Source organism: Pezoporus occidentalis, unplaced genomic scaffold, assembly GCF_034315485.1.
Source record: "Pezoporus occidentalis ecotype Australia unplaced genomic scaffold, CSIRO_AGI_Poc_V1 ctg99, whole genome shotgun sequence".
In the NCBI taxonomy this organism is placed as follows: Eukaryota; Metazoa; Chordata; class Aves; order Psittaciformes; family Psittacidae; genus Pezoporus; species Pezoporus occidentalis.
Genome location: NW_026916358.1, coordinates 1,346,252 through 1,825,527, shown reverse-complemented (window position 1 = coordinate 1,825,527; position 479,276 = coordinate 1,346,252). Strand labels below are relative to the sequence as shown.

At 40.0% G+C, this 479,276-nt stretch overlaps 2 protein-coding genes and 2 long non-coding RNA genes across 7 annotated transcripts; 3 read left to right on the top strand and 1 right to left on the bottom strand.

Moving 5' to 3' along the window:
- The first annotated feature begins 134,760 nt into the window (after positions 1–134,760).
- Positions 134,761–473,904, top strand: LOC134157717 (uncharacterized). Its single transcript, XR_009962436.1, has 3 exons — positions 134,761–134,771; positions 469,891–473,387; positions 473,890–473,904. It is a non-coding gene; the product is annotated as an uncharacterized LOC134157717 (long non-coding RNA).
- Positions 313,205–335,019, top strand: SLC5A7 (solute carrier family 5 member 7). Of its 2 annotated transcripts, none has more exons than XM_062606915.1 (9): positions 313,205–313,704; positions 314,658–314,880; positions 319,366–319,479; positions 322,166–322,321; positions 326,047–326,195; positions 329,783–329,926; positions 331,824–331,977; positions 332,877–333,094; positions 333,847–335,019. In XM_062606915.1, exons 2-9 carry the CDS (start codon positions 314,703–314,705, stop codon positions 334,468–334,470), a joined length of 1,737 nt encoding a protein of 578 aa, XP_062462899.1. In that variant the 5' UTR covers positions 313,205–313,704; positions 314,658–314,702; the 3' UTR covers positions 334,471–335,019. The 2 variants fall into 2 exon arrangements, with proteins under 2 accessions (XP_062462899.1, XP_062462900.1); XM_062606916.1 differs by lacking the exon at positions 313,205–313,704 and adding an exon at positions 313,715–313,820.
- LOC134157716 (uncharacterized) lies at positions 425,615–444,466 on the bottom strand. The gene is made up of 6 exons (XR_009962435.1): positions 444,337–444,466; positions 438,273–438,433; positions 431,697–431,838; positions 430,644–431,120; positions 427,994–428,057; positions 425,615–425,852 (listed from the first exon to the last, which is right to left on the bottom strand). It is a non-coding gene; the product is annotated as an uncharacterized LOC134157716 (long non-coding RNA).
- On the top strand, positions 444,297–472,994 carry GCC2 (GRIP and coiled-coil domain containing 2). Of its 3 annotated transcripts, none has more exons than XM_062606952.1 (23): positions 444,301–444,461; positions 447,491–447,553; positions 448,182–448,266; positions 449,333–449,400; positions 450,408–450,512; positions 451,277–453,766; positions 454,457–454,526; positions 455,198–455,298; positions 455,379–455,477; positions 456,864–456,983; positions 458,047–458,211; positions 458,582–458,686; positions 459,192–459,354; positions 459,902–460,002; positions 460,122–460,199; positions 460,892–461,029; positions 461,193–461,314; positions 463,095–463,271; positions 464,732–464,949; positions 466,380–466,490; positions 467,279–467,418; positions 468,364–468,565; positions 469,130–472,994. In XM_062606952.1, the coding sequence occupies exons 1-23, from the start codon at positions 444,354–444,356 to the stop codon at positions 469,198–469,200; spliced, it is 5,100 nt and encodes a 1,699-aa protein (XP_062462936.1). In that variant the 5' UTR covers positions 444,301–444,353; the 3' UTR covers positions 469,201–472,994. The 3 variants fall into 3 exon arrangements, with proteins under 3 accessions (XP_062462938.1, XP_062462936.1, XP_062462935.1); XM_062606951.1 differs by having other exon boundaries at positions 444,302–444,461; positions 466,296–466,490; XM_062606954.1 differs by lacking the exons at positions 467,279–467,418; positions 468,364–468,565; positions 469,130–472,994 and having other exon boundaries at positions 444,297–444,461; positions 466,286–466,484.
- Positions 473,905–479,276: the final 5,372 nt, after the last annotated feature.

Here is a 479,276-nt window from a genome sequence, read left to right as displayed (position 1 = left end):
GTGTGTGTGCAGTGGTCTCGGGGATTGTGGTGGGAGCTGTGCAATGGGGGAGGGCTGTCAAGCTCAGCCTATGCTTGAAGAATAAGCTTATCTCCAGGCAGAACCCAATGGCCTTATTCGCAAATGCAATTCCAGCAGCGCTTATCATCGTAATCAAGCTGCTTAAAAATAAACCATTGTTACATAGCCCCACCACTCCATTAGTTTGGTACTCAGAAAGAAAGCAGCTGTATTTCTGAAGTTTTGGATCCAAGGAAGTCCTTGAGTGAGGACACACATAGTTTATGACCCCCTGATTTTCAGTCCTGTCTCTCTCACAGAGAGACAGTTGCAGTGAAGGACCTGGGAAAGCTGGGATTATTTTGGATGGAAACGGCTAGAATGGGAAAAAAGCATCTGAAGACTTTTTTGTGCTAGCAAGTCTCACAGCTTTAACTGCGTCAGTAAAGAAGCCATCCTTACTTCCCTGGGTCCCAGTGCAATTATACCTGTTAAATGTGCTTCTAGTGGTAGAGCTTATTCTGCTTCAGGCTGCAAAATGAGTTCCTCTAGTCCAAATGATACTTTCATTCTGGTATAACTACACCTAAACTGCAGCTTCCAGAAACAGATGTACAGCAAACATCCACGCAAAAAAAGCCTGTATCATTGTGGGCTAGTGAAAATAGCAATAGTAGGATAAAGCCTCTCTAACACAGGCCAGTCAGTATTCTGACTGTAAGTGACACAGGAGAGAGACTCGTGTAAACTGCAAGGTCTAGTCAAGGTATATAAAAGCATCTCTACCCCACTTTCCATCTGTATTTAGCAATGCAAAATCTCTCTCCCTAGTATGTGCATCAGTAGGAGAAGGAATTGACTGTATAATTTATGCTGAAACTCATTCAATGCATTCATTTAGATAGCTGTGTTAAACCTTTCTGAAGGTTTTTCATAACACATAATTGCAATGCCATTGATTTATTCCCCCTGGATTCTTCTTTCTGCATACCTCAGTACTGCTTCCAAGCATATAATTCTTTGAGCCCTGTGCAGCACAAGCTACGCACTTCTGACCTGCGTCCTACAGAAGTAAAAAATGCCCTCAGTAGTACTCAAGGATTTTTTGTTGCACTGATGGGTCCAAGTGTTCCCTTGCGTGGGGCATCCCCAGGCTCTTCAGAGCATGCAGAGACAGCTGGCAGAGACACCCCTGCACAGGACAGTCTTCCAAATGCCTTCCTCTTCCCTAAGCTGCAGCAAAACCAAGCCTGTAATAGCATGCTACCCCAGTGTCTGAGGAAAACAAAGGTAAATGCAGATAAAGTGGATTTTCCTACTTCTACTGTGGACAGTGTAGGCTATATCTGCACTGAATTAGCATAGCACTTGGTGGCCGCAGTCCAAGGCAGTGTGGCTTGCCTTGCATGCATGCTGCATGCTTCAGCATCTAGAATTTAGCTCACTCTAACCCTTGCACCACTCTTGACTCCCTTCTGCCCTCAAAGTGGTGGGAATTGGGCACACATACAACATGAGCAGAATGTGGTTTTAGATGATGCAAGTCAAGGTGCTAACAATGCTGGCACCTCTGAGTTTGCCTAGGTCTTGTATGCAGCAGAGAAGCAAGTTTGTTCACTTTTTAATGTAATGTTGAGCCACAAAACTACTTGTACTAAAAATTCCTTTCCCTTCACTCCCCAAAACAGGATTGTGAAATACATACTGACTAGGGGTTCATAGCTTATTCCAGTGACAAGGTAGAATATTAGAAGGAAAGGCAAGGGGTCAGGGCCACAACCCCAGGGGCAGAGCTGCCTGGGATATAACAACTGCCATACGCAAATACCTTTGCCACAGCAGGTAAAAGTGAACAAGCATGAGAGTTACCTTGATTTGCATGTGGGGCCTGTGCAGTCACAGAGGTCGTGTCTACTTTTTGTCAAAGGCTTGGTCATGGCCCCCCAGGAGAAGTTCATCCATACAACAGTTACCCTTTCGGTACAGCCTCTCAATTTGTTTCATGTCAGCCAGAGTTGTTCTTATTCTAAATTTATGTCCTCCAGCAGCTCTATAGCTGAAGCCTACACGTAAGGCAGACCAAAGCTCCACCCTGTGGCATAGTAACTGGCATCTGGTTTTAAAAGAATGAGTATACTCTTTAAAAAGCAGCCGAGTGAAACCAAGAGACAGTCTAATTTAAATAGGAATTGTATTTAGTCGCCTTTTCCTCTATCACTTGTAAAAATAGATGCTGCATAAGTTCTCTGTATTTGCATACATATATGCATACATATAGTGACTGCCAAAACACTTTGTAAGAAGCGTACAGGTTGAAAAAGCAAGTTTTTGCAACTTAGGAAATGGTAAAAATAAGATCACTGAAGCACCCTGAAGATGAGTCTGTCTGGATGACCGTGTGGTCCTTAATTGTAAGAGCAGGCATTTCTTCTTCCTTATGGAATATTTGCTTCTTTCAGGGCACTGAGCCCTGGGTGGTGATGAATCAGTACTGTACAAAGGAGAAAGAGCTAGCTGTAGGATATCTGCTGCATATAATAAAATTCACCCCAGCATGAAGAATTGTAGCTCAGATGGTTGTGAGTTCTGCTATCTAATGACCAGATGATTCAGAGTCTTACAATGGAGAGTATTAAGAATTCTGTTTGTAAGCTATGAGGCTGCTGGTCTTTTTTTACAAAAAATAAATCCTATTCTTTCAGGATTTGAAGTTCTTATACTTCTTTCCCCTATTGAGCAGAGAAGAATAGAGGCAAATTTTGCTGCTTGGCTTTTCTTCCTGTTCTGCAACAGGTTTCATCTCAGACTTTTCAAAACTTTTTTGCACATTCCCCCTGCAACCAGAACAAATGCTCACAGATCAAGCCACACCAAGGAGCAGTTGAAGATTCCGACTTCTCTTAACAAAAAGGGGAAAGAAAAGTACATTTGAGAACCATTCGAGATGCTTTACCATTCTTCCTTAGAACTCCTGTCCTCCCACATCTGTTGCTTAATTTTTCCCACAAGAAATAAACTGGAGCACAACAAGTAAATTTCAAAGAAAAACATTTATAGCTCTTTCATATCTCCACTAGTTATTTTGAAGTCTGATATAAGAAGACCAGCTGCAAAGGCTATGTTTACAAATGTGAATTTTTTAAACGATTGATGACCATATGCCCAACCATAAATGCTGAGTAATTAATTATCCAGAGGGCTCTGTGAATCATAAAGGCAATTTATCTTTTCATTTGGCTGAGCCCTATGGCAGGACGTTATCAAAGCTGTATAAGCCAAGTAAGCAAGAAGGAAAATATGTTCCAAAGCAATCTTAAGTAGTAAGATAATAAAAAAAAAAACAGCCCCTCAACCCCCCAAAAAACACCCCAAAACCCCCAAAGCAAATGTATATAACTGTTTAATCAGACTGTAAGTTATTCTTTCATTTATTCATTCCTACATTATCTATGTTATCATACCTAGGTGTGCATGTGGTTTTCTGCTTCTGACGCCCTTCTGTGCACATAGTTTCTCTTCCAATCGGTGAGATCTTGACATACAAGTGTAGGAAATTTTTTCTTCTTTATTATCTGGAAATGTTTGGTGACAGAAAGGCTGTGTGCATAAAATCTAAACCCTGAAATGAATAGAACTGAGATTCCAGATCCATCCAAGACTTCCCATTTAACATTTGTGTCAAGGGTCTCCAGGTTGCCACCTGCCTTTACATCAAAGCTGCCATGAAAACCTTCCTATGTCCCACATCTCTTGTGAGGATAAAGTCACTGGTAATAACTGGGTTACAGATCTAAGGGTGAGGGTGATCTAAGTACAGACTACTTTTCATACATACAAACAGGTCAAAACCTCTCTCTTCGATTTACAGATACATTTCAATGGCAATGAAATTGCCTTTACAGGAATTAGACTAAGTTCACTGGAAGATTTCACCAACATAATTGGCAGCAGCTTCCTAGGGAGAGGAACTGCTGGAGGGATCGAGTACTGGGGGCAAAAGGACATTAAACACACACTATCAGCTGCAGGCTGCAGATGCTGCAGTAGCACTCCCACTGAGAGGTAATGGAAGATGAAGAGACACAGCCAGAATGTCTCAGCAATGCTCATGAGCCCCGACTGTGCTCAGGAAGAGGTATCTTCCTGGAGATCCAAACTCTTGGACCCTCTTTCCTTGGAGCAGATAAAGAAGGAAGAGTAGAGAAGGAAACTGCTTTGAATGAACACTACATGCACAGTGTGTGCAAGGGCAACATGGCTGAGGCAGGAATGTTTTACAGTTCATGGGAGTGGCCCCTGGGAAATTGCTCTTTGGATGGTTTTTGAATACAATATTAGTTCTGCCATGTGCTTAGCCAGCCTTCCAATATCTGAAGGGGGCCTACAAGAATGCTGGAAAGGGACTCTTCATCAGGGATTGTAGTGACAGGACAAGGGAGTGTGGTTTTAATCTTAAACGGGGGAAATTCAGGTTAGATGTAAGGAAGAAGTTTTTGCTGTGAGGGTGGTGAGGCACTGAAACAGGTTGCCCAAAATGTAAACAGGTAAATACTCCATCCCTGGCAGTGTTCAAGGCCAGGCTGAATGACATGGTCTAGTGTGAGGCACCCCTGCCCATGGCAAGGGGTTTGGGAATAGATGATCTAGAGCTCCTTTCCAACCTTAACCATTCTATGATTCTATGATTTAGTCTCTAAGGTCTCTGTGCTGCAAAATATAACCATGAACTACAGCAGTGTGCTCTTGCAAAGCTTCACTGACTCAATGGCATTCTCAGAGGTGTGCAGGCTACATGCAGTCTAAAAATAAACCCAAGGAGCTAGTGTCTTGTACACACAAGACTTTGCATGCCACCATATTGAATCCATCTGTAGGTGGTGTTAAAGTTGGAGTGTAGTCTATCATTCAGAATGCCAGTGCACTAAAAAGAGACTGGCAGGAAGATATTGTCTAAGAATATAAATGTCATGTGTTAAGTGGGGGTTTTATTTGAAAGGTAGGTGAAAAACTGATTTTGTTTTTGTTTGCTTGTGATATTTCAGAGATGTGGCATTTGGTATTATTGTATTCCATCAAGTTTGGAGCTGTTTGGTAGGAATCCTGGAAGTTCTCTTATAACAGTACACCACTGCACATTCAGAAAATCTGTCTATCATTTGGGTGTTGCTATGGCAACAACCTAGTTCCAGCTGGAAATAACTGGTTCACTTCTGCCTGCATACTCTGCACTACAAGCTCACTTTCTCCAATTGAGCAGCAGCAAAATGTCTTTTAGCATTTGAAGCATAAAATAACACTTTGGAAAGGGAATTCCATGGGAAGGACACTGCCTTACACTCTTGGCATGTACTAGTGTGCTGGGTTGACCCTGACTGGAAGCCAGGTGCCCACCAAAGGCACTCCTCTCCTCATCTGGGCAGGGGAGAGAAAATACAAGGAACGGCTTGTGGGTCGAGATAAGAGCAGGGAGAGATCACACTGGTGTCTGCAGAGCTGCTTCTCTCACATGTTCTCACTCTGTTCTCCATCTGCAGTTGCTGTTGCACAGTAACTTTTCCTGTTCTTAAATATATTATCGCAGAGGTGCTGCCACCATCACTGATGCCCTCAGCCTTGTCCAGCAATGGATCCATCTTGGAGCTGGCTGACATTGGCTCCATGAGACATAGAGGAAGCTTCTGGCACCTTCTCACAGGAGTCACCCCTTTAGGCCCCTTTCTACCAAAACCATGTCGTGCAAACCCAATGCACCTAGTAAGTAACTTAGTTACTTCCAGGTGAACAAAAGGTTGCATTCATAAAACTTATTCCAATTTAATTTTTTTTTTTTTTTTGCTAAACTCAGTGTATATTAAGAAAAGCAGCTTTCTAAGGACTTTCTTAGTATTGCTATAAATAAAGATGCTGTTTTCATGGTAGTTATCAGTTCTCATGGTAGTTATCAGTTCTCCTATTGGAAGGAGTGTGTGTTAACCCACAAACTTACAGTGATTATAAACGATTTCCAGATGGTACCATGGCAGGCCAAACTGATGGTATATTCATGTCCAAATGCTTATCTTCGCAGTTACAAGCAACAAAGTCTTCCAAATGTGCCTGAGGTTTTCCAGGGGGAAGGGGAGTGTCCTTTGTGTGCTATTTGGACTCAGGAAGGACCTCTCCTGTGCTGGTCCCAAAGTAATGTCACTGCCAGGATTAGGTGACACAGAGCACAAATGCTTCGGCAGCACGGGTTCTTTCTTTAGTACAATATAGTTTACATGCCCCAGCTTTCACAACCGCCCAGGCATTCAGGCAGTGTGCTGGTAACATGCCAGCTTTCCGCTGCAAAGTGAGAGTGAATTAGCTAGTCCATCATTTTTTCGAGCTGCAAAATTTCCGTAGGGCAAACGATGCCCTCATATGCATCCCCAGTACTTACAAGCTCAGCCACTACAGGCCACAGGGTTGCCCCCTCCATGTTCTAAATGCAGTTGTTCAGGTGCAAAAGGATAATGCTACTTTTGGTCACCTTTTCCTTTCCCTGCTTTCCAATAAAACAGTTGCTAGTTCCTTTCCTGCAGACCAGGCCTGCAGAAAGCAGCAGGGTGTGTGTCTGCTTTGATAAAGAGAAGGAAAAAGAAGAGTGCCATAAAGGCAGTGAGTTCCTACCAACAGATGATCAGGCCATTAGTGTGTTATTTGGGCTTTAATGTACAACTATCTCCATGCAAAAAGCCTCCTGGGGGAAAAAAGAAACCCTTACAAGTTGACCAAGTCAGATGTTGAACTCTTTTCAAGACTTGGTGTTTCTCAGCCTTTTCTGATCTGACTTCCTCACAGGGTGGTCATGGACAAGTCCATGTAACCCTGTCACAACTCTGCTCATTTGCAGGCTGATTTCAGTGTGATTCACTCTGAGTGTTCTTTTATTACCTTTGGCTTCCTTCCCCCAATTCTCTGGAATACTTACCTGCACGAATGGAGAGAATTTAAGGGAAATTATTTTAATTTTGAAATCTAAATAGTTAGAATTTTTCTGAGGAGCATCTCTGAATATCTGATAGTTCATTGGTATTCCGCAGACCACAGCAGAGAAGTGCTATTGTAAATGACCTCACCTCTCCTTCTGTCACATATATCCTTTTATCTTGTACCCTGAACCCAGCAGAGACACCACTCTTCTGTGATGTCTGTGTCTCTGCCAGCTGCTTTAAAGCTTCAGTCTTTTTTTTATTCCAAAAGTGAATAACACAATTGTGATTTTAACAATGGAAAAGTTTCTATTCTGCCTCCTTCAGCCCAGCCTGGTAGAATGTTGAGACTCAAATTGTTGAACCACCTCATCATTATCATGATGCAGAGATATTTGCTTAACAAATCTCATCCCCAAATGACACACTAAGAAATACAGGGAGTATTCAGGCAATTGATTTTACAGGCTGAAGCTGGTCAAAATGTCTGCAACATCACTGTGCATGGGATCCTGTTTTCTTCTTCACTTAAGGTTCCTAATACTTAGGATGGAAAAGAAATCTGAAGTCTCAGTGCTCCTCTCAAGACATCATTCTGCTTTCAGCTCAAGTGATGCATCTATTTTATGCTTGGAATCCTTAAATTGTTATGCACTCGAACATCTTTTACCTCTGCTAGTTCCCTCATGCATTTCACCCGTAGCAAAATCATTAGAGGCATTTATGAAGTTCATACGATGCACAATAGGCATAGCTTCTTAGTAAGTTTCTCTTTCTTGTGTCGTTTATTCACCTAGGCATGTGGTCTTTAGAGATGGGTAGGCTTCCTGGGCAGAGAAGGCCAGGAAATATACCTTCTAGTAATGGCACAAGGTGCTATTTAATTTGGCTTTTAATGTGATTTGTGATGCAGCATGGCCAAAAACTTATCTCACTGACTGACAGAAACACCTTTCACACCTGTTAGGATCCTTTCTAAATTCATTTAAACAGCCACACTGTTAAGAACATCTATTGAAGGCTGCGTTGTTCTTCCACCATGGGTGTGGGGTTTATTCTTCTGACAGGCTATTTTGCCATTCACTCATCCCTTTCTGAGCCTGGCTGGCCTGAGAATCCAACCTGTCTTTTGCATGTTAAATTGTAGAGCTCTAACTGTAGCCCAAGGGATCAGTGTTGAACAACATGATTTTTTAATGAGCACACTCAGTGTGGGTTGCTGTTGTTTAACATAAAAGAAAAGCATAATCCCTCCTTCAAGCCATTTGCAGTCTAAAGGCTGTATAGTGGCTTTAAGCCACATCCAACAGTGGGGGGAAGGTGCAGAGGGAGCTGCTTCTGGAGGCAGTTTTACCAAGGCTGTGGGAGCTCAAAGAGCAGCAACTGCTGCTACTCTCATGTAGAAACATGTGGAACATTACTGACATGAATTGGTGGCCCAGCTCTCACTCAGGGGGCAGGAATGAAGCTTCCCTTTGTGTCAGAATTCCAACAGTGATGCAGAGAGGAGGAGGAGCCTAGCCCCCACTCTTTTTTTAGCTTGTGCAGGATTGCAGCAGAAGGATGTACAGGGCTGTTACAGGAGGTTGCAGCACAGCAGACATTACCATCTTCCTCCACTGCTTTTTGCCACATAAGGCAGTTTTCTTCCTGGGCAATAGGTTGTAGTTGTTTGATTACAAACAGCAGATACACATTTGTGTTCAGCCAAATAACTGAAGGGAGGCCAAGAAAAACTGGGGCCAAGAAAGGTACTTTCCAGCCATGGCTGCTTACTCAGATTGATCAGAAGTGGCATCATGAATCATGCACGCAGTCAGTCTGCGACTCAGACATACCTTCCTCTTCATCACAAGCTTTTGAAGCTAGAAACCCACAAAGCACCTTGATCTGAAACTTTTACAGAAGTGGGCTTCTTGAATCAGTGCTGTTCCAGTCCTTCAGAGGAAAAAGAACTTAACCAGTGAAGGAAAGCTCTTATTACTACATAAGAAGACAGTCTGTCCTTAAACAACCAGCTGTTTCTTAACAACTTTTTTTCTGAAGGCTATAGCACTAAAAGCAGAAAAAAAACTTTTTCCAGACCTTAGGCTGTCAAACAAAACCTTCCAGGTAAGAACTGATACCATAGCTTCAGAGATATTATATTTTCTTCTTGACATCAGAGGCATTTTGCCAAGAAAGGGACTGTCAGAAGTAGTGTGATAAGGAAGTATTTGGGGAAGACATTGCAAAATGGTAGAATTAAACCTGATTAGAAACTTAGGAAACTGCCACGTGGCAAAAGAATCACTATTTAGGGAATTAGAAAGCAATTAAAAACAGAGAATGGGAAGGAGTCAGAAAGATTCAGAATACTGCCTGCACTTCCCCATCCGTATACAGTGAAGACAAAATGGTGGAAAGAAGATTAATGGAAACAGCAGTAGGTATAATGAAGCTGACTGGAAACTGGAACATTTTTAAACTGAAGGAAGAAAGCAGTCAAAAAGAGATGTTAACCAGTATCAAGTTAGCAAACTTAACCTTTGCAACTACATATGACTTAGAGTCCTATTCTAGAAATAAAAACATGCAATTGTCCTTCAAAAATGCAACACACTGTACCTCAGTGCCAGACACAAAAGCTGGACTATTTGCAACTCTGAAGTCTATAAAAAATGTCAGAAATGCATTGTTTTGATAAGTCTGATCTGTAGTCAGAGCTACAACATCTTGGCATGGATGGAATTTCCAATACCACTTCCTTTGTACATGGAAGATATACAATTCTTAAGAAATCTTTAGCCCACAGCTGTGTGTTCAGGCTCATTTCACAGCACCTTTGAGAAAGGCAAGGCCCTCTTTTCTGGTCAGTGGTTAAAGTATGAGTGATTTACTTCAGTTACCTCATCAAGCCCAAAATATGCAAACCCACGTATCTGCCTTCATAAGTGCCACGCAAAATAGGCTGAATATGAGGATGAATGAGACACTGCCCCACTTTCCTATTGAAAGGACAGTGGAGTAAGGGAAGTACAAGTCTCAGGTACATAAACAGAATAGGGCAAGGAGTGTCTGAGGTACCTTTGGGCCTTTGCAGATGGATTTTTTCAACATCAAATGCAACCTCACTGAAGCCTGTATGGACAGTACAAGAATTTAACCTTTTGATAGGAAGCGTATGCACCATGAATAACCTTATCAGACCTGAACACAGCCACACACAGGTTGAAAAACATTAGGCATGATAACACAGATTCTTTCGCATCCTTGCCAAGCATAGCTGTCACAGTTCAATCAAACACAATAATGTATTGTTAAGTAATGAGTTTCCTAAGAAAAGGGCCAAACTCAGTGTTATACCTCATAGGAACAACTGTGTGAGTGGTCCTTTTGTGTACAAGGCTCTATAAATTAATACAATCTGAAACCAACACCTCTATCATTTGGCTGCAAGGGAAAGCTGGTTACGATTTTGCAAGAGTAAATGGGGAACTGTGCAGACTTTTAAGCTTAATTATTTTTAATTACCAGACATACAGGCACATGAAATGTCTGATAAGGGATGGGAATCACACGTCCGATAAAACAGCTCCAGCTCCCTACTATCACAGGCACTCGCTTCTTACATCTCTTATTAAAACACTTGTCCAAACATAGTTATGCTTGTGTTAAGAGTTATGGTGTCGTTACTATATATTAAAAAGAAAAAAAACCAACCAAACAAACAAAAACCTTTGACCTAATTACATCTACTTCAGAATTGAAGCTCAGTCTAACCTTCTCCCTGCTGGAGTAGTGAAGTCTAACAGGGGAGGTACGGATGCCTCTGAACAGTGGGCCATATACAGATGGCACGTAGTGGACATTCTGCCGTTAGATTTCATGCATTGTCCTGCCAATACACACAAATGTTCTCAACACCTCATAACTGCCACTGGACCTTTCCAGAGACATAGTCCGAGGGTTGTTTGTCCATACTGCTCCACTTGGAATTCTGCTATGGGACTTTGCTATTGTTTAAATGGTAGTTGGAAGTTTTGCTCTAGTTTCTGTCCTGCCTTTAATCACCTATGTGTTGACATCAGAGAAGTCTTCTGCTTCTTCCTGCCTGTCTTTGTGCCATTCTCAGCCCTCCTGTGCACTGAGAACCAGGGAAGCTTCCCTACTGGCTCTGTTGTGATGAGCTCAGGGTGTAGTTACTGTGTAAATAAATTAGTAATTTCAAAACTCAGACATACAGTGAGGGGCATTATGCCAGGTTCACATGCAAACCATGGACCAGATGAAGTCTACACATAATAGCTAGTTACCAGACACGTGGCCGTTAGCACACAAACACACCTCACTTTCCATGTCAGGTCATCCACACAGCAAATGTTGTGACCCAGTTTCCCAGTGATAGCAGTTTTCACTCACCTGGAAACAGTGAGAACTCTTTATTTCATGCTTTCTGGTATTAAGTGAGAATCTGCAAGCCATAAGAACTGAGCTGTGACTGAGCTAAAGACCCTGAGTGTAAGAGCTGGGTACCTTTTTGTTTAAAAAGTATCCTAAACCAAACCTAGCTCAAATCATCTATAATCCAGGACTACCATATCCCAGCTACCTATTCCATCTATGGAGACAAGTAATTATGATTTGTCCAGGAGGTGTGAGACTTAGATAGCAAGAACTCTTCTCTCAGATACTTCTTTAAAGATTTGATGTCTGGTAGCCGTGGACAGTGTGGTATGTGAATCACTTCCTTTTTTCCTTGTTCTTAAGCAGCACTATGTTCCAAATGTCAATGGCAAAATTTGAAATTATTTTTATTTAAATAAGATACTTTTTCAGCTGTTACTTTTGTTGTTATAGGCATGCAACAACTGCCTTCCACAGGAAATAATTCTTAGACATTTACATTTCAAAAACAGTATTGTAAATAATGAGCTTGGATACCTCAGGGAGTGAGGATGTAAAATCACAGTTTTCAAAATGAAGTGATTTTTTAAAGCTAAGCATGGTCACAACCTCTTTCAGTAGGTGTAAGAGTTTTCTAAAAAATAACATTTTTTCACCTCTGTAGTTCTGAAGTGTGATTGATTCCATTTAAAAAGAAGGTAAAAGATTTTCTTTTTTCTGGGGTTATGAATGGCAAGTTTCATCCCTGAAAGTCATAAAATGACTGAGACATAAATCTTGCAAAAACGATGTTTAGAATAAGCACAATAATTCAGGCCTAACTATGTGGTCATAAATAGAATTCTTTAATATATAATAGGGTCCAAAGTTTCATAACTCTCATAATAAATCTTGTTCTGGTCTGGCGAAAATGGCAGGGTTCATTCTTAGATGTATTCATTTAGATTTATAATTTCTTTTAAACTGGTTCATAAGAAACTAGCTTCAGTATCATTAGTGAATATTGCAGGCAATATAAATCTTGGTTGGAATTTTTGCAGAAGGCTAATAATTTGTCCTAAAAACTCATGGCTACATTTCTCACATCATTAAATTAATCTTGTTTTCTCTCAAAGTCTATAAAATCTTTTCTCGCAACATTCTAGGCATTTCAGCCCTGCAAGAAAAATAACCATATAGAGGGATTTCACATTAAGTGACAGTAACATTAATACCAAAACAAAAACAAAGCAAAACAAATCCGAGGCTCCAGTCCCATTTTTAGTATGCGACATTAGGAAAAATCAGAGGTACGGATCAGTGAAGCAATTTGTGGGCAGGACTTTGGGAGTGAGAAAGCCTGGGATTTCCTGACAGCTGCATCACAGAGCTCCTGTGAGATGCTGGTCTCATCAGTCAAAGCCTGCTATGCTGCCAAGCCCAACTATGCAAATTAATTAACCAGCTTTTGCCTTCACATGCCTCTGAGATTGAAAAAAAAAAGACTGTCGGTTCCTCTTGCTTCTTTGCTTTCTATGCTAGTAGGAGTCCTGGTTTTCAGGTTCCCACCACCACCTGCCAGAATCACACACATACACTATTTTATTCCTGAATATAACTTATATTCTCATGCAATCTCTTGGCTTCAGGAGTTGGAGCATTCAAAAGAAATGTATTACAAGGTCTGCAGTGAAATCAAGAATTGGTAGCTACTGTCTGTGGTGGGTCCTGCTTGCAATGAGATTGCTCTTACTGCATCTGCTTCACATGGATTTGCAAAGATCTAGCTCATGTTTCCAAGTCTCTGAACCGCTCAGAGGAAAGGTGTGATATCTGTGCTGTGCACAATATGCTGTAATGTCTAGCTTTGAAGCCTGCTCAGCTGTTGGCCAGAGAGCTGGTGAGACTTATCCAATTTCTAGAGTCCTTCATCTGCTCTATGAATGAAGAATAGCTGTATTTACGTAAATAGTAGACAAAGTACAAGTAGGAGGCGCTTGAAAGTATTTACTATGTTTCCTACGCTTTATTGGGCCAATAAGAACGTTACTGTATGGCAAAAGGTTCCCTCAATGCACGTCTTCGCATGAACCATAACAAGAGGGGGTCAGTTCCTGTGCTCTGTTACAATGGTGCCTGTCGGTGTAACTCCACTTGCTGGAGTGGTGGTGGTGGGAAGAAAAGAGTCAAGTTCAGCACTGCATGTCTGTCGTCTGCATGTGACTGCCTCTGGGATCTAACACATTACCCTTAACCTTCATACAGGCAGAGCACCAAGCGCTGTGAGTACTGGCTTGCAGTGGAGACACATTTTCTATAACATTGACTTTCTGGAAATGTATTTTTTTTTGTAAGATTTAACTGCATACAAAACAACTGTTAAGAAGGTCTTCTTTGATCTTTGCACAGATTTCCACGCTTATTTTATTTTACTGCACTTTGAAATAATTGTAAACAATGGTATGGAAATACAGAAGGAAATCTCTCTAGAGAAGGATGGGGAAATTGCTGCTATTGGAGAACCATAGAAAACGAGCTACAAGGGAACATGAGAAATTATATACTGAAAGCATTTGATTTAGCATGGATTTGGGAAGATTACTACAGCATAATAATGTCAAATCAATTTAAAATCATTCTTTTCAGCAGTATTGTGCTAAAAAGGAAGGGCACATATTTCTGAATGCCTGACCAAATTAAAAATGTTGAACATTTTCTATTCAAAAACAGGTTTCAACACATGGATTCTGCCTTTCTTCACACTCGTCACATTCCATGACAGTGTAACTTCAAAGAGTTATTGCACTTGTAGATAGTGATTTCTCCTCAGAAATGCCAGAGAGTGTAGAATCAGACACGACATACCACAAAATTTTATGCGGTGGTTTTATAATGAGAGAAACAATATTGCTTGAAGTAGAAGAGGAAAGTGGTCCTCTGGAGTGTTTTTTTAGAGCAGCCAGGGAAAACCAGCAGCACAGTGGAAAGTAATTTTATGTTTTGACCTCTCGAATTCTTTCTAAAGCACTTTCATGTGCTATGAGAACTGAGCTGTCACCCCTGTACCAATTATTTGAATTCTCTAATCTCTTTCCATTACTCTGCCACATCTGAGTTCCTTTATCCCTTCCCTTATTGGAGGGGAAAATCTATCCTGCACCCATAGAGATTCAGGTGATATTGAAAAGCTGAAGAGAGAACCAGTGCACTTATTTGCCTTTCAGCAGGAATAAATCGTAAAAGTGGGAAACTGCCTCTGAGCTTTAAGGAAAAGGAAGAAGACACGGCACAGGGGTGAGCCTGGTTTTACGCAACCTGCTGTGAACCATAAATAATTCTGCTCTGGGTGGCAGTGCCACAGCAGCCAGTGCCACCAAGAGTAGAGTCAGGCTTCCTCAGCATGTCTCATCTCTATCACAATACACGTATGAAGGCAATTTACATTTTATTGCCGCTGTAGATGTGCTACTCTTCCTACACTGCTTAGAGTCAGACAGTAAAGATCTCACAAGGCAGCAGGAGACCAAGAGAAGCAGACAATAACAGCCACTAAAGCATATATCCCAGTTGTAAGATATTGCAGTTTTAACCTTTTTCTTGCTTTTCTGGAATGCTCCTTGTGGACTCAAGGAGCTGCCATGACATTCTATGGCACCCAGGACATCTGATACTTCTGGAAGCCCAGGAAAACTTTCAGCCTTGGTGAAGAAATGAACAAAATATCTGGCCTTTCATGTGGAGAAAAAGATCACTGCAAACCAAATCCTGTATCTAGGAAGGGCCCCTCCGTGGTCAGCAGGCTTTATGATTCATTGGCAAAGTGAAAAGGGGCCTTCCTACACTTTTTCTAGGAAAGGACAGGTGAACACAAAGCAATTTCTGTGAACCAGCAGAGGCTGTCAAGTCCTGAAAATGGGAAAGCTAATCACTGCAGGCATAGCTGCACTGGAAACTGTGGAAGGGTCCCAGAGCGTAGATCCCTCCCACCCACCCTTCCACGGCTCTTGGGCTAAATGAAGCCAAGCAAGCACAAGATATTGGTTTTAATGACAATGGGGAAGTTGAAAGAAATAATGCTGAGATTCCCATAGAGGACAAGAGTGTCTGAAGTATAATGAATTGAATATTTCCTCTATCAAGGGCTTCCAGACCACAGTACATAAGCCACTTCAAAGTGGACAGAGACAGGACTTGCCTCTGCTAGTGATGGTTCAGCTGAAAGCGTTGGTCTCTGACTCTCACTGCTGATGGTTTCTGACCAAAGGAGAGTTGACTCTGAGCTCCATATCTACCCAGGGACAGTCTCTACATGGATGTCTTCCACTCTGAAGATGAAAATACAAATGCTAGGTCTGTTCCTCTCCTTCCCTTATTTACACTGTATTGTCCCTCTTTCTGTTACTCTAAGCATAGAGAGAATCTGCAGTGGAACTCAAGATTGGGGCTACACCCAAGGTACAGGGTGAGGCTGTGAAGCACTGGAACTTTTTGGGAAGCTGGATTGGATGCTTTAATATGTACAATACAAAAATCAGAGTTGAACTGCTGCTTTGCATTGCAGCCCTAAGTTAGGTGATTCCTAATTTTTGTATGATATTAAACTTGTAATTGCAGTTCCTGGGTCATTTTGTACAGTAACAAACAGACCCATCCCAACTGTAAAAAAGGGACCATTCTGTTGTGTTTTTCAGCACAGCAGAAATTCAATTCCACAGCTTTCACTGACTGACATGCCAAATCCTTATTTATACAGGCAAAATCCCTTTGAAGGTTACTCATAGGTGAATGGTTGTAGGATCACACCCCCCAAAAGCACATTCTGGCTTAACTTGCTCTTGCATTGTCTTTAGTCTATCCTGCTGAAACTGCAGCAAGGTATCATGTTAAACTAAAGTCTATGTATTTTTGTCTTCACAGCTGTGAAAGGAAAAGTCATGAACATTTTGCTGTCGATAAAGCAGAATCTTCTCAGTGAATAGTCTGCCAGTGGCAATACAATGAAATATTGAAAATGAAAGTGCAGTAGGTATATAGATTTTGGCAGAAAATGAAATTATAGTAGACAGTTCTATCTCCTTGCCCTCTCAATTACTTCTGTCAATGATATATTCAAATCAATAAAGCTATGTTAAGTAAAACAGAAAAAGAAATTGCATCAACTGTATTTGGAACTAATTCCAGAATCATCCAAATTGCTTTTCTTAAATGAAGAAATAGGTTTTTCCCAGCCCTCTTCAGGGTGAAATTTTTCTCTATCAGGTGAAAAAGTAATCAAATGCACAATGTGGTAGAGTGCTGCTTCTTCCAGGGACATTTTCTCCACCTATATGCATGCAAATACTGTTGTGTCAGCCACATTCTTCTTTTAAACACATTTTCCTTCAGCAGCGATCCTCCTTTTCCTCCATATCTATCAATCACTAGGGACCTGTCTTTATCCTCAAAACCCTTCTCTGTCTGGCAATACCTGATCTGTGATAACCACCAATTTTCATGTCCTTAATAATTATATCACTGTTGTTGTCCACCACTTTATTGCATTCAGGCTGTGTTTCTGAGCTTATCATAAAACAAAAGCTGCTCAGTCTAGGGCTATCTATTTGAGAAGTGCTCAAACACCACCTAGAACGACATACTTTTATTTAGACACTGGCAGAGACATCCTCCTTCACTAGTGCTACTGCAATGCAAGCAATATTCATTCCAAATGTCATTTGAGTTTCACTCAAATTTATTTCACAGATTGCTCCTGCAGGAGTACATCCCAGCCTCCCTAAGGATCCTGTTGCCTAAACAACAAGAGCAATTGCTGCAGGTAGGACTGATTTTCTGGACAATCGCCTTGGTGCAGGGTTGGGAGCTCTGTGAACAGCAGCAATTCCAGGGGTGGGTTTCAGAAGTCGAGGGGTTAACAAGACTTTAATTGCCTAGTGTTAGAGTTTTATTAATGAGCACAAGTTTCCATTTCTTTAGGATCTTTTCAACATAGCATAGATTTGCCTAGTAATCTTCAAGCAGGTGTGCATTTACTAATGTGGATTTACCGGTGGCAGGAGTTGAGATGGGATGAAGGGAGGTGAAAGGCTGAGGGGGTTGATCCTCCTCTGTTAACACCACTTGTTTCAAGGAAGGTAATAGAGCCATGGGGTCACAAAGCAGTGCTGTCCCTCCCTTCAGGCTCAGGCTGGAGCTGAATTTGTCACTCTTGAAAGGAAAGACACACATTGCTGTGGTCCAAACTTAGCATTGGAGCTGGTTTCTTCAGGAAGTGCTGCAGTATTGGAGAGCACACTGACTGTGAAAGTCCTCACAGACTTTCATTGCAGCGTTTTTGTCATGTAGCCAGCATTCCTCTGCATGCTGTGTTATAACACTGATCTGCAGTCAGTGGCAGGGTGTCGTGGTTTAAACCCAGTCAGGTAACTCGTTCGCTCACTTCCCCCCCTTTCTTGCCCTCCCCCTGCTCTCGGAGGGACGGAGAGGAGAATCGAAAAGAATGCAACTCCCACAGGTTGAGATAAGAACAGTTTAGTAACTAAGGTATAACACAAATCACTACTGCTACCACCAGTGATAATAATGATAAAGGAAATAACAAGGGAAGAGAATACAACACCTCAGCACCAGCCGACCGATAACTCGCCCCCCCCTCAGCCCGACCAAGCACGGACCCATACCTCCTCCAACCCTGCAGTCTCCCAGCCCTTCCGGCTAACTCCCAGTTACATCCTGGGCATGACGTGCTGTGGTATGGAATACCTCTTTGGTCAGTTTGGGTCAGGTGTCCTGTCTCTGCTTCCTCCTGGCTTCCCCTCCTCCCTGGCAGAGCATGAGGCTCACAAAGTCCTTGGCTAAACTAAAACATCGTTGTTATCAGCTCTGTTCCCGAGCTGAAAGTCAAAACATTGCACTGCACCAGCTACCAAGAAGGGGAAAAATGACTGCTACTGCTGAACCCAGGACATTATCCACCCCTTATTCCATACCATTCATGTCATGCTCAGATCCCACATTTTCAATATACCATCACTCTTATCTCGGTGCACTCTTATCTTAGTGCATGGACCAGTCCCTATAAAGCTGCTGTGTCCATCTGGTCCATGATGTCAGGCTTCATCTCTTGTAACAGTCTTCCAGAGCAGGACTGTGCGCAGTGTTCACACTCATGAATAACCTGGGCAATAGTGTCCATTGCTAAGTCCACCCCTCGATCATGAGTCCATCTCTATGTTGCATCTCTGCTCTGATGGCCTGAAGTGCCATGGGCCCACCAGGCTCAAAATAATTCACTGTCCCCTTCAGCAGTTTCTGCAGCTTGTGGCTGGGGACTCCATACAGCTGCCTTCCATCTCTGATGCTTCCAAAGCACTGGAGGGGCCCAGTGGACTAGATACTTGCCCATACTGTCACACACACCCTGCCACTCCTGGATGTCCAGCCTTGGGGAAAACCTCTTGGTCCCCCTGTATTGTCGTCTAACCCCAGACAAGACCCAAACCCGACTCTGCTTAACTTTTGAGATCAGACAAAATGGTTGTGGGTAGAACACAGTCTGTGTGTGTGCCAACATGCTGATCCCCATCACAATCAGCAGGCAGGTTCCAAGGATACCCAAAGGCCATTCAAAACCTTCAGAACTCTCAGTTGATGCTGCTGTACTTGTCACTGGGGCTGGTGTAGCTGCTGTACTGGTCACTGGGGCTGGTGTAACTGCTGTACTTGTCACTGGGGCTGGTGTAACTGCTGTACTTGTCACTGGGGCTGGTGTAGCTGCTGTACTGGTCACTGGGGCTGGTGTAACTGCTGTACTTGTCACTGGGGCTGGTGTAGCTGCTGTACTTGTCACTGGGGCTGGTGTAGCTGCTGTACTGGTCACTGGGGCTGGTGTAACTGCTGTACTTGTCGGCTCTCCCACCGCCAGCTTCTCTTTTCCTGAGTCCAGCTCTTCCTCCTCTGCCTTGCTGGGAAATGCTGCCTGGTCTCCTGCATCCTCCTGGGGCTCGGCGGGCGGCTGCCGGGAAACGCTCTCGGCCGTCGCGGGGCTGGGCTCGGCCGCGGGGCTCGGCTCCTCCGCGGGGCTCGGCTCCTCCGCGGGGCTCGGCTCTTCCGCGGGGCTCGGCTCCTCCGCCGCCTTCTCCTGCTGCTCGGCAGCCGCCTCCTTCCTCTCCTCGACCGCCCCGACCTCCTCCACCGGCAGCCGTCCCCTCGCGGCCTCCGGCCCCTCTCCCGCCGCCGCTTGGTCCCCGGGGCCACTCTCCTGAGCCGCTTCGGCTGCCGCCGGCTCCCGGGGCCGCTCCCCCTCGGCTCCCCGCAGCCTCACGAAGATGGAGAGTAGGGTGAGGGCCAGGCCGGTGAAGAGCAGCCGGACGGCCTGGTACAAGGCCACGGCCACGTCCCCCCCCCCTGCTGCTGGAGCCCGCCCGTATTACAAGCCATTGCCATAAAGCACAGTGAGACAAGAACCTTAGCCCAAGCCCCACACTTGATAAACACTAATACAGCAAATACCGGCTCTACGTAAGTTACAACATTCTGAAGCTGTGAGATCAACAAGAACAACTCTGAGAGCCAATAAATCAGCATTGTGACGAGTGACTATTAATCTGGTCAGATCTGTTGTTATCTCAACCCTTCGTGCCCCACGTTGGGCGCCAAAAAAGAACTGTCGTGGTTTAAACGCAGTCAGGTAACTCGTTCGCTCACTTCCCCCCCCTTTCTTGCCCTCCCCCTGCTCTCAGAGGGACCTTATCAAGTTAAGAGACTACAACACCTCACCACCAGCCGACCGATAACTCGCCCCCCCTCAGCCCGACCAAGCACCGACCCATACCTCCTCCAACCCTGCAGTCTCCCAGCCCTTCCGGCTAACTCCCAGTTACATCCTGGGCATGACGTGCTGTGGTATGGAATACCTCTTTGGTCAGTTTGGGTCAGGTGTCCTGTCTCTGCTTCCTCCTGGCTTCCCCTCCTCCCTGGCAGAGCATGAGGCTCACAAAGTCCTTCGCTAAACCAAAACACCCTTGTTATCAGCTCTGTTCCCGAGCTGAAAGTCAAAACACTGCACTACACCAGCTACCAAGAAGGGGAAAAATGACTGCTACTGCTGAACCCAGGACACAGGGTCTTAAGGTTGTGCAGAAATTTTGCAAATTTACTGGCAAATCCTCAGAGCACAAAAGAGGCAGATAATGTGCATTAGCACGTCAGTTCAGCAAAATAGTGCCTGTATTCATTCCAGGCCATGAAAATTAGCTGAAGATTTCTCTTCTCACACTTAGCAGTACAAAGCTTAATGCTTTCAAACCCAAGTTGCTCTAAAGACACCATATTTTATAACACCAATACAAATTTTCTTGGTTGACCCAGTCTTCCAAGCACTTATTTGGAGCCACTTGACCTGACCTGCTTTTCCTTTCTAAACCAGTCTGATGTTTTTGTGAATCTAAAGTCTTGGTTTCCAATTCTCAGTAACCCCAATGTGAAATTAGACATACCTCCTTCAATGCTTACAATCAGAACAAAATTCACTCCATTATGATTCAGTGCTGAAATCTTGCAATGAGTAGATGACCCTGTCCCGACAGTGTTGCAGCTCTGTTCCTGGGCCTTGTGAGGAAGACACAGAGAAGAGTTGTTAGGTTATCTTCTCATCTGATTACCTTCCCCATGATGGTCACCAAAACTGCAGCAAGGAAAGAAGTAGGGGATGGAGAAGCAAGCCAAAGCTCCACCTGTGCTTGTTCTGCTTTGCTGATTCAGAGGGTGCTTTTCTGAGGAAGTCCGAGAAGATCAAAAGAAGTTGAGTCTTTACTATTTCACAGCTATTTTATTGTAAAAATAGATTATTTTTAGTGACAGTATCAGAATGCTGCAGTTCACTTCCCTCAGATCCACTGCATGAGATTCATCCACTTAATTTAAGCATCTTATTTATCTATAAGCACCAGATGAAAAAGTCCTCTGATGTAAGTGCTTCGGTTAGCTGCATTGTCAATAAGGATGCTGGGGAGGGACTCTTCATTAGGGACTGTAGGGATAGGACAAGGGGGAACGGGTTGAAACTTAAACAGGGAAAGTTTAGATTGGATATAAGGAGGAAATTCTTTCCTGTTAGGGTGATGAGGCACTGGAATGGGTTGCCCAGGGAGGTTGTGAATGCTTCATCCCTGGCAGTGTTCAAGACCAGGTTGGACGAGGCCTTGGGTGATATGGTTTAGTGTGAGGTGTCCCTGCCCATGGCAGGGGGGTTGGAACTTGATGATCTTAAGGTCCTTTCCAACCCTAACTATTCTATGATTCTATAAGAGTCTTCAAGGAACTCCAGAGAGAAAAAGAAAGACCCTCCTTCAACATGTTCATTTAGGTGGAACTGATTCTTCTTGGCCAGTTTCCTCTTCCGAGACAGGGGAAAAAAATCAGCCTCAGACTGATTTTTTTGAAACCGAGGTTTGGTGGTTTATTCTTGGTTTTTCTGAAACCTATAATATCTTCCTTGCTGACAACTCTTTACTTCCTTCTTTGCCAAAGATCCTGCTAATTTTCCAATTCACCCTCATTTTGCCAAAACACACTTTGTTTCTTAGTCTGCCTTGTGTCCATTCTGTATCGCTCTCCTGTTTTTCTTATTCTCCTGCCACTTTCCCCAGGCTCCTTTCCCTCAATGTAAAATGTGTTTGCACTTCTCCCTTGTATCAGGGCCCACTCTTGAATAGCTGCAGGCTCCTCTCATGGTCCCTTCACCTCTGACAGCTCACTGAAACATTACTTTATTTAGCAGCCTTAGTTCTTCTATATCAGTCTTGTGTCAGGACCATTTACAGCCTCAGGGATGCCCTTTGCATGCTTCTGAGATGTGTTCAGAGTCCATGCCTCTTGGCGTACCCTCAGTAACTCTGTCCATGTCCTTAAAATGTTGCTCCTTGGAGTCTGTGACTCCCATGTTTGTGCTGACAGACTAACACAGCTAAATCTTTGGGGCAGGGCAAGTGGGCGCCGTAGGACACAGCTCCCATGAGGGGAAGTGGAGTTTGTCAGGAGCTCGACTTCACCAGCTGCATCTGTTGAATGAAACTGAGCAGATTGAGCATGCACCCATTTCTCTTTCCCTCTTGTCCTTAAAGAGCTGCAGCTTTGCAGGTGAAGGAAGGGCATTCATCTCTAGAGCCAGTGCAGAGAATGGCAGTGTCAAATCCAGACAATTCCCAGTCAAGCCTCTGGGGAGCAGCTGTGCACAGAGCCCTGTGTGCTGCCTCCTTCCAGCCTGGACAGCACTGAGCTGCTGCTTTGTAATGGCAGCCTTTTCTCTTGTCCTAGTATTATTTGTGATTGGTATTTGCCTCTTTGCTTTGAATAGTATCTTTGCATGCCACATCATGTCATGCAAAGCGTGAAGTGAGGGAAATGTGACAATATAAATGGAAATTAATTTTATGGGATCCAGGAAGAGTACAATAATTTTAAAAACTAAAATTGAAACTAAAAATAAATGAATGTTTTATGTCCTCTGAGTGGACCCATTTGGAAGTCTGTTTGCTCTCTGTTATACGTGTAATAACTCAGTCTTCAGCTTTCAAACAGGATGAAGTTAACTGAGCAAGTCTTTTGTCTGTCTTACAATACCCAAGCCCATTTCACATCTCCAGTTGAAGACAAGTTCTGTCTTGACAGAGACAAATGACTACATTGAGGTCAATACAGGATTAGCCCTCTGTCAGTGCTGTCAGCATATATGAATTTTAGGGTAGAACTTGTCTAAAGGCTACAGGTGAGGAATAGTTATTCCATGTTGGGTATTATGCTTATCTCCTGACATGAAATGCCTTTGCATATCAATCATTTTTCCTGGACAGGTGTGAAGTTTGGGGGTCACAATCAATAACTGAAACAAACAACACTACAAGCACCAGTCAATAAAAAACCCACAAAAGAATTTCTATCACAAATCTGACAGGTATTGTATGGATTATAATAGTCTTACTTTATACAACTTTACCATCTGTTTGCAAAGCCTCTGAGCATTGGCTAAAATGAAGTCTCAACAGTCTTAAAATGTTAATTCCTCATCTTTTTCATAACACACAATTGAAGTTATCTGGAAAGGATAGTTTTGGAATCACTAGTTAGTGATAACTTTATTTAAAAAAGTAATTACAGAGTTTCTGAATTGTATGTGCTGGCACCTCTTTAGAAAGGGGTTTTGACAAAAAGAAAAGCATTCCTCCTCTTGTATTCAAAAACGTCAATTGAACAGTGAGTGTTGCCAGAAGAAAACAGCAAACAATTATAAACCAAGGATTTAATGGTAGTGCTGGAAAAAGAGGATAGCGATGAGAAAACTTGTCTGACAAACTAGCTGCACTGTTAGTGCAAACTGGAGTAATCTTTTGGGCTTTACAGAGTTGTGATGAATGTCTTCAGTGACAAGCTGGGCACATTAAATTCTCCTCCCATTTTCATGTAAGATAGGAAAAAGAAGATATAAATAAGGTGGGGGGGAAAAAGATATAAATAAGAAACAAACAAATAAAATACATCTTGAGAGATTAAGATGGATGAAAATGAGCAAAACTCTGAGGCTCTGGTTAATCCAAACATAGATGCTCTCCCTTTCTCACAGAAGCCAGGAACCAGACAACAGAAAATTGGAGTACCACATTTTCCTGGCTGTACACCCAACATTTTATAATTTACATAAGGGGAGAAAACGTCTCTAAGAAAAAGGACTTTAACACTGTGAAAACAACAGGAAAAAAAAACTTGCCCCTGGAAGGCAAGAATTAATTAAACATTTTTTGGGTGAAAGACAAAAAATACTAGCCAGCAACATACCAGCACCGGTATAGTAACTGTAGCTGCTTGGGATTGAAAGGTAACATCCTAAAGACATTTCAAAGGAAACAAAGCTCAGACAGTCTGGTGATTGTACTATCCTGGTTTCACAAACTAATTTAATACAACACTTCTCATCTACTGCTTTTGGCATGAAAGCAGGATAGTAGACAGCATCACTTCTCATGAAGGAACAGGGAGCTATCCTTGTAGAAATTTAGATATGCAACCCCATGTAATCGAAACACAAATGGCAGCTCTGTTCCACAGTCGTACAGTCTTAATGCTGACAAATGGTGCAGATGTACTCAGAAAAAAAGAGGAGAAGAATAAAGCTCTGGTTTGGTTTCATTTTATCTCACACCACAGAGCAAGCACAACGGAGCCTTTCACTATGAGCATAGAACAGTCTCAGTTTGGAGCCATTTTTTTTTGGTTACAAGTCAGGTGGGTCTGGGTGGAAAAATTCAAACCGTATCAGTAACATAAGCAATAACATGTAAACAGAACATCTGGTCCATTTGCTCACATATGTTCAACCACAATGGGATGCCTGATATTCTTGATGGAACCCAAAGGATCCCCAGCTGATAGTAATCCTCAAAAAAAAAAAAAAAAACAAAACCCAAAGGATCCCAAGCCCAAAGGGTTATCCACTGGCTGACTTTGCAACAAAACAGTCTGGAAGTGCTCATGCTCTCCAGAACAGCATCTCAGCTGTGGGAATACTAACAAAGAACTGAAGGGTGCAGCTGCTCTAGCTACTTCTAGACAAGCGTTTCTATCCCTGAAATAAATATATGCATCATGTGTGAATAATCTAGGCTTAAGATGTCATTACTCATAATAACCTTTCTTGAGCAAGGGCTAAAAGGAAAACAGAAAAAGGTGAAGAAGAAGGTAAGAACCACAGAATGCAACTCTGGGATCACTGGGAAGAATACAGGGTTAGAAAAAGGATAAAAGATTTGACTTTATCGATTGGATTAAGATGCATATAGTGGATCCCATCCCGATGGGACGAGATCTGCTTTAGCTGGCTCTGCAAAACCTTGTAAGACAAAAGAGCCAAGGTTAGTCTGGTACTGGGTCTATAGCTCAACCAAATGTGTGTCTGTTTGATTTCACCGGAGAGTCCCCTCCCATGCCCCTTAATTAATTTCAAGTTATATAGAGCTTTTCCAAAAGATTCTGCAGGTTGGGCATTCCTGATATTTCAGCCACCGTGGGGCAATTTCCAAGGCATTCAGGCAATGCCTAGCCCTACTGGAACTCCAATATTCACAGTGTTACTAACAGACTTACAGTGCGCACTATCATCGTGAACAATACTCAGGAGATGACCAAGAGAGAATAGATGCAGGAAGGGTATTTTACCCTTGATATCAAGTAGCCTTTTTCTAAATTATTTCCCTCTTTTTTAGTAGTGAATGGGAACAGAATGAATGCATGTGGTTGAGGATGAAATAATTAGTTTATATGACTTAAAAGAGGCACATTTTTTTCTTTGCTTAAAATTTATCATTTTGGTTTGACCAGTGTTGGCTTGATATCTGTGGTTTCAAGGAAGGCTCTTCAAGTCTGGAGAATTTTTTTGCCCAGCAGTACTATGTATCTTCATAAAGCCGGCAATGTAGCTGCAACTCAAGGCTCATTTTTCTTCCTCTCTTTGAAATATCTAGTTAGCAAAGAAATCAGTCAGGAAGGACTGCAACAAAAAGATTAATTATAGCAGAGCACTTATAATGCAATGAGTATTGTGCTGGCCCTGTTGGATATTGTTATGATTGGGAAGAAGAATGATCAGGAGGCCCACAGAGTTCCTTTGAGACCAGAAGCAGTGCTCATCAAAAAAGATCTCATCTATACAGATGTGCTTCATCACTGGCTTTTCTATGAAGACTCCAAACTTCAGAGTGAAATGATCTCATTATATTGGTGGTTGCTAATACTTTTAAGTGGGATTAACACAAAGGCTTAGCTAGATTGTACCACACAGATCTTACCCATAAGGATGACACAAAAGAGCTGTAAAAACCATTATGCATTCCTGAGTACCTTACTCTGTAACTGGCAACAGAGAGTGACACCAGTTCCTAGCACTTAATTAGCTCTGTCCATGGTAGGAGGGAGAGAGGAGAGGAATAGGGGGCACTGAGGAGGATGTGGTATAGAGATCAATGAAGACTTGAATGAACTTGACCTCTGCTTAAAGATAAATAAGTCCTATTCAACACCAAATAAACAAAATGTTCTGGGAGAAAAGAAAACATAAAAAAGTCCTTATTTTTTTTTTTATAGCGACCTGAAAGCTGTGCAGAGAAACTGGTAGAACAAGTAGAAAAATATACTCTTACCGAAGCAAAATGCATTCATAGGATACAATAAGAAATTTTAATAGATGTACTTTATTGAGTTTCTTCAATCTATATATTGGATTAGATTCTAAAGTGCTATTGTTCGCAAAGCCAAAATTCACTTAAAAATGGATAATGTGCTTTTCATAGACCTGGATATTTGGGATTGCAAAGTAAAAAGAACACAACTGAAATGCCAGCAAAAAGTATGTGAACAGTTCCAAAGTGTGGAAGGAGATTAGGTAGCCTTGACGCACACCAGTGAAATATCAAAATATCTCTTTCAGGTCTCCATGGTAGTTGTGACAGCCGAAGAATCTGCATTATGCTGTCTTCCAGTCTCTTCTGTCATGCTTTTTTTTGGCACTTTGCAGAAAGTAGAGGGACCAGAGCTCACACTTGTGAAGGGCTCTGATGAAATTGCAGAAATAAAGGTAATTGCTGGAATCCAATTCCCCAGATAATACTGTGGTGGGTTGACCCTGGCTGACAGCCAGGTGCCCACCAAAGCCGCTCTATCACGCCCCTCATTAGCTGGACAGGGGAGAGAAAGTACAAAGAAAGGCTCCTGGGTCAAGATAAGGACAGATAGAGATCACTCACTAATTACTGTCATGGGCAAAACAGGTTTGAGTTGGGGAAATCAGTTCAATTCATTATCAGGTCAAAGTAGGATAATGAGAAATAAATCTTAAAACCACTTTCTCCCTACCCTGCCCTTCTTTCCAGGCACAACTGCACTTCTGATTTCTCTACCTCCACCCCACTTAGGGGCAGAGGGGGACAGGGAACTGGGGTTCTGGTGAGTTCACCACACATTATCTCTGCTGCTCTTTCCTCCTTAGGGGTCGGACTCCTCACGCTCCTCCAGTGCTCCAGTGTGGGGTCCCTCCCATGGGAGACAGTCCTCTATGTACTGCTCCAACATGAGTCCTTCCCACGGGCTGCAGTTCTCCATGAACTGCTCCAGTGTGGGTCCCTTCCATGGGTGCAGCCCTTTTGGAACAGACTGATCCAGCATGGATCCCCTGTGGGGTCACAAGTCCTGCAGCAAAACTGCCCCAGCATGGGCTTCTCTCTCCATGGGGCCACAAGTCTTGACAGGAGCCTGCTCCAGTGTGGGCTTCCCATGGGTTCACAAGCCTCCTTTGGCCATCCTCTTTCTCTGGTGTGGGATCCTCCACGGGCTGCAGGTGGATGCTCTGGTGTCTGAAGCACCTCCTGCCCTCCTTCCTTACTGACTTGTTTTCTGCAGGGCTGTTGATCTCACGTTCTCACTCCTCTCTCTGGCTGCAGTTGCTCCTCCACAGGAACTTTTCCTGTCCTTAACTGCATTACCCCAGAAGCATTAACACTGTTGCTGATGGGCTCAGCCTTGACTAGTGGCAAGTCCGTCATGGAACTGGCTGGCATTGGCTCCATTTGACATAGGGGAAGCTTCTGGCAGCTTCTGACAGGAGCCACCCCTGTAGCCCTCCCCTCCTCTTCTGCAAAAAGCTCGCCATGCAAACACAAACCAAATATGTAATACTCCTTGTCTTAGAGGGTATGTAGCAGATGCCTACATGTCATCCTGCAAGCAACTGTACACTCTCAGCAGCTTTTTGAGACAATGCAGTGGTTGATTTTATTCTTTGATAGCAATTTATTTGCCTGAAGTAGTTCATTTCTGCCAAAGGTAGAGCATGGTCTTCAAATGTGGGAAAGCTGATCATTAACAGTAATTTGTTGTGATCTTTATGAGCATAGAACTAGAGTGGGAGGTGTGTGTGTTTTAATTGCCTCCTAGCTTCTCCAAGGAAGGCTAATATTGACTAATATTGATTAAGTGGGATGAAATACACTTCCAAGTTTTTTCTCTGAAGGAGGAAGCATATTGGTTCATTCATTAGGTAACACACTGAAAAGAGAACTGTTCCCAGACCACCTATTTCTCAGATATTGATAGTCGTCCCCCTCCCCTTACTGGAAAATCTTTTTTGTATTTGTCTCCTTTCAGTGAAACTGCTTCCCAAAAGGAAAGCACTAATGGGGAGGGGTTTGGAGCCCCATTTGAGATATTTATAAAACGAATGGGCTATGTTGGGCTGTTCATCACAACCAGCTCTTCAGTGCCTTAATGTGGACTCTATAAACCCATTCTCATGGTGTAAGTCACAGGGTTATTTACAAAGGTCATACTGTGGTCCCAGGGAAAGAAAACCAACTCAAACACTGGCTTGCTAATTAGCAAATGCTACTTGAGGTTTATTGGCTTGAAATGAAGAATCATTAAAGTCAGACCACATTCAGCTTTTGTTTCTAGGTAGTAAACTGCTGTAATCTTATAAGGTCTTCATCTTTAGTACATTAAAATTCAGCCTTCTTAAACAGGTCCTTTAACTGTGAGTAAATCTGAGTATGGTGACTTTGTTTTGCCTTCTTGATGGTTGCGACGTGGAATGTGGAAGCCCAAAAGAGGTAAATAGTTCTAATGTGTTCAAAATAATATTTATTCAGCTTTGTTGCTCATCAGTGGGTGGCCCAGATCAAAACTACTTAATATTTACAGAAAGTTGCAACCTGTAGATCTCATTTCAAAGATAAGACAGTTTTGCTCTTCCAAAATTATGCTTCTGATGCAGTCATATTAACACTGGTTGATTTGGAACAGTTTTCCACATTACTCTTCTTTGTGTCACAGAAAATGGTTTTATTCCAGGATACATATTTTTTACATATATTCAGGAAAAATTCTAGGGTGGAATGATTGTTTCAGAATATCGTGATTTATTTGACAATAAAGTGTTCACTTACTCTGGGAAGGTAATGCCATGCACTCTGTGGCAATTTACAATCCTATTTATTTTTATTTTAACAAGGAGATACTGGTTCAAGAGAGAAGATTTACAAGTCACCACTACATTTTATGTGAACTTTAATTTTATTCTTCAGCAGTTCAGCACGAGAAAATGCCTCTTTCTGCAGCTGAAGAATTGTGTGAACAGTTGTATTTGATAGCTGTTAACAGGAGGTTGGAGGTCACACATCAGTCTGAAAAATAAGGACATCCTTAGTGAATAATGTGCAGGAACCCTCCAGGAATCAAATACACTCAAATCCATACTCCAGTGGAGCCTGTAACCTCTTTCTTATTAATTCCTGGAAGTTTGAGGCTGCATGCCTGTATAACACAGATTTCTAGTAGGGCCTTTTGGGTGCTATTGCTGTTCAAAGGAAGAGATTTAGGGTACTTTGTATAGGAACTTGTTTGCTCCTGCATACGAGTACAATTGGACTAAAACAAAACAAAACAACTTTTTGTTATCAATCAAATTAAATTCTTGATAAATATATTGCTTGTTTTTTTTGGTGTCAAATACATCTTGAGACGTATAACTTCTGGAAAGGATGTGTCTAGTATCCATTTAGATTGCCACAAGTACCAGAGAGTTGCAAGAATGTGGGTTTATAGGGAGCATTTTTCACACTGTGGTATTAGATTATCTTGTATTTACTTGTGTTAATCTGTCTCACCGTAATATCCAGATCCTTCTTGCTGCTATATGGATTCTTAGAAAGGCATGAGACTCTCAGTAAGAGTGATGGAAATGAGAGTGACGGAAGAAAATGCAAAGGTAAATGAAAAACCTGCACAGGCAGATTGTGTTAGAGGGTTAGGCTTATTATCTGTTATTATTAAAATAACTATGCTTTATCCATTTATAATGTGACCAGACTGAAGCTAACTTGAAAATAAAGTACGATAACACACAGAAAATGGGATTTTCTGAAGTGTTCTCTGTGGTCTGAGTGAGTAAGTTTGATAATTCCAAATAATTTCTAACGGATGCTGAAATAAACTTAAAAACAGTAATAAATGAGTTCGTCATTGGGAAGCCTTCCAACCACAGTTATACCTGTGTTATTATAAATGATCAGTGATTTTGAGTACTCACCAAGAGTCAGGTGGGTTTTTTTGCTTTTGGAGAGTGAATGCTAAATGTCTGCCTGATACCAACGGAAAAAGTGAGTAGGACAAGGGATGGCACACAAAATTCCCTCTTATTTCTGAAAACATTGGTCTGAATGAACACAGTTTGCAGCTTAGCCTTTGCCCAAATGGTTTTGCACAGGGATTTCTCCCAGCAAGATGTGTGCAAGAACACAGAATCATAGAATCACAGAATGGTTTGGGTTGGAAAGGACCTTAAGATCATCAAGTTCCAACCCACCTGCCGTGGGTGGAGACAGCACCCACTAAACCATATCACTCTGTTCAACCTGGTCTTCACACTGCCAGGGATGCAGCATTCACAACCTCCCTGGGCAACCTGTTCCAGTGCCTCACCGCCCTCACAGTAAAGATCTTCCTCCTTATATCCAATCTAAACTTCCCCTGTTTAAGTTTGAACCCGTTACCCCTTGTCCTATCACTACAGTCTACTGAAGAGTTCCTCTCCAGCATCCTTGTAGGCCCCCTTCAGATACTGGAAGGTTGCTCTGAGGTCTCCACACAGCCTTCTCATCATGAATTCCTTTTAAATTCCTCCTCAAAACCCATTTCACCAAGGAAAATCTATGGATTAGCCTTCAGGACCTACAGGACTTAAACTTTTTCTTCAATCCTTCTTCCTGCCAGCCTTAAGGAGCTTTTCCTGTTCTCCTGTTGCATGCATCCTCACATTAATGAGACGTGCTGTGGCTCCCATTAAACCTGCTGGGCAGTAACTAGCACAAAACTGCCCTCATGAGACAGTGGGGTTCAGAGCACTACAAAACTTGGTCACTGTTGTAAGAGGCTGCCAGACCCTTCTGTGAAGGTTGAGAGTTAGTTTTGTGCACTCCAAGTGCACAGGCTCTGCCTTGCTGTCCATTTCCATGCTTGTGAGTTGGTGTTTGTCTAGAGAGTTCGTTGGCCTGAGAGATGATTACACATTTCACTGATTTATTAGAATGGCTACATAAAAATAACTACTTTTATTTTTCTTAGGACTCATAGGTCCTATCTCTGCTCCTTCTTAACACCAACCATCAGACTGGCCCCTGTCATTCCCTTTCCTTTTAGCTCTTCAGGTAGGGGAATGCAGAGCCATGTGGGGCCCAAGTCTGATAAAAGAGGGCACCCAAGAAGCAAAGGTGGAATTAAGGAAGCTGGTTCTGCGATTTGCACCTTCACTCCTCAGGCATGGAGTGTATCAAACACATGAGCTTCCTCCAGTTTTTCCTTTCACAATTCAACCAGGTTCTGTACAAAATTTGGTTATGGCTGCCACTTTCCCCCTAAATGTAACAGGAAAATGAGGAGCCTCCACCTCTTCCCTCATTCATAATATCCGTTTGGGTCAGAGTGCTCACACAGAAGTGATAGAATTAGGATAGTTATCTTTTCCACCTGAGACCATCTGAACTCAGACCCTATTTTTGTAGCGCAGTAGTGAGGCCCACTAGCAGGGAGAAGGGCAAGCTGCTTCCCAGAGCCTGCTCTGAAGCCCTTTTCTATGTTTTGCATTACACAGAGACAAAGGGGTAGCTTTCCCAAGTGAGTAGCTCAGTATGTTGGGTGCTGTGCTGGCAGGTGCCTGCTGTACTTGCCTGCCCAGCTTAGCAGCCTCATGCTCCCCAGCCTAACACAGGCTGTCTGGGGCTCAATACTATGCTTTGCAGGGCAGGCTGTTCCAGATCTAGGCATAGCAAAGTCTTGTTTAAGATGCCCAAACCCCTTATGCACAAAAAGAAGGGACCTGATGAGGACTAACCGACTGATCCCCTTTCACATAGATTCTTGCTGTTGGGTGAAGTTAATCAAGACTGAATAAGACAAATTGAGCCAACTAATTTCAAGATTTGACAACAGCACTGACAGATGCTGGCACTACCTATATTGCCTATAGGCATTACCTATATTCTCTGGTACATGGGGTGTCCTATTGGACTGCAGGGTGAGGGGAATACTGCTTCTCCTCATTCCCCAGCTGTTGTACTTTCATGAACATTATAATTTCTCTGCCTCCTTCAACTAATCCCTAAAATTTCTCAGCAATCATTTCCGAGACAACTCTCTCGGTTTCTCTGTGGTTTTTTTTTGTTGTTGCTTACCCTCACTTTAAAATTCTTGTTCTTTCCAGTAACCTAGAGTGAGAAATTTTAGTAATTCGTGTTAAAAGGGAAATAGGATTAGAAAACAAACAGGATTTTTCACACAGCTTAAATAATAAAATATCACTGAGGGACTCTGGATGCAGAAAACATTAAATAAAAGGACCACTTTTAAAGGGGCAAACCAGGCTTTTCAAGGCTTTGGTTAAGTACTTACCGGGAAAGAGAAGTTGCCTTCTCTGCTCTGAAAAAGAGCACAGCTCCCATCTGACGGCAGTGTAAAAGAAGGGCCTGGCCCAAGTTATGTTGCTGTGGCATAAGCAATAAAGATGGAAATGAGATATTATTTTAGCAACCTTTCCCAATACAATTACCTGCATTCACCTCTGGCTTTCTAGTTGCAATTCACAGGCAAAATGCTTCGATGCTCTGCCTGTGAATGAAAGGCTTATGTTTCAGAAAGGACATGTAATACCTGTTGCCAGCAGAAATTATAAAGGTAACAGGCTTTCCCATATGAAGACACACTCCTGTCATGATTTTATAATCACTGCTTTATTTCAAAAGCAAAAATCCTCCTCCTCCCTTGCAGTATGGCTGCAGGATCAGATGCTGATATTAAAAGCTGCATTACTCATTTGGTCTTTTTTCCTCATCTTTTTTCCTCGTCTTTTTTCCTCATCTTTCTAGCATGAAACCTACACAGGACTCTGAATTTAAAAAACCAAAATGCTATAGTAAGTAAAAAATGACCTTTTGTTCTCATTAAAACCCACCCTGAACACCTGCATTCCAAGCCCTTGAAGAGCAGGAGTCCTGTGTGAGGCTGCACAGCCATGAGGAAGCAGCTGCCTGGGCTGAAGGTAGGATATGAGAGGCAGCTCGTAACATGGTCTTAATGTCACTGTATCTGATTTTCCCACAGTGGTATTTTCCTTTCTCAGGGGAGAAGTACCACGGTACTGCCCTTACCACACATGCCCTTTGCATCTCATAAGAGGGAGTCTTTGCTCTCTTTATCTCCTGCCTCTTCTAGCACAGACTCAAAGTCCGCTGAATTCGTGAATGCATTGCAATGGCTTTGGGGAGCTTAGGTCTGGCTCTGCAGAGGTTGAGGCTCAAGTCCCTACCGTAACTTTTATTACTATTATTGTTATAGAACACTGGTTATTTAGTTTATTTTTCTGGCAGATCTCTGCTGGGACAGCAAAGGTCTGCTGTTCAGCCCTGGTTTCTGTGATAAACAGAAGACCTTACTGCATAACCTAGCTATTGCTATTCTGTCTGTCACTGATTAGTTATTTATTTATTTATTTCTAGCCACAGGATGGAGATCTATAAGAATAATCAAACATTCTCTAATGATGGAAACTGTTCCTGCAGGAAGCTGGACTGTTTTTTTAAGAAGAGAAGGAGGGAATTGCCAGTCATCAAAGAGTATGCTGTAAGGGGGATTTGCAAAGAGAGCAAGATGTTCTGTATCTCCACTTCACCCAGTTTTGTGCGTGTGTATGAGAGGCAGGCTGCAGCCAGCCTCCTCCTCCATGCTGGAGAGCTGGAGGTCAGCCCAGCTCTTTCCTTGGCTGAAATGGCCTCTGTCGCAGCATGACAAAGGTGGAGCAGGGTTTGATTTTTCTCGTGTTCTTCAGCATCACTAAATTGGAGATTACTCTCAGGCTGCAAAGAAGCCACGGAAGGAGCCCAAGCCATGCAGGGAGGCAGGAGTAGAAGAGCCAGTTCTCTTCCCTAGTAGTAATTGTGAAATAATTCACAAGAAGCCATCTGATTTCATATATTTGCCTACATTAAATGTTCTCCAGAAACCAGTTTTGATTAAAAAATGCAAAGAACCACTTTTATTAAGTGCTAAAGAAAGATTTTATCATTGCTGATACCCAGATAATTGAAGCCGTTTGGAATGTACACCATAAAAGTACTGCTGGTTACAAGAAATATCTCCTGTTTGTATGAATATCTTCCCCCCTCATATCTGAGATGACACAGTGATGACTTCAAAAGCATGTCCTTGTCTTTTCCTATCATGAGAAAACCTGAACACAGAAATTTTTCCTTTTCTTGGACACAGATTGCTTCTTGGCTGCCTACATTCACTTATAACACATAAACAGGCCAGAGTCCAGAAAGTTTATCTGCATGCAAAAGTATTCTACATCACGAGCAGTCCCACCCTGTTTTAAAATTACAAACACTTTTACTCTCTTTTGAGAAAAATGGCCTGAGATTTTTCTTGGCTGGCACTTGCTAGAGGGTGCAGTTCTATCTCTGATGCTCTGACTGCTCTGTGATATCACCTTAAAAGCAAATAGGAAAAGAGGTTATGTCTGAGCAGGAAGCACAAGAAATGTGAACTAAAGAAGACAAGTTAATCAGGTTTTGATTTGCTAAGCTATAAGAAGAAAAAAAAGAAAAATCTAACTGATTGTCTGTCTGTCTGTCCAGTCATCTCATTCTCTCCATGTTTTAAGGAGCTGAGATTTTACCTTGCTAAACCAAACTCAGATCAGTGCTACAAAATTAAATGTAAGGAAATAAATACAGGGAACTTAAATAGAAGGAAAGTTACACAATTTGAGCAGGGGAAAAAAAAAAAAAAGGAAGGCAGCAGATAAAAACCTGCAAGATTAAGTTCAAAAAAGTATCAAAAATAATTTCAAAGAAGATGTTTTAAAATTGCCATGACAGCAGCCTTTCAACTGTGTGCTGAAGAAACAGGAAAGTTACTAATGATGCTCCTGATATTTCTGCTCTCAGAGTGGAGTTCTGGCTTCAGCTTCAAAGGGAATGATACTCACACCTTCTATGCACAACATAAAGCTCTCTTCATGCTCAGGCTACAAAGCAACAGGTAACTACGCTCTTTCATGTGGACCAGAACATATGCAAAGGAAATCTTCCCGCTGCAATGAGCTCAGCTCAGATTCCTCTGCCCTGGAGAGGAAAGGCTCTTTTCTGGATCCCTCTGCAGCTGCTGTATACAAAGCTGCTTGTTCACACCGTGGCTGGGAGCATGCTGATGTGCTCTCAGCATGTAGGCTGTTTATCTGGTGTGAATGGCTTCATTTCCCTGACATCAATGGAGATTCAGCCATTTATCCCAGCAGAGGATTTGAGCTAACACATTCATTCCTCCCCAGGGAGGGTGCAGGGTGGCTGGTCCCACCCAATCTGAACTGACTTTAGGCTTCTTCATCATAGCAATTTTAGAGGCAAAACCTTTAATATTTTACCTGGCTATTTGACATGTAGTGTCCATGGGATCAGGACCAGAAATAGTGACGGTGTAACATGGGCAGCAAAGCTGATGTGTTTTCCCTTTCTCGGTGCTGTGCTACCATGACTACTCTCCTGATGTGTCTGAGTTTAAAGCTGGCTCAGGGATACTGCATGAGTCTGTGCCCACCCTTGACTGCTCAATGATACCAGGGTTGTGGTGGCTCCTGTGAGAGCGTTTGGCTATCAGGTAATGGTGCTGTATGACACACCTGCCCATTTTAAGCCTACAAGGCCATATTTGTGTAGTCAATGGAGATGAGGTAATGAGTGAAATTTTTGAAAAACATATTTTTTGCTGTACTTCTGTTTTTGCATGAGCAAAATTACTGTAAAATTGCAGTATTTTTGGAAAATTGTCTCCCACTCAAAAAACTGAGTAATTTTTTTTCACTTCTGTGTGAGATGTTTTCACGGAAACTTTTGAAGCAGAGAGATAGCAATTTTTTCTGGCTTTATTTTTGTTCCATTTGGGCAATTATTTATCACATGGTCTAGCTTCTCTGATTCTGTTGCATTAAGAAAGGGATGAGCAACCATGCTGCCTTTCTTTTTCACAAGGTTAAGTTATAGTGTGAATCTTTCTGCCACATAGCAAGGTGGTAATTAACTCCTCCCTTTTTAACAGTCAAAGCCAAAGCGGGACCTGGCTAATGTGATTCACAAATGATAGTATATTTTCTTTTCATTATCAATACACACTGTGCTTAGATGAGTGTTTAATATGTCATATTTACATAATGTAGCCTTTCATATCTATAGTTATTTGACTGCATTTTCCCATCTCTGAGGTGTGTGTGCTGCACACTTAAATATTTTTAGCATCCCCCTTGCTTTGATCTAACAAGGCTGCCTTTCCCTGGGAGTGCTTTCATTGCCCTTTTTCTTTTTGTGCTAAATTCCTTACAATGAGTACCAATGACAACTTTTCACAGAGCACTGCCACCTCCTCATGCAACACAGAAGAGCCCCAGGATCTGCTGCATTGTCAGAACAGGAAAGAGATCCTACATTTTCAGACAGTTAAAGATATCAAAGGATGCAGAGACAGAGACGTAACATCAGAGGCCTACTTTTCTGCTAAAATACCCCAGAAATGGCAAAATCTGTATGGTAGGCACACATTGCAGAGAAATCTTTGGTTTCATCTGTCTATGAACAACAAACTGTTAGGGACTGAGAGTTCCTGTTGAGTCCAGAGGTTGGAAATTTCCTTGCAAAACTGCTGTTCTGAAAGACCTTTTAGGTGTCCAAAAGATGTTCCATGAAATGCAAGAGGTATTACAGTTTGACCTTGCATGACAGCATGCCTGTGGGATCTGTGTGTGCAGGTATGAACTGCTTCCCTAGGATGTACCAGTCTGCTGGAAACAGCTGACATTGAATACTTCTGTTATGGCTCTGAAGGTATTGAAGACAAGCCACTTTGCACAAGCATTAAAAAATGCAGGAATGAACCTGGAACATTTGGCATATACTTGATTAGTGGTGTAAGTAAGGAGCTAGGATACTGTTTTTTTTTCAGTGATAACAGATGTTGAACACAATCTCCGTCAGTGGGGAATGAAAGAAGTGTACAGCAGAATAGCTAATTGCCCTGTGGTCAGGGTGCTCATGTGGGAGATAGGAAGCCCATATCCACATGTGTGTCTAAATTGGGCAGAGGAGAGATTTCATATACTCACTGATGGATTAGACTGCCAGATTACTGTTGAGCATCTTCCTTGTTCCTAAACAGGAACTCTTCCAGTTCCTTATAGCAATGCCAGGATACTCCTACCCACATAAGAACAAAACACACACACACAAATTGCTTATGGCACTGAAGATGACATAAAATGTGGAAGAAAAGCATTCAGCATCTTTCAGCCAGGCAGCATCCTTAATTTGAACTGTTACATGAGATTTTGTAAAAAGCAGGCTGTTGAGTATGTAGGAGGGAGGCTGCTGGACCTTCCTTGGCCTAACTCATCGGCATGCTAGCAAGGAAGGACTTGCTCACATAAACAGACCAATGAATACGCTGACTGACAAGACTGAAAGGTACTGCCTTTTTGGAATCTTAAGACTCCATATGCATGGTTTTCCATGAAAGAAAAATGCCTTCACATCCACTTCATGTTGACTAATTTCTCATTATACTTAATATTGTATTACACACTAGATTTTCCTGGTATAGATGTGTATTTAATCCCTTTCTTTTGCAGAGCTTGAATTTTTACTCTCACTCTTCTTCTTTGCAAGCATATAGTTGTCTTTTCTGGCTTCTCCTCATCCTTCTTCATAGACATGGAGACAAAAGACCCATTTCTAGAGACAGTGCGCTCTTTAGAAAATAATTTTTTATTGATAAATTGCTCTTTCCTACTCAAGGAACATTTCTATATCCCTTACTGGCCTCTTGCTCCTGGTACACTTGAAACATTTATTGGTTCTCTCACCATCCCCCCTTCCCTATGATCTTTGTGATTTTCCACTTGATTTTTCATGTTCTTTCTTCATTTTATTCTTACCATCTCTGTACTCTATGGCCAGGCATTGCTTCTGTGGTTCAGGTCACCAGCTAAATGTCTGTGTTTGGCAGAATTTATACATATGTCTCTATTTTTTTGCTACAGTAATATCAGTCAAAGATCAGAGCTCCAGAGAGTTGCCATATCTTCACCTCTAGGCCTTTCCCTGAAGAGTTTAGGGGCTGAACAGGCGAAGAATGGCACTATATGCATAATGCTTAACTTACTTTTACTGGAGTCATTTCAATCCAAGCATGAAGGAAAGCTGGATAAATATTTATCAACTTGATTCTTATCTGAACCAAAGCATACGCTTGTGGATTGGTTATCAGGAGCATAGTAATATAAATAGCATGATGTCACCACACACTAGAGATCAAGCTCATAAAATGTTTGGTTTTGTATATTTATGGAAGAGTACTACTGGATTTTGGCAAATATGGCATGTCTTAATTCCTAAGTCTGTTTTAAAGTAAACCTGAAAAACTAGAAAGTCTGCCTTAGCTGCTCTCTGGGGCAGTAAGTACAAATATTCACACAAGGATGAGCCTTCAAAAGGAAGAAAATGCTCATAACTTCATCAGATGTTTGAAATGAAAAATCTGACAATTCCTTACTTGGCCTGCAGTAAAGAAAAGCTAATAGTAATTTTGCAGATGTGCCTCAGATATAGAAGAAATTCTGGTGCTAATGGTTTCAGTAGAATTAGATTTGTTATATGCAATTCATTAGAGCTGCATTTTCCCATGTGATCATAAGCTTTCTGTCAAGGAAACAGCTGAATGTTGCTCTTGCAAGAGGGAAAAAAAAAGAAAAAAAGAGACTTGGTCAAAGGTTATCAGTGTTAAAACTAAAGAGATAAAAAAGCTCTGGTTTTAATATCAGGAAATTACACACATTTTGCTTGTTTTATTGTGCCCTTCTGGAATGCTTGAACAAGCGTTAACAGTCAAATGCTGCCAATACCAACAAGACTGGCAAGGTCAATGTCCATATTTAGGAGGCTTTGTGGAAAATACAGGAAGGTTTGAAAGTCTTGATAAAACTGTCCCAGAGCCCAGCACCCATTCCTTGGTTTTGCCTTCAGGATGCTGGAACACCGCAGTGGTTCCAGTGACATTTTTCCAGTTTGGGGGAGACAAGAAGATCAAGTTAAACTTTCCAACAGACTGGACTCAGCTCTGCATGTGCCGCTGCTCTAGTCTGGCAGAACGCTTTCACTAGAAGGTTTTGCATCCTGAAACATCCCATCATGTTTCTTACTCACTACACTGTGGTCTTAGTTTAACATTAGTAGTCAAACAGCATGGTTACACAGCTACCTATTTACCCTTTTCCTCTGAGTCCTGGGAAGTCAAGATGCCCTGCAATGTTTTAAAAGTAACTGGCACCTGAATTGGGGCAAAATGATAAAAAATACTTTTGGACCAGTATGCAAATTGATGCAAATATGCCAGACAAGAATATTATTTGTCTGGCTATAACTTTAATGAAATGCAAAATGGTTTTTAGTGCAGCTAAAACAAAGTAACTGGAAAATGGGTTTTATTGTTTTCAAGTGTTAGTGTTTCACAAGGGAAAAATACAAGCATTCATAAATTGTGAAAGAAAATATCCTGGGCAATTTTGATTGAGTGATATAATGGAAAGCAGGGACATGAAGGATAATGTTGGTAAGCAATAGCTAGGATAGTAAACTGCATAAGTAACGGAATACTTTTTAAGCTCTAAGAAGCCACATGAAGGGTCATGAGTAGAATAGTTATGTACACTTTATAGAGTTTAGGATTTGGAGAGAACATAGATGGCTAATTATTTGAAAACACTGTTTATGTTATAATAACATTTTAGAGAAACAAAATACTGCCTGTCTACTTTAGCCTAGCCTTTTACTCTATAACATCTGAGCAAGTCTGTCATTGAAAGTAGTGAAGATTTCACTGTGGTTTTCTGATGAACATACAACTGAATGTACAAAGATCTGCTCCAAGAAGTTATTTTTCTATCTACTCTATTATACTGCAAGGGGGAGTAAAAAAAAAAGAAATGGAACCTGTACAATAGAAAGAGAACTGGATATCTAAAAGGATTTTTAGCCTGTTTTTCTAATGAATGCAGACATATCTGACTATGCTGCCGGTGTTATTTTGTGTCTGTCAGCCTGACTCATAATTTTAGAACCTGTTGACTAATTTCAAATTAGTAGGAAGAAAGCTGGAATTATCAAAGCTATTGTGTTCCTACTAGTGCTGGAGGTAGTATATTAACTCCACTGAGCATTACTCAATTATTGGGTAACTCTATGATTAGACTCCAAGAATGCACACCCAGCAGGAGGAGTATGGACGAAGCCTGAGTAACCACCCTGTGCAAGTATTTTTGCTCACAGTGTTTCTGTGAAAGTAGGATAGTTCTTTTCTGAACTTGAAGAAAAAGATGGCTCGACCTCAAATTGGAAGCCAAAATGGTTATGTGCTCACTGGTTAGGAAGAAAGCCACAGAGCAGGTATTTCGAGATTGATAGTTTCCATTTATAGTATCTGAGTTGTTCTTTTAGGATGCTCAGTTTTGCTTCTCCAGGAAATCCTGGGAAGAAACTGATGATGCAGAAATAGAGAAAGTGATAGTTCTATGTCTGAAAAGAGGAAGACAAAAAAACAAGATCATGGAAATAGTGGAAATAGCATGAAAGCATGGGATATGCCTATTTCATGGAGACAGACCTGATGGGTTTAAAACAAAGTGAATCATACTCAATGGGGAACCATTCAGAGGAATAAAATGGGCAGCAGTGAAATTTAGGAACTTCAACTACTTTGCCACAGTATGTTGAAATATTCTTATGCTTGCTTTTATTGCCCTGTGATGACAGAAAGAAGTAATATTGGTCCTGAGACCCTGCCACAAAGGCTTTTAAAAATGACGAGTTTTAAAAGAAGAAAAAAGCATTGCTTGGGATTGTGCCAGTAGCTATCAGAAAGGGACCTCACCTGGCAAAATTCCTGTGCCTTTCCTGCTCCACACTGATGGGAATTGTGTTTTGACAGGTTCAGAATTCAGAAGAAGAAGATGAGGAGTACCTGACCAGATGAGAGCAGCCATCCAAATGGAGCAGCATAAAAGGAAAATTAAGTGGTGTCAACTAACAGAGGAGAAATAGCTTCAGTATTGCCATAAAAAGACCTCCCTGCCGTAGCACAGTTGACATGTGCCACTCCTCAACGGCAGGTCACTGGACCTTCAAAAATTGTTCCAGGCACAGAGTAAAAAGAATATATTCAGCATGGAGGTTGGTTGTGCCGGAGATATCTCCTAGGCTGTGAAGGATAGGGTTATGTTTTCTATGGTGTTTGTACAGGGAGCAAATTATAATACAGCTGAATTATAAATCTTATCAAAGCCACTATCAAAAGAGTAGAAATGATTGATTTATTTTTGTAAATCAAAGTTGAGCTTCATTGCTTTTCTTACCCTCAGGAGCTCGTTAGTTGCTATGGAGAACACTTACACAAATACGATATTGTACATATTGGAAGGGAACATCTAGCTGACAGAGAAGTCTAAGAGAGCACAAACATACATTTCACAGGAGGTCAGAAGGAATTGTTAATTTAGGTGAATAATGACTGCTATAAGTATGTAGTGCAGGTTTAAAAAATTGAAGGGTAAGATTTATGAAAATGTGGTAGTTGAAGATAATAGATTTAGCTTGCAAGGTAAAGCTGCTGTTCATATAAACATTTTTTTCAATTATCACAGCTGCATTAAACCAAATTATAGCACAAATAACATTTATTTTAAAAAGAACTGCATCAGCTTTAGTAAAATTAATAGCTACTATTTTGTGCCTAACACTGGAATGATTTGGTTATCCATTTTTTAAGACTCAAAAGACTCAAACAACCCCCCAGGCATAGAAGTATCCAGGGTGTTTCTTTACATTTCCTTAGCCACAATGCTCTTTCTGATTTATGTCCATATTAATGTGAGCCAATATTATCGTTCTCCTGAAGTATTTTTAGCTATTCCTCGAAGGCACATTTTTCCCTGTGCGAAATATTGTATTCCCATTGCCTTACTTTAAAGCCTGTGGATAACTCAGGTCTGGAACCTCAACAGAATAATTACATTTGTAAGTAAAGAATCCCCCAAATTTTAGCAGATAAACTGTGACTGGATGAAAGCTCTTTGTGAAATGTGAATAATTTTCATGGTCACTAATATGACAGACAGATGAGTGGCAAAGGTTTCACATGTAAATAATATTAGTTACTTATGACTGAAGAAAAATTTGGTTTGAAAAGCTCAGAATAAAGACAAAAACCAAAGTTCTTAACTAGAAGAATATAGCAACCGGTTGGCTTTTCTGAAGATCATCTGCAGAAAGTGCAGACAGAAATGCAGATGCAAGATTGTACAGATGGCACATAGTTCAAATGTAGCTTCTCCACTCAAAATTGAGTTATAAAAATATTTCTTGCCCATGGATTTGTTTCAGGACACAACCGAACAGCTCTGCAAATATTATCCTTCTCCACCAGTGAGTCTGCTGGGCAATATGGTGATTAAAAAAGTTGCCTAAACTGGAACTGTGTGACACTGACATTTTTCATGGTGGGCAAATTCTGCCTGTTTTCAAATTTCTGCAAACTCTGCTTTGCATCTTCTCCATTTTGCCTTTCAGTTTAAAATCAGCAAATCTGATTTCCTGAGCAAGGCCTGAGCTCACAGGTAGTTTTGGTGGGATGGCCCTGTGTTTCCTACGCCTCTGTGCACACAAGCAGTTGCTCCTGAATCACAGCTTCACCATTTAGATTATCAAGCAACCTTTTTCATGTTCATACTCTCAGAGTCTCTCCTACTTTGTGGTGAAAAAGTTTTTTGTTTATTGAGATTTCTAAAATATATCAATTCCTCATATTCCTATGCTTGTTTCAAACGCCTTGCATAGCAGTATCACAAACTTTAAATTCATTCTTTAATGAAATCCACTGAAGTCACAATGACACCAATATGCTCAAGGGTATCCTGGCAGCCTTATTAGGATTCTGAATATTTAGGAAAAGAAGTCAGAAAAACCATAACAGCATTCTTTTCTTTAAAATTATTCAGATACCATATATTTTCAAAAGGCTAGTCAAAGAGAAAAGATGATAGATGAAATTAATCTGAAATGAAGAGTGAATTATTTTTGGCATACCTGTCAAAATAACATAACTGTCTGAGTACAGCCAAATATTATCTTAAAATAAATATATAAAGTGTCACTGAATGACCTTGCCTTTTTGGCATCCACTCCATGCCATGATTGCACAAATATAATTTGCACTGTGGACAGGATTTTGCAACGCAAGAGCACTTGCAGTGATATTAAAGAAATTATTTTCAACAAATCCCAGTGATTTCTAATTTACTACTTAGATTTGTGGGAATGACAATAGAATTACTTATTTGAAACTCTGTTGTTTGGATCTTCCTCTCTTCTAGGTTTAGGAGGAAGGAGATATTTTGAACTGTGGTATCAAAACAGGAGGCAAAATACAGCACATACCAAAACTTAGAATAAAACAGCATAATGACGACTGCATAGTCAGACTACTTTGCACTCCAGATCCTGTCAGATCTGTCTATGTCTCTTCTAAACTTCTACTGATGCAACACATATCAATGCTGAAAAATGATTATTTAGTTAGCACTGCAAGTACTGCCAGTTATTTGAGCAGTGTGTCATCCATCATCCTGACTACTTGTTTGAAACTTCTGACGTTTACATCTTTGTCTTTGGGGGATGGGGGGCTTTGTTGTTGTTTTTAGAAATATTTTATCTGTCTTTAGCAAATAAATAACCTGATTAGGGATACTCATACCTCTCCTCTTGCTGCAAAACTGAATTCACAAATGCTATGGTGCCTGACACGAGCTGATTAGGGATTCTCTTTGAGCTTGCCCAACCTGACTTGCCTAATATAACTAAAAATAAGGCTACAAATAGGGTTTCAAGTCCTCAAAAATGAATGAAAAAAAAAATATGAACATCTGCAGGGGTGATCAGGGCCTTGGTTAGTTCCAGACATTGTGTGTGCACTTGCATAATGGAAATAGTTCAGTTTCTCTAGGATAGGCATAGGCAGAGTGACACAAAAGTTGTCTTGCATCAGAGCATATATTTCTATATTTCCACCTCCGTGCCTGGCAAAATCTTGGAGCAGATTCTCCTGGAAGGCATGCTAAGGCACATGAAAAACAATAAGGTGCTTGGTGACAGCCAGCATGGCTTCACTAAGGGGAAATCCTGCCTCACCAATTTGGTGGCCTTCTATGATGGGGCTACAGGGGTAGAGCAGTTGATGTCATCTACCTGGACTTGTGCAAAGAGTTCGACACCGTCCCACACGACATCCTTGTCTCTAAATTGGAGAGACATCAATTTGATGGATGGACCACTCGGTGGATAAAGAACTGGCTGGATGACCGCATGCAAAGAGTTGTGGTCAGTGCCTCAATGTCCAGCTGGAGACCAGTAATGAGTGGTGTCCCTCGGGGATCGGTGTTGGGACCGGTCTTGTTCAACATCTTTGTCGCTGACAAGGACAGTGGGATTGAGTGCGCCCTCAGCAAGTTTGCCGATGACACCAAGCTGTGTGGTTCTGTTGATAGGCTGAAGGGAAGGAATGCCATCCAGTGGGACCCTGACACGCTTGTGAGGTGGGCTGATGCCAACCTCATGAAGTTTAACCATGCCAAGTGCAAGGTCCTACACCTGGGTCAGAGCAATCCCAGGCACAGCTACAGGTTGGGCAGAGAAAAGATTCAAAGCAGCCCTGTGGAGAAGGACTTGGGGTGTTTGTTGATGAGAAAATGAACATGGGCCAGCTTCAGTGTGCGCTCGCAGCCCAGAAAGTCAACCATATCCTGGGCTGCATCAAAAGGAGCATGACCAGCAGATCAAAGGAGGTGATCCTGCCCCTCTACTCTGCTCTTGTGAGACCTCACCTGGAGTATTGTGTGCAGTTCTGGTGTCCTCAACATAAAAAGGACATGGAACTGTTGGAACAAGTCCAGAGGAGGGCCACGAGGATGATCAGGGGACTGAAGCACCTCCCGTGTGAAGATAGGCTGAGAAAGTTGGGGCTGTTCAACCTGGAGAAGAGAAGGCTGCGTGGAGACCTCATAGTAGCCTTCCAGTATCTGAGGGAGTGGTATAGGGATGCTGGGAGGGACTCTTCTTTAGGGACTGTAGTGACAGGCAAGGGTTAATGGGTTCAAACTTAAACAGGGGAAGTTTAGATTAGATACAAGGAAGAAGTTCTTCACTGTGAGGGTGGTGAGGCACTGGGATGGGTTGCCCAAGGAAGCTGTAAATGCTCCATCCCTGGTGGTGTTCAAGGCCGTGTTGAACAGAGCCTTGGGTGACATGGTTTAGTGTGAGGTGTCCCTGCCCATGGCAGGTGGGTCGGAACTAGATGATCTTAAGGTCCTTTCCAACCCTAACTATATGGAAAAATATCTATATGGAAAAAGCAGGAAAAGAAGTACATTATAATCTTAATACCAATGTGTGTTCAAGGATGTTTATCAGTTCAAAACATAATAATGCAAAAGAGAAATCAGACCTTTTTCTGTTAGAACTATATATATCTATAAAACTGAAAAGCATAACAAAGTTAGGTCATATTCTGATTTCTTGAAACTCACAGATACTCTCCATTTTGGAGCTATAGTGATTTTGTCTGCCTAGATAGAAGATACTTTCAGAATGACATTTCCCCAACTACTATTTTCCATGGCTCCAGTGTTTCCACTGCTGTGGAAGGAAGCAACTGAATTCAAAAGAAGAAAAGTTAGAAGAGTTCCCAGTCCAGCTCACACCAGCATTCCCCAGAGCTGAACATGCAACCGGTACAACAGAGCACAACCGGTACAATAGTACGAGTGCTGGCATAACCTGGTGCGCAGTGTGAGGGCCAGGGTGTGATACTGAAACCTGTGCTACCACAGAAACAATTGTCTGCCTAGTCTTACTTGCAATTGCTCAGGGAGCCTTCCTGGAGCTTAGTTAAAAACTGCAAAACTCTGGTGTTATCTAATTATCCTTCGTTTTCCATGCCCTTAAGCATATCTGTGCCAGCAGGGACAGGCTGAGCTCTAGGACTGAGTCACATAGAGCCACACACTAAGACTCCTAGTAAAACTGTTCTCAGATTTGCACTGCAGACATTGGGCTATACCCAAGCAGGGCTCTTGTGCCGTGACTTCAAGGCTGCTTAGCTTATTTAACTCAAGAGGTGAAGGTAAAGATTTATTTTTCTTTTCCTTTTCTCTTCTGCAACTGATTAGCCCAGGAAAAAAAAATGATGTAGAACACATTGACTCCCTTACTATGGATTCAAGTATCCAGGATATCAGGTTTTTAATTCAGACTGTGCCATCCATGGCCTCAGGGGTAATCAGGAATTAACCATGGTGTCACTGGCTCTCTGACATGTTCTCCCTGAATGTACTACAGATTTCACACTTGGGTGTCTTATCTCCAGCAGTGCTTTTTGTGCCTGAATGGACTTCTATTCAGGCTCCTTTCTGTGACCAGCACCAGATACTGTGAGCTCTGCTTGATTCAACATCCCATGTGGATTTTGTGACACATTCCTGACCTTTTATGATATCCTATTGTGAAAATCTTTTTTTCTAATAAAAAATCCTGTCACACAGAGCTATTTCATCTCCATAATCCCAATGCCTTTTGTATGGTGGCGGTGCTGAGGCTGTTTCTTGTTAGCCTAAGTCTAAGATAACTCTCTCAAGCTGCTGTGAAGTTGGGTCATTTTACATTTCTTGCTCAAACTTGTCAAATTTCATGTCAGTAATAGATAGCAGTTAAATCACTCATACTTCAAACTCTTCCCTCAGCTTCTTGCTTTCAGAGTATATCACTACCCTTAAAAGCATGTCTGATATAAGCAGCTCTTTCTTGGAACAGTATTTCAGTTTAATGAGATTTTTTACAATTTATGATCATTTTCTGAAGTTGAGGTAGTGCTTTGCACAATAATTTCTGTAATATGGCTTCTGAAGTTTTACGGGCTGCATCTCCTCTGACCTACTTCTCTCTATAAACATATTTATGCAGTTGCTCACAAAAAAGAACACTGGCTTGTGTATATTTTTCAGCCTGAGAAATGCACTTTTATGGTACAGCTAGTGTTTCAGAAGAACACACAGCCATGCAGAGGGGCATGGCTTTAATGAAAGTCTTTATGCTCAAGCCTCCATAATCAATATTGTAGTCTATTTTATTCACCTCTCCTTCAGTCACTGAGACTCAGTTTAGTCCTATCATCTGATCTGTCCATGAGATTCCATTTTATTACCTGCAGGTGACAGGCAGACCTTGCTTCAGGAAGTGCTTCTGCAGAAGATGAATCTGAAGGCTAACAATAGTCAAGATCTAACTTAGCTGTTAATTACACTCGGTAACTGGGATTACTGTGAAAAGCAGACGTATCCAGGCTCAGCCTCTGCTCTTGTATAGGACGGTGAACAGGCAGAGTGGACATTCTACTTACCAATGTCCTTGGAGTGCAGGAGGGAGGAGTGCGTTGGGACCAGACAGGTCTGGGGTAGGATCCCACATGCTTCCTGGCTTGCCCCACAGTATTTCCAACCCCATGTGCAGCCCATATCACATTGCATAGGGCACTTGAGTCCCTCTGACAGCTGCCCAGCTACCTGGACATAGCAGCTGTTTGCTAGCCTAGCCTATAACCAGTTTAAAAGTAATGTCTCTGTGTGCTCCAGATTCTAGCCCATGGTGTCTATAATAAATATGTGATAATTAGAAGCTGGTACTGCAGCTAATACCCATTAATTCATGAGGGAGGTAAAAAAGCTAATGTTAATATATATTAACTGTCACCTTCATACCTTACATTCCCTTGACAGGGTTTTAATTGCCTGCATCAGTAACTCTTGAGGTGCCACATTTGACTTGGATGTCATGTGTGATGTGGAGGAGAGCAGTCTATGCAGAGAGCAATGAACACAGTTTGTTTCCAGAATGCAATGAGATGAAGAAGGCAGACAGATAGATGCTAAGATATGTGTGTGATTCCAAATGTCAGGTAGTAAGCTGGTTTGAGTGCCTCTCAGCAGGTATTTTTAAAGACTACTTAACTCAATTTCAGAGCATGGATCTGGGGAGAGACCTGTTCATTTGGTAAATTGATTTGCTTATCAAATTATATCAAACTGTACATTTAACATCTCTTACATTTCTTTGCTTAATTGACTTGAAGCATAAATCTGTTTTGCTTCTGCACAAGAATTACAAAATACCTGTACTGTATCAGACTAGAAATAAACATTTTAAATCCAAGAAATATTATAAAGAGGTTTGCAAATGGCCTGATGCAGATGATAATAAGTCAAGCCAGCTGCTTTAGTCATAAGAATAAAATTGTTCCTCCTCCCTGAGTTCAATGACAGTGAAAATAAAGCTTTTAGTAGAAGAAAACTTGTAGTTCACACAACATTAGGCACATTCAGAGTAAATTTCATCTGCACAGCTACGTTATGTTGGCACAAACCAGTATGAAACCTGTCCATCATATTAATAATCTAAGGAAACGCAGATATGTTCAGAGCAATTTAGGCTTGAAAGTTTCTTGCAGCAGCAAAACCTCTATCAGCAGCAAAGCCTCTATGAGTCAGCCAGATGTTCCAGAATGAATTATTCAGAAAAGGAATTTTAAGTTAATTTTGTGAAAGTAGTTTTTCATATTTTGTTTGAAACAAAAATGGTATTGAGCTTGTGAAGGCAAAAAGAAACCATCCAAACTTTCTATTTTTGGTACATATAGGAAATTAAACCTGACTCTTCAATTTAAAACTTACAGACAGGTAGGACAATATCATGAATTTTTAATATGCCTCCATCATGTTAAAAGCCACAGCAAAGGTTTGAAAATGTTGGTGATCCTAGAGAAATGCAACACAACCCCTGTGACCAGAATGCTCAGTTAAAGGGAACTTAGTCCTTCAAGAACACCTTAGAATCACTTAGATTGGGAAGCACCTTTAAGATTCAGTCCAGTCACTAACCTAACAGTGCCAAGTCCATCACATTAAGCTATGTCCCTAAGCACCACATCTACATGTCTTTTAAATACCTCCAGGGATGGTGACTCCATGACTACCCTGGGCAGCCTGTTCCAGTGCTTGACAACCCTTTTGGCAAACAGATTTTCCCCAATATCCAATCTAAACCTCCCCTGGTGCAACTGGAGGCTGTTTCCTCTTGTCATATCACTTGTTACTTGAGAAAAGAGATCAACACCCACCTCTCTGCAATCTCCTCTCAGGCAGTTGTAGAGAGCAATAAAGTCCCCCTCTGAGCCTTCTATTCTCCAGACTAAAAAAACCCCAGTTCCCTCAGCTGCTCCTCATCACACTTGTGCTCCAGACCCTTTACCAGCTTTGTTGCCCTTCTCTGGACTCACTCCAGTACGTCAATGTCTCTTGTACCGAGGGACCCAGAACTGAACACGTTATTCAAGGTGCAGCCTCACCTGTCCCGAGTACAGAGTGATGATCGTTGCCTCAGCCTTGCTGGCCACAGTGTTTCTGATACAGGCCAGGATGCTGTTGGCCTTCTTTGCTGCCTGGGCACAAGCTGGCTTGTGTTTAGCTCCATCAATCAGCATCCCCAGGGCCTTTTTAGCTAAACAGCTTTCCAGCCACTCTTCCCCAAGCCTGTAGCTATGCATGGGGTTGTTATGGCCCAAATACAAGACTCAATACTAAGCCTTGTTGAACCTCATGCAACTTACAGTATCTCACAGCAGTTACAGTACATGTAAAGGAACCTAATACCTCTGTGCAACCCACATGGATTTAAGGGTAGAAACTCAGTCTGATGCCAGGGCTATTTTCATCTATATTTTGAAGGAATTTCTCTGTGTCTAACACAGAGTTGGATTGTGGATTATAGATCCACAGTGATCAATGGATTAACTTGAGATGCAAAGCGAGCATTTGGCTTTCACCAGGCTGATTGGTCTTGAAAAGTAGTTGACTATTTCAGAGTCTTGTGTCCTTGATAAACCTCCTGCTCCTTCAAAGTTGTGTATTAGTGCCCTTGATGCAGAAAATTTTCAAGGAGATTTGCAGGCATTACCTGATGTAAAATATTTAGAAAACTATATATATTTGCAATTTTATAATGTTTAATTGTTCCCTCAACACATTTTACAATTAACCCATAATTAGAACTCACTGAGAACAAAATGCTGACTATTAATAGGTCAACTAAATAAATCATTAAAATAAAATAGTAATTTGGAAAAATAAGCTATGGTTAATAGATTCCCTTTCAGCAAATAGAGGAAAACCTTGAAATCTGAAGCATAGGAAACAAAAATACAACAGTACAACTACTTCAGAAGAAATTTGGAAGGGTTTTTTTTGGTAAAGCAATATGGGTCAGGTCTTCTAAAAGCCAGGAAGAATAAAAATAAGGGAGCAGAAAAAAATCCAAGGAGCATTAACTGTCAGGGTTGTGGAGGGTAAGATAAAGAGGCACTACTTACTACTTGCACTGTAGAAGCTCAAGGTCCTTTGATAACCCTGCAAGAATATTCAGGAGCAGCTTTTCCCTTCAAACAGGCACCAGGATGCCAGAAAATAAAGGGAAAGTAGTGCAGTTTACCAGGACAATCAGAGAGGTGCTTGGTCATGGTGCATAATTAGAGATCAGCCAGTTCTGAAGATGGGATGGACTGAAACACTGAAAGCTAATAAGTTTCTGTTTTACAAGGGACAGAGGAGTTTCACACAATTTGTAGTCCAGTTATATAGTATTGGTATAATTAAAGCAGGGGGCATATTATAACCTCTGTATTTTCTTTCATGTCATTCTTATGTACAGTACAAACTTTCTAAGTTGTCTTCAAAGTTTCCACCCAAACCACTTCCCTAAATCTAGTTAGTTTTTACTTATAACCAAATTCTCATTCTTTACATTAAGCTTCTCTTAGTCTTTGAATGACCTTGGTATAGTGACATCCTGGGGCCAAGACCCTGCAGTGTGATGGCATGCCACATGGACTTTGCTATGGAAGCATTAACAACAGCAGAGAGCATTTTCTGGGAAAAGCAAAAATAGGAGGAGTATCCCAGTAACTCAGGAAAAGAACTGGCAAAGGAGGGTTAGTTAACCTGAAGTCTGCATCCCTAGAAGACTCTGTTTGCCTCCACAGTAGACAAAGCTTCAAAGATAAAGCTCCTGGAGTTTTCTAAGCTGATTCTGCCACAGACAAGCTGTGGGAACTGTGCTGAACCACACTGAAGTTCTGCTTCTGAAGCTCAAATGGAATTGAAAATATATATGTTGATCAAAGGTGATTATGTCCGAATAAAAGCTGTTTATCTCAGAGCAAAAAGACTAAATAAATACTGCCTGTTCCTACCTCTATTTCACCCCATAGTTAGTGCTGTGATGTTTTCAGTTAACAACATGGGCAGTTTAGCCTTTATAGCCAGTGCAAATCACTATGGCTTGATGGTTTTAGGTTTGAGTTATGCTGATTTGCTTCTGCTGGCCCTGGGGACATGGGGTAGCGGGGCTCTGGTAGCAGCTTTGCAACTACTTCAGATCAGTTGCAAGCAAATGGTCCTATTTCAAAATGCCATCAGTATTACTTCTCCCATTGCCTTATCTTTCAGCTCTATGACAAAACTTTAAGATAGACTCTAAGACTGATCCAGTGGAAAAACAGTGGTTAGACAGCACTGAAGAGAACTATACATTTATTTACAAGGAGGCTGTGATATTTCATATGGTATCTTGACAACAGACCAGGTATATGATGCTAACTTACTGCTGGAATTTGCCACTGGTGTTACTTCCCTACAAATTGTCTGCAAATTCCCTACAAAACTGTGCACAGCACAAAACGACAAATTAAAGAATCAAGAAAGGAAAGACATTTTCACCCCCGCACATGTAGAAAGAAAATCTTACTTCTTTGGATCAGATGCCTTCCCAGACAATCCCTTCAGATCAATGGCAAAACAGGAATAAGATAATACCAATTTTGCTAATTGCTAAAATGTTAGGAAGGAGAAAATCTGTTCTCCTTGGTTCTGTCTCCTGAGATATGCCATTGTATCAAAACATTAGCAACTGAATATGATATTACTAAACTATGACTTTAACCATTTTTTTTGTTAGAAATCAATAACTAAAATGAATATAAGCTATAGAAAGACCCATATAAATACCTGGTACTTGCTTTTCCAACAAATGGTTATTATTATTTTGCAGGTATCATTTAATTATTATCATAAGCTTATTACCATGCTTACTGGCAGCTTATTGATTATGTGGATATTTCACTCTTGATCTCTGTAATACTAATTTAACAGTGTCTAAAGTCTGGTGTCTAGAGTCTAGTGTCTAAACTTCTTAGACATTTCTGGTAGTCTCACTCAGCATTCCCTGAATAAATATCCCTTTTTTTCTCTTTTTTTTTCTATGACAAAAGACTGGGTCAAAGCTATAAAAACAAAATTATCTCTTTCTTCCATGACAGAAGACACCACCACATTTTCTCTTACCGAAGGGTATCAGGAGCCTTTTGAATAACTTCAGTGGGAGCAGGGTCATTCCCAGGATCTCACAGTATCCATCCCTTTGCTTGCTAAATTATAGTTATTTTGTATTATTTAGCTATGTACAGACTATTTTCATTAGTTACCTTCATTCATGACAAGGATGATTTCACTAGCTTCTGATGCTGATTTAGATTCATAACTGTTACTTATAATTAATTGCTAATGATGGCTATTAGTGCCTAGCTGGCATTTCTTCCTTCTTTGCTAAATGCTAAGAAGTTCTAGCACAGGAAAAGGGACTTGTCTTAGGCAGGAATTGCCTCATTTTAACAAATAAGACTCAACAGTGCTATTAACTTTCCTACTACAAGCACTGAGCACTGCCTCATAGAAAGTAAAATCGAGGCTACAGAGAAAGTTTTTTTTGTTTTTCACAGCTATGTGCAAATACAGTCTTATTCATCCTTCCTCTTCCTCTTAATCTTCCTCCCATACAGACATGAGCCACAGAGAAGTATTTCTAGTAGTAGGTTTATGCAGTGGTAAGGACAAGCGATGAGGCATCAAGCTAAATTCTGCTCTCCAGTGCTTTAAAGACAAAGTCTTTCACTGATGTAAGAGGAGCTATTCCAGATGTGAGCTGGTGTAGCTAGCCACTGAAGTCCAGCTTTCCCCATTTCCATCATATACTAAGATAACTGCAAAAAGCAGGTTCAGATAGGCACCACAGACCTGACAGCAACTCAGTATGCAGACAAAAGGGAACCTTATGCCATGTGTCCAACATTTTGGAAGGCAATTCTCTCCCATATAATTTATTGGTTTTACGGATGAGACAGAATGCAAATGGCATAAACTAATGCATTTCAACTGGGGGACAGTAGTTCAATTTTTCTTTTACCTTTGAATTTACCTTGCTGCCCACAGCAGAAAAAACAGTCATTTTTGCCATTACCCCTGAAACATAACGTCCTCTTCTTTCAACCCCGTAGCAGTCTATCTCTAGACCTTATCAAATAGCTGCTTCATGGGACCTGCTCTTGCTTTGATTTTGGACAACTAGAGAGCACACAGATGTGTGATCAGAAAGGCATGTGAAATAAAAAGAAAAGGCAATGAGCAGGTACCTGTTGTTTCAATTGCCTAAGTGCAAGGTGGAAACCAGACACACAAAGGGGAGTGCCTGGATTTTGCAGCAATGTTCACCATGTCCTCTCAACCTGGTTAAGAACCCTAAGAAGGATGGAGCAGTAAGAGAGAAAGCCAAGATACCAAATATTTTTCCCCAGAAAACAGGGCTTTTTCTGGTAATTTTTCCAATTTTTTGTGTAACTACTCTCCAGAGGGGTTGAGGAAGATTCACATACCAAGGAGTCCATTAGGGTAGTGGAAACAGAACAGGCAAAGAAGGTTGAAAAACCAGTATGGTGTGAAGGAGCCTTGGGCAGAGGTTGTGAATTTTGCATTTCACGGTCTTGGTTTGTAAAGAAGCACTTACTAATTATTCATGTATTTATAAATTTAAGAAGAATCAGAAGAATCTATTCATTGCAGTACTGTATACAAAGTCCTTCCAAATGAGGCAACCAAGGGCATTATGTAATAAATACTATGCACTGGTTAGCATTAGGTACTGACTAATGCTATAAACTGAGATATCAACATGATTAAAAACATTCAGGGAAATCTTACAGTACAAAATTACTACTGCAAATCTGAAGTATGTTAAGACAATGGCAAATGATCTGCAAAATAGGGAAACCACAATGTTTATTTATTATGGCATATATGTGCTTGGCATTTGTATTTTTATGTTACACCTTCCTAGCTCTTCTAATCATAAATGCTCTTATGGGTTCAGATCCTCCATTTCTGCTTAGTTCAAGTGTGTACAGAACCTCAACAAACCTAGTCTTTATGTTGGTATTTCTTGATGCCTTTCTCAAACTTGCTGGTCATAAAAGCTCACTGATACAGCTACTGGTAACAGCTGGACTCCTCAGCCGTGTGTAGCCATTGTTACCCACTCTTTCTTCCCCAGTATCCTCAGATTTCATTCTGTTTGACACCATGCCTGGACTGTTCTGTTCCAAGGTCATCAACTCAGCAATTAATTAAAAGTTTAAAATGGAAAGGTAAAGGGAAAATGGAAAGGCAAGAGAAAAAGTAGCTCCAGGACTGAATGGTGGGGTGTGTATTCCCAGCAAACACAAAAGACACTTGACTGTGGATCGTGCACTCTGCAGATGATGATCAGTGATGTGCTGTTGAATAGTATTATGTAAATGACAGCTCATCTTGGATGTACGGATAGATCATTATGCTGAGAAAAGGTATGTAGGCTAGACAGACCTGTCACCTGGAACCTGACACAAAATCTTTTTTTTTTTCAGTTTTCCAAGGGGACAAGTTATATGTTTTGACAGTGAGTAAATAAGACACACATTGAGAACAAACTGTGCAGAAGGCATAGACATGAACTGTGTGTCCAGTATTCAGTGTTCAGTGCCCTGCTCTGCTGTGTCTTTTTCCATCATTAGCTATGGAAGGTCAGCTGACAGCTCAGGAAGCCCTAAATTGTGGCTGATTTTTATGTGATCTATAAATCACATTCTCCATGAGTGCTGGAAGATCTGGGGTTAGACCTTTGCTACCAACATGACCATGAATCAAAATCCAGTGGAAGTCAGTGGAAAGGTTTGTACTGATTTCAAAAAACTTTGGATCAAACCTAAGAAATGAAGTATACACGTGTGGTGGGCTCTACCCAAAATTATACAATTCCTCAGCACCAGGCAATTTAGCCTGCTAAGCTATTTCACTATTTAAAAGTACAAGAACAGATTTCTCTCCTTGTCTGCTGAATACTTATAATGGGTTAATAACATGATTCATTGTCAAAAGAAACATAATGAAACTGCTTTGGCAACAGCAAGAGTGACAAAACATAAATAAGAGAAGCAGCAAATAATCAAACCAATGAATATTTCTTCACAGCAATTTTGTACAAAGAAACATCAGTACTGCTTAAGATTCATGGATTATAATTAAACATAGCATCAATATTCTGTACAGTGTAAAAAAGTTCAGAAGCTGGTACATTAGGAAAAAATACCAAATCTCCTGATTACTCTACTGTGTTTCAAATAGATAAAATAAAAACGAAGGCAGCTTATTAATGGGATGCACTCCATTCACCCGTGAACCAAAATTGCCTCTGGATTTACAAATATCTAGTTAACTGTAAAACTAATTGATTCAATCTGATCCATGATTAAAGGCCATCACTGTAAGTGAGGTATCTAGTTAACATACTTCCCACCTGTTTTCTTGACAGGTTCTACTTTTTATATAATTAAAATCTAAATTATTGAAGTTTTTCTGATTTTAATAATCAGCATTTTTATTTATTCTTGACTTTTTTTTTTTTTTTTTAGTATTTGTAGTCAGTTGTGAAGATAATTGCTCCCTGAAAAATGCAATGCCAAAGCCAGGTGAAATCTGACTTCTCTTACAGGAGAGGTACTCTCATTCCACACTCTAATTTTGAGTAGCTTATTACTTTCTCTTGCCTAAATTACCTTTGTGCTGACAGTTTTAATACTTGTGTTTTTTGCTCATAGGTAGTCTGGGGACATAAGCTTGAAGGAAGCCTACTTAGCCAGTTCAGTTATCCACATATGACTGTAACACATTTTACTTTACTTATTTTTTGGACGCTAGCATGTATACACACACACACACTTGTACACATCTATACACTCTAATGGATGCACATATGTCCAGGTACAAATATACACCAACTCGCAGTGAAATTGTTTGCTCTGAAATACTCAAACATGCCACTATGGATGAAATCTCCAGATGGGATAAATCATAGTAGTTAACTGCTGTTAAGGGAGCTATTTTGGTGCTCTGTTATTGAGACGTAGCTCTGTGTTTGCTCCCATGAAGAACATGTGCCTTCCTAGGGTAGGAGAAAAAAAAAAAGAACTTAGGAAGATATGAATATAGCACATTATAAATGTTCTGGTCAGTGTTGCTCAGAGGTGACTTAAGTATTCCCCCTCGAATTTTATTATGTCCTCCATAATCTGAAAAGGAATATAGCAGACCCAGAACCTGCTTCTAGAGAGAGGTTTTACAAAGTCCCTGAATAGTTAAAGTAGTGATTGTGGCCTATGACCATATTGCTCAACTGTCAGCTGATAATCCAGCAGTTGGCTGTACAAGAGATGAAGTTGATCAGCCAGATAATGGCATTTACTAACAAATTATTACATGGCACATAACAGAGATTGCTTTGCTCTCAGAGAAGGAAATGTACAAAATGGGAGAGAAAGGGGGTAATGTTCAAAGTGTAACCCACATTTTGATGTAAATCTGAACAATGGTTGGCTGCACCTCCTGAGATGGTCCAAAGAGTTTTTACAAAACTTTGGATTTTATTTTTTTTTCTTGATAAAGTTTGATAACCCTTTGTTTATGATACACTAAGGAACACTATTCTTGGTATTACTGGTACAGGTCAGAGCTCTTCAGTTGGTGACCAAAGGGAATCAGAGGGATGGAGGAGGAGTGAGATGAGGAGAGAAATGAGGAGTTTGCAGTCACTTTCCCAGACTTTATCAGAGCATGCTACTCTTTAACATGTGTACTTCAAAAGTTGAAATCCTTGTGTGAATAAAGTGTTCCACCCTTGATTGCTGTGGAAGGCTTGAATTCTATTTCAAAGAATGCTGCTCCATGGCCGCCTTTTTCCCAGCAAAAGAACCCAGAGAGCCCAGAAAATGAAATTTTTGTAGCTCATAAGAACAACTACTTATTGAAACAGAACAGAGGACTCTGGGTCTGATGAGAAAATGTAGCATTCTCTCTCCTGTTTTCTAGTCACAGCAGAAGTGGAATTGGTACATCTAAACCAAAACATTGAATGAAACATCTTTCAAAGAGTGGATAAAGGCTTCTCTTCTGGGGCCAGGGCTCTAGAAAAGTTTTGTTGGGCAGTTAGATGAATATGAGGTCTCAGAATAACGCAGTTAGCAAAAGTGAATTAGACTGAAGACTATGTAAACTGGGGAATGTGAAGTGAAAGCAGAAAGGCTTTATTACTGCTGTTTCAGACTCTAGTGGCTGTATTATCTTGTGGTGGCTGCAATACTTGCAGTTCAAAGGCAAAAACTTTGTAGTACTTTGAGAAAAGATCCAGCTTGATTAAATAATTGGAAATCGCCCTGTAGTGCAAAGCATGAAAGAAGCAAAATCTATTTCATTTCTCAAAAAGAAACTTAAAGGAGGTTTGGTTACTATCTAGCAGAAGGTGAGGTAAGAGGAGTCAGCAGGTGGAATCTGAAGTTCATCAAAATCTGAGCTCAAAGTTGGGTGCACATTTGAAACAGTGATGACAATAGTCTTTGGGATGACTGCACAATTGCTGACAAAGATTTTAAAATCAAGATAGGTTCAGGCTAAAGAAGAAAAGGGTTCAGATAAAATCTTTGACCTATTCTATGTCTGAAATCAAGCTTAATGGCTGCAACTGGCAAACTAATACTCTTCTACTCCATCAATCCTCCTGCCTAACCTGTTGGCTATAAACTGAACCTGTGGCAGGCATGTTACTTCTGCACAGTCCTGAGCACATCTCTGATATTGCTAGCTGCCTGCTGGGAAGGTCTCTTTCTCTCTCAGATACATTCTTTATTTTTCCTCATTTCAAAATGCCTTTACTCCTTCTCTGAGCTAGAAATCCCCTGTGTCTGGTGTGTTAGTTCCATACTGGTACTTGTGTGGGTTTTTTGCATGCACCAGCAGTCCCCCCTGAGAAGCAATGCTATTCCAGCAAGTCACCTTCAATTCTCTCACTCCACTGAAGCATCTTTCTGTTTCAGCAGGGTCACAATGCAATAGTGATTGATACAGAAAACCACTATATGCACCTCTGTTTGAAAACTATTTTTGAAAGAACTATAAACATCAAAGAAATAGGTCATCTCAATAGTTATAACCACACAAAAGTACAGTTACACCTCACTAAACATAAGCAGATGAATCCTTGAGGCATGGAAGAACTCTAAACAATGTTGGCGTAGATTAATAGAGAATATATGTGATCCACTGCTGTTTTAAAAGTAACTCCATCCCTAAAGTGCTGAATGCCCTCTGCTTCAAATGAAAAGCAAAATATTGCATAGGATGTGCTCTTCAGCTCAGAGTAAGACACAGAACTCTGTATCTAAACACACTGGTCAGATTACTCCCATCTGTAAATTTAGGCACTTGTATATCCCAAATAATCTATATAGTTATGAGAGCTGTTGAGTGGCTAAATAACCTTAGGCTGTTCATAGAATCCAGAGTAACTCTGCTCTCAACTGTGGGTCTTATATGCCTTAAATTAGGAAAGGAGAAGGAAAGAATTTGGCATTGTACAATAACATTTATTTAAGAGGACACAAACACATAATCACAGACCATTTCTTACTCTTCCTTATTGCTGTTCTCTTCATCCTTCTCCTTCTTCCTTTTCCTTTTCATTCTATCCCTTTACTAACAATAGCTACTTGGTCCACATTTGCTTTCTGTGCCATGTAAGAAAATATCTTTCACCATTAAAACATGTGCCAACAATATTTGCATATTCTGTCACAGTCCCACACTCTCATCTGCCCTTCTTGCCAGCTGGTCAAGGCTGACCTTCCGTATCAGTTTCTACTTACAGCCAAATACTTTGGGTTTACGTCAGCCACTGACTACACAGGACAATATTTGACAAAGATACCTGTCTCTGCTGCATATGCACTTTGGGCTGCCTATCCGCTAGACTAACCCTAGAGACTTGCTGTTGTAAGTGAGAGGGAATCCCAACTGTGAATGCAAGCAAAAGAAAAGGTGATGTAGAAATTCAGAGTGATGCTTCTGCGAGTGCTTTCACTCATAATGCTTCATTAACAGAGGCTTTGATCGTTAACCATGGACTGATCTCCATACAGATTATAATAAGGGTGAATCTGATAGGTCACTGAATTCTTTATGTGGTATACTCCGTAAACCAAACCTGAAAGCACCTTCAGGTTGCTAGAGCTCCTGTGTGTTTGGTTTTTTTTAAAGAAAATTTACATTAATAACATCTCTACATACATTTGGCACTCTTGCAGTCCTCATGCTTGGATCAGTTCTGCTCTGGTCTAAAAAGTAAAAAAGGGTTACTGCTTTGGAAAATTGCAGAGGTTTAGATAATGCCAGGGCAACGTTGTAATAAGAGTTTCTATCAGATGGATACAGCTGGTGCCTTCTCCCATAACACAGTCATCTTAATGGGAGGATCTTCAGTGAGGTGGCTATGCTATGAACCTGAAAAGTAAGGCAAGGACACTTGTCATAACTGGTTGACAGCAGCAGTGGGAGGCATAAATCAGCACCAGTTGAATGCTGTATATATGTGATAATGGGTATGTCACAAAATTACTGCATATATTATTACTATGGAGCTAAAAATCTGACCATGTAGATTTGATACATATCCTTATGCTCTGAAAAGAACAAGACTGGTCCATGATTAAATATCTCTTGAAGGATTAAAGTTTACAAAAGTTGACTTAAAATCTGGAAAGGTGTATAAATATGCAGTTATTCTGGAAGCTTTCATTCTTCAGTGTTTCAGCTGGGAATCTAAATCTGGATCTCCAGCCAGGTGCCATCTGTGGCTATCTCACATTTCTTTATTGTTGGATCAGCCCCAAGAATTTAAATAATATTTATCCTGAGTCATGTGGGTTAGCTCAGAGCTGGGCCTTGAGGCTTCACTGGATTTCCACAGATATCTTCTCGACAGATTTCAGCTAATTCTTCCCCAGCTTATCTGCTGCAAGAACTGTTTGTTCTTTCCAAAATCTTATCTTCAGCAAGTCAATCTGGGACCTCTCCTCCTAGAATAAACTCTATGGCCATATCTGTATGAGCAAAGTAAAAAGAACTGAAACATGGGCCAAAGTTTGTCCTTGTTTGTCCATATTGTTGAATGGCTAGTGAAGCTGTGGTGACAGTTTTGGTTTGGGTCAGAAAGCATGGTTTGAAACCAAAGGCTGTTTATTTACATACAGTTGCCTACTTATGGAGGGCAAGAACAGTTAGCGGTATGACCTCCAAGTTGTGTTACACCATCTAGTCTCAGAGAATGAAACCTTTTTGTGACAGTTCTCAACCCATTTTATTCGTTTGTAGAGGTAGACCCCATTTGTAGTGGTATGCCCCTGCAGAGAAGAACTTGGAGGTATCAGTAGATGAAACCCTGGATATGAACCAGAAATATGCACCTGCAGCACAGAAAAACAGAAAATCAATTCTATCCTGGGCTGCACTAAAATGAATGTAGCCGGCAGGTCAGCAGAGGCGATTCTGCCCCTCTACTCTGCTCTCATGAGACTGCACCTGTGTTGAGCTCTAGGGCTCCCAGTGTAAGAAAGACATGGACCTCCTAGTGTAGGTCCATAGGAGGGCCACAAAGATGATCAGAGGGCTGGAGCACCTCTCCTACCAAAACAGGCTGAGAGAGTTGGTTGCGATTGTTTAGCCTGGAGAAGAGAAGGCTTTGGGGAGACCTTACAGCAAATTCAGTATTTAAAGGTGGCCTACAGGAAAGATGGGTCATGACTATTTATCAGGGAGTGTAGTGATGGGATGAGGGGTAACGGTGTTCAATTTACAGAAATGATAGTCACTGGAGCAGGGTTCCCAGAGAAGCTGTGCCTGCCCCATCCCTGGCAGGGTTAAAGGCCAGCTTGGACAGGGCTTGGAGCAGCCTGGTCTAGTGGAAGGTTTCCCTGCCTGTGGCAGGCGAGCTAGAACTAATCTGTAAAGTCCTTTCCTACCCAATCCATTCTATGATTCTCAGCTTCTACGATTCTATATGTCTGTATGTCTATAGTATGTCTATAGTAAAATTAAATAGTATGTCTATAGTAAAATTCAAACTCACATGAAATAAGCAATGGCATTGATGGCATTTTAAAGGCAACATTTTGGAAAATGCAATGACTGGCACAGAGTACATATATAAGTATTTATATGTTTGTTTAAAATGTGAATTTATTTTGTATGTATTGTATCTTATGTTTAGATTTCCTTTTTAGTAACATTAATCTTTTCATGCTTTTGATTACATTTGAAGTTTTTATCAAATAAGGAAATTAAACAAAATTTCTAGAAGTATTTAAGTCAAATGAAAACCTCTAAACAATAACAAATTAAAATGTTTTGATTCCACAAGTACACTTTTAGACTATTTTCATTTTAGAGCTGAAGCCACATGTTTAGTATCTTGTTATTATGAGTTGTATTTTCCTCATTGAAATATCAGCATTTCCAAAGCAATGGCAATTTCATTTTCTGGCTAGCTGTTCACAATGAGTTTATCAGTTTGTGTGGTTTGCAGAATTTGCTGTGTCATGAACTTGAATGAATGATAGCTATTCCCTTTGGACACACCTCCTATTCAAGATTTTCTTCAGAACAGTGATGATCTTCAGTATATTTGAGCAGTGATACAAGAGGAAAGGAAAATCCAGACTTCTGGAAAAAAAGAGAGCCTCTCAGAAACTCTTTGTCAAAACCCATAACCATGACCTTTCCTCTGCCAAGACAATCCTGCTGTAAAAGCTTTTGGGAGTTACCCATTGCTGTAGAGATTTGCTATCCCTTGTGCTGTTTGAGATAATAGCTGAAAGAAAGACATGTAAGTATTTTCTTCGTGTTTACAGACACCATCTGGATTTTGCTACTAAAACATCCTCCCATTACTAGTCTCCTCCAGAACCTGTAGATTGAAAACCTGTGTAAGACCAGAAAATAATCAGGAAACACAGATAAACCTTTACCTTTTTGAAAAAAAAAAAAAGGAAAATAAAATCTCGCTGCAAATTAGTTAATCTAACCCATTCCTTTTTTTTCCAGCTGGGGGGAGGGGGGGAAGCTTACAGGGTAAAATGAACTGAAACTACAAGCAGCTGAGACTGAGAAATGTTACTATAGAATTAATTCTCATAAGGAAAATTACAGGCTTTGGATGCCAAGTTTCAAACCTTCAACATGTAGAAGAAATCCTCTCATAAGTCAGAGCAAACTCAAGGCCAACAACCTGAAATTCTACCAGCTATGAAACCTGTAAAAGTTCTGTTAAACAGGCTGTACACACCAACACAAACAGTGCCACTCATTTAAAAGTAAGACCGGATTATGCTAATATCAAAGACTTTTTTTTTCTGCATGATTATAATAATATCAAAGACTTTTTTTTCTTCTTTTTTAAATGTTTGTACTTTGAATGGAAATGAATGTACACCCAATTCATTGCAAATGACATCTGTAAGGACTCTGTACCCAGAATTTATAGAGGTTTAAGGATTGATCCGGTGCCACACAAATTCAAAACAGTATTTTGATACTTAGAGCAAAACTCTGGCTTCAGTGCACTCAGTAAAGTTTTGACAACATCACAAAAGGATCTGACATGTTTTACATGTGTTTCAAAAATATGTTTATTCTTAAAACCTCACTGTTATTCTCTGAAAATACCCATGAACTTCTACCATTTTCACTGTACGTAGTAGGCAGTAGCAGAATAGATTATTAAAACAGTTTGTAATAAACAATTTCTAAGAACATTTGTATTCATTTTTCTAGTTATAACCCATTTCTGCTCTAAATTTTTGATTCAGTACTTTCTTAATTTTGAAAAGCACCTAAGGAATCACTGGTTAAAATTAACAGTAACAAACTTAATTCTTTTGGAAGGTATTCATTAGCATGACAGCTGCCAAAAGAGGTTTCTGCTAGCAAAGGCATCCATACACTGGCCTGCAAGACAGCGTGAGAAAGGCTGCCTGAATCTCTTTCATATTGAGTCCATTTTGCAGCACACCAAAACAGGAAGATGAAATAAGATGCTCTGAGGCCTAAGAAGAAAATGATGAACTCAAGAACTATGAAACAAAAAAAAATAACAAAAGGAGAAACTGCTTCAGAGAAGCATAGCGGGGTGGAATATTGCCATCAAGTGTCAGGGAAAGAACTTACAAAGCTATGATCATCTCAGTTCTGCTTTCTATATGTGGCTGGCCCTTTTTTCATAAACAGTATCTGTTCATCTTCAGATTAACTACCTTAAAATAGAGGTCTCCCTGCCTTAACACTGTAAATTAGCTTTGAGACTTACTTATGTGGCCTGTGAGGCAATGACTGAGCTTGCAATAAGTAAAAGGGCATGGAAATGTGATTTACAAGGAGCCTACAAGCCCTCCAGTTCCTATGTCAGCTCATCAAGTAGGAAAATCATGCAAAAAGTGTGAAAGGAATATAGCAAAACTGCAGCACTTTATAGAGCCACTAACCCAGGGGCAGAAAGAGAAGAAATAAGTAAGGCAAAGAGGCTAAACTCATCTATAAATGTGAGAAGGAATTGTTCACAAGAAGTGATTGGCCACCTGCCAAGGTAGAAGCTATCCCACCTGCACTAGGGTTGTGTGTCATGTTCACCCCTGCCTGTCAGTGCTTCAGGAGGAGCAAAAACATTAAAGCAAGTCCAAGAGTACAGGAGCTCTCTGCTCCCTGGACTGCTGACACTACTTGTGTGCTGAGAGAAGTAACAGACCCATCACCTGGGACAGCAAACACATACATCCTGAAATGTGTCCCCAGCTCAGCCAGAGAAAAAGGCAGAATGAGCTGCTGCTGGGATGAAGGGGAAAAGTTTCAGGAGATCAAAACTATTGAAGTTCAGGACATATAACAGTTATGGACAAATGCCAAATGACAAGCAGAATGCGCTTCTCGTTACCAGGAGGTCATATCTCCCTGTCCATCTCCGAGATTTCTCTATTTAAACATTCTGATCATTGCCTGCACTAGTGTGCTGCTGATTTTGGCTTATATTAAGATTACAAAGGAAACAAATACAAAGGTAACACTTTCAACTCCACAGCATGTTGTACTACTGCAGAAATTTTAAAGTGCTCCAAAGCTCCCAGAGCTATGCTGTTGAAAATCTGACTACCTATTGCATATTTTATAAATTCAGAAGCATGCACTGGATGATGTATTTCTGTTGCAAACAGAAAATGGGCAGAAATTGGAGAGCGGTCTGAGTTTGGTGGAGGAGACTGAGTGGCAAAAAAAAAAAAGCCTGTGGAATCAATGATGAAGTTGAGTGTCTTAAACACTCATTTACAGTCATTTGTCTCTGACAAAAGCTGTGAGCTATTATTCTACATGCTGGGAGTAAACCTAAATAACCTGTATTCAGGTTATTCTGTATTCATCTTATTTGAACCCAAGATGCACAGAATTTATGGGGTTTTAGTTCAAGTGAGAAAACTTTGGTGGGCTTGGACTTAATGTTTTCTATTAGCAATTCTGAAAGCATAAAAACAAATTCTTTGTTTTGTTTCCATCAAAATCTCCACCATAGACCCCCTCCTTTCATTTTGGCAACTTTGTGGTGTTCTGGTTTATTTCTAAATGTAAACTTAAATATCTTTTAATGACAAAGTTTTCTAATACGTCCAAAAGTCACTTTTCCTGAAGGAAAGAAAAAAAAAAAAAATCCCAAAACCCCAAACAAAGGCCAAAAACCAAATCAATAGTCATTTTTTTGAAAAGTTTTTCTGAAATGAAGATCACTTATCAGCAAAAATGGTGCCACTTCAGCAGTGAAACTCTGTGGTTATATTCTGGCCTTCTGTCACACAAACCAAATCACCATTATTTTCTACTTTGCACAGCGATAAAGCTGTTTTGCTGCTTCAGTCAACTATTTATATGAGATTCAAATAAAATATTGTGAAAGAATGTAAATGATTGTTATGGACTCAAAATAAGCATTTAGATATTAAGACCTGGAATACTGATTGCGCCATATACTTGACTCCTGTTCAGAACACTGTATTCTTTTTCTTTCAAATGTAATATGAAATGTTTTTCCGCAGATAAATTATTGTTAATATTTTCTTACAAGTGCTGTTCATATATATATAAAAAAAGTCTTCTGTCTTTCTGATAGCCAGAATATCACGAATCACTAGAAATCACAACCTTATATATGTCTCCAGTATTGAGCCTGTAATGACTGCTGGGGACTGAATGAAGGAGCCATCTGATCCTTTCCAGTCCTCTGTTCCAGCAGTGCTGTTTCTCTGTGCTGACTCACATGGTAAGTAAGTCATAGAAGCATAGAATCATAGGATCATAGAATAATAGAATAGTTAGGGTTAGAAATGACCTTAAGATCATCTAGTTCCAACACCCTGGCCACAGGCAGGGACACCTCACACTAAATCATGTCACCCAAGGCTTTGTTCAACCTGGCCTTGAAGAGCACCAGAAAGTCTCCAAAAGAAAAAGGAAGACAGAATTTTATATATCTTCAATACGCCTCTGGAGATGCATTAAAATATTTGTTTTGTACACAATTCTACATGAAAAAGCTCAATGCCGAATAGGAGTTCTTTATCTGGTAAACTTCCATGTTTTATTGCTGTCCTTACCTCTAAGAGATTCCCTCAGTGAACAGAAGTGTAGCATTGACCAACAAGAGGAAATGTGCCTGTGGGAGAAAAAACTCTTCATAGATCAATCACAGCTGAAGCCAGGCCAGCAATTACACTGCTTTCGTATCTAAACATAACCACTTTCTTTTCTGACATCTACTCCCATAGTATTATTTATATTTCCTCCGTCCCAAAGCCAAATAATCACCTTTCCAAGAGGAAACAGAATTGTCATACTTTGACTGAAAAAGATACTCAGGCACCTGACACATAAGGGTCATGAAAGTACTCAGAGAAAAAGACGATAACTCAGGAATAAGAATTGTATGGATGAGACTTGAGAATTCACATTTCTGCAGGACAACTTTCATCTTTTTAATAAATCAATCAATCAACATCTTACAGCTGTTCAAAGAGACCTTGGAATTAAAAAGTCAGGATGTTTTCCTTATGATATTCAGGGGTGGGAGAAGAAACAAAAATACATGAGGGACAATTATGCCTTTCATGGTCACCTCCAAAATGTGTGGTACCTCATGTTGCTTCCAGATAGCTTTATACACACTTTTAAGCATATTCTTCTCTGGTGTAAACTGTTAAAACTCTTTTGACTTCTATGGCATCACAACAGTCTACAATAGCTATGGATATATCTTAGTATTCACGAGCTTGCCTTTTCATGTGTATACAAAGAGTCTGATTTATTTGATCAGATTTATGCAAAAGTATTTTCTTGTGGAGCAGAGGGCTGATGGCATATCATGCAGCAATAGAATATCCAAAATTCAAGATTTCAAAATGTATCTTCTATACATTTTTATCAAATAAAAGGAATAACGTGATAAGGAGTATTTTAATAAAACAAAGTTCACATAGTACAAAATCGAGGGAATATAACTTATGGCAGCTTTTTGTGAGGTTACCCACTTTTTATTGAGAATTGCTTCTCTGTAGCTATAAGTATGAATCATTTCTCATTTGTTATCTCAGACGCTCTGCCTGCAATCCGTGCTTTGGAAATGTATTTCATCATAGAACTGTCCAGCTAAATGGATGACATTCCTCAATGCTAAATTTATGGCTCAATTACAATTAATCTTATCCTATCAGCTTCCAAAGTGTGTACACAATTAATACAAATAAAATGGAAAGCCATCATTTCTTGTGTCATAGTGTTCAAAGCAGAAAAAAAATAAAAATCAATGCTCTCTTTGCAGGCAATGGAATTTAGCATATGCCTGTAGGCTTTGCTACTTTCACCTGAGATGATAAAATGCAGGCAGCTCTTTTCTTTCTTCTAAATGAGCAATTTATTCCTGTTTTGTAGGGTTAGGACTGACGTCCACACAAAAGCTTACACAAAATAAAGATTTAGAAGTGGTGTTATTGGAAGGTTGTTTGTTTTACCCTCCAAAACATGCTTATGAAGCCCATTCAAGTAAAGGCTATTCAGAACCTACAGAACTCTGCTTGTTTTTGTTGTGCTTTATATGAGACAATGAAATGACCAGGACATGGCAGGACCCAAGCAAACAGCAGAGTCCCCGCTCTGTCTCAGTGCTGAAGGATGAAAGAGTACAGTTGTTACCTCTGAGGATGGCCCAAGTACCAAATGGACTGTAGCCTGACCACTGCAAGAAGGCTAGTTTTCTGAAGGTGCTCTATGCAGGAGTCTACAACATTTTAAAATTGTTTTCTTTCTTGTGAAAACAAAACCAAACCATTGTACCATGGATGTCATCAGAATATGGATTAGACATTTTTATATTTTTCAAGTGTTTTTGTTAAGGTTTAGGGAGAAGCTATCACAAAGTTTATTACCTAAATGCTACTGTTATTGACTCAGTGGCCTGAACTCTAGCCCTTCTGTTTTTACAACTCTGTGTCAAGGAAACAATATGTAGCTGTAAATAAACCTTGGAACATATTTAGCTGCCTTTAGGAAAAAGAATGAATATGCAACTGCAGGATTATAAAGGATCTCCAGTCTACAGAGGGTATTATTATATCTGTTCATTCTCTGGACCTGCAAATATCTGAGCTGAATAACAAAACATTTCCTTGTTTTCTTTGTCATTTTTCTTTTTTTCTAAGAACAATAGGATGTCCGTTTATCTTGGCAGCATTCCATTTTATTCAGTAATAGATGTCACCTCAATACCCTACCACAAGCTCATCTCCAAATGTTGTTGCTCCTATTTCTACACAGAGCTGGCAATAACACAAGGTCCTATTTATAATTACGTTGATAAACCTTTTACCATTCAGCCAATTGATTCTCCGTATCTGTGCCTGTTGCTTTGTTTAACATGGTTTTCTCAATGAAATGTTAATATGCTTCACTAAAACACTGACACGCATAAGTCATAGATGAGGTCATCAAACAGGCAGCCCAGCAAGCAGCATGTATTCCAGACTAGAATAACTTAATTAAATCTTTCCTCTGAGGTTTAAAAGGGTTGTTCTGACAGGCTTTCACAAGCCTGTGTGTGCCTGCGCAGTGCAGAGAAGCGTGGTGCAGAGATAGGGAGGGAGTGGAACAGCTGGAGGCAGCTTCAGTTGGGTTCAGTGTCCCCATCTGAGCTTTCTGGGATTCAGCCAGTTCCTGCAGGCTGTGCCACTTGGGGCTGCAGCCAAGGACTGGATCAGGGTGACCCTCACACAGCAGGCAGAGTTGGGAGGTGGGACTAGAGAGGTGGCTGTATGGCAGAAGGCCCAGGACTAACCTTTCTGGAGCAGGGACAGCAGCAATATGACTGCAGCCATGAGTGACCCATACTAGGACAGGGACACCCTGAAACAAGCAGCAGCACAGGGAAATCAGTGAGAAGCAGGTATCAGCAGAAACTAACAATGCACGTGGAGCAACAGGCAAAACCCATCATGGCCACAACCAATAAGCCTGTGCCTCACAGAGTTGGGAAGGATTGAATGTCCTCTGCAGCCCATGGAGGTCCATGGTGGAGAGACCTCCACCTGCACCCTGGGGATGCTGAAGGAGGCTGTGGCCCTGTGGGAAGCCCACACTGGAGCAGGCTCCTGGCAGGACCTGTGGCCCATGGAGAGAGGAGCCCACGCTGGAGCAAGTTTGCTGCAGGACTTGTGACCCTGTGGGAGACCCATGCTGGAGCAGTCTGTTCCTTAAGGACTGTATCCATGGAAGAGACGCACGCTGGAGCAGTCTGTTGCTGAAGGACTGCACTCTGGGGAGGGGACCCACACTAGAGCAGGGGAGGAGCGTGAGGAGTGACAGAACAATCAGACCCATTGTGCTTAGACTGGTAGTTAAGACAGCCGTTTGTTTCTTCTGATTATTTATTTATAATGACGGAAATTACGTGAAATTATGTGAGAATAGGTTATAAAATGATTGTCACAAAGCCAGTCAGATCTGCGTCAGAATAGGGAGCAAGGCTATCATTTTTCAGTATTGGCAGGATTAAGACCTAGGAAAGGACTAATTTGTTTAATTTAGTGCCAATGAGGATGATTTCTTTGGTCCTCAGGTTCTGTAAACATGCTTGACAAATAAGTACATTTTCCTAGGCAAAACTCTTTCTCGTCAGGGAGCAATACTTTTACTTCTTGCTCTCACTTTGGGGATAGTACATTGTTGAAATGAATTCAGGTAAAGAAATTCTGCACTGTAATTTTATGCATACTTTGGGGGAAAAAATAGTAAAAAGCTTGTGTGGTGTCTCAATGTTTTGCTAAAATCATGCTGATAGGCACCTATGTCACTCAAGAGATGTAAGTGGTCCACATATGTCTTCATCCAAGAGCGGATTACATTAATTTTCCCACCCAAATTATATGTAAGAAATGTAAAAGACTGTCTTCCAAATGGAAACTAACAATATGTTTCAAGACAGATAGAAAGCATCTAAAGCAGTACTCCGTCTCCCACCTCTCTAGGTGCAGAGTTATCACTAGCATAAAATTAAGGTCTTTTTAATATTAGAAGTACTTTGCATTTCTAAACTGAGTTTGGCAGCTGCAGCTAGGAATCATCTTAAGATGTAAAGAACTGCACTCTTATGCTGACAGGAGAAGGGTGAGAAGGAGAGAAGGGTGAGAAGGAAAGAAGAACAAAGGGAGCAGAGACAAAAGTCCCTGCAGTTTTACAAGGCAATGTAATCTCAGTGGGGATGATGAAGGTAACCTTGGTAAGGTCCTGAAGACTGGAGTTTGGACAGTGCTTGGAAGACAGCTTTCGTTGTGCAAACCTCCATGAAGACTTCTAGTCTTTGGAGGTAACCAGAAATTTACATTTGTGCTTCAACTATTATTTAAAAAAAATGGCTTCACAACTTTGTTATGTGCAAACATCTACGTATAAATATGAAATAGCTTGAGAAATTCCTACCGCTAGTCACATGTCAAGGAATTAAATGCTTTTTCAAATGTCATCTCCGAATTTCTCAATCTCCTAAAATGCTGCTCTGTATCAGTGGTATCACATATTTTAGCATTCCATAAGTAAAACCACTGTTAAGAAAAAGAACAAAATAATAAAACAAAAAAACCCAACCAACCACAACAAGCCCCACCACTCAAACCACAACAAATAAACCTCTCCAGCTCATTCTCTAATTGTGTGTTTCCTGCAACAGGTAAAAACTCATGTCGTTTTGCCATAATTCTCTTTGGGATAGGGATTATCAAATTGTAAATCATGTGAAAGACTAATCCTTATTTCTGTGGGTAAAGAGGAAAACAGTATTAGCTCATTTCAGTGATAGCTACTTGAGGTAAGAATAGTCTAACATGTTTTTCTAAGACTTATGGTGATTAGAACTGCCACAGGCACTAATATGGGGATAAAAAATTATGCTCACATCAGGAATGAGAGAGTGAGAAGTATTTATTCAAGTCATGCCCTGCATGCCTTCTCCCTCATATATTCACCATAAAAAATACGGGTAAACTAATTAGAGAGTATTTGTTGTCTTTCTTTTATTGGTTAGTAGTTGCTAGCACACTAAATAAAAGATGTAGCACTCTTTTCTCTTTTTTCTTTTTTGTTTTCTTTTTCTTTTCTTTCTTTTCTTTTCTTTTCTTTTTTCTTTTCTTTTCTTTTCTTTTCTTTTCTTTTCTTTTCTTTTCTTTTCTTTTCTTTTCTTTTCTTTTCTTTTCTTTTCTTTTCTTTTCTTTTCTTTTCTTTTCTTTTCTTTTCTTTTCTTTTCTTTTCTTTTCTTTTCTTTTCTTTTCTTTTCTTTTTTTTCTTTTTTTCTTTTTTTTTTTCTTTTCTTTCTTTTCTTTTCTTTTCTTTTCTTTTCTTTTCTTTTCTTTTCTTTTCTTTTCTTTTCTTTTCTTTTCTTTTCTTTTCTTTTCTTTTCTTTTCTTTTCTTTTCTTTTCTTTTCTTTTCTTTTCTTTTCTTTTCTTTTCTCTTCTCTTCTCTTTTCCTTTCCTTTCCTTTCCTTTCCTTTCCTTTCCTTTCTTTTCTTTTCTTTTCTTTTCTTTTCTTTTCTTTTCTTTTCTTTTGTTTTATTTTTTTTTTCTTTTGTTTTTTGTTTTCTTTTCTTTCTTTTATTTTCTTTTCTTTTTTCCTTTCCTTTCCTTTCCTTTCCTTTCCTTTCCTTTCCTTTCCTTTCCTTTCCTTTCCTTTCCTTTCCTTTCCTTTCCTTTCCCTTTCCCTTTCCTTTTTTTCAACTTTCTGTAGGGCTAATTAATCCACTGTCATTGAGCCATCATGGCAGATATATAGATGTTCCAAGGTTTTGTTACAGATAGCTGAAGTAACAGATTTGAACAGTAACAGGACAGTTCGAGCAAACATTTGCCAGTAAATGCGTTAAACTTATGTGTGGCTGTATGAATATATGCTTATGGATTGTTCCTATACTAATGATAATTGTACTTAAATCTGCATTTTGATGAAGACAAACGTTTTCACAAGCAGCTAATCTCACCTGGGTAAACAAAAGCTATAACCCAAGTAAGGTACTATAGAACATTGGATTGTTCTGTACTGCATTTTTTGGTCTGAATAATCTTGTGATTGTATTTAGTTCTGCCTGTTAAGGAAAGAAGTCATTTGATGAATATTATTCTGTACTTTCAAGATAAAATGGAGAAAAAAAATCATAATTTCTAGCACAGGGTTCAATATCAGAGTTCTTTGTCCATATAAAGATGCAAAGATCCAGGTCTTGGTCACTGGATAACTTCACTCTCAGAAGACTTCTACTGTTTATCAGCTGTTTTCAAGTGAACTCACCTTATATACAGACTTTTAAAATTTCTTTGACCTTCCCACATGCTATTCTGGATCATTTTCTGTTCTCTTGTTTACCACTTCTTCTTCCCAGATCCACAAGGTATCACCTAGTTTCACCTGCACTCCTTTTCTGTCCATATCTCATATAACTCCATAGCTTGCTCTTTTCCACCTGTGACCAAACACTTGATATTTGATTCTCTGGATTCCTTCCATTGCCTTTTTGCAGATTTTCATAATTGTGTATTTTCCCTTTTGTATCCTTTTCTCCAAGTTCCCATCTCCTCTTATTTACTGAGTGTTGAGAGCATACAATTTGCTCAAGAACCAAGCAACCAAAACCAGTGCATGCTTACTTTCCCACAGCAGACCAGTGGCATCTCAAGGATGTTGTCCTATCAATTTGTGGAAATAAGATTTATTCTACTAAACTAAATTGGGATTATTTTTATTTTTTTAATTTTTTTTTTTGGTGGTCTGAAAACACATCACAGTTCTTTTGGGTTAGTATATTTGCCAGGACCATTTCCTCAACGAAAACTCGCATAGTATAACTATGTCCTGGCGGAATGTCCTTCTTCAATTCTGGTCAGTAAAAGTCCCACCAGACAAGAGTCCTCTACAAGTTAAAATCTCCAGTAGGACCTTAGATGAGATTCTAAGATATCAAGAGCTTTCAGTAGAAAAGCTTGAATTTAAACTACAATGGCAGGCTTTGATCTCTGAAAAAAAAAAAAAAAAACAAACAACAAATAAATGGGACAGAGAGAATGCTCTGTAAAATAGTTAAATCTGCACCTGGCAAGATTCAGCCCATCTCATCTTGGGCACAAAAGCATGTAGCAGAGGTAGGTTCACTTGTAGATCCCACCCCACCCCCCATCCAGTAACTATATTTTCCCCTCCATATTATGAGTACTTTATTACTTCGAAAGTAGATCAGACCCCAAAGGAAAAGGTGGAAAAGCTGTCTGTTGGAAACTGAAACGTTTGCACACAGTAAATTCACTAATAGTGCCTTAGTAGTGATATAGTGGTGCTGAGACTATAAGGGTTATGTTCAGTTGAAATGAGTCATTGGAAATGAGTCTTTGACAGGGATTAAATCTTCAGTTTCAGTGAGGTCTCAATACTGAGAACAGTTGCATCAAGTGAAAAGATAACTCTTCAGTTTGACCTTGCCATTCTCTAGGGAATGCTTGTTAACACTGCTGTACTGCCAAATGTCTAATTACCAATATGTCTGAAATCCCCTGGAAAACTATGTTAAAGTGTTATTTAGGGCCTGCCTTGACCTCTGCACACAGGTAAACCTCTATACAGTGCTGTGCTACCCTACTTGACTGAAGAGTAAATCAGTACTTGCAAGATAAGCTATCAATTTTGAAGGACTTCTGAAATTCTGAAGCAAAATGGGATGACTTAAGAAAGGAAATGTAGACTTAACTCCAAATTTTTACAGCTCTTGTGGATATAATTCAATCCCTCTATTATTCCGGGGTGTGTTGTTTCCCTGATCTTTCAGATCTCTCCCCTTTTAGTTTTTCTGTTGTACTTATAATCATATAAAGATACATTGTTGTTATATAAAATCACTGGTAACACTGGAGTCTGTTCATTCTTCAAGATAGTATTAGTAAACCTATTTAGACCCAACCATGGCTTTCACACTCTGTTGAAATATTCATTCAGAAACAGAAAGTGTGATTCACTTAGGAAGTCCTACAGCCTCAAGTATCTGGGAGGTGAGTGAGTGCTTGTGCAAAGCATCACACATGCTTGCTCTGCTCCTGTCCTTCGCATATTCATTTCTGAGCCAGGCTTAGGGGCAGGAAACTGAGATGTGTGTAACTTTAGTTCTGACCCAACACAGCTACTTTTTATGCTACTATGTCCCCTTCTATTTTTAAAGAATCTTTTAAAATTTTTTTTTGTTAATTTTTTGCTAATCCTTTCCTCTCCCCTCCTCTCAACCTCCCTCTTTTTCACTTCAATCATGTCTATACAGTATTTTGGGTTGTGGGGTATGGTATTGTTTGCTTCTTAGCTTTGGTTTGGTTTAACTCTGAGATTTACTTTAGAGCTACTAATATGCACTGCAGATAAAGTACTTTTTCAAATTACAGAACAAATCCTTCTGGCACTTCTCTTCTGGACCTGTCCATCTCATAAGGCCAAGGAAACATCAGAAATTGTATTTTTTTTTCAGTGGGAGTGATGTGTGGCTAAAGGGAAATGCACTCTGGTTCTTAAGAGACTCCAAAACAAATATCTAAATTGAAGTTCGGAGTAAGTAACCTTAAAAGTCCAAAGCTGGAAATCCTTCCTTAATTCCTGATCAAGGAAGTCGAGGAAGTCAAAATTCAGAGTGTTTTGTAGAGGCAAAATGCACTGAGCTCTTCACTGATGCCATCACAATGTGATCCACAGATTTTACACTGAAATGCTGACACACCCCTACTACTGCAGTGTACACTGTGTTTGCTATAATTATTCTTTGCTCATATTCAGTACTTCAGGTGCTGCTTGGATGACTGCTCTCATGTAGCAAAGCTGGCAAGCTTCCCCCTTTGTGCACAGCAATATAAAGTTTTCTTCATGGTTGTAATCATAAAATTGTATTTCTCAGCTGGGAAACAAAAAATACATGCATTCCAGGGCTCATTCAGTCTTTTTGCAGGAACATAAACCCGAGTAAAAATACTGGGTTGTAGGGGGCAGCAAGTGGTTTGGGCTGCTATTTATAAGGTCCAGCAAAGTTAGATGTTTTCCTTTATTGGAACCATGTTATCTGGTTACATTGACTGTGGAGTCAGAACAATTTGGGGCACTGTCATAGTAAGTGTTTCTGTTCGTCCTTGTCTACTGGTTGCAGAGAGTTCACATAAAATCTCTGGAGCTCTCTTCCAACAGCATTTTGTAGTTTTGCAGTGTATTAATAATATAAAACCTTCTTGACAGTGGTGTTGGCAGTTTCGGAAAGACAGAAATAAAAATCATCTCAGAACAAATTGAAAACAAATTTGTGTTTTAAAGAAAGTTTGCTGAGTTAAGAAACAATTTCTCTTTTATTTTTTAAACCATTAGTATGTTCAACTTGACCTGAAGCAGCTTTTTTCAGCTGCAGCAATTTTTAAATGTATACACTTCCCTCCCCACCCCCCCCACCCCCCCAAAAAAAAAGAGATGAAAGGAAGGAAAATTAAAAAAGAAAAGCTAGATTGAAAACTTGAATAATTTAATTTGGAAAATGTCAAAAGAAAACATCTATTTTTTTTCTTACCTCTTCTTTTCTTTACATGAAAAGATTAATTCAATGAAAAGGAAATGAATGAACACATTAAATCTTTCAGGAAGAACTAATCTGAATTTCTGACCTTAAGAAAGCTTTAACTGACCAGTGTTGCGCAGCCCTACCATTTTCCTCTTGCTTCAACTGCTCTGCTTTCCTATGCAACGCCTAGAATATGGGGGTGGTTCTTCATTTGTTAGGTGCAAAGAAATAGTGCAGAGATTGATAAAATACATGTCCGCTTTTCCATCCTTGGCCTAATGGCTTTCCCTAATGGCTTTTCCCTAATGGCATTTACTGTTTTTCCATCAGTTGATCTTGTATCACTTATTTTTCAGCCTTTGCACCTTCTGCCACACCTGTTTCTTACCCTTTTTTTCTCGTTCATGAACCCAATGAGAGAATTCTGCCTTGCTATCTTTCCCATTTTCACTGAAGACTTGATCTAAAGACCACTGAAGGTTGTGAATAAGCTCTTCTGGATTTCAGAGGGCTTTGGCTGTCAGTCTAGTGGCCCCCACTTTACACCTTAACCTTACTAAAGCCAGTTTCCATGTCTGAAATGATACAATATCAAACTTGCCCCTAAACCTTTGCAGTATCTTCAATCCACCGAAGTTTATTGGACCCACTTGGCTAATAGTATCAGAAGAAAGGGATGGCTGAGAAACAGCTCTAGATTCAGGGCAAGACTAGATAGTGGATTCCCCTTGAAAAGTATATAAACTCATTGTCACTGAGTTTGCAAGGATTGTGCTTTGGGTGTTGCAATATAGACCTGTGAAACCTTCAGCAAAATCTGTCCTGTTGCCCCTGGGAGTCCGGGGCTTGGTGGGATAAGAGCTAGTGCTATGGGGAGTTCAGGCAACCTGTATTCCTGTGTGAATGGAATACAAACAAACAAGCTCGGGTCTGAAGCTGGTTCTCAGGGGAAACCTTGGTTCATGTTTCAGCACAACTTAACTAATATTGGGGTCTGAAGGGATCAGTCATTACCCTCTTGCAGAAAAGAAGAAAAATAAAGGGAAACAAAAAGGAAGAAGAAATGATTCTTAGTTGATGCAGCTGGCATAAACATCAACATCATGAGAATGTAGGCACAGGTCACATAGGCTGACACCTGCCTGAGAAATGTCCTGAACTCGATGGGGAAGGCAGATGAGGCAGCATGGAGGAACACGCCATGGAGTTCAGTTTGCTGCAAGAAAGGTGAAGACAGTGTGAACTCATTGTTGGGTCAGGTCAGGGCGTGTGGAGAGGCTGTCTTGAGCCTGTGCTGCACAGAAAGAGGATGTTTACAACATACCACAGCTCAGAGTATGAAGATTAATACCTATGGATATTATGGACATTTCCCAAACATCTCAGATTTGTATTTGCACAATTCAGGGACATGTTTTACTCATATGCTTTGAGGGAAGTTCTCTCCAGTTTCTTAATCAGGACTACAGATTAAAAATTTACGAGGACAATGGTTATATATACAGTGACCAAGTTCAAGCGACTGCATTATTCTCTCTGTATTTTACAGTGACTACAATGTTTTCTTGTGTATTTTGTATTCCTGATGTTTAGACTGTTAAACAACAAAATGCTATTCGTGTTTATCCTCCTTAAGCCACTGATACATATTAAAAACCTTAATTCAACCATAACAAGCATTTTTCATATCTGGGAATGCAGAAAGTGATTCACTGTGGTATTTTTCATGATAACACTATATTTGTCATTGCACAGCCAATTACTGCTGTAGGCTTAGTTCAGACTTTTTCTGTTGTGGTTTGAGAATGAAGCAAGGGTACTAACACTTATGAAAATATACATCTATTGGTTTTAATTTATGCATTATTGACAGTGATAAAGAAAATCTCAGCAGAATTTAACAGTTTCCCTGTGACAGAACAATGTTCATAGGGTTTGTAAGTAAAAAAATACCCTTGTCTCTTTTTCACTTTGAGGTTTTCTGTATTTTCCAATAAATTATTCAGTGTTTCACATTATGATTCTCAAGCTTGATCTCAAGTCTATTAAATCCCTGTATATGTAAGTTTTATGAACGCTGTTTATAAAGATCATGTAGAGTCTAAGTGCATTAGTGACAGGGGTCATGAAATGTTGAGAGATTTAACCATATCTGTGAAATAAATAAGTATTTCTCAGAGAGGCCTAAGAGCATGCCTGTTCACATACAACACAAAGCCTTGTGCAATATTGACACAGCATATCCTGCTACTTGGAATTAATCCATAAAATAACACAAGCTCCCATATCAGAGTACTAGGGTACTACAACCATCCCAGAATCTCAGGGTGATCCAGGGAGGTGTTTTGTCATAGCAGCAGTCATACAGAGAAGGGAAGGAAATTAAAGTAAGTAATGAAATATTCTTAAACCCACAAAAGCTTTTTTTAGTTAAAGTTAATTGACTGGTTAAATCTCCTTTAGTGTTCTTTTATTTTTTTTTTTTACCCCAGTCAAGTTCACAGCAGAATATCAATGAGGTTTTTGAAATGGAACCTTTTCACTGTGCATAATTAGAGTAAATGAAACGTGCATCCATTCTCAATGCGCTTCTTTTATTTCTGTAAAATTTAATTTCTCCAAGAATGGAGGCAGGAAAAAATGGGGCAAGTGTCAACTTACATGAGAAGAGATTGAAACTGTCAATGGCAGCTCAAAAACAAGGGTTGGATCAGAAATTGTCCTCTGTGATATGGGCAAACATTTCTTCTCATCCCAATTTGCGTGCCTCAGTTTTGCCTGTGAAAAGCAGACACTCCTAGCAAGTATTAAGCACGTGGAGGCATAGACAAGCAGAGCAAATTTTTCCTCATTATGCTGCTGGAGTAGCCTGACCTGAAAATCTACTGCTGCTCCAGTACCTTGAATTTGCTAAGAGCAGACTACTATTAATACAGCTACAGCCAAACTGCACACTGTCATGATGCCCCCAGGAGGATAGCCTGTGAGGAATTAGGCTGAGCCTTCCCAGAGTTGCCTTGCTCGTAATCTTTGGCAGATCTGAAAGAGAGCTACGCTCACATCACATCAGTCTGTACCAGAAATAGGAATAGTAAAATACAGGCTTTTGTTGAGTCTGACCCTAGGAAGTGGGGACCAGTCAGGTTAAAGCACTGAAGCTGTAATGAACTGTAACTTTCCATTTAAGCAGTGTCCCCAGTAATGCTGTGCATGAGGAGGGCAGGAGGACAGTCCCCCAAGGCAGTCAGAGAAAACAGGCATGGAAGGAAGAAAGAAAATGATGTCATCCTGCTTTTCAGGTAGGGAAATATGGCATGCAAATGTTGTCTGGGGATGCACAAAAAAAAACTGGGCAGGGGCTGGGGCTGTGCTCTGAACATCACCCCAATATCCTCAGGGCTGTTCTCACAAGCAGGAGTGGTCTGTCCCATCTGCTTGCTGGCTGAGCCTTCACTACTGCTGCTATACCAGCGCTCCCCTCCCACCCCAGCTGCCAAGGAGCATGCCTCTGCTGAAGCCACCATCCTGGTGTTTCCTGTGAGCAGGTTTTCCTGTGCTCTTGTGACAAGCTGGGAATATGTGTGTGGTTATAGGTACCAGAACACAGCTGATACATGGCAGACTTCACTGGATTCCCTTCCTCAGACAGGGTGCTGGGGGTCAGCTGACATTCTAGGAACACAGCTCTTGCCTCAAAACAGCCTTTTCCTGTCTTAAATACACATGGGGCTCAGCATTATGAGGGAGGGGGGAGAGGAGAATCAAGAGAGGTGGTTAAAGATAAATTTCCATTTATTTAAGTCATTCCTGTGGGAATTTTCAGTGTGATTGAGCAGGCCATGAAAGCCCTCTGGATGTGCTCAGGCACGCTTGTACTCCTGGTGTGCTTTTGTGGATGACATCAGGATCAATGGAGAAACCATTGATAGCAGAATCATAACAGAACATATAACAGAATTCTGGAAAACTTTACCTTGTCACATCACAGTGGGCTTCCAACCATGAAAAGTAAAAAATGGCAGAAAGCAATGTGTATTTTACTCAGTGGGGTCAGTTTTCCTGGTTTTATTGTAACTGGATTTCTAAATGACAGAATTTGAGACACCAAACAATGGAGGATGCTCTGTTAGGGTGGTTGTTCACACTCAGCAGTTCTCTGAATTGAAATGCCTCCTGCTATAAAACTTGAAGTTTACCGAGCCTGAAGCAGCTCTCTGCTGCTATTATTCACTTATTATTGCGGAATTGCTTAACAGTCTCACAAGACATCGAGGGCCCTGTTATACCTGCCACTCTATCTGCATGCTGTGAGAGACAGGAGTTCGTCCTGAGGAGCTGCCAGCCTGAGCAGACACGCCAGTCCCAGGCAGGATGGAGAGCTGGCCAGCTGCCCTACCAGCACAGGCAGATCACAGTGGGGGTTAGCTGGATGTCAGGCTGCAGCTGCCAGATTGTCTGCTGGGCAGATCAGCCCGACTTTAGGAGAGGTCTCAGATCAGTGGAATAAATTGCTTATTGGACATGCCTGTATCTCTCCCTTTTAAGCAGTTTAAAGGAAAGGACTTTTACGTGGCTAAAGGCAGCAGTGATGAGTCTTTTCTGAAGTAACATGGCCAGTATCACACAGGAAGTCTGTCAAGGACTGAGCGTGGGAGATTTTTGAATACTGTTTTATCTCCTATTCCACAAAATTACCTTTCTTCTCCTATTCGTGAGAGGCCAATATGTCACCAGTCTTTGCCTTAAAACCAGGCATAAATGTTCACGCCTCACTTTAGGGGTAAGACGGCACACAGCATCCCTCTTCCTATTCCCCAGCTCTTCCACTTCCTTGTACAAAACACAAACTTATTTTCTAGAAATACCATCCATTTTCTTTCATCCTCAGAAAAATGCTACGCTTGCACTTTTGGTTTTTGCATCCTATGAATAAAGATATCAGTTGATGAACTACACATAACAGTCAGACCAGGAAATGTGAAGCATATTGTTATTAATTTGGGTACACATAAATCTTTGTCACAGAAAAAAAAACAGAGAGACTATTTTTAGAAAGCATTCATTCCTTTATTTTTTCTGCCAAGCATTTCCAACCTGAATGTCAGAGAAAAAACTATCTGTTACACTTAGGCATTTGTGTGATGAGAGGGTCTATCAGGTGCCATGGCAAACGTGTGCTTTCTGTGCAGCATGTCCAAATTCCTCCACTTCCTTCCCCAAAGCACAAACAGTGGTAGCTATGCTGTAAACACGGCCTGAGCCCTAGAAATGATTTCGCTGTGCTTGAGGACAAACTCTGTCCACATCTTCATGCATGATATTTTCTTTATAATTCCTCTGTCATACTTTTTACCCTGATGACCCTGAGCAAATTTGTCAGAGCAAGATGGTCATCTAGTTTTACAGGCTTGGGCAAAGCAAACAACACAAGACTAGAAACAGAAAAGCAGAACACTGACTTATAAATTGCATAATCCCAGAAGCTAAACTCAAAGACAAGAAGTTGAAAAACTAATCCAATATGAAAAGTGGCATGACATTTAAATCAGCAATGTAAAGGGTCAGTCTGCTATGGGAGCATGGGACTTTTTTGCCAGATACTCTCTTTTTTACCTCTTCATGTCTTTAAAGGGTTCTGCTTCTCTGAAGATGAGGAAATTGCATGCTTTCTTGAATAGGATTCCCTGATAAGATGATATACCAGTTACTGCCCTGAAAGTAAGCTTTCTAATAGAGGGTAAAAAAATTAATGCGTAGAAACTGAAGCAATCTAGGCCATATGGGAGGTGTACAGCAACCATTTCCTCCAATGTAATAATATTATTTGTCCAAGGCACATTCCAAAGCTTACGTCCACAGGAAAATAACAATGCTGCAAATGTAGTGGGTCTCATATCTAATCTCTAGCCAAAGCGACAGCCATAAACAATAAAAGTTTATCCCTGACAACAGGCTGACGCTACTAACACATCAGTCAGTTCTGATATGCTGATCACAGGGTTGGCTGGTCAGTTTCAATATCCTGCAAGGAACTGATGCATTTGTACTAAACCATTAAAATACCTTTTCTTTTCTCTGTGCAGAGTAAGTACTGTCAGGCAGCAGCTTCTCTTCTCCAGTTGCCTTCCTCCTCAAGAGGTGCAGAGGTGCACTAGGCCTGTTCTGCTTAAGACTTCTACTTAACGTCCTGGGTTCAGCAGTAGCAGTCATTTTTCTCCTTCTTAGTAGCTGGTACAGTGCTGTGGTTTTGACTTTCAGCCTGGGAACAGTGCTGATAACACCGATGTTTTTAGTTGCTGCTCAGTAATGTTTAGTCTGACCAAGGACTTTGTGAGCCTCATGCTCTGCCAGGGAGGAGGGGAAGCCAGGAGGAAGCAGAGACAGGACACCTGACCCAAACTAGCCAAAGAGGTATTCCATACCACAGCACGTCATGCCCAGGATGTAGAACTGGGGGCAGGTACCCGGAAGGGCTAGATCACTGCCAGGGTTGGGCTGGGTATTATTGGTCGGCAGGTGGTGAGATGTTGTACTCTGTTCCCTTGTTATTTCCTTATCATTATTATTATTGGTGGTAGCAGTAGTGATTTGTGTTATGCCTTAGTTACTGGACTGTTCTTATGTCAGCCCGTGGGAGTTACATTCTTTTGATTCTCCTCTCCACCCCTCCAGGAGCTGGGGGGAAGGGGGGGGGGCACATGTGCTGGGCGCAGAAAGAAACGGGGGGAGTGAGTGAGCGCCTGTGTGGTTCTGAGTTACCAGCTGGGCTTAAACCATGACACAGGGTCATCAGGAAAGGAACTCATCTGGAAGGGTAGTAGGGGCTGTTCTAAAGGATTTCTGGGTCTTGAATTACTACGGTAAAAATACTTGATAATGCTATTCCTGCACTTTCTCTGAGCTTATATTATTTCTGGTACCATGAGTAGTGCCAGCTAAGTTAGCATGAACTGCAACATCTGCTTCACTCTCTGGAGGGGTGCAGCACTGAGCAGGCTGCCCCTCCACTACAGAGAGCATTGGGAAAGCTGCAGTTGCCTAAGCTGAGACTGCTGGAGCAGTGCCAGGGCGATTGCCCCTCTTCAGCACCTTTGCTGGTGAGCGCTCTCTCTGCCTAGTTCATATCAGTTAAAAAACGTCATGGTCTGACAGCACACACCAGAGTAAGTATTTAATATTAAGCATACAAGTAAATAGATTTGAAATAAGAGATTTAAGGGACAAGAAACAGCTTGAGCATCCAAATCTAGACAGCTTGCATAGCCAAGTCAATGTATTTCAGATTACTTTTGATAAGAAACAGGGAAGGTACAACAAAGGCACAGGAACCATTTTTTAAAAGTTTTTGTGAGGATTAAGGAGTGAAGAAGTGTAGGCCATTTGTTAATAAATAAATAAATACATGGAGGAACAAACTGGGTAACTTAGAAATCCTGCAACTTTGACAAACATCACATGAAACTGCAGAAAACATTCTCATGAAAGATAATGTACTGCCCTATATGTTGTACAGAAGGCAAATATGAAGACTGAGTTGGATCCTCTCTTCAGCACAGCGCTGAGGGAAAATCAGTTCTGATCCTCTGGGCTCATTTTGCATCCCAGTTTGTTCTTTTCTTCACTCTTTCTATTCTCTTCACCTTATATTTTTATTTTCTCCTCAGCTGTCACCCCTCCTTCATGTTTCAGGTTTTCAAACAATCTCTGTTTAACAGGAGTTAAAACTCCTCAATAGGCTGATTATATCACAGGCTTTCAACCGATGGTTGTCATGCACCATCCTGTGATGCACCTAACCCTGGTTTCTAGCAGAAACCAGATGCTGGGCATCAAGGGCAGTGACACAGATCTTGTATGACAATTTTTACATTGGTTGTGCCCTCCTGTTTTTGTGTTGCACATTCCTTTGACTTCCTGTCTCCCCTGCTCTTATCCAGTCTACTGTAATTCCTCTTCTTTTTCAACCTCCCTCAATTCAGTTCAGTTTATCTTCAATATTCTTGTCCTCTGTTCCATCTTTCAAACACACAGAGTGCTTATATTTTTGCTGCTATGACCAACAGCCTAATGATGGTTAATTTGGTTCCATCAGAGCCTTTCTCATGTTGTGGAAAGAAGTGAATCCACTTAGACTCGTAATCTCTGTCCATGAACTGAGCAGGCATTTCAGGAGTCAGTACTTGTCCCAGGCATGTATTTCTCCACACATCTATTTCCTGACAGATCCCATTTTTATCTGCTTTCAGGGCATAAGTGCCTCTTCAAGCTCTAACAGCCTGGCATAACAATGATAGCATATCGTCAAAGTTCAGTATTTTCTTAGTCTTGATGGCATACCTATATCCTGAGTCACCTCTGTGTTCTAGAGGAGAAACGCTGGTACTTCAGCATTTCTCATCAGACTGCCAATGAATGAATTAATCTGACCAAATTCAGACACTTAGAGCATACCTCTTTATGTCTAAGCATGTCAAGCAAGGTTCTGTTGCAGAAATTTTAGCAGACAAGTCATCTCATTCCAAGGTAGATATCTGAATAGCCAGATGATTTGCACCCTAAAAGCGCTCTTCTGAGCTGAGGTACAAGCAAGAAGAATCACTCACGCACTGAAAGAGTGGGACAAGAAATCTGATGCTCTTTGCTAAGGTATGCATAAAAAACAGGCACTGCCCTTTATGAAGAAAGGTGACCTTTACCCTATATGGAGGCATTTAACTTCTATCCATAATGAAAGGACATGGAGGGTACTTGGTGGATGAACTGATTTCTGCCATTACACTTTTGCATGTTAACGGTAGGAGACAATGAGAAGTTGTAAGGATGTACAAGACATGGCCTCGGAAGAGCATGGTCTAAGGGATGGGCATTTAGCGTAAGGTGTCCCTACCCACGGCGGGGGGGGGTTGAACTAGATGATCTTAAGGTCCTTTCCAACCCTAACTATTCTATGATTCTATGATTCTATGATGGGGAGGTACTTTGGGCTGAATGGTAGAGGAGAAAATCTTGGGAATTTGGTCACATTTCTCTCTTGTTTTACTTCTGTTTTTCTGAAGGAAACAGGACTTTGTGTGCTAAATACATGGGCTCTCATCAAAGAACAGTCTGATTCCACCTAGTTTTTCCCCACAAATGGAACATCAGCCAGGATTTTTACTAGCATTTTGAGCCATCAGGGTCACCACTGAATTGGTGTAGTTCCCTTCACTACTGATCTTTCACATACTAAAATATCAATGAGCTCTGCCGTTTGTCTAACAGCACCATCAGGGTGTGTTATCCTTTACTAAAAACTTATTAGCATGTTTACTTTCACTTTGTAAGCATCAAAAATTTATTAACAGCATTCAGGTATTTTATATTACCAGTGTTCCCTTATACATGTTCTACACCAGTTACTGACAAAAAACTTAGTCACCCTAAAGATAAATATTCTGAGACAAAACCTCTTTGTCTTTTAAATTATATTTTCTCAGCCTTTATTAGCATTTTGGAAGTTGGAAATCGTACTGCTTTTAATAAATACAGAACTGTCAATTCCTCTTTTACTTTGATGTATGCAAAAGATCCACAAGTTCTTATGCCTTCTGCTGCCCAATGCTACAATGCGGCTGGACCTGAGAGTCCAGATAGTGGAAGGAAACTAGCACATGACTGGAAGGAAAATAGCATCAGAAGAAAGCTTTTCAGTTTACATTTTGTTATGCCTTAGATGTCTCCAGTAAATAGCAGCGGCACAGTGGCAGACAGATCAGGCTCACTGGTCAGCCAGGCGTGATATACTACATAAACCCAGAAATTAATAGGAAATGGTTCATGGAGTAAGATACTGTGTGTATAGAAATTGAGGACCCAAGAGAAAGGCAGGTCACATGCCTAGATTAATACATGTCAGATAGTTTACATATGAATCAGTTAAGGCAGAGCACACAGAGGGTGTTCAAACAGAGCACACAGCGGGTATTCAGGCAGGAGGACAAGTAATCTGAGGAGATGGAGTTGAAAACTAGTAGATCACAGCTGGGAGCAAGGGGAATAACTTTTGAATGATCCCCAGTACACAGGCCTCAGATGTGCAGCACTGGCACACAGGGACACAAGCTGAGACAGATATTTTCAAGGATCCAAATGGTGCTCAGACATCACTGAACCTCTCAGAGGAGAAATCTGTACAACACATAACTACAGGCTCCTACCTGAGGTGACTTCCTACGCTCTACGTGCAGTCAAATGGAGATTTCTCATGCAAAAGGCAATGTAGTCTGCAAAGGATACTCTCAAATTTTCCATGGGTTGTATATGGAGAAGAGGGAAATTTGCCTCCAAATGTAGAACCCTATATAACTAGAAGTAGTTTTAACATACCTTGTTCCTTACTGGGTGTCATCTGGGGGAGCGTAAGGGCACAACTGCCTGGCCTCTAGTTGTCCTAATTTGTTTGCTGATTCATAAGCCAGAAGACATTGGCCTGTAGTTTCACCAGTGTCTTCTGGGGTAAGCCAGCACTGTTCTGCTGCTGTTCTACATTACACAGGGCTGTTTGACATTTTTTCCCAGAACTTGGCCTATCTTGTGCCATTTTCCTTCCAGTATAAAGAACAATGTCCAAATCCAGCCTTTTGTCAGATGGATATATGTGATTGCCTGCCTTCAGCTGGCAAGTTTTACAGATCTTTTTCAGAAACAAGCACAGAAAAAAAATGTATGTAGATATACTGCAACAGGATGGATCAGTGGATTTTGGATTGGGATTTTTCTTCTTAACAAAACAGAGCAAAACAAAACATCTCTGTTCTAATATACATATAAGTAAAAGAAGCTCCAAATGGGTGATGATTAGATTTGGTTGCTAAAAAAATGTCTAAGCTTTTAACATACGAAAATTTACAGTTTCCAGGCACAGTTGCACTGCTAAAGACCTGTGATAGGTTCATTTTTGTCAACATGGAAAATGAAAAAGAGGCATAATAATGTAGAAAACTCTTATGTGGCTTCACTATCAATTATTTCACAGTATTATTTGGATACTTTTATGCTTGCAAAAGAGGAGGATCATATAACATAAGTATTTTTTTTTTGGCTGCAGCCTGTGACTATAACATGCCCAGCAGTTTGCATTATGCAATGTAAATATACAGTGTATGTTTAAAGGGTGTGGGGTCCTAACATGTTAGAATGCTCTCCTTCGGATGAGGGAGAAAAAGATCACCTTAGGATGACCTTACTTACTAAAACCATTTTTGCTCTTCATAGTTCTTACATATTCAGTGTTTTACTGCAAACTGCAATGCCAAAGTGTATCCTTTTCGCTAATGATTTTACATGGAAAATTGCATCTTTTTCTCTAATTATTTTACATGGAAATTCTTCTCTCACTCTTCAAGGTCAAGGAAGACATTCCAGCCAATGACTGAAAAAATAATAGGATAGAAATGCACATTGATTTATATTTTCAAAATTGATTAGCAGTTTAAGACTGTGACAGCAATTTATGTGGTGTTTCCAGTTTACTAGAAGCCAAAATTGATTAGCACTTTTTGAAAAGTACCGTGTTAATCAAGGTAAATTAAGCAATGAAATGACTTGATTACTAGACAATTTGCCCTTTCAGAGAATCTTTAAATAAAACTAATTTGGGAAACATTTTCTGACAGCAGATCTGCTAAAACTATTACTTACAGTGGGAGAAGGTAATAATTTTTTTCTTTCATGCTTTTTCTTTTGTATTTTCTCGCATCTTTACAGTAAATAGCAATCCTAGCCCCTATTGTTCTACTGGATTTTTATTTTTAACTTTCTTTCATGTTTCACTTCAAGACTTGGTTATATTCATTCGGATAAATAATTCTGTGTGCTACCACCCAGCCTGCTACTCCTGTATGGTACAGCAGAATAATGTGTAGACTACAATCTGGAAACCTAAGCCTGCTGCCACAATTAGACAGAGTTCCAGCAGGACAGATAGTCTAACAAATCTATCTTCAGACTCCCTTCTGAGTGTTTATTTTATATTCTAGAGATCTGTATATAGTTTTAATGGGAAAGACTCAACATTATTTTCACTTAAGGGTGAAATTCAGATACACATAAAAAATGTATTAAGCCATACTAAATGGATTTTTAAATTATTCTACAAGATGAGGTAGAGGCAAAATCAAATTATCTTCCTTCTCTGTAAGAGTGCTTCAACTCTGTTAATGGTCAGTGAAATCTACCTTAAGCACTGGGCCTGTGGTCCCCTCAATAGCTTTTCCCCCAAGTAGCCCATACTCATTTGGTGAGGAGATCATCACAGGTCAAGGTACCTCTGAGGACATGCAGCTGCATAGGTTAAAGGATCACCTCTAACGCATGCGCACACACTGAAGATGCTGAGCTGAAGTCTGCTTTGTCTTTTGATCAGATCTTCACCCACAGAAAAAAAGAAATCTGCATAAATAAAGGTATGTAATGGAGAATTGCACAAACACACTGTATGCCAGGCCAGAGCTCTTTACATGACAGCATAAATCCTTGTCTGCAGACCATGACACCTCCAAGAATAGAGACCACAGTCCCTGCCAAAGCCCTCCCAGCGCTGCTGGCACCAGAGCTTCGCGCTGTTTAAGCCAGATGCTTCTTATTTAAGAAAGTGATTGGAAACATACAGCACTAAGAAACTAACCTTATCTATGCTCACATCTGGCCAAGATGTATAGCGCTCAAGGCTGGTTCGCTCTAGGATTGGGCTGGAATTCCTGATTTCCTGTGGGAGATAATATCATGAACTTAGGGGAGTACAGTTAACTTAGTGGAGGAAGTGTGGCTGCAGGGTTCTTCACCAAGTGAAACTCTTTCAGTGTGATGTGACACTAGAGTGAAAGTCTCCTGCTGTTAGGGAGGAAGGAGAATACACAGGCAGGAGGGAGGGAGACTACATATGCAGAAAAATCAGTTTAAATCCTGAAGTACTTCTGTATTTCTGTTTTTCCCTTTGTATATAACTAGATATGCTTCTGCACAATGGTTCAGATATCACTAAACATACGTAGACCTGTGCAAATCTGCAGACACCTGGCTTTTGTTCAGATGATATTGCCAGTAATGCAGGTAGCTTGGTTAGAAAAGTTAAAAATCAATGGCAATAGCTGTGTCTATTCAAGATTGCTACATTTCTGCTTTCCTTTACTCTCCGTTTTTTTTGTGAAAGGCTGCCTTACCTGTCTTCCTCCTGACCCTTTCCATTTCCAGTAAGGAGATCTCTTGCATGAGAATCCTACCTCTACTTTCACATCCCCTCCACAGTATTCAGCAGTACTGATCTGTTTTTGGCAAGATACAAGATCTGTTTATACCTTTTCAATGTTGTTTTCTCCAGACTGTCCCTCTTTCCCTCGAGAAGCCTTCCAGCCTAAAAGAATACGTAGAGTTTTTTTTTTAAAACAAAACAAAACAAAAAACAAACAAACCTTGAGAATTACAGTTCAGGAAAGTAAAAAATGTGCACAGAGTGATAAGTAAACATAGCAGCCGCACTGTGTGGCAGAGATTGCAAGCTGAATGTTTTGCTTATGCTTATATTGATTGTAGCTATCTTTCCAGTTTCTCACACACGCCTCATAAATTATGTACCCTTGCAAACTGTGCCAGTTGGCATTTAAAGTTTGCCCCTTTACCACTGGGAGAAATGGAACAGTTAATGAAGCAGTGACAACTGGTGCTTTTTCGCTTCCTGGGGAGATGGGAGACAGGGACAAAGCCAATCCAATGTGGATGATATATTCAGTTACTAACACCACCATGTGAAAGTCCTTGGGCTTAGATCTGGAAGCAGAGCAACAGATTTTAATATTCCATTTCAAAATGTTTTTACAAAAAAAGAAGGAAAACTGGGATGGTGAGGAAACCATCCACCTCTCCAGTTTCCCTGGGTGACAAATGTATCCAGGGCTTTTGCTGCTCTCTGTTTTTGCTTCAGCCACACTCCAGAGCCACATGGTCTGTGCTGCCATAAATACACTGCTTCAAATGTCAGACCTGATTTACTATATCCTTTGGAAAGAGAACAAAGCAAGTCAGTTTTTTAACTTAATAATGACAATAAACAGCAGTGGTTGTTTGAAAATAGCCCAGATCAGGAACAAGAGAGGGTGTTGTTTATGCAGTTAACCAAAATCCATACTATCCTACTAGCTTTTACTAGTAGGTAAGAACTTTTGTTGGCATTAACAGTACCACAACCTGTCAAAAAGCCAGGTCTTGAGGGCCAAATCACTCATGAGTCCTAAGTTTCAATAAATAAGAAATGCAATAATAATAATAAGAAATGTGACTGGACTCAAACACACATAGTTAAAACAAACATCAGCTGCTAACTTGGATGTCACATTTTCAAGCTGGGTTTGTTCGGATTCATTGGCGTAGCATGACACAGGGCTATGTATCCAGCCTAATGTTACCCTGAAAGCAGCATGGTGCTGCTCAGGGGGTCTCCAGCCAGGTGAACGTACCCTCCTAAGGCAGCTGTTACTTTCAGCAACTCAATATTGTACACTATTGGTAAACTTAGAAAGCCATATTTAGAATTCAGTAGCTTTACATATGTAGTTGCCAATGTAGATGCAATATAGATGCCTTTCAGAAGTCTCTGTTTAGATTCCTATTTTTTAAAACCTTGCTCATAATAGCCCTTTTTCACTAAATATCTAAACCCAGTGTAACTATCCTATTTAAACATGCTAAAAGAGCTTTACTCCTGTAAATATGCAAAACATGCAGCTTGATGTTTTCAAACAGATTACATCCTATTTAAAAGGAGTGACCCTACTCTAAAAAACATGGGGAAACTGCAGTAAACTAAAGTGAGAGTGAAATGCTGTCTTAAATTCTTCTACATGGAGCTGCTTCACACTTTTGCTCATTGCCTTTCATTCTTGTGTGATTATTCAAAGCTTGTGCCTTCCCAGCAATGAAAACATCAGCCCTGAGACTGGAAATGTCATGAAAGCAGCACTAATGGTTACATCTTCTGAGTTCCTTGTTGCCACCAATGAGATACACGTTTTTTCATGTGGTGTGTACATTATTTCCTACAACATCTAAACAAGGGGATGCAGTTGACAAACTTGTTCCTGTTAATTGCCAAATCCTCACTTTCAGGGCTGCATAAATCTTCTCAATAAAGGATCACAGCTGATGCTGTCAGGTCAAGAATCTCACAGCATGTTTTTGGTGCCAAGTCAAACACAAGTTCCCCAGGGCTCACACTGGTAACACCTTCTTATATTTATTTGCTTGTTCTGGATCTGTGGAATAACAGCTACGAATTCATTCTGATGCATTGATGTTTGCTTCATGTGTGTGGCTGCCAATTTCTGAATCACAGCTTGAGAAATTGTGCTCTGAGTAAAGTCCCTCTTTTTGCTTCTGGTCTTGCCTTGCTGCGGCCTGGATGCCAGGCACTATGCACCAAAATGTCACCGGGAATACCATGAGAAAAATACTTTCTGTCTGGTTGATCTACCTTTGTTAAATAGCAATAGCTCTAACCTTACTCTACTGTTTTTTCATACATATGTTTTTTTTCATGCTTTCTGCATGGTTATCTGGCCTAAATCATGTCTTGGGTTCACTTGCAGTCTGATTGTTCTGAGCAGGCATGGTGAGTCAAATTACCTCCATCCTCTGCATTTTTACCCTCAGGACCTTGGGTGCAAACTTCCTGTGTCTTAGCAGATCTAATAATATCACTGGTAACATCATGCATGCTGCAGCTCTGGAGTCATGTCTAACACCATAACCTAATGTCGTAGCTCTCACCTTATGCTTAATGCTAACCCCACCCTGTGAAAAGTGATGCCTTGTTTTGCCCACACTACCAAGGCCCATGGGATGAGGTAGGAGGCATCCAGAGGGAACAGTCATCACCTACTCTGCTCTACAGGGTGGTCTTGGCCTCATGGAGCTGCCAGCTGATGTGGCTGATCCTGCAAAACGGATCCTGCGTATGGAGTAGGACCCCACCACTACCTATGGGGAACACATCACCCTCCAGACCCTCCTTTAGGCAATGAAAATAGTGGAAAAACATGAATCAAGTCAAACAGGCACAGTTTGATGCTGCCTTCAGCACTCCTCTGGCTTGGATGACTCACGGTGCTTCAGAACTGAGATCTGTTGTCCCATGGCAGCTTGTGGTAGCATCACTCACAGCTGGGCCAGTCCTTTCTCACTGTAAAGCATCAGCGAGAGGCTGCTTCTGGCTCTTGGTGTGGGTGTGCTGTCACTCATACTCAGCCTTTGCAGATTCTGGCTTCAGCAGCCTCTGGGGGCCTGATGTGTTTAAAACAATACCAGGGACTTGGCAAGACATTGGATGTGCCAATGATTCAACTGCACAAAGCTGATCTCACCTTGCTGTGTGTCAGTCTGACAAATAAACAAATGGCGCCAAAAGTACCTCATTGTTTTTGTTTTTTAATCCTCAAGATTATCCCCCTGATCTTTTGAATAATAAAGCAATTGTGGAGCTCTACTGAATTGTACCCACCATGGCACAATTAATGGCCTCTTTCCAGGCACCCTCCCAAGGAGTCTGTCTAGAGACAAAGCCCCACACCAAGATCCGTTTTGAAGTAACAGGTATTCCCAGGCTTCCTACAGGTCTATCAGGATGCTCCAGTGAACCTGTCTGGGCTTCTGCTGCTGGAGGAATCTGCCAAGGGAAAAATGGACCTGAGGAAGCTGCCACTCCTATTTACTGTTCTTTCATTTGAGGTGTGGGGGGGGTCAGAATGGTGCCCATGTTCACTTCTTTTTTATCTCTGTGGAGCATCTCTTCCTACAGATGATCTTGGCTAAGGATTTTTTGCAGTTATTTTCCAAAGCCTAACAGATTAGATAGGCTTTGGTCCTTTCCCTCTGACAAATTCACATGAACATGACTCAACTGCCTTTGATAGATTTGTCCCTGGAGTTTGTAAATGTCTTTCTGAAGAACATTGCTTTGGTTTGGGTTTTCTTGGGGGACGTGCTTGGTTTTGGGGGGGGGGTTACTTGTTTTGTTTTTTCTTTTTCTTTTTTTTTAGTTCAGCATTTCACTTCACTTCAAAATTAGTTTTTTTCTTTCCTATACTCATAGGCAGATCTAACATTGACTTCACTGATTGGACAGATTGGCCTCCATTGAGTTGTGCATAAAGAGTATCTGGGGATGGCCTCAATACATGAGAATACATAATGAAAGGGAACACATAGATTTGAACTACTAGAACTAACAGTTATGCAAGCAACAGGGCATTATCTGTACTCCATGTTCAAATGAATGGTGCTGGCATTCATTTGAATGAATGAGATTAAAGTAGCAGGATTTTTCTCTTAAATCCCCTTAAAAATTCCCCCTCCTTTTTTTTTTTAACCCTAAGAGCAGAAGGCTTTGATTCGCTTGCGCATGGATTTTTTCCAGTCTGATCTCTCATGCTGTCATCATAAATGTGTTCATATAATGATATTGTACCTTGAATAAGGGGAATAGACAAAGCTTGTGAGTGTTATACACCAATGTGCCACTCTGATTCTACATGGATCCTGCATTAAAAACATTGTTTGTCTTGGGAAGAAAGTAAAAGAATCATTCTGTCACTGGAAATAAATCGGAGGTTCACATACATTGCTATAGCCCAGGGTCACTTTCTGTCATGTGCTCATTTTTTTCCAGTTGGACAATGCTAACCTTCTTTGTGCATTCTAAGATGAACCTTCTTCTCCATCCTTCTTCAAACAACTGAAAAGCAACCCAAAATTTGGCTGAAAATCCAGATGGAAGATTACAGAATCTACATATCTTAAATGAGACAGATGAGTAATGCAGCTTACTTGTCTAAATCACTCAGCAATCCAAATTACATGCCACATGTTACTCCTTAAGCTAGTCAAGAGCATTTTTTTTTGTTTGTTTTTAATTAATTCAGGCTAAATGCCTTTAATAACTGCAGAGCTGAGAAGAAAAAACACTGCTGTGTACAGTGTTTTGATTACATCTGACCCATGCATTATGAGATCAGATCTTAAGATACATTACCTGGAAATGTAATAGTCCTTGATTTTTTCATCAGACACACCTGCTAGTAGGATATTGAACTAGCAAAATGTGCTCAGGAAATTCAAAGGCTATCTGTGATGAAAGTAAGGCAGTACCCTGCATCGGTATTGCTCTCTGTAGTGCCTTGGAAAGCGTGGTGCTTCCCAACAAAAAGTGGGATGAATACCTGCCTGCTTTGCATGCCACTCTCATGAAGAAATCAATTTTTCATTTTTAAATATAACGTTATACCTACTTACAATTTCTAAGGCTATCTACTGCAATCTGATGGCACAAACAATTGATCCTATAAACTTCAGCAATGTCAGGTAATGTCTGTGGGGATTTCAATCAATAAACAAGTTCCTTCTCCTCTGCTGCTAAATGATTTCACCACCACTTCACTAGCAAATATCTTTTTTTAATTGTGTGAAAGTGGCCAACCCTACTGTGTCACCCAACAGTAAAAGAAATTTGGAATCTGAAAGCATGGGGAGTGGAGGACCATGCACTATAATTAATTCCCTGGAGCTCTGCCTGTCAGTGGGCTTGTGGCTAACCATAGAGGTAAGAACTGCTGCCTCCTGGGATCTAGTCTCAAAGACATTAAACAGGGATGTTTGGAGTCTACAATAGGAAGCAACTTCACACTAGTAGGGTCCCAAAAAGAGGATCAGAGCGGTAATCTCAACATATGGGGCTTCCAGATTTCCCAGCTGTATGGAAAAGACATGAGTGCCTTTTTCTGTGGCAGAGTCATGGTGCTTGCTCTGATAATGAGCACTAGGGAGTTGATTAGATCTCTAGAAAGAACACAGCAGCTTGGAGAAAAAACTCTTGGGAATTTTCCTCTTCTGTGCTAAGTCTTAGCTTGAGTCACATTGCTGACGTCCGGTTGAATGCAGACGGGACAAGAGGGGGATTTATAAGATGGGTGGATCTGCCTTTATCAGAAGGCATTTTACAACAATTCAGTTCGAAAGCAATAAATCTTTCTGTATCTAACTATTTGAGTTTTCTTTTTAAAACTTTAGACTTCTGCAGCAATTAGGCTTTTAGTTGAGCTGGAAGGGTGGACAGCTGTATTATGCCTTTCTCAGAAAGAGGAACATAAAAAGCAATTTCCAGTAATTTTTTTCAGTTTTTTGGTGTTTTTTTTGTTTTGTTTTGTTTTTGGTTTTTTTTTTAGACCAGTATTTGGCTCTTCTCCCTGTCCTGTGCTGGGCTGCTTTAACTTGTATTGTCCCAGCTGCTCTGTACAGGCTCCCTTTCCCCCTGAAACAGCTCTCTTCTACTTTGCTCTGTCCTTACACTTAGATTTAACTCCCCTGAAGTGGATGAAATAAATCAAGGATCAACTCACCAGATGCTTTTACTTCAGCTGAGAAACTGTTTGTTTCTCTTTAGGGGAGGAAGAGAACACCCTTCAAATTTTGTTAAAATATATTTCAATATGAAATATACTAAATAAAAAGCTAAGAGCAGGCAGTTCTCCAAATTCTGTTCCTGCTTCACTCCATGTGCTGAGTTAAGCTTGGGACATAGATGCATCAGTAAGATGAGCTGTTGTTGTTTTGATTGTTTTGTGCTGAATGTTACTAAAGGTGCCAGCTGTCGGTGATGAGTGGGTTTCTGCTCAGAGAGAAAAGTCTGCAAGAATATACCTTGTTAGGGCACCTATCAGCTCCCCACGGATTCACTTTATCTAGTCAACTGTTAGGAACAAACACTGTAGTCAGTTCCTGTGGGGCTGATATAACTGTCAGAGAAATTGGTATATATTAGTGCAGTTGCCATGTCCATTTCCAGACACTGATTCCATAAATAGTATGCTAAGCCTCTTCTTCAGACACTTGTGTGGGGACATTTTATTATTTGTTAAGAGGGCCAAAGTAGTATATGGAGGAACTGAAGCCCTCTCGGACCACAGCAACAGTCCTGGAGGGGGTTTGAATCCCATGGGTGTTCCCAGCATCATTGGCACCATCCAGTTGCCTGAGGCTGACACAAAGAATATAAGTCAGTGGTAAGTGGGGAAAATTGTTTTACAGGAGCACCTACAGGCTACAGCCAAGAACTGTGTAGGTGCTGACTGTGTAAGTATTGTGTACATCATAAGTCACAGTCTCTGTCCTCAGTATGCAGTATAGGCAAAGGCAACAGAGGAAGGGTGTATACATGGAGAGGGAGGCAGAAGTATTATCTCTTTTTTGCAGATGAGGGACTATACAGTCTTAAGGTCAGAACGCTAGCAACTGAACACAAGGGTCAGATTCCCATAAAAGGAATCATTTATTAATATTTTTCATGTGTAAGTAGCTTCTTTTAAGACATTCCGGAAGAGAAAGGAATAGTGCTGCATCTGAATGAAAATCCTTAGGTGTTACGACAATGTATTAAAACATAGCACATCCGAGTGTTTGTCAAATACAATATGCAAGTGGCTAATGTTGCAGTCAAATGCATTTTTCCAAGGAATCAGCTGCTTTCTTATTGCATTTATCAAATATATCTCCATGGAATGATATTTTCTAAGACATGAATCAACACAACATATGTTATAGTGCTTCAGCTTTGTTTTCATAATGAAAAGAACTGCTTTAATAGGATCTGTTGTAGTGCTAGGAATGTATCCTGCCGCAGTTTCTCAGTGAAAAAACTACACGTCAAAGAACTAAAATGCAGGTTTAAAAGAATGGGCAGGCTGGTCTGCTCTCCTCTCCTTTCCTTAACTATCAGAGCTAACACAAAAGAACAGTAAAGGAAACACTCAAAAAATCCTGCATCATTTTGGGATACAGATTTTCTTTTTAAGCCAGCAAGGAATTTTGGCTACAAAGTCCTGTTGAAGTAATTTTTTTTTTATATTTTTTTCGTTGTATCTTGCTAGGCTGCAGTTTTTTTCTCAAATGTACATTGTAGATTATCTTCCTTTGAGAGAAGAGTAAAATGAAAACTTGCTGTATTGGGACTTGGTAAACATCCTCTAATCTAATTTATATTATGGGGCATCAATTACTGGGGAATTCATATGCTACTAAATGTCAGTTCCACTCTTGTCCTAGCAATGACAAAAACAATTTGTAAGTCATTCTAATCATGAGAATGCCACCCTGAAAAATCTCCTTATTGTTCTTTCACAATTCCCCTGATAACTGGGACCTTTTCAATGTCCTTCTACTCTTACCGCTGCCCTGCAGTAGAAGGAGGTACCAGGCATTTGGATTTTAAATTCTTTCTTTAGGAGCAGTAACAAAAAAGGTAATGGCAGAAGGTTTGACTAGGTTTCTCTCCTTTTGACCCTGCTAAGGTGCAAGGAGGTACAGAAAAAAGAATAGTTAGGATCAGGAGATTACATTAGGTTTTTAGCCACTCTAAATACTCTAGCTGTGATTTCATAGTTCCATGCAGTGTGATAGACATGAAGGTCTGTGATGAATGGCACCTGGTCCGAAGACCTTCAGTCTAAATCAGACCCATGGGGATTTGAAGGATGATGTCTGAAGACAGCAGGGATGGCTTTTAGGACAATAAACCATGAATTACACTAGCTTCTGCTTCCTTGGTTTGGTTTTACAATTCTTATAAACAGAACCCTGGTCAAGTTTATGCAAATAAAAGCTACCCCCAGTGTAGTGAATGCCCTTTGAAAATCCCTGTTTATTCAGTAGATAAGGATATATAGACCCTTATGCTTTAATGATGGGTATTGAAATGCCTGGATTGATACATTTTCCCATATATAAAAATAGAGAAGGGAAATATAAAACTTTGACGTACAAAAGGATGTTAAGGTAGAAACATAATTTAAAAGAACTCTGCTAGTGCTTGAGTGTCTGGCAATTTCTGCTTCATGAATTGTAATCTTTGATGGGGGGGGGGGAGGCAGGGAGGAGAGATTGCTTCAAGTCATTGAAGCAACAGAGAGAATTTCTGATGAAAACTCAGGCTGGCTTTGAGTTAGATACATTTAGATCTTTGTGACTCATGCTGGCAAGGTCTGAAGACCTTTTGTGCAAGTGAGAACTTAGGACCTTGCCTGGTCATCCTCCAGAAATGACTCCTCTGGGACTGATAGGGTGGATGGAGTAAGACACTGCCTGGAGACATATGTTGACTATGTGCTAACACGGTCTGATCAGCCCAAACACCAGCAATGTCTCCTGCCCACCACCTACTAGGTTATCTACTATATGGATGTGTGAGTACACAGTCACAAGTAAGGCAGTCTTGTCTGTCAGGTGCATGTAGTTCCTTCTATAGGGAGAGACAAATGGTTCCTGCTTCTTCATAGGAAGAGATGGGAACGGAGGCAGATACCTGGTACTCTACCCATGGTAAACACAGATTTTGTCTCTTCACCATGACACTTTCCTTGTTCCTTTTTCTTGTGTTGGCTTGCATCATCCTTACAGAGCACACCACTTACAGAGGGCAGAAAGGTCATGCACCTGGCCCCAGCTAAACAGCCCCCAGCATTTTTCTACCATCCTGAACTGGTGTTAACTTTCTTGGAGAACATCCTGCCATGGTGATAGCAATGATGACAGCACTGTCCACTTACTAAAACGAGGGTGGTCAAGACTAAATCTGATCCAAGGATGTGGCACAGAGCTCAATAGAGCTACCTGTTCCTGCCCCTCGTCTCACTGGAATTCTTGTCATTGAGGTATTTCTGCTCTTTCATACATCCATGAAGATGAGGAAAGCAAAACAAACTTTAAAAAGGCAGTGTGTGGTTGTATTCAAGAGTATTCTAGCAGCAAGCTTATGTAGCTGATGAACACAAATACAAAAAATTCACCAAACAGATTCTTCGTTTATAGTTTTGCTGGATTTTTTAAGGTTGTTTTTTTTGTTTTGTTTTGATTTTTTTCCTTGGAGAATATTATACTCTATGTCGCACCCCAGTGTTGTATTTAATAATGTATCCTAAGTAATGATGCAATTTTGACAACATTTTAATTCACTGACGAAGTAATATTGACCCTGAAAACCTGGAACATGTGGTTCTCACCTGTAATCTCCATTGCATGAAGCTATATAAGCTCACTTACCAAACCCCTAGTCATCTGCACCCCTTAGCATTTCCCTATCAATATAATGTGAAATGACTGAGTTTTAGGAAGCAATATCTATTTTGTGCTTGACTGCAAGTCTGAGGTCTGTTCTAGTATTAGCTTATAGAAGTTGTCCCTTAATAAACACTGAAGCCTTCTGAAAGGGGAAAACACGTCAGTCTGGTCCTTTTGGCCTGTAGAAGAGATACTCATACTAACTGGAAAGCAATCACTGCAGACATAAAACCTTGAGATATCATGTTTGCTCAGTAACAAAGAAAATTATGTCTAGGGACACTAAGCATCAGTTTCAATTCACAAGTGTACATTTTCTAAATATAAGGATCAGCTTTCTCCCTCATAATTAAAAATACAACTGTGTTACTTGTATGATCCAATGGACAGCTGTGGCAGAGGCCTGGATTGTAGTGACAGTAACAGATGAGGCAGTGGCCCCATGCCTGGCTACTCAGGCAGCCAGCTTTTCTAGATTGGATTTATCCATCAGGGGAGTATATGTGAGTTCAGTGAGAAGGCAATCATTCTGCTAATGCTCTGTAGTGCTAGACAATAACCTCTGGCCTGTCCCTGGAGTAACTCGTTCGTACTTTTGAAATCAAAACGCAGCCAGGTCCAGGGTACTGGGACTCTTATTAGATAATAGCGTGATTCCAATCTCTCATTTCAAATGCCGTTGCTCAGCTGGGGCAAGGAGAGTTGTGACTTGACCTCTCCAACGGCCTCTATCATTTTCTGTTGAGCCCTATGAGCTTGATTCAAAGGATCAAGGTAAACTAAGAATGCCTGTCTAGGAGTGCTTTTTTCTACCCATACTGAAAGGAGCTACCTGGAGAGTGCCACTTGTCAGGCAGATGACTACTAAAACATGTGATACAAGCACATTTAACAAGCACAAACATCACTGTCTTGAGCAGTAAATGTGCATCTCCCAGCCTTTCGGACTTTTTCTGAGCATGGTAAATCTATGCAATTAACATCAGAAACGTGGACAAGAATATACATGCAAATAAAAAGCACACATATCTCCTCTATAGCTTCAGCTCTCATCCCCCTTCTGATAAAAGTTCTACATTTCAAATGCCATCAATCAGCAGGAAGACAATAATTTCTTCTTTCTGAGACTATTGACATGTTCAGCACAGTGATGGGGCAGAGGGAAACAAAACCAAACCACTCCTCTTGAGGTTCTGAGAAACATTTATCAATCTCACCTTGCATAGAAATATTCTGCTTTGTTTCAGGCACTCCTGACTGTGCTTAGCATTGCACTTGAGCACACAAAACATTCCTTGCAATAGCCTTCGCATCTCAGCAATCCACATAAGATCTTACACATTTATTACAGAAAATCTTTGAAATCTAATAGACCTTAAACTGCAGACAGGCTCTGAGTGCCCCCAAGGCACCCTGCCACCCCCCTCCTGCCTTTCACTGAGTTAATCGGCAGCTCTGCCGGCTAAGGGGACTTACCAAGGGCTTTTCGATGGGAGAATGCAGTTAGACGCTCTCACACACTGGAATAGCTGGTACCCAGTAATGAAGCAGGAACTGAGAAGTCTCACTCTTTCAGTAGCTATTCAGGTAGTGCTGCCAGCTTTCTTGATCTATCTGCATACACACATATGGGGCAAGGGGATTATAAATGGGTGGGAGAGAGAAGAAGAGATGCAATACACTGACTATAATTAAGAATGCTCCTATCTACAAATTACAGCACCAAGGGATGTCTTTAGCAGCCTTTTTAGTATGATCTCTTGAAAAAAGGAGACCCTTACAAGAAATGCTGCATCCTTCCTACTCTTTCTCTTTTTTGTTTCTTTTTTTTTTTTCCATAAGAAAAATTAAAGCCATCTCTCTCAGAGATTTAGTCATCAATGTATTGTAAGGAGGTTGCTGCTGTTTGGAGTTTTGATTTTTTCTTTTTATGATGAAAGTTTTATTATGAAATTCAGCCTGATTTGCAGCAAAAAAAAGAGACCTGACTCTGTTTCTTATAAGGAGCAGCTTCCCAGGAAAGCAGTTTAGATCAATAATTTCATGCATTTAAAGACAGCATTTATGAAAGAAAGCATCAGTGCTAAGCAATTCAGTAACTGGGAAGGTAGTAGTTTATTAAATACATACCACTGACTTTTTGAACCTACATATACCATTAAGGGAAAAAACAACGTTACATGTAAATTTGTATGAGGTTATATAGTAGAACTCCTGAACTTGGAAATATTTTACAGAGAGCAAATATATGGTGCCCCAAAATGCAGGTTCCACAAGGAATGAGTGTCCAGCTGTCAATGATGATGGATACTTGCTCCTAATACATATGAAGTAAAAACTGTCATACAATTTTGGAATATTATTGTATTTGGCAAAGCGATTTGAAGGATTTAATGAAGTTAAATCTCCATGAAAGATCCTTTCTTTAGGATCCTTTAGAATCCTTTTCTTTAAAATCCACTTTTTCAGAAGTTTTATTTACCCTTTCATTACTTCTGATGTCACCTGTGATAAAAATCAGATAAAATATATCCATTCCCTAACTAAAAGAGGAAAGTGTCGGAAGATTTCTCTCCATCAGTCCATCTCTCTTTCTTATATGTGATTACCCATATACCCACCTACACACATTCACAATGTGATAGCAAAAGTAACAACTGGGGCAAAAGTAATCAGTTTCCTTTAATTTAGTAGTGGCCTTGCTCCCCACATAGCAATGGCTTTGTCTGGATATTGGTACAAACTCAGTAACCAGACGTTATCAGTAAGGCAGGTGAAAAAAGAGTGAAAAAAAATTAAACAGGGCATGTGAATTTTACCTTGCCCCTGGGAGCATTGGAGCTACCACCATAAAAGCCAGCTCTGCAAAGCCCAGGTGTGACAAAGACTATAAGGACTTTTGCTTGGTACCACCATTCAGAGGCATGAGGAAACTTTGTAATAAGGATGGAAATGGGGAGAAAGGAAGAGAAAACAAGCAACAGAAGCTTATTAAAAAAGCAGTCATTACTGAGAGTTGCCTTATTGACAGCTCTGTCTAAGGCATGTTAAAGCTCTGCAGTGCTCCATGACACTCTTTTTCAGCCTGTTAACCTTTTTGCAAGGGATGTTTTCACACACAGTTGTCCAGTTGTAAATCTCCAAAGCATGTACTTAGCGTTTAATTATTCTTCACCAAAGACAAATAATTGTGGGGCCTTGCCAAGTTTATCAGGAAGTGTTAAAATACGGAGTGTTCAGGCAGAGGGTGTTTCGGAGGTTTTGACTTCTCTCAGTGGCAGAAGAAGCCTTGAAAAGATGGAAAATTCCATCCTTCATTGCTTCTGCCTCCTTCCTGCTCAGGGTGGATGACACAGGTGGTGTTGGATGCAATCGTGTGTTTAAGCTGCAGATAAGCCCTGCCTGGCACTTCTCATTCCTAAATAGGCTTCAACAGGGATGGACTCAGGAGGCATCTGGAGTCATTGGAGAGCATGGAAATTAGCACTTCCCAGTCTTTATATTTCCTGGTATAAAAAGCAGGCAGTATTAGTGGCCTACAGTCTGTAATATCTCTGTTAACATCATTTGCTGTGGAACTTCACTCCTAAGAAGTATATGTTCAGTCTCTCTACTTATCCTCTGGATAAGTCAGCCAGGAGACTAATGAGCTGCAATGCTTGAAATGCCAGAGAGCTGTTTCCAAAGTCAGAGCTACTCTGTCAGCACTACTGGAGCTTCCATCACTACCGCAAAGAGCAACCCAGCTCTTCCCCATCACAAGCACCCTTCCTGTAGGACTCTGAGGGTCTTAAATCCCCTCACTACACTCCCATAGCTGGCATGTCTGTACTACCACAGGAGGGTAAAACACGGCTTGGGGAAGAGTTGCAGGTATCTGCCATACATAGAACACGCCTGCTTTGCAAGCTGTACTAGCTGAAGTTGTTATTATTTGAAAAGCTTGTTTCTAGGAATTGCAAGTAGGCAGTAGAAATCTGTTTGCATCATGAGGGCAACCTGAATAGCTGACACTTGACATCTTTTTGCATTCAAAATAAACTTTACAGCCCTCTAGCTACTCCTCTGTCTGAGCTTGCTAAAAGAAGGCTTCACCAGAGAAGAATAGAAACAAAGAATTCAAAAAATGCTTATTATTTTAGAATGATAGGAAGGTTCTGTTCTTTGGGGATTGTATTAATTCAGTCAGATCCATGGGTTGTCACTTCTGAGGACATGCAACTTATACTTTAATAAGGAAGATTGCTTTTAGTAGTGCAGGTAAAGAGGCCGAGAGAGCTCTCCCATAAATTACTGCTCTACAACTTGGAAAGAGCTAACAAATCATCTGTGACCTGTAAATTTAATTTTACTGTGCAAATAACTTTTCCTCTAGGGCTCTTTTCCTGATACACGCATCTACTTGCCATTCTTCATTGACATAAACCAATTTCTGTGGTTTGCCTGTCAATAATTGTTCTTAACTTTTAATGTGTAATAGTAAAGCCATTGATCTCAAGTAGAAGCAGGGTCTTAAAGAAACAGCCCTCATTTTCCCTAGGATGTGAAACATTTTGCTTTAAATGTACTTCTGATCTAAAATGTGCATTTAACATGCTAGATGACAATGGTGATATATGGGGGGCTTATTTCTTGCATGGATGTTACTCTCCTTCATTATCAACCAGGAGTTTTACACACTCGTATCTTGCTTACTGTCTGAAAATAATAACTTACCAAATACATCACATGTTACTTTGTCAGTCAGTGTGGAGTGGGTAGCTGACTGACAATAACATGTCCTAATGGTGCTCTTTCCTCTGTCTCTTCATCTTCTTCCTTCATGATTGGCCAGAAAGGTTACACTAAGGGACTAGGTACCAGTGCATCTTTTATTATGAGTCAGAATTATTCCAGTGTCAGTATTACTCACATAGGAGAATAGGTATTAATTTTACAATGAAAAGAAATATGAATGACCTGAGATACGGAAATACATAACTCATTCATACAAATAATCTCTACCCTGCAAGTGACACCACAGGCATACTATCCTAATGAAAGCATTTCACTTTTTGTGGTGACAGTTTAGACAAGACTGATTTCTGAAAACCTAACCATTCCCTTTCCCTCCTTTCTCAAAAAACTCTGTTCATTTTACAGTGCCAAGATACAGACACATCCTGTCTTCAGACAGTGGGTTTTATGTGTTTGATAGACTGCTAGAATTAAGCATTTACGTGTTGATGTCACAAATGCAAGATTTTGTCCCACTGATGATAATATTTATATTCTGTTCCCATTTATACCCAGATAAACCTAATTTCAATGTAGTTACTAATGACTTGCACACATGCTGACTCTGGTCCTCAGCACAAAATTAATCATGCTACTGCTGTCAAATCTAGGACAGTATGTACAAAACCCACATACACTACCTGACACATCAAGCTTTTGTACCTATAAGTATTGACTCATGGCTTTTTAAGTCTGCATGCCACCAACAGAAACTTTTGCAATGCCATTGCAAAGCCCAAGCTTCAAGGTCAAGCTGCATCACCCTCAAAGTTTCCAGGCTGCTCTTTGTGCTACTGGCATGATGAAGCTGTTATTCTGAAGGGGCTGTTTCTGTGGAAGAAGTTCATGGCAAATCACACTTTTTTTTTAAATTGTGTATGAGCATTAACGCACTGCTTGTGTCAGATGAAGAGACAAATAATTCACAATAATGTTTATTAACTAATTAGAATTATATAAGGTTTTGTAATCCAGGAGGAACTGGAGAGGGAGAAAACTCTTTATAAAGTACTTGTGTTTGGTTTTTCTGTGTTTAAAAGAAAACACATAAATTAATCTTGATGTACTATCAAAAGATATTGTGTTGAAAAGATATTATATTGTGGGTTTTTTCGAGGTGTTCATGCTAAGGAAGGTTCTGGGCAGATCTATTCAGAAACTCTGTCTGACTCAAGGTCCAGTTGCGTTGGGCTTCTTTCCTTACACTGCCTGAACTAACAAATTGAAAGACAAATCAAGTATGACACTGGGCAGCCTTCAGCACATGTAAATCTGCCTGTTTCTGCTACAAAGACCTAAAGCTGGGTTAGCACAACCGAACTAGTTACTGAAAGTAAACCTTAAAATTCCATTTTCTTATTTGCATTTGGGCAGAACAGCAGTTTTCATTGTAATTGCCATTGAGTGGACATATTAAAATATCCGAGAAGTAGAAAAGGAGCACATTAGAAAATGAAGTACTGAACACCAAAAGCACAGAAGTCCTGGGGAGGTGACAGCTAGCAAAACGCCTTTGTGAAGCATGCAGAAACAGCAGCACAAACAAGTGAGATGGATGTAGAAGCAGTTGGCTGCTGAGTCATAGAGTCACAGAATATTTAGTGTTGGAAACAACCTTAAGATCATCAAGTTCCAACCCCCCTGCCATGGGCAGGGACACCTTACGCTAAACCATATCACCCAAGGCCTCGTCCAACCTGGTCGTGAACACTGCCAGGGATGGAGCATTCACAACTTTCCTGGGCAATCCATTCCAGTGCCTCACCACCCTCGCAGTAAAGAACTTCTTCCTTATATCCAATCTAAACTTCCCCTGTTCAAGTTTTAACTCTTTACCCTTTGTCCTGTCACTACAGTCCCTAATGAAGAGTCCCTCTCCAGCATCCCTATAGCCACCCTTCAGATACTGGAGTCCAGTGTTTTTCCAGCAAGCCTTTATCTCCTCATGCTTTGGTCAGGCAGGGAGCCATCATGCAGCATGGCTCGCTTTACCACCCATGCATTTTGAATGTATTGGCAAATTTATTCCCATCCAATAGCACCCTTGTGTTAGCGCCTGGGTTAACTGATATGTCAGTGGGTCTCTTTGGGCTCCACCTCTGTCCCTATCAAGCTGCTGTAAGTCCTAGGTGCTGTAAAGGAGATGATTGTTCCCCTCTCCTGATGCAGGACAGCTGTGGTTGTGGCTAAAAAGCATGTGTGCATGTTCCTGCTGTGCTTGCTATAGAACAGTCATATAAGTGAGACAGGAAAAGAAAGCTGCAAACATGGGTTGCTGTACTGTTTGCTTTGGATGTGTTGATGTGCGTGGTTGGGCTGATGCCTTCCAGACTGGAGTGCTGTAACTGTGGAGCAATTGCTAAAATATTTCAGATGTGCCTAATAGTGCACGGTTTTGTGATACGGCATGAGACAAATTATCAGCTTACCTCTGCCAAAAGAGACAGTCTGGTTGTCCCTTGCCACATCCTCATCTCCACTGTGACTTTTGGGCCTTATCCTGAGCTAGAGCTAGGTCTCATCTGAGTGCACATCAAGAGGTTCAACACATCAAATGGCAAAAATATTGCCCAGCATATAAAGTGAATGCTATGTCTTGGAGTTAGTGATAAGAATGGGTTTACTACAAGTACAGCAGACTGTCAGAACCTGACTGGGTAAAGGAGGGGCTCAGGATGAGAAGGCGTCTGAAAATTCTCCTTTTCAGTAGCAGGGAAAAGGAGAATTGTCAGCACAACCCACCATAAAATCATACATGTGCATACCTCTGAGGAAGTGTGCTGCATTGCAACCCTCTGCGGTCATGCATGCCTTTAAGATTGTTTTTACATTAAACATTGCCTCATATAAAGTTTAACCATCAAGGAAGGATGTATTTCACAGTCAGAAAATGGAGTACCTCTCCATCAAAACCAAAATGAATCATCTTGGGGCTGTTCCTTTACATTATCAGAGAGGAAGGTGTTGGAGAAAAAAATCAACAAGCTTCTAAGTGTTAATTTTTCTGTTTAAACTAGAGAAAGTTAAAACCAGAATTTCATTGTTGTTCCTTTTATATGAAGGGCTACTGATTATCCCAGTTCTTGGCAAATATGATGTGGCTGACAACATGAAATAGCAGAAAACGGAAACTGAAAAAGGAAAAGGGATAGAAGCCCTCACTTGGGTCTGATTCTGACCCTAAACTCCCATGGAAACAACACAAAGACATGGATTAAACACAGAGCATTGCTCACCATATCAGTCAGGTGAAGCTAAGCAAACCCAGGACAGCAGGCTATGTGTAATGCTGGGGACTGAAGAGTATTTGGCATGTTCATGCAGCAGTCGTGCTTGGAGGCAGAGGTTTGGTTATCTACCACTTGGGTAATGTCGCAGCTTTTGTCCATATATCTACCTTTGTGCAGAAAGTAGGGCATGGAGGAAGAGGAGTCTCACACTGATGGGGTATTGGGATGTAGCCTGGATTTGTACCTATGCACAGGAGCCCAGTTGTGCTGCCAGACACAAAAATATGTGCAAAGCCAATGTGAATATGATCCGGTTAAAAAAAGGAAACAGCATGAACTAGATCAAGGTCATACCAAACAACAGCTATTCAACAGCAGGGAAAGTACAGATAAAGTTCCTGCAATTAACCAAACATCCCAGGTTGACTTTCTTGCAAGACACAAATTTAGGATGTCATCTGCTAATGTCCTATGACTATCTACCTACTTCCTTCTCAGGCATGCTGAAATTTGTTGCACCATAACTGATTCCCTCTGTTGCTTCTGCCACATAACACCACAGCACACTGCAAAAAGCTTAAGAAGCAGTGCCAGGAGGATGTGAGTGGTAGTTGAGGGAGTCAATTTCTCTCAGTACCACTGGAGTTGTAGTTGCATCTTGCCATGCCTTGGTAAATTGTTGTCCCAGTGAAAAGAAGCCTTCGTTTTCAAACCAAGCCTTCTATCGTTAGCCAGGATAAAACCAATGGTGGCACAAGGCTATGTGATAAGACCTACAGCAAGAGAGAGAGTACAATTAACAGTCTCCAGAAAGTGAGCTAATAGGCATGAAAATCACATTTCTGCTACCATGGATGCCAGATTGCCAGATAAAAGTTGAACAGAAGCAGTGGAAGTAAGAACTGGGGAAGAAAATGAACATTAGTTATTTTTATTGTTTCCCTGAGGGAAAGGGATGAAAAGAAATAATGCCAAAAACCCAAGAACAGCTGATAAAGGTTAACTCAGCCTAGAAAATCCTACTCTTCAGTATTTTTTATTGTATGAAATATCGATGAAGCCATTAATACTTGAGGGGGGTTTGGTTTCTGAATAAGTACAAATCTAAGTACATTCTACTAGGTGTCTGAAGACCTGTAAAGCACGAGAAGACTTGAAATTATCCTAACTACGCAAATAGGGCACTGTAGGAAGTGTCCTGCTTTATTGCTTACCCAGTCTTAAGTAAAATAGTGCAAAGTTACCCCTTGTTATGAAGAGAACATACACAGCAGTCAAAATATTTGGAGTAGAACTTTAGCTAAAAACACTAAAAATGAAATTAGTCCACTTTATATCAGCAGAGCATCTATGTATCTGAGTGAATTGTAACAGAGGAACAAAATACTGCTAAATCAGTTTATTCCTTTTGTTTTCAGTTAATTCCCCCAACACTGCCTGTGAATGCTCTAGGCATTTTTGTAAAGACTGGGTTTAAATTCACCATGTTACTATGCACTTAACTATGGGTTTATATTTCTGCTCAAAGAATTCATGTGCATGATTGTTGATTTTGTCAGACATGAGTCCACAGAGGAATAAAAGGCATAAAAAGATCAGATAATAAGAGCATTTAGAAAACAATGATAAATCCCCAGCAACACAATTTAATATGTTGCAAATTTTAAATATAATTTACGGTTGATTCTTTCCTCTTTCGTCTCTATAGAATTCCATGGGACAGAAGAAGTAGTAATGCCTTCTGCTACTTAGCTCTGCATAAAAGAAATATGGCCAAGTCTCCTGGGTGCTCAGTACCCACAGATGCAGCAACCCTTAATGTGAGGCATGCCAGAAAGCCAAATTTAAGTTCCTAAATGCAAGACTTCTGCTTAACATTTCTCATGGTGAGCCCACTGAGGAAAGACAGGGGAAAATTTTGCTTTGAAATAAGCAGTGGCACAGGGAAGGAGAAAAAAGCCTTTCAGCAGCAGTAGATGCAGTCTGGATATGTCTACACTGTGTCTCATGCAGCAAAAGAGCACTCTGGCAAGGACAACCATCTCCTGTGGAAGAGTGCACATTCTGCTGCTGTAGGCATGACAGGAAACATTGGTATACATAGACATGTCCCTTGAGGATATCAGCCTAAAGGGGCATTAAATGTGATGATCAGGGTAATCCAACTACATGCAATTTACGAATTCTGGCTGACATGTGGAAGTTGTTGCTTTGAAACGGCTGCTGTGGGGGGTTGGACTCCTCTCCTTACTGAGTGGCTGGGGAGAATAGAGGGCTAACCTTCTTAATTTAGGCCAGACAAGCCAGCCTGCTGACTGAAGCCTGGGAAGACTAGCTGGCTTTAAACATCATTACCAGCAAATTCAGTTTTCCACCCTACAGACTGTGTGCGTGCGCATGTTACTGACTCCAGATTTTAAATGCTCCTGATGATATACCCAATGGACTAAGAGTGCCCATGAGTTGAGGAAAACATTGAACTTGCAGATGGCAATGCAAAGCGGCTGTGCTGGCCTAGGGCAGGGAACTTGTGAGCTTCAGAATTTCATTTTCCCAAAGTAACCAAAAACTAGCCCATGTGCTAAAAAAAAACATGAAACATGAATACCACTGCACAAGTAACGAGAAATCTGAGAAACTGCAAGCTGAGCTGGTTGGGATCCAGCGCAGTAGCCTGGAGGGTGTCCATGCAGGAGTTGTGGAGCTGGCCTCTTAAGCCTGTAGCATTTCCTTCATAGTTATCAACCAAAATGGGGCTGGATGTTGATGGATGGCACCCAAACCAAGCAACATGTATGCTGCTCTAATGCGAGCAGTGGCTAACATGTTTGGAGGTCTTGCTGAAAAACAGGGTGGAGAAGTGTCTGACCTCATCCAAAGGGAGACATCTTTCAAAGGACAGCAGTGGCAAGACATCTTTAAACCAAAGGTATGGCTCTGCCATCACCAATATGACTTCTCATGTACACCCTACTAGTAAAAGAGTAGTCAGCTGTGAGGTGTTCCTATAATTCATCTTTATATGATCTTCATCTTGGAGATGGAGAAATGTTGGTGGGACCAACTGTTTCCACTTTGTAACACAGATCTCAGTGGATCAAAACACTAACTCCATGAGATTGAACAGTATTTATCAGATGATAAAACATGTAACTTTCTAATCACCACTGTTTAAAGAGATCAAAATCCAGTGCTAGAAAATTATTTCATCTTGCATCTAGTAAATCCTAATGTATTTGCAGAAGTAATTTTCTCAACGCAGAATGATTCATGACTGTATTTCTCCCACTATTTATTGCTCAATGGACTAATTGAGTGTGATTCAAAAGAAAGTAGGTAAAGAGATTTTGAAGAAAAGAAGCACAAAAAAAAACGAGAGCTAGCAGCTATTATTTCCTCTTCATGTATGTAACACACCAGGTTTAGATGCACTTATTTTTAAAGTTATTATACAGCTCTTATGGAAGCATCAAGCTGTTCACCAAGCCAACGTGAAGCATTTTAAACGTAAAGTGTAAATCCAAAAGAATTGATGTGTTTTTCATGGGGATTCTTTGTTTGTTTGCTTGTATTTTACTCCCAGGAGAAAATCAAAATGAAAACAAGAGGCCTGTTCCAGTCAACTTTTGCTCAGCTAAACCATCCCATCAATTTCAACAGAACAGTGGAAACGTCTAAGAATTATCCACGTGAGCAAAGCTTAGGAATGCCAGCTACCATGATTGATTGCAGTGCTGTCTTCAGCGCAATGTTGATCATATAAAGAAAATGCTTTGATTTCAAGAAATGAAAGAATCAATTTCAGCTTTATTATTTGTGTCTTGTACCTAAAGCAGACTGGGACAGATTCTCTGTTACCTTTTATGCTATATAAGCATTAGAACTCTGTACAAATTTTCACCCAGCTTCAACATGACGTCAGTGGTCAAGTGAGAAAGGCGACCAAGAATATTACTCTGGCTATTACACCAAGCTGACAAAAAAAAAAAGTGGATAACTTCAGTTCTAAGGGTCACCATTCTTTACCTGTTTGTGGGACATAGAGGGTTTTTTTTTGAAACATCGGACTAAAACAGTTTGAGATGAGTTCTTTCACATCAGAAAAAGCTGATTTCCTGAACAGCTAGATAATTAGCTTGCTACAGGTAGTATCCACATCTGTCCATATCCTGTGATTAAATAGAGGTAGAGCTCACGTCTTTCTGTACTTTTCTGTCCACGTATAAAGGCTGGCCCACCAACAACAGACTGAAGTGTTTAGTCCTTCACACACAGTCTTGGTAATCAGCCTTGCAGTGTAGGACATGAGAAAAACCTATTTCTCCCTTTAAACAATTATAATTGAAAGTAATGGTGACATTTCCCAATGAAGTCAGTAGTTTGTCCTTTTTTGTTTCTTCCTAGGGGTCTCAAGAGAAGGTTAAAGCAAAATTAGCAACCAAGGGAAGTTGTTTACACCTTCAACAAATCTACTGAAGGCACACAACGAAAAGACCTTTCCTTTTTCAGAAATTACTAACTCAAGTAATTGAGACTGCATCTCTGGCTATTGCTTCACAAAAAGAGCAGCACATAATTGTTAATGATTATCATCATCATGTTTACAGTACTGGCAGATCACAGATCAATTAGACAATGTGTGGATGGAAGGGAGAACAAAAAAACAGTGGCTAAAGGATGATGTTTAGTGCAGCCCTTGTGAACTTTTATTTGGTATCTATTAGTTCCACTCAGAGGCCACCTGTACAGTGTTTTCTGAAAGAGGGTTTGGGCCACTCCTGAGGAGGACATTGTGTGTCAGAAGGGTGAAGCAGGAGGAGGAAGATAGTTAGTCACATGCAGGGGAGATCCCAGGTCACATATCGGAGCACCTCACAGGGTGGAAGTAGCCTGTGTTTAGGCACCTGAATCTCACCTTCAGTGTTTTAGACTCAAGTACCTCTGATAAGACAGATGTCTTCTTACAAAAAACTAAATTCACAGACTAATGACCATGACAATTAAAGTGAGGGACAAACTATTGAACAACTTCCCACCCTCAGACTTACATCATCTAAGCATACAAGGTGGTATGTCCCTGTTCTGAGACAGGATGTGTCCAGAGGGTCTGTGAAACTAATGCATGATATACAGCTGTTCACAAGCAGAGTTAGCTCACTCAGCAACCACTGTCCTTAAGGGTGCAAGGAAAGGATCTATCTACTTCATTAACATGATGGTGTCATGTATGTGCCTGTGTTTTATTCTAGAGTTAATCTCTTTAATTAAACTGTGCTATGAAAAGCTTTCTTCATAATATATATTACATTCCCATAGAAACATTCGCATTGATCTTGGTGTTTGCTTTTAACACACTTCTGGATCTGTAGTAATCTGACACACTTTCTTTAACTACGAGAAAAATCTGTCTTTTTTGGCTACAGCGGCACTGATTGATTTCGTGCTTACAGATGGATTTTTTTTTTTTATGGGCTTTTATGCACCGATGCTTCAGAAATCTATTTGTTGGTTGTATTCCCACAGCTGAAATAAACTGGTGGCACAGGAGAAAACTGCCACATTTCCTGAAACGCCACAGGCAAATTGCTATTCCTTTAGCTAACGTTGTTATTTTTTTTATTATTATCTTTACTTTCCAAGAAATGTGCTAGATTTCTAAAGAGAACAATTTCAAGGGAACTGAACACTCTGTGTTCATAAAGAAAAATGAGATAATATAGGGGTAGGGAGGGAGTAGAAATATTTTTGGTTATTCTGAAAGTTTTTATTCTTTCCCAGTAAAATGTTATTTAAGTATCCAAATTTCGGTGCTGTTGCGTTTTTCTGAAAGACCTGCAGACATAAGTCATTATTCAGGTGAGTGGTCCAAAGAGGTCAGCAGGCCCATTCCAATGAGTGGTGACATTTAGCAAACTATTGCAGAATAAAAAATTAAAACACCAGGTCTGCAAGTCGCCTCATGCTGGGAGGTGCTCCTGCGTCTGGTGTGTCTTTCAGAATAGGCACAGGATTCCATCCAGATGCTGACATTTTGGATAAACAGGCATTTTTTTTAAATGCCATAACATACTGGCTGTGCTTTGAGGTGTATTCATAGGAATGAAGAAAGGAATGGTAAGTCTGAGTGTATACATAAACCCATGAAAGACAGTACCTGTCTATCTTGGGCTCTGTTCATTTGAGGAAAAGGTCCTTACACTTTTGCTCTTTTCAGTTAAATGGCTTTGTCATTGTCTGAATCTCTAATTTTCTCCCAGGCTTCACCTAGGCACAGAGAAAGGAATGAACATATTAGAGGTATCAGACGACTGTGAGTACAGAATCTATTATGCAGTTAGAGTCAAATTACTATGGGTCTGATCTTGGGGCATGGCCTGAATCCACAACCCTTACTTAAGTCAGAATCAGGAGCCCTCTGCATCTCAGAGATACAGGCTATGGCAAAACAAGGACTCTTCCAGGCTGTTGCTAACAACAACAGTATTTTTAGACCTAAATTTACAAGATCTAGCCTTCCAAATCCCAGATTCCCAAAGCGCTTTGACAGCTGTATGATCCACAGATACCTATGTTAATTCACATGCCTACACATTCACCACTGCACACACAATTGTCACTGGTGCTTTCTGCAAAATTTTGACTTTGGAGCAAGGCTTTTCCTTAACACAACCTCATCAGGAAAACAGCTGTTTTCACAAATGTTGGCTCAACATAAGAGGTATGAGATCTGGTATAAAAGTAAGCTGGAATGCAGCTGCTAGTGAAGAAGATGCAAAACTTGCAATTAAATTGCTAAATAGCCTTGCTTTGAGCAGTATTCAGATCTGGTTCAAGTCCACTTTTGCAGATGAGGAAGGGGCTACTCACCTTTTCAAAGTTCATGATGCTTTCATTGGAACAGTAATACGAATTACAACACAAAAATTTTCTGAGACTTGAGGATTACCTTGGTTTGGTTACATTGTTGATGAGTGTGGACATTAAGAGTAACACTATGCAAACAACAAGATGACTGTGATATTAACATAATTGGTGGTTCCAGATAGAGATATAGTGATTTCTTCTGCATATTTTTGTTCCTCAATCAATTTAAAATCAATGATCTGGTGTACTATGCTGCCAAATTCATCAGGAAGTGTCAGATATCTAGCATGGTGAGTGAATGATTGCACAGTGTGAGGGAAATAAGGATAGATATTGGTAACAGCAAACAGAGTTTTGCTGGGATCACAAGGAAACCAACCAGTGTGAGAGCAGAAGTTCTAGTCCCACTTCTACATACATGTATGACATGTACTTTTCAGAGTTACCAACATGCAAACTGCTCTAAATATAAGCTATGATGGCAGGTGGGAGGATTTATGCTTTATTCAGTGCCTGTAAAAATGCTGACAGAGGTCAGAGATGGGACTGACATTAGGGGGACTCTATGTATAAGGTGTCAGGGCATGTCTTAGCAGCAGATAGGCAACTAAGCAGTATTGAGTCTTGAGGGCAACGTTGTCTTCAAGTACTAACAAGCAATTTGTCTTAGCCTGAATTATGTTATGTGGCTGGTGTGGATCTCATCTGAAGCTGAAGGAGTCCTTTCCTCCCAGTAGGAATCTCTCTTGCCTATTTCCAAACCAAGATACTAGTCCTGGAGATTTTATTGTTTCTTCCACTTTCTTCCTCCCATCAGTGACTGTAATATGAGGTGATGTTTGTAAGTAATTATTCCTCCTCCTTCACTTCCTTGTGGGACATCTGCTTTTTACTCTTGTCTGAATTTTTGAAAGATAAATTCAGCAAAATAAAGACTGGCAATGTAATTAACGCACAATCACAGGAGTTTAAATCCAGAAAGGTCCATTTTTTATTTGCTTCTTTATTTCTCCCAATTGCATGTCTCACACTCTTTTTCTACAAATCTTTTCCCATCTGTATGTTCAATTTTTTTTTCCTTTCTTCTTTCTCATGTCTTTTGGATCCCTTCCCCTTCGTTTCACAGCCCTTGCCCAGCTTCCCACACTCTAAACCCTCTTTGGCATTCACTCCCAGATGCTTCCCTCTCTCTTTCCCTCTCTCTCCCTCCCAATTGTCCCAGTGTCTTTTTTCTCTCACCCCCTTAAATTCTCTTTTTGAAGCTTTTGTCTGGCTGGGGCTGCCAGGGTATGAAAGGGAATTTGTGCTCCACCTGTTGTACTTCAGGCCCTCACACATTCAACCATGGAACCTCCAGGGTCTCCATGTTTTTTTTTCTGCTGGGAACAGAGACATGTTCCACCAGCACAGCACATCAATATTTACTGATACAGAAAAGTACTCTGTGAGAACAGCAGCCTGGGAACCATACTTCCAGTGCTTGGCTACTAATAATGAATGACGATCACTTTAAGTTCTGGAGCGAAACATGTTTTGACAGACACATTTTAATTTGCCACCCTGTTTCTTGTAGTACCTGCTTCACAGAGTCATGGTGATGGCTGGTGTAGTAAACCAATAATTGGGCTATTTAAACTTGAAGATCAATTCCTGCCATGATCATTAGAGAAAAAATACTATGTTAAGTTCTTTTCAGATTGATTTTTTTTCTAAACATGTCAATTTACTTCACTAGGCTTTAGGATAGCATTGATTTGAGCAAGCAAACAGACGCAGAAATATTATTGAAGGCATAATTAGCATGCTTTTCCCCCTTTTTCAAGATTGACTTAAGATACCTCAGTGACAGTAGGTTTTTTCAGTTGATAACCAAACATTGCCTTGGGAGTATGGCCTCTTATGACATTTATTCTATCCTACTTCATGATCATGAGATCATGAGATGCTCGAATTTGAGATCCTCGGGACAGTGAGAAGAACGTGCAGCAAATTCACTGCCCTGGACCTCAAAAGAGCAGACTTTGGCCTCTTCAGGAACCTGCTTAGTAAGGTTCCATGGGATACAGCCATAGAGGGCAGAGGAGCCCAAGACTGTTGGTTGATATTCAAGGATCACCTGCTGCAAGCTCAGGAGTGTTGCATCCCAACCAGAAGGAAGTGCAGCAGGAGGGCCAGGAGACCTCCTTGGATGGATAAGGAGATCCTGAGGAAAATTCAATTGAAAAAAAAGGCTTATAATAAGTGGAAGCAAGGACAGGTGGCATGGGAAGAGTACAGGGATGCTGTCTGGGAAGCTAGGGACCAGGTTAGGAAAGCCAAGGCCCAGTTAGAATTAAACTTAGCTAGAGGTATTAAAGACAACAGGAAGGGATTCTACAGGTACATAGCAAATAAAAAACAGACTAGGGAGAACATAGGCCCCCTCAGGAAGCACTCAGGAGAACTGGCTACATAGGATTTGGAGAAGGCTGAGGTTCTGAATGACATCTTTGCTTTGGTCTTCACTGGCAAAGGCTCTGACTGCACCACCCAAGTCTTGGAAGGCAGATGGAGGGACTGTGAGAATGAAGACCTTGCGCCCACTGTAGGAGAGGATCTGGTTGGAGATCATCTTAAAAATCTGAATGTGCACAAGTCCATGGGTCCTGATGAGATCCATTCGTGGGTCCTGAAGGAGCTGGCAAATGAAGCTGCGAAGCCGCTGGCCATCATATTTGAGAAATCATGGCAGTCAGGTGAAGTTCCCGATGGCTGGAAAAAGGGAAATATAACCCCCATTTTCAAGGAGGGGAAAATGGATGAGCCAGGGAATTACAGACCAGTCAGTCTCATCTCTGTGCCTGGCAAAATCTTGGAGCAGATTCTCCTGGAAGGCATGTTAAGGCACATGAAAATCAACAAGGTGCTTGGTGACAGCCAGCATGGCTTCACTAAGGGGAAATCCTGCCTCACCAATTTGGTGGCCTTCTATGATGGGGTTACGGAACCGATGGACAGGGGTAGAGCAGTTGATGTCATCTACCTGGACTTGTGCAAAGAGTTCAACACCGTCCCACACGACATCCTTGTCTCTAAATTGGAGAGACATCAATTTGATGGATGGACCACTCGGTGGATAAAGAACTGGCTGGATGGCCGCATGCAAAGAGTTGTGGTCAATGGCTCAATGTCTGGCTGGAGACCAGTAACAAGTGGTGTCCCTCAGGGATCGGTGTTGGGACCAGTCTTGTTCAACATCTTTGTCGCTGACATGGACAGTGGGATTGAGTGTGCCCTCGGCAAGTTTGCCAATGACACCAAGCTGTGTGGTTTAATTGATATGCTGGAGGGAAGGAATGCCATCCAGTGGGACCTTGACACGCTTGTGAGGTGGGCTGATGCCAACCTCATGAAGTTTAACCATGCCAAGTGCAAGGTCCTACACCTCGGTCAAAGCAATCCCAGGCACAGCTACAGGTTGGGTAGAGAAGAGATTCAGAGCAGCCTGAAGAGAAGGACTTGGGGGTGTTGGTCGATGAGAAAATGAACATGGGCTGGCTTCAGTGTGCGCTTGCAGCCCAGAAAGCCAACCGTATCCTGGGCTGCATCAAAAGGAGCGTGACCAGCAGGTCGAAGGAGGTGATCCTGGCCTTCTACTCTGCTCTTGTGAGACCTCACCTGGAGTATTGTGTGCAGTTCTGGTGTCCTCAACATAAAAAGGACATGGAACTGTTGGAACAAGTCCAGAGGAGGGCCATGAGGATGATCAGGGGACTGGAGCACCTCCCATATGAAGATAGCCTGAGAAAGTTGGTGCTGTTCAGCCTGGAGAAGAGAAGTCTGCGTGGAGACCTCATAGCAGCCTTCCAGTATCTGAAGGGGGCCTATAGGGATGCTGGGAGGGATTGTTCATTAGGGACTGTAGTGACAGGACAAGGGGTAATGGGTTCAAACTTAAACAGGGGAAGTTCAGGTTGGATATAAGGAGGAAATTCTTTCCTGTTAGAGTGGTGAGGCACTGGAATGGGTTGCCCAGGGAGGTTGTGAATGCTGCATCCCTGGCTGTGTTCAAGGCAGAGTTGGACGAGGCCTTGGATGATATGGTTTAGCGTAAGGTGTCCCTGCCCATGGCAGGGGGGTTGGAACTAGATGATCTTAAGGTCCTTTCCAACCCTAACAATTCTATGATTCTATGATACTTAAACACACATGTGTGGCTTGAATGCAATTCATTCCATAGCAGACACACTCTTACTGCTGAGCGTAGACATATGTGAAGTAGGACGTTTCCTGGTTGAATTTGAAAAGCTGTAACAATAATTCCCCTGAATCACTTAATCAGATGCTATCTGTGAAACAGTTATAAAAGCAATTGCCTTCTAACAATATATTCTATTTTTCCACCCTTACCCCTGACTTGATTTGGTGTATCAGTTTGCTTGTAGATACAAAGATTGAGGTCTTGTCATTACTTGAAATGAAATAGATTGATTTATCCTTGACTATTGTAATTATACCACAGTAATCACTTTTCCCCACCAATGACCTCCACCTTGGTTCCCAGGCTGGAGCCGTAATTTGGATGCTCTGCTAGCTGAGATCTTCATTCATCTCAACAGGTTACTCTAAGCACTGTCTGCTGGGGGATTGTTATATTTCTTTTGTTTCCTGGATTGGCTGAAGGAGCAATTGTCTGTAATATTTACCTAAGTTATTATTAAGGATGAAAATTAGAGTTCACCTAAATAGGAAGACAACCCTCACTAAAATTTCCACCCTTCACAGCAAAATACCGTGTCATTTACGATAAGGGGAGTACTTATGGAATGACAGTTAAATTTATCAAGAGTATGTGGAATAGAACATTAACCAGCGCAATTCATTGTGGATAACAGACTTGCTGGAAATAAAATGGATTTTTATTTGTTAAAAATTTGAAATTGACACAGAGTTTATGTATACACATATATCTGAAGTAATAGCCCAGAAAAAACTTCTTCTTTCCCAAGTAAGCACACATGTGGTAAAAGGAAGAAATATGTAAGTGTATGACCCTTTGTATAAACGAGGATGCTGTGAGCACATAAAGGTTTGGCATTGACTATGTAGGAGCTGTGTCTTTATTTTTAGTAATCAACCTTGAGTTACTGCTTTTCTTTTTTTGTTATTTCTGTAATGTTTTCATTTCTACCCCTGCTACCTCTGTTTGAAATGTTCTCAATAGTCAGTTGCAGTTTAATTTCCACAATATCCATTATTTATTTAGATGTCCCTAACAGTACAGTATTTCAGCTGTCAAGAAACCTGATACCTAGACTTTCTCCCACTTGCTGTGGTTTGAAAGACAAATAAGGTGTACCTTCTGGATATATTTCTTAATGCTAAGTAGTAACTAGCTTACAAACTTTGCAGACCTAACAAAAAGGAGGAACTAAGTTTTGCTAAAGGAAAAACCTTTCTGTCAGTGTACAAAGGGTGTCATGTAGGTATTTTTTTAGGTCCTCAATTCAAGCATTTTTTATTACAATGCAATAGGAGTATATGAATTATTCCTTAAATGCAAATTTTGAAAGTGTTAAACTTTGCTGAGAAGTGCCTACATTTCCATTTCCACTTCTCTTTCAGAGCAGTGACCTTTATCAGCTCTTCTCCAATGAAGAGACCAATGAAGCTAAGATAAAAGCTCCTACAAACTTCTGTATGTCAAGTCTCAGATGAAGATGTAAATGAATTTATCAAATAAAAATACAGAAAAATCAGCTCAACTTTCATGAAAGAAATTTTCATAAGTCAAACATTTCCCTTATAATCAGCCATTATTGCAGAAGACTTCAACCTTTACAGCAACTGAAGCAATCGTATTGTTCAACTTACTCACTGCAAGTTGTCCCTATCTTCTGTACAAGCCTCTGTTTATTTTATTTTAATTCTGAAAACATCAAGGCTTCTCACTGGCAACATATCTTCTGACAGTCATTGTCTGTGGACTACTATATTCTGGGTCCTATTTCAAATGGAGTCCACAAGTACCCTGAAGAAAGTACAACATAGTACCAGTGCTCTTGCTTCAACTACATTTCAAAATGGCTCAGCACTCAGAAAAATTGTTATAGGATAGTCTAAAAATACATCACATTGCTCCTTATGAGTTTCAAAAGTAGTTGAGTTCTCAAGGGTGTGATAAAACTGTCCCTTTTTGACTTGGAATCTAAAGGCACTCATCTAATCAAGAGATCATGAAAACCTCCAAACTGACCAAGCCAGAGAATTCACTATCCAGTGGCTCTTAATTTATTGTACAACACAGGAAGCCTAGACAACGGGAGAGGCCTTCTATGAATGACACAGTTGCAAGAGTACAATGGTTCTCCCGGGAACTTTACTTAAGCTTCTCTAGACATAAACTCTATATTCCAGAAGTATTTTCTTGCTGTGGAAATACCAGAGAATTTCAATGCAAAACTTATCTGCTGACACTCTAAAAGATCAGAAAATTATTGCATTGTACCATAGCTCATCCTAATTAAATTGACTCAGATTTTTAAAGTTCTCTTGACAGATTGTGCCAGCTCTTGTTTCTTGTCTTCAGTTAAGTTTAGCTACACAATAAATGTATCTTCCTTCATAAGAAATAACACCAACAGTTTGTTACTTTGCTTGAAATAACCATTTTCTCTCTCAAAATTTCCATTTAAGGTGGAAGGCTAAATTATAGCTACAAATCTCAGACTCTGTTTCTTACAGCAAGCCTTTGCAATTATCTTTTTATTCCTCTGGTATCTCTTTTTAGAAATGAATGCCTTTAGGTTTAGATCACAAGTAATTTGGCAAAAAGAAATCTGTTTAGGATCTTGATAATACGTATGAAATTGTTACTATATATATACATATACGTATACATAGAATGAAAGAGCAAAATTTATGATTCAAAGGCAATTCTATACATGCATATAGGTATTACCTGCATGCATTCCTGTTTTATGTCAAGACAGAGATGGAATTCAGATGACTAGAAGATGAAATAATGAATTGACATTTGAATATTTGATATGTTAGCAGAAGTGCTTCTTCTTGGTTCCTTTACATGTGACATAAGTCAAGTTTCAAAGAAAAAGAAAAATAAATATGCAAAAGGAATATGAGACAGCTTGGTTAGAAAGTAGTGCCGGACAGTAAATAAAGCTTAAAGACACATTTTGTTGCAACTGCATTGCTCTGTATGAAAGCATAAAATTTTGCCAATAACATCTTGTTCTAAACTTATGGTGATGCATGCAGTGTTTCTTGGAGGTTTACAATGCCACCTTAGAGAATTTGCATGAATTAGATGTTGTACAGAAGTGCTAAGAATACTTTCCCAGAAGAAAGTGCAGTGCAGCTGAAATGTGTCAGTCTTTTGTTTTTAGCAATAATATAGAAGATTGAGTAAGATGTGCTTCTTACCATAAAGCTTCCCTAAAAACTGTTCGGTTAAATACTGAGCAACCTCTTTGGTTTACAATTCTGGGTTTTTATCACAGTCATTTACTATTCAAATAACATTATTATGAACATTAGTAAAAACATGATAAATTTTTTGTGTATAATTTTATTCTTAAATGAATTCATTCTCCTTTAGCATCAGTTTGAAACAGGCCATAGACACAGCTGGTGGCATAATCACCTAAAAGAGATAATCATGCCCTATAAATGCAGAGAGATTCTGTGTATTGTCAAAGACACAGGTACCAAACCAAAGAAGTTGTGGCAGCAGTCATTAAAAAGTTATGTGGATGTTTTGAAAACTGTCCTTAGGCAACAAAAATATGCCCATCCTACCACCCACTATGTAGCTAATCCAGTTTGGTCACTCAGAAACTGCGATTCGAGTTGGAGGGAGATGAGGGAATTGATATTAGCTATTTCCTTGAGGCACAGCTTTAGTTCTCTGAGACAGCTTTTTTTTTCCCAATGGCCTTTTCCCCCAAAGGTTTTAATTGTAGCCAAAATATCTTTTCATTCAATTTTCTCATAGCTTTTATGACTGAAGGAAATATTGCAGAGTAGCTTTTCTGTCAGGATTTGTCTTGATAATTTCCATGTACCCTTTTCATCCAAAAGATTTTTGAAGTTGTCTTAAAATCCAATAAAATTAACCTTACTTACTGATTACAGCTTGAATGACCAATGTTTAAAAAAAGTCTGAATACTTGCTGTTCTTATGGGACCTAATTAAGGAAATGTAAATTTGTTTCCTTAAGCCCTAATTTCAAAACTATGCTAAATAAAATCATTGCTGCCAGTCCCAGACTGTTGGGCTGTGAAACAGGAGCTGTGGTTTTAGTACTGTTATGTATGTGTATGCATTTGTGTACACACAACTATACTAAATTTGGAATCTTCATGTTTGTAAATAATCTTTCTAGACTGAGCTGAGAAAGCACAGTCATCTTTGTGGGATTAATTCTGGGGTAAATATTAAAAACATATCCTATTGCATTTCCTTCTACCATCTCATGCGATTCCCACCATATATTGAAAAACAGTTTTAGAATCATTGCTGGAGTAAGGCATAAATCAAACTGTAGATTAATTGCTAAGAGAGAAAAGACCTTTTTCTACCCTTCATTGTTCCAGGTAGACAGCCATCCTTTTTTCCTTTCAGCCTAAACTATCTAGGTGCACACTCAATAGAAAAGTGCTGCTCTCTGACACCATCTGCTCTGAGTCTTTCCTTACTGTAACTGTCAATATGTGAACACATTAAAGACTTCTCTTCTTTTGATATGTGAGCATTGCCTTGGGATAAGCTGGTCACATCATTTTCTCTCAGTAGATAATGATTTCCCATCCTCTACCTTGTCCTGAATTGGGATTTGTGGGGAAGAGAAAGGCTTGTCCTGTTGCTTTTAAAATCCAGTTTTCTGCGATTTGTGATGTATCTTTTATCAAAAGGGAAATATGACAAGCCTATTGAATAGCATCTAAAATCTCTCTCCTGTCTTTCAAGGATCTCCAACCCACACAGCCTTTCTTCATGTGAAATGCATCTGCTGTTCTCAAGCTCATTTTCAGCACTCTTTTGACACCTATTTTTCTACAATCTCTTCATTCCACCATGTAATAATGCTTTATCATTGGCAGGAGACTGTGAAAATGAGCACACAAGTGTTACGATCTTACAGATAGCCAAAATCTGATGGCAATTCAAGACACCAAATCAAGGTATTACTGGAGGCAACAAGAAGGCAGGAGTTCACAGCAGAAGCCCAGAGTGACTCTTCCACAATTCACTTCCACCAAGGGATGTAGGTGACAATTTGATGCTGTGACAAGATGTGGTCAGATCCTCCAAACTTAAGCATACCTTAATATAAGGGACATGTTTGAGTCCTTTTTTGTAGCTACCCCCAAAATAATGGCCTGACCAGCTGTCCAGCATTGCAGGAGCTATACATCAGTGTGAAGTATTTCTCCTTGTCAGTTTATGAACTTTTTAAACTGGCATGTAAATTGCATTCAGGAGCAATTTCTCCTACCTCTAGTCCAGACAGGATTTTAAAGAGGTATCTGTCAGAGAGGCCTCTGCTGACCTCCTCTGAAGGTCAAAGCCATTTTGCTTGGCACAGCTTTTGACAGAAAAGAGAGAAACAGAACCGAATCCTGTGAAGGAAGAGTTGTTGGCTGAAACACATTCAAGAAGTTTCAGTGAACCTCCTGTAAAATACAACACCCCAGAGCAAGCACACTGTTTGCCTCTGCATAGGGTTAGCCTGATTAACCCCAAAGAAACACTGGCGTGTAAATGGTAATAAATATCCTCAAAAGCCTAAAAGGGTACTGAGAAAAGGGAAACTGGCATTGCTGCATTCCCTAGTTACTGCTACCTGCAAGTATTTTACCCCTCATCTTTCAATATAATTAGTCAACTAATTTACCTGAAAAAAAGGATGGACGACTGTGAGGTGTAATCCACAGCCTCATTGTTCTGTTCTAACTCAGACTATGGAAGAACAAAAAACTGTCAGGAACTATTGACCTTCATGTTGCTAGAAAAATTTCTTTTCTTCAGTCTGCATGTTTTGCAGCCACAGAGGGGAAAAGCAGTAAATCCTGTATTTCTGATCTCAGTGTAGCAGTGTGGTAACTGTGCCGCATATATTTGCCTGCCAAGAAAATATGCTGCTGTTCTTCATGGAAAGACTGAAGATTTAGATGTCTTGTCTTTGCGATGTGCACATCAATTCCAGCTCATGGCTTCAATAGCTACATCAGTTAGGACCCTTTGAAATGGTCAGCTGGAGGCTGCTGATATTCCCAAGTTCAATCAGAAAGGAGCCAATCACAGACATTTCAGGTTTCCAAAGTCAGCATGGCTTCCTTGGTTTATGCTGTGCTGCTAAACCAATTCATTTATGAATTAGACACAGCTGATTCTCCCCAGCTCTACACGAGCTATGCTTTCAGTCCATTGAGGAAACAGGTGTCCCAAGTGAAACAGACAGCTGACTTGTAGGTAGACACCATCTATGGAGTGATTTAACTCCTGCCATCTAATTCTGATCAAACTGTTCCATCGGAAAGAACAGAAAAAAAAGAGCTAGCTAGCAGAAATCAAGTTCTTCTCAAAAGACTTCATCTCCTGCATTTCAGTTTTTATGCTGATGAATTGATAATTGGGCTTTTTGTTCTAAAACACTTTTTCATTCAAAAATGTACAATCCATCATTTTTGTTTCCACTGCACACTGACATTTATTGGTACCTTTAATATGCAGTTTCCAGGAATAGTGTTATAGCCAGATGAAGGGAATAGCTGACTTGGACTTCGAGGTCACTAATTCTTCACAGATTAGCACTGTCAGCACTGATGGATGCAGTGGGAGATTCTATCAGAATGGATGTGAGGGTTTTAACTCCTGCTTTGTAAATCATGCAGGAAATCCCAGTGTAAACTAAGCTGCTGCCTGTCACAAAAGTTAAAGCATCACAAGCAAAGCAGTAACCCCCAGTTAAATTGGCTTTGTGCTGCTGTTGATCAAATTTCTTATAATCCTTCCCACTTGTTTTGTCTAGTGCTACATTAGTGATGAAAGGCCTTGGGATTTACTAAAAGAACATAAAAGCAGATCAGAACAAAATAAAACAGCTCAAAAGCTCATGAGCAGGGAAAAGTGTATATTGTTTTTCTGTGTGATCTTGTCAGTGATCACAATTCCCATGGAAGTCATGTGGGTGTAGAGCTGTTCAACACTCATCAGCAGCGACCCTGGTATTTTTACCAGACACTGGGAGTTCCTTTCCTGGGGAAGAAAATCCCCATGCACACCAATTTGTAAAAAATCTGTCTGAGTTTCCTATTCTGTAACTAAAAAAAGAGAGAAAAGAAAAAGAAAAAAGAGAAAAAAAGAAGAAAAAGAAAAAGAAAAAAGAGAAAAAGAAAACTCCTTCACTAAGTAAAAAGTAAAAGAAAAGATTTTATTTCATGGTTTTTGTACAGGGACAAAAACAATCCCTCTTAACTACCATAGTTGCAGACTTGCCTCCTTACAGGATTTTTAATTCAGTTGCAGACCTGCCTCCTTGCAGGATTTTCCCCTCAGTATTATTGGTTGTTTGGTTTTGTTGCATTTTTTTTTTGGGGGGGGTGTCTTACATTAGGCAGAGACACACAACCCCAGCCTTTAAATTAAAGTTGACAAGTATCTTTTCAGACTACCTCTTACAGCGATATATTTTTTACCTCCTATAGGAAGTAGTTTCGCCTTCTAAGAGGCTTTCTTCTCATCGCTGAGATAGAAATGAATTCACGTACACTGAAGCAGCTGAGTAAGGCTGAATACCAGCAACAATTTATCACAAACAAAAGGTATAGATGCATTAACAGATAGCCATAATCTCCTTCATACATTACTGGAAATCACACAGACTGTGGCCTCTCATTCAGCAGATTTTAAGCACAGACTGGCACATCCAGATTTTGTTTTAAAAAAGCTATAAAATGTTGTTAGCATTTATGCCTTGTAGTTTCAGTAATTTATAATGAGATTGATAAAAGAAGGCAAAGAAGAGGTGGCAGAAAGATCTTGGTTATTTAAGCCGGCCAGGGAAGTCTTGGAGGAGAGACAATTTCCTTCTGTGAATAAGATCTGAGTAAATAAGGGAGCACAGATCACTGAATAAGCTTCCCTTTGGGAGGAAGAAAAGCTCTTTAAGCATGATAACTGCCTCTGAATAAATTTAGACTGGAAATCATAAGTCTCCCACCACAGAGCAGTGGTGCTCTAGAATTAGCTTCCAGCTTGAGCTAAAGGAGTAGCTGAGCCAAGTGACTCCTAGGACAGAGCTAGATGATTATGAAGGCATTACCTAAAGCATGGCCAGTTGTGATCAAGAGACTGGCTTTAAAGAGGAACCTTCCAGTCCCATGTTCCTAGGGATAGTGCCCTGAGACAAGAGCAGTCTCTACCCACAAAGGCATTTCTCATTTAGTACTTTAAGGACAGAATAGTCAGTATCAAAGTATAGCTGTTAAGTCTAAAACTCTCAGGAGGAAATAACACAGGAGGTGGGCTGTACTTTCTCTTACCAGTACTAATTTTGTGCCAGAGAGATATCACTGATTTTGATTTACTTTCTTGTCTGAGGATGTACGATTGGAAAATAATATCGTAGAAGTTATTAGAGCTTTGCTGTTTTCCTAAAACCTTATGGAAAGGAGACAATGGGACAAGCAATATCTAAGTTCTCTTATTTTTAATAGCTGTCTCCTATTATAACTTTCCTGAATGACTTCCCAAGTAGTTTTGGCTTAGGCTCCTCCTAATTGCCCCTTGGAAATTCAGGGATATGTGGCTAAATCAATTTTTAAAATATAACCAGTCCTGTGTTATGTGCTTGTAGCTCAAGCTGACACAAAGGAATGAAATCTCAGAGTGTCTTATGACTATGTGCACTATTATGTCTTGACTTGATGATCCATTGATATGGTTAGCTACCGGTTGAATGGTTTATTAAATGCCTTTCAGCCTGTGTTGTATCAGCACATCACTCATTGCAGACACTTCAGGATTCATCAGCTCTGCAAACAGGGTCTGAGTAATGAAGACTCTTCTTTTTCTGCTGTGAATACAGAGAAAGAGAAATCATTATCCAGGGTCTTGTTGCAGGAAGAAGGGGGCACTTGAATTGCTTGTAGTCCTCATTTCTGAGAGCCATTAGACAAGCAACTTATTACTTAGCTTTTTCTTACAACATGGGTTTCAATGGCTGTGATTAAACTCCGGGGCAAAAATCTCCATGGGCAGAAAGACATCTGTTCCAATTCCACAGTCATCATCTGATCAAGAGGGTTAATGGAGTACAACACACTTCTGAAAACCCACTTTTCCTCCCAAAGGATTCAGAAATGGTGTCCTCCCGGGTCAGTGTCAGTCTGGGACCCAGGTGTGCAGCCTCTACATACAGGCTGAAGGGTACAGAATAGTTAGTGTATACCCAACCAATATCACCATGGAGATCTCACGATTGTATCCATGACATTTACTGGTATTTTCAGTTCTTCATGAGTGTGAACAGGAATGAAAGACAGACCTTCTACTTTACGGAAACTGAGAAAGAGAACATGCAGCACACTTTAAGTTCATTGTTTAAGTGATTATTTTAAATCTTTACATTAGCTGTATAATAGCTTTTTGTCAAGCAGTAAATCTCCTCTGTTATATATTTTTGTATCATTTGTTACTGTCACATGACTGTACCTAATAATAAATATAAGCAGGAGTTTTATTCAGGCTTTAGTTAGATGCTGGAGACAATTGGACTTGAATGTAAGAAAGATAGTTTTTATGTTGAAACTGATCAAACACTGAGCATATTGCCCAGAGAGGCAGTAGAGCAGCCATCCCTGGAAATGTTCAAACTTTGACAGGAAATTGCCCTGGGTAACCAGCTCTAGTTGACCCTGCTTGATAGGGACTTGGACTAGAAGATTTCCACAAGTGCTTTCCATCCTCAGCAATTCCGTGGTTCTGTGATGTTAAAGCATAAGAAGCTGTACTACCGGATGCTAACCTACAAAGTACCAGGATTTCTCTTCACTGACATGAGTGGGAATTGAACAACATCATGGGTGGTGTGCAGCCTTGCCAAGAAATCTAAAATGTGCTTTGCTTCATGTGTAGTCTTAATAAAAGCGTCCTTTCTGTGAGATCTATTTTTATTTTCAAAACTAAGGGGCACGTCCCACTTTGTCAATTGAATTACACACATTTTCTCTTACTTCAGTTCTCCATATTTTTCCGTGATACCAATATATACCAATAAATATTGTTCTCTAAGGCAGACCACAGAGAATAACAGCTTACTGTAAAGAGAAACAACAGGTTTTATCTCTTAGAGAAGCAAGTGCAAGAGAATGGTACATCATACATGACAGGTTGATTTTATAAAATAATTAATAGAAGACTTGAAATACATATTTGTGGCAATGTATCAGTATTAGAGTTTCACATTTTCAGTTTTCTTTATTTCTCAGTGAATTTTTTACTGCAGCAGAAAATAAAAACATAAACTGCTTAAATAAATAGCTAATGAAAATACAGCTGTCTTAAAAGCAATATTGGTTTGCTGGATTTGTTTTCCAGAAATCTGAACTGTAGGACATCTGTTGTTCTACTCTTTGCTACCTAAGAATTAAAATGTTATTACTGTTTACTAGACTGATTTTAGAAATGGTTCACAAAATATGCTTGATAAATAATGATAGCTTCTGGGGGAAAATATTAGACGTAGGGCGTTGCTCGTTTTAAAATCACAGTATATTAGAATAAAGCTGGGATAATTGCTCTGTTAGACTGGTTTCCTTCTATTTTGGAGGTCTCCTAGTGTATTTATTTTAGCTGGTCTTAAATTGTTCTTCTTAGAATTCATAGAAAATTTCAAATATATTTAGATCAAACCCAGGTCATGGTTATTAGCTCTGTTTTATACCATATATTTTTCATTCAAACATCATAATAACTAGTACTGAGTAGTTCTTGTACAGGTGGAACAGGGATTTGAGAGATATCTGAACTCCTACGGGTTCCTATTGAAACTCTCATATTTTTGATAGGATATCAAAGGTCAAAGAATAAGAAAAAAGTTGGTAGTATGTTTTCAGTTCTTATAACTAAATATATGGATAACTAAAACATTAAACCCAACAGCAGTAAAATGTTTTCATACAGATAGATTAATTTACAGCAATGCTTATGAGTACTGAAATGTTCAGGGCAAAACAGTACAAGAAGGTTCTGCACATAGGTACTACCATGGATTGATAATTAATTGTATTGTTTCCAGGTTTAAAAACAATTCCAAGTTTCTGTGCACCACCACGCTGTATTATAGTCTTTAGGATATCATGCCACTTTACTCCAGCTTACATCACCATAGCAACTGTAAGTCAAATTACAGATATTCTGCATATGACTTTGAGTATGTTATCTTAGTGCTGGGTCAGTGTCTTAAATTCCTTAAATTCCTTAAATTTCTCTAGTTTTACACCATGATAAATTCATTGTCTGCACCGCATATTTCACACTATAAGGTCAGTCAGGCCCTGTGCTTTGAAGTTCCAATTGGGTTTTCTCAAGAAGTGATGCTGTACCTCATAAGCGTCAATGGATTTGGAAGGTTTAGATAAGCATCCCAATGAACCATCTGAATATCCCAAGCCTAAGAAAACAGACTAGAAAGATTTCAAGATATAAATTGATTTGTAAAGTTTGTAAATTTCTGCTTCTTGTTACAAATTCTGCTCACATTTCCTTACCCATAAAATATCTCCCGAAGTCACTGGAATGCAAAGGTATAAACAAGGAATGATTTTGAAGCACAAACTTGACCTGCAATCGTAAGTTCCAATAGGTGATATTCGAAATTTTTGACATTTTAAAAGTTTTTGGTGGACTCAGTTCTAAGCTGTGCAAAGCTCTTCTCTTCTAAGGTAGTCAGTGATTAGACAGCAGTGGTTTGCAATATGATAGGGCAGCTAAAGAAATGGCTGAATGAAGGACTGAAGAATATCACTCTATTTGTTTCTGTCTTTTGATTAGGACAAGACAGCAGAATCTAGCTCAGGGTGAAAAACTGAGGGGCTCCTTTTTCCCATGAAGATAAGAATCACTCCAAGAGCCCAAATACAGCCATGTGTTCAGTTTGTCACTTTTGAAAACACATGCATCAGCAGCTTCCAGATGATTTGCTGAAACTCTAGATTTTGCATGTGTGCAGATATTCTCCAACTAGAAAACACCAAAGGCCAGTCGTGTACTGCATTTCTGCTTCATAAAAGCTTTCAAACACTTAGATAAAGGAACATTGTGTCTTGCTCAGACAGACCCCAAGCCAGCACTTTCCAGAAAAAAATCTGCTTACTAGAATTCATACAGTATTTATAAATTAGGCTATAGGGATGCTTGAGATGGACTATTAATTAGGGACTGTAGTGATAGGACAAGGGGTATCGGGTTCAAACTTAAACAGGGGAAGTTTAGATTGGCTATAAGGAAGAAATTCTTTACTGTGAGGGTGGTGAGGCCCTGGAGCAGGTTGCCCAGGGAGGTTGTGAATGCTCCATCCCTGGCTGTGTTCAAGGCCAGGTTGGACAGAGCCTTGGGTGGCATGGTTTAGTGTGAGGTGTCCCTGCCCATGGCAGGTGGGTTGGAACTAGATGATCTTAAGGTCCTTTCCAACCCTAACTATTCTATGATTCTATGATTCTAAGTTATATATTGGATTTGATTTAGTCTATGTCAAAAGCTCACACTGATACATCTGTACAGAACTGTAGCACTGCTGTCTTTCCAGAACTATGGACTACAGCCAAGATTAACCAGCAAAATGTCTGTTACATGATTTCCCTGAAGAAAACCACAACAAAACATCAACATTAGAGGTTACCCAACAATACAAAAGTTTGAAGAATTAAATAATACTTTGCATGGTGATCGGTACAGGATACATGTAGAGGCTTAGGAAGTTGGGCAACTTCCATTCTAATTATTTTTTCATTGACATAATTAACCACAGATCAATGTCTCTGGGACTTTCTTTTGGTAAATAAATTAAGTGGTAAAGTACCCAGCTGAAACTGTATTCAAAAAGGTAAGTAAATTTCACACTCATTACACAAAGCTGTTAAGCTCCTGTAAATAGCTTCTTGTAAAATCCTAAAGACGTCACCAAAAAAAAAAATTCTGGGAAATAATGTGTTTCTTGTTCCCATTCTTTGCATGCAGACTGATACTATGCATTATTTACACCTTTTTTTAGGAGAAAAGCTTATTACCTCCCATTATAGATATTATGAATGCATTGTGAAAATACTAGCAGGTTAGCTGTTGCAGTCATTTAAAAAGCACCTGCTAGAAAAGCCATAGAATCATAGAAAGGTTTGGGCTGGAAAAGACCTTAGGGATCATCTAATTCTAACCCCCCCTGCCATGGGCATGGACAAAAAATATAAAGCTATCACAAACCAAAAGAAAACCATATAAAGCTATGACAAACATTTGAGTCTTCAACTTACTTGCAAGGTTCTGATAAAGTTTTACTAAGTGCATAAAACTGAAGAATTGAAAGTAAAAATTCTAGTGTTCTGCACCATGAGCTCATTTCTCTGAGTGATTATCTAGTGATTTCATTCTTTGCTTCATCAGCTGAAAGAGCTACCCAGGGCTCCTGGAATATTGACTCCTTACAAATTATCTCTTTCCATGGCAGGTGACAGGAGAAATAAAACCACAATCCCCTTTGCCTCGTCTTTATTATCCCGATAAGATGATTCCCTTTTTCTCTTCTATAATCACCACAAAGTGCTAATAAGAGAATATTATGATGTCAGCAAAAGGTTCCTAAATGGGGATCTGGTAAGTACTCTATTTGTTTTCGATTTGTACATAAAAAGTGCCTTTTTTCAAGTACCATACAGTGCACTCTGCTTAATTGGGATGCCCTTAATCAGAAAAATCATTTAATGGGACATAGTTCAGGGATCCATTTTAAGCCCTGTGATAATAACAGCAATGAGTTCTGATTAATGGCAACAGTAATTCTACATACTGGAATGCTCTCAAATTCTACTATCTTGGTGATGTCTTTTGTGTCTTACTCTCCTGGCGATTTGTTCACTTTGCTTCTCTAAGAAAAGTTTTCAGTCTCTGCACTGGAAGCAGGAGGATCAGCAACCAGCTCACCACTGCCTGTTCCCAGTACCCAGTGGGCTCCTTAGAGATAATGTTTCAGATTTCTCACAGCTGGAGTAGGTAAAGCTGCTAATATCGAGCGTGAGGTTGTTTGAAAAAGCATTCTTGCTAAATGATGCTTGCTCTTACCTGTTGCTGATTAGTGATGGTCTAAAGTGATAAGTGAGGTAAGGTTTGTTGGGAAAAAGGTTATTTCCATAAGAGCAATTATTTCTCCTGCAATAAGGACACTGAAATTTGGCATACACAGCAAGGATGCTGTGACTTAAAACCAGACAAAACTGAGATACATATATCTATCTATTTAACAAAAGGTATCATCCCTCCCTACGTTATTTTCTTTTTAGTAGGGTTCTGAAAGGAAATGAACAAACCCTGCAGAAACACAGGGCATTTGGGCTGGGCTTCTCTTTTTTCTCTGCTATTCTAGCTGATCACCAGTGACCCTGTAGTATTTTCCAATGTGGCCAAGCCACCCCAGACAATCCAAAAGGCTACCTGAAAAATTCGCAATGTGCACAGCCAAACACAGGTGTACGACAGTGGTGATCACATTGGCATGGTAATGTTTTATTGGAGCACCCTGGTTTTCTTCCAAAGAAAGTGCTTATAAGGTGGTTTGAGGTTTTTTTGTAAAATGGTTTTACCACAACACAAGCTTTGATTTCATTCCACATTTCTACCTGAGAAAAAAAACACCAAAAAACAAAAAGAAAAACAAAACAAAACCAAACACCAAACAAACCCAAATTCACTTATTTAAAGTGAATATTTAAAATTAACTTATTTTAAAGTACCTTACTTTAGGTATTACTGCAGCTTCAAGAGCTGCATGAGAAAAAACAACCTATCTCCATGCTGTGCACTGCTGCGGATTTCTTCAGCTTACCTGCAGATCTCCCTTCTGATCTTCAGCGTCCACTGTGCAGTTTCACAATCACACAGCACACAGAGGGAATGGTGTCCATCCATCAGCAAATTAACGCAGGATGCTATTAAGAAGTGGTGTTGTATAAGCAAAATATAAAAATAAACCACAAATTTTAAGCATGACCTGGAAAGGAAAACAAGGTGTTGGATTCATTCTATTTAATAAAGATGCCAACAGTGTAGACATTTACGTGCAAACTGATCATTGTAGGCAGTTTGTATAGCCAGTAGAGAGAAGGAGGCAGTGGCATACCTTTCATTATAGGAGTAATTAAGAAGACAAATGAAGACCAATATTTTTCTCTATCTATTGTGTTATCTCAATGCTTTGCACAGTGTGAAAATTCATCTGAGAAAAGAGGGTCCTGTGTAGCACCTACACATTAAAACAAGTTGTGTTTGCCGTGTTTCAACTATACTGACTGTAACATGGTGATAGTATTTAGGGCCTCCACTAAGATTCCTGCTTATTTTGTCAGCTCCTCTAGCAGAAGTCCTTGTAACATAACAGCCACTAATCAGCACCTACATTGGTCAGACCTTCTAAAAGATACCCATGTCAGCTGCCTGTAAGGTAAAAGCCCAAGCTAGCAAAAAATAAGTAACACACTAAAAAATAACTTCACATAACAGGAATGCCAAAACTAGTGGTGATTCTATGCTGTCAAAAGGTCTCATTTCAGTTTAATTCTGGGTTCTGGTCTTATGATTGCTCACATTGCAGGGAAGTTAATTCATTTCCACTCTCTTATTTGAATCTATGTCCAAAACAAACCCTGATACGGTTCTGGGAATAGCTCCTTTCTTGAACGCCTCCTGACACGCATTATGGCTGAGACTGCTCTGCATCTGGCTATCTATCTCAGCCATGTCCGGGTATGCAATTCAGGTTCATGCCAAAACCTACTTGTCTGTTGGGCTGCAACGCATTCCTCATGTTAGTAGTCGAAAGAACCCCTAGAAGTAATATTTATGCTGATGGGAAGTAAAAGTCTTGGAGGAGGAGGGTGGAATGCTTTATAGTGAGACAGTTGAATAAGGCCAGCCTGCTCTAGAGAAGTGAGGACCCAAGCCGTCCTACACATCTTGGTCTGGGGTCCAGACCTAATGTCACAGAAAATCTACATTTAGTCCTGCATTGTAATACTTTCTTCAGATATCTGGAGGTTGTGAATGCTCCATCCCTGGTGCTGTTCAAGGCCAGGTTGGACGAGGCCTTGGGTGATACAATTTAGTGTAAGGTGTCCCTGCCCACAGAAGGGGGTTGGAACTAGATGATCTTAAGGTCCTTTCCAACCCTAACGATTCTATGATTCTATGATTCTATACCTAATAAACTAACAGTAACTGACACACGAGTATGGGCTTTAGTGGAGATGCTAGAACTACACCACTGCTTTTTGCAAATCTTATTTCCCCCTGCCCAAGACAATTGATGTGCACCTGCATTCCCGGTTTCGGTATTCTTTAAGCATGGTAGCAGAAAGTCATCTGGATTCAATAAATATCTCCTGAAGAACTCCAAAATGTAGATTCCTGAGAGAGAGAGAATGAGAATACATGCATTGATTCTGAAAAATTATTTAGAGAAAATATAAGGTATATTTTTCCTTCAGTTAAGGTGAGTAGTAGGAAAAATTAGTAGGCATTAAGGGTTTACTAATGTTGATTTATTAATTTTGGGTAAAATGCTGGCTTAGTAAAATGGACAGAATTTTTGCCATTGACTTCAAGGGAGGCAACAGGCAAGATTTTAAAGGGTAAGAACCACCTTACATAACCAATATTTACATTTGAACTAAATTCCCCCTTCTGTTAAGTCACAGAAATAAGCATTACTAGGATGAAATCAATCTGAGATTTTTTAGATGTCTACTTTTAAAAAGGACTAATCACATCCTAGAAATGTTCTTTTCTTTCCATTTACAAAATGGGAGTATAAACTGTTAGCATATGTATAAGCATCTACCTGTAAGCAGATGAAACCCAGCTCCTATGTGTCTGTCTGAATACATTTACAGTTTTCTTACTGTGGGTATGCAGTAAAGGAAACTTTGGTTAAGCTAACCTCAATATGGTTTTGTTTGGCTATACACATTTTTGGTGTGATATTCTAATTTTGTCTTATTAGTCACGAACAGAACGTGAAAAATATTTTAAATGTGTTTTATTAATTAGGCATAGAAGCTGTATTTTCAATAAACCAATACACTAACCCAAAACACTGTTAAAAATTGTGAGAATATATGTAAACATTAAAATATAATTATTAATGTGTTCAGTGGTGTCAGGATGTGCATTCATAGTTACTACATTTTCCAAGCAATCACTTAAATGCCTATGGTTTACAGACCCAGTTCACCTACTGTTCATGCTGTCAGGAGCTCCATAAAATATTTTATGTGGTAAACAACTTTAAAGTGCTGCTAAACATACACTTAATAAAGGCTGTACAGCTGAACAAAGGAAGAAAGTTTTGCTTTGCTTTGTGATAGATATGAAATTACATTAGAGATGTGCTTGGCTAGCTGAACTATACTTCTGTTTTCTATAGATTTGATACAGAAATATTCCACACTTGCAGGCAGGAAATCAAAGAACAAAGGACTGACTTGCTTCTGGAAGAAGTATGTTTTTCTTACTGGACTGTAAGACAGGCTTTTAGTTCAATACATGCATATTACTAATACATCCCTTGCATTACTGAGTGCAGTTGATTGCTTGAATCACCTCTTCTGGCTTCCTCTTGCACACATAACACTGACCCTGGTGCATCCTTACTAATGAATTGCTGGAGTTTCTTCTCATTTGTGTTGTCTTCAAACAGAAGTCAATCAGAAATTCTGCTCTTGCTTTCACATGGGAATTTCAACCAAATTCTTTGCAGCAAAAATCCATTTATATTTTTTAAAAAAAAGGTGCAGTTACCTTATTGGCAGTTTCTTTCAGCAATGCCTATCAGTTGTATTATTTTTAGTAGAGGAACAAAAAATCTGTTGTTAGAAGGAAGAGAAAGTGCTTGCTCTTTAACATGTTTACATTCAGAGTTTTGTCATTCTCCAAGTTATTCATTAGTTTGATTCAACTTCATATGGCCTCACAGCAAGATTTTCCATACAAAAATTACAAGTTTAGAAAGAATTATTTTAATGTCTCTGGTACTTTATGTGACAAACTCTAACTGCAGTGTAAATTCAAATGATTGACAAAGAGAAAAGGGAGCAAAAGAGAAGCACTGCTGTTTTACAGTGCTGCCAAAGCCTCTCTCAAATACAAAGGCAAAAGTGTTTTCGAAAAACTCTTTAAAATTCTCTTGGAAGGCTCTTTTGTTTCTGAAAGCTGTCAGGGTTCCTTAAAAGATATTTCTGGAGCAATAACCAAAAAGGAGTTTTTTAAGGTTGGAGCTTTGTAAACTTTCAAAAAAATGAGACCTGAAAATTTTCCATTTCAAGTGCTATTTCATTTTAGCCACAGTCTTTATACACAGCCTTATACAGAATGTAGCAGCAGAAAATTGCCTTGCCTGTAGTTTGACTGTGGTTGCCTGGAGGAAGAGGAGAGGTTGAAGGAATGCTGGTCCCAGGAGGAGAATTATTCAAGGCCAGAATACCACATCCATGATGACTCGTGTGAGGAGACCTTGAAGATCAGGCTTGTCTGCTGTGTGGTGTGGAGTATGCAGGTACATAAGACAGCAGAATCACTCCACTGGGAGAGCCAGCAGCCTCAGAACCACCCATAGCTCGTCTTCTGCTGAGTTTATCACCTTCTGGGGAATCTTGTCTCAGAGCAGTAGAGATGAATTATGTGGGTTTCTTACGCACCTATGGTCACGGTAAAATATCAAGAGAATTCATTACACCTCTTCTGCACTAGCAAAGGGAACCTTCCTACCAAGCTGGCCTGAGCAGGACATCTACCTGCCACGCAGGCAGAGGCTCAGGAACACAGAGAGGCCTCTTGCTGCCCTTTTAATTGATCTGCATTTGTTTAGTTCTGTCGAGAGCAGAAGCAGGAAAAAAAGATTCCTCATCAATCCAATGGAAGGGATAGGCCAGACACCCAGTAATAAAAAATGTGCGATGACAGATTTTACGCTGTGGCTGAAGCATGTAACAGCACATCAAAGTTTTATTGGTTATGTTAAAAATAGCACGGAGGAGTTGATGCATTTGGTATTAAGCCATTTTGAGGTTTTTGCCAGCTGAGTTTGCAGGTTTTGCCATTTTACCAGCTGCGTATAGCTCCCTGAGGATCAACCACGATTTTGGTTGGTTTTTTTTTCTTGTGGAATTAATCATTCTTTTAATTGTTAAGCTTGAAAATGGCAGTGAAATGCTTCCATATTTAGAGATTCAGTTGTGTAAGGAAGTCACACCTTGACTACCAAAATGGATCTTTCACCATAAAGCTTGTAATATGGTAAGACAAAGAAAAAAGAAAAACCAAGAATCTAAAGCATGAAGTTGGGTTTTTTTAATTTGCAGGCATCATTTGTATCCCAGGCTAAGTGAAATGCAAAGGTCCAATTTTGTGTTAAGAAGCTGGTGATCTACAACAGTTTCGCAGAGGGGTAAAAACTCATGCCCTAATTATTGCCAAAGCAGTTGGCTCCCCTAAAGCAAGTGAGGCTCTCTGCATCATCTTGAGTAATCAAACTGAGTAACAAGAAGTAGATGCCTTCCTCAGCTCAGCCCTACCCAGCGTGTCCTCTGTCTCTTTTCTAAGGCTAATGGTATTACAAATCTGCATCTCCAAAGCAGTCAAGCAGCTGGCAAGCCACTTGGCTACTCTGCTCAGGGCAGATGACCTCAAGACAGCAGTGGATGCATTCAGCACTGCCTGCTCGTCCATGCTGAGGAGAAGCAGGGGTGGGAAGCCAAGACCCAGCACCACGCAGATTTTCTTGGCTGGAAGGTTTTCATCATGATGTAGGATAGAAGGATCATCAAAGGATGAGTATTTTACTTGCCTCCCCTTGGAGACAGGGTATATGTTAGTGTGGCAATTTGCCTGTTCCTGTATCTAAACTATTCCATAAAAAATATTTGATTTATTCTCTTTGAGCCTACTGTAATATACGGCACTCGGCAGAGCTCAAATCTCCCTGGAAACGCTCAGGATTTTCCTGGCTCACAACCAAGAATGGTGTGTGCACAGGGGGACAAATTATTAGAAGATATTGAAGAAAAAAACCCTTCAGAATTACCTGTGTCTGTTTGGAAACTTGACAGATCCCCCTCCTTTGGTAGCTAAGTAGCATAGGGAGAGTTCAGGAGCAGAGATAAGCAGCAGGAGGGAGAAAGTTACAATGAAGCATCCAATGAGAGTCCCTGTTCTTTCTCAGAAACCTTTTATTGCCCCCGTGAGATTTTAACGACAGACTTTTATAATGTTCTTTGTCCCTGCAGCCGGTACTCTATATCCCATAATCTGGAAAGTGAAGCTGTCTGAGGTCCCTGGAAAAGCCCAAGCCCCGTTTCTCAGCTCAATGAGGCCAGTGAAATCTATGGGGGTATCTTTTCTTTCACATTTCAAACCATGGCACATTTTTTGCAGCTTATTCAGCCTGTAAGGGGCAGAAGATCATATTATTCAGATCTACACCAGCTGATGTACAGCTGGTGCCTGTGTCAGGAAAATGTTCATTTTTCACTCCCCTGTTTACCTGTCAAGAAGAAACAGAAGAAAAAAACAAAATCTTGGCAGAATATGGGGCACTCAGGCCTTGAAAGGGAGAGTCATGCCCTGGCTCAGCCTGTGAGCATAACCCAGCCCCATAGAGAGGTAATTATGTTTTGGGAGCTCAGCAGACTGTGCATAATGATACATTGAGGAGGATTAATGCCTTGTATGAATAATACCATGATGCAATGGTAAATGCATAGTGTATGCCTCAAATCTACAGCCCAGGCTGGATGACAGACCCATCCCAGACCACCCTGCTGCCTGCACAGATTAGCTGTCCCTGTGGGAAGAATGTCCTGAATTAATCAGTTTCCCATAAAGATCTCACTTGTTCAGAGATGGGTAACAAATGTAGCTTTGCTCCATCCAGGATATGGAGAAATGAAGACTTTCTGGTCAGAAAAATAAGGTTTTGAATGTAAGGCAGAAACACAACGCTTGCACAACCTGCAACTCAACCTACACTCAGTCATTCCTTCCAGTTTCTCCCTTCCCAGCTTCTCCTTAGCCAAGGGACCTACACAATGGTTCTGGGATCCAGAGCAGCTTTCTTCTAAACATAACACAGCAAACAAGAAGAAGAACAGTGCACAGCCTTGTGCGTGCAGGCACAATACAGAAAGCCCTACCCCAAGGCACAGGCAGTTATGTTTGAGACACTTCAGGGCTTCCCTAACTGTTCCAGTTCCTTTCCCTCTTCTCAGGGTAATTCAGGAAAGCCTCCTTCAGGCAGCAGGTGGATACAGTGAGGATGCAACTACAAAGCTAGAGTGAACGAGCAGTAGAAAAGGAGGGGAAAAATCCTCCTGGCATAGGAGTAGGAAATGTCAGCTAGGACAGACACAGTTACTCCGTCAGACATGCAGGAGTAATGAGGAGCAAGGAGGAAGTAACTAACTCCTTCTACTGGTGGGGCTGGATGTAGAAGAAGTCTTGACAGCCTTACTAAAGCCATCTAAATCTATATAAAAGCATTTAAAGGTGCCCATTTAAATACAATGTCATTATATGTGTGTCCACAGGCCTTCAGAAATAATTTTGGTTAAATACATCAGTTAGACTGGAGTTTCGAAGGATGAAAAAAGGCAAATATATGCCCTTTAATGGGATTAAAGAGCTTTAGGGCACTTTTAAAAACCTTCACCTCAGTGCAGGCAGCCCTGGCCATCTGCCTGATGATCTGGTCCACTCCTTGGGCAGGAACCTACAAGAAACGCCTCTGCCGGTGGTGTTTGTATAAAATACTGGCTGAGTGTTCAATAAGTATGCTTTCAGGGAGAAGTTGTGGGCAAGCTTTCAACTGAAAAAATAGAAATTGCAGCCCTTTGACAGACGAGTTGGGTAATTAAAGATGGCAGGGGCATAAAGTGTAAAGGGTGGGGGCTAAATGCCAAAATGTAAATAGAAATCTGAATGGCAAACTGTAGGTGACATATAAGCTTTAATGAATGCTGTGTTGAGTAAAGCATCTAGACGGTCATCAAGAGAAAACACTCTGCTCAGTCAGCATGTATCACATGCCCTATAACAGTCTAAGGTGTCACAGACCACTAACAAAACAAAAACCAACCAATCAGCCAAAAAATATGTTGTCAATTATTCAGGCTTATCTTGATAAACATGATAAAAGCTTTATCACACAGGGAAAAAAATTTGCTTCTAAAAAGAAAAAGAAATAAGAGGAACTGTTAGAGTTCTTAGCATGTCTCAGCAAAATCATTAAACCAAAAGGTATAGTACCACACACATACTACATTTTAGATATTTGTTGCAACTACAGGGATTTCAGAATATAGAGCTTCACTGTTGCTTAGGCACTGCTTGGAAGCACAGATTTAGGCCACTTGTGTCTATAAACATTTTAAATGTAATAGTTTGCATATGCTGTGATGATAGGCTGCAGGAACTGCTGGACAAGTATTGAAGACGGTTTTTTGAGTAATTCTACACTGTGAAAAGGCTCAGAATGAAGTCATTACTGAAAGAGAGAAGTGAGCAGAAATTGTAATTGCCAATGCACAGGCATTGCAGCCAGCCATTAATGGATGAATAAGTCCCTATGATAGCTAAAGTGGATTTAAGCATAATGATATGTTACAGTGGTGATCTGCGGTGAAATCTCTGTTGCTTTAGAATTAAGAAATCAAAAGAAATAAATATGTGCTCCAATTCCTAAAAAATAAATAATTTAAAAAAAAATAAAAATAAATACTTGCCTGGTTTATCCTGGCTTGTGTGTGAGCAGAAAAAAATGCACCCCACTAAGATGGTTCTATACAAATACATATTGTAACTGGTGACTATAAGTAATATGACCAGTATTCAAAAGAAAAAAAAATGCAAAAACATAATGAGGAAATGGCTTATCACTTCATACTGTACTGGTAATAGAAGTATTGATTCATGTTACAACATCAGCCTGTACCTCCTGACAGGGCTTGAAGGATTTCCTTTAAATATGAGACACTGTTCCCTTTATTTAGTTCAGATAAATCACACATGGGGATTTTGTCAAATATATTTTCAAAGAACCAGAATTAAATTAAAACCTGTAAATTCAAAGTGTCACTGAACTATGGCTTTCTTCAACACTGAAAAGCATCTTGGAGAAAAATGAAGACATCCCCTCAAAACAGCTATTTTGGAAATAACGGCTAGAGCCTGGAAGTTGCTGTTGACTCATCCTGTTTCAGTGGGTTTCACAGGTACTCAGCACCTCTGAGTCTTGGGCTCAAAGGTATGGTTGATCCCTTAGCTTATGACCACAAATCAGAGTGGTAGCTTTCCATGAGTGTTTGCTTGGTACTTGACATCAACTTTTCTTTTTAACATGAAGTCTGTGCACTTGCATTTTATCTGCAATAAGCCTTAAAACCTTCTCATAGCAGAAGCTCTAGAGTGAAGGGAGAGCTAAGAGGGAAGAAGGATTTAGATTACAAGGAAAATCTTTCAGTTATGCAAGGAAGAATCTGGTATCCTACACCCTCAGTCTGTGTAAATCATTGCTGTTCAGTGTTGACAAGGAGATGTCAAATTAAAGCTGTGTAGAGTCCAGCCCTTTCTTATTGTAGCATCTCTTATCCCTTAGAAGTGTGATACTGTACCTGAGAGAGCTGCAGGAGTGATGTTCAAGTTTTACTGTTACAATGCACCAACTTTTGCTACATCCCAGTCACATTTTCCTTACAAAGTCTGTTTACTTGGCCCAGAAAGACCACCATAGCGCAAGTGGAAATTGCAGCAGTTCAGCAGAGCTGGAAGCGACTGTATTCCTGCCCTTCTGCTCACTGCTGGCATGTGGGGTTGGAAACGGCCAAAGGGAAAGGGCAATGCTTGTACTGGGCATATGCTGCAGCAATTACCAGCCTGTGCTTCTATAAGCGTAAGGCTACCAGCCAGCAAAGCAAAGCCAAAGCACCTCTTCTTATCACAAGCTCCTGCCTTGCAAAGGTGCTCCTCATGCCTGGAGGATTTCTAAAGGAGAGCTTCGTGCCCATTCCCTTAACACATCCTGTACAATGAATGCATGAGGATTTTACTCAAAAGATTCATATGCAGCCACAAGTAGTGTTTTACCAATTAACACTATAGTACTCGGTTTAAATAGCTTCTGTGGTTTACAGATGGGCTGTCAAGACTGTCACTGATGTATGACTATTTTTAATAGGAGCATAATCAATTAAATTGACTACATGTGTTCAAAACTGCCATGAGAAGTCTAATATACAAACACAGTACATTAGAAAAATCCCTTTACAGGAGTTACTCATTGAGAACCAAAATAAATTAGAGTAACATGTGCCATAAGGACATTACTCATTCATTACAACATGACTTTGTGTTTGATGAACTCTACACTGTACAAAAGGAGCCACTGAAAAGTTACATGTGGTAGCACAGCAGGGACTGGTGCCAACAGTGAAAATATAGCAACCACTAAAAAGTGTCTCAACTGTAACTGCATATGTCACACACAGCCTTGGTGGGATTGGAGGAAACTCTAGGAGAAAGAAAATACTTTGGCTTTACTAGACCATCTGTGAGAGCCATGTGTTTTGCAATAGCCGATTTTTAGTCAGTTAAAAATCTCTGTCAAGTACAAATGCTAAAGCAGCCAACACAGAGACAAGGCAGCAACTTTGTGATTTGCAGTGTGGTGTAATGTGGTGCAGCTGGAATACGCTCTGCTGAGATTCTTAATGCCCAGATATGTGAGATGTTATTAGATGGTATTAGGATCTCTTTCTCCCTCACCATGACCAGACATTTTAAGGGTTGATTTAGATCCTGCTTTTTTCCTCCAAACAGGTGGATGGATTAGGATGATTAACTAAAAGAAACCATATATACACATACATCAGAGAGAGAGATTGTACTAATGTATATTGCAAAGCCTCAATTGAAACCCTGATTAGCAGAAACTTACGTGTTGTCTCACTCACTGTAGAGCAGAAGCCAACCAGGGGACTGACTGAAATGTCTGTACCACAATATTCCTTTCCACAGGTAGGGTAGATGGAGGGAGGAAGGATGGAGAAACAGGAATGGCACACATGAAGAGCTTGTCCTGACACGCCACTGGGACTCATTATTCATTGCAGACTAGAAACCTGGAAAATGCTCCTTGGTCCCAGAGTGTATCATTATCTAGAGTCAAGCCTATATTCCACTGCTGCAGAGACCCTTCACTCTACACACAAGACCCTCTCAGCACCAAGCCCACTACACTGATGGGGAGACCCTGATTCCCTGATTTGCCCAACTCTCCTTTGCTCTTCCTGGAGAGCAAGGGGTTTACAATGAACACATCATTTGTCTCAAATTGCTGCTGTGAAGGTACCTTGCAGATACTTCCCCTGCATGACAGAGGCTGCTGAAAGCACACGCTGTGATTTTCCTCAGTATGCTGTCATTCAAAACCAGCTAAGCAAACTGAGTGAGAGCTCTGCATCTGTGGCTGATTTATGAGTAGCTCACATGGAATATTCTAAATCCAGCCCATTTTTATTTCGTATATAGGTGTCTATCATGGCTCAATATTTTCTGGCCCTGGATTGCTCAAGTAGGGTTCTTCAAAGCTCTTTACCTGTGCCAAACCTTATTAATATGAAATCCTTTTTTCTTTATTAGGATGCGGTGTTCACTTAAAACATGGTGGTTCTGGGCTTGCTCCTATCATTAATTTAAATCACTGGAATATTTAACAGACATACAGCCTACAAAAAATTGAACATGTCTTGAAAGCTAGACAAATCTCTCACAGGAAGTGTGTCTCAAGTTTCCCCTCAGATGTGGTTGCAAATGTACTCTCCAAGGTTCAACATTCTCCAGAATATCACCTCCAGAATATCTCCAGAATATCACCATTACGCATCTGCTCTGCTATCCAATAAGCCGCACCACAAGGACTATGAGTGAAGATACAGAGATTAGTCACCAGGGAGGTCCCCGGCACTGTGCTTAGTAAAGAAGACAAAAATGGATCTTGCCTCATGTGCTAAAAACACCCCAAACTTTACCTTCAGGAAATCAAGCTAAGGGAAGCCACTAATAAATTATATTGATTCTGTCATGTGTGTGCACCTGCCAGTAATCACCACCTCTGTTTTACTTGGGTGTGGCCCAAGACATCCAGCTTTCATCCAGAATATAAGGGTAATGGAATGGAAATTAGGAAAGATCCCTTAATACGGGTTAGAGCAATTTTTATAATGTGTTCCTTTGCACCTAATGTAGGGAGATATAAAAAGCCAGAATAATTGTTTAATTGTAGAGGAGTCCAGACTTCATTCCAGACAGGATAAGAACTAAATCTTGTAGACACATGTGAATGCAGAAAGGAGATTATATCAGTTATGCATATGAGTAATTTAATATGGAACAAAATATGTGAGCAGGCAATTGTGGGGAAGATGAAAAGTCACATTGCATAAAAGTGCCCAGCATTACTTTGTGAATTAGCAATGCTGTGTGTCATTCAACTGTCGGAAAGAATCAAGAATGTCACTGGGACAAATTCTTCATATGGCATTACAGAAAGTTCTGCTGTGCTTGAGATTAAATTAAGATGGTTTCTAGTGAGCATTAGCAACATAGCAGCAGGAGGTTTGCAGGGAGACACCCATTCAGAAATTTACCTTTAATATGAAATAGCTATTACAATGCAGAATCCTGGACATGAATAACACCAAGCCTGTGTCAGCAAGCCTGGATTTGATGACAAAATATTAACATGTGCAGAATTTATACATTTAAAATTCTATGCTGCCTTTTAGTTTCAATAAGCACTATTCAATGGTAGGAAAAAAGAAAATTAAATCAGAACCTCCTACTGCTCACCAGTAGGAGAGAAGAAAATGCATTTTCTTCCGAAGGTTGTGAGATGTGTACAATTGGGTGCACACATGAAAGATTCAAAACTGTTATCCTGAAAGCTTTCCTACATAATGTGTAAAGAATGAAAACCAAAAGACTTGCTGTAGTACTACAACAAAGAATATTATTAGGATTAAAATTATGTTATCCAAAATGTACTAACATGGTAAAATCTCACTTGCATTCAGTTGTTGACAAAGGATGGAGGGGAATTATCACGGGCTTTGATTGGCTTTCTTTCAGCCATTTTAAAGTGTTTTCAGCCATGAATGGAAATGGAAGCTCACAGAAGTCCCCCATAAAAATATCATTAATAAAATTCAGTTTCTATGTGGAGGAGGTCTTCCTGAAATGGAGTGAGCCACATATACTAACAAAGCAAACCTTGACCCAGAAGATTTGAATAACTGTATAAGTGTTCTGGGAAACAAGAAATTGGAAACATCAGCTGTTAATATTAAGACATGACTTTTGGCATCATACTACTTCATTATTCAGTGCCTCTGAGACAGTCCAGAAATGAAAGTTATGGCAATGATAATGCATTAAAATAAACTGGCAAAGCTATATAAACTAGTGGTAAATATTTTGCAGCAAATGCACTCTCTTAAAATTGTTCAGCTCAATTTGTCCATGGTGAATATGAAGGTCCAAGGGCAGTTGAAACACTGGGAGTATTTTATGCCATATATAGTCTCACTGCTAATCAAATATGAAGAGAGGTGGTAGATTCCAGCTGAGGTGATAGTCTTTCTCTAAAGTAATTGCCACTGCATCTATTCCCTAATCAATTTTGCAAATGTTCGTGACTTTTCACCTCAAATTTATTGTTGCCTGTTTAGGCACAAAGACAGAAGAATGTATTTATTTTTATTTGATCTGTTACCTAGCTAGTGCCTTTATTCACTTCCAAAGGTCAGTTATGACCCTTTCTTTCACTGAGGTGACTAATCAAGGGTACAGACACTAATGGAGATGATCTTTTATTGTCTGAGCTGTCTGGTTACATTACAGCTCAAAATCTAGTTTCAGTTTGAGAATTAGTGTTGAGGGTAAATCAAACAGCAAAACAGCAGCTGTCATTTTGAACTATAGTTTTAAAAGAGGTCTTTATCCAGGCTTTATTTAAATAGGCATAATAATTAAAGTCATGGATTTGCTAGTACAGTCAGATACTGCTCAGTCTACAAAAATAGAAACTGGGGGAGTTTATTAATTAGAGACTTTCTTGCCTTAAACTCTCCAATGCAGAATGAGACATTTCCTTAATAACCACCTATATTTTTCATAATGCTTCTCTTGCTGTGTTTTGGGAGTCTATCAGGCCTATGTCCACTGATAAAATCCTACCTCAGTTAGAAATAATTTCACTCTAAACTCTCTGAAATGTACTGATCTTAATGAGCACAATATCTTTGGTGAAATACAGAAGGCTGCTTGAGATAAATCCATTCTAACAGCTAGGATTTTGTCTACTAATGATTAAGATTATGACCATATGGTGCATCCATATTGTATGTGGAAACAGTATTAATTCCAGAAAATCGATGTTGTGCTCCTGATCCCTCTAACTGTTAAGGAAAATATATATACATGCATAATTTACGGTAGCTGGAGGTAGCAGTTTCCCAGTTGATGAGTAACAGATATAATGTGCTTATTTGAGTATGGGGAAGATGCATAGTTCCCTTGTCAATCAAAAGGGAATGTTTCTGGCTGCTTGCTAATCTGAATCACAAATCAAGTAGAATTATACCTGCTTTCAATATTTCATGGGAATGGTCAAAGCTGCTAACTTTAGAAGCCTCCCTGTTACTTGTTACAAAGACAAGCTTTACTGGGTAATAGTGAGTTGAACTGTGGGTTGGTAAGAACTGATCCCTTTTTTAGAGTAGCAACAAGTAGACATGACCCTTATTCTACCCTGCTGGTGGACACATGAATGTGGAATGTCCATTTCATCGAAAGGGCTACTGTACATACTAAAGAAGAAAAGAGATAGCACTCAACTTTGTGAAACTGCTGCATATAGAAGAAACTCAGAATGTGCCTTTTGACCATCAGGGATGGGCATTTGTCTGAAAGAAAGGCATGGTGATGATTTCAGGCAGCTGCTGTGTTGTGTACCTGAGCCACTGGTATCATGCAGAGAGCTCTGCTGAATACTTAGTGGATTCATTAACATTAGAATGAACCTTTTGTCCCTAAATAGAAGAGTATTTCCTGGCAATGCCGCTAGCAACATTATTCTAAGTTGTTGGTACATTCACATCTGCAGGCAGAATTAATGGAGCCAGACACAAAGACAAAAGCTAGCTAATGTTAGAATTAATTTTCCAGTATTTTCCTCCTCTTGTTGCCAGACAGAAAGTGTAGAAATTGAGTGGAAAGGAGAGGGAGAGTTTGAAGGGACCATCTGGCTCAGAGGCTTGGCCTCCAAAATTGCTCTTCAGAAGATATTTAATGCAAAACCTCCTGAAGTTTATTTCATATTCCCCTATATGTAGCAATTCATTTTAATTTTCCTCTCAAATCCCAACTCATTTTCTTTTACATTGTCCTTTTCTGTACATTTAACTATAAGTATATAATTTTCTTGCTAATATATTATTTTTCTATATTTTTCCAGGAAAATGTTTTTGTTCTTTGCTATTTTTCCCCTATTACTTAGTAAAAATTCAAAGTATTGAACTCAGACCTAAAGCAATTCTACCCTTTTCCCTCCTTCCCAACGAAATCCTTGAGATTAATTACCATCAGCCTTACAAAGTAAATTCCTCTGTTTATGTTTACCCTTAGAAATTTATATATTATTTTGTCTTAATTTTTCTATCATTCAGCTCAAAAAATCAAAATCTGTCACATTTACTTAATCCAGGTTTATTTTCTATGACTTTTTCGTTGTTCATTAAATCAAAATCTAAAATAACATTACTGTTTCATTGACTACTTGTCAAAGAGTTTGCTGAAAATAATATTCCAGATATCTAAGCCTTATCATTTTTTGGTGCTTTATGTGATTTGTGGTTCTTGTGTTTGTTTTGTTCTGTTGTTTTGGGGTTTTCTTTTCTTTTCTTTTTTTCTTTTGTAAGGGCCACAGCATGTATTTTAGAAGCTGAAATTTCCTCTATTGCTATGGTTTCCTTGTATGTATGTCTCTCATTACTAGCTAGATCCACATCCAGCTCTGAAAAGTGTGTAATACTGTTTTTACCATTCTTCTTAGGGTAATTTTTATCAGAAAATATTTCATTTTATTCTTTCTGCCACAGTGTAATTCATTCCATCAGCTACTTAACAAATACTCAGCACAACAACCTCATTTTTCTCTTCTGAATGTATGAATGCTTTCACTCTGGTTAACCCTACCTTTTCCCCATTTTCTCACTTTTCCTGCAACATCGAGTTTCACAACCATTCCAAGAATCCCAGTCTCTTTGCAAACATAAGGCAAACCTTTCAGTGGTTTCCACCAAACCAGACCAGATAGAACATATAAGTACTTGTGAGTTCCTTTACTCATAGCTGAATCTTTGATACAAAGTCATACAATCACAGCATATAGATTGTTTTGACTGCTTATAGCGTTTGTACAGGGAGTAGAGGTCATCTGAGACTCATTCAAATATATCAGGCGGTTACCTCAACTTAAACAAGGGAGATTTAGGTTAGATGTAAGGAAGAAATTATTTACTGCAAGAGTAATGAGGCACTGGAACAGTTTGCACAGAGAAGTTATGGCTGCCCCATCCCTGGAAGCGTTCAAGGACAAGTTGGATGGGGATTGGAAGAACTAGGTCTAGTGGGAGGTATCCCTGCCCATGGCAGGGAGGTTGGACCTAGATGATCTTAAGGTCCTTTCCAACCCAAACCATTCTATTCTGTGATTCATTACCTGTCTCATATCCTTTTGGAAAAATAACATCAAACACAATCTCCTTTAAGAAAACATAGTGTATTTGTGGATGCTTGAACATACAGTAATCATAGAGAAATCACTGATTGCTCTTCAAACTCTTGAATCCTTTTCATTTGTCCTTCTGGATAGGAATGGTCCCTGCTCCTTTCGTTCTTGAACTATTTTTTCTACATCAGATTAGGGTGTAGACAGAGACACGTAGATATAGACACATAAACATAATCAAGAGTTTGCTGTCTATGGCAAAAACCTGGCTGGCTTCTCTGATGTGAATGAAAAGCTTCCTCTTCAGTCCTGAGTCTACTAATGTGCCCTTGATCCCTGGTAGACAGCACCTTGTTAGTTCGATTTCATAACATGCTTACTCCTCTCAATAATGAGGCTCAAGTGATGCACTGACACTAACAAGAGACACATCTATTTCTCCTTGGTATTCTTTCTTCTGCTCATTTTTCTTTCTGTACTTCATCCTGCCTTTGAACATCTCTGGTGCATTCGCCTGTGTCTTCTGAACACTGTATCTAAATGCTCCAATTGTCTTGCTGTCTGCTCACTGCAGACTAGTTCTTTTCTTCTTCCTTGCTATCCCCTTATATCATGCTACTGGCTTTTTTTCTCTAACAGAATGAGCCCTGTGGTTGTTTTTTCTTGCACACAGACAGGCATTTTGCCCATAGTCATGTGATGACAGTGGTCCCCTTTCTTTTATGTAGATTTCTCTTTTGGTTCCTTTTGTATGCCAGGTATCTGCATATCATCTCAGCTTTCTATAACATCTACAAAACGCTGAAATCTGTTGTTGTGTTCATTTACACCTTCAGGACCTGAAATTTCTCCTTCAGCAGCTCTTCCAGGAAATATCTTGCATGAAGAACTAGCTCTAAAATTATGCTAATCTTACAGCTCCCAACATCCAGCCACATCCATGGCCTGTGCCATACTTGATGTTTCCCTCACTGGTGCTGTAGATGCACTCTCCATCTATATCTAGCATTTCCTAATAGAAGAAAGAAACAAATCCCATCTTTCTATATGACTCTCGTAACTGAGAAGCAAACTGAGGGTTGCTGCCCCGTTGACCAATTACTCTGCATACCCTTTTATTTTTAAAGCTCTCTAGTGGAGTCAGTCCTGCCCTTGATTTGGATGAGCTAGGATGAGCCTCTGCAAGGTAAAAACCAGAAAAAGTAGAAATCACTCTCTCCCATGATCATCACCAAATTTTTCTTCAAAAAAGAAACTCATATTAAATCAAATGGCAAATTCATTGGCTGCTCCACTAAACTCGATCTTCCCCAACAACCAGATTAGAGTCTCTGCCTTTTGTGAAAAAGTTTATGTCAACTAGCCATGATTTTATAGAATAATCAAAACAACTGTGTATTCCCGGTTGAAGAGAAAGCATACAGCAGATTAGCTGTTCTTGCAATATGGCTCAGAAACAAAAAACTGATCATGATCTGTGGGTCAGCTCAGATCTTATGGAAAAAAGGCAAATTTTTTTTATCCTCTGATTGTGCCAATGCACTCTTTTTTCCTCTTCTAAGAATGTCAGTACTAGATCGATATTCATAGTAGGAATAAGGTTTTTTAAGGAGCAAAAGCAAATTATCCAAAATTACAGGAATTCTTACACAGCAAAATACCTTAAAAAGCTTAAATATGTGCTTCCTCACCCAGAGATGATGACCATGAAAGCTGCAAAACAGCAGGTGACAAATAAGAAATCTTGGGATAAACTGAAAAGTGTATCCATTTAATAAGAAGACACTGCCTTTATTTCACTCTGACAGTAGCTACATATTATGGGAAGACTAATGCCAAATATAAAAAAATAGTACCCTCATGTTGATTTACAGTTTAATAGAATTTAATCAGTGAAACAGTAGGAAACTGATTCCTTTAGAGTCGATGATTCAGTAAGTTTTGTCTTTCAAGATTTAATGGGGGAAATCCACTTATCCCTTTGATCAGGGGTGACTTAGTTTGGGGGTTTTGCTTTTGGTTTTGTGGGAGTCTTTTTATTTGTTTTGTTGTTGGTTTTCTTGTTGTTCTATTTGTTTTTGTTTTATTTTTTGTTGAAGTCTTTGAAAATCCATCTGTATAGCTTCCATTATGCTGTTAATACCTTTCAGACTTTACACAGATTGGGAAAAAAGGAAGTAAGTTTTCTTTCAGTTCTAAGAATCATCATATGTACTGTGCTGTTTAGTAATAGCTTAAGGAAATTAATTGGGGGGATTTTATGAATCACAGTCAAATAATATGGCAATAATATAATTTAAAATTATAATGCTAAGTTAAATATTTATCATCTTCCAATTTTCATAAGATTGGTTTAGAATAATATAGGAGATCTCTCTTAAGAAGATTAGAGCTTTAAATGTTCTTACTACGGTGATCCAAAGAGAGTTAGGATGACAACACAGCTGGCTTTGTGGGTCTCAAATTTATTTTTTTCCCTCTAATACTTGAGACAGGGAATTTGTTATCAAATTTTGACAAAAAAATAACCTCACTCTTAAACCTAAGATTGTTTTCTTTTTCTTAAACAGAAGTACAAGGCAACTAGAAACAAGAAATGGGAAATAATCTTTACAAAATAGTCATCATTTTTGCAACAACTGGAAATAAAAGAGAACTTCAAAAGGAGGAGTCAGGCAATAAAATTCATCACAAACAAGTGGACATGACCAGCCCAATGACATAAACGATAATGTTGATATGTCCTAGATTAGGAGATGAAACAAGTGGCATTAATTCAATATTTTGTAAGTGCAATAGAATCATAGAAACATAGAATTCTTAGGGTTGGAAAGGACCTTAAGATCATCTAGTTCCAACCCCCCTGCCGTGGGCAGGGACACCTTACGCTAAACCATATCACCCAAGGCCTTGTCCAACCTGGTCTTGAACACTGCCAGGGATGGAGCATTCACAACCTCCCTGGGCAACCCATTCCAGTGCCTCACCACCCTAACAGGAAAGAATTTCCTTCTTATATCCAACCTAAACTTCCCCTGTTTAAGCTTTAACCTGTTACCCCATGTCCTGTCACTACAGTCGCTAATGAAGAGTCCCTCCCCACCATCCCTATAGGCCCCCCTTCAGATACTGGAAGGCTGCTATGAAGTCTCCACGCAGCCTTCTCTTCTCCAGGCTGAACAGCCCCAACTTTCTCAGCCTGTCTTCATATGGGAGGTGCTCCAGTCCCCTCATCATCCTTGTGGCCCTTCTCTGGACTTGTTCCAACAGTTCCATGTCCTTTTTATGTTGAGGACACCAGAACTGCACACAATACTCCAAGTGAGGTCTCACAAGAGCAGAGTAGAGGGGCAGGATCGCCTCCTTCGACCTGCTGGTCACTCTCCTTTTGATGCAGCCCAGGATACGGTTGGCTTTCTGGGCTGTGAGCACACACTGAAGCCGGCCCATGCTCATTTTCTCATCGGCCAACACCCCCAAGTCCTTCTCCACAGGGCTGCTCTGAATTTCTTCTCTGCCCAACCTGTAGCTGTGCCTGGGATTGCTCCGACCCAGGTGTAGGACCTTGCACTTGGCATGGTTGAACTTCATGAGGTTGGCATCAGCCCACCTCACAAGCATGTCAAGGTCCCTCTGGATGGCATTCCTTCCCTCCAAGGTATCAACCGAACCACACAGCTTGGTGTCATCGGCAAACTTGCTGAGGGTGCACTCAATCCCACTGTCCATGTCAGCGACAAAGATGTTGAACAAGACTGGTCCCAACACCGATCCCTGAGGGACACCACTTGTTACTGGTCTCCAGCCGGACATTGAGCCATGGACCACAACTCTTTGCGTGTGGCCATCCAGCCAGTTCTTTATCCACCGAGTGGTCCACCCATCAAATTGATGTCATTCCAGTTTAGAGACAAGGATGTCGTGTCGGACAGCGTTGAATGTTTTACACAAGTCCAGGTAGATGACATCAACCGCTCTACCCCTGTCCATCAGTTCTGTAGCCCCATCATAGAAGGTTACCAAATTGGTCAGGCAGGATTTCCCCTCAGTGAAGCCATGCTGGCTGTCACCAAGCACCTTGTTGATTTTCATGTGCCTTAGCATGCCTTCCAGGAGAATCTGCTCCAAGATTTTGCCAGGCACAGAGGTGAGACTGACTGGTCTGTAATTCCCTGGCTCATCCATTTTCCCCTTCTTGAAAATGGGGGTTATATTTCCCTTTTTCCAGTCATCGGGAGCTTCACCTCACTGCCATGATTTCTCAAATATGATGGCCAGCGGCTTCGCAACTTCATTTGCCAGCTCCTTCAGGACCCACGGATGGATCTCATCAGGACCCATGGACTTGTGCACATTCAGATTTTTAAGATGGTCTCAAACCAGTTCCTTTCCTACAGTGGGCGCAAGGTCTTCATTCTCAAATGATATATGTATATTTCAGCCCTGTTAGTGGAAACCAGTACACTGACCTGGCAAAACCAGAACTACATAGAAAAGCACACGTGAAAAATACCAGACCAGACAATGTACCTTAAAAATAATAAGCTGACTGAAGGATGGCCATGAAAAGTGTAACTGCCAAAGACCACAGCCTTTAAAACAGATATTAAAACAAAGATGAAAAAAAAAACCACAACTCAGGAGGGAAAAGTATTTTTTTAATGGTGACTTGGAACACTAGCAGTCCCTAGCTGACTTAAACTCATTCTTTCCCTTCTTTGTTTTTGCAGGGAATTTGTCAATGTGGGAACTAAGCAGGAGCTTGAGTAAAGACCTTGAGATTTGGCCCCTGGAAAAGACTGTATCAGTGCTAGCAGACATGAGTGAATTATCCACTGCTAAACAGAGATGAAGGAATTTATCTGCTTATTATGGGCAAGTGTTGATAAATGATTGTGTAATTAAAATGGAAATTGAGTCCTGCGCAGCACTGACTAGTGTGAGGAGGCATGGTGAGGTGGTGCGAGTCCTCACACTCTAGTGACAAGCGCAAGGTTAGACAACTGTTCCCAGATCTCAGCATCTAAGTCAATCACCTGATATTCCTCCCCCCATAAATTCATTCATTACATGCTTTGAGACCTACAGACAGTTAAGGAGCAAGTGGTTACCAGCAACAAGAGGTTTTTCCAGGTGGTCTTAAAGTCTGGTAATTCAGTTACATTGGTGTTGTGATCAGATAACAGTACTAATTCTGGTGAAGCCATTTCAGATTCATCTCAGGAACACAGACAGTCACCCTTTGTGTACTAAAACAAAGAAAAAAAATGAAGTTTTGAAGGAAAAAGATAGTAAAATAAAATTATTCATGTGAAGTAAGTGCCTGATATACATAAAGTATAGTAATAATATTGCTATAAAGATGACAGTCTAAGCATATAAGCCACACTAAGTTTACAGAGAGAGGTAATAACTTTTGCTGGACCAGTGAGGTCATTGTGAAAAAAAAAGCAGAGAAGCACACAGTCTTCTTCACTTTGGAGTTTGGTAATAGGCATGAAAACTGAACCGCTGCAAAAAGAATTAAAAGAGTTATGCCTGGGAAACTGGTCTCATCAATCATTAACACGAGTTACCAAAAATATGCACTCTTCATAGACAGCAAGAAGGGAAGCTGCAGAAATCATCTATCACTGGCTAGAAGCTGCTCATACACTCCAGAAATCCTTAATAACTACATTGATTTAAATCCTAAATTCAGCCCAGCTGAAAGCGCAGCTTTTGAAGCTTGGTAATACTTCAAATGTTTCTACATCTTTTCATAAATTTTCCAAGTGTGTGAATTAGTGACTTACCATTATATGTAGAATATCAACAGGTTATTGACCTACCCAGCTCCCAGTTAAGCATTAGCTCTTTATAACTCTCAGCTGGACCAAAGAAAGCTAATTACTAATACTGAGAAACAATTGTCCTTCATTTGGTTGGAAACCAAATTCCAGAACCTAAAAACTGAGCTAGTAGGACTGCTGAAATGTAGGATGTGGAACATGAACTGAGGGAGAGGTGTGCAATTCAGAAACTCTTCATGGATGAAATAAAATGGGCCAGTGGGGGAAGATGAAGAAAGTGACTGGAAATGTGGATTGAAGATCATTAAGAGACTATCTGCCCTGTGCGGTGGACTACCATGTTGAGAGCTACCACCGATCAGAGCAGCTGGATCCGTGCAGCGCACAGAAACACGGCCGTACATTAGTGTCGTGGTTTAAAAGCAGGCAGAGGGCTCGTTCACTCACTCCCCCCACTTCTTGCCCAACCCCTACTCCTGGAGGGACGGAGAGGAGAATCGAAATGAATGCAACTCCCACGGGTTGAGATAAGAACAGTTCAGTAACTAAGGTATAACACAAATCACTACTGCTACCACCAATAATAACAATGATAAAGGAAATAACAAGGGAAAAGAATACATCACCTCAGCACCAGCCGACAGATAACTCGTCCCCCCCCAACCCGACCAAGCACCGACCCATACCTCCTTCAACCCTGCAGTCCCCCAGCCTTTCCGGGGCACTCCCAGTTACATCCTGGGCATGACATGCTGTGGTATGGAATACCTCTTTGGTCAGTTTGGGTCAGGTGTCCTGTCTCTGCTTCCTCCTGGCTTCCCCTCCTCCCTGGCAGAGCATGAGGCTCACAAAGTCCTTGGCCAAACCAAAACATCCTGGTTATCAGCTCTGTTCCCAGGCTGAAAGTCAAAACACAGCACTGCACCAGCTACAGAGAAGGAGAAAAATGACTACTACTGCTGAACCCAGGACAATTAGCTTGCTTCCAACAGTGGTCTAGGCAGCTTTATGAGACCATGGTTCTCAGACTAATAAACCCTGCCAATAGGCTCATCATTCCCAGCTCCTGAGGTACTGTGGTCTCAAGTATCCAAAGTGTTACTGTGTGGCATTCCAATGCAAGCATCCTTTAAAGATATTTATCTGTAAGTGAATATTCTACAGTTAAGGAGGGAGTAGGGATTGTTTTGGAAATACAAAGCATTCTGAAGTAGTATTTATCCTGTATCCCATATGGTCTGTACAGTGTCTGCAACTTTTTCCTCTTTCTTTTCCATGCTCCTCCCTCTTTCTTCCCCCACATAACCACGATGTATGTCAAACTTTCTATTGGGCAACTTTATGCATGCTGATGTGTTTAGTGCTTACTACTTATTCTATAAAAATAAGCACTGTCCTTTTTCAGGGAGGAAGGTAGAACACTGCTGAACATGGTGGAGATACATCGCTGGAAGCAGCAGAGCAATTCCATTGATTTAAATAGTCCATTTGCTGGAGGTGGGGGAGGAGATGGGGCAGAAATCAATAGAATATGGATAGCTAATAAGGTAAAAGGCTGGTCTTTCAATTCTGGAGTCCTGTAGTTCAAAGTTCATTCTGATGACCCTTGCAGATGAGTTCAAGAGTTTTATGTTAATTCTTAGTGAACAAACATCTATTTCATAAAGCTGCTTTTCAGTCTGAGCTTAACTGGTAAGGTCAGCAATGTGCAGTGGTAGCTACTAGCAGAAATGTAGATCAGGTTCTTTATAAAACCTGTGTAAAGAAAAGTTCCTAGTCACTATTCTGCACTAAGCCTGGATCTTGTCATTACTGGATGAAGCGCATTAAGAATAACAATCAGGAGGGTATGAAAGAGCTCACTGGGTGAAGTCACTGCTTCTGAACCTGAGATTTGAGGCAACTTTCAGCATGGTTCATGGATCTAGTGAATTTGCATGACCATATCTCTTTTAAAGATATTCAGGCTTTGGCCATGAGTCAGCTGGGTTTGTATATGGCTGAAGAAAGCCATCGGTGCATTCCTGACTTTTGTTGGATTCTTCAGACCTGCTGTGGCATTTCACTGCAGCATGCTGGAACATGGCAAAATTTCTCTTTGCACAAACTCTTTCTGGACAAGCAAAATGGAATGAAAACAATACAGAAATAGTCTAAGAGAGGTTCATAGTCAGGTGTTTTTTATAAGCTATGGAGTTGCTGAGCACTTACATGGTAGAGACCATGTGCAAGGAAACTCAAATTTCTCTCCTGAACTGGCAAAGTACCTTCTATGATAAAAGTGAGGGAACAAAAATGATGGTGCAACTGTGTAAATTTTCAGCAAAATGGCAATAAATAACAAAGATCCACTTCAATGTCATTTGCTTGGTTTAATCTGTGGATTAAAAGCATTTTCTTGACTTACCTCAGTGGAACTAAGGGAAGATCTGTTTGATTCTTTTTTTTCTGTCATTTGCAGTATCACTGCAGCCCAACATTGCTATTTTCTTGGATCTCATCAGTCGGCAGGGTGATATCTTGGCTAACAAAACTCTGTGCAATGTGAAATTTAAGCCTTAGTGTTACACTGAAAATGTCCTAAATTTTGGAGAGTAGATGCTGCCTACAGAAGAGTGAATTTTGAACTCTGATAATGCTTTGTCACAGTAACAATATTCTTACAAGCCATTTGTGCCATGCACATCCATGGAAAACCCAAAATCTGCATAATATTATGAAGTGGTAAACTGGAAAGAGAGGTTCATAGCCTCCATTTAGAACATTTTTATTTTCCCTCAAAAATGGATTTTTGAAAATTAAAAACTTCCAGAAATTGCTCACCAAACATTGCACTAAGATCTAATTGGTCTGTTGTACTGTACACTAGTGAGCCACACAGAGTAACAACAGCAAGAAGCAAAATTATTCTAATGAAATGCCTCTAAGAAGACTTTGAGATGTTTGGTATGCTTTTCATCTTGCAGAAGCAACAGACAATGATGTCTACAAAGTATTTTCTCACACATTTTTATTGCTACTGTGTCTGGAAAACAGTTAATATTTTTTAACAACTTTCATTTAATCTTGACTGTTTTACCTGTATTGAATGTGTAAAATGCCATAACTATAAGAAATGCCTGGGGCAGAGGATAGAGTCTGTATGGAGAAGGGCTTTTTGTTCTGTAAATGGCCTGTGAAGGATATAACTCTTACCAGAAGGCTTGTAGATTAGCTTCAGATTAGTTTTCCAATAACGAATGCAAAATAAATATCAGAAAATAAATAAGTAAATGGGAAGCCCTTTACTTATTCTGCACTCATATAATATGTGTCTGAGCACAACTGTTTCCTAAAACACACTGAAGAAACAGGGGTGAAGGAAAGATGGGGAAACAAATACCTACAAGTTTTTTCAGGCTGCAAATACAGTGTGTTTATACATTACTGGTGGATCCTTAGCTGTTATAAAGACGACTAGTTCCACAAAAGTTACTGCCCCTCCTGAAGGCAGTGAAGTTATGCTGATGTCCTCTAAATGCCTGGCCCAACAGGGAACAGGATCAATTCATCTTTAAAAGCATGTGATAATCCATGTGCAGTAGTAACAAAACAAAAAAATCTCCTGCGAAGCTAACACTGTGAGGAGCCACTGGCATTTGCAATGTGCATGGTACCTATTTACTACCGCCACTGTTGGAGATATTAGAAAAGGTTTTCAGAAGTTTCTTACATCTTTCATTCTGAAACTAACCCTCAGTCACAGTTCAGCCATCAGCTTCTTCCCTGACACCACCATGCTTTCCTCTGCTGGTGCCTCAAGTCCTTCCAGTAACTCACACAGACAAGTCTGCTTCTCTGGTTTCTCCAGTATTATTTCTAACACCACCACCCATCTCCTTTTCCACCCAGGGAACATGTGAGGTTCTTCAGTAGCCCTGCTTCTCCAGTGTTTTGTTCAGCACCATTGCATACTGGTGAGTTGTAATCAAGTTTTTTGGTGGAAAAATGGAAATATTTCCCTGATCTCTTGACATTGCCAGGCTGTGGCTGGCTGTGGGTACCAAGCACTGTTCAAGAAGCCATGCTTTAGAAAGATGAGCACTCAGGACAGGTACCGCGATTCCCAGGGAAAGGAGATATTTGAAGACAGAAGGGTACAGTCACAGGCTTTGGGAGTGGTGGATACCACATAGAAGGAAGAGAACTGTCCAGTACACATAATGCTGCTTCTCAGAAGTGCTACTGTGACAAATTAAATTGAGCGGAAGCACCTCACTAGCTGAGAAGGACTGGGTTTTTTGCTTTTAAAGTTCTTACAAAGTCTGCGGTCTTCAGACACTTCCATGCATGCCTTCATGCAATCTGACAGATAAAATCCTCCAGTAACTAAAGTTGTAATCTCTTCCAAATGTGCTTTTATATTTCAAACCAAGTCAATGACAAGAACAGGATATTTAAAGTCCCTGCCCAATTTAGCCTCACATTTCTGTCACTGCCACTTCTTTGATATTGGTTATACTTTTACCAGGTTATTTTATCTTTCATCTTCTCACCCACTATGAAATTTCAGTCAAAATAGCTGAAATCACTCAAGTGGTTCTGAACTGACAAATAAATCCTTTAAAAAGAGGGGGGATATCTTAACTGTCAGATGTTTCCATGTATCCATCATTTCCATGCATAAAAAAGCATAGTGCAAAATCTGACTTTTTACCGGATGTAGGTTTTTCCCCAGTTTTAGATGAGGTATATGACCCCTGTATTTAAGGACCTTTGTATTTATCTTCCTTAGTATTTGTAATAGGAAAAACTCTACAACACCTCTAAATTGTTTTTCAGTTTTGTCCTTGTATGATGTCAGTTCTTTGTTGTTAAAACAGATTTACACGGGGACTGTGACAGTAACAGCAGCAGCCTGTAATCTGTCAAGGCTGTCTGAAATGTCCTTCAGCTGCCTTTGTAAATTTAATGCATCTGTATGAAGCCCCTTGTTGTGTCAAATATATGCTCTGGTTTTGATCAAGTCCTCCGTATGCTCACAGCAAATTTCAAGACACTTCTGATAGCTATATGCAGACGTAGAGACAGATTCTATGCTCTCTAATACATGTCTGTGCCTTTTTGCTGCTACAATAATTGCTTCACATTTCTCATTTTTGTGCTGTATTGATGATAATGTTAACACAGGAAAAGGTTGCAACTTTTTTGGTTTCTGCTTTTCAGGCTGTTTTTGTGGCGTAATTGCCAACTGGTCCCTTCCAGTTTGTTTGTTTGAAGCTCATTCTATATTCAGTTCTTAGTTTTAGAGCTGAACATCAGTTTTTCTTAAATTAAGCTGCTATTAATAAAACAAAAGAAAACTTGGGTCAGGAATTTAAATGAGCAGATAAAACAATAGTTCAAAAATATCTGTCTGTGGCATTAATTGCGTTCATACCTTACTCACCATTCTTCTATTTCAAACACTTGAGAAAATGACACAAAGGAATTATTCAGGTTTAGTTCTTTTTGAAAGTAATGACCACTGTTTTCTGTAAAGCTAAGAAAACTAAGTCTACTACCCACAGTCCATTAAACAGAATAAGATGACAATGGCAGGGGGGGTGGATCTTAGAGTCCTTTCCAACCCTAACTATTCTATGATTCCATGATTCTGTGACTAGCAGCAAAGTACCTTGCTCTCTGGTGGGATTGTCCAGCCTCCTAATATCTGATAGATTCTTTATACTTTACATCAAGGTAATACACTTCGTAGGTTGCTGAATGAGAAGCCACCACTGGAAAGTCATAGACAAATATAGATATACAGGACAAAGCCCATCTTCTTCAGGACTCATCTCTTGAAGCTGGAGTTAAACACAAAACTCATTTTTTATGAAACGCAACTGTGCAATGTAACAGTGACATTTCATTATTGTATCACTCTGCTGAGGAGTTAAGAACATTCCTCTTGTATGTACTTGGGACAGGTTACACACCTTTGCCTTTGGAAAGTGCAGCTGGCAACCAGTGACTTCCAGCTCCCAAAGAATGCTCCACTGCCAACTAAAGCACAGATTTGCATGGGCATTCCATTTTTTTTTTTTTTCTGTCAAAATTGCTCCATTTGCTATAATACAGTGGGACATTCACAGTAGCCTGGGGGGGTTCTAAGATGTAGTCCTAGCTTCACCTCTAAGTCCCTGTCTGATAGGTGTGCTCCCTAAACCTCTACAGAATGACTCATCTGGTTAGGTATGGAAACTACAGGAGTAAGTAGCCTTTGAATTCCAGCAGGTTTGACAAGTTTTGTGCAAACATGACTTGTAGAAAGCAGTGACAAAACCCGTGTCTTATCAATATCTCAGGGGAGCTACAACAATCTCCACCGTCCACTGTTCTTGAGGATAGAAAAGTTACCTTAGATTGAGCCAGGCATTTTGTTTCCCCATGCTCTCCGGGCTAGCAGCTCAGGGTCCCTCATTAGTGACTGCTTAAGAGTGCACAGGTTTCTGTTAGCAGAAATGAGAACACCCTGAATTCCTGATGTCTCCAGGAATAGGCAGAGTTTGAAGAGGGTAAGTCTAACTTCTGTACTTGTGGGAACATGTACGTGGTTTGACATGTAAATAAATGAAATCTTTTTTTTTTTTTTTAATCCATTCTGAGCTTTTCATCTCTTCTTCAAGTTTAAGTATATAAGTAAGAAATACATTTCCTGATTCTTCATATGTAATCAATATTAAGCATGCTTTTGTGGCATTTCTCACTGATCACTGATTACAGCAGGAAGTGCTACAATCAGGTATGAATCCAACACTGGGAACTAACAGTAAGATAACCTATCATGTTTACAGTACATTGAAGCACCATAATGCTTACTTATGCATTGAAACACCCAGAGCAGTTATGATGTCCAGTGAGTCCACCCAGTCTGTACACTGTTCATTTTTCCCAGACACATCCACAAAGAAATCCACCAGCTTCTTGTTTTCAGGTTTTCAGAATGGCGAAGGGTTTGGCATCAAAATAATTACAAATCTCTTATTTACTTCCATAAATGTGGAGAATGCCATTTATCTTCCCAGAAAAGTGAACACGAAACTCAATAGCCTACAAAACCTTTTCAATAAAAACAACAATTATTTTTGTAGTCCTATTGGTAGACAATGAAGAAAAATACAAATATCTGTATCTATCACAGAAACATACACATTAAAAATGGAAAATAAATACCAGCTCAATTAGTTAACCTTCTTGCAAATGGGGTGCTATTCCTCCCTGTAAAATATAATTCACGCTTTCTAATTTTTATTTGACACAACCATTCAGATGTATGGAAGAAACTAATCACTTTAATGACTGGGAGACCTTTGCGAATGATTGAACTTTGGGCAAAATTGAATAGTATGAAATCCGCAGAAAACAGGACTGTCAAAACTGCACTGGGTGACCATGTGATGATCAGGTGTTTCTATATCAGGCATCTTTGAATGATGCAGGTCTGAAATGGGCATATTGGGGTCTGAAATGCAAATTCCCCAGCTTTTATATGTAAGACATTTAAGCTGAAAAGCTTAGAGCAAACTGTGCTCCCCTGTGGATACTGAAGGGTTACAAGTGTAAGTCAGTCAAAACACAGTTGATGCTGAAATTACAGTAGCTTAGTAACAAGAGAAATATTCTGATGATGGAATGAACCCAGAAATAACTGATGTTAAATTAGCCTAGTAAATGGGCAATTAGCATGGATGTGGTGCATACAAATATGCCTCAGGTATTACCATGCTAATTACTCAGAGGCTTCATTATTCAGACCTTCCCTGCCGTTTGTCTTTTTCCTTCAGTTTGTACATACATGACATACTGCAGCTAAGTTTTGTTGTGGAAAGAGTATAGCAGATCTCATTGATAACCACTGTGTGCTATCCTCAGCTTGTTTAGCATTGCCCTTTGCTTGATGAAGTGTATGCTGCCAGTTAATGCTTGTGATCTATGCACGCAAGAGATCTGTTGAGATGGGGGAGCACAAAGAACAGATAAGGTGAGTATATAACTCTGGTGAAAATCGGCAGAAAAAAAAAAGAAAAAAAAATCTGGCTGATTAAGATACATCTTCCATTCATCGATACCTATTTATTGCAGGAACTATAATGAAGACTCAAAACAAAACACCCAAAACCCAGAAAGAAAGATGTCTGATCTGTCAGGACCATTAGACTTCAGAGAGATTTTCTGAAGCTGAGATGGATCGTTAATGAGCGGTTTCAGACCACTACAGTAATTTCATCTTTATGGATTTCCATTATTTGGGCAGTGGTAGAAATATATTAATTAATTTTTCACTGATGCATCTAAGCAGCCTTTACACACAGCAGACAAACAAAATCAACACAGAAATCATCGTTTAATTATTTACCTAGCAACAACTTAGAATCAATATAACATTTCTTACTGACTGTGAGAACTTAATCTCCTTTCTCTTCCTTTTATGTGGCTATCATGCAATCAGTAGACAGAAGATGATGGAATTTTGGTCATATAATTATAGTTCATCAAAACTGTCTTCATGAACAATTCATTTGTTGGATTTGATCCTTTTTCTGCTACAGAATTATCTGTGAACTGATTGTGGCTTTTATTATTTGGTTGATGAAGAGTTTTTTCCAAATACATGTGAGCTTGACTGTAGCAAGTACTTCTTCGAGTGTTTGCTATTTAAAGTTGCCTGGTTGAATTCTGTCAGCTCTCTCATACAGTATGTTTTTTTTTACTCTTTGATTAAATAGACCTCCTTTACAAAGTGGAGACATGCCAAAGAAAATACTAGAGTGCTGAGACTTTCTCAGGGAGAAATGTGAATATTCTATGGAGACTTACCAGGAAATTTTAAGGCCTGAAGTGACAAAGTATAGGTATAGCGCAGAACAGGGCTAACAACTTAGCTGTCCATTTAACCATTTTATTTCTGTCTCAATATATCTCTTTGTTAAAACTCAGTCCAACCTTCCTAAATTTCAGGACTTTTTTTGAAATTACTTAACATTAAACCTCAAGTGTTATAGGTAACACCTACTAACAGGATCTGGTTATTGTGAGTCAGTGTCAGAAGGAAACTCTCTCATAGCTCCCTAGAAAAAATTAATGCTCAGAGAAAATATTGTAAATGGTGTAAAACACTGTAAATATCACTACAAGTAACTTTCAAAAGGATCTTAGAGTGCAGACCTACTTAAGCTACTTCTACAGATTCCTCTGTTCCTGCCGTGTTTAGGTCTGCGGCAGATTTCTGGTTAAATAGAAAATGTCAGGTTTTATGCTTTCATACATGTGTGCCCATTTAACTTTGTCCTCCAGTTTCTCCAAGGTGACTTCTCAGTCATTACATAATGGTGATATTGAGTACTGTGTTCTACCTGGGATTTTGAGACCTTCCAAGAAACAGGCAGTCCCCTCCCTCCTCTCTCCCCACGCACAAACCCCCACTACCCACTTATCATAAGAAATATTTTCTGTCTCATTCAATAAGTAACACTGAACTAAAATCCCTTATGAGAAGTCTACCCAGAAAATAAAGCTGAAATCATATTCTCATCCCTAGCCAAAGTACTGCAAATTTGGGGAGCCTGCTCTCATATTGCTCACTCTCATGTATTGTGTGTTATACCCATCAGCCACCAAGCCTCTAAATTGTAAATTTGCATCGTCCCCACTCATCTGTCAGTGTGCTCTGACTAACTCATCTCTCAAACAGAAAATGTGCGTGAAGCCTGAAAAGCTTTTTCCCAAATGCAATCTTCCAACACGCTTGCGTAAGCACTTACAAAGTAACAGCTACCTTTCGCACTGGCCTTTCTGAGGTTTCATCTCACCGCACTCTTGTAGAGACAAATAATACTCAAGATAAAGTGCATGCCACATCCCATCGCTCCTTTCTTTCTCTGCTGCATCAAACAAAATCAAACTGGTACAATCTAATGTGGACAAGTGACACAGATTGAATGATTCATTTCAAATCAAGGGAAACAAAACAAGAAAGAAAGAAAAGTGCTCTGAGAAAGAAAAGTGCCATGAGAACAAGATGTGTGTTCTCCTCCATAATAAACTATCTCCTCAGCATTGATTTTTAACTGAAGAAACACTATGTCCTCTGAGCACTGGGTCCACAAGAAGCTTCCTCAGTTCTGGTGGGAACTTCTCTGTAGCAGAAAGTGATATAAAATTATAGAATCATGAAATCATAGAATGGTTTGGGTTAGAAGGACATTAATAATCACCTAGTTCCAATGCCCCTGCTATGCCAGGAACACCTTCCACTAGACCATGTTGCTTAAACCCCCATCCGACCTGGTCTTGAACAATTCCAGGGATGGGGCATCCACAGCTTCCGTGGGGAATCTGTAGCTCTCATAGTGAAGAATTTATTCATAATATCTAATTTAAATCTACTTTCAATTTAAAACCATTATGCCTCATCTTATCACTACACTCCCTGATAAACAGTCGCTACCTATCTTTTCTGTAGGCCCACTTTTGGTACTGAAAGCTTTCTCTTCTGCAGGCTGAACAACCTCAGCTCTATCACCCTGTATTCATAGGAGAGGTTCCTACAGTCTCATTCAATAACTTACAGATTCTCCCCTGCCTGAGGGACTAGGTGACAAACCTAGTCCCTTTCCTTGCTCAGGATATCTCAAAGACATGTCTCCTCTCCCCTGCAGCTAAATTTCATGAAAGACATAAGAAACTAAAACCTTTGAGGATTTTTTCCTTCCTTCACCCTTTCACTGAAATCAGCCATGAAGTTCAACAAATACAAAGGAGATGAAGGTAAACAAAAATGGGTTCACACAGCCAGCATAAGGGCATAGGTATCCTTTCCTTAGAAAATCAGGTGAGGATAAATGGTTGGGTTCTGTCATAACAAGAGATAAATCACAGATCTTAGAGGGGCAACTGCTCAAGCAGTCATAGGAAAGTTCTGGTGGAGTGATAGGATAGTGAGAAGATGGAGAAGAAATGTTATTTGGTAAGGAGCAAAACTGGGAGAACTGAGCACTGAGCAGTGACCTTTCCTCCTGCACTCCTATTCTTCCCAGACCTCTTCTAACTTCCTTCAGGAAGTACTTTACATCTCCTAATCCTTCCCCTTTGCTATCCACAGATAATTCCCATATCCAGCCCTAACTTGACTGACTCTGCTGCCCACTAGCCAGGGTTACATGTGTGCTGTGGGTGCCCAGGCAGTCCTGCATGAAGGATGCTGAGCTGAGCAGCCTAGAGAAGCAGTGAGTGCTCTCCAGACTCCCTCAGTGAGAGGATTATTGTCTCTCCTCTAAGCAACTGCTCACCTTGATCAGCTTTGCATGTCTGAGGCAGCTATCTACCTCTGTGAATTTTGATTGAAATGGACTAATGGATTTGAAAGAAAGTCTGTGGACACATGCACCTGAGGAACACGTTTGTGTTTCCTTAGGAAATCAGACTAAAAAAAGTACAAGACTCAGAAACTCACCTTTGACATAAGAGACATATATACTCGATCCAAGAGATGTGACAGCATACAGCTCTGCTAAATTATAATCGTAACTCTGAGAGGTCAGTGAATTGCTTGAACATTGTAAAAAGGTTCAAGAGACACCTACTAGCTTACTTGAAAGCTGCAGAGTTATGACGTCACAATACACCTTCCTGTTAAGAGACAGCATGAACACAGACAGAGTCCCTCTAAGTTTTCATGTGGGTATTTAAAACAAACTTAAAGCTCTCCTGGTGTGCATGCATATAATTACATGTATTTAGAGGTGGAGTTTGTCGGTCTGGGTTTTTTTTGGGGGGCTGTGAGGGGTGCTTTTCTGTTTGCTGACCTGTTATTTTCTCTTATTCTACACCCTTCTTGGACTGGAAAACAATAACAGGAGATTACAGCTCCCAAACACCACTTTCAGGGTGGACAAAAACCTAAAACATGGTCTCAATGACACTGAGTTGCTATCTGCTCTTTTTATCTGATCTTTTTTTTAAGACAATTATGCTTCTGTTTACATCAATACCTCACTGTTGCCTTATCTCTCCACTACGCAATTGTCACTGCAGACCAAATAACTCATTTCAAATGCCAGCTCAAAGAAAGAACACAAGCCTAATTTGTGTTTCTGGGTAGTAAAGGTCATAGAAATTTAATATTCATATTTTGTCAGTTCTAAACACAAGGTCAGGAAAACACAGCACATCAGTACAAGTGTAGGAATGAGGCATGAAGTTTGGAAGGAAAATAATATTTAATAATTCATATTACCTGTTCATCTACCCAGACGAGGATGATAACATAAGATGAACAAGCAAATTAATTGTTTAGCATAAATGTGCTCTGCATTAGCTCAAAAGCCACGTCTGGCTTTTGCCACTTGAACAGTATATTTGTTTTGATATGTTGTATTTATTTTGATGTGTTGTTTTGTAATTTCATCCAGACTTGCACTACAGATAATTGTGGAAAGGCAGGCGAAGAAAGAGTAAAGAAAGAAAAGGGATGTGAAATCTGCCATGTGTAAGGGATGCAAAATTCTGCACATTCTGACCAGTCAGTGGTTAAGCACTCTCTGCATAGACATATCTGCCTAGACAAAGCAGAGAACAGGTTGGAACTGGCTCCAAGACAAATCAAAGTATACAACATAGAGGAATGGTGGCTGTTTTGCTCAGAACTCTTTTCTCCTCAATATGCCAGAAAAAGGCTGCAGTCAGCTTGCTGCAGATGGCTGTTTACAAAGTCAATGGAGCAACAGAAAATAGTGCTTCTGAAGCACAGTGCTCACTGGGTTTTGCTCCATTGGTGATTTCTGAAAGTTAGGAAATGTGCAGGTCCCAGCTTTATAGAAATTCAGTCAATTGCTTTGTGTAGAAAATGTGTAAAACTGGGGCAGGGGAGGAGGGTGCCTTCCTCATGCAAAAACATCTGAGCGTCAGCTCAGCATTTCCAGCTCACACTGAGGTTTAAGAAAAAGTTCAAAGCAAAAACAGAAGTCAAGGATCAAGGAGCACAACTCCCACTACCCCCCTCAGAATTAAAAACATGAGGTAAAATAAAGTGATTTCAAACCTGAGGCACTTAATCCCAGGACCTTCCTAACCCTTCAGAGGGCTGAAAGCTCCTTCCCTCCATCCTCAAGCACCAGAAAGAGGTAGCATTTGGCTCCCTTTGGCCCCTCTACTCTTGTTGTTGGAGCTTACAGCTCGTCACTGGCACTTCATTGTGATCTACCTTTGGGGATGATTATCTGTGGTAAAAATTGGCTGCCTTCTTATCCTAACTAAATGCTGCCTCTGGGCAGCAAAAGGAACTGAGGAGGAATAGGAAAGCCCAAGCAAACATGCAGCAAAATGTTGCATGTTCTCCAGGGATCCCTTGATGAGAATGACCAGATTTGGCCCTGGATGCTATGAACATTGCTGTGATAAAAAGACATGTTGTTATAAGGCTTTAGAGACGCTTTCAGGAATTTCCACTGGTCAGCAAAGACCTTTTTTCCCTTCAGTGACTGTGTCTCAAATCTGTGACAGTCTGGACAGTTTTCTCTGTTGAACAAATTTCTTCAAAGAAAGGTTTCTAGGGTTGCAAATCCAGTAAGAAGAGATTACTTAGGGTCAGCTGAGAAATCTCCTGGAAAAATGTGAAGACTCTTTTCTGGATCCACACAAACTCCTTGTCTCTCCCTGGCTGAATTTTGTCATACTCCTAGATAAAATGCTTGAATCAGAAGCTGGCGGTTAGCCAGCATATCTTTCATCCCATTCAAAAGGTGAAAGGTGGGGAATTTGTGAGCTTTTCAGAGCAAGCCAATGATGAGTTTGCTCAGCAGAGATTGAATTTTTGGTAAACAGCTTGTCACAGCTTTTGTCTGGCAATGCTATAATTTTGTCTGCCCATCCTTTGTCCCTCCTGATTTCCACCTACACTAACACAAAATCATGGGCTTGCCCATTTAACTCTGCAAGCTAAACTTCAACTTCATTACTATGTATGAGATCTATTTTCACCCCAATTTAAAATTAATAGAGTAATTTGCAGAGTCCTTCACTGAATCACAAATCTCTTAAATTATTATTTTACTTCCTTTGTATGAATCCAGTTTAATATTTACAATTTTTTCAATTTAGTGTTTATGCAAATGTCAAACTTTCACTCCTCCTGTTGGATCCTCACTCAGAGGACATCATAGTCATACAGCTTTACTGCTGCCTGCTCCCATTAGGCTGATCTGAGGAATTAGCTGTGACTACAGTTTAATGCTGTTGGACCAGGTTACAGCCTTGGAAAACGAACTTTTAAGTAATAATCCCTTAGAGTAATTTCTTTAGTGTCTGCGGATTCATGGTCCAATAACTCCTTTCTCATCCTGACTCTGAGGACATTGCCCTTTCCTTCAAGGATGTTACCATTTCTATCCCTAACCTGTGACTAGGCTTTCAAGAAGCAACGTGAGCATTAGGACCCCATGGCCAGGTGCTTTCAGCCCAAGCCTGCACTCAGCTTGAAAGTGTTTATGTTGTGTTTAGGAACAGCCCAGCTTAAGAAATCTGCTGATTTTGGCAGACAGCACATTCAGGCCTCCCTAGGCTGTATTTTTTTTTTTTTTTTGTCCTCATGAGCAAAAGTTAAGGCCCTTTTTAAGTTGTTGAGAGAAACTTCGGCTCTGTCCCTTAAGAACGTTCTGGGTCTTGAACTGAAGCAGCCTCCTAACACAGGCTTGTGAGTTCATAACATGGAACAGGCTGGCAAGTCTGGTTTTGAGAATGGGCTCTGAGGAGGGTGATACACAGATGTCCTACACCCTTAATTTATCAGTGTGCCTTTCTTGATTTATTTGCACCTGTATACCTTTATTAAAAAAAAAAAAAACAAACACTTTCTGTGCCTGAACTCTTTAACATCTGGAATACTGCTAAGGTTTAAAGGTTTTGGATTTGGGTTTTTTTTCAGGGTTTTTGCAAGTGCAGGTGTGCCTTTTTTCTGACAATATTGTTAACGTGATTTTAATGGTAACAATGGAATGTCTTCTGGCTTTCATCAAAATTGGATCCCCCTTGCTTTTGTCAAGAGAGAAATCACAATTTAATCCTTACACAGTAGCTCTTGGTGTTTAGATAAGCCAGAAGCCATGGTGAAGGTTTACTGGGACAGTCAGCCCTGTAACCTCGGTCTTCTCTTAAGCACCCCATTCACTGCTGGAGGGTACATACAATTTCATTTGAAGCTTCCAGCAATGGCAACAAACATTACCTTGGCAAGAAGGTTAAAATGCCCAAGAACTTTCTTACACGTTTAAGAAAATAACTCAGCATACTATTGTAAAAGTACAATAGATAAGAGACAGCTGCCACAGTCACAATATTTTTATGGCAGTTTAGGGGCTTTGGGGCAAATGTTCCATTTTATTTTTGTCTTTCTGGGTGGAAGAGCCTTAGGATTCAGTGGCTGCTGCCAGTCAGTTTGTGAAATTGCACTTCATATGACAGGAAACAGGCTTTAAAAAAAAAAACCCGAGCAAAGAGGCATAAAGAGAACAAAAATCTGTTAGAAGATAAAATAACTTCAGAAGAATTAAAGTTCGCACATTTGCAGCTGGAACCTACTCTCACAGTGCCTGGTGCTGATGAACTTTGATACCGCAAAGCACAACACCCTTCCTTCTGGCTATTTTTAAAAATGTTAACCATCATACATTCCTAAAGGTAGGCAATAGTGATCCTGGAGTGTATTGCAGTAATAAGACCCACTGCCGCTGTTTAGAGCTTGTAAATCAGTTTGCTATAGTTTTCGCCTCTAAAGTCCGTCCTCCTGTGCAGAGAAAAGGTAGGACAGAGGAACTGATAAAATGCTGCCAGAGCCCTGTGACAGACATATGCATCTTGTTATCCTTTCTGTCAGTATTGGTACTGTTCAGTTTACTGGATCTTGTTCTTTAGAAGATGAAGCACTGTTCATCTATTCTTTCATATCACAAATGCAAGGTACATCATTCATGTTCTCTTGTACAGGTGGTACAAAGAACTGGTTTCATATTCTTTAGACAATGGGCTATCTGCTTTATGTGTTTCCAAAGCAGAGTGGTGTTGTACCTGTGAGCTTCATCCACAATGAAAAAAAATCAAGTTCATACATCCCAGGAACCAGCTTCAAGATGACTGTTGTAATTGAAAGGAAGCAGTTTTCTTAGTAGGGAAGAGAATCACAGACTCATAGAGCAGCTCAGCTTGGAAAAGAACTTGAGAGGTCACCTGGTTCGAACCATTCAGGGTAAGTCTAACTTAGATCATAACATTGCCCTCCCTCAAACACTGACAGGTTCATTACCCAAAACTGTTTTATCTTTACATTTACCTTGGACAGTGCTTAAACAGATCTCAGATTTTTTAAAGGAAATACGTGATTCCTTAAGAATAGGCAAGAATAAAATGTCTGATACTTTCCAAGGGCTCAACACTGCAAGGAAAATTGGAATATTGAAGAATGAAAGAGAAGATAAACTCCATTAGAAACAGTAATTTTATTAATCTGGAAGCTGAGTCATATTAAGAATCTGCCACTCTCTGACAGGAGCTTGAGTACTGCTAAAATCTGCTAATATCTGCTAATGAGAAGATGAATTCTCCTAACTAGAAAGCTATGAAGGAGAGAAACCTGAGGTGCTATTTTTGCCAACTTGACACACTCTCAAAGTAACAGCGTCAACTACGTACAACCTTTTACGAAATGAGCTCAGCAAAAAACATGGGAAGCAATCACATCCCTGTCTACATTACTCCAGCTAGTGGTTAAACTCAATGTACAAAGAACACATTTTCTAAACAGAATTAAACTATTTTGGTAGTTCTGACCTCTAGATAGTCCTCTCTTTTGAAGGAAAATTGAAGTGATGTTTTAAGTCTGGAAAGAAGTGTCTTCTGGGCCTGCGACATTGTACCCGTGGTCAAGAGACCATGTGTTGATTCCCCAACATATTTGGCCTCAGTCTGCAAGAAAAGAGACACTGAAGCAACCATGGGTTTAAAGCCTAGGGAAAAGGAGCAACTTCTAAAATCTGGACATTCTTCTCATTCTTGTGCCTCAGACTTTCCATTCACAAAGTAGTATTAAACCCACTTTTTGAAAGAAAAACAAACACAGGGATACAGGAGGAAATGTCTAGTGCAATTTTTCAGAAGTCAGTAATTTCAAAGTGCTTTTCTTGATGTGTTCAAGATAGGTATACTTTATGTGGTAGAACTGAATTGTCTTTTCAAGCTAGTAGGCTTCAGGGCACATGATTTCCTTTCCAATCTTTGTTCACAATTCTGTGAGTACAATGACAATGTAAACAGTCAAAACTTGAGGATGGCAATGTTTCCTGGACACTTAGGAGAAAAATGGCAGATATTCAGAAACCTACAAATATTTAAAAAGCAGAGAAAATAATCCTTTTTGAACAACAGCAAAACACCAGCTACCTTCCATTTTTAAATCATGTTTATTAGTCAAAGCTAAAATCAGCCAGACTTACTAAAAAACATTTGCCATTGAGAGAGGTAGGAGAGATATGTTTATCCCCCTTTTCTGTAATAAGATAGCATATGAGTAAATAACATTAGGAATCTAGTGCATGCACACTGTGAAAGGGACACGGAAAGAGGCAAGACAATACAGTCACTCAGGCATCCACCCTCAGGTGGTCTCCAAGTCCCATCAGCACTGCTGGCCTTCAAGTGTGTCATTGTCTCATTTGCTTCGGCAGACAGCTCCACTGCTCTATAAGCAAGAATTTGAGCATTTTTCTGATGGAGTTTAACTCTGTCCCAGCACAGGTTGAAGGCTCCTAACAGGGTGAAGTTGGAGCTAGGTGGGAGCACTGCCAGGACCAGGAGGAATAGAAGTGGTTATGCACAGGAGGCCTGAAGTAGAAAGAGGAGGGATAAAGGGTTATAGCGAAAGAGAAGGAAGATTTACTATTACACCAAATCCCAGTGTTAATTAAAATGTGAGAGTGCTTTGAGTTATGGGTCTATCACTCCATTTTTGAATACCTGTGTCTCTCCTATCTGCTTGAGACCCATTTTCAAAGTTTATGATGTCTCCACAAGCTTTTGATAAAATTATAGCTCTGTAATTTGCAGTGCTTGTTAAATTATTGTATAGAGAACTGTATGTATTATAAATGAAAGCCTGTAATAGGTTTTTAGGCCAGCTGACTACACTGAAAAGATATTAATCACATAATTTATTTGATCTGTTTTGCCATTAATTTTCAATTAAATTATTCAGTGAATAGTAATTGAACAGGTAGAGAGATGGTCAAAACCTACCAGAAATATTTGCAGAATATATTACAATATTCAATAACAACAGCAACAGCAAAATTCGTGAGCAGTGTATTTTAGCTTTTTGTTGAGGTACATGAAAGTGTATGTTTGCTTCTTCAGCATGTTTCAGTATAAATCATCTCATGGATTAGTGTATTTCTCAATTCTTCACATTTCAAACCCTATTTTGTTTTCTGTGACCATTTTGAGTGTAGAGCTGAAACCTTTCATACTGTTTTGCAGTATGCAAGAGATCTGGACAGACATGTTTACATTTAGCCATTGCTTACAGTAGAGTATTACACTCCAATATTATGCTATTCAAACCAAAGCCCTCTTCAGCAAAGAAGGAGTTTGTACCCCCATATACTCTGCTACAAAAGTATTCAAGTACTAGGGGTTTTAGGTTTGGGGACACATATGAGGAAATGTATAATCTCTTTAGAGAAGGGAAATGCTCATTGTTGGGCATTTCTCTTTGAATGAAGGCTGATACTACAAGTTACTTCCACAGTAACCCAGGGAGTGCTCAAAGAATAAGGAAATTGAAACAAAGGCACACAGAAGTTTGCTATTTTGATTGACCTTTAAGTCTCTCGCTTTGTCTAAATTGTAGAACATGTTAGAAATCATTACAAATTCTCTGTATTACATGATTTAAATCCCTCTTGATAGAATAGCTACAAAAAAGAGGAGGAAGCAGTAAAGAAAGATGCTGTCAATCCTGGGGAGTCTCCAGGATTTACCGCTGAAGCTGGGAGGTAAAAAAGGCTGAGTTTATGATCTCAGCTCCATGCAGGACTGATAACTAAAGGAAAAATGCAAGAGGAGCCCAAGAAGACCTTGGCCCCAATTAAGGGAATTTACAATCACGTTTCACACTGCTCAGGGCCCAAACCCAGCAGGTTGGTGAATATCAATAAGTAAGCATGAGCAGGGCTCTGACCACTGCAGTAATAAGTCATGCCAGGAGAAACAACTGATGTTGAATCCAGCCCTCATATTCTGTGTTTTGTTGATCAGTAGTAAATTATGTCTGTGCAAGATTAATACTTAAATACTTGAACATTTAATTGTTTATCCTAAAAGTGGGGACATATTCTGTCCTCTTCCTTTTTGCAGAACACCTATGAACATTAATCAGAGTTACCTTATAAAACGACCAAACTAGCACTCTTATTACAGACTGTAACTTACTGCTAGTTGAGAGAAAAATAGATTTTTGAAGTGAGCACAAGGAAAACACATGTAAAAGATGGTAGAACAAAACAAAAGGACTGGTCAAATTTATTGAGGAGGAGAGGAAGACACAGACTATGGTTAACATTAAACCTTAATGATGTACTAAGTTGTATTTCTCTCTGGGTTTCTGATAACCTGAACAAGCACATTAATAAAGAGTGCTGATGACACATTAATCCATGTAATATGACATCTCTGGATTTTGGATGTGCAGGAAGATGAGTTAGTAGATGTCAGGGTAATGATCACTGTATTGCATTCAGAATGGGTTTGTCACTGAAGTGTCTGAGAATCACTCAACTGCAATTACAATTAGACTCAGGCTGCAATGTGAATATGGGGACGTAAACTTCTTTATTGTATATGTACGTATGTGATGTTGATTTGACAGTCACTGCCTAAAAGAGTGATGATACTCAGTCTCCACATGGTGCAGAATTAAATAACTGCAGTTGTCCAGACTAATTGACACCACCTGAAGAACTGAGCCATCGCAGCTGTTTGCACGGGGTTTATTTCCTGTATTCAAAATCCAGATATTTAATCTTTACTAATTTATTTTACAGCATGTCACAATAATTCTCCAGAATTGTAATTCTCCAGGTATAATACTCAACATAATACTTGCTTCTTGGTTTCTCACAGAAGCAAAAACTATTTCTTGAATTAATTTTTTAAAGTTTCTAACTGGCACTCCTACAGTTGAAATATAGAAAGCAAGAATTAAACCCACAGGATATATTAAAAGAATTATACTGGTGCACTGGAATGACATAAATTATTAAGGACACAGCTGTGTTTTGGATTTACACAGCTAAGAAAAAAAAACTTGGAAAGAGCATGCCTCGCAATATTCAATATTCCCTAAAGTGTAAATTAAGAAAAAAAAAAAATTAAGACTACACCATGAAAAATATTCCTTTCAATATTAATTGCAGTATCAGAATAAAAAGGAGCTTGAGCATGATAATGCCTTTGTACTATGCAGGATTTATTTGCACAGACCCACTATTAGTATCAGTAGAAAGCCTTTGGCTAAACTGCTATGAACTGTGCTGGAAATGTATGTCAGAAAGAGGAGCACTGCAAGATACCTAGGCACCAACCATTGGAATACCTTGAATAATCACTGGGCATTATTCAAAATCCAAATAATTGCTGAGGACCCAGTTAATATACTCCCATTCTTTTTCATTAGCTTTCTACATAAGCCTGAATTTTTCCAATATAAAACAAATGAGAATACTTTGAAGAAAGCAAGTAGCTCTTTATTTGCTGCCAAAAGTGTCAAAACCTAGCCCTCAACTAGCTCTCTTGTTACTACGAGAAAAAACATAAAGACATAGCTTACACAATGACATTTGTTCTAAATATCTCTCCCCTGTCTGAGCCATCAGCTCTCATGAATATTTGTGAAAGCCTCATGTCCAAATCAAGGCACTATGTTGCCCAAATTGGATGATGTTATAATAATTGTTTTGACATGATGGTTGGTCTTTATTGCACTGGAGATACATAGCAGCTGTCATGGGCTGTATAAATATTTTACAAATAATGACCCAACACACAAAGACCTTACTCAATTATTATTCAGGCAAAATTATTTTGTTCTCATAAGTAAAGCTGGATTTGGCCCCAGAGCACTTATTCTACAGAACTGTTATTAGAAAACAATCACTGCAAACACAATTATTTTCAGGACAGCACAGCAAAGAATGCCCTATTCCCAAAGCAGAGATCAAACCCAATAATTAGGAAAAAAAAAAAATTACACTCCAGAATGATTTGGTGAGTAATCACAAGTTACAGAAAACACAGTCTATGCCACTGTATATTATTCCACTTCAAACACAATGGCAAAATGAAATACAAAAGCAAAACCAAGGCAGACAGGGACATATAAGTTGTGTCTTATTGTCAGTATGTATAAGAAATCACTGGTAAAAGGCAAAATATGTAAATACGTATCTTTGAAAAGCCGAAAGAATGAAAGGAGAAATGTCATGGCATTCCATGGGTTGTTTCTGTCAGCATGCAATTTTCATAAAGACATGTTTTTATGTAATCTGTTCTTTGGGGAATTTTCTTTTTCAAATTTTGGCTGTGATAATGCTTCAATCAGTTTATATCAAGCCAGAAGGACTCTGTGCACGACTTGTTCTTACTGGAGATCCCTCCACCATAAGTAGTTGTTCTTAAAACTGTTCAATTACTGCAGTATTCTCTACTGTGGCCTCCCTACCAGTTCATTAAAGGCCAGCCTTAAAAAGTTGTTATCATAAAGTTACCATAAATACCTACTTTAAATATCAGGCACAGAAAATGGCTAATGACTCAGATATCACTGTGTGTGAATACTTTAAAAAGCAGCCTGTAACACTGAGACCTGGCTATACAAACAATGTTTGGTATTTGCTGGTAATCTTTTTCTTTTGGTTCTAGTCCCAGCTGAACACCTGGGAGAGTGGATAACCTTTAAAGCTAAAAGGCAGTGTTGGTAGAGGAAAAAATTAGACACCAAGAAAGCTAGGCAAAAGGAGAAGCAAAAAAGTGCCCCTTAGGAGGATGCTGCTCTGGAATAACCTCCTCTGCTGGACATAACTGGCAGATTTGGGTAGCAGGAGAAGCAGATGCCTGTGTGAGAGGAGGCTAGGGACTGGCCAGGATGCTCATATTGTGTCCAGCCAGTGACAACACCATTGTGAGATATGCCAGGGCAAGGATAGCCCCGAAGGACTGCAGCCATTGGTGACCCACAACAAAGCAGAAGAAAGCCATTAAGAAACAGAAATTAGCCAAAAGAAACCAAAAAGCATGGAGCAGCAAGCAGAAAACATTACACACACAAGCTCAAACCTCCTGTGCTGCGTGCCTCTTCGTAGAGGAACTGAGAAAGCCTTAGTGTAACCACAGCAAAAATAAGGGAATTTGACATGAGGATGGGAGAGAAGTGTCAGACTAAAGCTGAGCCTGTGAAAGCTTTATTTAAATGTTTGACTGCATTTTTTTTTTTTTTTGTCTTTTCCAGTACTAGAGCCAGTTGGTATTGAAGTTTGTGTTAATTAAAGGCAATAATTAATTGTGTCAGAAAGATTAAGTTAAGTAAAAATTGTACAAGGCAAGGCTGTTTCTGCCTGCAATGGCTGCTAATAGCAGCAGCAGGACCAGAAAACATATGTTGGTTGGTACTTAGTATTGGAACCAAATATGCATCCTACACCAAGAAAGCTCGTAGGGAAGGTACCTGATCTCACCTGCCGAGCTGAGGTTGCTCTGCAGGGTAAGCAAATATATATGTAACTATTTAGGAATAAGGGACAAGCACAAGGCTGGGTCTTGATGTGCTAGAAAGGAAGAAGTCATTAGGAAGAAAGGCTTGTTGTCTTTGCCCGTGCTGGGAAATGAAAAGGGTTAAGGTAAAACCTCTGCTTCTGCAAGTAGATACTGTAGCAGAGCCAAACACTTTAACTCCATTTCTTGATGGCAGCAAGTGTACTGGAAATGAATCTGGCTTTCTAAGCCACACACAGGTAAAACCATCAGTGGGACTGTACCACTTTTGCTGCACTGCACACCTGTCTTTCAATGACATAGTTTTCTGGAACAGCAAGGCAGCAGACTTGGTGATGGAGGATCTCACTTCTCATCCTAATTGCTCTATTCCTGTGGACAGATGACTTTGACTAGCAACTATTCATTCCTCCTATAGTGATGCTACCCTTCATTAAGAATTGAGTAATTGGACAGAAATCTGCTTTGGGATAAAAGTTGAATCTTTCTTCAGAACTGCCTGTATTTAACGCAGCAAAGAAAAGTCATCCAGAATAATGCACATTGCTGCTCCTTAAAATGTGTGTGGGAGCACTGTTTCAAAGCTGCAGCTTGCTATATGTTTTCATGTGCTTGGCAAAGTCTCATGGTAATGCCCGCAAATAAATTATAAATATATAAATATAAAATATAATTAATATAAAACAACTGTCAGCCTCTGAGGGAGCAAGCAACATGCAGGAAACTGACTGGCCTCAATGGTAGGGTAGTGTGGAAGTGATAAAAGACAGGAATAAATGACTTAATGCTTAAAGATGCGTTACATGATATCACTTAACTTTCTTTTAATGGGAGGTACAAACTTCCCCTGATCTCCCAGGGAAGAGGTGATACTTTCATCATTTTGCCCAAATGTTTAGTAGGCCCATGAAAATCACCTTTGTCTTACCCCAAAAAAATAAGTTAGCCAGCTGTCATCCAAGGCTGGACACTGAACAAGTCAAGCCCAAATGAGCTGCAGACGCAGTGGAGCGATGCTGGAAACCACAAGGTCATTTTACTGCATTCAAAAGGTGAGATGAGTGGCAATATCTGCCATTTCTGTAGAAGTGAGGTTTCACATGTGGAGCACAGGTCTACTGCTCTGAATTTTGACTGCAGTTTGGTTGCCAAAACAAATCTTTGGATACCTGAGTATCTTGGATCTTGGATGTTTTTCAAAGCACTTTTTACCCGCAAGCCCTATTCTCACTGCACTATTCTTACTGACAGACTCAAAACTTAAAATCCAAGGGGAGAATACTGGAATTGTTAACAGAAAAAAATGGGATTGCTCCTATAGGGGTGTGAAGAGCCAGACTGCTGGCTTTCACCTGCTTCTCTGTATATGTGCTGGATAATTATGTCTCTTTCTCTCTCTTAGCATTCTTTCAGCAGCCTACCTAATCCTTAAACTGTTATATGACTTCCCATTGTACCAGTATATCTGAATTATCACCCCCCATTACTACCTGCCACTCTAAGATTGCAAGTACAACCTAGGGGACTGGCTTCCCATATGAAAACATGCAGTGCAGTGTTCCTTACAAGAAGTAAATAATTGGGTTTTAGGTTTTAGTACTGGGTACAAGGAGATATTGATATAATCTATTATGACAGAGTTTAATTTTCACTACTATCAATTAAAAGTACCACTTTTAATAAATCAGGGATGAAGAGTCTTAATAAAGACTAAGATAAAACCAACTTATCATGTCTTTCATTTTGATGCATGCACTTAATATTCTCTTTCATCACTGTAAGAAGATAACGATCTTGCCAGAAGCTAGAGCAGAGAAAGGGAGTAGGACTGATAAACAGCCACTGCTCTGAAGCTAACTGTGGAGTTTCTTTAGCTTCAAGATGTTATGAAAACTTAACTTCAGTTGCTAAAAAAAATATAATCTAGGTGTCTTTTGGGAACAGGCAGGCAAACATTGAGCAGTGGGCTGTGGTTCTCTTTCTGTAACTCCCACAGCATAAAATAACTAAAACCTATTAGATCTTTCATTCAAAATGTCAGCAGTGACTGCTGTGTGATGGGCTCTGCAGCTGGCTTTGCAATGCTGTTTGGATGGTGAGAACCTGGCAGTGCTGAGAGTCAGCTTTATCTTGAAGAAAACACCAGTAATTTTCATCCTGAAGATACTCTTGCGGAAGGAACGGCTAGAAAGACTGAATGAGGTTGCTGGCTGAAGTCTGACCCACTTTGACAATGACCAAGCACCCTGGCTGGATGTTTCATATGATATATTAGGTTCAGGTTGTGTCCAAACTACTATGCAGGCTGAAAGTAAACAGAGAAACTCTGAATATTGATTGGTTTGATCTTCATAACAGAAGCTCTGATTCTTCAGCTCAACAGTTTTCTTCAATTAATTGGCTCAAATGAGCTCCTGTATAATAGGATTTATGTAACAATTGCTCTCATTGTGATTATAACTTCACAGTACTGACTCTGTAATTGTGACTGAAAATGCACTTTCACATCCCTAACATCGAATACTTTTGTCATGAGGAAAAAAACAATTGTGTAAAATGAAATTTCTTTGCTATTTACCATTTTTTAAATACCACAGATTGACCAGCATGCTGTCAGGGAGTAGTGAAGGCTTGATGCTCCCTAAGGACTAGGGAGCTGAGTCTGACAACTCAGCTAGAATTGTAAAAGCCTACTGCTGTACCCAATGGAGGTGAGCAGGGTAAGTCCAGAGACAGCAGACAGCTTTGACCACGTGTCTGGATCATCAGGCAAGTTGTGGTGCTGAGGTAGATACATGGTCAAGCTGGGAAGTCAATTAAAAGATTGACACTGGATCTAAAGACAGTAAACAGAGCCAGACACAGCCCAGTCATCTCCCAAGCAAGCCCACAGTGACAAGGGATATATTAGATATCATTCCATGGGTCAGAGTTAGGGTCAGAGTCCAGGTCAGAGTCCATGTCAGAGGGTCGCATGGCCAAGCAGAGGCATGGCTGTGGCTAAGGAGACCAACACTCCTGTGACACAGTGGGCAGAGAATGGGTGCCCAGAGCTGAACTAAGCAGGATTTCTGGCCTGAAAAAGGGATGAAAGCCCCAGGTGAGGCTGGTTGGGGCCCAGTAAGGCATATTAGTGTCCTCAAGACCCTGACAAGACTTTTAACCTTGCTTTTAAACATACAATAAAATGAATATTACAAACATGGTCTTACACATTGTATTTTGGCAACATATGTCACAGTAACAAAAATTATCTCCTTAAAAAGCCTACTTCTCATACAAAGAATTTTTCAACCTGATATTCATGCATCTAGTTTAATGTGTTTTGCTATTATTTATTCACTCTCTCATGTCCTTTATCTTAACTAATACCGTCAGTGCATCAGAGCACAGATCATCTTCTATTCTAATACTTTGACTCCCATGAATAACTATTTGAAACAAGTAGTACCAATAAAGATATCTACACCCAGCAATTTAGCTACTGCACATCAGTGCATGTCTGCACTGATTTGAATGAGAAACTTCAGATTAGGCATCATAAAAGTAGGAGTGATGCCAGCAAGCCTGCAAGCAAACTAGCTGCCTTAGTATGCTATAGTTCTGCTAATTCCAGTTGTAATCTGGATATATCTACATCACCATAGAGCCATATTCCACTGAGCCTTGCTTACACTAAACACTAGCAAGAGGGTTTTTTTTTTGTTCTGTTTTGTTTTGAATACTGAGTTTGTTTATCCATTTTAAACACCATCTAAAATTCAATGCTTTTCCAGTTAACAGCTTTGGTTACTATGAATTTAAAATTAAGCTGTTCATAAGTCTATGAAGGACTGTGTCAGAACTTTACCTCAGCTACCTATGCTATACTTTCTGTAAAAAATATGTCATCCAGACAGAGCCTGCGGAGGCTTGTATTTTATATATAGCAATTGCAAGTACAGAAATCCAAACATTTTAACATAGCAATCTTTAATGGCTAGGAGGTAGGGCATTGTATCCAATACCATCTCCAAGGTTAAAAGTCATCAGCTAGTTTTTGTGAAACAGAAAAAAAAATCTATTTTAGCTGAATGTTAGCAATGATAAATCTTGACCTTCAGGACACAACTAAGGTTTTATCTTTCTGCCTTTGCTTGAGGCAATATGACTGGGTAAATCACAGCACTAGAAAGGATGTGTTTGGGATTTGTGGGAATGTTTGATGGGGACTTTTCTCTGTCCAGTGCAATAGTGTTCCTCTTTTTAACTGTGGCATGCGGAACTAGGTGTTCGTATAAGCCTGTTTTCATAAGCTTAGGTATATATATCTTAAAAATTGAATAGCTGAAAAATAAAATTTAAAAGCACAAAAGTTAATGCTGTGCAATGATAGGAAGTGTTCATATGCATACGAGGGTTTGAATTACAGCTGCTGGAGAAAACATAGCTCTAAGCCTCACACTTAGACAGGAGTATTTACTGATTTTAGTTTCGATTGCAGTGTATATTTCTTATGAAAGTGTAATACATCAGTGGCAAGCAACATCACAAATAGTTTCTTTGACACTATGTTCCTCCAGTTTTACACCAGGATAACTCCATTTCTTGACAGTATATTTCTTACTGAAAAAGATGGTTACAAGCCATAAATAATAATTGCCTAGTTTTTCTTTTAAGACATTCTTGGGACATTTTCTGGAGACATTCTTACTGCCGGCATTAGGCAAAGCTCTCAAAACCAGCAAGAAGCCTCTGTGCTCAGGGAACACCCTGTGAAAGTCTTTTCAGGTTAAGCTGCCGATTAGTATTTAAGAAAAAATAAATAGAATCTGTAAATAGAATCTGTCTTTCTTGCATTGTGAACCCAACTCATGGCAAAGAGAAGCTGAGCATAAATGTTCCAGTCTGCCTTAGGGTCCACAAAGCCACTAAAGAAAGGTCGGGGGGGGGGGCAGCAGAGCACAGCAGCAGGCTTTCTGGGAACATGCGGTTCAGCAGCCTGGCATGGTGCAGGGTGGTGGTTCCTCTTTTGGTTAGTCTTCATATCAGATGGCAGCAGTTTATTTGGAAAGTTCAAGCTCAGATGATGATATGTGCTGTTGTGTTGCTATGCTTCCTATTACCTCCTACTAAAACAACAGAGGGAATTATACTAGCTCAAAGCCTCACAGTGAAAGAACTCTTCAGCATAAATTACCAAATCAAAAACTTGGAAATCAGCAAATGCCAAATGTAGGTTTTCATGCTGCTTTTACATTTTCTGTATCTATGCTACAGATTTAATTGCTCTGTAGCATCCCATGTTTCCAAAGACACCTTCTTTATTCAAAACACATACCAGATGCTACTCAGGGAATTCATATGTAATCGTGCAGTAAATGCATCTATTAGGAGGTTTGCTGAGAGCAAGGTAAAGAACTTTGGAAAGTAAAGAAAGAAAGGCGTTGATGTTAGAGCAGGTGAACTTGATATTAAAATTATTAGTATTTTCTCCATGTCTTTCCAATTTGCAGACTTTTGGAGATCATAAAACAAATCACAACAAATATATGATCAGACAGAAAAGGTTCTAGTTGTTTCTCTATGGTTGGACTTAGCTCCAGATCACTAGGAGTGACTGGGAACATAGCTAACCATTACCTATTGCAGCTCACATCTACAAAACAGCTGCTCAGGGCCTCTGACAGCAGGCCAGTGCAGACTAGATGCAGAAGCACAGAGCTGGGAACTGGAAGGGTCTATTATCATTTCATAGGAGCAACGATTATTCTGAGGGATGGGTACACTCTGTAGGGCAACTTACAGCTTTGTTCTCCACTTGCATACTGAGAGGGTTATGAACAATACCTTGGCTCATTTCAAGCCTGCATAATTGTTTACACTGGGTACTGAGCCGTACTAAGTGGAAAAGACTGTATGCACCTGAACCTCATCTGATGGTGGAGCTGAAACTTAGCTAAGGCAGACACCAAAACCCATGAGCTCGGAACATTCCCAAACCACAAGAGGTCATCATCAGCTGAGTGAGTGAAAATAAGAGCCTTTAATCTTTGTTTCCTCACTTGTAAGTGTGGATTTTTATTACCACAATTTATGCTTATGGAAGTAGTCCAGATCTATGAGTGGACCCTCAAAGGACATGTGGAACAAACAAGGTTTTGAAAGAGGCAAGTCATCCCTGTGTGGGAGAATGGTACACCAGGATGATGAATTGTGGTTGCGGTTAATACATCAGTCTGCACTACCTTTCCACATTGGCCTTGAGGTTACATAGGAAGAGAGAACATAAGTAGAAAACACTGGGAGACAAAAGGAAACAGAGCAGGTGAAGGAAATGTCGCACTGATGAAGAGCGGAATAGGAAGAAGATGATGTAAAAGTGATAGAGGGTAAGACTGCTTTCCATTCTTTTTCCTTTCCATTAATCAAAAGCAAAAGCTATAGCACTGCTAAGATTACTATAGGGAAATGTCAAACCAGGGACAAAGCAATGTTAAAGACCCACTTGATAGATTCTTGTAGTATCAGAACAATCCGCATCAATGCTGATGAGTGCTTAGGCTGAGTGTTCCCACTGGATTATCTGTATAAATGAGTGTTTATCATTGCCCACAAAATTTCACAGCTGAGTCCATGTTCAAAACCTGTGAAACGTACACAGTACCCTACAAATAGCAGACCAGGATTAAAAAACAAAAACCCAAAAAACTACCCCCCCCCCAATGAAATAAAACCCCCAAACCTGTATTTCTAGTGCCAATTTATATAATTCCACAAAGACTTTACTTCTTAAATGTATTCTTTTGCATTAGCTGCAGATCAGCCTGAGAGATGTTTTTACCTAAAGTTTACAGATGTAAATCCTTATTCTGCATATCTTGCATTCCCAAAATTCATATTAAATAAAGAATTCATGGAAGGCAGACTTAAAGACTAAATTAAAACATTAATTCTCTTTTGTACTAACAGATCGTAAAAGATTAGGGGGGGAAGGAAGCAAGAAAAAAAAGAGGAGATACACTCCTTGGGACACTCCTTGGGAGGTGGGACAGGCCATCATTGATCGTTTCTTAAATTCATTGGGTATGAAGTCCTGGAACAGAAACGAAAGGTAAAACCTCTGCAGTTTTTTCCTCTTATCAAATCATCAGTAATATGTAACCTGATGATCAGCTCTGAGAAAGAACTAGTGTTGTGACCAGTTTGCAGGGCCATGGGGCCATGCCATCACACTGTCACAGTGGAAGGAAAGGCCACATACCACATGTATTCCCAGAAGCTACCGGGAGAACTGGATTTTGAGAAGGCTGAGGTTCTTGATGACTTCTTTGCCTCAGTCTTCACTGGCAAATGCTCTGACCACACCACTCAAGTCTTGGAAGACAGAGGGACTGTGAGAATGAAGACCCTAGGCCCACTGTAGGAGAGTGTCTGGTTCAAGACCGTCTTAAAAACCTGAACGCACACAAGTCCATGGGACCTGATAAAATCCATTTGTGGATCCTGATGGAGCTGGCAAATGAAGTTGCTGAACCACTGTCCGTCATATTTGAAAAATCATGGCAGTCAGGTGACGTTCCTGACAACTGGAAAAAGGGAAATATAACCCACATTTTCAGGAAGGGGAAATGGATGAGCCAGGGAATTACAGACCAGTCAGTCTCACCTCTGTGCCTGGCAAAATCTTGGAGCAGATTCTCCTGGAAGGCATGCTAAGGCACATGAAAATCAACAAGGTGCTTGGTGACAGCCAGCATGGCTTCACTAAGGAGAAATCCTGCCTCACCAATTTGGTGGCCTTCTATGATGGGGTTACGGAACTGATGGACAGGGGTAGAGCAGTTGATGTCATCTACCTGGACTTGTGCAAAGAATTCGACATTGTCCCACACGACATCCTTGTCTCTAAACTGGAGACACATCAATTTGATGGATGGACCACTTGGTGGATAAAGAACTGGCTGGATGGCTGCACACAAAGAGTTGTGGTCAATGGCTCAATATCCAGCTGGAGACCAGTAACGAGTGGTGTCCCTCAGGGATTGGTGTTGGGACCGGTCTTGTTCAACATCTCTGTCGCTGACATGGACAGTGGGATTGAGCGCGCCCTCAGCAAGTTTGCTGATGACACCGAGCTGTGTGGTTTGGTTGATACCCTGGAGGGAAGGAATGCCATCCAGAGGGACCTTGACACGCTTGTGAGGTGGGCTGATGCCAACCTTATGAAGTTTAACCATGCCAAGTGCAAGGTCCTACACCTGGGTCGGAGCAATCCCAGGCACAGCTACAGATTGGGCAGAGAAGAGATTCAGAGCAGCCCTGTGGAGAAGGACTTAGGGGTGTTGGTCGATGAGAAAATGAACATGAGCTGGCTTCAGTGTGCACTCACAGCCCAGAAAGCCAACCGTATCCTGGGCTGCATCAAAAGGAGCATGACCAGCAGGTCGAAGGAGGTGATCCTGCCCCTCTACTCTGCTCTTGTGAGACCTCACTTGGAGTATTGTGTGCAGTTCTGGTGTCCTCAACATAAAAAGGACATGGAACTGTTGGAACAAGTCCAGAGGAGGGCCACAAGGATGATCAGGGAACTGAAGCACCTCCCGTGTGAAGATAGCCTGAGAAAGTTGGTGCTGTTCAGCCTGGAGAAGAGAAGGCTGCGTGGAGACCTCATAGCAGCCTTCTAGTATCTGAAGGGGGGCTATAGGGATGCTCGGAGGGACTCTTCATTAGGGACTGTAGTGATAGGACAAGGGGTAATGGGTTCAAACTTAAACAGGGAAGTTTAGATTGGATACAGGGAAGAAGTTCTTTACTGTAAGGGTGGTGAGGCACAGGAATCAGTTGCCCAGGGAGGCTGTGAACGTTCCATCCCCGGTGGTGTTCAAGGCCAGGTTAGACAGAGCCTTTGGTGACATGGTTTATTGTGAGGTGTCCCTGCCCATGGCAGGTGGGTTGGAACTAGATGATCTTAAAGTCCTTTCCAACCTTAACTATTCTATGATCCTATGATTTATGTGCAGTCAATGCAAACTGACAGTGCAGCTGTGACTCTGTCCAGTGGCACAAAATGGACACTAGTAACAAACCCACTACTTCTCCAACACTGTCCTTTAGCCCCTACATACTCTTGCCACTCATTTTAAATGACTACAGCAGACATGTTTATACCTAAGCTCATCAGATGACGTGTTTTTAGTAAAAAGAGAGAAAAATGTACTACTAGCGTACAACTTATTGTGAGCCATTTTAGACACCTGTAGTGTGGTGAGTCATGCCTTGATAGTGTCTATTCTTCCTTGTCTCTAAGGAAAATTCAGTTTGGTGAAAGGTTTCTGTTTGGAGAAGTGAAGCTGACTTTTTCAGCCCACCTTCTTAGTCATTTGGAATTAAATATATCAGATATGTTACTTTTTTTAAGTGAAGGAGTTAGCACCATATTGATCCATTTCAGTCACAGATTGTATCTCCTCAACATAATCATATGAGACTTGATTATGCACTTTACGTGAGTGAAATGGCTAAGACTTGTTTGTATATAACCAAGAGCTCTGCAGCTGGAGCCAACAGTTACAGCAGACATTACACAGGTGCCTATATCTGTTATGAAAGGAAAATGTTCAATCATTAAACAATATGGTTAAAATCATAGCTGAAAAAGTGTTGCTTAATCATTTTGCATAGGTGTACCACTCATTTACTCAGAACTCAATTCAAGTACACAATGGAAGACTATTAAGCAATTCTTTAAAATCCGAACAGAACATTTATGGCTTGATAAATAGTCAGATTTTATTGAACACTCTTTTAAACACACTGTTTGAATATAGCTAAAAAAGCAGAGCCAGTTGACTTACAGATGTTGCTTTCATTAATGTGACGTGTAATATATTATAGTGATTGCCATTAAATCAAACTTCACTTGATTATCTGGCATATTTAACAAACAGTCATTTTCTAGGTAATGATGACAAGGTGAGTCATCAGTATGACACTTTATAGACAGAAGTAGCGTTTTTGCGCACTGGAAGACAGTTGGCTCCTTTATCACCTCTACAGCTCAGCTTTACTTTGAGGGCTGCTGCTTAATGATATTTTGTCTTCGTTAGTGTAAAAGGATGAGCAGAGGATACAAGACGAGGGGAGTGTGGCCTTAGAAGCCTTCTCTTTGTGACATTCCCTCCACACTACCCTGAGACAATCATCTCTGTCTTGCTCTGAGTGTGACCACTTGTACCTGCCTGGAGAAATATAGCTCAAGAACAAATTCAACACATGGTTGTTTAAATCTTTATTACTGCCATCAGTACAACACAACAGCAGGAGGCCCAATAACTTTTTCTCTTAAGAAGCTGGTGCTGAGATACAGACATAAAAGGTAACTTTGAAGAAAACTAGAAGAGATGATGATGTGCTTTTACAAAGCTGTTTGCACTATTTTTCTGCAGTTTATTTTTCTTAAATGGCCAGTGCTCTTTTCCCTCCACTTCCCTTGAAATTTTGGTATGTAAGCTACAAAATAGTATATGATTTTCAATATAATCTTGTGCTGTGTACTGACTACAGGGAAAATGTAAAAACGTATATACCATAGGGTTGTTCAAACAGTAGGTGTCCTTGAAGAAAGCATTTCTGTCTTAATGGAATTATACTGATGAGATAAGCTGCATTATAAATAAATATTCATGCATGATAAGACCTTGGAGATAGCTCCAGTATGTTCCTAGATAAAGTCTAATACAATATTTTAAAGGATGAAATCTCCTAAGGTTCATGATAAGGATCCTCTGTTATCATCCTAAACATCTATCTCACTACTGCAGCTCTGCAAAGACTCTTATTTACTGCACAGCATTAATAACGGCAAATGTGCCCATATTGTGAAAAACACAAACTAACTTTATTTTGCATTATAAAAAACTACCAGAGAGGATCTGTTTATAAGAAGATATGAGATACTGTCATTTAGACAAAAGATGCACTTTAAAGGCATGCAAGAGCCTTAAACCTTTTCTTGTAGCAGTTTATGCAATATCTTCAAAAGGAGCAGCTGTCTTAAGAGAACATTGGAGTTTCACAGGTGAACTTGCAAAAGAAAGGAGACAGTAGAATTATGGCAATTTTGGACAGCCATAGATCTCTATGAGTTAATTTCATTTTAATCTCAGACTATTTACACTAGGTGCCTGCACATGTATTTATCCAACTGTGCACTTGGGGATTTATAAATAAGTTCATTATTGGGCCCAGCTCAGCCTCCACTGGTATATTCAGGGATGCAAATGCATCATGGACAAAGCAGCTTTTACCAAGTGACATATAACATATTACCCAGCATCAATACGTGGGCATGGGGTAATAGCCCTCCTTCCTAACCACTTCTCCTCTAAGCAGATTTACATCTCTGTTTACATCTCCATTTCACTAAAAGAAGATTCACAAGAAATACCAAGTGCTGCTGAAATTCCTGCCCCAGAGGAAAAGATTATATTGTGGAATCTTATAGTGAGGGTCAGTGGGGACTGCAAATTAATCTGGCTAGGTTTATAACTGCTGTTTTAGTGTCCTTGTAGATCCATTTTAAAAAACAGAATCTTCCAGTTTATTTCATTTGTTCAGAAAAATCTAAATGTGAAAATGTCATCTCTGAGATTTTCCTTATTTTGTGGAGACAGCATTCTTCATTTCATCCTGTTAATACCCTCATCAATATGCTTTATGTTCGTCAAAGTATCCCAGTGGACAGGAAATATGTAGCAAATGGCTTGGTAAGCCTAATGTCCTTCACCCCATGCTTGTTGAGACATTAGATCTTCTTCATATCCCCAGTGCATCAACCATCGTTTTGGAGGCAGATTTTAAAGCTCTTATTCACAGAGGCTTAAATCCTGATCAAAAACTGCCTCAAATCATCAAGGCGTATGCTGTCTGCTTAGCCCCTTCAGAAGATGCGCTTGTCAGCACAGTCGGACTCATCAGCCTATTCTCATGTTGATAGTTTATTAGAATGAAATAAAAAAAGAAGCCATGCAATGAAATGGGCCCAGCAAGTCCAGATTTTATATCCAGCATGTGTTCTGCATGTAATACTCGTGGAAATTGGACAAGAATTCCCTCCTTCCTTTTTTCCAGGCAAAATAGAATTTTTGTTCTAAGTCTGCCTCTATTTCCAGTCTCCAGGCGGGCATCTGGTGGCCTACATTACCAGAGGGGCCCTGGGGGAGGAGGTCAGCCAGGGCTACTGCCAGGGACTTCAGCAGCATAAAGCAACTGCAAAATTCCCTTTGCTGGCAAACACTCAGCTGGCTAGACCTTCACAAAGAATGAACTGTGCACTGATTGGTGGTGTTGAAAGGATGGACAAGAGATGTGCTGAGAGAATTCTCTCAGCAGCATCCACTTAGCATATCTTTTATGTTGAGCTTCGTAGAGGTTGATGTGCTTCACTAAGTCACCCGATCTATCTTACAGAGTCTAAAAGAAGCCAAGATCTGAACAAGCCTTTACCTACCCTTTCATCTCCACAAGTAGCCTCCAAAGAGCAGCATTTGGAGGCACGCCCTGGATGAGGCCAGACTCATTGCACAGAAGTTGTGTTTATCCTCTAGCTCAGTCATTTTTTTTATTTTTTTTTTCCAGTGGGGTGAAATCCACAGGATGTTACAGCACTTTAAAATATGTAAAATCACATAATAAAAATTATTATTTACTGATGTTATGCATGTTAATAACAAATACATCAACTGCATTGCTATGTAACAGACCTTTGCTGTCAGAAGGGGTTTTACACGCTGAGCTTTAGCAGAAGAGCCCACAGTGCATAGGTGAAATTAACATATCATTGTTGAAAGAGGGATCCAAGAACACGATGGGCAAAGGAGAACACATTCCCACAGTCCAGACTTGGGACAACTGCAGTTATACCACATAAGAAAAGACTGTGGGATCTGACTGGAAAACTTTGCTGTTATCCAGTTTCTAACAAACGCCAAGTTCTTTTCTTAAAACAGACAAAAAAGCCCCAAACAAACAAATGAATAATTCCCAATAGTGGTGAATACAGATTTGTAAAAGAATAAACTGAATAGACTTATTACAATCAAGATTTCTTTCTTAAATTTCCTGTGTAGAGGGTTGCGCATCACAAACAATAAACAAGGCACTATGCCTTCATACCTCTTAACCCTTGGGAAGAAGCAAGAGTTACAGAATAGCCCACTAGAAATGAAACCACAAGCACATTATTTCCTTTGAAAAGTGGGTATTTCTCAATGAAAATATGCTTTTGGAAGAGCAATTTATCAGTCAAAACCCACTTACACTACCTAGGCGTTCTTATGCAGAAGAAAGATTGTCAACATGCTGTAAAAGCTGGATTAGGTACTTGTGATACAATGAAGTACATACAAGAGATGCAGTTGCTTCCTTGTTGATTTTCTGATTCTTAGGTAATGATGTTCTCTGCTTATAACAGGATACTCTTCCTATTTTTGACTCATTAAATTTGCAGAGAAAGATACCATTTTGTATGAGACTCCTCTCTGTATCATTCTTCTGTTGATAAAAGCTTATTATGACTTATGCAGGTTTTTGTTTGCTTGAAGAGAGAAGGTGTAACAGCATGTAGTGTAGCACATATGATCCAGCTTTGACTATAAAGCAATTTCCTTTTATTTAGGTACCAGCTGCCAAACCCCACAGATCCCTGAATGCACTTTTCCAACGCTAGCAACCGTTACAACAAAGGAGTGAAATAGAATATCAGGACACATCATTGTACTATATGAGGACATTGCATATCAGTGCACGTTGTGACAACTGGTTTGGGTTAGAAAACTATTCTAGGTAAATATTAAACAGCTATATTACTCCATGGCTGTTGGCTGATGTTCATCAGACCAGCATTATGGCTCTTTCTATTCCACCAGCTGTTTATGTCAAGCTTGGGGTGGTCATACCAATTAGCATGAGTAATATGGATCATCCTCACAACTCAACCACAGGCTCTGGCAACCACTCACACAAACGATCTGAAAGAGAAAATCTGCCTCAGATGTTTTACAAGCCAAATGCCTGCTCTTCCAGCTGAACCCGCATCAATCACAGTCTCACAAGAAATTCTCTTAACTCAGTTTTAGGAAAAGCAGTTTTGTTAATCAGAGAATCATAGAATGGTTTGGGTTGGAAAAGGCTTTTAAAGCTCATCTAGTCCAACACCCCTTCAATGAGCAGGGATATCTTTAAATCGATCAGGTTGCTCAGAGACCCATACAAACTTATTGTAAAAAATTCTTCCTTATATCTAGTCTAGATCTATCCCGTTTCAGTTTAAAACCATTACCCCTTGTCCTATCACTACAGGCCCTGCTAAAAATTCTCTCTCCATCTTTCTTATAAGCCCCTTTTAAATACTGAAAGGCTGCAATAAGGTGTCCCCAAAGCCTTCTCTTCTCCAGGCTGAACAACCCCAACTCTCTCAGCCTTTCCTCATAGAAGTGCTCCAGCCCTTTGACCATCTTCATGGTCTCCTCTGGACTAGCTCCAACAGGTCCACATCCTTCTTATGCTAGGGGTCCCAGAGCTGGACACAGTACTCCATGTGAGGTCTCACAAGAACAGAGTAGAGGGTCAGAATCACCTCTCTACCTGCTGGCCATGATTCTTCTGATGCAATCCCAGACATGATTGGGTTTCTGGGCTGTGAGCACACACTGCCAGTACTCCTAAGTTCATAGAATCATAGAACAGTTAGAGTCGGAAAGGACCTTAAGATCATCTAGTTCCAACCCAACTGCCATGGGCAGGGACACCTCACAATAAACCACGTCACCCAAGGCTTCGTCCAACCTGGCCTTGAACACTGGCAGGGATGGAGCGTTTACAGCCTTCCTGGGCAATCCATTCCAGTGCCTCACCACCCTAACAAGAAAGAACTTCTTCCTTATATCCAATCTAAACTTCCCCTGTTTAAGTTTGACCCCGTTACCCCTTGTCCTGGCACTAAGTTCTTCTCTGCAGGGCCTGCTTTCATGCTTTTCATCCCCTAGCCTGTATTGACACTGCACTTGGCCTCATTGACGTTCATGAGCTTCACATGAGCCCACTTGATACATGAGAAACAGGACAATTATTGACAGAGAAACAGGAATATAAGAGGATCTAATCTCACAGGCAAAACATCAAGTAAAAAAAAAAAAAACAACCCAAAAAAAACCCAAAAGAACAAACAAACAAAAACGAAACAACCAAACAACTAAAACAAAACAAATAAACCACCCAAACACAAACCCAGGAAGAATAGGCTGGCCACCTGTCTAGCTATTCTCCTATGGCAGTTTTCTCTGCCAGAGAAGGAGCCATGAGAGTAAATTCAGGTTTTATTGTTGGCAGGACAGAATCCTTCTGCAGGAAAAATTGAAAAGACAGAGGAAAGAGTAATAGGAGTAATATAAGGAGTAATATAAGTGATCTAAAGCTAAGGAAGTAATGGAACCCCTTAATGAATGGTGAAGGGTTTTATTTCTTTGTTTAAAGAAAATTTAAATTCACCCATATTCTGTCTACCAAATAATATTCCCACCTGACATGCACAGTGCTGCAGAGCTCCTGTGCACTGCTGCAAATGAGAAGATAAACAGATCATCTTCTCAAAGGCATGCTGAACAGCTATGTATCGAGAATATCCATTAAACAGATATCTACAACAGAATTATTTTTTATTCATAATAGGCAAAGTCTGTGCTTTTCATGCTGACTCTAGTTTTATGCTGTCGGAGCTTTTAAACTATACTACATTGCCTCAGTACTTCATTGTACTGCAAACTGGTTGTATTTCTCATCTGGTTCTATAACTCCTCCAAAAAATCATCCCATGGTAACATAACAAATAGGCTTTATGGATTTACTTTTCCCCAAAGTAAATAAAAAAAAACAACAAACCAAAAAAAATAAAAACCCGAGACTTCAAAAGCAGCTAGCTTTTGGAAGATTTTGTGTGTATGAGCTCCCCACTGGTCCCCTCTACCTTTCCACAGAAGAAAAATTAGCAAAAAAATTCTTCTAAGCAAAGACTGATCAACCAAAAGGTTTTGCCCTGAGGTGAAAGGACACAACTGATTGCAACATGACCATGGTTTTAGTAGCCAAAGTCTTGCATCTGTGAAGACTTCCACATTTTGCTTTAAAGAAATCCAATAAGATTATTTTAATACTGGTTTATTTTAAGTTTTAGAGCCCCTGTTGATTGTCTGCATTTGCTGTGGAGGACCTTCAGGGATATTCCTGTTCATATGCTAGGAAACACATGTGGGCCTTGCAATGTCCTCTAGTGTGATTCAACAAAGATGTTTAGAGCATCCGGTGCTTGGAAAATTTCGTGCAAGACATTACGCAGCCCAAACAACAGTACAGCATAGCCCATAACTGCTCCTTTTCCACTCCAGTGCACATGCCTACTCATGTTTGGCAAATCTCTTCAAAAAGTGCCTCATGTTGCATTCATCCCAGTTACCTTGTCTACTTCCTGGGCTTACTCCTGTGCCCTGTGGTGCTCCTCAGGAGTGGGTGTCTCAGCCCTTAATCAGCGTTTAGAAACAAATCCTATTGGCAAATAGACAGTTACTGGCAGGAGACACCCAAATACTGTACTGATAGGGACTTATTGTTACTTCCCCATGGGAGTGAGCCTGACTATCCTGTTAGAGCTTCACTTTCAAAGTAGGTTCAGGGTTTCACCTGACTTCTACAGAGGACAAAAAGACAAACCTTAGCTGGGCTTTGCACATGACCTGTGGCTCAAGAAAACCAAAGGTGCCTTTGTTCTGGGCATCAGTCTCTAGCTCTGATCCTTGCTGGGAGACAAATGTGTATCTATGATGTCATCTCCCGCTGTACCCCAGGAAAGAATAACTCCCAGATTCCCACCACCTGAGCAACAAATTAGGAATTAGGGTCTTAATTCCCCCTTCCCACATTTTCTTCCCCGGCACTTTAAGGGTGCTGTTTGAGCCTCTGGCATGCCCAAAGGAGTCTTCAGAGGGGGACTGAAGGCATTTATATGGTGTGGGGCCAGTCAGGCAGATCAAGCCTATGGGGTTGTGTCCAGGTATCCCAGCCCTGCTTAAGTTGCCTAGCTGGTACAGGCAAGTCTGGTGAACAGAGGAAAATACTGTTAAGACCTGGGTCTGGCTTTAACCAGGTAATTATTTTTATTCTGTAAGCCCACACACTCTTTTTGACTCAAAGTATTGTCAGCAGGAAGTTGGCCATGCCTCCTACACAAGGCTGCATGGTGGTGATCAGAGGATATAGGTTACACAAGTGAGTGAGGGTGGTATGAAAGCATTTGCAGCTGCTCCAGGCATGTATAAAGATGCGTTGCCACAGATACACTCTGGGGCACCCTGATGCCCAGCAGCAACAAGGTGGTAAGCAGTGCAATCACAGCAGGATGTTCAGCAATGAGGAAGCTTCACAGAGTCATGTTTTGGGGGAACCTTAAGCTGGTGTGGACGTAGAACCTTGGAGACTGTTCAGCACATGCTGTGATAAGGAGGAGAGTGGAATTATGCTTGCAGGACCATAAGCAGTGGCACGGTGTATATGGCATAGGTCCTAGTAAAAGGAATGGGGCACCTCCCTTCATTATGGTAACTGGCAGTTTTCACCCCCTCCTGAAGGCACAGAACAGAAGCCCTTGCAAAACTCTTGCAGATCTGTCCAGATACAGTGCCCAGATCCATGATCCCAGACTAACTGCAGTTAAGATGTAGAGCTACAGGATGTTAAGAGGGTTAGAGCCATAAGATCTAACTAGTGTTCATTGTGAACAGTTTCACAGTTCACTCAGATTCTCCTATTGATTTGTTTTTCTTGAGTAGATATCACATGCATGAGTCTAAAAGTTTTCTATACTCAGTTTGGAAATAGCTTGGAGGAAGGTCTTGGCTGACACAGATGCACACACCCTTGCTAACAATTTTTCTTTAGAACCCCATTGTAGACAGCAAAAGGCTAATTAAAAGTAGTTTGGGCCAAAAACTATTGTTTCAGAAAGCAACATGTAATGAGAGATCAGATAGTTCAGTGATTAAACTGCCTTTGGAAACAGCCAGTCTGCTCTCAGGCCTCAGTCTTTTAGGTTCAACATATTTGTCAACACACTATTGGCACTTTCTACATGGCATTTGGTGCTTCTTGGAACTGCGTGTAAGGGCCACATGTATGAGAATGATATATTGCATTTTTCAAGGCAAATTACTCTTCCAGTAAAGTTACAATTATATTGTACCATGCAAACTCTGTGACATACATATTCCCCTGATATCAGTATCTTTAACAACTCTCTATGTACATTGCTGTGACAGATAGTCTTGTCTGGTTACAGAAATTAATTTTCCAAGGTATTTCAGCTTACATATGTGGAGCAGAGTCTGGATTTAGAACAGTCAAAAATTCCATCCACTTAAGAGGGGGAGAAAGGATTGTATTTCTAAATATCTTCTGCTGTTTAGACCATGAATGAAAGACACTGAAACACTTCAGGGAGTGCTTTATTTGCAACTTGCTACTTAGGTTATTGTCAGGTAACCTTGCAACTGAGCTCAGAAACTTGAGAGTTTTGTGTAAGACATCTTAGTTTATTAAGATCAAACCAGTCCCAAAAATAATCTAAGTATTTTTCCAGAGATTCTTATAAACCTCCCTATTTTCAATCATTGTAAGTCTCCTTTGCCAGTACGGAAAGTTGCCATGGTACTTAGATATGTCCGCGCAATCAGAATTTTATCTTTCAGTACACAAATTTTTTTCCCTCTTGTAGAGGGTGTGTGTGATGAGACAAAGAGGCCTGTCTACAGTACACATAAGATAGCTCCCCATGAAAGATGAGCAGCAGGACAACGTGAAGAAGGCAATGGAGATCCATAAAACACTTTCTACAACTAATGTTCAGGAACAATTTCTAATAATCCTTGATTATACTGCAGGAAAGTTCAAGGTGAAGTGATGGGTCACTGTTGCAAAACTGAAGAAGCCAGGGAGAGCAAGCAAATTTATACACTTTTTTGTCAGCTAAATTAGCTAAAGGAATTAAATGCAAAGATGGATTTTTCTACCCTCCCCCATTCATAATATTGAATAGGAAAAGAACTGGCTGTTACTTCTTGCTACTCTGCTTACAATGGTTTTGTCTGCTTTAATATATATTTATGGACCCCATTCAATATAGTTTATAATATATAGTTTTACAGAGTTACATATTTTTATAAAACTATATTGATCAGGGTGCATAAATATAAAGCCCATCAAGTAAGTATCACTCCCTTGTTTCACCTCATACTCTCTTTGCCCAGGTCCTCCTCTGAGCATGCTGACTTTTCACCTTAAAGTGAGAACACACACATGAATAAAGGCAGGGTATATTAAAACCAGGTAACTTAATGTGGCTATGATCAGTATTCAAGACTATCAAGAATGTTCTCTGAAAATGTCAATGAGATGTAAACACATCAATAAGAGGGCTAGTTCTCATCTGCCTGCCTTCCAGTCTCCAGACTCTGCAGAAGGAAGAAGGTGATTACTGCAACTGTGAGAGGTTTGCAGGGAAATTCTTCCTTCCCAGAAGAATTTATGTGTTTGTTTATTCAACTGTTCCACAGTATCAGGGAAGAGAGGAAATGTGAGGACAATAAATTATATCTTCATCTTGAATAAACATGAATGGTACCTGTATAGTTTAAGGAAAGGAAATCAGGGTGAGGGTCCACTGTACGATTAAGCCTGTCGAGGTGCCAGCGTCCAGGGTGACTCACCTATTTATCCCATTTCTACACATAGATATAATGAGGTGTAAAATGCACTCACTTGTGTCAGAAGGTTGTCAGATTCCTGGCTTAAACATATGTGACTTAGTTCTGCATAGCTCTTTGAAAGGTCCATTTCCACCCCTAAATGTAGCAGATAAAAGTGGGTGTAACTTTCATGACAGCAAGAAAGTGGGGCGAGGTTGAGGAAAACCATCTAATGCAAAGATGAGGGGTCAACATAAATGCCTCTGTGCAAACACGCATAGCTCATGCGGAATAAAGAAAAGAAGTTAGAGACATGAGCATGCCTGCAGGGTTACAATCTTGAAAGTATCAGAGAGACATGGAGGTATGGCTCCACTGACTGGAGTGTTAGAAAGGAAGGATACAGGCTCTTCAGGAAGGACAGGCAGGGGAGATGAGGAGGGGGTGTCACCCTGTAGGTCAGTGACCAACTGGAGTGCAATGAGCTCCAATGGGACTGGATAAGGGGCCAAATGAGAGTTTTTTACTGTGAGGGTGGTGGGATATTGGAACAGGTTGCCCAGAGAAGTTGTAGCTGCCCCATCCTTGGAAGTGCTCAAGGCCAGGTTGGACTTGTGACAGTAAAAGGTGTCCCTGCCCCTGGTAGGGAAGCTGGAATCAGATGATCTTTAAGGTCCCTTCCAACCCAAACCATTCCATGAACCTATGATTCTATGAGCAATACAAAGGAGACAAACCTACTTTAAAGTACACTTTCGTAAATCCGTCAAAGGTTGAAATCCCTTCTGCTCTTTGGTATGATTTATTGCTCTCTTATTTCTGTTTCCTGATTTTTCAAACTGGGTCAAATTCTGATTTCAGCAGTTCTGTTGAAAATTTAAAGCCCCCTGAAGAACTCCTGCAAAAAGTAATGCATTTCTTGTGGATGCATATGGTTGTAAATTGAATACGGTTCTGGTCAATAGCCTATACTTGACATCCATCTGTAGGATTTCAGACTACAAGTCCTGCTCTCTAGCATCCATCCAGACTCTTTGTCATCATCATTATTGTTGGCGTTATTATTATTATTATTATTATTATCATTATTATTATTATTATCATTATTATTATTTGTCGTGGTTTAAGCCCAGCCAGCAACCCAGAACCACACAGCTGTTCACTCACACACCAACACACCCCCCACCCCCCCAACGCCTTCATCTCCCTACTTCTGGAGGGATGTGGAGGAGAATCGAAAGAATGTAACTCCCACGGGTTGAGATAAGAACAGTTCAGTAACTAAGGTATAACACAAATCACTACTGCTACCACCAATGGTAATAATGATAAGGGAAATAACAAGGAAAGAGAATACAACCCCTCACCACCCGCCAACTGACACCCAGCCCGACCAAGCAGTGATCTAACCCCTCTGGATAACTGCCCCCAGTTTGTATAGTGGGCATGCCATGCTGTGGTATGGAATACCTCTTTGGCTAGTTTGGGTCAGGCGTCCTGCCTCTGCTTCCTCCCGGCTTCCTCTCCTCCCTGGCAGAGCATGAGGCTCACAAAGTCCTTGGTCAGACTAAACATTACTGAGCAAGAACTACAAACATCGGTGTTATCAGTGTTGTTCCCAGACTGAAAGTCAAAAACACAGCACTGCACCAGGTACTAAGAAGGAGAAAAATGACTGCTACTGCTGAACCCAGGACATTATTGCATTAAGACACAAAATATGCTGGGTGCTTTTCAGACCAGCAGAAGAAATAGTGTTTCTCCTGCAGATGGCACAGTGTAAAGTAAAAGAGACGAAGGAAGAGGGGAACAGGCATAATATGTAACCCAAGGGATCTCTATAGTAAACAGTTTCATCAGAAATACACTTGCCTGTTTTAATTACCATTTTTTATCTTACTTTCCTAGGGAACTGAGGCACAGCAGACTATTTAGCTTAGTGGTCAGTTATGAAGGGAGTGTGGAGAATTTTTTGGATTTATTTGTTATCTTGTTAGGCATGAGAGTCAAGTAGTGACCCCTGTGCAGGTTCACCAGGGTCTTAAAAGGGTTGAGCCCTTTCATGTTGCAGCCTTGGTATAATTTCATCAAAAAGTCAATTGACCATGAGACACATGCCCATTGGAAAGCAGGCTTCATTAATCCTGTGAATATTGAAACTGATATTCGTAAACAAATTTATTTTCCCTCTCTGATTTTCTCTCCATGGGTCAGTTTGCACATCCTTCTGACCATCCATACCAATAAACCAGCTTTACACCCAGTAACCCCTCCTATCCTGCATTTAACAGATTTGAGCTAGAACCCTAGTTTCAAAAACACATTTGGATCTGGCTAGTTAAGTGTCAAAACTTAGTGCTTGAGCACTGTAGAGAAAACCCCTGTCACAGCAACTCTCCTGTTGCAGTCCTGACTTCACAACCGTAGTGCTGGTGCAGAACAGACCTGCGCTGAGGTAGTTTATCCTCTCATTTTGCAGAATGAAGGTCTTGCCTTGCATTAACATTATGAATGGCTATACTTGTGCAGATCTCCTTATGATAGCTAGATCTTAAAGGTGAAATCTCTGGACATCAGTCCAAATATCTTGGGAAATGATGGAGTCTACTGTGCTGGACTGTTCTGTGGCCAGCATAGGGGCTTTCTTGATTAAATGTCATTACTGTTTTACAGTGAGTTTATGCTGCAGCCAAAGATATGACCTCAGCAGAGCCTTAAGCATATTCATGTTTAGCTTATAATAGCAAAGTTGGCGATGCAGTGAGGACTTCTGCAGCAGCTTGTGGATTAGTGCAGGCTGTAAGTCAGCTTGGGACCCGTGGAAAGTACTTGGACAGCTAATATCGATATTCAGCATTTGGTAAAGCTAGCTTGGGTGTTTACAAAGCCTTCCATCATGTCTTTGAGTGGAACATAGACAGATTTCAGAGCTAGAGTCCCTGAGCAGAACAGTATTCATGGAGCCTCCACACGGTAAATGTAAAGCACATTTGAATAATTCTGTTGTCCTGATGTTGATTAAATAGTCTTAGCAGAAGCAATTCCAGGGTATAACCCTTCTTGCTATGGAGACATTTATTTCCAGATCTCAGCCATTACGATATAAAAGTTTGAGGGGATTTTGACCAGAATAATGCATCACAAACCAAATTAAAGGTGAATAGTGTTATTGATCCTCTCTCAAGCAGCACTTAGCATATCTGTGTTCCAGTCCCAATCTGTCTGACTGTTTTCAGATATTAAAATGTTCTTGGCACAGCAGCTGTCCATAAACTGCATCTCTCTGTGGAACATAGTTTTAAATTGGCTAATATTTCATTCAAGCCTCCTTAAGGTAATAGTTACCACTTGTACACAAAATGAGGATTCAATATAAAATGCCGAACCCTTCCCTCAAAAAGGAAACACTCCACCCTGTATGATATCAAAATGCATAATTAAGAGTCTGCTTCTCCTATTGCTCCAGAATGACTCATTGCTTTCCTCCACCTTGTTCATGTACATGTCTGGGTGACATTCATTGCTATCTGTTTCACCTGCGGCCAGATACTAGTTCCAGTGACAGTCTTTTCCCACCTTATATTCCTATTATATATACCTCCGGGAAACAAAAGCACACCTTATTTTCTTTATAAAAACCCTGTTGTTCAAGTTTTTTCTTCATGCTCCTTATGACCAAGCTATTATCATCCATCTTGAAGGGAACGCAGGGATAATGTTGACTGGAGATGGTGAGAGGCAATAAAGTTATGGTAAAGTCAAAGACAAAGTTACAGCAATTTGGAGCCAAACCTTCCTTATTGGCTTCTCTGAGGAAAGTACATTGCTTTCTCCTGGCACTTCAAGCACTGGAATACATCACAGGGAGGGAAGGGGAGCCCTGAATCCTTGAGTTTATGTCTGAGCACTGCTCTTAATGTAGCCTTCTTCCTCATACTGCCATAGATGCCTAGCTAGAAGTTCCTAGCCGAGCAAGAGCTTGCACTGGTCCACTTTGCAAGTAAGTACAGGAACTGAGAGAGAGGTGCCAATGCATGGACTAAAGCAAAGAGACACCAGCTGGAGCAAAGATTTATTTTGCTCTCAAGACCTGCTGAGCAATTGGTAGGGAAGATTAGTTAAGGTCTTCCAGATGAGAGGTTTGACTAAAAAGAGGAGTAGGTGAAATTAAAATTTTGTAAGAAGGAATAGATTTATATTGGCTGATCTATATTGGTTGGCCTGTATTTGGGGAATAGAAACCTTCCCTCTTTCCAGCTGTTTGAAGGAGAATGATGGGAATGTGAAGGAGGTGCCTAGGATGGTGAGTGATTGGGCTGGGACTGTCTGATGTCAGCTGCTGTTAGAAGACCACCTTTTCCCAACAACTACATCCAAAAATTGTAGGCATTAATAATTACTTTCTATGCCTCAAAGGACTGCAGTGGGTTAATGCTAGCTGGCTGCCAGTTGCCCACCAAACTGTTCTCTCAATCCCTCTTCTCAGCAGGACAAGGAGAGAGAATACAAAAAACTCATGGGCTGAGATACTGACAGGGATATCACTCACCAATTGCCATCATGGGCAAAACAGACTTGACTTGTGGAAAATTAATTTAAGTTATTGCCAATTAATAACAGAGTAGGATAGAGAGAAATAAAAAACAAAACTAAGACCACTTTCCCCACCTCCTTTTCTTTCCAGCCTCAGCTTCAGTCCTGATTCTTTTACCTCCTCCCCTGAGCAGCACAGAAGGATGGAGAATGGAGGCTGTGGTCAGTTCATAAAGCTTTGTACCTGCCACTCCTTCCTTACACTGTTCTCCTGCTTCAGCATGGGCTTCCTCCCACTGAATACGGTTCTTCACGACCTTCTCTAATATGGGTGCCTTTCCACAGTCCTTTAGGAATTAACTCCCAGCACTGGCCTACTCAGGCCACAGGTCCTGCCAGGAGCCATGCTCCAGCATGGGCTATCCATAGGCTGCAGCTTCCTTCAAGGCATCTCCAGCTGTTGTGGAGTGAGGTCCTATAGGGCTGGAAGTGGAAATCTGTTCCAGTGTGGTCCTCCACTGCCTGCAGGCAGGTAACCTGCTTCACCACCTTCTTCTCCACAGGCTGCAGGAGCATCTCTGCTCTGGCACTTAGAGAACCTCTTCCCCTCCCTTGGTGTTACACAGGTCTGTTTCTTTCACAGTTTTCTCACTCTTCTTTCTCACACCTACTGCACAGAGGTTTTTATCCTCCCTTAAATGTGTTATCACCAACATCACTGATGGGCTTAGCTTTGTGTAGTGGCTGGTCTGCCTCAGAGCTGTGTGATGTGGGGCAGCTCCCAGTGTCTTCTCAGAGAAATCACCCCTACAACCCACCCACTACCAAAACCTTGCCAGTATAAAAGGACAGCACTTCTAGTCCTTCTGAGTTAATTTAAGGGACCTGTAAAAATTTCTCCAGCTGTACTTGTGACAGGGTACAAATGCTTTCACCTGCTTGAGAAAGAATATCAATCCGTTCTGCACTTGCACTCTTTTCCCTCTTGCACTGTCCTTGCAAGAGGGAAGATCAAAGAGGGAAAGCTCCACCCTGCTGCAGGCTGATGGGAAGATGTAGAGGGGGTCTTCAACCTTAGCTCAGAGAGGTGTTTCTGTGATGGGGCCAAAGGACTGGATGACAGGAAGCTTGAAGAGGGTTAGCTTCTGCCTGAAAGCTCTTAAGTGGCTGCATCTATCAATGGGGATGAATGAGCAAAACACCTTTCACCTTCTGCATATGAGAGGAGATCTCTGAGTGGTCTGCCAGTGACATTGGAGTGGTCTCAGTCACTGCTGTAATGTGTACATCCTCCTGAACAGTGTGGGTGCAGGATACCTTGCAGTGTGTTTTAAACACACATACACACACAGAGTTATAGATACATAAACACATGCATGCATATATATACACATATACTTGCATCCTGAGACAGAAATATTTCAGCCCTCACAAACTAATTCATGTCCCAACAGACTTCTGCTGGCAAGCTGTCAACTTTCCTGCTCCTGAAGGTAACTGGATTACTACTCAGTGAAGGGACTGATGGAAAAGGCACTGAAAAGAGATGACTTGGAGAAAATAGCTGTTTCCTGCTATCAATGGCAATGAGAGTGATACCTGAAAAGTCATCTATTACCCCATAAAAACTGATGGAATCAAACAGTGCACAGATAGCCAGATTTCTTGGGCTCACCTCTGAACACTCAGGGTACCTTGAGTAAAAATTAAAAGCTGAAGTCTCAACAAAAAGGCACACTGCTTTGCAGGGTGAGTCACTCTGCAGAAAGCAATTATCAGCTGATTTTAAGTAGGTGTCTGCTGCTTTTTAAATGACCTACTGTATGAAAGGATTTTATACAAGGGTGCAATCTACACATCAAGGAAAGCTTTGCTTTATCTTTTATTTGTTTCAGGACAGGATAAAATACCAAATGTATGTATCCTATCAATAGTAGTGAGTGCAGAAAGAATTGCATCTTAGCTATAAGGGCTGGCATGTCATGTTTTTAAAGAAATAATAGAAAAATCATACCTCACTGTTTGTGCCACGTGTTTTGTACTCCTGAAGCTTAGCTTTACTGGATAAAATGAAATAGATTGCTTTGAACTATACTGCTTTCTTGAAGTGAGTTTTTTGAATGTTAGTTAAAATGTATGGGCTCATGTAACATATCAACACATTATTAAAGCCACTATGAGATCCAGGAAACGGAATGTTTTGAAAGGTATATTGGCCTCTTCTCTTGGTTTCAGGTGGACATGTGCCTTCTGTAGTATACAGGTACTCCCCAAGCAGATTTTCTTGTTTCAAGCAAAGTCCTGCATATTCTAAGCTTTGATTTAAATGTACCTATAGAATACTACTGTCAGAAATTTCTACCTTAAGTTCCCATTTGATTTCATATTTAAAAGAAATAACATAGATTTTCAGCTGTGTGTTGTAGTTACAAAGCCCCACACACTCCTGAGAAGACCTTAAACACCCCAAATGTGATGTAAGATCTGCAACACATAATCTAGAATCACACGCAAGCCGAGTGAATTGGTAAAGCTATTTTTATTCTGCACCTTTTTTATTGTTTCCAGTCTGGCTAAACAATGATACAGTCACTTAAATAGCATGACAAATGCTTTTTTGAATGAATTTATTCAACGATAACATTCTTGCATCAAGAATATGTAACATTAATGCAGAGGGAAAAAAAAAAACAACCAAAATGCTATTCAGTTGGTCCAGTGACTGCTTTTTAAAAGCATCTACTTCCTCACACAGGTGAGTTGAATGCATTCAATTCAACCATCCATTTCTATTGATTCAAAGATACATTTCCAATTAGATAGTTTGCAATGCTAGCACTGGCAGATTAGCAGCTAAAGAAGGGGGGGGGGGGGGGGAATGTCTTTTAATTAAGATCTCTGTGAGATTAACAGTCAAAGTTTTATTCATAATAAAAGCTTGTGGATGAACACCATTCAAGTAGTGGCTAGGATCTCTGGAGCAGCAGCAAAAGTTTTAAGAAAATCAGTGAGCATGCAAGAATACAGGCAACTGACAGAAAAGCCTTTTTCACTGTGTGCACTATGAAATACTGAATGGGATTTAGGCTTGAGATACTTATATAAGGTGCTTATTGTTTCTCTCCATACCAAGTTCCAGACATCAGTGTCAAGGTTGCCTTGGTAATTTGTTTGCTGAGCTGAGTGCTTCTAAAATCTGCCTGCAACAGATTTCTCTAAAAGCTGCAGGGAAGGAGAAAAAGTGTATATCTCAGTAATCAATTAAAATCTGTTATCTCTGCCAGAGTTATCTTTTAACTGTAATATCTAATTAGAAAGAGCTGTATATTTTTTTCACTCTTTCCATAAACTATGAGTTTAAAAATGTGATTATATAAAAATTTAGTAGCTGTTTGGTACAAAAGGAATGAATTAACTCTATTATCAAATCTCTCATTTTTTAAAATTTCTCTTTTCAAAATATATCTTCTGTATATGCATAGCTGAGCCCAAATTGTAAGATTAAATACTACTAGTAAAAAGGTCTTTGCAAGGCATCTTCTGTGAATCATTTTAGACCTCAGATTCAGTAAAATAAATGAAAAATATCAAGAAAATCTATTTTTTCTCTGTTCTACTTTAAGGTATTCCAACCTGACTGCTGGGGATAGGTGGTGGGAAGACGAAAATACAGATTGCAAAAGAGAAACTGGTAGGTTAAAAAAACATCTGCAGAGCTTCAAGACCAGCTCACTATCAGATCTGCCTTAATCCCCCAACATATGAAATAAAGCATGATTTGCAGGTGTTAGGCTGCTTAATGTTATTTCATCTGCAGAAAATATCCAGAGGGATGAAATAAGAACAATCAGTAAGCTCTCAGCTGTCTACAGGCTCTAATCTCATAGCTACTGCTATGTGTTATAAAGCTCTATCTGTCCTCACTTGCTACAGCAAGCACAGGTCTTCCACTGATCTGCCTTGCCAGCCCACCTCCCGCTCACTCTGGCTGACTTGGAGAGTCTCACCAAATAAAGCCCTGACAGCATGACTGAACAGTCCAGCATAAATCCCAGTCTTAGCAGAAAACTGCTAGCATTTCTTCTCCTGCCAATGCGAATAAAAAAGTACACCCATCTTTTGTTGGTGTCAGCACATCAACTTTTTGTGCTTTGAAGAATTTTGGTTTTAGCAGAAGGTAAGGGGGAAATATCAAAGCCGTCTTAAAATTTGCCCTAAAAAGAGAGTCTTTGGTGATAGGTTATACCAAACTGCTGCATTTCAGCTTGCATTTATATTTGGCTCAAACGTCAATGGTGTTACTTTTGTGATGTGTTTCTTTGCTTGTTGTCATCCAGAACTGACTCTAAAAGACCTTTTTTTTCTTTTTCTTTTTTTTTTTTTCATAAAATGAGGCATTTCACTCTTCTCATTCAATCCTGAGGCAGCAGTTGCTGTGGTAGCTGAAGCTACTTCATTCAGTTTGCTTCCTACCGATACAGGTAGACTTTCCTTTGGGTAGGGACCTTAACAATACATTCTCTCATTGTCTCTTCCACGTCTATCTGCTGTTACACAGAGAATACTTTATGCCACCAAAGTGCCAGGAAAGTATAGGCATTTGGATTTTTTTCAAACCTGAAAAATATTGGTGTACCTTAATGCTTCTTTGTACTTTTTCTAACTATGTCAAATTGCCTGTGTCAGCTTGTCTTTCTCATTATGTCAAATGTCTTCTTGCCATCTTTATCATGATAAAGCCTGAATTTAGACAGAGTCCCCACTATAACAGGTTTCGGTTTTGTTCTTGCAGAAATACTACTGCCCCAGTCTAGCGTAGCTAATGAAATACTCATGGACAGAAGCCAAAGCAGCTTTCAAAGATGCAGATGTGGAAATTACTGTTTGTGTATCACTGCTTTGCATAATGATATATAGCAAAAGCACATGCAGATGTCTCTATAACAATATAGGTAAAGCTCAAGTGTGGTGGTGTGATAGTAAAATTCAATAGGTTGTGAAGGGTTCAATCCCACATACTTACTGTAATAATTCTAATAAAGCAGGACTTATGGCTATGAGATTATTTTTCATTCCTGTATGAGCCTTATCTATATAACTGAGTAGCAGCAATCTATATGAGGCTTGATCCATCTCTCAGAAACTGGTCTTAATAGACCTAATAATTAATTAAATTTACACCAAAGAATTAAGGGAATCTGTGGAGTAGTCATATGGAAATGGTGACATTTTCTATCATGGAAAGCCTCTTGAAATTCAGAATCTCTTTTTTACGTCAAGTATCTTTCTTAAGATAAAGCCTTAAGGAATTACGTAGAAATTGGTTTCAAATCTATGAAATGCAAGTAATATTGTGGGATTTCTTTCAGGTTTCTTACACAAAATTAAATTCTTACAAATCATGGTTCTAATAAATTTTGCAGGAGTCTAGAAAATTAGTAGAATGGATTACAATTAACAGGAAACATCACTGCTGGAAGAGTCATACTTCTGGTAACCTCTTGAGGTGATGTTAGGGGCTCTCATCCTATTGCTTGAGAATATATACATATATTATATATCAAACACCAGCAGAAAAGCAGATACAGACTCCCAGAGATGTCATTTGATTGTTTTAAAAAACTATTGTATCTCAGAGTAAGAAATAGCCTCAAGTTCACTGCCTGATGGGGTGGTGCTGCAAGAGATTAGTGTAGGAATGAAAGACATTACTTTCTGTCCCTCAGAGGTTCAATGTATTTTGAATGTCAAGGTAACAAATTATTCTATGACTTTACCCCAAAAAATGTAATTCTCATTTTACAGGTTAACTTCCAACATTTATTAAATTTTGTTTCATACTCATCAGCAGGGTGAAAATGAGAACAAGAACTCTTTTTTGACTGGCTAAAATGCAGATCTGTGTCTTTGACTGCAAAAGGGGATGCTCACAGGCCTTGCACCATTTTATTCCATTTAGAATATTTGGGAGATGACTGAAATATATGGTCTTCTGCCACTTATCATATGGGTGACAGTGACTCCTATAATAATAGAAAATAAATTCCAATATTAATATCTTAGTGATGATGTGCTGAGAATTCATTATGAAGCTCTAGTGTGAAAGGAATTTTTTCTAGTCTGTCTGCAAAGGGGACTTTGGGATATCTAGCTCATGCATAATACATTGGAAAGCAACCAAGGTCACATCCATGAAGAAACATGGTCAATAGAGATGCTGTCTTGTGAAATTAAGGATCATTAGATGAACTGCTATCATTTATGACAATGCCATTCAGGTCTTTATTGCTACTGACGTCTCTTTAGCAAATCAATTAGCTCCTCCAGCATAAGCTACAGCAGCAGCTAAAAGGAATTATTTTAAATACACAAGTATACTTATTAAATGTTTATGGAAGTGGGCTACTTCAGCTCTACTCTCCATGACCATCCCCAAACTTCAAACTCCAAACTCCAATTCTCCTGCTGTTTTCCTAGGCTTTCTTCAGGTCTCCATGCCCATAGACCAGGTCCAGAAAGCAAGAGAGGTTTGGGGGCTGTGAGAGGAGCCTGAATCTCCTCCCACGTTCTGTCTTTTTGCTTGGCTTTGCCTGAGAACAAACCTGTGAAGTCCAATGCAGGTAATATCTGACAATCAACTTGCCATGGTGAGGTCAATGTGATTTGTAGCACTCATGTCTTTAACATAAAAACCCCTACAAAGGCTGTTTTTTTCAAAGCATCACCATCTCTTGTATCTCCTGAGAAAAGAAACAAGTACTTTTCTACCTCATAATCAAAAAATATACAGACAAAAGGAATGGAAATCTCTGGAAATCTCCTTGGGCTGTCAGTTGACTCCATCATCCTTGAGTGCTTCCCAGTCCCAAGCAGGACTAACTGAAAACTCATACAAGCTGAGTCTAAAATAAAAAACAGATAATAATAAAAAAAAGCAGCACATAAAGAAACAGAAACTTCCAGCAAATTCTCCATTACCTTTCTTTCTCTCCTTATTATTTCTTTATGGACTCATTCACAGTCCGGGGAAGCCTCATCCGAAAATTAGATATTTTGTTTTTTTTAATTTTCCTTATATCATTTTGGAAGGTTGCTTTGGAACTGCTCTGCCTTGATGTCTAAAAGTCTTTTAGCCTCCAGCCTCTGCCTATTCACAGTCAATTCATATCCATCTGTTCCTGAGTCTTTCAGTGTCAAATACTCAGTTGTTGTGCTTCAGTTTGTAGTACTTTCTTCCAGTTTCAGCAATAGAGATTGTCTAATATCAGTCTCTTGCTGACTTCAGACAGCTTATTAAAGCAGTGTCTGCCTTTGGAATAAGCACCTCTTAGCCAACTCAGAGTAACCTTCCCCCACCCTTGACTTGGAAGCACAGCACGAGGGCATTTTAACCCAGTGCTGGCAGTCAGCTGGGGTTTAAAAGAAGCAGTGCTTTCGCTGCATCTCTTCCCAATGCCCCTGCTTCCCTCTACCAGACGATGAGTTCATTTTCCTGAAAGCATGGTTGGACTACTTATTGGCCAAGCTTGTATATCAGTTCAAAAATCTTTGCACTATTTTTGTCAACATAATGAATGTCACTTCAGTTTGCTTGTGATGACTTCTGTTTTCCTGTACTCATTCTGCCTGTTCTGTCTCCAAAAGACATTGGCTGTGCACCCCGGCTCTGTACTGTGGCATATGTTATCAAGGGTAAACCAAGAACATTTGTATTTTCCATGTATCCATACTGCATTATTGTCACATTTCTCTTCTTGTTCTCACTATCTGATAACTGAATCTTGTTTTCATATAATAAGCTAATCCTAACTTGTCTCCAGCATGGTAAATTCATGCTGCATCAATATACTACCTGATTCCAGCTTGCTTTCACTCTGTACAGGCTTACCTGCAATCTGTTTGTGGATCCTGATCCTCAAGTGATTCAGATCAAATATTTCTCATAGCTTGCTTCGTCATAGTAATCAGAGGGTGTTTGGAGTACGAAGAGATGGGATTGGAATATATCAGAAGCATACACTCAGACCAAGGAACTTGGAAGTACTCCCAGGAAAGTAATATAGTCATAGCCTGAGCTGATCTAGCTTTTTCACTCCTTCCAAGGCCTCTGTTTCTTCCTAATACTTCTCTTGGGAAGGAGAGGAGATTACTAATGCAAGGAAGGCTGCAGCTTGCTTGGCATGCACATTCTTGACAGTTTATAGTAGCTTTGATCTGAATAAATCCTATGTCACTTCAGCATTCAAGTCCCTGATTTCCCAGGTAATTTGAATTTCTTAATCAGTATTCCTAGTTTACCAAAGCTTGGTCTCTTTAGAAGAGCTATTGTCATTTAATTCAAGACTATCCTCTGTGACTTTCTGTGACTTTCTTGTGACTCTTGAAAATCACATCTAAAATCACCCTGCCTTAGCTCTTCCAGTGATTGGAGAATACATGCGTCAGATATCGGACTCAGGAATGTGTTTCTTCCTACAGCTTTGAGTAGTACTTGGACCCATGTACACATCTGTCTAGGGAACAGAGGTCTTTTGTGCCAATGTTAGTTCCAGTGCAGGTGCTGGTTCATAAATACAGAGGCTCTGTCTTTGCTACCCTGCAGAAAGCCAGTGCGGGTGTGCAGAAATGTTGCTATTCTGAGTGAATGTTTTGAGATGATGCTGCAGCAGCCCCAGCTGACTATGACTAATATGAGCTGCTTTTACTAACCAAGGATAGATTGTTTGGCAATTACTTATCCCTGTGGACATAAAGACCAAACTAATCCTAACAGGAATGATGTTTATTCAGAGCTCAACCAAAATAAAGGAATAATCTCAGAAATCTCCTGTGAAAAAGGGGTGGGCTCCTATTTAAAAAGAAAAGCCAACCCAAACCAAACTTTTTTTCTGAGTGCAACAAATAGCTTGTTTAACTCAGCTGTACCTGTGATCTACTGATCTACTCTTCTGTCAATTTACTTATTTTTTAAAGGATAGTAGCTTTCTTATACTTTACATTATGACTATGCTTGCACAGGACCGCAGTTAACTAGCTTATTCCCCACTATTGGTCCAGTTCCTTCATGGGAACACTCTTGTCCCTGTTTCCTTTATGACTGAAGTGGACTGCAAGATTCACCCAGGTGTCCCAAGACAGGTCTCATTCCAGGGAGTGCTGGGTGGCAAGAGTCATATGTATCTCTTCCTCCACAAGTCTTTGGTGTGTTTACTGTTTGGAAGGAAGAGAAATATATGGTTCTTAGCATGGAATAGGAGTCACCTGCCTTCATCACTGAGATAATGTTTCTTACTAAAGAAGTTATTTAGCCGAGGGACCTCCACTGTAAACTGGCTAGCTTGAGCATTTTGCTCAAAGCAAGGAGTCTGTTCTCTACAGAGAAAACAGGGGAAGGGGAGATAAATTAAGTAAAGGGCTTTAGATGGAGAGTCTGTGGACAAGGCAGAAATACCATGGTGTTTGAGGAATGTGTATTGTATTGCACTTACACGCAGATGCATTTCACATGTCCCTTCCTTCCCAGAGGCTGCTGTTACTTAAGCAGTCCCTCAAATTTGCCTAAGGCTAGGTGGGGAAGAGTGGACTACCTGGCCTACCTTCAACCACATTAGTCACTGGCAGCTTGTGAAATGTGCAGCAGGCCATGGTGATGATATTGCTCTTCACTCTGCCAACGAACTGATCTCACAGACAGTGATGTGACTACCCAGACACATAGCTGATGAACTCTTGGCACAGATCCATGGATCAGATACCATCTGTTACTGCACAGGGAATAAATGCTGCCACTGAGCTTAGAGCATCATCACACCCTCCACACCAGTCTTGTGTACAAGAATAGGGTGATATTTTGACTCCAGATTTCTGAAATATATTTCCCACAACTTTTAGCAAGGCTTTGGCCCTCACTGTTATAACAGTTGTGGCCTTCCACTCCCCACCCTTCTCCCTGGTATCCGGGTCATTTTCTCCTACAAATATCCTAACAGACCTGAGCAGGATGCTCTTCCTAAATGATATCCAGAGTGTTGTGGAACACATTTGCACAGACATGGCACATCTTGTTATGCATCTTATAGCAATGGGACAGAGTTGTTTCACCAAAGACACATGCTAGAAAGAATTGAGCCTGGCCAGCCTCTTGAGAAGCTCATTCACCCAATACTGGACCAAGTAAAGGCCCAGAAATTAACATATTGCTGCTTCACAGTCAATACTAGTTCTTGCAGTAGCCCTACTCCTCCAGAGCCTCATATCTTACTTCACAATATCATGTGTCTGGAGCACAGCTTAGTTCAGGGTGGAGCTGCTGATTCTGTTTGTTCAATATCAGCACGATGTGGTAGGCTTTCACCAGTCATCCATACCCCAGCTGCATTTGTACTACCCTACAAAACAGGTTTGTCTAAGGACTGTAGAAACTGAGATAAGGTAGTCACTCATCCAAACTCTTGCTTCTTCTTGCTTACAGTTCTGAAATTTTCAATTTCACTCTTGCCAACTTTATGTCAACCAAATTGCAACATCCTGCCCCAGCAGAAGGGCAGCAGAAGGCTGTGATCCTTAAATATATTAAAGATGCTTGAGAACTGGGATGCATGGTGTTAACAGCTAGTTGCTTCCTAGTTCTCAAATTCTCACTGTTATGCTCAAAGTCTTTTTATAGGCAAAATGAACATATCATACATGCAAAGCCAAGAATTTATTGTTTTTCTAATTAGTCTTAGCTGTCTAGACAAAGAATTACCAGTCTGGTTATGATCACACTAACACTAATATTTCAAATTACATAGCATTAAATAATACGTACACATATTTCTAATATCTACTCCTCTCTGATACCCACTCTCCCACTGCCTCCAAGGACCCTGATGTTGCAGACTTCTGGGGGTCTGCAAGAAAGTCCTTCTGCAGCTGGAGTGCAACACTGATCATATCTTCCTTCTCAAACTTGGACCCATTTTAGGCCATTTTTGCATCTTTACCAACAACCTTTAACCCATTCTCTTTCTTTATTGGTTTGCAAGTCCACATCTGAATGGCCTATCTATACAACAGTTTAAAGACATCAGGTAGAAGTTACTTCTAAAACCATTTTACCCAGCTGTCCAGGTTGCACTTTTCTGATAACTAGTAATTGACCACTGATGAGATACTCATAGCCCTAAGACCACATCCTTTGCTTATGCCCAAGGCCTCTGCTATCATCCCATGCCTGTAATTCTCCCAAATTGTATTTCGTTCTAGGATCAAATATTCTTCACAGAACTATTGCTATTACTATTACTAGATGGCATTATAAATACATATATAGCATTAAGTGTTACTCTAGAGAGCTATACCATGCTAAGCAAAAGCCAAAACAAATTAGGTTATTTAAATAATAGCTGTTATTACCTAAGATGAATATCCTGGGAGGCCAAGCAAATTCCAGACAAAGCCTGAGAAGTCATGGGGCCCTTGATGTCAGTTAACAGGAAGACTGTGCCCTGTTGCAGGTAATGGAATGCTGTATTTACTGGGTTAATATGCTGTGATAGACTTCCCCAGGGTATCTCCAGAACAGTGAACTGCAGAGGATGGTCCTATAATGCAGAAGAGAAATGAGTGCTTAACTGTGGGAAAGCTGCCTAACAAAATCCGTGTAGGCTTTTAGTTCAAAGAACTAGGCATTAATACACAGCTTAAGTTATGGTTCAGTTCACAGCTCAGTCCCAGCTTCTTATGAATTTTCTAAAATAGTGCTTTATATGGGCATTGTCTCAGTCTCTCACTGATAAATGAAAGGAGTGGGGTATAGTCGTTTTCTCAATTACTAACAGTGAGAAACTAAGGAAGCAGGCAGAAGAGTATGAATTCTTACTGTGTTAAATTTATGTGAAATTGTTGAATCTCACAGCCTACATAGGAAGGATATATTTCTTCCCTCACCTGACGATTCCATTTTAAAATATTATTTCTTTTTCTTATTTCACAGCTGAACTGATTTTGTTATTGTCAACTGCCTCCAAACGACATAAAGCTAAATGGTGTTTTGATGAGGATGTTTACACATCGTTTGGACAGGGATTCTTACTGATGAAGCATTTTTACCATCTACATGCTCATTCACCATACAAAAGACAGGGACAACACAGGAACAAGAAGCTCCATCACCCACTGAGGCATGGCAGTCACGTGCCCTGCCATCTGGTCAGAGGGACAGGGTTGGGTGCCAAGCTCAGAGATGGCTGAGCACATATTCCAATGGTGACAGGGGTGTCGTCACTCATGCTGCAGATGAGGAAATTATGTCCTGGGAACATCGTCTGTTTTTCCTTAATGCAGAAAGATGTTTCTAATTTATATTGAGCATTCACCAAATTATCAGCCTGTATTTACGTATTCATTCACCCTATCATTATTATTCAAAATTATCATCCTGTATCCCTGGAGAGAGTCTTCAGTATGAAGGTTAGATAAATGCCTTGAACTGTAGACTGTTTATTTTTAATTCAGATGCCTGTGCTACTCTTTTAATACTACTGAGATGAGACAGGGAATGGAGGTTCAGTAATAAATGGGCATTGATACCTCTTGTCCTATTACCTTTAGTCTTCAGGATGTTATTCTGCTTGGTGAATTTTATCATTGGCCTCAAAACTAGAAGTCTCCAGTTCTTATTTTGTCTAATGTGTTAACATACATTCCAAAGCCACAATTTGTTCCAGTACAAATAATTGTTATCTAGAGCAAGTGGTGAGAAATCAAGACAAATAACTGATAAATATGGACAGCTCTATTGGTAGTCTTACTGGAAAGTAGTTAAGGAGTAGAGCAGACGGATGTCATTACTGAACAGGAAAAACTTCAGTACAGGTGATTTGAAAATACAAACATGTCTCAGCAAGAGGTGGGAGTGCATAAACTTTCTTTGCAGAGAAAGAAAAGAAAAAGATTGTAAAGCTTGATCTAGTCAGCAGCCATCTTTGGACCTTTAAAGAAAATGAAAAAGCCCAATTTCTCTAATATATATATCCAGCTCCTGTCACAACAGTCTTGAAGGAAATCTGTCTAAGAAGAATGCCAGTCCCTGCAGAGATACATTGATGGGATTAGGGAGAGAAACAGTTGGCAGGGGAGTCAAGTTCAAGTTTAAATGCATTGCAGTGTCCTCTTCAGTGAATTTCCTGGAGCACTGTATCTGTGGGAACACACATCTTCTGCAGTCCATTTGCTACACAGTAAATGCTCATTTACTGCATTGCAAGGCATTTCAAAATACTGCACCTTAATTTTAATATTGGTTATGAGCTGAAGTGAGCCTTCAGATTTAAGCCACCATAACTTAAAGGGAAATTTTAATGCTGAGAAGAAATTTCCATCACCTTCTACCTATGTGTCTCCTGCATAGGAAAGTACTGGAACAGCCTTCAGAAATATTCCCTCATCTTCTGAAGTCAAATTACCTCAGACTTTGGTCTCTAATTCTCTTTCCATCTCTCCCTGATAGGTTAGTATTTTCCAAAACATGTTAACAGTCTGGCTCTTGAAACAAGTAGGATATTTGTTACTTACTACAGTGTGAGCATTGTTAGACCAATAATTAAACATCTTCAAAAATATCACTGGTACTTTCTTTTTCACTATTGTGAATTTTGTATTTCTCCATCATGATTACCTCCTTCAGATTTCCCACTGACATTTATTTTAATCTTTGATTTCCCTGATGTACCCATAAGCAGGAGATATATCATGATATATCAAAACTATTGCTTATGTTCATTAAAAGAAAAATGAGAACTGTTGAAATCAACAATAACTACCCACCTACTAGTCATGGTGGCTGCATCTCAGTTAGTCTGTATCTTGTAGACAGAGCTATGCAGCGTGATACTGGGAAGCTGATGAGAATGCCATATTGGTAGTTCTTTTGCATTGTATTATTTTATTCTTGCTTCCTTCAAAATCTGGAGCTGTCAAAAATGCATTTTCAAAACATTTCTTAATAATAATGTTGCACAAGTGTCTGTGGAGAAATTGAAAATGTCTTGACATTTTTATTTTGGAAAGTTTACAGATTTCAAAATTCCAAATGTTAATTTTAATGTTATGATATAAAGCTGTTTTGAGTTGTCTATTTTTATACCCTTTTGTGGTGTCATCGATTTTCCATTTTGCATTCTTCAAAATGCATTTTGCATTACATATTACAAACTCTGACCTGGAGAACATCATAAATTTAAAAAAGAATAAAATAAAATACACAATTATATCCCACTCCCCCCCCCCCCCCCCCCAACACTGTTTCGATCTTTACGATCGGCAGCTACTCAAGTATTGTCTGGCACTCTAAGAGGGATTCATCTCAGGTGTTAGACAGGTAGAGTACATGAAAAATTCCCCCATACTTAAGTCAAAGAAACTAGGCACTGTTGAAATATAATTTGTTTGGTTTAGACTTCAGGCTTAGGACATGCAGTCCTAAGAAGAAATGCAGTCCAGAAAGATGTCATTCAGTCAATGAATAGGCATCCTTTGTCAACACATGTAAGCAAGGGTACCTAAGGCATCCATATGGAGATATTTCCCTCTGGAGTGGCAGGTCAGGTAGAACAGTCTGGCTGTCTCAGATAGCATTGGACTACTGCAATGAATTCAAGGTGTTTAATAGCTTTTGTTGAGTAGAAAAGATTTTAAAAAGTGCTATGTGAGACATCTTAGGCATTCCACTAAACCTTCATATGTTCTTCCGCTGTGGCCTGAGCTACCTGTGTGCCTTTTGTTGTACCTGCTTGCACCATGAGGTTGTCTTAGATATGGCACAACAGCTCACATGGCACACAGGATCCTGCCCTTTGGGTGGAATTTGTTTCCAGATTAAGTCACCTGAAATTAAGTGCATCAATATGTGCATCAAATGTCCAAGCTTCTGAAGGATTCAGGGCAGTCAACAAAGCCTGAAGAGCAATTCCAATTGGCTAAATGTAGCAGCTATGATCACTTGGGATGCCCTGGGGTCTCAGAGGTGGCCTGGGTTCCTACTTCACAACAGCCCAGTTTTCCCCTAGGTGTTGTGTCCTCATTGCCTGTCCTGTGCAGATTGCTCACATGCCCCAGGGGAATTAAAATGGAACCAGACACTTCAGTGTGGGCAGTGCCTGGAGCTCCACAGTGTACATACTGACATTGTTGACACTACATGTAGCTATTGCAATGTGGAATTGATGCCCACCCCTATAGCTGGTGAAATAAAAAACATACCTTGGGTAAGCTACTCATTACTAAGCAGGTAAGATCTCTATATTTAGAAAAAAAAAAAAAAAGGTGGAGGGAGAAGTTTTAATCACAGCTCTCCTCAGTAGTTAGGAAATAAAAAAGTACTGTAACTTGAATGATATAGGGGCAGTAGTAAAAAGATATCAGATGAAACCACAACAGTTTCAAAATGCCATTCTACTCCGTGAGAAAACTTGAAAACCCTTTCTTTTCATTTTTGCAAAGGGAAATTCTGAAACTTGCATTCAACTCAGCATCCGAAGATCTGCAGGTTTCAGACGAGTCTGTTCTAGAGGGCCTGCCCTCTACCTTCACAACTGCACTCACTCTCTGAGAGAGACCATAATACACAGCACACAACAACGCTATTCCTAGCCTGCTTCACTGGAGACATCTTCATAATAATCTGGACTCTTTAGCTTTAGAAAAGGACTTCTCAACTACTTCTACACAGCCAGAGGCACCAGATCTTGCTTAGACTCCGCTGAATCAATCAGGCTCTGGGTTTATACACTGTAGTTTTGGAGATACACTTGTCCATCAATTTTTTTTTTTCATTTTTTTCAAAGACTGCAGTTCTCCTGATACTTTTTTTCAAGCTACAGCTCCGAAGCAATAACTTGGCTGACTTCTCCAGTGACTTTTTTTAAAGTATGGTCTGCTAGAAAAATGTGTGTGTGTGAAATTTTGGACAGATTGGTTGAGTTTGGGGAAAACCAGAAAAGGAGAAATTGATCTTTGTTATACAAATGTTACTATGGAGAAACTCTTGTCTTTGAAATAGCCACAAGAAATGGCAGTTTGAGATTCTGAAAGAGCTGCTGAAGAAGGAGAAGCTAACAAAAAATGGATTTGGAACATTTACTCATTCTAAACTTGCTGGCAAGAAAAGGAAAGGAAAGAACCTGCATTTTATGTAGCCAATTGGATACATCACTCTCCTGCAAGGGAAAAGCTTTAGCTTTATGGATCAAGCAATGTATATTCACAGAACCATGGCTATCCAGAAAAAAATACAAGCAGTTTTTTATTTTATATATATCATAACTGGAGCTCTGAGGAAACTTTGGTACAAAATGAGAAAAAAAAAACATGCAAAATTAATGGAAAAATGAAGATTTGTTAGATCTCATTAACCTGCTCACTGCCAATATGTGGCTCATACCAAAGACTTTCTGATGACTTTGGCCTCCAGTCTGGAAAATAACAAGTCAAAAAAAAACTTTGATTATCTGCACATTATTCCAGAAAGTAAAAATAATAAAAAAAAAAGCTCATTACCATTTTATCTTCCTAATGTCTAATCTGTTTTTTTTTTCATTTCTTAGCCCTAGTTTGCCTTTAAGCAGTTGCCATTTATTGCCCTTCTTTCCCTCTTTTTATTTTCCCTATTTTTTCATTGCTTCATTAAATGATATGCCTCAGACATTCGTATACCCAGTCTCATAACCTGTGTTTCTGCTTCCCAAAATTTGTTGGTATCCTTCTCCTCTTAGGATGCATGAGGAGGGTAGGATATGCTGAAGGCACTGCATGAGAGCACAAAGCCAGTTGTATCCCTTGCTGTGTACCAATCATTTGCATATGAAGCATCAATTTGAACTGGCCTTTTCACCTGCAGGCTCACGTTTCAAATGCATGCACGGTGTTTTCTGTTACTTTTCTGTACCTTTCAACATTGTTGCTTCTCAGTTTTTGTTTCTTTTCATCCTGAACATACCTTAGGGTAGTAGGGGTAGTCTTCAATTTATCTGGCTTTTAAATCTCTCTAAATCACTATTGTTCTATCTCAATGTTTTATGGTAGTAAGCTAGTACTTGATCTGGTTACAGTACTAAACATCTCTTTGTAGTGCGACCTGCAGGCTTTCAATATTGTGCTGTTTACTTGCTCATTAATAAAGTGCTTATTTCAACAGAAACTTATTTACACCAGTAGCGTACAAATGCAGTGCTCCTAAAACTCATTCTGGCATTTAAAACTTCTTTCCAAGTTTTCCATCCAGATGGTATCTTCTATCCAGAGTCAATATAAACTTTTTTCCAAGATAATACCTTGTGAAACTGAATGCTTAGTACTAAAGAAAATCTATAAAATATGTATTCCTTTTGTTAATTTTAGCATTTCTAACAAAACGAGTTTTCTGGCAATTACTTGTTCTTCAGCAGTTCATCTATTGTTTAGCATGGGGATCACTGGAACCATATTTTGATTCACTCACTGACTATGAAAAATGTTTTATTCCACTTTTTTTTTATTCCACATATTTGCAAGTGAAAAGCAAGATCAATTAGAAAATGGAGATCTACTCATGAAAAAAAGTGGAAGAATCCAACTCTGTGATGTATTTCTTACATGGTATTTTTTCCCTTCCTTTAATTCCTAAAAAGTTGTTTTTTCACAGAGTATTTTCAAAGAGTGTTACTTCTTTGCCTGAAGGTCACTATAGTATATAATTTAATTCAGCTGTTGAGTAAATTACTTTTATCTTAGCTTTACCTGGGCTTCTTGTACTTCCCAACTTATACCAACATTTTAGTTTACCTGAGACAAATTGTGAATCTACCTATGTCAAAGTGAAATATGCCACTCTTATGCTGGAATAAGAGCACCTACTTTTTGCTCTGGTTTCTGTAAATTGGTTTTATGTTGTTAGTGCAAGTAATAGAAATTACTTAGTTGAGAGCACGCAGAGTCAGCTACCATGGCTCAGCTGGCATGCAGTAACTTGCTTACCTGTAATAATTCAATCATGCTCAATTATGGGGCCACATCATCAATTTTGTTGCTGTAACTTTCAAGTGTAGGTGAAGCCTACAGCTTATATAACTCTGGGAGGTAATTGCCCTAAGATATGATCGAGACCAGCTGGACTGTATGCATTCATATTTTCCAAGGTATTTGAGTAGTTTTTCTCTGTTCCTAATATTTCATCCTTTTTGATGTATATTCTTGGTGATGACAGGTTTGATACCACTGTAAGTTATCTCAGTCACTTTTGAAACGTTATTAATTTCACGTCTTCCTTATTTATGAGTAGACCTGCTTTGCTCTCTCTGGTAAGCTTCCAAAAGCTCTTGTATTGCTCTCATATCTCTGGCACATATTAACTCATTTTGCTGCTTTGCTCCCCAATATCAGCTTTCACTGCAAACCTGCAAAATTTATCAGCAGTCCACTGAAAAGTTCATAAAATTTTCAGGAGAAGCAAGATCCAGTTTTCAGTGACTCAACTCCCACAGGATGTCATTTTATCAAAACATAAACAACAGTTATATTTAGTAGTGCAAGTCCAGTATCTTCCCTGAGGTCAGGACAGTTATTAATCTGGCCACCTAAATTCTGATGAAGCCTTTTGTTTTCACCTGTTTTCTATACAAAAGTAAACAATGGTGTTGGTTTTTCTTATAGAATATCTTAAGTTAAAAGGGACCAATAAAGATCACCAAATCCCTGCTCACAGGATTAATCTTCTCCTGTATTTGTTTAAGGAGAGCTCAAAACCTAGTCTTAAAGCCTCAAAAGGGAAAGTTTACCTGAATAACAAACTGAAATTAATTCTCTCACACCTGAAATGGTGGTTCCTGCAAAGCTGCACTCATTTATTTAAGGGTTATATATTCTCAAACATGTCTTGGCATGCGTTGGTAATGAACACCAGCGCAGATGTTCAAGGGTTTCAGGGGATCTTGGTGCCCCTGTTGGCCATCCAGAAGGAGTGGACAAGCTTTAAAACTTCTTTCAGGCTACCTCTGAAAGTTTTAGAGGATCCCTGTCCTACAGGTAGAGGAGTACATGACATTTGGGTACTGTTAACTTTCTCTTGAGCCAATGACGGCTCAAGATGGCTTCATCACTTTTCTCTGCCAGGAGGGAGAATTACCAACTCTGATATTGTTACAGATATGAAGAGCTGGAAGGTTCAGAAATAGCAAGAACTAGCACAAGCATGAGTATTTTCCAAAATGCATTCATGGGAGCTCAAAGCTGCAGCCAAACTCCTTCTGTAAGCCTAGCCTTCAAGTAATGGTTGCAGAAAATATTCACCACCACAGCTGCTGGTATTCCACATCTGAGTACTTAAACAGTACCTAGATGGAGAAGGACAAATGGGGGTGAGTTTTTCCACCTGTATGCAGCCTGTGTCCAATCGGCTTGGACTTTCAACCAGTGCTAAATGATTTAGAGCTGATCTTCTATCCTGATGTTGCCTGTCAGTACAAGTACATTGATGCTGAGGCACAAAAGAACAGATTGCATCCTGTGGCTTTAGTCTGCTTTGTGTGCTGAGAACTAATTTTTTGGTTTTTCTTTTTGTTTGAGGTTTTTTCCTTCAAGGGGAATGCAAACCCTTTTTTTTATTTGCTTCCCCTGTAGATTATAATTAGGCGATCAAAAAAAAAAAGCAAAGAGATAACTGCGTTATCCTACTTTGACTAGGGAGTTTCTATTCTGTTTGAATGCATGTACTGAAGATTATTGTAATATAATTACTGTGGATTTTGAGTCTCAAGAGAGCTTTGCAAGTACCTTTTAAAATTAAAATTGATCAAGACTAGCAACAGGAATAAAAAGTTCAACTGTGAAAAGTTTTTAAAGTCTTTTAGAGATACTGAGGTGGGTTATATGCATATATTGCCTCTGTTGTCAATCTACTGAGGACCTAAAGGCTTGCTGTGTTCTGGAGTGGAAGCTACTCATCATAGGATCATAGAATAGTTTGTGTTGGGAGGGACCTTCAAAGCTCATCTAGTCCAGCCCCCTGCAATGAGCAGGAATGTCTTCAATTAGATCAGGTTGCTCAGAACCACATCCAGCCTGATCATGAATGTCTCCAGGGATGGCGCATCCACCACATCTCTCGGCAAACTGTGTCAGTATTTTACCACCCCTATTGTAATCTTTTTTTTCCTCATGACCAGTCTGAATCTCCTGAATTTCAGAAAATACTGGAGTGGTCAGACTTTTGCATCAACAGCTTCACTGGTAGGAAAATACACACTCCATTTGCAGACAAGACAACCCACAAGCAGACCAGCCATCTTAATGTTCTCTCAGTGATCCCAGTCATGGTGTCTCTTTAGGCTCCCACATGCTTTATAAAGGCCTGCAGAATTATGTAATCGTGTCCCTCTATGTTATCTGGTACAAATGCCTAAAGAAGCTCAGCTATTGCCAGAGGTGGCTGTTTCAGGAAACTTTCCTACCCTAGCTGCCAGTCTCCCCCATCTGACGCTCAGTCTTCAGTGAGGTGTGAGCCAGGTGTATCCAGAGAGCTGAAAACAATGGCTACACTCTAGGGCTCTAAGGTGGGAGTTCTATGGGAGGTATAATCCTACTGCAAGAATGTCACTGGCTTTTTGGTGCATGGCCCAACTTCTTTATATGTTCACAGCTGTCTTGGATCTGGAAGACAATGTTGTCCTACCAACGGGTATGGTAGAACCCCAAAACCACTTCTCACAAGAGGATAGACTGAAGTAAATTAAAGCATAATCAAAGTACTAGTTTACCTACCAGATGACACATCTATAGCTCGTGACAGTCCATCTGTCTTTCAGTCCTCCAGATAGGGAAACTTATAGCTTTTGGTGCAAGAGAATCAATTCAGCTGCATCACCAAACTAGAAAAGTTTGCTGTTTTTTTGTTTACCCATGAAGTGAAGACAATACCATGAAATATGGCAAAGCATCAAAAGCAGAAGAATTCTATTGTGATCATTTCCCGTAAGAACATCAGCATCATCAGACTAATTTCTTCACAGCCTATCCTCTCAACCTTTCAGCCATCCATCCAGAAGCCTTCTTGGTATACATACCCTTAAGTATTCAAAGTCTTAGCACTCATTCTCTTTTACAGGTAACTTCAGGTATTTTGGTTTTCATTTCCAGGTTAGAATGAGAATCAAGGTCTGAGCACCTCAGTACTACAAAACCTTTTTTGGCTTAATTCTGATATTGATAATTTGAAGGTCATTAATAAGTTTTTTTGAGGGGTTCTTAGGAAACAACATAGATAGCAGCAGCTTGTATCACCATCACATCCTTTTATAGTCAATAAAGAGAAATAGGCACTTTTGGCTTAAAATTCATCTGACCTTTTCCAGCTGTCCACTTACGAGGACATGGTTTGTGTCCTGTGTTTTTCTCCCTGCTGAAAAGGCACAAAATCTAGGTGCCTGTCACAGACCTTAATGCACCTATTGTAGGCATTGCTTATATTTCCTACTGGCAACCTCAATGTACTCAAATTGCTTTCCTTTCACCTATCCCTTGTTGCACTTTTCCTTCATGCTGTCCCTTTTAGCTAGGGTGCAAACAATCACACTATTGTAAATGCTGCCCACCACAGCCAGCATTATTGTGGTCCATTCTCCTAATATATAGCTGATGCCTATTCCATCCATCCGAAAGACACACCTTACTCAACCCATGCATTTAAAAAGCTGCATCTTCCTAGCCTGATCCCTGTCTTTCCAACCAAATTTTTAACTGTGACTGAGATACAGAGAAATGAAACACCAGACCATTGTGAGTCTGATTAGCCTAATAAATATGATTTGCTTTAGCCAAAATATCCCAGAGAAGGGTAAATGATTTTAAGATTTTAAGTGCCACATGTATATCAGTAGATATAGTGGAAATTTGTAGTGGGGAAGGCTTGGTCAGCGTCTTTTTCAGCACAGGATGAGGCATGCCTCATTTGAAAAACAGTTAAGGTAGCTGAGTCAGTTTTGATTCATTCTTCTCATTTCCTCCTTTTTTTCTTGTCAGTTTACCCAAGACTGAACACATACATTTCTGTCTTTCGATATCTTAGAGTTACTGCTTCCTACTGATGCCCCCCACTTGATGTATTTCAGTGTGAAAAGGCAACACAATCTCTCTTTGACATGCAAATTGTTCTCATAGTTATTTTTATTGATTAACCAAATAGAAAAGAACATGAAGCCCACATATGCTCATTGCCTAGCAATCTGATATTATTTCAGTACCAGAAAACAGTAGCTATCTGAGATATAATTGTGCCAATTACATTCTCTACTTCTAAGTTACACCAGAAGAAGAGTACTCTTCATATAAACCTAATGCAGGTCTGGAAAGAGTTTTTTCTTCTCCATTAGGCATTTTGCACTACTGTGGAGGGCAATGTGTAACATGTGACAGTCGTGCTCCAGTGTTACAAAGAATGCTTTCTTTGTACAGCAGAAGTAACTTGTGCGTAACTTTCAACACATGGGTAACCTCTCAGGGATCCTACAGGCAGTTTTCATGCCTCTTATTGGAATAGACAGGTTTTCCAAGTCACTATTCCCAGAGTGCTTTCATATTTCTGTGTTTAAAAGTCAGTGGCACAAGTGCCACAGCTCTCCAGTAAAAGAAGTGGCAACTGAAGGCTAAAGAGTCAGACTATGTCTTCCTCAGGCTGTCAGGCCCTGTCTATGTTCCAGTCAGTTTTGGGATGACTATGACACACCCAGAAGGTGGGAGCATAGTCCCCACCTTCTTGGGCTCAGAATGGGGATGTTCCACCTCCTTGGCGTATGCCTCAGACCACCGTAAAAAAAGCAGCTGCTAAACTGACCCTGAGACAAGTGCCTCATCCGTATAGCAAGGTGTTTTGGAGCATGTGATTCACACTGACCGCAGTATGTACATCAGGATAAGCCAATATGCCAACTGGAACAGCAGGGAGTTACTGACTGATGTGAGGCTCCTCAATGACACGTAAGAGCAGGGGACATCATGGACAGTCTGCCCAGCTTCAGACAGAGAATGTTAAAATTGTAATTTTTAAGCAGAATTTAGCTCAGCTGTATACACCACTTTTAAAGCTTTTAAGTAATTTCCTGTGTACCATGGCTTTTATGCTGCACCCCATTTCCCTTATATCCAGCCCACCAGCTAAAACATCTGTTGCATAGTAACTTGCCCTTTTACTTGAAAAATGAGTCTGTATTTCCAGTCTCTGGTTAGGCTTTGATCCAGTGCTCAGGCACCATCACTTTCAAAAAACTGTGTCTCATTTCCAGTGTAAATTTGTTTGCCTTTCACTCCCAACACTGATTCTTGCTAAGTCTTTTCTCTGCTGTACGAAAGACCCTTTTGGTATTTTTCTCTCCATTATATATCTTAATATATCATAATTATATATCATAATCTTATATATCATAATCAAACAACCTCTCAAAATTTTTTTATAAGCTAAACAGATTGAGCACTTTAAGTCTGTTATATTCCCAGAGAAAGTGTTTTCTGAAGCACCTTTGTCACGCCCTTGTGTAACTCTCACATCTAAGCAGGACAGTCCATGCATAAAACTGAGAAAGCAGTATCTTCAGAATACTTTGGGCAGTCATTTGCTTTTGTTTCTCTGTCTTCTCTTAAAACAAGTAGGAAAATAAGCAGGTATTATAAGCTAAAAGGTATTTCAAAATCCTCATGTCTTCTGGCAGGCAGAAGGGAAATTACTCCTTTCGGATTTGGGTTTTTTTTTAAATTACACAGTCATTTCTACTTAAATGCAATAAAAATAAACTATTTCAAATTCTGATCTGCATCTATGCTGCATTCATTTGTAACACACTGCTGATGCAATGGTAGAAAATGAGGCTTTCCATTTAACCCACCCTGTTCATTTTATCATACATTGCAAGAATTTGACAAGCTGTCTCCTGAAACCAGAATCCTTAAAATAGAGCAAATATTAGGTCACTTAAGAGCTTCTGCCATTTCAGGACCTTTTGCAGGTTTCTCTTTCTATTGGCATATGTGTGATTCATATTTGGATTTTTGGTTTGGTTTGGGTTTTTATCCTTTAAAATATTAGTCAGCACATTTTGGGGGATTAAGGTTCTTCTTACTTTATGCCTACTTTTATAGCATCTCTTTTGGGTTGATCTCAAGTTCCTCTATTCAATATCTTCCAGTTCTTTATCTCACAGCATAATGAATTGTGGTTTACCCTTTTCCCTAGATAATACAAACTGACCGCTACTGATGGTAAACCATAGTGATACTTTCTGTAAAGCTCCACCGCCAATCCTAGTTAAAAGAGATGATGATTTAAATCGAGTAAAATCTAACGCAAATATGAATTTGCAGGCAGTTTCATTTCTATTTCCACTTCAAACTTTCTGACAGACCACAAGTTTTGCTAGTATGTAGTCAAAGAGTGCAAAGAAAAGCCTGATCTGCTGAGACACTGGGACAGTGAAAAAATGTAACACCCATCAGGAGTCAAGAAGGTGAAACAAAATGTTTCTCGTCTGAATGCAAAAGAAATCCTGGAGTATAAGTCTATGACATGATAAGCCTGAGCTGTAGGTTGGGTTTGCATGCCCTGCCCACATGGTTAAATACTCAAATCTGACCTAGAATTCCCTCTAGCCCAGTTTTCTGGTCATCAGTTCTCAGAAACTGAAAATATTGCCAATACAGTAAAAAGAAACCATATTCTCTCATTCTTGTTCTGTAAGGGTAACAACAGTTGGTCTGTTTCACCATTTTTTCCATAAGTGACAATAAAAACTTCTTTTATTGTTTTTCAGCTCATTCAGCACAAAGTCCCCCACTGGGGAGCCAAATAATAAAATCCTATCTTGGGTCAGGGGCTCATTTGGAAATGACTGAGCAAAATTCCATGGATGTAACTTAATATTACAAAACTGTAGATGACCACCCTAAAAGGAAGGAATTTTAAAATACTAGTAACATTGTCCATAGAAAGATGTCATCCATTATCCAATGTGAAGTTTCACCCTGTAAAGGCATAGGTTTATGCAGGTTACAGGAAAAGAAAGTGCTCCTGTCTGGTTTATGAAACTGGTTGGGGTTTCAAAGTTTTTCTTATTTTACAGCTGGGATAGCCACACGGATTCCCTCTATGTGTTGAGTGAGAGTCAGAAGGGTGTCTCTGGGGGTTGACCAGAGGCAGTGAAAAGTATTGTGCCAGTGGTATATTACTGCAGAGTTTTTAAATGAGCAATATTTTCTGGATAAAAATAGTTACAATCATGCTGTCCCCTCTCCTGTAGTCTAAATGTAAAAGAACCTGTTAATTAAGCTAATTAAGTAAATCCCTAGGCCATGAGAGTGCTCTCAGTACAGTTTCTTGTGAAACTGCAAGGGTTAACATGGTCTCAATTTGGCATAATGCTATGGAAAAGCCAGAACCGTGAAAAAACCGCTCAGAACAGTATCGCACCTGAGCTAAGCTCAGATTATTTCAAGAAAAACTTCCCTGTAATGTTCAAGCAAGGTTGTTTTGTACTTGCACCTTCTTCTTGTGCTTTCACATTAGTGCCTTTTCCGTTACTGCTTCGCTTTGATTTCATGCATCTTTTGCTGTATGATGATTGCTCTTTCAAGAAATCTGATCTGCATGGAGGTCTGAAGCTACCAGAGCACTTACGAAAGCCCACATACTACTAGGCAAACAACAGTGTACAACAAAATATACCTAAACTCCAGGTAGAAGTTTGCTGCTACTTTGCTCTGAACTTGGGCAAACAACATTACCTTCTCCTCCCCACTTCCACGCCTGCTGCTCAGAGCCCTTGGCTTCTTGGATTATATTACTCCATGCAGTTTCTGTAAATGAGATGAAGTTTGTAGAAAAAGGAACTGCATGCAGATCCACAATTACATTACTTTAACAGCACAGCTTGATGTATTCAGCAAATAAAATATAGTCTTCACTGGTGGTAGAGGACAAAACAGCTTCCACCAGAATACCCTAATTTTCCCTCATGTTCTTTCATCTCGGTCTTCCTAGTGATCAGCAGACTAGCTGCCAAGGATCCATGCTGTGCTGCAAGGAAGCATACAGAGTTCAAAGCCCTTCAGCCTTAATGCAAAGACTTCATTAAGAAACATGAAATGCAGTGTTTGATATTGTAAAGTTATGGGCAATGGAAAAAGCGAATGCAATATCTATGAAAAACACCACAAAAAAATCCCTTGTCCTTCCAACTGTCCAAATCTAAATCCTACTTTGGTGCCTCCAAAATTTTGGTAAAAAAGGTGTACCGAGCTGGTACTTGCTTCTTGGGTACAAAAGGCATAAGGACCAGGATGGATATTTTTCTTAAGGCCAGATTTTTTTGTGTTTCTACAGACAGGATTGCATAATAGTCTCTATTCAGTCTTACATATGCCTCTGGGAAAACTTCAGGAGTGGAAGGTAACTGATGGAAGAGAAGTAGAGTTTATCAGAAAGGTCTGATTAAACCCACAAACAAACAAACATGCAAGAATTGACTTGTGACACTTGTATGAGATATTGTAGTTGATTTTCATTTTGCCTCTTGTCCTTTGCCTGCTGGAAGTTTCAGTAGAACATTTAAGGTGCTACAACCTGTTTCGTTTCAGTATCATGCTTAATCTCTTGGCAAAGTATTTATGCTAATTTAATGAAGCATAGAAAAGACAGGCAATGATAAATATGAATCTATGTCAAGTGGGTCCTGGATATGTAAATTTCCCCCCAAATGCTCATCATTAATAACTGCCGTTAGTTATCCCTCTGGTAATAGTACCCTTGAGTCTGATGAGCTATTGTGGCAAATGACAATTTAGCTTCATTTTATCTTCCTAGAAACAGTCCTTTTGAATTTAACTCACTGAAGAATTACTCCAAAGATTTTTATCATCCCCAAAATGTACACATTAGCTGAATGGGTTCATGTAACTTTTATTTAACTTGGCAAAACAAGAAAATACGTTCCCAGGACTATACAGTGGCCTACACCTGACTGTTTCCTTGGGAATTAATTTTTTTAAGCTTGGAGATATTTTCCATTGAAAAAAAAAAAAAACAACCCAAAACAAACCAACAACAAAAAAACCCGCCCCAAAATCAGAAATGTAGGATGATGGATGGACTGTTGTCAATTAATTTGTTTTTTTGGTTTCTCCTTTTCCTTTTTTGAGCATATCTATGCATCCACCAATCTCATTAAACTAACAGAATTTACACATATCTACAGAAACGGCACAGCACAAGTTAAGGGGAGTCTTTACATCATTTCTCCAGATATCAAAACATTTAATTCAGCTGCAATGAAACTTTGTTAAACGTCAGGTCATTTGAATGTTGAAGCAAAATATTCCCTTTAGAAATTTCACAGCTATTAGCCTTGAGTTACCAGTGATGAATGTTTCTGGAGCTGTAAAATTTCGTCAGACCCAAGAGCACATTTTACTGCAGTTTATTGTGGTCTTTCTCTCTCCTTGAAGAGGAGCCATCATTACTGATTAGCTGCGCTAATGCAGTGCAGTGCGATAACTACGTGTACCAGTGTCCACTTTGCTAAAATTAGAATTTGAAAAATGCTGGATCCTGAATGGAAATAAAACCTGTGAGACTAGGCCAGAGAAAACAGGCTTTCAAAAGGAAATATGAGCTGCCTGACTCTATTATGCTTTAGCTTTCAACTTGTTCATGATATGGATGAACATACTTGGTGCGTGGATGTTTCTTTTGATCACAGACTGCTAAATATTTTTGTCTACCTAGGATTACATTAAACCTTCTAGCTGGTTTCACACAATAAATTAATTCCTTTACGCTTTGTCACAGTCATTATAAACTAGCTGGAGAAATGTCCTTTTTGTCTCAGAAATGTGTTCTGATTTGGGCACAATATTACAGTATTTATCATGAGGTTTATGTTCTGATGTCTCACAGCTCTGATCTAACATGCTTGATCTGTCCCAACTTCCATGCCCTCTGCGTCTCCCTGCTCTAACTCCTGGCTATTTAGACCACTTCCAGCCCCAGACATTTTCTCCTCTGCAGCATTTAGTAGATTATTTCCCCACCTATTGGGAAAAAAAATCACATTTAATTCCCCTCCTCACAAACGTGTCAGCTACACTCTTCCTTTGCAGAGCTTAACTTCTGGTAGCTCTTTATCCCCACGTTGTTCAAGTGAACATACTGAGTGACAAGGTGACTACTGTTCCATACCTTACCAGGTTTCTTCTAATTCCTAACAACTGTTCCATCTACAATCTCTGCTGCAAGCACTCAAGTAATGGGATATCCATGTGTCTCCCTTAGCACTCTAAATCATAATTAAAAACATAATAAGAAAGGAAGTTTTCCAACTGTAATTGATTTCCATTACAATACTTACATGACCAAACCATACGATCTGGTGCAAGCTTACTTGAAAGCTATGACAAAGGTAGAATAGTGGGCATGAGCACAGATCAACAAGTGTCATTACTAAGACCATCTGACACCTCTGCTTCAGGAACTGACGGGGAGATAAGGCCCTCCATGTGTAATAGCAGCAATTTTCATATCCGTGTATACATACATCAGATGTAACAGAGAGGTACCAGATACTTTTTCTTTTCTTTATGTGGAAAGGTGAATCTAGGCTGGTTCTCTGATTTATTGTTATCTTTCTGTTGTTGCTTTATTACAGCATTGTGGCTGTAATATGACATTACTCAGAGAATATGACATGATTCAGAGAATAAATGAACATGAAGAAACCTTTTCAGCTCTCATCTGGCAAACAGAAGGAGCCTGGAAAAACTTAATTCATTATTCAATAGCAAGTGGTGGAATCACAGAGCTAGCAGATGTAAAAGATTCATTGTGCAAGATACTCAGCTCCTCAACTGAGTATATGGCATGTTCTTGAAACCCATTAAAAACATTAGCATGCAAAAATGGTGATAAAAATCTAAACAAAACTGTGCTTAAAATAAACTTGATTTGGGATTACACCTTTCCATGCAGATCTGATTTGCTTATTTGTTTTAGTAGCACTTAAATACTTTTGGTACGTTTAAATTAGATTTATTAAGATATTTAATTCATATAAAATACATAATTTAGAACTGAGAACATATTTCTTCCAGAATAATACAGAAAAAAAAAACCAAACCCAACCGTATAACAAAATATAGACTGTTAAATTGAAAAATTTCTAAAATGAGGTTATTTAATTATAACATTTAAGATACATTTGTTAACTCACAGGGGAACTGATTTCACATACAGGCTTTAAATTTGCTTATGGAGCCATGTATAACCAAAAGTATGTGTGGCCAACTTTGCACCTACAGATTGTTTAGTTAGTCCTCTGATTAGCCAGCTTCTACAGACAAAAGCAAGCAGCTTTCTGTAATTCACTAGCTGTATGATTGTTCCCTTGAAAATTTGGCCAAGTAGCCATTAAATCATATTTGTCAAGCCTTAAATAATTCATATTTAGCAACTGTTCTCTCATTAACAATTGACAAACATTTACTAAATGCAAATTATATTGTAACTTGGATTACAGCCTGAAAAAAATAGTTTGCTTTTGATGGTTGAGAAAGTTTGCTGTCTAATAAGCAGCTGGGAAGTGGGGAGGCATTTTAGAGAGAAGCTTGTCCTCTCCAAGCTGCCTGGAGCAGCTTCTGACTGCCTAGTTGCAGCTCCAAAGAGCCACCCCAGCTTGCATCTTGGCTCCCTGTGGGCACTCAATCACCCAGCCCTGTGGTTTCATGTCAGTAAGTTATAAAGGCATCTCCATGGGTCTTATCAAAAGGATCCTTTGCTTTCCAGGTTGCACCTTATCACTCAGCACCACACAGGGGTGCCACAGTCCCAAAGACTGATCTTATTTCTTCTGGAGTTCATATGTTCCTTAGCTCCTCTGCTATCCCCAGAGGGCCAGATGTCAGGGCAGCCATTTCCAGACTGAGGAAGGAGGAAGAGTCACCTGCAGATCCCAGCATGAGGCACCAATTCACATCCCTATGCTAGTCTGAGGTAGGATGAAGGAGGGAATAGACATGAGGATCAACAGAAAGTATCTACAGGAGCTTTGTAGCCTGCTGAATAAAGCACACCAGTGGCAGAGGGCAAACCTCTTTCCTTCTTCCGAGAGTTATTTCTAGGTTTTATCAATTATCCTGCCTCATTCAGAGGACATAACGATGCAGGGAGCCAGAACCAGGCCTTCAGAAACAAGCTAGGAAAGAGAGGGGATAGATATTCAAATCACTTCATGAAGCCATTACTAAAATTGATGTTGTCATTCAGGTTGATGAAGGCAATAATGATTGGCCTGTGAGCTCTGAAGCTAGTGACAAACCTGTCCCAAGTCTGCAGGTTCTAATCTTCTCTGTCCTGTCAGAGTGTTTTGTGTCTTCACCATTGTAAGGCACAACATTGGACTCTAATGGCAGAGCAAGGACCTGGGCTACAGATTGTTAATTTTGCATCTCTTCTACCTGTGTAAATGAATGCTGAGAAATTGTTCTCAATTTGTATTTTCTTCTAAAATTTGCCTCTTTTCTTTCATACCTGAAAAGGTCTCACGTGCCCAAAAGCTGTTATATTTTTTCTAACAATAGCTGGCCTAATGACAGATATAACATCATCTTAAAAAAAACTTGCCCTGTCTTTCTGTGTACCACTACAGTAAAATACTATTGTATCTTAACTAGTAGCCATAGGTTACCTGGAGAGGCAATATAATTTAAGGATGCAATTCAGATGACAGCTTACACAATGGTGTCACCAAGTGTCCTCTGGTAAGCATAATTTCTCTCTATTAGCTATAGAGGTCTATAGTGACTAGCTCTGATGTAGAAGCCTATGTTGGAACAGATGAATCCCAAACTTACTCTATAGACCTGTTGCATCTAAAAATAAATTATAAACATCTTTCAAAATCACTGTAGTAAATCTTTTAGCCACTCTTCTTAGCAACGACTGTTAAGTCATATTTCCTTGTGCACAACCCCATTTAAGCACATTAAAGCTAATTTTCAGCTACCTGCTACCATTTAATTTGGGACTCTACAGAGAGTTCTTTCTATTAGTATGAGAGCAGTCATTTAACATCATGTGAGGTAGCAGATGAGTACTCACGAATCTGAGAAGCAAATGCTTTCCAGGAGTATGTAAGAAATGAAGGCATGGGAAGTATTTTTTATAAATGGAAAGCTGGGAAGTGGAGATAATTCAGAACAAAAAGCAGCACATAACAGAGAATAAGTGTCTTTGAAAGTGATCACCCTTACGGTAGCATGAGAATAATGCATGCAATGACTTCATGTTGCTAACCCTGGGGTAGCAGAGGGTTTTGAAGCGCTGGATTTTACTTCTCTATCTATGGATAAAGGTTCACATAAGGAAAGTCGACCTTTATAGACCTATCCAACACCCTCTTTTTACTGCTCCAGTACTCTCCGACATTCTGCTGAGCCACTTCAGCAAAGTAAATGATTTTTTCTGCTGAGATAGTTTTCTGCTAGGTTAGCACATATGAATGACTCTGCAAAGGGCCAGACAGGAATAGAATCAACAGTGCAAGAAGAGAAATTGTAGAGCTGATAGTTAAACAGATGGAAATCACACTACAACTTAATTTAAATTCACAGCTTCCACCTGAAAAGGTGTTTCTGTCCTATCCCATTTCGAGCACTTCACCTATGTGAATAGGAGTTACATGCTGCAGGGCTAAAGACTAACCCAATAATGTGAGCAAAAACTTTATTTCTAGCCAGCCTAGCATCATGGTGGACATCAGCTTGGAATGTTTTGCTTGGAAAAGCCTGCAGTATTTCTCCCCCTACGTTGGGTTAAACACTAAGAAGGTGGCAAGGTGATGTTACTATAGGTTCAAAATTCAGATATACAGTGGTGAAAGCAGCCCTGTCAGTAGCAACACAAATTTAGACTCTAATCACAAAAAAAAACATAAAATAAATAAAAAAAAAACAAACAAACCCAATACAAAAAAAGCAAAGCAAACCAAAACTTAAGGGTCAGAAGAGCCAGAGATCAAGCTTAGGACTGTAGTCATTGAAATGAACAGTTGACCCAGGTCAAGGCCCTGGCCCAGATACAAAAACATTCTGGACCCCAGGGAGATGCAAGACAAAGCCTTCAGTTTGTGCTGTCAATTTATACACAGTGAAGGTACAGGTGTGCATGATTCACCCTTTGAGAATAGCTGTCTAAAACAGATTTTGCACTCGATCTATAATAACCTGCCTGTTAGAGTATCAATCAACAGAACAGATGTTTTGCATTTCAGTCATTTGTTCCATCTTTCAGTTTTAGCTAAACAGCCTGCATATACATGTACATCATCCACTGACCTCCAACGGTAGGGAAGCAAATCACTGACTAGTGTCAACTGGATACAGAATTTAATTTCCATGTGAAATTCCAATACTCCTATATTTTTTTATCCCGTATTGGGATACAAAGTCATAAATTACTCACAACATTAGCAAAAAAACACCCTAAATGAAATGAAAATACTCAGAGTTGATGCATCAAAAGTTCTTTTTCAGTTTTGTCAAGCCAACTAGGAATGATTCATGACTTACAACAAAAATCTAAACTTAAGGCAGTTTAGCTTACAAAGAGGAGTCTGAGGGATGATGTAATAACCATTTTCAAATATGGAAAAGGTTGCTGAAAGGGCAAAGAAGAACCATGACCACAGTAGGCAAGACCAGAAGTAATGGACTAAAACAGCAAAAAGACTGAAGTAATCTCATAGGAACATGTCTCATTTTCAGAAATGGGTTAAAAATTGACTGAGCTGTTTGGAGAGTCTTGAGGTTCTTTAAGAACATAGGAGGCAAATACCTGCCAGTAAGTATCACTGACATGCCTTATGGCAGAGGGTTGTACTAGCAGAGCCAGCAAAACTTCTTGAGGACATACGAATTTGTTCAGCCCTAAACACATCTGAGCTATGTGGCGCCCAGCAGCAGTTAATGCCCTGTGTGGTGGTGGTTCTCTGGACAGCGTTCCTGATTTCCTAGCAGTGCCATCCCCATGATGGAAATCCTCTGAGGGAAGGAAGCATTGAGGTGGACAGCAGAGAGATGTGATGCATCCTGAGAGGCATAATTCAATGAAATCGCCATCTTCGTTCAAAACCAAACAACATCCCCTGACAATGAGTTCTCACCCAGCATGCACCACTCTGAAAATCTGACCTCTATGTCATTCACTACTTGGAAAATCTAGCTTTTTAGCCCAAGGCGCTAGTAGTTGGGCTTTTTTTTTTTTGTGCTACAAGGTCTAAATGTTAAACCATTTACTTTTTAATATACTGGTATCCCACAATGGCATCAATGGATGCTGAGATAAGCGCTTTGTTCTAGCAGAAAGGCAATCAGCAGCACACAGCCTGCAACAATGCAAGGACACACACTCTGATACTGGTGCTGGTGCTGGAAACAATCAATTTTGGGAGGTGAATGGGAATGCAGTCTTGTTTAAAGAAGTCTTTCTAACTGAGAGATTATGTCATTCTTGTGAAAGATAGTACATATACTTTCAGCAAAAGAGAGCTCATCACAGCCTCTTATCTCTGCAGAGGTGTCGATGCAATTCAACAACAGCTTGAGTTTCTCCTGCTGTTCCCAAGCAAAGGACACAGTTATATCAACAGGTATACAAAAGAACAGAAAACACCATTGTGACTTTATGCTCTTCAAGAAGAAGAGCTCACCAAATTTGTCACCTGACAGATCATCTGGTCTATTGATTTAACTGATACAACACAGCAATTGAGATTACCATTTTGCATTGGCATGCCCAGTGTGATGAATCTGAGGCATGTGTTACCTTTGTGTTTTTCTGGGGGAGAGAATTGAAAGCTTTCTGCTGCTGGGAATGCCGTGGGCAGTGGAAAGCTGAAAAAGACACCAGAAGCCGTTTCCCTCCACTTTCTGTGCTCCTTTTGCTTGGAATAGGTCCCTGACTAACTTTTACCTCTACATGTACCATCTTTCAAGGAAGATGCTTTCCTTCGAAAGGAGATGCATTTCTTTCCTGCAGTTTGAAGTCAATTAGTAGAGCAATAACCTTTCAGCTGAAAGGCTCCCGAGAAAAGAAGCTCCCTTGAACTGACAGGTAGGAATATTCTATTCTTCAGGAGATGCAAGTTTATGTTGTTCTTTTGCAGTGTACTTTTACTTTTCACACCACACTTCTGTTAGATACCAATAACACTGTGTGTCTTATTGTGGTGGTGCATGTCCAGCTCCACTAAGGTTAGGAGGAATATATTTCTTTATTATTTTGCTTCACTGTCTCTGGTTCCGTAGGCATTCTCCCTTCTTCCTTCAGCATTCTTTGTGTCTACAATAGAATTTTTCTCATGCAGAATGCAGGATCACTGAACTAATTGAGGGTTACAGGTGGTTTGGTCAGGGACTAATTCCTAAAAGCCTACTAGCAGTAAAAGTAGGCCTCATTAACTAACATGACGACATGTAGGAGCATCTATTTATGTTTGGGAAAGACAAGTCTAAATCCAAACCCTCTTGGGAGCTTTCCAAAGTTTATATGAGAAGTTATGTGCAGAAAAAGAGGAAATTGATGGCTTAGCCAGAAATGTTTAGGAAATATGCCTACTTTTGTTGCCTTATTTGTTGGACCTTTCAGGAAGACCACTGATCTAGAACACTGTTTCCCTTTCCTGAAGCAGGGCTACTTTTCAGCAGACCTACTTTCTATCAATGTGCTGTTCTCTGTCCTAGAATCCCCAGGATTACCTTCAGAAATATTTCTAAGGAGGCAGGCCCCTTGTGTGGCAACCAGATTTAATGAGGTGTCATGTTTGGGAGAATAGGCAAGTGGTACCAATTTTATAGAATCATAGAATTGTTTAGATTGGAAAAGACCTTTAAGATCACTGAGTCCAAGCATTTACCTAACACCGCCAAGTCCACCACTAAACCGTGTTCCTATAGGACACAACTACTTACTCAGGGAACATTATATGTTCTTTTTTTTTTTCTGTTCTGTAACTTTCTTAGTGGCATAAGCAATGCAGATATAAAAAAACAAAGACACACTGGTTGTAATTATAGCTATTTCAAAAAAAAAAAAACAGATTAAAATCACCTGTTCTTGTGCATTGTTGCATTGTGCACTGATCTCATATCAAAATATTAATAATATTAATTCTACTTGACCATTAAGGAAAACCTATGAACTGCATATAAACAGGAATGAAAATAGCCACAAATAAGATGCATTCCACTCACTGACTTAGTGTATTGTTTTATTTTGAACAATATTGTAAGTGAAGGTGGTGCTTATGAAAATGAAGTATTATCAATACTAACTCAAGCCAGGCATAGTGCCATCATGCTGTGAAAGAGTTATAGCGGAAAGCTTGCTTAAGGCCTAATAGCCTGATTTCCAAACCCTTTTCTGTTTCATCCTGGCTCTCTTTTGATCAAACAGTGCCCAGTTAATGAATTCTGATCACATTTATGGTGATCTGATAACAAAAATGATTACAATTAGGATGAGGCCACCAAAATCAGACCCAGATATCAGAAGGGTTTTTAATGATACTTAAATTGCCATTGAATTTTAAAGAAAATTATTAGGAAATTAAACACAGTGTCACCAATCTTAACAAATAAATACCATCAGAGTATCTTCTTTCTTTCCGCAGCTGGAAATCACATGGCACTGACTGAAAGCTATGAAAAAATGTTCGCCTTTCAAAGCATCTGGCTTCTTGGCAGCCTTCACTGCCTGGTGCCATTGGCTATTTCTGCATTGCCTGCAAATCTCTCACACTGTGTTTGCTGTTTGGTTTACTTTGCACTCCTCAAAAATGTTGTGTTTAATTCTACTTGAATTGTGAAAATTTCTGGACTTTAAAATTTTGTTGAAAAAAATCATGCATTGCATGAATCTCTCATCCCTTAGAGTGGAGGAGAAAAGGTATTAAAGAATGAATGTGACATGCATTAAGGCGCAATTTAAATAGAGAGAATAGATTAAGATGAAAAAAACTTCCCTTCTCCATCATCATCTAATGTGTGATTTTGGGTTTATTTTTTTATAGGTCTTTTACCTATCTTGGTCTAATCTACATATTCAGAAAAAAATGATTCCTGAATCACTGAGGTAGGGCCTGCCTTTTAGCATGTCTTCTGACAGTACAAAGCACCTCCCTTACAATCTGTAGCAGAGCTTCTGAGAATAATTTTCCTTGAAAATATTAAAATACTTTATCGTTTTTCTTAGTACTTTATTTCTTTTTAATCTCTTTGTAAGCAGAGTTTGAACTAATAGTTGCATTTAGATTCAGGGTAGAAAGAATGACTTCATGTTTCTTAGCTAATTAGAAAAACATCCATAGTAAATCTTCTGTCCATAAACAAAGCCACTGTTCTACAGTTATTTGCTATACTGGGTTTACATGGAAAGGATTTGGTAGCAGGGGGGCTACAGCAGTGGTTTCTGTGAGAAGCCTACCAGAAGCTTTCCCTGTGTCTGATAGAGCCAATGCCAGCTGGCTCCAAGATGGACCCACCACTGGCCAAGGCCAACCCCATTATTGATGGTGGTAGCGCCTCTGGGATAAGACATTTAAGAAAGGGAAAACAGTCCCTGCACAACTGCAGCCAGAAAGAGGAGTGAGAATATGTGAGAGAAACTTGCAGACACCAGGTCAGTGCAGAAGGAGGGCAGGATGTGCTCCAGGTGCCAGAGCAGGTATTTCCCTGTAGCCTGTGGCGCAGACCATGGTGAGGCAGCTGTGCCTCTGCAGCCCATGGGGGTCCATGGTGGAGCAGATATCCACCTGCAGCCCACAGAAGATCTCAGACCAGAAAGAGGGATGCCCAAAGGAGGTTGTCCCTATGGTGAATGCTAAACAGAACTGAAAAATGACACAATGTACTGACATTTCAAAAGATGATTGAAACTTAACTATTATGAAAGGAAATGAACTAGAATAAATGCAGAATAATGGCTGAGTAATTTCTTCCTGCCCTTATCTCATCCCACAAACCTTTCATTATGTTTTCTTTCCCCTGTTGAGCTAAGGAGAGTGTGACAGGGCAGCTTTGGTGGGTACCTGCTGTCCAGGAAGTGTCAATCCACCACATTTTCTAGTCCTCTGATTTACTCTAAGGCTTTTGACCTCTTCTATGGTGAACAATAATCACGTTAAAACAAGATGTTTGAGCACAGGCCTCAAACTCTCACATTCAGGCACTGAAACCTGGAGTTATTTTTAAAGATGCTGAATCAATGTTACTGATAAAAGAGTGATAAAAATCTTCAGTAAATAAGTCACTTAAGTATAGATATACAGAAAACACAGAATACTTTTAGGCGCTATAGTGCAAAATACCAACCTTTTCATTTCTTTGGAATGCTGTGATTGGAATTGGACAGATTTAAGAATTCAAAAAATGCATCTCTTTCCCTTCATCCTGACACTTTGGAGCAACTAATGTGGTGCGTGCATACACATATATAAAATTTCTCAGCCAACAGAAACTGTCTAATATTTGTGTATCTGTCATGATATTGCATTTCCAAATAAAATCACGTTGTATTTCCAAATATGAAACATGACCCCCATAATCCAATAGCTACTGAGAAGCCTGGTGAGATTCCGGTGGCTTTTGGTATCACTGTTGAATGGTGAGAAACTGTGAAACTTACAAGAGCTCCATCACCTTCAGTCCAGGGGCCAAAGTCCATTTCGGCCAGGTTGTCACAGGACAAAATCTGCCTTGCATGGTTACCAAAGCACCAGGCTGTGGTGCCAGTTGGCTGACTGGACTGTCTGCTGTGCAGGCCTATTAACCTCTGCACATGTAGTGTATGCAATTCATTATGCTCGAAAGTCTCTGCTCTAAAGAGTGAAACTGCAGGAATCAAGCAGCCTAGGCTGTCTCAGAAATTCCAAAGCCCTGGCTTCTCAAACTGGAGGTTGATGTAGGCTGCAGAATTTGGAAACTATTGTACTCCAGTGGCAGAATCAATGAAAATAATTTCATATTAACTAGTGTCCTGCAAGCCTACAGGGTCATCACTGCAACAAGAACATTCCCCACATTCTACCTGTGACGTCTCCAATGTCCACCAGAACTTCTCATCTTCCCACCCTCCCACAGCTCCATCTTTTCTGCCTTGTTTCCCCTTTAGTTATAAAAGAAATAGCATGTGTCATGACTAGTTTGATGCTGTGTGGACAACTGGACAACAGAGCTCACTACTTTCAAGCTCCTGGTGGAACATTTCCATCTGTCACACATTATATTTTAAGACTCTCACTCCTTCATACAACCACTTTCCATGATAATGTGACAGATTTAACCATCTTTGAGACATTTTAGTGAAGGGGAATTGAAATTATGCCAGCAGATTTGAAAGATATTACAAGGGGATAAGCAGATGGATGGAGGAAATTGCCACCTAAGTTTTGATTCTTAAGGAAATTGGGCTAAAACCAGGCTCTTTTCTCTAATTTAGCAGGAAGAAGTTATTTTAATGTCAGTAAGTACTTTAGAAAAACTTGGCAAACCCTGAAATGTCCATGCAGACTTATCTTCATGTGATAGTGTTTGGAATCGTGACTACTGTCTATGTAAGGATTATCTCAGAGTGTGTAAAAGTTGCCATGGCAACAGCACTTTGCAAATAATTATATAAATAATAAATGACAGATTTTATGAGCATTCATTAAAGCTGCAGTTCTCACATAGACTTCTTTTGCTACACAAATTGAAGTGTCACACGGGTTTTTTCTTGGTGCATATATTTATTTGCCTTGCTCAAGGAAGTAAAACATTTGCTTTAGGAGGTGAACTCTAAAAATTATTAATCCAGAAGACAAACATTGGCCAAACCCCAGCTGAGGGATAATAACTTTTATGTTGGAGGTCAGAAGCACAGGTTCTGAGCCCCTCCCAAAACCATGAAACAAATTAACAAGACCCCTGGGATTCCACCGGTACAGACGCATTCCCAGCAGGTGCATAACCACCAGAGAACTGCTTTAATGTCCTTCTTTACACCTCAGACAGAGGCTGTGACCATGGAAAATATGCATAACTAATGTATCTGGCCTCCTTGCATCTCTGGCTATCTTAATACAGCACATGCTGGCTACAGGTAGTATAAATTATCCCATTCCCTACCCTTTGTTAGTCTTTCTCCATGATCTCAGGGCCATGTCCTGTAGTGATTCTCTGTACAGAGCTCTAGTTGAACACATGCAGAGCTGTCTACACAAAGAACTGGGTAAGTTGAATATTTTCATCAGAAGGTACTGAAGTCTCTTCATTTGAACTGTTTTGTGAGTAGGAGTGCTTTTTAAAACTGAGAAATTGAATTAGTGCTTTAGCAGGAGGAGCAGGGGTAAAACTATTGCTCATCACTTAAAACTAGTCAGGAAGGAAATGTGCATATGTTTATTGGGTGGGTTCATCAGTGATGATGGCTATTTGCAGCAGTCCTGGTGAATCAGGAGGAATTATTTACATGTGCAGCCTGATTGACTAATTTTTTTCTGTATTTTCCTCAGTATTTTGGATTAATGAAGAGGTAAACATGATGCTTGACTCAGTGGTTCAACATTTCAGGAATTTTGAACTATGCTTTCCCTAATTATTTTTTTAAGTCTATTTAGAATTCCTATAAAGGTCGTTACATTAAGTAGGTGGAGCATGTCTGTCTATGTACATATATGTTTATGTATACATATATTTATATACTTATAATGTCTATATAGAAAATATATGAAATACAGAGTTAATAGAAACAAAGAAAGATTATTCCAGCCAGGCCCAGTTTTGAACTTCAAATCATCTTCTGCTAACATTTTGTGACTTTTCAGACTCCTCCAAGTACAAATAAAGATCCACTTTTCAATGTGGTTTTAAGGTCTAATAAGCTGCTTTTTTTGGACTGAAAATGAGTTCAAAGCCAGGAATTTCATAAGCATTGTCCTGAAACCAGGTCCCTCTTTTTTAAGGCAGAAGACCAACTGACTAAATATCTCCATAAATCAAAGTTGGCTGTCTGTCAGATAAGCAAATCTCAAAATCTTTAGTGCAGGAAGCCTGTATCCAGCAATGTGTCTAGTTTAAACACATGGGTAATCTCACCGACCTTATATTGTAAGTCTAAATAAACATATGATAGTCCCTGCAAAAATGAAGAAACCAGTCCAGACTACCAAGTATTGCTGTGATAACCCTAGTGAGAAAATGGTAGATCAATTGTTTATTTAGTTAAGGCTTTTGAATTAAGGACTTTAAGTCTAAGACAGAAAATCATACTTGACAGTAGTAAAGTACGTGCTTTAAACAAAGGTGTGTGGTCAAATACATCACCTGCACCCTGCTCTTGGTAAGCAGCATCCAAGAGTAGGAACCCTTTCAAGTTCATCACCTTTCCACTTCTTGTAAATGTTCCTCAATATGCATCTACATGATCTTCACTATGATTCAACATGATCCAGATGTCCCCCAAACCACAAGACATCAAATCCTCCCTGACCCTACATAACAGTCTTCAGCTCTTTAGTACAATGACTGGAATTTCACTAAATAAGCGCCTGCAGGAAGAGAGAACTTAAAATTAGAGAACTCTAGTGACATTTCTGGAGTGAAAATGACCAGCTGATCCTAAGAAGTGGGCTATGCACTACATTACAGAAGGCAAAAAAAAAAACCAAACCCACAAATCAAAAGTCCTGGACAATATAATGGAAGAAAAAAATTCTTGCTGTGCCAAATCACACTGTTGGTATAACCCTGAATGCATAAGCAAGACACACCACTGGCTATAAGACAGTTTACTATCACTAGGAGCATTTGCCCATGAAATATCGTTTTGCTAGCTGTGGCTGCTTTTCAGTCCTCCAAAGAAAGTAAACCACTATATTTCTCCCCATTTTCCCTCAAAATCAGGTTATATATATGCAGCTACCAAGACCCAGACCTCTTCCTGTCCCCTGCAGGTTGCCAAGAACTCTAAAAGCACTAGCAGTATGTGCAACAAGTACAAACAACTAAGTCTCTTGCATCTACCAAAACAAGTCAGCACTGGAAACCTTAATCACAGGCTTAAATTACAGACTCCAGGATTACTCTCACCTTGTCATAGAAATACTATCAGCAAGCCATCCAGTTTTAACATGAAACCATTTCAGATTTTGGACCCCTTCTAACTGGAAGCTGGTCCCAGACGTGTGCTCCTTCAATGTTTAGAAACTTTCTTCATCTTTGTCTGTCGTTCCTTAGGATCAGTGTGCAGCAAGGCACAAGGCAAACACATTAAGTCTTGACTGAAAAGGGGTTTGTGTGTTACTGTACCACTCTGCACTGGCTTTTGGGGAGCTACTGCAACATGCTGTTTCTCCAGCTGGGCTGGCCTGGTTTGTCATTGAGACCAGAATACATAGCAAAATATTTTCAGATTCTCCCAGAACATTCCATGAAAACCCCACATTGAGGGCAGAAATATGTAAACTTCAGAATGAAAAGCTATTTTTTTTTGCATTGTCGTGAATGCTGCATATTTCTAATGCTGTATTTGAAAACAAATCTTATTTTCTAATGTGAATTGCCATTCCTTTCAGTATTTATAGGTTTAATTTCAAATCATGTAACCATATCCATTAGAGAGTGTGCACATTTTGACGATACTTTTGCCAGAGCATCTATTCAGTACTTGGGCAGCAGCAGCCAGTTTTGTCAGGGCTAATGCCAAAAAAACCATTCTGTCACAAAATGCTTACAGTCATTTTGGATATTTATCTTATTGTGTTCATATCTTTCAATAACTGATGTGACACATCCTACATTTTCCCATGAAGACCTTTCTGAGGCTGGCACCCTTTCAAGACACACCACACATACTGCATCACTGCATCACTTCTGCAGCTTGGATTCCTGTAGAAGTCATGCATCTGCCTCCACCATCACACTTCAGCCTGTTTAAAAGCATGCTGTGCCTGAGGGAAAGGCCCATAAAATTGGTCTTCTGAAAGAGCAGCTAGCATTTGCTTACGAAGAAATACTTGCACAAACAGATTGTGACTGGTCAATCCAACCTTTTTTGGAATCACCAGACCCCTTGTGAACTCCCCATACAGCTACCCTGTGGATGCTTTCAAATCAGTGTGCACACAGCCCATTCTGGGTAGGTCATTAATTCTCCCCTAATCTGTCCAAATCTGCTGCCTTTGAGGAGAATAACTGTTTAAGGCAGCTAGTTTCCCAAAAGTACCGGGCTATGTGTCTGTGCAATACAGCATGTGCACACCATAGTTCCAGCTGAGCTCCATGCTGTAGTCATATCTAGAATATAGATGTCTAGTAAACAGGTGACACATATTCAACTTACAGCATCCACCAGATTTTGGGAAAATCTGAAGCAAAATACAGAATCCTTAAAGTCCTCTGGGACCTCTAATAGGATGAAGAGGAGATGCCATGTGAAAAACATGAAATGTTGATGTTTTGCTGGAAGTCTTAAGTTTTTTTCAAACTGAGACTCTGGAGAAACCCTGCTGAAGGAGCAGAGCTTCTATCCTTCACAGAGATAAAGCCATAAGGAAATCATAAATACAACTCCTTGGGAGGTGAATCAAGTCACTGCTTCATCAGTCAGCAGCAGGTATTGTGACTGTAGGCAGATGTGACTCTTTAGTGACTCACTAACACCATGCTTCTCGCTGAAGTTACAAGTTTTACATGTACTTGCTGTCCTGTCCTTTTGAGTACTGGAGAAGTTTCACCGCAGGAACTGATGAGATAATTAAAGCAGACTTATACCTGGAAACACTGGGACCTCAGGAGAATGGTTTGCTTAAAATTTATTTTATTCTGTATCTTTTAAAATTTGAGTTTCAATTTTAAAATATCCCAGTCCAAAAAGCCTCCAAATCTGACATGTAAGTGAGAAATACTGGAACTCTTTTCAGTAGACCCCGAGACTTTTTGGTGAAACCTGTGAATGCTGTAAAAGACAAAGCTTCAGAAACAAGTATCTGAAATGTGTGTTCTTATATGAAAATCATGTGAGCTGAGAGACAATTGAGATTTTAAGAATTACTTTATGCGGACACATGGGTAATATTCTAAGGTGCTCTTTCTCCAAATTTTGAATGGTCTCATCTATACAGCTTCTCCTGCAAGTTTTCATTGAACTCAGAGCTTTACCAGTGTCTTCTAGTTCATTACTTGCCTTGTTATGATTCTTAAATACAAAAGGGTATAATTTGTAAACCTTAGAGAATTTATTAAGATTATTTTGGAGTTTGATTTATTCAATCTGAATTCATTCCTTGAATGTAAAAGTAAAAATCACTACTCTACAAACAGCTAAAAGAATAGCAAATAATTTCAAAACTAACAAAACAGGATTGCAGTCTTTAACTATCATAGAATCATAGAATAGTTAGGGTTGGAAAGGACCTTAAGATCATCCAGTTCCAACCCCCCTGCCATGGGCAGGGACACCTCACACTAAAACATATCACCCAAGGCTCTGTCCAATTGGGCCTTGAATACCGCCAGGGATGGAGCATTCACAGCTTCCCTGGGCAACCCATTCCAGTGCCTCACCACCCTAACAGTAAAGAACTTCTTCCTTATATCCAATCTAAACTTCCCTTTTTTAATTTTGAACCCATTGCCCCTTGTCCTACAATTCCTAATGAAGAGTCCCTCCCCAGCATCCTTATAAGCCCCCTTCAGATTCAAATTTGTATCTGTATATAACACAGTTATGTAGAGCAGGATCTTTGGGCAGTAGTAATCAGTGCAGTACCAGTGAAACTATTGATCTGGCTTATGATAGTCTTTAGACAAATAAATTACGTATAAAGGGAAAAGAGCCCTAGGGTACATTTCTTCCTTATGTACCTGTAAAGTCCTAAACCAAGCAATCCATGTTTTTTTATTAAGCAGCTGGTGACAGAAAATAAACCAGTGCATAAAAATGTGAGAACAAAGATGAAACCTCAGTTAAAAAAAAAAAAAAAAAGAAACAAAAGAAAAGAAAAAATTCTGTGGAGAATGTCCAAAATTGTGTGATGCTATAGACTGAACTCTGCCCTTGTAGTATTACATTTTGGAAGAGAAAATCCAAAGGTAGAAAAATCTCATTCTTTATAATCATTTCTAACCCCTTCTGTGGGTATCTAAATGTGTCTTTTTCTGCACCTTCAGACCACTGTGCATTATTTTCAATTTTGGTGATACTGACTGTGGTAAGGGAAATATAGTATAGTGAATGTCAAGTGTAAAAGATGGAAAAGGATCCTCCAGCTGTGTACTTATTATTTTATACTTGTTGGAACTACAAACACTGAGCAAATTACCACCACTTGCACATCATCCACAGGAAAATCAGTAGACTTTCTTAAATGTGGCAGATTACCCTGGCAGCTGTCAAGCTACTGCAGAGTGGAAGTCACCCAAAGAACTGACTGGTGAGCTCTTCCCGGGGCCAAGCAGAGCTGGAGCAGCCCTTCATCAGAGCTCCCTGCAGAGGGGCAGCTCCAGCCTTGTACCAGGACAGTGCAATGTCATTTCCCTTCTGTGATGGTGGCACCTAAGTAATTCAGCTTTTGGACCCCCCACAGCTGATGTTTGTGTCCTGTTTGAGGCCAAAATCTGGGCCATTCTGGTTTGGATTTATTATAAATTATTTGTAAAGCTCCTTTTAACACACATATCTTTTCCTTCTTCTCTCTACAACTTAGTCTTTGAGGCTTCCAGAGCACCGAAGGGACATACATGAGAGATACTACTTTGTGTTCTCAAAACGGTCCCTGGAATCATGAGCTGATTAAACAGCTGAAAATATACTCAGTGTCAAAAGAAGTTAATTTGCATGGGCTGTATTAGCTAGATAACAAAGGCTGTCCTGTTTTGGAGTATTTGTGTAGGCAGAACACACTTTCGAAAAGTCAAAAGTATTCTGGAAACCAGATGAAGAGTCAGGTATGAGCCTCACTATGAAAATTAGGCTTTATTTAAACCTTCATCCTGCATTTAGCACCTGTTTCTGATCTACCCCTCATCTTTGCACCAAAATGATAGTGCATGTAATCTACAGATAGATTTTAAATTAGTTTCTGTCATAGCACGGAAGGTAATTTACTTGAAATGAGTCAGCATATGTTTGAAAGTCTACAATTCACACTGAGCCCATATCTGTGATTCCTTAGACTTCCATGTTTTGTCTGTGCCAAGAGTGATGCACGAGTCTGACTTGAATAATACCGAAAGATAACAGGCACATCTCTGGCCTGGGTTAAACAGCTACCTGAAGAACTTCTCATCATGGCACTTAAAAACTGTCTCTAAGCAAATAGTCACAACATACACATGCAGCAACACTGTGAGGGGCTGCACGGTGTCAGCAGGAATTCACAAATACCCCGCAGTTTGAGAGCAAAGAGTTCCCCATAGGTATCAGTTATGCAGCTGCTGCTCCATTCTTACCACTGCTGTTCTGCAAGGGGCCACAGATCGATTGGAAATCCTCAATCAAGGCTTCCCTCATGGCTCCCTGCTGTCAGGCTGTGCAGTAAAGGTGCTTAGGCTGCTATTAGGCTGGAGCTGCCCTTCTTTTCTTTCTCTGTGTCTGGAAGGGGACTCCCTACTCTCTGTGCCACAGGGCACTCACAGTGGGGTGCTTGCCAAAGTGCAGACACATTGACTTACCTCCAGGCAGCTCAAGAAAGCTGAGGTAATTTGTACCAGAAGAGGATCTGACCCCGTATTCACAACTGATGCAATTCCAATCATAGTCCATGTTAATAAGGCAGGCAGGAATCTGAAGGACAGCAACGCTTCTTATCTGTGCTCATAAAGTATTATTTCTGTGAGTTATGCCAAAGGCAACACAGAAGCTGAATAACTGATTGAAAATATACGTAAGCCAATTTGTTCCCAAAAGCCCCAAAATAAATGGAGTGTGCTTTTCTACAGCAATAAAATGAGAGCTGGGACTCACTATTCTTTAAGGCAAAGAAGGTGATTTGTCTGTGCAGCCTTTGATTAAGTTTTTCCTATTGATAGGAGTGGCAGCTAGCAGCAGCATTTGGGTGCTGGTGAAGCAGAGGGGAATGCAGCTTCAGGCCCCTACCTTCCTGCCAATGAAAACATCTTCGCAAGATTTACTGACACTGCCTGTCTTGAGCCATAACCCAAATGTGAAAACCAGTGTTATTGTTAAAAAACACAGCTCCTGTCACCAGCAGATACCCTTGAGCAAACATACATTCTGATCAGAGCAGTTGCTGCTCTTTCCCCAGAGTTGACCATTTGTTCAGGTTTTCCTGCCCTGTCAGGGCAGGTTAAATGAGAAAAAGAAAATCTTAATTTGCTTGTCAATGGATGAGGACTTTCCCTGCGTGTTTCCTGACTGGTTCTTTGCCAGATCGTCCTGAGAGCTGGGGCCCAACTCTGCAACAGGAAGCCTGGCAACTTCAAAGTCCCCAGCAACCTGGGAAGAAAATCAAGGCAGGTAAAGGCTTCCAGATGCTGTGCTGCTTCATAGCTCTGCAGCCAGACAGCTGGAAAATCCAAGAAGATCAGGGAATCTTGTCAATTATGGTTAGGATTTTTTTTACAAGCTATAGTGTTTTGATGGCCTGAGACAAGCTATGAATGTCTTCCTATGCAATAGGAAATTCCATTTTGCTGGACGCTCCTCTGATGTAAAATTGTTTGGAGAGGGAGGGGAGGGACAGAACTTTTTGGAGCACAGGGATTCTGTGCTTTACCTTTCTCTAGGAGACAAGCTCCCAAACTGTGCTGCATAAGACACTTTTCAGCTTCCTGAAAATTCTGTTATGTGTTTAATGTGTCTTTGAGCACTAAAATACATTAGGGCTCTAATTCTATGGACCAGACAGACTTTACTTCAGTTCAGCTTCCTTTACAGTCCTTTGTGAGTAAACGCTTGGCAGCTATTTTAAAAGCCTCAGATACAACAACAAGCAGAAGCTCTTTAACATAAACTGTACTTAGGTGCTAATGCCATGATTTTAAAAGTGTATCTGCTCATGAAGAATAGGAATATTTCCCCTTCAAACCAATGAAAAATATGCCTTGAAAAGTTTGAGCCTAAATTCTTAGACTATTCTCAGTGCTATATTGTGCTGTTGGAATTAATCCATTTTTGTTCTCCTTGAAAACACACTGCTCCACGCTGACTTGCACATTGTTTAGACAAGTCTAATGCTCTGCCCCTTGTCTGGTCTATTTAAAGAAAATCAATCAGCATTCCTCTGATGAACTTCATGGGCACTGGTGTTAGATACTCGCTTAGACTTGCCTGCTTAATGTAATACATTCTTATTCCAAGCATCTTTCTTTAAAGTAATAATGAGACAGCTATGAGTTTTACCAAAAAAGGGTCATAGGTGAACGGTAATTATGAAGTCACTGATTGCAGGTAGGAATTTTTTTCAAGGCTGAGCAATTGCCTTAAGCACCTACATTTGTAAACACAGTGGATTAGCTATACACCAGGTAAGGAAAAGGAAACAGATGCTGAAAAAACACAAGGAAAAGAGGAGAGGAGAGACAGGCAAAAAAAAAGCTGCTAAAATAATGAACATCACTTTGAGATGTTAGGGAAATGACTGGGTTAAAAGCAATTCCTTATTTAACCTTTTGAATGTATGCTAAGCTACACATCTAGCTTCCTCTCCCTAGCATTTTGTCCATCCTCCCACCCTTTAATTGCAACTTCTGTGGGTGAGGAATCTACCTTTTTACCTGTCTGCAAACTGCCTGGATTTAATTTAATCTCTAAAACCTGTCAAGTCTGGACAAAGTGAATCTATGCAGATAACTTGACATCTCGGACCTTTTGGATGAATAAACCTGTGTCTTGTAAATTGACTCATTGTAACAAAACAGTGAAGTGGCAATATTCCTCTGTCTAGTGAGGAGTGTTTGCTGGCATGTACAGTGTGGAATGTGCTACACATTATGCTATTCACACATTTCAGCCTTTACTATACTTTATCTGGTAATTGCATGAATTTCCAAAGAAGAAACATTTCTGCTTTGAAGTCAGAGGGTATTTATTTTACCTCTGTCTTTCCTTTCCTTACACTTCTTTTCAACTGGAAAAAAAAAAAAAGCCTTTAGGCAAACCCACCCCCAAGTGACATCAAAAGAACGAATACTGGTTAATTTCTGTAATAACGTTTCTATGTTCCCTTAAGTAGTTCACTCTGCATTTCTGGTGGGTTTTTAAAATCCTTTCATTATTCCAGCCACGTTCATACTTGTCACTTGTGCTAGAACCAGCAGGTGAAAGAAATCATCTGGGGACAGCATCTGAGCAATGGTGCACTATGAGCCATTGCACCGTTCTGGGAAGAAGCATGACTACAGAGCCAGTCAGCCAGCAGTGCCCACTGCTCCCAGGACAACTCAGCTGTAGCCAGGAATGAGGACTGATCTCTCCACAACACTGGGGTTGAAGGTAAATCATAGAATACCAGTTTGGAAGGGACCTCAAGGATCCTATGGTCCAACCTTTCTCGGCAAAGCATGACCTAGACTAGATGTCCCAGAACCCTGTCCAGATGAAACTTGAAACTGTCCAACACTGGGGAATCCAACACTGGCTCTCCCTCCCAAAGAGTCCATTTCCACACTCAATACAGTACCATTGTCAAACTTCATCAGGATACACTTGATTCCATCTTCCAGATCACTTACAAAGATATTAAACCTCACTGGTCCCAATATCAGTCCCTGGGGGACACCACTAGTGACAGGTTGCCAGTTGAAAAAGGGAAAAAAAATCTTCAGGGACAGAGCCATACAGCCTTCTCACAGACCCATGGACAATGTATTCACACACACTATCTGAAAGAGAGTTTCTAAGGCATCAGTGAGAAGCTTCTCATCACTAATGTCCACTTCTCCTACGCACTGCAGGTTGCTGCAGTCATGATATAAACTAAGTCATCAATAATAAGAGGACTACTTTCTCAACTATCTCTCTTTTCTTCATAGTCTCTGCCTTTGGGAAGAAATGACAATAAAATTGTGATTTTGCTTTCAAGCTGAAAATCAAGGAAAGGAAATTAATATTAAGGGAGCTGCTGTTTGAAAAAGGTTATGTATCTCTGAAATACCATTAGGCCAGTAAGAGACAGCCCACAAAAAGACAAAGGAGTTTGTCACCATTGACTGAGTTACCTATTAAACACCAGGAAATAGGGAATGCAGTGATCACCTGAGGAGTTTTAGCTGATTTTCTTTGGGATGTTACCGGTGATTTGATCCATATGAACTGAAAATGGAAGAGTCATAATGTGCTAAGTTTCATTAAGAGCAGAAGTCCATTGGTGAGAAGTCTAGTAGTTAATCGCTTCAGGATGTTCTTGTCACCCAGCTGCAATATTTGCTTGGAAAAATATATTGTGATGTGTTGAGTTAGACAAATATACAGCATGCGAAGGATGTATGGACAAGAATTGTTGAGAGAGGTCAGTCAAACCACCTGGAGCAGGAACAGGAGAAACAGGTTGAAGAGGGGAGTACTGTAGGAGGAGAAATAGAAAAAAAAATGAAATGAGGATGTAAAATGAAAACTGGGGGAGAAAAGGATGAAAAAGGTGCATACAAGGAAAAGGGTGAGAAAGCTGTGTGAACAGATCACCTCCACCCTGCCCTCAGCAGCCAGCCACTCCTGTCTGTGCCTGCCAGCAGCTGAGGGCAAGGGCTTTAAGCCACCTGCAATGAACTGTTGCACTGTGGTACAGCTAATGGACAGTTTCTTCTTCACTTCAGGGATTTTTTTGCCTGCATGTGGCTTGTTTTCCTTATAAATTCGATCTTAACAAGTGTAACTAAATGATATTCATCTTGCTCACCTATCTGCATCTAATCCTTTTTAGCCTTCTTCAAAGTGCTTTTCTTCAGTGATATCTGTCATGGGGTTATAGGGCTGAATTCTGCATTCTGGTTTAAAGTGTTAGTTTATAAATGTTTCCTTTTCCAATCGATTTTTTTTTCTTTCTTTTCAGCTCCTGCATCCAACCTGCATCTTCCCATTCATTTTAGATAACAGTTTAATATCACTTTATTGCATTTCCTCTCTAGGCTAGTCATAACAGTAGCTATCCAGAAAAAAAAACAAAACAAAGCAAAAAAATACCCCAACACAATAATAAAACTTATTTAAAAAAATTTCTTTAGTTCTCATGCTAACATCACATAAAAAGATTTCACATCAGCAATCATTTCATTACTCCTTCTGTACCATGGTTTTACCTTTTATTTTTGGGGATGACCAAAACTGCATAGGCGGTTTCCAAACCCTGATATATGCAATACCTTCTAATTATCAAATTTTATATTACTGCTCTGCATGGGGCTGATGTTTTCCTGATATTTAAAGACATACTTTTTCCACTCTATTTCAATGGCATATTAAAATAAAAACAAAAACAAACACACAAAAAAAAAAAAAACAACAAAAAACCCCACTTGATGAAAAATTTTAATATTTCCTTTCAACATGCGCTACCTTCTACTCCATCTTGCTTTTGTCACTATTCCTGTTACTTATCTAACTCTGATAGGTCCTTCTAAATTTCATCTTAAACTTCTGGTTTGGTCATTAGTAACATTGACAATACTGTCTCCCAATGGTTAATTACAATCAAGGGAAGAAGATGACATCTGGTTTAGCAGAGTGATTATAACATAGTTTATTTTAATTTAGAAGGGAGCAGCAAGACTATATCTTTTACAAAAGATCGAAGAAGATGTATTCTGGTGAAAAATATTAAATCAGTGGAATCTGAAATGAAGATTAGGTATGAAAGCAAATACATCCTATCAGGATGTACTTCTCTCTGTGGCGGATGCAATCTGAGACAGAAAAAATGCAGGAAGACAAAATCTCTGAGCAGGTAGCCTTAGGAATGTCTACAGCAAATCAGCCAGCGGAGCTGGTGAGAGAAACCCCTTGGATTAAATTAAATTGAGTAAGCATGTTCTTTTCTTTCATTTCTTGACCCATGTCTTTTATAAACATTAGCAGCTGTGTTGTCAATTCTGTTTAAGTAAATCCATTCTTTCCACTCACTCCCCACTATTTTACCTTAACTTGGCTTGAATTAAGACCAATTTTGGCTGAGAGCAAAGCATTCCTTCCCTGGGAGTTTGCACGAATTTACAAACCAGGGTAGTGGGACATCTTAACCAGGTACATCAGCTCCCCCCTCCCAAGTGCATTTCCCAGCCTACCTGTGGGTTAGGGACCCCCCTAAACCATAAGCCAGGACATGCCCAGGTCTCATGGGGTCAAAAGGGACAGACACTAACAAGAGTAAGCCGAGAGGACTTTCTAGCATGCAGTGAGATGTTAAAGAATATGCCAGAATCAAGCCAGCTCTGTGTGATTCCTCTGTAAACCTAAAGTGGGACATCCAGCACCAACATCAGTTCCTTAAATTCCTATTTAAGTGCTTGAAAGAATATACGTCAGTGCCAGAGCATCCAGATTCAGAGCAGAGCACTCACTATCTGTGTTTCTTTGTGAAATTATCCAGGATCGAATCCCAGAGATGTGCAGGAGTGATTGTAGCTTTTCTTCCTACCAAAAGCAGCCGCAAATATTTAATGGAAGCACACAGGACTGTAAAGAAATAGCACAAGACAGACTTGTGTTTCATATCTGTGGAAGAGACTGTGTGCTCAAAATGTATTTGCGTTGCCCAGCCTTGTTCACTGATCTAATCAAAGCTATTTACATCTCCCTGCAAATGTGCGCTCGCATGTATCCCATGACAATCACAGCTATTGAACAGACCGACCAGGAATTTATATGTTTAGACTCAAGCAGAGAATAACTCAATTTTTTAGGAAGAAATACATATTTTGTTTTGATTCTAATTGGAACAAAAACCTGCTGTTTAGAAAACAAGAAAAACCTAGGAGGAGAAATTACTGTTCCACATGTAGCTGTGGGACCTACATCTCACTTGGCTGACTTCCTCTGAGCCCTCTCCAGGCCATGTGCATTGGCATCTAGGGCTGCCCAGTGTCCAGGCACCCACCTCCCCTCTGAGGCAGAGAAAACCCATCTGGTAGCTGGAAGGCAGCTGGCATGCTTCTGGTCAAGTCCAAAAAGAGATTTGGTTGTGCAGCTTTTGTGCATTGTTGTGCAACTGGACAGACTGCCTCTTGGGGGTTTCAACAGCCTTCCACTGGATTTAAAAAGCAAGAAATATTTTTTTTCTAATTATTTTTTATTTTGTCTGACCAGGTTGTAGCGTATAGGCTGGATTAAGATAAATCTTTGCAATATGTCAGTTTGAATAATGCTCTGAAGCCAAACATCTGGAAATGCATATTTTATCAGTGTAGCCTGTGTCAGACAAGCTAATGTTGATACTTTAACTGTTCCTACCCTTATTTCCAAGACCTGGATCATGTTATGGGAATTGCAGTGCTCGTGGCAAAATGACTGATATGAAACTGCAGGAATTTTAAGCCCTTGGGGGGTAATGGTATGCTTTAGTAATCTGATGCAGAACTGAACTTCATGCTGATTAAGCAGAGTGGCCATCTTAAAATGATTTCCAGAAAACATTTAACTTCTAAAATGCTTTTCTGTTACAAGAACAAGACTCCCCTTCTGGCATGCATTAATCGTGAATTGGTTGGTGTGTTAACAAAGGCACCCTCGTCCTCTTTGTCCCTCCCTTTGGGCATCCCTAATACAAATGCATCACCAGCTAGGCCGCTCTTTCTGACAACATAAAGAGGTTCTAACTCAAAATTATTTTGCTCCACAATGTTACCCTCCCTTCTCTCCTGTTTTTCAGGTTAGACAGATTATCACCAATATTACAACTTGACACACAAAAGGATGTTTTTACTATTTCTGTTCAAGGTAGAGGACTGGATCTTCCACTGGGTGACTGGGGACCAGACACCCCTCTTGACAGCAGCCTATTCAATGTCCTAGGCACGTCTGCTACAACACTGTACATGCAATACATCCTGCAGTTCAGTGAATACAGAGGCAAATGAGAATTTCAGTAAGTCCTATAGGTTGCGAGTTAAATGACCCAATCAACACATACCAGCCTCATAGATAGGAAGATACACTTTCTCCTCTAATGAACATACCATTAATGTCTCCACTAAGCAGAACACGATTTTTTACTACTAATCCAATGGCCCACTCCTAAAGAACATTTTATGACTATGTATTTCAAATCTTGATCAGTAGGGAAGCCCAAGTCTTGGCACTAACATAAAGAGTGATGATAAATTGACACAAGCAGGGTGTAACTTTTCAAGATCCCAGGCTCTATCTAAATTTACTGTGTTTGCTGAGTCTTTGTGACTAATGGTAACATAAAACATTTTAGTTAACTGGCAAAGTGAAGACTCAGAATGATTGAGAAGTACTGTAACTGGCTGCTCTGGTTTAATAATAAATGCCATTAGCAGTAATTCACTGAACAGCAACTCTATAAGCTCCAGTCATGTCAAAGTTTAGCTAGAAACAAAGACTGACTAATCTTGGCAAGTGCCAGACTTTGCCATGCTTCCTGATGGCTGCTTGAAGACATTGCAGAACACAGCAGGCTGTGCACAGTCATACCTTGAGAAGGATTGGAATGGCTTTTTTATCAGCTATTACTCTTTTCTTCAGCTGGAATGACACATGCAGTATATTTATGTTTGAAAGCAAGCAATGTTCATCTGCTGCCTCCAGTGAGGTGAGTTGTGCAAGACCTGGGGATACAGCACTACAGCAAGCTTCAGTGCTGTGTGTTGAATTTGACCCTCCAGGGGAAAAACAGTGTGGAGTATGCTGGAATGTTTCAGACCCCTGAAAGGGTTACCTTCTCTTTTCCTGCTCCCTGCCCCCAGTGAGGCATCTTCGTCACATATCCACCAGTGTAACTATATAGTCATGTAACTCTATATTAACTGAACACACCAAACTGTAGTGAATGGATTATCCTATTTTTTGTATCTAATATGCCCTTGTGTGAAGCACAGATTTAATGGCATTATACTTGATTGTAAAGAGGAAGAGTCATTGTTCCCATAAGTTATGACGAGGGATTATACCATAAAGTTGCATCTTTAATTATTATATTTATGAATCCATAGTGAAACAGGCTATTACAGAGGTCACTACACAGCATCTTCATTGGAAGCTCTAGTATCTGTTTCAAATAATTTCATCATTCTTTTTCACAGCACCATGATAACCATTACCTTCTTGTATGCATACAAATTTGGAGTGAATTTCATAACACTGTGTTGCTTCAGCTCAGCATGTCTGCTACTGAGCTACAATTACAAAATGTTGCTTCACTGGTTTCCTGGTCTTGGGCATTTCTAGCACATATTCTGCTATATGACTTGATACAGGTCTGTTTTGTGGTGTTTAATGGATCAAACATGCTGTACTTGATTCATTGACTTGTCCAGCTTGTTTCAGCCTCATCAAATGTGCACACAAAGGTTGTGTGACTTTTTTGTAAGGAAACAAAGCTAGGTCCAACACAGGGAAGTGGTCAAATGAATTTTCCCCATGAGAAATGTGGTTATCATTTGCTCAAGTCAACCTAATGAACCGCTGGCTGTTCATAGTCACACACAGCCAGACACTTCTGTTAATGTGGCGTTGGTCAAGCAGCACATGAAACATCAGGCATCTGAGCAAGTCATTTCTGGAAACAGCAGAATACTGGTCTTTCAGAATATTCAGATATTGAATAGCAGTGAGCTGTCAGTTAAAGCTTCAGGATAACAGTAATGAGGAGTCTGCTTAGGAGAAGGGGGAGAGTTGTTTCACAGACCTGAGATGGAAGGACACTGTCAACACTCCATGCATAAATGGTGGAACAAGAGAAAGCGGAGTATTTAACAAAGCACATGCAATACTGGAAAAATAACACAGTCATTATTTGAATCTATCAGACATACATTCCAACAAAAGAAAATGGCTTTTTATTCCCAGACTGGTAGCAGTGTAGTCATTCATGCTCATCATATTTCCTATTTTCATTAGAGGAGAACCATTCTGCATGCAAGTCATTACAAATAAAACTTCAGGCTCCTAAAATATGTTTATCTCACAAAAAGCTGCTGTTAGATAGTTTAATCCAAGTATGCTATATGTGAAATAAATGCATCTTAATTTGATAGTTTGTTATGTGATGCATTTTTAATAATGCATTTTCATTAAATTTTACTGTTTCAGCTATCTGAAATAAGTGTGCAGATACAAGATATCTGATATTCTCCTCAGAGCTGAATGACAAAAAACACTTAAACAGGTTATTTTGTTTATAAACCTTGAAATGATATTTTGAAAAGGTAGCTGATGCTCCAGCTTGCTCCTCTCTCAAAAACTCATTCTTCAGAGACACATTACATCTCTTTTATATTTACACATCCTCTTGCCTGTCTCACTTATCCACCCTCAAACCTTTAATGACCTTTCCTCCTCCCCAGACATTCTCATAGTAAGTCTGCCCCACATTGTGTTGCAACTTCCACAAAGGCTAGGCTTTTTCTTCATGTGAGTAGCCATACCTCTTTCTACCTGTTCCCAGACAATTTGGAAAGCACGTTTGGACTCATCAGGATTAAATAATAGTTTTTCATGCTCTAGAGCCTAACCTCAGAAAAATATCTTACAGATGTAATGTTAATATTCATTGTTTTACAGGTGCAAGACATACGATTTTATAGAAGAAAAGCTGCACTTTCATACTGTGTAAGTCCACCTCACTATTTAAACAAGTTACATCTTATTTTAATGCTCAGTTGTAGCAGCAAATTCCCAGTTGCCATTTCTCATTCTGGCTGCAAAAAAGGCAGAGTGGTAGTGTGGGTTGGTTTTTGGGTTGGTTTGGGTTGTTGTGTTGTTTTGGTTTGGGGTTTTTTTTGGGGGGGAATGACTATGTTGTTTAAAAACTCTTTATCTTTACTGTAAAGCTATAGTGAAGCATAAAAGAAATAATTGCTCAGAAATGGCAGTTCCACAAAAAAAAAAAAACAAAAAACACCACAAAAAACAAGCTCTTACAACAAAGGTTTTAGTTGAATAAGACTTTCTGCTGTAACGGCTGCCTCTAGGTCTCTGAGATCCCTTAAGCAAATGTGAGGCAGAATTGTTTTACAGTGTGAGTGGAGATGCCACAGAATTACCAAACCAGCATCTCATGGCCCAAGCAGTGTTCTGGCATGTGAAGTCATTAGGTAGACATGGAGAGGAAGGGTGGAGGAGGCTAGAGCCTTGCCTACTTCAGTTGCCAGAAAGCTGTACATTGTATAAGCCCAAAAGAAACCCTATTTTGGGTTGCTTCAGCTGATGTTTGTATCTATCCTCTGGTTTATAGGCTCTCTGCCTCACGAAACTAACATTTTGTGCTTTTAACTGTATCTAGTTTGGTGCCTTAGATATATAGGTTAACTGTGTCATGGCTATGAGGTAGATTTATGGGGCATTTTAAAAAATTAGGACCAGATCTTTTTTCAGAAGGCTATTCTGTTGGTACCTAGTTAAAAAGTCTAGTGTGATATTGCTTGATCCCTTCTGTAATGGAGTTCTAGTGGAAGAAAAAAGAACAGCTGAATGGAAGGCATGAAGTTTACAGCTCCTGCTTCCATGGACTCTCATTTAGGAGCATACTAATATGGCTATTGAAATAAGCTGCTAAATGGGTCACTAAAATTTTATAATGCTTCGTTTAAGAAAAATCTTTTTTTCCAGGATTTTCCTCCAGGAAAAAAAAAAAAAACAAAGGGGGAATGGATGCATGACTTTTGGATGTAGAGAAAATTAAAAAAATCAGAATCTTCACTTTTAAGGTTTTCTCAGTAATTGTATTCAATGCAACGTGAAAGAAAAGATTTCAGGAGTATTTGTTCAAAATTAAAGGGAAAATAGATTATTTGATTTATGCATTCCTATGCTGCTCTGTTCTGCTAATGTAGGAGAACAAAATTAATTGCATAGGCTGGGAAATGAGTTGCTTGGAAGTAACGTCCTATCTGAATGAAGGTAAAGTTAGGGCTTTCATTCTTCATTTTTTTCATTGCCATGAGTATTGCGTGTTCAGCTACCCTTAAGACAAGTGGGTGTAAAATGTCACTGCTGTCAATGTGGATTCTGATTGGGTGCACAAATGATAAATGAATTTGAGGTAGTTGCACGCATCAAAGGATGCTTTGTGCTCAGATCCTGTTAACACCTATATGTATGTTCATTTGATGCCTTTTACCTAAAATACTACCATGCCCTCTTGTGTAAAGTACTTCCAGGAAGCCGGGCTGAGCTGAAGAGTTAACAGGAACTGAGGTACAGCTACTTCCCTAATCGGAAGCCGTAAGTGTTGTAAACGATGGCATGTCCTGTAATACCTCGCATTTTCTCTCTTGAAAGGACCTACTTTGAAAAGAGATACTTTCCAGGCTGCTTGCCTGAAAGGCAAAGCTGAAAAGAAATTAGCAGGAGTAAAGTAATCCTTTAACATGCTTCTCTAGCTGGGCCTAAATATGCAGGTGACAATCTCACCCCTCAGACAGTGTCCATAGTAATGTAAACACAAAAGCTACCCCCAAAAAGAGTGGTGAAGCATGAATATGCGAATGCTCCTACTTATCTCTCATGTACAGCTACCATTGCTTTTTATTTCATGGTCAGCTAATGCAAATCTGCATTTCAAAGAAACTAATAAAACTTCATGAAACACAGAATTTGCTTTATTTAAAATCAACTCAGTTGCCTTTTTATAGTATCAGCTAAATGTATTAAAAATCACACAGACTGACCTCTTACAAAGAGAGCAATTACGTGAAAAAGTAACTTACCATGAACATACATGGCTGTTCACACTCTGGAAAACTGTCACTTTTTCAAGCAGGAAGCACTTGTCATATAAAAATAGTTATAATAAAATAATCTGTGATGGACTTTTTAACATAGAAAGGGAGCTAGAAACCTTCCCACTTGCTTTTTAGCAGCAGCTGTTTTGCAGTGGACAGTGCAGCTTCCCAGGTTTTAGTATGAATATTCTTCTTTCTTTTTTGCAAAAGGCTGCTTAGGCAATCTAACCAACAAAAATGGCATTCATAAAACAAAGTGCTACATTCATACAATGTGTATCTCGTTCTCTGGAAATGTAAGCCTTTAACCTGCTTGTATAATACCCCAGGAAGCAGACTGATACAGAGAGAAATAAATGAGCAACACCACTTTACACTGAAATCTAAGTCTCACCCTCCTTAGTTCCTCACTCTGTTCTTCACTGAGCTGTGTAGTCACCTGCATGCATCCTAAGTGGGAGTGAAATACCGCTAAATTGAACTTTCCCATGCATTTCCACTACTTGCAGCTTCTTTCTGTATCTACTCTATAAAAGCAGAATCGACTGCACAAGAGATGCTTCGTACTGACATGTCACTGGTAATTTCTGGGCTGTCTTGGGCTTCCTTGAGTTTCTATATTTACCTGCTGGATCTCATCATATCCCCTCCTCCAGAAAAGGAGGCTGCTGGTGAAGCTAGTTGGCCATTCCCAGTCACTTCACATTGCTTCAGATGTTTTGTTGTTTCCTCACTGAAGAAAGGGGCATATCTCTCAGCTGCCGTGTGGGATGGATTTAGTGCCTGCTCTGAGTAGTGCTTTGGAGAACTGAGAATAAGCTACATAACCATTATGTGGCAGGCACTTTATGTACTACTTGCTTAAATTTCCACTCTGTTTCTCTGTCCTTACACAGTGCTCTGTGGATGGTAGTTCTGGGGGAACGTTAGTGCTCCTACCTGAATAAGGAAGGAGCACTGCTGCTCAGGGATCTTCTAAGCACTCATCTGGAAGCTGGTGATGGCTGACCCCTCACTGAGATGATTCACCAGGAAAATAGGCTTGCTTCCAGGCTGATGGCAAGTGGGAGACATCAGCAACACATTCAGGGCCATCTTAAAGGGTGATCCTCCAGGACTGAGGTCTTGGACCATCCCCATTCAGCACTCAGAAGTTACCACTATTGCTTCAACAGGATTGCTGTGTAGGATCACAGATGATACATGTCTGACACAGAGGAATCAACAGCACATGTGCAGCAACATCAGACCCACTGTCCATGTTTGTGTACCATGCCATGGGCCTCCCTGTGACATCGCAGCCACTGCTTGAAGAGGACCAGCATACACTGATATGCCTTGTTGCCACAACAGCTGTGCATATACAAGCATTTTTTGCTAAAGGAAAATGAGACAGAACAAGAACATGCCTTACTACTTGTGAATTCCTACTTCAGTCCATGTATATATGCACAGTAACAAATAGATGCAATCAAAGAAATTATGCCTGTAACATCCTATCCATTTTTGTCAGTTCCTTTAGAGTTTTATGACTAACTGCTGGCTTCCTGAATATGTATGGGTGGCTGCTGGACTTTTGGTAAAGGTTGGACTTCCCTGGGTTTCCAATTGGCTGTACAAATCTTCTTAAATTTCTAATACCTAACTTCAGTTTGCTACACTGTGGTAGAGGTGTTGAATCTTCCATATGACCAGTGTCAAATTCCTTGTTATTGAATCTGCTATGCTCTCTGTAAAGACTTCAGTACTAAAGCCATAGCCTTGTACTGTCAATTTTCTGGCAAGAAGCAAGCCCATTTGCATTTAATAATTGAAAGACTGATACTGAAAACCAGCAGATATCAAGCCAGTTGTGATGTGGTCGGGATCAGGTTAGTCTACAATCTGTCTGCCATTTGCTGCTTTCGTTCCACCTGATTAATAAGCCATCCAAAGGAGGGAAGCTTTCACATGAGTCCATCAGAAATACTACATAATATCACAGCACAAGTGTTCGAATAGATTTCTTTTCAAACTGAAAATTCGAAAGATTCAAGATTCCTGGTACAGAAAACAGCTTCTTTAACTACTAGATTGATTTCCATTTAATGTGGAATAATTTATGTCACTTGATGGTCTTTAGGGACCTTTTCACAATAACCCACTTGACAAGTGAGGCACGTAAGCTTTGCAGGACTTATAATTGATCACTGGTGCTATTGTGGACATGATGGAAATACCATACATAACATAAATACTTCTTAGTGAAAAATATTATTGCTTCATAATCAGGTGTAGGTGTTAGTCTCTGATTTGGCATTGCTTTGACATAATGAGCCTTGGTTCTGCATACACTGAATATAAATATAATGATGTTTTCATAAGGGTTCCAGACGTCGCCTGTATATGAAATGTAAATACTGTGTTCAATCTTTAGCCCTTGAAATCGGGTGTGAAGGAGAGATTCTGTTTGGGCCTAAATACAGGCAAGCTTTATTTGGGGGCTGTATTCCTATGGAAGTGCAGCTGTTCAAACGCTCTTAACACCCAACAAAGACAGCATTGTTCTGTGGAAATGCATTTGCTGGAGCTGGTGGGGCTCTGGCCAACTGTAGGTGGGATAACGGCAACAGCAAGAGCCTCTTACCCACCAGTCCATTGAATGATGCCTAGTGGCTTCTCACAGTGATGATGGACTGCATCTGGCCAGTGGAAGGAACAACAGGGAACAAAGACCTTGCTCAGACACGGTGTGTGGTGTGGATGTGCACTTGCACTCCTGCAGCTGGCAGAGGAAAGCTTGTAATGATTCTAGCTAGCATAGGTGGCTGGTGTGGCCTTTGAGACTCCACTAGAATCACTTTAGCAGTAATGCTGTTATTTTAATTATTAATTCAAGGCAACGAAAAAAGTTCATGAGCAACCAGACTTCGATGCCCATAAAAAAGTATCAATGCTCACACCTACACTGACTGTTATTCAGACACCATTTTCTCAGATACTTCTGACATGATCTTCATCTAGTTACAAAATGGCAGAATTTGGGGACAATACCTTGATTTAGAAAGAAAGGAAAGTCAGTGGCATGGAGTACAAGGTATAGTACCTCTTACTCTTTTTGTATTCATACCTGGATTCTATACAATGAACCACAGGGAGGAAAACCTGTTGTAGAAGCCCAAGCTAGCTGGCAGTTGCTGGTCCCTGGGAAGCTGTTCTGTCTGGAGAGTTGCCTATAGCCACAGATACAGAAAGGAATGCAGACAAAAAACTTTGTCTGTTTCATGTCATTGCATCATGAAATTTGTAACCGTGCAGCATTTTCTGAAAGATTAAAATCTTGGTAAATTACTAAGAAGAACTTAAAAGAGGCTGTGCAACAGTATTATCTGCTGGCACTGATGTAACAGTTGGAAATTTCACTAGAGAATTATCAATCCTCCTGAGGTATAGGTCTAATACTAATCAAGAGGAATGAATAGGTTATTGCAAAATAGTAACAAGGATTTCTTGTCCATTTATTGGAAATAGCCTTCATTTTTCTGAGAAATAATATCAGGCTAGATGGATCACTAATAAAATCTGTGGTAGTAACAGTCATGTACCTGCACAAAAAAATAAAGCTTTGTTTGAGAATAATATCTGGTTGCCAAGGAGTTCTTCCTTTGTATTCATTTTTATAGTTACTGAGTCTGCACCAGGAGAATGTCAAGATTAAGGGAGTTTTCCTGTAGTTTAGCTAAGGCTGGCTAGAACAGAGTCATCACCAGTTTGTAAGAATGCTAGTTGGGAGGTTTTATTTGTTTATATTCCAGAGACACTGTGAGGGTGGTGAGGCACTGGCACGGGTTGCCCAAAGAAGTGGTAAATGCTCCACCCCTGCCAGTGTTCAAGGCCAGGTTGGACAGAGCCTTGGGTGACATGGTTTAGTGTGAAGTGTCTCTGCCCAGGGCAGGTGGGCTGGAACTTGATGATCTTAAGGTCCTTTCCAACCCTAACTATTCTGTGATTCTATGATTCTATGATACTAACACAGTCCCTCTGTCTTTCTTCCAGCAGAGGTTAGACTTCACCTGGAGTTTTGATTCTGCTGTTACCTCTGAAGTAAGGAATTTATCCTTTGAGTTCAGTTGGCTCAGCCTCTCACCTGGCACAGCCCCTCACCTGGTACAGCCCCTCACCTGGCACAGCCCCTGTTTTGCAGCACAGCCAAACCTGCCATCACATTTGCAACATAAGAAAAAAAAACATAAAGTGTTATTAGGAGATGAGGAGAGGAGAGTTGCAGCTACGGGTGGAGTATATATCTCCCCTTCTTGCTGCTGTTATCCCCCTCTCATATCCAGAGGCTAAACTGTGTGACTCAGCTCCCTCCCGCACATTTCTCTTTCCCTCTTTCCCATCATTCTTTCATTACATAAAATGAAAAGAGAACACTGTAAAGTCAGTCCTCCCTGCTGACATTAGCTGCAACACCTACAGGGATGGAAATACAGAATAGAGTCTCTGTTGTTTTCAGTTTTCTGTATCTTCTATTAGTTTCAGTCAAGATAAGCCATAACACCTTTAAGAATATCAAGGTACAAAGCTGGACTGCTGTATAGATGTTTTCAAACATAGCTTATTTTCCTAGTTTATAGGCACTGCCTGTGGTTTTGCAAATTGCCTTAGTTATTTTGGTTGATAAACCTGTAGATGAGCCAACTGGTCTTAAACTAGTCCTCTGCTAGGAATGCCTCATGTTCCACTGTAAACAACATGATCAGCCCTATGAAACTCACAATCTATATCTTATTTTTTAGAACGGAAAGTACTTAGAGTGGCTTCAAATTCGTGAGCTTGAAACAATATGGCTTATTAGCAAATTAAATGAAAGATGTGGGAAATAAGATTACTTACATGCACACACAAATTGATATAACGAAAATTTCAACAGGGTTATGAATAAACATTATTCCCTGAGTTTCTTGAAGTTTCATTGCAGCAGTTACTTTCTTTAGCACCAAGACCACCTCTGATTATCTGCTTCATACCCTGAACGTATTTCATACTGGGTTAAATCAACCTCCGTATAGTATTTTCATTCTCTTCTCAAAAGACATCTAAGAGACATCCTGCCCCTGTTGCAATCAGTGGGGTTTTGGTTTTCTTTCTAGAAGTCTCAGTTATTTATGTATACCCAAACTGTACTGGTGAGTTGGCATCAGCAGGGAAACAGCTTGCTTGAGAGAAGCACCTAAGTGGAACTTCATCAGAAAGCCCCTGCTGAAAGCAGCGTCACAGAGCTGGGGCAGGCTTGTGGTACAAGACAGAGAAAACAGTGACCTCTCAATACTCCTTAGTGGTTATTTGTGCTGAGACCATCCAGGGTACCGGTTACCTTCGTGATCTCTTTCGGACAGTACCAGACAGCTGAGCAGTCAAGTGAAGTGCTTTCCTCCTTCCCTGCTCACTGCCCTCAACCTTTCCCTACCTTCTACAGCAAAGGTAGGGCACTAGGATAGGGATCCACTCTGGCTGAAAATAACCAGGCTTTTTAGCTCAGTGAATTTTAATCCAGAGCTGTCTGGCTGCTCTGGTTAGCTTGTAAACAATACAACCACACCAGCTGGGGAAACACAAGAGGAGAAAGAAATGGGCTTGGGAGACTGTGGAGCAAGATGACTGTGTCCCTTCCTGCAGCACATCCCTCATGACACCTAGAAACACGCAGTGACGCTGCTGTTTCATGCAAGATCTGAAATTTCTCACCTAAGTGAGACAGACTGATTCCTATTTTTTATTATTTTACAGCAGTGGTTTATTTATGAAAGGAATATATAATTATTTGTTTTTCAAAGTAACCTTCCTACCATATCTTTATGCAACAATTACATTGTTTTAACCTTGAGGTTTTGTTCCTCAGACTTCCTACACAATGTACATCAATTATCAGATGAAGATTTAGGTATTTGTCATTCAGGAATGTGACACAAGAAACCCAGGGCCACAGCGTAGCTACATTGCCTTGACCCCCATTCTGCAATCAGACACCAGTGCTGTTCCGTGTGAGAGCTTACCCAAGTGGAACTGATTGCAAAGTTAACACCTAAATTTACCCATTAGAGTACACAGTGGCAAGGCCCTGATGAAGAGATTTTAGCCAAGCACCCTTTTTCTTTGAATTTTCTGATTAAAAAAGAATGGTTTGGTTTTCATTGATTATGCAATTTATTGCAAAAATAATTCTTCTCTCATGAAAAGTCAAGGTTGTACTGATGATGTATGACTAAGAAAAAGTCCTTCTTTTTGTCTTCCAGTTAGTTCTTTGAGGTTTTCAAGGGCTTTTGTTTTTACAAAGACCTAAATCTCTGTATAGTGGGTAGTTTGTCACCTTTGGTGGAGCAGGAAGAAGTGCCTTTAGGCTCTTGGAGAGGCTGATGTTCTCTCACCACTCATTGCATGAACCAGATCTCATATGGATCCCTCCTGTCTGGTGGTATTTTGGTCTAACTGCTTTTAGGTTTTAAGAATTTGAATAAAAATACCTTTCTGACAAGGAGAGTGGCATACACAATGCCTGCAGTGAATGTGCCTAGGATGAGAAGTCGTTGCTGTGGCTAAATGATGGAGTTGGTAGTACAAAGTGAGACAGGGCAAGAGGGAGGCAACTTGTCTTTTGTCATCCCAACAACTTTCTGCAGGTGGTTCCTCTACATATAAGTATTGCAAAGAGGTAGATTCTCCAAGCAAACAGAAGCTGAAGTAGTTTTTGGATGGGCAATATCAGAGAGAGGGTTTTGCTGAAGCAGCAGAGAGCAGCATCGAGGGACCATCTGCAAGTTCTCCCCACACCACAGCAAAGGGATAGGTACATGATAGCAAAAGGAATGGATCAGCCCAACCTGCAGAGATGCTGGGATGTGCAGTGTCTGGGCCAAACCTGCCTCACATTCAGGACACAGCAATTGTGACCACAGTGAACAGTGGTGCAGTCTCTTTTCCAATGGATGAGGATAGTTTCACACTACCCCGCCACATCCTAAATGTGTTGGATATAATAAGGGGATTTGTGTTCGATATGTGAACAATATCATTGATTATTGTTGGCTTTCCAGATTAATTTCATGTCCCTTTCCATTCTTCATCTCCAATAATGTTTTCTTTGTTTTATAGACTTGGTGCTTTTACAGTACCAACTTGGTGTTTGCTAGGAGGAAGTATTACATGACAGAAGTATTTAGTTTCCCAGGGATCTAGATGAAAAATCAATCTAATATGCTTCAGTATTTATACAAGAAAGAATCCCTAGAAAATTAAATAGGCCCTTTTTCTTGCCAGTAGCACCTAAAAAAAAAGTCACAATAGGTTTTTTCTTCTCATTGAATGAATTTCCCAATGGAAAGATACTTCATTATTGCTTTTGTTACTGTGGTTATCAGCATGCAATCTGAATAATTACAACAATATACTTCAGCGAACTACAAATGCTGAAAAGAATTAAGTGCAAAAATATCTAGATAGCATTTTTTTCCTTTGCATAATATAAAAGAAAGTTATATGAACCACATCTATTTACTTTTCCAAACCAGCTGCTCATAGTATCTTAAAAAAGCTTGAGAAGCAGTTGCATCACAAATACTTTTTTTCAGCCAATATCTAATAGAAAAAAAAACAACCCACACTTATTCACCCAAGTATCATAAAATAAGCCAATCATAAAATGATCAGACTGCATGAAGTTCATTATCCGATCCACTGACTTTTTCATGATAATCATCTTATTTATAGTATGGTGCAGCATATCAGCTACCAAGAGCATGCGTATAGTAGTATTAAACTCAACAGAAAGAAACCCCAACATTTTGTAGCACATTAGTGAGATTCCATTTGTGTGTGTTCCTGAGAAATGGCTCCCCTGCAGTTGTCTCAGCATTTACTTGCCAGACAAGACCCATTTACTGCTTCATTTATTGATATGCAGTGGAAGTTATAGAATAAGTATCATATCAGTGAAGCTAAAACAATAATTCGTGCAGTTCTTAGAGACATAATGTCTGGAGAGTATAAATCAAAAGTAACTCCAGGCGATGTTTATGAGTATTATGAATGAAGGTGAAAAAAAAAAACCAAAACCAAACACCCCCCCAAAAAAAAAACCAGCACCCAAGAGCGACAACTTGATGATGGGATTTTAATTTAATTTGAAGTAATGCAACCAAACTGCATGAGCAAAAGGAATGGAAGAAACAACCAAGTCTCTTAACCAACACTATTTTATCCTGCCATTAAATTGTTATAATTACCCACTATTTGACCAGATGGCAAGTAATTTCTAAAGTCAGACCAGGTGTTCAAGATGCAGAGATAATCACAAAGCTGATGACTGTGGTGAAACTAATTAAAAAGTGTGTTGCAGTGGCACAGTGGTGCTGTGGAGAGAGAATGACCAAAAATAACAGGATAGAAAAGATCTGATGTACTACAACAATGTGATTTGGAAAATAGTAAGCAAAACCAAACAGAATTTAATTCATTTAAATGATCAAGTTCAGAGGAGCACTCTAATAAACTATTAGATAATGCAATCTATTGTGGGCTTTCTGGGGTTTTGTTTCTGTTTTCTAACACAAAGGGGAAGACAGAAGTGAAAGGCAGAACTAATAAAGCTAAAAACTGTCAGCCCGATCAGAAGGGCAAAATATGGTCACAGATGCACATCAAAATGAAATACGGGCACAAAAAGTCCTTTTCATGCAGATGAACGCTGATTACATGGCCACAGCTGGAAATTACAGAGAGCTTTATTCATTAAAGACTAACTACCTTCAATTAGGCTTTGCTTTCATGACAAAACAACAGAATAGCAAAGAAATGAATTGCCATGCTGTGCCTGCATCTCCCCCGAACACGCTGCCCTGCAGCCTGCAGCCAGCACGCTTCTGCTTAATAGACACCTTCACCTTTCTGGGACCAAAAATCAATTCAGACATGAGGGAAAACGCATTTAACTGAGGCGGGGAAGCGAACTTTAAAAACAACCCCAGCAAGTAAACACCCCACTATACCATAAGAGAAATCAAAATATCTTATTGCTAGCTGAGTGCACATTGGTCCACCCTGCCCGCTCGGTACTTTGTGATCATATCTGGCTGTCTGCTCTAAAAATGTAAGTGCGAACACTCATGCTGTGCCCATGGCCCTGAGGAGATCACTAATTGGCTCCATGCTATGCCCAAACACGAAACCTGATGCTAAAGGGTCCTGGACACAAGTAGAAGCTGAAACCTATTAAAGGCAGCTCTCCACGAGGTTTTTCAGCCAACAAAGGGAGGTTCTGCTGGCTGCCCAGCTGGTCATCTCCAGCAGAAGGGGTGCTCCTCTCTATGCCATTGCACCCTGCTCCAGAGCCTGAGGACACCAAGGGATGGGTGTTGTAACATCCACAGGCCGAGGAGAGCCTAAAAATCTTCCCCTTCAGTAAGCATTTTTGCCACTACAGAATGATGAAAGTTATGTGTGTCCCTTCACCCTATGCTGCCACATTTTGCTGATGATGTGTTTTGGCACAGTTGCATGAGGAGCTTTTGCTAGCAATAGCAACTAGGAATCAGTCACTCTGCTGTTTGGCTTTTATCTCTGAGAGAGTTTTCAGCTGTATGAGCTGGCCACGCTTTGCACTACTAAGGTTTGCAGTTTCATCCAGCCCTCCAACATTTTGGAGAGTTTCTCCTTGTGCAGGTGTCTTTGCCTGCAGAAAAGCTGGAGAGTTCTTGGTGCAGAGGTGCTACAATTTGAAATAGGGACAGGTAGCAGATGGAGTTGATAAATCAGTTGATAGTCCAGTTAATTCTGCCAGCAAGAATTTTGCATTGACGTTAGTACTAGCATTAACATGTTGCTGGCCTCTCCCTTGATTAGGGCTACAGACTGCAGGAGCCCTGCTGCTGCAATCAAATATTTCTTTATCCCTTCTCCAGAAAGCAAAAGAAGTCAATATGTTAATGGCTGTGAACAACAGATATCCCTTGTACCTTACTTAGTCATTGATGTCCAGAGTAGAATAAGCTGAAAAACATAGTCTGTTAAAACATTATCTCCCTATCATTTTTATCAGTTCTCCAGCTGACTCAAAAATGGAAGATTAATTAATTTTTAACGTTTCTAATCTATTCCTCTTTTTTTCCTTTTTTTTTTTTTTTTTTTTTGACTACAGATTTTGGAACTTTTCAGTCAACTCTTCTTGTGACATTGACATTGGGAACACATTTCCCTCACTGGAATGAGAAAAATAAAGAGCCATAATTGGAAACAGGAATGCAGACCACAGATAATGGTGCAAGTCTATGGAAAACCCAGTTGAATATATAGCTGCATTCATTCCAGCAGTGCTTCCTTGCCACAGAACATACACTGCAGGGTATGTAGCTTTCCAAGCATTTTTAACCTCTTAGGCAACTGATATTATGGTAAAAACATCTCAAGGCATTTCATATTCCATGTTTTGCAGTTTCTAATGGATTTTTTTCTAAGGATGATTATAAGCAAGTAGCCCACAGACTACAGCTTCTCTGGAAGGTAGTGCAGGCGCCATGTCTTTTACTATTATGATTATTTTCAACAAGTTCAGAATTTCCAGCACCAGCTCTTGATTCTATGCTGTCTTCCTGCTGTCATATATGCCTTTTGTTTAAAATAGCAGGGATTTTGCTATGTATTGGACACAGGCAAATAAAGATAGGTTTTAGGGTTTGGAAACAAAAGCTTTTATATGAATTTGCTAAGGACACCACAGGCTTGGAGTAAGCATACTGTTAAGTAAAGGAAGAAGAAAATTTAATGTTAATCTACATATTTTTAATTAAAAGTTAAATTCTACATACTCAGCCCTCTGTTCAAGTCTACAGTAACCTGCAGGGGTCTTTAAGGTTCATGAAATCAATTTTTAGTGTTCAACAGGCCTTGCCACGAGCTCACATTTGCATGCAGAAGTGAGGGAAATGCCCTTTCCCTTCTGGCTTTGCCATTTTGTGGTCTCTGCTGCTTATTGACAGGCAATACTTAGAGGAAGGAAAGACTGCATTAAAGAATGTTGTTTTCTTTGCACAGGAGAAAGCAAATATGAATGTATGTTTCCCCAAATCAAGTGTGTGCCTTGGCTGTTAAGCATAAAGAGGAAAGAAAGTAAAGAAAGCGAATAAGGGGAGAGAAAAGGAAGGACAAGAAAGTGTTTCTTCACTCCTTTTTCATAACTGACCATTACGTTATATTAGGGATACACAAAAATATGTTACGACTATAGCCTGATGTATGATATACCTGTAGGAACCCTTCTTGTTGCCTTTCATGACCAGATTCAACCCCACACAGGCTTTGGCTTTCCAAGCCCCATCCTGTCTTAGGATCTTGGCATCATCCGCCGTCCTAAAAGGTTGGCTGCCAGGGCTCACAGCCAGCTCAGTGTTGGCGTAACCAAGGGCATCCCCCATCCCATTAAGACAGTGTATCTATATCCCTCTAGGTTTTTTGTCCCTTCTTCCACCTCTTGTACGCTTTGTTTTTATGTCCAAGTTCCATCAGGATCTCCTCGTTCATCTAGCAGACCTTCTACCACCTTTACGTGACTTCCTTCATGTCAGCATGGACCATGCTTGAGACTGAGGAGGCAATCCTTGAAAATCAACCAGCTCTCCTGGATCCTTCTTCTCTTCAGGGCCATATTCCATGTGATTCTTCCAGCTAAGTTCTTGAACAGGCCAAAGAATATCCCAAATAGGGGATACAGAGATCTATACAGTCTTTGAGGTCATTGCAGGACAGACACGAGGTCAATATTCACTCAGTTTAAAGTAGTCCCCATAGTCATCTGTTCCTAAGCTCAGAGTCATGGTTTAAGATAACACTGTACTGAATTTAAATAATTTGTCTCAGTATCTACTTTGGATTTCCCCTTTCAAAATAAACAGCTAAACAAAATTAGGATTTTGAACAATACAGTTTGAGGTAGCTTTTTTCTCCCCATCAGGAAACCTACAGACTTCATGCTGATCCCATGGTGCTTTCACAAAAATGCAGCCACACTAACATTGTGAATGGCATCAGTCCTGAAAACCTGCTCAGTTGTGACAATTATGTGCTATTTAAAATTTAATGCATGATGAAGTAGTTAAAAAATCAGGCCCCACATCAGATTAAGCTCAGTCCAAGTAGATGTAACCTACTGTCATATTTACATATGTTAATTCTGCCACAGAATGGAGAAGAGCATCTCAGTAATAACTATACTCATGCTAATAAAACCAAGGTGTCTAGAGAGGATAATTAGTCTATGACCTTGCTGCTTCACAATGAATGACCTTGTCAGATTGGAGAATAGAAGTGGCTGAAAATGCTCTGGTAGAATGTTTTTCCGTTAGAGAATGACTCCAGAACTGGGACATTGCACAAGAATATGTGTATTGTCCTGAAGATTTTGACACAAAATTATTGACATTGTTTGTTTGAATAATTCTGCAGCTTGCAGCTTAATGTGATCACAAAGCTCTGTTTGAACTCCTGCATCAGGATTTGAAATCCGTAAGCTACAATATAAAGTTCAAAGCAAGGAACTAAGAATGGAGACTTTCAATGAAGTCATGTCAATGTTTCTTACACTTTTTAACTTGTGCTATGAAATTTTTTTACTTTTCACCCTCAACATGAAAAAGGAATGAAAGGTAGAATGTTTTTCATTTTTTAACTAGAGGTACTTAAAGCAGTGTATTACCAACACAAAAGACAGGCCAGCATCCCCTAGATAGGAAAAAAGGTGTCAATTTAATTATTTTGGACTTCTTTTTAATTTATATAATTAAGTCCTGAGACCATAGCAGTGTTCTCATGGTTTGGGAAGAAATACCTGCATTCTCTGCAGAGAAAACAGATGTTTTATCAAGCTCTGAAGATAATCAGCATATTTACATACACACTTTTATGTTTAACTGCCAATTTCTATTTCCCAATTAGTGGTTTATTTGACTGTTATCTTTAGCTAATTAGTACTTATTTTAGGGAGTGAATACAGTGTGGGTTTCATGGGAAAGTAAACTCATTGGCTCCAAGTAGGGAGAATAACTTAATGGCTGAAAGAGAATTGCCCCAGATAACGAATTCCTATGTGTTTTGTAATGTAACTTAATGCCTCATGCAGCTACTAAACTCCCAGATGGCCCAGCACAGGCACATACTCATCATGTGACATATTAGCCAATTTAAAAAATAATTAGTAAGCACCACTCTTTCTGTATTCTTTAAGCGTTAGGAAGATTCACATTCAACTCTTTTATGTACTGGCCTGCAATTCAAAACATATGGAGCAATTCGTTTATTTTTTTCTAGAGGTGCTGCTCTCACTGACTTCAGCACATACTTGGTAAAGATGCTCCTGTGCATTTTTGCTCATGCAGCTTTGGTTTTCCAAGCATCTTCACTTCCTAAGGTAGTCACACTGTCAGAGTATCTGCTCTTGCCGATGCCTCTTCTGGGTTTCAGAGTAAGGGCAATTTATTATTATCTTTCTTATATCAACACTTCTGATGCTTTACATCACCAAGACAGGTAAGGTTCAATTACTAGAGGGTGTCAGTGCTGTATATGTGTTGACATTAAGACAACTCAAAAGTCTGGTAAAATTAGCCACCAAAATCTGGAAGCAGATGAGTAATGTGCAGGAAATGAGTCCAGAGTCCAGTTTACTTCTGAACCACAGAGTGGATCTGGCTCCTCTGGGTTCCCATCTTTTCAGACAAGCAGATTAAAACTATTACCCTCAACAAACTTGAGTACATAAATGTGTATATATCCGAGTCTAGCTTTCCCTTAGGATTCAGGTTGAGCAGGCTCTGAAACAGAACAGCCCAACTGCTCTGTTCTGATGGTAAGTAGATCGCTAGAACCCTCTCCCCCACACATTACAGTCTGATTTCCTAGCCCAAGCAGCAAACCATGAAAGGTGTGAAGTATTTGGCCATGTCTATGGGAAGAATGTGCTGGGATCTGACACTTCTGGATTTCAGACAATTTAGCCTGGATCTGCTTTGCATGCCTCAGGTGCCCAGCCCTACAGTTAATTTTGACATAGAATATACACATCCATTCCAGCAACTGCTTATAACTTGGAGGGCTTTTAAGTATATATAGGTCAACATACATAGGATAGATCATAGAATCATAGAATTGTTTGTGTTGGAAGGGACCTTAAAGATCAGCTAGTTCCAATGCCCTGCCATGGGTGGGGACACCTTCCACTTGACCAGGTTTCTCAAAGCCCTGTCCTGGCCTTGAACATTCAGCTGTCTGTCAAAAAAATCTGTTCGATCTTTTGATCACAGCTGTTCTTCCCTCCCCTTTTTCTATCTGGTTGTTTTAAACTTCATTTTTTTTCCTACTTGCTCATACCTCAGTCTCAATTTTCTAACATTAAAATCTTGACAGGACAATTATATAGGCATTATAAATAGGAAATTCCACTTGAATACATTGTCATCCACCTCTCAGTCTCATATTAGTGCTTATTAATCAGTGTTCAGTAGCAAAACCCTAAGCCCACCTCTGGGTCTGTAATTATTTTATATTAATCCTTTATATGTAACTTGGGCAGACCCATAACCATCTCCAACCACTTACTCTGTAGCATGTGGTTCCTGCTGAGTTCAGTGACATACAGGCAAAGCAGGTGGCAATCTAACTCCTCTTCCCAGATTCAGAAATTGGGGCTTTGCAAGATATTTGCATTTGTGGATGGTTTGGCCTCCACCCTGAGCAAAGGGAGGCAGGGGTGATATTTTTCCAGGCTGTGGGAGGGATGGCATCCAGCCAATCACCTGGGGTGCTCCCATGCTTTGCCATTGTTTCTCTCCTTTGTTATATGTACATGCTTTGATATACAACAGTATTTTTGTCAGCTCTAAAGCCTGCTCTTCTCCACCAGCCAGTAACTGTCTGTTATGGAACTGTTTATAGCTGTGCTTTCTCTGTGTACGACCTGTACCCCAACTTTCAAGTCCTTTGCTGTTATCTCACATTTAAACTGCATGTCAGACCCAGGGACACCTGGTGCCAAACTCCAGTTCACGCAACAAACTCCCACACGGAGCTGGTAACAAGCCTAGCAGGACAGGTTGGCTTAAATGACCTTGAAGGCCCCTTCCAATCCAAACTATTCTATGATTCTACGACAGGAGAAGGGCCTGATAGTGTGAGGCAGAGTTAGGAAAAATGCCTGTGGCTGCCCTTACTGAGCTTGCTACCTCTCATAAATGTTTATGAGAAGTAAGAGTATTTTCTGTCACAGTGAGGTACCAATTACATACCTTCACAGTCATCATAAGGAAGGGATCACAGGCTCTGCCCTTTCCAAACTCTGTATTCAGCAGTTGTGGCTGCTCTTTGCACATGCTGCTGATGTGCAGCAGTTCTTTTTCCCTGGTGGGGAAAAGGAGGAAAAATGGTAGAAAGTTTCATTCCCCACCTTCAGAAGTGCCAAACTAGTTCAGCCCTCGTAAATTTCAGGGCACTGGCAGGGAACTGCCGCTGTAATTTCTGCCTCTGTGCCTGCTCTTGGAATAGGTCCCATCTGTAATTCCTTACATGTCTGCTGTGGGTTGCAAAAATGTGGGGAAATATCTGCATTTCATATGCTGCTACTTCTGTACTCCTTCAAACTAAGGACAATCATATAGATTTCTATGAATTGTTTGTGGGGAAAAAAGCTTTAAGACTTAGAGGTGAAATTAGTCACAGCTGTGAATGTATACACAGCCAAGTGTTAAAACCCTGAAAAGGAGATTAAATGTGTAAATGAGAGGCATTTCAAAGAGACAGCAATAGAAGTCTGCACAGTAAAAATTAAGAACACTATGTAAAAGGTGTTATTCTGAAAGAGGGAACTTACAGGTTCTTGTGAATGGAGCAAAGTTTAAACCATAATTAGTCTTATTGATGGACTCACAGTTTTGCCTATTGAAAGTACATTGTTGATAAACATTGTTTGTAAAAACTGGTTTAAACTAAGAGTATTTTGTCTATAACGATCACAGAGTCAATGACTAAAACGTTAGAAAACAAAATTTTGGCTGTGTGTTGGAGAGCACATAGTAATGGTTGGACTTACAATTTACAATGAAATTATGAAACAGTTTTGTTCTCAGATATCTGTTACATTAAAAGGGAAGAGTCTCACAGAAGTTTTGTTGTCCCGTCAGGGACCTGCCAGAGGTTTTGGACTATACTGTGCTTATAGGCAGCTTTTAGTCCTGGATTTTGAAGACAGGTTCATTAACAGAAACGAGACCGTTATGCTGACTTCCACCAGCAGACAATCTGTCTCCTCAGGATGTACTAAATTCTCATGTCACAATATGAAAACAATATACATCAAAGTCAAAGTAAGTGGTGGAGGGGCAATGGGTCTGAGCCTGGCATCACTGCTTGGAAACAGCTCTGAGAAGTGGCCAGCGGGTGCTCTCCTTCGGTAGGAGATGCAGTGTTTACTTCGAAAAGCAAAGCCAGCTCTCCCTGAAATCAATAAACACCCACACTGACCTCAGTGAGAGCTGCATCAGACACCCAGTAACCAGCTCTAAGATTCAAAGACATTTCATCAATTTTCAGCTAGAGAAAGAGTGCTCAGCAGGACACAGGTCAGGCCTTAGGAGTAAATGCATTTAAACCTGGTTGGTGAATAATTCTATATAATGTATATCTTGCACTACAATATTTATGAATATGTGTGATAGGAACCTAAAAAAGTGTGTAGTAATGTGGTACCCAGAAGAGTAAGGTAATTTTTGATGCATCTCAAATAAAGTAACTTGAGAGAAGTTTAAGGAGGTTTAGTGGTAATAGTCTGAAAAATCTGTACAGACTACTCTTTCAACATGGCAAGCATTAAGTATAAGATTTAGGGAATATTCATTAAATTAATGGATGAAAGCTTATATATTGCAGGAGTGTCCTCCTACTCAGCATTCCTATAAATTATAAATAACATTCAATTTAGTGTGACTCCACAGAGAAGACAGTGCCCTTAACCTTCAGATGGATTTCAAGCTTATGCCTTCTTTAATCTAAAGAAAAAGTGTACTCTTCAACATGTTTTAAATTTTTGCAGGAAAAAAGAAAAAAAAAACTACACATTTTAGATAGAGACTAAAAGTGAGATTTCTTCCCCAGAACCCCCCCCAATGAAGAAACAGATTTTGCACACTCCTATATAATAAAATTATTTACAAAGAAAAATAAATGTACATTTTGCATCCTGGTTCGAAGTTAAAATTCAGGGGTTATAGCCGCTTTCAACTCAGGACAGCCCAAGAGCTTTATTAGTTTTGGTTTTGAGCAAACTTATAGAAAATTGTAAATTCAAATCTGAGAGGAAGGCAAGATGGGACTTGATTCTGTTGTGTAGTGACAAAATATACCATTTCTTGAAGTTCTTCTGATGTTCTTTTACGACCACTAGTAATGGTGTATGTCATGTAAGACTAGCTAAGTTTCAATACAAGACTGTGCTGAAGTGAGACAGAGTTTGAAAGGAGGATCTTTAGGCAGAATTGGCTGCATCTGTGCAAGACAAGAAGGCCCTCCATGAACCTCCAGGTTCCTCGATGACCTGTGATTATAACTGTAGGTTCAGATTCAAGTCAAGTGATTCAGTATGAAGCACTTAACTATTTGAAAAGATTATACATTGAGGTTCCATTACTCAATCCTTCTTCTCTCTCCCCCTCCCCTACACAGGAGTGCTTTACAACTTTTTTATTATTATTTTCCATTAAATGTGGTGCTTTTCTGGTCTCCTTTTCCTTTTTCCTCTTATAACCAACCCCTGAATGTATTACTTTGTTCAGACATTAAAAAGCTGCAGGTATTATAATAAAATTGCTTAAAATCATTGGAAAGAAGCACTGGAGCACAGGACTTTGCATTCCAGATTGTAAAACCAGCACAAATAATTTAGTTCACTTTGGGAGGACTGTAACTCACTGTTCACCAGAGGGGCCTGCTGCTGATTCATATTTTATGGAACGTACATTTTTAATGAATAAGGAACAGCTTTCCATTTCAAAATGGAACGAAATACTGATTTGCTCTGTAATTTTCAAAAAAGAAAAAAGAAATCTCTCACTGCTCCTGAATGCAATGACACACTCGATCACTCATTTCCCTCGCAGGTCAGTTTTATCACCTAATTTCCCATCTTTCCCAAAGAGCACTATGCACCCCAGCATTTTTTCCCTTCTCCTCCCTCTCACTCCCCCCTCTCTGGATCCCTTTTCCACAGGTACCATCCAAGGACTATCGCTCTTTCCCCCTGACCTACCCAGAGGTGTCCACAGCACTCCCTAGCTGGCTGTCGCCTCCATGTCCGGGGATGGTGGGACAGATTTTCCGTATCAACACTTGCCTCAGCCGTCTGCGCTGGACACCTCCACACTTCCACTCCCTGAACAGGGCTGTTATTCAGAAACCAGAACCCTCCTCCATAACTCCACGTGCCCTTCTTTGCCCGGACCTTTTTGGGCAGGGCAGTCTAAAGAAACGATGGCTGAAACAAGTGGGGTTTGTGCTGCAAGCTTCATCTGTCATTGTGGGTTTGTCTCGATTTAAGGTAGCTACTCTGCTGTTCCCAGATTGCCTTTCGCTCTTATGAAGGGTGGTGTAGATTGATGGCATTGGCAAAAACAACACAAAGAAAGGCAAACTGCAGATGCCAGCTCCCTGCCTGCCCTGAAGAGAAACTTTCTCCATTCACAGGCACCACACAAATGCCCAGTCATCCATTCCCTAGCAGGAATAAGGGAGAAATTATCCCGGCATCTGGTACATTGCCAACGTACCACAAGGGTTTATACACTATATGCAGCAGCACTACATTTTGTATATTTTGATTCTCAAGCGTTTCTGCAAGAGCCACCGAGTCTTTTCAATAGGCCACGGGCCCTTGCAGAGGGGAAGGAGAGGATTTATTAGAAGGCCGGTTAGCAAGAAGCCTTCCCGCAGAAGAAAACCTTTCCAGAGGCTAAAATAAGGTGAAACCTGACTCTGCCAGCCGGAGGGAAGGAGTGTGGGGGGGGAATCGGGTTGCACCCCTCAAAGCCGCTCCTCTGCCTCCCTCTAGCGAAGCGGCGGCTCAAGCAGAGCCCGGGATGAGCCGCGCTTCTCACAAGCTACCCGTCCCCCGTTTGCTGCATCTTCAGGAATGAATCCATTTAACCTCATTACACGGACCGACGCACTGTTCCTCCAAAGAAACAGGACCTGCACAGAGCACAAAACTTTTGTGTGGCTTTCACTCGGTCGTTCTTGTCGTACTCTTTTCTTTCAGTTCACAGAAATAGGGTGACTAAGGCTTTCCCAGTGGTTGCAAAACTCTAGGTGTTTGAGAAAGAAAAATCCCTCCATAGTTAGCCCTCCTAACAAAAACTAAGCAAGATTAATGAATTAATAAATTCCCGTGACAGCATCTAGGCAGCTGTTGTCAGTCCCATATTAAATCAGACTAGTAAATGGGATATGGTTATTCCACTTCGAAGAGTATCTCAGAGGATGTTTGGATCAGGTCTCTCTGTCAGCTGCATCTCAGCTAATTTTGTCTTATGGAAAGTAGCAGTATGGAGACCGGCAGCCAATGCAATTATTTACATCCTCCTGACACGAGCTTCTGGTGCAACAACACATCAAAAATAATAATTCACATTAACTGAGTCATATGCCTTCCCTTTAAAATGCAGACAGTATCTGTATATGGCCATGCAGCACCCTAAACCAGACTACTGCAGTCTGACTGGTTTAAAGCCAGTGTTACTTTAAAATTAAGTCTTCATAAAATTAATTTAAAGCTTCATGTCTGACTAGCACATGAGGCATTTTCCATCTACCACTAAAACACTCATTATAATCTCCAGATCCATATTCTTTTCTCACTGCAAAGCCAAAAGCAGAATCTGACTTCCTGCATTTGATGAATGTTCTTACTGGAGCTGGAAAGTGAGAAGCCAACTTCCAAACTCTCCAGCTGCTGTGAGGTCCAGATCTCTATTTTGGACTGACCTTTGATTCCTGCACTGAATGCCAGTTGTTCATTCTAATGAGCACGTCCATCAGTCTCATTTCAACAGTCCTACACAGAGGGCATTTAGTTTTATCTTTATGCACTACAGAAGCACAGTATTTTTCTAAGACAATAAATTTGAAATCTAGAGGGAACACTTAACCAGGTCCACAAGGTGGTATCTCTCTCCCCAATCAAATATGTGATTAATATACAGTAGGTGAGAAAGTGAGTCCCAAGAGGGTGCTGAGGGAAGACTAATGATACCTTTACATCATGGTTAACCTGTAACAAGAATTCATTTAAGCCTGGAGATTTGGTGAGCCTTTACAACTGAACATTTATACTGCTCCAGATTGATTTTAAAATTTGTTAGCTGGCTCTTTTGAGGACAAGTGGTGCTTCTAATCAGTTCCACCATAAAACTAGATACTGTTTACATACTATGGCTGCAGGCATCCTTGACTTCTGCAGTTTTGCATTCTACAGATCTCTCTTGATTTTTCTTTTGGTACCGTGATGACATTATAGAAGCAGAAGATTCACCTGCGAGCATTCACGATCTTTTTTCACTGTTGTTTTCTGCTTTGTAATTCCTGAATGTATTCCTGACATGCACAAGTTTTGTTAGAAACATGCTCGCTAATTGGTGTTACTGGTTTGCTCTGCTGTAGGGTGTACTATGTGGATGTATATTTTAGAGAGAAAAAGAAAATCAATGACTTCTTAGCAGTCTATACCACATTTTCAAGTATCTTCTACTTTACATCCAGTTCAATACCCCAGGGGAGGCAAGAAACTGGGGGAAAAACAGTGGAAATAACGTAAGTAACTGCAATACTATATGTTACATGTATTTTGTTCACATAATATATAGATAGAATTTTATAGATGTATATACTTAGCTCCTCTTTCTTCCAGGAGGATCCCAGGACGGCAGCGAATTCCTGCAACTGCTTTTGCCAGTATTGTAGCAGGGGTTGGAGTAGTTCAAATCCCTAGTATGAGGCAGCACCTGTCCCAGGATGCCTAAAGACAAAGGACACAATGTGAGATTAAAGTCACAAAGAGGCAAAATGTGCTTCTTGGATTTCAAGCCTGTGTCAACAGTCGAGGTCATGTGTCAGATCAGGTGGGATCTGCAAGAGGTTCAACCAGCCGCAGTGGTATTTTGGATAATGCTTGAAAGGAGACAGAAAAGCAGTAATTTATTACATCTGTGTCAAATTTAAGCTTCTAAAAGTGACAAGTTGCTATTTTCTGTGTCACCTGAACAATGCCGCTGTGTCTCATTTCCCAGTGCTGGGGCATCAGGTTAGCTCTCACAAGAGAAAAAAAATCTTCCTATTAGCTAATGAGTATCTCGACCTACAACTCTCAGCACCTATTAGCCACAAGGGAGAGGGACTTCCCAAGACCAGCAGTAGAATAGGCAGGATAGTGGAGGTTTTGCATGCAAATAGATCTGAGCTAATTACTTTTAGATCTGTAGCTGATTAGGAAATCTGGAAACCTCGGCTAATAATCCACTAGCCTCAAGAGAAGATAATTGCAAGAGAAGCAGTTACAGTAATTAAATCCTCTTTGCATGCAGCTATGACTGGTTATGGGTACGGATCCAAAGCGGCTAGACCTGGGCTGCTAGTCTCTCCCTGCCTCGTACAGGTTAAAACAGAGAATCGCAAATGGAAACTTTCCCCCTCCCTTTTCCCAGGAGCAGGTGGTTTAATTGTTTGGCCAGCAGGTGGAACCCTCATACTTCTTTTTCTTCTATAGACTCACTCAGAGCAAAAGAAAGGCAGGCCCGGCCTGCCTTGTGCCCGCCTTACCGTAACTCCTCATTTCTGCTCCCACTCTCTCTCCCTGTCCCCAGGAGGTGCACAGGACCTTCCCAAAAAGGGAGATAAATCTGTTTTTCGTGGGCTGTGTTTCATTGCTCCACCACAAATGAAATTCTGAAATACTATGAAACCAGGACATTTGCTACCATCCCTATTGGGTTCCCAAAAACCTCATTGTGATTCGAGGAATATCTGGCAAAAGAGGTCTAAGGTACTGATTAGAGCTTTAGCCTTTAAAGCCTGAGCATTCAACATCTTTCACACAGAACTTCTTATTTAAGCACAGACAACTGTTTTTTTAATATGCTTTCTTTATCATTACTTTGCTTTCTCACTCTTTTTTTCCCATGTTCCACAGAGGGATTGACTCACTTCTCTCCTGTTGACCACATCACATTATCACTTGTCACTATAAAATTATTTGATTGATTAATATGAATTACTAGTCAATTATTCCCATTGCTGTTTTCACCTATCAATTAATTGCTAATTAGTACCTCTGCCCAGCCCTCTCTTCACTCTAGATGATTTTTTTTTCCTATTTTTTGAAACTTTTTATATAAAACAGTCCCTTTTACCTCTGGAGTAATTCTGATCAGGGGTAACAAACAAGGCCTAGAGCCAACAGCATCACGTGGGAAGAGCTGCTGCTTCCCAGCATCTGGTATATGTCCTCACATCCCCCGAATCCAGGTGCGTGTTCTACCTGCCTTTTCTTTTTAAGCTATATTGCATTGCATATGCTTATCTGTACATCCTCTTTGCTTTTAGTGTTACTGCTCCAGAGGTTTTTCCTTCCCATTGCATACGTGTGTCAGCTTAATTTTTCTCCAGATGGATTAGCTTCACATTTCCAAGTTCAGCATCACTCTTTCTTCAAAAGCACTTGCAACTGCTCCCCAGTTTCCTTTCTGTGAAACTCTTATCACTCCTAAGGGATTCACTGTTTAATGCTCCTACTCCTTTTTTCCTGTTTAACTTTCTTCTGCAAGACAGATCTACCATTTCTTGGGTTGCCTCAAAAAAACAGACAATGTAAAGAATAAGAGGCACAAGTTTTAAGCTCTTCTAGAGTTTTTGTTTCATTACTCACTGTTCTTCATGAGCTAACCTTTATCTTTAGACATTAAAGTTCAAATTGCCTTCATAACTACACTTAACCACGTACCATATAGAAGTACACTTTATATAGTTTTATATCAAAATTCTTGTGTTCTCTTTAAATGTTTAGTTTGCTGTGATTTTTTTCTACTTCATCACTTCAAATTACTGTGGTTTATTACAATATTTTTACCTTGTTTAGACCTTGCAATAAAGTATTTATATTTTCTCATAAAATAAACAGGACATACAGCAAACCTAATTTTATACTGTTCTGGCAATCTACCTTTTTTTGTTTCCCAAACTCTTTTTTTTAAATCTGAAATAATAGTGCCACGTGTTCATCATTTGGTGAGGACGGGTTTTACAGTTAAGATTTTTCACTTCTAATCTCTGATATTTTCTAACTGTCCAATGGCTGGACCTAAATTCTCACTGTATTCCAAAAGAGAGTCTTAAGAAACAATGTTACCAACATTACTCAAGTGCAAACGTTTTGTTTAAAAATGTGTATTCATGTTGGAATATTCAATGAGATATGATGTGTTTTCCATGAAAAAAGAAAAAGTATATTCAAGACACACAAGAGTTCTGTCATCATTCATCTGAAATTATTAAATTCTGGGGAGCTGTCATCTAGTTCAAATGACCACAAGTCTTGTAAAAGGTCTCTAACTGGCAGCATCAGAAATGGGACATCTGTATTTATTCACTTGACAAGCCTAGCACAAGTAGCAGCACCAGAGCTGCTCTAATGCTGGCTCTGCTACAGAAAGAACAGGTCCAGTCCTCCCCTTCTATGCCAACATATAAATCATCTCAACTCCAGAGGGAAATGCGCCATGTAAACAAACAAAAAGCAGAGCCCATGATCATGAAAGCTAAATATATCCTTAAAATATGTCACTAAAGTAACGGGGTTTCTGCTGAAGTCATTTGCCAGGGAAAATGAAAGCCAGAAATGACAGACATCAGGCACATCATTTTGGTTATGAGCACAGGAATAAGACACCACTGCATAAAGATATTGATTTGTAATACATCAGCTCCACTGTGGTAACTGCTTGTGTTTACCACAAGATAATTGACAGGCAGCTTATCCCTAAGTGAAGCTGAGATAAAGCCACCCCATGTTTACCAATGAGGCAGGATATGCCAATAACCAATAGCAGTGGAATAGCTAATAGTAAATCTACTCCCTCCTGAATGTGGTTTCCATTCCTGTAAAGATCTGTGGTGTGTATAATGTCCGTAATGATTAGGATGTATGAGAGTCTAACCAGAACTGGAAATGTGCCCATCCCCAATAGCTGGTTGTGGATATAGTTTTGTTCTGAGGTCAGTGAAAACTGAGGCTGAGAGCATCAGATTATACACAGCAGCTACACAGTTTTCTAATATATTAATAACTTCTGCCTACATTAGGTTTGAATTGTGAGTCGGAGCAAAATAATTTTCTCAGATTATTCCTTTCTCTTTACTAATTTATTTCTGTAAATAATTGTTTTCTGTTATAAGGTTTGGAGTCACAGGACAAAGTAAATATTCTTCTGTCTTTTTTGCCTTTCCACCTGTGGAATATATTTAGTGGCATCCAAAACCATTATTCATGGAGGCAATGAAAAGCTGGGTTTGCAGTTTGTATGAAGCTTTTGTACCCAGCAACCAAGAGCTGTGGGCACCTTTGCAGTAACTGCAGAAACACTAGCAATATTGACAGCTTCTGTTCAGACCTGGGAGGAAGCTGATCTACTCTCAGTGCCATGTTTGCACACATATTAATGACTCACCACCAAGGATTTTGTCCTGTGTACTAGAGAGGAACATGCCTCAAAAACAGTGTCCATTCCTGTTACGGCCATTCCAGCTAACTCCCTGAAGCAGGTTCAGACCCTCTGGGTGCTGGACCCAGACCCAGCAACATGTAGGACTGTTGGGAATAGCTGGGCTTCAGTTCCATAAGGCACCTATGTTATCCAATAGTTTCCAATCCATGCCCCCTTACACCCACTCAGGGGAAGGAAAACCTCAGCCCACGTGCTGAGAAGAGGTGACAAGAGTTTTGTTTCCCCACTGGCTCTGTTGGAGATCATCGCTGTGTGACACTGCAGGAGCAGCCCCTCTTCCCTGAGCTGCTGGGTGAGTAATTGCCTTGGCTAATTCTGGGCTTTTCACACTCCGGCAGATACCACATGCTTGGCTGTAATCTTTACTAGTCTCAAGTGGCCCTCATCACGCAAAAGGTCTGGAATGACAGTACTTTTAAACTGCTTCTTTCTTTTTCTACTCCTGGAGGAGTTTGAGATGCAACTGAGTGTAGCAGTGATTGTGTTCCTCAGTCAGGGTCCCACCTTGACCTGTGCTCAGCACTGCACAGCTGACCTTTGCAGACATCATTCTGCAACATAGCATATCACATAGCCATCACATAGCATACAAAAGCCCCCTTCTCACACCCCAGCCTGTCAGACTCACAGAAATCCCCTTTGAGGTTCAAAATACAAGCTAGCTGCAGGATGAAAGGATCTGTGATAGCATCTCCAGTTGCATCTCCTTGCTTACAGTGCCTCTAATACCTCATTGCTGCACCATGCAGGGCCTTATCGGCAAGTATTTGTGGCAGATCCAACTGAATTATCTAAGAGATTGTATGGAAATGTAAAATTTCAGTATAATTCCCACAAAGTATGACTGAAACCCAGAAATATTTTTAAATAAAATGGATGGACATTAAAGTAATCACGACAGTACAATCACCCCACTCTGTTTTAACTAAATTTCAGTACCTCAAAGCAAATATCAAATGATTCTTATTACTCAGAACTGTTATTGCAGGACACTGGCATTTCTAAAAGCATCTAACACCCAATGGTCTCTCTTAAAAAGCACCATAGCATCACGATTTTGGGATCAAAATTTTGCTCTGTCATGAATAGAGGACAAAATAGTCTGGACCACAGGGTATTTGTTCAGAAATAAACTTTTGTAAGAAACATGAACAAGTGAAACATTTTGCAAAGCTAGATGCCATTGACTGATTAGATAGACATGATTTCTACCTGGGGAAAACCAAATTATATTCTAAACATGCTTTGCCTTTCTATGTCAAATAGAACTAAAGAAATCATGATGTGGCTATAAAACACACTCAATTCTCGAGGGTTTTTTTTAATTGTCAAAGCAGCTGAATTATCCCAGTGGAGTTTAGAAGGTACCTACATTTTCCCGGCTGAGAGCTAATCACAGCTCTCTTGGCAGCTTCCCACCTCCATTAATATGAAGCAGATACACAATCAGATCCAGTGTCGCACACTAACCCCTTGTGCTTCTCACTACCTCCGAGGTCTTAACCTCCATTAGAAAATCATTTCATGATCCCAAGGCACTCATTCTCACCTATGCTGAGCATTGCATGGGCCTGACAGAAAAGCAGCAAGGATTTTCAGGGGTACTCTGCTGAGGAGATCACACCCATTAACAGGCAGGCAGTTCTCTAATGGGGTGTTAGCCTACTCAGAGTAGGAAAGGGATGGGGAGCTCTTCAGCTTGCAGCAAAGGCAGGTAAATTAGGCAAAGGCAGGTGAAATGAAACAAAGACATCTCTGCCTGGAAAGGAGGGTGCAGGAAATCAAAATCAGGAGCATATGGTTAAAGGGGCATAGGGAAGGAGTGACAGTGCTAGAGCCATGATGGAGTGACAAGCAGGCAGGAAAGTGCCCTCCCACTGAGCTCTCCTCTGCGCCTCTAACCCTCTGCTGCTGAGCAAGAGCTTTCCCAGACAATTCCTATCACCACCTGGTGATTTATAGTCATCTCTCTCTTAGATGAACCAAAACACATCTCCTCTGATGGACTGTGTTCTGCAAAGCAGGAGGTTTTACAATACATCTGCTATGCATTATCCCACAAAGCAAATGTGGGAATATTTATATGGTTTTTTTAATACAACAAATATATTTCCCCAGATGCTCTTGACTGATCATGTTGCTGACGGGAGTGTGTTCAGAATAAAATGCCTTTAGAAAAGAGAGAAAATGTTAGAAAGCTCAAAAATCTAAGGTGACTTTTTTTAAAAGTAAAACAAGCTTTCAATGCATCTGTGATTCTTTCTTCTCACAACTGCTCTAAAATCTACATTATAACAGTGCTCATTAGCTCCTTCCTAAACATGGCATTACCTAGAAGAGGTGGGTCATATTAGCTGATTAAACATGACAATGGCAAGCAATGCCATACTATGTAAGCAGGCATCTTGTATGCTAACAGCTGAATATCAGCCCTACTAATGGGTTGGAAGCTGAGTCAAATATTAAGCAACACAAGTTCTAACACTGCGGTGTTGGATTTTTCCTTTCTTTCACTTATTTCAAAGGTTATATGAGCATCCTCCTTAAATGTCTATAAGGCCATTTCCATTTGTAAAGCTTGCTTACAGAGAAGTGTTAATAGGTGCCAAGAAGTCATTCCACTTGTGAAATGCATCTCCTTATAATGCCTTCTTAAAGTGGAATTAAACAGATTGCCGCAATCAATTCTTGGATATATATCATGATGCATGTTCCTATTGATTCTCAGCCTCACTGAAATGAAAGAAGCATATTTCATTGTGAAGAATAAGATATCTCAAAGAATTTGGGAATCACTAAGTATATCTTGACCACTTTAGAGCAAATGCTTTCTTGACAGTCCATTTTAAAAGTGGGATGCTTTCACATTTCGATATGATTGAACAATTGTAACTTGTCAATTCTTTTGTTACACACAGTCACTTAAGCCTTCCTGTAACCATCATCAGTTTAGTTTTCCTGACTAAGAAAGGCTTATGAAATTATGTGCTAAAGAACTGGTTTTAATACAGTTGGCAATTGCTATTACCAACACACCTTTACTGATGTCGTGGTTTAAACCCAGTCAGGTAGCTTGTTCACTCACTCCCAGTGAGTGGTGCCGAGCTGACAACAATCGAGGTCCGTGTCCGTCTCCCCCCCCCTGCCTCCCCGCACCGGGGCTCTCCCCTTCCCCGCTCCCGGAGGAACGGGGAGGAGGATCGAGAGAGTGCAACTCCTACGGGTTGAGACAAAAACAGTCCAGCAACAAATCACCACCGCTACTATCAGCTACAACAATGATAAGGGAAAATAACAAGGGAAGAGAATACGATACCACCGCCCAAGAGAAACGAGCTCCACCCGGAAGCCCCTGTCCTTCCGGGTAACTCCCAGTTACCCCTCACCCCGGGCATGACGTGCTGTGGTATGGAATACCTCCCCGGCTAGCCCGGGTCAGGCGCCCCGTCTCTGCTTCCTCACAGCCTCCCCTCCTCCCTGGCAGAGCATGAGCCTCACAGAGTCCTTGGTCAGGGTAAACATCACTTAGCAACAACCGAGAACATCGGCTTCACCAACACTGTTCTCAAACTGGAAGTCAAAACACAGCACTGTACCAGTTAACACAAAGGAAAAACATGACTGCTACTGCGGAACCCAGGACATTATCCACCCCTTATTCCATACCATTCACGTCCTGCTCAGATCCCACATTTTCAATACACCATCGCTCTCCCACATATATACATCCATATACATACAGACCAAGAGGAAAAATCATTTTCTTAGTGCATGGACCAATCTCTATAATGCTGCCGAGTCCATTCGGTCCATGATGTTCAAAGTTCATTCTCTGTTGGGATGATGGCTGGAGGGAAGTCAGGGCCAGTCGCTGGTGACCTGGAGACATCTAGTTGATGGGCTATAAAAGCATTACACAGCAGGCAACAGCATACAATTGAGTTCACTGGCTGTTTTCCCCTAAAATCAAATCCCCTTGAGGTATACATCGGTCTTCCCCATCTTCCCGCATTACCCACCAAGTATATCCAGGTCCCTGAGCAAAAGCAATCCCACGAGTGGGTTTGCCTTTACCTGAAGCAGGAATTACCCAGACTGTCTTCCCCAGCAAATTCTTCATATGCACCACGGGAACTTTGTCCCCCTCTACAATATGTAACAGTTCTGACTGGGCTGGGCCAGCCCTGTTGGCAGATCCTCTGGTGTTGACCAACCAGGTGGCCTTTGGTAAGTGTGTATCCCAATGCTTGAAAGTTCCCCCACCCATTGCTCTCAGGGTAGTTTTTAACAGCCCATTGTACCGTTCGATTTTCCCAGAGGCTGGTGCATGGTAGGGGATGTGATATACCCACTCAATGCCATGCTCTTTGGCCCAAATATCTATAAGGTTATTCCGGAAATGAGTCCCATTGTCTGACTCAATTCTCTCTGGGGTGCCGTGTCGCCACAAAATCTGTTTCTCAAGGCCCAGGATGGTGTTCCGGGCAGTGGCATGGGGCACGGCGTATGTTTCCAGCCACCCGGTGGTTGCTTCCACCATGGTAAGCACATGGCGCTTGCCTTGGCGGGTTGGTGGCAGTGTGATATAGTCAATCTGCCAGGCCTCCCCATATTTATACTTCAACCATCGTCCTCCATACCAAAGAGGCTTTAACCGCTTGGCTTGTTTAATTGCAGCACATGTTTCACACTCATGAATAACCTGGGCAATAGTGTCCATTGTTAAGTCCACCCCTCGGTCACGGGCCCATCTATATGTTGCATCTCTGCCCTGATGGCCTGAAGTGTCATGGGCCCACCGGGCCAAAAATAATTCACCTTTACGTTGCCAATCTAAGTCCATCTGAGCCACTTCAATCTTAGCCGCTTTATCCACTTGTTGGTTGTTCTGGTGTTCCTCAGTGGCCCGACTCTTGGGTACATGGGCATCTACATGACGTACCTTCACCACCAGGTTCTGCACCCTGGCAGCAATATCTTTCCACAGTGCAGCAGCCCAGATGGGTTTACCTCTGCGTTGCCAGTTGCTCTGCTTCCACTGCTTCAACCACCCCCACAGGGCATTTGCCACCATCCATGAGTCAGTATAGAGATAAAGTACTGGCCACTTTTCTCGTTCAGCAATGTCCAGGGCCAGCTGGATGGCTTTCACCTCAGCAAACTGACTCGATTCACCCTCTCCGTCAGCAGTTTCTGCAACTTGTCGTCCAGGACTCCATACAGCTGCCTTCCATCTCCGATGCTTTCCCACAATACGGCAAGAGCCATCAGTAAACAAGGCATACTGCTTTTCACTTTCTGACAGTTTATTATATGGTGGGGCCTCTTCAGCGCGCATCACCTCCTCCTCTGGTGACATTCCGAAATCTTTGCCCTGGCCAGTCCATGATGACTTCTAGAATGCCTGGACGACTGGGATTTCCTATTCGAGTTCGTTGTGTAATTAGTGCAGCCCATTTACTCCATGTAGCATCGGTTGCATGATGTGTAGAGGAGACCCTGCCTTTGAACATCCAGCCCAGCACGGGCAGCCGGGGTGCCAGAAGGAGCTGTGCTTCAGTGCCAATCACTTCCGAAGCAGCTCGAACCCCTTCATAGGCTGCCAGTATCTCTTTCTCAGTTGGGGTATAGCTGGCCTCAGATCCTTTATATCCCCGACTCCAAAAGCCGAGGGGTCGACCTCGAGTCTCCCCTGGAGCTTTCTGCCAGAGGCTCCAGGTAGGACCGTTCTCCCCAGCTGCAGTGTACAGTACATTTTTTACATCTGGTCCGGTCCGGACTGGTCCAAGGGCTACTGCATGAACTATCTCGCGTTTAATTTGCTCAAAGGCTTGTTGCTGCTCAGGGCCCCATTTAAAATCATTCTTCTTCCGGGTCACATGATAGAGAGGGCTTACAATCGAACTGTAATTTGGGATGTGCATTCTCCAGAACCCCACTGCACCCAAGAAAGCTTGCGTTTCTTTCTTATTAGTTGGTGGAGACATTGCTGTTATCTTGTTGATCACATCTGTGGGGATCTGTCTACGTCCATCTTGCCATTTTATTCCCAAAAATTGAATCTCCTGTGCAGGTCCCTTGACCTTACTCCGTTTTATGGCAAAACCGGCTTTCAGCAGGATTTGGATTATTTTCCTCCCTTTCTCAAAGACTTCTTCCGCTGTATCGCCCCACACAATAATGTCATCAATGTATTGCAGGTGTTCTGGAGCTTGCCCCTGTTCCAGCGCATTCTGGATCAGTCCATGGCAAATGGTAGGGCTGTGTTTCCACCCCTGGGGCAGTCGGTTCCAAGTGAACTGGACACCCCTCCAAGTAAAAGCAAACTGTGGCCTGCACTCTGCTGCCAAAGGGATTGAGAAAAATGCATTGGCAATATCAATCGTGGCATACCACTTGGCTGCCTTTGACTCTAGTTCATACTGAAGTTCTAGCATGTCCGGTACGGCAGCACTCAATGGTGGTGTGACTTCATTCAGGCCACGATAGTCTACTGTTAGTCTCCATTCTCCATCAGACTTTCGCACTGGCCATATGGGGCTATTGAAGGGTGAGCGGGTCCTGCTGATCACCCCCTGACTCTCCAGTCTACGGATCAGCTGATGGATGGGAATCAGGGAGTCTCGGTTGGTGCGATATTGCCGCCGGTGCACTGTTGTGGTCGCAATTGGCACTTGTTGTTCTTCAACTTTCAGCAACCCCACAGCAGAGGGATCTTCTGAGAGACCAGGCAAGGTGGACAGCTGCTCAATTTCCTCAGTCTCCAAAGCAGCAATACCAAAAGCCCACCGGTACCCTTTTGGGTCTTTGAAGTACCCTCTCTTGAGGTAGTCTATGCCGAGAATGCATGGAGCCTCTGGACCAGTCACAATAGGGTGCTTTTGCCATTCCCTCCCAGTCAGGCTGATTTCAGCCTCCAGCACAGTCAACTCTTGGGATCCTCCTGTTACTCCAGAAATATAGATGGGTTCCACCCCTTGACAGCTTGATGGCATCAGGGTACACTGTGCACCGGTATCTACTAGAGCCTTATACTTCTGTGGGACTGATGTGCCAGGCCATCTGATCCACACAGTCCAGTAAATCCGATTGTCCCCTACCTCCACCTGGCTGGAGGCAGGGCCCCTCTAACAGTCGTCACAGCATTGGACACTTAAGTCGTGTTGAAAGGGATTATTCTTCGTTATCACAGGAGCTGGAGTAAAATCAGCTCTTCCACTCCATCTGGGAAACTGATCACCAGAGACTGAAGCCGTAGCTCTCATGGGACGATCAGTCTTGGCCCTTGCTCCCCTCTTCAGTTCACTCACCCGTTCCTCCAAAGCTGAAGTAGGTTTTCCATCCCACTTTGTCATGTCTTCTCCGTGATCCAGCAGGTAAAACCATAGGGTACCCCGTGGTGTATACCTCCTGTATCTCCTCTCTTGAACAATAGGACGCCTTTTGTTAATAGCTGAGACGTGTGTTGGTACACGTGAGGAGCCGGATAAATCAGATAGATTGTCCTTCAATTGTTCGATGTCCTGGGACAGTTTTTTCACAGCTGAGATGATGGAAGGGGTGAGATTGTCTTCGAACTCTCGGAGTTTATGAACCATTTCATCCACTGTTAGTGGTACTATGTCATTCCAGGTTACTGTTGCCAATGAATGGGCATATGATGACGGTGCATTCCGTGTAAGTTTTCGCCACATGGGTCGTGTACATTCAACTTCATCTGGATCTATAGGTGTATCCCCGTTATTCGGCTTGATGTGATAGATCATCTCTACGATGGCCGATTCCCTCAGAGACTGGATGCCTTTGTCTATAGTATTCCACTTGGCCGAACGACTCGTAACATCGTCCTTGTACGGAAACCTTTCTTTCACAGCTGCCAAGAGCCTCCTCCAAAGGCTGAGGGACTTTTTCTCTCTTGCAATTGCTTTGTCAATTCCCCCTTCTCTAGCAAGTGATCCCAGCTGCTTGGCTTCTGTACCTTCTAGTTCGTGACCATCAGCCCCATTGTCCCAGCATCGGAGTAACCAGGTGATGATGTGCTCCCCTGGTTGACGGGTAAAATCTTTTCGCATATTCCGCAGCTCGGTTGAGGTCCGAGGTCGAGAAGTTACCTCTTCTTCTTCTTCTTCGTCATGTGATGATGACTCCTGATCAGATTCTGGACCGGGTGGTGAATTCATTGGTTCTTCATCTCGCTTCACCCTTTTTGCCTCCTTTTTGCTTGTTCTCTTGCGTACAGGGGCAACTGATATTGGTACGAATTGGTCCTCTGGTTTGGCTGCAGTGATTATCACTGTGGTTTGAGTAGCAACTGTACTTGTTACTGGGGGTGGTGTAGCTACTGTGCTTGGAGCTGGGGTAACCGCGCTGTCTGTTGCAGTTGAAGTTTGAGCAGCTGCTGTACTTGCCACTGGGACAGCTGTGCTGTTCATTGCAGCCAAAGTTTGAGTAGCGACTGTTGCTTTGCCCTCAGATCCGCCGACATTCTTTTCCTTTTGAAGGTGCTGGATAGTGTTGAACAAGGCCCTGTAAGCATAGGCCAAGCCCCAGCACGTTGCCGTGATTTGTCCATCTCTGGTATGGCCAGAATGACCACACACCTCATTTAAGTGTTTTACTAATTCTTCTGGATTTTGCAGTTGTTCGGTAGTGAAATTCCAAAGTACTGGAGGGGCCCACTGACCTAGATACTTGCCCATACTATCCCACACACCCTGCCACTCATGGCTGTCCAGCCTCAGGGAAAATCTCTCGGTCCTCCTACATCGTCGTCTGACCCCAGACAAGACCCAAACCTGAATCTGCTTAACTCTTGAAATCAGTAGTGGGTAAAACACACTCTGTATGCGTGTTAGCATGGTGATTCCCATCACCATCAGCAAACAAGTCTCAACAGCATTAAAAGGCCATTCAAAAAATTCAAAACTCTCAAATGTAAATGGTCTGGGGGGACGACTAGGAGGGTAAAAGGATGTCTCCTTCCCAGGTTGAGCACCTGAGAAGGAGAAAAAAGATGTGTAATTGCTAAGCACCTCCATCATATACCTCCCAAAGTATAAAGGTGGTGACCACACTGGGAACATAAGCCAGATCAGTTTCATGATCAATGATTCTATTGTATTACAAGTCATTACCATAAAGTACAATGGGATAAAAACCTTAGCCCAAGCCCCACACTTGAAAAACACTAATACAGCAAGTACCGGATGGACGTAAGATATCATATACTGAAACTGTGAGATCAAGAGGAACAACCTTGAGAGCCAATAAATCAGCATTGTGACAAGTGACTATCAATCCAGTCAGATCTGTTCTTATCTCAACCCTTCGAGCCCCACGTTGGGCGCCAAAAAGAACTGTCGTGGTTTAAACCCAGTCAGGTAGCTTGTTCACTCACTCCCAGTGAGTGGTGCCGAGCTGACAACAATCGAGGTCCGTGTCCGTCTCCCCCCCCTGCCTCCCCGCACCGGGGCTCTCCCCTTCCCCGCTCCCGGAGGAACGGGGAGGAGGATCGAGAGAGTGCAACTCCTACGGGTTGAGACAAAAACAGTCCAGCAACAAATCACCACCGCTACTATCAGCTACAACAATGATAAGGGAAAATAACAAGGGAAGAGAATACGATACCACCGGCCAAGAGAAACGAGCTCCACCCGGAAGCTTATCTTTGCCAGATGCCTTCTTTGTTTTTTGTCATGTGTGTTATCAACATGTGGACTGCTTCTACCATGATTCACAGCACTGTTTTTATCACAGAATTGAATCTAAAGGACACATATTCCTTCTTTTTCACTCAGCCCACTAAATCCTACTTCCACTATTTTTATTTTCTAGTAAAACGAGGCTACTTCTACTTAACTTCTTTGAGAATTTAGGCTTAAAAAGTATATTTAGAATAGCAATATCTAGCTACTAAATATAAATTGGTATATGTATATATGTGCTACTAAAAACAGCATTCTTAAGTATTTAGTGGAAAGCACAGTAAATATATATTATGGTTGCTAACAAAGAATTCAAATTAGAACAGAGCTTAAAGTTTATCAACTTTCAAGGTAATGTTTTCTTATGATTAACTTCTCTATTCACCTGTCTTGCAATAAATCTAGGCTCCACTGAAAACAATGGCAAAATTGATGCTATATTCAGTAGAGAAAATATACCAGTCTTTAATTTTTAGATGTATATACTGGGATACACCAAAAAAAAAAAAAAAGAGAAAAAAAGAATTAAAATTATAAACCAGCTGCAAGTCATATAGACATGCAATACAGCTGCAAAAGGAAAAGCACCATTCTGACAAATACTAAAGCAACATTACAACCCCTGAAATATTGAAGCAATCCACCTGATTGATAGACTCAGTCCGATGATATTAAGCTTCCTCGAATACTGCATTTTGCTTTAGGCACAAGATTTTGAGGAAGATAAGGACTCAACAAAGAGAAGAAAGCAAAGAATGACCACATTGCCATACATAATAGTTATCTTAGGAGGGAAGAACCTCCTCTTCACTGGTGGGCAACACTGTGCTTAAGTAACAAAAATTAAGATTATGGTTAGACATTAGAGAACAGATTCTGATAGTAGAGCCAAGCCCTGGAATAGATTGCCTGTAGACATTGCCAAATCATTGGAAGGTCTTTAGGCAGACATTTTCAGAGCCCAGATAGTTTTCAGAGGTGATCTAGGTATAATTAATCCTACCTTGCAGAAAGGCATGTTTTGGTTGTTTCTTGTTTAGTTTTGGCCACATTTTTTTCTTATGATTCTATGTTCTTAATTTTAAATGTAGTGTTAACATTTTCTAGCTTCAGCAGGTTTTCAGTTTCTACTAAAGTGGTTTCCTGAATTGGCACAGACTTTGAAAGAATAAATTGATTTTTAAACCTATGGATGCCAGGCATTCAGTATCAAGGAGCACTTTTTAAGATTTCCCAATCAATACGGTTTTCATGTGACACTAAAGGAATTAGGTGATCAGCTGCTGCTAAATTTGACCAGATACAAGCATTGAACGTCTTCTGAACAAAACAGGTCTAAGAAGTACTTAAACACAGTTCAAGATTTTCATGTTAAGAGAAATTCTTGAAAGTTCAGAAGCTAAAGGCTAAATAGGAATGAAAAACATACTAAATGGCCTCTTGGAGTCCCTTCTTGTAAACATACCTTTACAAATAAGAATACCCCATAGTCTTTATATGCTCGCTTCTGCTGCTGTCTGCTTGCTCCTGATGTCTTTGTGTGCTGCAGGAAGGTTTACATTTCCCAGGCTGTGTTCATATCTTGAACAGACATAGGGCTTCAAATATTTTGATATCTTCACAATCACTAAACTAAGTACAAAGAACCCAAACTTCAGGTAATGAACATCAACAAAGTCCTGTGAATGCCGTGGAAGCATGGTAATTCAGAGCAGTGAAAGATCTAATCTAAAACTGTAATTGAATGAGGAAAAAAGTCTCTGCTCAGATTCCAAATCTTGCATAAAGTAATAGGATTGCTGGTTTGTTTTTTTTTAAATATTTTAGGGTTTTATAGGCATGGATAAAAGTCCTTCCGTAAGCAAACTTATTTGCTAAGAATTATCTCTTTATTTATATCTCCCCTACAAATTTATTTGCATCTCAGATTTTGAGAATTGTGTGTACATAACAATTTGTGTTACTGCCACAACCCCTGTTTGCTCAACTGATTGCCTTGTTATTGTTCTTCTGTCTGCTCATCTATACAAGGGAAATTATCTTGCCCTTTTCTCTTTTCTGCCTGTTTTCTCAGATCATTTAACAATGAGCTACCCCTCCTATGTAGCTCTTTCAAAAGAGATGAAAAGGGGGAAAGGTAGTGGGGGAGAGACAGAAAACTGGAAAGTCAGTGTCAGGTCCATATGAAGTATTTCCTTGCTGTCAGTGATTTTTCTCAGTCTTTCCAAAAATCATTGTGTTCATGGTTACATGCATTTCATTGTTCCTAATGGATCATACTTCGTTGATTCATTACCACAATTTAGCTTTATTTCTATCTGGAAACGTTGAGATTATATTTCTCTTTGGAAAAAAATATAAAGATGAAAGTGTATTTTTATTACAGTTACCATTAAAATGCACTGAAAATGACAAAAAGCTATGAAATAATTCTACTCTCACTTTGACCTTTTTCAAAATAAGTATTATTTACAATAGCATTGCCACCTTATTCTTGAATAACCAAAATTGTGTGCAATAGACTGCAGTGAGGGCTTTCTTGAACTTTGCTACTGAGTCTCTGCTAGATTGTAGCCCAGACCACATGCCTACTCAGGGAACACTTACAGTTTGGTACCACCTCCACATACCTTAGGCTGGGGACTGGGGCCAGTGATTGCTTATTATTCCTCCTACTGACCAGGAGAATGGGTGAGAGATTGGCACGTACCTAACACCAGCTATCCAGGCTTGTTATTTCAGCTTTTTGTCTAGCCTGATAAGTCAGAGAAGCAAAGCCATAGCTAAAGTGGAAGCATGCCTATCTGAGAAGGGATTTCTTCCCTTCATTGTATTCCATGTTGTATACACCTGTCCATCTGCCCTGATCCAAGGCAGCTTGCATGTTCACAGTCTGACACATGAAACAGGCTTAAACACACAACAAGTATTCAGTTCTGAGTGGTAAGTTGCTAGGCTGTAAATTATCTATGACACTAAATTGTAAATGATAACTGAACAGTACTTTATGCTATGTGTAATACTTCGGAAAAACATAAATTAACAGCTGGTGCTTTTTTAATACATCTGTCACTTACATGGCTCACTGGTATATAGGGTAGTATGAAACCATTTTACTTCATAAATCAGCTTCCAGTTTTGCAAGCCCTGATACATAAAATAAGAATAGTTCTGTGCTCTGCAACTCTTCCCTTTTTGCAAGGGAACTACAAACAGAGTGAGAAACAGAGCAGGAAGGGGAATGGCCCCTCAGAATAGGCTGGCTATTGAAGAATGGGATGGGATGCAGTCTAGACATAAAATAAGATTGTCACAAGCTATTTTCCCTGAAGCAATGTGGAAGCAGGGAACCAAAATGTGACCATTGCTTTTTCTTGATCTGCTGTTATTACAGCACACATATGCCCTACTCTGCAATGCGAGGAAATAATATTGTTAGGATGAGAACCACATAAGGAGGAAGAAAAGGGAAGGGAAGGGAAGGGAAGGGAAGGGAAGGGAAGGGAAGGGAAGGGAAGGGAAGGGAAGGGAAGGGAAGGGAAGGGAAGGGAAGGGAAGGGAAGGGAAGGGAAGGGAAGGGAAGGGAAGGGAAGGGAAGGGAAGGGAAGGGAAGGGAAGGGAAGGGAAGGGAAGGGAAGGGAAGGGAAGGGAAGGGAAGGGAAGGGAAGGGAAGGGAAGGGAAGGGAAGGGAAGGGAAGGGAAGGAAAGGAAAGGAAAGGAAAGGAAAGGAAAGGAAAGGAAAGGAAAGGAAAGGAAAGGAAAGGAAAGGAAAGGAAAGGAAAGGAAAGGAAAGGAAAGGAAAGGAAAGGAAAGGAAAGGAAAGGAAAGGAAAGGAAAGGAAAGGAAAGGAAAGGAAAGGAAAGGAAAGGAAAGGAAAGGAAAGGAAAGGAAAGGAAAGGAAAGGAAAGGAAAGGAAAGGAAAGGAAAGGAAAGGAAAGGAAAGGAAAGGAAAGGACCAGGAGGAGATTAAACCTGCTCCATGGTCCTTGATGTACCCACGTGCCTCTAAATTCTGTCCTCTGGGCAACAGACTGGAAATGCCACAACAACTTCCTTATGATAAAGAAATAATACTTTTCCAGTATTAAATGCAAGATTTATGAATAGAAGAAGTGGAACAGTGTGCTTTTTTTCCATTGGTGAAACTTGGTGTTTCTTGTACTTTGGGTTATCAGATTTCCAGCTTTAAGCATACCATAGACATTAGTAAAATTTCTAGCACTCTGGCACCGTAAGAATATTCCTAAGTATGGGAAACATGGCAAAACCTGCTCATGGCAACACGATTCAATCCTATTAAATCCTTTATACACAAATAAAATTGTTTGCATTGGGTTTACATAGCCAGGTTTTGGTAGCAGGTGTTCAACCAAAATCTGATGGCATCATAAAAGCTGATGACTGCACAAGAGAAAATGCCCTCTTGCAAGAGGAATATTTGAAAGTTGTGGCGATAGCATGGCCTCCTTTCCTGGTGTATAAGGAGTTTAAACAACAGTTTTAAACTATGGGATAAGCACTAGTTTGGATGAAGAGGGGGTTGAAAAGTAGTACATACCATACAGCTTCTGTCAGTGAATGGAAGTGCCTCAAGAAAGAACTTAATCATGTAAAATTTCCCAGGAAAGTGCAGGAGACAGAGAGATCTCAGTAGGTGCTCTAGCCCATCTCTAGAGGAAACCAACTCTCTTCCTTGGTTGCATGCATAGCTTAGGGAAAACAACTTTTGGCTCAAGTAGTTCTATCAGACACCTAAAATTAGGTAGCATATTTTCAGCCTTCAGTCTTTCTCATTCATTCACTTCATTGGATGATTTTAAGGCAGCCTTCCTACTTCCAGAAGCAGGGCTGTCTGCAGACTCAAGAGGACAATGCTGCATTATTTTTTTCTGCATTTGATTTGCAGTGGACTAATAGGAAAAAGGGTTGCATTCCAAGCAGAACTTCAATACGAAAGAGGGAATATAAAATACCTTTCCTCTAATCACATCTATCCTATAATGTAAATTTCATCTCTATCTTCTCATCTTATTTTTTTCTGTATCAATAGTAGATATCTAAAAAAAAAAAGAAAAATATTTGAATTGAAACGTATTTTTCAGCTTTCAGTGTCTCTTCACTTGTTTTGGTTGACATTTTTAGTGGGAGTGATGTTGAAAAATCAAATAAACTGGAGAAGTAAAACTAGCATCCAGAATACTGAGGAGAATGTGAAACTAAATTAGTTTTGGCCTCATGTATGATACTCTGTCAGAGGCTTATATCTGAGTATAAAATGCACAGAGGAAGTTCAGTTGCCATTAGGTTGTATTTCAGTGTGAGCGGAAGTATTTGAACAAGTCAGATACTATCTATCATCTGATGGCACATCCTCCAGACAAGTGTGGGGTTGTGAGGGGCATCCCAGCAGCCTCCCCACCCCTAGATACTTAATCCTCCCAAAGACATTGGCACTTTTGGATGCTTGCCCAGTTGCTTGCATACTGGTTATTGTGAGTCTTCGAGGGGTCTGGATAGAACCAGGCAGCTGTAGTTGATGACTCTACTCCTGAAGCAGTTACCTTTTTAACCATGGGAAAGAATCTGAGTGCAGGTTGTCTTGTCCTGAGGACGTGTCTTCAAAGATCCAGGTGACCTGTGTGTTTCATTTCAGGTGAACACACACCTCACTGACCTTAAAGGGATTCTGGAGTGACTACATCACATGAAGATGTCTACGATGTTGATTTCTGATGTCAGGTAAGAAGGCTTTTTGTTGTTGTTGTTGTTGTTACGATTGTCACAGAGGAACCACTGTCACTATCTACTGCTATCACAGTACCAAGTTTTGATACAGGCTTTCACCTAATGGAAAATGTAATTATTTCCCACATCAGTATTGGATTTGAATAATGAGAAATTAATGCCATTGACAGGATTTGGGGTTGGATGTTGGGTTTTGTTTTGTTTTGTTTCAATAAATACAGAGTCACCTACCATATATACTTTATCATTTCTGTTGTGTGGGAGGCTAGCCCACCTCCATATGAGACTGTCCAGTGTTGTTCTTCTCCATGGAAAGGGAGGAAGAGAGCGAAATAGTCTGTTAATTTGACTAATGTTGTCTGATGTTGCTGAGGAAACATTGCAGTTCAGTCACCTAGTAGCTATCTAGCTCATAATAATGTAATGGTTGTTACCTAACCTGTAGGGGGGCATAGCTAGTATGACATGCTTGGACCATTATTTCCAAACATGGCTCCTCATCATATTTCAAGGGTATCTGCAGTAGGCAAGACAATGTCTAAAAAACAAAGTAAAACACAGTCCTTATTTCAAGGAGTTACCAGCGTCAAGGTGGTTTATTTAGCTGGTAATGCCTGATTTACTTCATTTTTCATTGCAGTGTATATTCCTGAGGTCATAGATCTCGTGAGACCTTTGTACACCAGTAATCTTTCCTCCCTTGCTCCCAACACATGGGCTATCTGGGTGACTGAGGCTGATCTAGGATGTCAGTGATAGCCTTTGCTGCAGGCTGAGATTTGCTTCAGGCAGTCAGTCCTTTGGGAGGCTTTTGACCTTTGGATGGGTAGGTGCCTCGGGGCTGCTGAGCGCCGCCTGCCACCACGGTTTCTGTCCATGGTGCTGATCACCTCGAACCCCTGCCAGGTTCCTGCTTCCATAAATTGCAACAGGCAGGGAAAAATAAGTAAAAATAATAGTTCTACTGAAAGTCAGTGGAACTATGAGGTTTAAAATGTATACATTAATTCAATTCACCTATATTAATTATTATATTATAAATATAAGAATTAATAATTACCATGGTGTTTAATAATTAATATGGTGGTGTAAAAATTAACATAATCCCTTATGCCAATATATATGTCTTGTAATTACTGTGCAAAACCCATCTGCAAATTACAAAAAGAGGTTAACAAAATCAGGAAAACTTATAAACAATGACGAGTATGTGCCTTTAGGTTTTCTTCCATATGCTGATATTTTTGATTACTCTTAAAGAGGGAGGCAGAGATTGTACTTTAAATACTTACACGCAAATACATTTTAACCCAGTATGTAACCATAAAGCGCATATATTGAAGCACAAAATCAGAGTCAGGAAGCAAGTGGGAAGGGCTACTAAGTTTCATATCATTTGTTGAGTTAAATTTCATGAGTTTTGTACGTAAAAGCCTTATTTTATATTGTTTGAAAGTTATTTCAGGCTTGCTATCTTCTGCTAAAGCACACAAGGTCTTTTTCTTGTTCTCATTACCTCAAACAGCTGCAGGATGGATAGCCTGTATACCACAGAGTATGTAATCAATAATGAATCACTTTGAAACATTGCTTTCTTGAAAAGTCACGTACAAATATGATGTTTACTTGCAATTTGTTTAGGTTATAAAAACACTAGCTGAAATGGTGACTTCCCAATAAATCTGCTAGAGCACTGGGTAATGGAGCCTAGCTTCTTTTTTTTTCTTATTTTTTAATTTTTCACCTTAGCTAATTTATGAGCCCTTTCCAGAGTCATGCCCCAAAGCACAGTTTTAGCAAATTCCCTAAGTGAAATGCACCTGTGGAATTGTCACCAGGTTCGCTTCATTTTTTAATATCAGTTGTTCCCAGCTTCTAGTTCAGTGAACAGCAAATTATAGAAAAATACCAGCTTCATGCTATTTGCATTTGCTTCTCAAATGTGTCAAAGGACTAATACCTTAAGGATGAGTTCATAAATGTGAGCTCAGTTATTTATATTTTTCATAAATAAAGCAATGGAAGTAATTATCTTAATTAAAAAATGAATTAATCAAAACTACCAAAGAAAGTTGCTTTGACAGTGTCAGTTGCACCACTGCTTTAGTAAAAATTGCATATTTTAAACCAGATGCTCAAGCTTCTTACAGATCCACAGTATGCAAGCTTCCTTCTTCATACTAGTTTAGCACAGTATGCAAGCTTCCTTCTTTCCTAATCTGCTGTGACCCAAGTCTGCAGGAACCACAGATCTTAATAGGTCACCCACTCCTTTCCTTGAGTAAAGCAAGATTAGCAACTAACAGCAACTGGGGGGGGGGGGGCTTGGCACACAAAGAACCCAGAGTGCAAACAGTACCAAGAGCTGAACAAGATAAGTAGCTGTAGACATAACTTATAGGCCAACGCTGGCCATTCCAGTCACCAAATCTTTCAAAATCCTTCTTATATGATCAAATGCTCTTTATCAAGCATCTCTGTCTCACAGCTTGGAATATTTCCTGTCATTTACACTCTGCTTTGTAGACCAATACTCCCATAATAAATCTGTGGCATTTTGGGACTCCATATCTCTTATTCATTTTTTTATGTCCTTATCCCAGTTCCGCTGAAGTCAGTAATTTTGCCAGGCACGGAGGCAGTCCCCTTGAATTGGCATTATGAACTTACTGATACATAGAAGCTACAAGAGACATTACTCAGAATTTTGTCAAAATGACTTTGTGTGCCAAATGCTTCTTGACTGCACTTAACTACAAACACTTAGACCAGAGAAATACAAATGTGAAATAGTGTGGGTTTTGAGGAAAGCATTCTTACATGAAAGATGAGCTAAGCTGTTTTTGTTCACAGTCAAGAACTTTTCACTGAAAGTATATTTTAGTTTTGACTTACCAGTTTCAAGATACCTATAGGCACTGAAGTTCTGATTTAAAGAAGTTTGTAAACCTGTTAGCGGAACCACTGAAATCTACAGGATTAACCTGATTAGCAATCAGTTAACCATAGGAGGACCTGAATTAATGAAGGCAGAGCCCAGTAATCAGATAGTGGCAATAGACATCAAAACAGAGAAATATTATCTGTTCAAAGTAGATTTCATTACAGATATGGTAAGCAAGATATTTGTATGTAAGCAGCAATAACTGAAACAAATGACAAAGTGATAAAAACAAAAGAAAGAACTATGTTTTGTGTTAAATGCATCTGTGTAGAAGGGCCCGCACAATGCCCTGGCCTTTGAAGCCTTTGAACTGAGATAAATATTTTTACATTGTACCTTAAAAAATGCCTATGTTATTGTGTTAATCCAGTTGTCTTCCCATTCTGCTCCAAATCCTCTGAAATTACTGTATGATTTCAAAAGGAAGACTTTTTTCCTGAAGTTAGGGGTGCTTTTTTAATACAATCAGTTTCAACAAAATTGTTCTAAACCAAGAAGAAATAATCCAGTCAGTTTTGACCAAGTGTCCTGGCTCTGTGTTAGACAACATCTATGAATGTGCATTACTAAACAAATAAAAAGCAGCACAAAACAACATACTTCTCCTTTGAAGTTTGAGGTCACTCAGCAGTCATAAAGTAGTGACTTGTGACTAAAAAGGACTGTCCTGGTGAAACCGGACAGTATTTCAGTCCAGAAGTATTGGCTTTGTGAACCTTGTCACTAAATGTGCAAGTTTTCCAATTTCACAGTTTTACGTAAATTCAGGAAGTTTTAATGAGATTTAGCTACTCTACAGCTTGAAGTTTAACTGTGTCTTTATAAACTCCTATATACTTTAAGATTATTACTAACCTCTGCCCCCCAAAAAAATTCCTTCACATTCGTCCAAGAATATATCTACCATGATATTATTTTCCCATAGTAGTTACAAACCACAGTGTGTGGTAGATATGCTTATAAAGTCATTTCCTATCATCTGAGGTTGATAAGAATAATGACTTTAAAGAGGGTAAAATCAGAATCATTTTACTGTTTGTTTTCATTTTGGCTGCAAATACTATTTTAAGTTCTCTGGCTTAACAGTAGTGAAATGATACATTTTGCACTTTCATTTAGACAGATGACTTAATTTGAAAAGATCAAATTACAATTTTCATAGTTAATCTATAAATTAGATCACAGAATTCAGAAAATAGCTCTGAATTGTCCCCTGATGGCTGGATACAGCTCGTTGGCCACTAAGAAGCTGACACTGCTTTTTTTTCTTTAGCATAAGTAAGGATTACCATTTTGGTTCTCCTCTGTTCACCCATGTACTTTGTCTTCTGTGCTCTTTTTTAAGACATCAGTAAGTAAGTACATACGTAAATCTTCCTGAAGGAATGGAGTGTTGAAGCAAGTGAACCAATATGGATGTTTGAAGAGTTACTGAGTAACTTTAAAGACTGAATAAATTTCAAATTGCTGCAGAAAACAGGTCTCATATATACTCTAAAAGTTTTAGAATTGTAAGCAAGCATGGAGATACCATGGTTTAATGGGTTACTGCCTGTCAATGACTGACCATCTGCATATCCCTCACTTTACATCATTTTGATTGTGAAACAAAGAGTGCTAGCTTAAATCAGATTTTACATGACTTTTACAAACTAAACAGGTATAGGCTTTAATTAGATTTCTGTAACTATTGTACAGGTGATCTGTAAAATGTTCTAGCACAGGTTCCATTAAAAACTAATTTAAAACAGATAAGTGCTTTTTTCTTTCTCAATATTTTGGAATCACCTGACACTAGTTTCAATTTTTTCATTATTACAGACCATGAACATAGCAACAGATGAAATCGTTACCCAGTTAGGGTCATCTGACTTATACTGTATGGATATTTCAGCTATATTACTCAAAAGCTACAGCAATTAAAAATAAATAAATAAATAAATAAATAAATAAATAAATTTATCTAATTCTAAAATCCTCACAGAATCTAGTCAATATTTTCAGGTTTTTCCTCAAGAAATCATTAGCCCTTTTGTCAAAATATATGGACATAAATGAAGAGAAATTGAGTCCAAACACCAGCTTTTGACATATCAGTCTTCCTAGTGCAACAGAGAAAATTATTTCACAGTGTTTAGGATCAGTTACTGGTAGTGCTGCCTGGAAGGACAGTTTTTCACATAGCCCTCATTAAATGTTTCCAAGGAAATTGCCATGGTTAAATCTCAATGTAATTTTCTTCAAATTTTTGCCACTTCCTACTTGGTCAAAATTATTCACCAAAAATTATAACAGGGCTTATTTGAACATGCTTACAGTGAGAACATGAGCATCATACCTATTAATAATAGTAGCACCTAAAGTAAAATTTATACAGTATCTTCAGATCATAGCTAATTAAATACAATTTCTATGGAGTTTCATTTAGTGCTCAACATTTTTATTATAGTTTTTCTTTTCTTTTAATTCAGTTTGCTTTCTGATATGTTAGTAGAAGGTGATATCCATGGATCTATAAAAAGTATATTGCTCCTGTGAAGCTCATGATGAGAAAGAACTGGTCATCAGGGGCTTTACTAGAACTTGAGAGATTTCTTCTAAAGACTGAAGTCCTATTGAAGCATAGCAAAATTCCTTCCTAAACTATCCCTTCCTTAAAATTTTGAAAACTTAACGTTCTTGAAATACTTTCTCAATTCCTACTTTTTTTTTCCAAGACAGCAACAGGAAATTGGCTAATAAATTGCAGGCAATTTGAATTTAGACAGATTAACATAAAGCTCTTGTGACTGGCACTGCAGGGCAAAGTAGCAGAGTGTAAGCAACAAGTTTACACTGAGAGTGGCTTAAACTCATCTGCTAGTCTTTGCTTTTTCTTGTACCCCTTTCAGTTCAAAGGCAAACTTATGTCTGTCAGCCATCTTCAGCATGGGTTAAGAATATTCATATAATCAATAATAGCTCCAAAACTGCTCTCCCTTCTTTGCTCTCTCTGCTCCAGGTTCTTTTTGCTGTGATATGGCAGTTAATTGTCTCCAGGGTTTGCAAACTGATCTGAGGCCCACTTCTGCATCAGTTCATTCGTGACTTTGTAGGTTTATTTCCTGGGGTAAAGCTCTGGCACAGTGTTGACGCGGGAGTCACGGACAACGCAGAGACGATCAATGTGATCAAGTGATTGCCAAATTTATTACAAAGCCTTAACTCCTTATATACTATTTCTTATATTCACTTACAGTGATTTGGCATATTATGATTGGATACATGTCTTGAAGACCTTTAGGGACTAACATATAATTGGTTAAGCACAGGTGTGAGAACTCGACCTCGAAATCTTGCCAACAGTCCACAGTTCTCATTAACTCAGTGAATTCCAGCTTCTTCTTATCTTGCTTGCTTAAGCTTCTTCGGGCCTCTCATGGCCTTGCTGTATCTTTCAGGATTATTCAGAGTTTATGTACTAATGCACACTCCAGTCACCATCATCCTCTTTTCAGTTTTGGGTTATATTTGGATTTCTGTTTCCTCTACTGGCTTGAGTTCAAGATCATAATGCCCGCGTAGGTATGGTCCTTGCCTTCTTGGGTATGTCACTGACACACTCTGTTGTCAAACAACACATATGATAAATGGCAGAAATGCTAGCTTAGCTGAGGATGTTCCTATGCCAACAGTCCACCAGTTCAAAGGCTTTTTGCTGTAAACTTGATAAATGGTGGGTCTCCATTCAGACAGATTTATTGCTCAGGGGCAGATTTCCCCAGAAATTCAATAAGCATTTCAATCAGCTTCATTTCATTTAGCTCAAGGAACGCCAAAGAAAGGTGGATCCTTGGCTTGTCTATTCCTCTTCCTTGATCCTAACTCACCATCTCTTTCAAAAATCAGAAGAATTACTTCCAAATAGCTTGCCAATTAGTTATTTTGCATTAGGTCTTATATTAAGAATCCCTAGTTTGCATTATAGCTTTATTTTATTATAGTGATTTTATTTTGCTTACTCTTCATGTTGTTCACTGATGCTGATCAACAATACAGAAAAGCCTAAGGGAAAATATGTAGTGTCTGTGTCAGGGTCTTCAATTTACAGTATGTTTGTGCATCACTTATGGTAACAGAGCTTTGATGTGACTGGCTTCTGGGAACAACTGGAAATATCACTGTTAAATAATAAGTATAATAGACAACCTCCTTACTTGCTTCATTTTACGTTCAATATAGTTCAAATATAATAGTTCACCATAAAGCAGCATGTATCTTCAGATTCACTCTTATTTACACTAAAGTAAAACAGAAGTAATGCAATACAGTTCGTGTCAGAGAATGAAAAAACTGAACACATTCTATTTTCTCTTTCAATCCCTTAATTTCAATTTTTTATGACAGCTTTCTTGCAACACGTGCTGAAAAGCTGGTTCAGTTCAGGTTGCCTGAAATTTCTCACAATAAAACTCTTACTTTTAATTGCGTACAACTCTGCCAGCCATCAGGCTACCAGCTGAAATTTTTCATGCCAGATGTCTGACTTAGATTGAATATTGATTTTATTTTCTTCAGCGTTTCAGCAAAAAACAATATTAGTTTCCTCTGAGATTTGTGTAAACATTGAATAAAGCAGCAACAGAAATTGACTGGAGCTATATTTTAAATTTATAAATCTGTACAAAAGTGTTAGCTATTCCCTTAGTGTGCTTTGAAGATAAAATTGTATTTGTGACCAATAGTCTGCACTGCTGAAACGCCTGGAGAAAATAACCAGAAAATTCACCTTTCATTGTGGAGAAAATTCACCTTTCATTGTGAAGTCTGAATAAAGGATATTGTGTAAGGCCACATTATTAATGAGGAAGATTAATAGAAATAGTGAAGATTTACTCTTATTGAAAGAGACAGGATTCTCCAAGAAAAAGTAGTAAGTGATCATGCAGCTAAAGACTATCAGAAAAAGTACGCTGACAAAAGAACTACATATGTTGACAAAAGAACTACATTTCTCACACACTCTTAACTCTGCTTATGTTTTTAAATGCTAAACTTTACAGTGTTATCATTCTTTACTGTTTAGTTCTGGGGGGGATTACAATATAGACTGACAAACTATGGCACACAGTACTTAACAGTATGTCACATAGTAATTGCCACAGTAAGAAAAAAAAAAATAGAAGAGCTGCTTCTTTGACATTTGATCCAATTTACTATCAAAAGAGTCACATCAGTGATCTACACTGTCTGGAACCCTGAAGGCTCAGAAGTGCAGCTGTTCCTGTATCTTCCTGCAAGGTAACTGGAGACTGTTAAAAAATGTATCTTCCAAAACAGTTCTCATTCAGGTCGTTTTTCTGAGCTGTTGAGCAAGTGGATGCAAAATTTCATTGGGGACTCCATGGTTAACAAAGAAACTGCAGAAAGAACCCAGGATGGATACTGTCCCAGAAAACACAAACTGATTGAGAGGCCTTTTTTTGGAATAATTCTACCATAAACCTCCCTGTAGCATGTCTCAGAAAAGCCTTTAATACACGCCTTAAACTAAGCTGTACTAAAAGTTTTCTTATTAAGGGATTGCTCATCAAATTCCTGTTTTGTTTTTTCTTTTTCTTTGTTTGCTTGTTTTGGTTTGTTTTCTTTAATGGAAGCTAGTGTTTTTTTAACTCTGTAATCCAATCTTATTAAATGCATAATTACACCATGCAAATTTTAAACATAAAACTCTATCAGAAAATAGAATTTTACCTCAAAGGTATATTTAACCAGGTTTATATTTATTCATTAGATGTTGCATATCATGACTTAAACCTGTGGCTTCTTGAACACTATGAACTACAGTCATTAACATAGGCTTTCATTGGGGTTGAGACTTCTCTCCATCACATTTCCTACTGTTCAGTCTGAAATACCAACAAGCAGCAAGCATTAAGAAAAGGAAACTGGGTGTTAGTTTAGCTTAACTGGCCCTAAACAAATGTTTGATCAGCTCAACCCTTTTTTTAAGTGAAGTCTCAGTGATGGGCATAGACTTAAAAAAGAAAAATCTTTACTGTTACCAAGAGGGAGTTTAAAAAAAACTCTCTGTAGACTCAACAAATATTTGGACATATTGTACCATCTTTTCTTACAAAAAATACAGATTCTGTGAATGAAAGCTAATTTCTATTGTTTCCATAAAATATTCCTCAATATCTGTGTGAAGAAATTAAGGAGGAAAGAGCACCAGATATAGCTCATAGCAAGGACTGGTTCAAAAAGTAAAAGCTCACGTTAAGCCATCTTGTCATCTAATTTTGGATGAAAAACTGTGTTTTTCTGGAACAATCTAAGTAGAGACCTTCCCTGCACAAACTCTCCACAAAATTATTCAGAGTATGAGACTGTCACAAACATTAATTTCATTTTAAAAATAGCCATTAAAAAAAAAGGAAAAGAAAGGTGACTTGAGGCCAGTTTCTGTCAGTGAAGTAAATATCAAGTGCATTCAGTAACTTAATTTGAATTGCTCCAGGTTTGCAGTGTGATTAATTAAAGTAAAACCTGGCTCTTCATCAGTGTTTCATTAAGCCTGTAAAGTAAGGTTGTTGAGAACTGAATAGCCAGTGCAGGATGACCCCTTGGAAGCTTGCAGCAGGCAGAAGTAAGGATGCAGGGTTACCTGCAAAACATTATTTACCAGGGTACCCCAAGTTCTCTGAGCAACCTGTTCCAGTGTCTCAGCACCCTCATAGTAAACTCATAACATTACTCTTTAATGCTTCGTACTGATTCATCTAACTTAACCTAAAATGAAAGAGTAGTAAAGAATATTCTGTTGACCCATCCTACATGTCAACTTTGGACTGCTCCTCTATGGGCTTATGTCCTGGGTTTAGCAGTAGCAGTCAATTTTTCTCCCTCTTGGTAGCTGATGCAGAGTTGTGTTTTGACTTTCAGCCTGAGAACAGTGCTGATAACACCAATGTTTTCAGTTGTTGCTCAGTAATGTTTACCCTGACCAAGGACTTTGTGAGGCTCATGCTCTGCCAGGGAGGAGGGGAAGCCAGGAGGAAGCAGAGACAGGACACCTGACCCAAGCTAGCCAAAGAGGCATTCCATACCACAGCACGTTGTGCCTGGGGGGGTAACTGGGAGTTACCTGGAAAGACACGGGGTCTTCTGGATTGGACTTTTTCGGCGGGTGGTATCTTATTCTCCTCCCTTGTTATTTTCTCTTATCATTGCTGTCATTGGTGGTAGCTGTGGTTTGTGTTGTACATTGTTTGTTGGACTGTTCTTGTCTCAACCCGTGGGAGTTGCATTCTTTTGATTCTCCTCCCCATCCCTCCGGCAGCAGGGAAGGGGAGAGCCCCCAGGGTAGGGATGCGGGCCTTGACTGCTTCCAGCCCGGCACCACTCACTGGGAGTGAATGAACGAGCTGTCTGGTTGGGTTTAAACCATGACAGTTCATCAATAAACTCTGCTACTGTCATTGTTCAGAGGAAGACTTTTACAAGGGGCAGAGGCAGCCAGCCCGTGGTGACGGGCAGCAACGAACCACCATCAAGGGCAGGAAAACTTGAACATTTTCAAGGTGAGTAGATGCAGGCTTCTATACTAACTTCCTTAAACATGAAAACTAAGTTTTCTTAGATTCTAAGATTTCTTTTTTGAACAGCATGTTTTTGAGCTATGTTCTTTACCAAAAAAAAAAAAAAGAAAAATATGTTCAAAGCATAATTGTTTTAAAAGCCTCAAACTGCCAATAGACTTCCTCTTTCCTGGAAAAGATGACCTCAATTCTAAGCATTTTGATAGAAGGAAGAATTCTCTTTGGAGATGTGGTCAGATCTAGTATGGAATCTGCCTTGCAGTTGCAGCTAGTATCTCTGGCACCATGATGCATCTTTTCCCAAGAACCATGAAATTTACTTGTACACACTTGTGCACACCCTCAGATATCCTGAGAAATGAGCGTTGTGCATGGCTGTGGCTGATAGATGCTGTTGGGGTGCAGCTGGCAGAATGCACACAGGGATCCAGTACAGCAGGATCGTTTCCCAAGAGAAAGCACCAGGAAACTACCTGAAATACTAATTGTGGGTGAGCAAAGAATTATTAAAGCAGCTATTGCTCCCACCTCACTGAAATTGTCTCCATCTTTCCCAGCTACGCCTGGGTGAAAGCAGCTTCAAAACCCAAAACCATATCAGCTCAAAGAACCTGTAGCTTAATGAACACCTTATAAGAGTATGTATGATGTAACTTATTTGTGGATAAGTAACTACAGGACTGGATACATGTGCAAGGTAAAACTTATCCAGAACAGTTCATTCACTGGGTGGAAGGTTGAAAACCATTCCTGAGTATCAAAGAGATAAAATATGTCAAAAGAGGCTACAAAAGATCAAAATAAATAAATTTTCAGGATTCATTTTAATGAATTTCATTAAGATATAATTAACATTAATTTCTAGAAATAAACAAAAAATAAATACATAGTTCCCCCACTCTAGTGCCATAAACAGGAGTTAATTAGGCCCAACAGGACAATGTGAATTTGTTATAATCCTCTGTGAAGACAGAAGTTAATATTTAATATAAGAAAATATTATTTTTTTTATTTTTCATTGGTTAGCACATTTGTATTTGCCTTTGGCTAATAAAAGTTAGACTTTGGCTAACACTTTTTCCCAGAATTTTCCATACTTTGTGTTGCCATTACTTCTTTTTCTGTATTAAGCTGGAGAAAAACAGACTAAAATGTAACTTAAACTTCCTGTAAATGTAATTTAACATCCATTTTAGCACCCAAATGTTTTCCATGGTGTCTTAGTTGCTGAAACCTGTTTGTTTATTCCCAACTGGGACACCCTCAACATTGTTTCCAAGGTCTCTGACTTCTATTTATTATTCATGTTATGTTTAGTTGTGATTTCTGTTTAGAGGGTGCCTTGATGTTTGCCTGTGTATAAAACGTATCTGCGTTGCCTTTTACTGGGAGGATGTTTTCACTGCAGACTCCCAAAGCACTCACTGCATCCCTAGCATCACTCAACAGCCCATGAGATTGGCTGACAAAAATAGTAACATTCCTAACCTTTAAGTATTTGGGCTTCTTCAAGCAAGCCCAGAGACTTGAAAGCAGCATTATGCACACAATTTATGAGCATGCAGTCATAATTCATTGCATCTAATGTGCATAATAAATGGCTAACATTCCACTTGGTGTGATACGCTGAGCATTCAGTGAGCAGGCAGCCAAAGCCACTCTACTGGCCAGGCAGTTGGCAAAATAGGCAGGAAAGTGCCAGCCCTTGGGTTGTTCCTTGCAGTAGGCTGAGCTTTGCTGATTTGCCACCTTCCTCCTCTGGTTTTACATCTTCCCACATCACAATTTTCCTCTTGAGTCTAGAATGAATTTCTGCTTTCTGCTTTAAATTAGTTCTTTCACCAATCTCAAGTCCATACTTCTGTGGGCTTTTTATTTCTACTTTTCTACCCTGCATGAGTCAATGGCCCATGTTACCTGCCTCTGAAAAGCTGACAGTGATTGCTACAGCTCAGCCCTTTGTACAACTGGTGCAAGGGCACATGTGGGTCTTCTTTGCATGCACACCCTTATTCTCAGCACTTAGAAGTTCATTGTCCAGCACCATCTGGAGACAGAGAGCAAGAGCCATCATGGAAAAGCTGGTGTTACTGTAGCTCTGCATGCAGGAGAGGATTATAAGGGGTATGGCAAAAAAGGGAGACTACCCAAGCACCAGCTAATCTGCTGCTGGAAAACGTGGCTGCACCTTCAGCTAGATTTGGAAGGGAGCTGTGGGGTGAGATGATGCTCACCAGCCCCTCACAGGCATGCCTCGACTTGCAGCATGCTCAGTATCAGGCCCAAGGGTGGTGGAGAAATGGTGCCAGGGAGGGCAATGAAAGCCCAGGGTTTGCCTTCCCCCTCCCTACCTCTGCTGCCCCCAGTTCGTCCAGCTCTTGTTTCCAGCACGTCTCTTTTGAGCAGCTCTTTCCTTCCTCTTTCCCATGGGTTTGGCATGATCCTGTTCCTTCCTTTCTTCCCCCTCATTTCCTTTTGTTTTTCCACCCCAATTTCACTTCCTAACCCTGTTTTCCTGCCATGACACGACAATCACTCTCCCTTGAGTCATCCTTACTTCCCCCCAACGTCCCCCAGCACTCTGACGTCTATCCCCCTTCCTCCCCCCAGCTCTGACGGACACGGTCCTCTCACCCCACTCAACCCTCCTCCTTTATAAAGGGATTTTCCTCTTTTTAATCCGCGATCCCCCCGTCGCAGCATCACCTCCCGGTGCACCGTGACGGGAAGAGGGAAGAGACGATCCTGCCTTTGCGCCTCCCCACCCTCCTCCCCTCACCATAACCCCGGGCGGGGGCAAAGCCCCCGCGGCTCAGCCCCGACACCGCCCCGCGAGATGGGCGGCCGTGCCCCGCAGGTTGCGGGGCAGCGCGGCGGCGGAGCGCAGGTGCGGCGGGCGGCGTTCCCCGACGGCTCGGGGCGGCGGGCAGCGGAGGGGCGGGGGTGCGCGGGCGCGGAGGGACGCGCGGCGGCTCCGCGGAGCGCGGCGTGCGGAGCCCCCCGGTAGGTCCGGCTGGCTCCGTCCGTGCAGGGCTCCCGTGGAGCCGTCGGGAGCGCGGATGGGCTGTCCCGGCGCGGCTGTGCGGCAGCGATCGCGGAGCGGCGGGGCGAGAGCTGGTGGGGCTCCGGGGAAGGCGTGGTAGGGGGTTGCTTGTGTCTCCCGGGAGCTCTCCCCCGCTGTAAATCGTATACCTCAGGATTTCTGCCGTTCGACAGCTTTTGAGCTTTCCATTTACTTCTCAAATTGTGAAAGACAATTGATTGGTACTTTCAATGATGGACAGTCAAACGTTGCAAAAAAAGAAAGAGCAGGTTTTTAAATATGGGAGACGATAGAAGGGGGAAAGATTAAGCACTCAGACAGAAAGACTCAAAGATGTGCTTTGCTGCTGTAGTTATTGCTTATCTATAGTTCTTAAGTAACTTAAAACAATTTTGTGGCTTGCCTGCTAACTAGAGACTTTTCTAACAGCCCACATGACCAAGATCTTCTATCCTATCGCATGTACAAAACTATTTCTTTCCTGAATAATTTGCAGACCCTGGGGACTTGATGATGATGCTGAAAGAATTCAGTGCTCAAAAACTGATTTCCAAGAATCATGTAGCTTTCAGCCACATCATTTCCCTTTGTAATAGCAGGTTACAGTTATTGCTTGTTGCTCCGCAGGCATTTTCAATGGCATGTGAACTCAGTATGAATTGCATCTGAAATACTCATTTCATAAAATCACCAGAATAGTTTCTTTAGTAACCTTTTGACTTTTCTTTGTACACTGATTCAAAAAAAGCATCTTACCAGGTTTGTTAAAAGCAGACTTCTTATTGCATTCTCTCCAGAGGTCTGAATGAAATAGCAATCAAAGAAACAGACAGGACTTCAACATGGCTTTCCATGCAGAGGGGCTGGTGGCCATAATTGTATTCTACCTGGCTATACTGGCGGTTGGGATATGGGCTGCTTGGAAAACCAAGAACACTGGCAGTGAAGGAGATCGCAGCGAAGCTATTATAGTCGGTGGAAGAGACATTGGCTTGCTAGTTGGCGGATTTACAATGACTGGTATGTAAAAACCACGTTTACTGTTTTTTTCCCTAACATGCATATAACTTGTCAGTTTACCATCTGAATGAAGAAGTGTAATCTGCATGTTGAACAATGCAAAATGGTGAAGATACATGTACTTTATTTTCAACTGCAAGTAACATTGTTTAGTGAACAGCCCGATGTAGCATCTATGTAATAACAACAGGTATTTTAGAATCAGAAAGGAAGAATATATTAAAATTCTTACTGATTGCTTTTATATTCATCTGTAGATAAATATGTTTGGGGCAAAAGTATAGAATTTATGTAGATAATAAGAAATTCAGTTTTAAAAGAACTGTTGTTGTTAAAGCTGTCCAAAATGGTGAGCCATTTTTGTTTAATCTGAGTAAAACAAAGTTTACACACAAAAAGATGGGGGGAATGTCCAGCATCACTTAAGAATAAATTTCTAAAAGAAAACTGGATTAAATCCAAACTTGTAATTCCACTGATTTCATCAAACTTACATTGTGGATTCTCTTAACTTGTTCTGCAGCAGGCTGACAAAATCATACATTGTTGTCAGTAGTAGTAAGAAAAGCCTGGGTAAAGGAAGAGTTCCTCACTAATCTTGTAAGCAGTGCCGTTTGGCTCCCAGACCCAGTAGAATCAGGTGTCTGGTTTACCCAGAACCTGGGTAAACAAGATACTCATAATATGATGCAAAATCTCAAGTATAACAGCTAACGTATGATATGGGGGGAAAAATGCATTGTAAGAAGAATGAATTGGCCCACCATTTTTATTTAGGCTATTTTCCCCACTTTTTAAAAATTAATTTATTTTAAGTCCTATTCAGGCAAAGCCCTTTCGTTGCCACATTGGATTTATCAGGTTATATTTATGTTTTGATGTTTTGCCCTGTTCTCGTTTCACAATTATCTAATCAGAAAGAGACACATAAAAAATTTGGTCCAGAATTCTGCGTTCTTTAATCAAGAGAATTTTCTGTCCCCTTCAGGAGCATGTTGCTCATTCATAGACAATATTTGAATGTGGAGTAGAGAATGTTTATAAAAGTGAAGTTTGAATGCAGACAGACTATTCTACTTTTCACACTTTGCTTTAATTTACTGTATCACATATCCACTGGCTATTGAAACATTAAATATGATAGGAAGAGCTGGTTTGATTGCTTTCTGCTGAATGAAATGTTTCAAGAGCATTGTAACTGGAATATTTTGCAGAGAAATTGCTTGCCACAGAACTGTAATCATTAGATCAGGGAGTGGAGCCAGAACAAGGCATGCCCCGCTCTAATGGTTATGACTAACGACTTTTTTTGTGGAAGAAGACACAAATTCTGATGTCCTTAATCCTATTTCACAGGAGTATTTTTTGCAACAGCTGAAGCAGAGATGAGACTTGAACTGGGGCTTTCTATATTGGAAGCAATTTCTGTAGCCACCACAATCCACACCCACATACGCTCATTCCATTTCATGCAAGCTGTAGAGACGGTAGTAGATCATCCCTGTGGTGGAATACCAGGCTGATATTTGAGCAGCTAAAACACTCATGGATTTTATACTATCAGGGTTTGCACACTTTCTCACCTACTCCTTTCTTAAATTGGGTAAATAAAGCTTGGTATGGCAAGTAAATTCGGTTTCAGGGAACCATGCCTGGCACACTAAGTCATATGTGGGCACCAGGCTACTGATTCAGGGGTTAGTCCAAGTTTTGTCTCAGAGAGGGGGGTTGGGGCACTCAGTTTGTAAAGCTGTAACAAAACAATTATGAAAGGAAGTTGATCAAAATCTGCAGTAATTCTTACTAAATGGTGGCATTATTCAAGGGCATATTTGCTTCTTATAAATGACAGATGCCAATTTTGTATCTCATAGCCATGCCTTCAGAGATGCATAGCGAGTCCGACATCATCTTTATATTTTTCAGTTTTATTTGTCCAAACACGAATTAAAAAGCAAAGCCTTTTCCATAAAAGAAAACAAAAGATTCTTCAAGATCTCCAGAAAGGATATTGTTCCTATAGACATGAAGTATTTTTGGTTATGAGATAAGGCCTAATTCTGTCGTTCTTGACCAAGACAAATGCTACCATGTTCCATGGGTACTGGCTACAAAAGTGGGGTTAATTTCTAAGGCTACTTGGTGGGGAGGATGACAGAACTCAACCTATACATTTAAATTAAAATTCAGAGCATAAGTGTCATGGCTTCACAGGGGTGGACTCACAATGAGAGACTAATTGTAGCTGATTTTCTAAATGTCATTGAAAATCCTTAAAACAAATGCGCTGCCTATGAGTAATGGCTATGGACATATTTGGATATATATAATTATCCTAAAGAAGCTGTTGTATCAACTAGTGACTGAAATGCCTAACATAACGCCTGTTGAAAGCTGCATGTGTCTGCAATTATCAAAACAGATAGAATGAGAAGATTTAATTGGGGATGGATCACAGCAGCTCATATTAAAATGAGCTAACATAGTACCATAGTAGACGCGCCTTTAATCTCTGTATCATTCTTATATAATTATAGTTAAAATGTTTCATTAAACATTAGCATTCCATAATTTGTGGGTGAAATTCTTTAGAAGTGGTATCTGAAACAAACATGAGTGTATTCTTATTTCAGTGACTGAGTTTAAACCCCAAAGAAAATATTTGAGGTGACATAATCAAATGCTTACAAACATGACCAAAAAAGTAACAATCTATTGATGTAATTTTTTTCATTTTAGTTGGATGGAGCTGTGTATCCTTCCACAAGGAAAAAAAAATATTACAAAATTCTCTTTTCTGTAATCCTGAGGTCAGGTTTTTTCATTTTACAGATCTTGATAAGTTGATTTGATGATTTTACGGGTCATAAAAAGGGATCATTCACAAACAAGTGCCAAAAAAAATCTGATTTTCTAATATATACCTGTATATAAGGAACTCTGAAATTAATTCGTGTATTCTTCATATGAACTAGGGGCAGAATTGCACTCCCTATCTTCGGTGTGTGTCTGATCATTTTTTAGGGCACATGTTATAAATGGATGTTGGTATTTCCTGTATGTTTTGGTCCTTCAGATGGCAGGCAAAGAGAAGATTAAAGCAGATTACCACATGAATGTTTCTATAGATTATTAAATTTTATATTCCTTTTGTCTGATTTAGACCAAACTAAAAGAAAAAAAAAATTTACTCAAAAAGGTATTAAATGAACTTTAAATTGTGGCTTAGCAAACTGAGGATCAGCAAATTAATTTCTAAGGCTGAAATCCCATCCTATCATATCCCATTATTTCTTTTGTAATGTATTTAGTGATGCCAATGTACATGCTGACTACTCATTCATCCCCTCAGAAAAAGCCATATAGCACCTCCAAGAGCTCTGGGGTCCTTGGAAGATGTGTCCAGAGCAGTCATGTGTACTGAAATATTGATTGGCAGCTATTTTTCAACCCATAATCAAGAAATAAAATTGAAAATAAGTGCTAAATAATCCATTCTATGTTACCCAGCAATAAATGTCCATAGGGCATTGCTCCTGTTCTCAGCCAGGGGAGAGCAATGTCCCCTAGGCAACATCACACAGAAGGGAAGTGACTTTTTCCCCTCCAGAAGAAAATAAAGGAGGTAGGCATAATGTCCAAGAGCCCCTTGGAGAACATCCACCACCTCAGTAGCAACCCCAGGCAAATTGATGCCAGACCTTGAAGCTTTCTTCACCACAGCTGCAGCAATGCTGGACATCTGTCCTTGACTATGGGACATTCTCCATCTGGAAGTGGGTATCGTTCATGCAGTAGTCATGCTCATGCTTTTTCCAGGGAAAGAGACAAATACAATTCCTTAAGTATTTATCTTTGTTATTGCATACAGGTCTTTACAACCTATTCCGTAAGTTTATGCTCCTTGAGACACAACAGGGAACACACATCCCAGGTGGGCATAGGCTCAGTGGTCAATGGCTCAATGTCCAGCTAGAGATCAGTGATGAGCTGTGTCCCTCCTGGGACCTTATTGGGACCAGTATTATTTACCATCTTTGTCAAGGGCATGGACCGTGGGATTGAGTGCACCCCCAGAATGTTTTCAGATGACACTGAGATGAGGAGTGAGGCTGATACTCTAGAGGGAAGGGATGCTATTCAGAGGAACCTTAACAGGCTAGAGAGGTGGGCCTGAGTGAACCTCATGAAATTCAAGTGTAAGGTCTTGCACCTGGGCCAGGGCAATTGCAAACATGGACACAAGGGTGGGTAAAAAGTGGATGATTCTCTCAGTATGTCTGACTTCTTTTTCTGTATGCTTAAATTGTATGCTTAAGTTTTTTGAATTAGGACTATCTTTTATATAAGAATTCCATGTTTGGTGCTTGTAGAGTACATATAATAAAATTAGCAATATTACAAGCGATGAGAATTTCATTCTACAACATGGGATTATTTCTTGCTTTGTGCACATTAAAGAATTTTCCACCTCTTCTTTTTCAGCCACATGGGTTGGAGGAGGTTATATCAACGGGACAGCAGAAGCTGTGTATGTCCCAGGCTATGGTCTAGCTTGGGCTCAGGCACCTATTGGATATTCCCTTAGTCTGATTTTAGGTAAGCAAAGAACTAAAGCTAATCATCTCTCATTTTAAGCAGTTCTGATGACAAGTCCATCATTTAAATTGAACCAACTAGGATCTAATAAATGTAGACTAAGATAAACTGGATCTCTTCTGCTGATAGGTTTGGTTATTAAAAAGAAAAAGAGAAAATCACTATAAATAATTTGATATCTTAAGTCACCTGAATGCCTTGGCAAGTCCTTCTTGATTATTACAACCACAGTGATTTATGGAGGACACAATCCTGCTATATGCAGGGTGAGAGTGTAAAATACAGGCAGCATTATAATTTTTTAATGCTGTGGCCTCTAATTCCTGAAACATAGTCTCAGAAATAATAACAATTCAAAAATTCTTACTGTGTCTCAAATGTGGAGCAACTTGGAATGAAAACATTGCCTTGTAGCCATGATGAATACACTATAAAATTGTCAACTACATCTCTCTGTATTTGAACAGATCATGTCCCCAAGGCAACTGCTGATTAAACTGTTTAAAAAGAATGCCGTTACAAAAAAGATCCTATGTTTTTCATCTTTCATTAATATGACTGATGTATTAGCCTTTTTAATAATACTTGACCTCTCAGACTGAGTCTTTTCTCATGGCCCTCCCACCTAGTCTGTCCCTTTGTTTCCCTTGGTTACTTATCAGGTCTTCTTGCCCCTTCTGTTTCTTCCTGTACAATGCAGATTCCCTCCTGACTCTTTTTTCCCCTTGAAAATGCTTTCCTATGCCATGTCCTAGTTGTTGAAGGCAGAAACCTCCTTCGTCATAGATGTTCCTCTCTGGCATGTGCCACAGAGAGGCCAGCTCCAATTCCAGTAGCAGTTCCCATCCCTGAGAGCAGCTCTGTTTCCTGTAAGGAAAACAATAATAGTAGATGTCTGCCTGGAGATCAGCTGATGTCATTATAAGGTCAGGAGGGTCAGGATCCATCAATTTCATGAAGTGGTTGTTAGGGTCATAGTCACAAGTATCTTCCTGACTCTTAGCCTTTGTAAAATTGACAAAAATTAATAATAGCCCAGCAGGGGTTGAGTTAGCCCCTTCCCTCATTTCCAGCTGGTTTTAGATGTACAGCCTTTTTTTCCTGGAAAGCTGTAGTGGCCTCTGCAGAGAAGTCTGCATCATATATTACTCTGTAGAGTACAGAGAGGAAAGCATTTCTGTAGGAGTGATCTGTACCTGCAGGTTTGAGGGGAGGAGTTGTTTATCCTTCTTTGAAAAAAAAAAAAATCAAAATTATAAATTCAAGGCTAGAAGAGATATTCCTGTTTCAGACTTAAGGATTTAAGATTGATATAATCTCCCTGTTAGTTTAATGTTGTGCTGCTTACCACTTTCCTTAGTTTTTAAAGCAATTTAGTTTTAAAGGTTAGAATATCTCATGTTTCCTTTGATAGATGCTTGGACATCCTAATAGATCATAATACCACTAACATTTTTTGTTCTTTTAGTTGTCTTTTGTAATGATGACATAACAAGTGGAATAGGAACAGGATCCATGACCAATCCAAGAACAGTAAAAAAATGCCCAAGGGTTTTTGCATCTGCCTAGGGACAGATTTAATATAAGCAGTATAAATAGAATGTGATTGGTAAACAGACACCTTCCATTGAGGAACTTAATGAAATTAAGAAATATGAGTGGTATAAGGCAATACATAGAAACATGGAAAATATTCTGTACAATACAGTAAATACGTTATGTATCTTGTGATGAAGAACCTACGTAAGTGTCACCAGATACTGTACAGTGGATTTTATTTAGAACTGCCTGTTCTTCCAGTGTTTTTTACTGTATCTTATACATTGCATTTCAGCAGTTTTATTGTGGTAGAAGTCTACAGAAGTAGGTATTGTCATGTGCAGATCTCAGCTACACAGGTTTTCGTACAAGGGCTCTTTCAGCTTCCCTGGGCTATGTCTTTTTTTTTAACCAAAAAGAAAAAATTGAGGACTGAGGACTGTACATTAGAAAGGTGAGGCCTTTGCACATTAATGCACATATCCAACCCATATACTAGCCAGCCAGAGCAGAATTATGATATACCAAAATTCCTGAATATGTCTAAGTTAAATAAGTGGATGACAAATGTTGAGGAAGCCCAACACCTGCAGAGGCTAGAAGGTATCTGACCTACCCTGCAGGTGTAGTAAGGTTGATTTAAGCACACATAATAAATCTGAACTGTCCTGAAAGAATCAGATTTGTTGTGTGTGCACTAAACACATGTGTGGACTCATATTTCTGATCTGGGAACCCCAGACAGTTTCATTTTTCGAGTAGGACCATGTGAAATTCATGCTGAATTCTGTTCTAGGTAGAAAAGCCATTCCCTTAGGTAGATCCAAAATTAGACAAATATCTGACAGCATCCATAGTGACAGATTAAGTAAACTGAACTAGACAAACTAAGACAAACTTATTTTTCATTATCAGACCATAGATATTAATGGTGTAGGTGTGTTTACATAACTCTGTAGACAGATGTAAAGTAAGAGAGTAAGAGTTCTTAGAAGGTATTTTAACTGTATTTATTTCTTAAAGAAAAAAGAAAACAAAATGGTAATGCAGATATTTTTGTACCCTTAACTGACAATTGATGTTTTATCCCTTACCATTAATGCATTTCTCCACTACAGCTGGTGTCATATGCTACTTTTCTTTGTAGGTGGCCTTTTTTTTGCAAAACCTATGCGATCCAAAGGCTACGTGACAATGCTAGACCCCTTTCAGCAGCTTTATGGAAAAAGGATGGGAGGGCTACTGTTTATTCCAGCTTTAATGGGAGAAATGTTTTGGGCTGCTGCCATCTTCTCTGCCTTAGGTAAGGAACAAACAGTACACATATCAATTTATCACAGGTGGAAAAGATTAAGAAAATCAGAAATGCATTAAAATCCTGGCTTCAAATGTTAGCTTTCCCAGCCAAATGATTCAGAGTGCGACAGCTCTCAGCCCTATGCTAACTAGTAACTGAACCTGGTAATAGTACCCCATTAATTATTTTGGAAATGGAAAGACAAACAAGGTATTATTCATTTTCAAGTATCTTTAAGTTGTTCCTTATCAGAAAGCATTAAAAGCTCTAGCAACAAATTTCCTTTAATTGTGAAGATGACATGAACATGAATGTCTGAAGTGTCCCTTTTGTGTCAAGGCTGACCCAGCTTCTCTTTTACATCACTGAGACCACAGAAGCCAGTCAAGATTTCCCTTAAGGATATGAAACATTACCACCAGTGCATCTAAACAAAACATCCTTTGCATATATGATATGCGCATATACGGAACTTTCCACAGCACAAATAACAGAAGTAAAACAGACTGTGATCAATAAATTGAGGTATGATTCAATTCTAAATGGCTTTCTACTTGACAAAATGAAGGAAATACTTGGGATTCAAGAAAGAATTTAGAGGTTTCTTTGAACTATGACTCAATAGAAAATCACCCAACTACTCATCCAGTCCTGACAAAAAAAAAAAATCACTTTCCAGGGTGTTTAATTATATTTCAGGACTGAATTTAGCAATCCCTTCAAGACCTGAGAAAGCCCTTGAGTTGAAGCACCAATAATTGACTTTTACCAGCTAATCATTCTTATAGTGTGTATGCATGTGGTAATGTTTTCTAGCACAAGCTATTTTAAACAGAAAATAAACTTTGAAGGTACTCTCCAACTGTGCTCTGATGAACTGCAAAGCAATGGGGAGCTTGTTTACCACAGTTTTGTCACAAAACCCTTAAAGGACTAAGAACAAGCTACATGCTGAGGTGATAGGAGTTGAATAACTTGAAGAACACTCTGAGTATTTGGAATATACTTTCTTTTTGATTGAGGACAAGCTAAACTGTGATATTTCAAAGCAAATTGTGTGAATACCTTTCTAGGAGGTTTATATTAACATCTTACGGTTAAAGACTGTCAATGATTATAAAGGTCATTGAAGGTTTTGACTTTTAACTACTCCATGAATAATCTAGTTATATTATACCTCCTAATTTGCATACCTATCCTCACTGATGAATATTTAATCCCAAAAAAAACAAACCTGGCAGCTCTCAGCAGCTGTTATATATGACACATCGTGTTGTGTTCTACTACCAGAACTCTTCCACCTATGTGGCCAAGAATATCCATCTACAATACCTGCAAGGACTGAAAGTCGTTGCAAAATGTTTCTTTGAAATCATCCTAATTATAAGGAGAGGATTTTTTGAACATGTTTTTTAAACACTGCAATCCCTTGAGATAGCTAATTCACCTAAGGGAAATGTATAACCATCCTGCTAGCTGCTGGAAGGGCAGTGCCAGAGGGCACAAGCATGGTTTCTTGAGTGCATTGACAACAAATACATGACACAAATGATCAGGGAGCTAATCAAGGGAGGTGCTCTGTTGAACCTGTTACAAACATGGAAGGACTAGTTAGGGATGTAAAGGTCAAAGACAAACTTGGTTACAATGTTCATTAGATGGTGAAGTACAGCGTTATGAAAAGAAGGAACGAGGCAAAAATGAGGAACGCAATAGTGGACTTCAGGAGAGTAGGTCATAGCCTCTCCAAGAGTCTGCTTGGACTGATCCCATGGGCGACAGCCCTGGAAAGAAGAGGAATACAGGAAAGCTGATTGATATTCAGGGATCACCTTTTCCAAACTCAAGAACAGTCATCCTGACAATCAGCAAAACAATGCATGGGATATGCATGGCTGAAAAAGGAGCTCCTGACTAGACTCAGACATAAAAAGAAAGCATTCAAGAGGTGGAAACAGGGGCGGGTGACCTCGAAGGAATGCAGAAACACTGTCAAATCACCCAGAGGTGGGTTTGGAAAGGCCAGAGTCCATCTGGATTTGAATCTGGCCATGAAGAGCTACAAGAAAGACTTCTACAAGTACATAAACTGCTGTTTAATGGGACAGGGAACTGGTGTAAAGGATGTGAAAAAGGCTGAGGTACTCAGTGCCTTCTCTTCTTCATTCATTGCTGGTAAGACCAGCTTTCAGGAATCACCTAATATAACCCAGGGCAAGAAAGGTTTCCTGGAGGAGGATTAGGTTAGGAGACATTTAAATCGACTGGAAAGATACGGTTTCATGGGACCTCATGGGATGCATCCTGTGGATGCTGCGGGATCTGGCTGATAGCATGGCAAGGACAGTCTCAGTAATCTGAAGACTGTCCTCCTTCAGATGCTCCTGAGCACTGGAAGAAAACAATATCCCATCTTCAATAATGAGGATACCAGGAACTAAAGGCTGGTCAGCCTTATCTCAGTATCTGGGAAGGTGATGGAGAAAATACTCCTGGAAACTACTTTCCAAGCAAAAGATGGTCAAGAAGGGGACTGGGAGGAATGAGCATGAATTCATTCTGACCAACCTGAAATCTTCCATGATGAGCTGACTAGCTTGGTTCATGAAGGGAGAGCAGGGCATGTTGTGGATTTCAAAAGGGGTTTTTTGCACCATCTTCTGTAGTATCCTCATAGACAAACAGATGAAGTACAAACTAGATAAGTGGACAGTGAGAAAGACTGAAAACTGCTGACCTTCTGGGCTCAGAGGGCTGTGACCAGCAGCATGGGTGTCACCGGGTGGCCAGTCACCAGCTGTGCACCCCAGAGGTCATTGCTGAGTCCTGTGTTGTGTAATGCCTTCATTAATGACCTGGCTGATGAAACCAAGTGCACCTTCAGCTAGTGTGCAGAAAAAAACTGTGAGGAGCTGCTGATAGACCAGATGGTTGTACTACCATTCAGAAGGACCTCAACAAGCTGCAGAAATGGGCCCTCAGGAACCTCATGAAGTTCAGCAAAGGGAAATGCCAAGCCCTGCACCTGGGGAGATAAAACATGATGTCCAAGCAAAAACTGGGGGCTGATCAGCTGGAAAGCAGGTTTGCAGAAAAGGACCCAGGAGTCTTAGAAAGCAATAAATTGGACCATGATCCAGCTATGTGCCCTCAGGACTGCTGAGACACATTTGGTGTGCTGTATCCAGTGCTCAATGCATGTGATGTGGACGTACTGGAGAGACTCCAGTGAAGAGCCGCTATAGCTGATGCCTCCTCTACCATTTCTTCCTTTGTCAAAAGGGGCCAGCTCGGAGCATCAGTGAGGTACAAAAGGGTGCGATATATGGCAGCAGACCTTCCACAGGCACAGCTTTTACTGCAGCGATACACTTGTACCCATGTGTCTGCAACTCACTCAGAGAGTTTAGCTGTCTGTACATGGCTGCTTTTTCCCTGGTAGAACAAGTGTAGTCCTTACAGAGCTTGAACAATGTAAAGGAAGGCTGTTGGGACCCTTCTGTCTTCTATTTCATGAGAACCTGCAAAATGACAGATGCTAAACTTAGACCAACACTTTTCTCCCTCACTTTAAAGGTACTTAAGGGCTGTGCAGAAGATAAAGAGGGGAATATCTTCATGTTGTTGCAGTGTCAGACCAGCATCTGTATATGCAACTTAACAAAACTGAGCCTTCTCATCAGACATACCGAGACATACACTAACACATAATGCTTTGTTTTTCCCCACAGGTGCCACTATAAGTGTGATCATTGATGTTAACATCAATATTTCAGTCATTATTTCTGCCCTGATTGCAACTATGTACACACTTGTGGGAGGGCTTTATTCTGTGGCCTATACTGATGTAGTTCAGCTCTTCTGCATCTTCCTGGGACTGGTAAGTTTATCTTTTGTTTTTCCTTCTTTCTTCAGGATTATGATGATTGCCGAGACATTGGAATTGTGTCTTCACTGAAGGCATGGAGAAGGAGTATCTCCACTCACAGAGCTTTGACTTTAGAGTCTTCATTTACACCACAGTACAGCCCATGTTTTAACAATAATGCTGACCAAGAGGCCTGATTCTATCAACTAGTCTGATAGAGCAAACACTCCTGCAATTTTCCTGCTGAGTACATATCTAACTCAAGAATAGGACTGGAGCTGTCTCCTTCCTTATCTGTCCATAGGACTGTGGCACAGGCAGTGGAAGGAGGCATCAGAGGTATGAAGCAGTCAGTAATGCAGTCCAGAAACACTGGCATTGGACCTGCATAGCTGATGCTCTCCGGCTTCTCTTTCCTGTAGCTGTCACCTACCGGCACAACTTATTTAGCCACCTGCTTTAAATCACCTTCTTGATTTTTCCCTCATTTCCCTCCACCATGCTTGGAGACCACAGTATAGGAAGTCTCACCATATTGCTTGCTGTTTGAATTTGGTGGTATAAATACCCTCTCATCAGCTATCACTGATACACTAGTTGGTAGCCATTGATTTTATTTACTGCTGTTCTCCAAGCCCTACTCTAAAAATATCAATACAACAGGGCTCAGATCACAGGGATGCAATCAAAGCAGCTGCTGACTTTGTTTGCTAGTGGCAGTAATAGATGGTCACAGGTGTGCAGAGAACTGAGACAGGCTGAAATAAATGGGGTGGATCAAGATGAAGAAACTGAATGGCACCTTGGGGACCCTGAGTTCTTTCTCTTCTTTCACCGGATTTCTTGTGCAGCTCTAGGGAAATTGCTTTCACCAGTACTCACACAGGTGGTCACTAACCTACCCTGTGTGAATCCTCACTCTGTGGCATCCTACTGTGAGGCCTTTGGCATTATTTGCAGAAGTGCTAAGCATTCCCCATTTAACTGACTGCATGGGAATCGTGCTAAATACCCTGAAAAATTAAATCTAAGTTCCAGCTGGCTGCCTCAAGTGAGAAGTTATTCCAAATCTTCTTCTCTTATACATTTGTCCTTCATCTGCACAGTGGGGAAAGTAGTCTCCTTCCCTAACATGCATGTTGATGTTTGTGAAACATTCAGTTTTTACAGTTGGCATGCATTACAGAAATTCCCAGATTTGAGGATAAATCAAAATAAAAATGCTTTTCTGATGAAAAGAACTCATGTGCTACTGAAGACTCTGATCCCATGGGAATAGCAATATGTGATCCTGTATTAAGGGAAGCATGAACCTCTCAGGGAGGGGAAGGCAAATGAAGCTTGCACAGCAGTTTTCTAAATACATCCATAGCTTTAATTGTGTCATTTTAATTTAGGTTTGGCTCTTTATGTATTTTTTCATTTGAATAAATAGCAATAACGTCATATAGAAGAAACCATATTCAATATTCATCAGTGGAGATGGAAGCCTCAGATAGCATCTAAATGGTAGTTCTCTAAGTCAGACAGTTTTAAGTGAGACAGGACACTACCAAAGCACAAAATGTTACAGGCCCAGGTAATCACAGCTCCTCCTCCAGGCTCTGGAGCAGTTTCTGTGCTGTCACAGCACTGTACTGCTTATTCCTCTCATGTCTGTTCCTCTCCTGCTCCTTACTAAAGAGGAGATGCTTGTTTTAGTCACTTCTGTTCCCTACCCTGGCTCCTTATTTCAGCTACAGCTTCCTCCTTAGGCTTCCATATCTTCTACCCCAACCATTCTACATACTTCCCTGGTTTTCTCCTTATAATTGCATGCAGTCTCTTTCCTTCCCTCCTCACTCTCCAGTTCTCACACCTGCAATTCCTAGCTCTTCATCTTGTCCAGTAAGTCTTTCCCTGATCCTGCACTATATCCCCACTATTTACTGATTCTTCATCTCAGCTGTATTGTTAATTACCCATTCTCAATTTTCTGCCACCATTTTTTCTGGTTTCCAACCCCATGAGGTCCAAGTCCATCTAGCTTCCTGCTACTTCTACCCCTAAGCTTCAAGTTCCAACATAAAGTCCCAGTTTCTGCTTCACGTCCACAAGCCTTGGTTTTATTTGCCCTCCATTCAAAACATCGAATTTTCTATTTCAGTTAGAAAAGGCTCAGTGAAGAAATTTGGTCTATGTCTATGTTAAGCAAGTTAAACAGTGCCAGGGTGAAAACACAGGATCATTACTAGTGCTTAATTGTTAACATAGCCCTGGCCCTGTTTTGGCACGCTCCAACTAGTATTTTCCCAAGTAATTCCAAGGAACAGCTAAGCACTGTGCGGTTTGGCAGTGAAAGGAGTCTAGATGTATGGATGTAAACCACAACATGCCAGTGAACTGCAGAGCCAGAGAAAGTGTCTTGACTTGTTTTATTTACTAATGTAGAGGTAGTCCTTGAGACCACAAAAAAGCTAGGTTACTGTCAGGAACTGGAATGGCTTACTGCCCTGGGTTCAGCAGTAGCAGCCATTTTTCTCCTTCTTAGCAGCTGGTACTGTGCTGTGTTTTTGACTTTCAGCCTGGGAACAGCTCTGCAAAACACTTACAAAACACACTTACACATCACTTACAAAAGCTCATAATGCATTTGCAATACAATACCTACTAAATCCTGGGCTGTGGCAGGATGGCCACAGGTGGACCTTTACAAATTTACCCTACTGAACATCCCAGGTGAGTATAGGCAAACTAGAGCTCTTCAGAAGCTTATCACTTGGACATGTTTGAGATTTGAGACTCAAAAACAAGAATAAAAAAATACATCTGACACCCTTGTTCCCTATGATTTTCTCAACAGTATTATCTATTAATTTTGACAATATGCTCATGTTTCCCCTCAAAATATCTTGGAGACAGTTGAAAAATTTTGGTTATCTTTCCCAGAAAAGCCCAAGCAGAGAGTGAGAAGGGAATCTTTCTGCCCAAGGGCTTAAATTGGCAAAGTTTAACATATAACTGAGAACAGAATACAATGGTATATGATAAATTAAAAAACCAGCCTCAATTACACGCAGTGCTGCATAATATTCTTCACACATTATTGCAATTATTGCAATAAAGTAGAGAAAGATATCTGATTTCTCCCCTCCTTGCTTCTGTTACCCCATACACTTAAATGTGGTGAGTTGCATTGTGGTTATCTGTATGGGTTTGGATATCATTGGATCTTTAAGGATGCTGTGCTTGTGATGGTCTGTGCCATATAGCACGAAGCCTGGTTTTCATCTCAGTAGGAGCTGCTGAGGTTCTCCTCATACATTACACCACTGAAAAATGAGTTGGCAAGTAAATGCACAGTCAGTTGGGGAAGGAAACAAACCTTCTGGCAGGTTTCTTCACTGATGTTCTGGCTTACATCAAAAGCAAAGAGACAAAAAATCATCAAGAGCCCAGACTGAAATTACCCTCAAGTCAGAAAAGTCCTGTAACACTGAGTGTTCTGGAGTAAGAGAGATGGGATTCACCAACAGCACCAGACCAATGCTAATATTAAAATTTTACAGTTTTATAATGCTTCCTTTAGACCTGAACAAAGTGTTTCTCTTTGGTTACAGTGGATCAGCGTACCCTTTGCAATGTCCCATCCTGCAGTGACAGACATTGGGCTCACGGCTGTGCACCATGTGCATCAAGCACCTTGGCTTGGATCTATCAACTCACTTGACATTTACACATGGCTGGACAATTTCCTTTTACTGGTAAGTAAGTGCTTGTATGAAGGAATGAAGCATTTAAGCACTTACACTGTTTTACTCTGACAGCTGAAAAATAATAGAGTCTAGTTAACAGTTTCCAGCAAACTGAAAACTTTTACCCTCTTGACTCCTGCTCAATATTTCTGCAAATTTGAATGATTTCAATGAAATACCAGTAGAATATTGTAGCACATCTGTCAAAGTCAGCATTGCCAAGAATGCAATTTAAATAACATCAGGCTGACAGAGTTGACTTATACTAAAATTAATTAAAAGTGCGCAGCTAACACTTCACTGATGTCATTGTTGGCAGAGGAATTTATATATTGCAGAAGGCAATAAATACGTTATACAAATGATTAAAGATGTCTTAGGTATAGGTGATGTAGAAAAGGTTTGCAGAGATGGACATATGGATGAATTCAAAAGCGCACACATGCCAGACTGAACTGAGGGCTTTCGTTATTTAATACCTATGTATTACACATGGGATCAGTGGTTATTAAGTACTTTCCATTAGATGATCTAGCAACACACACTAACATTTTTTATTCTCACTGTTTTTGATCAACTCTCCACTATTTTTATTATCATGTTGTTCTTTGAGAATCCTTTCTCTGGGTTGGGTTATGGTGGGGTTTTTTTTTAAATACTCTCAACCAAAAATCTTCAGAGTTTTCTGGTAATTGGCTATTCAAATATTATTTTTTTTTTCCCCAGCTCAAATTTTTTAGAGAGAGATTTTCAGAGAGCCAAAGTATGACATTAGCTCAAGCAGCTGTATTTTGTCTGGTAAACCTGAAGGTTTAATCTCTGCTGATGACTAAAGGAAAGCTCTGATGTTGCCAAATTGTGACACGTTCTCTTTTCATCATGTTTGTTTCATTATAGCTCAGGAAATTTACACATGCTTGGAAAGCTTTGTTAAAGGAACATTATTATAACTGCAAAGGAAAACAGTCATAAGTAGCAAGCAAAATCAGGGGTTTCTGTGAAGCATTCATTTGGTCCCTCTGTGTGCATGAAAAATATATGAAACACCTGCATACACACTGTTTGGTCCAAATGCCTCCTGCCTCATTTAGTGTGAAGAACTGTGCCGTGCACATTTAGCGAGCAATTTGGTTTCTTTCCTTTCCATGCTGTTAAGTAATAGGCGCTTATTTACTTAGCGGACAGTATTCAAATCCTACTCTCAATACAGAATTGTTAGCACTTGGTTTTCCAAGCTTTGATAATACTCTTTTGTGTCGTATTTTGTAGACATAATTTTAAGTAATCAGGATCTTCACTATTATGTTCCCAATAAAAGGAGAAGGGTTGCCACCATGAAAGGAAACTTTCTTTTACTACTTCATCTTTAATTTCTATTGGTATATTTGCTTAAGACAGTAGGACATTATTTTTCAGATTCTTGAGTTTAATGTATACAGAATGTGTTTAGAAGGCCACACATACTCATAAAGGAAGATAAAATACTGCTTTCAAATCCTATTGGAGACTAATCTCATTTTCACACTGATAGGGTACTGGATGCCAAATTATTCACATATGAATATGACAGTTTATTTTATAACCTTTCATAAGGCTGTGTCAAGTACTTATACATCTTAAAATACTTGGGGATTGCAGAGACTGTATAAGTGCGAAGTGTTGTCACTAACTGTACAAAGGAATAACTTTTCTAAAATAATGGGATTGAAGTGGATTTACAAAGGTTTGACATTACTTGTGAGAATGAAAGTTGCAGCTATTACTGACTGACTGATATTCAGTAAATAAATGAAAGAGTGGCAACATGTCACTCAGCATTCAAGTAATACTGCCTCATTTTATGTGGCAATATAAAAAAATCCAGATTTAACCCCCTATGATGGGATGCTGCCCATTCTATTTGCAGACCTTAGGAGGAATCCCATGGCAAGCTTATTTCCAGCGAGTTCTCTCCTCATCTTCTGCCACGTATGCTCAAGTTTTATCATTTCTGGCTGCTTTTGGCTGTATTGTGATGGCTCTTCCTGCAATACTCATTGGTGCAATTGGAGCATCTACAGGTAAATGTTTAAAAATGAACAGTAGAGTAAATATAAAAAGAATAGTACAATAAATGTGTGAAAATCCTACAAAGCTTGTGTTAGATGTAATCTAGCCAGGTGACATCATTAATCAACTCAAGACTTCTTCAACAGGAGTGAAAAATAACATTGTAGAATATCCCTCCTAGGGAGAATTGCTCCTACTCTAGTGGCTGAGATTAACTCATTTTGCACACTATGTACTTGGAGATGTAATATTTATATTTATTGTTTGAGTTAGATTCTGGTACTTATACTTTTGTAGATGTGGTGTTTAGGGACGTGGTTTAGTGGGTCTTGGCAATGTTAGGTTAACATTTGGACTCTATGATCTTAAAGGTCTTTTCCAACCTAAATGATTCTAAATGATTGTATGATTTAGCAGGATTTTCTTATTGTGACCAAAACACTTGACACACTTGTCAAGGTCTTTGTCATAGTGAGGGTGATCCCTAGCAGAGCGAACACGTAGCTAAAGTCTTAGAAATGTTCCACACATGGCTTTGAGTTCTGAGTCTGTAATCCAAGAGAATAGCTTAACACATCACATACAAACATGGTTCCCAGACTTGCTTTATTGAAGAAAACAACATTTATGAGCAATGCAAACATTAAACTTCCTACTGGATAACCACAGGCTGTGGTCAGACTTAGCTTAGAGATAAGGAAAAATGCTGAGCAGAATGAAATCTGCCTAGCAGAAACCAGTGGGACACTGCCTCTCTGAAATGTCATCAGTCTGGCCCTAGTAACAGTTTAATTGTTGAATGTGAATGAAAATGTGGCAACATGAATATCTCATTACACATGAAGTCAAGAGATGCTGTAGCTGATGACTACTGATGTGACTAATAAACATATCGGTGTCCATATTGCAGCTTGGAATGAGACTGAATATGGTGTCCCTGACCCCATGACTAAAAAAGAAGCAGATATGATTTTACCGATCGTGCTCCAGTACCTTTGTCCAGTCTATATCTCATTCTTTGGCCTCGGTGCGGTATCTGCTGCCGTGATGTCATCAGCTGACTCTTCAATTTTATCAGCAAGTTCCATGTTTGCTCGGAATATTTACCAGCTTTCCTTTCGGCAAAATGTGAGATAATATTTTCATTTTTACTGTTAGAGAAAATTTTAAGTGAGACCTTAACTGATTTCATAATAAAACACTCCTTTCACATTCCTGCCTATGACTAGAAAAAGTATAACATTTCATTCCTAATAGTGTATTGAATATACTAAAAGTCATAAAAATACCTATGGTTGTAAGTGATGACAGGGATGAAACAGCTAGCTCAGGGAAGGCAGCTCTCAAGAATTCTCATGGCACTGCAGTTTATCCAAACAACTTCTAATTATTGCTGCAACCATAAGTTTTTCTTAAATCTATAACAATATGAGACAACTTTCTGAATTATTGTGTTATCAGGAAATCATCTGACAACAGAATGGGCTAGTGAGTTTGAGTTTTTCTTAGGAAATAGAGAAGAAATTCTGATGCAGATTTTATAGATGAGCCATATTGTGCTTATATTTAAAAGTTATTTTTAGCAATATGCTGTTGGGTTTTTTCTTTGACACATTATTAAATGTTTCCTTATGCTCAAAGATTAATACTCAAAGATTAATGACTTTGATAATAACAACCATAACCCTTGTGTTTTTTTTATTTTGCACTTGAGATGGAGGTAGGGTGATAGTGATAGAGACAGAGATTCATTTGCAAATGTTTTTGAATGTCATGCAAAATTTCCTTTCACAATGCATTATCTACATTGACTGTGTGTAGAAATGTAGGTATACATACATTGCCCTGAAAAAACAGCTAACACTGCCCTTTTTTTGCAGGCTTCAGACAGGGAACTTGTGTGGGTCATGAGAATCACTGTTTTTCTTTTTGGAGCCTCAGCAACAGCAATGGCACTGCTAGCTTCCTCCGTGTATGGCCTGTGGTACCTCAGCTCTGACCTTGTCTATATCATCATATTCCCTCAGCTCCTGTGTGTGTTGTTTATTAAAGGAACCAATACCTATGGTGCCATTGCAGGATACTTATTTGGCCTTGTTCTCAGAATAACTGGAGGAGAACCATACCTCTACCTTCAGCCCTTGATCTACTACCCTGGCTGCTATCCAGATGAAAATAATATCTATATTCAGCGATTCCCATTCAAAACGCTTGCTATGCTTACCTCCTTCTTTACTAACATTATAGTGTCCTATTTAGCCAAATACTTATTTGAGAGTGGGACTTTGCCGCCGAAGCTGGACTTCCTTGATGCTGTTGTTGCCAGGTACAGTAAAGAACACATGGACAAAGCGACTCTTGTAAAAAGTGACAATATTGTATTAAACGAACTTGCACCTGTGAATCCACGACACAGTCTAACTTTGAGCTCAACTTTCACAAACAAGGAAGCCTTCAATTACGTTGATTCGAGTCCAGAGCTGTCCAACGCTGAAGACAATTAACAAAGCTGGTAGACCCAGGCAAAATAACACAAATCAGGATATTCTACAAATAATAGTAAGAGACACTTTATCAGAAGAAAAGCAAGAACTGGTACTAAAATGCCACTGCACAATTCTTTAAATTGTTTCTAGGAGCAGGACCATCCCATGGGAGGAACCTTTTTCTGCTATCATCTAACATGTTGGATTAGAGCATAGAGTTTTTACCAAAAGATATACTCAGACCCATTCTTTCCACCCAGAATTATATACTGTGTAATTAAAAAAAATAAAAAAAATTTAAAAAATTTACAATTGAAAATATATGTAGCAGAAAAAGGGCAAGTTATATAGCTAGGACATAGTGTGAAGAGATTATAATACAGTCACTCTGAAATACTATCAGTCACAACATTTTATTGGCATTAAGTGAAAATATATTGTCAGAGTTATAAGTGATTTATTACTAAAGTACTAGCTGCTTGAGCAAAGACAGATCAATAACCTCCCTGGGGTTTTCATCTGGTCATTTTTTTCCTTATGAAGAAATCCATATAATACAAATCTTATCTTATACTTAATGCAAGCCAACATTAAGCAAAGTATGTTACTGTAGGTGTTCTTTTCTTCCTGTGCTTAGTGGCTGTCACCAATGGAGGATAACAAAATTTTTAAAGCAATAATGAGAACTGAAACTCAGTTGTGAAAAACTAACTGAACTCATATAAGCTAAATAGAACTTTTCAGTGTTGAGAAAAGAAGCCTTATGTTGACTTATCAAAAATGAACACTGAGCAAAGCAGTCTGACACCAAGAAACTGCAGCAATGGAACAAATATTGGAAAGCAAGTAGAGTCAAGAAGGCTTGAAAATGAGGGTAATTAGGGTTTACATGGGGAAAATTCCTAAGTTTAATTTAACAAAAGTAAGTATTCTTAAAGACGTTAAAAAACCTTTTGGGTTGGTCCTGCTGAGACTGCTCTGGAAAGTGTAGATCTTCCATGGAAAATCACATTTTCTCAAAAAATTTGATTTCCCATGTGAAAAACAGGCTTGCTGGACAGATTTCCATGTCTGTAAGTGTTCATCTCCAAAAGCAGTAGTATCTTGGAGGGGAACTGAACGACAAACCCACAAGCATAGTGAAAGGCACAGTGGTGTCTTCCACTAAATGCTGAACTCCTTCATTTACAGTCATCTTCCTGGGCCCTCATGGTGACTCTGCAGAGCACCAGCAGAGGCCAGGCACAGATGAGACTTTACTCATGAATGGCATCACTGGCCAGAAACAGCAAAGCAGGGAGGTGAAACCTCTTCCAACTTTGCCCTGGCCAGCAGGGAACATGCAATGTTGTTTCCATTTGCCCAAGGCCAAGATGATTGTGTCTGTACCCATTGGTATGTGCCTTTCACAGCAGGTGATCCAATAGCTAGATTTCTGAACAATTAAGAGTTATGCCCCAATAATTCTTTCTAATATCTACTCATGACACAAAATGTTCAGCTGAAATCCACGTATCTTCCTGTTGCTGATCACTGGTGAATATTTTTCTTTAACGTTCACAGCATGAGGAATTACACTGGAGGATAGGAGATGTAAGAATAGGTTTTGCTGCTAAAGGAAGAAGCCATCAACTTGTGCATTCAATGTAAACATAAACATTCACAAGGTTGAATCCTTAGATATGTTTTTGCTCCTTTTGTGGAGTTTCAACAGCATATATATATTTTATACATAGAGGAAATTAATTTTAGAGGTTTTTACTTTTTTTTTTCTCCATACATTACATTTTAAAATAACACTGCATCTCAGTTCTGAATATGATTGTGAATGGAATCATACTACTGTGCTAACAAATACTGAGTGTCTTCTGAATGGAGGGAATCAAAATCAGGATCTGCACTAAAACCCACAAGAGACAATAGAGCTAAGAAAGGAAAAATTCCTGCTGGGTGACTGAACCAGCCACTGAGGAAATTCAGGGTGCTGAGGATCTCACAAACTGGATACGAGCCCAGCACTACTCTTTAACCTATGAACTATGGAAAAGAGAAGAGGAAAGAGATTATCTGGAAGAAAAAGAGGGGAAAACAGAACCACTGCTGAATTATTATCCATTTCTGACCGAAATCCACTAGCCTGAATCCCTTCTTATGAGAAAATATCAAGCCATGGTTTTGCTTCCTTACAAAGCCCATGCCTTATGCTGCAGTTCCTAATTGTTAGAGGATCCCATTTTACAGCCACCTGAAGGTCTTCCTAAAAAATTTTCCCTTACCTCAGTTTTGTCAAGGAATTCCCAGATTTTCACTATGAGATGCTGCATAGTGGCCATATACCTTGAATACAGCAGCATTTTGGTGTTATTTATTGCAAAATGTCCATTAGTGGGAGGAGAAGGAAAGGAGAAGGAGATTCATCTGGAATCATTTAAGAAAATCTGACTGAAAAATAAAAAACTTTCCTTTTATATTTTATTTCCTTGTTACCATAAAAATGTAAAGGCTTTTCAAATTCTCAAAAAGTAGAAAATGGTTTAATCCAAAAATTTCAAGACAGATGCTTTCAACATTATCAGAATATTTTATACTGTTTATCATAACAAATATTTTTGTGAAATTCCTGTGATTTTAGAAACTATTCCTATTTAGATAGATCTATGCATTCTTTGACTTAAAATGGTTGTAACAAAGTTTTACATTCTTGACTGAGAAGGTGGAAAGGTTATAGTACTTTTGCACTTAGCACACCATGGAAGAAGCTTTATCATGCAAAGGAGAGGAGTGACACTGAATACTGTTCATTGTGTGACCATAAACTCTGCTTTCCACATACCACCTTTGTGTGTGTCTTTGCATGAGTTCCAGCAATGCCTGCTGTGGTTATGTAGTGGACAAGTTGACTCCAAAAGCCAAACCGTGGTGCAAAGTCTATTTAGAATTGCCTTAGTTCAGCTATCCTTCCATTAAATTTATACAAAGCTGTTCATGTAACTAAAGGCCATATCTATGATTGATAGCTGGGGAAAAAGAAAGGCAAAAAAAAGGACACAGAAGTAAAAATGCCAACAGGATGTAATTCTTCAAATAAATAGACTTTATTTTCATGGGAATCATCAGATGCTCCTTCTCCACTTGTGCAATTTGTAGACAGTAGTACTGTGCCATATATTGGATCTATAGTCAGTGAAGCAAACACTTCAGACACTGAGGTTATTGTTTCTGAGCCTACAATTTCTAGATAAAATATTCACGTCATGATCATACATTTTACTTTTGTATTTTAACATTTGTGAATAGCACTTATTTGACAGGGTTTTTTAACTCCTTTGCATGAGATGTGTTCATAAAATCAAGCTTAAGAACATAGCTGAGATGTCAAAAAAAGTTAAGATTTCATTATATTTGTCCAAAAGGGATGCTATATGTATTATAAATAAAACATACTTTTGTGAACCTGAAATGAATGTAAACATTAAGTGGATCAAATGAAGTAAAAGTCATATTTAGTCTTTTATTTTCATATAGTACAACAATTTAGAATTTCAAATGTAAGTATCATAGAAAAAAAAAAAACTGTTATTCATTTTTCCTTCTGCCCTTCAAGCGTATTTGATCAAGTTCCATGTGCAGTAAGTTATTGTAAGTCTGCTATTAATCAGGGCAGTATTTATGGCTGTTGTTAAAAAAAAACACAAAAGTATATTTTTGTCTGTGTCAGAAATGTTATATTAAGATTATACCTAACAAAACAGATAGGAAACATAATAGAGATATGTATGGTTTAACTTCATTTGTATTGTATTCAATAGTGCCCATACAATTCAGAAAAAGAAAAACCAACCAAAAAAACAACTGTCTGGTTTTGGGTCTGTTTTGTCCATCTATTAAAAATAAAGATGTTTATTTTATTACCACTCAGCGTCACCTGAAGTTTTGTGTTGCAGGCATAGCCCCACAGAGATGAGATGGCCTTAGCAGAGAGGGAGCTGGTCTTCACTCAGGGGATCAGTGGGGCCACCATGGCTACAGTCCTGAAAAATACTGTCCGCTGACATTAAGGGGAAAATAAGACACACTGGCTTGTTTTCCAGCGCACTCACTGAGGTGCTCACTCATGGAGTGAAACACAAGCTGGGATTTTCAAATAATATCAGATAGCATAGACATTTCCTTGAGGCAGTAACACTTAGATCTCTCTTGGGATTTGGGAGTTTGATCACAGAATGGTTTGTGTGGGAAGCGACCTTAAAGCTCATCTAGTTCCAACCCCCTGCCATGGGCAGGGACACCTTCCATTAGACTAGGTTGCTCAAGGCCCCGTCCAACCTGGCCTTGAACACTGCCAGGGATGGGGCAGCCACAGCTTCTCTGGGGAACCTGTGCCAGTGCCTCACCACCCTAAAGAAAAAAAAAAAGATGCTTAAACACTGGTGAGACATGGCCCCTTGTTTCTGTTGTCCTTTATGAAGGAAGTTAAAGCCATAAATATGATCACAGCAAACCCACAGCTGAGGGATTAATGATAGGAGGTGGACTTCGGGACATTTAAACTGAAGAAAGCGTTCAAAGGAACTCCGTTCTCAGGGGAGCGTTTGCACCTGACTGTCTGCGGCACTGACCTTCTGTGACCAAGACTACAAAAACAGATAAAGGAAAACATCAATCTAGGCTGCAAGGCATGTGTTGTGACTGGGAGAGACATATACTAACTCCATAATTGGTGTTAATAAATATCCGGAGGAAACCAATGTAAATGAGGTTGTAGTCAGGCATAAGACTATGTTGGAGAATAGGGTAGTAGGGGTTAAAAAGAAAGTACTTCTGTGGATTAAAGATTTCATGAGGTTGACTATATTTAACTGATGTAGGAAAAACTGTAAGGTGAGATTTGGAATGGGAATTAAAAGCAAATTCCTCATCACATGATTGGATTTCTGAAATAGTTCAAATATTGTTGACAAAAAGCAAAACTTGTGATAAAACAGATCCTGTGAATAAAAGAACATGTTGTAGGGTGTGTTGTAGTCCAACACCTCATGTCGCTCCTTATCCTAAAGCGCATCATCCTAGAAGCCTAAGCACACTTGAAGCAAGTTTAAGTGGTATCCTTTAATGTAAAATGACAGTAATAAATTCTTAGCCACTTGTTAATTCTTCCAAGTGAGAGTTTTCTGTGATTATGACTCACGCAGTAGAATTCTTTTATGAAATTTGGAAACGACAAGGCCATTTTTTTGCCAAGCTACTAATGAATTTCACTGCAAGCAAAAGGAATTGAATATATCCTGCCAATTTACTAATGGAATATAATTATTGTCAACGTATCAATAGCAGAGAGTAGGTTGCTGTGCTTTGTGTTACTCAGCAGTTCACATCCATCAAAGCATTGGAAATAATTTTCAGAAGGACTCAAAGGGAAAGATGCTCCCAAACTGATGGGTCACTGAGGGCATGCCATTCAAGCAATGGGGCCGCTCCAATTACCTTGTGATTACATAAAACACAGATTATCTTTCATTGATGATATACTGATGACAGAGATGCCCACTTTATGTTAGCTATGTGAATAACCAGGCTGCAGAGCCATGTCTGTGAAAAGCTTGTCCTTCTTTGAGGATGGGTAGGATCATTGCCATGGTGAGAGAAATGAAAAGGTGCCTGCTGCCCACCATCCTCTAGATCTTGCCTTTGCCTCTCCCTCCTTTGGCACTTCCATTGTTTTTGTCTATGGTCAAGCATACTGATTAAGTCTGTCCTCAGCACCACAGTGGGTTGTCTGCACATGACCTTGCATATAGCCTACAAACCAACAGTCTGTCAATAATAGGAGAGAAACACCTTTAAAATATCATATCATCCCAAAGAATCTCAGAAAAAGCAGTGAAATTCTGCTGGGTTCAATTGCATGCTATACTGAGCAGTTCCACAAGCCATCCTTTTAACAAATTTTAAGGTTTCCCTTTTTTCTCTCACATACACCAACACCTCTGAAATCCAAAGTACTTTATTTTGCCTTCCCCCACAGTGTAGTTTTCCCACTTCAGTAGTGATCAACAGCTACTGTTGTCATCAAAGTGCAAGCATAGGTGCTCAGCATGTAAGAAGAATACAAGTAGTTAGCAATAAAAAAGATTTCTAGCCTCTACAGTTTGTTTCTTACACACAAAGATGAGGTGATAGAAATATAACAGAGAAGTGAACTAAGTACTAGAGGTAATATAATTATCCAGGGCTAGCATACCAGAGAGCTGTGTAAACTTTATTATTCTATGTGACTGTGAGAAAATATTATGTTCCAGCAAAGCAACAAACTAGCAAGTTTTGCTTCATTCTTGTTTTGTGCCCATCAGGAAAGTAATGAGATGATGGTTTTTATATGAATTATCAGTTCTGTGGGATATTGTTAAATGTACACTTTAATTATTTTCTCAAAACCACATACTAATTGCAGATTAGTGATAAATTTCAGTAACTAGATAAGACAGCCAACCTACAAAGGACAACTTCTATTCCTAAAGTTTTATGGTAGGCTATTAAAATGAATTATTCCACCTGCATAAAACCACAGAGAACATCAGGTTCTGGCTTGGTAACAAGACAGAAAAATAACTATGGGTCCTAATTCAGATAGGAGACATTTTTTTCTCTCCAAGTATTGTCAGACGACTGCCAATAAAAATGCAAATATCTGGAAAGCCGTCTTATAGAGCCTCTGAATTGTAGCCATGGTATCACACATGTGAAACACACTGTCGAGCAGCATCAGCTGTCCATGTAGAGACAAAAGTTGTAGAAACACTTTCCTCAGGAGGGAAAGGAAGAAAAATTTGAACCCTACGAGTTAAAAATCTAATCACCCAGAGATTTTGTAGTGGTTACTGCCAAAGGCTGATTGGTATTCCTCTACTGCATAAATTAGTATGATATTTGCACAGTGTCTGATATTTATGGACTCGCTATAGCAGCTCTCCATGTAGTAAGCAAGTCCATATTGTCCAACAGTTACCCAGTTTTCAGTTTGAAAAATAACTTTATATTTTCCATCTGTCAAAAATCAATTATTTTTCCCTCTGATGAAGTGTCCTCAAGGATTTCATTTGATCAAAATTGCGTATAACATAATGGAGCAGCATAATAGTTGAATAAGAAAATAAATAAGATATGTTTTCATAAGGAGCTTATTTTCCTAAAAGGAAAATTGGAGCCTTCATTCCTGAATAGGACCTCTCACAGGATTTCAATGCTACCATTTTAAGGGGACCTCATTTTTAAAAAGAGTTGAACATTAGTTCCTTGAATACTAAATCTGCCTAAGCTATTTCAAAGCAGAAATAAAAACTTGAGAGAATCTGGGCTATACAAACAATTCAGCCCTATGCCCAATGAACTGACTACAATGTATGTTTAACTCATCTTGCATGAATGCTTGCATCAAAACTTGGGATATTTGCACTGCCTTTTAATAACTAATATTCATTCATAAGCCGTTTCTATTCAGATACACTGTGAGAAAAATACATGCACCATTAGCAAAGCAAAACCAAAAATGAGAGAAGTCTCATAGCTCCTATGTTCAGAAAGAAAGGCTTTGTCTGAGGGATTTCTTATGTCATTCCGTTCTCCTTAACCTCGTAAAGCATTTACAGTTGCATCTCTCACCCATTTCCCTCTCAAAATCTCCTGCAGATTTATGTTGTTTTCCAACCTAAGGAATACTGAAAAGGTTTTTAATGAGACTAGAGAAACTGTTAATAAATAGATTTATTTCACAGCATTTTCATTTATAAATAAGCACACAAAAATATGCAGAGGTCTCATAGCAATTACACTATCTGCAGTTATGAGCAAAAGTGTCAGGAAAAAAACAGGCATTTGGCAATATGACACTGAATAGCAATACCGGGACAATACTGAATGTTTCCATTACTCAGTTTAGTAATGAAAGCTAATGGTCCTGTCTGCTGTCACTGTATGCCAGAGTAGTCCTGGAAGCAAATACTGGGTATGCAGTTAAAGAGATACAAACTGTAATTGAATATTCAAAAATAAAAGTCACATTAATAATAGATTCTTGTTAATCACACAATAAGCCATTGTGACAGATACTATCAGTGCAAAACATTTAATTTACCAACCCATTTGAAATGCATGGTCTGGGATGGTTTTCAGTCACGCAGAACATTGTAGGGTAATGAATGCCTATACCAAAACCAAACAAAAAGTATTGTGCCTTACTGAACTATATGTATATGTGGAGACCTTGAGCAAGGGTAATGATAACCATTAATAATGAGCTAACTTTCATTTCTAAATCAAGGCACTTCCTACAAATAAAGATGGGAATGGATACATTACATTTGTTTGGCCTGCATCCTATCTCACCTATGCAGTATAAATATTTTGTATCACAGTATCACAGTATCACAGTATGCCAGAGATTGGAAGGGACCTCAAAAGATCATCTAGTCCAATCCCCCTGCCGGAGCAGGAGCACCTAGATAATGTTACACAGGAATGTGTCCAGGCGGGTTTTGAATGTCTCCAGGGAAGGAGACTCCACAACCTCCCTGGGCAGCCTGTTCCAGTGTTCCGTCACCCTCACTGAGAAGAAGTTTCTTCTCAAGTTTAAGTGGAACCTCTTGTGTTCCAGTTTGTACCCATTACCCCTTGTCCTATCATTGTTTGCCACTGAGTAGAGCCTGGCTCCATCCTCGTGACACTCCCCCTTTATATATTTATAGACACTTATAAGGTCACCCCTCAGTCTCCTCTTCTCCAAACTATAGAGACCCAGCTCCCTCAGTCTTTCCTCATAAGGGAGATGCTCCACTCCCTTAATCATCTTTGTTGCCCTGCGCTGGACTCTCTCCAGCAGGTCCCTGTCCTTCTTGAACTGAGGGGTCCAGAACTGGACACAATATTCCAGATGGGGTCTCACCAGGGCAGAGTAGAGAGGAAGGAGGACCTCTCTCGACCTACTAACCACCGCCCTTCTAATACACCCCAGGATGCCATTGGCCTTCTTAGCCACAAGGGCACAGTGTTGGCTCATGGTCATCCTGTCGTCCACTAGGACCCCCAGGTCCCTCTCCCTACACTGCTCTCTAACAGGTCGTTCCCCAACCTATACTGGAACCTGGGGTTGTTCCTGCCCAGATGCAGGACTCTACACTTTCCCTTGTTATATTTCATCAAGTTATTCCCTGCCCAACTCTCCAGCCTGTCCAGGTCTCGCTGGATGGCAGCACAGCCTTCTGGCGTGTCAGCCACTCCTCCCAGCTTAGTGTCATCAGCAAACTTGCTGATAGTACACTCAATTCCCTCATCTAAATCGTTGATGAATATATTAAATAATACCGGTCCCAGTACTGACCCTTGAGGCACTCCACTAGTTACAGGCCTCCAACTAGACTCAGCCCCATAGACTACAACTCTCTGGCTTCTCTCCTTCAGCCAGTTCACAGTCCACCTCACTACCTGATCATCCAGTCCACACTTCCTCAATTTAGCTGTGAGGATGCTGTGGGAGACTGTGTCAAATGCTTTGCTGAAGTCAAGGTAGACCACATCCACCGCTCTGCCATCATCCATCCACCGTGTTATTTCCTCATAAAAGGCTAAGAGATTGGTCAAACATGATTTCCCCTTGGTGAAGCCATGTTGACTGCCCCTCATAACCCTCTTATCCTTGATATGCCTTAAGATGGCACCAAGGATAAGGTGTTCCATCACTTTCCCAGGGATGGAGGTGAGGCTGACTGGTCTATAGTTACCCGGGTCCTCCTTCTTGCCCTTTTTGAAGACTGGGGTGACATTTGCCTTCCTCCAGTCCTCAGGCACCTCTCCCGTTTCCCAAGACTTGGTAAAGATGATGGAGAGTGGTCTAGCAATGACTTCCACCAGTTCCCTCAGCACCTGCGGGTGCATCCCATCTGGACCCATGGATTTATGGATGTCCAGATTGCTCAACTGGTCTCTAACCCATTCCTCATCGACTAAGGCAAACCGCTCCGTCGACCTGACTTCATCTAAGGTCTCAGGGGTACAGGGCTCTTCAGGACTGCCTGCAGCAGAGTAGACAGAGACAAAGAAGGCATTCAGTAACTCTGCCATCTCTGTATCTTCTGTCACCAGGGCACCCATCCCGTTCATCAGTGGGCCTACATTGCCTCTGCTGTTAGTTTTGTCTGCCATGTATTTGAAAAAGCTCTTTTTGCTGTCCTTGACCCTTCTCGCCAGGTTTAATTCTAAGGAGGCCTTAGTCCTCCTAGCTGTCTTCCTACATCCTCTAGCAGCAGCCTTATATTCCTCCCAAGTGGCCAGCCCCTCCTTCCATGACCTGTAAACTCTCCTCTTCCACTTGAGCATACCCAGCAATTCCCTATTTAGCCATGCAGGTCTCCTGGGCCTCTTCCTTGATTTCCTACGTGTTGGGATGCTCCGATCTTGAGCACGGAAAAAGCAGTCCTTGAATATCAACCGACTATCTTGGGCCCCTTTACCTTCAAACAGCCTTGCCCATGGGATTTCCCCTAGCAATTGCTTGAAAAGGCCAAAGTTTGCCCTGCTAAAGTCCAGGGTTGCAATTCTACTTGGTATTCTACTAGTCCTACCACACAAGATCCTGAACTCCACCATCTTGTGGTCGCTGCAACCAAGGCAGCCCTCAACCCTTACTGCTTCAACCAGATCCTCCTTGTTAGTGAGGATGAGATCCAGCAGCGCTCCTCTCCTGGTTGGCTCATCCACCATTTGCAGGAGGAAGTTATCATCCACACACTGGAGGAACCTCCTGGACTGCGGCTGGGTTGCTGAGTGGTCCTTCCAGCAAACATCAGGGAAGTTAAAATCCCCCACGACGACCACAGCCTGTGACTGTGAGGCCGCTCTCAGCTGCCTGTAGAAGGCCTCGTCAACTTCCTCACCCTGATCTGGTGGTCTGTAACAGACACCCACAGCAGTATCCCCCCTGCCAGCCTGCCCCTTAATTCTCACCCACAGACTCTTAACTCACTCGTCATCTGTCCCTGGACAGAACTCGGTGCACTGTAGTTCCTCCTGAACATAAAGAGCAACCCCACCACCCTTCCTGGCTGGCCTGTCTTTCCTGAAAAGGACATAGCCCTCCATGACTATATTCCAGTCATGTGAGCTGTCCCACCACGTCTCTGTAATTGCCACCAGATGTATGGATGAGTACTAAACTTCTAGATAGGTAGCAGAGTACTTGTAATTTACAGTCATTAAGGCATCAAGAAGTTGCTTTTCTAAATACAGGTCCACCAGGTTATATATATGCAGCGGAAATGGAGTTTCTGTGACAAGGAAGAGCACTCACATTGGTGGTATCATGTGGATTGCATAAGAAGATGCATTATAGCAGGCTGCTGCAGGCCCTGAAAGCATACAACTTCTTTCAAGTCTTCACACCTCTTCTGTCCATCTTTGGCCTCCTAAGCTGTCACTAAGGACAGGACATAATGAAAAGGTTTGTATCACGTGCATTTATTTGTTCTGCTATAGCTAAGACTGGCCCCAGGCAATTGTTCTAATGTTTTTGTCTCATTGTCCTTATATAATTTCTCCTTATGCTTTTGTGTTGTTTTTTACAGTTATTGCAAAGGCCAAATGGCTGCAGTTTCAGTGTGCTGAAGAGCAGCACAAATATGTAGGGACACATAGACCCTGTTCTGGAGAGTTATTCACATACACCCAACAAAGAGAACATATGCAAAGGTATAAGGGATAAAACAGCAAGACAATGGCAAGCATTCTTACAGGCAAGCTAAGCACACAACTTCTGAGGTTCAGCTTATATTTCTGCTTGTAAAAATACAATAATAAATGCCAACTTAGGCCTCTTAATTACCCTGTCTTATAGACCTAACAAGAACAGTGGAACAAGGAAAGGGATATCATTGTTTCCCGCACCAGGGGACAGGACAGGTGGCAGATCAGTCAAAAATTGTCTATTGGGTGTCTTAGACCACCTTGGGCACTTATACAAAATGGAGCTTTGATAATATTGTTCTGGTTCAGGACAGCTGGGCAAGCAGCCAGAGCAGGACCAAGTGAAGGTGGTGGAAAGCAAGTGGAATAGACCTCCTTTGTCCTCCAATCACCCACTTGTTGCCTGGCCATAAGTAAGTCAAAGCATCTCTCTTTGCTTTTCCTCATCTTGTCTATCTTGTTTTGATCTAAGCTCTCTAAGACAACATCTCTTCCTGTGTGTCTGCAATGTGCCTAAGGAGATCTAAATTTGTATGGAATACCTACATACTGTTGTAATACAAATAATAATAGAAGTAATAGATATATCCGTAACCTTCTGCTTTGACCGCCATTTCCCTAGTACAATACTATTAGCAATATTAATTTGAAAGCTGGTTGTTCTTTGGCTCTCGCTTGTCCTGAGTAATGTCTGGCAGGTTTTATATAAGCTTGTGAATGCCATGTGGTGTTTACAATTCAAAGTGCAGAAGTATTTCCTGTAGTAGAGGATTCATAAAGCTGTCATGTTGCTGTGCAAAGACACTTTCTTCCAAACGCTGTATTTTGCACCATGTTGGCCACTAAATTGGCAATTGCTAATTGGTTATGATAATATTATTGCTTAGAGAGGCATTTCATTTCACATGAGCTTCCTTTTTCCAGCATTCCTGTATTTGACAGGGAAATTAGAAACATCTTAGAAGCTTACAAATTCAGTGCTCTGGCTCAATTCCTGAAATGATCCCTTCTTTAATGAAATGTGAAACCTGTGGGATTAGCAGGTAATGAACTTTGTAGTTGTTAGTTTCTCCAGGTTGTTTTTAAGGTCTGTGCTATTGCTTTTATAATTTATCTGTGTTTTCATTATCTGAGACTCAGGGGTTTACTGTGTACACCTGATCTGGTAGATATTTGAGTTCCATTGCTGGCACTTTCAAAATAATTATTGCTCTGTCTTGCAAATACTGACATGTCTCTTTGAAACCAATTATTAAAGAAACCTTGAAGTAACAGCACAAGTCCTAGTCAGACTGTCAAACATATGCTGCCAGTATCATAAGTTAATACTAATCCAGTGTTAGAAAACAACCTTTCCTTGCCTTTTGTAGTGCATAACTTTAATGTTAATAGGGTTTTTCATATGCATGTAATTAACCAAACAGGAAAACAAAACAAAACTCAACCCCCAAATACAATAGCATTTTTTACATGGTTCCCAGATTAGTTACCCAACTGGCTAAGACTGAATGTCTTCTCTTTGTAGACCTTGGCTTGAGTTTTGCACATGGATGGCTGTCTAGAACACTGAAACAGTTCTGAGAACAGTGCAGTGGTAAATTGCATACTTACACATAAACTTGTAGATACATAGATAAAGAACTTAATTAGAACATTGTGAACCCACATATATTTTAAGGTATTTTTAAAAGACTTGAAACATAGAATATTTGAAATATATTGGCTCATAATAACAGAACAAAAATTCATAAACTTCACAAACTTCACAAATTCATAGACTTCTCATGCTGAGTTCCACTTGCATATATTAAGTTAAGTGAAATATTTAATATACACACAATTAAATTTTTTGTTACATTACTGCAATTCTTTTCCTCCAAAATAATATGGATGATACACAGATATTCTCTTCAGAGAAAAGCTGTTACAACAAAAACTTAGTTCAAAACATACCAGAGAGTGACTATTTGTCTTCACTCTCCAAGACCCAACTGAAGAAGAAATGCTTTGCAAGTAAGTCAATCATTTTGTATAGACATCAAAGTGAAATCAAGAGGGAGAATGAAGTGCAAATCACCAACATCAATTCTGAACTTGTCACAGTCAAAATCTCCAATGCAAGGTCAGTGCAGGGGAAAATGAAAAATATTAGATGCTGAAGGTCTTGCTTCCAATAAATAAAACATCTTGATGCATATTGGTCCCAGTTGGCAATTACATGAACTGATTGGCAAATTACATTGCCGCCACCCACAGTCCATAAAAGCATTTGAGGAGGGTTAGTTTAGTTTCTGTAGTGCTTTTGCCTGACCATACTAATATTAATGAGCTCTGACAAACCCTAACATCTCAGGCAGGTCTAAGTTAATTTTGTTTCTGTAAAACAATTCCAAAATAATTCTGAGCAAATCAGGGGCACTTGAAATTGACACTGAAGAAAGGAGAGAGTCAGCAAAACTTCAGAAGGCAGACATTGGCCTGTTTAGGAGACTGGTTGGCAATGTCCCTTGAGAAGCAGTCCTGAAGGGCAAAGGAGTCCAGGATGGCTGGACATTCTTCAAGAAAGGAAATCTCAAAGGCACAGCAGCAGGCTGTCACTGTCCCCATGTGCAGAAAGATGAGCCGGTGGGGAAGACCAGTCTGGCTGAACAGAGAGCTTTGGCTGGAACTCAGGGAAGAAGGAGAGTTTATGACCTTCATAAGAAGGGGCAGGCCACTCAGGAGGACTACGAGGATGTCATGAGGTTATGCAGGCAGAAAATTAGAAGGGACAAAACCCAACTAGAGCTTAATCAGGTTGCTGTCATAAAAGACAATCAAAAATGTTTCTCTAAATACATTATCAACAAAAGGAAGGCTAAGGAGAATCTCCATCCTTTACTGGATGTGGGGGAAACATAGTGACAAAGGATGAGTAAAAGGATGAGGTACTCAATGCCTTCTTCAATGCCTCAGTCTTTAATAGTCAGACAAGTGGTTCTACAGGTACTCAGCCCCCTGAGCTGGAAAACAGGGGTAAGCAGCAGAATGAGGCACCCAGAGTCCAATGGGAAACAGTCAGCGGCCTGCTACACCACTTACACACAAGCAAGTCTATTTCTCAGCAGGCAACACAAATGGATTGTTAGCTCAAGTTGGACGGATATTTAAAATCTGATTTTCTTAAGGCACTAACAAGACCCTGCAAGTTGTTGAGACAATGCCCGACATCACTACACAGAAGAAATAAAGCAATTTATAGGTCCATCCTACTTTATATACTCTGCCATTTAGACAGCTCTTACAGAGATTCATCACAGATCTGAAAAAAGGCTTCTGAGTCACTGAAATTGGAGAGAGTGCAATATGAACAGTACAGCTTTGTTTCAAAAAACCTATTTATCATGCAAAATGGGATGAAATGAATTCATCAGCTCACCTTAGGCAGAGCTGCAAAAGCAAACTGTTAGAAAGATTGACAAAGGAGATGCTCTGAAGGGCATTTCCAGAACTGCAAATCATAGTATTGAGAACCTGTGGCATCAGGAATTGAGTTTTAGATGTGGGTTGTCATGTTGCATAAAAAAGTTATTATTTGTCACACATACTTGAGGCCTTTGTCTTCTGTTCATGTAAATGCTGCATCTTATGTTTCCACTTCAATCTAGTAATGGATATTACTAGAGGTACCTTCCCATGGGCCAGTACTGTAGAGAGCAAAGGTAAAATGCCTAAAACTTTGAGATGGCCATTTTAATGCTAGCTAAGTGCTTCACTCACAGCCAGGGGAAAGTTACACTCTTACAACCTTCTTTATTGCAGGTTTGTGTATCTGCATCTTGCTCTCTACAAGCCTGGGTTTATTGCTCATTTTAAATAGCTGTTCTGTTCCAAGTTCATGGTAGGATGCTTTCACATCCCTTTTTTCTGCTTTCAAATTCCTTAATACTTAAAGTCCTGAACATATACTGTGCTATTAATAATAGGGAGATTGGAATGCTTCTTGTATAAAGTTGGGTTTTTTTTCAAGTTAGTTTTCTGTTTACATTTCTTAGGAAAATATATATTCTCCACCTGAAAATATCATCTTGACACAGGAGACTGCACTAATCAAGTAGTTTAATTATCAAAGTGCAATACCATGAGACAAATATGCTTGGCATTTATATGTTTTGTGCACTATTTTAAAACGATAGCAGAATTGTGTCCAGAGCTTCTATTGAGACCTAAAGCTTTTTTTTTTTTTTCTCCTGCAAAGTTTATTGCCAAATGCTTGTGTTGCAGGCATTTTCCAGGATGGTTTCTGATTTTGGTTATTTTATTCTCATGGATCCATTTTTCTAAACCACTCTCCAACGCTCCTTACAACTGCTGTTCATGGGTGATCTGCACATGCGAGCAGTAGACTCAGCAAGACCTTGGCTTGCAAACAAATTTTACCAATAAACAACTAAAAGAGCAATTTTGTTAAAGCAAATAAACTGTCATGCAACCATAAGTGGTTTTATTGTTAGAAGATCTGTAATTATTTGTTTGTTTTCCAAAGGTGATTCATTAACCAACATTAACGACCCATGGGGAGACATGTGTGTTATAAATCCAAGATATTGATACTATGCTGATAGCTGAATGGGGACATCACAACGCATTTTTGCAGTTACAGACTTTAAATACAGAAGGAGAAACAGGCAAATGTCTCCCTGAGGGGCTTTTAAGAAGCAGAAATCTTAATGAGCTCATCTCTTCTAAAACCGGAATACCTGCCTGGGGACAGACAACGTGAATGGCAGAGGAATCACGCGGTTATGTTTCTGTTCAGGCTTAGCATCCAGCTAAGCTCATCATATGTTTGATATCACACAATGCAAAATGCACCAAGGCAAGACTGAGCAAGGCAGAGGTCATGTTAACCTAAAGCAACATTTTGTTTTCTAGTCATTCCTGTAAAAGTTGAGAATGCAAACTCTTCAAACAAAGTAGGTTTTCTGCTTCTTTTGCAGTTGTTTATCCCACTTAGTCTTCAGCTGCAAATATGGCTTTTAGAAACCTTGGATGTTTCTGCAGCAGCTAAGGAAGTGGGTAGTGTTTGGTTTGTAAAATTTAATCATGCCTGGTCAGAAATACAACATCCACTAAACCACTGACTTTTTGTTACCTCTCAAACCCTATAAATGCCCAATATTATCATCTTGGACCTTAATTCTTTCTGTGGAAAAAAAACAACATATTAAACACAGATTTATGTTTTTTAATTGGCTTCTGGGAAGTATTTATAAACCCTTGAACACATAATGCTAAAAATCTGCATGTGTGCCTCTCTGTTAATCAACTCAGTATATGTTTGTGACGAAAACTGTTAATCTGGAATATTTCAAGTGTCTTCAAGTTCTCTTTACAAATCCAGTTATCCTCAAAAATGAGATATGTTTAAAAGCTTGTTCTGTGAGCATCCTGCTAAATGTCTTTCAATATGGACAGTAGTTCCTCCAAGGGTCAGTTTAGCCTGTATGATGTGAGCTGGTTTTGTTTTCTTTTTCATTTCTACTCAGCAGTCCAGGGACTTGATGATTCACTTGCTCCATTAGATGTTCAGGGTGGTGCATTAAACATCAGTAATTTTTAAATTGAGATGCGGGGGAAGGAATCTTTTTTTATCTATTAACTGGCCTTCGGAAAGGGAAGACTGCCTCCTACAGAAAACAAGTAATGGTTGCGGGGCTTCAATGCAAAATCCCAGCTGTGTGTAGCCTTTAGGCCAGGGCAAGAAAGGGGGGTTGTGTTTGCCCAAGCTGCTATGCCTTAAGGAAACATGAACTGAACAGAATATGTCTATGAAACTGTAGCCTAAGTATATGCCTGGCTCTTTTTCTTCTTCAGCATCCCTTATCTATAGATAGAGAACAAACCCACAGCTCAGTATTCAGAGATCAGAATCCTTTTTCTTTTATTTCATGGTACGCATTGTCCTGCTGTCTGCTGGTCTTTTATCACAGTAAAGCCTCAGCTCGGCATCTCACCCTTGCTCAGCCTCGCTGCTTGATACCTACCTTCCTTGGGGTCTGCCATCGGCCAAAAAAGCAGGTGTCTCATCCCCTTGCTAGATCTCCATACAGTCAGCATCTCACAGGCACTGCAGGCACATAGAAGCAAGCAGATAGTCCCTGGCTCCCCAGTTTTATGCTAGGTGATGCAGTGACACTGTAGAAATGGCTAGGCTACAGTCCACAGGTATGGTCAAGTGTCTTGCAGAGAGCTAAAACATACTGTAATTTTCACAATATTGCTGTGGGTTGTATGGCATAATTTCTAAGTTTGCTCTGTCTACAAAGAGAACCAAGTCAGATTAATAAAAAAAAAAAAGAGAGATAAAAACCCAAAGCAAAACATGGGAGTGGGCAATCTACCAAATGGGCACATGAATACCACTGTGGGTACAAACATGCATATCGGAGAGAAAAAGTACCAAGAGAACAAAAGTGTTGTTTTACAGTAGTGCTGTTGTCTCTGTTCCTCCAGCTGATTTCTCTGTGACTTCTTAAATTGCCAGCAACATTGCATGTTGATGTCTTCTTATTTTTTCATACCAGTGTTTCCTACTTTTTTATCTTTCAAACTCATTTTATGACCATTTCAATCATGTGCTCCAGCTGGAGACCTATCACTGACTAACAACCGTGAGAGCTGTTTTCACATAAACTAGGCAAAAGTCCAGCGTACAACTAAGTAGTTATTCTGACTGAGTTTGTGACCTGAAGGAGCTCACTGTGGCTCTGCTGCTTGTACCTGTAGCTCTTAAGTCATTACAGGGCTGAAGACTATACCAAGTACAGAGCAAATTGGATGCAGTTTATCCCCCTTCATCCTACTTAGAGCTAAATGGAATAAACCAGCACAGCAGGAGTAAATGAGCCATGGCAAAACTGATGTTAACTTCCACTCCCCTGATTTGGCAGCCAGGCACTAGGGCAGGAGACAAGATAATTCCTGTCAGCTCCTGCAGTCTCTGTAATGCAATTTGACAAATCAAATAGATAGCTCTTATTAATGTAACTAAATGAATTATTGTAAATGGGAGAGGTGGACATTGATCTGATTTCACGTATGCATTTTGATTCGGAGGAAGGGAGAGCAGCCTTAAATTCAAGCTGCTGCTGCCTGAGGTACAAAGTCACTGTAATGAATCAGTTCTGTAGTTTCAGTATCCCCAAACCACCCATTTAACACCAATATCAATAAAGATAAAAGGGAAATACAGAAGAGCACGGTGGATACAGAGCTATCAGTGTTCATACTTGGACATTCAAGTGAATATTCAGGGCCAGCTTTTTCCTAAATATGAATATCTGTTTTGCTTTCCTGGTGGTGGAATAGGACTAACAAGTATGCGTACATGTTATCGATTTTGTTGAATATTAAAATTCTGATGAAAGACTACATTCCTTAATAATAGCACTTCCTACATAAACTGCTTAAATAATATATTTCACAGCACATAAGGTGCAAATACATAGATAGCTTCCCCAGAGAAAGCATCCAAGTCCAGGTCTCTAAAATCAGGCACAGCTATTCATAGTCTAAGGAAACATTAATATTCCTGCTGTGTTATCAGGGCTGGGACACAGGAATAGCCAAGTGTCAAACCTGGATATTTGATTTGAAAATGTACTTTCTTACATCTTCATATTTTCACAAATTAGATCTAGAAAGCTACAGGGGAGCTTATATTCTCCCCTTCTCTCTTGTCTATCCCCAAAGCCAAAAATCCCATTATATAGATGCCAAGTACACTGATGCTGGCTGAAGCATAGCATGAAAGACCTTCTTGAAACCTTGTAATGTGATGGACTTCTGAGAAAGGAGATTAAGCAACTCTTGGCTTCATAGAGCTATCTTTCAAGGTAGGACTAGCAACATATCTTGCTGAGCCACTGTGCTGAGTATGTGAGATTCTCTCAAGTGGTTCAGCTATAATGGTTCAGCTTTCTGCATGCTGCAAACTGGTGATGTGTTTTCTTTTGTTTCAATCAAATACAACACTTTCCCTGTTCGTATGTGCAAAAATATTTGTAGGGTATTTTTTATTCCACCAAACGAAAGGTTTCATTTTATTTTTGCATTTATTTTGATTTATTTAATTTGTTTACCAGCGAGTATCTGATTTAAAGGGGTAATTTTTATTCAAGGGTTTTTTTCAAATCATTTTTTCTAAAATCACAGTGGAAGAGTGCTAGTGAAGACTTTTTCCCCAAGTATGGCATGTACAAATGACATCCATGTCTCACAAGTGTTAGGGAAAAAGTGTGTCTGAGAGTTCAAAATTAGCTTAGATTTCTTTTACTAAAGGTGTTTGATTTGAAAGTATCTCATGCATCAGCTCATTGTTATAATGAAGATTGTCCACACACAAGAAGAGAAACCCACTCTTTTACCAGTTTTGAAAGTTCTGGACAAGGTTACACCTGAAGATCTTTCTCAACAATTTGGCAAAGTGACCCTTTAAAGACAGAAGTCCTGGTTGCGAAGAAGGGGGAATCACAGCTGTCAAAAAAGCACATCCTCCCAGCACAGAGACCTCTGCTACTACTGACAGTCTCCATCAATCTGCGAGTTTCATCTAATTTCAGTAGGAAGTTGTGCAAGAAGCATAAGCAGCAGGTAACTCTGAAAAGAAAGCATTATTTTCCCTCTCTCTTCTTCTGCATTTCTTTGGAAGGATATTACAATGACCATTGAAATAAAGAAATCAGCAGGACTGTAGTGGGAGAGAAAACCCAGTTTCTCAAAGTGAGTCCATGAAATGAACCTTACAGTTGCCTTGCTTCCCCCCTGTTTTGTGTTTCTGGTGCAGAGAAAACAGTTCTGTTACTCAGGCAAAGGTACACATCCCCCTCTCAATTTTGAAAAAAATGTGATCATTACCCAGCTATCTTTTGCAGAATGAGTTATTGATATCTGTTTGCTGATCCAATAAACTGTGTTGTAGCACACCAGGGACCTTGGATTACTTCTGACTTCATCTCTGCTTTATGTACTATAAAGATGCCTATTCCCTCAACGACCAGTGCTAACAGACCTTCCTAAAATATTGCTGGGCAAATTGCATGGCCTCTCAGATTTAATTAACTGTTGAAGACAGCATATCTCAAATTAGTTTCTAAAATGGACCTGGGGCAAACACTGAAGCAGATGAATGACAGTGTTACTTACCAGAGTAAGTCATCAGTGCGTATAGCTTAAATGTTGCCTGATCAGTCTGATGGTAAGGTGGAAATTCACTATTCCTAAGGAGGACATGAAGGGAAAATAAGAAAAAAGAAATCTGAATGTAGCCTCCACTTCAGAAAGTCCCTACACCCCTAATTGTGGTGTAGACAGATTCCAACACGGAAAGGATCTCTTTGCCTCTTTCATATCAATATTCATTGGTCTGCTGCTCACTGCTGCCAGAAACGCATCTGCCTTTAAGTGCTCTGCATGTGTGTGTGTATGTGCATATGTTTGTACATGTATATATATGTATCTATATATATTTTAGCCTGGAAAAAAGACCCTAAACCTTAAGAAGCACTGATGGGAAGAAAAGGAAAAGAAAAAAGGAAAGGAAAGGAAAGGAAAGGAAAGGAAAGGAAAGGAAAGGAAAGGAAAGGAAAGGAAAGGAAAGGAAAGGAAAGGAAAGGAAAGGAAAGGAAAGGAAAGGAAAGGAAAGGAAAGGAAAGGAAAGGAAAAAAAGAATAAAAAACTCAAATGAGATACCCCTAAAACTCAAATGGGTCTGCTCAGGGTGGCTTAATATGTTCCTGTTTGTTCTCTACTAGTGAAGTCACTAGGAAGAGTAAAATCTCATCAGGTGGAGCAAGCAGTACCGCAACCACTACTAGTGGTCACCATGGAAACAGGAATAAAACTATGGATTTACCCTTTCCCACCATGCTCTTCTTTTGGAGAGCTGTCATTTTAGGCACGGAGGCCAGGGTCTTGGGGTATCTTCATGTTGCAGAAGAATGCTGAGCAGCTTTGAGCAATACCACAGAAAGAGGAGGTCTGAGCAGCACTCTAAAACATAAATGATGGAGTTTGCTAAAGCTGGCTTTGAATAAGGAATCCCACAGGTCACTACTGTATAGCAAGCTTTCACATTCCCAGGTGCTGGAAGATCAAACCAGAAGTAAGACTTTGTATTAATTTGTGATTATGTCCAAGTGAAGAGTTAGGTGCTGTCTGCTTGTCTAATGCAAGAGCTAGAACAAGGGACAGCAGAAATAAACTGGATCTGTAACACTTTAGATACCTCTCTGATCTGGGGAGATGGGAAATTACATCCTGATACATTTACAGTGTTCTGTTGCAGTGAATCACTTCAGTTCTTCTCTGTGCTACTCAATTAAGTAAAGGAGCTCTGATCTTATGCTGCGTGGTCTGGATGTTTTCTTTCCCTGACAGCAAAAACTACTTCAGCCATAAACTGTATGGGAGACAGTAAAGTTGATGACTTGCCTGCTTGAAATAAAAATGCAAAAGCTAGCACCTAAAATTTTACTGGCTCTCAATGCCAAGGTCAGACTGAAAGAGCCAAAGGAACTGCACTGGCTTTATTAGCAATCTTTACTGCTCAAAGCACTAGAAATTGGGAGAGAAGCAATAATCTGTATTTTCATTGGGTTAGAGGTTCCCTTGGGATGAAAGTATGTATGTGTATTTTCAACAAAAATCCAGCACTGAGCTCATTGCTGTGCCTAGGGAGACAGCATCTGGATAGCATTATTTCACTGTGTTCATCCCTCTTATTCATTTTTCCCCCCTGTAAATAGTATTCACCATAAAAGGTTGCATCTTGAATTTATGGTTTTGTTCTATGTTTTTCTATGTAGAAATACTAGTTGAATAAGCCATTAAAGCATATTATTATTTAATCTTCTGCTCCCTTTGGTTGTGTTTCACCTGATGGGCTTGGGAATGCTTTCAAACATCTGTGCACTGCTGCTTTTGCCCTTATCAACTGCTGCATATCTATGAGCAAGGCAGGCACACAGCCTTCTTCCACTCCACCATGCACTGTTTCTACAGACAGAAAGGCAAATTGCTCAATAGGTGGTTGCCATGACATACTCTTTTCCTAGTCCCATTTCAGACAGCTGAGGACCCAGAACCCTGAGAGGTATTTGAGTGCATAGTTACCACTCGGTTGTGGTGAGAAAAAGGATCTGCTTGTTGGCTCTGACCCAAACAGCACATCCTTAAACAATATGTCCTTTAAAGGCTGGGGAATTTGGTTTCTGTAAGAACCTGTGGCCATTTGACAGCTGCCCAAAGGATTTGGAGAGCCAGCTGGTGGTGTGCCAGGCCTTCCGTCTTCTTTAAATTGTTTCTCTTTACTGAACTATCTTACAGAAAGTGCCAAGTATCTCCAGTAAGTCTTAGTCTTTCAGGTCTTAGCAATACCTCTCTCAGCAAACTAAAGAATAAATGAGCATTAATTGCATTTGTCTGGCTTGTCCCCCTGCCAGACATGGCTCCTTGACCATCATAATCATGAGTTTCACTTCATAACAGACTACCCCATAGTTTTCCAACTAATCAGGCGATGTGGTGGGCAGCAGAGCACTGGCATGTTGTTCTCCAGAATAGTGGGACACAGCTGCCCAGCATCTGGAATCCAGAGTTACCAATACAAAATCTGTTTTCTACCAAAAAAAAAGTAAAAAAAGATCTAATGCATTCTACTGAGTGTTCACTAGTTGGTTTAACAGTTTTTCTGTGCATTTCACATGGAAGTATATAAAACCTCACTTCTGGATTAAATATCTTTCTAGATATCTGGAACTCTGCCCACTTGCAAGTATTTTCTTGCAAATTTGCAGGTGTGGCTTGGGCCTAGTGATACTGAGGGGCTGCTCTGGTTTCTGTTAGGCATGTCAAACCGAACAATGGACAGTATTTAGTCACAGTACAGGGCCTGTCAGCAGAAGCTGACAAATTTCTCTCTGAGTGCTTATGTATAATTTTTGCAATTAAATAGGCCCAAGTCTGTTTTAGAATTATATAGTGCTCTTCAAAAGACATGAGTCTGTTGTCTATCTTACCTGTCCTGCAGAAGATAAGACAGCTGAGGGGAAGAGAGGGATCCAACGTTTGGGTCTCTGTGGTACAGAGCTCCAGAGAGGCTCTGCATGCATGAAGAGAGCAGCTTAGAAAAACTGTTTTTTTTCCACTGTGAAGGGGAAAGAGGGGTGAGCCAGAGCTTTTTCAATGTGAGAGATACCAACATAACTTCTGTATTGTTATGATCTAAATGCTGCCCTGGGTGTCTTAGGGTGAGTGTGAGATCATGCAGAATCTCCAGAGAAGAGAAGCATCCCAATAATTCATCCTAGACAACCAGAACAAGTGATAGATGTTGCACTGACCACAACAGGTTTCCAAAGAACAGCAGTGTCATTACAGCAGGAACATGCTTTGCCTCAGCTCCCAGGGAGTAATAGAATTAGCTCTGAGAAAGGCACCCCTTGATGAGATACCTGAGAAAAATGAGGTATAGAATTGTTGCTCTCTCTTTTACTTGCATTTCTATGGTTGGATTTCTCTTTCTCAGGTAGTCACGAGTTAAGAGACCATTAGAACGTCTTAGTCTGTCTCAAACAGTATTATATTCTTCAGCAAAATTTTTGTATTCATCTGCCTTCCAACCTGTTGGCTTCACTCCCAAGGGGAAGTAGAGAGATGGGTCTGGCAATAGCTCTTCATTTGTACTGTATTGTTGGGAAAATGAGATCATCTTCATGCATTCAGAGCTCTAACAAAGCTTCACCAACACCTGTTGCTTTAAATAAGCCTATTTTGCACAATGCAATGATATGTAGAAATAGTTCAGATAGCCTAAAAAAATGGGTATAGTAACAGAAGCAATCTAGATGTAGCTGCACAGTTCACTGCCTAAACTAATGAAATCTTTTGCTGGGGCAAGGTTGCTTTCAGCTACCTCTAAATTTAATCTCCTTCTGTTATCCCCAAAGCTAAAGCAAGGGCTGTTACCCAAGAAGGAAGACTGTGGATAGGCAGAAGGCAAGGACAATATGACTAGTTGGAAAAAATAAATTTCACAACATCTCCAAGTGTCTCTCTGCAATACTGAGGTGTGAGATGTAGCCATACCAGTCAGGTCATAGAAATACAAAATGATAGAATAGCTTGGGTTAGAAGGCACCTTTAAAGGTCATCTAGTCCAACCCCCCCCCACAACAAGCAGTCACATGTTCGATTAGGTCAGGTTGCTCAGAGCCCTATCCAACCTGATCTTGAATGTTTCCAGGGATGCGGCATCCACCACCTTTCTGAGCAATCTGTTCCAGTGTTTCAACACCTTCATAGTCAAAAATTTCTTCCTTATATCTAGTCCCTTGGGTTTCTTTCAAATCCAGTTGAGGGTGAGGCTGTTCTTATAACATGAGTGTTGATCTGAACTCACAAAAGCTCATCTCCTAAAGGCTGGAACTCCAGATGTTATTCTCTTTCTGGTTCATTCTGTTGGACATTATTCATCACATGGATGCAGTGCAACCTCCTCAGAATCATCAGCTTAGAGTAAAACCCCTAGAGAATGGAAAAGCTAAAGTGAAAAATCAATGTTTACAAAGAGAACACTATGGTAAAACTGAGTGTTTAAAGTATACCAAACATATTTAAGAATATAGAAAGATTCAACTGCGACAAGCCAGTGGGAATACTTACACTGGAACAAGTGCACTTGGTTTAATGGATTATGGTTACTACCACCCTGACATGTGCTATCTGCAGTTCATCACACTAAATTCATTTACAGAACTAATGGGCAGTGCCATTGCCATGGACACACATGGCTGAGCAAAAGGAATACAGATCTAAGCAGGTCCAGCAGTGCTTCAGATGCTGCTTTTAAATGTATTAAATAGGGCACAGCAAGAGTCAAAGTAATCTTTGATTTGTTTCTCCTTGGACTGATTTCCTTTTGCTGGGTCCACTCTTGAATACGTATAAGAGTATGAAGGAATGAAAGGAAAAGGGGATAGTTTATAAAAGCCATATGTTAATAATTCTTTTCCAGACTCCTTAATATAACAAGGTGCCAACTATCAGGCTTTCATGTCATCTTGTTATCCCCCTTCTAAAACCCTGAATCATTAAGTAGCCTGCTTGTATCCTTCACTTCAAAACAAGGAGTTATTTCACAATTCCTCTTAGCATGTGTGCTTCTCAGAATACTAGGATTAACTTGTCAGTGCTTAAAAATTAAATGCTTTTCCAAAGGCCTATCATATGAGCCACCTTTACTGAAATGGGGCTTGCATGCATCCCATAGCTCTGCCAGATTGAGCAGAAGATATTAGATACACTAATTTGATAGTATCCATCCAGCCAATGTAATAATGCCATTTATCATGCTGTAACACAAAGCTCCCAAATTACTTTACAAAACAGTTACAACTCACAAGGAAAAAAATGCATAAAAGCATTTTACCTTTAGCTTTTGCAATCTGGTTTCCATTTGTTTCACACAAAGGTTTACACCCTCTTTTATCGATAACTATGTAGAACATTGCCTTGTAATAAATAGTCTAATCCAATACGTGACATCAACATATGACAACATAATGTCGAGAATCATATATTTCTCAAGTTAATCATTCAGGTTGCTATGCAGTCATAATAGTGAAATTATTTCATAAACAAATATGTGACTCACAAATATTCATAAGGCTATTCTTCCTCCTTAGTATGAAACATATCTGAGATATCCAGCTGGGAATGTTGCTTGAAAATAAAGACGTCTAAAGATTTCTTGCATTCATCTTAAAAGGGTATTTTTCATATTTAGTGATTTACCCCATTTCCTACTAGTAATTTGTCTGTCATGTAAGCTTATCTGAAGATCAAACTTATTATTAATTATATATATTTATAAATATATATTTTATATTATATAAGTATAATATATAATATAGCATAAAATATAACATATATAAATAATATATATTAACTTATTATTATATATATAATTATATAATAAATTAAAAATAATACTAATCCTTAATCCTGATACATTCAAATGTTTGCAGACAATCATCATATTTCTCCAGTTCCCAGCATTATTTTCCAAGTTACCAATATTTAACTGTCTGGCTTTCCCTCAAATTCAATACTTCTTGTCCCCAGCTAAAAATTTCATCTCCTTTAAAATACTCTCTGTATTTAGATCCAAAATGGCACTGATGACATTAATATTATCACTAGTTATAGAAATATGGAATTTCTTCACATTCTGTTCATAGAACCCCAACTCTTATATCATATTCTCACTTGTCATAAAATGGTGGGGCTTCATCAATTCATACCCATCAAGGACTGCTATAGTTGTTCTCATTTCTTGCTAAAAGAAATGCAGCAACTGTTGCACATTTTAGATTGGGAAAGTACAATTGAGTCCTGTTTTCTGTGTCTAGCATCACATGAGTTAATCTGATCAGATGTAGAAAGCAAACAATCGAAGTTGATTTCTTAACAGTAAAAAACCTACATTAAAAAAACAGAGATTAATTATGTGATTTCATACATAGTTATGTATATATGCCCACACATATATGTATGCCCACAATCCTATATGTACGATCCTAGTCCTGCAATTTTCTTCTGTGTGAAAAATTCACTCAACAGTGATCATCAGGCTTTTGTGCTCCAGTAACAACAGCTCCTGTCATTAAGATTTAGGGTGCATGGGGCATTTGTAATGGAATTATAAAATCTATTTGTAAAAGAATGATTGATTCAATTCATTACCAGCTTTCAGTATAAAATAAAAATTTTCCGAACCCTAGGAAAGAAGTCATGAGGCAAATCCAAGTGATAATAAATCTCTTGTATAAATGGTAACAAAATGGAGTCAACATGCAAAATTCACTCTGCATTGCCACGTTGAATACACTATAAATAAAGCATATTTTCATTTTCACTAAGTAACAATTCAATGAGTTAAAATAATTCAGTGTAGCTGAAAATGCTTAAAAGCTAGCTGTAGCAGAGTGCACGGTAAAGGTCCTTATTGACTGATTAGCAATTTGTTTCTACAAACACTGCACAGTAGTTGCCCTACTTTGCAGCACGCTATTAGAGCCTAATGAAAAATGTGCGTTTTCATTAGAGTTAATGGTCTTGAACAGAAGACCTATGCTTCTACGAGGCCTTATTCTGTACTTAAATTATGGTTTCGTGTCTGTGATTATAGCTGATGTACCTTGTTTGTATAATATATGCATATTGCAGTTTTGTGTTACAGTGTGACACCAGTGAAAATGAGGAACAGAATTTGCTGCTCTCAGATGGTGAAGGGAGCAAGACTCTGTCAGCAAATGGGCTGAGGCCTAAATGGCAAAAAAAAACAAGCATATTTTCCTTTAGCTGGATGTTTTCTGCTTTTGCCATTTTTGGGCTCTCACTGGACATAAAAACTTCAACACAGGAAGTGATCTGTTGTACAGGAAGTTGAAGTTAAGAAGTGACATAATAAGGAATCGTGCAGTAGGTGAAGTTCAGGATTACTGAGAGACCACCACGTGGGCTGGGGATAGAGCTGCACTGGATACTAGCACAGCTAACAGCAGCTAGTCTTGTACAAATCCACGGTAACAAAAAGCTGGAGATAATCTAAATAGCCAAGTAAAACAAAAGAGGTTTTATTTTATTGTTTAACAGATGATAACAGAGGCAGCGAGACCACAGCTAAGTGATCTTCCCAAGTCTTATCTGAACCATCCATAATACTTTCTTCTTCTATCCTATTTCTACTACCTTACCTTAATACTGTTCTGTTTTGTAATACTAGGTAGCATGTTTTGCACACTATTCCATTTAAATCTTCCAAAATCAGCTGGTCATTTTCACATTTGCACTATCAGCAAGATGTTTCTTACAATCTTCAGTGTCTACATTTTTTGCATCAGTCATTGCAGATTTCCAGTTACACCTTAGTAAGCATATACTGGGCTGATTTTTGAGAGGAGCTGCATGTTTTCCTTCATACGTTATTTCATACCTTTTTGGGTATGATTTGAGATTACATGGGTCCAGACTAAGCAAGTAAATCTTTGAGTTAACGTGAGTATGTGAAGACATATAAGTGTAGGTGTACACACAGGTTATATGGTTTTTGCATCTGACCAGTTGTTTACCTGATTTGGCTTCATGTGTTTGGAGCTAGTTTTCACAGACATCTTTGGTCTACATATACATAAATTACATGACATATACATATATATATGCCTGACTTTAGATTTGCCTTTATTTTCCTTCAGCTTTTCTTACATCCTGAGAACTGCAATGCCTAGTCTTTATCCACTTCTGGTTCACAGTTAAAGTGGAATTCCCAGAACCTGTTATCCTAAATAATAACAGAACCGTCACTTTTCCTCCATTTCTCCTTTTTCATTCCTTAGGGATGATTTCTGGAGTGTTCTTTATTTTCTTGTCTTCTGTTTACTCTTCACTTTTCTTTCACTTCTTCAACTGAAACAGGATTTGTAATGATAATGATGGTAACAATAACAGAACTGAATGTGACAATTTTTTTGTGCTCTTAAGATTTTGCTTCCTGTAAAAAATTGCTATTGATTGTTCATCAAGGTATCCGCAGCAAGTCATTATTTATATCCACTCCAGTTCAGACTTCTGAGAAGGAATTACGTGGCTGATGATGTAAACAAGTGTTCTGTATTTGGAATGTTATCTTTTGATTGCTAAGCTTCTTACAAGAAACTATTTAATTAACTTCTTAATTCTTGATCTTTTTGTTAAGAATCAAAACTTCTGAAGTCAATCTCAATGAAATAAGTATCTGTTTTCTTAAAACAAGAAACATATGAAGGGAAGAGGACATTCGCACCCTGTCTGAATGCACTGAGCACCTCAGTTTCATGACTACCATCAGGTAGTTATAAACCCATAAACACAATCCATACCCTCTAACTCTGCAACTGATAGAGCAAATCTCTACACCTATTGATAAAACATTGCCTTTAGCCCTTGTGTGTGTGGTTACATCCAAAACATTAATTTAACCTAAAATTTTCTCTAGTCTCCAACTGAAAAGTGAGCAGTAGCAGTGGCTAAATGGTGATTAGAGGATGACTGGTTGTAGTCCAAGGACTGCTAATAATGTATACTGAGCAGTGCAACGTAGCAACTTGTCAGTTCTTCTCCAGTGAGCCACAAGTGTTTCAGAGCATTTATAACGATCTGTTGACCTAGGAACTGATGTTTCAGGGCAAGCTTATTCATACTGAACACAAAAATACCTGGATCAAACCAGCACATGCTGAAAACGCAAGCTCCTCAGTTCTCTCCATAGGCGCTGTTCATTTGCAGTACAGAAGGCTTCTGCCTTCTTATTCTTCTTCTCTTATTTTAATAAACTTTGCATAATAATCAAAATACAGCACGTCTTCCTCTGAAGCTGGAATCCTCAAAAGTCTTCTCATTCTGCCACTTGCATTGTTCCCACTGCTTCAGCTTCTACTCACAGCTTTAATGGCTGGACATCTTTTTAGAACAAAAGCCTGTGCAAACACCATGTCTTAAAAAACACACTATGGAGATTTCATAGACAATTACATTAACTGAGAATATAAATTATATCAGCAGAACTGATTTACTCATCCTGATTTTCCAAGTATCACCTGGCACAGGGTTTCTCAATCTCTTTTAATTAGGACAACTGATCTTTATGAAAATTGCGTAGGCCAGCTTATGCTGTGCTGTCTCTGTAGCTTTTATTTACAACCAAAAGGAAATCAGACTTGGTTTTGTTTAATTTCACACGTTACCTACATTTGCTAGCTTACTTGCATGCAAGTTTCTATGTACGGAAAAGCGTAAAGCTTTTTACAATTATTGCTTCAGTTGTGTTACACATTGCCTGACAATGTCTCATACAGTTGAATAAACACTAACCTATGGCCTTCAAAGGTATGAATGAAGAATTAGTCACTGATTCAAATTATTTCTGATATAAGCACAGACACAGAGGTCTGACACACACCAACAGGACTACAAGAAAGAAGTAAGACATGGTAGCAAGGTAAGGCATGTTTATAGGCAGGAGCTTGAGTCAATATCTTAATTTGGGGTAGGTTGGAATTAGGAGGTGACTAAGTCATGGAAATTTTCCCCAGTTCTTAACATGAGTTGGGGAGGTTCCTGATCAAAGGTACAGAGGCTTTTCTTCCCACTCCCAACTTATCAGGATGAATCTATTACCAACCCTACAGAAAGGCATCCTTTGGTTTGGGAAATGTTTTGTTTTCACTCGAAAAAGAACATGGAAAATTTGGGGTTTTACATGCTCCCTTTTGGGGTAAAGGGAGAATATACCTTTCACTTCCATGTAATGCTATTCAGTGTTAAAACTGTATCTGAAGTCTCAAAGGGAAATTGGGAGTAGTCATCTTTGCTGTCTGTTCAGAGTTACTTCTAAAGCTGAGTTTGCTCAAGCCATCAGGCTTATCCTGCAATACCTAGGGAATTCTCTATTTCAATAAATTTTGTAGCTTAAATAATAATACGAAAGTTGTTTCTCCTTTTCTGTCTAATAATCCTCTCAACAGAACTTGTACATTTGAAATCACAGTTTTACATTATCTTTAACTCAGCATGGTTTTTATGCTCCGTGCAGGAGAAGCTCTTCAGTTCTGCAATGACTGTTCTTTCAGGGCCACGTTATTCTCCATGCACATGAAGTTTGTTGGAAGCTACACATCTCAGAGAAAACTAACATGCTAAATATGACTGAGCTGCTGTCTTCTCTGACAATGTAGATGTTTTCTTTGCTTATAATCTCTATTATTTTATAAAAAGTGAGAGGAAGAAAAGGCTGTTACTAATTTTTAACCCATTACATTTCCAGAAACTGACATCTGGTTTCATGCTTTCTTGAAAGAAGGGTAGTCATAGAATAATATTCCCAATGGCTAATAGCTAGGCTGGCTTTCTGCAATGAACTTGGTTGACCTTCAAAGAAAAAGAAAATTGCATTATGCCAGAGTCCAGATGCCCAGCCTTTTTCCACAACAACTCTTGCTTATACAGAAGTTTAAGGATATGAGGCTGCTAAAGGAAATCCTAGAGAGATTACAGGACATATGACGCTATGTAAAACCTTAAAATATAGAGGAGGAAAGAACCCCCTGTAATTTTCTTATACACATATATCTGCTGCTTGGTTGATATTGTTATAATGCATCTTAAATTGCTACTGTTAATTTAGTGCATTACTCATCAATTACTTACAGCTAGACACAGAAGCATTTATCATAAGCATTAGAAGAGAAGAAAAATGGCTCCTACTAATACTATTGTGTGTTATTTTGCTACATAATGTGACCCAAGCCATTAGTCACCGATGTATTTCTTTTCTGAAAGAACAAAAGATCAGTTATACAGTTGCCCAACAAAATTATGAAATATACTTATTTTCTTCTGCATAACACAAGCTGACAGTCACAACACAAGTCTTTCTTGCACCCTGAATCTGTAACTTTTATCAGAAGACCAGAAAAGTCTGCTTCCTCTAATGTGGTCCTTTTCCCTCTCTTCTGCCTCCCAAAGAGCACCTAACAACAGTGTGCAAGGATATGTATACTAAAGGAACTGTTATACTGGCCAGGAGGAGGCGGCTGCTGCATTGTGTGAAGCTCAGGATCACAGAGTTGCTGAAGCTGGAAAGCACTGCTGGAGAGTGTCTAGTCCAAGACCCAGCTGAAGCAGGGCAGCTGCAGGACATTGCCCAGGACCATGTCCAGTTGGGCCTTGGATATCTCCAAGAGTGGAGACTCCACAGCCTCTCTGGGCAACCTATGCCAGTGTTTGACCTCTCCCACTGTAAAAAAAGGAAAAAAAAATTCTTTAATTTAAATAGGATTTCCTGTATTTCTGCTTGTGCCTGTTGCCTGTTGGCCCGTCAGTGTGCAGCACAGAGATGAGCCTGGCTCTGCCTTCTTTAGTTCCACTACCCCCACCTCCAATTCATGTAATTTAGGCACATGAGTAAGATCCCCTGACCTGTGTCTTCTCCAGGCTGAACACTCTCAGCCTCTCATAGAAATGACACTCCAACCTTTAACCATCTTTGTGTCTCTTTGTTGGACTAAGGCCAGTACATTCCTGTGTCCCTCATACTGGGCTCAGCACTCCAGGTGTGGCCTCCACAGTGCTGCGTGGAAGGGGAAGGATCACCTCCCTCGACCTGCTGGCCACGCTCTTTCTAATGCAGCCTAGGATGTCATTGGCTTTCTTTGCCAGAAGGGCATATTGCTGGATCACTGTCAACTTCACTGTTCTCTAGGAGTCCCAGGTCCTTCTTTGCAAAGTTGCTGTTGTGCTATTTTAGCTAAATGTACATGACTGTCTACTGCACATGTGGGAATGAGAGAAATAATGCCATGGGAAGCATAGGATTCTTATGATATTCACAAGCTGAGCAGGTGCTTTATGTCACGGTTTTTACTCACTGTGGAAAAAAAAAAAAAGCAAATAAATGCTCTCTTGTGAACACATTTTGTTAGGACCCAAGCTCAGTGCCCAAACCCTCCTGCTCTGCCTGTGGCTAGAGCTGGATGGGGCTCTTTCACCTCTCAGTAAGCGGGTTATGATGAGGCAGGAATGGTAATTTGCTGTCTTAAATAAACAAATAAGTGAGTGACGACTGTGCAAACAGAGTATGCAAGTTATAGTTTGCCTGGAGAGATTTAATTTCTCCACTGAACATTCTCATTCGCAGCATCTGAGCTTTGTAGCCCAGTGATTAATCTTCCTGAACACCAGGCTGCCTGTAACAGGTTCTGGAGGTTCCTATCTGGAGTGTGCAGCATTGTTAATTAGCAAATCCACAGACCATCTGACGTGCATGATTCCTAAATGAACCTGATTTATTAAGTATTCTTATTAATGCCTTTGCAGTCAGATACACAGAAATATTATGGGTAAAGCCATTGGCTACACCAAGGAAGAATAATTAATCTTGAAAATAAGCCAGTAGGGAGTGGGATATAAATCAAAGTATCTGCTACATGTCACCCCAAGTCTAAAGGAAAATTTTTGCTGTCTTTGGTTGAATGGCCTGTCGTAAAGCTCAGCCATGTTTGCAGCAATGTCCAAATACTGTATGATATGGAAAGAATTTATAGATCCCCATATATTTGATGAAGCAAAAGTTGCAGTGATCAGATTACTGTTTTTTGCAGACAAATACCAACACAAATAATGTATTCTACAATAATATAGTAATCAACTTTTGCCTAAGTAAGTGTATGATGGATGTTCTATTTACCTGTAGTGTCTAGTATCTGGCCGTTTGATGGATTGGATTTACCTATGTTTTTAATGCAAAGGACTGCATAAGGACTCATCTGTGCTAAAAGGTATTAGCATAATGCCCTGACTGCATAAAACATAGAAATCAATAAAAGCATGGTTTGATGCTACTAGCAATTAAAATATTGTAAACAAATGAGACAGATAACAGAATAATAGAAGTTCCCAGAATTTGAAAGACACAACTCTGAGTGTCTCCCTTATCACTCTGATGGAATTCAAGTAGGAACCAAGGAGGCACTTCGTATTTTGAAATATAATAGGTATAATATATAGAAAATTTTCTATCTAAGTTTCATCTTACTGTAACACTGAAAATAGTTCATTCACTTATCACACCACCTAGCCACTGGTTCTGCAACTGTCCAGAAAGACAAGGAGGCCACTGTACAGGAGAAATAGTGTTTCCCAGAATACACTACCAATGAACCCTGAATTAGATGCTGGTCAAGTTCAAACGCATGCTCTGACTCTGATGGACGACAGGAACTGTTCATAGCTATCTGGTTTTAGTGTATAGGTATTAACATTTTGCTACATGTCCATTAATAATCATGGATGCAAGAAATCTAAACATCATTACGAACTGAAGGTATTTAATGCCCTGATGATGGGAATAGGAAAGGCAGAAAGCCTCAAAACCAGCTCATGTTTCTTGATTCTTCTTTCTTAATAAAGCCTGTCACTACTGGGAGCTAAAAAAGGTACAAAAATGTACATTGAGACTGTTACTCTGTTTTGTCTTCAACAGATTTGTGCTGTATATCTACTCTTACAATATTCACAAAGTAAACAGGTGCCTTATGTCACAGTTTTTACTCACTGAAGAAAAAAATGCATATAAATGCTCTCTTGTGAACACGTTTTGTTAGGACCTATCACACAGTGACTTGTTAAGAATGTACTTCTAATGCAGTAGCTCCAGCCATTTAAAATTGTCTAGCAGTACAAAGCAATTTGCAGCATTCCATAAATATTTACACAGAGATCTCATAAGAGGTTTCTTCAGACCTTGAAGAATGGTGGTAGCAGCCTGGCTCTGCCCACCATCAGAAGGATGTGGATAGAATCTTGTAAACCACAGGTATACGATTAGAAAAGTTCTAAGTTACTCTGGAGTATAGCTCAGCACACAAAAGTCACAGTCAGGGACAGTATGAAGTATTCCAGGTCATTGCTAAAGTTAATACCTCAGGATAACTACTCCAGAATTGGCCCAAACAGAGCTACCACTTGCTTTTATTTTGAGACAAAACCAGCTGGCATCTGTTGGGTTGGTAATGCCATAAAAGACCAAGCTTTCTGACATCAGTGTGCAACAGCTGCCAATGACAGTGAATGAGAGTTCGTATCAGATATGTGATTATTTTCAGAAACACTCTGAAAAGCATCCAAATATCTTGCTGTCTGATATTGCCACCATGAGCTTTGCTTTAAACTGCAAAGAACACTTGCTGCCTTCTGAAATCAGAGAAGGATGTGGCATTCCAGTGCAGATCCTGCCAGTTCTACTCCTGCCCCTCACAAGGACATCACACAGCCCCATCCCACTGATAAAAAAGGCAGTTGTTTACCTTAACTGCTTTAACCAGGGAACTTTTCTGAGGACAACACTTGCCAATCTGTGCTGCTTCTCTCAGCAGTATAACTCATGCTGTGCTCTTAAGCAGCAATTATCATCAGCCTACATGCTTTATCATTTTTGCCACAGAGATAGAAGAATAGAAAAATCTTCAGGACAAAACCAGAAATATTTACTTTGAGAGGCGCTGGATCCTTACCACTTTTCTGGTGAAGATGAGGACATAAGCCCTCTTTACCTCCAGTCAGATCTATTAGGAGCAAATTGCACTAACCTCTATGCTGGTATTAAGTGGGGATGTGAATAATCTGAGACTAACTAGAATTTCAATTATCATTTAGATATTGCCTTCTGGGAATTTTCTATTCATTCTACTTTTCTGTCAGACCTCATATAGCTCATAGTCTTCTTTGAATATAGATAAATGGATGCAATTCATTTATATATAATTTTATCTAGAAAACAGGACAGTAAATGTTTATTATTATAGTCATGACCTACACTAAGAGCATTAAATAAGATATATGCAGTCATTTTAAATTTTTACAACAATGCTCCACAGAGTTTAAGTATTCTAAGAATTGTTAGAATAAATATATTATTAATAAATATTCTGAGGATCACTCTATGCAGGCTTTGGAAGAAAGCAATGATTTGTTAATCCAACTCAGCAGACGATTTCTAGAACTTTACAGTGGCAGGATGTACATTCTTCTTCTCAGTCTGGGTCACAGCTTCTTACTGAAATATGATAATGATTCATTTCTACTCAGTCCTCCCGCAGCACACTATGCATATTGTCCACTGCATCTTCACTTGCAATTCAACAACATCTGTGGCACCTACTGCAAATCCAAATATATTGGCAAATAAAAACACATAAATGCATTTGTATATATAAACACAGATAGATATACAAATACATTTATATATACAAATATATAAATACAAAAATATTGGTAAATAAATACAAAGTCTTTTGTGATCTTTAGATAGGAATGATGGCACAAGAATAATGCACAAGAACTCCTTAGTAAAACATTTCTAAGAGACACAAACACTGGCCAGGGCAGTTGCAAACAATTTTGGGTGGACTGCATTTCCTTTCCACTACCCTGGAGCAACACCTTCAGCTCATATACAAAGCCTTTCTTGTCTCGGCCCCTCCTAGATCCAACTCTAGCAAGCCATAATGTCACAACAGCAGCTTTCTGCTCCTACCACCCACTACAATCTCCCAGCACAGATGAGGGATCTCAGGGAAGTTAAATGTGCCACAATCCTCTCAGCAGGGATTGGTATTACAGGAGCCTGAATGGCAGCAAATATCTTGTCCTAGCAGCACCATACAATGAGGACTTGCCAGGAGTATTTCTCTGGGAGGTGGATTGCAGTGTGTATCCATGCTCAACTTTGTTTTCTCCAATGTCTGCATTCCATTTCTCGTACTCTTCAGCTATTCTGCATGGACTCAATGCAACGCTAATCTGAACGAGAATTTCTTGAAGCAAGGATATAGCACAAAATATTTACTGTGGGACTTCCCTCGAACTCAGCATCGATGTTTGAATCTGCTTTCTATTTCTTTATTGGACCCTGTGTTACAGGTTGGAGGTTAGATCCACAGTACAAGTTTGAGTACTTCTAAATTGTGCAGTGCAACTCAGAAGAACAAGGTCAAATATCCTGGCATCCTTACATAATTAATGGAGAGAAATAGGCAGAGTTCCAAAGGGCAATCCAAAACTATCCCATGCACTGCATTGAAAGCCAATAAAGTAGTTAGTTAAAATTTTCACCTCCTCCCTAGAGTTTATACACTGTCTATTTCCATTATTGAGTGAGCTGCCCCTTCCTAGTGGGAAGTACCTTGAGGTGCTTTCTGGAAGAGGAAGCCTTAGGTCCTGAACCATGTCAAAAGTACATTTTTCTGAGGAACAGGTCCTCACCATATGTCTATACAGTGATCTGAGTGAGAGAAACATCCATGAAACTTCTGCAGCTCACCAGCCAGGGAAATAAGGGCCTTCAAGGCTGAGAAGAGACATGTAAATACCTTACTTTGTAACCTAAAGATTAAGACATTAGCCTGGAGAATGAAAGGCCTGGGCTCTGGTTTACAGGATGAACAAATCCCAGTGCTCTGGCCAAGTAGTCTTATGGTGCTGGACTACAGACATCTTGTAAGGCAGAGTACATTGAAAAGAAATGTTCTGTGGACCTTCATAGCACTGGTAGGAAAGATGTCTCCACTCTAAACTGTATGTGATGCACTGAAAATACTTTCAATTTCAATGATGCATCACTTTGGAAAAGTAAACCTGATAATTATAGTGCAAATACTATGGTGGGCTGCTAAGGGAGCATAAAAATACTACCTCTACATTTCCTTTCCAAAGCTGTGTTGCAATAGTCTTTAAAAACTTATATACTCACTTTAATTATGACAGAAAAATGAAATATTTATATTACTCTCACCCTTACCAGATGTAAAGGAAAGGGATATTTGAACAGGATCAGTTTATTATACTGCCAATAAGAAAACCTAAAATTAGAAAACAATAACTGATTTTCACAGCAGCTCCAAAACTCTGAGACAGTCCTCGAATATGCCTGTTGCATTATTTTAGTAAGCAGAATTGTTCTGCTTAAGAAAGAAAATCCTCATTTTATAAGCCAAAGCACTTTAAAATAAATAAATAAATAAAGCACAACACTGCTGAAAGAGCTGATGTTCTCTTTGTTTGCAAGTGCAGTGAATAACCAGCTTATGGGTAGGCTGCAGAATAGATTTTTAATTACCATTACAGAGGCCAGGAAAGATATATTTTTTAGAATAACTTTATATGAACTCAAAACCACAAAAATACTGGTGCTTGTGACTTTCCTTTTCTCTGTAACCATTGCTGATTTTTGATCTGTGTATTAGATGTATGTAAAACAATATCATGCAGAAGACTTTTTATCTTTTTCTGCCTGGCTTTGCAAAAGCATCTGCACTCCTTAAATTTCCTCTTCATTCCAGCTGCACTCTTCTCTAAGGCAAGAAAATGGCCTACAAAATGTTTTGAAAGTTAATTTTGAACCAGTACCAGAATGGCTTTTAAAAGCAAGCCTCTACTATAAAATCCTGCTTCCAGCTACAATTTGCTGATGTTTAATGGCCATCTGACAATTACGCAGTCTGTACCCACAGAAAAAGAAAGTGTATATACAAAGAACTCTCAATATTTTCATATCCCAGCTAGCAATGGCTCCAATTGTAAATGTAGCTCCTTAAGTATATGTCAAAGAATGGAGAGGACAGGTCAGAGGGGCAGTTGTTTGCGTCATCACAGGTTTCACTAGACAGAATGCATTAAGAATATTTATGAGTTGGAGGAGCAGAGTCGCCCGTAATGCAATTGCAGCTCATTTAATTGAGAAAAGAGAATGAAAAACGCTTACCTCAACATGTCTTCTTAAGCCATCTTCTGATTTACTCCATTTGTATCAATACAGGAAGTCAAAGAGGCAAATTGAATTTATGGACCAGTGGAAGATAAACCAATTTTCTCTGGAGAAACCCAAGTAACATAGCTCATACCTGAGCTGCCTCTTCTATTTTCACATCAGTCACCATACACAGCATTTTACAAAGCAGTAAACCGATTTAAACGATCCATACATGTCAGCTATTGTACTGCTCACATGCCATCCCTACTGTGAACTTTGTTCCTTGTATGACTGCTGCAGCAACACAACTCACCATCTCAGCCTTCAGCCCGGGCTGGGTGTCCAACATAGGCATCTACACTCACCTCAGGTCTTGGTGGATTCTGTAAGGACCTGCCATGGTTCTGGGCCCTCCTGATCCCCTCTTTTCCTGTAAGCCTGCCCACTTGTGAAGTGGCACCTGGCTGTCAGGACTAACAAGTGCTCCCAGCCATCACCTAGTGCCAATTTAATTACAGTCTTGCCCCACCACCACTCCCAGTCTTTCTCTTAGGGTTAGCAAAAATACATGTGCCTTTCAAGGCTGCTTGTTCTAAGAGGCTTTTTTCAATTATCCCAATTAATTCCAACTGAAAAGCAACAGTGTGTCAAAGAAAAGCTTCAACATAAACAGGCATGTGTTTGAAAATACAGCTGACACGACACAAGCTTTTCTATACTTGGCATTTTCTGACAGGAAATGCCAGACTTGTCAGAACTGAAATGTTCCAGGGAATATATTGACAAAGTGTCCAACTGACTTGAGGATGATTCCCATGGAAGTCTGGTTTGTCACTGCTCCATTTGTCCTCTCCTCTTTTCTCCGCTTGTCTCTCCAGTGGCTAACAGAGCAGGGAGTTGGGAAGCCAAGAATCAAGCAGTAAGCAGCTCCAGAGTCAGGGAGTTATATTCCTATGGAGTCCATGAAGTGTGTTCTGCTTTTGAAACAGCTTTTTAAAAACTTTCTTTCACAGTGAGCCATGCTAAGAAGCTAACCCAAGGACCTTCACACCCACAGTAGCATCCTCTCTTTTGAGACAGATGCAGTGCACTTTGGATGTCATTACTGAGTTGTCCCATATAGGCCAATGTGTAGGGGAAATGAGAGTTAATCGCAGTCACTGCAGAAAATCCTAACGCACAACAGAAACTGAGACTAGGTAGTACACAAAGTTTACCTTTAAAGAGACAAGTGAAAAGGTCACACATGTGAGACTGTGTGATGTATACCCTCATAAGACCAGCTACTCAGGGAATGATTTTTCAATACCAGATCAGATTTTCAGTTGGTATAAACCACCTCTGAAATAAACAGAGCTATGCTGATTTGCGTCAGTGAAAGGACTCAATGTACTTGCCAATAAGCATTCTGATTTAAGCTTCAACTAATATCTTAGAAACATATATATTATTTTGTAGCTACTCCATATTAGAATCATAGAATAGTTAGGACCTTGAGGTCATCTAGTTCCAATGCCCCCACCATGGGCAGGGACACCCCACACTACACCATGCCACCCAAGTATCTGTCCAACCTGGCCTTGAACACTGCCAGGGATGGAGAATTCACAACCTCCCTGGGCAACCCATTCCAGTGCCTCACCACCCTAACAGTAAAGAATTTCTTCCTTATATCCAATCTAAACTTCTCCTGTTTAAATTTTTACCTGTTACCCCTTGTCCTGTCACTCCAGTCCCTAATGAATAGTCCCTCCCCAGCATCCCTATAGGCCCCCTTCAGATACTGGAAGGCTGCTGTGAGGTCTCCACGCAGCCTTCTCTTCTCCAGGTTGAACCCTGTCCACCAGTTCTGTAGCCCCGTATTCCGGATATACCTGCATTTTTCCAAGCCAGAAATATACCCTTGCAACTTTAACTGGTGATTACCCTATGAATTTCTGGTAACAAGGAGTAGATAACCATTATTCTATGCAAGATCTGATTTGTCTGTTTTAATCAATGCTAAATGTTTTCAGATGGCTCCAGTTATTTAACTGCTTGACTGATGTCATTCCTATCATTAGTGGCATCCTTAATGCATATCAAAAGCATGGTTAGTTAGAAAGGACCCTTATAGCCATCCATTGCAGCACTCCAGCTGTGGGAGTCATCCCACCATGTTTCCATCATGGCAGCTATCTCATAGTTTTCCTGCTGCACAACGGATTCCAGCTCCTCCTGTTTGTTGCCCGTGCTGCACACATTGAAGAAGATACACTTCAGTTGGGCTATTGATGCTGCCACATTCTAAGGGGGGGAAGCCCTAATTTCTTGTGACTGTTCTTAGGCACTTCTATCGATGTGTGGTTTCCAACACATCAATAATCCTTGTGTCTTTGCTGCCACATGGCTCTCCATCCCCTGCCTCCACTGACACAGCAGATCAAAGGACGTCGTTAGCACACTATCCCTTAAACATTGTTACGCCCCTAGGCTTATCTCTAGCAAGCCCAAGTTTTATTTCTTCCACTTAAGAAGACATAAGTCTGGGACTCAAAAGAAGGCTGTATGACAAAGATGTTCCTGCAATATTCAGTGAGTGAGAAGATACTTTGTGTAAGGAAGCAGTGATAGCCCTAATGAGAAAAATGGTAAATAAACTTAGCCTTGATGCTGAGCTAACATGAATGTGCAGTGTCTGGCTGGGACAGGATATTGACAGAGCTCGCCCTCTTCTTGAAGAAGACCACATAAAAACACCATATAGCAGATATACTCTCAGTTTCTCCCTCAAAACAGACTAAAATCTCATCCGCAGTAGCAAAAGAGAGACTCTACATACATCAAAGTACAGATCGCAGGGATTCTGTCTCTGATTTTGTCCTGGGTTCAGCAGTAGCAGTCATTTTTCTCCTTCTTGGTAGCTGGTGTAGTGCAGTGTTTTGACTTTCAGCTCGGGAACAGAGCTGATAACAAGGACGTTTTGGTTTGGCCAAGGACTTTGTGAGCCTCATGCTCTGCCAGGGAGGAGGGGAAGCCAGGAGGAAGCAGAGACAGGACACCTGACCCAAACTGACCAAAGAGGTATTCCATACCACAGCACGTCATGCCCAGGATGTAACTGGGAGTTAGCCGGAAGGGCTGGGAGACTGCAGGGTTGGAGGAGGTATCGGTCAGAGCTTGGTCGGGCTGGGGGGGGTGAGTTATCGGTCGGCTGGTGGTGAGATGATGTATTCTCTTCCCTTGTTATTTCCTTTATCATTATTATCACTGGTGGTAGCAGTAGTGATTTGTGTTATACCTTAGTTACTAAACTGTCCTTATCTCAACCCGTGGGAGTTGCATTCTTTTCGATTCTCCTCTCCGTCCCTCCGAGAGCAGGGGGAGGGCAAGAAAAGGGGGGGAAGTGAGTGAACGAGTTACCTGACTGGGTTTAAACCACGACAGTTCTTTTTGGCGCCCAACGTGGGGCACGAAGGGTTGAGATAACGACAGATTTGACTGGATTAACAGTCACTCGTCACAATGCTGATTTATTGGCTCTCAGAGTTGTTTCGCTTGATCTCACAGCTTCAGAATGTTGTAACTTACGTAGAGCCGGTATTTGCCGTGATAGTGTTTATCAAGTATGGGGCCTGGGCTAAGGTTCTTGTCTCACTGTGCTTTATGGCAATGGCTTGTAATACGGGCGGGCTCCAGCAGCAGGGCGGGACGGACGTGGCCGCGGACTTGTACCTGGCCGTCCGGCTGCTCTTCACCGTCCTGGCTCTCACCCTACTCTCCATCTTCGTGAGGCTGCGGGGACCCGAGGGGGAGCGGCCCCGGGAGCCGGCGGCTGCTGAAGCGGCCCGGGAGAGCGGCCCCGGGCACCAAGCGGGGGCGGGAGCGGGGCCGGAGGCCGCGAGGGGACGGCTGCCGGTGGAGGAGGTCGGGGCGGTCGAGGAACAGAAGGAAGCGGCTGCCGAGCAGCGGGAGAAGGCGGCGGAGGAGCCGAGCCCCGCGGAAGAGCCGAGCGCCGCGGAGGAGCCCAGCCCCGCGGCCGAGCCCAGCCCCGCGACGGCCGAGAGCGTTTCCCGGCAGCCGCCCGCCGAGCCCCAGGAGGATGCAGGAGACCACGCAGCATTTCCCAGCAAGGCAGAAGAGGAAGAGCTGGACTCAGGAAAAGAGAAGCTGGCGGTGGGAGAGCCGGCAAGCACAGCAGCTACACCAGCCCCAGTGACAAGTACAGCAGCATCAACTGAGAGTTCTGAAGGTTGTGAATGGCCTTTGGGCATCCTTGGGACCTGCCTGCTGATCGTGATGGGGATCAGCATGTTGGCACACACACAGGCTGTGTTCTACCCACGACCATTTTGTCTGATCTCAAAAGTTAAGCAGAGTCAGGTTTGGGTCTTGTCTGGGGTTAGACAACGATGCAGGGGGACCAAGAGATTTTCCCCAAGGCTGGACAGTCATGAGTGGCAGGGTGTGTGTGACAGTATGGGCAAGTATCTAGTCCCCTGGGCCCCTCCAGTGCTTTGGAAGCATTGGAGATGGAAGTCAGCTGTATGGAGTCCCCAGCAAGAAGCTGCAGAAACTGCTTAAGGGGACAGTGATTTATTTTGAGCCTGGTGGGCCCAATGCACTTCAGGCCATCAGAGCAGAGATGCAACACAGACATGGACTCATGATCGAGGGGTGGACTTAGCAATGGACACTATTGCCCAGGTTATTCACGAGTGTGAACACTGCACACAGTCTCTCCTGCTCTGGAAGACTGTTACAAGAGATGGAGCCTGACATCATGGACCAGATGGACACAGCAGCTTTATAGGGACTGGTCCATGCACTAAGATAAGAGTGATGGTATATTGAAAACGTGGGATCTGAACATGACGTGAATGGTATGGAATAAGGGGTGGATAATGTCCTGGGTTCAGCAGTAGCAGTCATTTTTCTCCTTCTTGGTAGCTGGTGTAGTGCAGTGTTTTGACTTTCAGCTCGGGAACAGAGCTGATAACAAGGATGTTTTGGTTTGGCCAAGGACTTTGTGAGCCTCATGCTCTGCCAGGGAGGAGGGGAAGCCAGGAGGAAGCAGAGACAGGACACCTGACCCAAACTGACCAAAGAGGTATTCCATACCACAGCACGTCATGCCCAGGATGTAACTGGGAGTTAGCCGGAAGGGCTGGGAGACTGCAGGGTTGGAGGAGGTATCGGTCAGAGCTTGGTCGGGCTGGGGGGGGTGAGTTATCGGTCGGCTGGTGGTGAGATGATGTATTCTCTTCCCTTGTTATTTCCTTTATCATTATTATCACTGGTGGTAGCAGTAGTGATTTGTGTTATACCTTAGTTACTAAACTGTCCTTATCTCAACCCGTGGGAGTTGCATTCTTTTCGATTCTCCTCTCCGTCCCTCCGAGAGCAGGGGGAGGGCAAGAAAAGGGGGGGAAGTGAGTGAACGAGTTACCTGACTGGGTTTAAACCACGACAGATTTATAAAACACACGATAATTAGAAACTCTTTGGATTTTTCCCTGTTAAGTGTGTTTTGGATGCTTAACTTTGACTACTTTTACTGAAAGCATGGCCCTCTGGTGCATCTTCCCACATACCTTAGTATAAATTGTCTCAGAGTAATAAATTGTCTCTTGGCTGAAGCCCTGCACTGTTTGAAAGTAATGGATCCTGAAAACAAGCTACCTCCTTGGAAGTATTTTGCTGGCAGGGACTGTCGTATTGATAACAAGGTCATCTAATAGGCATCCGTTGTAACCAAAACAAAAGTGATCATGAAGTCACTTCAGTGACTGGAAAACTTACAAAGTCCGGTATCTTTCCCTTTGTTTTGGCCTTTATTCACTAGAAAGGGAAATGAGACAGGAATAACAAGCAGAGGAGTACACTGAAAGTTAGACTTCTGTGGATTTGGGTGAGCCCCTTGTGTTTTTTTTTCTCTTGGAAGGAGATTCTAAACCGGAGTGTGGGCCAAGTTTCCTAACAGTGGCCTAGTGAGTTAAAAAGCGCTATTTTGCCAATGTTACCACTAAGCAGACTGACCTCAGCTGCTTTTCAGATGCAGTGTAGATTTTCTTTCTAAGTGGGATTCAGCTGACCTTTGGATGTCAGATGATATCCTGGCTTAGTATTCAGATTTCCATGTTCCCTGTGACTGAAGTTAGGCAGACAGCATCCCACATGTACCACCGGGCACTTCAATGTGCATTTTCATGCACATAAAAATCTATTTTTTTCACATGAACACAATGCCTTTCATCCTTGGTATATCCTGAAGAGCTCCACCAAAACCGTTATAGAGGGAGGCTTATACGCACTTCTCACTATGTTCATTTTGAATTTTTTAACTTAGTCAAGATCAGGCATGCAGGATGGTTATTTTCCTGGTTTTCCCAGATCATTCTGGAAGAAGAGCTAGTTGTCATCTCCTTGCCCCAATGAAATTGTGTCTGCCTCCCCTACACTGTGATGATGAGTAAGAATCTTGAGCAGCACAAGCCTAATCTCCTATGGCTATAGATTAGAAAATGTGGATTTGTACACCAGATTCCAGTCCTTTTAGTAAAGAACAACAAATTGCAAAGGGCACACAATTACTTTTAGTGCTCAGGCCTTAGTTCCAGGATAAGAAATTACTAAAACACTGAGTTTTACCACCACCAAAATATAAGCTCTTGAATAGCAAAAAGTGCTAATATACGTGCCTGTCTTGAGGTTGTGATTAATGTTGAAGGGGAAGGGCTTTAGGCTGATTTAAATTGGCCCTCATCTTGAGAGACATTAATAAAGAAGGGTGTTTGGCTTTGCTGATTTTTTAATATTTTTTTTGAGGGGGTGGTAGTATAGTTATATAAAGTTTTAATTCAATAACTAGAAGTGCCAAACTCAGCAAGAGAAATAAGACATGACAGGTAGAACTTACACAAGAGGGATGCAAAACCCATTAAGGCTGTGGCTGTATCATTTATAAGGACAACATAGCCTGAAGGAAGACTGTGTATGTTTTAGGAGGGTGACTCCAGAAGCTAAACTCACATAAAATTAACAAACAAGCAAGTGTAATCTATTGTTTGTGACAGGTAACAAACTGACAGCCTCAATAACAGAGTTATTTATCCTTGGACCATAGACAGTACGGAAAACACCACCAGCAATAAACCATTTCTCATTTCACACAGAGCTGTCCACAACCCTAATGTGAAAGGATCACATCTGAAAACAGAGAACATGCCTCTGTCTCCATGCTCCTTTCTTACTAAAGGTAGTCATCAACTGATGATCAAGCTTACTAAAACAAAATAACAATCTCAAAACACATTCTCCCTTGCCACTGAAGTCCAAATCTTAATCTATCTTTCCATCTTAATCTTCTTTTCCTAAATCTCCAGTAAATGCTTGGAATCACCATTTGGGAAATTCAAGATTGGCAGGGACAAATAGCGCTACAACTCCTGTATCATAAGAAGAGATACTTAAATTCCCTTCCTCCATGACACAGCCATTTTCTTTTTATAGATTCCACAGCTGTCCCACTTTGAGGTCGTCTCACTTGGAGCTGCCTTTGCAGTAGACCTGGCAACTCTTTGTCATTCCCGTGCCCTCCTTTTTGACATTCTTCATGAAACCAGTGTCTTGGTGTTTCTTATGTTTTGGAGTTTCACCTGCTATTTAACAGTTCCGCATGTAACTTTTCACATACTTCTTTGTAAGAAGTCCTGGACATGGCCAGTTAGTAGCTGAAAAGGTCTCTATCAGGAAAACCGTGTGTGACATCAGATCTGTAAAAAGATATTCTGTTCCATAGAACAAAGACTAAGACAGAAAAGTAAGCTGTTGCTCCGCCTCCTCAGCCTCCCTTATTTCCTACAGTGCCTCCCAAAAATGCCAAAATAAGTTGACAAAGACATGCCAGCGCCATTCTGCAAAGCAATCAAGGTACAGCTACTGGGCCTCTGAGAAAACACAGTCACAGAGCAGATCTACCTAGTGTCTGCGTTTAGCAGTAGCAGTCAATTTTTTCTCCTTCTTGGTAGCTGGTGCAGTGCTGTGTTTTTTTTGACTTCCAGCCTGCAATCAGTGCTGGTGATACCGATGTTTTCAGTTGTTGCTAAGTGATGTTTACCCTGACCAAGGACTTTGTGAGGCTCATGCTCTGCCAGGGAGGAGGGGAAGCCGGGAGGAAGCAGAGACGGGGTGCCTGACCCGGGCTAGCCAGGGAGGTATTCCATACCACAGCACGTCATGCCCGGGGTGGGGGGTAACTGGGAGTTACCCGGAAGGACACGGGCTTCCAGGTGGAACTCGTTTTCTTGGCCGGTGGTATCGTATTCTCTTCCCTTGTTATTTTCTCTTATCATTGTTGTCGTTGGTGGTAGCGGTGGTGATTTGTGTTGTACATTGGTTGCTGGACTGTTCTTGTCTCAACCCGTAGGAGTCGCACTCTTTCAATCCTCCTCCCCATCCCTCTGGGAGCGGGGAAGGGGAGAGCCCTGGGGTTGGGGGGGGCTCGATGGCTTCCAGCCCAGCATCACTCACTGGGAGTGAGTGAACAAGCTGTCTGGCTAGGGTTTAAACCACGACACCTAGAAACATTCAAATTTCTAACCAACTTAAACCAACAGTGGGAGCTTCTCGCTGTCCCTTGTGCCTCCCTTAAAGTAGCTTAAGTTGCTACATGAAACTTTTGTCAGATGAACTGATAGATGGCAAATTAAATCAAAACCCCTCCACCCTTCACAAATGGCACCCTTAACTTGCTACCATCATAAACTCCTCCCACTGATAACAAATTCTCACTTGTTAATACCCTCTGGCTTTTGTTCATTCTTGGATCATACTTACAAGCAGTCTCGAGATTTCTGAACAACAGCCAGTCCAAAGGTTTCTTTTTCCACTCTATTTTGATCGTATGAGAGGACCTCATGTGTTTGGCTCATTAACTTTATGCTGTCTGGGAAATGAAGGCAAAAGCTTTGCTTCTAGACATAATTTGCATGTAGCTGACAGCAGCAATTCATCAGGTTCTTGGATCTTAATATACAAGAATCTGGGCCTCAGTTTAATTTCTAAATCAAGTAAACCTTCAAAGCTATTAAAAAAAAAAAAAAAAAGGCAAAATAACCCCAACCAGAATTTACTGGTTAAGATATTATGATCATCATGGTATCATTGCATTATGTAGGCTTTAAGAAGAGCTACTATATGCATCTAAAATCATAAAAGACTTCTTGCTGTACGGTAGCCCACAAAACAATAATATGCACATAATACACCCTTTCATATCTACCCTCAAATACTATCTGAAAGAAAAGTCTGGGATTTCTCATTTGTAAGATATTTTTAGGAAGACAGAAAATTATATACATTATGAACATTTAAAATTAAATTTGTTGGCTTATCAACCTTATGGTACTACTTTGTATTTAAAATAAGCAATCTGCCTCTACAAACAAGTTTGAAATCACCTCAAAGAGAACTCAAACTTCCAGCCAGAACACAAAGCATAAAGAAAAAAAAAGAAAAAAAAGGTGTTGCTTGCTCTAATTACCAAGTATTTGACTGAATTTTATTTGCTTTTGGAGATGAAAATGTCAAGGCTTCTCCCCATTTTGGCACATTCAGACCTCAGATCTAGGTCTTGCCAAAGCCCACCACTGAGGCACTCACACATCTTCCTTCTCTCAGCCCATCAGTTCAAAACATGACTAGCACATACTGGTAGGTTCAGACTTTTCTGGGGCTTAATGGTATTGGTGTTTCTTCAAGAATAGTCTTGATTTCCCAGAAAGTACAATTTTACCTGGTTTGGTTTTTTGTTTGGGGTTTTGTGATTTTTGTTTGTTTGTTTGGGGGTGTTGTTTTTTGTGGTTTTTTTAATACAGTTTACTCACTTTAAGAGTTGTGGGACCTGCATTCTAGCCCTTTATTCACCTGAAGTGGTTCAAAATCACATCAGCTATCAATGATTGTGTTGAAGTTGTGTCTCTGCTATGGCCAGTCTCTGACACTGCACTAGCCGGGGTTGCCCTGGGACACTTGTTCAGAAAGGGGGAAATCCTAAGTACCAGCCAAACCACAGTGACAGCATCAGGAATTTACATAATATAGCCATCTGCTTAAATACACAAACAATGTCAGGAGCAGGGACTGGACTTCAGCTTTTCTTATCAACCAGCAGTGCTAGTCTCCATAACTACAGTAATATTTTCCTCCAAACCTTGTTCTGTCCTCATCTTATTAATGAAGTATCCATGTTCATGTTCACAGAGCAAGAAGAGAATATTCCCACCCAGAATAACCTCCCAGCTGTGGACATGGCACTTGGGGAAAGCAGTTTTCACCTGCTACCAGGCTCAGCTGAACCGTAAACCAGGGACTGTCATGGCAAATGTTACTTATGTATTGGGATGCAAGCTAGCTGAGGTTCAGGGTTGTGTGTCTGGATTGATTATGCTAGGTTTTAAGAAATCAGCAATTAATCTGAAGTGTCACTGTTAATCAGACTTTCCCTTTAAAAATATCCGAGCAGGAAAACGTAATGCTGTAATCAATACTCATTGACAATACTGTGGTTTATTAATTATTTGCTTGCTGACAGATGTAAAAAGAAAAATCAGGCTGTCTGTAAGTTACTTCATTCCTCGACTAAGTTTCAGGTTTTTGTTCCCATGTGGGGACATAAGCATATGATTTGGAATGGCCAGTTACAAACCCCATTATTAAAATCATTAATACTTTCATGTTTCACCTGTTGCTTTATTTTATTTAAAGCAAACCATATAAATAACAAATGTGCTACTAATAAATTCAAATTCAAATGAAGATGGAACAAATGCATGTAAAATTTTAAATTATGTTCTGCAAGGCCTTTGTACTAAGCAATTAGAAAGTCTCAAGCCACTGATTCAAAGATGCTTTTTAATCATCAACCACGTACTTAGAAAACTTTTTCAGCAATTTCTTAGACCATTCATTTATCCTATGAAAACGGGAATAGGAATTTATCTGATCTTGCAGTTTATTCTTTACTTCAGGCTATAATCTGGAATTACATTCATTTATCTTCTTTGGAAACTTACTTAAAAGGAAACAAACTGAACTTTCAGGAAATGGTATGATAGTTCTTTGTGAGGACAAAAGTAAAAGGAATCTATTTTGCAGATGCAGCTTAAGGAACCGTAATTAGTTACTGGAATAGAATTAATGGCTTGTCACTAAAAAGCCAGTTCTATGGCTTGAACATCTGGCTGGGATATGACAATTGGCTGCTACAGACATTATGTTGGTATCACATTATGTGATAAGTAAATAGGATAAGGGGAAATCTCTGAGAGAATGACAATCTAATTTTATGGCCCTGTTCCTACAAACTAGAAATATGGGAAGAAAACCACACAAAATATCTGTTGTCCAATTTATAATTGTTTCTCTTTGGATGATACCTACATTTTCTTCTTGCTGTTTTTATGAGACAATATAAGTTCTGGGAACAAAACCACATGTATTTGGCAGGCATGTTTTTGTTTTCATTACGCTGTCGTATGTTCATCAAATAACATTAATACAATTCAAGTTTTATTTGCTGCTCAAACAAGCAGTCATAGAATGTGTTTCTAATGTTTGAAGTCCAGGATCTTGATTTGAAATAAAGATGTAAAATCTAATAATCATTTTGCTCAGTATATGCAGTTGCCCCACCCTTCAGCCATCATTCCAAGAGAGTTTCCCAGATTAATAAAAAACAAATATTTCTATATTGTGCACTGTGCTAATTACTAGAAATAAGCTGCTTTCATTGCAGAAACTTAATTTGTTTTATAAATGAATACCATATTGTTTTCCATGTCTCACTCTTTTGTGGGGTTTTGTGCATTATGTGTGGCATTCTTTCAAGTGAAGATGTCCCTGTTACTTAATACACTAAACTTTCAGAAAGTCAGACTCTGTAATGAAACACAAAAGAAGAAAGAGAAAGCAATCCTGATGAAAGGAAGCTGTTAATCACAAGAGTACACATTTTTCTTTTCTGTTTTTTCTGTTTTACTGAGCCAAATAAGTCCTTAAAGCTATCCAGATGCTATAGTTTCAGAAGACCACTAAAGCAGAAAACGCAAAATAATTGTCTCAGAGTGATTATATTTAGAAGAGGTGGTGTGTGCATCAGCTGAGTTAATAATATTTTTTTTTAAATACAAACAGGTCAAGCTCAGAAGCACAGCAAGCTGTGTTTGTGTATTCTTGATTTTCCCTGAGTAACTGCAGCACAGTTAGAAATTCATTTCAGCTATGCTTTCTGCTTGGTAGCATGCCGAAAGGTCTCCTCTTCATCTATGCTGCATCATTCCTGTTGCCTTTTGCTCTGTCTCAGTAGCTTCAGAACTTGCTGCTTAGGTACACACATAACAGCAGAAGCATATACCTACACCCTTTACAGAAAAACTTCTGTCTGCAAGGTAAAAATAGAAGAGATTGATGGGGTCAGTATTAAACTGGCTCCCCCTAATGAGTTAAAGACTCCCATCTGCTCCATATACTAATGTGGTTGAAGCCTGCAAGGAGAAAAGAAAAAGATCACTACAAATTTATGGCCTCTTCATAAGCATCAAATTAACAAGAGAAATGCAGGGCTGTGTGGAAAGGATGATCATGAACCTCCTCTGAGACTTATAAACCTAACTGAGCACAAAATGATACAATTATGGTGTTAAATAAGACTTCTAGGGTAAATTCCTAGACAATAAAAAACATGCTTGCTACAGACTAGGCAATCAAAGAAGCCTTTCTAAAAGCAAGTCCATACCGACAGCCTATCTGTTGGGGATCAGCTAGCCTTTCACTCTCTCCCTCTTCCTTTCTTTCCAGTTTCTAATACTAACCCTCAGCATTTCCAACTCCCCCATCTAATTCCCGTCCCTTATGTATTTCCTCAGATCTTTACTTCCTAACACTCAGGGCTCCAGCTGAAAACTTACCAACCTCCATAGAAAGCTGCTGCTTCTCTAAGTTCACCATGGCTAAATATTTTCTCACAGTCATCCCTTCAGCATTAGCCATTTGTTCCCTCTTGAGTTCCCATCAACTGGCAGTGCCAGTTCAGGTTTTGACTCTGCCCCTTTTTTCTTCTTTATATTAATACTGTGTTTGATGCCCTTCATGCTTCATTAGTCTCCATTCTCAAACATCTGTCATCTGACCTCCCTTGAAATCACCCCTGTCTCACCCCTTACTAGTCTCTCTGATTTCTCAGTCATAGAATCAAAGAATCGTTTGGGTTGGAAGGGACTTCTAAAGACCATCTAGTTCCAACCCCCTGCCATGGACAGGGACACCTTCCACTAGACCAGCTTGCTCAAAGTCCTGTCCAACCTGGCCTCAAACACTGCCGGGGTGGAGCATTCACAACCTCTGGTTTCCTCTACTTGCAAAGTAAATATATCTCAGTCCCACCCCTCCATTAAGCCATCGGCTTGTCCCTTTCTCGTTCTCTTTCTCTTTTTCCCTTTGATAGCTAAAGTCAGTGGGGGCAGAGTATATAATAATCACCTTGGTGTTCCCTCTCATCTCTCCAGACTGACTCCTTTCAGTGGCTTTCCACTAAGCTAGAACTATGACCAGTGCTTCTAGCAGTCCCCTTCCTGGATTGGGATCCATCTCCATCCTCCCTCATACCTTTAGAGGACTGCAGTATGGTCTGACAAGTGATTCCAAATACCATGTGCTCTGCTCTCTTTCTCCTGCCTTTTCCTTCCCTTGGAATCATCTTTCAGTTTGTTCTTCAGATGTTTCCCTTCTCTCTTCATCTTTTTATGAGGATAATATACCTTTGGCCATGTATTTTTTCTCCTTTTCCAACATTTTGCTCAGTAAGTTCATCCTTAGACACAAAGTGAACTGCAGATGACCATTTATGCACAATAGCTTTTTCTGTCTACCCTCACTGCTAAAATTTCTATGCAGACTGTCACATCACTGATTACTGGAACAATTTTTTTTCTTCTGATCTTGACTGTCTCCCAAGCCAGAATTTGTACAATCCTCTGCAGACTTCCCCTTTTCTGTCACTTGGATAGTAATGACAACATTCTTTCAAAGGTATGTGAAATTGATATCACTCAGCCTGCAGTCAAATGCCTTGGTTTAGAGAATGAGGGAACTTAACAGTGCAATTCAGGTATTGCTTTGCCATTTGCCTTCAGTGCAGAGCACAGTATCAGGCACATCACATTTATTTGTGCAGATAGACAAGTACCTTGAAGCTGGAAGCCTGAACTCTCTTACACACCTCAAATCATCAGTTGATAAGCTATCTATGCATTTTTATAAGTATGTTTTCCCATCAGCAGTCAAATGGATAACTTCTGTAAACTCCTATGCTTTTGCTTAGTTGTTGTCTGCAGTGATTTTTTGGTACGAAGAATCAAAGGTTTGCTCGCTTTCTCTTTGGGATTTTCTCCCTCTTGCAAAAATACTTGTGCAAGTCCTAATGATTTACTCTCTCCTCCAGCTGTTAAGTCAGACAGGTCCTTCTGTTCTGCAAAATACAAATGGTATGTATTAAGTCTACTGATGTAAAAAAAATGAACAAGCAAACAGACTTTACAAAGTTTCAGTTCCTGTTGAATCAAACCAAAATATAGGAAAGCATTCATGATGGCCCAGATCCCACCACTACCCCCCTCAAATTCAAGTCCTTGTGCTTTGCTTTTTTGTCCAAACCTAGGAGCTAAATGTCTATCCAGTCTGGTGATTGTCTTAAAAACCAGCCACAGAACCTCTTTCTGTTCATCCAGTGGATCTTGCAGAGGGTTTTTAGCAAAGTGGCCTGTTTCCAATAAGTCAAAAGTCAGTGATGCCATGACCCAGCTTAATCTTATAATTAGAGCTTCTCCTAGGAGATAGGACACATAGGTCTGAACCTTCTCAGACTGGAAGGGGAACTGCTCAAAGGGTAGAAATCCTCTCATTTCTTGGCAAATAGCCCACTAGCTGTCAAGTTAACTAAAAAGGAGCACCATACCTACGTCTTGTATATTGGAAAGAAAAAAACAAGAAAGGTACTCATGGCTGCATTTTACAAAATGTCTGTGAGAATATGCTATGAGTTTAAGAAAAAGGCTTATCAGATCAAGCTCTTTGGAGGAATACAGGCAGAAGAATGACTCTTTCCTAGCTCCCAGCTGGTCTCCTGTGAAGTCTTTTTCCTGCTGAACCCAGGCAGTCATGCAGATGTAAGGAGAATTACCAGGCAGCAGAGCGGCCGTGACAGCCCACAAAGTCCCCATGCTAGGTAGTAGGGCAGGACTTGCAGGATCTAAATGCCTTCTCAGTCTTGCTCTACTCAGCATAAAAGTATGCTGCACTTCCTTGGCAATGAGTCAGGAATACTTTTATGGATATGGCTTCAAGTATTGCTCCTAGCTGTCAGGGGCATAAAGAGAATTTCAAATGTTAATACATATAATTAGAACACACTACTTTTTTAAAGGTAGTTCTTGGGCTTTTCAATGTAATGTATTTCTTTTCTCTTTGTCTGCTTTGCAAGAAAGCACTAGAGATAGTTAGCTGCTCTTCTGGGTTTTCAGAACGCAGAGAATAAAGTATATACAGCTCTAATGAGATGCATAGAGTCATCTCAGAAGCCAATCTGTACTAACTGTGTGGAAGTTAGAGGAGGAATTCACAGAGAGGGTGGAATAGATGACACAAAATCTCTAAGGACATCAGAAAAAACACCCCTGATAAGCCTCAGTGCTCATAAGTCTTTCAGTCCTCTCAGATGTCTCATGTGTATGATGTTCAGCATGGCTAAAAATCACCATCACATATATGAGAAGAAGCTTTTTCAACTGTTCTTTGGTGCACACAGATATACTATGATTATATATAGTCTAACATTTTTCTGCTGCTAAAAGATAATAAGTGAATGAGTCCTGGTGACCAGAGGCAGAGGAAGAGTGGAAAGTTTTGTACTGCTTTCCCTATGCTGTTATGAGCAATTGCATATGTAGTATTTCCACTACAAGCAATGACTCAGAGCCAAAGGAGATAATTGCAAACATACCATCAAAATCAAATTACAAGGTGGACATAATTTGTTTCTGTATATGAACATAATTACTATGTTCTGCTTTACTGGAAAGCTTTTTGAATCAAGGCATTCAGACTCTATATTGAGATATATTTACAACCTTGAGTAAGTTTTGATGTTTACAGATCTTTGACTAAGTTCAGAAAGCTTGCCCATGTGTGTACTGAACTCTGTAAAACTTAACAAAGAGCCCTTGCAAGGTAACTGCATAGTATGGAGGCAACCGTATGTGCCCATGGGCAATGGACACTGGTTTTCACTCCGAGATAAAACCCAGTGCCAGGAAGAAGTTCCTGTAACTTTGTTAGTAGGCGCAATCAGAACGGGAGATTATTTTCTGAGCACAGGTTAGTTTAGGACTACTGTCAGTCTCCTCACAATCCATTCACATTAGTTCTGGTAAAGCTACTCCCATAGCTGAGATACTAGATCCCTGGCCCAGTTCAGATCTTCTCAGCTGGGCCAAGCTCAGAGCCTTGAGCCAGATTAGCAGCCTGCACACTGACCCAGCAGAGAAGCTTTGAGTGCTGCACCCAAACAGGCTCTTCCTGAAAGAATCACAACTCATTCAAACATGAATTAGAGGTCTTCCTCCTTCCAGGAAGACAGTTTTATTATTCACGCACCTACCTCCAGACATTATTAGGCTTTAGGAATTTTCCAACTCCTTTTGTTGGCTCTTGTCACCCCATCACAATTAATGAACACTAACAAAGCTGTTTCGCGTACTAGCTTCAGGAGTGCTGCACAGACTAGCCCAGTGCTTGGCTGCCTGATTACTCTGTGCTTCTGCCTGTGCCTCCTCCTTATCCCATCTCACCAGAGCTAGACTAAGCTCTCTGCAGTTTGCAGAGAGCAAAGCTCACTAGGCTCACTACAGTTTGCTCCTTTATCACTTCCCAGCTTCAAATGGCATCAATCTTCCTTCCTCACAGCCAGTCCTCAGAGAAAAGCTGGTGAACAAGCAGAGTCATAGTGGAGAACTATTGGTGGGTGAGTGGGACAGCTATGCTGCTGCAGCAACTCCTGTGCCTTAGAACACTGATGAGAAGGGACAGATTCCTGCTGTTATCCTGCTCCACCATGAGGTGAAGTTGCTGTCAGGAAGTTCCTATGGTCCCTTTCACCATCAAAATCAGATAGAGGGGTGGCTGAGGGTAAAAAAGGGAGAAGTTCCTATCATGCATCTGAAACTGTACAGGTTCAATGGCTAAAAGTTCTAATAATTTGAAATACTAACCAGTGTTGGGATAATACCACTTTCAGCACAGTCAATGGTGCTGAAAGTATCCCTCTTCACTAACACAGGACTTCTTTAAAGGCTCATCAATCCTCGAGCCAGAAAGAACCATTAGTCTCAACCCTGGAACTAGAACTTCACCTAATGTATTCCATATCAGCTCTGATCTTCAGCTGAATCTGAAACAAGTATTTCAGAAACACATCCAGACAGTGTTTTTAAACTTCTAGCAGTGGGAATACAACATATCTACCTTTAATTGCTTCAGAAGATAGGCCAGATTCACCATTTAAAATATTAGCACCTTGTTCAAAATCTTGATTTACCTAGCAATGATCTCAGTCTTGAGTTTTCTATTGTTGCATTAAAGAGCTGTTGGCTTTCTGAAGGTTTTCCTACTGTAGGTATCTGTAGGCAATGAGGAAATCCCATCTGCAACTTTAATAATTTCAGTTCATTGTGTTTCAGTTGTCTTCAAAGGGCTACAGCTCAGGTCAACCCACTTTACAAAATAATCCAGCTCACTCTGTTGACAAGCTGGCCCCTGTCATTGTTTACTTATCCGGTAGCTTGAGGTCATCTGAAAATTTTGCAAGCAGTGATTTTTACTTTCTGTCAGTTGGTTGATGGAGTTATTGATTAAGAATGCATTTAATTTATTCACAATGTGTATGTAGTCTACTGTGAGATAAAGGTGCTGGATCTTAGTCAAAGGAGAAACATAGAAATAACTCTACTGGTGTTTTCTCTTTCCTCATTAAGAATGTCTTTTCCAGTTATTCTTTCCAGATACCTTACTTTGAGCCCAAACTGCAGTAGAATCCATCTGCAAAATTTGGTAGTTTGGGAACAGTCTCTGAAACAAGATGTATTAACAATGACGTTCACTTTGCAGGGTAGTCAGGGTCTATCACTGCTGAGCTCTCATTTGATGAGATCAAGCACATTTACAGAGATGTTTTGCAGAAAGAGAGAGTGACATCTACTCATAATCCAAACCAGCATCATGATGTTCAGTACACAAGAAAGAATAAATAGGGAAGAAAGCATACCCTTTTGCTTTTACTCTGCACAGACTGCTCCATTCAGACACTTCTGACAACAGAACCCCTTAAATTCAAAATCCCTCTACACACACAAACACCCCACACACACACACCCCTAACTATTCTACAGCAGTCCCTCATTCGGAAATAGCTTTTTATCTTCAGAAGATATCATTTTCTTCCTTTTTGTTTACAGAAGAAAATGCCAGCTTCAAAACAGCAGCTCAATTCCACCTTCTTTAAAAACAATGAAAAATTTCCAGATAGAGCAATGGGTACAGGATGAGATTCCTGAGATCTCTTATTCTTTATTGTACTTTTCCAAATGTGTGTTTATCAAGTATGTACTTAATTTCAACACTGATTGTTCAAGCAGGACAATTTTAACATCTCAGGCAGAGGCCCTGATGAGACTTTCACAAGTCTAAAGCAGGAAATGTATACAGGCAAATTCAAAGTCAGGTAATCTGTCCTTGTCATTTTTACTGTTGTATTCTGGTAGTACACAGGCAGCTTGAAAGCCAGCTCTAGAAGCAACAAGTGCTGCCATATTTCACTCCCAGGCTCACACAGCTAACCATGCCGCCCATTGAAAAGCAGCCCAAAAGTGAGCAGCCCAAAAATGATAAGCTCTTGATAAACTGTTCTTCCAGTCTACCACCCTGACTATTTGTCCCTGGGGTAAGCCAGACTCTGTTGGGTTGTCCTGGAAGCAAAACAGGAGCATCTACTTCAGAAATGGCAATGGTACTGGCATGCTGAAGCAGAAACACGTGGTTCATTTCTGATGGGAGAATAGACTCCAAGCTTGTAATGTAAGCATGCTGCTTCTGTCCTGGGCTTGCAAAAACAGAAATGGGGGGAACAACAGAAACCTCAGCAGATGTTCAGTGCCCCTAAGAAATAGATCATGAAGGAAGACATTCTTTACAGTAAGGGTGGTGAGGCACTGGAATGGGTTGCCAGGGAGGTTGTGAATGCTCCATCCCTGGCAGGGGTCAGGCCAGGTTGGATGAAGCCTTGGGTGGCATGGTTTAGTGTGAGGTGTCCCTGCATACGGCAGGGGGGTTGGAACTGGATGATCTACAGGTCCTTTCCAACCCTAACTATTCTATGATTCTATGAGACTTCTTTGTTCTACTAGGCAAGCATACTCTATACTGCACAGTAGAATCATAATACACTACTATTAACCATTGAATGAAATCAGCTAATCCATAAAAAAACAGCATGGTTCCATATTCAAAATATTTTCTTTCCCCTAATACGTTTTGCATATGTTCAGGTTTTGCATAAATTTTTACAAATGGCCTGAGGAAAAATACAAAAAGTTATAAAAATCTCTTCAGTAAATAGTGAAATGAAGCCTTGCAGTGAGTTGTAGGGGGAATAGAAGAAAGATGGAACACGGGAACCTTTAGAATACTGGCAAATACGAAGAAATAATTAGGAATAAACAGTGAAAAGGGCTCCCAGTAGCAATTAGAGTAATAAAACATTTTTTCCCCTAAGAAATCATTCCTTAACTTTAATTTTAGGCATCTATAATTCTATAATTTTGTGGATGCAAACTTTGGAATATCTGCAGCAAAACCTTAAGAGGGCAGAGTTCAATGTCTTTCTAGATGTCTGAGGTGTCAAACTACCACATGTTTTTGCAATAAGCTGCTGGGAAAGCAAAAAATATATCACAAGCTTTCTTTTTTCCAAAAGAAAGAATGATTCATTCATGGTTTACAGCTCTCTATTTTGAACTCTTATGTTTAAAGTAAATCATTAAGACACATTTTCTTTGTCTTGTATTTCTGCTCTCCTGGCAGTTGTTACAGATCTGTATTCAGAGTGAAAAGGGAGTTTGCATATTTTTAGTATTTTTTGTCATTTTACATAGTCTTCTCTTATACATGATAGCTCTGATCTTCAGTAGTCTTATGTTGCTACCAAACCTCCATCTGGACTAGAAAATTGCCATGTTGTGTAGGAGAGAGTTAAAACTACCTATCACTCTCTAGAGCAGCAGCTATAATTTATCATCTGGAGTATAGTCCAGCTGCTATGACTGCTATCTGTTCTAAAGGTAAAACATACAGCTTCAATCTTGGCACACATCCCTCCATTTCTTTCAGAGGTCTTTTTTTTTTTGCAAATCAGAGTGAAAGTTGTGGAACCCTATTTGTACATCAAGCACAGGATTCAGCCAGCCAGCCTCACCTTACTTGCGTAACTTTGAGAAATCGCCAGTGGCTAAGAGTACACAGCCTCATCTTTGAACAAGAGATATGGGAGCAGCTGTTTATGATCTTCTCTCTGAAACAACTCAGCTCCCAGCATGAGTTTCTTTCTCAAAGGTGCTGTAGCAATTGCCAAAAGTGTCAAAGGTTTAAGCTGACACAGGAAAAAAAAATAATTATTTTTTCCATTTATTAATCTGTCATAGATGAGAACAGCAATAACCCATTCACTACATACTATAAAGCTGACACATTCATCTTTCAACTACTTTACTACAGAAAGGCTGAAAGCTAGGTAAAGAAAGAAATGCATACTAACAGAGGATTGTTTTAATCAGAGATTATAAAAGAAAACAAAAGGCCAGATAAACCAGGTCTTTTTCACCTATAAGGGCCATAGTTATGCCATTAGCTTTTCCTCAGTACAATTTGTTCAGGGCAACAGGGAGTTCCATGTAAAAATCAGTGGTTCAATCTGGCCCTATAAACACTAAGTACTGCAGTTGTCTACAGCATTCTGGAAGATTCAGGACAAGATGGATGAGATTCTCTCCTTGAAATTTGCTCACTGAAAGTAGAAAAATAACCCAGGGGTGTCATATTGAAAAGAGCAGAGACTTAAAAAAAAAATCAAACAAATCTCTAGGATGATTAGAAAAGTTAAGTAAATTTTTTATTTTCCCCTAATGCGAAATGATAGCCCCACCCCAGTGTAATTTGTATCATTCAAACCAAAAGAGTCATCAAGTAAAGTAGCAACTAGGACAAACACAACCTCTACAGCACGAATGTGCTGCCTCGTAGTAACACACTGTCTAAGGCAGCTCTTTGTAAGCCAGTGTAAGCCCTCTGGCTTTCGTGGTAGGGAGGTAAAATAAAGCAGATCATTGCATGTGCAGGTAGAGACTGCAGAGTGGAAAAGAGAGATGATGGCATGGACTTGAGTGTTTAAGCAGAGAGTGTTATTCCACTCTTACCAAAAGATGGAAACACCTGAAGACGTCAGTGATTGCTCTAGGAACACTCAGAGCTCTGTACATCACATTGTCTTATGAGTTCCCTGTGCAACATCCTTTGATACTAATAACAAAGTGCAGGAAGTGTTCATTTTCAGTCAAACTCACATTCAAGTGGAAGAGAGGGTGATGACTCTTTCCTTAGTCAAGCAGACACAAGGTGATGACTCTTTCCTTAGTCAAGCAGACACAAAGCATTCACTATTGTAATTGACTTGCCAAACCTTCTCAGAGAGAAATGCTTTTTAAACCATGATCCTTTCCTTATAGCATATGGACAATAGGTGGTCCTCTGCCTGTTACATCCTCATTATCTGAGATATTTTATATGATTGACTTATATGCAGGTAAGGGATTACAACTCTGTAGCCACTCTCCCCCTTTTATTTCTATTTAATGGTTAAGCATTTAATACAGTACTTTTCCAATTTAATTAAAAAAGAGAGAAGGAAAAAAGTGACTGTTGGTCACACTGTATAGGGTATTACTGCATAATTTATGTGTTCACAGCAAACTGCAGATTCATTTATAAATGGCATGCATAATGGCATCTTTCTGATAACATAAAAATTCAAGATATGACTCACAATAGAGTCATGTCTCATTGACATAGGGGAAATAATTAAATGCCTCCTGTTGTGCTCAGAAACTTGCTACAGTCATGGTGCTAGGTGCACCAGCAAAGTCATATAGTTTGCAGCCAAACAGGAGTGCTGCAGAGTTACTGAAACAGCAGCTGTACTCTCAGTCTGGGTAGTGGAAAGTGAGTCTTGCCCTTGGAAAGTGAGCATTGCCCTCCAGTCTGTTGTATGAAGATGTTAATCCAAAATGTCCAAATTTAGGGCCATTGTGTTCTTAAATTTGGCCATGTTGATCACTCACTTGAACACTCTGTGGACATATTACCTAAAATCTGTTGTGAGTCAAAACTATATGTGGTTTAGATGTCCAAGGGAATTTTGTGTAGGGGAGGAATAAGTAAGAAGTGCAAAATTTGACCCATTGTGAAGTAACGGAGAATAACAGAGATGAGTCAGCCTGTAAGGAACAAATACAACTTCACATTCAAGGTCACCATAATGAAATTAGAGTGTACAGTTGAAAAGTAATCAGAAGGCCACTCCAATGTTCGTTTGGCACAATACATTCTCTTATCAAAAAATGAAACTTTGTGAGCCCTAAATGGAATTCTCACATTTGGTTTAATCCTCTAAATAGCTCATGCTTGCCCCACAACGGCAAATGCAATCAAATAAATTAAGTTTATCCTCTAATGCTATTTACCAGAAGCCAAGTTCTATAACGTCTTCTGTGCTACAAGAGTATCCAAGTACACAGAGCATCTTCTGCACCTGCACATGACTTTGAACTATTATCTTGATGCTAAAAAGGGAAAAAGAAAATGCATACCGAACTTGTGAATTAATTAAGAAATGGCACAAAATTCCTAATGCCTGCCTGTAGGTGTATAGAGGCGGAAAATGCACAGGTGGCTGGGACTTTTTTTACAATGAGACAACTCAGTACTAAGTAACTTCAAACTCCTAAAATTCCTTGTTTCTCTTGGTGCAAATGTAAGAATTGCCACAGCATGGATAACTATTGGTCTATTTAGCACACAGCTTTTAGATTCAGGCTAAGCTTTTCAAATGTACTAGTCTATCACTAGTGTGAGAACAATAGACAGTAGTCACAAATAGAAACAGGGGAGGATCCAACCAACAAAGTTCTGGAGAACCCCATCTGAACTTAATGTTGATCTTGTTTTCAACAGGAGGTTGTCCTGGAGACTTACTGAGGTCTCCTCCAACCAGAGTGACTCTATGACTCTGCAGACTCACACCTTACATCACATTTCAAACCATATCCTCATTTACATGAGACCCCAACCAGCTACAATAACATTTCTAGCATTCAGTCTCCATGAAATACAATGCATGAATAACAAATAGGTCTTGAAATTCCTATAAGGGAGAGGTGTTTTCTGGCTGACCAATAGCTTAAAACCATGTATTCCCTTTCTCTGTTAGTAGAATTGCTCTTATGAAGGATCGAAAAGAAGTTAAAATAATACATTGTTATAAATGTGGTATGTCTTTTTTCAGCCAAGACAAAGAAGAAAACTATTGCTTCTAGAATGAAATTGCTCTTCCTTGAAAGGGAAAATCCCATATAAAATAAAGCTGCTCTGGAACACAGTTAACTTGATGATAAAAATGCCTTCACTCCATGAGTAAATGCCTAAAGGGGAGCAGCAGAATTTCTGCTGCTTTTATTGATTTTGGGCTTTGCTGTGCACTGTCTAGTTTGCACACAGAGGCAGCTTTTCACTTTATCTTTTCTCTGTGCTAATCTAGCGGAAGCCATTGTACAAATTAGAACTGAGCTCCTTAAGATTAAGTTTCAGAGTTATCAGAGTTATGGGCTTTGTCGCTGTCTTTAAGTAATTTAATAAAGCAGTGTACCTGTCAGGTTGAATGGACATTGTTCAGATAAGGAAAGTTCAGCTTTTGAAGAAGCACCAGGCTAATTTTTTTCCAGCAAAGACAACGTGTTGCGCAGAAAAAAAGAAAGTAAAATTCATACATGTTTTGGGAAGTTAAAATTAGAGATATTAGAGGGTTTTATTGTGGGGGAAGTATAATTTCTATTCTTTAAAAAGGAATCAGGCCTGGTAATTGAAAGTTATATTTCCTCTTTTTTTTTTTTTTTTTCCTATATCTCTTTCACTTCCCTGAAAGCACACAATATTTACTTTGTATTGCTTTACTGGCAGCAGGGCGGAAAGGAGGATAGGTGGAGCGCTTGCACTGGCCCTCAGCATAGCTCATTGGAAACTTTGCGACACCAAGACTGGCCCAAGGACATCATACCATGGAGGCCCAGCATTCCAACTGTAGGATTTTGATCTTTCCTACCTTCCACTCCTTTGGTAAGGAACAATACAGAAAAATTTGTCAAAGGTCTATGGAAAGATGCCTGCTCACATGCACAGCTGCCTCCTGGTTAACCAAGGTTCTGGTTTTATTATGTCAACCCCATTGGTTCAGAAAACTGAACACTTACACTAAAAACTGTCCATATTAACATAGTTGTTACGGGCCCTGCAAAGAAAGCATCTAAGTCAAAATAGGGGTTGGAAACAAAACTAACCATAGCTTGTGGGCAACTCAATGCATCAGCAATCATTTAAACCAGTCACTCAGCACAATCATTTCACTGTATTCAGGTGGCTGCTGCATTTAAAGCAGTCAAAAGTTTTGACTGATTAGGCTGCTTATCCACAGTATTCTAAAGTATTTTGTAGGTTCAAGAAGGGGAAAACAAATGACAGTGTTAGACAGTGCCAGGTGGTAAAGTTTCCAAGTATTTTATACTTGCACTTTGCTTTACACAGTCTTCTGAACAGCCAGCCCTGTGCCTCCCCACCCAGGGAGCCAGGAAGGCTCTCAGCCCAGAGTGTGGGAATTATCTGTCTTTTACTTTGGTGCCTCTGGCTTTCTGCTTTAGAAATCAGAAACAATAATGCCGCAATTTTTTCTGAAACCTTTTGGATATTATGGACCTTATCTATAGGCAAGTAATTCTACAGGGCACGTATTCTACCCTGGCCCCACTGAAGTCAATGGCACAATGTTTGTTTATTCCAAAGAGGGAAGATTTTTTACCCATTAACTTGACTAACAAATAAGATCCTGTTGTTAAGCCAGAATTTTTCAATTATTATGATTTTAAATTCTCTTACTATTCAAGCACAAAACCACTTGCCATGTTGGTCCTATTTCAGCAATGGATAAGCACAGGCCTAGGACCTAAGTTCGTTGGCAGAGTCTATTCATTCAGGTGGGTCTGTTCACAGGCTGCAGATGAGTGTGTTGGTGCAGCATGTCCATTACACTTACATTCTAGAGTAGCTGTAATGGGTAGCAGCCAGTCTTTTCTTGAACTTCTTGAACTTTTCTTGAACACATTCAAGGCACACACATTCAGCTGTTGCTTACATTAAACTCTGAGAAAATAGATTTTCGAGAAAGTTTTGTTAAATATTTAGTATCTTACTAGACTATGGTGTAGTTTCAGCACCAGTGCATGGCAAAACTCTTGCAGCAATGAACAGGTTCTTGAATGATTGCTGAATAGGCATAACTATATTCTTCTACATCCACTGAGGTTCCATAAAGTCTGTGTCATGTCACACAACTTCATTTTAGACAAATTCACTGGTTCAATTTTAACAGTGTCTGGCATTTTGTGACTCCCCATAAATGAAGATGAGTTTGCCTCTGTCAGGCTAGAACAAATACAAAGAATGACATTGCTCAGCATCTATCACCATGAGAAATTTTACGCTATTAATTAGAAACTATTTTGATAATGATTGATTGTGCTAATTTAATTATTAATTATTCAGCCTTCCCTTTTAAAGGGGGAAATATCAGCTTTCTGGCAATCATCAGAGAAATAATGAATTGTGGCAATAATTTTAACAGGAAGAATAAGCTTAAAATCTTGGCCAACATTTCTAAGCCCACATACCTACAACTGGACAAAGTCATAACAGACACCTCTGCAATGGTACAAGAACAACCTGCATTTCCCCTTTACTCTGTTGGCTTTTGGTAACAAATCAGCACGCTTGAAAATTAGGGCTTTTGTATGCAAGTATCATCTCAGGAGAGATATAAATGACCAATTTTAGGAACATGGTCATAGCAAGTATTATCAGGTTTTTCTTCTCCTCACACTGGAAGACAAGCCCCTGTCTGGGCAATCCCAAGGTTTCTGTAGCAGCTACAGGCTGCAGGTCTTTGGACTGTTGGATGACATGTTGGTTGTTCACCCATGGGAGATAGGCTAGATAGATATACTGCGATTCTTCAGACTGAAACATGGATCTCTGGGAGGAGGGGGTCAGGTGGGCCAAGAAGCCATGGAAACCATGAAAAAAATAATAGCAAACAGTTATTTCCTATTTCCTGCAACAAAAGAACTATGAAATACTCTAATGAGTATTCAAATTCATACTCTAATGAATATTCAAACACAAGGTTTTAAACCAAGAGATGCATTACCTTTTGTCACAGTACATAAATATATCTTCAATGCCATAGAAGTTTAAAGTGGGATCAAAAATTATTGACTCAATTCAGGAAAGATAAATCCATTGGGAGATATTAAATATAAACAACCTTCAGGCCAAGAAGTACCACTATTACCTATGCTCAGAATCTAGAATAGCGTATTACAAGAAAGCCTGCTGTTTGCCATCAGTTTCCTAAGCATTAGCTACTGAATATGACAGTGGAGACTGAATAATGGATATTTAGTCTAACCCAATTCTTTTACTCGATATTGAGATGAAGAGAAGAGAAAAAGGAAAAATGTCTACGCCAATGAAACTGCCAGTAATCTCAGCCTCCCCCGCTCAGTGACCTCCTCACGGCCCTGAACTTTGTCCTGATCTGTATGCACTATTCCTTTATCTGAAATTTTGCAAAATGCTTCAGCATTAAATGCAATTACTTTAAAAGGATCAATAATGTTGTAAGATGTTGCAGAGTGCACAGTGTGCCTAAAATAAATTCTTAACTTCTTTTTTTGGAGAGAAAGAGGCTTGGACTAGGCTTGTGTGCATGTTCAGAAAATATTAAAGATGTCCCTGAATCAGATTAAGTGCTAGCTCTTTGGGTCCTAATATCCTGGCATACTGCCAGATAGCAATCTTAGTGATTGAGTCATTTTGTATAGGGAGACTTTCTTCAGATAATGCTCTAGTGAGTCATGAGATCTAATTCTGTTAAAAAGAGTCATGAGGCCCACAATCTTAATTACATTTATGCTACTAAGCAGAGGAATGCTTAATGGAAGAGGACAAGAATAACTCACTTTGAGCCCCTTCCAGTGGAATCAGAATAGAAGTAGCTTTGCCCATGCATGAATGTATGAATTTGTGCAGCCTTTCAGTTACAAGATCCATAAGCTCTGGAACAGCCACGATACCATTAGTGAGATTAGAAATGTGGGGTGAGGGATGCGGAAGATGCTAGAAGTAATGGTCTGGCACTTGCCAGAGATTGTAGCCTCTGCCTATCTCACTCTAAGTTCTCTTATCTAAGTTCCTATGACAAGATAAAGCAATTTAATGACTGCTTAGTCTAGATAAACATAGACTCCGGCACCACTTTCATTATTCATCCAGGCAGAATTCACATTTTCCTGTACTAATCAAAGAGTGAACTTGTTTTCTATGCCAGGTGGATTTTACTCACTCAACATAAAAAAGGAAAGAACTCTATGCCCTGTTAAAATGCAACTATTTAGAAGAACTGCCTCATATTTTCCTAGTTTCTTGAAGATTTTGCCTAAACAGGTGTTCAGAGATTGGTATTTTTTGAAGTCAAAATAAAAATGTATTTTCAAAGACTTTTACTAGCTTTTCTACTATGGCCCACACAGGAGATTAATTAATCTGCCTATTTTTTAATGAGTAAATCTTTATTGTGTGGTTCTTGAGTTTTGTATATGGCAGACAAATTTCATTTTGCACCCCTTCCCTTTTGTTTTCATTCACAAGAAACCCCCCCAGAAAAAAAACAAACATTAAAAATACCACCAATACAGCATACACTATATGGATAAAACCACAGTAACCCACCCCTTTGCTGGGATGACACATACAGAGCAGCACTTCAGACTGGCACACATGGAGCCAGGCAGTCTGCATTAGCAAGCAGCACAGCACAAGGGTTATAGAGAGGGTGCTGAGGAGCCACTGCCCACGCTGTGTGTGTATACGAGCTTGCTTTGGGCTGCTGCAGCTCCAGGACCCAAAAGCCCATGAGCAGGCAGAGCTCACCAGATGTGCTCCTGGAGCACATTTTTTAGTGACATGACAGAAAATGACTGCAGCATTAGCAGTTCCCTTGGAAGGTAATGACACGAGGGAGAACAGTTCAGTAAGTACTTCCATGACTTTTAATCTTTAAGCTCCCCAACGACAGTGTTTAACATAATTTCCTTACAGCTTGTTTCTGCAATTAATTAAAAAATAATCATCATTAAAATTGGATAAAACATTTAATTTGCTACTTCACACCTTGTCTTGACTGAAAAGGAGGTTTAATGCCTTGACATAACTAAACTGGTTGTAAATTCCAGACTGCTGAAGCAAGCCTCCTATAACAAGATGATCTGTCTTCAAGTCATTTTTGTCTTGACAGTTGCAGACAATGATTTCATCGAGTCTAGCATAAAAATGCCTGTTTTCTTCCCAAATGAATCCTAGTCTTGCAATCCATGGGGGGGGGGGGGGGGGGGAAGAGCAAGAAAAGGTAACATTTTAGTCAGTGAATTTAAAAAGGCTTCAAAATACAGTATGTAATTTGTTTTGAAATAATTGTAAGAAGACACAACAAATAATGAAATAAGGATTGTTATGTACATTGTTGATGTAATCTTAAAAATAATCTTTAGCAACTGATTATTTACTAAAACTTTCTTCAAAGCAGACTTGCTTTACATATCACTCTGGCAAGTATGCACAGATCTGTATTTCATTTTCATTGTGCCCTCTGATATTGAGAAGACAATTTCACTGAGCCACAGGCATCCCGCGTTGAGACTATGAACAGAGAGGAGCAGGAGGAAAGAAAGACTTCAATATGTCTGGTGTCCCATATGTCTAAAAGATAGATCTTGTAAGAGTCACGCAAGGTGATTTGCACACCTTGCCAAAGGCAGCCTGTAATAGAGCCAGGCACAGAGCTCATTTCTCCCAGTCTCGTTCCAGTATTTTAATAGCATCTTTCTGATCCAGTTTTTGACAGTCACAATTTACTACTTCTGAAGAAACAATGGCATGCAGACGAAAAACATCAAATCAAATCACAGGTTATACTGACATCAACATAAATATTTGCTTTTGTTCCAGCAATGCATCCTAACTTTTTTTTCACTTGTTATGTAAAAGCACATTTCCCGCACCCTGATAGAAACGAGGGCAACATAATAGCAAATAGTAATTCACAATTCTATGTAAACAGCCCTCTCCATTTACTAATACTTGATCACTTCTTACTAGATCATCAGTACTGTCTTTTCAGACAGATATTTAGTGGCACGGAGAGGTCTAAAAGGAAGCCAGATGACAAATCTCCTTTTACATAAGTAAACAATAGTAAATACAACATAAAATCCTTAAGAACAGTACACTAATTCTACCTTCACTTGAGTTATCTACTGTGCTACCGCCAAAATTGTGAGCTCTGAAGCATTCTTCTACTATGGCTTTTGCAGGATGTCAGAGCAGTGACAGAATACCTGTCAAAACACAGCCACAATGTGCTTAAAAAGTGAGGTAGAGACAGCGGTTGAAAATCTGGGGAAGCATCCTACAGAAATGCAATACTAAAGCTTTGGTGCTATTTCGTTCTTTCCTCCAGCACAGTACTCACTAAGCAGTAAATCACCCTAATGAATTCATCAGTTAAATGGTCATTAGTTAATCAAAGTACAACCTGATCCTTATGGCAGTTCACAGAGAGAAAAAGTAACAAGAATGCAAAGGGCTTAAAGATTAATAACAATAAAAAATTGAATTAAAGGTCTTGTAAGAGAAATCTCTCCAAGCAGTCTTCATTTTGGTCTGCTCCAGCAAATTCATTTTTTTTAAAGCAGCTATTAAAATATAAAACACGCTGTGAAATATTTTCATTGCTCCTCACAGCCCCTTTCTGAATTTGTGCCAGCAGAGCTATTAGCAGTGATTGAAGGTGAGACAGCCAAGCTGAAATTCTCCAGAGAACAAGACGAGAGACACCTCTCTGCCCTCAACCCATCAACTATAATGAATGATAGGCACAGTGCATAACAGGGACTGAAATAGGAGACTGTGACAAAGACAAGCTCAGGAATGCTTCAGAATAATTCATTCAGCTGCATTTGGCAGCAGCAGATCATAACAATTTTTGTGTAGCTACACTGTCAGTGAAAAGAAAATAAAATGCAGAACAGCATTTGTGTGTTGATTCCATTTCAGTCAGAAAGAATGGAACAGTGAGTTAATCAAATGTTTAAGTTAAAATTTCCCTCCTGCTTCCCGCTGCCTGTAAGCACATAGAGCAGTATGAGATGGCTGCACGAAGATGAACAGGGAGCGAGGCCTAATTAGCAATGTACTGATTACAGCTACTTCTCTCCCTCATGTGATGGTCAATACTGGAAAAACCCAAGGCCTTATTCATCAGCTGTGTTTGGAGTCTTTCATTGTGTCCCTGCTGGAAGAAGAGTTGGAAAAATGGCATCACCCTTCAAGAAAGCAAAGGGAAAAGGGAAAAACTCAGAGAGAGATCAAGTCCTGAGCTGGAAATCAGACTTCTAGAAGCAAAACTGCATCCCCAGCTGCCAACTCAGAGCTGTCACTTCACCTTACAGTGACTCTCTGCCTGTGCTTTACCTGCCCAATCTAAATGCCCAGGAGCCAAATGTTTCCATGTCCACACAGCTCACATGCAGAGCAACTTGTCAAAGTTGAGCAGGGCTCCATCAAAACAGCACATAGCCCCAGCCTGAAATCAAGAAACCCGCAGAACACTGTTGGTAAAGGACTTCTGCAGGGGAGGGGTGGGGGCAGACAGTATCTGCATGTTCGAAAGAAATTAGATGCAGAAATGGCCCCTAAAGGCAGGGGTATGCTCTAACATCCCTAACACAGCCACTCTGCGTGGCCAGGAGCCTGAGGAGAGGGGACTACGGAAGACCAGGCTCCCAGACCAAGACCTGGTTCCCTTGACCCCTATTAAACACAGCAGAACACATTTCCTGTGTTCTTTGGGCTCTTCTCCCTCTGTGCCTGATGGATTTGAGCTAACAGGAATGCACCAAAAATGCCTATTTCACAATGCCTAGTGCAGATGCTACACAAATTCCCTGCAGTTTTAAATACAGTAATCAAGGCATTCATCTAGGATATGTAAAAAAATAATAATTTATTCAATGATGTAAATGGGTTCAAACTTTCAAAACCCACTCCTTGCTCAACAGAAATGTAGAAGCCAGTCCAGAAGACAGAAAACCTGCTCCTCCTTTGGAAACACCAGCACAGAGATATAAAACAAGTATCATGCTAAACAGAGCCCTCATTCTGATCTAAGGTTTGTTTAGGCACATTTTGATAGTATAATAAACGTGTTTATACAAGAGGTATAAAATGTTTCTGTAGCAGGGACTACACAGCCAGCGGGCTGTACAGGGACTTTCCTTAAAGATGGAAGATGCGGCTTTGGATTCCCACCAGACAGGAGAGGGTATTGAACTTCTGTCCATCATGTCACAGATGACTGCACTGAACACTGAGCTTACCACTGGAGAGGAGGAAAGACGATTCCTCTGGTGGCATTATACAGCCATGAGCCCTTGCTCTACTTAGAATAAAAATGAACAAGAGCACTTACTTTCAGGGGTTTGTTCAAGGAGTCCCCAGAGAAGAAAATGCACTTTTCAGAGGCAGAAGACAGGCTGGCTTAGCAGGCTGTTTGCCTGTCTCCTCTGTATGAGGTTGTTCATGACCCCTGTCCTCCGCACAGAGGTTGTCACCATTCAAACCGAGTTCCTGGTGACCATTTTAGGAGCTCGGCACCTAATGCTCTCCCAGGACATGGTCCCCAGGCCAAGTTGTTACCTCCTGATAGCAACAGTTAACGACAAATCTTTCCTTCAGCACACTGACCGGGACAATCTGCAACCTCCTTGCTTTTTCATAGTAAAAAGATGAATGATGATGAATTACAACAGGTAATTCATTGGGTTTTTTAGCATGTTCAATTCTATCAAGGAATTTTAATTGTATTTCATATGCAGTTTGCTACCAAGAAGCATTAATGAATTTGAGATAGCAGAACAAAATTATGTGAATATGAAAATATGACAGATTTGGCTTCACAATGTATGCACACAAAAATATTTGGATATTTTCTAGGAAAAAAAAAATAAAAGAGCACAAGTAATAAATATGCCTCAAGAAAACTAATTTCACTATATTACATAATGTTATTCAAGCCTGAAAAAAAAGCCAGCATGCCAGTGAGATAATTACCTTTGGCTTTCAATGTGCCTGCATAGGATGAAACAGAGACCTTTTAACAAATCCATATTTAGCAGTAAATGCCAGTGTTTACCTGTCAGCTACAGTTGCCAGATATCACCACTGGCTTTAGTGGGAGGCAGTACAAATGTTGGTAGGAACCGGAGCTGAAGTATAGGAAACAGAAAAACAGAATAGCTCCCATATTTTATCCTTTCATATAATCAGCTGAGGAAAAATTTTAAATATCACAACAAAAAAGCTACTGCTGGTGGCCAGTTAGCTTGGAAAAGCTGTACAGAGACAGCATCTCTACTCTGACATGGGCATACCATGAGGGGTTTTACTCATGGTTTTGATATGGATGAGGAAAGATGAGTGGTCGACAGACATTATGTGATGACTATTTGAACTTTCCAAGGCTCCTGCAAACCACAAATTCCTTAGGTTCACTCATTAGTAAGAAAAAGTATTTCTCTGATTTGTGAGCTAACCAGAAATTTGACACTTCAGACACACTTGAAAAGAGGATTTGAAACTTTCTTATAATTATGCTTCAACCTGAGCATTGTGCGAGATATACAACCCCATATATAAGCAGGTCTGCCTTCCCTAGATTAATTTGAAGTAAATGTAATCAAAAATATTGATATTTTTGAATATTAAAGAAACTAAATAGCAAACTAAATAGCAAACCCATATGTTTAGTTTGGGATCAATGCATAATTCCTTACAGGTTGCTTAGGAATTTGTTGAACCTCTAGCTGTGCTGTGTGCAGAAAATTGTGAAGAGCTGTAACAGGTAAAGAGTGGAAAACCACAGAATGGTTTGGGTTGGAAGGAACCTTAAAAATACTTTAGTTCCAATCCGCCTGCCATGGGCAGGGACACCTTCCTCCAGACCAGGTTGCTCAAAGCCCCATCCAACCTGGCCTTGAACACTGCCAGGAATGGGGCAGCCACAGATTTCCTGGGCAGCCTGCGCCAGCACCTTACCACCCTCACAGTAAGAATTTCTTCCTAATATCCACTCTAAATCTATCCTCTTTCAGTTTAAACTTGTTGAGGGTACACTCAATCCCACTGTCCTCGCTGCCGACAAAGATGTTAAACAGCACTGATCCCATTACTGACCCCTGAGGAACACCAGTCATCACTCACCACTACGAAGATATTCATAGCTGACATAGCTGACAATTTTGCATTCTTACTATGGCTGAATAGGATTCACTTCAGAAATGCATAGGTGTCTGAGGTAAAATAAGATTGTTCTACAGCAGGAAGCATGTTCTCCTACAACTGTACTATCAGTTCCCACAACTGATTCACAGTCATTCATGTTAAGCATTGTTTTTCACAGTAGCCATGAAAGCCAGAGTCTTGTATGAGCCTGTAAATAAAGAGTAAAGGCCTGGCTCCACTGAAGTCTGTAGCAAAATCTGTGTTTCTTTTATAAGGTTTGCCAGGAAAGAAATAATACAAAAACAAGGCAGCATAGAATCGTAGAATAGTTAGGGTTGGAAAGGACCTTAAGGTCATCTAGTTCCAAACCCCCCACCAGGTGCAGGGACACTTCACACTAAACCATCTCACCCAAGGCTCTGTCCAACCTGGCCTTGAACACTGCCAGGGATGGAGCATTCACAACTTCCCTGGGCAACCTATTCCAGCGCCTCACCACCCTCACAGTAAAGAACTTCTTCCTTATATCCAATCTAAACTTCTTCTGTTTAAGTTTGAACCCATTACCCCTTGTCCTACCACTACAGTCCCTAATGAAGAGTCCCTCCGAGCATCCCTATAGCCCCCCTTCAGATACTGGAAGGCTGCTATGAGGTCTCCACGCAGCCTTCTCTTCTCCAGGCTGAACAGCCCCAACTTTTTCAGCCTATCTTCACACAGGAAGTGTGAAGTCCCCTGATCATCCTCGTGGCCCTTCTCTGGACTTGTTCCAACAGTTCCATGTCCTTTTTATGTTGAGGACACCACAACTGCACACAATACTCCAGGTGAGGTCTCACAAGAGCAGAGTAGAGGGGCAGGATCACCTCCTTCGACCTGCTGGTCACGCTCCTTTTGATGCAGCCCAGGGTACGGTTGGCTTCCGGGCTACAAGTGCACACTGAAGCCAGTTCATGTTCATTTTCTCATTGACCAGCACCTCCAAGTCCTTCTCTGTAGGGCTGCTCTGAATCTCTTCCTGCCCATTACTGGTCTCCAGCTGGACATTGAGCCATTGACCACAACTCTTTGCATGCGGCCATCCAGCCAGTTCTTTATCCACCAAAACAGTCTAAATAAGACTATCAACAAGACTATCAAGTACTAATATTCCTATCAGAAAACTGATAGGTGATACCAGTTAAGATGTATTACAAAGACAAAATGAAAAATAAATGTGGTCATCATTCAGTGACAGCAGGAAGCAGTTTGTATTTTGTTTAGTTAACATTTCACACCCATAACAGAAACACAGTTAGGTCTGAATCATGCTGGTATTTCAGAATTAGGAAAACGTACTGCGAGAAAATGACTGGCTCAGCTTCATTTCCCCAGCTGAGCCACATGCAACTGTGTGCACAAACTATTCGAGACTGAAAGAAATCTCCAGGGATGATCACATTCATAAGTCATGAGAGCACAATAACCACCTTATTTTCCTCTCTGGTACAGGTATTTACTTTCCAAAGGACAGATAGCTATTTCCATCTTGCAAGGAATTACTAATCCAGCTCTTCTACATTAGTTATTCTAACTGATGAGCATATTGTATAGGTAATTTGCTGCCTGCCTCCTTTCAGAAGTGGATCAACTCTTTACTGTTACATGTCTAGAAGTAAATATAAAGCTTTGTCACGATAAACTAACTTCCATGCGATATAAACCACAGCCTGGTTCAGCAGAAAGTAAAACCAGAAAGCACAAGTACTACACAGTAGGTTAGGCTTTCTCTTATTTTTAATGAGATTTGCATAGAAAACAACAGAAATAAAATGTCTGCAATCTCAAGAAGGAAAAAGAATGTTTAATAATCTCAGATTATTTCATGCCAGATTATTATCACCCAGAATTCAAACAGGGTATACGAAATGTCACAACTGCATTTTATGAAGTTGGAATCTAATGCCTTTCAAAATAAGGTTGCCTTGAATCAAATCATAGGTTTTCAGCAAACCAATAAACCTACTAATTACATGCCACTCAGCTCAGCATAGATTCTCCTAGTACAGGGATGAGGGCTTTACTTGAAAAGGTCACCCTGAACCTGTTATCAAACTTGTTTCAAGCCAAGTATAAACTCAAAACCGGAACAGTCCCTGCCCTGGCTGGGAACAAGTGGCACAGGCTGTCTGGGCTCACAGTGGTTCCTAATTCATCAGTGAAGGTGGGTAGAACATGAATACATGGAAATGCTTTGCAAATATTTATCTTTCCACAACAACTCCTGTTCTTCCAAAATAGCCTAAATCCCTCACACAAATGGCATTTCCCAAAAAGCCATGAAGAAACTTTTCTAAACCTGGAGGGGAACCTCATCCTACAAGAGGCATTACTGGTTTCAGGGGGATATTTCTGTAGAGGAGGGAACTGCCTAACACAAGGAAGAAAGCCAAATGTGGTCCTGAAGAAAATGAAGATAGATGTCTCCAAGCATGCGTGACCTTCGTTCATGTGTAAAAAAACACATGCCTGTACCTAAATGTAGGTGGTTTAATCTGGAGCTGATTAAGACTATTAGGGCCTACCTGTGGTACTTCTGCACTGGATGTACACTCCTGCCATTCCTCCTTCTGTGTGAATATGAGACGCAAGAAATTAAAAGCAAAGCTGCTTCTGTGTCCACAGGTACTGACATCTGTGCATGTGGTCCGGCACATCTCTGACAGTATTTTGTCATTCACAGGAATACTAACTTTGGGCAGAAGAAAAAACAGTCTTAATTCAGGAAACATAACAATAATGAAAGGCTCTTCTATGTACACATCACTCTTTTTCTAGAAGATACATTAACAGGTATCCACAATGTGTATGGTACCTACCCATCTCCTCATAAACACATCTTTTTATTCTTTTAAACCACTAGCATTTTAAAGGTTTAACCAGTCTAACAGCGTTTCTATAGCAGAGAAAATATAAAGCTTTTTAATATACAAAACAAAAGTAATTATCTCATTTTGTGTACTGATTCCTCTCAGAATACTTTGTGGTCTGCAGGGAGCTTGCATAAGAAATTCTGATGAATGTATTTTGTCATTCTCCTCTCAGAAACAAAACAGCATAAATAAAATAAATAGCAAAGAAGTCTGTCTACTGCATGACACACAGGCAAAACTGGCATAAATCATCTTTAAGATGCCCATGAGGAAGCTGCTTTCAGAGGTCTGTTTGCCTACCACTTTACAAATAAAAGTTTAATTTTTGCATGTCAAAGGTGACCAGTAGGACTCAGAAAAGGCTTATTAAAAGCCATGACTAGTTTGCTTCAGATCTGAACAGTAAACTGCTTCTTGGAAACCTGTGAAGGCCCAGCTGTTTCATTTCAAGCCTAAACACAGTGTACCCGAACACCGTGTTATTAACTCCTCTGTTTACACTCTGCATTTGCAGCTTTGTTGTGGCACAGCAGAGCCAACATTCCCAGTCTTAGCATGCCCGGATTGAATTATTAATCGATTGGATTATAAATTGAGATCTGAATTTTATCAGCATCTAATACTTGGTTTACAGAATTATACCATCTAATGTCTCTTTTTTTTCCCTCTAAATTACTCCTGTGTAGTCTCATCCTTAACTGCATGCTGATATGATTTGTGTCTTGTAAATTGTCAAAGGACTGAGAATTTTTATTGCGGATGTGATGACTCCAATGAACGTGTGACTCATTGCCACATCTTTTATTGATGGGGCTGGGGGCTAATCTGCAGGATATCAGCAGAGGAAGAAAGATGATTTGCAAATTAAACTGTGCAAAGAATAGCATCTTGCAGGAGGCTACAGCCATGAATTAGTTGTCTCTCAGGGGGGCTGGTCTTTTGCAGTCATATTCTGACTGGTTTAGCATTTTTCAGTCTTGAGTCTGATTTTCTTTCTTAGTCACGGTCAATTCTCTTTGTCTTTGCCCAGCCATGTTCTCATTGCTGAATGCCAAAATGAAACCCCTTAAGTACAAACCACACAGTGGTAGGCAGTTCACTGTTTGGCTCTCCTTGAGAGCCCTCTCACATATAGTCAGTCAATGCAGAAGTAAATCACTGCTCCTGAATCTCCGATTCTCTGAATACTTAGACATCCTCATTTTCTCACCTGTTTTATTTTTCTTCCCTAGCTTTCTAAACAAAACCAAGGTCCAGACACTATCTCTGTCCAAACTCTCATATAACATGTATTACTTTCTTTCTGTAAAATACAAATAAAGAAACCCACAGCTTGATGAAGATAAAGGGTTAGGACAAAGTCCATGCATTTTTTATGATGTAACAAAATCTTACTCAGCTTCCCATAACGCTGCTGTCCCTTAAATTTCCACACACCAAACCAGCAATGAATTAATAGACCCATGGAGACCTACAGTTGAAGTTGACAACCTACAATTATCTCAGGTGAGGCTTCATGCAGACTTTCTAAGAGGAGAAAAAGCTGAAGGTAACCTTAAACTATTCATGTTCCCTCCCCGCGCTGAGCTGATGAAGTGACTGAGGGATACTTGGGAGTCCATTAAAGAAGTTGCAATTCTGCGCTTTGGCTATGAAGAGCTATTCTTGAGAGAGCTGTTTCAGCAGCGCAATGAGAGACTGCAAGTGAATTGGAGGGGACCGAGGATGGGACAGAATAAGAACTGGGGACTTCACTTGCGGACAGTGTGTTATCTGAACCAAGGGAAAAAAGAAAATGGGATTAATTGGAGAATGTTACAAGCTTCTTTCCAGATAAGAAAGAGTGAGAATGAGAATTATCCAGGAGAGGCAGGAGGGCATCTTTACTAAATTGTAACATCATATGTAACAAACATATCATGGGCTACAGCTATGACAGAACAAATGATTTTACCAATCTACTGGGAAGACATGACAAGATACGTCACTGTAAACCTCTGCAGTTTCTCTTTATTTTGCTTTCTCCAGTTAACTCCCATTTTGGTCACTCTTTAATTGAAGTATTGCAAATCACAATTGGTAAACATTAGCGCATCTTTCACTAACTGGTCATAGGTAACTTCCTGGGTAGAGTAAAAGATGTGTGACTTCAATAAAGACATCAAACTGAAAATATTTTTCCTCTTATTATTTTTTTCTATCATCTCAGCAAGTTCTGCAGTCAACGACTCCACTTGCTCTTTGCCATGATAGCTATATTCCTATTTATACATCTAGATCTTCTTGGCTGGGATTAAGAAGTATTAGCTAAAATCTAGTCTTAATGACACTAAAGGAAAAAGTCTAATGTGTAAATGTGTCAGTATCTATGTGTGTGTACATGCTTTGCAAATACATATATATGTATATTTGTGAGCTGCAGGCAAGGAAGGACCTTAAAAGTCTCAAACTTTGGGGTCCCATGGGGTCCTATAAGTGTTCATCTAGCAGGGAATGAAGTAAGTAGCTTGCAAGATCCTACAGATGAACACTTCTGTGTTTCAGGACAGTGTGTGGCAGTGGTTGTGAAGTAGCTTGCCTTTCGAGTCCCTTTCAGGTGACAGGTGGGACTGATACTACTTTTCTCAGTCTGTGACAGCCATCATTAGTTGTTGGCAACAAAAGAGATCTGCACATCTCTGAGTTTTGAATACAAAAAAAGAAACTAAGAAATATTTAATATGTGGTTCTCTTGTACAAGTAACCTATCACTTCAGTCATTATTTTTCTGTTGAAGAAATAACAAGTACCTTTGCTCACAGTCAGTAGAGCTATAATTTTATCTCTAAAAAATACTTATGAAAACAGAGCTTGTGCTAGGTTCAACTACATTTGTACTGTACCACCTCTGACAATATTTAGGGGGAAAGTAATACTGAATCTGTGGCAAACTACTCTGGATTGAAACTTAAAGATGATATAAATCTGCTTAATGCTTCTGATCTTTTAAATTAGATAGTAACTATTAACTTTTGACATTAAAAGTATTCTGCGACCAGACAAGGATTCAGAGATCAAATAGCCAAAAAAACCTCTTGTAGAGCCAAAGGCAATTGTCAGGAGTCTTTGGAGTCACTATACATGCTACTGCTTTGAAAAGACCAGACACAGCTTGACCTTATCTAGGAAGGATCTTCTTTCACTTACAGAAAATGATCCCTTAGGTCCCAACTTGCAATCACTTTAACTGGAATAAATTTTACTAGTTAAAAGCAGCCACACTGTCTTCAGCTTCACTCAGAGCACTCAAAGCAATAAACACTGTCTGGTTGCATCTTTTTCCTCCTCACAACTAAAAACACACAGCTCTTTAAAAATGACAATATTGAATCTTGCTGTTTTCTTATTGTTTATTGATTATTTGATCTTACAGTTACCAATACACTTGCCATTTTATTACCATACTTCTGAAAGTTGTGAGGAAATTTGCATAGGTGACCTTTTGCTGCATAGGTGGAGTATGGATAAATTTATTAATACTTTGTCATATTATATGCTTGTGTCCAGAAAAGATCACAACCTAAACTGCCTCAACTAAATCACAGGCATACTGAATGTTTCCACTGAGCTGCTAGTCACCCAAAGGCTATATTTAAAGGCAGAATGAGCAAGTTTTAAGCAGAGGTACTCATAAAAAAAGAAACAAAAAAAAGTCAACATTATTTAATATCAATTATTTTGCTATGCCTGAATGAGCACACAGAGCTAACCACCCGAGGCCATCGCTAGGTTTAAGCATGTGCTGCCATCGCTGCTCAGTGCACTCAATGCCATGCTACAGTTCACTTGACTTTGGATAAGAGCTTTGCAGGATACCTTTAGGAGCTGTGGCTGAGTTAACAGCTTATTGAAATAGTGGCACAACAAAGACTGTCTTCCAGGACAATGAAAGAATATCCACAACTTCTGTAAAATTAAAAACAAATGTGAAAAATGTGAAAAGTGAAAAAGTGAAAACCCAGGACAGTGGCTCTGGGGAATACCTATGGCATTTCATGCTGAGACAGCTATTCTAATAAAGACTATCTTCCTATCAGTTCAGGGTATGTGGCATATTAAACATATGTTCCAGAAACACACTGGGAGCCCACTGAATCCCAACCAGTCTATAAATGACATGCAGGCTTCTATTTTTTCTTTTCTGATGTTACCAATGTACCTCTCTTTTAAAGCTTTCCAAAGAACTAGCATTTTAACCTATGGGTTTTTACTGCTGTTAGCTTTCGCAAGCACTGCAAAAAGAAAGAATAAACCCATTACACTCTATTTTTTTCTGCTTTCGTCCTTTGATGAGCTTGGGGAGGGGAAAAGAGAAAGAAATATTTCCCACAGGCAGCAAGTATACCTAATAAGTGTGCTTGTGCTCCTCTAACAGGAACAATTCATTCTCAATTTTAATGGTAGCTACTTCTATGTGCCCTGTTATTCTCACAATTTCATAATACATTTCAACACTTACAGCGATGCAGCCACAAGTCCTTACCACTGTACAAATCCCATGTCTGAGAAAATTTAAATTATTCCACAGCTTCCCTTGCTGAATGGCATCACATTGAGCCATGTTTTATTCATTAACCACAAGCCTGACTTTAAAAAAAAAAACCTTCCCTGCCATTTAAAACAGCAAGAAGAGCCTTTATGTCAGTCATTTGCTCTATAAACTGTAGCTCTGGGGCAGATTTTGGCCTGGAGGAAGGCAAGAGCATCTTCATGGAAGTCAATGCAGACATCGTATCCGAAAGCTTCTGCAAACTGGTATTCAGAAACAGGATGATAATGTCAAATGCTTTCTGCTACAGAGGATGAAGGTTTTCTTACCAGAATAAAAATCTTTTCTGGAAAACATGCTGTGATTTTTATGGTTAGTGATCTCCACGCCCACTTTCATCTCATCTTGTACCTTATACTCCCATATGGCTGCATACACTCAGGTTTCCTTTTCATATGAACATGACCAACGGCTTCTGTGGCAAAGGCTACCCTGCAAAAAACTCCCTTTTGGCTGCAAAAAGCACCTCCTTTTTGGCATCATTAGTACAAGTTATTTTTCTATATGTACTGTACAAACGACAAATATGGGCCTTCTGCAGTTTTGCAATAAAGCACTAAAAACATGCAACAGTGACAAAAAACAGCTTGTCTCTACCAAACTGAAAGGCGAAGGATGGATCTCTGATCTAAGGATGCAGCTAAACACCTAAGAAAAATGTCTTAAGCAGTCCATCCTGCTTGTGTTTCAAGGCTCACTAATGGCATGATTGTATTTAGATTACTGCTGTCCTGTGTGTGCAATAAGTCGATACCTTTGCAATTACATCTGACATACTTACTCAGTTGTATAGGCAAAGACTAAGGAAGACAGACACAAGATGTGCTTATGATGTATCTGCGCAACAAATAACAGCATCAAAGGGCAAGAAGACAAGGAAGGCAGGAAGACTTAGTTTGATCCTTTGTTGTTTCTGTGTGCACGCACTATGTGCAAGTCCCAATCTACTGATTAAAAACTATGAGAATAATTGACATTTAAGGATGAAAAAATATTCCATGCAAATTTTTATATTCACTACTCAGGATGTATCTAGGACAAAAATAAATTGTGCCTAATTACTACCTGCAGAGCCATGGCTGTGCCTCTTATCTAAGTTAATAGCAGCCACAGATGGATGGACAATCAAGAATAAAGTTTGGCCAGAAGTTAGGATGAGAACCTGTGAGGAAGTTATGTTTACCACACCACAGCAACCTTCCTCAATAATTTAACCACCAGGCAGATCCGATTCTGCATCAGAAAGCTCCAGCAGGAAAAATCAAATTTGTACCCATTATTCTGACATTCAACCATGTTTACTGCTTTATTAGAAATGGCAATGAGAAAGTGTATTCCCTCTTTCATCTCACACTCATGAATATGTCTTTCATAAGGAATAAACTGGAACAGCCACCAGCTAATAACAAACTTCTGGTCATTAGTGCTGACTAGGGCTGAATTTCAAACCACAGATTTCCTTAGGTCCTTCTGTTCCAGCATCATTTTGCAACAACCCTTGCACTGTATCCAAGAAGCTGGGAGTATGTATCTCTCTGGAGTTTAATGTTTAGGTTTCTTGTTCATTTTCTAGAGATGCTCTTCTATTGGCACCATGAATAGTCTGCCTCAGCAGGCTCTGCTAATGAAGTTGTGAAGTGCTGTGTGGTCTCTTGAGAAAAACCAAACTCCCTTGCCAGCACTTTTTAGAGTACCTCAGCCAAGTACCTGGTAAATTGCTGAAGGAAACAACAGTCATATAGCCAGCAGCTATTGGTGGATGATCCAGCATGGGGATACGCAGTGCTGGACATGACAGAATTTATGGAGGCCCTGTGAGCCTTGTTTTGGAACACTATAGTCAGACAGGCATCACGATGTAGTGCTGCCCCAAGTTGCCCCGAGTCTCGATATGTTAGAGAGTACAGAATAGAGACGCAAAGTTAGCTCACTGCAGTAACATTTCATTCATGTTCCAGCTCTTGCATTTGACCTTTTTTCCTTTCCTTTTATGCTGTTACATCTTCTGGCCTCTTGAGTAATAAACCAAGAGCTGGGGTTTTTTAATTTGTGATTCCAGTAAGGAGAAGCCAGTGAAGTAGTTAGCCATCACTGGCATAACATTTTATTTAGAAGAAAGCCCAAACAGAGAGAAAAAATTAATCTAGGTTTCTAGTTTCATCTTTCCTCCCTTACATGAATAATATGGAGCTAACTATACTACACTCTAAATGCTCTTCCTCATAAAAATACTGCTACTTGCATCCTGTCCAGCTCACTTATTCTCACTTTCCCATTTCCAGGCCCAAAGCAGATGGCACACAATGTCTCTGCTTTGGTGGCTGCAAGAACAAGGAAAATAGTAACTAATTCAGCTTCTTTCTTCTTCTGAGAATTGCGCTCCAGCAATATACGAGTCAAGGGCTTTACCCTTGCAGAGAGGTAAAGTCAGGGGAAAGATTTCCCTTATACTTATCAGAGTCCCTCTTGGGCTACTGAAAATTATTCACTAAACAGCTCTGAAGTGACTAATGTGTGACAGTCCTGCTGCTCATCAGCAGCTTCAGTGGAGCAGGCCATCACCAAGCAGCTTCTCTGATGCTGATCAGCCCTGATTAGGCAACTTCCTAAGCTTCGGCAGCTCATGGGTTCAGCCCCAGAATGGGATCTCCCTTTCTCCGTACCTGCACTTCAGGTTGCTATTGCCAGAGAAACTCCTACCAAGGTTTTAGGTTCAAATTCCAACATTTTCCTATTCAGTGTTCGTAAATCCTTGTTATTTTCCTCCCCTCATTCCCCTTTCAGTAGGCTTCTCTTAGCAAACCCATGTGGTAGATATCTACCAAGCACTCGGGTGAAAGGGACATGACCATGGGTAAAGGACTGTTTTCCTAAAGCAGGGGAGAGCTGCAGAAAATAAGTTCAGTCAGCCAGAAAGCTTCAGCCTGTTCATCTTGTGTCTGGTGCTCTGAACACCTGAACTCATTCACACCCTTAGAGCTGGTCCCAACTACACTGGCTTATTTTGTGCTTTTTGTGGCACCAGGGCAGCTTGGACACATGCTGGATGCCAACACAAACACAGGCATTAGATGCATGAAAAACTGAACTACAAAAAGTATATAGGCTATGAAAAGACACTCAAGCCCTGGAAAAAAAGGACCAAGGCCAGAAGTATCTGTTGAACAGATGTGATGTTCTACTTCACTTCAGTGACTGAGTCAGGGAACTCTGGGGCAATTTTGTCATTTTTTATGTTTGAAGTGAGGTACAACATCTTACTTTCCTGAAAGTCACATGGATGGAGCACCAAAGTGCCCCACTCTTTCAATACGGTACTTCAGCACTGTACACTCTTGTCATGACCACACACTGATGCTATGCAATATGTATTGTGATTTTTTTCCTTTATCATTTAGTGTTATTTTCTCATACACATAACTTGTCTTGTCAAATTAGATTCAGATCACCCACACATATCACTTACATTTCCAGGCTGCCTTGCACTGCCTCTGCCTGGGGCAGAAATGTATGTCCCAGTACTTCATAAAGCTATCTTAAGTGAAGCATCTACTCATTTCAACAAAATTTAATCCAACCCATAATAAGATAGCCTAATCTCTCAAGTAATTAACACATTTCAATGATCAAACTGCATCTGAAACCTGCTTATTCTAAAGGAGACTGGTTCCTGACCTTAACTAAATAATTCACACCTGCTAAAACAACTATAATTGCAGCCTAGTAGCTCTGAAAGTGCTCGTTCCAGAATAGATACTTGAGGCTTATCCTCAAACCCAGAGGCAATCACATTTATTATGTGCTGCAACTGGCAATCACAGAAGCAATAATTAAAATCTGCTTTGAAGAAAAACCTTTTCCAGCTTCACCTGTTTGTCTGGGACATCAAATTTTTAAAGGAGAAGGAAGAGGAATGACAAAAGAAAGACATCTGCATTGGATATGTTTCAGACTCGGGAGCCACAGTGAAGGAGCAGTTCAAAATGTATTGTGCTGTTCAGTTAAGGAGTGGAAGAAAAGAAAGTGCCCATAGGTTTTAAAATGTCATGACATTCTTGTACAGAAAAAAAAAGTAAAACCAGGATGTCTAGAAAGGTCTCTCTCTTTTCACTTTCAGGCAAAATTAGAGCAGGCCTTACAAATTTGGACAACTAAATATAAAGTTGCTAAGCAAAGTTTTTACCAAAAGCTGAAAAGGATGGGAAGGTGGGTTTTGTCTTATCCCTTTATGATGCATAAATTTCAGCCCTGAATTAAATGCATTTTTAAGAGAGCATTACATTGTGGACCTGGTCAAGGGAGGCTGTGTCGTGATTGGTACTCTATTCCCCAGTGGCACTGGCTGCCTTTTTCATTGAATTTCTAAGACATCTTTTATTGCAGCATGTATCTGTGAAAGCACTCAGTGATGCAGACAAGAACAAAGCACAAACAAAGTGTGTTTGTATTTTAAGCCATACATTGTAAATACAGAAAAGATGACCTTAAACTACTTATCACAGCAGGAAATGGCAATGAACAATATTCAGCTTCACTTGTTTGAAATTTTGTGTTTAGGGAGTTGTTTGCCTGGGGAAAAAGGTGGGGGAGAAGCCAGTGTTTCCTGGTCTCTGGCTGGCCTTAGCTTGGGTCTTTTAAAGCACAACACAGCACAGTGAGGCAGCCACTGTATGCATTCCCACTGGAATCTGTAAAAATAGAACCATTGCAGGAGCTGAGGCTGCTCAGCGAAGGCCATTTTCCTTGAACCTTTTGAAAGCTCTAAGAAAAAAAGTGCCTAAGTTATCATTATTTTCCTCTGCTAAAGCCCATGCTTTACCCAATTTAGGCCAGGTAGTTGCCCTGAGAACAGCTGGTGAAGTCAATCCTCCCCCTCATCCATATCTGGCCAGCACCATCAAGATGGAGCACAATTCACAGATATCTAAGTGGGGTTGTATCAGAGAAATAACATACATGGTGACCAGGTTTCTCCTGTTATAAATATCATCCCCCGGACCTCACAGTCAGAGGATGAGTATTTCTAAGTGTATTTTTCCTTTGGGTTTCTGTAAGAGAGGAACAATTTAATTTCATTTTGGTTTCCTTAAGCACCTGAACTGACCAGGTGAAGAAATGCTGTTTCCTTCCAGATCCTGCCCACTTCCACAGCAGATTGCTGGCAAGCTGTGCCTGACGTTTGCTGAAAAAGGGGAAAAAATGGGAAAACTGGGATTTCTGAAGACAGATGATCTCTCCTGGCCTTCCACCTAAGAAAGAAAACTGAAAAGAAAGGAGAAGGAGAGAGGGAGAGAGGGAGAGAGGGAGAGAGGGAGAGAGGGAGAGGAGAGGAGAGGAGAGGAAAGGAGAGAATAAGAGAAAAGAGAAAAAGAAAAGAGAAAGGGGAGAAGAGGGGACAGGCTGAGAGAGCTCAGTTTGTTCAGCCAGGGGAAGAGAAGGCTCTTACAGCAGCTTTAAGTACGTAAATGGGCTACAAGAAACCTGGAAAGGGACTTTTTACAAGGGCCTGTAGGGACAGGACAAGAGGGAATGACTTTAAACTGGAAGAGGGTAGATTTATATTAGCCATTGGGAAGAAATTCTTTACTGTGAGGGTGGTGAGGCACTGGCACAGGTTGCCCAGAGAAGCTGTGGCTGCCCCATTCCTGGCAGTGTTCAAGGCCAGGCTGGATGGTGCTTGGAACAACCTGGTCTAGTGGAAGGTGTCCCTGCCTATGGCAGGGGGGTTGGAACTGGATGAGTTTTAAGGTCCCTTCCAACCCAAACCATTCTGTGATTCTAATCATTCTATAAACTACAAAAACCTGCATGCTAAGCAGGAAGCTGCCTGAACTGCACAACAGGGTCTCAAAGAAAGGTAGGGCTGAAGTCTACTCTGCTGCTTGTTTTTCAGCTGAGGAGGACTGGGTCCAAAGAGAAGGACTCATCCCAGATGACTGTGGCAACTTGCAGAAAAGTTGCAGGTTCTTCCAAGCATAAGAATCCAGGAACTCTGTGGTTTACTATACACAGTGGAACAAGAGGGAAAGGATCTATTTTCAGAGTTCCCATCTGCTTGATAGCAAGCATAAACTAAAAGGCAGGTTCCCCAAATCCCAGAATCCTAGGAATTAAGCCATGTACTCTCTTCAGTACTTTACATCAAAGCTGCTCCCCATGCTCATGTTTACTTTCCCTTCAGCTCAGCGGTAAGGAGGGCACTCACATATCCCCTCCCAGGAATCAAAGTAAGGCCAGATCAATACCTACAGCCAAAAGGTGCTCCCAGTTCCAAAAAAATATCCCTGTCTTTTCACCAGAAGAGTGGTGTGATTTAAGCACCAAACTTCAGAAGAGAAGCCATGAATAAAAACAGTAAATAAAAACCAAAGAGGAGCTTTGTCTACCCCAAATGTGAACACGAAGTCCATTTTGACACCAAACTCCTCCCATTCAAGGAAGCCTGAGCTTCTAACTTAGGACAGAGAATTTTACAAGGCAATAGGGTACCAAAAGTTAATTTTTCCAGTCCCTGAGTTCCTTTGTAAATTGAGCATTTAGGTCTGTGCTTCCCTCCACGGAAGCAAATCAGCAGACACACACACATAACACATACAGGGTGAATTCACCCTCAGCAGAGATACAGCCTCTCCAAAGCACCTCACTAGGTATCAGGAAGGGATACTTCTTCTTGCTGACACCTGCAGTAGATTTTTATAACTTGCAACTTTATAAAATGAACCCTGAATTTGCTGAAAACCAGAATGGGGTGGGAAGAGTTGTTATGAAGTGAAGAGGGGGGGCCGAGTCACTACGAAGTGAAGCAACAGGTACAAGCAGCAGAAAGAAAATCACAGCTCCAGCACTGGAGTACTGATTATTTTTCCTCGCTAGCAACAAACTCTTGATGACTTTAACAAAACACAATGAAAACGTTGAGACTGACTCATTTCTGACTTGGGAAGAATCTAAACTCCTCCTCCCTCCGGTGTCAGGGCGGATGAAGATGGGTACGATGCCGGTACCGTCCCTATGGCGGGCCGGGGCCGGAGCATCCCTCGGGCACGCCTGGCTCTGGCTCAAATGATTCAGAACAGTGCCATCTGCCGGGGCCAGGGGTGGGAGGGAGCTTCCCCCAAAGGTCTACTGCCTGGTGTTTTGCTCCTGTTCGTCGGTGTTTTGACAGACGAGGCAACCGTTGATGAATGCTAAAGATTTTAGAAGTACCTTTTGCATTTCATTAAAATACCTGAGAAAATGTTTTCTAAAGGTCAAACTGCTCCCTATGCTCCTCACTTTATTTTTCTTTTTAATCATGAGGGAGACAAAGGGATTTTTTTGGTTGTTTTAATTGATACTCTCCAGTGCCATAAAAGCTCAATCAGTAAAGCACTTAAGCAAATGCTCACCTTTGAGTATCTAAGTGGCTTCTCAGATGATGGTGGAAATAATTGCATTTCCTCAAAGTCCTGTAGAGTGAGATGGGAAATCAGTGTAAAAAGGAAAAATATCCTATTTATAAAAGTAACTGTCCCTTCTCCACCAAGGAATCATGCAGACATATTCTAAATTCAGAATCATGCATGAAAAAAATAAAGCAATGAGGAGACTATGTGAAGCAAAAATTCAGTTTTAATGTGAAGAAAATATATATTGTAAAATCACTGCTTGAATTGGAACTAATAGAAAATGGACCACTTAAAGTCATTAGCAAGTTAGTATTCAGCAGCTCAAAAATTCTTAATTATCTTTTTTAATCATTTATAGACTTTGCAGAAATGGTTCTTATAACCTCAAACACTTCCTAGATTTTTTAATGTACTAATAATCTCTCTGCTTGTGTGTCTAAGAGCATCAAGAGCAATAATAATGCTAATTTTACAACCACTATACCAGTTCTAGTTTTACAGTTGAGAAACTTGGACACAGAGAGAGTCAAAAGCTAGAATTTAAGCTGTGCTTATTGATTTTGGGTGACCAACCTGAGTTACCTATGGAGTCTCAGATATAAAAGCTGTTTGCCTTATCACTTCATGGACTGTACAAAGAAGCTGAAAAGAGAATAAATTTTGTAAGAAAAATAAAAGACTTTCATGAAATTATCTTGCTGAGGGGTTTTTGTTTTGTTTGAAGAAATATATTTTTAGAACAACCTGCAATTAAATTGTGGACTTCAGTGCTATATTTTATTAGAGATATCAAAAGTATAAAAATATGTTCCAAAAGGATTATCTAAATTCATAGATACTCCATCAAAGAGGTACAGTTCTATATCCTTGTTTTTCAGAACTGCCTTTTACAGTCTTATGTATATCCAAAGTACATTTTCAGTCAGTTCCTGCATCAGTTGTGTGTGCTCAGCACCACCACAAATCTATCCCTAGATCTTCCATCCTGTTCTCCAGGAGATGTGATACACATCATTAGTGGCCAATTGTGATCATCTTGTCTCAGCGCTCACTGCCACATCTACAGAAAGGTTCTGGGCACCCATGTGCAGTATGACTGCCTCTGTAGGTAGCTGGGGAGTCTCGAAAGACCAAGTCAGCTTCTTCAGAGCAGTGGAAGTTGCTTAAATCCCTGGTATCCAATTTTTGCCAGCACATTTGACTAAACCCCAATAGGACAGGATTTCCTTACATGCTGGTGATCCCTCAAGCATCGAGTCCAAAGGAGAGCGTCAGAGCATGCTCCCAGGAGAAGCTTCTTGCTTCAAAAGGAACCTATTGCTTTGGAATGAAAGACTTTCTAAAACTAGGTTGTTTGAGTTAGGATGTGATGAGTGGCTAGAGTTGTTATGGGAAGCTGTATAAAATGAGAAAGATAGGAGTCTTCAATATCTGCCTTGGCTGCAAGCAGGCCCACAAACACCTTTTCCAACCACATAACAAGAGTCACCCAACAGCACTTGCCATCTGTACCAGATCCAGCAGGTTCCTACATCAGTTTTTCCAGCATACTGTGTGATTTAAGATCTTGTTAAGGAGGAAAGCAGTGAGGGTGTAAACACAAAAGGCTACGTTTAATAAAGAAATAATATATCACGAAAAGCAGTTGCATGGTTATGAAGGTATCTGTACTGATCTAAGAGCAGAGCAGGAGTGCAAGCACAAGAAAACTGTCAGGAATGCAGATAGAGACAGAGAAGCTTTGGAGATCAGCCAGTCTTTCTTATTGGGAAAAAAAAAATAAACCTCATTTTACCCTTGGAAGGTTTGAATCATCAAAGCACAGTGTCTTTTTCCCAGGAAGGGAAAACTGAGTCCATCTGGGAAAATAGCAAGAAATTAGTTGACTTTAGAGGAAAAAGGGGGACTATGATTAATATTATTTTGTATTTTACAGGTAAAGTACATGATATTACTCTTTATCACATTCTGAATTATATCACAGAACTGACAGGAACACCTTTTTCTGGGAAGTAAGCACGATGGAGAGTCCTGAGGCATGCGTCAGTCTTATACAACATACACATATACATGTACATAGTCATGTATATGCCTATACACATACATGTATATGCCTATATTTTGAGCCCAATAAGTACACCTGACAGTACCTCTTAGCACCAATGGATGCATCAAGGGACAAGATTTTAACTTGTTTATGGGATTACTTCTTGCAATGTGCAACGCAGCTGCAACTGACCTTTTAACATGAGGAAAATCACACTGCTGGACAGTTACACTCACCCTGCTAAATTTAATCCCATGTATTTTTATGCCTCTCACAAATAGATAGGATTATCACTGGGAGTCTTCCACACGTGGGAATCAAATGTATTATCATGTCTTTAAAGATGAGTGGATCTGTCACTGATGTCCTAAAGCGAATGTAGTGCCTGGTTATCTCCCTACTAGCTCTCAGCTGCTCCACTCCCAAGGCAGAGGACGTTGCTAATAATTTTTAGATTGCTGACTATGCCCCAGCCGATGTTACAGGATAGTCAGGCTGAACAAACCTTAGGGAGCCTAGCCAAGGAGCAAGCATAAGCCTGATGTACTCCCCAGCTCAGCTTTGCTTTTCCACCTCTGGAATGGAGGCAGTATGCATGATGGCAGCCAGCGCATAGGGAGGTTCCCAGGATACTGCTGACCTGGCTTTCCCCATGAGTGTAACCCACGCCTTGAGTGCAGGCTTGTATCTGCAGAGCCAGGAATCGCTCTCTGGTTCTCTTTTACTTAAATATATCACTCCTATACACCATCTGCCTACAATCAAAATACAACATAAACATAGCAACAAAATCCACTTATACATTTAGCATCACATATCCACTGTGATATATTACGGAGTCCTGGGCCTTTCAGCAGCCTACATCTGAGTTTACTTCTTGCAGACACCAGGGTCAGGACAAGGCAGCTGGTGGGTGCCCAGGTCACTGAGATGGGATCAGGTAAGACCTGAAGCCCTTCAGTTTGATGTAGCCAGAATGCTTCCTCCTAGAACAGCCCTCCTGATAGTGCTCCAACCCACTGCTACTTGTTTACTGACGTGTGGTAGAGGCACACTGGCAATCTTCATAAAGCAGTGCTGGATGCTTTTACATGCTGGAGAAGGAAACAAGTAGTATACAGTACACAACCCTGCTGTACAGCAACTAATTCCAAGTATTCGTCCCTGTAAAAAAGCTGGTGGAAGCCCTGCCAACACCAGTCACTTACATAGAGGAGATTATTTGCTTTGAATTTTGAGCGAGCTTTAACACGGAAAAAAAAAATCTTTATTTCTGACCCACTTTTGCACTTATATGACGAAGTGCTCACGCTTCTGACAAGTGTGAGAAGGCTCCTTATATGAGTGTTCTTACCTTACTTTCTGAATTAGATTTGCTAAGTGTTGGCTGCCTGCTGGTGAATGTGAAGTGAAATCAGCCATCAGTTCCTGCATACCCTGTTCTGGGACAGCAGCTTTGGGTGCTATATCTTGAGATCAGTCCCCTGTAGTTCTGGAAGATGATGGAAAGATTTTAATATATATTTATACCTAAAACTGTCACATGTAATTGCATTAAGGTGTCAGAGCTATTTCCTGCATGCATTGGGATGTACCTACTGTCTTTGCACACTAAAGAGACGTCTGAGTTACAAACATAGGATCCTTCAAGCAAGTCACAGGCTAATTTAGCGTATTTCCAAGACGTTTGCCCATGGCTGACAGATATGACCCACTAGGACATTTTTTTGCCCATCTGGAGGGAAGCCAGATTGGGGTGTCCAAGGTAATTAGACTCTTATGCTCAGGCAACTAAATTCACATAACCCTTATGCTGTGCTGGCCCCAGATTAGCCCATCCCTACACCCCAGGAATAGCTGGGTGTTGTACAGCCCCTCCACAGCTTCACCACCAACCACAAACTCTGTGGAGCCAGCAGAATCTGTTGCCTTCAAACAGCCATGCCACCCCTAGTGAGTCACTGGAAATCTGTGTAAACTAGTCCCAGGATTTTCCAGTTTGTTTTGAGGTTTACAGCAGAGCCAGGTCTAGCAGAGCACAATGAGCATGGCAAAAAAACATTCAAGTGATAACGAAGAAGTTAAAGGAGTACCTTGCAGTTATGTAGAGATATGTCTTTGTGGTTTAAAAATATGAATACTTTTTAATAGAAAGCTGTGCTTACTAGTCATGTTCATGGGCTACTCACAATGAAAGTGTAATTAAAACTCACAGGCTATGCAAGAAAGGGAAAAAATTAATAGCTTATTTTGAGAAAAAAAAAAAAGATGAGTTTTATCCTCCAGCTTTTGGCCCCACAACAAAACACTACACAAATGCATGACTTCAATCATATACCAAAATTTTAAAAATCAGGTAAATAAAATCACTAAATTTAATCCCATGTATTTTTATGCCTATCACAAAGAGACAGGCTTATTACTGTGAGTCTCCCACCAGTGGTAATCAAACATATTATTTTCCTTCAATTAACTTAGAAAATCTATGCAGTTAACTGTACAGAAATGATCACAGACACATATAAATACCCAACAGATTGTACCGCTATTTTAATTTGCCAAATTTGAAAGCTGGCACATACACCAGTACTCACCGTGTAAGTATTATATACTCACCGTGGTATTACAGCAGAAAGAATAAAATTAATGTTGAGCCTGAAGCATATCACGTCCAGATCGTGGCCATTTAGCCATCAAAACCTGAGAATGGTCATGGCTCATTGGTTGAATGGCACGTCATTAAAGTACAACTCAAAAACGTTTAGAGGCATTCTTACATATGAAAACACCAGGCCTGAAGAAACAGTACTGTCAGGTAGGTCACCCAGCAGTTAATTGCCCAGGACCTGGAGACGTGGGCAAGAACTCCTATCTCAGAGCCCCACTGTCACATTATAAAAATGACTGATATTCCACAGGTTGCACTCTGAACATCATGTGCAAGATAGACTGAAGAATTCAAAGCTTAGACAAGAGTCATCGCATGCTGATTGATGGCCCTGTGTCACTCTGGTTTATGGGTTATGACCACTGGAGACTTCAAAATGAACTAAGTCAAACATAACAGCATCCTTTGCTCAGTGAAGCAAGGATGCAGGACTCAGAAACCAAACTGTTCTGTCAAAAAATAGAATATTTAGCTCAAAAAATCTGTCAGACTTTCAACACTTTGACAGCTTCCATATTCCATGCATGCAAAAGCAAGTCTATTGAATGCAGATAAAGCATCCAGAATGTTTCTTTGACATTAAAAATCACTAACCTGGTATATTACCCTTAAATAATTCACACGACTCTTTTATGTAGGTCTCCCTCTCTCAGATGTTCTATAGAAGAAACATATTCATTAAAGCAAACAAAAATAAACTACTAAACTGTCCTTACATACAGTATCAAAGTATGCCAATACTTTAATAACACTGATGAATGGCATATATTAACTGAAAAAATAGCTATCTTTTATGCACACAAATATCTAGTGCGTCCATCCTATATGAGGACTGTCATTTATTGTGAAAGGAGGGATTTTTCTGAGCATGTAAAATGAAACATATTACATTAATGGTCATAATTACCCAATCCTTCAAATTCAGCCATACTTGCTGTAAGGACATCACTTTGGAAGATATTTACTTTTAATTTGCAATCTTCTGTTCTTTAATTTCATTAGGAATCCTTATGTCTTACATCATTCTTGCTGAAAAAGAAAAATCACATAAATTTGGATTATTAAGATTTTGCCATTTGGAAAGTGCAAACAGCATAACATTTATCAACTCCTACCAAATTCAACAAAAGAGTTTTAGATCAGTTACAATCTAAATAAGCAATCTAAGGAAAGACACATACCCAAAATCATAAAAGAGTAAGTGGCCATAATTTTCTTAATTTTGTGCTAAAGGCACATATAAAAGATTTCAACTGAGGCCAGAAGCAGCCTCACTGTGGAAAGCAATTGCTTTCCAAGAGACTTTTTTTCATGACAATTAAAGGAGTAAATAATGAACATTATTAAGAGGTAAAAAGTTTCTAACAACTCACAAAACATGCTGTCGCACTTTTGCCATTTACCTGACTGGTCATTTTTTATTTCTATAGCTTTCTCGCTTTGCATCTGTTTTGACTTTAAACTCTACTTTTCTTGTTGGGAAAAACTGACAGCAAGATCCTGCCCTTCTGTCTTGCAGATGACATGTACAATTGTATACTTCAGCATCCCAAGGAACAAGGCTGGAGCTGCACGAACAGAAAGTATGACACAAAGTACGCACAGAACCAGAACCTCATGTGCCTCCTTTACAATCTGTGGATAAAAGGATTGTCCTTTATGAAATATGATTTAGAGTGGAAAAATTATCTGCTTAGTGCAGAATTTTTAGATGCTTGAAGATTTTTTAAAGCTTTACACATCACAATAGTTTTGAATACTTCACCATCACAACCTAGCTCTTCTCCCATTAAATTAAGAGATACATTATCCTACATTTTTAAGGAAGCAGGATTAGCCATGCACTTTAGAAATGAGGCTATTTAAGCAGGGTTTTTTTCAGACCTTTTATACAACATTTGGTTGGACAACAAAGATTTAGACTAAGGAATTTTCTTTGTTTCTACATTTACATACATTTCTTTATATACAGAGATTACTTAAAATGTACAGTTCTGAAACAATTTTATTGGTAGGCACATTACCATACTAGTCTGGATCTAGCTTGCCTAACTTCAGGAACTTGAAAAGCATCTATGTTAGGAGTCTCGTTGCTTTAGCTACCCCAGTTGTTACTAGAGGTAGACATCCACCAAGGTAATTCAGCTGCATCTAAGCCTCCTGATACCATGCATGTGCAGTATTACACATTCAAAGCGAGACCAATTGCTACTAAAATATGGAGGAAGTCCTGCCCAACATGTCTCATTTAATACAAACTTAAACTGTATGATAATCTTACTAGCTCCTGATAGATGTCTCACATCTGTAATACCCTGGTATGAGAAGACAGATTGTCAGACTTGACCAATACAAACTGGCTGTTCAGAAAAGGCTTTTCTAATAATTTTTCCACTATGGAAGAGTTGCACAAGAACAAGAAGAAGAAATGTACCCACTGGCTTTATAAATACAGCCTTTGACATCTCAATGTTTGTTTTTGCCTCTGTATCTTAACAGAAAGGAAGCAGAAAGTTATGTCTTAAAGCGTGAGAGCTTCTTCCCCTTTAAAGCTGCCACAAGGAGTAGCATAGTCTCTGGCCTGCCATGTAACACTGAAACACTGGTCATTTATTTCTGAACGGTGTTAATTCTTCATCAAATGTTAACACTCCCATTTGGTTTTATGCCAGTGTCCTGAAGGAAACAGGTTAACTGATTCATTGACCCATGGGAATTAAAAGACATGGCAACATCAACAGGCTTTATGAATCTTCGACCAACTCCTCTCCTCCTAGTTATATACAAGTGCAATTCTGTTGATGTGAATAGCATAGTCCCCAGAAGAATTACCAAATGAGAAGAGAAACAAATCCACTAAAGTGTGAGTAGACTTTTATCAATAAGATGAAAAAAATCTAAATGAATATTTAAAAAGGGAGAGGGCAGGCAGATTTCCCACTTAACTATTCCCACCTGCATCAGCTCCAGTAACACCACAACAAAGAAGCTCAGTAGGACAGTGAAGCATCTGGAAACCAGCTGTTGCTAATACCAGGCAACCTCATCCTGGTACTCATCCACCTGTTAAAGCGTTCTTTTGTTCCAGGCCTAGGAAGGGGTGCAGATGTCAACCTGTTTCAACTGAAGATCATTTCAACCACTTAAAATGCCTTTTTGATTGAAAACGTGAACAACTTCTCAAAATAAATACACTAAATATCTTAAAAATGTATACCATTAAGGCTCCACCATTGTAAATTAAAGCTGGCTTCCTGTATCAGAACAAATAGGCAAGTGAAACATATATTTCTTTACTTCTGAAGAGTATCAGATTTTATACTGTTAATGAATGTTCCTGATAAAATGTTGGTGGTTATAATTCAATTTTTATACTCACAAGAAGACCAACTAATAATTTTTACAGCTTTGCTTTCCCTCACTGCACTGTGTTTACCTGAATAAGGTCTTTTTACAACCATGCATAAAGACAGTCACTGCCAAGAGAGAATTTTTTATAAATCTTATTAGGAGAGGTTTCTTATTGCTCAGGTATGCCACTAAAATGTTCTTTCTGCCACCTAATAAGAATTCTGACACATGAACCTATTGTACTGAAGAAAAATGACAGCATACACGTTCAAATTTTGCTTGTTTGTAGCATCTGGTTTCCTTTCTTTAATTTGTGACATAGTCATACAAGGATTTCCTAGAACCAAGCAGCACTTGACTCAGGAAGTAATATTGTTGGGGCTTGCAGAATTTCAGAGAGGAATTTGGCTAATGATCACAAGGTCAACACTGCATGAAAATTTCGAAGCTGCTTTCTGAAGCTTCACATCCAGAGAGATTTTCCTGCCTCCAAACAGATGTTTGTAAAAAGGAAACTGGAGTTATAATTTGGTTGGATAAGCAAATGTCTTCTGAACTGAGAATGGCAGTCTTCATGCAAACAAGTCCCAGCTTGAACAGCAGATGTGCCACTTAAGCAAAACTCAATTTAATTGTTCCAGATAAAAGGTCAAGATGTTTTAGCGCCTGAAGTAGCACAGGGTAGCACTTGAGCACCCACCAGTACAGCCAAGAATTCAATTTTCGGTCTCCAGACTTCAACTGTAAAGAAGAAGTGCATGTTTCATTTCAGAAAATAATTGTAAAAATAATTGTGCAAGTCTGATTGTATTTTGCCCTGACCTTGCAAGTGGCCTGTTGAATAACTTCACTTAATGCAAGTAGAGGCGCTCACAAAAAGCTGTGCTACAAAGCAGATGTTGTCCTGAATAGAAATCCTTTCACATCAGTTCAAGACAGCTGCTAAAAAAAAACCCCACTATTACTGTGGCATGAAGCTTGTATTTGGATAAACATAAACGCAACACATAATAACTTATTCTGCTTAGAAGAACTAGAATCCCGGGTCCAGCTTTAAGAACAAGATTCATCTGCTGATACAAAGGAATCAACAGAAATCTATGGTCAAATTACTTCTTCTTTTTTTGAGTGCTTATTCTGAAAAGCATTTCTGTCCTACTTTAATTTCACAGCCGCAGGGCAGGCTGACACGAAAGGATGGTGAAAATAAATTACTTTTCCACTTAGCACCACTCTGAGGAAAAGGACCGTAAGTGTTCATTTAGCACTTGCTCATCAAGCCATGCATGCCTGCTGTCTGGAAGCTTGGACACGTACTCGTCGCCTGTGATCCATAAGCTAGCTCTTTGGTTATATCTGCTCTTGGGCTGCATCTGTTTTCACTGCCGGTTGCTCATCACAGAACAAACTTGAGTCTTGGCACATCAGTCTCCTACAGCATCTGGCAAAAATTCTGGGGCTTCCTTTGGGAAGAAACAAGGATACAGCTGTGTCAGGCACCTTAAACTAAACAGTGCTCCCAGGTTCTCTAATGTAGACTTCTGCTACACCCATGTGTAGGCCTGAGAACATGAAGAGCTTCTATCCCATCTGTATCAAGGAATGCTGCCGGCATTAACATTGTCCACACTGAGCTTGCTACCAAAGTGGAGTCTGCAGCCAGCTGTGTATCATGTATTAACATGCTAAGTAATGTTTGTAAGTGAATTCCATCACTTGATATATATATCTCTATCTCAAAATATATATGTATATATATATATAAAGCACAGCAAGCTCTGTAACTGTTTATAACAAGTTTCCGTTTTGCCCCTGTGGCTCTAAACTAAACCTCATTTACAAGTGGAAATGTGTTATTCTACATAGTGAATACTTGACCTTTTATTTCTATAAAGTAATTTCCAGAAACAACTCTAAAAGCATTAGTGCCACTGACAGGGTGACACTGCAGCATTTCATATGCATATTGTCTTGAGAAAAGTGTCTGGGAAAAGCTGCAGGTTTCCAATTAAACTTTATCACCTGACTATGCATGCCCACAATAACAAGATTGCATATTAATACAACTGTGACCCCAACACATGCAGAGCTGGTCAGAGTTAAGCACGCTGTGGGCTCCAACACTTCCTCTAGCAGGAAACTCTGCTGGAGAGAGGCTACTTAAAGCAAAGAAATATCTGGAGTGTGATGGTAATGGAATATTAAGTGCTTTACTGATAGGGACTGCACTCAGGTATTTGCTTAAATGTGTTGTTGAATTAAAGCTTTAGGACTTTTCATTCCATGTTTACACTTAACATTTCCCTTAGTATTTATTCTGCTATTACATAAATATATCTGTGATGATTATCTCAACTGTAGCTGGCTGCAACCCAAATATTCATTAAAAATTCATTAAATAACCAGCATAGGATTGACAGTACTGTTCCTATTTTACAGATACCTGCAGTACTGCTCCTGACAACATATGGGCTGTGACAGTCAGGAGTCTATGACAGGACATACTTGTGGTTAACTAGATGCGTCCCACAATACCAAAGTCTTACTTTGCCTAAGGTGCTTACCAACTGATAGGTCAGTTGAATTCAGCCACCAAGAGATGAATCCAGACAACCAGCTTTAAAATTCAACAAGCCTGAAAGTGAAACCTTGGCCTGTCCAGACTGTTCTTTTGTTTCTCCAGAGTATATGCATTTTTCTAAACGAGAAATACAGGTTAGTATCTAAGGATTTGAACAGCTTTCGAGTGTATTTAACAGCTTTTGCAAGAAGGACTGTGTTTTGTCTAGCAGAAGGAAACGGGAGTTTTAGAGAAATGTCATACAAACACTAAGCATAACAAGGAAGAAAATTCTTTCACTCAAATGTATAGCTACAGATTTCAATATAGATTTTAATTTATAAGACATAACACCCTAGATAATATAGATAGCTAAATATAGGCAAAAACAGATTAAAAATCATAATATAGTGCTTGACACTGATGTAGGATTTGTAGCCTTCATCCACTTCAAGTCTGATCCTGCGCAAGTAACAAACACACTTTTTCTAACATGATTTGAAAGTCCTACTGTGATTCTTGATTAAATTTTAAATGCAAAAATAGTCAAATCCAACATAAAAATTAGAACAAAACAGCCTTCCATGCCTTTAAATCATTTGTTAGTCATGTCCTCTAGCCTGAGAGATTTCTTGTCCAAGACAAATTTCTGTCAGGTATTTTAAAAATCTGATGTAATTCATTCGGTGAGTTTTTGAGTTTCCCACTTCTTTCAAATGTTCTTTCGCTATATACAAATGACCCCTGAAACACTCATTGCAGCGAGAAAAAAAAAAAAAAGAGTTAATACACAAATATTAAGGCTTTCCATTAATATCCAAAAAGATAGAAAATAGAACTTTTTGCCAGAAAACTCAACAAAGAATTATCTTCAATAAGGAATATTCTACTAATGATTTTTTTTAAAGTGAAAGTGTCAAACAGTAAGCGGAAACATTTTATTTCTTAGATAATCCCTTTGCATTGTTTTTCAAGCTAGAAAACCTAAACCTGATTTAATAGGAATGAAAGAAGCTATTTTAAAGGTGATCTCACTTAAGAACAGCAAAAAACCAACACAGACCCAACTCCAGAGTCTGGAAGCTAACAGAAGAAAACTGTGTCATTATTCGTCTGCTTTCTTCAAGTTTTGACTCTACTGTAGTGCTGTTTACCTTTGCTTAACTCCTTTCAGATGTTCTAGTCAGTAACATTCAAGTATTTACGCTCATTCATACAAGTAGCCATATTAATGTCAAGAACAGCATGGTGTGACCATGGATAGCCATGAAACATAGCAGCAGGATGCATTAATAAACAAAATACAATACAATACAATAAAATACAATAAACACAGCATGTTTTACATGAGGAAACACTGGCCAGCAGTTTGCACTCAGGAAAAGGTTAACGGAAACTTGGAGGAAGCTCTTTGCAGAGAGTGCCTGTTCTTTTTTTTTGAGTGGCCCAGTAAACCATGATCTCAGACCAGAAACCCAGTCCCTGGGCCAGCCAGTTCAACTCTCACCTCCCTGTTTCACAACAGGACAAATGCATCATCCCATTGCATGCTTCAAAAGCAGTTTTAAAGCTACAGGCAGTGGGTTTCAACCTCACTCCAGCTTATCTGGCACAGTGCACTGTTCATAAGCTACTCAGATTCACAACTACAACAAAAGAGAGCCAGTTGATAAGCAGCTCTTTGTTTTTTCTTTGTTCAGACACACCAGCTGATGTGCTCTGGGGATTACTGCATTATCAGGATGGTTGCATAATCGTAAGGGGAATGAATACCATTTTCAAACTAGCAAATGAACTTCCAGGTGTAGATATGAGAAGGACAAACAGAATTGTCACAGGCTTAACACAAAGAGGAAAACAGCAAATCCTCCCACGACAGAACTTGGAAGCAATGGTCACATAAAAACAACAAACCAACAAAAAAACAAACAAAACAATAACACAAGCAGAAGAAGAAATAATTATATCTTAACCATATATTTTCTGCTTATTCTGTGCTATTTGTTAGTTCTGTCATTGCCAGCCTTTGGAATTAAAACCTGATGTCAAAGCCAGAAAAAGATCAAACGACTGGCTTAAAGCCAGTCAAGCAGTCTTCTTGATTTCTTGGTTTGTTTCCTGATTCTTTGGAAACCTTTCCTGAAATCATAAAGGGAATGCTGAACCAATTCACTGACTTGCTGAAACCAGAACAATCACCCAGCCCCTCTGCTAGGACCCCCTGTGTCTATGATGTTAGTTGCGGCAGGAAAGTCATCGCCTGTATGGGGATTCCACCAAAGGGTGGAATTCTGTGGAAATTTATTCAGTGAAATTGAGATAAAGAAGCCTTTTTGCCTAAATTCACCTGTGTAAATATCAGGCATCTGAACAAAGCCAGTTATAAAACTAAAGGCTGGCAACCCCAAAGCCGATTCTTCCCTTCTTGAAAGAGGTGCACATATCCAAGAGAGAAAATCTGCTCAGGCAGATGGCAGTTTGCGATTTGGGTCAGGAAAGCTTCCATAGGTCCTTAATATTTTTTGCTACCATGTAGTCCTAGCAACACCACTGTCTGGACCAGCACAAGATGAGAGTCTCATATCTAAAGACCTTGTATCTTCTTGTCTGATCAGCTCATCTTGGGAGCCATTTGTCTGAGTGCAGACATCTAGAACATAGCTACCTCTGCCCAAGCTAGTCATCTCTATACTTGCGGCAGAGAAAGGAGCACTTCTGATTGTATAGCAAAGATTTAAACTAGTTAGAATCACTGAATAATGCAAGTTGGAAGGGATCTTTGGTTTCCATTCTGGTCCAAAACCCCAGCTCAAAGCAGGGCAAATTAAGACTGGTCTTGTTCAGCTGATCAGATGAATCACTCTGGAAATGTCTGTTTCTCCCAATCAGCCGTAAAGGCAGCCTGGATTTTTCATTCAGGGTTAAGTATCTGCATTTGTTTCCTTTTAAATTTACACATGAATCCTGCTCTGAGCATCCATACACCCAAGGGATTAATAATATGAGTGCTGTGATAAGCACAGAGCATAGCAGTCATGGCCACAGCAATTCAGAACCAGCTGAAAGATGCCCAGACACTGGTTATGAGGGAAACATGAGTGCCATAGACACTTAAAGTCACTTTGGGCATTTATACCTCCTGCTGTTCCTCATTTTCAGTGCTCTGAGATCCATGGTATGACCATGTAAAAGGATGGTGGGAGGCAAAAGATAAGCATCATATTCTCTACCTCTTCCATGAAGACAAGAAGGAGATAAAAGGCTGAAAGTATGTTTAGAGCTCCAAAATCTGGAATTGCAGTAGATTCCACCTACAATCAACAGTTTTCTGTTATAATCCCAGCCGCATCAGTAAATCTTCCAATAACCTGATCTTCTCACCCTGACAACTGCAAATTTAACACTATGCTTGATTTCTTTGTTTTACCTGTCTCAGTATCTTAATCCTCCTTTATTCTCTCTGCAGAATCCAAAGAAAGAAATTCAGAAGATTCTGAAGTTCCTGGAGAAGAACGTGAATCAGGAAGTTCTAAACAAGATAGCCCGTAACACCTCATTTCCAATAATGAAGGAAAATCCTACGCCAAACTATACTACAGAGTTTCAAGGAATAATGCATCTCTTTGTTTCACCGTTCATGAGACAAGGTACTGAGGTTTGTTACTGTCATTGACTGTGTCTTCCTGGTTGTCATTCTGTTTTGAAATAAGCCTTGAAGTACAAGTATCTAGCGAATCATGGCTAATGGGCTTCAGGAAATACTGGGAAATTAATATTTTCTCTTTTTTTGCTTTGCTGTTTCTAGGGATTGTCAGGGACTGGAAGAATTATTTCATTGTGCCATAGCGTAAGAAATTTGATGCTTATAAGAAGAAAATGGTTGATAACTTTCTTAGTTTTAACATGTAATTGTGATTATTAGCATGAGAATTACCCTCTGCGATCTTCAGCCTGCTCCATTTTATATATTTTGCTTTTCCTTCACAAAATTCCTGTGTCCCTAGGAATTTAATGTCCCTCTTTCACACATTACTGATTTTTCATTATCATGAAGTGTAAAAATTATGAGGAGGTTTAGGTTTCCCTGAAGAAAATAACTCTCCTGGATATTTCTCATTCATCCCCCCCCACAGTACCTTTCAGCATGGACAAAAATATTTCAGACGTGCTTTGAGATTTTGTCTTTCTAAAACTGTAGGTGATATTGCTGGCATTTTCAAGTCAACTTCTAACAGAAATTAGGAACCAATGGGAAAGAAGGTGTCAAAAGAGTGCAGCAGGTGTGGTATTATACGTTATTCACATGTTGTACAAATGTTGATCAATAAGTAACAATAAACAAATTTAAAAGTGGTCAAGTATAAACACGAGCACATAAAGTAAACTCTTTTCTTCTTCTCTCATTTTAGGCCAGATATCATAAACTCCATTGAGATGAAAGCAACATTTCCAAAACCACCGAACACCCATTACTTCCTTTAAGCTTGTGGGAAATTAACTGAAGTGACTTGTAGCCCATTTAATTACTCTGTATGTCAGAGGGAAAACAACATAGACTACAGAAGCTGGAGGAAAATACTGTCCTAGTCTCATTTAGTCTAGTTCAGTCTAGTTTAACAGAGAAAATGTTTGCTGGGAGTACTTTCTCTTTGGCCTGTGGTGAGTTCCAAGCATTTAGTAAGAGGAGCAGCTGTCAACATGCACAGTCCATTTCAGGCTACCTATTTCATAATGTCTAAAATTAATGCAGTTCTCTAAAGGGCAGCAGTATCTTGCATCAAGTTTGAAAACAAATGGAAGGCTTCCTACTAAACATAGAAGCTACACTGTCAGTTCCTGGCCCACCGAGTTTCCCCCAAAATGCGGGAAACACTGAGACCAGAAACATACATTTGCTACACTAGTGCAAAGGCAGGCATTTGAAGGGCTTTAGGTCAACAGAAATTCCTGCACACAAAAAAAAAAGGATGTCTCAGTAAATTGACTGCCTGAGAAAAAAAAATTATCTGGCAGAAGTACTGCTATTCATCACAGGAAGGCTAAATATCAGCCTGGGGAGCTTTCTGCTGCTTGTTTGCTTTTTGTTTATGATTAACTTGATATGCTATCTTACTATTGCCAGTATGAGGAAAAGGCGTTGCCTGCTCTTGGGTTGCTCCATGAAACCATGAGTCACATCAGTGTGTCAATCCAACCCTCTTCACTCAGTGTCATAAGAGACATCAGTAAATGGAAAACACACTTAACTCACTAGCTTGCTGACATTTTATGAGTGGTGCTGCACAAAAGGTCACACAGATAACCTATTTGCTCCTCCTTTGAAATTGCTGAACCTATCAGAACTGCAAAATGCTGATGGTGGCTGAAGCCTAGTCTGAAAGGGAGCTGCACAGCCACTGCAAGGCTAGAGGCTTCATAGAGTAAGGGAATCACATTGGGGAAGTCACCTTTGCTCTCACTTCCTTAAGTAATGCTTCATACAGCTGCAGTTCAGCTGCTCTGAAAAACAGATAAAAAGTAGCACAGGTCAGAGTGCAGTCCTATTAAAAAAGGGGGGGCAAAAACCACTAGATGTGTGGCTACATAAAAAAAAATGGCTTTTCTTATCCTGTTGATATCCTAATATATATTCAAAGGTGGAAATGTTAACCTTTATGACAAAATATAGCTTGCAGAAGGATAGAAATGTGGGATGTTTCCACTTTTTATGCCTTCTCAAGCCACCATAGCTGAGAGAGATCAACCTGTGGATTCAGTCATAATTTGCAAGATGTTATTGATTGTATCAGAGTAAAACAGGGAACACTGAATTGTTACCAGTGAAAATGATTGCATCTGTACTTACTAAGAAAGTTTGGGAAAGGGGTTAACAGCTGCATACATCCTCCGATAGGCCTGGAGACTACCCTGGTTTTAGTTTATTATTGACAACATGCTTCTGGGTATGACACGAGCCTACAGCTACAGCACCCTTAACTTACATATCATTTGTCAGTTATGTACAGAAGAGCTTTAGAGGATGTGTTTGTATACAGAGATTGTTTACTAATACCAACATACATTGGTAAGAGGTTTAGTTTATTTTACACAAGATACTGTAAATCCATGAGCATCTGCAGAAGGAGAGTGTACTTATTCAGGCAGATTTTAAACTACATTTTAAACTACTGACAAGCTTCTGGTGGAAACAAGTGACTCTCTTTATGGCGACAGAGCTCTGTATAGAACTGTAGTTGACATATATCCTGAATATACACCTATGTTTTATTTTCATCCAGTTACCTAGGTGCATGATTTTACTAACTTTCTTACACAGATGCAACTTCTATGTCAGATAAAAAAGGACTTGTGTCAGTCCAATGCGATCCCACAGCAACTTCTTCAGTGTCGCTTGTTTCTTCCATGAAAGTGCACCCACAGAGTTCTGATAGCAGAGAAACTTTGTCACTCATGTCTAACAAATGTTTGAAAAACAGTGTTGCTTAATAAATATTAACCGTCCACATGGTTCTGTTCTGTAGCTGTGCATTAACAGCTATCAAAACAAATCCACCCAAGGAACAACTGAAGATTCCTGCCTCGATACAGATTGAACAGGAACTCCTGTTATCATTTCTAGGGTAGTCATGACCACTCTTTAGCTTGACTGTCAATAGCAACTAGGGGAGCCATTTTACTTCCATCTGGAATGCAGACATTTAAGAAACAGAAGGAAAGAAGAAGCAAGCTTCAAAAAATTAAAGAAGGAGAAAAAGAAGGGAGCTGTTCCAATCTTCTTAGCTAGCATTCAAAGACAGAGAGACACTGCTTTCCTTTCAACTACGTTTACCATAGACAATCTGTTTCTCCAGTTAGGTAAGAGACTGTGGACAGGAAGTAGTTTTTATTTAATTTGTCCTAAACATATACACCTATAATATATACATTGTATAGTTTTTACGATTTATGTCAACATATTCACAAAGAGCCTTATCTTCGCAAGGTTAGTAATTAATTCTGGCACTTTCCTGAGGTGCGTTAACACTGTATCTTAAGCCTGTACTGAAGCTTCCATTTCCATCACATCCTCAATGAGTAATGGAAGCCCTGTCAGCGTAGGCTGTAGGTGAGCCTAGAGGCACATTGAGCAAGTTAAGCCCTTCATACTCATAGGATGCAACCAAACTGTGCTACCAGACCTAAAGCCATGGGCTTAGGCTGGATAACAAGGCTCTGCTGCCCTCCAGACCAAGCACAGTCTTAGGCACTGTGCAGGTGGATCAGGAATGTTGTCACACAGCAGTGTCCCATGGTTAATATTGAAGAGGCAAATTACTCACAGATTATTTTGCAAGGGCAGTTGGTATTTATCAGCACTGTGAGCTCAGACTGCCTTTAGGACTGTGTGAAGGCTCCCAGTTGAATTATAACCGTCTACCATTACCATGGAGACAGAGGGATTATGTTAACACTGGGTCCTGCTTTGTCCAGGCAATATAAGTATAGGTAGAATCTTAGGTTACCCATTCAAAAATGAAGGTAACTAATTTTGTTTGCTTGTTAAAATTAGGCCTCTTGATTCACAGTAACTTGTTATTGTACCATAACCTTCATTCATCTGTATTTGCTACTATCTCTGTGTGTGGTTAAAAGGGCTTTTACGTTAACAATGGAACAGTCTTTTATAGCCAGACCCAACCTGAAGTGCTCAAACAAAATGTTAATTTCCTGGTTTTAGTTTTACACAATCTTTCAACAGGCTTGGTGGGCTTTGTGGATGAGTAATAGAACACCAAACCTCTTACCGGTGTTTCCTATAGCGTTTGAAGAGCAGAATTAAGGACTAAATACACAATTTCTTTTTTTTAATACCTAATCAAATACTTAACACACATAGTAGCATCAAGATAAATGCAAAGGACAGTATTGCCCTTGCATCTTATTTACTCATATAAACATTTGGATTAGCCTCCCCTTTTACACTTTCTTAACCTTTTCACTGTTCCTGTAGGCTTTACCATTCCACTCCAGTGGGAACCTACTGAACCTGAACCCAACCCAACAAAATGGGCACTCTCAGCCAAATAATTTATGGTTCATTTGCATGAGGCAAGGGGAATCCTTTAAGTTTACAAACTTAGAAGAATAGTTAATACTGTAAATTCATATCCTGCTTTTCTTTATACTAATTTGGCATGCAGAAAAGCCATAAAAGTAGCTCAAAGCAAGAATGCTGACTGGCCCAGCATGGCTCACAAGCAAGAGAGTTTGTGATCTTCAGAACCTGCTGTAAAGGCAGATTCTACAGCGGCAAGTATTTAAAACATCAGCACTTGTATGCTGGAAACACATTCCTCAGTTGCAAAATTACAGTAATTTTCTCATTCTGTGCTCTTCAGAATATTCTTGCAGGTCTAATAATTCCAATGACAGTGAACAAGCATTTGCACCCTGCCTTGATGTAAGGGCTAATTACAGCACTGTAGGACTTGGCTTCTCAATGAAAGCAGGATTTAACATTTGCTATGCTCTGCCTCAACAGATCTCATAAACATCTTGGCAATCTTGTTTTACATAAAAAAATTATACTTAAAAAGATTAACTAATTATCTTTTACAAAGATAATAAAATAATGGAGTATAAGAAGCATATAAATTATTCTTGTTTTTCTCCCTCATCTTGTCTCAAATTAGCTGCATGGAGTACTTATATTAATTTACTGGCTCCTTCTGGATAGGTGAGACATACAATTCTTGAACTGTTTAAGAGAATCATGCAAGACTATTGCTGGTATGAACTGGTATTTTTCCCCACAAAATATGGAGAAACTTGTACTATACAATGTAACGAACTGAAACAATCAACTATCAAAATTCTCAATCTTTTTCCTTCTATTTATTCTAGAAACCTTTTCAATTCTTCTACCATTCCCTAGCCAGGATAATTTGCAATTGCTGTTGCAATTCAGGACCAGAATGAAAGACTATCAAAACAACCTTTTACAACAATTGTAATTCTATTGCACAAAATGAAGGGGATGTGAAGGGAGAACTGGCCTGTCTCTGTCAAATACCTGTCTCACAGAAGTAGGGAGCTCTGGGGGCCGGGGCTTATTGCTCCCTAGCCAGGATCAGTTTTAGAAAGCCTGCAGTGAGTGAGACAGTAGTTGACTGTCTTCATCACAAACACATCTGAAGACCTTTATGTGTCTGCCTTGGACAATCTCCAAAATCAATTTCCTTGCAGGCTAAGTCAAGAGATGACTCAAGAGTTGGATCGTAATACATTTTCTGAGGACTGACAGAAGGAGCAAGTTTACATGAAACCTTTTTTCTCTGGAGTTTTCCAAAAGAGAAGGTAACCTTTCCTGCAGTGCTCTCCCCAACACCCAGCTTCAGCTGGGGCTGACCTGGAGGGACAGAGCTGTGCAGTATAGCAGAGCTCAATGTCAAAAGCTTTTGCTACAGGGTGGTTTTGGAAGGTCTGTATCTAGAAGGGCTCTTCTTGAAGTTGTGTAAAACCCCCATGGTTAGACCACAGCAGCACAGGCGTAGGTACCCAGTTCAGTCTCCCAAAGCAGATGGGGAAAGAAAGAATTCAACAGTTTAGTGCCCTGTGGGGCTTCTAAAAAGTACAATAATAGATAAAAGTAATGGAAAAACAGCTTCTTGTGGTTTGTTTAGGGAGATCTGTTTCTTGTCAGCAACCTCTGTGAGAGATGGAACCATATGCTCCTGCTGCAGTTGTGTACCTGCATAGATTACAGTAGAAAAACCCACATATATAATATACAATGAATGCATTGGAGGAAAGAAAAAGAAAGACAAGGAAATCATTTCTGAGGTGTGTGTGAAGAACTCTGCCTTTTGTCACTATTTGCTATTTGAATTTTTAAAAAAGAATGACAATAAGCGGACTTGGAAAAATGCAAATTACTTTTCCCCAAGAGCAGCATTTTGACTAACATGATTCTTTTTTTATTAAAATAAAACTGTCTCATGACACCACACTTCATTTCATGCTATTCGGTATTTATCCAGTGAACTGTAAATAGAATAATAGACCTATATTGTTTTTCCCAGGCAACTTCTCATTAAAAGGCAATTACTTACCATGACATGCCAAAAATAACTCAGGCACTACCAAAGTGTATGCATGACTACAATAAAAGACGTATGCACTTTAAAATAGGTAATGAACACCTACCTAAATGGTCATAAAAGTGTCTTTTACAAAAAATGAACTACAAGCCATTATACTTGGCTTATGCTGCTTATTCTGGTAGTCTTTCACACGCAATGTTTGATAAACAGAATCACAGAATAGTTTAACTTGGAACAGACCTTAAAGCTCATCTAGTTCCAACCCCTTGCCATGGGCTGGGACACCTTCCATTAGACCAGGTTGCTCAAAGCCCCGTTAAGCCTGGCCCTGAACACTGTCAGGGAGGGAGCATTTACCGCTTTGGGCAACCTGTTCCAGTGCCTCACCACCCCCACACTAAAGAACTTCTTCCTTATAGTTAAACTAAATCTCCCCTATTTGAGTTTGAACCCACTGCCCCTTGTCCTATTGCTACAGTCCCTGATGAAAAGTCCCTCCCTGGCATCCTTGTAGGCCCCCTTCAGATACTAAATCATAGAATCATAGAACAGTTTGGGTTGGAAAGGACCTTAAGATCATCTAGTTCCACCCCCCCGCCATAGGCAGGGACACCTCACAGTAAACCGTGTCACCCAAGGCTCTGTCCAGCACTCCATCCTTGTCAGGGATGGAGCACGCACAGCTTCCCTGGGCAACCCATTCCAGTGCCTCACCACCCTTACAGTAAAGAACTTCTTCCTCATATCTAACCTACACATCCCCTGTTTTAGTTTTAATCCATTACCCCTTGTCCTAGCATAATATTATAACCTCAATAACTTAATCACCCTGTGCTTCCATGAAGATATTAAAAACAGGGTCTTCAATCCACCCGTGCCTGCGGGCGCACACAGCTGTTCACCTCCTCACGGTGAGAGTGAGACACACGTGCCTCCTAACACGCTCCCCGCATTCTCAGGTGCCCTCGCAGCAGCTCGTACCCCCAGGAGCCCATCAGCAGGGGAAATGGCGGTGGCGGCCGCGCTGCAGTCGTACCCCTTCCCTTCTGCCGCTATCACTAGACGGAGAGCGTGCTGCTGCCAGCGCCGCCTGCACCCCCTGGCTCGGGCCAGTCGGGTTAGCCTCCGAGGCGGCCCGCCTGCAGTACAACCCGTGCCACGCAGTACGGGCCCGGTATCGCTGCCCCACGTGGCGGCCCCCTCCCACCCCTCCCCGTTACACCGCCTCGCAGCAGTAGGCGGGCCGGGGTGGGTAGGAGGCGGGGCTCAGGTGACGGACGTTCCCTGACCGCCCACCGGCTCGGCGCTGCGTTACTGGCGTGGCGTGCGGGGATGACGGAGGCGGAAGTGGGTCGGGGAAGATGTAGCGGTGCTGACAGCGGCTGCGGTGCCGCCGCCGCGCTCTCCCCGCCCCTGCAGCCGAGCGGCCCCGCCATGGAGGTAAAAGGGCGGCAGGCGAGGATGAGGAAGGAGGGGGGGAGTCGGTAGCTGAGGAAGGGGGGCGGGGGACGCACGACCTTGGGCTGCAGTACGCGGTAGGTGTGCGCCAGGCTCTCCGTCCTCCCCGCACCCCCGTTCGTGCGCAGCCCTCCAGCGGCGGCCGTTGGCGCGGGGTCAGCGCCTCTCCGCGCCTGCCCGCGGCGCGGTGCAGCCCCGTTGGGCGGCTGCGCTGAGGGAGGGTACGATGGGCGGCCCGCCTGCACAGGGGATGTGGGTGGGAATGGGCGCTCTGATCCCGGCCCTGCGGCAGTGTGGGCGCTGGTGCGGGCTCCAGGGCTTGGTTAGTGCCTCGGGGAAGGAGGTGGGCATGTCATCCTGTTGGCACGGCTGGCGGAGATCAGCCGGTGCCTAGTCACAGGAAAAAACACTCGGATGACAGTCAGTGTGTTGCGTGGTTGCTCTTTAAAAGTACCCACGGGTCAGTAAGCGTTCCTTTTCTGCTGAGATGATCTCATGTGTTCACAGTATGTCAACTATGAAATGCCTCCCAACACAAGCAAGTAAAATTACCGAAGTATGTGTATCTAGTAAACACCAAGGCGAATCCAAAGGCAGCCTTGAAGAGGTTGAAACACCTACATGAAAGTAACTCACCTGGATGGTGAGACACTGGCACAGGTTTCCCAGAGAAGCTGTGGATGCTCCATCTCTGGCAGTGTTCAAGGCCAGACTGAACGGGCCTTTGAGCAATTTGGTTTAGTGGAAGGTATCCCTGCCCATGGCAGGGGGGGTGGAGCTAGATGAGCTTTAAGGTCCCTTCCAACCCAAACCGTTCTGTGATTCTATAATTCTGTGGTGGTTTCTGAGCTGCATGCACTCTAATAGAGGTTTAACTCCTCCGCTGGCTGAAGTAATAACTCAAAAGGTGTTTTGATGTTACTTGGTATGAGTAGAGTTGGTGGTGTCTAAAAGTTGCATGCTGCTCAGAAAGTCAGTGTTTGTAATGGTCCTTACTGCCACAGTTTGCATCAAAGTCTAATATATTGCATTTATGTATCTGTTAGGCTTTCTAGGAGTATGTTAAGCTATTGCAAAAGTAAATGGTGGATAGCAGTTAAAATACACAGAACATGATAAACTGGCTTAGAAACACCTTAGTGTAGATAAAGTAGGTTTTAAATTAAATGTGTGTGTGTATATATATGTACGTATATATGTATTGGTAAAGCATGGGAGCATGCCTTGATTTCAAGATGGTTGAATGAAAACTTGCAGGATTCAGTACTTAGAAGTGTGCCTACTATCTGCTGACTCACATCGCAGATGCATCTAATCAATGAAGATATTAGGATTTTTGTATTAACTCATCTTCCTCGTTGTTATTCAATTCAGATGGGTGAAGCCCTTTACATTCTACAAGCTTCTTACGGTTTATGTTACCTGAACAGCAAAACTGGATGTATTGTATTACATGATACATAGTTCTACCCTTCTATATATTAGCTTAAAGAAGAGTAAAAGTAATGTGTAGATCCATCTGACTGAACTGTAGCATGAAGAGACACATGCTATCATTTTCTAAACAGTACGTACAATTTGTTATACTTAATTACACTGTAGAAGCATACTGGTTGTAGGGACTGTTTTACTAACTGCAGTGCTGAAACATTACGGATGTAAATGTTAACACAGTTTTGCATACCAATGAAATCTGAAACTTAAATTATATAGGTGTTTTTTTTAATGCAGTATTTATGTTTAACAGGTACGTTATTTTCTAGTAAGTTTCTTTTGCCATCTCAAAAAAAAAACCAACTTCAAGCCAATGTGATACAGAGAGAGAAAACTGTAACTGCCTTGGTCTGTACCTGAACTCATATTTCTGATGACCTTTCTTATTATCTGTATCAGCTGTTCTCTCTAAGTTGTTAGTGATTCTCCATTCTATCAGTGTTTAGATCCAGCTTCTGTTATAAGATGAGATTTTGTCAGAATAAAGAGAGTAGCCAAATAAATTGAAGGTATGTATGTATACATACCCAGCTATATAAATGCAAACACCTAGCTATATAAATCCACAAATAATTATATGTACACCCCTTCACTTTTATTCAGGCATACGCACACAGGCTAGTAGAAAGGAAAAAGCAGTGTAAAGGTCAGAGCTTGGAAATGCTACACTTAATATATTGGAAGTGTCTGTCCCATTTTCCTTTGCCCCATCTCTGTTACATGTCTTTCTTCATGATCCTGCATATAGATAAGCATATCTCTTATAAACCACTGTAAAGTAACATAGTCTCCCAGATTAGATCTGTGGAAGTTTACAGTAGAATGCATTATGCATGTATGTTAGGAATAAGGAGCCCAGAATTTACAGAGCCTTTTCAAATATGTGTCAGGCCAGGACTTCTAGAGTTAACCAGTGTGGTTTTCTAAGGAAAAATAGTGCATGTGGGAGAGTTGTGTTATATTTTGTTCAAAAGGGCCTGAACTTTGCAGAGTCTTTTCAATTCTGTTCTTTAGGCTAACAATTTTAGTGATAACTAGTGTATGTGTGTTTAAGAAAGAAAAAGAAGTTGAGTGGTATATATGGATGAAAGGTTCCCAAAGTTTGACTTAACTGCTGCTCCTCTACATGCTTTTTCTATTCATGCCTTTTTTTAATGAGTCTTTTAAGAACAAGATAGTGAGTCATGCCTTTGTAACCTCTTGTAAATAGAATGCTTTTTGAGTAGTGTATCAACTGTAGATGTCAGTTTGGTAATGGAATCGTCAGATCATACTGGTTTGGAAATCAGTAGTTTTCTAGTCTGCTGTTGTACTAATCATGATATATGTCTATCAGATTTCTTTTTTTTTTTTTTACATTATCCTTCTGACTAGACCTGCAAATATGTTGTTTTGGTTTTTTTTTTTCAAGCTCTCATTATATTCGGTTATTCTTGCTGTTTGCAGCTTTCAGTTCTTTCAGTAATCTTACATTTCAAAAGTTCAGTCATCGACCATAGTGCTTTAATTTGTTACAGGTTCCAGATGCTGGGCAAGAGATGGTGGCATCTTCTGTCACACCAGGATCAGGCAAATCAAAGGTAATCAGCCTTCACAAATGTCATTTATTTGAATAGCAGTAATTGAAAGGGTTCCAGCTTAGCCTGCAAGCTGTGACTAATGGGAAGACATAAAGGTATTTTTAAACTGTTTTCTGGACTTCTTGGGAAAAAAAAAAAAAAAAAAAGAGTTATAAACACTAGGCAAAGGTGTTTTGAAAAATATATGGGGGAAGAAAATTCTCTTATTGATATGTCCTCTTCCTGTTACAATATTTTATAAAGTATCAGTAGCATGCAGTTTTGGCAACAGTCTGTTTCATGTGCCTGTTAATGTTACAGCATGCTGCTTTCAAAACATTGTTTAAAGTATATTACTGAATTGTAACCCTTCCCAAGTGAGTTTCCTTGTCTAACTGATGCTGCCCACTTCTGTGTTCTAGAATGAGTTTTGAAAAGTACAGTGTTAGAGGTAGTTTCTCTTACTGCTCTTGAAATAACAAAATTTGATAACAGAACAGCAGTAACTTGGACTGTTCTTTCAAATGTGTGCTAAGACAGTTTCTTGTCCTAAAATTTAGCTTCTTGGAGTTGAATGCTAAAATGCCCTGCTTTCTGTTTATCTCTAGATTAGAGGAAGCTGGTTTCTCTAATACTTCGTTTTTTACAGCTGGACACATTACCCAAAGAAGATCTTATCAAGTTTGCAAAAAAGCAAGTGATGCTTATACAGAAAGTGAAGTCAAGGTGTACAGGTACCTTAATGGGAAGAAAACAGTTTCTGCCTTAATGCTTGATAATAACAGACCTTTTCAAATATCAATGCATATTTTTGCTAGGTAGATTTAAATGCTAATTTCATTATTTTTTTGTGGGAGGGTAAGGACTGAAGTCCTTTAAGCAAGGAAGGGAAGAAAAAGAAGCATTGCTTTTGTCAAGTATTAAATTAATCCTGATCTGGCAGTGTGGCATGATGGAACAACATAGTTTGTGCGAGAGTTGAAATGGCACTTGTCATTGTCTGTTCCACATATCAGTTGCAGGGATACCTATTGCTTTTCAGAAAGCAGATGGGAGGGGGAATGTCTCTGACAGATTTTTGCATAATTAGTACTGTTGTAGAGTAAAATGGTTTCTTTAAAATGGTTAACTACATTCTATTTGATCATTTACTGCTTTAACAAGAAATTGTACAAGTATCACACAAAATTTTGTGTTAACCAACTAAAACTATCCTGTGTAGATCTGTGCTCTCATGTACTGTTCTTCTCTTCTCTGCCATCCCTTTTTGTTTAGTGGTCCATTATTTAGACTTTCCCTGTGTCACTTCCCCTTGTTTGGAGTTACAGTTATGCTGACTGTTGGTAGCTTCGCAGTGAAACAGTAAGGATAGGTTGGGCTATAGTAGGCCTTTCCTGAATGGGGTTATTCATAAGGTCTTGTTCTTCTGCCTGCTGCCTATTTATAGAGAGCCAGTAGGAACTGAATATCTTTTCTCTGGCTTAAACTGATCATGAAATAGAAGGCAAGAGTGTTATCAGACTGATTTCTATCTTTTGTGCCTCTACCCAAACAAGGAAGTCCTGCTTCCTTAGGAAACCATGCTAAATGTCAAGACCTGAGAAGCAGTAGTCTCTTTCCATTAGCCCCTTCTATCACTCAGTAAAAAAAAAAAAGACAAAAGCCAAAAATTGATTAAATAAAAGATGTTTCTGATTTGAATAGGAGCATCGTTAGGCACTGGATTTACATTTAATTTGCTACTGTGAAGGAGCATCAGTTCATGCTGTGAAATTTCTATGCTTTTTTTATTTTTTTAAGAACTAGAGAAAGAAATTGAAGAGCTCAGATCTAAAGCAGCTACTGGAGGAGCTGATGATATTATTCAGGTAGGAATACATGGTGGATTTTTAATGCATTACACAATGTTATCTGAAGTAAATATACAGAAATAATTTGGTAAATAATAAGTAGCTTTAAAACTGTTATTCCAGTTGAATGTGATAAATTTTTGGAAATTCAGGGCTCTTCCTAAACCCTGTTTTTTCCTTCTTTCTCCACTTTTCAGAAAACACTCAATTTTGTGAGGAATAGTGCAGAATTGTACAACTTTCTCAGCAAGACTTTTTCCTTGTGTTGCTGTTTAGACAGGCTTTTGTTTTAGAATGTTCACTGTGGAAATACTTCAGCCATTTAGAAAACTCCTGAGACAGTCATTCAGTGAGATCAGAAACCCATAATTAAAGCTGCATGTCACAAGAAATACTTGGAGAAAAGTAACAGTGGCGAGAACATCTGTCTTTCTCAAAGTAAGGGTCATAGACAAAATCTGAAAGTAAAAATTGGTAGTAAGGAGGAATTTATCAACTGGGAAATTGGTTTTAATAATATGGATGGAGATTTCTACACAAGGGGAGCTCCCACCACCACCCGGTGAAAATATGAGCTGATAAGAAATACAGTTTTGAACAGAAACTGTTATTCAACATCATTGTTAGCCTAGCTATTCTAGATCTGTTAAGGTTAGATGTAAGGAGGAAGTTCTTTATTGTGAGGGTGGTGAGGCACTGGAATGGGATGCCCAAGGAAGTTGCAGATGCTCCATCCCTGGCGGTGTTGAAGGCCAGGTTGGGCAGAGCCTTGGGTGACATGGTTTAGTGTGAGGTGCCCCTGCCCATAGCAGGGGGTTTGGAACTAGATGATCTTAAGGTCCTTTCCAACTCCAAGTATTCTATGATTCTATGATATTTGGGCTGAAAGTAATTTTTAAAATCAGAGTCATTCTTTTAATCGACAAAGTCATTTAAGCATATGCGAGTTCATGCAGTTTGCAAAAATTTATCAAGCTTCCAGTGTTAGGAATTCTTTTTTAAGTGATCTTTCTCCCTTAAATTAGGCTCTCACAGAAAGACTGGATGTTGTACTTCTGGAAAAAGCTGAAACTGAGCAGCAGTGCATAGCTCTGAAAAAGGAAAATGTTCAGAGAAAGCAAGAAGCAGAGGTACTGAAATAAGCAATAGAATATTATTAAAACATTTCAGAATTATGTTTCTTTTTACTGTTTATTTTTACTTGTGTATTTCACTTTCATTTTAATATTTTTCTTCACTTGCCTTTTTAACCTAACCCCGCCCCAAAAAAAAACAAACCCTAAAGACTTCATATGTTAATGGCCATCTTCTAAATTTCTTAATTTATAGTTTTTAAAGGAATGAGTATAAATATTAAAAAATTTATATGCATCAGCTAGATCTACAGCTGTTCAAAAAGAATTCAGTCTGTATATTAGTTGTCTGCATACATGACAGTTTCAATCAGTCAGATCTGTCTTTCTGTGGGAATTACAAGGTTTACATTCAGGTATTCACAGAAAGGAGCCTGTCAGCCAAGGCATCTATATTATGTCAGTAATCTCAATTGATAATGAAGTCAAGAGTGAATTGCTTGCAACTGATGAACACTGTTATATTCCAGATACTTGAATCTGGTGCATTAAAAGCAATTTGGTCTTTAATACATTATCAGAATAGTTGCTAAAGCTGAAGTCTGTCATGACCATTTTGTGAAGTTATGCTGGTAAGCATGATTTAAGACTTAATTTTCCTTTCTCATTCTACATTCTCATTCATTTTTGTCCTCTCTGCAGTGTCTTCTGAATTGAGTTGTCCTAATGTAGTTACATATTTGAAAACTGTAGCAGTCTTTAAAACTAAGGACTTCTGTGTGCAAAATTACCAGTATTTAATAACTTGCCCGTTTGTTTAGGCTGCCGTGGCTAAGACAGAAGAATTGCAGAAGCAACTGGAGCAATCAAGTACTGACTCTCTGGAAGAAATAAAAGCTCTGAAGAGCGAATTAGCAAATGCACAATGTAAACACAATGAAGATTTAGCAAAGCTAAAAATGGAATTAGAAGAACAAGTGAAGAAACAAATAGGGCTGATGGAACATATTGAATGTCTTAATGATAGTCAAAAAGAAGTTAAAAGATTACAAGATGATGTCCAAAGAATTAAATCTACTTACGAGGAGCAAATTTTGTGTCTGAGCAAGCAGTTGGAAACTGTGAATGAAGACAAAACCAAAGAAGTGACAAATCTGCAAGAAACTGTGAAAAGCAACTCTGAGTGTTACCATAATGAAATAAAAATTCTGAATGAAGAACTTAAAAAATTTAAAATTGCCCATCAGGAAGAGGTGTCAACATTGATGCATCAGCTTGAAATAGCCTCTAAAGAAAATGAAGAAAAGCAAAGTCAGATAAATCAGTTACAACACAGTTTGGCAGAGGAGGGCTTAATAAAAGAGAAAAATGCGAAGGATGAAATATGTGCTAGTACTGATCAGCGTGAATATGATTTGGAGCAGCTGAGAGAAGTCTTAAATAAAAATGTAGAAAATAAGGTAGGCTTTGTAGATACAAAAGAAGAACCTTGTGTAGAAGCAACAATGGAAGAAAAGGTTAGGCAGCTGGAGCGTAGTTTGGAAGAGCTCCAGTCCCAACATAGTATATTAAAAGATGAGTTAACTTACATGAGTAATGTTAAACTAAAACTGGAAGAGGAAATCCACCACATAAAGGATGAGTACTTTCGTGAGAGGGAAGACTTGGATTTTAAGATAAATGAATTGCAGCTTACTAAAGAAGACTACTGTTGTACAATTGAAAAACTAAAATTGGAGCTTCAGGCAGCAAGACAGCACTGTGAAACTGCTGTAAAAGAGCGTAAGTTAGAGACTCATACTCTGAAAGAACAACATAAGAGAGAAATTGCTGAACTAAGTGAAACTTTATTATCTGGTTCTGAAAAAGAAAAGATGGCATTAGTTTTTGAAATGCAGGAACTTAGAGACCAACTTGAAAAGCTAACTCAGGAAAAGGAAGAAGCAGTGTCCAGTTACAACAGCCTGAGAGAAACAATGGAAACTTTACAGGCTGAACTAGGAGAATCTGCTGGAAAGATCAGCCAGGAGTTTGAATCAATGAGACAACAGCAAGCTTCTGATGTGAGTGAACTGCAACAGAAACTCCGGGCTGCTTTCAATGAAAAGGATGTTCTTCTTGAAACTGTGAATCACCTCCGGGAAGAAATAGAAAAATTGTCATCTAATCAGCCAGATATAGAAGAACTTAAATGTAAAATTCTTAGTCTACAGGAGGAGAATAACACAATAACAAGCTCCATCGACCAAAAAGAGACTGCTATAAAAGAACTGGAGAAGAAGATTATTTCTCTTACTGATCAAAACAAGAATATTTTAAATGAAGTGAAATGTTTGGGTGAAGAGAGAAAAACTCTTCAGGAAATGTGCAAGCAAGAACAAGGAAAAATTCAGGAACTTCAGCAAGAAATAGATGTTGCTAACCAGTACAATACTGACCTGAAGAAAAAGGTGGAAGAATTAACAGAGAGACTGAACGAAGCTTTAACTAGGAAGAATGAAAATGCTCAAATGCTAGAGCAACTGGAAAACCAGATTGAATCTCTGATGCGTGAAAGAGAGAGCTTTTCATCTGAAGTGTATACTCTTCGTGAGGAAAATAAGAAAATAACTGATGAAAAAGGCAAATTAAGTAAAGAGCTGGAAAAGATTACCTCTGAAAAAGATGGTTGGTTGGTGTTGAAAGAGCATTCTGAAAACTTAGAAAAGAAACTACAAATGATGACTACAGAAAAAGACCATGTATCAACATTACTTGAAAGTGAACAAGAGCACAGATCCCTTGTGAGAACTCAGCTGTACCACTTACTTGAGCAAGTGGGGTCCAGTGTTTCGGGTTACAGTGAAGAGTGTGATTCTCTTAACTTGTTAGAAATTGCAAATGAATACATGTCCAAACTAAAAGAGCAGCAGTGCCTTGCTCTGCAGAAGGAGGTGGAAGTTCTTCATTTGCAGCGGGAAGTTGAGAGGATAGAGGAAGAAAATGCAGCTCAGTATGCAGAACATAGATCCCTGATTCAGGATTTGGAAAAAGAAAAGGAACTCTGGAAAGAAGAATTGGAAGAAGTGTTGTCTGAAAAAGAAGCACTTCAGTGTGATCTCCAGGAGCTGAAGAATGCCAGTGAAAAAACAAGGATTGAAAATCAAGATCTTTTAGCTAATACCGAAGAGCTTACTCAAAAACTTGCTTTTTATGAAAGTCAAATACAAGAACAGCAAAAAGGATCAGAGAAACAAGACAACTTAAATTTCATTCTGGAACAAAAGGAAACTGAACTTAGGAATGTGAAAGAAGAACTGAATTCTCTAAAGGTTATATTTTGTTATTGAAGTATACAGACTAAACCTCTAAAGTCTTCAGAATTAAGGTTCAAAAAATACTTTCAATTCTCTTTTTCTTCTTTTTCTTTTTTCTTCCCTTGGCCTGAAAGTGAGTTTCTCTTCTATAAATATAACACGTTTCTGAGTTTCCTAGCACGTCAAAATCTCCTCCTTTCCCCCAAGGAATAAAGAACAAAATCAAAGCAGTCATAATGATCTGTTGACAAAAGCTGCTTGTATTTCAACCTCTCTTCCTATCAATACCCCTCAGTAATCATTTAACTAGATGGACTAACCGACCTCATAATCTTTCACCTCTAAATTTCTGTGGTTCCATCTCAAACAAAACTCCTGCTTGATCTGCATTACCTACTCCTAACGTCAGGTCCTGGGAATTGATGATTATGTAAAACTGACAGCTGCAGAATTAGTGGTCTCCCTTTTTGTTTTTTGTCCTCGGACAGGATGGAAAGCAGCTGTTAAAAGGTTGGAATGTTTTCCTTTCATCATAATTATGCTTTTCAGTTACAAAGCTGATACAAAATTACACATAAAGAGTTTCTTGGTAGTAAGAATGTAGATATAGTCCAGCTGTAGCTGAAACTTCTGGTGGCTTGTTAGGGGAAAAACATCACAAAGACATTTTTGTAATACTTCTAATATCTTTTGTTTATAATACAGAATTCAATGGAGACAATGGCTGAGAAAACTGATCAAAACTCTTCAGTAGCAGAGCTTCAGGAAAAAATTGGTATCTTTCTCACTGTTCTCTTTCATGTAAACAGTTTGGGGTTTTGGATTGTTAGTTTTTGTTTCTCTGCATAACTGTCCTGTATTTCCTACAGCCAAGGAAGGTGAGAAGTAGGTAATCAATGCAATTTCTTACAATATCCTTTCCATTAAGGATTTAAAATGTTGTTAGCCATCTTAGATTTTATATTTCTTAAGGTCTTTTCTTCCAGTGTGCATATGGCTGTAAATGGTGTAGTGGATTTAATTTTAATGTGTAAATATGGGAAATAATTGTGTCAATAAGAATCCCTAAGGCTGCCAAGAAGAGAGGAAAGCAGTGCTTTGCCGAAACTGCTATTGCCTCGTTGCAGTTATCGCAACACATTAGAAAGGAAATGGTTCTGAGCTGTTACAATTATATGTAGAGTAGACAGGAATATGGCTCTTGACATTAAGTGTGATGGAAGCCTCTGAAACATGGAAAGATTGTCCCCAGGCTGTCTATGCGGCTGGATGTTTTGGCTTAAATTTAAATGCTTAACTGAATGAAATGTCTAAACATCTCGTCCTGCTTTATATTTTATTTTCAAGTCATGCTTGTATTTATGTTCTAATTGAATTTCATTTCAATTCTTGGGGGAGAGGAGAGGTGAGAGGCATATTTTTCTCTTTCTCATTTATTTATTTTAGGAAGGCTTGAAAAAGAATCTGCAGAAAAAGGAGAGAAGCTAAATAAAATTAAGGTTGTTGCTGTGAAAGCAAAGAAAGAATTAGATGCCAGCCGAAAAGAGGTACCCTGACTGCTTCTTCATATGAAGAACATTCTGCATGTGGGGTTCTGTTTTAATGACACGCCTTTCTTTTTTAAAAGATGCAGACTCTGAGGGAAGAATTGGAGTTGGCTCGGTCAGAAAAAGATCAGTTGTCTGCTTCAATGAAAGATGTCATTCAAGGAGCTGAAAGCTATAAGGTAAGAATAGTACTGTATTTGCAAAAGACATTTAACAGAAAAAACTTTGCTTTTGAAGCCTAGCCTGTATATATATATATATATATATATTGCTATTTATTTGCACAAGAATGTTTGGCAAAAGAAATTGTGTTAGTGCAGTTGACTAGAATGTAAGGTTCTAGTAGCGGAACTGTTTGGCTGCTGTCAGAAGGGAATAAGGCACTTCCTTTCTATTGGATGGTATTTTAAACCTTTCAAATCTAGCATCATACATATCAAATAATATTGCTGAGGCAAAACATAAATCCTTATAAGTTCTTCAGAGTATGTTGAATTTGTGATCAGTTAGGAAGTCCTTGAGTGAAAAAGACATAAACTAACTTCCCCAGGAGCAAGTCTTGAAGCATGTCTCTGGGCACATGAAGCAGAAGTTGGTCACTAGGGACAGTCAGCATTGATTCACCAAGAGTAAATTGTGTTTGATTAATCTGATTGCCTGTTGGAATTGTGGATGGCAGAAGAACAGGGCCTCTCACTTACCTTGGCTTCAGGAAGGCTTTTGATCCTCTCTCACAGTACTCTAGTATCCACACTAGGACTTTATGATCTAAATGGGAAAACAACTGAATGGGTGCTTAAAAAGCAGTTGCATAGTTTGTCTTAGAGAGTAGCAATTAATGGCTTGTACTAGATGCCAGTAGCAAATGGGGTACCAAAGGGGTCTGTGCTGGGACCTGCCCTGTTTAACTTCAGCAGTGATCTGGAGAAAGTTATGGAGTACACATCCATCATGATTAAGGAACTGGAATAAGTGATGTACAAGGCTGAGAAATTGCTCAGTCTAGAGAATACTTGAGAGGGACCTAATAGGAGCCTTCCAGTACCTACAAAGACATTACCAAAGGAATAGAGTCATGTTACTAATGGTAGTGCAAGATGAGACATAGTAGTCCTAAACTGAAATGAGAGATTCCAACTGGATGTATCATCTTATTTTTGCCCTATGAGGATGGTCAAGCTTTGGAAGGTGTTGCCCAGATAGGTAGTGCCGTCTCCATCCTTGGAGGCAGGTCATTTCCAGGCAGGAAAGACCGGACTGAAGAAAGCTCTGAGCAACCTGTTTTGATCTCACTACTGACTCTGCTTTAAGCAGGAGGTTGAATGTAGACCTCCCGAGGTCTTCTCTGACCTGAATCACTTTAGAATTTCATGAACTGAAAAGGGTTTCTCCAGAGCCTATGAAGAAATAATAGCTTTAATTTCATTCTGGTATTCCAGTGTTGCACACTGTAAGACAACTCATATGCTGAAATATTAGGAAGATAAGTAAGCATCTGTGGTATAGAATATGCTTATGCAATGTATATTGTAAAAAATTATGGGTTTGTGTTTGTATGTGTTAAGAATCTTTTGATGGAATATGATAAGCAAGGAGAACAGCTGGATTATGAAAAGGGCAGAGCAAATAATCTTGAACATCAGCTAGAAGACCTCACAAGACAGCTACAGGTGTCATCCCAGCAGGTCAGTGCTGTATGTGATTGCTACTATGTATGGTTTCGTACTCTTAAGTGTGTTTTGAATAGTGACTTGAAAATCAGGGTCTGGGTTGTTTGGTTTGTTTTTAGTTTTTCAGCATCTGGTATTTTGTCTGGGCTGTGACAAAGGTAAATACATCTAGAATGTCTGGCTTTTTCGATAAGAAGATTTAATTTACCCCAGGTCAACTCACAGAAAAGAGCAAGCGATCACCTCTGGCTTGGTTTGGCCATACAATTCTGCTGCATCTACCAGATATATTAAAAAAAAAAAAAGTATCAAACTTACATTCTGTCACTGGTTGCACATCTACATACACTTCTCATGAGGTACAGCACCTTTAGCTGTTTCACTGGTTTGGGGTTTTTTTTCCTTCTGTTTCTTAGACAAAATATGGTTTTGTTGTTTAATAAACAGTGTGTTTAAACATACTAAATTAATTATGGTCTTCTGCATCTTTCACAAGGATGAGACTTCAGGATGCATTGTAGAGTGCTATAGTGGCATTTGCAAGAGTCTAAGATGGTAATTAAGCAGCTGTGAGATGCATTTTTGTAAAGCTAACTTCAACAAATAATGGGATTTAGGATTTAAAATCCCAGGCCCCATACATAATTACACTGAAGATCCACCTAGACCGCAATTTCCTCATAAATGGAAGCTAGTAGTGAATAGGATAGGAAGAAATGGCAAATAGTGGTATGTATTTTGCTGATTATGCAGGCCTTGAATTTTTCAAGCTTGTTATGAAGTATGTTGTAAATAAAAACACTGGTTAGGTAATTAGGAGCTAATTTCACTTAATTCTTAATCTGCATTATAGAGACTCTGAACGAAGTAATCAAATTGTGCTAGTGACTTTAATTTAGCCTGTTTCTTAGTATGGTTTAAAACAGTTAGATGGAGAAGACTCACTTGCAGGAGTGCTGTTTGTAAGGGAGTTGCATAGAAATCAGAGTTTGTGTTTTAAATATAGACAATATCTTAGCTGAATTTGCATGGAAATTTGACAGATTACGTTTTTATCTTTCCACTATGGTTATTTCAGCATGATCAGTTACGCTCCACTAATGAAGACCTCCTGGCTCGTGTTGAAACACTGCAACATAATGCTAAGATGCTGGAAGCTCAGATACTGGAGATACAAAAAGCCAAGGCAAAGGCTGACAAAGAACTAGAAGCTGAAAAGCTTCTAAAAGAACAGAAAACAAAGGTAGTATTCTGTAGAGATGGTGCATGAGCTAAAGCATTGCTTTCAGTGGATGTGGCTTCTTCTTAGACCATTGTAAACTGTAGGTTTTATAGAACAAGTTCTATACTTTGTCTTCTTGTTACTTGACTCGGTCTTTTTTTGAGGGCTTGATCTGTTCACTGAAAGAATTTTGCAAGGCTGCCACTTGGAGTAGTCTGGGGATGACAGAATGTGAAAAAATACTATATAATTTGGGGTTTTCTTTGGTTCCTGGCGATTTCCTAAAGTAAACAAAAAAGTAATCAATTATCTCTGTACAACCTAAGTGCATAAATAGATGCTGATCTATTTTGAAATTGGCTGGCATAATTGAGAAGGATTTAAATTTCAGGAACATAGTGGTGCTCTCCGAGAAATGGAGGAGCTTCAGATGCAACTTCAGAAGGAAAAGAAACATCTGCAGAAAACTATGCAAGAACTAGAGCTGGCCAGAAAGGTAGAGTTGCTGTTTGTGTTAATGCTTAATGCACTACCAAAGATTTCGGCACATCTTGCTGTGTTGAATGTCTCCCTTTCTGTTCTGAGGATTTGAAAGGCAAGGTTTGCAACATGGAAAACGTAAGGCTTTTACACGTGGTTTTATGTTTGGAGACCTGATGTGTACTTCGGGTTTGTTGGAAGGTTTTTGGGGGTGTTGGGTCTGAAGCACTATTCAGAAACTGCCCTTGTAAGGGCTGAAGATTATAGAAACTGATATCTGCAAAATACCTGCTAGTAAAATTCTTAAAATTAGCAACAAGTTATTCAAAGCTTCTAGGTTTTGTTTATAAACAGATTATTTACTGAGGATATGGAAACCTGATGGGTGTTGCTTGTGGATATGGATAGATATAAAGGTTTTTTTAGATGGGTAATACAGTTTTTTAATATAACTTAAAAAAAATAAATCTTAGCAGCCAAGGCAGATAGTAAGCTGTAACTTCATTGTGTGCAATTTGCAGGATGCTCAAAAAAGTACACTGATGGATATGGAAATAGCTGATTATGAAAGGCTAGTAAAAGAACTTAATCAGAAGATCACTGATAAAGACAGCAAAATAGAAGATCTTGAGCAGGAGACAGGGATTCAGAAACAGAAGCAAGAGACCCTACAGGAAGAAATAAGTGAGTAATGTATAAACAGCAAGAATCACTATGGTATAGTTAGTAATGATAAAAAGTAGCATCCAGAAACAACTTCTCTCAGTCATTGACTTGAGGAAGTTTTGCAGGGATACTGAACAGTTACATAGTCAAAATTACGTTTCCATAAAGGAAACTTTACTAAGTTGATGTAGCATTCAGTAAATAAAAGCCAGGTTGCCTGCCTGATTAACTTAATAATAGAATCAGCTAATAAACATAGTTCATTATAAATTCTGAAATTTGGTGACTGACAAGGGTTTTCATTCTGACGTATCACACATAAAAGTTTACTAGTTAGTATGTGGTTGAAAAATTCATTTCTTACTATCCTTAACTGTAAGTCTCAAAACAATCTCATTTCTTTGAAGATTTTTGTGGTACTTGGGAATAGGATACTAAACTTACTCTAAGCTAGTTTTTTGCAGTTCTTAGGAAATATGTCAGATTGTGGTTAAATATTTTCCAATATTGTTAAGGAAATACAAGACAGTTTCTTTTGCATATAACTGGTGTTTTCTGCATTAAGAGTCACTGCAGTCAACTATGCAACAGGATGAGGAAAGAAATGCCAAGATAAAACAACTCCTGGTGAAAACCAAAAAAGAACTGGCTGATTCAAAACAAGCTGTAAGTCCATTTTTTTTAATGACTGCGTAGTCCATTTTTAAACTAGCTTTTAAAAAATGGACTGAATTAAGTTGCTGAGATTTGGGGGTTTTTAATAACCAGATAATTTTATCATGCAGGAAAATGACCATCTAATGTTGCAGGCATCATTAAAAGGGGAACTGGAAGCCAGTCAACAACAAGTGGAAGCCTTTAAGGCAAGAAACTTCACTTCCTTATTATTATAAGGTTTCTTATTTAAGTAATAAGGGTGTTATTTGTACTGGGTGGATGGAATATAGGCTGAAAAATAAAAAGGTTACTGGCTGTACTAGGTTATTAACTCTATTAAATGAGTTTTGACCCTTTGCTGCTTTCCCCAGGTATTTCACCTGTGATGTTCTTTAAACAGGTTTACCCTTTCTTGTTCTTTTTTCCTGTTCCAACAGAATAGAGGACTGTGTAGTTTGAAATTTGTAGTTGGGATGTGGTTTAAAATAATTACTCTAAAAAAAAGAAATAGCTTTAAAACAGAAGAACCCAGTGTTGTCAGCAAAAATCTTAAGTGTTGTCTATCCATATAGATTTTGTTGGCTGGGCAGAACAGGAATTGAATGTAATAAGAAGTTGCAGGGAAGTGAAGGAGAGGGCTTGGCTTTCTTAAATGCTACCATCCCACCACTGTAATTTTATCTTCAGTTATCTCTTTAAACAACATGACATTTTTAATTAAGTACACAGTAACCCATGTCTATTTTTTTTATTCTACTTTTATTAGATTTTAATTTTATATTCACCAGTTCTGCGTGGGAATTACTGTAGCAGAATCTGTTGTTCTCTGTGGCACTTCCCTTTGAGAAGGAAGAAGAAATTTTGTCACAGTGAAGTTTTCAACTGACTTTTTTTTCAGATTCAAGTGGCTGAGCTAACATCAGAAAAGCATAAAGTTCAGGAACTCCTGCGAACTTCTTCAGAGCAACACCAGCGTACATTGAATGCCTACCAGCAAAAAATGGCAACCTTGCAAGAAGAGTGCAAAGCAGCCCAGGTACTCTAGTGGGAGTAATTGTCCATTTAAAATAAGGAAATACAACAGGTGGTTCTTAATTTGGGTGTGTGGGGTTTCAGTGTAAGATGCATTTCATTTCAGATAAATAAGGGAGCAATAGTTAATAGCATAACTTATGAAGGGTTTGTTTTCTATGTGATAGGCTGAACAAGCATCTGTTACATCTGAATTCGAGAGCTACAAAGTCCGTGTTCATAATGTTCTAAAACAGCAAAAGAATAAATCTGCTTCTCAGACAGAATCTGAAGGAGCCAAAAAAGAAAGGTAAACTCAAGATTTTTATATGCATACAGAAAAATACTGATGCTTCATTTGTTGAGCTGGCCTTTGCTAATTGCTAACCAACAGGGGAGTTCCACGCTTCAATAAGGAGAGTATCAGAAGGGAGGCAGTTTGCTTCCTCACTTACTTTGTGGTTTTGGGGTTTGTTTGCGGGGCTTTGTTTTGTTTTGGTTGGTTTGTTTGGGTTTTTTTGACTTTTTTCTTTTTATTGTGCCTTTTTTTTAAAGCTCTATTTCTGTACATTTATCTGATCTGTAATCTAGCTGTTGCTCTGCCTATCTGAACAGAAGAAAGATCAATTTATACCATGGTGGTACTGCTAGTTTCTAATTCCTTGATTTGTCTTTTTTTTTTTTTTGTTTTTTTTTTTACCAGTCATTTTTATGTAGATTACCTGTTGTTACAGTCAGAGGGAGAAGTAAGGTGTTAGGAAGGTTCTTATGAATTTTCTGGCAGAAATTGGCCAGCCTATTCTGTATAGGCTTGACATGTCATTTTCTCTGACGTAAAGTATTGTTGCAAAGCGCCACTTCCAGCTAGGAGAAAAGAGCAGAACTGTTCAGTGTAGGTAAAGCTCCGGTCATCAGTTCCAGCAGATTTGTGAAATGCTGTTGTCTTATCAGCTGTTATATGAGGAAAGACTTGGGGTGAGGGCAGGGAGAGTTTCACTGCCTAATGTCCCCTAAAACGGGTAAATTCAGATTCACTTCAGAAAATGTCTGAACCCACTCTCATAAGTAGACTGCTTCCTGTAAGGCTTTGTTTTATAGTTATTGATTGCTATCTTTGGTGCCAGACTGGGCGTTTATGTGTAAGTTGTCAAAATTAATTTCTGATACAGGTCTTAAAACAGTACATGCAATTGCGGCTGAAAATCCACCAGAGGGAGACCTGTGCTTTTGATTGGGGCGTATGATTGGTCTGGGTTTTTTTAGCGACATTTACCTCTTCCTTTCTTTTGAAGCAAGCAAGCTGCAAGAGTTGCATTTCTTTATATCTCCTTTTTGCAGAATTTTAAAAAGCGCTGATAGTGTCAGGTTTTTGAGAGAGGGTCACCCTGGGGAAAAAGTGGGCAAGAAATCAAGTAATAAACAGATGACATAGTTTTCAAAGGAATTATTTGCAAGTATCAGCTCTAAGGATTAGTGAGATACACTGTTAATAAGATAATGGAAATGTCTGCATATATGAATATAGAAAGCATAAAAGGAGAACGTGTGTGATTTAAGACTTTCCTCCTGGTATATCTGATTTTATTTTTTACCAATTTAGCTTATCTGGTTTTATATATTGATGTTGCCTTCCAGTCCTTTGCACAAAATTTACTCAAGACATTTGTCTGTTGTATTCAGTGTCATGGAACTGATGTGCACTTACTAAACAAAAAAACCTCCACCACTTTTAAGAAGAATTTGTTTATCTCGTCTGCATCCCACATGTTATTCTCCTATGTCTTGTTCCTTCAAACCAGCTTAAAGTAGAAAGTGGCATCAGTCTCACTTTCTAACCCTATAGTTATATTCCGAGCAGTTCAGATGGGATGTGATAAACCTATTTGTAACTGTATTGAAACAGGATCAGAACTTTTCTAATTGTTTCTGCAGCAGTCACATTCTAAGATTATTTTGGTTACAGTGCTGTATTGATTTAATGAAAAGTAAGCAGTTTGGATTAACTATCCAAAATATTGCAGATATAGGTTCTGAATTAATGTAATTATTTTTAAATATATGTTGCTTATTTCTTTTTCTTCCTCTTGTAGAGAGCAATTGGAAATGGTGATAGAGCAACTTAAAGTTAAGCTGCAAGATGCTCAGCATAATTCACAGCTGAATGCGTCTGAACTTGAGGTGTTGCAGTCTGAACATGACACCTTGCTGGAAAGACACAATAAGATGCTGCAAGAGACTGTTGCAAAAGAGGCAGAACTCCGTGAAAAGTATGGTCTGATGATGAAGAGATACAGATATTTTATTTTGTGTGAACTTTAAGGACTGGGCATGTAGTGGCCTTTAACTGTACTTCCAAAGGAAAGAGCATGATTATTAAGAAAGTTAAAGGAGTTTTTAAAAGCCTTCAAAAGTTTCAGCAGTGAAAGTGAAATAGTAGCTAATCAGAGAATTTGAGATTTCTGCCAGCTTTCTATATGTTAACTATTAGATTTAAAAAATAGCATTGTTAAGCACATTGATTGTTCCTAAGTTCAGTGCTCAGCACTGCATGTGTGTTGGACTACTCAACTAAATTTGGATGTTTCCTATTACAAAAATAAGGTAGTTAAATGCAGAGCAAATGATTTCACTGACAAAATACTCAGTCCCCTGTCCGCGCAGTGCCTTTCTTACAGAAGGTCCTGTGGTTTGAGTCTGTGCTTGCTACAGTCTTAATTTGCACATTAATCTGTATCACTTCTTGAAAAATCACGAGTACCTAATACTTGAGCTCTTCAAAAGGGTTCTTTCATTGACCTGTCTTCTCTGTTTAGGGTACAAAGAAGTTGACATGAAATATTCATTAGAAATTGCAGCTTAGTATTAGGAACTGTTGGCTTTTCATCACTATCTTTGTACTGGTTTATCTGTTCCTGATAGCCACATAATGATTCATCAACTAAATTATGTCCTTCTGCATTCAGCTGATTTAGTGACCAACTAAATCACGTCCTTCTGCATTTTTCGGGAAACAGCCCGTATCATAGTAGGTTCCCTTTGTACCCAGAGAGACAAGCTCTTTGCTACTCTGGCTATATTTAAGTTTGTATACTTATAAGGGCAAGGCCTATGCTTAGTCTTTCCATACATGCACTTGTTTAATTGCTTGTGACAATTTTGTCTTGCTTCTGGAGGATCTCCAAACCATGTACAATTTATGTGTTACTGATGTTTTTTTGCTGACAGCTACATTCTTCTACCCTCTTTTGTACTGAAAGGTGAACCTTAAAAAAGATTTAACTTAGCTTCTTAGATACTTTAATTTTCAGAAGTCCTGCTTAAGTCTTTGGTAAATAATGTTAAAGGAAGTGGAGTATAAAATAAAGGACATGCCCTGTATGACACTATAAACAGTCATGTCGCAGTTCTAGAATTTAAGAATATTTAGACTACAATGTCTGATGCTTTTATTTTTTTCCCAAAGATGTCTGAATTTTGTATTTTGAAATAGAAATCAAGGGTTTATATAGTATAGTGCATTCATGTGATAAGTAATAAGTGTAACTTTTTCAGTCTTAAATTTTCCCTGCAAAAGAGGAATTTAAATGTGAAAAAGCTGCATAGTCATTCTAAAATAATCATGCATACAAAAATTGAAAACTACTTTACACTCTTAACATTTTTGAGATGTAAAAATGACAATGTTTTGCTGTCAGTTTCTCATGGATTTTATACGCACTGCTTTCAGGCTCTGCACAATACAGTCTGAGAACATGGTCATGAAAACAGAGCATGCCCAGGCTTTGAGTCAGCTGACAGCCCAGAATGAAGCTCTCCGGAACAATTTCAGAGATCAAGTTAGGAACCTGCAAGAAGAGCACAGGAAGACAGTAGAGACACTTCAGCAGCAACTGTCCAGAGTAGAAACTCAGCTCTTCCAACTCAAGAGTGAACCAAGCACTCGAGGTAACTTTCAGTCATAATCTTGAGTTAGACACAGATTTGTGTACCTGAGTCTGAATCTAACACATGCTCATAACGTGTGGTTCTGTAATACACTAGAAACTTTTGCTGGAGATTCTGCAGCATGCTGTATCAATTCACTGATACCAGATAAGGAAGTGAGTCTTTGTTATTACCGTCCCTTCAGAATCTTAAGATACTTGAATGCATACAGAGGAAGGCATTATGCTGGAAGGAATGTGCTGTGAGGAGCAGCTGGGGATTCTGGGTTTGTCTAGTTTGGAAAAAAGGAGGCTGAGGGGTTAACCTCCCTGTTTTCCATAGCTTCCTGAGGAGGGGAAGTGCAGAGGGAGGTGCTGAGGTCTTCTCACTGGTACACAGTGGCAGGATGAGTGGGAATGGTTCCAAGCTGCAGCAGGCAAGGCTCAGACTAGAGGAGAATTTCTTTACCAAGAGGGTGGTCAAATCCTGGAACAGGCTTCCTAGAGGGGCGGTCAGTGTCCTGAGCCTGTTAGTGTTTAAGAGGCTTTTAGAAAATGCCCTTAACAACGTGCTCTAACTTTTGGTCAGGCAGTTAGACTAGATGAACATAGTAGGTCCCTTCTAACTGAAACTATTCTATTCTGTTCTAGAATCTGCATCACTGTCACCTCTTCTGCAGTATTTGCATTGTCAGACAGATGGAGGGAAATTACTTTGTAAATATTCAGTGCCCTTCCTATCAGTTTGCCTCAACTATGAGGGATAAAACTAAAGAAGAGTGTATTGAAAGCTGTTTTAACAATGTTTGTTATTGGTAGACTTGTTACTTGATCCATCTTCTAATATAAGATTTTACTGTGTTCAAGCTCAAGTGCTATTTTTGTATCTGTAAAGTTACTAATTAGGATGTAGTTGGACGTTTGCCAAACAGCAGGAACAGTTTAAGAAGTTACTCTTTCCATATGTTACTGAAGCAGCAGGGCAGTGCACACAGTATTAGAACAATTTACACCTCTCACAAGACTGGTTTAAAAAAATCTAATTCTGTTTTGCATTAAAAACATTTGACACTCCTAGCTACAGCACATCTTCAGGGAGAGTTCCATGAAGGTTTCATAGTCACTGAAATAAAAATCACCAATCGAGTTTGGATTTTGAAACAGACATTAGTTGGAATGGTCATTTGGAGGTGAAAGGCTGTATTTTCTATTATAAATGTTATGTGTGTATTTGGCTTTCTCCTCTTCACTTTTCCTCCCCTTGCATTTTGAAGACTATTATATATACTGCTCTTCAGTGTGAGACAGTCACACTTATGAAATAGCCCTGCCACTTTCATTCTGATGACAAACATCAGTATTTTTCAGCTCCAGCTGTTTCAAATCCAGCTACGAAGAACTTGAGAGAAGGGCGAAACACTGACCTTCCTGTTCTTGATGTATACACTGTAGCTAGGGAAGAGGGAGAAGGTATGGAAACAACGGACACAGAGTCCGTCTCTTCAGCCAGCACTTACATACCATCCTTGGAACAACTTTTGAACTCCCCAGAAGAAAAACCTGGTAGGTAGAACATGCGGCTGTTTTAAGCACTTGTGTACGCAAGTTTCAGAAGTTTCTGTCCTCAAAATATCTGAGGAAGTTGTGTTTTCATGCTTTTGGGTGCAAGGCACAAGCCTACTTAAGTGCTGAGTTTACAGTATCCTGAATTTCTGTAGTTTTGTCCTGCAGTAAGGACTAACAGTAAAACATTGCTACAGGTTTTAGTGACTTAAAGATGTCATACTTGTGACTTTATAATGGGAAAAGACTAGATGAGCAAGTCAGTGAATAGTTACAGAACTTTTTGTATTCTGGACTAGTCTACTAGCAACAATAAGTGCTGATTTAACTCTTATTAATGAAAAGATAAAATGTCCGTTTATCTTAATGTGGCTTATTAGAACAGGATCTTTTTTTTTTTTTTGGTAGTTTTTTTCTAGCCAGCATGCAGACAATGTTCTAAGAGTCCACAAAAAATTGAAAAATACATGGTAGCATCTAATTGTGTGGTAAAAGTCTGCTGAACATCTTGTGGAGAACTGTTGAGAATCTCCATCTATGGGTAGGAAACAAGCAGTAAATTAAAACCATGTATCTTGACATACTTAGAACTGATTTGCCAATCCCCTTCTAATATATATACAAAAATAGATCACAAAACAAGCATGCAGCAGCAATGATGCCCATTAATTTTTCAGTTTGACTTTGCATGGATTTTGTTCCTAAGGAACTACGTTAATCAAGTCCTAATGGTAAGTAGATGAAAATGCTTTCTGCTTCTCTCAGTTTTCTTTTCCAATTAATTGCAGAGCCACCTCAGTGGCAAACAGAACTCACCAAGGATGAACTGATTCAAAAACTAAACACAACAGCAAAGAGTGCTGATCACTTGAATGAATTACTTCGTGAATCAGAAGCAACCAATGCAATCCTGATGGAGCAAATAAAGGTTAGCAGGCATGCAGGAAATGTGGGGACAGCTCTAATTTCTGTGGTCTGTTTCTTAGCCGAAATGTTTAACACCAGGAATGTTTAGAAAATCCCAGTCTACAAAAATTTGGTGATGCAAAACTTAATTTTGGAAGGGCTTTATTCCACAGAACTAATTGGGGCTTCAAGAGTTGACTTCAACTTCTTGGGTTTTGTTATACCCCCCCCCCCCCCATTCTTCCCACCTCCCTCCCCCCCCCCAGTTTCTGGGCAGTGAGAGATGCAGGTTGATTGTGGGGAGGGGTTGAGGAGTAAAAGCTGCTATGAAGAAAAACCCTCAAGAGTTTGGAAGTTTAATGTTTAGTAAAGTGCCCTTACTGTTTTCACTTTGATATAGGCTGTAAATCCCAAGGCAAGTATTGTCTGGTTTTTAGCTGTCTTCGATTAAAAGAAGATACGTGTCTAGAGATACATGTACTAATAGAGTTTGGTTTGGTTTGATTTGATTGTACCTTCTTGAGTTTTCTGGAAGCATTTTTGACATAAAAATATCCTTTAAACATGCTAAGCTTTCTTTTATAAAATGTTTTTGATGAATGGTAGTATCGTTAGGTCTTTGATCCGCACTGCTAACTTGAATGTTCAACTATTGCTCTTTATCACTGAAATAGAATAATTAGTACTATTATATTAATAATATTGTTATAAAATATTAAATATTTAATATATTGTATAATAGTGTTACAACTGCTGCATAGATTTTATTACAGTGGAATTTTTTATCAATAAAACACATAATTGTGTTCAGTTTTGACTGGATTTTTGTCCAGAATGTGTTCCTATGCACCCATTGTTCTTTTAGAAGCAAGCTGCATAATTTGCTTTTTAGCTTTTCAAAAGATCTTTGTTCAGTTGCTCATTATATGAAGCGAACAATATTGCATATTTTTTCCCTCATCTGCAGCTTCTTAAGAATGAAATAAGAAGATTGGAAAGAAATCAAGAGAGAGAAAAGTCTGTGGCTAATCTAGAATACTTGAAGAATGTTCTACTGCAGTTCATATTTCTAAAATCAGGAAGCGAGAAGGAAAGGCTGCTTCCAGTAATAGACACCATGTTGCAGCTCAGCCCTGAAGAGAAGGGGAAGCTAGTTGCAATTGCCCAAGGTATGTGGTGGTCAAAACATGGTTGCAAAAAAAGGAAGTGGAAATAAAGGTAACTGAAGTTCTACCCTTTCTTTTATAGACTTTGGAAGGAAAACAAAACTTAGCAATGTAATGCCAGTGCGCTAGCAATAAAACCACTTTGCTTTGTTGGGACGTTACTATGCAGTTTTCAGAAAATAGAACAAAATCACATTAATAAGGGAAGTGGCAAAGTACTGCATTCCATCGTAGGCTTGCATTTGGGAAGATGAGGTGAAAGACCATAGCATTTAGAGCTTGTTCTGGCACTCTCATGAACACTCATTGGATATATCTGGAGAAAGGTGATAAATGGCCTGTAAAACATTGTTAAGTACCCAAAGTAAAGTGGACTTGGTGGTAAAATCCATGAATATATTTATGGCAGCCTAAGAGTTAGTATTGAATGTTACCTCTTCAACAAGTTTAAGAGGACAGCATTTTAATAAGGACAGAAGCAGTGGGAGAAACAAGGTCATGTAACCAAATTATGTAACATCTAACATAATAAACTTAGTTTAAAGTATGTTTTTCCTCTTCCTTCAGGTGAGGAAGAGAGTAGTTCACGGTCCTCTGGGTGGGCTTCGTACTTCCACAGCTGGTCGGGACTTCGATAAGAGTGAAAACGCTGAATCTTTAAACACATTCCACAGCTGCAAAAAGAGAAGTCTTTATATAGAAGAACAACCTGTTGGTGTTGTAGCATTGAATTACAAGCTTTTATTTCTGTGTGTTACTTTTGGCTTTTTAGACTCTTCTAAGAAAGAAGCCCTTAGTAGCTGTGAAAGACTGTCCTATATTGCACTCTGATACAGCAGTGAACTGATCCTGTTGTAAATGTTAAAGTTGATGATCAGTAGTATAATGAGACATAACAAATTAATTGCAAATTGCTTGGAAACAGAATTTGACAAGCCTGTGATGGCTCTTTTGAAACTGATTTAAAAACTTGGTCTAATGTAGTAACTGGAATAACGAGAACTAGACTTAAGGCATTTTAACGTGTTTTAAAGTTTCACGCAATTTTTTCAGTTTGCTAATCTATATGGTTAGTGTTATTCTCTGCACGATGAAGAGATTAAAATTGTTCTTTCCTCTCTGGTGATGCTTACAAAATGTAAGTCCATTAAGAAACAGAAGTGGCATTTTCTGCTTTAACTTGACTGAATTTTTAGTCCTGTGAGGGGATTTTTTGTGTTTGTTTGTGACGGGATTTTTATTTTGGGGTTGGGTTTTTTTGTTTGCTGGGTTTTTTTTGTTTGTGTGTTATTGGGTTTTTTTGCAGAAGCTGGATTGAAAATATCAAGGCAGCAGTCCACAAAATATAGAGAGTGCCTAAAACTATATGAAATACAATGCTTGGCACATCTGGAGGATGGCCCTGTAGCAGAGATTAATGGCACCAGTGGAAGTCTTGGGATAGTAATCCAAGAATCAGAGGTCATAAGTGAGCTGAAGCTTTGGGAGAGACAGCTTAAGCTATGGCTTTTTAACTAGAGGTTGGAAGTTTGTGTTCAAGAACAGGAAGTTCCATTACTGTAGCGACCTCTGTACTTAGGTGAAAAGGCTAAACTCATTCTGATTTACTTAAACTGAAGACACTAAAGGAAGAATCTGAGTCTGTAGGTCAGACTCCTAACAATAACTTCTGAGAGAAAAGGAGGGAGCTTTTGTCAGTAGATGCATCTTTTCAATTTTCTAATGATTGAAGATGTTATACCCTTCTCTCACTTCTCTGTGTTTGCACACATTTGCACAAATCTTCTGCATGGATGAGATAATCTCAGTTCCAGGTTATTCAACAGAATGCTTTGGCTTTCTTTAAGAAAAATAAATCTCTGCCATAGAATTGCTACCAATTGTTACCAACACAGCAGCTTTTTTTTGGTTTTTTTTTAGCTTCAGTCTTCTTTTCCCCTTTTTATAGTCCATGCTGCCTTTCATCAGCTTAATTTATTTGTAATTTATTAAGATGCAGACAAATTTTTTTAAACTCTGTTTCATCAAAGTCTTTCTATCTTTTTCAGTCAGATTTTCACACTCCATGCTGTTTTACAGAGAATCACTCCCTGCTATACATACCAATACTAAATAGTATTCTTCCTTTCTTATTTATCTTAGTTGAGGCCCTGAGGAAAGGATGCTTATTCTTTAAATATTGCCTTACTTGGGGCTGAGATTAATCTAGGCAGCACATGTTGCAAATAAACTGCAGTAACTGTGCTTTTGGTTTAAGTTTTTGCTTATATATATTGTAATACACAGTTGTCAAAGCCAACAGGCTTTATATAGATATTTTAATTCTTTTCCACAGTCTTAAGCATATTTTTTGTTGTTTTTTTTTTTGGGGGGGGGTGGGGGGGCGGCGGCAAGGTGTTGTGTGTTTCTTTGTTTTTCCTTCCCCCCTCCAGTGTGCATTTTAACCAGAGTTGTTACTGTTTGTGCTACTGGTGAAAACACTCACTGTGGGTAGATCACAAAACTGATAAATAGTAGAGAGGGGATGAGACTCATGGATGTCTGTAGCGTGGAAATGTAGATAGCAAGCATAAGGCTAAGTTTAGACTTTTGAAACAATTACCATATCTTCAACATTCACAGTTTGCTCTGGGTCTGGGATGTTGAATTCTAACTACTTATTCACAGCTGAATTTAGTTAACATCACTCAAAAGAATGCCAAAACAGAGCGACAGACAGGAGAGATTTGAAACATGCATAAAAATAAGTGCAAGTCATTCTCCTGCTGTGATTTTAACAATGGAAGCACATGAGTGGAAGGGTACAACTTTGTCTTAGTTCAAATGCAGTTTGCTGCTGACCTGATCTAGTCTCTTTTGCATGATGTCTGCTTGGCTATCACTGAAAAGCTGTGACAAGTTCCGTTTAAAATGCACATATTTCAGACCTGTAGATTAATTCAATGTTTTTAAGCTGTGAATAGATTGTATGCAAATGACATATATATCTGGCTTTATTAAATACCGGTTCCTTATTGGTTTCAAGTCTGAGTTGCATGCTCACTGGTTTTCAGTAAAACTCAACTATCGTACTTCTGAATGTAGTGGACAACTTGCATCACTTTTTTCTTTTTTTTTTTTCTTATAATGGAAGATTAAGATCTTAATTACTGTAAAAATATTTTAATAACTGTTACTAAGCTCCGTTCTGTTGCTAAGATTACCAGAATTTACCTTTGTGGCAATAAACTGTAAGCAAATGTATCAAAGTTTAATATACACTTGCAGTAAATGGCATAGAAAAATGTGGACTGGAAGCAGGATTATTTTGCGTAGAAAACTTTTTATATGTCATATATTTGCATTTGTAATGTACAGCATTGTAGCTGTGGTCTGCTTTCAAAAAGCAATTTGAAGATTTAACCAGTAATGCTGCTTCTTGATACACTGTGGTGCTCTTGTTTGGAAGAGCACTGTGCTGAATTTGCTTTCTGCTTCTTATGATTGTTTGTTTTCTTTACAGTGCCATATTTGTTAGGATGTTTCCTAGAAAACATAACCCCTGCCCAGAGTTTACAAGCTTAGGACCAATTCTTACTCCTTTATGAGCCTGCCTTCAGCCCAAGCCTAAGGAGGGTATAATTAGAAAAAAAAACAAAAGCCATTCTACTGATACTATGCAGATTATTAATTGAAACCCCAAAATGGGAGTGATTCAGAGTTCCTAGGCCTGTGTGTGCCCCGTGGCTGATTTTTTTAAGTACCTGTGCTGACTTAAAGATGGGTTATACACCTTTCCTGTTCCCTTTACCTGGAAGGAGATTCATCTGTGCAAGCAAAATGGGCTCCGTTTGAAAGACTGGAGGACCAGAGCTTGTCAGGCTGTAGAGCAGATGCAGCTAGTTGGATTTAGGGGTCAGGATGGCCAAAGGGAACCCATGTTAGAAGTGATACCTGGAAGAGTAGAGTTTCTTTTTTCTTTTGTGACCTTCCTTTGCCAAACTATAATTGAGTGGTTAGTTTATTTTCTAAATTTAAATCTTCCTTTGGCTATCACCCTCCATCCTTTTGCTTTGATAACAGATTATATATTCTGAAATTGTGGAGGAATAGTTAAGAACTCTCCTTAGTTTGTACTAAGTGGCTTTGAAGGCAGCTTAACCGTCTGTGCTTCATTTGGCTTATACCCTGGCTTCATCCAGTGCACCAATACTTCTTCAGCTACTTGCTAGTTCTGTTGGTACTGTGAAAATATCTTTCTTAGGAGCCTTGCACATAGCAGTTACCATCCGCAAGATGAGAAACCAAATGTATGAAGGGGTAAACATTTATTTGTTACAGTAATTTTGTAATTGCTAGTCTGAATAGACAAGTGTTTGGTTGGAAATGTGTCTTTTCATGGCCTTTTCATGTGGCTTGTCACTGCAATAAAATTCACCTTCACCCAGCAGAATGCCTTTCTCTTTTCCCTGAATGCCTGTTCCTACCTGAGACAATGCTTCTCAGGTAGAAGACAGAAAACAAGGGGATGCTAACTGAAGTATTAAAGAGAAGATTGTATGGATCTGGTGTAGTAGCTGCAGTCTTTACTTTGGAACACAGTAACAGTGATGGATACTTCTAGATGGATGGAAGAGGAAGAGAAATTGGTTTGTTACAAGGGTTTGGGATTTTGGGTGGGTTTTGTTGTTTGGGTTTTTTTTTTGTTTATTTTTGGTGGGTTGTTTTTTAGGAAAAATCAAGTTTTAATGAGAAAAAGGCTCATTTAAATGACTTCAAATATGTTACTAGATTGTTACTAACAATCTGACAATGTCTGACACGAAGGAGAGGAGGGATGCAGAAGGTATTAATGTGCTTGTCAAAAGGACTACACTTAGTATTTTTTATTTTAAGCCACCTTGTAAATCAGCACTTCCTACTAGCACTCAACTTCAAAGGGCACAAATAATTCCCTGTGATAATTTTTCAGTATCTGCACAAAGATTAGATGCACTGTGGATGATGAGGCGGTTGGTTTGTTTGTTGATTCAAGTGAGAGTTTGGTGTGTTTATCTTCTTGCTATCCATGTTTGTGTTAGGCTATGCTTATTATACAAATACATGGTCAGAGAAGGGAGTGTAAGGTAAAAAAAAGTTGACGTAACAAATGGATACAAAATAGTCAAAACCGAAAGCCTGATATTTAAAGTCAACTTTAACAGCTTTCACATAAATGTGTACATGCTATGGGAAAGGGAAATAATAATCTGACTGCTTTTCAAACTGAATTTGATCTAAAATTTATCATTGTCTTGCAAAGATGCATCTTGGGTTCAAGAGCTTCCCTCCTGTCCTGTGTTCCTCAGGCTCGCTCTCAGGATCAAGGCTGGGCTGAGTAATGGAGATTGAGGATTGAGAATAGTAAATCAAAGTGGAAAAATGCAAGTCAATTACTGCTCCAACAGTCCAATCCACTTCAGTATTAGCAAAACATTTATTCTATTTGTTGTCAGCGAATCCCTGCAGGCTTCTTAAGAATCCAAGGTAAAGATAATCAGTGTAGAAACCAGTGTGCTGTTTTGGGCACGGGCACAGTCCTGGTCTTGTGATAATGGCCTTTGAAAGTGTTTTAAATTGATAGCTGCAGATGAGTATAGGATTTAAAGGGGTTTTATTGCTTCATTGCTTGAAAATCGAAGCTTGTTCTGAGAATACTCGGACTGCTTCCAGAGTAGAGGTACATATTAGTTCTTGGATCTCTTGCCCCTTGCAGCATGCAGAGCATCCCAGAAGTAAAAACCATAGAACCTATTACAGTACTCCAGAAGAAGGTTTTTACCTAGTACTGGTTTACTGTCTTCATTCCCCTTGTGGAGTTAAGTTGCTGATGCTCAGCATTACTTCTGCCAAGGCAAAAGGCCGATTGTACCATTTTTGGCTTTTAGCATCCAAATATTTATACAGACTAGTTCATGTTCCTCTTGTGAGTGGTCTGCAGAAACCGAGGCAAAGCCACCAGCCTTTGCAGGGGTGTCACTGATGCAGCCTCTGCAAGAGCAGAGAAGCAGACGGAGGCAATAAAAACTGCAACAGCAACTCCTGTTGCTGACATGGTGACTCTCTGCCCCTCCCTGAGGTTCCCCACCAGCCTTTGTCTGTGAAACTGGTTAAACCAGTTGTTTGCAGAGCAGTGGGGGATAGGGGATATATCAGGCTGCTCTTGCAGGAGGACCATTGTCAGAAAATGCAATGAAGCGAACCATGGGTTTTGTAACATTCTGTGAAGGATGGAAATTGCAGTGACAAAAAAGCTTAACACTGAAAATTACTTAAATTACTTAAATTACTTCCCATTGGAACCTGGTCCCCCCTCCTCTAGTACTCCGGAAGTATTTGACTGACTTTTGTGCTGCCTGATTCTTGAGCTGCATTTCTTCTCTTTGGAGGACCTCTGAATACTCGCAGTAGCAAAACTATCAAATAACTAAACAAAATATGGTTAATTATAACTAATTGCATCAAATTGGCCTCAAGCAATGACTTTGCTTTTAACCTAAGGCAATACCACTGATCTTGCAATAGCTAACACATGCGGTAGAGAAGGATGGGTTTGTCAGCAGGATTTGCCATCAGATTTGTCCCTACCTTTTGTAGCTGGACAGCAAAGACTTTGAAAAACTCTTTCTGATGGGTGGGTTAGGAATTTGGGGTGGCTCAGGGAGTGATTTATTTTTTATGATAGGTGGAGCATAATGAGAAAAACCTGGTAAACAGAAAGGGTGATTGTGGATTAAATTAACTCTTTTTATAGCTTTGTCTACCAGTGTAGTTAGGAATGGACACTCTGAGCTGTTTAAGTATTACTAGTAATGAATGCTGCAGAGGACATTTCTTTTACATGCAAGTGGCGCACAAGCTTAAATAAAATTGAGAATACTGCCATGGTTGCCAAAAGTCATTAAGTTACTTTTCAAAGTACCTGTTCCATTTTGCTGCCATCAGCTTTTTCTTTAGCTGTTATTGTGTCCATCCAATTCCTGACCTTGTCATGAAGCAGAAATTTATGCTGCTAAATATGGATTTTTTTTTTTATTTAATCAATGTTGCATGGTTTTAAGATTGATCTATAAAAGTTATATCCCTGTTCCTGAACAGTCTCCTTCCATCTTCCAAAAACAGGTGAAGCCAAATATGCTAGGTGTGCCTGAAATGCGTGAAGCAGAAATTTGGCTTTGCTTTTATAAGGATGTCAGAATTATCATTAAAATAAAACTCTTAGTATTCTGTATAACCTATATACAAGGTTTTTTTTAATAGCAAAGATTTTTATGCAGATCAAACACAGTGGTCAAGACTTATCTCTACACTTGAGTTGGAAAGTTATTAATGCTGAGCAAGAACATGAAACCTAAATTATTTGTTACTTGTGAATTCATTGACAGTTTTGCCATGAATGTTTACCAGTACCCCCTGTATTCAAAAATTATTCATACTTAAATGGTCAAAGTTTCCTTTGCTGTTGCTTTAACATCAGGCTTTGGAGGCACAACATGAAGAACACTGACACAGTTTATAATTGAAATCCACCTTGTATATTAAGGTAAACATGCACAAGGCTGCTGTGTTAACAGGCACCTGGAGTCAGGATAGGTTTAGATTACCTATTAGGAAGAAGCTCTTTATTGTGAGGGTGGTGAGGCACTGGCACAGGTTGCCCAGAGAAGCTGTGGCTGCCCCATCCCTGGCAGTGTTCAAGGCCAGGCTGGAGCAACCTGGTCTCGTGGAAGGTGTTTCTGTTCATGGCAGGGGGGTTGGAACCAGATGAGCTTTAAGGTCCCTTCTGACCCCCATTCTCTGATCCCGTAAATATGCCATCTGTGGCTACATAAAGTTCTGGGAGAAAGCAAATGGTAGAGCAAATACCACAGTTGCAAGCTACTTACTCAAATCTCTTCATATCACTATGGCAAAATTGTGAAATACTTTTTCTGGAATGAGTCAGAAATGGGTGTAAAAATGCTGGTATTTGTGGTTGGAGACAGGCAGTCAAATTCTTTCATCAAGCCTTCCTATCTGTCTCCCCAGTATCCCTTCTTTCTCACTTCTTCCCCAGGCCTACAGTAATGGTCTTGTTTGGTGTCAGCAAAGCTGACAGTAGCGTGTATAACTGAATAGATAAAGGTTCTGTGCAGTCACTTCTATCACTGCCAGCCATGGTACTGTATGTTACCATTTCAACAGTGATGGAAGACTTAAAGTTCTCTGGAAACAGAACATCAAAAGCATGTGTCTCCTTAAAACTGCTTTTTGCTCTCATCTAGTAGGGAGAGAAAACCAAACCCAAACCAACGTTAATTTTGTGATTAATATGCTGGTCTGGAGACACGGAGTCCAAGTCCCTGCTTTGTCACATGCTCCCTTTATGAATTTAACCTTGATTTCTCTGTCTCTGTTTCCTCACTTGTCTGCTGGATATAATGGCACTTCTCCTCCTGATGCCAAGTACATTAGCAGTAGAATGTTTAACTTTGTGCTGGCTTTGTAAGCAGGAATAAGCAGGCAGAAGTACCATGTTTTTTAAAAGCTGCATGGGGAGAAAGTAGTTGTAGCTTCCCATTACACTGGGCTGGAAGGAGTGACTTTTTTTCTTTTGAGCTCATGGCATGTGTTTGTGAATCCTATTAAATGATTTGCCTATGTATTCTGGACTGAATTTTACAAGTTAATTAGAATGCCAGCATGCTCTAAGATTATGTAATGGAGAATTAATAACAATTAAGAATTGCTGTTTCTGTTGTACGGCAAGTCACAACTAAAGTTAAAATCAGACCCTAAAGCCGAGGCGCAAACTTGCTGCAAAGTACACAAGAGAGCCTAGGGAGGCAGCCCATAAAACTACATTCCTGGCTGTTCTTACTACAACATTTCCAGAAGCTGCTAGTTCTTAGTGTCTGGCACATGTACATGTTTGGAGGAGGCTCTCCCGCTCCCTGTGAATGCCGTTGCTACTTTGAAATTACATTGCCAGCGGACGAGGCTCTGGGGATGTCATCTCTAAAAGCACTGGAAAGCTGCACACGGTGCAATTCACTTGCCATTGAATCTGTTAACGTGCTCTCTAAAGGCAGGACCGTAACGGCTGCACTCATTTGCTGGCACTGCCTGTTAATTATTTCCAGAACTCACTGTTTTGGAGCTCGCTGCCCTAGCAGCTGCACGTCTGCCCAGCCACCTCCCCTCTGTTCAGCCTGTTCTGGCCAGAGGTGCTGCTCCTCAGCTGGGCTCAGCAGCCAGGGGCACCCGCCTCGTGCAGCTCCCCAAGGAGGACCTGCAAGGGAGAGGCCCTGAAATCCTTGCAGACAAACTGGGGTTAATTAAAACCATTTGTGAAGCTGCCTACAAGTAATGGCAGACTGCCCAAAGCTGATGAGAGAAAACAGAAGGGTAGTTATTACCTGTAACTGGCACAGAATGAGTGCTTATTTAGATGATGCAAGGAAGCTCTGCTGACACACTCATTACAATGAGTGCATATTTTGATTTGGGTTGGATTTGGGTTTTGTTGTTTTTTTTTTTTTTTGGGGGGGGGGGAGTGTGTCTGTTTCATTTTTTAACAGAATCACAGGCTGGTTGAGGTTGGCAGGCACCGCTGGAGTTCACTTTGTGCAAACCCTGCTCAAGCAGGGCCAGCTACAGCCAGTTATCCAGGACTATGTCCAGACAGCTGTGGAATATCTCCAAGGATGCAGACTCCACAACCTCCCTGAGCACCCCGTACTAGCGCTTGGTCACCTTCACAGTGAAAAAGCATTTTGTGATGTTCAAAGGAAACCTCCTGTGTTTCAGGTTGCGCCCATTTCCCCAGAGGTCCTGTCACTAGGTACCACTGAGAAGAACCTGTGTCTAACATCTTTGCATCCTCCCACCATGTATGCACACGGTTGAGATCCCCTAGAGCCTTCTCTTCTCCGGGCTGCACAGACCCAGCTCCCAGCCTCTTCTCATGGCAGAGATGTTCCAGTTCCTTAGTTGTCTGAGTGGCTGTTCATTGGACTCTCACTTGTATGGCCACATGTCTTGTATTGTGGAGCCCAAACCTGAACCCAGCCCTCCAGATGTGGCCTCACCAGTGCTGAGCAGAGGAGAAGGATCACCCCTCCCCCTTCTAGCATACCACCCCTTCCCTTTTCCAGCCATATACTTTAATTCCCTCTTTGTGCAGAAATGTATTCCCCGTGATGCTCAAATTTTGCTATGTTTGGGTTCATAAACTTGGGAAGCAAAACTGAACCCCGTGGAGGAGCAAACAAACAAACAAACAGACAAAACCCCAACAGACATGTTGAAGTTTGTGTGTTTACAGTGGTAGCTCTGTCCAGAACCATGTTTGCAGCACTGCCACCAAATATCTTTCGTGACCCCAAAATTCACATTCTTTTCCTGGTCCTAATGGATACTGAAGCAGATGCACTCCATGGGCATGCAGTTCAGATAACTCTTCCTGACGTGTGTTCACTTGTACCTGCCTATGCTGATTTTCTCTGGCTTAATGTATTCCCTGCACGTGTTGTCTTCTTAGAGCCACAGGGACTTCCTCAATCCTGGCAGGCAAATATTTGCATTTTTCCTTTCACCGTGCCACTTCCTTGTTCTGATACGAAGGCTGGCAACAGGTTGGCAATACAGACAGCTTAATAAGCCTGTGTTTTCCATACTCCTCTTTCCTTTGTCTATACACCTCTGGAACTTGCAC

Coding starts and splice junctions, on each gene's coding strand:
- SLC5A7 (XM_062606915.1), top strand. CDS start 314,703: ATGGCTTTCCATGCAGAGGGGCTGGTGGCCATAATTGTATTCTACCTG. Junction 326,196..329,782: donor TCTGCATCTTCCTGGGACTG/GTAAGTTTATCT, acceptor CTTTGGTTACAG/TGGATCAGCGTACCCTTTGC. Junction 331,978..332,876: donor TGCAATTGGAGCATCTACAG/GTAAATGTTTAA, acceptor TCCATATTGCAG/CTTGGAATGAGACTGAATAT.
- GCC2 (XM_062606951.1), top strand. CDS start 444,354: ATGACGGAGGCGGAAGTGGGTCGGGGAAGATGTAGCGGTGCTGACAGC. Junction 466,491..467,278: donor CTCCCCAGAAGAAAAACCTG/GTAGGTAGAACA, acceptor AATTAATTGCAG/AGCCACCTCAGTGGCAAACA. Junction 467,419..468,363: donor TCCTGATGGAGCAAATAAAG/GTTAGCAGGCAT, acceptor CCTCATCTGCAG/CTTCTTAAGAATGAAATAAG.